The 576,716-nt window shown below is 42.3% G+C and overlaps 10 protein-coding genes across 21 annotated transcripts; 7 read left to right on the plus strand and 3 right to left on the minus strand.

Moving 5' to 3' along the window:
• Positions 1–417: 417 nt before the first annotated feature.
• On the plus strand, positions 418–89,890 carry PTCHD1 (patched domain containing 1). 2 transcript variants are annotated; one of them, XM_054974715.1, is made up of 4 exons: positions 496–846; positions 41,861–41,887; positions 42,053–42,521; positions 88,239–89,890. In XM_054974715.1, the coding sequence occupies exons 1-4, from the start codon at positions 496–498 to the stop codon at positions 89,888–89,890; spliced, it is 2,499 nt and encodes an 832-aa protein (XP_054830690.1). The 2 variants fall into 2 exon arrangements, with proteins under 2 accessions (XP_054830689.1, XP_054830690.1); XM_054974714.1 differs by having other exon boundaries at positions 418–846; positions 41,861–42,521.
• A 141,767-nt stretch (positions 89,891–231,657) lies between these two features.
• PRDX4 (peroxiredoxin 4) lies at positions 231,658–248,514 on the plus strand. The gene is made up of 7 exons (XM_054973549.1): positions 231,658–232,051; positions 233,696–233,813; positions 234,495–234,611; positions 237,386–237,508; positions 237,918–238,048; positions 238,862–238,896; positions 248,407–248,514. The coding sequence occupies exons 1-7, from the start codon at positions 231,763–231,765 to the stop codon at positions 248,455–248,457; spliced, it is 864 nt and encodes a 287-aa protein (XP_054829524.1). The 5' UTR covers positions 231,658–231,762; the 3' UTR covers positions 248,458–248,514.
• Positions 248,515–251,884: 3,370 nt separating this feature from the next.
• ACOT9 (acyl-CoA thioesterase 9) lies at positions 251,885–291,952 on the minus strand. Of its 3 annotated transcripts, XM_054974313.1 has the most exons (16): positions 291,820–291,926; positions 289,191–289,282; positions 288,701–288,727; positions 274,175–274,220; positions 273,029–273,199; positions 272,890–272,927; positions 270,105–270,188; positions 268,431–268,534; positions 266,260–266,333; positions 264,812–264,879; positions 262,982–263,093; positions 258,316–258,406; positions 257,143–257,228; positions 254,328–254,415; positions 253,993–254,143; positions 251,885–253,218 (listed from the first exon to the last, which is right to left on the minus strand). In XM_054974313.1, the coding sequence occupies exons 1-16, from the start codon at positions 291,831–291,833 to the stop codon at positions 253,154–253,156; spliced, it is 1,311 nt and encodes a 436-aa protein (XP_054830288.1). In that variant the 5' UTR covers positions 291,834–291,926; the 3' UTR covers positions 251,885–253,153. The 3 variants fall into 3 exon arrangements, with proteins under 3 accessions (XP_054830288.1, XP_054830289.1, XP_054830290.1); XM_054974314.1 differs by lacking the exon at positions 288,701–288,727; XM_054974315.1 differs by lacking the exons at positions 288,701–288,727; positions 289,191–289,282 and having other exon boundaries at positions 291,820–291,952.
• Positions 291,953–300,202: 8,250 nt separating this feature from the next.
• Positions 300,203–304,968, plus strand: SAT1 (spermidine/spermine N1-acetyltransferase 1). The gene is made up of 6 exons (XM_054973516.1): positions 300,203–300,483; positions 301,801–301,852; positions 301,948–302,031; positions 303,335–303,436; positions 303,552–303,592; positions 304,441–304,968. Exons 1-6 carry the CDS (start codon positions 300,418–300,420, stop codon positions 304,609–304,611), a joined length of 516 nt encoding a protein of 171 aa, XP_054829491.1. The 5' UTR covers positions 300,203–300,417; the 3' UTR covers positions 304,612–304,968.
• A 10,195-nt stretch (positions 304,969–315,163) lies between these two features.
• APOO (apolipoprotein O) lies at positions 315,164–338,283 on the minus strand. 5 transcript variants are annotated; one of them, XM_054973036.1, is made up of 9 exons: positions 338,214–338,283; positions 335,951–336,061; positions 335,593–335,712; positions 332,782–332,836; positions 328,470–328,565; positions 326,601–326,692; positions 322,157–322,264; positions 317,754–317,840; positions 315,164–315,553 (listed from the first exon to the last, which is right to left on the minus strand). In XM_054973036.1, exons 1-8 carry the CDS (start codon positions 338,220–338,222, stop codon positions 317,787–317,789), a joined length of 645 nt encoding a protein of 214 aa, XP_054829011.1. In that variant the 5' UTR covers positions 338,223–338,283; the 3' UTR covers positions 315,164–315,553; positions 317,754–317,786. The 5 variants fall into 5 exon arrangements, with proteins under 5 accessions (XP_054829011.1, XP_054829013.1, XP_054829012.1 ...); XM_054973038.1 differs by lacking the exon at positions 338,214–338,283 and adding an exon at positions 337,902–338,005; XM_054973037.1 differs by lacking the exon at positions 338,214–338,283 and adding an exon at positions 337,884–337,983.
• Positions 338,284–338,437: 154 nt separating this feature from the next.
• C3HXorf58 (chromosome 3 CXorf58 homolog) lies at positions 338,438–371,504 on the plus strand. The gene is made up of 8 exons (XM_054973485.1): positions 338,438–338,540; positions 341,029–341,128; positions 342,185–342,279; positions 346,771–346,882; positions 349,558–349,689; positions 350,317–350,546; positions 370,293–370,434; positions 370,798–371,504. The coding sequence occupies exons 1-8, from the start codon at positions 338,482–338,484 to the stop codon at positions 370,966–370,968; spliced, it is 1,041 nt and encodes a 346-aa protein (XP_054829460.1). The 5' UTR covers positions 338,438–338,481; the 3' UTR covers positions 370,969–371,504.
• A 10,550-nt stretch (positions 371,505–382,054) lies between these two features.
• On the minus strand, positions 382,055–426,106 carry KLHL15 (kelch like family member 15). Of its 4 annotated transcripts, XM_054974950.1 has the most exons (6): positions 425,639–425,696; positions 411,415–412,126; positions 390,115–390,234; positions 385,627–386,247; positions 384,781–384,837; positions 382,055–382,481 (listed from the first exon to the last, which is right to left on the minus strand). In XM_054974950.1, exons 2-6 carry the CDS (start codon positions 412,117–412,119, stop codon positions 382,470–382,472), a joined length of 1,515 nt encoding a protein of 504 aa, XP_054830925.1. In that variant the 5' UTR covers positions 412,120–412,126; positions 425,639–425,696; the 3' UTR covers positions 382,055–382,469. The 4 variants fall into 4 exon arrangements, with proteins under 4 accessions (XP_054830925.1, XP_054830923.1, XP_054830922.1 ...); XM_054974948.1 differs by lacking the exons at positions 382,055–382,481; positions 384,781–384,837; positions 425,639–425,696 and adding an exon at positions 425,705–426,106 and having other exon boundaries at positions 384,882–386,247; XM_054974947.1 differs by lacking the exons at positions 382,055–382,481; positions 384,781–384,837 and having other exon boundaries at positions 384,882–386,247.
• Positions 426,107–429,318: 3,212 nt separating this feature from the next.
• EIF2S3 (eukaryotic translation initiation factor 2 subunit gamma) lies at positions 429,319–443,459 on the plus strand. Its single transcript, XM_054973841.1, has 12 exons — positions 429,319–429,426; positions 430,881–430,944; positions 431,856–431,983; positions 432,721–432,842; positions 434,682–434,776; positions 435,306–435,464; positions 436,965–437,099; positions 438,747–438,841; positions 439,508–439,652; positions 439,999–440,168; positions 440,277–440,449; positions 442,975–443,459. Exons 1-12 carry the CDS (start codon positions 429,358–429,360, stop codon positions 443,036–443,038), a joined length of 1,419 nt encoding a protein of 472 aa, XP_054829816.1. The 5' UTR covers positions 429,319–429,357; the 3' UTR covers positions 443,039–443,459.
• A 3,481-nt stretch (positions 443,460–446,940) lies between these two features.
• ZFX (zinc finger protein X-linked) lies at positions 446,941–468,214 on the plus strand. The gene is given in 9 exon segments (XM_054973901.1): positions 446,941–448,254; positions 451,832–451,920; positions 452,665–453,237; positions 459,336–459,485; positions 459,888–460,031; positions 460,117–460,251; positions 462,164–462,304; positions 464,556–465,733; positions 465,735–468,214. Coding segments are annotated over 8 exon segments (2,499 nt in total). The 5' UTR covers positions 446,941–448,254; positions 451,832–451,859; the 3' UTR covers positions 465,852–468,214.
• A 44,911-nt stretch (positions 468,215–513,125) lies between these two features.
• On the plus strand, positions 513,126–551,466 carry LOC129325430 (organic solute transporter subunit alpha-like). 2 transcript variants are annotated; one of them, XM_054973063.1, is made up of 8 exons: positions 513,126–513,542; positions 538,710–538,861; positions 539,637–539,710; positions 540,636–540,794; positions 543,692–543,803; positions 544,519–544,665; positions 546,763–546,868; positions 549,240–549,322. In XM_054973063.1, coding segments are annotated over exons 1-8 (831 nt in total). In that variant the 5' UTR covers positions 513,126–513,463; the 3' UTR covers positions 549,242–549,322. The 2 variants fall into 2 exon arrangements, with proteins under 2 accessions (XP_054829038.1, XP_054829037.1); XM_054973062.1 differs by having other exon boundaries at positions 513,130–513,542; positions 549,173–551,466.
• The last annotated feature ends 25,250 nt before the right edge of the window (positions 551,467–576,716 follow it).

Here is a 576,716-nt window from a genome sequence, read left to right on the forward strand (position 1 = left end):
CAGCCCTGCCTCTGTCTCCTCTCTGCTCTTCTCCGGGGAGTGGGCGCAAGACTGAGATTAGTCAGCGTCTCTTACCCCCCCCCCATCCCCCCATCCCACTCCTGGACAAAAAAAAAATCCCACCCACTTGGCTTGGCAGAAAAAGCCGCGACCATAAAAAGAAACAACGAAAGAAATCGGTTTTGCCACCAATAAGATCGCGGGTTCCTTCCCCCCCCCACCTTCCCCTGAGAGTCTTTGTTGCTGTTTGAAGTCAGACAATGAGGCGCCGGGAAACTCCCCTCGGCAGCCTGGAGGGAGGCAAAAAGCGTTAGCGCCCACCGCGCGCCGAGGGGGAGGGGAGGCGGGCGGGAGGGAGAGGTGTCTGCCTGGTCAATCGCAGCCCGGAGGGAAGCTCCCGCCTGCCTGGGCTCCCCGATGGTTTTGCCTCGGCTCTGGGAGAGCTTCAGATTCCATCGCGCGCGCCTCGCCCTCCTGAGCTGCTTCTGCACTAGAATGTTGCGGCAGGTCTTGCACAGAGGGCTGAAGACGTCTTTCGCCAGACTCGGCCACTTCGTCGCCAGCCACCCGGTCTTCTTCGCCTCCGCACCTGTGCTCATCTCCATCTTGCTGGGGGCCAGTTTCAGCAGGTACCAGATCGAAGAGAGCGTCGAATACCTGCTGGCCCCCAAACACAGCCTGGCCAAGATAGAGAGGAACCTGGTCAACAGCCTCTTCCCGGTCAACCGCTCCAAGCACAGGCTCTATTCTGACCTGCAGACCCCTGGGAGATACGGCAGGGTCATCATCACCTCCTTCGTGAAGGCAAACATGCTGGACCAGCACCACACTGACCTGATCTTAAAGGTAAGGACAAATAAGGGACTCTGCTCCCTCCTGGATTGATTCGACCCCTCTTCTGCTTCTGCACCCCTGACCTTTTGTTTCACACCTTCCCTTTGCTTTACAATGTGACAAGATGTAGCTACAGCATTCTTTCATAGAGAGTGATGCATTGGTAGCTACTCTCTGTGAGAATTTAGCTAGTCACATCCCTGCAACAGTTGGGTTGACTACTGGTTGCAGAGGCAACAGAGATTCCCTCTCATTTGGGGAGGTAGTAAGCTAGCAAGGGTGGGGGATTTTTGTGAATTGGGGATGGCACTTTGAAACCTGTCTCCCAGTATACACATGGGTCTCTCTCTCTCTCTCTCTCTCTCTCTCTCTCTCTCTCTCTCTCTCTCTCTCTCTGGGTAGTGCAAGTTGAGTCAGCAACAGTTAGGGATTTTCCCCCTAATTTGTACTTGAGTATAAACTTCAAGATTGATTTAAGAGGATTTGTAGAAAGTAACATTTCTGGGCTTGCTCTTGACTTATTTTCTATCAAGGCAACAGGAAAGTAACTTGGATAATCAGACTTGGATATTGCTTTTATTTGGAAGATACTTCTTTTATGTAACCAATCATGCTTTTTTCGAAAGGGCAATTGCCATAATACTGAAATTTTTTTTTAAAAAAGGGGGGGGGGAGAAAGCAATTGTTTAAAATAAGAATTACAGTGTAGATGTTCTCTATGTAACATAATTCTTGGAACTGCATTAGATGTTACCTACCTGGTTCAAGATGTATAGAGAAAGTGCCACATATACCCCAAAAGTCAGCCATAATTTGTCAAGAATTATTTCCAAATACTTTTTTCAGTCTATATTGCAATAATACAGGTTTGGGACAAAACATGGAAAAGGAATGCTGATTAGTAGAAAGAGGATCAAGTTGAAAAAGGAGGGGGGAAACAATTTTCTGACATATGAAGAAATGTTTTAGAGGTGTGTCTGTGAGCACACACATGTTTTGACCTTCTCCTTTAATAAGAATATACATATTCATAGACAGCCCTGCATACTCCACCAAAGAACAACCTAACCAAGCATTCCAATGACTGATAAAAAAATTCTTTACAGTGGTATGAGAGTAATATTTAGTATTTATTAACATAACAATGATTTATATGTAGATATATATTTTAAAAACCCAGAAATGTCAACAAGCAGACGTCATCTGTGTCCTCGTTTGGAAAAATTACTAGCAAATAATAAAAATGAAATCCCCTGGAAATGTTAGTCCCTGTTCCTATATTCCCTCAAAAGCAGTCATAGGATTAAAATGGATTTTCTCCTGGTGTGCTAGTTCTAGAAATCTTAGTGAAATAGTAATGATTCACAAATGTGACTGAATCTTCTGTAGAAATTTTTATGTAAAACATCATGTATTAGAACTATCAGTTCCTTACTTTACTATCAGATTGTGATCATTGCAGTTAATGCAGAAAGAATCTTGAGTTTATAGTCAGAATTTGGCCACAGAATGATTATGGTTCATTTAATGAGAAGATGGTTAGCCACACACCGTTGCCATTCTGACACCATGGGTTCTTGCAGTTATCTAGAAGACATTAGGCGTACCAAATGCCTGTTGCCATATAATAATCATATGTTCATTGTAGTCCCACTTCTGGTTCAATTGCTTTTCTTTGGGATCAGTGCCATACTCAGGTAAATGATGTGTGAGGAAGCCTTGGAAAGCCAGAACATGTTGGTCTTAAACAAGTAGAGAGGTTGTGATGTTGTACTGAGTAGTTGTAGAGCAGGAGAAGGAAGAAGCACTGGTGGAGACATACATAGAAACTGTCTTTAGTTTATTACCATGTTCTACACTATAGCTCTAGTAGAGGATCAAGTTGACAAAGAGAAAAGAAGTATTCTGAGGAACTGATTTGTCCTTTCGCCATCTATCCCCACCCTTTTATCTCTTTCCTTCTCTGAAAGATCTCTCATAAGAAGTGGAGATTGTGCCATCTAAACAAGCTGGCAGAGAATCACATGTATGGAATATCTTTCCCATAGAGAAGTGTGTTTCCATTGGCCTTTCCCTTAATTTAGATGGTTGATTGTTTGGTTTTGACATGGTTTCCTGATGATGGGTGTTGGTCCATGTGAGGGCATGACTATTTTTACAAAAGTGAATCATACTTGATAGAGTCAGGGGGAAACATAGCAAATGAACAAAGTCAGCAGAACTACATCAGCAGCTCCACTAGCCCAGAGTGGACCTTACATCTGCTGCTGCTCATTTTCCAGTGTCAAGTGTTTACTTCATATACACACTATAGTTTGGGAAGAAAATGTGGCAATATGAGCCCTTGAGACTGAAGATGTCTAAACATTACAGACCTGGTTTGCATGCTGATTTTTATTTTATTTTTTGCTTTATCAAAATAACATTTTTTTGGATTTACTTTGTCAAAGTTTTGCCATAAGATACACGTGAAGAGACCTTACTGCTCTTTCTTTGTTGATGAGTTACTTGCCTGTCTCTTGGTTGACTTCATCTGGTTTGAAATTTCAGTGCAACCACATCGCATGCTTCTTTTTGTACTTGTGAGTGTTTGGGAAACTGTTACAGCTGTTGCCTTGCAGTGGATTTCCTTTTTTGATATATAACATGTTGTTGTTGTTTTTAAAAAAGAGCCAAACCTACATCCACCCTGCTCTTGGTGAAGTCTGACAAGCACCACAGTGCTACCTTTTCCAGGACTGAGGGCTGACCTAACAACGAAATTGGGAGAGGGTCTGATAAGGCTGATAATCTCCTAACCTAAAAATAGCCATCTGACTACTGTAGTTTCCTTGTGGAAAGAGTGTGTGGCTCTTACTATGGTGTAATAAAACAGCAAATAAAGCCAATAAAACCAAAAATAATGAAAGGAACAAAATGTACATTTTATTTCAAAACATCTTGAAAAATGGTATGCTTACTCTAGATTTCAAGTTGAATTCTAAATAATGATTGTGAGACCACTAAAATTTTTCTGCGAGGCCATCTGGGAGGTGGCGTTAGTCTTATTAATGCTTCATGATATGTAAAAAAAATGCTTAGTAAAGCTGCAGTGTTGTTTCTATGTCCATAAGAGTTATAGAAATATCTGAAGTGACTGTTGAAACCAGCAAAACTTAAGGAATCTGGTGGGAGCACTTATTTGGATTCTTTATTCGACTGAGCCTAATAAAATCCATGATGGGAGAGGGAGAGGAACCAAGATAGTTGGCATATGAGAAGATTATTTCCTTTTGGATAGCATGGGAATATAAAATAAAGATTCTGTGAGTTCATAAAAAGTTAATAAAAAGAAATTATCCTTTGAGTTCATACAAAGGGAAAGACTGGTTTTCATTTTGAATCTACAATGCCGAAGACTGATTACAAGCTAACTGGCTTTCCCCTAACATAATGAGACACACTTCTTTTAAAATATATGTACTTCATTTATACCCCACCTTTCTCACTGAGGCTCAAGGCAGATTATACCATGTAAATCTATGGAAAGTCATATTTGCAGAAGTTCCCTACATAAAGAATGGAAAATGGCTCACCAGTACATTTGTCCCAGCTCTCCTTGCTTTGAAGGCATAAGAAAGAACTTAAGTAACTGGCAAAATAATTAAGGCTGGTATGAAATATAAAATATTAAAAATGGCTTTTTTCAAGCAATCAATAGCAATTCAGTAAAGAAATACTGTTGCACTTCCTTTATATCCTTAAACCACCTATACAGAGGATTAAGTATATTTGCAGAACAAATAAACCATATATAGAGTATACTTCAGTAGGATTCTGAGTGGACCTGCTTAGGATTGCACTGTTAATTGATATATCTGATTCTACCGGTTTATAGATTAGTCAGTAAAAGGCAGATTAATTAACTCAAATAACTGATTAAAATAATAAAATAAAACATTTATATTTCAGCAATGGGATGGAAATTAGATTTTAGCTAAGTTTGGATATAATTATCCTATATATTTTCTTCAGTTTCTTGACACCTCAATAGGACTGAAGTAGTTCTGATTTGGTTCTACTTCAGGCCAGTACAGATTTAGTAGCCACAACTGAACCAGCCAGTTTTGATTCTGTTTTCATGAAAGAGTCTAAGTATCATTTCCCGGTATGCATAGTCAGGTAAGTAATATCTTTGTGATTATCTATCCTAACATTAAGTGCAGGTATATAGCATGCTAGACAGAAAAGCGTGCACATGTCTTTGGAATTTGGTGGGCAAATGGAAATTATGTGCTGATCCTAGATTATTACTTAATTTTAAAAATACATGATTGCAAAACTTTTTAAACAATCCATCCCCTTTCATTGCATGCCATCCACCGCAATGCAGTCAGTCTGGAAGCCTGGAGCTATCTATGTCAAGGGTCGCTGCAACCTAGACTGCTTGGGATCTGACAAGCCAACCTACTACGCATGCAGTGGGGATATAGGGACTTTTATGTTTCAGCTGGGTTGCCAAGTGCCTAGAAATAAAACTGACTTAGCTAGGCTTTTTACGTAGGGTCTAGTTTTTTCTCCCCCCCCCCACCCGCACCAGGGTTTTTTTCATCAACCTGAGATAAATAAATAACTTTTTTGTTAATATTATTTTCACTTGATTCTGCCCTCTGACTCACTCTGGGCACTGTGCTCAGGTGCCAAAACTTTTTTAAAAATTTAAAGTGTAGGTCAGAGATTAAAAAGAAAAGGATCCAGAGCAGTGGCTACAACACATGGTCCAGCACTGCAATTTCTATCACCCTAGTGTCATCGCAGGCTGCCTGCCACAGTGAAGTGCAGCTTTAAAGCAGCAGGTCTCCATCTTGTCTTCAGTTTTCCAGTCCTTGAAGAGGATGGAAAGGAGAGTTGGAGCAAACAGGCTGAAATCTTTCCAGATATTGCTTGTATGTGCTCATGATTCATTTTGGTTGGAGCCAGTGAGTGTGTAAGCTCAGTATCAGTGTATTTATTCTGTCCCTTATGCTCCTTTAGGCATCATGCCAAACTAGAGCACTTTGCTTTCATTTTACATTTGCTCAATAGTCTTCTTTGATGGTGCAGTCACTTGCAGAGGCAGAGCAACTTCTCTAACAATGAGTTCAGATATCAGACCAAACCATGGTTAAGGAACTTAAACTATGGTTTAGCTTGGCATTAAAATCAACAGTGGTTTATAATTGGCCAATGGGAATTAGAAAGCCATAGCTGGAAAATATTTGCAAACCATGGCTTGATGTCGCTGCAGTTCAGCATGCTATGTGAACTGACACCCTACTGCTGTGGATATTATTCCATTTCCAAAAGCAATTGTGGCTTGAGTCAACAGTGCTGAGGGACAGAAAATGAAAGAAGACAAATAGTTCCCAGCTATCCTCTGCATTATTATTATTTGGAAGCTTAAACTGAACAAAGAATGGATTTGCATAACATTTGAATGGAACATCACTCTGAAACAGTAATAAATTTTTTAAGGTTCTGTTCTAGATTGTGTTCAAGAAAGAACAGCAGTAATATCTGAAAAATCAAAATGTACCCACATGTCTTATAGGCCTTACAAAATAAAAAAGTCATTGATTGAGTGTTAGAAAGCAAAGAGCAAGAGCTCAAAAAAAGCTAAATCTTGTGTGCCCACTAATCTGCAATGAGTTAGATTGGGGTTCGGTTTCCTTTTCATATAAGAGTCATATTCCTCAAAGAGAATATAACTCTTATCTGAAGATTATACTATCCAAAGAATGCTTCCCACTTAGTTGTACTACTATTTCATTATCTAAATGGAAACAGGAGTAGTAGAAACAAAATCCAAAAGTAATAATAACAACAGTCTTTAGAACCACTTCTTTAGGAATGTTCTACTGAAATAAATAGGATTAGAACCAATTTGCTTTCCTTGAACTCAAGAATTGCTGTGGGAGGGGAATGAAAGGACCCATTTTTTTCTGGAGCAGTAGAACCTTGCGAAATACAAAATAGTTTTTGAAGTAAAGATTTTAAATGCTCTCCCAAACACATTATTATATCCTTATACATTACTATACATATCATGAAGTAAAAAGACTATTTAATGCCAAACTTTATTACAGTTAGAGCAAGGAAGCAATGGAACATAACTAAAGATCAAAAATCATGGAGTTTCTAGATTGGTGTCCAAAGAGCTACTTACTGATCAAAGAATGTGAGTGGCAGGGAATGACCTTGAGGCATCTCTGTGTTGTGGAATGGGAAGCAGCTACACCAGCAATTGTTGCTTCCTCAAAAATAAATTGATTGAAGTGTCTTTGGTGAATATCCACAAAAATCTGTTTCTTCTTTTTTAAGGAAGGAGCCCTTATAATGAATGTAGACAGCAAGAACCTTTGCAGGAAGATTATCTCCTTTTTAATGCTGTAGTAATTTTTATCAAAAGGGCTTGAATTGAATGAAACAGTCCAATAACACCTGAAAAATGTTTTTTAGAGCATGAGCTTTTGTGAGTCAGTGGTTACTTCTTCAGAAACATAAACGTTGTTAGTCTTTAAGGTGCCACTGGATTTCTCTTTTACTTCATTATAATAGACTAACATAGTTACCCCTCTGGAATCTATGAACATGATAATCTTTCAGTTGGAAATGCCAGGTGATGTGACACCAAGTAGGAAGGGAATTGAGATCTCTACCCTTCATCAGCAGGTTTGGATACTGCTATGGAACAAGGACACTACTTGGGGCAGGTTTCCCAGGGAAAGATGAATTGGTATTTTCAGGTACAAATCATGTAAAAATGTCAAGCTCATGTAAAGCTCTAGTTAGACTTCTTTCTAGGTATGCTAAGCTACAACTCCTTTTTAAAAGCAGAAAAGAATAGTAGAAAAATATACATGAAAAAAGTGTGTGTTGCGGGGGAGGGGAAATTGTAAGTAATCGCTAATACTAAAGACAGAGAGGTAATTTATGCATGTCTAAAGATTAGAGATCTAAGATGCCCACCACTGGTGCGCAAATTCCTGGTGGTTTACCTGCTTGCCCGCCAGTTGCTGGTGACTGGTGGGAGGTTTTGGGCTGCCTGGAGATCGTCTGCCACTGACAGGCACCCCAAGAACACATGCAGCACGCACGCTTCCAGTGGATGCAGTGACATCATATCCAGAAGTGACATTGTTGTGCCGGCCATGGGAGAGCTCTCACGCTTCATTTGGAGCCAATTTTGGCCCAAAACAGGCCAAATTGGCCCTGCACAGAGAGTGTGAGTGCTCCCGCAGCCAGCTTAACAATGTCACTTCCAGATGTTGCTTGTGCGCAAAGAACACACTCCCATTTTCCAGTGTCAAGTGTTTACTTCATATACACATATGAGTACTGTGCCTCCCCTCTGCTGGGAGGGTATTGGGACCTGGGAACCCTACCAAAGATCTACACAAATCAGTGGGACTTCAGGTTTCTTTAAATTATATAATCCTTCCATGTGTCTTTTCAGTTGCTTCTGAAACATCTTTGATAGAGCAATCCCAGACAGCTTTACTCAGGTTCCTACTCAAGTCTACTCAGCAGGGGGAAGGAGGAGTGCCCTTAAGATTGCAGTGTCAGACTTCAGGTATACATGTTATTTGTAAACATGTAAATAGATGATTGGCTTTGGGTGTTTTGGTATATTCGCTGAGACATTTAAAATTACTCTTCTTTACCAGATGTTGCAGTGTCTGGGCCTAATGACCCTTCTTCAGTAGAGATGGGCACAAACGGGAAAAAAACTGAACATGATGTCCGTTGTTCATTGCCATCCACAAACAGGGACTCACGAACAACCACGAACATGGCCCTGTTCACAAACATGTTCGTGGTTGGCTGTTTGGGGGTGGGGTGGGGCAGCAGGCTCTCCTCCAGCCATCATCCAAGTCAAGATCCCTACCGCACCACTCCCAGAAACCTTACCTGAGCAAGCAGCAGGAAAGGTACCAATAATAAATAATAGCTTGGCCCGTTGCTGTCTGGCTTGCAGCAATGAACAGCAACAAATGAGGCTTGCAATGACCACCTGTTCGTTTAGAATGGGGCCTCACGAACAGCTTGTTCACGAACAGCAGATTGGGCTGTTCGTGGCTTTTTTTTGTTCGTATTGCTGTTCGTGCCCATCTCTGCTCTTCAGTCATCATGGCTGGACTTTTAACGTCTTTTGTCTAGTTAAGACTCCTTCACTTTTCCTTTATCCTCTCGCTATGGTTTACATGTACACGTTTGCAGAAGATCACCAGTTTTCTGGGTCTCTGGTAGTGTTGGCATGCCACTCAGTTAACAGATCAGATATTGGCAAATGACAGCCTATTGTTTGTCTGTAGTCAAATATTCCGTGAAGCCAAGCATTCTGTTATGTAGGGGGAAGCTTTTTTTCATTGTATCACAGTGTGTCATATGTTAGCAAAGGCAGGAGTGAAGGCTTCTCATCCCCTAGCCCTGCCATAGCAAGGACCAAACAGAGCAGCAGAGCAAAGTTTCTCCTGCTGGCCCACTGTTATAATGAAGGAAGGCAAGGCCAAATGCCACTGGTGCAGTGGGCCATTGAAAATATATTGAATAGATACTTTAAAAAGTTGCTGTGTGTTTTGCACGAAGCTTCATCAGGAGATCTGAAACATGACATAAAAGGAACATGAAAATAAAAGCTTCTAAAAACACCCGAGAAAAACAGAAATGAATGGGCACGAGTGAAAATGTTACATAAGCCAAGAAATTCCAGGAACTATAAATAGTATCAAATTGAAGACAATAAAACATATACACTCTGGCAAAGTAACATAGAGTTCAAACAAGGATACAGTTAATAATACTAATAATATGGACCAGTGGTAGCTTTATAGTAGCAAGATACCTAATTTGTTTTTAATTAGCATAAATATAAAACCTATTAATAAGGTAACACATTACAAATTCATTGTTTCAAATATTTTTGGCTGGTCAAATGATTCAGGTCTATGATTACCTTTTGATGGTGTTCAGGAAATCCTGTTCACAGTCCCAGATCCTCACCAGCAATGGGAATATATGCATTATGGCAACTCTGGGGAAGTCTCTCCCACTTGCTTGATGCAACAGTAATTATTTGTCCTGTCGAATTGCTATACTAGACAGCAAGTTGTTATTGCAATCTTATTTAAGTGAAATATATGTAAATTAGCTATAGTCTTTTCTGGATGCTGCAGCAAATCCTACTGTATAAGTATGTAGGTAGGACTTGCTTATATTTTGTAGGATTCATATACACACCTCAGACTGTGCTAGAAGAAAGTGAATTTAAATAGAGGTGCTTTAATATTCTGTCTCTGTATTAACATAATACCTTTTGTTATGACTAATTCACATCACAAATAATATGCAAGTATTCAAGTTCCTTTTTCAAGCTGATCATCAAATTTTAAAAGGGTGGGGAAGGATGGGGGGAGATGTTTATGGCATGATGAAAACACCTTCAGATCTGAAGATCATAGGTTTGTGCAGGTGGAAAAGGGGTGCTTGCCCCCTTAATTTTAAATTTACTGGTTTGCAGCAGGTGATCTGCTGTTACAATTAATATACCTTTCCCTAGAATTATTTCTGCAGGCACCCTTGTGAAGATTGTGACTAATATTAAAATGGCATATAGAAGGTTTTTGCATACTTAATTGCATTATGTGATGTCAGATGCAAAACAGATTTCAAGTTTCACTCAAGGCTATTGGGACAGTGAAACAAAAAATGGTTCTCTCCCTTTGAAAATATAAAAGGCATAATGTGGATCTGTCTCACAGCGTCTCACTACCTGAGTAGATTTATTTTTAAACTCCTAAAATCTTGAGTCATGTGTTGGAAGTAGGGTTGCCTGCGTCCAGGTGAGGCCTGGATTTCTCCCAGAATTACAACTGATTTCTGTATTACAAAGATCAGTTCCTTTGTAGAAATGGCAGTTTTGGATCTCATACTGTATGGCATATCATCCCTGCTGAGCCTCCTTCGCAAATTTCACCATCCCCCCTAGGCTCCACCCCTATATCTCCAATAATTTCCTGATCTGGAGTTGGCAACCCTAGTTGGAATCCACATTAGGGTTAGAAATAATGAGACTTTTGGAGATGTTGTTTTCAAATTCAAACTGAGGCAACCTCAGCAGTTATCCCTATTTCACCTTTTTACGGAACCAAATGAAGTGTAGAAGTTCTTAGTGATCGCCTAACATCACTGCTGGAGTGGATGAAGATGAATTGGCTCTGTCTAGACAGGACTAGGTTTAGGAGGAGATTTCCTGTTTTTGAATGGGTGTGCACTTTTCGTGAAGTATCATGTGTGCAATTTTTTTCTAAAATCTCAGAAGGAGTATGATCATCATATCCATAATTCCAAACGTTAAAGAGTTAAGTGAAATTCAATACCATTTTATGGGATTTGATGTAAACATCTGAAGCTATCTGATAGAGAAGATGTTTAATGCTTAACATCTTGTTTCCCATTAGAAAGAATGACATGGATCAACGTGTTCATTAAAATTACCAGTATAAGATTGCAACCAGTGGCAATCTGCATTGCAAAAGAGGCATTATTCTGTGGCATTTTCAGCATGCATAGATGATCATAATTTTAGGTGTGCTGTAACAGAACTTGAAGTCTTGACTATGGAACAGAACTCAAATATGTAACAAGATTTTAATTTATTCTCTCTGCTGCATTAGTACATAGTCATTCCTGTACAGACCACTTCCTATGTGGTTGAGTATAGGGACAACACAGGCAACAGATCTAATGCCTTCCCATTTGGGGTGCAAGCTAAGTATTAGAAAGCAAGTATTAGAAGAGTCAAGGAATATTCTAGTGTATTAATTTGGTGTCAGTATGTGACATAACATAGTATCATAACTTCAGAAGGGGTCTTGCAGGACATCTAATCCAATGCCCTGCTCATTGCAGAACATGCCATCTCCAAAATATGGCTGTCCAATCTTTCCTCAAAAGACTTCCAGCAAAAGAACTGAGTATTTCCTAGAGTTTCCTCTCTCAAACATTTTGCCTTCAAAAATGTAAAATGGTCGTGGTGAGGTATGTTTTTGAATGCTGAACGCAACTAACAAAAGTAACAGTTTTTACTCCAGTGGTTCAGCCATTTTATTGAATTGTATTGTTCTGTCCTTTAAATTACTGAACCTGTTTGACCTGTTGGTCTGTGAGCATGAAATAAAGAATCTGAGTCTGAATATATATCTCCAGTGGTTCTGAGCTTCTGCCCTTGCTGTTGCATACATGTTTTTAGGATTGTGGTGTGACCATTCTCACACACTTAATGGGCAACAATACATAACATTTTTTAAGTAAAATTATTTTGAATAATGGCATATTAAAAATGGCCATGCAAGGATAAGCATTCCTTAACAAAAACATAATGGAAGGCAGGAAAAACAAAGAGTACTCGTGCACATGCTTTTTGGATACAACTCTATGAAACATGCAAGATTCATGATCAGATTCCTGTTATCTTTAATTGTCATTAATTAAAAGGATTTTCAATGTGATGTTTATTAGACTGGGATCTTGGTGCTGAAGGAAACAAGGTCATTTTCATGATCTAAATCTGGAACTCTTGTTCATTCTAATGGGGAAAACTTAAAGGCATACCTGTATGTTCTCCCAGGTAACAAATAACGACTTGGGGGTTAGATTAAGAAACCATGTGAGGGAAACTATTAATTCCTCTTCACCAGCATCCTCACCCAACTCGTACATACATGCATCCCTTATAGATGCTTTTAATTAACATTTACAAATGGGAAGATCCCATCATTTGCTCTACCTCATTTCATATTGTGGTACCTGATGACAGGAATTTAATGGTAGGTCTTGCCAGTTGGCTTGCTATACTCTGCACTGAAAATACTCAAAATTATTTTGTAGAAGTAAGATTAATTCTGAGATGTTTGTGACATATGTGACTTAATTTGCACAGATATACTTATTTTGCATAGTTTATTCTCCTGCCGGTCATAGTAAAGGTGAAGCAATTCCACAGGGCTGTGAATTCCTGAAACCTGGGAATCTTGCCTATCCAGTTTTTGAGAATTCACTAACTGTTTCCCATACACTTTCAGTGTTGACTGAAATATTAATTTGCCTAGCATGGAAGCTGAAGTTCTCAAGATGCTAAATCCTGTTCCCAGTAACAAGTCTGCACAGCTTTATTGAGCAGTCATGGTCCTGCAGAACCCATACAGCTCTTCATGACAGTGTTCAGTAATTTATAATTTTATATATACTAGAAAGATTGTCAAGAATTGACATTCATATTTGAATACTGACAACATGATACAAATGTTGTGATTATCCAAAACCACTTATCTATTTCAATAGTTTTCCGATTTACAGGTGTGAATGATAATCACATTTAGATGACTGTCAGCACTTTCCTTTGTATCTCCAGTGATTCTGACATTTACTAAAGTCATGAGAAGTCCAGCTGGCAGACATAAAATTGATCAGTATGTGACCTAAGGAATTAAGTTTGTTCAGACACTTCAGTTGGTGTAAATGCTTATGGGTTTTCACTATAGGGAATACATGTTGTCCAGTCTTAAAAGAACTGCAGTGTCTACCACTTTGCTTCCAGAGCAGGCATAATCCAAAGCCTTAAACAGCCTGGGAATGCAATAGTTAACAGATCTACATCCATCTGAATCTGACTGGCAACTTAGATCATATTTGAAAGTCCCATATTATCTTCAGAAGTAAGGTGGGTGGCCGACAGAGACAGATGGCCTGTGGAACACTCATCCCACCACAACTGTCTACCAGATAATTTCATGAGTAAAGTTTTAGATACCAAGTTAAAACATTTCTGTTCTCTAAGGCTTCTTAGTCAGGTTAAGGTTTTCTTTTTACTTTTCCTTCAATATATACTTATTTTGATGTAGTAAATTTTAAAGAAGTGTCTAGTGTTTCTGAATGAATTTTTAAAATTCAGGTCACTATTTAGGTTGAAAGATGGACTGTAAATCCTTCCAGTAGATAAATAATGTAAAACCGTTGCCTGAGTCAGTCATGATTTTGTTCAAAATCAGTCATGATTTTGTTCTTTTTTAGGGTTCCACTTTAAAAAAAAAAAAAAGCTAACCAATTGGTCAGTAATGTCTTCTGCAGCTTTGCCAGCCACCAACAAGTTTCTTCTAAACCACAAGGAAGTTACTTGACTAAACAAACATCTTGAACTCAGGTGTTCACAAATAACTAGGGCAGAATCACAAAAATAGATTTGTTTTTGAACTAGCGTTTCTAATTTTGCCTTTTGGGATATATGCCACTGGAATTGACATTTGCAACGTATCTCCCCTCAAAGCTCTAAGGAGAAAATATTTCTTTTTAATGAGGGAACTTGAAGTTCTCTAATAACAGCTCTCGTATAACAGCATGGCTCCAGGTGGTCACATTTTGCAAAGAAAAATGAAAAAATGTCACCCATCATAAGAGATTTTAACCTTACCTACATATAGCATCCTTTCTAGGTCTAACCATAGGGTGCTCTTTGTCCTTGGCCTCAAAGTCAATCTGTAAACAACAGAGGGCAAAATTTATAGTTGCATGACAGTGTCACAAGTGTCAGCCTGTCATATCAGCAATGTTTCTCTCTTTTTTGTCAGATTACTCAGTCTGCTGAAACAAAATACATCCATCACACTAATTTTATGTGGAGAGCTATTTATTGCTACATGTCTAGTGACATAGCATAATTCAGAGCAACAGTGTACCACATTTCTCCACAAAGTAACCCATATGGAGAGCTGAAAACGGTAATAAGTAAACACGCACACACATTTTGAAGTGGGCTGAAGAATAGGCAAGCTGTAAATTTTGTATAAAGCATAGACAATATTTTGTCATCCTTCTGTACTACCCAAATTAGAATGATATAGTTTTCTACAAAAGTAAAAGATAGGTCCTATTCCTAGTGTCCCTAATCCCAAAATTCAAATGTGCCAGAAATTAGCAGTGAAAATTTTTCAGTTGCAAGGCTCATTCCTTGGATATGTGAAACAATGATTAAAATCCTGGACTGAAAAATGTGGTCAAGTTGCCTAAAGATTTGGAATAAAATGTATAAAGCTTAGAGGTCAGTCTTTTATAAACCTTGCATATGCCTTAATAAAGTGAATTGTCTTGTGGTGAGCCATCACCCACTGTGTGCAATTTTTGTAAATTGCAGTGCGTTTGTTGAGGATATGGAGTCACTTTCACTCCGAGTTGTCCTGAAGAGGAAAGTGAAATGAGCATAGATTGTGAAATAGACAAAACTGCATTTTAAAAAATTTCATGTTTGTCTTTGTTGTTTCAGCTCTAATTTTTCCTGTACTGCCAAAAGGAAACAATGAATGAAGTGTAGAGGGTTTTTTTATTTGCAGCTGTGGTCATACCACCCCATGGTGGTTTCTTTGTTTTTAAATGTATATGATTTACTTTGTGGTCTGTTTGGTCCTTATACCACATTAGTAAAGTATATGTTTTTCTTTGGGTAAGAGAAGAAAATACCTTTAAGAATATGTAGAGTGCATTTTCTTGACCATACATATGCATACACAGCATTATAATTATTTATTTTTTAAAAGGCACTTTGGCTCTCTATCAACAGGTACAACCCAATTTCAAGGTTAAAGGGAAGGGTTTTCTTTTTAGAGGGCATCCAAGTCTCATGGAAATCTGGAGGTCATTCTATTGTACAGAATAAAAGATTTGTTTAATTCTGGTTTTGGTTCAGAGTTTGCTTGGAAACCTTCAGATCTACTGGCTGATTTTTTTTCATGTTTTGTTGGACAGATCTTTCTTGATTTTGTTAGATTTGATTATAGCTCCATAGTGGCAAAAACAAAGTTGCTAGAACCTTAAGGATTCTAAAATTATGCGAAGGAATGTTGCTGATCTTCCATGACAGGAATGTAATTTGTGTACTTAAAAGGAGCAACATAGATTTTAATATACACTGTGGCACAATCCCAATTTCCCACATGCACTTTGTGCAGTATAGTCTGACATTTTTGAATGGGGGAAGGGGACTCCTTTTGTTCTGTGATTTGAAAGATCTTGTTAATAGGTCTAAGAACAACAAAAAATTATCCTATTTTTCTCTGCAGACACCCTACCTTTCTCTGTTTGTTTTAAATTTTAGCTGCAAAGTTTCAAACAAATACTCTGTTGAACAGTCTGAGGAAGGACTGAGTCATCGAGAAAATAATGCAAATGACTAGATACAGAGCTGGAGTGTTAGAGTGTGTGCAGACATACATGATTTTAGAGTTGAGCTTGCTTCAGAAGGGCACTCACCATGTTTGTGTATAGATGTGCAATCTCCTCTTCCAGATTGTGCTCTGAAGAACTGCCTCAGTGAGTGCACAGAATAAGCTAGTTTCAGGTGGGAAGCCTTGTTGGTCTGCAGTAAAAGAGGAGGATTCAAGTCTAGTAACACCTTAAAGACCAACAAGAGTTTCAAAGTATAAGATTTTGAGAGTCAAAGCGACCTTTATCAGATCAGAAGCTGGCTCTGCTCAGTGTTGATGGGCTGGAAACCAGTAACATATCAGTCTCATTTGTTCCTTTATTTATGTAAAATATTTGTATACCACTTTTCTGTCATCTACTCAGAATAATTTCCAGATAATGCCAAAGGTGTCATTATTCAATAATTCAATATTCAGCAGGTCAGTTTCCAAAGGTCCTTTTAAATAATTCAGCTTTATATATTTCCCCCCTAAAATGACGCTTCCTGCACTTCCATAGACGGCCCATTCCAAAGGAGTGGGGCTGCCACTGAAAACGTTTCAGGGGAGCTGAAACTGCCCTGGCCACTCTTAGTATTGGGGCTGTTGTGATGAGTGCAGTGCTCTTGACGGCTGATAAACTGCCTAGCAAATATGTAGGTTCCAGGCAATGTTCCCTCTAAGCTGTGCAGTGCTGGGAGTCCAAAATGTATTTTGTGAGCCAAAATAGTAACTTGCATTAAAGTTTTGAGCCTGCTTCTTTAAAAAATATCTATATATCCTAAAATGCTCGCAGTTTCCTCTGAACATTGGCCTTGATGGCATAAGAGGTAGCAAAATGGCCTAAACGCCTGATATTCCTTTAGTTTAAACCAGTCAATTCTTCCCATCAACCTTCCCACTCCAAACCACAGAATGACACAAACAGTAGGTTCACTCCAACCAAAAAGCTAATATGAACAGCAAATACCTATGGAGGAGTCAAACAAGAAGGCCAAGCCACAAGCTGACTGGGATAGGAGAGGGGGTCATCCCTGAGTACATTTCTTCTCGATCCAGTTATTGTGATCAGTTTAATTTTGTGGAGGAACACAACTCGCCAGAACAGGGGAAAGAATACAAAACCCAGAATTCTCTCCAGTGCAAAAGTTTGGATGGTGCCAGATTTGGAGTGGCAAGTAAAAGCTGCCTAGGCAGACATGACATATGTGTAACACCAGCCCTCCAGTCTTTGGACTCTTGGGTATGACTAAGGGTGCAGTCTTACACAGAGTAATCCACTGAAATCAGTGGGCTTATGTAGACTAGACTGCACAGGGTTGTACTGTAAAGATGCTGAATATGATCTATTCATCCCTAAACAGTACAGGTCAAGTATATCTTTAAAAATACATATAAACCCCATTATTCTCTTAAATCCTGAAGGAAAGCCCTATTCTGTTTGGCTGGTTATATTGTCAGAGACGTGGAAAGGGCTATATTCCATTAACTAAAGCCCATCCACAGGCTTCTTTAAAATCTTTTAAATGGCAGAATTTTGTTAGGCTGGAAATACAATTTAGCTCCCTTTTTTTACTCTGCAACAAATGATTTTATTTGGGAGATTGTAATCATGTAAGTTTTCAAGAGGAGTTTTATAGCTAGCTGTGTTACCGCAAAAATCTTGCTTAGTAGTATACACTATTGAAAAAGTAGTCAATACTTTTCTTTAAAAGTAGGTAACCTAAATATCAACAGAATTTTTCTTTTACAACTGAGTCCAGTCAGTGGCACCTTGGGGACCAACAAGTTTTTCAGGGTGTAAGCTTACAGCCTGAATTATGGGGACCATAATAGCCCAAAGCAACAGAAATATGTTATGCATGTGTATATTACACAGACTGGTGGGGATCTGGCGACGCAGGCTAAAAATAGGAACCCTGGCGCAAACAGCTCAAAGCAGGTGCTGGCGGGGGGGGGGGGCACAGCTCTCCTTGCGGCTGGGAGAAGGTGAAAGCAAATGGGCAGCCCCCGAAGGCCACAGAAGGAAGGCTGGGCCAGCTCAGGCACTGCCAGTGGCACCCATTTCCATTCAGTGCCAGGCCCCACTTTTAGCTGAGACCAGCCAGCTCTTCTGCAGGCCCTGCCAGCGGCCTGTGTGTGTATGCTCCAACACGCCAGCTGAGTAGGAGGGCGAGGCTACCCGAGAGAAAGCGCCACTGCACTTCAGCTGAGAAGATGTGCAGAGGAGTCAGAATGTATGCATTTATGTCATTTATAGTCCATCTTTCTCACTGAGACTCAAGGAGGATTACATAGTGTGAGATTAGTATAATCAGTATCAAGGACATTTCCATAAACAATGCCATAGGGTAAATAAATACAAGCATTAGCAAGGATCCAATATCAAGCTGAAGAAATGCTGAACCAGAACAATATCAATTCTAGGAGTCTATGGTCCCTAACTCATTAGCAAAGCATCTGAGACTCCCTCTCTACAATACCACTCCTATCAGAGTAAAAAGCCTTTTTGAATAATTCAGTTTTGCATCGTTTGCAGAAAGCCAGGAGAATGGGGGCTCTCCTGACCTCCTCAGGCAGGCCCTTCCACAGAACAGGAGCCATCACAGAGAAAGCCCAGGTACAGGCTGCTGTTGATTTCACCCATGTGCAGCCTGGCACCTGCAGGAGACCCTGTTCAGATGAATGAAGCTGCTGTGGAGGAACATAGGGAGGGAGGTGGTCCCATAGGTATGCCCAATACATTGAACTGAGCACAGTAACTGATAGGTAGCCAATGGAGTGACTGTAGGATGGGAATGATGTTCATGCTTCTGCTCTCATAGTGCGCAATTGTGCAGTTGCTCATATTAGTGGGAACACCGGTTCCAGGCCCAAACCAGCACTTCGAACTGAAATCATAAACAGACTGGCTGCCAAGATCTCATAAACAGACTGTTTCAAGATCTCAGTAATATGGCTGAATTTGCTAGCTTCCATCAGCAACTAGACAGCTGCATTCTATCTCGTTTGAAGATTCCAAGTAGTCTTTAAAGGCTTCCCCACATAAAGTACATCACAGGAATATAGCCTTGAGATTACAATAGCACGGCTCAGGATAGTTAGATTGTCCATATCCAGGAGGAAACACAATTTCAATCTAGATGTAACTGAAGGAAAGCTCTTCTAGCAACAACATGACCCTGCTTCTTCATCCACAAGGTCAAGTCCAGGGATAGCACTGAACCTCGTTCCTGAAGTAATCTGTCAATGGCTAATGATTGAAGATGGGAGAAATCTGAGCTTCAGCTGAGAGAGTGGGAAAAAATAGCAATTCCTAATTTGCATGTACATTTGTGCATATCCTCAGTTATGACAGGAGAGAAGAGTCAAAGATGTTTCTGTATGTGTGTGTGAGAGAGGTCATCAACACAGCTGACTTATTGTGACTGTGTACTGTTAGGGAGGCATACATAAGAAAAAACATTTTCAAGAATTGAGTAATCTTTGTGGGCTTTTGTATGAAGTATTCATGAACTGGCAGAGAGTAGCACAGAAGCTAACAATTATGTTACAAATAGAAATCAACAGATGACACTTTATGCTGACATGGAGGGGTCATGGTAGGGAAATCTTACTGTGCCTTCATTAGCAGAGAGAAACCCTTCTAAGTTCATTCACTTTAATTGACTTAGGATCTAACTTTGTTTAGGTTGCACTGTTAAGCTGTAATTTTTTTCCTGTGCAGAAATCACTGAGCCTTTTCCATTTAAAAAGTTTTCCTAAGTAGATAAAAATGTTGAGTTATCTCCTACCATGTTATTATGTTGATGTCCATGCATTCTTCCAGCCCAAGATGACTTCTGCTGATGCAAGGCATCCTGCAATAACCGTTTGGATCACCAGAAGTCACCTTACATTGATGGAGCGTGCAAGTGTCAACAGAACAAAATGGTAGGCTTCAGTGCAACACAAATAACCACTTCTACTGCAACATTTTTCATGTGTAGGCTAGCAGTGCCATGGAGGCAAATGTTACATTAAACTGGCCCAGCCCTTGCCTTCTGTATGACTGTATGAACCTTCTGACAAGTTTAGGCAGTTATCTACCATAGCCATATACTGTACACATTATATTTGGTTTATTATGGAACCCTATGTTTACAGAGTTAGCAACTTTCAGTCTCAGTAAAAAGCTATTATAAAGTGTATGATGTCTTCATACTTTACAATTACAGTCCCTTCTCTGATTGGGTTCCTTCTCAATCTTTTTTTAAACTTCCATGAAAACTAAACTCCAAAGTCAGTACTTTCAAGATATCTGTAAGTCTTGCTAGTTAACACGTAGCGGAGAACAACAAGACCAGGGATCCACAACTATAAATTAATTTGTATGTTTTTCTGTTTATCAAATTTTGAAGTGCAAAAGTGCCAATGTGAATAAATACAAAATTGATTTTACAATATAAATACAGAATACAAAAATACAGAGTCCATTCATATATAACACATGAAATCCTAAGTAAATATTCAAAGTCCGTAGAACTCTTTCAAAACATTTAAAGTGCATAATGCCAGCAGTAGTAGGAAAGCCAGTAGGTAGGGAGTTGTGCAGGATGTTATTTCATTCACAGTCCAACAACTTGAATTAATGCTTCAAAAAACGCCGACGGGGATATGCAGGCAATTATCATTAACCCATTTCGTGAGTGAAAAACTCACTTCATCTTGGGCATAGAACAGTTCGGACCAGACACACTGCAAACGTAAAAATACAATAAGCAAGTACACATACACCATTCCGTATTAAAAAACACTAATTGAATTTATACTTACAGTACGTTACATGCTCAAGACACACTCTCCTATGGCTTCTGAAAGGATGGTATTAGCGGACTAATGATCAGTAAAAATGGCTACTTTATATATATATATATATATATATATATATATATATATATCACAATTAGGGCCGAATTACTTAATGTTCCATCTAAACCAATTGCAGCTGGAGGAAGATCTGGACGGACCCCACAACTTACAGTGAAGTCACTAAGGAGTCATAAGAAACAAGAGAAAATAATCTCCAAATTTAATCCATGTGGTGACAAAGAATTGAGTTGTAAAATCCACTTAGATTCCAATTGCCTGAGTAATTTGCCTGAGTCTAAAGCATGTGGGCGGTCCAGATGTTCAATCACGGAGACCTTAAAGTCGTATAGGTGTTTACACTTACGAAAATGGCCAACTAAAGGCGCCTCTAGCACTCTGTTCTTAATCCTAGATATATGCTCCTGGATTCTTGTCCTTAGGGGGCGAATAGTGCTGCCTATATATAGCAAGGGGCACTTACATTGAATGATGTAGACGACATTCGCTGACTTGCAATTAGAAAAGTTATTCCGGTGGAAGGAATAAGTCGGTAGAATCTGGTCAAGCCCAACCATATGGCTGCACACATTGCATGTGCCACATGCAAAGTGGCCCTTAGGCATGTTTGTACGCGGGGGGGTGCTAGAAAATTCCGACCTAATCAGGATATCTCTGATTGACTTCGTGCGTCTATAGCCAACTGACAATCCTGATTCACACCCGCGAACATCGGCTATGATATGCCAATGCTGCCTTATAATGGAGGTGATTTTTGGGGCCAGGGGAGTATATTCTAATCCCCATTTGATTCTATTGTCCAATCCCCTACGTCTGGGGGTCAATAGTGCTGCCCTGTCAGTTATGTCCGAACGTTCCTTGGCCCGCTCAATGACTTGGCTGGGATACCCTCTTGTGGCAAAGTTTTCCCCCAACTCCCGGCGCCAGGTTCTATAAAAATACGGGTTGGTTGAATTCTGTTTTATCCGCAAAAATTGACCCAAGGGAATGTTGTCCCTTAGGCTCCTCGGATGAAAGGACCAATAATGTAAGTAAGAACAACGATCGGTCTCCTTCCTAAAGGGACATACCGCCAATCTGTTGCCTGCTTCCCGGTAAATGGCAACATCTAGATAATCAAGGCTGTTAGTGCTCCCAGTCCAAGTAAACTGAATAGCCGGGTGTAAGGAGTTAAACCAGTTTCCAAGTTCTTCTGCAATCCCCTCCTGTTTTAACAAAATAATGACATCATCTATGTATCGCCTGTATAGGAGAATCTGATCTTTAAAGGGATTCATATCATCGTTAAATACCCATTGATTCTCCAAAGCGGACATAAAAATGTTCGCGATACTGGGAGCAGCCACGCATCCCATGGCCACCCCCTTCAACTGAAAATAGAAACAATCATTAAATCTAAAGTAATTTTTCTCTAGTATGATATCCAATATATTAAGGAGGAAAAAGATGGACGGTTTTTGCACCTCGCGTGAAAGGAGGGCATCTTGTACAACATTTCTCGCCTCATCATGTGGGATAGATGTATATAGCGACTTCACATCTAAGGACATCAAATACACAGATGGGGGGATCTCCAATGATTCAATTAGGGAGATCAAGGACATTGTGTCTTTTAGATAGGCGGGCGTATTCAACACAAAGGGCTGAAGGAAGTGATCTAGATAGCGTGATAAAGGTTCCAGGACTGAATTTGAGCCGGAAACGATTGGACGTCCGGGGAGAGGATGTCCCGGCTTATGGATTTTTGGTAATGTGTAGAAAACAGGTATTCTAGGGCTAGGGTTGATAAGCGCATCCCTGGTTTTCTTGTCTATCTCGTTGTCTGCCAACCCCTCGTCCAAAACGATCCTGATGATCCGTTGGATCTGGGTTGTAGGGTTAAAAGATACCTGCTTATATTCAGTCTCTATGTTGAGTTGTCTAGTGCATTCCTGGACATAGTCAGTCATGTTCTGTATAACAATGCCGCCCCCCCCCCTTGTTCGCAGTCTAAACTAAACTCCAAAGTCAGTACTTTCAAGATATCTGTAAGTCTTGCTAGTTAACACGTAGCAGCAAAGGGTTTGTGCTATGCATATTTACTATTCCTGTGCTTGCACAGGGGACTTCCTTTACCTTTACCTTTACACTAATATGAAATCCTGGGAGGAGAAAAATGGAATTCCTGAAGAAACAGCATCAGGAGGAAAAATAATTAGAGATTGAGGAAACGAAAGAAAGAGACACCATCCAAGACAAAAACAGTGTGCGGGGCTAATTGAGAAGTTCATATAAGCAGCACCAGGACAGAATGGATAACTATCTTCATGGGCTTCTGTCGTCAGAAGATAATTTCTCGTGATGCAATCCTAAACAGAGTTACATGCTTCCCATTGGCTCTGTCTAGGACTGTACTGTTTGTGCACTAGCTTAGAGAGCCATTGATTTGATAGGGGTAGTGTTTAATTTTGTGCTCTTCACCTTCTCTTTCCTTACACTTAACCCCTGCAGAAGCAGCCTGGTGTCAGAGCCTGTGAGGGAAGGAGACCTGCACCTCTTTCACCTCATGATACCTGACAAACCATGGGGTGTTCTATCAACTCCCCTTGCCCCGACACCCAGCCTGCCCCTCTGGAATGACCAGGGCTTGGATGAGCAAGATTGGAGAAGGGGGAGAGAGATGGCCAGCAACCACCAGGAGCAATTATGGAGCCGGGACTGGTGTGCCACATCCCAGATCACTGACATCACTTCTGGTAGAAGCCAGAAATGACATCATGGGACATTCTATGATTATCAAAAACAGTGATTTTCACTGGAAGTGATGTCAGCATTCCGCCGCAGTGCCAGTGCTTCAGTTATTGGCAGGCAGCTTGTCATTTTTGTAACTAATATGCAAGACTGGGCTATGAGTCTTGTTTTACTCCAGCTCATGACAGTGCTACCAACTGGCTTCATGTTCTTTCTGAGATATGAAGGAAAAGATGGTTAGCTCAGCGGCTGTGACAGCTGCTTAAACTGAAGATAATACAGCAAGGATTCAGGAGCAGACCATTCCCTGCCCCCACTAGCTTCATTTCCTGGAACCATTTACTGAGCTGGACTTGCAGAACTGGACTCTGTTTTCCATCCCTATACAGCAAATTCTGTGCTTTGATCTTTTTTTAAAAAAGAACTGTTAAAATATTCATTGACAAGACTGCACAATAAAGGCTGTACAAATGTTGCGTGCTGCCCTCCTATATTCATATTAATCTGTGTCAGTTAATTATCCTAGAGTGCACTTGCAATAACTGGTGCCCATTACTGTCACCATCTTATTGTTTCGTGGGGCTAGCCCTGTTGGTCTGCAGTAGAACAGCAGGATTTGAGTCCAGTGGCCCCTTAGAGACCAACAAGATTTTCAGGGTGTAAGCTTTCGAGAGTCAAAGCTCCCTTCTTCAGATTCTCCCTTCAGGGTGTCTGCAGTAGGAAGCTTTGACTCTCAAATGCTTATACCCTGAAAATCTTGTTGGTCTCTAAGGAACCACTGGAGTCAAATCCATCTTGTTGTTGAAAGATAAATGTTTGATGAAAATTGTCTGGCCTGAGGTGGGTTTTGGCTGGTATCCTTAACCCTAGTTGTATTAAAGCACACCAGGGACCTATTTGGGGAACTCATGTATTTTGGAGTCACCAGTCACAGAAGAGATACTCAAATGCAAAATCTCCCCTCCCTCTCACACACACACACACACACAGCCCTCCTTATTCCTATCTACTTGAAATGTTCTACAGTAGAAACAATCTACAGCTCAGACTGTTATTACTATACTAGCCACAAAGTACGTTGTGGGGAAAAATACAACGGGCTGTAGAAAGGGGAGGGTGGGAAGGAGGGCATTCCCTCCTCCTCAGTCACTGATCCCAGCTGGATGAAGGTGGGGAAGTGGGCATAGCCACTTCCTCTGCACCTGATCCTGGCCGAGTGAAGGGGGGTTGTGCATTGTATCCTGCTCTGCACTTGATCCCGTCTGGGTGAAGGAGGTGGACATTGTCATTTTCTCCTAGCCTGATCCTGGCCAAGTGAAGGGGGCAGGTCTTGCCACTTGCTCCACTCAATCCCTGCTGGATGAAGTTGGGGATAGGCATTACCTCCTGCCTGATCCAGGCTGGGTGAAGGGGGTTGGCCATTGCCTCATGCTCCACTCCTGATCCCGGCCAGGTGAAAGGAGCAGGCATTGCCACCTGCTGCACTCCTGATACCAGCTGGGTGAATAGGGGATGGGCAACCACCTGCTCTGCTTCTGATCCCAGCTGGGTGATGGTGCGGGGTGGGCATTGCCACCTGTTCCACTCCTGATACCAGCTGGGTGAAGGCAGAGGGCAGTTATTGCCACCTGCTTCCCTCATGCTCCCAGCTGGGTAAAAGGTGGGCGGGCATTGCCACCTGCTCTGTGCCTGATCCCAGCTGGGTGAGGGTAGCAGGCAGGCATTGTCACCTGCTCCGCTCCTGATCCCAGCTGGGTGAAGGGGGGAGCGGGCATTGACACCTGTTCTGCTCCTGATCCCAGCTGGGTGAAGGCGAGGGGTGGGCATTGCCACCTGCTCCACTTCTGATTCCAGTTGGGTAAAGGCAGGGTGCAGGCATTGTCACTTGCTCTGCTCCTGATCCCAGCCTGGGCTTCCCTCCATAGCAGTGCCTTCTGGTGGTGCACCACGGTAGGAAGTGAGTTCTCTTGAATATGCTTAGCCTTTTATATAGTAGGATTTTCTTACAAATAAATATGGCCATTGATATCTACTATGTTATGTGATGAGATCAGCAGCTGTTTTTTTGAGAATTTTATAAGGAACCCAATGAAAAGAGCTGAATGCTCTCACTTGCCCACCTGGAAGAGCCCACAGTAACCCCTGTTAAAGCAGACATTTCAATTTGAACAAATGCATAGGAGTAGTTATAGGAAGAAAGTATCCTGCAACATTTTAGCAGAGAGGGATCTAACTAGCTTTAGCCCCACATATTTTTGGAAGGCACTTATGTCAGTTTTTTTAAAGGAAACATTAACTAATGTGTATAAGGGCATTTAAATGTGCACATGATGGGTATACAGAACATTTAAATTTAATTCATCAAAAATTCTTTTAAAAGTTTATGGAGTTTTGTAAGAAAGGTTGATTTTAGTGGGTGGGTGTGGTCTTTTCCTTCACAGAGTGGAGCCACGGTCTGAAGCCATCCCACAGTAAGAAAATTGAAGGGCACTTAAGAAGGAGCACCCCCCTGCCCCCGTGTTGTTCCTGAGGGTCCACTGACGTCTAGGAACATAATGGGGGGCAGTGGGCTGCAGAATTACGGGTGAATCAGTGAAAATTGCTGTTCTATCACAAGAAGACTTAAGGCCACTGCCTGGCTGAATATAGGCCAAAATTGCTAGTAACCCTATCCTTTCTACTCTTTAAAACAAAAGTATGATTGTAATGGAGATTTGCTCAATAGACTGTTTTGCATAATGATTAATCTAAGCTTCTCTAATGTCATCTGAGCTGTAATGATTCCCATGACCAAAACTGGAAAAAGATTTAAGCAGAACTTTGGCAATAGTTGTGGCTAGAGAGCTGTGAGCCACAATGGTATTTATGCCTTTCAGAACAGAGTTCTTCCAAGGGTTATTTTATTAAGCTAAGCTTGCTGAAAATGCTATTCAAAGAAATATCAAGTTGACCCAGCAAGAGCACGACTAAAATAGTGGTTAGCTACTAGACAGGGCCAGCGGACTAACTGAGCTTAAAGCCCTTGACCACATACAGCCTGAGCTGAAAGGGAAATGTGGGCAATGTCGCTCATGTTTTTTGGCAGCTTGCCCTCCCCCCCCCCTGAATTTAGGAGGGGGTGCTAGGGTTAAAAGCCTCCTTTAAATAACTGCTTTCCAGAATGACATAGATTGGTGGTGGGCACCTGTTGGAAGATTAAATTTGACCCTTGGGCTTCACATTAGACAATGTGAAATTTCTCTCCCTACAAAAATAAAAAGTGACACTTTGTATTGCAATAATAGCAATGGCCTCACTGAGGGGGGTGGGGTCTGGGGTGAGAAGGTTTTTGATTTGTAACACATTTTAAAACTATCTCAAGTATTTTCATGAAAACCTTGTTCGTGTTTACGGCCTCTCTGTCTGTCTGTCTGTCTGTCTGTCTGTCTGTCTGTCTGTCTGTCTGTCTGTCTGTCTGTCTGTCTGTCTTTCTTTCTTTCTGGCAACTTATAATGTAGAATACACACTGCTGCAGTATTTTAGTAAGATTGCAGTGTTCTTGTGTCTAAAGTTATTTATACTAAGAAAGCTCCTAAATTATGAGCAATGACTAAGCAGTGCCAGCCGCTCCCTTCCCTTTTTTTGTGTGTCTCAGTTAAGAGTTCCTTGTGCGGATTATACTTTTATCCCTTTAATCTTCCTTTCTGAGCTTTTTTCAGGAGTCACTCTTTGTTGATCAGAATTAAATGAAAAAAAATAAAATAAAACAGGCCAAGCAACTCCACTGCACCATTTTCAGATCCTGCATTGCAATTTAACAATTCTCTACCGATTAAGTATGCACTAATGCTGCCCCAATTAAGCATCTTTCACTGTCATTAAACTAAAAAGTTTCCTAGGGAATTCTTTTAATATACTGTGTCCAAATGAATTAGCATGTAATATAGTAACTCACATTTATAGCACCTTTCATTTTTTTGTATCAGACAAAGAAACGGGCATTGAAATTAATTTCTTAAAAATGAATTACTGAGACTGAAATAATGAAGGGGAATGGAATGATTTTTCCCCCAGCTGTTCACAATGGAAGTCTCGGGTAGGGGCAGAGAGCCCTCCAGATCCCAAATCTAACAGGTCTTTCCTCCTCATAATGAGCCAGCAGGTGTTGGCAATAGAATTTCTGCTTTTGCATAATAGGCAGCTCCATAAAGCTCTAAACACACCCAAAGAAAGAGAAGAAGCGATCACTGATCCATCTAGGGTGGCCACCTGTTCTTTTTTCATCTGGACAATTTTGAAACTGAAGATCTATGTCCAGTCCAAGTCCAGCTGGTTCAAACCCAGGTATGGCTTGAAAAGGGTTTCTGCTTGTGCACCTCTGCACTACTTGGAAGCCCAGGAGAGAAGCCAGAAAGATGGAAGGGGAGAGGGGAGAGAAGCTGCCACCAGGGTTCATGCTGCTCCACTTGACACTGAAATCAGTGGTCAAAGAGAGAGAAAGGTAGAAGCCCTGAGTTAATCAAAGAACAGCACAGAACTGAGAGCAAGGGAACTGCCACAAACAATCCATTCTCCGGTGGTCCTAGGAGTGGGGCAGTCCTTACTTTTGGGATATAGGTCCTCCTCTCCGAAGGCAGGGTCAAGTCAGCTGATTTTGATCCAGAGGGGAGGGGCTTGTCCCTGGAATCACCAGTTTTTCTGGCCCTGCCATTTGAGCAGGACGTCTTCAGCAATGCTCTGCAGAGTGCAGCGATCCCGGTGAAGAAGAAACTGCCAGAGATGAGCCGGGCAGGGCAGCACACGCCTCTAATCCCAGTACTCAGGGAAGCCAAGTCAACAGGCAGTGTGGAGCTCGCAGGGGAAAGGCAAGGACCTTACCGCCTACCCCACCCCCATTTTGCTCAGAGCAATGGCGAGCATTAGAGCCGGAGGTCCCTAGGTTCTCCTAGGTTTCATGGCCACAACCACAAAACTCCAAGGTTCCCTACCTTTGAGTTGGGAGGAACCCCCTCTCAGATGGCCAGAGGGTGAGGTATTTGAGTCCATGGTAGCCTGTTGTAGAGACTGATATTATTGAGAACTCCCTCAGGCTTAGAAGGAGCAGCCTCCAGCAGCAGCAGAGAACCTGCTCCAACCCCGGCAGCCCCAACTGAACTGCAGTAAGACTGATCCTGTGGGTAATGGGGGCAGTGAAAGGAAGGAGGGAGGAGAAAAGAGTAGCAGAAGCCTCAGAGCCAGCTCACCCTAAATAAAAGGGAGCCCTCCTTTATTTCTCTTTCCTTTCAGCTGGGACTTGTGAGGTATGCTTTCGCTTTCATTTCTCCTTTTGGATGGAAAATTTCTGTTGGCAGAATGTCAGCAAAGGCAGGCCTAGCCACCTCACAGGCCTCAAAGAGCATAAGCCTGCAGCCTAGACTTTCCAAATTCCCAAGCCTCAGCCCCTTCTATGCCTTTCAACAGGCCAGTGAAAGAGAAATGTCCAAGGGCCTAGATGGCAGAATTCAGCAAAGGCAGGCCTAGCTACCTCCTAGGCCTCAAAGAGTATATGTCTGTGGCCTATATTTTCCAAACTCCCAAGCCTCAGCCCATCCTGGGCCTCTCAACAGGCCAGTGAAAGAGAAATGCCTAGGGGCCTGGATGGCAGAATATCAGGAAAGGCAGTCCTAGCCATCTCCCAGGCCTCTAAAAGTGCAGGCCTGCACTTCCTTTCCAAACTCCCAGGCCTCAGCCCCTTCTAGGCCTCTCAATAGGCCAGTGAAAGAGAAAAAGCCCAAGGGCCTGGACCCATCAGGCAAGAAAGCCTGGAAAATTTTCTGCTGGTGGTAGGTCAGCAAAGGCAGGCCTAGCCTCCTTCCAGGCCTCAGAGGGTGTAAGCCTGTGGCCTAAACTTGCCCAACTCCCAGGCCTCGGCCTACTCCCGGGTGTCTCAAGAGACTAGTGAAAGGGAGAAGGTTTGCATCCACCAGGCAATGACGCCTGAAATGAATTGCTGTAATGTTGTGGTTAAGTGCCAGGCCATGAATCATTACCCTGCTGGTTCGAGTCCCATAATTACTTGAACTCGGTGGCTGACCTTGGGTAAAAGTCTCAATTACCTAGCGGTTCTGGGGGAATAATGATGATTCTGACCTTATCACAGCCCCTCCAAAAAAGACCAGTGTTGCAGAGGCAACTATGACTGGATGACATTTTCCACCACTAAGGGGAAAGAAGTTACATGCCCCCTATTTACGTAGTTGCAGCCATAGTTACTATTTAACAAATGAACTGGCATGGCCCAGGATGGAAATAAAGAATTCAAAGAGGTCCTGAAGGCACACCAAGAGGCACACCAAGAGGTCCTGAAGGCACACAGTCTAGCGGCTAGACTCTCAGATGGGCAAGAGAGGCATTCCAGTATGGGGTCTGACTCCAGATAGGTAAAGGGGTGCCTCCTCTCCAGATTAAAGAAGAGGCAAGAGTGATTAAGAGCACATATCTCGGTTAAGCCTTCAACCTGAGGACCCTGAGCTATCAGTTTTTTCCCTCAGCCAAGAAGAAAGGGGAGTTGTTAAAAGAAGGGAAAATTCCCTAGCAGGTCTTCCTCAGGAGCCGTATCCTAGAAAGCTCCCTAAGGTGATGAGGATCCTGGAGTCATCTCCCTTAAGGACTAAGGGGTTGGAGAGAATCCTCCCTAGAATCTGGAATAATCTCATCAGGGATTCCCTTCCAGTAGTCTCTCATACTTGTAGAATTCTAAGAGGGAAATTCTGGCAAAACTAACTACTCATTTCCTTTTCCCTCCAAGTCTTATACATTAGTTCCAGGGGTTACTGAGAGGATCAAGCTGCCATTGGTGGATGATCTGGTAACCAGCCTGCCATCTAATCCTGTGCTGCCCAATGATAAGGACGGACTACCTAGGATTCCAGCATCAAGTGGTTTGAACTGGCTATGTGCAGAAAATTGGAAGTTTCCGCTGCATCCTTCAGAGCATTGGTGACATCTCCACTCCTTCCTAGAGTCACATTCTCTCAGGTCTCAAACCTGGCTGCAGTGAGCAGTAAACTCCTGCCAAAGAGCAAAACTAAGAAAATATGCTATGCTGTTGTCAACAGGGACCAGGCACAACACTTGGCTTAAAAATTGGAACGGGGACCATTTGCCCCAAAGCCAAAGTAAGCGTGGGTCCTTTCAAAGATGTCAACCTGTCTGGAGAAACTATAAATAAAAGAAAGTGGACCAAACATCAAGAGGAGGGTAGTACCTTCTCCCTCAACATATCCGATCAGAATACTAAAGGGCCAAAGAAGGGAACTCAATGTGTCTACACCAAGGCAGTATGCGTGCTGGTGTTTGGGGGATGCTTACAATGTTTGGCAAACCCTTGGCAGCTAATAAAAAGAAACAGGTGGGTGTTGGATACTATCAGTGGAATTCAATTCTGTGCCATCTGGTCCCTTTTCCCCTAGATCCAAAGGAATTTGGTCAAATAAAATAGACGCCTAGGAACAAGAAGTTTGGAATGGAAAGGCTAAAATATGTAATGACTGCCATTCAGAAGGGAGATTGTCTGGCTTCCATCGATCTCTCAGAGGCACTTCCAACATTGGGCCCTCTCCATTGAGCTGAAAACGCCACCTATGGTGTTCATTAGAATCCTAGTATCACTGATAGCATGACTAGGCTACGGAGAGTGGCTCCTTTCCCATATCCAAACAACATCTTGATCTGTGCAGTTCAGAAATGCCTGTTGCCATACCATGGGGTTGTTAGATCACAAGAGGTCCAAGATAGTTGAATTGCCAGAGATCCTCAAACAGGAAAACAACCAGTGGCTGTACCTCATTCAGTCCCACGATGGTGTCCCACTCAAGGAACTAGAGAGAACAGTGATGACCATGGACAAGTCTTTGGGGATGGGGATCCCACACCCAAGGAAGAATGGCATAGGTCATCTGACTGAAGTACAAATGATCAACAGGGTAAACCCTTTGGAACTCGGAGCCATCAGACATGGTATGGTGGAATCTCAGAATCTTTCCACGGGTCACTGTATGTTTATACAGAGGACAACTCTGAGGTGGACTGGCTAAGCCAGAGTGATGAACCAAGTAGAATGGATGCTATCCAGAGAGATTCCCTAACTGGTCTACCACAGTTTTCAACAAAGCGCAAGGAGAAGAAACCCTCAAATCATAGGGATAGATGATGTGAGCAGCAAGCTGCCTTCACACATCCTGTATGTCTTACACAGTACAGCTGTTGCAAAGAGCTGTTCAGAAGATCACACAGTAAAGTGCAGATGTGATGCTAATAGCAACCTTCAGGTCCAGAAAGACATGGTCTCAAAACTTGAAGAAACTTTCAAGCATGGATCCCTGGCACCTCCACTGACGGAGGGCCCATTGATGCAGGGATCAATACGACACCCCTGACCAGCTCTGACAAGCCTCACAGTGTGGAGGTCAAACACAAACAGCTAATAGGCTTGGACTAAACAGAAGGCATGATTGGTGCTATGCTAGCCTCCCGGAAGAGTTCCACAGAGTCTATAAAAATTCCTGCCAAGTTCCCAGAAGAGTGCATGGATAGAATCATGTAATCTTTTGGGGCTAATTAGGGAGTTTCCTTTCTTCAAGAGGAATTGAAGAGAAGTCTTAATACCAACACCTTTAGACAACAGGTAGTAGTGACCATCCTAACAATTAGGGGTTCTAGGAACAATTACGGGTTCCCAACAATTAGGGGTTCCCTTATATATCACCTTCATGGCAATGGATTCTAAAAGGGGACCTCATTGTAGAATTTTCCAAGGATTCGTTGTTTTTTCCCCACGTGAAATCTTAATCTGGTATTGAGAGCATTATACAAAAGATGCCTTGAACTCATGTCCCCTAAAGGAACTGACCTTTAAAACCATATTTCAGATGAGAATAAAATCAGCTAGACAAGTGTCAGAATGGCAGGCACTAGTAGATGGAGAGCCATGCCCTTCCTCCAAGATGGTAGAGCAAGTTATGAACAAAACCACTTTCTTCCAAAGGTGAACTTCATGTTTTCATAGGACAGGAGAGATAGTACTTCCTTCTAATCTAATCCAAAGCATGGGAAGAAAATAAAAAAATAAATCTCACTACCTTGATATATGTAGAGATGTGAAATTCCACTTGGGCAGGACTAAACAGTGTTTCAGAAGTCTGGGACGCTAGTTGTGTGTTTGCAGGAGGCCCTTCTTGGGACCCAGAGTGTCCTTTTCTTGGCTAAGTAGGTAAAGCAGAGGGTACATAATTCTGGCATGTCAAGCCAGAGGTCTGGAGATGCCCATAGATGTCAGGGCACACTCACTAAGGGAAACAGTGACACAGGCAGCCTGTAAATCCTTTAGTTGTTAGAAACTATCGATAAGATGGTCACATAAAAATCAGAAATCAAGAAATATAGGATAGATAAGTTGTCTTCCCCAGAGTCCACCTTTAGCAGGAGGGTACTAATACACACCCTCTAGGCCTGGAAGCCAGACTACCCACCCTGGGGTACACTGCTCTTATATGTCCCAAAAGTAAGGACTGCCCCACTCCTAGGACCACCGGAGAATGGAAGATTTGTATTCACTTACTGTGAAGCTTCCTTTCTCGGTGGTCCAGGAGTGGGGCAGTCCTGCCCACACAAGTTTCTTGCGGGGCGGCTTCTAGGATTGGATGAAGAATTAAGACGATAGTCTTCCTCCCAGTGGATTCAAGGGAGGGATCTTTCTATTTTTTAAAAAATTGTAGTTATTATTTTCCCTTCTGGTATCGTGATGGGGAGTCAGGGCTTGGGAACAGACTGGAGATTCCAGGGACAAGCCCCTCCCCTCCGGAATCAAAATCATCTGACTGACCCTGCCTTCGGAGAAGAGGAGCTATATCCCAAAAGTAAGGACTGCCCCACTCCTAGGACCACCAAGATAGGAAGCTTCATGGTAAGTGAATACAAATTTTCCATTCTCTCCATGGCTATGCTGAATTCTCCTTCAAGAACACTTTGGAGCATAAGAAGAATGCTGAAGGATTAAAGCCAACTCCACCCAGTTCTGCATTTTGTGGGCAGCAGAAGCCAGCCGATTGCCTCAAGAAGCCATGAAGGCAACAGCCCTTACCTGAGTTCCAGTCATGTGGCATTCAGTGGTATACAAACTTGGGGGTTCCATTTAGAATCCATGGTTAGTATCTGTTGATAGGCTTGCCCTCTATTAATTTATCTCACCCTTTTTAAAAGGGTCCGCTATATGGTACTATACATACAGTAGGTAATATAACCCCACAGTTGCTTCTATTACAGAAAAGCAACATAAAAAGAGGCTGACTTTTAGTGAAGAAATGATCAGAGGGAGGAAGGGGGAAAGAGGCTTTTTATTATCCCTTTGGGGTGCTTTTCTCTTTCAAATACTCTGTTTAAGTTGCTTTCTCCCCTGCAATTTTTTTTTAAATGTCTAGCGTCTAGAATGTTTCGACTGCCAGTTGAAAGGAGATACTCTGTAACAATAAAATTGGGCAGAACCTGTCCTTACAAAATATCATAGGAACTAATAGATCAACCCACTAGGAATTGACAGGTGACCACTTGATCTTGCTGGATCACCCCATCCATACCTTTTAACTATCTCTTATTCTGAAGGCTCTCCTTCATTGTTATTTCTTTATCATCTCGTTTGGGTATTTTGTATCCTTTGTCTTCTGTCTATTTGAGAAATCTTATAATGAAACCAGTGAATTGAAACAGTATACATTTGTTTGTTTGTTTCATTTATATTTCACCTTTCTCCCCAATAGGGACCTAAAGCCGCTCACATCATTCTCCTCTCCATTTTTTCCTCACAACAGCCCTGTGTGGTAGGTTAGGGTGAGTGTGTAACTGGCCCTAGGTGACCCAGTGAGCTTCCATGGCAGAATGGGAATTTGAACCTGGGTCTGCCAGATCCTAACGTAACACTCGAACTACTACATGACAATGGCTCCATTGAATGAATCAGTATATCCAGCAATCCAGCAATCTATATGCAGAAATTTGTGCTTGCACAAGATCTTGTGCTACACCTAGTTCTTCCTTCCATATATGTTATATTGATGAGAAATTGGTTGCACAAGTTCTTGCACAAGCAGAAACACAAGCAGGGATACTGTAAGTCTAACTTAGCTCAAGTGGCTACCACTGTCTTTTTCCTGCCTTTCTGCTTGCACAAGAGTTGTTGTGCAAACAAAAATTTTCCGCTAGATTCAGCTGAATAAAACCAGAGAGGTAGCCTTGTTAGTTAGCTGCTGCAAAATATAAGCAGAAGTCTTAGGGCACCTGAACAATAAGAGTAACAACATTTTATTCAGTAGAAGCTTTAATATACATTTTAAACTACTCAAGCTGTACAAAATATGTCTCTTTTACATTAACCCCCAGCAGAAACTGTTTCACGTTCATTAGGACATCACCACAGGAGTATCCCTGTTCTCAGATTCTCCTAATTCTCACCTCTCCTCCCTAAAATATATAAACATTGGTTTAGCTCATCTAGTGCAGTCTGAAAAAATACAGCATAACTGAAAAGTGTTGCCGGCTTCAATAAGTTTAAGGACAGAATGGCTGCAAGATAATAGAGAAAAGTGTAATAATCCCCAATAGAAGGTGCATGTGAAACGTTACTCATTTTGAAAAGTAAGCATCTTGTTCAACAGTGATAAACAATGAAGCTCACTATACAGTGCAGCGGAACTTATAATATATAGTTTATTGATGTTATGTATAATCCACCTTTCTCACTGAGGCTCAAGGCAGATTACATAGTACAAGACGATACAGTGAATGGCTGGGACATTCAACAGACAGTGTGAGGGTTTTGGATTGCAGAAATCTGAAAACAAGCAGAAATATGATGCAGAATTGAAACAATGCTGAAACAAAACATAAGCAATTAACATGACACATTAAACAATGCAGAAATTACCTAGTAGCAACATCCTTACAGCAACAGACAGTATACAGTAGGATAGTCTATAGTCCCTGTCTCTTTACTGAAGCAACTTTCTGGGCCACTTCTGAACAGTACAGCCCTCTGACCTGTATAGAAAAAGCCTTCTGAATAATTCAGTTTTGCATAATTTGCAGAAAGCCAGAAGAGAGGGAGCTTTCCCGACCTCGTCAGGTAGGCCTTTCCATAAAGTGGGGGCTGACACAGAGAATGTGCATGGATAGGCAGCTGTTGATTCTGCCCATTTGAAGGTGGCATGTGCAGAAGTCCATGCTCAACAGAGCATAGGGAGAGTGGCAGTCCTACAGATATGAGGAACCAAGGCCATGAAGAGCTTTGTATATGATGGCCAATACCTTGAATAGAGCCTGGTAATGTGTTGGGGCCATCACTATACGAGAGAGGCCCAGGGCAGCCAAAGAAGCTATAAAGTACCAGGCCTTCCCTGACAATTCAAGTTAATATTCTGACAGCTGTCAATAAGATCAAAGTGGATTTCCTAAATAAGCAATTGATGGGTAACACACTTCCAAAAGTTAATTTTTCATGTTTGGCTTTTTGACTGCTTTCATTTGCAAAGACAGCTTCTGCACTCTAAAGCACTGCCACCTCCCAATATTTGTACTCTACAGTTTCCTTCTAGATTATTTAAAATCTTTCCATATCCCAACTTATTACATTTTAGCTTCAATATCCAAATCTAAAAGTGCCGTCTGTTTCTAAATAAGAATTGAACTATCAAAGCCATTTAATAACAGCAAGGAAGAATCAAGATCAATACATTCTGTAGCTTTGCTATGCATTCTTTCAAAAATAGTGGGAATATGATATGATTCTGTAATCTATATGTGATCATATATTCTAATTTTCTACATTTGGTGTAAGACCTTTCGTTCATTGGGCATAACTTAACTGGAATAATATATCAGCTGTTCAAAACTTTATTGCAGGCGTCAGTCATATATCCATACCCAGATAAGAGTGGCCCAGACGGAAATATTGTCACATCCTTCTTTCTTCAACTGCTTGTCCAGATCATTTCTCCAAACCTTAGCAGCCAAAAGGAATTTTATAAGTTCCAAACCAGAGCACCATTTGCTAGCTTTGCTAGAGATGCAGATTAGTATATTGCATTAGAGATCCAAAGAGCTGCAAGTGTCAAAGAGCATCTCTCAAAATATGTTCCTGAGATATAAAATGTTGTTTATCGGACCCCTAAGTCCTCCAAAATGAAATCAATCACCATATACACCTTGGTTGTATTCCAATTGTTAAGGATTTAGGGCAGTCCCTTTCAGCCATTTTGAGGTAGTAGTTAACTGGAGACCAACTTGAGGCAATATGTTTCCAGTTGAGTAGTATGCTTGCAATCCAACTGTGAGGACTTCAGGAAAATTATGTTTACAATTGCATATAGCACCATAGTAAAGAGTCCAGTAGCACCTTTAAGACTAATCAACTTTATTGTAGCATAAGCTTTCAAAAGCCACAGCAATCTTTGTCAGATGCTGTGGCTCTCGCAAGCTTATGCTACAAAAAAGTTGGTTAGTCTTAAAGGTGCTACAGGACTATTTACTATTTTGCTACTACAGACTAACACAGCTTACTCCTCTGGATCTATATAGCACCATCTAATTCATAATCTCCCAAGAATATTTGATTTGACTCTATCGTCTACCATGTTTTTTTATTAATCTAGTGGACACATACCACAGCTGGGCAGCTGGAAGATAACGTTCCAGATGTTGAACATCATTTTGACCAAAGGCTTCAGCAAGGTTAAACACATTATTTGGGGTTTATGCCCAAACCAGGTAATGTGTCTAAATTAGCATCTGCCACTGTATCAACATTTTCTAATGTAAAAAAGGGATGAAGTAGAATTCCCACACCAGAATGCAGACTAGATTTAGTAGGGATGAAAGCATTTCTGGCACAGCTCCTAGGCTCACTGCTTTCCAGTGCATTTTTAGTCAGTTTAGAAATACCAGTGAGCCCCACGCTGCAAGGGCAAGCAGATGTTCGTTCCTCTCTTTCTTAGAATATGAGGGTTTTTAAAATCTTTAGCTCAAGAGTGAGAAGACCAGGGTTTGGAGAACTACCAGATGCAGTGACAGTCTAACATAAACAGTCATGCTAGACAACACGAGCACACACACTTGCAGTTTCACATGTAAGCTGGTGGGTAAGTTTTATGTGGTTTTTATTCAGTCTCATCAGAAGCACACAATAATACTTTGTGAAAGCACTGGTGAAACTAAAAAAGATTTCCTCCTCTGTGCAGTCAGTCCAGACAAGCCTAGGGGAACTCTCCACACTTTTCAATCTCACTGGACTTCTCTGGACTCACTGTGGCCACGAGAGGAACATCATGTTTCACCAGTACTTTTTTTTTTTTTTAAATGTTGTCTTGGATTCAGTGGTAAATTTCAACTGACAGAGAGGGATTCCTGTAGCAGATTTCAACTTTCTTGGATCCAGCGATCAGGACATGAGATGAGATAATAACCCCATGATATGGCTCCAATTGCATCAGTGTTTTTTTTTAACAAACATACATACTAGGGTTGCTGCAATGCTGTGTATCAGTCAAGCTTGCTTTTTTCATCCAAGTGTCTCTTCTGTAAACTGGCTTTTCTGTAAACTCTCATAGCACTGATGGGAGTTTTCTTTGCAGTTGTTCAGACTATAAAGTTGCCTCTCAAAACAACATGATCTTCTCTATACTTCTCCAGTTTTTGTAGGACCATATTTTTAAAATTTTGCCAGTCCTGTATTAGGCACATACAGCTGTGAATGTCTCCTTCCTCGGTTCATCTTTAACAAACACTGTGTCTGTTGCCATCTATGAAAGATGGTAGCAGCAAAGTCTTGACTCTCAAACTGCTCAAATTACAGGCCCTTTAATAATCTTACTCACTAAGGCATAGGTATTTCCTGTAAAAAATTATTTTCAGCCACACTTCACTTAAGGATTGATCCACTCGGTTTAATTGGGTTCACAAATCAGGATAGGTGTAGTTATGGAGCACTATGTTAATGCCATCCACATACCAGGAGCAAGATCTAATCTACTCTGTCCAAACTACAGTCCAAACTATAATGGCTAGAGTTAACATGATCACAATTTGCACAGATCACAATTTTTAAAGAAATCAATGGCTGATTCCGCACGGCTTACCTGAAGCCGGAACGTTGTGGGACATTGTGGAACATGCTGGCAAAAACGCGAAAGATCGCATTTTCTCGCGCGAGTTTTGCGCAAAACTTGTGCGAGAAAACGCGATCTTCCGCATTTTTGCTAGCATGTTCCGCAACGTCCCGGCTTCAGGCAAGCTGTGCGGAATCGGCCATAGTCTAGGACCCCATGAAAGCTAAATGAATAAATGAAAGAAGAACAGTGTCAAGAGCTGACTTGACAATATATATATATATATATATATATATATATATATATATATTGCAATTAAGTAATAATAAGCTGTTTATATCATGCTCTCATAGATTAGTGCCAACTCAAGGTTTCTGCTTCTGCCCCCCCCCCCCAAGATTTCTGATTCTGATATTTTCACTCCCAATAATAATAAAGAATTGTGTTATGGAGACAGCAGAACAGGGAAAGAGGAAGAGAAAGCCTGCCCTGGCCCCCAGTTGGTCCGCACTAAATCAACCCTTCAAAATTTAAAGGGCCATTGTTTTATATGTGCAGAAGACGTGGACTCGCGGCCAGGTCTTCTGCCCATGGAAAATAATGGCTATTTAATCAAAGATTGTCATTTTTATTTTCTTCAGAAAGAGCATGACTAACATTTTCACTAAATTGGGAGTATTGTTCTGGTATTTATTAAAACCTACGGTTTCCCAAATAATACTCCCAATATTTAATGAGCACTATTATCATACTCTTCCCAACTTTCCAATACAGATCTTTTTTGAATTGCACTCCCCTAACAGGGACCATGAATGAGTGATTCCGTACATGCCTTCAGGGGTCCACTGTCTTCAATTACAGTATATTAGTTATGCAGACTCTGCTTCAGAAAGGACTATGTTGAGAACAAATAGTGAGGGAAATTATTCTAGGACTATTCTGAGCAGGCCACAGAACTACAGTGAGAAACTTTTCTGGCTCACATCTATTTTTTTACCACCAGCAGAGCCTAAATTCTAGCATTAGCTATGTCTCTAACCTCCCCAGTACAGAAACTGCTGAGAGCTAATGACTTAATTTGTATTATCTGATGTAGTCATGCCAGTCAAAGTTGTGGCACTGGAATGCATTCATTTAACATTTTATGAGACTCACAATGGTGGTTTTAAGAACTTCTTTCACAAGTTTTTATAAAATTGGTATGCAAGATGTATTCAAAATTCCCTGGGGCTTCTCCCATCATCTCTGTTTCAGGAGCTCTTAGACTAAGGGCCAAACTACAAGTGATGAATGACACTTGAACAGCAAGTGTATTCCTCCCTGTTCACTTGCCCTCTACTTGCTCTCCACTCAATCCACTTGCCGTTCAAGTGTCATTTGTCACTTATAGCTTGACCCTTAGTCTTGCCTAGTTCTGTATCTTTTGGAGCCTTTAAGGATGGTCCACTGTTCCATTCAGTGTCCCAGAGTCTGCAGTCTCCAGCTGCCTTGACCTGGATTTCCTACGCCCTGTGTCTTTCTCTCCAAGGTTGTTCGGGTCAAATATCCAACATCAGTCCTTTCTTGGATGCCCCTGATTTTATCCTACCTCACCAAAGCTTGAGATAGCTTTGAACAAAAGAAACAATAATATCAGTTTGAAATGCAATTTAAATGACATTCTCATAAATAATGATCATTACTAAAAGCACACTTTGAGTAGTAGGATACAAAACCAGAAACACTGGGCTCTGGATATGCATCAGACGGATTTTGTAAACACAATGCAGCCATCCAAGAGCCATGCCCAATTGCCATTAGCTGTTCAAGTTAGCAAAATGGCACAGTCCATGTTATGACAATCCACAGAAAGGTCTAGAGCAATCAAGAGGGAAAAAAAATCTGTCTGGTTGTATATAGCTCCTATTTGTAAGCCAGGGCCATCTTAATCCCATAACTAGGTCAGAAGTCCAATTGATAGGAGTCAAGGAAGAGCACAATGGCTGTGCTTCCATGTGCTCTATGATCTTCCCTAAAAATGGAATATTTGAGCTGGGCCTCAAGCCGGCTTAGTCGTTTCTTTACAGGCACATAATTGCTTCCTTCCTTGCATGAGATGTGAGGAAGCATAAATATTCAAGATGGTGTTGTGAAGGAAAAGCTCCTGCTCCACTTTTTAAGAATCACTTATTCAAAAATTGCAGGTAGCCACACTGTTCAAAAGACAAATGGAAAAGCACAAGCCATGCAATAATTCTTATTAGGACAAATCATAATAAACCAGAATTTGATTGTTTATATTCCACTTTCCTGCCCAATGGCATCTCAAAGCAGCTAACAGTACAGAAGAAAAAAAAATACACAGAAACAATCATGAAGGGGGGGGGAGAGACTTCTGACTGCCAAGCAGGTTCTCTTTCCACTAGATGATTTTCTGTTCAACTCTAGGCTAAGAGCCAAAAGACACAAGTCCTTTAGCTCTTGCCCTTTGGCTCACACCTTTGGGCATGCCCAAGCCTTGAGTACATGCCTGCAAAGAAGAGAACGAAGTCAGCAAGAATTTATTCAGCTGCTGCTAGCTAGCAGGATCTTCCCCATTACTTCCCCCGTCAGAGAAATGTAGAATGTCCTACACATTTGAATCATGCAATTAATCTAAATGGTACAGAGAAAATATCTATTGAATTTTGTACGTAATAATGTTCATAATGTTGACAATTTATTATAAAGTTGTTAAAGGTTTGATCCATAACACTTCTTTTTTTCTTGTAGTAAAGAACTTGCAAACTGGAAAACTATAAGCATGTGGGTTTTTGTTTTGCATGAGTGTTTGAGAGAGAAATCAACCAACTGGGGCATAAATTTGTATAAGTCAGAACGTAATTAAGTTGTTAGCAACAGTGTACGGGAATAATAACAATTTTGTAATACATATTTTCTGTTCTCATCAGGTACTTATGATTACTACTTGCAGTTATTAAAACCTGCTTTTGGGGTTAGATAAGAGTGAACAGATTGTGTTGACAAAGCTGCTGCTATAATGCTAGATGAGCTGATAAATAATGTGTGTGTTTTTCTTCCTTGTAGTTGCACTCTGCTGTGACCAGAATCCAAGTACAAAGACCTGGTTTCAATTACACGTTTGCCCACATCTGCATCCTCAGTAATGACAAGTCCTGCATAGTGGATGATATTGTGCATGTCCTGAAGGAACTGAAGGCTTCTCGTGTGTCTAATCAAACAAACTTTGCCATCACCTATCCAATCACACACTTAAAGGATGGCAAGGAAGTGTACAATGGGCATCAGCTTGGTGGTGTCACAGTGCACAGCAAAGACCGGGTGAAATCGGCAGAAGCGGTTCAGCTGACCTATTACCTGCAGGCCATCAACTCCTTGAATGACATGGTGGCAGAAAAATGGGAGTCCAATTTTTGTGACACTGTCCAGCTTTTCCAGAAGTCCAACCCTAATGTTACCATGTATCCCTTCACTTCATCTTCTCTTCAAGAGGACTTCCAGAAGACAAGCAGGGTGTCGGAGCGTTACTTGACCACCAGCCTGGTCCTGGTGGTCACTTTGGCCATGCTGTGCTGTTCCATGCAAGACTGTGTCCGCAGCAAACCCTGGCTTGGCCTCCTCGGTTTGTTAACAGTGAGCTTGGCCACTCTGACTGCAGCTGGAATAATTAATCTGACTGGTGGGAAATACAATTCTACCTTCTTGGGGATACCCTTCATCATGTTAGGTAACTATGTCTTATTCTGTTACTGGTGTAAATTTGTTGGAAATACTTCATTTGTCTGAAGGATTAACTGAGTGAGAACAAGCGGGGGGGGGGGGAGGGAAAACTTCCTCAAAAAAGCTACTAGCCAGGGCAAAAAAGGAAGTGTGCCACGACCGACCACAATATGCAATTGTATTGTGAAGATTCAATGATAATACGTAACATACAAGCGAAACCTTTTGCAACAATGAATTACAATTTTTTTTCAATTTGCAATAATCAAAGCAATGGAAGTACAACAATTCGAGGGTCTATATACAAGGAGAGATATAGTGTCCCGTGTGACCTTTGACATTGTTACAACATACAACACTGGAGATTGGACGCCTTGTGTCCCCTGCTGTGCAAAATCGTTGGAATTATGATCAATTGGTGGCCTGATGAAGGAATCTTCTGAAACGAGCAAAGTGTGATAAGGCCGGCATTGCTCGTTGCCACCCTGCCTATCCTTTGCTTCGTGTCTCTTCCAATATTGGCTTCGCCCTTCCTTCTTGGCATCGTGATCACACGGCTTCGGGGTCAAGAAATGACGACTCCCTAGCTGATTTACCAGCAGCTTGATATAATATACATAATATGGGACACTATATCTCTCCTTGTATATAGACCCTCGAATTGTTGTACTTCCATTGCTTTGATTATTGCAAATGGTTATCTAAAGTTAAATTGAAAAAAAATTGTAATTCATTGTTGCAAAAGGTTTTGCATGTATGTTACATATTATCATTGAATCTTCACAATACAATTGCATATTGTGGTCGGTCGTGGCACACTTCCTTTTTTTCCCTGGCTAGTAACCTGAAGGATTAACTGAGCCTAAAGCATGCAACAGGAAGGCAAAGTAAGGTGCAATGGGCAAAGCTTCAGGCCATCTGGGTTGGCCATAATTTGTTTAACTATTAATGCTTTAAAATTAAAGAGGTGCTTGTGTTTGCTTTGTAGCCAGCAGTTGCCCAGTCAGCCTACTTGTATTTTCACACTGCAAACTGAACATCAGTTCTCCAGATGCACATAATACTTACGTTATCATTTACACTTCACATGGAATGGAATCTCTCTTTGGTTAAGCTCTTCCGTAGCATAATTTTGTCGAACTTTCTGCTATGGAAATTGCTTGCGTTAGCACAGGGAATTATGCAAGTGGTAGAGAAAACTCAAGTGTACTTTTCTCTGTAGAAAAATTGATTGGCTTTGGAACTTAGTTTTATAACAAAATCTTGCACAGCTCATATTTCTGAAATTAAAATATCAGTGAATAAGAGGGCTAACCTGGCCGTTCCATTTGCATTACATGCAACATTCTGTCATTCTACTCTTTGCCATGTATGTATTGTTTTTTCCACAGGATTTTATTTTAATCAAATTTGCTTAGGGATTGGTAACAAGTAGCCCTGGTTTGATTGGATTTACTCTATCTCTTCACAGCAAAGCTGAAGGATATATTGCTGAACTAGAAATGTTCAGCAAAGAAAAATACTGTATTTGAGATGCTGTACCTCAAACTTTGCACCTAAAAGAATTCCTTCAGGACAGAGGATTTATGCCTCCTTAGAGATCTTGGGGGGAAAGAAATTTCTATTTGTCTCTGATTTTTGACTGTGCAGAGATCATGACATAGTAGGAATCATAAAATAGGAAAGGAGTTAACTGGGCTTGATTCAAAAGTGTATTCTTTTTGCACTGAGTCTTCTTTGGGGAACCTAGGTGGCATAAAGTACGGATAGCGCAAGCAGTAAAATAGTAACATGACTTTCTCTAGATTATCATCTTTCTGAAGTAGGCATTTCATGAATAAGAGTGTACAAAGTAGAGATATACCTATTAAATGAAAGGTTCTTAGGACTGAGTTTTCTGCAGTGAGATAATTGTGTTAAGCTAAAGTATGGGGTTAAATCAGACTATACAGTTACTCTGTCTCAGAGTGTGTGGGTTTTTCTACTGCTGATTGTTAATATTTGAAAACACTAATCGAAACAAAGGGCTCTCCCCGGGACTGGAAACTTGACAAAAAAGCAAACTAATCCCAGAGGACTCTATTTTCAAAATATACAATACAATAAAGTATTGTTTTTTATAAATTTTAAAAAGTCAATAGTGCAAAAGTGTCTCAAGTCTTTTCACACAACTCATACTACAATATATATACAAAATATTTCAGTACCCTGTGTCAGACCAACCACAGAATACCGATATGGTGGTGTGAGATTTTTTGAAGCTTGTGCTAAAAAATATGCCTGTGAAGAAGCAATAATGCGAAACGGGACCAGACAAGTATGCTAGCGAAACCCGTGGTGTGACCATTCGCAGCTTCGGCGTGGCAACCATCGTTCCACAGCTCTGCTGCTTCACATATTTCATCTTGGCTTTCTGCAGCTTCAGCGTTACTTGTTATTTCATTGCTTGGAGTGCTTTTGCACTGTTGTGAATGAACTCTTATGAATGAACGGATCATTTAAGGATTGTTATACAATTCTCCCACCATTTGGAACAAATTGTATATGTTGTAGGGTATTGAAATATTTTGTATATATATTGTAGTATGAATTGTATGAAAGGACTTGAGACACTTTTGCACTATTGACTCTTTAAAATTTATAAAAAACGATACTTTATTGTATTGTATATTTTGAAAATAGAGACCTCTGGGATTAGTTTGCTTTTTTGTCAATATTTGAAAACAAGCAATTTAAAGATGGCTTTTAAGTAGATGAATTAACACATGCAAATTATGTTTGCCCCCTAGAAGGGCGAGGACAATAACTACTCCTGTCATAGAGTATGTGGGAAAACTTAGTCTGTAGAATCTCTTACAAATACTTTAGGGTTTCCTGGCTTAAGACAGGGATGTAGGATTAGAAACAATACCTTAGGTATTATTACCTCAGGTATTATTTTCATAAATCTCACTCTTAATTTTATCTTTGTTCATCAGTGCTGGGGAGAGGGGAATCTCTGCAAACTGCAGGCTGTAGTTATATCCTTCTTGGCAACATTAATCATTTGCAGATTTCTCGCTGCACTCATTTGACAGAGCCTTCCCACTGAAATGCAATGCACAGTGCATCCTTAGGTTTAGCATAAATGAATTCACACCGCCTTATCATGTCTTGTAGCTGCATTATACATATCCTGTTAGGTTTACTGATTTTTTTTTTACAAAGAACATTCAGACTGAATATGGGTCCACTGAAATGTGCACATTAAATGCCTACACTCCTCTTGGGTTTTAACTGAAAAGAGGCTACACGCTCATTTTCACAGCAACCATTTGTGGGTACAAGGATGCTTGGCAGGATGCAAGAAAGCCAAAACTAGAGGCAGGCCTTATTTTACTCCATTTCCCCCAACACCAAAAAATGTAAGATATACAATCTAAAAGCAATATACTGCAGGAATTTCTTTCTAAGATGTTTAAGCCATTTCCATAGATTTGTCTGCATGTAATATGAAATATGTAATATGAAAATTCCTTAACTAAAACTAAGTAGATTGTGCAAACCATAGTTTTTCCTCACATTTATGTTAGAAAATATTCACTTCAGAAATGAAATCTACAAATCTAAGCATATAATAATAATTTAAATAGTATTTTTGATAGGTGAAAAGTTAACTAGATTGAGGAATCAAGATATCTGTTGCCAGAGGTCAACATTCCATTTTTTAATTGATTGGCAATGAATACACTGTGATCTCACTTTTCAGTGGGTTAAAATTAACTGTGCTAAGCCTTATCATTTTGAACTTTTCATTGTTCCACAATAGATAGAAGAAACACATTTTTGGTTCCTTCCAGGAATGAGTTTCAAGCAAGCAATTCAACTCTAAATAATTGTCAGAACAAAATTGCCCAGTTCATTTGAATCCTTCCAGTGCTTTTGCATGGCTTAATAAAAACTGACAAAAGCTAGACTGCAGAGTGAAAGACCAGAGCGTAGCTGAGTCTAAAGAATCTTTAATGAGAATTAGTTCAGCCTAGGAAATAGCTTTATCTCAGCCAAAATATAACATTCTGTACTTATATCAAGAAATTATGTATTTACTAGGAACAAAATATCTGGCTGTTTATTGTAAATCAGTATGGAAAATACAACCTTCTTTACCTCCATCACCCTTGCTCCAAACAGCCCGAGTTGTCACTAGCCCTATGCAAGTTTCTCATTTCCCTTTTGCCTCCACATGCTCTCAGCTTTCTAACTCCTTCTCCCTTCTTGTCCCTGTCTCTGTGCCCCATGTAAAGATTCTCCTTGGCTAAATGGACATATATTTTCCTGCTCAGTGATTGTTTCTTTCCAGTATTATAGGCTTGTTGTTGCAGATGGACTGTGAAAAAATGGACAAGAGCTGGCCAAACAATATCAGTTATTAGATATGGCAAATTATGCTAGCTTTGGGTAACACTGTCGACTATGATGACAATTAAGGATCTTCCTTGACTTTCTCATATTATTATGGGCTTTGTGGTATGCTGTATAGTATTGCAAGGGTCTGTCCTTTTTATTTGTTTTAAAGGATTGCACGTTGGGTCTGTTCTGATATGATAGTCCTTTATTTGCATCCTAAATTCAGAATCAACCCCAGAGAAGCAAATGGGGAATGGGGAAAATGCATTATACTGCAGAAAGAGGTGGTTGTAGTAGAGATGGTATGTGATAAATGCTAAAGGACTGTTTGCTAGAATAATAAGAAATGTTTCAGTTAGAGTTGCTGACTCCGGTGTGGGGAATTCCTGAGATTTGGGGGGTAATGCCTGGGAAGGGCAGAGTTTGGGTAAAAGGGAGAGCTCAGCAGGAATGTGATGCCATAGAGTCCACCCTCCAAAGCTGCCATTTCCTCTCTGTAATCTTGACATTAGTTATAATTCTGGAAGAACTCCAGACCACACCTTGAGCTTGGTAACCCAAGGTTCAGAGCTGGTTGTTAAAATCCCACACTTACCATGTTCTTATAAGGGCTGCAGTGCTACTTTTCTCCTATGGGGCTTTGTTTGTACATAAACAACTCATAAAGGGAATAGCCATCAGCATTCTTGTACTCGTAGCTACATTATCTTGCAAGATCTACAAACCAGATGTGTTTTTCTCCACTGACTCTCTAGAAAGTAAGCCTAGTATTTCTGAATTCATCAAAACACAGCTAGAGGATATTTAGTCATCAAGCTGTTCATATAGTTACTGCTAGTAGTAATGGTTCTCCAATCCCATTTTTATCATCACCAGTTTAAAATGATGGAGAAAGATCTTTGCTAAAATCAGGGCTGGTTCCAGGTTTCAGAGGGTCTGAGAGAAGGTCCTCCCCCTCCCCCCTTGCCAAGTACTAGACTCCCTTTCTTGCTCTCCCCCGCTCACAATCCTCCACCTGCCTGTTCATCCATCCTTTGCCCACTTGCAAACTCTCTTACTGCCTGCAGTCACAGCTGCCCATGCCCACACTGCCTACACGCCTTGATGGTGCTGGGTGGTGGATGCAGGCTATGAATGCCACTGCCATGGCACTGCCAGAGCTGCTGTAGCATAGTGGTTAAGTGGCTGGGCTCTGAGCCAACACTCTGCTGGTTGAAATCCCACTACTGCCATGAACTCTGCATGTGGCCTTGGGTAAACCACTCCTCTCAGCCCCAGCTGCATTGTAAGGATAGTAATAACACTGACTTTATTAAGTGTGTAGTGCTAATCTGTCCAGAAGGGTGGTATATAAGCACATGGTTATCATCATCAGAAATGTGGCCATGTGGCCCTTCTCTAGCAGTGGTAGGCAGCATATGCAGCTGGGAGCTAGGTTTGCCAGGTCCAGATTGTGAAATTCCTGGAGATTTGGGGGGGGGGGGGGTGGAGGCTGGAGAGGGCAGTGTTTGGGGAGTGGAGGGACCTCAGAATGGTATAATGCCATAGAGTACACCCTCCAAAGCAGCCATTTTCTCCAGAGGAACTGATTTCTGTCACCTGGAGATCAGTTATAATTCTGGGAGATCTCCAGCCACCACCTGCGAGCAGAGTTGAGAAAGCACTCAGAAGCAGGCAGTTGAATGATGTAAGTGCAGGTATCAGAGGAGATGCATTAGTATGGAGGCAGCAGCCGTGGGCTCCACCAGAAGCCACGGGTTCTGGCAACTGCCCTACCTTGCTGTGTGCTGATCTGGCCCTGGATAAAGTCCTTAGGAAGCTCCTGAAAGCTGGACAGGACAGCACTGAGTTGGCTGGAAGTAACTCCATATAAGTCATCTTTCTTCTTTCAGTACTTCTGTAGCACATGAGACACAGCACAAGCACCCAGAAACAGCAAGAGCATGTAAATTCCCAAGTGCCTATGCAGCTCGAAACCCGATGTAGACAGACACCTAGGAACTTTTCATACAGCCACCTTTGCTCTCCCCCCACCTTTTCTGGAGACATGCTACATCAAACACCAGTGTTCCTAAACAACCCCGGAATGCAGTGCATGTTGATTGATTCCAGGATCCCTCTGCAGTGTCAGTGAGATGATGGCCAAGGGTCTCCTCCTCCTTTCATTCTGGGATTGCAGCAGGCTCACCACAAAGTGCTAAGGGAAGGCGGAACCTGTGTGTTCCAGCATGACACAGACAACTACCAATTTTGCCTATCAGACAAAGAAGAGCATATGGCCTCACTCCTCCCTCACCCAGCAGTACTGACAGCTTGGATAACAGGCTGAGGGTCACCCCGTGCCCTTAATCTTGACAGGCAAATATGCTGTGTTGAAATAATTACCCATTTTTGTCTAGTGAGCTTTTCTGAAGAGATACTTCCTTTTTTGCTAGAACTTGCTACATCTATCCCCTCGGGAGGAAAGAAATCAAACAGAAAAACTTCTACATCCATGATGCTGGCTGCAATGTCCAAATGTGCTCTTACATGGGTGAACAAGAGGAGGCTTACGCGAGAACAAAGCTTTCTTCCCATTCTGAATCTAGTGTCTGGAAGTTCATGTTTGTTCTGAAACAGCAAGTGCTGAATGCTTTGCCAAAAAAAATATGATCCCGGCACCTCATGGTACAAAACAAATCAGTAAAGTAAAGCTTATGACAATTATTTGGCAAGTTATCACATGGTTGTTAAAATATTAATATTAGGCATGTAAGTCTAAACTTTGTTCTTAATATTAAAAAAGAATATCCCAGTAGATTTCATAAAGGACCAACAGTTTGTTAACCTCCTTGAAACAGCCATGGAAAGAAGCATCTGTATAAAAATAAACAATTATTTATAACGTGACCCAGAAGGCCAAACATACAGTAAATACCCACATGCTTATTTTTAGCTGCTTATTTGGAATTGGCCTACAGTTAAACTAGGCATGGAATCCACCCTTCCAAAAATATTAGAATGACCTCGAATTGAATCCACTAAATATCACTAAACTGAATCCAGATCAAACATTCTTGCATGTTGAAAATAGTCCATATTAAAAGATACAGCACCTCTGACTATACATTCCTCTCCTTTTCAAACATTTGATTACCTCGAATATTTTGCAAGAAGTGTCCTGACTTTTAAAATGGTGAAGCTTATATCTTTCTCTGCCCCCAGAAAATCTGTGAGATTTAATTTTTCACAGGTTTGCTTCTCTGAACTTTTTTTTTCATGTACATTTTATTTCCTATTCTTGTCTCCTTTTCTTGTCCCACAGGTCTCCTTATTTCTGAATATATTAGCCTTTCTGGTCCTCAGTTTTCCTATCTGTCGCCTTGTTTAATCATAAACTGGCTTCCTCAGTGTGGATGATGAAAACCCACACAAGAGGGCCATCCACAGGCAATGTGGGAGGTTCTGCCTTCCCGGGAGGATTTCCTAGTTATGTAAAAAAAAATGATTTTGTACATTAGCCACAAACCCCTCTTTGAAGTCTACTCTGTGGATAGCTAAATATGCTCCAGAAGGAACTGAAAGTTGAGAGTTAAACGAAAACAGGGAGAGATAGTGGGGGGATATATGTGAGATTTCCAAACTGTGTCCTCTCCCCTCTACATGATTTCCCACAGCCCTCTAACTTGATTCTCTTATTATTGTTTTTCTTTTCCACAAAGCTGATTCTTGACCTTCATTCTGAGAATTCACTTGTCCCATTCTGATTCACAATCTGGGTTTTACTTTTTTCCTGCTCAGTTTGTTTGATGTTATATTATCCGTATATTATTCATTAACTGCCTCTCAGTTTTCCTCAGCTCCCTCATGTCCCAGTTTTGACAAAGGCTTATTTCTCTCTTCCCTTTCCTCTTCTTCCACGTAGTTCATTTGCTTTGCTTTCAGTAGACACAACAGAACTCATCCACTTTCTCAACCTGCCATTTATTCTCTGCCTCCCGAGTTTCTCCAATCATTTCTCTGTATACAATCAGTACTTTTCTCCTGTCAGCTTTCTTTTTAATGTCACAGACCACTCGTGGAGAGATAAGCATGCTTACCTTTCAGATTGACAAGGTCCAAAGTGAGTGGCACAAAATTCATAGAGAGAATTAAAATGCTGCAAGATGCTTTCCTTTACTACAAGTTGCTCCACCTACACTGTCAGGAGCAGGCTGTTGGTTTTCGTGCACAAAGAAGTGTTTGGGGTGGTCCAGATGTCTTTCCTCAGTGTAATGCTTCTGTTGCAGGATGATTATGAAAGTTGGTTGCTAAGAAATATAGGATTCATCTCCCAGCCAGCTATCATGAGTGTTATGTGAACAGTGACATCAAATCACATCAGTTTACAGTATATACAAAAAACAACTCGCTATCTTCACACCATTTGCTATTTTCCCCAGAAGAAAATTAGGCCTGAACACAGTGGAAATTTTAAAGGCAACTGCTTATGTATTCCATGTTTTTTTAATGTCACCACTGCTTACCTACTGTATATTTATATTTTTAAAAGTCTGATAACGCATTGCTGCAGAAGAGCTTAAAATAGAAAATAGATGCCAGTAAAATTACCTCATCTCCTTGCAGTAATGCCTCTTCTGTTTGTTTATTTTAGATATATTTTGGTAAACTATTTATTCCTTCACCTCTTTCTTGTACTGCCTGCAGATTTACTGAAGGTTTTAAAAATAAAAGCCATGTCCATCATACCATTTTGCTAACAGGGCAGTGAAATTGGCAAAGCATTGAACAAGACATTTCCCCCAATCTGTACCCTGCCCCTTGGGGATTGGATATAATACTACAAAGGATTTGCAGTGAAATTGTGCAAAAAGAAAAAAACACATGCTTTGGAGATTCTCCCTTTAGAGAATCATCTAGATAAGCCCTCAGTCGATTAAAATCTTATTTCTCCTGTAAACTAATTTAATACAAGCAGGACTTTCGGGAATCGTATATGGGATGTGTGTGTTTGCAGACCAAAATTTATTTACATTTCTAATCTGTCTTCTCCCCAAGGCTCAGGGCATGCAGTAACAATACAAAGCATCCAAAAATAAAGTACACCATTACAAGACAACAAAAGACAACACCAGCAGAATAAAATAGGTACCTAAAGCAGTACCCTCTGTGTCATTCCTCATTACAGCCTAGCTCCTTGAGTCACATTGGGGTTGCTGCCCATCCCTGTAAGATCAAGTAAAATGACACATTCTGAGCTATGAATGGATCCACTGTGAACAAGGCACCTGGACGTCCTTCCCAGCAGGAGGATTCCCAGAGGGCATTCCAAAGCACTTAAGCAAGCACAGATGTAGCCATTTTTACTTGCCTCATGCATTCATTATCATCTCTACACAGCCAGTTAAAGTCATCACAGATATCTTCGTTAGGTAACTTTGTATGTTCAGAAGGGTATCTAGGACAGCTTAAAATTTAAACCATATTTCAACATTTCTGTTCATTTATCATATTGGATGGTTCAGAGTTTAATTTTTTTTTCTTGGATTGTCATTATTTATATACCTGTTTGAATCCAAAAGATCCTCTCGTATCTGAATTATGTACGCTTAATACAGGATTGGCAACTCCAGGTTGGGAAATGCCTAGATATTTGACCTCAGCAGGGAAGTGGTTCCATACAGTCCACACTCCAAAGCAGCCATTTTCTCCATGGGAACTTACCACTGTCATCTGGAGATCAGTTGTAATTCCAGGAAAATTCCAGGCCCCACCTGGACACTGGTAACCCTAACTTGAGAGCATGTATTTGAAATTTCCAGAAACTAGGTTTCCTTTACAGCCTATGTCAGGGGACAATGCTCAACCAAGGGCTTGGTTTTTGAACCTCTTCACTTTCACTCCCTGATTGCTGAAGACAGAAAAGTAGCTGGTACATGGTTATGTGTGCCTTACCCCAAATCTTAGGATCCTTTTCTCCAGAGGTTTAGGAAGTCCAAACTGTATAGAAGCGATTTGACAATCTACAAATAGTAGCAATTTTTCTGATTTGAAATGTCACTGGAAGATATATATGTAAATAGCAGAGGGCTTCTTTATTTTTTGTCTTATTTTAATTTATCTTTAAAATTGTATGCTGGTTTGAGTGCTACTTTGCAGGAGAAAAATAGCATAATTTTTTTTAAAAACCAAATCTCAAGATATTATAGTTTTCTTCGTAGCTGGGCTTCTAAATGCATTACGGTGAGGGAAAACAGTAATCTATGATTGCCGAAGTGTTTTGTAATAACAATTCTAGATTCCTGCTGAGAAGGTGTTCCAGATAACTTGAAGTACTATGATTTCCAAAGACCCAAACATTGAATATCAGTATACATTTAACAATGAGAACCAGTATTACTTTCTAGTATTACCAATTAATTCATCATTCCATTTATGTTCCATCCTTCCTTTGAGAAGCTCACAAAGCATATGTGAAATGATTGCATTTTATCAGCACAATAACCCCATGAGGCAGCTTAGCGGGCACATAGAGTGATTTGCTCTACTGAGTAGAGATTTTTGAATTCAGGTCCGGTAGTTTCACCACTATGCCACATCAGCAGTAATGATGTAGAAGAATTTAACATCATGCTACTCTTTCTGGGGGGGAAAAGCTTGGGATGAATACAGCTTTTTTCCTGCTTAGCTGTGGAAGAAATAATTCATTTAATAGTGACATTTTGAGATACAGAAGGAAATGGCAAAATCATATTATGACATAGGAAGCATTCTTTGCCTCACATCTACTAAATTACCCATTCAGCCCATGATGAAGCATTGGAGGGCAAGTAAAACAAAATCTTTAGTAGAATTCTGTAACATGGACTTGTTCCACACCAAGGATTTCCCACTTTTCCGCTACCCAACTGGAGCAGATTTGTTTCATGTTTCCACATGACACTATGCCCTATTTGTGTACAGACTATTAACAGCTTTTTCCTTCCACAAAAAAACTGCTTTATTTTAAATTTGTAATAACCCAGCTTTTTTTTTTCTGGGCAGGATGCTATCTGCACAAGCAGTTTCTTGTGTCTGAAGGAGAAACAGTATAACCAGCAAAGTGTTAGTCAGTTACTCAAGGAGCCAGTCCTCTGCTGAAATTAACAGCAGAGAGAATTTTTGATGCAGAGGATAGGAATGTTGTTGTCAGTAGGATTTTTTAAGAGTTGCAAAGCTGTTTCCTTACTCCTGTGCAATGTTACTCATAGTCATGGTTTAAAAAGAGAGAGAATTACCCACAGGTGAGCCTGCCTTTTAGGGAAGGAGAGAAAAGGTCACTGAAGGTGTATGTGGACATAATGGAGCGTTTTTAAAAAAGCATTGTGTTATTTCTATGCAATGTTACCCATGCTCCTGGAAGTAAAAAAAAATTAAAACAGGGTGGCCAGAGAACACAGTAGAGAGGGGACTTCAATGCTCATCGAGTATGAAAGGGAAACTTGACTAAAAGTGAAGAGAAAATGGACTCGCTGGAACCTCTGTTGCATTTCACAGAATTGCATCAACAAACAGACTACAACAGAAAATCACCCTGGTATCGAAGCAGCCATGGTTTCACAAGCCAAGGTCCACCAATATTGTCTAGTAATACAGCTATTCTTTCACATTGTTCATGTTACTAGTCTATGTGTCAGTGAAGCAGCATCTCTCTGAACTTCAGATAGTTTATATACTTTATATCTGGATTCATCCACCTCTAGTGCAACATCCTTTCTCAGTACATACCTTGCTGTCGTAAAGTGGGGATTGCTTGATGTACCATGGTCCCCACTCCATAATCGCATTAAGGAGTGGATGCCTTTTACTTTTGTTTCTTTTAATTTCATCAGTTTCCTGAGGCCCTGTTTGTTATATACAACTGTTTACATATCATCAGCTTTCTCTGCCCCTTTTTCATATTAATGGCAACTACTTAAAGAATGGGAAGCAGATGGGAGGAATAAGCAGAGATTTTTCATAATGCAGGGAAGTCAGCAGCAGGAGGCCTCAAGGATCTGTATTGGGACCAGTGCTATTTAACATTTGTAAATGATCTATAGTCAGAAGTAAGGAGTAACGAAGCCAAGCTTGCAGATGGCAACAAATTATTCCGGACAGTAAAAAGACAAGCAGACTGTGAAGAGCTCCCAAAGGACCTCTCCAAACTGGGAAAACGAGAAACAAAAAGGAAATTGAGATTCAGTGTAAGTAAGTAGTGCACCTTGAGCCAAATCCACCCCCCCTGCCAACTTTCTGTATCCGCTGCTGGGTCTGAACCAGCTATAAGACTATCCAAGAAAAAGACCTCGGATGAAAATGTGATCAGTGAAAATGTCTACTCAATGTACAATAGTAAGGGCAAAAAATAATGTTCTGGTCACGCAAACATAAAATGACAATCACAGAGTTAGAAGATTTGCAAGAAAGGTCAATCCTAAATGTTCAAGAGAAAAGAGTCTAGAGTTTGGGACTTTTAGTTCTTAAAAATGTTATAGAGGGGACATGGGAAAGAATTCTAAAAATGCAAATGGCATGGAGAAAGTGGATGGAGTGTGATTTATTTTTAATCCATAATATTAGATCTTTGGTTCACCGAAAGAAATTGATTGGCAGTAGATTGAGGCAAAAATATACTACTACACTCAACTTCTGAAATTTACTGCTACAAGACATTGTGATAGTCACTCAGATGGCATTAATAGAGATTAAAAATTTCATTCGGGGGAAACCATTCACATGACTATTAACCATGGTAGCTAAATGGAAACTCCATATTGACAAGCGCAGCTCCTCCGAATAGCAGCTGCTGGGGAAGCAAACAATGGAAGAGAGTGAACAGTGTATGATTAATCTGATCCAGCAGGATTTTTTTTATGTTCTTAATCTGCAGCACCTTCAAGGGAGAGAAGACATGATGACTAGGGGAAAGACCACATTGGTTTGGGAAGTGTCTATTCTTTACCTGGAGCTCTAGAAAAGAGAGATGATGCGTTCCTTTCTATTGCAAATAACCGTTAGGTTTAACAGCAGAAAGGAAGGCAAGGGCTGCAAGGTTTTGAGACCAGTTCAGGAGAGAACTAGGATAAAAATATTTTTAATAAATAAACAGCTTATTAAATTCTAGTTTTCCAGTGCAAAATGTTTTGCTATGCTAGGGCAAAAACATGCAGAATAATAACAACTTCACTAAGTAATCTGTGCCTACAATGGAATTAATATAAGTAATAGGCGTAGTCTACCACACAGGGTTGCCAGCCTTACATTGGCAAATCCCAAGATGGATCCCCCCACCCCCACCTCTTGTTCTCCACTGCAACTCAGAGAAGTGGTAGAAAAACAATTTAAAAGACGGCTTCTGGGATTTCTCACCATTGCCGACAGTCATGGGGTTCCCAGGTGCCCACTGGTGGTGGGCAAACTCCCAGTGTTTTGCCCCCTTATGGTGGCAAGCTACCCACCGATTGCCCACCACTGGCAGGCAACCCAGGAAAATGTGCAGTGCATGCACACTTCCAGCAGGACATGACAACATCACTTCTGGAAGTGATGTCATCACACTGGCCACAGGAGTGCTCCTGCTCCAAACCCAAAGCATAGGAGCAGACCCACAGATGTCACTTCTGGAAGTGACATCATCACGCAGAGGCTTGGAGTGCATGCACAAAGGAAAGAGCTCTGGTGAGTACCATGTCTTGTTTCCCACCAGATGTCAGGAGACCTGGCAATCCTAGATGGCCACTCTCCCTGCCCCCCCCCTTAGATCTCCTGCTGGTTGTCAGGCCATGGCTAAACCAATGTGTGCCTTTTTATTGGATGTATTACTTGAACCTGATTGTAGTTTTCTTTAAAAATGGGGGGAAGACATTTGTACTGATTTAGATGATGAAAAATGGAGATCTGTATTTACATATGGGATCACCTTTACTATTTGCCTCTCATAGGGAAAATCTGATAAAAATGATCCATATCATCTGTCCCCTTTCAGGCTAGCAAAGCTCTGTGGAACTGGGAGGAGTAAGTGCTGGTTTTGTGAAGAAGAAAGAATTTTTCCACATGCGGTGAATATGTAAACAGGCAACAGGTTACTGGAAATAAGTGGTGGAAATTATATCAACTGGTCTGGAGAGACACATTCTCTATAAACCAGAGATGTTGCTGTTCAGTTGTGTAGTTGACATACTTTAAAATCTTCAAGCAGTAGTTTTACATATGATTACCACAGCCAGATTGGTCTTTGCTATGAACTGGAAGCAAAAAAAAAAAGGCCCAAAATTCATGACTAGTGGATGAAAGTAAGAGATCAACACGCTGCCTACCAATAAATGGCCTACCAACAAAATAAGTCTTATTATGGTTGAAGGTTGTACAGAGAATGAAACTTGCTGAAAGAAGTGTAAGAGAGCATTTTCAATTTCACAAGAGTTTTTATGGTTTGGGTATATCTATTGTTTTTATTATATATACTTTTTTAAGATTAGGAGAAATTTCTAGGGTGTTGCGGATGGTCATCTGGAAGTGATGTCACAGCATCCATACCATCATCCCCACCCCACCCCATTTTTTTCTACTGCTGCTTGGTCAAGCAAGCACAAGTAATGGAGTGCAGAAGTGAGAGCGTGCCACCATGCACAGGCAACCGCGCACTAAATACTATACTACCACAGACTAAGATTAGTGATTTGTATATGCTCAGTTTAGCAAAGTATATACAAATTAAGACTGGGAGCTCCATAAAGTTCTGGCTCAACTTGTGTTACTCTAAGATGTGGTTTGGAGGAATGATGTTTCAGTTTCTTAGTGACTGGTTCGAATAATTTAGATATTCATGTAAAACTTTTTTTAAAAAACAGAAAGTAATCTTTGGTATGGACATAGCAGTTGTTGGATTAGCTTCCTAAAACTATAGTTTTAGGCACAGTTATTTGTAGCAAGTCTTACTGAACGTAATAAGCTAAAGCCTAAAGTTTAATTTGGTAATTATAGACCTTTCCGTTGGCAGGTGTTGCTTCCCAACAGACTATCTATTATAAGAAAGCAGCACTAAATAATAACAACAACAACAACAATAACATTTGATTTATATACCATCCTTCAGGACAACTTAACACCCATTCAGAGCGGTTTACAAAGTGTTTTATTATTATCCCCACAATCACCCTGTGAGTGGGTGGGACTCAGGGCGAAGCTACAAGTGATGAATGACACTTGAACGGCAAGTGGATTGAGTGGAGGCACAAGTGAACAGGGAGAAATACACTTGCCGTTCAAGTGTCATTCATCACTTGTAGCTTCGTCCTGAGAGAGCTCCGAGAAGCTGTGACTGACCCAAGGTCACCCAGCTGGCTTCAAGCGGAGGAGTGGGGAATCAAACCTGCTTCTCCAGATTAGAGTCCCACGCTCTTAACCACTACACCAAACTGGTTCTCAAAAATGGATGCATAAGATCTATAGAAAAGCATTACTAAAATGGATGCATAAGAGCTAACACAGAGAGATTTACTGAATAATACTTGAGTACATTTGGGGCATACAACACAGATTTACCTGAGAAGGAATCCTGCCACTATAGGATCTCTTTCCTATTAACTATCAAAGTTATATTATTTTAACTACATTATAGTTTCTGCACCTCAGTAGAGATGATTCTGAAATCATTTTCCTGTGGTAAGAAAAAGATATTAAAATGAGTAGTGATTGTAAACTACATTTTAAAAATCTTTTTATTGAGCAATACTGGCTACATAAGCATACATTTATGTGAATAATAATTCACATATGGTAAGACTTGAAACAAGGCATACATTTAACAGTGTTTGAGTCATATAACTGAAGATAAAAATTCATTTCACAGAGATAAATACACAGGACTGGTAACTTTGTATTACTTAATGTTGCGATGGTATGACAATGATAGGTACTTGGTTGCCATAGATAAATATTTGTAGATTACATCTAAGACAAATATAATTCAATACATACAATTCAAATAAAAGATAGGATACAAATTTATCTCAAAGGCCATCTAGTCCAAATCTATCACAAAAGGAGCATGCTGCACTCTCAAATCACCCCTACACTACATATCACTATTGGCATATAGCCAATGCAAGAAACCAAAGAACTTCATGTCAGCCAGTGCCAGAAATGTACATCAGAACAATCAAGGAATAAACATAACATTGCCTAAACAGAACAAGCAAATATTCTGCCATGTTCTGCAAGGGAAGTCATCTAATTTAAAGCTGAAATCTGTTACTCCATTGCTTTTGCAACACCCACTCATCTCCCAAGGAGCTCAATTTCAGGCTAGGGCTCATAGAATCACACAGTTGGAAGGGTTCTCCAGGGTCACCTAGTCCAACCCCCTGCACAGTGCAGGAAATTCATAACTACCCCTCCCCCGCATACACACCCAGTGAACCCTGCTCTGTGCCCAGAAGATGGCAAAACTCCATCAAGATTCCTAGCAAAAGTGGCAATCGGCATTATCCTGGGCATGTAAGAAGGGGCCACAACAACCAAGCACTGATATAACCCTTCCTACCCTCCCTCTCATGATCTACCTAGGTTCACAGAATCAGCACTGCTGTCAGATGGCTATCTAGCCTCTGCTTAAAAACCTCCAAAGAAGGAGAGCCCACCACCTCCCAAGGAAGCCTGTTCCACTGAGGGAACACTATGTCAGGAAGTTCTTCCTAATGTTTAGCCGAAAACTCTTTTGATTTATTTTCAGCCAATTGGTTTTGGTCCAGCCATTTTGTGCAACAGAAAACAACTCTGCACCATCCTCTATATGACAGCCCTTCAAGTACTTGAAGATAGTTATCATATCACCTCTCAGTCATCTCCTCTCCAGGCTAAACATACCAAGCTCCTTCAAACTTTCCTCATAGGACTTGGTCTCCAGACCCCTCAATGTCTTCATTGCCTTCCTCTGGACATGTTCCAGCTTTTCTATATCCTTCTTAAATTGTGGTGCCCAAAACGGAACACAATTCTCCAGGAGATGTCTAACCAGAGCACAGTAGAGTGATACCATCACTTTGCATGATGTGGACACTATAGTTCTGATGATACAGCTCAAAATCGCATTTGCTTTTTTAGCTACCACATCACACTACTGACTCATGTTCAGTGTATGGTCTACTAAGACCCCTAGATCCTTTTTGTACTACTATTGCCAAGACAAGTCTCCCCCATCCTATAATTATGCATTTGGTTTTTCCTACCTAAATGCGGAACTTTACATTGATCTAGGGGTCATTTCGTAGAAAAAGAACTGCAGGAACTCATTAGCATAATTCATTAGCATATGCCACACCCCTAACATCACTGAAAGTGTGTCAGAAGGCAACACCCACCCCTCAGGCCCCTTTCCCCAAAATGCTCCAGGTATTTCCTGAAAAAGCAGAATGAACTCAAAGCAGCTTACCCTCCTGAGTCAGTCCCAGCAGCCCTGCTTGCTCTCTCTCTCTCTCACTCACTCACTCAGGAGTCAAGAATGAAAATAAAGCAGCAATTTACCCTCCTTTGGAGGGGAGGGAGCAGGGAGGAAAAGGAATCATGGGCGGGGCCAAAACCCACGTTACCTCTTTTAAGATCTATAGGAACACCATTCCGGCGCATTCCTCCTCCAAATGAGCCCTGCATTTATCTCTTATTGCCAAATCTGGGTGGGAAATTCCTGGAGATTTGGTAGTGGAGCCTGGGGAGGACAAGGTTTGGAGAGGGACCTCAACTGAGTAAAATGCCACCGAGTCCTCCCTCCAAAGCAGCCATTTTCTCCAGGGGACCTGATCTCTGTAGTCTGGGATCAGCTGTAATTCTGGGATATCCCACCTGGAGGTCAGCAACCCTATTGCAAGCATAAACTGATGGTGCAGACTGCCCTTGCAGTACAAGAAGTCTTGTCCCCTGATATACCAAGGAGAATAGGACTTTAATTATTCCCTCACTTCAAGTCTGCAAACTGGATCACATTTGTCAGTCTGGGCTGTTGGGGCTGTATGCATTTTCCCCTTCATTTTCAGCAATATCCACAGCATGAAACTTAGTACAGAAGAAGTATGTGCTCACATATCATATTTCCCTTTGATGGATAGGTTTCATTAGTATCTGAGCTCTCACTGATCCTGGTTTTTCAGCCCTGGAAGGAATTTTCACCCAGTGGGATTTTACCTTCCTTATAGTTTTCGGCTTGTCTACTTGCTTTTCTGCACTGCTCCTGATGATTACTGTAACACATTAATCTAACATGTTAGGTTAGCATAGCAGGTAGATAGTCCAAGTATGGCTCAACTTAGTGAGAGTAACATCATGGGAGCAGTTTCTCCACTATGCCAGGGAGGATGGTGGTGGCTTCTCTGCAGCATGGGAAGGTGGTGAAGTCACTCTCCCAGAGTGCCAAAAATCCTTAGGGCACCCCTGCCACTGCAGTTAGCACATTTGTGCCAAGATATTTTTCCCATGGGGTAATTTCAGGAGAATGGCCATTTTAACACTGCATCATCTTGAATCACAGCCTCTCTTGAATACAATTACCTTAGTAACGTCATTCACAAAAAAACCTGAGTAGATTTTTGACCAACATGTTATTTTTCTCTAGTCTTATTTTTGCAGAAACGCAGTTCCTGTACTCATTCCTTTCAGCATGCAGGGAAGAGCTAACCTTTGAAGCATCCCTGTTCCAATCCTGTTGGTTCACCCAGCAGTTTATATGTGAAAATCAAACCACAGAGAGATCTAATCCCAAATCTCCTACATAATGTTTAGCCCACAATTCTGCAAGCTTCTGGGCCACACACTGGACAGTAAAAGAAAGCATGTATCAAAATGATATATGAATAGATGTGGTCTAAGAAGCAGAAGGTCATTTCCAAAACTATTGGAGAAACTAGTAGTCTGTAAAGCCTATTGCCCAATATAGTAAAATTAGCAAATCTGTTACTACTCTTAGTTTTTTCTGTAAACTTTCTTCTCACCCATCTTCCAACTGATCTACATTTGTAGGGGTATGTGTGTGTGTTTTTTTTGACTTAGGTAGATTTACTAGCACTGCTTGCAAAAATCATAATCATCCCATTCTTTTAAAGAGCAATTTCATCCCAGTCAGGGGTCCAGCATATACAGCGCAAACCTAAGCAGAGTTACTCCAGTCTAAGCCCACTGATTTCAATCGGCTTAGACTGGAGTAACTCTGCTTAGGATTGCACTGATAGTGGTCTATAGTTAGATGTCGTTACTGCACTCCTAAATCCATTAATTGGTTGAAAATCACAAATATGCTTCAAACTTTAGTACTGTTCTACATAACGAAATCAGAAGAGAGAGGTACATAGACTGTTAAATACACACAGACGCAAATTTTAAAAAATCCTCTTTGTGACCCAAGGCAACTATGAGAGAATTCTCTGCTCTTTAAGGCTATTACTTTTAAGAGCACAAAGAAATATGCTAGATGCTTGAAAACTCATGGGACCACACAGGTCAGCATCACACAAAGAAGGATTTCCAATACGGGGTTAATATGACAAGTCCATTTTTCAGCAGGAGATACTATAGGAATCTGTTATCACAACTCCGCAATAATTCTATGTTGTTAGTATGTTATTTTCCAAAATTCTAAATGTTTCACCTAATAAGGGAAGGCAAAAACATAATAAAACATAAAAATAAAAATTACCCAAGACAGTCCAAGACAACAGGTACTTCAGCAGAGGTGTCATACATCATGCTTCAAAAGCAGGGACTGGAGGCACTGGGCTGTAGCAATAGTAGGTCCAGATGTCCACTACACCATGGAAACACCACTTCCGCATGCTTGGACTGTATAAAATATATTTAGTAATACCTAAAGGTAGTGATGTGACTTAATTTTCTCACTTTAGTACTTAGTGTTCAGTTTATATTTAGTGCAAGTGGAATTATTTATTCTGGCCAAAGAGAGCAGAAAACAATTCAAACCCATAATAGGGAATCAGGCATGTTGGATTTCCAGGATTTTTATCTGGCTTTACTGTGCCTCTTTTTCTCCTTCTAGAACTCTTGTTTGCTTGAACATAATCATTCCAGATGCCACAAGCTTCACTCAGAATATGTATCCATTTTACCATAATCTCCTTTCTGTCCATCTGGTGCAGCCATATCCTCTCTGAGCAGGTCAGATTTTCTCTCTTTATCCAGATAAAAGATCGTCTGTAACTGAGGCATTGCCTTTTCAAAGCTGAAGGGACTGGAGTAGACTGTTCTGTAAAACTGCAAGAAGGACAACTGAGAATGTCCATTAAAACAAGATGGCAATCCTAATAAGGGAATGTCTATCAACATGAAGCAAAAACATAACTGGAGATATTTACATAGTCTAAATATCCAAACGTTACAAAACCTTGAATGAAAGTGGGTTGCAAACAGAAAAATCATTTCAAACTGTGTTCTTCTTGGAATGCACAGGATTGCTGAGATTCTAAACCAAACAAAGAACAGTACGCTTGTTCTCAAAACACTTTGAGACATTTGTGATTGTGCAATTAAAATTCTATTCCAGAAGCTTTAAAAAATTGCAATTTTGTTCCCTAAGTGGATATAAAGCAGTATGACGTGTGTTATCAAGGACCCGATGAAATATTTCTTGAGGAACGAGGCTGTTCACAGAACTGTATTTTATACACAAACCTGTGATTCATTGGATGGCAAAGAAATCTATTCTCAGAAAAGAAGATTTCTCAGTAATAACAAGGTAATGTTACCAAGTCAGATGAAAGAAACCTTGAGAAATCAGTAGCTTGAGTCTTTTTATTGAGATACGCTACTGGAGTGTATCTAGACCCATTTCATGCCCTAGAAGTTTGCTGCCTTCATGCCTACCCCCCCCCCCGGTCATCATTTAAACACAGCTGAGTCAGACAGAAATCTTTCTTCCTGACCCACTCATCACCTTTCTAGACAGAAATTCATATGCCATTCATTATCCTGGTTTTTTAAAAAAATGAATCATTTTAATCATTAAACATCATTTAATGACAATTTTACTTTCTTGTGGTACTCTGTAAAGCACATAAGTCCTCTTCCTGCTTTATAAATAACAACAGCCACAGATTAAAACTATCAGTGAACCAATTATGAAGAAGGAGGGGAGGTCTTCACTGTAATCTTCAGTAATAATGTGAATCAAAATGTTATTTCACATTGTAGATATTTTTATTATCATTCCATGGGTCACCTTTATAATTTGAGAGAAACCTACCATAGAAGAGGAGTCAGATTTGTGGTTCTATGCGCATTCTTATTCTGATTTCTTATCTTGAATCAAAAACTTTGGCTTGGGTCCTCATGTATTTTTGCCATCATGGGGCACTCACAGAGTAATCTTAAACAGTTATACCTTTCTAAGCTCATTGACTTCTATGGACTTAGAAGGGTATAACTTTGTTTAGGATTGCATTGTCAGAGCCCAAACAGACTTCCATTTTACCACATGCTCTATTATATATCTTTAAGACTAACCAACTTTATTATAGCATAAGCTTTTGATAACCACAGTTCTCTTCGTCAGATGCAAGAGAACTGTGGTTCTCGAAAGCTTATGCTACAATAAAGTTGGTTAGTCTTAAAGGTGCTGCTGGACTCTTTACTGTTTTGTGACAACAGACTAACACGGCTAACTCCTCTGGATCCATTATATATCTGCATCTGAAGTCCTTCAATAAAATTACTTGTCTGGTTTAGTCAATAAGTCCCTCTGCCTGTAAAGTGGAATGTCAGCATGAAAATATTACTGGGTCCTGTATTCACAAAGTAGGTGAGAGTCAGAATAAGTCTTGAAGAGTTAGCTATGTTAGTCTGTAGTAGCAAAATAGTAAAGCATCCAGTAGCACCTTTAAGACTAACCAACTTTACTGTAGCATAATCTTTTGAGAACCACAGTTCTCTTTGTCAGATGCATGGAGGTTATGAAGAAACTGGCCAGATATATATAGGTGGTGAGAGGAGAGGGGAGTAGATGCAATCAGTTGCAAAAGTCATGAAAGAGGTGGAGGCTGGATGTGACCCAGAATAAATCTTTTCTTTGCTGGCAGATTCCCCCAAACAGGGACAGTGCACATGTGCAATTGTCCCATACCACTAGGAATATCCAAGCAGCAAGCAGCAGCCAGGGCCGGATCGACGAGGGGGGGCAGGGGGGTAGTCTGCCCCCTGTCGCAGCTGCCAGCCACCGGGAGCACAGTGGCGGCAGCACGGGCAACTGAGCGGTGTGGGGGGGAGGCCTCCCGTGCCATTCATCTGCCCCGCAGGACAGGGAGTGCACAGCAAGCCAACCGCCCCCTCAGCGGGGCAGGCGAATGGCATGGATGCCTTCCAGCTGCCCGCGCTGCTGCCGCCAGCTCCGCAGTGCACCAGGGCAGCCGGCTTGCCACTCTGGTGGCACGCTTTGCCCCTGCATGATGATATCACAGAAGTGACGGCATCACGCAGCGCTGGGAGTGCACGCGCATGCTATGCAAGCATGGGGGGGGCTGGACTTCGGTTTCCCTGGGCACCGGCAACCCTAGATCCAGACCTGGCAGCAGCACACAAGTTTTCTTGGTGGAATTTTGTAGGCTCAGAAGGAACAAGAACAGCTAGTGTCTGACATAAGACGACATAAGAAGCTGCCCTATCCTTGTCTCCTACATGTAGTCATTTCAAAGGAGAAATGGGCTCAGCCCACTCTCTCTCTGTGTTGGGGGGAGCATGGTGGGAACTGGATTCTCTGAGACCAAAAACCTTTGCATTGTATCTGAACCCAATTTCTTTCCTCAGTAGTCATTTTAGGCAGGGGCGCAGACTTTCCAATTTCCTGGGGGGGGGGCTGGGCCAGAGGCACTGCTATATCTGGTCCTTAAAAGAACTGGGGTCCAATGACATCATAGGGAGAAGCCAATGACATTTATTTTATTTATTCAATTTATATACCGCCCATCCCCAGGGGCTCTGGGCGGTGAACAGTTAAAATCGATAAAAACAAAAACTAAAATCAATATACAAATAATAAAACAAATTAACAAGGTGCAGTGGTGGGGAGAACCTTCCCCACCCCAAAGGTGGGAGGCCGACATGGCACCGCCCCCTTCAATCACCAAACGCCTGGCGGAACAGTTCTGTCTTACAGGCCCGGCGGAACGATAATATGTCCCGCTGGGCCCGGGTTTCCATTGACAGAGCGTTCCACCAGGCTGGGGCCAGGACTGAAAAGGCCCTGGCCCTGGTTGAAGCGAGGCGGGCTTCCTTAGGGCCGGGGACCACAAGTAAATATTTATTCACTGATTGGAGAGATCTCCGGGGAACGTACAGGGAGAGGTGGTCCCGAAGATATGCCGGTCCCAACCCGCTCAGGGCTTTAAAGGTAAGGACCAACACTTTGAACCTGATTCGGAATTCAACCGGAAGCCAGTGCAGCTGGCGCAGGACAAATCATAGTCAACCGTGTCAAACGCTGCTGTGAGATCAAGTAACACAAGCAGTGCTGACCCGCCTCGATCCAGATGCCTGCGAAGGTCGTCTGTGAGGGCAACCAAGGCTGTCTCCGTCCCATGGCCAGGACGGAAGCCAGACTGGAATGGGTTCAGGACTAGAGCATCATTCAGGAATTCCTGCAGTTGTACCGCCACCGCCCGCTCAATCACCTTGCCCAGGAACGGGAGGTTCGACACTGGGCAGTAGCTGGACGGGTTGGTGGGGTCCAAAGATGTTTTTTTCAGGAGGGGCCGCACTACCGCCTCCTTTAACACTCCTGGAAAAACCACAGAGCTCAGGGAGATGTTAACAATGGCCTCCAAATGGTCCCGTAGCCCCTCTGAGCTGGCCTTCACCAGCCAGGATGGGCAGGGGTCCAGAGGACAGGTGGTTGGCCTCATCCCCTGCAGGATCCTGTCAACATCGTCCTGAGAGAGCAGCCTGAAATAGTCTAATACGGACCCAGAAGACGGCCAAGGGGTCTCCAGTTCCCTTACTGTATCAACAGTGGGTGGCAGGCCACGGCGAAGGGAAAAGATTTTACCCACAAAATAGCTCGCAAAAGCCTCACAGCCAATAGTTGAATTAAGAATTTGGTGGTCTCCCTGAGAGAGGGAGACCAAGGACCGAACTGTTCGAAATAATTGAGCCGGGCATGAGCTAGCGGATGCAATGGAAGCAGCAAATAAATCTCTCTTTGCTGCTTTCACTGCCACCTCATAGGCTTTCATAAACGTCCTATAAGATGTTCTTGCCTCTTCGTCGTGCCCCCACCTCCACACTCGCTCTAGTCGTCTCAGAGACCGCTTCATCTGGCGAAGCTCCTCGGTAAACCAAGGAGCTACCCGTTTGCGGGCTCGGAGAGGACGGCAGGGGGCAATAGCGTCGATGGCTTCGGAAAGACGGTCATGCCAATCATCCACCAGCTCATCTAACGTACTGCCAGGGGGCATCGGATCCCACAGAGCCACCTGGAAACCAATTGGATCCATAAGCCTCCGCGGGCGAGCGTAAATCCGCTCACCGCCCACCCAGGAAAGGAGCGGCATGCTCAGACGAGCCTTCAGAACAAAGTGATCTGACCATGGCACTGCATCATAGGCATCCAGGACCACCATCATCCCTATCACAGACTAAGTTATCAAACATACACAAAACCCCAATACCCTACCAAATTAACAACATAGACTACAATAACTAACACATAGTATAAAAACAATAAACAGTAACAAGGCGAGCAGTCCCCTAGCAGCAGTCTTATAGGCTGGAGCAACAAGGGGCGGGGCCGGGCAGATGGAAAGCCCAGCCCTTGATGGAAGCAGCTCCCTTGGCGGCGGCAGCAGCAGCAGCAGTGCAGGCTACAACAACCTTTGTAGGCTGGAGCAGCAAGGGGCGGGGCCAGGCAGATGGAAAGCCCAGCCCTTGATGGAAGCAGCTCCCTTGGCGGCGGCAGCAGCAGCAGCAGTGCAGGCTACAACAACCTTTGTAGGCTGGAGCAGCAAGGGGCGGGGCCAGGCAGATGGAAAGCCCAGCCCTTGATGGAAGCAGCTCCCTTGGCAGCAGCAGCAGCAGCAGTGCAGGCTACAACAACCTTTGTAGGTTGGAGCAACAAGGGGCGGGGCCGGGCAGATGGAAAGCCCAGCCCTTGATGGAAGCAGCTCCCTTGGTATCATAGGGAGGGGCTTCCATTGCCACTACCTATGGAGGCGGCACCATAGAGGATTTAGGGAGGGGCTCCCTACAAATTTAGGGGGACCCAGGCACCCACGAGGACCCTCTTAACAATCCCCCTGGGCTGGGCCAAAGCTAGGAAAAGGTGGGAGTTGGCCAGTGGTTATAGTGCTATCTCAGCAATCTCCCACTGTGTCCTGTTTATGAACTTCACTTTTAGGATAGTCACTTTAAGATCTACAAATATACATGTCATGTGTATAGGACAAACTAATGGTTACAAATTTGACACTAAGAAAGTCAACACAGAAAAGCCTGTAGGGGTAAAAATTTTAAGTTTTCCTGGATGTTCATTTACAGGAGTCTTGATTCTGCCTTATTCATAAGGGTGACTTAGTACTGAAATTTACTAAATTGTAGCATTGCAGATGCCTTCACTTGGGAAAAGTGTGGTTGAAGTTCGAATCAGGGCAGAATACAAAACAGTTGCTGTGCACTCAATTTCTGAGCAATATACAGAGTTCAGAGTAGTAGCAATCTCCTTCTCATTTCAAACTCATCCGCTAAGTGAGTACAAGCACATTTTGAGGCAATTCAGAACAGTGCTAGTCACGACCCCAAAGAAAACTCACAGTTACACTACCTAGGATTGTATATACCTTGCTTTCTTAGCACACTGCTCAAAAACTCCACCTTAAAAACACAGACATTCAGAACACATTATTAACAAAAATCACATAATTAAGTGCACATTCCTTGCCAATGTTCTCTCCAGGCTGCACACAGGGCAAAAGGAAATTTTTAAAGGCCTCTGATCTGCATCCCCCCTCCCCCAAATCTTGTTCATGCAGATGGGCTTTTTCACTGTTTCAGAGAGACAGCACTCAGGCTGCCATTTTAGGAATTGTCCTTTTTGGCAATATATACCACCTCTCTATTTAAAAATGGAATGGAAATTGAAATTGAAGCTTAGGAGTGGCTGAAGCACCCCCACACACTACCATGATAAAACTAACTGTTCTCCCACACCCAGCCCCCCCCCACAAAAAAAAGCAAGCAAGCAAACAAAGCTATTTCAGCAAGGAAACAAGGTCTACCCCTTCCCAGTGTTCCATTTCCAAAATAAAATGTAATGATAAAGTAACAAAAGTAAAATAAAATAGACTCATTTTCCCTATTAAAAGGAACAGAAACTATTCTTTAACAGAGTTGCATTGATTGCAGAGAAAACATGATGATGGGTGGTTGGAGCATGCTGGCTGGTGTCAGTGTAAAAGAGAAAGAGAAAATAACTAATTTATACTTGCCTTAGTTTTAGAAAAGAAGTAAGAGTTCTTTGTTATAGGATTTCTGTACTTTGATAGGAAAGTGGAGAGAAAATTCCTATCTACCAGTCTATTCCTAAGGAGGAAGTTCTGAGATTAACAATCTAGACATCAAAGGATAGTTCAGGGAAGTAAAGGAGTAAACAAATGCCCTGACCTGTCTATCTTTCTAACTCTCTGGTTTCTCCTCTTCTGAAACTTGAAGAAAGAGACAGCGTTAGAAGTGAAGTCTTGTTGTTGTTGTTATGTGCCATCAAATTGCCTCCGACCTATGGTGACCATATGAATGAAAGACCTCCAAAACTTCCTATCATTAACAGACTTGCTCAGATCCTGCAAACTGGAGGGTGTGGCTTCTTTGATTGAATCAAGCCATCTCGTTTTAGGTCTTCCTCTTGTCCTACTGCCTTCTACTTTTCCTAGCATTATTGACTTTTCCAAAGAGTCTTATCTTCTCATGATGTGACCAAAGTACAATAGCCTCATGTAATGATTTCAAGTAAATGTGTGCATGTATCTTTAAATGCTTGGTGAGATAGGTGAAGAGTGGGGGGTGAAAGAGAGGGATGAGTGAGTGATATGATTGGTTGATGACTGAGAGTGTGGGCAGAGTGAATGCAGTTTGAGACTGAGAGTGAAGAAAGAACATTCAGTCAGAAGAAAGCAGGCTAGCTGTGTGCTGCCTGAGTATATTGAAATATTTATGAGAGAAATATAACCTGTGTGGAACCTGAACTGAGCATGTTTGTGAAAGAACACTCAGTCAGGGAAAGAGAGGCCAGCTGTGTGCTGCCTGGGCAGGTTTAATATTTCTGTGAATGAGAGTCAGAGAAAGAGAGGCTGACTGTGTGCTGCCTGAGTTTAAGCATTTCTGTGAGAGAAATATTGAGTTAGAGAAAGAGGCTAACTGTGTGTGAAGCCTTAGAAGAGATCTGTGTGAATGAGTTTATAGGAAGTAACTTTAAGAACCGAGAACTATGTTTATGAAACCGAAACGCTTCTTGACTAAATAAAAGTTTGTTTTGTTTTGTTATATCCCAGAGTAGCTGTCATTGCTATATCCCATTCCTATCCTCAGGGCCACATAGAACCACGAAGGAGCCTAACGCTTAGGAACGTTACCAAAGGGAAAATTTAAATAAAATATCTTGGAATAATATATTCCTGGTGGCAGCAAACTACCCAGAGGGTGTAAGGGAAAGATTAAAGGCAAAATCCACCCCAAAGAAAGTAAAGGTCATAACACCTCAGTTTTATCATTTTAGCTTCTAGGGAGAATTCAGGCTTGATTTGATCTAGTATCCACCTTTTTGTCTTTCTGGCTGTCCATGGTATCTGCAAAACTCTCCTCCAGCACCACATTTCAAATTAATCAATTTTCTTCCTGTCAGTTTTCTTCACTCTCTGATTTCAACATCCATATATAGTAATGGGGAATATCACAGTTTGGATTATCTTGATGTTGGCTCCCAGCGATACATCTTTATTGTTAGGGATCTTCTCTAGCTCCTTCGCAGCTGCTCTTCCAAGTCTCAATCTTCTGATTTCTTCATTGTAGTCTCCCTTTTGGTTGATGATTGAGCCAAGGAATAGAAAAACTTGGACAATTTCAATTCCCACATTCTCAACTTTAAAATTGTGTAATTCCTCAGTAGTCATTACTTTTGTCTTCTTGATATTCAGTTGTAATCCTGCTTTAACACTTTCTCCTTTAACCTTCATCAGTAGTCGTTTCAAGTCTTCACTATTTTCTGCCAGTAACGTGGTGTCTTCTGCATATCTCAAACTGTTAATGTTCCTTCCACCAGCTTTCACTCCACCTTCTTCTAGATCCAATCCAGCTTTCTTTATGATATGCTCTGCATAGAGGTTGAACAGGTAGGGAGATAATATGAATCCTTGTCTGACACCTTTGCCAACTGGAAACCGTTCTGTTTTCCTTTGTTTTGTCCTTCCAGTAGCCTCTTGTCAAGTACAGGTTGCACATCAAAACAATCACATGTTGTGGCACCCCCATTTCTTTTAACAGCCTCCATAGCTTTTCATGATCCACACAGACAAAAGCTTTGCTGTAATCTATAAAACACAAGCTGATGTTTTTCTGAAATTCCCTGATATGTTCCATTAGCCATCGTAAATTTGCAATGTGATCTCTGGCGCCTCTTCCTTTTCTGAATCCAGCTTGAAATCTGGCATTTCTTGTTCCATATATGGTAAGAGTCTTTGGTTTAGAATTTTGAGCATCACTTTGTTTGCATGGGAAATTAACACGATAGTTCAATAGTTGCTATACTCTTTGGCATCCCCTTTTTGGGGAATTATAATGTAGACTGAGCGTTTCCAGTCTGTGGGCCGTTGTTTTTTTTTTATCAATGTAAATTGGATCCAAGCAATTACGTTGCAATTATGTCCAACAGAGGCCTTGCAATCTGACTGTTGCAACATTGAAAGTGGGTGGAGCCAGCCAGGGTTAAGGCCTAAGCTACTTAGTGTTGGCCATAGCCCCAGGCATTTTAACGCAGTGTATAAATTCTTTTTTATATAAAATTTATTTTTATAAATATAAGCAGAACAGAGAAAATAAATAAAAATGATAGCACAATTATAATTTCATCAAAAGAAAAAGAAATTAAAGAGTAAACATATAATAAACAATATAAACAACTCAGGGTGTTTTTTATATCCAGTATATATCCATCCTTGAATGTGTTTGGCATCTGTCAGAAAAGAAAGTATAAGTCTCCAGTATTCAGATTTTAGATCCTCCAAGCATCTTCCAATTGTAACATTTCCATATAATTAAACACATTTTGGGGAAGTTTGCCTTCTTTGGTTTTTTTCACCTATCATTTTTTTAGTTCTATTACCCCATTCATATCTCCAAAGATCATTACATGCTTGAAAATTGAAAAAGGATTGGAAAACAATGGAAAACTCCTTTTTAAAATCATAAATTCTTAATAAACACAGAAATACATAAGAGCAAAAAACAGGAACAAAGCCCCAAAGAATCATGGAAATTGTTATATAAATAGGAGGGGTGGACAGTCCTGCACTTCATCTGCCATTATAACTGAGTCCTTCATATGAGTTTGTCATTGCTTGCCCCCCTGACCAAATTCAAGGGGGCTTGAGCCCCTCAGACCCCATGTAGTTTACCGGTTGCCCGGGGGGGGCTCAGCCCCCCCCCCCGGCCAAATACGGGGGGGCTAGAGCCCCTCAGCCCCCCCCCCCATAGATTACACCTATGATTTTAGAGGAAATGATATGGCAGAGCCTCTGTCTCTCAAAACCCTGAAGTGACCACTTTGGGAAGGATAGACTCAGAAGTATCTCTTTTCCAGTGTGCTATTCTTTCATCTCCAAAGTGACCATGAGAAAAGGAAAGATAGGGCTCAAATGGTATGCTTCTTTAAACTCTACCTTTCTCTCCTCCCATCCTCTCTTCATGTATTCAGTCAAAGACCATCTTGGGGGAAACTTCGCTCAAACACAACATATAAAAAGTTGATTGGCTTTGTCTGCTTTTCCCTATTCTGTGGTCACTTTACAGCAAGACAGGACTCAAGCTCCCTTTCAATATGAATCGAGTGCAGGTGAGAAGGAAGACTGTGGGAGATTTCTCTAACTGACCATACAGGAAATGTCTTCTAAGGCTTATTTCTATTATTCCAGGGGTTGATTAATTATAGGAGGAAGTATAGTAATTTACCCTGCATTTCTCCTTCCTCCATCTGTGTAATACTTAAGTGAAAGATGTGACCCTCTCCCCCAAAGCTTCTACAATCTTACATTTTCTTATTGAAAGTGTAAGAGCCAAGTAAGAGCCAATAATATTGTTACTGTCTACATCTGTTGACTAATAACAGTACTGGGCCTTGAGTAAGTTTTAATGAGATATAAATTTTGCTTTATTGCAAAGGACAAGACCTTGCCAAATGCATAAAAAATATTTAAAATGTTTTAATGGGAGTCCTATTACTGGGCTAAATCTTTGCACAAATTATAATAACTACAAATTTTGGCACAAGAAACGGATAATATGCTGTGATTCCATTTTACTATGTTGAGTTAGAAGCTAGGGTTGCATAGATATGAAATCTCAGACTGGCCTCTCTGCAGCGCTTATGGAATCTATAAAAGGATTGAGTCCCTTAGTCCCTCTTTTGGCAAGCAATCCACTTTAAAAAAGATTAATAGTAAAGGTCAATCTGCCTTTACAAAGAACACAGTGAAAGTGAACTTAATAGTTTTCCCTACCGAGAATAGAACATAACTATTTAAAACATAATTAACAATGGGGTGTCAGTCACTGATTTTACTTTTTGCCTGATTTTATGTCTGGGGAGTTTCAGTGCTCCCAATTAGCTTTAATAGGGGCACCATGCTAGTTATCAAAGTGACAGCCTTGACCTGCCAGCTGAAAGCAACTATAAAACAGTTTAGAAATGAAGATAAATAGCAAAAGCCTCACCAGAAATAGGACACAAATATTGTTAAATGTCTATTCATGTCTTAGATGACAAAATTACAAATGAAGACATGTCACACCCAGAATGGACAAGAACAAAGGCTTAGTCAGTATAAATAGCAGGTGATTATAAGTGAACACATAAGAAAATAACCTTTTGTGTTGCCCCATTCGGAACCGAGCCTTTTAAAGGGAGAAGTCGGTAATGTTATCAGGGTTTCCATTTAGCTAAAGAATGCCTTTGTCTCTGCTATTTCTTAAGGCCAAACTTTGGCACTGCCGCATTGGTCCTGCACAGAGCCTTGAGGAGCATTCCTGTAGGTCTACTCAGAAGTAAGTCACAATTTTTTTAGTTAATAAGGCTTACTCCCTGGAAACCATCCTTAGAATTGCAGCCTTGAATACCTTACATCATTTTAGAAAGACCCAGCTACTTACCTGTAGAGAGATCTTTCAAAAGGCAAGATCTTTAGAATGTACCACTCTAAAAAAAGTCAGTTACCCATCAAGCAATTTAATTTTGAAACAGTGTGAGATTTTAGATAATATTATGGGTGATTTCAATTAAAACTGTGTTTTCAGCATCTTACTGAGGTTCATCACTCTTTCTTTTTCTGTATTTGATTCTGTTTTTTGTTTATCCCAGAAATAGGGTCCTTGAACAAAAAATATATACACCATCTTTTAACCAAAAAATCTATTGTAAATTTTTAAATACAACAGATATTAAGCCTGCATATCAAGATGAAAGAACAGTGAATATTTCAATTTTAGTAATAAATGAAGCAAGCTAATGACCATGCTAATTTCACAGCTTTTAAAACAGCACTTAGTTCTGCTGATTCAGGTGTAAGTATACCATTTACTGAAGATTTCAAAGCTACTGTACTGAATTGAATCCTATCTTAGGATAAACCATTGCTTCACCTACTTGCTTCACCTATTTTACTTCAGGAGGTTCTTGATGGCATTATAAACTCTAATAATGCCATGGTACTAGATTGCTTCACATTTAGAGTTTTATAACAAATTTCAGAACATATTAGCACCATATTGATTTTTTTTCTGATTGTAGTTTAAAAAGAAAAGAGATGGAGCATTTCGAAATCATGGTTGGAAGCAAAAAACATATTGCTAAACCTGGAAGGAAAACTCCACTGGTAGAATCTTATAAACCAGATTACTTAATATAATCTAACATCATCATTGTTGTTGTTGTTGTTGTTGTTGTTGTTGTCATTGTACGAAGTTACAGTCCACCAGATGTCTGAGCTGGTATTTCTTAGTCCTTCACTGACTCAGATTTGATCCAAGATTCTAGGAATCAGTGAGGTATTGCATGGTATGAAGTGTGGCTGTTTGCAGCTGTCCGATTGTTATTCAGTCTGTCGATTTCACCTAGATATTTAGTAGCCCTTTTGGAATCACACATAGCACTCTTTTCAGAACTGGAATAACTATTGTATGTTTCTCCCAGAGACACTGAATTTCAGATCTTAGATCTTTATATTGTTATCTTTTCGATTTCTTTTTCTTCAATTTGACTGTCAATTGAGATTGCCACACAGTTTAACCTTCTTACTTTCAACCACAGTAATATCTGGAATATTATGTTCCAACTTTTTATCTGTTTGGATTTTGAAATCCCACAAGATTTTCATTTTCAACAACTTACTTGGGCTTATGATTCCACCAATATTTTGCAGATGGCAGTTCATATTGTTTAAATAAATCCCATGGAAGAATTGCAGCTACTTTATTATGGCAGTTTTTATAGTCAGTTTGTGCAATCCTACTGTACCCACTAATGAGAAGGTCAAGAGTTTCAACTGTTTTATTATTACTACTACTACAAAATATTAACATCTATAAGAATCAGGCAAAACTCTTCAAGGTTAAACTACATTTTAAAAAAAAATTAAATTTTTATTTAAGCAAAAGAAAAAAAGAAACAAGAAAAAAAAAGAAAAACAATATTGGCAAACAAAAACAATGCTGGTAAATCTATACATCAGTGTCTATAAAATGTCTCCATATATCTAAAAATAAGTCCATAAACAATTGCTGCAACTAGCAACACAGCCCGTTGTAAAAATAAATACAGTGGGCTCCCCCATGCTGCACCTCCCCGTTGGCTCTGCAGGCAAGCCTCTGAGGGGCTGCAAATCCAATGGGGAAGCACAGTGCAGCCCTGCAGCCGCTGTGGAGGTGGTGAGAAGGCCACACGGGGGGCTCCCCACCAGCTCCTCAGCCTCTCAGAGGCCTGCTGCCAACAACTCTCCTTTAACCTGGCGTAGGCACACCACAGGGTCCTCAGTGTACCTGTGCCAGGATAAGAGGTGAGTCGTCGACAATATGGCTCACATTGTATGTTTAAGGATACATTCAAATGTTGATAAGTTCATAAGGTCCTCAGTTCAATGAGTTAAGGGAAGTGGGCTTTTCTCTTTCCAATGCTGTAGTGTAAGTTTCAGTTAAACCACAGTTTAAGAAGAACCTTAAATATTATTAATTGCTGTGAGATAAACTTACTGAAAAAGCATTTGCTAATATTGAGTTACATTTTTAATATTTTCCCAATTATCCATTATGATTAGATATTACTTATGTTCTGCAGTAAAGCAATTGGAGCTGAACTGGTTTATAAGTCCCTAACAAGAGTTTTGATCACCAATTTTTTATCACTGATTGCTTTTGGATGGTTTTAAACAACAACCAAGTGTCAAATACAGACATCTGCTTTGCCCTTCATTGTTCAATAGAGATGGGCACGAACCAGCATTCGCCCACGGACCGCCGGTTCGGGGTTCGTGGACTTTCACAGACCACAGACCACGAACTTTTAACGGACCGGGCCCAGTTCAAGAACCGGTTCGATTCAGAAAAGCCTTGGTTTTCCCACAGATTTTTACTTGAGTTGACTTTCCCCACCAAAGGTTCTCATGTAACACTCCTTGATTATCACTTTTCCAAAGAGACAGACAACAACTTCCCCTCCCCTATTCTGACTGACCCTTACCCACCCTTGGGGGAAGGAGGGAGACTTGTGCTCCTGTCCAGGAGAGGTGGCTGCCCACAAAACCCACCTACATGGGGCTGCATCAACAATAGATGCCCTCCCTGGGGGTGGGGAGACCAACTCTCCATGATGGGAAATGAATGGATGTACTTGAGTGAAAGCCAACTCCGCAACAGGAGATAATGCAGCAATTCAAAGGCCCCTTGCTGGAATGGAAGGCACAGGAGGGAGGGAAAGGATGTCTTCCACACCTTGAGGGAAGGAAACTCATGCTACCCTGTTCAGAAGGAGCCTCTTTGGGCAGTGGACAATGAGTCCCATTTCAGTGACGTGGTGTGTCAGCTTGCTTGCTATCAAGCAAGCTGACCTGGGCCACTGTCCTCCTTGTCACCGGACTTTGGGGATTGACCCTCAGAGGGGCCCTTGCGCTCGTCGGAGCAGGACAGTCGGTCGCCAACGAAACCCACTTCACCGAACGTGGTGGCGTTGGCAAAGGAAGGATATGCTGGTTGGGGTTCGAGTGGCTGGCGAGAGGGTGGCCACCATGTGGGAGAGATGGGTTTCAATGGTGGCCACCTCCTCCCTGCGAGGGCCCCCTTCACTGGCCCCAAGTTGGGCTTTGAGTGGCTGGTGAGAGGGGAGCAGGGACGTATTTCCCGCCAGGAAGGAAGTTGCCTGCTGGTGGCGGCTGCTGGGCCTGGCAGGCCCAGGGAGGCGGCACCGAGCCACCTCCACTGAGGGGGTAGGGGGTCTGGCCAGCGCACCCTCCATGTGCCAAAGGAGAGTGGGGCAGAATCCCCGCAAAGGAAATGAGGTGGGTGAGGACGGCGGCCGCCGGGCCCAGCAGGCCCAGGGAGGTGGCGCCGAGCCGCCTCCCCTGAGGGTGCGGGGGTTCTGGCCCCATGGGAGTGTGCCGGTACTGTCACTGGGGGAGAGTTGACATTTGCCCGGTGGGCGGCCTGATTTCCCCCCACTATCAGGGGACCGCACCTGAACTGCCAACTGCCGACTTAGCATGCTTACGGCGGCAGCTGACCTCACCCACCTTCCTGCCTCGCCAGAAAGGGGCAGGGCATGTCACCCTTGGGAGGATACAGGGAGGGACTGGATGTGTCGTCGGGAGGAGGGGAGGACCATGAAGTACCAGAAATGGCCAGTATCCTGAAGCCAGGGTCCCACCCCCGAGGAACATTTCTGCGACAGCTGCCAACCTCACCCACCTTCCTGCCTCAGCAGAAATGATGAGATGGACAACAGTCGTGCCTTAGCCTGTTCTGTCATACAAATTATACTGGAAGTCGTTGAGTTTATAAAGAATAAGAGGAGGTACTTAGAAGGTGCCAGGGACAGGCCTTGTCATGGAGAGGAGGATAATATATGTTTGTAAAGCTCAGTCATCATGTGCCTTACACTGGTTTGTATGTTAATACACAAATCAATCATATCAAGAAAAAGACAAAGTACTTAGAAGGTGCCACGGAAAGGCCTTGTTGTCGGGAAGAGGATAATATATGTTTGTATAAGCTCAGTCAGTCATCATGTGCCTTACACTGGTTAACACACAAATCATATCAAGAAAAAGACAAAGTACTTAGAAGGTGCCACGGAAAGGCCTTGTCGTCGGGAAGAGGATAATATATGTTTGTAAACCTCAGTCCTCATGTGCCTTACACTGGTTTGTTAACACACAGATCATATCAAGAACAAGACAAAGTACTTAGAAGGTGCCAGGGACAGGGCTTGTGTGTCTGCTTGCTTAGGCTAGGGGCAGAGCTCTGACCTGGGCCACTGTCCTCCTTCTCACCGGACTTTGGGGATTGACCTTCAGAGGGGCCCTTGCGCTCGCAAGAGCAGGACGGTCGGTCACCGACGAAACCCACTTCACCGAACATGATGCAGTCAACCAAGAAAGCTCATCATGTGCCTTAGACTGTTAGTGGGGTGTTGTCGGGAGGAGGTGGAGGACCATGAAGTCCCATAGATGCTTAGTATCCTTAACCGACGGTCCCACAACATTTCAGCGGTGGCTGCCGACCTCACCCACCTTCCTGCTTCGCCAGAAAGGGGCAGGGTGTGTCACCCTTGGGAGGATACAGGGAGGGACTGGATGTGTCATCGGGAGGAGGGGGAGGACTATGAAGTACCACAAATGGCCAGTATCCTGAAGCCAGGGTCCCACCCCCAAGGAACATTTCTGCGGCGGCTGCCAACCTCACCCACCTTCCTGCCTCGCCAGAGACGGATGGAAAGGATGGGACGTGTCATCAGGAGGAGGATACAAGGGACAATACGTGTCGTCATGAGGAGGGGGAGGAGGGGGCAAGTCCCACAGCTACTGTACTGAGTGTCTTCCTTTCCTTAGCCGGGGGTCCCACCTTGGAACAGTGTGGCAGTGGCAGCAGATCCACCTTCCTGCCCTGCCAGAAAGGATTGTTGGGACACGACATGTCATCATGAGGGGGGGCAGGGGGAGGGGGAAGGTCCCCCAGCAACTGCGTGTCCTCAGCTGAGGCTCCCACCGAGAACCAGTCTATGATGTTCGCCGGCAGCACCCACCTTCCTGCCTGGCTGGAAAAGGATTTCTGGCACACGATGTGTCATCATGGGGGGGCGGGGGAAGCTCCCCTACAACCGGCGGGCCAAACTCCATCACGTGGTTAAGCCCTGTGGGGGTGGGGGTGGGGGAGGAGGCGAGATTTGTCCCACGGCAGCCTGATCCCCCAGCTACCGGGTGTCCTCACCTGAGGCTCCAGTTTCGGAGACAGTCCACGGCTGGCGGCATCACCCACCTTCCTGCCTCGCCAGAAAGGACCAGAGTTGCAGGACACATCCCCACCCAACTGAAAGAGGTCCCGTCCACATTGTCAACCAAATGTATCCTCACACAATGCAGCCGGCCGCTGTAAAACCAAAGAGAGCAGCACAATATCCGAAAGCAGCCAACCGCACCCACACACCTTCCTCCCTCACCGGAAAGGTCCACTCACAGTTGCAGCACGACACATTCCCCCCACCCAGCCAAAAGAGGTCCCATCCTGGATCTTCCACATGGTCAACCGACTATATCCTTCAGATGCAGGATCACACAACCTGGCAAAACCAAGAGAGAGCAGCACAGCGGCCGACATCCCTCGACTGCAACCACCCACCTTCCTGCCTTGCAGCCAGATTTGTCAGTTGCAGCATGACACCATCCCACCCAACTGAAAGAGGTCCCCTTGGTCCCATCGACAGGGGAGCCTCCACGTCGACAACCGACTCCACCCCTATATGGTACAATTGGCAGCTCGATTGCAACCGGGCTGTGTATGTGACCAAGGAGGGGGCAGTCACAGGAGAGCCCCTCATGAAGCGGGGAGGGGGCAGACCAGATCTGCCGTCCTGCCTGTGAGGAATGTGGGTGATGGGCAGGAGTCGGACAGGAGACATCACCCGGATGGATCAGCATGGTTCCAATCCTGAGAGGGGAGGGCGAAACATAACAGCAGCATTAGCAACAGAACTCAACCACCTTCCTGCCTTCACGGAGCGGACATGACAAGAGTCAGGGGGACAGCTGGTGCCCATGTGAAAGGGGGAAACAACGTGCTGTCCCACTATCACTTCGGCAACCTCTCCGGAGACATCTCGCTTGCCCCAAAGCAACAGCGGCAGACCTCAATGACCTTCTTTCCCTCGCGGACACCAGGTACCCCAGAAAAGGGGGGGTTTCCTTGCCGCAAAGCCATACACACCACAGCTCCTGAGCTGCCCCACTCATAGCCAAAACCACCACTTTCAGACGTCAACCACCTTCCTGCCTCACCAGAAAGGATGGGAGGGACAACAGTCGTGTTTTGTCAACATACAAATTATAATGGAAGTAGTTGAGTTTATAAAGAATAAGAGAAGGTACTTAGAAGGTGCCAGGGACAGGGTTTGTCGTCAGGAGGAGGATACCAGGGATAGAACTTGTCATCAGGAGGAGGATACCAAGGACAGGACGTGTCGTCAGGAGGAGGATGCCAGGGACAGGGCTTGTCATCATGAGGAGGATACCAGGGACAGGACGTGTCATCAGGAGGAGGATAACAGGGACAGGACGTGGCTGGAAATGCCCCCCCCCAAGTCACCCACTATTTATGGAGTGAAAAAGGCTTTGAAAGGAGTGAAGCGGAGAGAGCCCCCCCTCCCCAAACATGCTGCCAGTGGTCCTAGGGTGAATGTTTCACAGAGGCCAGCAGCAGTCTTCCCCCTGCACCTCAAAAGCCAGGCTGGAAATGTCCCCACAAGCCACCCACTAAAAAGGCTTTGAAAGGAGTGAAGCAGAGAGCCCCCCCGCAAAGCGAGCTGCCAGTCACCAGAGAGTAGGTGTTTCACAGAGGCCAGTAGCAGTCTTCCCCCTGCACCTCAAAAGCCAGGCTGGAAATGTCCCCCCAAGTCACCCACTAAAAAGGCTTTGAAAGGAGTGAAGCAGAGAGAGCCCCCCAAAATATGCTGCTGGTCATCAGAGAGTGGGTGTTTCACAGAGCCTAATAGCAGTCTTCCTCCCCTTGCATCTCAGCAGCAGCCAAAAAAGAACATGGGGGAATGAAGGCAAGAACTCAAGCAGACAACGCCCAAAGCTGCCTTGCACCCACTGTGGGTCTGTGAGTGGGGTGGCGTCAGAGCATAATAGAACCCACCGGCAACCCAGAAAAAAGGAAGAGATTTGGGGGGGGGGGATTAAGCCCAAGAAGAACCCAAGGACTCAAAACGCAGAAAGAAATCAGAGTAACCCGATAGTGCAGGAAAAGGATTTTTTAAGAAGTGCTCTAGAATAGAAAAGAGGAGAAAAAAATTAAACAGAAATGGAGAAAAGAGAAAGCTCTCTTGCACCAGAAGCCCCAAAGCCCGGCTAAGGCACAAGCACAGCCAAAAAAGAACGTGGGGGAATGAAGGCAAGAACTCAAGCAGACAATGCCCAAAGCTGCCTTGCACCCACGGTGGGTCTGTGAGTGGGATGGCATCAGAGCACAATAGAACCCACCAGCAACCCAGAAAAAAGGAAGAGATTTGGGGGGGGGGGGTAGGGGGGATTAAGCTCGAGAAGAACCCAAGGACTCAAAACGCAGAAAGAAATCAGAGTAACCCAATAGTGCGGTAAAAGGATTTTTTTAAAAGTGCTCTCAAGAAAACTAGAATAGAAAGGAGGAGAAAAAAATTAAACAGGAATGGAGAAAAGAGAAAGCTCTCTTGCACCAGAAGCCCCAAAGTCCTAAGGCACAAGCCGCGCTCTCACACACACACAAAACCTTCCCCACAGCAAGCAGTTGCTAAGCTTAGAAGCTAACTCGTGTCTCCGTGCCAGCAAAATGCAGCGGGGCTTCGCGCGCTTTGTCTTTTATGCAGAAAGGCTGGTGATCTCTGTTTGGCTGACAGAGCTGCCAATCAAGGTTTCCTGGGCTAAGATTGGTGTGTTCCAAACGGGGAAGGTGGCTCCACCGTTGCCTAGGAAATTGTTTGAGCAGTAATCCTGGCATGACGGGCCAACGGATACACGGACAGAAAGCTCCAATGTTCGGTGCTTTCGTGAGAAAAACACAAGCCCATGGGCCGCGTGTTCGCAGAGGACGAACTGGGTAAGTTCGTGACGAAATTAGGTCCGTTATGCAGACTGTGCCCACCTCTATTGTTTAATATAGAGGCTTTTTTTGCAATAACTAGCTATAGGGTTGCCAACTTGTGGCCCAGAGAAATCAGTTCCCATGGAGAAAATGGCTGCTTTGGAGGGTAGACTCTATGGCATTATACCCCACTGAGGTGCTTCCCATCCCCACCCACCCACCCCCTTCCAGCCTTCAAGATCTAAAGATTTAGACTGAACTATTAAAAAGCTAATACAACATTGTATGCAGAGGCCATTGATTTAAAAAGCCCAGCAGGATATGGTTGGTTTCTGGTAGCAACCTTTTAAACAATCCAATAGTTTAGCTCTCTGATGGATATAACATCAAATCTGAAACAATTGAGCTTAAATATTTAAGAAAAATTCATAAATCAGAAGTGTTTTTAAACTATGTACTGGGAAAGACTATTAATATCTACTAGTTTATCTAACAACTTTGATGATCTTTACAACAATAACCACACAACCAGGATTTTGGGTTCCCACATGAGCTCCTACCAGAACAAGGGCTTTCTATTTCTCTGTAATTTGGAGGGTACATAAATCCAGTTGCTATACAGAGCTGTGCCTAATGCTGGCACAGGACTTATGCGTGTGAATCACAGTGCAGTTGTACTCAATGCAGAATTCAAATATCAAGTAGTCGTAAACAGCACATCAACTCAGATATACTGGCTTTAACAAAATGTTATTAATACATGGCTGTGATAAATCTGTTTAGCTGTAACAACTCCGTGAAGTCAGTGAAGACAGAAATGGTTGGAGACAGTTACAGCTTGCCCTAAATATTGATTGTGCTTCATGAATGTTACTTTGAAAAGAAAAATTTAACCAGAATATAATTCATTTAGAAGGCTCAGCATAGCTAATGCAGCAATATTTAATGCAGCAGCCTCAAACCATTATTGTGAGTACTGAACTTCCAAGTTTCCCATTAATCTGATATGAAAGATCAACTTTAAAATATTAGTGCTTTACTTGGACTTTTAAAAATGATCACATTAAGTACTTTTCTTTATAGTACTAGAATATTCTGGATGCTAATGAGACCGACATACTAATTCGGTAAATACAGGATTGGTAGCTCAAAATCTATTACTTTGATGCTAAACTCAGGCTTTGTAGGAATTACAACAATCTAGTTTCATTCTCTTGTTTAGTTTTCCTGTTGTTCCAATTTGGGTTTATTCCACAAAAAAATGAATATGGGTGTGATCCAAACATGTGAAGTTGTTTTTTATGAGAGTCAAGTATAAAGTGTCTCCTGTGACTAATGGATTGTATCTTTAGGAATTTATATTTTAAAATGAACAGAGATGAGTTTTTAAGCAGGATTTCAAAATCACTTTATTCTAATTTTAGAAGCAAGGAAAGAGAATTCTTTTTAAAGAACTTGTTTGAGCCAAAATATTATACTTATCAAATATGTTTCACCAATATAAAGTAAGCCTGGTTTTTCTATATGCTTTATAGTGTCATTCACTGTTTCTGCTGGCAAACAGGTCAAAAACTGAACTTTGAAATTGACTGTACTTACACTGAGTAATCCACTTGAGTCTCAGTGAGAAAGGCAGACTATAAAGAAATAATAAATAAATATGAAGAATGGAAAATGCAGTCTGTCCTGGTTTCATGGATTCCTTCTAAGGAGCTTGTGGCCATCTATATTTCAGGGAGGAATGCAAATGATGGCTGAAGAAAATAAAGAACAGCAAGTCTATTCCTAAACAGAGTTACATTCTTCTAAGCCCATTCACTTCATTGGATTCAAAAAGATATAATTATGTTTAGGGTTGCACTGTAAATCCCCAGATCTTTTAATATTGTCCAAACAGGGAATCATGTCCCTAGATGTCCATAAGCTGTTTAGAGATTTAAAAATGGACATGTATTATGAGAAAGAGATAGGAATGGAGGTATATTAAAAAGGAAATATATATAAAACCACCTTTATTGCACAGTTCTGCAGGAATTAATACTGTATTACTAAAGCTAGGATATGCATAAAACATATGAAACATAACATATGAAACATTTAGAAGCATCAAAACATAGAAACATAAAGCTGGAAGGGACCCCAAGGGTCATCTGGTCCAGCCCCATGTACAATGCAGGAAATTCATAGCTGTCTACTCCCCTTACCTCTCCCAGTGACCTCTGCTCAACATTCTGGTGTGAGTTCTTACATAACCAGAAGACTTTTTCTGTTTGAAGAAAGTCATCTTTGGTGCCAAAATATAAAAAGGAAAGAAAATAAGTATGTTAAATAAGGCCATTCAATCTACATGCAGAGAGTATGTTTACGTTCTTAAAAAAACCCCTGAATAACTTTTGGTTATAGTGGCTCTGTTCAGATATAAAGCATAGTTTATTTATAGCTTATGAAACCAGGAACTGGCTCTCCAGCGAGCATTTAAATCCTGGTCTGCCTAGACAATTGCTGGCTTTATCGCTTTTGCTCTGTCCCCCAGCTCTCCCACTGAAAATTGGCGGATATCCCAGCCTGCACTGCAGCAAGGTTGGTGCTAGAGAACAAACTAAGGTTAAGTCAGGTTAAGTGTTTGTACATCACACAAAACCATAGTTAATACTAACTGTGGTTAATAAACCAAATTCTAACCAGGGTTTTCAATCACGGTAGATAATCGCTGGCACATGTACCAAATAGCAGTATACCAGAACATTTTGTTCAACATGAAAGCTGCTTATTTGCCCAAGTCATGCCACTGAAGTACAGCTTGCTCCAAGTACATCTGGTAAAATATGTCCTCTTCCCCTGCTTTGTTTGTTTGATGATGCATCAACACGGGTCATTTCATAGAAAAAGAGCTTGAAGAACTCATTAGCACAACTCATTAGCACATGCCATGCCTCTTGCCATCACCGGAAGTGTGTCATTAGTATGACTGATTTGCATATGCCACACCCCTTGGCATCACCTATTCTGGCTGTTTTGGACCCAAACCTGGCCATTAAGGGCTGAAATTGGGCCCAAAATGGAAAAAGGGGCTGAAAATGGCTGAAAGGGGGCCCAAAATGGTCAGGATTGGGCTGCTGATGAGCAGGAGAGTGATCCACCATGTGTCAGAGGCAAATCCAGGCCATTTCGGCCCCAATCCAGGCTGAAACGGGCCCAAAATGGCCGAGAGTCCGGTGGGTGGGGCCACCTGACATGTGACCTCTTTGGGGAACTGCCGGAACTGCGTTCCTATGCGTTCTCCCTCAAAATGAGCCCTGCATCAACATCTTCACATCTTTACAGGTAGAGGTTGTGCTGTTTGGGCACTTGGTATAAAAAGGCTGCCTACCCTACATTTTAGATGTTTGAAGTAACTCAACCAACCAGAATTAGTAGAATGGCTTAAGTTCACAATAACCATAATTAGTAGAGTGGGTTGCGTGGATCACACTAACCATAGCTAAACTTTGATTTTGTATAATGTCCAAACTAAGCCAATAAGTTTGTTGGGAGGAAGGTATGAATATCCAAAATGTTATAAAGAGGGCGAATGATCTGTGACATTTTTATGTTTGCCAGATTGGTTAACTAGAGAGAGAGAGAGAGAGAGAGAGAGAGAGAGACTGTGGGGATAAGTTGGTAAGAGGCTACATAATATTCAGAGCCCCCTCGGAATTCCTCTAGCTGCTACCCATTTATTACAGCTACTGGTAAAATCACTTGCTGTCAGAAATGGCAAGATTCTTTAATTTCAGGGCTTTGCTCCTTCTTATGGTTTTCAGTGTTGGAAATGCTTCTGCTTGTTGATATCATTATTTAAATGATAATGGCAATGAGTCTACTTTCATGCCAGGTTTGGTTTACAAAATTTCTTCTGAATTTTGTATGTATGTAATTCAGATATGCTCAAAATAATTCATACATTCTACTTTCGCAAGGTATGGGAATGGCTTTTTAGCTGAAAATTGTAATGAGGGAAGTGATCTTGCATCAGAGGCATTCTTGAATGCTGTCATCAATATGACCCTTATTGCCATCAATATCTTCCATGTGAAACCTACTGAATTATTGACCACTGGCTTGTTCTTGGCAAAAATATTGTGTCATCTTAATTATTGCCAGGATTTCCTTGGTTCCATGTATACAAAGTTTTACACAGAATTTTGAATCGTATGCAGAGATGGAGGATACGGAGAATACACACCATCTTTGTGGTTTCTAAAGCAAGTTCCTGGCCCTCATGGTTGGTTGGTGAAATGAATCCCACAGAATCCCAGTGCAAAGATTTTTTAAAAAATTTATTTTACTTCATTTATATTCTGCCTTTCTCTTCAATGGGGACCCAAAGTGGCTTACATCATTCTCCTCTTTTCCATTTTTTCCTCACCACAAACCCTGTGGGGTAGGTTAGGCTGAGAGTGTGTGATAGGCCCAAAGTCACCCAGCAAATCTCCATTGCAAATCTCCAATCTGCACCACACTGGCGTTGATGATGATGATGATGATAAAACAGTGTGCTTATATACCTAGATAAATTAGTGCCACACTCAGAGTTGTGAATAAAGTCAGTATCATTATCCCCACAACACAACTGGGGAGCTGGCACTGAGAAAAGTGGTTTACCCAAGGCCACCTGCAGAGTTCAGGGCAGTCGTGGGAATCTAGTTAGCAGAGTACTGATTTGCAGACAGCCATTTAACCACTACGCTACAGCAGCAACTTAGGTTGACAAGCATCTGCAAGGACTTCCCAGCTCACTATAGCTTTAGAAAAATATTACTGCATGCACAGATTTTGCCCTGAAAACATTCATAAAAATTAAGCAAATGTGTATAGTATTGATTTGCACCATTTTTTTCTGAGTACAGTATTGGCATTTCCTTGATGCAGACTTTTCTGTTTCAATGCAAAATGGGGGAAAGGAAACAAATGATCTGCACCAATCTTCTTTTTCTAACCTCCATTCTATTTTATATAAAATACTCCTCATGCTTGAGTTTAGTATTTTATTTCAACATCAATAACATAGTTTGCATTCTCATAGAATCATAGAGTTGGAAGGGGCCATACAGACCATCTAGTCCAACCCCCTGCCCAGTGCAGGATCAGCCTAAAGCATTCTCTTAATTTAGGTAATTTTTAAATCCTTACAAACTGATAACATGGCATGAAATGTGCCTAATTTAGTTTTAATTTGGATAACAGGTTTTGTTAGCATAATTCTCTTTGGCAATGCATTTGGATTTCCTTGGCACTGAAATCTGCTAATCTTGATTGTTATAGCTCTGTTGTTTAAGAGAACCTTGATGTTGTTTTCCTCTACAGCAAGACAGTTGCTCCTGTTTAATGCGCCCAAAGGCATGTGCCTTTGGACATGGCTAGATCTTAGAGCAGACATTGCTAGTGGAAGTAGATCTCTCCTGCTGGGTCTCCTGAGAGTCCAAGGAAGCTGGGGGCTCATGAGAACAAGGAGATGCTGGGAAGAGGCAAAATCAGTCACTCACCTCTTACACCAGTGGGAGACTCTAGTGCTACTGGAAGCAGTGCTGGAGGAAAAGAGAGAAGGGGGCCATGTCACTTGATTCCCCTTGCTCATAGCAGTTCCTATTCCCAGCACCGGCTGTTCAGAGGCAAGCAGGCATTATTCGCATCACCTTTGTGCTTGTGGATCGTAGGATCCAGCCCGTTAACTTTTGCTAATCTTGCTCTCTAAAACTCTAACATCATTAAAAAGTGGCTTTGTTCTTTATTCCAGGTCATGGGTTATATGGAACTTTTGAAATGTTGTCCTCCTGGCGGAAAACTAGAGAAGACCAACATGTAAAAGAGAGGACGGCGGCTGTATTTGCAGATTCTATGCTCTCCTTCTCTCTCACCACTGCCATGTACCTGGTCACTTTTGGAATAGGTGCCAGCCCCTTCACTAACGTTGAAGCAGCCAGGATCTTCTGCTGCAATTCCTGTATTGCAATTTTCTTCAACTACCTCTATGTACTCTCCTTTTATGGTTCCAGCCTCGTGTTTACTGGCTACATAGAAAACAACTACCAGCATAGTATCTTCTGCAGAAAGGTACCAAAGCCAGAGGTATTGCAAGAAAAGCCTGCCTGGTATCGCTTTCTTCTGACAGCCAAATTCAGCGAGGACACAACAGAGTCAGAGGAGACAAACAGCTATGAAAGTCACCTTTTGGTGTGTTTCCTCAAGCGTTATTACTGTGACTGGATAACGAACACTTACGTCAAGCCTTTTGTAGTTCTCTTTTATCTTATTTATATTTCCTTTGCCTTAATGGGCTACTTGCAGGTCAATGAAGAGTCAGACCTTAGTAACATTGTAGCAACTGCGACACGAACCATGGAGTATACTGCTGCTCAGCAGAAATACTTCAGTAATTACAGCCCAGTCATTGGGTTTTATATCTATGAATCAATAGAATACTGGAACATGACCGTTCAAGATGACATGCTAGAGTACACCAAGGGGTTTGTGAGGATATCTTGGTTTGAGAGCTACTTAAATTACCTTAGAAAACTCAACATATCCACTGGATTACCCAGAAAGAATTTTACAGATACGTTAAGAAACTCCTTTCTGAAAACCCCTCAGTTTGCTCATTTTTCAGAGGATATCATTTTCTCCAAGAAGTACAATGAAGTTGAAGTTGTAGCCTCTCGAATGTTTTTGGTGGCTAAGACAATGGAAACCAAACGAGAAGAGCTTTACCGCCTCCTGGAAACCTTAAGGAAGCTCTCTCTCAAATCTAAGGTTAAATTCATTGTTTTCAACCCATCATTTGTATACATGGATCGTTACGCCTCGTATGTGGGAGCCCCCTTGCAGAACTCCTGCATCAGTGCTTTATTCCTGCTCTTCTTCTCTGCATTTCTCGTGGCAGACTCTCTCATCAATGTATGGCTCACGCTCACTGTTGCCTCAGTCGAATTTGGAGTTATAGGTTTTATGACCTTGTGGAAAGTAGAACTGGACTGTATTTCTGTGTTGTGCTTAATATATGGGATTAATTATACCGTTGACAACTGTGCACCTCTTTTGTCAACATTTGTGCTGGGCAAGGATTTCACAAGAACTAAATGGGTAAAGAATGCCCTGGAAGTGCACGGGGTAGCTATTTTACAGAGCTACCTCTGCTATATTGTTGGTCTGATTCCTCTTGCAGCTGTGCCTTCAAATCTGACCCGTACACTGTTCAGGTGCTTGTTTTTGATAGCATTAGTCACCTTCTTTCATTGCTTTGCCATTTTACCTGTGATACTGACTTTTGTGCCACCATCCAAGAAAAAGAGGAAAGAGAAGAAGACTCCTGAGAACCGGGAGGAAATTGAGTGTGTAGAAATGGTAGACATGGATAGCACCCGAGTGGTTGACCAAATTACAACCGTGTGACTAGATTTGTTTTGTTTTGCTTTTCTTTAAACCTAGATCTTACCAAGAGAGAAAAAAAAATCATATTGATTGTAAAATGGGGCTTAGATTTTGTTTTCAAGTTAAAACCAGAAACACCCGAAGCAGTGGGTGGCAGTAACAGAACATTTCTAAACACTGATTGGCTTTCTCTATAAAAATACAGAGAAGTTTACAGTCATTTAGTACAAAGAGAGTAAGGTTGGTTGGTACCTGAGATAAGAGAATGGAGGTGGGTTACTAAATTGTATGTTGCTGTGTTCACCCTGCAGAACCTGCTGCTTTTGTGGCAGAGTCCCAGCAGACTGAAAGGTCAACTGTCAAGACTGAAGGAGCACTAAGTGTACATTTTGGACATACCTTTAGAAAACTCTTAGTACAGCAATAACTCCAAGCAGTCAGCTATTATGGATCTTAGCCATCTCATTGAACTTCCATTTATATTGCTTTTTCTTTTTCTGAATGGAAATATATATGCAAGTTTGTAAAGCATACAAAATAGCCAAGCGAATTAGGTTACATAATGGTAAACACAGCAATCACTGTCACCATAGGGTTATGCTGCCGTCGCCTTCTTTTCTGAATCAATAGATGTTTTGAAATTAATCCCCAGTATATTTTAAATATAACATAATTTTGTAGCCTTTTTTTTAAAAGAGAGAGAATTGAATTATATGCATAAGGCACACAGCCACACAAGTCATTCTGGTACTCGGATACAAATCCATTTTCTGAATGTGTTTTCTCTCATTGAAGAGATGCTGTTTACCAATGCTAGACTTTGTAGCACTAACTTAAACTATGCTAGGGGATCTAACAGCAACTTAGAGAAGGGATATCTTAAACACGTCACCAAAATCCATGAACAAAGCCTCAGATGCCTAATTTCCTCAAAAAAATGTGAATGTTAGGCTCTTTTTCAAACAAGAGCCTTCATGCCAGGCCACTGACTAGTAATATACTCCAAAAGGATCAATGAATGGCTTCACATAATATGTATCATGAGTCACAGTCCCCAGTCCTCTTCAATAATCCCTGCTATAGACAGTAGAGACTTGGCAATCAATGGGACTACTAAAGAAGTGGTGACTTTTGGACACTTAGTTCTGTAGCCTTCCTTAAGGGCATGTTCTAAGCAGTCATCCTAATAATGGGCCTCAGTGAAATCCACCTCTGCCATGAAAAAATGTCATTGCTGCAACTTGCCAAAGAGGGGCAGACACCAATTCCTGCAATGATTTATTTCAGAAGAGTACAAATGCTAAACATCTTGTCCCTTTGGTATATGTCCGTATATTATCTAAAGCAATGTCAATGTCTGTGATATGGACAAACACAAAATTACCTTTCCACATGTGCACTTTACTACATACAAGGAGTTATGATGGACTTTAATGAGAGAATTAGCAACCAAATCTTATGCTGCTGCTTTAGCTGATGCAATTCTTGTGCCAAAGCAGATATGAGATGCTGTACCAAAACACTCTCAAAAGTTTTCTCAAGCCCCTGCTACAAGCTGTCATCAGCGCATAGCATTGCCCCAATATGGGGGAGACTATTCTGGTCTTCTGATCCTTTGTTTGGCCTGCCTATACTTCTGTCTTTTTCTCATTCTAGAATCTACCTTGAAAAAGCCTTTTAGTCAGTGGAGGTGTGTGCAAGCTGTGCTAAAATAATCTTGAAGCGGTGGTTGCTATGGTCATGAAAGGTGATTGGACCCTAAGAGTGCAGCGAGGGGATTGGACCCTAAGAGTGCAGTGAGGGGATGAGTGATTATTTTGTCTCTCATGCTGGCATTGGGTTCCTTGCGTCAGTTCTCATTTGCCGCAGCAGAGAATAAGACTGAGATGTTAATGGCACAGTTGACAACCTAAGCCCATTTCTTACAAGTGAAGAAACTATTTGAGCCTGAAAACAGAGTTGGGATAGGCATTTTTGTTTAGATACTACAAGCTGTATTATGTACCCCATTCAAATTCACTCAAAGGACCTGCCAAAGACTTGGAGTATGCAAAAATACCTTTGATAGATGAAAATACCTTTAATAGTTCTCCATAACAAAATTGGAATCCCTATGATTAAGATGACCTATGTAGATAAGCATCTGTACTATTTGATCAAAATGTGAGACCAATAGCACCTAGGAGATCAACAAAATTTTCTAGGGTGTAAGCTTTCATGAGTCAACGGTCACTTTGTCAGGTACCAGTCACATGTCAGATGCACTTTGCTTTTGTTATCTGACAATATGAGCTTTGACTCATGAAAGCTTATACTCTGGTAAATCTTGTTGGTCTTTAAGGTGCTACTGGACTCAACTTTTGTCCTACTACTATGGCTACCCACCTGTACTATTCCATGCAACACATTAACATTTGCTGAAGTTGCTTTTATTTTCAGATATGCATCTTAGCCGTTCTTGCTGCTTTGCTTTGATAGAAGGGCCTTTTGTTGTTCTTTGTCTGTTTGGTATCTCTGTATGCAAAAGTGAAGATGTTTTGTTTCAGTGTAAAATATTTTGCCATTCTCGCCAGAGTGAGAGGTATTCAAGCAAGAAGACGTTTGTATCCCTGCCAAACCTTTCTCCTTCCCAAAGTGGAAACAAAAAAAAATCATAATGCCTCAACTTGGCAAGCCGTTCTTTGCACAAACTCTGATGAATATCCAGGAGCAACTGGAAGTTGTAATGCAACTTCATTCTTGGCAACTATCAGTGGACAGGATGCCATCTTTCTTTGGCGTAGGATTCACTGATAACAGAGAAACCAGGCAGACAGGTACTACAGAGAGTACAGACTTCACTGAATTCTCATCCATGCTCAAACTTTGTAGCAATAATGCCAATGAAACTTGCAACTATCTGGTTCGGAATAGGAGTTTGCTTAGTTCATATTGCTCATTCATCTCAGACGTCAAAGACTGTCCCCAAAAAGTGGTAGGCCTTGATAAAACAAGCTTCTGCACATGCACAAAATATGCTGTTAACGTTATGGAGGCTGAGTCTCAGAAACTAGTTGCTGCTGCAACAAAAGCTCATCAGTAACAGTATTACAAAATTTTGTTAGAAATTTCATTTAGAAAATTCTTGTTTCTAACATGGTGTAGGGTCCTCCCTGCTTAGTTTAAAATTGCAGCTGTCTTTTTTTCTGACCGAGCCAACAAAATTTGATAGAAGTACTATTATTAAAATTGAAATTTGTTATTGCATCAGTTGCGTAAAGGTAGCACAGAATGCGTAAATGGCATTAGAATGATGTAAAAGAAACCAATAAATTAGGAAGCCCTGCAACAAAAACGGGCAAAATGAAGACATATAAAGACAAAATGAAATGGAAAAGTGTAAATTTGTACGTCCCCACTTTTCAAATTTTCTAAAGGAATAGAATACATGGGGGAGGGAATGGGTTCATAGCAGCAAGCTCTTCCCCGTGTTACACTGGAAGATGAGTCTAAGTGTGTATTCACGCCTTTCTCTATTTGATTGCAGGGTTTCCAAAGACTATGCACATAGACTCTGTACATACATTCCAATGAACACTCTGAAGCTGTTCATATTGTATTTGTTCATTTAATGTCGTAGCGTTTGGTCATATTGACTTGCACTGTGAAATCCACCTTGGGTCTCAATGAGAAAGGTGGACTATAATAAATAAATAATGATATTGCCATATGTTATGTGATTTTGTTCAACCCTCTTATATTATATTAGAGATTTTTATACCCCCTTTCCACTGTAATGTACTAAGACAGGTTAAAATAAAATAAAACAACAAATAAAAATAAATAAAATGATTCCATGATACTCCAGCATAAAATCAACTAAAACACCAACAGTGCAACAGCCCACTGGTTTCAATGGATTTAGAAGGGTGTGACTGTTTAGGATTGCATTGTAAGAGGGGTAAACAAGCAGCAGCAACTGGAAAAGCAGCAGCATTTTGAAAACCTTATGAGACAGAAAAATAACTAACTGTGGCGAACATCAACACAATTAACAAAAAAATTGAAAAAAGCCTTGTCCTTGATCGTCAATGATAAGTGCAAAGCGAGGGGGAGGGAATTCCAAAGCTGGGGGCAGCTACTGAAAAGATCCTATCCTTTGTGGTTAGCCCCTTCCCTTCTAAAGAAGGGACACAAACAAGGGCCTACAATAATAAACACAGACTATACAAGAACATATCTAGACTCAAGCTCAATATGGTTTTATGGATTAGAACCAGCACTGGATTGGGACTAGAAACAGGCAGCTAATGAAGATCTTTAAGTCCATACTCTGCCTCAGTAATCTTGCTGCTGAATTTTGAAATAAATCAGTTTCCTAACCATCTTCAAGGGCACTCCACATAGAATGCCTTACAGTAAAATAACCTGGAGATGACAAAAGAATGGATCACTCTTGCCAGATCAGACTTCTTAAGATTCACAACTGAAAGGTGAGCATCCAGCTATAGATCTGGATCTAACAGCACCCCCGGACTGTGAACCTACTCTTTCATCTGGATTTCAACCCAATCAGGAGTAGGTTGTCCCTCAATGCCACAGTCACCACCTGCACCAACCAACGATACCCCTGGATTCTCTTTACTAAGTTTGAGACATCTCTGCTGTCTTCATTGGATTGAGCTTTAGTTAATTGAAGCCAGCTTTACTTGAAGCCAGCTGGATGACATTGGGTCAGTCACAGCTCTTCCAGAGCTCTCTCAACCCCATCCATCTCACAGGGTGATTGTTGTGGGGATAATAATAGCATACTTTGTAAACCGCTCTGAGTGGGCATCAACTTGTCCCGAAGGACAGTATATAAATCAAATGTTATCATTATTATCGTTGTTGTTGTTGGGTTTTATCCAACCCATTATCTCATCCAGATACTAATTCAGAACATCACCTTATTGGGATGAATAGTAGAAATATACTTGACAACTACATATTGATGACATTTCATTCCAAATCTTCAAATGAGCCCTCTTAGCAGTTTTACATAGATGGTATGGTGGGAGAGGGATAAATGAATGTTGTGAAATGCCAAATGTCAAACAAAAAAACTCAAGCCCCACTATCTAAAAAAAACTATGTAGGAATTAAGCCATCATAATGCAGAGCCACCAATACTAAACTAGCCAATGATCTGGAAGGTAACTGTGGCTGATGGTATTGAATGCTACCAAGAGATCCAACTGAACTAACAGGGACAAATTCCCTTTGAAGTATTTCTGGCAAAAGTCATGCATCTGGGAAAACAAGGTTGGGTCTAGTTAATCCATTTAGCTGAAAACTCTTATTGTTGAGGAGTCACCACTCACTCAGGCATCTTGCCCCTAGGGGGATATTAGCAACTGGTCTATAGTTATTTATAGTTACTTGAATTTAAATCAATTGGTCTACAAACTAGTATACTTACCTTATTATTTCAACTTTCAAAAATATTAGCTTTTTCTATTTGTTTCTGAACCAGATAAGAATACTTTAAATTTAGCTCCTAAAAGTGGAATGGAAGTCTAAAGATATACACATTTATGTTTCATTCAAATCAGTGGGGTTTAAGCACCACTCCTATGTCGGATTATGGCCATTGAGCTTAGATTTTATCTGTTGTGTCCCATACTCTTAAAATACCACCAATTTTGCCTTTTAAGCTGTTAGACTCTTAAATTTACTTAATTATTTTAGTAGAATAACTCATTTAAAAATATGACATTTGTTTAATAACTGATTGGCCAGAGCAGTGTTATGTTGTCTTTTTTAGTCTGAAAAAAAAATAAACCTCATGGACTCTGCCCAACAAGTTCACACTTTTCTTGCCTGAGGGAGTTCTGATTCCCTAAAGCAGCTTTGTGTGAGTTCATTCTCAGTTTACAAGCATTCTGAGTCTAGGAGAAAATGAAGAAAGAAAAACTGGAGCAACCTGAACAATTTTACTATAAATGGTCCATATCCAAAATTTATGCCCAGAATTTTATTGGAAACCATGCAAATGAAATGAGCACTGGGGCTCAAAAACCCTGAAGAAAAGCTATCCAGTGAGGGGAAACTATTTTTTTCCTAAATGCCAGCCACCTTACAAAATTAGGTTAGACCTGTAAAAGTGTAAAGACATGTAAAAGTTTGATGTTTAAGCAAAAGGTGCCAGAATCTATTTGTATCCTGTGAAGGTATACAAGCCAAAGCGGGATGCAGAAGTATTTGGTTTTTTAAGAGCTGCTTTCTGTTCAGCATTGCTTGTGTGGGTTTGCCTACCAATAGGTTCCAGCCAATGATTTGGTTCCATTAGGAAAACAAACACAAATCGAGGTATATTTTTATATATTTCATTTTATCTGTAAAAATATTGGCATTGGTATGAGCTGTGAAAGCCTATTTTCAAACAGCAAAAGTTGAAAAGAATGACAGAATTAAGCTCTAGACTAAGGCTGAAAACTGAGCACTTTCTTCAGGGAAGATCCTCGAAGCTGCCTATTCACTAGCCTTTGAAGGAAATTTAATTTCCTGGTATATGCAGCTGCTTATATGAGATGATTCTGATTGCATTACGTATATTGTATATATACTGCACTATATGGCCATGTCTGTTGCTTGGGTCAATAGATTTGGTAACAATTTGAAAACTAGCTAAGGCCTGAGGTTATGTCTAAACAGGAGATGCAGCTGATTGAACCTGGGGCCTTCTGCATACAAAGTAGATACCCACCATTGAACCACAATCCCTCTCTTTGAATTGTCTCTGCCTTATCCTCCCATACATAGGCTTGAGACAGCTATATAGTATATTGCTTTCTCTGTACAGAAGCCCACAAAGCATCTCTCCACACACAGCCATAATTCAGATGAATCAAAACACACAAAATCGGAATATCACAATTACAGTAGGCTTTTGCTTCAAATATACATTAATAAGTTCTCTTTAAAAATTAAATGCCTTCATAAATATTAGTTTCTTGTACTGCTTTCAAAACATTTTAAAACTGGTACAGGCAGACTTCCTTAGGTAGAGAGTAGGACTGGGATGGGAACTCCACATGCTCGATGCCTACAGCAGGCTATTACTCTGTCTCTATTGCTACTAGGGACAACTGAGCATTGATAGGAGCTCTGAAGCCCTCTCTAAATATATCTCCTGCCAAGCATGTGGTACAGAGGAATCTAAGTGCTGATTTCCATATTAACCCCAGTCTGGTGGAACCAGAGAACCTCCAAGTGAACCTCCATCCTCCTAGGAGATTCCAAGCATTGGGAATTACCATATCCAATTTATCGTATCAGAAGGCTCAGATGAAATTTCCAAGTTGTTCTCTGTTCTACCAACCTGAAGCTTAAAAGAAACCATCATCCGGCAACACAAAATAATAAACACACTTAAGAAGATTGCAGCTGTGTTGCTGGCATCTCAAGCAAAAGATTAGACTTGAAAGCTATATTCTTGACTGAAATACTTAACCTGAACACAGCATTTGATGCAGTTTTTCTTAATTCAATTTGTGAAGAAAATTAGAAATCTCATCTAAACTGCTGGAGTAATAAACTAAAGTGGGAAACATCAGCAGGATTTGAAAGAGTTTACAAAAGCCAGTGATGTCACAGGCTACAGAGCATGAAAGCATAAAACACATTTAACTGTTAAATAGAAGCAAGCTGTTGTTATAATTTTTAAGACTGTAGTTTCTATATAGTTTTTTGTAGGTCACAAACACTATCAGGATAATTCTTACAGTTATTACTGTACTGATCCCACAAACTGAGGGTATGTTGACAACAGTTTAATTACCAAAGATCAGTCTCTATTTTTTTTTGTCATGAAAATTAGGACCCCATTGAAAAAGCACTAACCTTCACATCCTTTGTTCTACCATTTCTCTTCTATTACAAAAAGCCTTTTTTGTCATAAGCTGTCCATGAATTTGAATGATACAATATTTGTTTAAAATACTGTCCTTTATGGAAGTGCCAAAATTAGGATGGTTGTTAATATTCATGTAACCTCTTTTTGTATGGGTTCTATGGGGCTAATTTAGGAACCAAACTTGCAATACATACGTAAGTTAAGAAAATTTCTTTACATCAAACCTTTCAACAATCAGAAGAATACAACTATTTTTTAAAAAACCAAACTCATAGAGGCAACAAAAACAGAAACTTGCAGCCAATAATATCTTTAAGGTCAGTCAAGTAACTAGTTGTTTTTGAAACCTCTCAGGGTAAGCAAGGTCCAACTTTTTAGGTCCCACCAAGTGCTAGGGTCCTTTGCTACAGTCCTCTTGATTATGAAGCAACTGGAACCCAGGCTTCTGTCTCCAGCTTGGGAATTACAGTCCTGCAAGAAAAATATGATTCCACTAATACCAAACTAAATATAACACACACACACTAGTTTTAGTCATCATTCACATACAATGTGTTTCTGATTACATTAGTGAAGGTGATGAGAGCATGTAAAATGTTATCAAGGTCCCCAACAACCAGCCTCTTCCTCAGCTGCCTGGCTCCAGATACTGACTCCGCCCTGCTGGGCTAAACCAAATAGCTCATGAGAATTACATTCTCAAGAATTTTAAAAACATCATATTTTGCTAATGCTGTTCTAGTTATAGCCACATGCCCTTTAAACCATCAAAAATCATTCTCATGATCTTCCATTTAAACAATTCTTACTTAAAATAATATTTATCTTTAGATTTATATGCCATTTTAAAAAATAAAATAATTCAAAGTAGATAGCAACAATTACAGGCCTTTGATTTTTAAAAATCACAATAGTTTCACAATAGTTTAAAACATTTGCCAACACATGCCATCAAAAGCCCATTTAGATAAAAACTGTTGTTGAGTACCTGATGAGGGATGAGGTGAAGACGAATAGGGCTAACAAAACTTCCTCCTTCTTCTACCATCCCACGCAAGTTCCACTTCTAATTTTGGAACTAGTCCCTCTCTTGTCTCACCTCTAAAAGCCCATTCTGCTTTTCCAAAAACCAAAACAGAATAGGTTACTTAATTATCCTTTCTGTGTCCTCCGTCTGTACTGTTTTCCTGACTTCAAATGTCCACCTTTCCAGGAACTGCTGTTTGCTCCGCTAGAAGAAAGATACAGGCAAACCATGTATTCAAAATTTTACACTACTGTGATTTTAGGAAGCCTAACTTCACTGGAGGAAAGTTAACTCACCTTCCTCTCATGCTATGATCCTGATCTTCAGTGGGGCTCTATCTGCCTACATCAGAGGTTCACACCCCTGGCAGCCCCTGGGGAACACATATGAGTTCTTCAGGGACTGAACATCAACTGCTTGTTGGGAACTAGAGCTCTCTCCTCACAGAAGCATCAAGTCCCTTTAAAACTCCTTTAAAACTTTTTAAACACTGGGCTCCAAAAGCAGCATTAACTAGTGCAAGACAGAATCTCCTAAAAGGTTGCTGAGAATTCCCAAAAACTTCTGTGCAACTTAAATAAGTCAGTCATCACTTCCAAGCTCCATTGTTTGCATCATTGTGCAGGTTACCCTGGAAAATTATCGTCTTTTAACAGCTGTGAGAAATTGTGTTGGCAATTTTGCAATGACCTATAAAATTGAAAACTGCATGGAAGATTGACATGGATGGTTTCAGTGCATAGCACTTAGCCTTGTTGCATTAGAAATACAATAACTAGACCTACCTATTTGTTTTGCCTTTTATTCATGTGTTCTGTAACAAAGACAGTTGTATGTTTGAGTTTAATACCTTCAATCATCAGTCAACCATCTTTTTCAATAGATTCTCCTTCGGCCTGAAAAGTGGTTGTCATATAGGCAGTCATATATCTCCATTGTTTGTTACTCAGTTTCAAGGTTGTAGTAGTAAAATAAGGTTGAAATTGCTTTTTTTAAAAAAAGACCCTCATTTCAGAAAGAACTACAGTGTTAGATTGTCCTCTTTTTAGCAGACTGATCTTCCAGCTTCTCAGATAGCGTCAGCACTGTCCACTTCCAATAAGAGTGGAAATGAAACCAATTAATCTAATTACTAGACACATAGAGCACTTTTGAGATGCCTGTTTAAATAAGTAAAATTTGTGGGAAGCATTTCTAATAATGGAACAGTTTGTACTTCTGGCAGCCTCGGCCTTGCACAAGGTCCTTGGGAGTGCATAAAGACCTCCAGAGGTTCCACTGTCAGGCAGAACACACATGGATGTTCATTTTTGAGAACTGGTTCTCTACATGGAGCTACTCTGTTTTGTGTAATTGTGGTAGTCCGCTGAAAAACTGCAGTGATAGCACAAATCATAGGGGCTAGATGTACGGTCCTCATGTGAAGCTGCTACAAATTGTATCTATAGAGCAGAACCACAAGTGACAAAAGGCACAGAGTGGACACTTGTCTGCTTCCCTCAAGTTTTGATGGGAAATGTAGGCAGCTTGGCAGAATGTTGGACAAGTGACAGTTGAAAAGTCCATTGGACAGCAGTCAGAGAGCGAAGCTGCGAGACCAGGATGCCTACATTTCCCATCAAAACTTGAGGGAAGCAGACAAGTGTCCAATCGGTGCCTTTTGTCACTTGTGGTTCTGCTCTATGTGAGAGGGTGACCAGTTGAAAGTGTGATGGAAGCCTGTACACCTTCAGAGGTGTGTAAGTGAAAACAGTGCTCAAAATAAGTTTCTTAACATTGTATTACCAAAGCAAGGTGAAAGAACATCTGTGGACTAGGCAACATTAAGGTATTGAACCAATTCATGTTTATTTTGAATGAATATGATAGAATTAGAGATCACATATTGAGATCACATATTTACACTGCAAACTAATTTCTGTTCTCCAATGGAAGAAATCTGAAAATTGTTCTTCTGTCATGTGGTTTTCCATCTACAAATTACTCCTCAGTTTGACTGAAAGGTTTTGAGGGGAAGGTGTACTATCAACTTGATTCCATTTTTTGAGGGTTGGAAGCTTAGGTAGGAAGAATTAGACCATCAAGAATAGCCATGTTTTAGTGCAGACTTGCCATAGAAGAACTGAATGTAACATTGATTCAGCCATTAAATCTTTCTTAATAGCTATCTTTCATTATTCAGAAAAAAATTAAGCCTGGGCTATTTTTAACCTTTGACTTCCCCCAATATAATATTCTATCTCCACATATGCTTCTTTGACCAATCAGTCACCTATTGAATGTCTTAAAAGAAAGGTGCAATGCCCAAGTCTGCTGGGCAGCCACACTCTTCTTTGGAAGCACCACTTCCTCAACCTAAATGTGCAAAGATACCCACAGTTGCTTAGTGAAAGATACTGCACATATGTTTATGTTTTTCTCTATAGTTTTCTACACGGGTTTTTTTCTTTGGTTCTGGCCTCATGCTGCATCAATTTCTTTCCCGAGTTCTGCACACATGGTCAAAATACCCCAATTTAGTCTCCAAACTGCTTCCCAGAGTTTTTTGTGTTCTGCACAGAAAAAGCCTGTATCAGCTGCAGAATTAATTTTTCCCCAGGGTTTCTGTAGGTTTTTTCCCTGTGGACGTACCCCAAATTTTTTTCCAGTGAAATCAAACCACAGCTTTTTTGAGCTGCAAAATGCTTTCTTTGGTGTGAGGCTTGGCCCTGGCCTTGCCTTCTGCTCTCCCCTTTATCCCCCTGAGTCTTTATTGGTTGAACAGCAGTCAATCCAGGTTTTTTTTCCTGATTTTTTTTTCAAAAAACAGCAACATTACAATATTTGTGCCTGTAAAAAAAAAAACTGATGAGGAAAAAATTCTGCAATATGGCTAACACAAAAAATTCTGCCCAGAGCTCTGAACTTCACCTGATATTTTAAACTTTCCCTCCAGAACACCTTGGCCAATCAACACACAAAAATCTCTTCATTATTTGTTATATGCTGTGTGTGCACGTTAACTGTGGCAGTATGAAGTAACGTCTTTTGACCAACATAAGATATATACAATGACATTTTCTACAGGAGTCTCTGTGTTTCCTGTAATTTTTAGTCCATTCTTTTTTGGTGTTTATAATTTTTTTTTAAACAACAATGTCGCAACTTTGATGCCTAACCCACCCCCGCAAACTTATAAGTTTCCTCAGCCAATCAACTGACTAAACTTTTTCCACAGAAGGCCCTCAGCAGAAGCGGAGCATTTTTGTAGTGCAGAAAAATAGATACCACTGTTCGACTCCCTCAAGTGTGGAATTACAGAGGCCCAAAGTTCATCTGATCCTTGCATATCAAATATCCAGAAAAGCCAGTGTAAGCGTGCATGTGGAAAACACCCAGGATTCCATCTTAGCCCGGAAAATATTGCAAGGCTGAGACCTGGTTCAGCCACTCAAGTACATAGAAACCATGCATTTAGTGGAGGAGGAGATGCAGTCTCCATCTACCATGTAGAATGCAATCTTTGGTGCCAATCTGTGTCATTAAGTATCTGCTTGGAGCATACATGATTTTAGTACCAAGGTGCCAAGATGTGTGAACTCTGGTGAAAACTCAGTCCTGTCAAGAGAGGTTTGACTTTTAAGAAACTTGGCATAATTGCTTCTTCTAGAAGTTGGGCCAGAAGGTAGTCTTACTGATCTGAGAGATCATGACAAATATTATATCCAGATGTTCTTTGGAAAAGAAAGGCAAGATATAAATTCTGTACCAAAAAATGACACGAAGATCCAGGATCTTTCAAAGCTTTTATCCACATAGCTTACCTCTTCAGCAGTGCATGTATCTGCAGTAGAATCTTTACAGAAACTGTCGCTTCCACTCCGGACTTCCTGCGCGGAATACCTTTCATGTGGCCTCCCATTCCGACCATAATATAAGAAACAATTATGAATAGTAGTATTTTGACTAGCAAACATTTCAGTGACTTGGAGCACATTGCACACTAATAATATTTCCCCTTTCCATTCACATCATGCGTAATTTATGGTACACAGCCTAGTTGCACTGGAGTGCAGGAGTCAAGTTTTAATTCTGAAGCCTTTCAAATAAGGTCTTCCATGTGGCAGAACAGCATGTGGGGAAAAACAAATCAGCATAAGTATCGCAATACAACAGTGTTGAAGGGATATCTGAACTAGGAAATTTTAGAACTATGTCATGTGACATCAATAACCAATCACAGCATTCATAGATCAAACATTGATTGCTTGACACATGGTGCCTATAAATCAATATGATATTCTAGAACTGTACATTGAAGTAATTTAAATGTTTTATGTTAATAGCTGCAATCTTCAATTCTTTATTCAGATTAGTCATCAAATATAAGCCTTCTATGTCTCTGTTATAAGAATTTAGAAGACCATACAGAAATTACAGATGGAAACACATGAGCAGGTCACAAGAAGCAGCTCTTACTGGAAAGCAAATTCTATGGATAAATTGCTAGATTTAATTAGCCTTTTTGTTTTAAAATGTAACACAAGTGCACTTTTAGAAGCTTGGCAGTTGACCTTCTTTGAGTAAGAATGCTGAGGTATATGGAGAATCCCAGCTTCATGAAGTAGCTGCTTATATCCTCCTTCTCATGCTCTGTGAAACAGACAGTCCCACAAGATACTTCTAGGTTATTCTTATTTAGGTTTGGACTACCCAAAATGAATTACCTAGTCAAATTTGGGGACATGAGCCCTCTTCAGATGTTCTAAGGATGAGGATAATAGGTGTGTGTGGGAACAGCATGACTCTGTGGAAAGGTCCCCCTCAATCAAGCTGTGTTCATTGAAGCATATGCATGGACTCTACATACATATACATGTTCAGCTCTCTGTGTGTGATTGGGAATCCAGGGTTCCTGATTATGAGGAGAGAACCATATGCACGTACAAGTATATGCACATAGACTCCAGATGGGTATTCCTATGAATATACATCAGTCAAAGGAAGAACTTGCCACTCTCATTCCACTACACCCACATGTATATTTGTTATGCTTTCTTAGAACATCTGGAGGGGGACCAGATGGTATGAACTTAAGTTTGTTTTGCAAAGTCCAGGCTGAAAATAATCAGCAACAAATTCTTTGCTGAATTAGCACATGACAAAACTAGCCATGTGCTCTATCACATTGGACAGACGCAGGAATAAATTTGTTGCTTATAATGAAACTACATATGTACTATACATATATCAAAAACAGGCTATGTGGCTCTGATATTAACATTATTGGACTTCTGAGTGAGCATGGATGAGAGGAAGGAAATCTCAGGTAACTAAGTAATGGAATGAAAAGAGTTCACACATTTTTTTTTACTTTCTTTAGAAAGTTTTATGGGGTTTAAAGCCACCAAGGAGGAAAAGGTATTATGAGAAGGGTTTTTTTTAAGTCTGAAAGTCTGCTGTGTATTTTCTGTCTTGAAAGAGAAACTGTCTTCTCTCAATTTTTTTCTTATAAGTTACCCAGAATTCAGCCACTATGGTTTAATGGCTCCCCTAACACTCTTTTGCAATTGTAAGCACTCAGGGTTTTCACTGAAAAGGGTGGCTGGATGCAGCTTCAGGACTAATTGTATCCTACAGAGTTATGTAATTATGCACCAACAGCTGAAAGGACACAATTTTAAGTCAACCTATTGTGACAGACACTGTGTAATGTCATACAATCAAATGCAATGTTTAGTAAACATAAACCTCTTTGTCATTTTGTATTTATTTATACAGATTTAAAAAATAAAGCACACATTTAAAAAATCTACTTGGTATAGCTATACTGTTACACCACTTTGCCTGGAACTGGGTTTATAGATTATAAAATAATAGGATTATTGTTACAGTGCATTAAACTTCATGGAAAGCCTTGCTGTAGAACTGTACTGCTGCAAGGAATAGTGACTGCCCTGTTGTGCCACCTATTCAAACATGCACCCATGACTTAAAGAGACATATATTGTAGAAATTCAGTTGTCATCAGACCAGTTCCTGATCATGATTGACATAAACTCAAACCCTGAAACATTCTCAGCCTTTCAAGTAGTTAAGGTGCTGGTGCTTCTTGGTTCCACCAAGTCTCATCTATTTTTTTTTTGAAAAATTTTTATTGGGTTAGAACATTTTTATTTTTACATTACAGTCAATTTTCCCCTAATTTTTCGTTTCTAACCCCCACCCTTTCCCCCCCTTTTGTTGACTTCCAACAGCTTTCCCACCCTCTGTCCCTTTTCCCTTACTTCTATTAAATTCCTCTGTCTAAAACAGATATACATTCTCCATTATATTAAGCAGTACATCTTTAACTCCTTTACTTATTATACACCCAAGTTATACGTCTTTAGATAAACAATTTATCCCATTTTCCAGTTTTGAATATTTCTATATTAACCTATATATCATAAACCATAAAAATTTCCCACATTTAAATCAAACAATTTGATTTGTTCTCTATATATTACTCATTTCAACTTTTTATGGTAATTCTATATAACTCCTCGCATAATCAATCAATTTAACTCTTCTGTACATTCAGTTTGGTGCATATAAATCTTATCAAAGAAAGAAAATATTGTTAGTTACTCAATCCTCATGTTTAAACCTTATCATTAATTATTCTCTATCAATGTTCTATCAGTTAACCTATACATATCTATATATATATCAATCTATTAATCTAACTGCTTATAAATTCACGTTTCTCTTCCCCCCCCGGTAAAGTCACCCCTCTCTTTTGTACTTTTATTATACTTCAGTAGTTCTCAAACTGCCACAGTTTTCCTCCCACCTCCCATTTCTTCTCCAGATATTGTTTCAGCTTCTCCCAGTCTGTGTTAAACTGCCCTGAGTCCAGATCTCTCAGTTTTCTTGTCATCTTATCCATTTCAGCCATGTACAGCAATTTGTAGATCCAATCTTCCATAGTTGGCACTTCTTGTACTTTCCATTTCTGCGCATACAAAAGTCTAGCTGCTGCAGTCATATAAAAAATCAACGTCCTATGATGAGCTGGAATTCCCTCCATTCCCAAGTTTAGTAGCAGGAGTTCTGGGTTTTTATTTATTTGAAACTGTAAAATTTCACTCATTTCTCTTATTATTTCCCCCCAGAACTGCTTTGCTACCTCACACGACCACCACATATGATAGAGGGAGCCCTCATGTTTCTTACATTTCCAGCATTTATTAGAAGTATTCAAGTTCCCTAGCGCAATCTTCTTTGGTGTCATGTACCAACGATAGATCATTTTAAAAATGTTCTCTTTAATATTAATACATGTCGTTGTCTTCATTGTAGTTTTCCACAAGTATTCCCATGCCTCCATTGTTATTTCTTTATTAAAATTTATAGCCCATTTCACCATCTGTGTTTTAACTATCTCATCCTCAGTATACCATTTCAACAATACTTGGTATACCTTGGATATTCTTTTCTTGTCTTCTTTAAGAAGGGTCTGCTCTAGTTCCGAGTTCTCTGTTCGTATGCCCCCTTTTGCAAAGTCCGAGTTATATAAGTCTCTAATCTGTCTATACTGGAACCAATCATAGTTAGGTGATAGTTCCTCTTGCGTCTTTATTCTAAGTTTAGATACTTCAATCTTGGTTATTTCTTTGTACGTTAAACATTGTTGTTCATTATCCACAGCTCTCGGATCTATCACCTCATATGGAACCACCCACAGGGGGGTTCCTTCTTGTAGGTAAGTTCTGTACTTCTTCCAGATTGTATATAGACTTCTCCTTACAAAATGATGCAGGAACATCGAGTTGACCTTTACTTTGTCATGCCATAGGTATGCGTGCCATCCAAAAAATTTTTTATATCCTTCTAGGGCTAATAGTTTCTTATTCTTTAATGTCATCCACTCTTTTAGCCAAACTAGGCAGATTGCATCGTGGTAAAGTCTCAGATTGGGCAGTTGCATTCCGCCTCTCTCCTTTGCATCTTGTAAAACTTTTACTTTCACTCGAGGCTTCTTGCCTGCCCAAACAAAATCTGATATTTTCCTCTGCCATTTTTCAAATTGTTTAGAGTCTCTGATGATTGGTATTGTCTGTAACAAAAACATTACTCTTGGTAACACATTCATCTTAACTGCTGCAATCCTGCCCAGCCATGACAGGTTCAATCTATTCCATTTAATCAAGTCTCTCTCTATCTGAGTCCATAATTTTTCATAGTTATTCTTGAACAAATCTATATTTTTTGCAGTCAGCTCAACTCCCAAGTATTTCACCTTACTAGTTACTTCACAATCCGTTGTTTCCATTAACAATTGTTGTTTCTGCTTAGTCATGTTTTTGCATAATATCTTTGACTTCTTTTTGTTAATGAAGAAACCTGCCAAGTCTCCAAACTCCTTAATCTTGTCTATCACTTTTGGCATGTTCTCCAGTGGGTCTTCTACGATTAACATTATGTCGTCTGCAAATGCTCTGACCTTATATGAATAGTCCTTTATTTTTATTCCTCGTATTTCCTCATCTTGTCGGATTTGTATCATCAGAATCTCCAATACTAAAATGAACAACAATGGAGATAACGGGCAACCTTGTCTTGTTCCTTTGCTAATCGTCAATTTCTTGGTCAGTTCATCATTCACTACAATTGCTGCAGTCTGGTCTCTATAAATTTCCTTGATTGCTCTGACAAATCTTTCTCCCAATTGTAGCTTTTCCATAGTGGCAAACATAAAGTCCCAGTTTAAATTGTCAAACGCTTTTTCAGCATCTACAAAGAAGAAACCAACCTCTTTGTCACAACGCTTGTCATAGTATTCAATAGCATTGATCACTGTCCTTAAGTTGTCTCTTATTTGTCTGTCTGGCAAAAAGCCTGCTTGTTCCTCCTCTATGACCTCCGAGAGCCACCCCTTCAATCTCTCCGCCAATATCTTCGCAAAAATTTTATAGTCATTGTTAAGTAGTGATATAGGTCTGTAATTTTTCACGTTGGTCAAGTCTTGGCCCTCTTTTGGGATCAATGATATATTCGCTTCACTCCAAGTATCTGGAATCCTTTGATCCCTAAAAACTCCATTCATCACCTCTTTTAGGAATGGTGCCAGTTCATTGGCCATTGTCTTATAAAATTTAGCCGTAAGTCCATCTGGCCCTGGCGCCTTTCCTAGATTTGCGGATTGTATTGCCTTACTTATTTCCTCGTCAGTTACTTCACTGTTCAACTTATTTCTCCAAGCTTCCGAGATTTCTGGAAGTTTGGTTTTCTCCAGATATGATGCTATTGATTCTTTGTTTACTTCTTTTTTATTATACAGCTTAGCATAGAATTTATAGAAGGCTCTACTAATGGTAGTCTGCTCCAAGTACGTTTTATCTTCTTCACAAATTTTATTTATTATTTTCTTTTCCCTTTTCTTCTTCAATTGCCATGCCAAATATTTCCCAGGTTTATTAGCACCCTCAAACGCTTTTTGATTCAGCCTTTTAAGGTTCCACTCCAATTCTTTATTACTCATTGCTGTTAGCTGTTCTTGAAGAATTTTGATTTCCTGATATATTTTCTTTTTCCCTGGTCTCTTTTTTAACTGTACTTCTTTGGCTTTTATTTTCTCCTCGGTCTCTTGTCTTTTCTCCTCTTTCTTTTTTCTTGCTCTGCCATTTAAGTCCATTAGTATGCCCCTTACAACCGCCTTGTACGCATCCCAAACTTTATTGGTTGGTACTTCTTTATTCACGTTGTATTGTATAAAAAACTTAGTCTCTCTTCTCAATGTTTCCATATTCTCCCTTTCCTGTAACAAGTCCTCATTTATTCTCCAGGCTTTCCTTTTTCTCCTTTTTCCAAATTTCCACATAATTGGGTTGTGATCTGAGCCTACCATCGGCATTATTTCTACCTCCTTAGTCCATAACGCTAAGTCCTTTGAGGCCCAGATCATATCAATTCTTGATAATGTAAGATGCCTTGCAGAATAAAAAGTAAACTGTCTGGTTTTAGGATATTCTCTCCTCCATACGTCTTCGAGAGTCTCTTGTTGAATCAACTCAAAAAAAGGCTTTGGCAATAATCCTCTTTTCTTTTGTGCTTTTGTAGTCTTTTTGTCTAGTTCCAAGTCTGTCACTCCATTGAAATCTCCAGCAAGAATTATCTGGTCATATACAAAATCGTCTAAATGCTTCCTTAAGTCCTCAAAGAAGCTTTCCTTTGCACCGTTAGGTGCATAAAGTCCGACTACCAACACTCTCTTTAAGTTCCAATTACATTCCACTGCTACGAATCTAGCTTCCGCATCTCTCATAACAAATTTTGGCTGCAGCTCCTCTTTTATATACAACACCACTCCTCTTTTTTTCTTGTTGGAAGCCGCTACAAATTCTTTGCCCAATTTTCCAGATTTAAAATATTTTACATCCTGTTTTCTAATATGGGTCTCCTGCAAACAAACAATATCACATTTTTGTTTTAGTAGCCAATGAAAAATATTTTTTCTCTTATTCGGTGAGTTTAGTCCATTTACATTCCAAGATAATACTTTACACTCCATATTCATGGTTTTGTTGGTAAGTCTTTTTCATTGTCCTTAATAAATCTCTCCATCTCCCGCTCAGATCTGATACGCTTTTTAACCCCTCCAAACTCAAAGGACACTCCTTCCGGTAACTCCCATCTGTACCTAATGTTCATGTCCTTCAAAGTCTGAATTAACACTCTATATTTTTTCCTGTCCAGTAACACTGATCTGGGCAATTCCTTCATTATGATAATCGTCTTGCCATCGATCTCCAATGGGTCTTGAAATTGTTTTGTCACAATCATCTCTTTCATATTTCTAGTTGTAAACTGCACGATCACATCCCTTGGTAGTTTCCTCTGGGTTGCAATTCTCGAGTTCACACGATACGCCACATCTAGGATAGCCACAATTTCCTCCTCCTCCTTCCCCAGGTATTCAGCCAACACCTCAGTCATCTGTTCTTGCGCTGACTTCCCTTCAACTTCTGGCAGACCACGAAAACGAAGCTGCTTCTCCATGTGTTTAGTTTCTGCAACTGACATCCTCCCCTTTACCGATCTCATCTCTGTTTGTTGCGTTTCTATTAAATTCTCCATCGCGTCTTCTACTGTTTTGACTCTCTGTTTCGTTCCTTGTAATTCACTGCTAATCGTTTCCACGCCTTTTTTCACTTCTGACAGCTCCGACTTTACTGTTTGTGTAACTTCTTTGACCTCTTTAATAAGCTCCAATTTCGTGTCCTTAAGTTCTTTCATCATGTCTATAAGTTTTTTGTCCAAATTTTCTATTGCCGATTGCCACTCTTTTTTCGACATCGTGGGGCTTGCTTTAGCTCGCTCCCACGAATCTGCTCTCTTCCTCAACTCCGTGGCGTATAATTAAACGTTTTCCTTTTTTTCAAATGTCCCAATCTTTGCCAAAATTAATTTTTTATATCCAAAATGTCGGGCGTCTTTTCTCTATGGTTTCTCTATGTTATTATAATCCAAGATGACCTACTTCCTCTTCCGCTGAAGCCACGACCCTTCCACTTTCAAAAATGGCGATTCCCCACTTCCTGTCCCTTGGCAAGGGCCGCTTCCCTCCAGCCACTCTATTGTTGTTACGCACTTCCTGTCTCCCGTCTTCCCACAGCAGGTCTCGCGATGGTATCTTTTTCCCACAGCTCCAAAACCACAGGTATTCAAAACAATAGTCCAATTTTTGTAATAACTTCTTTAAACTTAGTCTCTTTTAAAATACAACTCCTGCCGAGTCTTCACCTCCTTTTCACTAGTCTGTTGCAGTTTAAAAATCTACTTTCTTTCCTCTCTGTTTTTGTCAATCTGTCCCGTTTCAAGAGATAGCGATCTTTACCTTCTCTTCAACTTTCTCGGGTTGTAATCGCTGTTTCGATCTTAAATTCTCCTCTCGACTTCCCTCCCCGATCGAAGCTTGGGTATGTAGGTCTTATGCCAGCCAAATTGGCCCCAAAATTGCCGCAGAGATTATAGCCGACCCGTCGCAAGGTGGGACCTCAAGGATCGGGGGGGAGACTCCGTGTGTAGAGCCCCCCCTCGTCCGAGATCTAGCTCACCCTAGGGTCTTGAGCGTTCTTTGCCTGCTCCCCGCCTGAGAGCAGTCGGCCGCGGGTTATTTTCACCCCTCCGGCCGGTTAAAACGGCAATCCGGTCAGCTCCGCAAATGGAGCTGCGTTAGACCTCCATGAATCCCAAACCGGAAGTCCCCAAGTCTCATCTATTGTTGGAAGGAGTCAGAACAGAAGTCCATCAGGTAGAACTAGCCAACCACCCTCTTACCTCTGGCCTACGCAACCTTTGCATTAGAGACAGAACTATATTATATGCAAACAGGTGCACCTCAGATCCAATTGTTTACACATGTGGCTTTAGTCCCATGCAAAGCAATGGAACATTTATATTTGAAGTTGCCTTACAATGGCTTGGATCCAGCAATGCGCAAGAGGAAACATAAACATACTTAGCAAAGTTATACTTACACAAGATCTTGTGCAACACCTAGCACTTTCTTCGCTATATATTAGCACCCAGAAATTGATTGTACAATACAAGAGGTTGTATTAGGAATAAAATAAGTTTGACTTAATGCAAGCAGCTCCTGCAGTCTTCCACTTTTGTTTCCACTTGCACAAGCTCTTTAGTGCAAGTGGAAATTCATTGTCAGTGATGTGATGTGATGTGATGTGATGTGATGTGATGTGATGTGATGTGATGTGATGTGATGTGATGTGATGTGATGTGATGTGATGTGATGTGATGTGATGTGATGTGATGTGATGTGATGTGATGTGATGTGATGTGAAAGACCTCCACCTGAGACCCAGAGAGCCACTGCCAGAGTAGATAATACTGCCAGAGTAGATAATACTGATCTTGATAAACCAATGGCCTGGCTCAGGGGGTTGAAATCCAGCACAGAAAACAGGGTTGCACTTACCTGTAACTGTTGTTCATTGAGGTCTTCTGTGCATACCCACATGGGACTGCGCTTGCGTAAGCCTACCAACCGGAGGATTTTTTAGTTTAAATTTAGTTTAAATTTCCATTAGAGGGTGCTCAACACCTCCCGGAGTGCAGGTGCAGCTGTTTTCCCATCCAAACAGCCTATACTCGGGAGGCACGGCTCCCTTTGCCCTCAGTTCCTCTTTTGCCACCACTGTGAGAGGTTTGATAGCTCAGAATTGTTCATGAATTCTCAGTGTCTTTTTCTTCTTCTCTGTTTGTGCTCTTTCTGGAAGAAACAGAGTTAAAATATGGCTGATACAGCCCTTTTCAAATGTTGCTCTAACTGCAACACTAAGATAGCTAAAACTGACCGGCATTCCCTCTGTCTCCTTTGTCTGGGAGAGGCACACAATGCCCAAGCTTGTAAGATCTGCAGGGCCTTTACCCCTAAACCACAAGCAGATCAATCTTCCCACTTGAAAGCGGCTCTCTGGGAAAAAAAGCAATGGCTGTGCCGAGCCCGCAGCCAAAGTCAGCTGACTTGAATCAATCTGAAGGTACCGAGGGCCAACTGCATCTGACCTCAATCCCAGCGCCCCAGACATCGCAGTTGGAACTGACACCACCTTGGACCCAAGCACCGTCCTGGGAACCAGCCAGCCAGTCTGAATAGGGCCGGAGCCGAAAGCACCAATCAGAACTGAGGTCACCTGCGCACTCAGATCCGTTACCTACTCGGATCCAACGCTCAAAGTCAAGGGAATTGTCCAGACAGGGAGTCGACAGCTACACAAGCAGAAGCACAAACTTCGGAACTGATATCGGGCCAAGCCCCTTCAGAACTGCCGAAGAAGCGGGCAAAGACCAAACATCTGACTGACAATGAACCGAGCAAGGAAGGATGGCGCATCAGAAGTGGAGACGTTGGATCTCCAAAGGACCCCTTCAGTACATACTATCTAGCATGGTGTCTTATCACCACTGATGTTTGGGTTCTTGACATTGTTGAATACAGATATAAAATTGAGTTCTCTTACTTACCGTATTTGCATCTTCCTGGTAAATTTGATCATGATCGGAGTTGCTAACTGAATTGACGGCTCTTCTGGACAAGGGAGCAGTACAATTGGTGTCCTCTGAGCGGGATCGCCAGGGGTTCTATTCAAACATCTTCCTGGTGGAGAAGGATGTGGATTTTAGGTCCATATTAGAGAACTGAATAAGTTTGTTGAAGTACAAAAATTCAGAATGACCACCTTTAATGTGGTAATGACACTTATGCCTCCGGGTACCTGGTCTGCAGTAATTGATTTAAAAGATGCTTATTTTCACATAGCCATTCACCCCTCCCACAAGAGGTATCTCAGGTATCTCAGGTTTACTTGTGCAGACAAAGTCTACCAGTACAAGTGCTTCCCTTTGGGCTGTCTACGTCCCCGAGAGTATTCACTAAATGTGTGGCAGTAGTCGTGGATCACCTGAGCACTTTGGGGTGTTCGATTTAGCCATACCTGGATGACTGGCTCATTTCAGCCATGTCAGAAGATGATTTGAATAGACAGGTGGGGCTAACATTAGACATCTGTTTGAAATTAGGCCTGGTTGTCAACTACAAAAAATCCAGAGTGCAACCCACTAGACGGGTTCAATGTATAGGTGCAGTCTTAGACAATTCACTTAATAAGGCTTTTCTTCATACAGAGAGAGCAAGGAAAATTAAAGGAATAATTCAGTTGTTTTTTCAAAAACAGATTCCAGTCAGATAGGCACATCCAAACACTACTAGGCCTTATGGCGTCTACCACAGCGGTGATGCCATTGGCCAGGCTGCCCATGAGAAAGATTCAGTTATGGTTCATATCTGTTTACCATGCCTCAACACACAGTCAAGAAATTCAGTATTTCTAGGCCAGTCCTTAGAAGCCTGGAATGGTGGTGGAGGGATAACTTGATACAAGGGGTACCCTTTGGGTCAGTTTGCATGGATGTAACTGTTACCACTGATGCATCCAAAACTGGCTGGGGTACACACTGTGTGGGGCTTTACAACTCATGGCAAGTGGGCAAGAAATGAACTTTCCCTGCATATTAATGTCCTTGAATTGAGGACGATACATTTTGCCTGTCTTTTTCAGATACTGAAAAAACATACTGTCAAAAACAAAAACGTGCAGATTCTGACAGACAACAGCATGGCTATGTTCTATTTGAACAAGCTGTGGGGAACGACATCCCGCCATTTGTTTCTAGAAGTGATAACTTTATGGGAATGGGTGTTAGAGCACGGTGTGCACATTCAAGCAGTCCACATTCCAGGTGTGGAAAACACCATTGCAGACAGACTGAGCAGAATCGGGAAAGATACACACAAATGGTCTGTCAGAAACCATTATATCAGATCGGTGTTCACAGATTGGGGTACACCAGATGTAGATTTATTTGCCACTGGGACAAACAAGAAGGCCCCTCTGTTTTGCTCCAGAGGGGGGTTAGAAGCAGACTCCCTAGGGAATGCTTTTCAGATAACCTGGTCCAGGAGTCTCTTCTATGTGTTCCCTCCAATACTATTAATCTTGAGGATGGTGAGCAAAATGCAGATAGAGGGAACAACAGCCATTGTGGTGACACCCTTTTGGCCCAGGCAGCCCTGGTTCCATCGGTTGTACCAGATGTCGAACCAGACATTCTGGCACCTTCCCAGAGAACCGGATTTAATCTTGTGTCATGGGATACGTCACTATGCTGTAAATAAACTCAGACTGACTGCTTCGCTCCAGAGACAGTAGGACAGTTATCTGCTAAAGTAGCTGACATTATACTAAACACCAAGAAACTATCCACCTGACAATCTTACGATTACAAGTGTGGAAATTTCGTAGCTTGGGCAGGGGAGAGTGGTGAAGACCCTTTCACTTGCCCTCTGGCCACAGCGTTAGATTTCCTGTTAGAACTGAAAGACACAGGACTCTCTGTTTCATCAGTTAAAGTTTATCTGGCAGCGATATCAGCTTTTCATAAGCCTATTGACAAAAAGACAGTGTTTTCACACGACACCACAAAGTTATTCATGAAAGGATTGATGAACCTCTTCCCACCAACAGGGAAGATAGTTCCCCAGTGGTCATTACAACTAGTTTTGTCCAAACTGATATTGAGACCTTTTGAACCCTTGGCAACCTGTAGGCTAAGGGAACTCTCTGTGAAAGTGTGACGTTACTTGCAGTTATGTCAGCCAGAAGGGTTAGTGAGATAGCAGCTCTTTCAACAGATCAACCTTTTCTTAAAATACACAATGAGAAGGTGGTCTTGAGACATAGATTAGAATTCTTATCCAAGGTGGTATAGCATTTTCATGTGACGCAGGAACTGTCTCTCCTAGTTTTCTACCCAACCCTGTGGAAGAAGCAGAGAAAGCCCTTCACACATTAGATGTCAGGAGGGCCATACTTTTTTACCTAAACCATACTAAGACTCTTAGGGTAGACAGACAATTATTCATTTGATACGCAGGCCCTAAGAAAGGGAAAGGAGCAAGTGCTCAAACCATCGCAAGATGGGTGGTGCAGGCCATTAAGGTATGCTATAAAAATGCCAGCTTACCTTGTCCTCTGGGGGTGCATGCACACTCCACGAGATCACAGGCAATGTCAACGGCATTCCTGAGAGGAGTTCCTCTGCTGGATATATGCAGGGCAGCAACCTGGTCACTGGTGAACACTTTTGTGAGGCATTATGCCCTGAACATCCTTGATAGACAGGAGACATCAGTGGGCATAGCTGTTTTGCAGTCTATATTTCAACGGAGAGCAAGCTCCACCACCCAGGTAAGCAGCTTGTTAAACTCCCATGTGGGGATGTACAGAAGACTGACAATGAGAACAGGGTTGCACTTACCTGTAACTGTTGTTCATTGAGGTCTTCTGTGCAGGCACACATACCCTCCCTCCTTACCCACTGATGATCTTCACTTTTTGTGAGGGTGGCAGCAAGAGGGCAAAGGGCACCATGCCTCCCAGGTATAGGCTGTTTGGGCAAGAAAACAACCACGCCTGCACTCTGGGAGGCATCGAGAATGTGTGCCTGCACAGATGACCTCAATGAACAACAATTACAGGTAAGTGCAACCCAGTTTTCTGTGCGGGATTCAAACCCCTGAGTCAGGCCATTGGTTTATCAAGATCAGTATTGTCTACTCTGGGTCTCAGGTGGAGGTCTTTCACGTCACCTACTATCTGATATTTTTTACTAGAGTTACTGGTGGATTGATCCTCAAACCATCTGCATTCAAAGCAAATACTCTGCCTCTGAGCCATGGTCTAGTGCCTAGTTTGAAGGTACAAGTAAATAAGCTAAGCCACATGCTAAAAGAAAAGCAAAAAGATATGGTTACTAACTATTGGATCCAGAGGCAAGTTCTGTGGTAGTTACGTCCCAAGTGTAAGTAAAGTAATTCTATGCCATGCAGCATACTGACACAAGGTATGCTTGCTGTCCAAGAGAATCGTGGAAAAATCCAGGAGGCAGATCCAGAGGGGTTCCTGATGACTTTGCAGGGGTTTCTGGTCAGCAAGGTTGGCACTCCTGTTGCATCCCTAGTTGGCCTGTGGAATACAGAGATGACTGAGGCTGTGGACATGATAGCCAGTGAGTGCCTCTCTCCTTCCATGGACTCCAGAAAGCCCTTTGGTTTATTGAATCGCTTTGGATGGTGAAATGGTTGGCAGAATGCAAGTGAAGAAAAACTGAAAAGCAAATACAACTGAATGCAGACGAGACTACATTATTGTGCCCACTGACTAGCAGGCAGTGGCAGTGGAGCAAGCTCACTTTCTGCCATCTTTGCATCTGCATAATGCCACCCAGCAGAGTTTTTCTGGGTTGTGAAGGGCATTTAATCACAAGCTTCAGAGGCTGTTGGCCCAGGAAACATACAAGCTAACTGTAATTCCTTTGCAATGCATTTTGCAAATAAAATTGTTTGCACCTGCTATGACTTAGACACCACAGACTGGCTCAATCTGAAGATGTTATCAAAGAGCAGTCTAGTCCTAGTTGTATGGATGATTTTTAGTTAGTGCAGCCTGACAAAGTGGATGACATGGTTTGTGGATAATAGTACTATGCCAGGCTGGTTAACTAAATCCAAGAGATAATAAATGCTTCTCTACAGGATAGTGTAGTTCTGACTGCTTTGAAAGAGGCAGTGTGAGACCCCTCCTGAATAAAGCATCCCTGGACCCAAACAACCTAAAATCAGTGCCTAATATCTGGTATTCCATTCTTGGTAAAGGTGCTTGAGCAGGTAGTGGCTAGAGATGGGCACGAATCCAAATACGACCCAAAAAAGCGCACGAACCAGGCTGGTTTGTGGTTTGCAAACCACAGTTCATAGAAGCTCCTTTCTACGAACTTCCACAAACTGGTTACTGGTTCGGGTTCATTTGGGTTGTATTGGGAAATAGACAGTTTAAATGGCCATTTCCCTGAGGAAATGGCCATTTAAATTTTTCCCTGCAACTTGCAAGCAGCAGGTCCCTTTAAACTATCAGGTGGCAGGGGGGATCCCCCCCTTGGCAGGCAGCAGGGGGGATCCCCCCTTGCTGCCTGCCAGCTGATAGTTTAAAGGGACCTGCCGCTTGCAAGTGGCAGGGCCCTTTAAATGGCCCACAAACCCCAGCCCAAGGCCCCCACCCCCCCAGCCCTACATGTACCTTGATGACTCCTGCAGCCCACGGCCTCCACCCCCTCCTCCTGTGTGGAGTGGCAAGGCCATTTTTGGCCTCCTCCGCCCCTGTGCAGGCCTGTAGAGGGATGGAAGAGGCCAAAAATGGCCTCTCTGCCCCTCAAATGGCCAGTTCCATGCCAGTTCCTGGTTCCTGGTTCATGAAAATCCATGAAGCATGAACCTCATGGTTCAGGTTTTTTTTGGTTCGTGCCCATGTCTAGTGGTGGCTACATAGCTTTAGGCAGTCTTAGAGGAGATAGATTATCTAGATGCACTTCAATCTGGATTCAGGCCAGGCTTTGGAATGGAAAAGGCCTTGGTTGCCCTGATGACCTTTGTCAGGACAGTGATGAAGAGAGCATCCCTTTGATTCTCCTGGACCTCTCAGAGCTTTTTGATACTATTGATCTTATAGATAGGCTAGCTGAACTGGGAGTAGGAAGCACAATACTTCAGTGGTTCCACTCTTAACTTGACCAACGAATTCCAGAAGGTTATGCTGAGGGACTGCTGTTCAACCCTGTGGCATTTGTACTAGGGGGTCTTGTCTACCATGCTATTTTATGTCTACATGAAACAGCTGGGAAATATCATCTGGGGATCTGGAGTGAGGTGAAACCAATATGCTGGTGACATCCAGCACTATTTCTCCTTAACAGCTACACCAGATGGTTCTGTGGAAGTCCTGAACATGTGCCTGGGGAGGTAATGGGATTGATGAAGGCCAATTAACTGAGGCTCAGTCCAGACAAGACTGAGGTGCTGTTGGTCAATGGAAAAGCTGCTTAGGGACTATGGAGTCAGCCTGTCCTGTAGGGGTGCTGTTGCATCCTGGCCTACAGCTGGAGGATCAGGTCTCCAGTGTGGTATATTGCTCCTTTTGTTAGCTCCAGCTGGTTTTCCAGCTACTGTTGTTCCTTGAAAAGGATGATCTGTCTACAGCGATCCTTGCTCTGATCACATTCAAGTTAGATTAATGTAATACTGCCTATGTGGAGGTGATTCTGAAAATAGTTTGGAAACTTCAGTTGGTCCAAAAATGCTGAGGCATTTTGTCAGGAGTTGGTTACAGGGATGAAATTACCCTGTGCTGAAAGATCTGCACTGGTTACCCATCCATTTCCCAGCACAATTCAAAATGTGGTTCTTACTTTTAAGGCCCTAAATAGCTTGGGATCAGGGTGCCTGAAGAACCATCTCCTCCAGAACCATACTATACAGCCCTCCAGTTATGAGCTGCCTCTCAAGCCCTGATCACTGTATCCCTACCTTCAGAGGTTAAGGTGTGTGTGTGGGGGGGCAACTAGAGAGAGAGCATTTTCTGCACCTTTGGAATGCCCTTCTCCTTGAGGCTCACCAGGCATCTGCTTTACTTCCTTTAGGCGCCAGGCTAAAAACAGGCTTTTAAATCTCAATTTTATTGCAAGCCACCTCAAGCAGGACTCTGAAGAGGCAGCATTATATCAAGATGCTGCAAAATTAACTTGGCTGACCAGGTGGATTATAAACAACTCAGATTCTTCTGAAATAGCCATTGAACAAACTTGTGTTAAACTGTCCTTGTCAAACTGGGAATGACATCAGTCCCAGCACCATAAGGAAGTTCTCTGGAGCTTGCAGGAGTGCACTCAGGAACTCCCAGGCCCATTTCCCTCACCTTTCCCCCCCCCCCCACACACACACTAGCCAGGTAAGCAGAGGGAGGGGAGAGGCTGGGAGTAGGGGATACCCCACCCCCACTGGAGGAATGGGATCCCTAGTCTACATACTAAACAATGGCAAATGACAATTTTTGAATATTTATAACTGAAAAGCTTTTTGATTTTAAAAATTCAGTGGCTCAGCCTTGAGAAAACTCACTCAATTTGAGAACTTGATTCTCAGGCAGGAAAACATATCCTCTCTAAAATATATAGCTTACTTCTTAACTCAAGTCCTGTAGGGTATACATTTTGAGAGTCAAAGTTCCCTTCATCAGATGCCATGCTCTCTGACCAAGGAAGCTATGATTCTTGTAAGCTTATACCCTGAAAATGCTCCTTAAGGTACTACTAGACTCAAATATTGCTGTTCTACTGCAGACAAACATGACTATCCACTTAAAACTATTTTAATGTTATCTTATCAACCATCCAAAAATTCAATTAAAATTCAATTAAAAGCCGTTGGTTATATTTAAGAAGAAGTTTAGAAATTTGCCACCTCCTTTTCAGTATGACTCTTATTTAAAGAATTTAAAGAATAGCAAAAATGATACATGGATGGCATTATATACCACAGAAATTATCAAATATATATATAAATTTTAATTACACTTACTTATGTTGGTATTGCAAATCTCCTAACAAACTTTATACCCTTATAGGAGAAATGTGACCATGCAAAAACCATGGGAAATGATGGTAGATAAACTAAGGCAGGGCTTAGGTTTTGAGGCTCCATTTAGCCCTAAAATATTGTTACCTAATTACATTTCCATGGTTCGTAAGATATCGAGTGATGGTTTTAAATTTGTTAAGAGCAGCTAGAATTGTTTTTGCCAACTTTTGGAAACATCAGTGGGCTTTCCATGGGCTTAGACTGGAGTAACTCTGCTTAGGATCGCACTGAAATCTTTCTGATTGCACTTTCCCAATATACAGTTCTGGTTTTACAAAGTTAAGGAGCTATCTTTAATGCTTAAGCTTACTGCTTTACAGCATCGGAAAGATATGCAGCAGATTGATATACTATAGGAAATCTCTATAAAATTAATGGAAGAACAATGTTAACTAGACTAGTAAACAACTGATGTCCTCACTTGGATTAAGTGGTTTATTCATATTCTTCAAATATGTAGATAAACTTGTGTATCTCCACAGATACAAAATTCAAGATAATTTTGTATGTGCATGCCTTTCTAGAAGAAGAAGAAGAAGAAGAAGAAGAAGAAGCTTTAAAAGGCACTATGCTTGATCACATGGTACATAGTTAAGGGATAGGACACGTTTATTATATAATATAATTAAGTTAAGCTAGAAATCCAGCTACTAAACTGTATGCAATTTAATATTTTGCTCTAAGAGCATTATTGGGAATCTGAGGAATGCTAAGAAAGCTCCTGTCCTTCTGAAAAGGTTTTGACTTGAAGGTGGCCAAACAGAAAATTCATTATTTATTGATTTCAAATAATACTTATCAAAGACTGTGTATCTTTATTTCTGAAACATGGTGGAGATAAATTTGGAATAACAGAATGAAATATCTAGTCTTATTTAAGTCCCAGGACTTTTTAAAATTATGCAGTACCAATTAATACTCTATTCAGCTGAAATATATTTATAAATTAATAACTGTTGAAAGTGTCAAGTATTTGGGAAACTGGTCTTGAGAAATACTGAAGAAACTAATATAGGTTATGCTGGGATATTTGAAGGATGTTGTTGATTGTAGTATTGTTGTTTCCGTCATTAACTTTTTTTCCTAATTAATTTTTTTCCGCATTCAGCAAATGCATAAGATGTCCCCTGCTCTAACAGAATAATTCTACTGCTGTGGCTGTAAAGACAAAACTATCATATTATTTATGGCTATGGGAAGACCATTCAATTTAAAATCATTTTTAATGCATGTGCATGAATTGTTTGCATGGTGGATCAAAAAGTTTTATGGTAACATGTTATTATCTTTGCTACAATATGAAATATTTCTTATGAATTAAGTGGTTAATTCATAAGAAATATTTCTTTAACATCTTAAAGAAGATGGCTCCTTCCTGCCAATGCATCATTGTTAGGAAAAAGCTGTCATGTCCCTCAGATCCAGAGAATCTTTACTTCCCATTTTAGGTGCACAGTCTCAGAGTTCTACTTTCTCATAGTTGACCCGGGATGCAGCATCAAGTGTTTTTGGATAGATTCCATTCTTCTTCAAGGTGGGAAAAATACATAGTAGTTCTGAAGTGTGGATACAGTGATGTGTCCGATGATCAAGCTAGAAAAAAATTAGTTTCTAAGTACATTTGAAAGAAAAAGTTGGCAAAATTATGCCCTGCCATACTTGCAGGAGTGCCCTTTAACTTATTAGGAATGTTAGCATTGGGCACTTGCCCTGCAGGGCCACTATCAGCACAGTAAACCAAGCCAAGCCACAGTGACTACTCAGGTTGGAATACTTTTTGGACGGTTAATGTGCAAATCCACTCCTGCTGTCACGGCTACAGGCCCTCAGTGCCTTGACCCAGCTTAGGGGAAGAGCCAGCAAAGGTCTATCAGCCAGGCTAAACAAAATTAGCAAACTGGCAAGAGAAGGAAAGTCCCTCAAATGCCCTCAATTCTGCCACCAGTCCCTCAGAGCTCCCAAAAGCTTTAGGAGGAGAGGGACACCCTCCAAGCCTGTTAGGAAGCTAAAAGTAGCAAAGTCTACGTAGCAAGGGTGTGCTTGCAGGTAGAGCTCACAGCAAAAGATGTTAAAAGGTAGGTGGTTCACGAGAACTAGCAAAAATGGGTTTGGCAAAGTACCTTGAGTTTTGAGACCCCAAAGTCGCACACCCAAACACAAAATATAATATAATTATTTATTAAGGTGCAAGGTCACATACAATAGTACAAGACAGACTGTGAGGATTAAAACAAAAATACCTATAGCTTTATTTGCTCTAACTTATACATACCAATATCACAGTAGAAGTAGATTGTCAAAAGTTGTCAAGAAGACAAAAGGCAAAATCTCTGATCACAGAGGCAAATTCAGTCAGGCTTCACAGCACAGCAAAATGGATGGGTTCAGGAACGTCCATCCCAAGACAGAGCCAGTTTGAGATACTGACCGAGTTACAATAGTGGTTACTGCAACCCAGACAGAATCTGAGGGTCCATATTGGTGATAGGTTTTTTTATGCCATTCTTGCCACCCGAGAGAGGAGGTCCAGTCCATCAATTAGCTAGCAAGAAAGTGATATCATAGTCAAAAGTGACTGTGCGCAAAACAGGAGGTAGGCACATGGCTGCAGTCCAAGACACCTCCTTCCTATCTTGCAGGTGCAATTAGTTTCATGAAGCAAGAATGTTAATTGGTTTACTGTCTAGCTATGGAGGTTCTCTCACTCAGCGTGTCTTATCTAATCTGCAAGGTCAGAGTGTTTGAGAAGCGAGAGGCATCTCTGTTCTCAAGAGAAACGGCTAGAAGCAGAAAAGGGGGAGCTTGTGGGCTAAAGAATGTCTTAGAATAACAAGGCCTCTTGACCAAAGTTTTAAGCAGCCATTCTAGCTCAGAAGGGCTAAATACAAAAGAAAGTTAAGCATTTTTCTCTACACCTGCTAATTTATGACTGCTGCTAAAGCATCCATAATATATGCTTTAGTTTTAAATACCTGTGGGAGACAACATTATTAGAGGCTGCAATTCTGCGCACTTACCTGGCAGTAAGCCCCATGGACCATGATTGGACTTACATCTGAATAAAACTACAGAAGATTTTCATTTAATAAAGTGTATTATGCACAGATATAAATTTAAAGAACTAACAGGTAATGTTGACATTACCAAGTCTGTGAAACAGATAATGCCATATACTATTTACTATTTTTCAAATTCGACAGGAATTTCTCTCTAAACAGGCAATGTGTATCAAGACGCAACTATCAGTGAAACGATGACCATCAGTGTCACTAGTTATTCTTCAACAAGTCATTCTTATGGCATTACAAGATGGATTTTGTAGATAAATATACTGAGTAACAGCCCAAATGCTTCCCCTGTCCTTTCCAATTCACTCACTGTTCTCATTTTCTTCTGCTGTCAGATTATTAGCAGATTGCGGTTAAAAGGAATGTTCTTCAGCCAGCCAGTACATATCCTTGGAGAACATGTAGGGAGTGCAAAGAGATTCTAAGGAGTCATGCATTAGTGGGGATTAGAGGAAGGTGTCACTGAAGTAAGAAGCTGTCAGAAGATTTAGCAATCTAAGGTTTTATTGACGGTGGAGTGCTACAGTATATTCTAACATGCATTATATCCAAGCCTTATCCTCTGTTGCAGGCCTGTCATCATGTACTGTCACCCACTGGGTGCTTGATAAGCCCCCGTTTTGAAGGCTGCAAAATGTTATGCATTAGAGTTGCCATTCAGGGGAACTTTTGGGGACAGGAGGAGGTGCCATACAACACTTTGACAGTTTCAGCCACATAACTGGGAGTGACATCATGCATCAGTTATGTGACTAGAAGTGACATTATGTAACACCTCCTAATCTCTATGGCTTTATGGGGGTTGCTAGAGGATCATTATGACAAGTGACATCACTTCCAGTTATGCAGTCAAAAGTGACATGATGACACTTCCCCCCACCCCGGTGGGTAGCCATAGGCAGGAAGTAGAATTTCCACCAATAAAGAGAGACTTCACCCAGCTGGGATAAGGAGTGGAGCAGGCAGACAATGTTTCTCAAACGAGAGTCCAGGGGGCACTGTGGGTCCACAAATAGTCCATTGTTAGTACAGAAGGTACTAACTCTCCCGCCCATCCAGCTAACACAACAACAATGCCATCTCAGTTTTCTAGGAAGAGGAGCAGGGATACTGCACCTCAGAGGAAGAGAACTGAATCGTCTTCCTCCTATTTCAAAGGCAAGGAGATCATAACGCTTCCACCACCTGCAGTCACCTATAATCTAAGAGCACTAAACAAAATGTAAGCTGATTCTGAAGGTGCAAGAAGATGAAGGCCTCCATGTAAGTGCCAGTGAGAAAGAAGAAGAGGGAAGGGCCTTGGGAAGGGGTCTAAAAAAATTAAATTAAAATAGGAATTCCTGGATTACTAACCTCCAACCTCCTCCTTTTTGCTTCCTAACAGAAACTCAGAGAGTTCTCTTGGACTTGCTTCAGCTGAACAGATAAAATAATGTCCATTCATTTCTTTTTAATGTAACCCTATTCACACGCACTTACTTCAGAAATCCCCAAGAGAGGAAAGTGATACAGACTTTAGAGCTAAAGTCCAAGGGCTATGTTTAAAAGCTGAAGCTGCTGTCCATGACATTGGGGATCTCTGGATTATATTTTTGGGTGAATGCTTTCTTCTTGCTTATACATGTGAGCTGTAATGAACACATTTATTCAAATTCAGAGAATGAAACAGCAACATGACAAACTTGCAGCTTTGTCAGTAGAAAGAACAGTATTCCACAAATATCAGGATCCTTGACTCCAAAGTCTAAGGGCATATCTGAGAATCAGTGCCTCTGAGATCTAGTGTTCATGAGTTGTGGCTGCCACCAAATTCTCTATTTACCCTATTTCTGGGAAAGCATTGCCTCCCCACCCCCAAGTCGGAATAAAGAGAGACACAAGGCTTGGGTACCAAAGGGGCCACTTTTATTTTGGCAACAACATTAACTGTAAACAAATTAAACCTGGCAAGGGCCTAGCTAGCGGTACAGTTCAAGCCCTGGGGTCACTCCTGGACCCTGCCTTGACCTGTTTGGGCGAGACCTGCTGCCCTGGGTACAAGCCATCCAAATGCATGGCTGGGATCCCACCAGCCTGGTGGATGGTTTCCCCCTTAAAGCTCCAAGTACCCCTGCCATGGAGCATGAGGGAAGGACTTGTACAGGGGATCCCACCAGGCAGCCGGCCCTCTCAACTGGCCTCTGTAAAGCAGCCAGCCAATCCTAACATGCACCTATACCCCCACCAATGGGGATGTGTCAAGGGTACTCACCGTCCCGCTCACTTTCCCCCTACTCTCTCCTGCCAATGCTAGCCCTTGCCGGAGGTCATCTAAAAATATGCTGTTGCCAGTCACCGAAAGGTGGACACCATTGCCTCTGTAGAGGTCAACTAACCATGACTTAATCCTAGGGAGGAGAAGATAAATACCCAACCCTTCCCCCAGGACTATCTGAAGGACCCTATTGGCCCTGCACCTGGCCCCCTCTAGCCCCTTGGGATCTAAAGCTTCCTGCCATACCCGACGCAGAAGCATGGTGAACCACATAATTAAGATGCCAGGCCATTGCTTGCCAATCCTTTGCAAGTCAGCCTGCGCCTGCAACATAAGGGCCTTACCTTTCATCAGCCCAAGGTCATTACCACTCAGATGAATGACCAACATGTCAGGTGGAAGACCTCTCCTCCTCTCAAACAACAAAGGCAGCAGACTGTGGCCCACTAGCTTAGACCAAGCTGGGACCCAATCAGCATCCTCTTGACTTGGTGGGCTGCCCAGAAAACCATGCTGTGTCTGCATATAAGGATCCACAGCCTTCCATGGCGAAACACAGCACCTAAAGAAAAACAAGTCAGTTGAGATTCCCGATGTCCAACGGGCAAATGTAATATGCCATGGACTGCCACTGGCCCTCTCGCTCATGGCTGCAGCCAATCTGAAAGGAATGGGTGCCAAAGTTGACATTTGTAAGACCCAGCCTAGACAAAGCTCCCCCAGTGACTACTGAAAACTGGTACTTAATGAGGGGGGGGGTGTCTGTTGCTATGGGGAAATAATAAGCCCACATCATCTCCCCTGGGTTCAATATATTGCCTTAGGACTGCCACTGGGCACAACTCCCTGTCAGAACAAGGACCTAACTACATAACTGTCCTTGGTTGCTTTTGATCCATCTTAGAATGCCTAATTTTTAGGGTAACATTGTCCCCAACAAACTTGATATCACTGGCCATTAAGGGCCTGCCTGATTCATCCTTAATAGACTGGGCCACCAGTTCACTTACCGTGAGTGCCCCCAAAAAGGCCATCAATGTAGCTGCATGAAACAGTGCAGATTTGTAACCAGAGCTACATACTGAGCCCCATACCAAGCTAAGACCCCTAAGGACCGCTCATGAAATAGGCTCCCTTTTTTCTTTCGGCCTACCGACCTCATGGGACCAACTCTTTGACATCTTCCTAAGATGGAAATCCCCAGTGGCTTCTGAAAACCCGTGGGCTTTACTGACAAGTGCTTATGCAGCCAGCTGTCTCCTAATCGACTTCACTGCTAATCCTCTAGTGTGCAGTTGGGCACTAAATTGCATAAGGTGATCAACTGGGATAGGCCATACCTGTTGCAGACCCTCATCCCTTCTAAACCCAGAAAACTGCCTCATCGCACGATAATAGGACCTCTGTGTGCTGGGGACAATGGCTAGCTGGATTGCTCTGTAGGCTACAACCTTCCAAGCTGCCACAGTTCCTGGGGCATCTGGGCTGGTGTCAAGTTGGCCTTGGGGGCAAGCTGACAAAAACGCTCCATCTGTAGGTGAGACAAAGCGTCCACCACACCATTTTAAGAACATAAGAATATAAGAGAAGCCATGTTGGATCAGGCCAGTGGCCCATCCAGTCCAACACTCTGTGTCACACAGTGGCCAAAAAACCAGGTGTCATCAGGAGGTCTGCCAGTGGGGAAGGGACACCAGAAGCCCTCCCACTGATTGCCCCCACAAACACTAAGGATACAGAGCATCACTGCCCTAGACAGAGAGTTCCATCTATACCTTGTGGCTAAAAGCCTAAGCCAAGGGTTGCCTCGGGCGTGGGCAACCCTGGATCCGGCACTGCTTGATTAGAGTATGTTGTATGCTTTGCACTTCATACAGAAGCAGTACGCTAAAACTCTTCCTCACAGCTTCCTCTTCACCACGCTCAACCAATTCTTCTCCGCTGTCTGTACTTTCACAAAAGAAAGCTGATTTTCTCCTCCATTTTGTTGGGAGTATTTTTCACAATTCCACTCCGATTTTCTTTTAGGTAGGGTTGCCCCCGGGCGTGGGCAACCCTGGATCCGGCACTGCTTGATTAGAGTATATTGTATGCTTTGTACTTCATACAGAAGCAGTACGCTAAAACTCTTCCTCACAGCTTCCTCTTCACCACGCTCAACCAATTCTTCTCCGCTGTCTGTACTTTCACAAAAGAAAGCTGATTTTCTCCTCCATTTTGTTGGGAGTATTTTTCACAATTCCACTCCGATTTTCTTTTAGGTAGGTCTGTCCCATCAAAATTCTCTTCTAACTTGGCATCTAACACAGTGTTCATGCCTGTTTTTATTCCAAGTGTTTCGTCTGCTTTTCTTAATACACAATTCATCAGTTTAGAAATTTGTTACAGCTTTAAACGTATCTCTTCAGAAAACGCCATTTTGTCCACTCACTTACAAATGTTCAATCACAGATCTTTTAAAACTGGTAAAAATCTCCTTTGCTCTTACAATTTGTAGTTATAAAGTTTTTTGCTCCCCAGCTCTCCATCCCAGGAAACCTCTCCTTACACTTCACTTGAATGTCAGTTTCCTAGTTCATGAGGCGGCTGCCTCTCCGGGAGATAATAAAAAATCCCTCATCAAGCTGTTTAGCTGTCGTAAAGCAATAAATAATACTCTTACTTGGAGAAGTGTCAGGTAAAATCACTCTTTTTTTCGGTCTTTCAGTTGTCTTTGCATCTATCTTGTCAGGAATCCTTGCTCAGTTTTCATTAGTTTTAAAGTCTCGGGGTTCATAGCTTATGCACCATTAAAGCTTCTTCCTCAGTCCTTGCCTTCGAGCCGGTGCGGGGCTCCATCAGGGGGTTGCGAATCCCCGTGAGTTCCTCCGGCTTGCTCTGGCCTGCCCCCCCTCTCTGTGGGGGGGTCTTGGAGGCCCAAATCCTTGGGTCCCAGGGGATCAGGAAGATCATGGTACTGAGCTCATAAACTCAGCTACTGTGACATCACCACACCATTCCAGAAGTTGCAACTGGGAGGTTTGAAGGACAGTATCCAAATCTATTCCAAGAAAAGTGAGGAAAGGGGCCAAGTCCTCGGGATTCTTGTGGGCAAGTGGGACCCCCAATTGCACTGCAAGGCTGACAAAGCCTGTCAGGAGTTGAGCACATAGACCGGATTCAGCAGGGCCACAAAAATGAAATCATCCAGACTGTGTCCCGACAATGAAGTTGATGGCATGATGCCCATTCGAGGAAAGAGCTGAAGCATTCAAAGGCTGCACAGGAAACAGAGCACCCCATAGGCAGTGCTCTGTCCATATAAAATCTGCCCTCAAATGAAAAACCCAACAGCTCAAAATCATCTGGATGAATTGGGAGAAGGCGAAATGCCAACTTAATGTCGCATTTAACCATCTCCACACCCTTGCCACAACGCCGGACGACCTTGACCGCTTGGTCAAAGAATGTATACCTTACTGTGCTAAGATGCTCAGGAACGGCATCATTAATGTATCCCTCCCCCCAGGGTAAGAGAGGTAGTGGATCAGCCAGAAGTTGCCTGCTGCCTTCTTTGGCACTTCACCCAAGGGAGAAACCTGCAAATGTGGGGTGAGCGAGGCCACGAAGGGGCACAGAACCTGGCCCTCAGCACACTCCTTTGCAATCTTATTCCTAAGAACCCTTTCCATGCCAGCCACCAATCGCAGGTTCAAAGACATGAAATAGATCCTGGGGCCCTGAAATGGGATCCTAAAACCAAACATAAACCCATTTATTAGAAACAAGGCATCAGCATGCCTAGGGTATATTGCCAAAAGGCACTTAAGTGCCTTCAGCCTTATGGGGCTGAGTCCCTTTTCCAGCTTCTTGCTGTGTGTTGCCCCTAGCACTGCCACCCTGTCTGCCTCACCCTCTGTAATGCCTGGGGCAGAAGTTAAAGGAGTGGGAGCCCCCACACACCAGGCATTTGTGTTTAAACTTGCATAGCTTCCTTGCACATGTTCCCTGATATGCAAATTCTCAACATCGCAGCCATGCTTGAACCGGCTGAACCACAGTCCAGTTATATAACCCACTGGGAGTCACTGTAAAAATTATTTGCCCCATTTAATGTGTTCTTCTTTGGACCTTTTTAATCCCATATTCTCAGTATCATCTTAAAGTAAATCAAGTGGCACTGGTTTAATTTATAATTGTTAACAAGTATTAACAAGCATCTTTCCACTTTTCCAGCTTTACCCCAAATAAGCCCTACCCAACTACATAAAATTTATATTCAATTCAACAATCAATTTGCGTTTCCCACCCCTAGATGGCAGCTCTCTTAAGGTACTATTTTCTAAAACTTTACAAACAGGAGCTACAATCCAGCACAAAAAACTTATAACCCTTCAGAGCCAGGCTCTAATATATAGGGACCTCTGGAGGTGGTGGGCTCTCCTTCTTTGTAGGTTTTTAAGCAGAGGCTAGATCACCATCTGACAGCAATGCTGCTTCTGTGAACCTAAGCAGATCATGGCCGTCGTCACACGGGCATCTCTTCCGTTAAATTTACAGCATATAGCGTCCTACCTGTTATCGGCACAGTAACGTTTCTTTGGGTCACCTAACGGCTCTTTGCGCCACCAGCTGTCCACACCGAAGCACTCTGTTCTGTTCTCTCTAACCGCACAGAAGCAGCTCCTCCCCCCTTATTTTTATTATTCTGGCGTTTAATTCCGCTATAACGGAATAACAGCATATAAACATTCTGTTAGAGCAAAACATTACGACCCTTTTGTTTTTCCAACTTTGAAATTATATAAATAGCCCTTTGCCCACAGAAAACTCCCTGTCTGACATGATCCCCATTGCTGAAAACTCTGCCATGGCGATTGAGTCATTTTTACTTCAGCAGAAAGTTTGCATTGTTTTATGTCGTTATGGCGTTATAAGGACAATAAAATTTTAAAAAGGGGAGTCGCAGGAAGAAATGGATTCTGGGATTGAAGGGAGGGCATAGGGCGTTGCGAGGCGAAATACATCGCTGTGAGGCATTCACACTGAGGCACAAAATAGCGTGACTATCAAGCACAAAGCAGAAGAGAGAAAATCGCTACAGTGTTGGAATAAGGTGGGTGTTTGCCAGGAAATAGCGCCATTTTAGCGCTAAATAAAAGCCCGTGTGACGACGGCCCATGATAGGGAGGGCAGGAAGAATTACATCAGTGCTTAGTTCTCGTGGCCCCTTTTTACATGTCCAGGGTAATGCAGGTTGCCAATTTGAGGTCAGGAAGCAATTTTCCTGAAGCCAGTTTGGCTAGGATTCTTGATGGTTTCAGCTGTCTCTTTTCCAGGATGGGCACCGATTTACTACTTCTACAGCCTGACATCCCATTGGGCAAAGCCAGTATGGGCTGCCAGCACAGCAGTATAGGAGCTCAGAAACAACCATAAATGCTAGCACTGCATCTTCAGTCCCTTGTATTAAAGCAAATAACTGAACTCCTCTGAGTATGCAAATGAGATAACTTCACCTTTGCAGTACTATTTTCTACTTTGGTCATGGTGTCATTTTCTGCCACTAGATAGCTGCAATATATGTATTTCTCAAAGCTTTACATATCCTTCAATTAATTGAAATCAATCTGCTTAAGCATGCTTACTTCTGCACTGAATTGAGGTCAAGATATCAAAATAGCTGTAGGCATACAACACTTTTTAAATAGCTACAAGAATAAGAAGGATGCATGGGTATAGTAAACTATTAAGAGCATATATTTCCCATGTATTCCCTATAGCAACTATGTGAGCATATATAATAAATTTAACAGATAATTCATTCTCAGTAATTCATCTGATGAGCTTAATAAAATATCAACAAGTTCTAAATTCTATTTATTATTGTAAATCTGCTTTGTTGTGATCGTAGAAAACATATTTCAGATTAATTGTAATTATTCGCAGCAAACTTTTCAGATTTGTTTGGTTAAAATACATTCCTGTGCAATAGATTGAACAAAGCCAAAACCTCACAAACCTATGGATTTTGCTACAGAGGTTCAGATCATTCTTTAAATTGACAGGGGAAATATCATCTTATTGTAAATGATAGATTGCTTTCACATGAAGTTCTATTTGCACTGCTGAAGGATTACCCTTCTGCAATCCTTCACAACCAGAATTACAAATGAGGCTTCACAAGGCCTTTAATATTGTGATATATTCTCATTAACATTCTCATTAAAGGATTTATATCAGCCTTTCTTAACAATACAGTACGCATCCAAGGAAGTGAGAAAGATCAGCAACATCAGACTAGAACTCACACAAGACTGCTAGAGGACAGTCCTATAGTTGCCAGCCCCCAAGTGGGAGTGTGGAATCCCCCACCCCCAGCTGGTGTTTCCTGCCACCATCCAGAGCAGTGCGAAGAAAAAAATAAAATTTAAAAATGGCTGACAGCTGACAGCTCACACATTAGACAAAAACACAACAATTCTTTAAAAGACTAGTGTCACTCCAAGTTTTTCCTGGGAAGTAATGTCAGTCCTCTCTAGGAATTTCCAAAAAATCAATGGCTTTACCATGGAATTTCAACCAATTTCTAGAATGGCATGACATCACTTCCAGGTTTGCCTAGGATGGACAAGGGCCAGTAAACTGAAGCTCAATCCAGGCAAGAATGAGATGCTGTTTGTCAATGACAAAGCAGCTGAAAGACTGAGGAGTAGACATGGGCACAAATGGAAAAAACCACAAACATAGTGTTCATTGTTCGTTGCCATCCACGAACAATGAACAACGCACATTGATGAACATAACCTGTTCACGAACATGTTCGTTGTTCGTGGGGGCCAGCAGGCTCTCCTCCAGTCATCAAGATCCCTACCACACCATTCCCAGAAACCCTACCTGAGCAGACAGCAGGAAATGTACCAATAATAAATAATAGCTTGGCCCCAGAGCCTGGCAGCAGCCCTGGAACCTGAAGGGGTAGATCCCTACCACACCACTCCCAGAAACCTTACCTGAGCAGGCAGCAGGAAAGGTAACTTTAATAAATAATATCTTGGCCCAGAGCCCGGCAGCAGCCCTGGAACTTGAAGAGGTAGATCCCTATCCCACCACACACAAAGAAAATTCAAGCTCCAATGCATTCTCCCTGTCCCTCTCTCAAAATGCCAACAGCAACTCCCTCACTGTCTGCAAAACCAGAGCTGGGAGCCCCCCTCCCCCCTGCTCTTTGCTTCCTTGTAACAAATTTGGAGCTCCGCACTTGAAAGGAAGACCTGCCTATCAAGCTAAATTGGGCTTAGATTGGGGTTTCCAGGGCAACAGCAGGAGTTCAGGCAGTCCCTGCCTCTGGTTGTCAAGGGAATTGATTGCAGGTGCCAGATTGTCTGGCTTGTCCAACAGCAACGAAAGTAACTAAGGAAGCTTGCAACAACCACCTGTTCGTTTAGAATGGAGCCTCATGAACAGCTTGTTCTTGAACAGCTGATTGGGCTGTTCGTGGCTTTTTTTAGTTCGTGTTGCTGTTCGTGCCCATCTCTACTGAGGAGTCAGGCTGTCCTGGAGGTATTTGCTCTCCACATGAAGGAACAAGTTCATAGCTTGAGGGTAATGCTGAATCCTGGCCTACATCTGGATGCCCAGAAATCCTATGTGGTATGTAGTGCCTTTTATCAGCTTCAGCTGATATGTCAGCTACAGCTATTTGAAAAGCGTTATCTGGCCATGGTGATCCATGCTCTGATTACATCCAGATGATGTAATGTCCTTTACATAGAGTTGCCTTTGGAAATGGTACAGAAACTTCAACTCATCCAAAATGTTGCCTATATTCAGAATATTGTCAGGGGCAGGATACAGGGATCATATCAACCCAGTGCTGAAAGATCTGCAATGGCTCCCCATTTGTCTCTACACAAAATTCAAAGTACTGGCTCTTACCTTTACAGCCATAATTGGTTTGGGGCCAGGGTACTTGAAGGACTGCATCCTACCATATTATCCAGCCTGCCAGTTAAGATCTGCGTCACAAGCCCTATTCTCTGTGCCCCCACCTTCAGAGATCAGGTGGGCGACAACCAGAGACTATTTCAGTAGGGGCACCTCGGTTATGGAATGCCCTTCCTTGAAGCTCACCAGGCACCTATGCTCTCTATGCCAGACTGAAAAGATTTTGTCCCCCCTCTGCTCTTAATTAAGGTGTTTAATTAAGGGGGTTGATATTTAAATACTAATGTTTGTAAGGTCTGTGTTTTTATGCTGGCCTTGGTTTTTAATGCTTTAACACTTGGTTTTTAATTGATGTATTTTAATAATTTTTTTAAATTTTATTTTGGAGAGGCAGCATAACAATTTTTTAAATAATAAATAAATTAGGAATTTGGCGGGGGGTGTTCAGGGTCCCAATTTAAACAGGTACATTTATCTATGAAATTCTTTCATGAGATTTCACCCATCACTAGTTTATATACTTCAATAGTAAAATGTGTAAGGTAGATGTATGAAGTGTATATTAAATAGCTGTCTATCTTCCTTGTTCCACGGACACTGATTTTCTACTACACAGGAAAGTGTTGTATATGTATATGTATATGCAGGGCTTTTTTTCAGGTGGAACACGGTGGAACAGAGTTCTGGAACCTCTTGAAAATGGTCACATGGCTGGTGGCCCTGCCCCCTGATCTCCAGACAAAGGGGAGTTTAGATTGCCCTCCATACCACTCCAGCAGCGCGGAGGGCAATCTAAACTCCCCTCTGTCTGGAGATCAGGGAGTGGGGCCACCAGCCATGTGTCCATTTTCATCGAGGGCGATTTAAACTTCAAAAAACTCCCCCTTTGTTCCAGCTGACCCAAAGTGATGTCATTGGCCCTGGGAGCATGCGTGCACTTTGTGTGCGCCCATGTAGTACCAGGGGCACTACCTCCCGCCAAGAGTTGCCCCCTGTGCTGGCAACCCACTGAGTTCCACCACCTCTTTTCCCAGATAAAAAGCCCTATGTATATGTATATGTATATGTATATGTATATGTATATGTATATGTATATGTATATGTATATGTATATGTATATGTATATGTATATGTATATGTATATGTTCTAAGAAGACAAACATTGGTTTTGTTTGGCAAACATGCACAATTAAATGATTCTGTCTGAAAATCAAATGGAAAGAGATATACGTGTTTTGAGACTGGAAACAGAGAGCAAAATAAATTGGAATATGACAGGTCAATTTTCTCTTCTTACACTGGCAGAAAAGCAGTGGAAGGCACCTTCCACCTGCTCTACTAATCCCACATATTGGCTAATCCCTGAGGTAAACAACACAACTTTCCTGATCTTCATGCTGGGTAGTGTAGCCTGGAAAAGAGTCTGAGCTCCACTGATATGTCACTACAAACAGATACTTTGTTTTGAACAATGTGATTTTTTTTTAAAGGCTACTGGTCCTTTCAGATAAAAAAGTTAAATCACAGTAGTCCACTTGGCCACAGCATACTTAGCATAATGATTAATTCAGCCCGACTCAGTTAGTTTTACTAAAATAAAAATAAAGCAGAGACAAGGCTTGGGGTTTGGCATAACTACCGAGAACTGACACCAAAAAACCCTCATCTGAGGCCTTTCTTGACTAGAACACTCTCGATCAGGTGAATTGGCCGTTCTTTTGTTCATGGCAGTTTTTTAAATTGTAAAATATAAGTCCAAATTCAGAAGGAATTGTAAATAGGAATTATAATTAATGTTTGAGAAGTGCTTCCAAATCTTTAGATGAAAAGTACTAAACCTGAATAAAATATGAAGCATTTCTATGTGCTTCTTAAAATGCATAGCATATTTTCCCCAAGAGGGCAATAAAAACTAGTTTGATTTAGGTCCTGTTGGAAATAGCTATTTACACAGAATAGTTGATTATCCTGTGCTAAAAGTTATGATATGAAAAATTAAAAGAAGGAACAGCCAGATCCTTTGAGCCTGCTTTAGCTGTAGCAGCACAAACTGGCCTGGCCAGAAGCTACAGTAAAATATGCATTCAGCACATCTAAGTGGTCTTGAGGCACCTTGGCTAGGGAGTGCTCCTTCTTGCTGCCACCTTCCGGTCCCTGTCACATTCCTCTCAGAGCATCACAAGCCTCTCTGTAGCATCGTTGAGGTTCACTGGGGCTGCTGAGAGGAGACCATGTCCAAGTGCAAGGCAAGGATGAATAAGTGTCTTCTTATATAGCCAGACTTGCTTGATGCCCGTGCTTCGCTATGGTATTTAACTACTTTAAATCCAGTTATAATACTTATGGGTATGTAACAATTTTTGGTTGGGGGGGGGGGTGTTTAGTTGGTTTTGTAGTATAATAGCATATTACCCAAGCTTCACAAAGGTGTTTGAATAAAGCGAAATGTGTTGATGCCAAAAACTGATGAAGTGAATTTTGAAATGTAACGTTTATTGAAGAGATTTCAAAAGGAAAAGATTGTAGTGCAATAAATAAAGTGAAAAATATGTACAACCTTTTTTTTCTACTGAAGGACCTCTTTGTAGACCTCATTGGTGGTTTCCCCCTCAGGTGCTAGGATCGCCAGGCTGCTGGGTGATCTCACTCTAGAGCAGGCCACATAGAACTACCCATGTGAGAAGCAATCCTCCCTCAAGTCAATTCCTGCCACCTTCAATGTCTGTCCCGGGAGTTGTTGATCGTCATAGCAAAGCACGCCTTGAGGGGGAACTGCAGTCTCTTGAATTTGAAGGGGTTCTCTGATGGTATGAGTAGTATGCATAGTATGAACACTGCCCCCCCCCGAGCACTGCTGGTGAACAATGTGGCCTTGATGATGTTCCTATGGAGGGTTTTCACTCTCAGTCTGGTGCCATTGCAGAGTTTGGGTGGGCTGAGGTTCTAGAGCAGCATCACTGGAGCCCTCACTTTGAGGAGAAGCTTGTGGGCTGGGAAGCCAGGAGGGTTGAGCATGTTGAGGAACTCCACAGGGAGTCATTGAATGTGTCCTGAGTACTGTTTAGAATGTTGGGATGATGACCAATCAAGGCAACATATGCAAATGACCTCAGGGCACAGTGGCTGAGTTGGCAGTTGGCAGGGGGAGTGGGATGAGCAGCCTCCCAGCCACACAGGGAAGCTGTATCCCTATGGGAAAACACATTTTACCCCTTTTTACCTCCTTAGGGGCCAAATTTCTTAAAATCCCTTCTTAGTGAGCCTCTACATCACAAATGGAACGTTCTCCCCAAATTTCACATTCCTAGGCCCAGGGGTTTGGGCTGGGCGTTGATGAGTCAGTCGGGACGCTTCTCTTTATATATATAGAATAGAATTAGAGCAATTCTAATGGCCAAGTGCTGTAAACTCTGCTAGCCAAAATCTGAGGCACACACAGGCTGAATTCTGTGTGAAGACTCCATCAAAATTTGCAATCACTTTTGATGGAGTCTTCACTAGGGGTGTGCAGTTCGGGATTCCGAATTCCGAATAAATCCTGATTCACCCCGATTCGGAATCCCGAATCACCCCGAATCATCCCGAATCGATTCGGGATTCCCAAATCGCCATACCCCGAATCGATTCAGGATGATTTGGGATGATTCGGGATTCTTCTTGGCGCCATTTTGCTAGGCGCTTGCTTTGGAAATCGTCTAGCAAAAGAGGGGGGGGAAGGAGTGAGTCACTCAGTCCTTCTGTCACCCCCACCCCTCTTGCAAAGGAGGGAAGGGAATCCTTAGCTTTGCCTTGCAAATACAAGGTGCACTGCACTTTGCATTTGCAAAGCAATGTCAGCATTCTGAGATTCCCACCCAAATTAACAGGTAGGGGAGGGGGAGCAGGAGGAGGGTGACTGTTGGAGGGGAGGGGATAAGGCAAGGGAGGGGGGATTTAGGAGTCACCAATCCCACTGCTGCATCCTTCTGCCAGCCAATTGATTCAAATCTTTGGCTGAGGCTGCAGCAGGGGAAGGGGATTTAAATTTGGGGCAAGAATGGTCTGAACAGTTCTGTTGCTGCGTGCTGACTGAGAGAGGAAAGAGGCTGTGCCTGGAGGACATCTGCCTGGAGGATCAACTGTGCTTGTCTGGACATCCTGAGAGGAGACCTGATAGGCCTTTTTTAATTTTTATAAATTTTTTGATGCTGGCTGGGCAATTTGCTGCTGTGGCCTGCCTATGCAAAATGATGCTTCAGTTTAGTCTGTCTTGGCATGGCCTGGGGGGACATTTTCAGGTTGGGCAGAAGAGGAGAATGTTTGGGGGTGGGGGGTTCAGCATTGGTTGTTGTGCTTTCTTTCTTTAATGTCTCCTTTGTTATGCTTGAGTGTGGGGTGGTCTTACTCTTGATCTACTGTTTCCCAGGCCTTAAAAAATGAGTGTGCCAGCTCTGGGCCTACACAGGCTAGAAGCTCTGCTGGGTGGCTTTGGGTGGCTCTCAAACAAGTGTGCCAGCCTCTGGCCCACACACAGGCCTGCTGCTCTGGCTTTGGTGCCTGTTTGCTAGCTGGCCTGGCACTCACAAGCAGGCTTCACAAAACTGTGTTGGTGTGCCTTGCTTTGCTGTTTCTGGTCCCCTTCATCCAATTCCAATGCTTCCCACCAGGCTCTCAAACAAGTGTGCCAGCCTCTGGTCTACACACAGGCCTTCTGCTTTGGCTTTGGTGCCTGTTTTCTGGCTGGCCTGGCACTCACAAGCATGCTTCACAAAACTGTGTTGGTGTGCCTTGCTTTGCTGTTTCTGGTCCCCTTCATCCAATTCCAATGCTTCCCACCCGGCTCTCAAACAAGTGTGCCAGCCTCTGGCCCACACATAGGCCTGCTGCTCTGGCTTTGGTGCCTGTTTGCTGGCTGGCCTGGCACTCACAAGCATGCTTCACAAAACTGTGTTGGTGTGCCTTGCTTTGCTGTTTCTGGTCCCCTTCATCCAATTCCAATGCTTCCCACCCAGCTCTCAAACAAGTGTTCCAGCCGCTGGCCCACACATAGGCCTGCTGCTCTGGCTTTGGTGCCTTTTTGCTGGCTGGCCTGGCACTCACAAGCATGCTTCACAAAACTGTGTTGGTGTGCCTTGCTTTGCTGTTTCTGGTCCCCTTCTTCCAATTCCAATGCTTCCCACCCGGCTCTCAAACAAGTGTGCCAGCCTCTGGCCTACACACAGGCCTGCTGCTTTGGCTTTGGTGCCTGTTTGCTGGCTGGCCACAAGCATGCTTCACAAACAGGTTGCTGACCGTTCGTGGACCTCTTCTGGAATGGACTGCACTGCACTTGGAGGACATCGGCTTGGAGACCTCTGCATGTGTGGAGGATCAACTTTGCTGCTGGACATCTGGAGAGGAGGACTGGTAGGGTTTTTTTTTTAAAAAATTGTTTTTTGGATTTATTGCTACTGCTGTGGCAATCTGCTAGCATATGCTTTAGTTTGGTCTTTATGGCTTGGGCTAGGAGGGACATTTGCTAGTTGGGCAAGAGGACATTGTTTGGGGGTTGGGGGGGTTCAATATTGATTGTTGTGCTTGCTTCTTTAATATTTCCTTTGTTATGATTGAGTGTGGGGTGGGCTTGATCTACTGTTTCCACCGAAAAATGAGTGCCAGCTTCGGGCCTACACACAGGCCTGCTCTGCAGGGTGGATGTGTTGTGTTTTAGAACTGGTTGGCCCTAGCCTTTCTGTGGGGGGGGGGTCCTGGATGACCTGAATTTTAACTATGGCACCGCTTCCTCACAATGGCTTCAGGACTGTCTAGGCCCAAAGCAGATTGGGGCCTTGACTTTTGGGGGTTGTGTGTGTGTTCAGCGTGTTATTGACTCTGTTAACATTATTCCACCTTTCTTGACAGCATAGCGGAGGAGAGGGGGACCAGCTGCACGACCGCCTGAACATCGCTGGACTGCAGGACTGGTGAGTGAGTCTGGGTTTACATTTGGGTGGGCTTAGGGGTGGGTTCTTGCTAGCTTGGGAGGGGGGAAGCACATTTTCAGACCACCACATCCACACCCCACACCGACACACCACAGAAACATTGTTCCCGCTAAATAGTGTCTTAGGTAGGTAGGCCAGTTGGTAGGTATTCAGTAGCTAATTGCCCTCAACGTAATCGATAGGGAAACCAAGCGTAGTTTTTTAAAAAAAACTAAATAGGGACTCAGCAGGAAAAGCATTAGTGAGTGAGAGTTAGGTTTGAATTCTATATATATACACATTTGGAATAGCTGTCAATAGGCTTCCCATTAGTGCCCCCTTAACTAGGGTTCCACTGCCCATCTCTGGCACCCGTGGTGGCCGGCCCGGGCATACTAGTGTGTGAGTGTCTAAGGCTGTCTGTCACCTACTGGGGTTTAGGGCCAGCTCAATTCCGGAGGAATTCAGCTGTTTGGCAGGCTCAGGTTCCCCGACATAAATAGGGTTGCTTAAAAAGGCACTTGATTGTCCATCTCCAAGTCACAGAGCCACTAGAAGCACAGATTTAGAGCAGGTAACTTAGGTCTCAAAAACAAAGTTGACCTTTGTTTTCCCAAGGTTTTCTGAGTAGTTAGTGTAGATTTTGGGAGGGGAAAGTATGTCAGAGAGGAAAGCAGAGAGGGGCCCCGGGGGAAAGGCTAGGGAGAAATCTAGATGGGAGGACGGGAGGGAGAGGGGGACTGCTGCGGCAGCCCCCCCATCTGAGTGGAGGAGGCCCTCCCCTGCGCTGCTGCCATTCACCAGCCTGGCTTCTGGTGACAGGAAGAGGGTTCACAAGACTCTCTTTCCTGAGGCAGCTGCTGGAGGGCCACCCCCAACCTGGGTGCGTGAGGCAGGGGCTGGCACTGGGCGGGGGCCTGCTGCTGAGGCTCCTCCTCCTCCAGTGGTTGAGAGCCAGCTGATGGAGGAGGGGCAGCATGTGGTGTCTCCTGGGATGGACGTGGGGCATGTGACTTTTCCATCCCTCATGATCACCCCAGGAACCCGGAGGATGTTGGAGGAACTGCCCGTGAGACCCCCCCCCGGGGTGGTCCACCCCAGTTTCCTCTGAGGCCAGCAGCAGGCCTCTCGCAGCTGTGCAGGAGGAGAGGATGCAGGAGGAAGAGGCAGAGACTGTGGTGGAAGAGCCCACATCTCTGCCCCTTCAGCCTCATCCATCCCCACCTGCCCGGCCGAGAGTGGGACACGGTGTGTCCGGCCAGAGCACCTCACAGGAGGTGCCTAGGGGTGGTCCCAAAAGCGCTTCTCCTGTGAAGCGTGGGATGCCCTTTACCTCCGAATTCTGGAAGCACTTCCAGACAACGGAGGATTCCTGAACAGCCCAGTGCCTGCATTGTGGGCAGCGCGTCAGCCGTGGCAGAGATGCTGCACATCTCACCACGTCTGGGATGAGAAACCACATGAAGAGGCACCACCAGGCGGTGCTTCTTCGGAAGGAGAGTTCAAGTGGCACCACATGGCCGCCAGCTAGCCAGAAGGAGGCAGGCTCCTCTGGTGCTCTCCCCCCAAGGGTTCCTGCAGGAAAGGGATGCCAAGCCTCTCTCCTGGAGATGCTTGGTACGCAGGGCCCTAGTGTGCCCAGAGAGGGGATCCGGAGGGCGAGCCGGCGCCTCACACGCCACATCATCAACATGGTAGCGGTGGATGGGAGACCGTTTTCCATAGTAGAAGACTTCAGCTTCTCAGGGCTGCTCCACGATTTCTTTCCCTGGTATGCCGTCCCGGCTCGCACGACGTTGAGCAGATCGGTGGTGCCCTTGTTTTACAGGGCTGCCAGGGACCATGTGAAGGCACAGCTGTCCCGGGTTGCTGGGAGAACTGTGCACTTCACATCCGACATCTGGACCTGCCCAAGTGTGCAGCAAGCGTACCTCTCGCTTACTGCTTACTGGTGGGAACCTGAGGTGGTTGTGGGTGGGGGCCGGGGGGAGGTGCCTAGCACAGCTAGCCAGGGAAGGATGGGAGACCGCCGGGCCGGCTACTGCAAGGCCTTGCTTCACGGCGAGGTGCTCGACGTTTCCCACACGGTGGAGAACATCGCTGCCACCTTGAGGAGACAGTTGGAAGAGTGGATAGGCCAGGGACCCGCCACCGTGGGATGCATGGTGACGGACGGTGGCAAGAACATGAGGGCAGCGGCGCATCTAGTGAGCCGAGAGTGCATCTACTGTGCGGCTCACAAGCTTCACCTAGTGGTGAGAGATGCGCTGGGGATGGGCTCCTCGAAGGAACCCATTGATACCCAGACTCGTGAACTCCAGTTACTGATCCAGAAATGTCGGAGGCTCACGGGTCACTTCTCGCGCAGCGTGAAAGCCATGCACGAACTGTGCCAGACACAGGTCAGGACAGGTGTGCCAGAGCACGCTCTAATCACTGATGTAAGCACTTGCTGGAACTCCACCTGCGCCATGCTTGAGCGCTTGGTGGAGCAGCAGGCCGCACTCCACTCGTGGCTCTCCGAGAACCGCGGTGCGAGTCAGGTGGGTGAGTTCAGCCAGGAGGATTGGCTCACCGTCACCCAGACAGTGGAGGTCCTGAAGCCCTTCAAGGACTTCACTGTGGCAGTCTCGTCAGACACGGTGACCCTCGGTCTGGTCATTCCCCTGGTGCACACGCTCCAGAGGAATTTGGCCACCCTTGCAGACCGGGTCGCGCCCCGTGCTGACCTTGTTCCAGCAGTGCGCCCACTGGTGAGAAGGCTGCAGCATGGCATAGCTGCCAGGCTAACTCCTCTCACGCAGGTCTAGTCATACATGTTGGCGACCATGTGTGACCCACGCATAAAGGGCACTTTCGCTGAGCGGGACGGGAACCTCACCCAAGCCAGAAACACCCTCTGCTCTTGGGTGAGGCGCAGGCAGGCCGAGAGGGGACATATGTCGACAGGGGGGACGCAAGAGGGGCCCTGCCGTGCAGGTCCCTCTGACGCCCCCTCTGCGCAGGCCCCCCCCTGCGGCCACCACCGGAGTGCCGATGGAGATGGAGATGCTCCGGTGGGCCCTCATCCCCTCTGGGGTCGTGAGGACCGTTAGAGAGGATCCGGCAGAGGCAATGGTCAGGGACTACCTCGCGGAGCCCTGCGAGTCGCTCTCCACCGATCCGCTCAGCTACTGGGCCAAGAAGGAGTCGGTCCAGCCGGACCTCTCCCTCGAGGCGCAGCGGCTGCTCTCATGCCCTCCGACGAGCGTGGAGAGCAAGTGTGTCTTTTCTCATGAGGGGGACATTGTTGGCCCACATCGCACTCGCCTTCTCCCATGGAGAGTCAAGCAGTCGACCTTCCTGAAGATCAACTCTCGCCTCTTCGATTTCTCAGGACTGGACTTCCAGAGTGACTGAGGTGAGCCCAACTTGTGGCCTGCATCCTCTACGAGTCCAATCCTTTGGAATTGCGCTCTCCCCTGCATAAAACCCTGTAGACGCAGTTAAAACCGGCCAGTAGAGGGAGGGTGGTTAGGAACCAGTGGCAAAGGGAATCCACCCAGCAATTTGAAAGCCCACCCCCAAGGGAATTCAAAACATCTCCCAGCACTGAGACAGACCCTGTGGGACCAAATTTATTCTGAAAAATAATGCCCCAGAAACATGGATTGCCACTGGAGGGAGAAATAGGTTAGATAGGGATTGCTTAGGTGGGGATTAGGGAATGGGAAAATGTCACATCCTGCTGTTTGGAATGTTTAAAATGTTTTTCACAGTTGAAATCTTTGTTTTAAAAAAAACCCAAAAAAGCTGTATAATGTTTTTTCAAAGTTGAAATCTTCAGGTATAAAAAAAAAACCAAAAAAAAGTTGTAATAATATTTTTTCAAAGTTGAAATGTTCAGGTATATAAAAAAAAAACCAGAAAAAGGTGTAATTATGTTTTTTCAAATTTGAAATGTTCATGTAAAAAAACAACACCCCCCCCCCAAAAAGTTGAAATGTTACTGTTTGGTTTGCGGGGGGGGGGTGCGGGAAGAGTTGGGGGCTGGGCACCAGCCAATGATGATCTCTCGCAGATGTTTCCGGGTAAATGCTGAGGCTGGTGTGGGCGTGGGGGGGAAACCTCTGCAACACTGCTCCAGAAATACGACTGTCCAGTGCCTTGGCAGTGCCCAGTCCAGCTTTTTGTGGTTGAACTGGAAGCATAGCCGCAGGAAATGACATTGGTTCTGCTGGACATTGTTGCAGTTGTTTCCCCCCATTAAGTTTGGTTATGGAGGGATGGTTTTATGAAGCTAGTGGTTATGTTAATCTTGTCTAGTGGACTTATTTTTCCATGCTCAGTTGTGCCCTCCTACTATGTAACCTGAATCTGTTCAAAAATTTAGAGTTTGTTAAAATAATTTTTTTTTTTAAGATTCTCTGATGTGTAGTGAATTGTGTTGTCCTTTTGTGTGGGGGACGGTTAGTGTGATGATTTGCCGTGATGTGTTTACCTATTGTACTTTGAAAGTGAGAAAATAAAGTTTTTTAAACTTGAATCATTGTGTGTGTGTGTGTGTGTGCTTCATTCTTTGATGTGAGGTTGGTTCCCAGCATAGGGAACAATGGGGCAGGCTGGCCAGCCTTCTCTGTAGGTGGTGGGGGTGTCAGGGGGTGGTTGTCTGTGTGTCAGGTGCTCTTTCCCAGGGACAAGTTGGCACTCAGAAGTGTGCCCACCATTGTGGCACCCCTGGACTGTGCGGAATTGCCCTGGGAAAGAGAGTTTAGAAGTTCCCAGCATAGGGAACAAAGGGGGAGGGCTGGTCAGCCTGTTCCTGGGGTTATGGGTGTGGGGAGCTGGGGGTGGATTTGGGTCAGTGAGGGGCTAATGTGGGTATTTGGATCTGTGTATGGCAGATGGGGGGGAATTGGGTTTGTGTGGGGCAGTGGGGGGTGGGCTTTGGGGCTGAGAGCACCTACTTGGGGAGGCCATGAGATGGTCCCCCCAAGTGGGAGCAGGCTGAGCCTTGGTGGGGGGTGGGAGTAGAGGTGAGAGAAGGGCCCCAGAGGGTTGGGGGGCATTTTGCATGCTAAATGCCACCCCGGGCAAGACAAGCCTCCCCCAGGTGGAATTGGTGGAGAACAGAGCACCTATTGGGGAGGCCATGAAATGCCCCCCCCAAGTGGGAGCAGGCTGAGCTTGGTGGGGGTGGGAGGAAAGGTGGGAGAAGGGCCCCTGAGTGTAGGGGGGCATTTTGCATGCAAAATGCCACTCCTGGCAAGACAAGCCTCCCCCAGCTGTAAGTGGTAGAGAACAGAGCACCTACTTGGAGAGGCCATGAAATGGCCTCCCCAAGTGGGAGCAGGCTGAGCCTTGGTGGGGGGTGGGAGGAAAGGTGGGAGAAGGGCCACTGAGGGTTGGGGGGCATTTTGCATGCAAAATGCCACCCCTGGCAAAGGAAGCCTGCCTCTTCATTTCCCCCATAGGAAAAAAATGAATGAAGATCAGCAGCAGCAACCTAAACCCTCTTTTAGGCGAGGATAGGGGGACCTGGTTTGGGGGGCCATAACATGGCCCCCCAAAGTCCAATCGGTCTGAAACTTGGAGGGTTGTTAGAGGGGAGTTAGAGGAAGGCTTCCATCAATTTTGGGTTGATTCTGTGGGAAAATGCCTCCCCCAGGCTTCAGAGAAGCCTGGGGAGGCTTTTTCCCATTGAAAAAGCTTTCCCGAATCATCCCGAATCACCATTCCCGAATCAGCTTGGCGATTCGGGATTCAGCTATTCCCGAATCGGCTTCTCGATTCGGGTATACCCGAATCGGGAAAGCCGAATCGAGGTGCCTTTGCACACCCCTAGTCTTCACACATCCAGTGACAGTGGCTATTTCACACCAGAATAACAGGGAGCAGAACATTCTGATGTGCGGGTAAAGTTACCATGAGAGTCTATCCATGGTTTTATGTATAAACCTTAAGTAACCACACATCATTTAAGTTGTAGACAGCAACACCTGGCTCTTTACTTTTATAATTATTGTTGGTATATTATATTCCTGGATGTGTGTGTTTTGCATAATATTACATTGACCACTGAGGAAGGCTTTTAGGGGCCGAAATGCATTTGGTCCATCTGTTTTTTGGTAGTCCATCTATTGTCTATGGGATATTATACATTTGAATGTACTTGTTATTGGTCATTGGGTAATCCATCATTGTGCATTTTAATATTGTATGTGTTTGTTATGCAGTCTGAGCTCCAGACTTTTTGCTTTTTAAAATTTTTAATTGAAGTTCATGTGTACACACTATAATAAATACATGTAATTTTGTAACACTTTTTTAAAGTTAGCTTGACCCTACCATGTACATCATAGGAAAACAAAATGTTTTCCACCACACCCCTCCTTTTATTTGTCCTTCGTGTTCACCTCTCTTTCTTATCACATCCTGACCTCCCCCCTGTCAAAAATCCATCTCTTCTCTCATGTCCTTGGCCCAGATCCATGAAAAAGAGTAATTGTACCTCTTCATACACTGATGTCAGATTTTTTGTAAAGGGTAAATACAGGTACAGGTACAGACACTGAACGGAGAATTGACACAGCATACAGAATGCTGTTTTTATGCAGCCAGAGAGGACGATGCTCCTTGCATACCAAGGTATGCTTGCAAAAATGAGGATTATATGGGGAAAGGCTATGTATGTAAGAATCACCTATGCAATGTTAAGTTGGGCTTTGCTTAACTATGGCTGTCTATTGGTTTTGTTTCTCATTGTCTCATTGAATATTATAATTAGAAACAATATTATTATTATTATTATTATTATTATTATTATAAACATCTGAAAAGAAACATTATTTATATATTTGAATGTCACAAAGATTCAGGGTGAGTAATGGTAGGTATAAATACTGTAAATTAAATCCAATTTAAAAATCTGAAAACATCACAAAATGTTCAAATTACACTCCTAATTAAGGCCCAAACTACATGATACATTATTCCATGAGTCAAATCAGGGATCTCCCAATTCAGCTCACATTCCTTGCAGCTTTATAGCAACTGCAGGGAATTTACTTTCTCAAGAACTGCAGAGGCTGCCTCCTTCCCCTCGGACCATTTCCCTGAGATCAAACGGCCCTCTCCTGCTTTTTCCCTTGCTGCAGAGCTGTTTGTGGAGGCCCTCAATGGGGCAAAGAGCGCCCCTGTTAGGCTTGCCAATCTCTAAGTGTGGCCTGGAGATCTCCTGGAATTACAACTGATCTCTAGACTACTGAGGTCAAGTTCTCTGGAGAAAATGGTGGACTCTATGGCATTATATCCCACTGAGGTCCACGCCTCCCCAAACCCCACCCTCCCCATGCTCTGGGAATTTCCCAACCTGGAACTGGAAATCCTACCCCCTGTGTAGTTCAAGCCTAAGTCCCCAGAATGTGATCTACAAGAAAATAGTCTTATAATTCTCAGGATTCAGCAAGGAAAGGAATTTCCATAACTGGGGCTGCCTTTGAAAATATCTCTGTACAGGTCCTACCTGGTCTAGTGCACATTATGAATGAACTCATTCACATGCTAGGTTCAGAAAGGTTTTGAATGTTGTTTAAAGAGGCAGGAAGTGTAAGTATATTTTGCTTTATTCCCCTACATTTGTTTAGTGGCCAGAGCTGTGTTTGAGCATTTCCTCCTATGATGATATCCGTGTGCTGTCTCTGCATATACATTTCATCATGAAGCAGTACACAAACTCGGCTCTAGACATCCTAAACAAAAAATGGAAAGAGCAACTCGCTTATGCTTCCTCTCCTCTCCTTCACTTGTTTATAACATCTCAGGTCACCTATAGACATAGTAATAAGTAGCGTGGCTTTCTCAAAGGCTCCATTCCTTTCCCCCTCCAGGTATGATACTTTGCCATCAGAACTGAGAAGACTTTGCTGGATAATTTTAAAGCACACAAGGACTTAAGCCTTTTTAAGATGCTACATTTCAGGATATCCAAGTGAAAGAACTGGGAGCACACACCACAATGCATTCTGAAACTAAAAATGTGTGATATACTATTCAGACAAAATAGTGACTGAGCATATTGTGAGACTGCAAGTAGCACATACTCCTGGTGCATGTGTTTGGATACCCCTCAAATATAATTTGAAAAAGCCTTTAGTTTGACCAAAAAGGGGTGGGGTGGCATATCGTATCTTAGGACTGTCTGGTGCTAGAGAAAAAGTGCTTGCAATTAGCTCTTCTCATGAATTCTAGACTAATAGATGTCTGTGCTATAGGAAAATGTTTAATAAATTCCATTTAAAATAGGCCCTCTAGATTAGTTAGTGGAAGGTGGAAAACTTATCTTTTATTCTATAAAACAAAGAACCCTGGAATGTGTTTATGCAAATGATTTATTACATAACTTATTCAGTGTAATAAGTTCACCTGATGTTACACAGTGAAAAGAGCACTTATGATTCTAAACAGATTGGCTTCTGAAAGGTCAAAAATTACACTGGGAGGCATAATACAATGTAATGAATAAAAGAGAAACACCTCTTTCTTATAAGCAATCATGGTGGTCAACTTGTTCATAATTAGACTTTTCATTTTTAAGAAAACCAAAATGGATTTTCAATCCAGTTGCCTTTGCGTCAGATGTTTGATACGTCATATTGCCACATTTTTCATGCTGGTCACAAAAGCAAATCTTTCTTTAAATGAAACATCATAGGCTAACAGTGCAGTCCTAAGCAAAGTTACACCCTTCTACGCCCTTTGACTTCAATAGATTTAGACAGACATAACTTTACTTAGGATTGCACTGTAAGTGGTTCTTTGCTACAAGCTGCCATTCCTAGTCAAGCAGGAGGACACTTCAGAGCTTTAAGGCCCTGCTGAGCAGCTTTGACTGCAGAGATTGGAAAGGCTGGTTTCAGCTCTCCCACTGGCAGATTCTAACAGCAGTCTAGGACTCCAAAGACTTCAACCCTGATTTGTTGGTCACAGGTCAGGTGGCTGACAAGGACTTACATGATACCAATGGTTCCAGCAGTCCCAATGAGCAACTACTGGATACATTAGTCTGACTTTACAACCACATGAGAGGAGACAGTGTAAAGTACCATCAAGTTGCAACCAACTTATGGTGATCTCATATGGGGAAGATTAAAATATAGAAATGAACTAATAAAATGCATGCATGTATAAAGTGCTATCAAGTCACAGTTGACTTCTGGTGACCTCCCCCCATAAGATTGTCAAGACAAGAGACATTCAGAGGTAATTTACCATTGCCTACCTCTGAGTAGTGACCCTGGATTTTCTTGGTGGACTCCCATCCAAGTACTAACCAAAGCCAACCTGCTTTGCTTGTGAGAACTGCCACTATCAGCGGGGTATAATGTCATAGAGTCCACCCTTTAAAACTGCCATTTCCTCCAGGGAAACTGGTCTCTTTACTCTAGAGATTAGTTTTAATACCAGGAGATCTCCAGACCCTACTTGAAGTTTGGCTACTCTAATAATGTATCAACTAGAATGACTCTGAGACCCAGCTACCAGTTCCATGATTCCAGTTCCTTCATGTCCCAGCTCTATTTTTAACAAAAATCTGAGGGAGCCTTCCCTCGCTCTCCCTCTCAGCAAGACCTACCACTAGACACGGGCATGAACCGCATTACGAACCAAAAAAACCCATGAACCGCCAGATCATCTGTTTGTGATCCGGCGGTTCGTGAGGGTCCATGGCCAATGAACCAGCGTTCGTTGGAAGCCTGGTTCGTTGCGTTCACCCACGGTTCGTGAAGCCAGACAGTCAGGCACCATCAATCAATTCCCTTGGAAACGGAGCTGGGGGAATGCCTGAACTCTGTCTGCACTCCTTCTGTCGTCCTGGAAACCCAAATGGAAGCCCAGCTTACCTTGATCAGCAGGTCTTCCTTCCAACCATGGAGCTGCAAATTGGTTACAATTGGTTACATGGGAGAAGTCACCCGGGGGGAAGGAGGGGGAAGGGGGTGTTCTGTAGCCATGGGCACTCCAATTTCATGCCTGCAAACCCTGATAGGCAGTTCTGATAGCCAACCCCTTGTACACTGGGCCAACATCAACTGGTGGCGCTAATTGTATCGAGTGGGAGTTTCCTGGGGGCCTCCAAAATCCCTATCACAATCTTGACCAAACTTGGTTGCTGGCTGGAGGAGAGCCTGCTAAACACTCCCTGTGAATATGGGATCTCTAAGTGCAACAGGGGACGTTCCGATGCCCACGAATCATGAACCGCAAACCGATTCAGTAAAGGGAAATGTTCATTATGGTTCGTTTGTTCGGGTTCAGCAGTGGCACTGAACCACGAACCACAGGTTCATTAATTTTTTTTGGTTTGTGCCTATGTCTACCTACCACCTTCATTTTAGATGGCCATGTTTGGCTGCTTGGCTTGGATCAAAAAAGGTTTCTTAGAAATTTAAGGGACTCACTTGGCCCACCAATTAGAACCCAGACCCCCAACACACCCATTGCAACTCCTATCATTTCATTTAAACTGTTCTATCCAAATCCATGGGACTCAAAATGCCATCATCAGAGCTGGATCTGAAAACCTGACTTTCTTCGACTCCAGAAGCTGAGATTTACATTGAAAGGGGATACAGCATGCTAATGTAAAGCAAATGGAAATTCATTGTGAGGGAACAGCCTTTGCCTTGATTTGGGGAGAAAACATGCCCTCTGCATCTCTTTTTTGTTCTATCCTATTTTATTTGCTTTATACCTTTCAATTATTTATTTCAGGTCCCTTTTAGAGGTTGTCAGAGGCTTCTCTGAATACTGCGTGCTGGATGCTGAATTTCATATTTTGTTGAGCTTTGATTGTTTATTGTTGTATGGGTTATGAAATTTTAAAAATTGTTTTCCTCTATTTTTATATAAATTGCCTCAAGTCTTGGGGAAATGATATACAAATCTTTTAAACACATTATATTACATTAAAAAAATTATTCTGTCTTGTCATACTATGGTCTCTAATGCAGGAACACATCATGTGGTAGTTAGAGTACTGGGCCTGGGTTTGGGAAGGGAATCCCAGATTCACATACCTCTGAAGCTAGCCCATGAAATGTGTAGCTTCCTCATAGGCTTCTGTAAGGCTAAAGCACCACTGAGCTCTTGGTAAAAGGAAAGGAAATACAAGTTTCAATAAAATAAAATTCGGGGGAGGGGTACTATTTTACACTGCAGTCCTGCACAGAGTTAATCCAGTTGAAGCCCACTGGTTTCAATGAGTTTAGACTGGAGTAATTTTGCATAGGATTTGCTACAGCTGAAATAAACAAAAAAGAGTCTTATGGCACCCTAAAGGCTATGGTATAGGTTTTATGGACTAGGGCCTACTTCATCAAATGCACTAAGTCCCCTGGCAGATACATATACATATAAGCCCTGCAGAAAAAAATATAAACAGTGAGATCAAAAGTAATAAAAAGCAAGAGGTTCTGATTATTATATCTCTATGCAAAACGGTACTCAAGATATGACAGTAACAATTTATATTAGCAATAACTGGTGATAATGTAATAAAAGGAAGGCCTAGCCTGGCTGTCAGATGAAAAACTCGTTTGATAGATAGCAAGGAGTATCCTTTTGGAACTGTGGTCTTGTACTGAAGCAGATGGATATGTAGCTTCACTCACCTATCAAAAAAGAAAAAATAAAGAGGGGGAAAAGATTCTGCAAATGGTAAGGAGTACAAAAGAATGCGTGCAAAGGAAAAAGTAGGTATTAGGTGTCAGGAATCAGGATATGCCTAGCAGTGATATAAATGCTATGGAATTTGTTACTCTATTTTGATTTTAACTGGAAATGTTTTTAAATGTTATTGTAAGCCACCTTGACCCATATAGAATGACAGAATATATCCACTGGGTAGCCATGAAACCAGCACAATAGCCATCTGCAACAAAATTTAGGATAGAATCACGCATTGCTTCACTTCTCTGATCTGAATGCTTGGAGACAGTGACTAAGCAAAAGCAGTGTTTGCAATGATCAGGGCAAATATATACTACAGACCTAAATGGGTTTGTCATTCCTTCTCCATGGGAATTCAAGGGACGATAGCTCTGCGAGGAATGTGTGTGCTAGGAATCTCTAACAGAGAATTCTCAGCAGTGTTGCCAGGCTACAAGATCTAGGAATTCTTTGGGCCATGATGAGACTGTTTAACTGGTATGACACAGATATCAATTCATAGTGCAGGCATACCCAGTGTCACCTGAGCAGAAGACCAGAGAATTAGCCATGGTTGGGCAGTTCCCATGAAAAACTACAATGCACAGAGAGCCTTTTAATCATTGGTCAACTGTGAATGTTGATGATAAAGATGGCAGAAGAGAAATGTTTTAAATCAAATTCATATCATTGTGATGGATGTGCTGCTGTATTCAGTATACTGAGTTGGATCCCTGCAGTCAGTTCAGTATGTGCAAGGGTGGGGCAGACTGTCCATTATGCTGATCTGGGGGGAGGGGGTCCCCTATTCCCCAGGTGCAGCACTTTGGGGCAGAACAGAAGGCAGAGAAATCATGTTCTAATGACATAAATCCTTGCATCATGGAGATATTTGGGTGGATCCACAAGCATGGGCATTGCTAATGTTTTTTGGAGGCACTATGTTGGTATAGGATTGTGTGAAAATCCCAAATGAAAGCACCAAAGCTCCTCCATAGCATAGAGGTTAAGTAATTGGGCTGCAAGTCAGCACTTTACTTGTTCAAATTCCTCTACTGCCATAAACTCAGTAGATGGCCTTGGATAAGCCACTCTTCTCAGCCTCACCTTTCCAGCTGTAATAATAACTCTGACTTTGCTCACTATTCTGAGTAGGGTACTCACCTGTCTAGAAGAGTAGTATATAAGTTGTTCTTGTTGAAATCATAGCAGCACATAAAATTTGAGCAAAACTGTCAGTTAAGTTTTTTGTGTTTCTGTTCACTATCAAATATAGATTCTGAATATTGATGAGGCAATAAAAGCTAGACTCAGTACTCATTCAAGCTATCTGCTATACCTTAATATCAGAATTAAATGAAAATTTGATAGGCCAAGTTATAACAAATATAAGCTAGATTTTTAACATCATACCAAAGTCAGTTTTTCCATTCCAATTTCCTTTTCTCGCTGCAGTTGTTTACATTAAGAATATTTGGCTGAAATTGGATTTTTATGAGAAATCTTACAGTGCCACTAATCTTCCTTTGCAATCAGATTGGTTTCATGGGCATTTCATGGGCATCTAGTGAGTCACCCTTCTGACCAGGAAAGTAGCCATTTGCATATTATTTCTGGGTTGATTTAAGGTATAGTTCAATGCAGAACATATTGCTGAAGCCTAATCTTGAATTGATAAAGTATAATGATGACAGCAAGTCTGCATCCTAAAGTATGATCTGCAATTTCTGTACCAGATAAAGAAATGCCTTCCTGGACAACTGAAATATGAGCAAGCTTATTTCAAGAGACTAAGAAGGGACAGAAATTGTTTCCAGCTATATCAATCCTATGGTGAGATATATTTAATTGTATGCAAACTCTCCCATATGCAAGTTGAAGAGAACTTCCTCACTCTCAAGAGATGAGAACAATTGCTGCTGGCTCTTCTTCCTGCTACAGCCCCTGCGACTATATCACACAAGTGGCCAGTGGTTCCCCACCCTTCAGGAGAGGCATTTCAAGGTGTTCAGGGAGTCTGCAGCAGGAAGGGGGGAAATGGCATAATTAGTCTACCAAGTTCAGTATTCTCTGTTCTGACTGGTAGTTGGTGCCTCTTTAGTGTGTCAGATAGAAATTTATCTCATCACACTTTACCTGATCCCTAAACTAGAGATTTGGGGGGATAGAACCTAGAACCTTCTTGATCAAAGCAGGTTTTCTGCCACTAAACCATAGCCAAGTACAACTTGGATTCTTTTTTCCACCTTTCCATTCTTATTTGTGGTGTTGGGATAGGGCTCTGTCCCAACCCAGCCTCAGGGCTGCAGTCAGGCTATGAGACCAAGCTTATTGGGTTTCCTCTGCTGAGGGCTCACTCTTCTGTCTCCTTCCCCACCCCCCTTTCAATTCTTATTTGTGGTGTTGGGCTAGGGCTCTGCCACAACCCCATCTCAAGGCTGCAGCAAGGTTCTGGGACCAAGCTCAGGGGGTTCCTTGCCTTTCTCATAGCACCATGAGGGTTGCAACGAGGAGGAAGGGTGGTTGTGAGGGAAAGAAGTACCAAGGTTGTCCTGGTTGCCCATCGGTGCCCAGCACCAGCAGTACTGGGGACTAGGAGGTCTCAGAGGCAGAGCCTCTTTCTACAGATCCACTTTTGGGGTACTGCTAAGCTAAACTAAAAGATTTCAAGCTGATAAACTGGTAGTTACTCCGATCCTCCTTTTTTCTCTTGAGCAGTTTTATTACCTGTTTTCTCCCCACAGTGGGCCTACCACTTCCTTGTTCTTTTTCTTGCTCTGAACATGGCCACTTCCACATGTTCCAATTTGGGGGGGGGGGTCCTGTCCAAAAGCCGTGTCTTTCCCAATCTGCTTCTAGAATTCACCTTTCACAGGCATCATCCTCATGTGTGTTTTGTGGGTGTTTGTCGCGGGGGGAAAAGGTCCCAAAACAGAAAACATGTTCTTTATCTGCGCCTTGTCACAAATGACAGTGACGCATTCCCACCCAACTTCCCCCCCCCCTTTTTTTTTGAGGGCATGCAGGATTGTGCTATACCATTGTCCTGTCTTTCAGCTTCTGTAGAAACTGGGCATGCATAGTACTCCATTCTCTACCATTGATTTCCTGCTCAAAGTTTTAATAAATATGCAAACACTAGAGTAGCACGATTGCATGATTCCATATCCTACTATATAAAAGGCAAACCATGTTCCCGACAACTCATTTCTTATCCCTGCGCAGGCGCAGTATACAGGGATAAGATGCAAGTCAGGGGAAAATGGTTTGCTTCCCTGCTGCCTCCTCAGGGCCTCCAGAGGCCCAGAAAGGCCCAGTGTGGCCGCGAAGAAGCCCGCCACTGCCATGGCATCCAAAGAACCTGCCGCTGCTGTGGGAAGTCTCAATATGGTGGTGAGGCCCACCCAAGGTCCTGCAGTGGCCAGGGGCAGGGCTTCCTGCTGCCTCTACAGGGCCTTAGGAGGGCCGTGCACAAGTTGAGCGGTGGCTGAGGGGCTGGAGGACTGATGCTGCGCAGGGAGGCACAGAGGAAAACACTGCTAGGGCCCGTTGTATTTTCCCAAAAACGGGCTTTATTGCTAGTTTAAAATAAAATCAGAAATGGCATTCCGTTCTCAATGTTGTTGCTAGCCTGATAGTCTGATCACTGAGTGATCCAATGTAGCAATCACTGCAGTATGATTCTCTTTGTATACATAGATATTATAATAGTGCAAGGACTGTTTAAAAAGTAAAAAGGGGGAGAATTACACGATCGTGCATGTAAGCCAGACGCATGTGTGATGTTTAAAAGAGGGGTAATGGTGAGAGGAAGGGGTGGAGATTCGTGGGAGTACTCTTCTGAAGTGCAAAAAAGCCTCCGCATGCATTGATATGGTAGGATAATCACGTGGAAAATGTGAATTAAAAATAAACATGGACCAAAGCAGGTCTCACAAAAAACATTTAAAAACTGGGATCATCATGACCTGCTCACGCATGCAAAACAATAATGTGTGTAATGAGTGAGATAACCTGCCACAATTCCATTAAGGACATGTGCAAGCAGCCCATAACTAAAGAACCTTTTTTTCTTGTGTTTATCATCTCTTGCTAGCCTAAGCTCACACTTAGCTTTAGCCTTTCTAACACTCTCCCTACAAGTATGGGGAACGGGGAGACCTAAGTTGAAAGCGTACCGTGACTAACCATAAAGTTGCCCTTGTGAACATGGACAAGACATCAGTTTGTATCCTACTGTTCCAATTTGCAAAATTTGAAGCCTTCCTCCAACCTAAGGAGTCTTTCACCAATTGAAGTGATTCTTTTGTTGGAAAAAAGCTATTTCCATTGAAGGAAGACTTTAAGTTTCGGTGATCCAAGTGATAGAACACAAGCAACTATTTCTGAGACTAATCTACTTAAAGGATACATGAAATAAACTATTGGTTAATGCTCAATGCATGGATAAAAATACTGTTTACCATTCTTCAAAGAAACTCCAAAGGGAGACTCCAGTATGAAATTGCTAAGTGTATTATCAATATGAATTGTCACAACAAATTGTTGCAACATAAAGATTGTACCTCTTACATTTCATGGTCTTTTAACCGCACTGTTTATAATGTTTTTCCTATATCTGCTGAATGAAGATTCTCATCATGTATCTAATGAAGTGGACTCTAGCTCCAGCTCTTGATAGTTCATGCTAAAATAAATCCATTATTAACCTGTCCCTCCATGTTTTCTGATATCATTCTAGTCACTGTATCATCTTGGGCAAACAAGGCAGCCATTTAACTTTATGAAATATTCCCATCCCATGTAATACATGCAGGTTTGACAATCACAGTTATATCAGTTATTGCTGTCCCTTTATTTTTCACTATGAAAGATTCAGGAGAAAACAATATCCAGAGTAAAAATAATGCATGAGTAGAACTGTGAATATAAATAATTAAAATCTATTCATCTCTTGTGAACACAAACATTTCAGAGAGAACTGCAAATTAAAAGGATGTCCTTGAAAGTCAAGATTTGTATGCTCATTTCAAAGTCCAATAAAAGAACAGGAGCACATATAATTATTCTGTTTCTTGGGGAATCATTTCATTTACAGCTTACATTGCTATAGTCCCACTGGAGCCCCATAACTTTTAAAGTGAATCACAGTGGTCATACAAACATTTAGTTAAGTTCATTTAACATTTTAGCTTTTGAATACTGGAGAAATATCTGATCTGAGGTGTAAGAAGAGACAATATGGTGCCTCTTCCTCCAGAGCTGGTCTCATCTACACCTAAATTACTCTGCCACTAATACACACTAAAATTCCCAGTCCTCAAACACTGAATCTGGAGGGTTCACCCAATAACCTGGTTTAGGGCCAAGCTACAAGTGACAAATGACACTTGAATGGCAAGTGGATTGAGTGGAGAGCAAGTGGAGGACAAGTGAACAGGGAGGAATACACTTGCCATTCAAGTGTCATTCGTCACTTGTAGTTGTCAGACTGTGGCTTGATAATGTCCTCCCTACAGGTTCTCCTTTACCCGCAAACAAGAGTCCATTGTTTGAATAAGGAAACTTTACTGCAGAAATGGTTCATTATAGTCCACTGTCCTGAATAGGAGATTCAGGATGGTACAAGAGCATTGTTACCAATGAAGGGCAAAGCATGAGGTACAAAGTAACAGTTCCCAGCTGAACCAGCCTCCCCCCACAGTTCTCAAAACAACATCTTTCAGACTTGGGAAGCTGGACTCTCTCAAGGCCAATCTTGGGTGGAACGTTGTTAGACAAAACAATCTCTTTTGGTGAGAAGTCTGCTTGGGAACTTGTGCACCTGTGGAGAAAGCACTTAAACACTAGAAGCATTAGAAAATGGAGTCAGTACAGCTCATTTACACACTGAACCTGACATTCTGCCACCCTTAAAATAAATCCCCCCCAGGTTTATATGGATAGCGAGTATGAAAAGCTTTGGTTAGTCTAGGAGCATGAACATGTACAGAATTCACCCACTCATCGAACCCAGAGTCAAAGTCCTTCCATCTGATGAGGTAAAACAACTGATTGTGCCGAATTTTAGAGTCCAAAATTTGTTGCACCTCGTACTGTATTTGGTCATCTATCAAGGTTGGAATGGGTGGAGCTTTGACGTGCCATTTATCATCTGTGGGAGCCTTCTTCAACAGGCTGACATGGAAGGTGTCATGGACATGGCGTAGATTTTTGGGTAAATTTACAGCAACAGTCACTTTGTTGATTACTTTGCGCACCGTAAAAGGTCCGAGGAACTTTAATGCCAGTTTGCGGCTGACTTGTGCTAGTTTTAGATTCTTGGTGGATATATAAACATGGTCTCCAGGTTGCAAATCCCATTCGGCCGCACGATGGCGATCTGCGTATTTTTTGTAATCCTGTTTGGCTTTCTCTAGGTGTTTTTTAATGAGAGTCCATTGTTGGGCTGCCTCCCCCCACCATGAAGACACATCTGGCGAAGTCGGGGCAAGAGAAGGGGGAGCGTCTAGCGGAAAAGGGTTGAAGTGGGCCCCGTACACAACCTTGAAAGGGGCTTCTCCTGTAGAGGCATGTACACTGTTGTTGTATGAGAATTCTGCTAGAGGGAGGAGGTCCACCCAGTTATCTTGTTGAAAGTTGATGTAGCAACGAAGGAATTGCTCTAAGATTTGATTAGTTTTTTCCGACTGCCCGTCGGTTTGTGGGTGGTGGCTTGAACTGATTCCTTGCTCAATATTTAACATCTGTAAAAGCTCCCGCCAGAAGTTGGCAACGAATTGTCCGCCGCGATCCGAAATCACCTTGGACGGAAAAGAATGTAATTTTACAATGTGTTTTAAGAATAGATCTGCCAGTTTTCGAGCGGTGGGTATAGTGGTACATGGAATGAAATGGGCTTGCTTGGAAAACAGATCCACTACCACTAAAATGCAGTTATGTCCCTTGGATACTGGTAAATCAGTGATAAAGTCCATGGATATCGTTTCCCAGGGTTTGCTGGGTGTTTCCAAAGGTTGCAACAGACCTGGAGGTTTTCCCTTGCGGGTTTTGGCGCTGAGGCAAATGGGACAGGAGGCTACGTATTGGGAAATGTCTCTGCGCATGCCCGGCCACCAGAATTGCCGTTGTATTAAATGTAGCGTTTTCAAGTACCCATAGTGTCCTGCGGTGGGGGCATCATGACACCGCTGTAAAACCTCCTTCCGTAGACTGTCGGGTACATAAAACCTATTCCCTGATAACCAATCCCCCTGCGGAGATTGAATCAGCTTGGATTTGGGCATTTTATCCCCCTCCTTTTCCACTTCAGCCTTAAGTTTCGATTTCCATTCTTGGCTGTGCGGAAGGGGTTGGATTGCGCGGCTGCGTGTGGTTACCACGCCTCCCAATTGCGTAGGTGAGAAGACTGTATCTATAGTCTCCTCCCGTTTGCTCTTATGTTGGGGCATGCGTGGTAGGGCGTCTGCAAGAAAGTTAGTTTTGCCCGGGAGGTAGTTCAAAGTGAAATTGAATTTGGAGAAAAATTCTGCCCACCGTAATTGCTTGGCATTTAATCGGCGGGGACTTCGGAGGGCCTCCAAATTTTTATGATCTGTCCAAACTTCGAATGGGTGGCGTGCCCCCTCTAACCAATGCCGCCAGTTCGTAAGGGCTGCTTTTACTGCAAAAGCTTCCTTCTCCCATACATTCCAATTTCTTTCCGCCTCAGAAAATTTTCTCGATAGGAATGCACAAGGTCGAAGCTTCCCTTCCTCCCCCTTCTGCAATAATACTCCTCCAATCGCAGTATCGCTGGCGTCGACCTGCACTATGAAGGGGTAATTTTCATCGGGGTGGCGGAGAATGGGTTCTGTTACGAACTGCATTTTTAAGCGTTCAAAGGCTGTTTGGCAATCAGGTGTCCACAGTAATTTGGAGGAGGGCTTTTTCGCTTGGTCCCCTTTATCTTTGGTTTTTAACAGTTCTGTCAGGGGAAGCATGATCTGTGCGAAATTTGCAATGAATTCCCGGTAAAAGTTGGCAAATCCCAAGAACGATTGCAGTTCTTTACGGGTAGTGGGAGTTTGCCATTCTTGGATCGCCTGTATTTTGGCTGGATCCATTTTTAAGCCATCTTGGGATATACAATAACCAAGGTAAGTGAGTTCAGTTTTATGGAATTCGCATTTGGATAATTTAATATGCAATTTATTTTTCATTAGGGTTGCCAGGACCTTTTTGACCAGTTGAACATGGTCCTCCTCGGATTCTGAATAAATCAACACATCATCAAGATACACCACCACTCCTTTGTACAGAAATTCATGCAGTACTTCATTTATCATGGACATGAATACAGATGGGGCTCCAGTTAATCCAAAAGGCATAACTAAGTATTCATATTGTCCTAGGGGTGTATTAAATGCGGTTTTCCACTCGTCCCCAGCTTTGATACGAACATGGAAGTAAGCATCTTTCAAATCCAATTTTGTAAAGATCTTACCTTGAGCCACGACGTTGAGAAGATCTCGGACGAGTGGGATGGGGTAAGCGTTGCTGGTTGATACAGCATTCAGTCCCCTAAAGTCCGTGCATAGCCTGAGCCCTCCGTCTTTTTTCTTTACGAAAAGTACTGGTGCCGCATGGGGACTATTGGCTGGACGGATGAACCCCCTCTGGAGATTGGTGTCAATGAATTTTCTGAGTTCTTCCCTTTCATGGAGATTCATGGGGTAGAGTCGGCCTTTTGGAAGTGAGGCTCCCGGTAAAATCTCCACTGCACAATCGGTCCGTCTGTGCGGGGGTAGGGTATCGGCTTCCTCTTCGGAGAAAGCCGGTAAGTAAGACCAATAATGTTTGGGTATTTGACTTATTTCCTCCTGTGTAAGGAGAGCTTTCTCGGTGAGGGTCGGATTGGTACCCCAATTTTGATTCCACCGATGGTTTTCGCAGTTGGCGTGGCTGAAGGTGACGCTTCCTTCTGCCCAATTTATGTAGGGGTTGTGATCGCATAGCCACTTACTGCCCAGAATTAACGGATATTTGGCTGTGGTGCTAATGACAAAGGATCTTTTTTCCCAGTGTTGGCCCATGCCCGTCACCACCGGGATTGTTTCCGTGGTGACGGGGTTCATATTGGTGCCATCCATTTGCTCGAAAATGACTGGGTTTTGTAATTCCCGCACTGGTAATACTAATCCATTGACCAGGGCTGGGGCAATGATGTCTCTAGAGCAGCCTGAGTCGATTAGGGCTTGTACACGGATATGCATCTTCCTTTCAGGGTTTAACAAAGTTACTGGTATGAACAATATGAACCCTTGTGGCCGGTCCCTTGTTGGGACGGACCGGGAGTGGATCTGCCGCTTGGGCCCCTTCACGACAGATCCATTTTGTTTCCCGACTGGGGGCTTTCCGGATTTTCCTCTCCATTTAAAGCAGTAGGGTCGTATTCCATGAGTTCTTCCGCCTCTAACCCTCTGTCTGGGGCATTTCGTTGGGAAGTGCCGCGACCCCTACCCAATCTGGGAGCTGGTGTTGGGCGTTGTAACGTGGGAAATGGAGCAGGGGTTGGACGCCGTAATTGGAGCGGGGGTCTTTGCACAGGCCGGTATGGACATTGTGCTGCAAAGTGACCCGCTTGTCCACATTGCAAGCACAAACCTTGTTGCCATCTAGCATCTCTTGCTCCTCGGGTAGCATATCCCGTGCCTCGTCCTCCCTTCTGCAAAGTTAGGGGCCGTCTTTGTCCCGATTGTTGTTGTTGTTCAACTAACCGGACTTCTAATATGCGATTTTCAACTTCACAGGTTAGTTGAATCCATCCTAACAGCGTAGGAGGATTGTCTTGCATGAGAGCTCTGTCCAGGAGTTTCGGGTTTAGCCCTTGTTTGAATAGTATTATTTTGGTGGACTCCTCACACCTAGGGCATTTAGCGGCCAGCTGTCGGAATTTTGTAACATAGTCTCTGGCCGACATGCTGCCTTGCTTAATAGCTTGCAATTCTGTTCTGGCTCTGGTCTCTTCTAAGGGGTCTTCATATTGTGCCCTTATAGCATCCACCAACCCTTGTAAGGTATTGAGTTCTGGGGCCCCAACATTGTATAGTCCTACATACCAGTCTGCCGCTCTGCCCTGAAGCCGGGAACCGAGATGTTCGATCTGGCTGGCCTCACTTCCGAATAGATGTCCCCATCGGTTGAAGAACTGCACCACTTGTACCAGGAAAAATCCCAACTTGGAGGGGTCTCCGTCAAAAGTGGCTTCCAGTTTTACCCAGCCCATTGGAAGATCTTGCCTTGGGGCTGGTGTGGGGTAATAGTCCGTCGGAATGGTTAGTTGGGTCTGCGGCGTGATAGGAGGCTGTTGGGGGGGTGGGGGTAGTTGGGGCCAGGGTTGTGGCTGTGGTAACGGTTGCCCGGGACCCCCCGGCTGCGGCGGCAGATGCGGAGCCGGTTGTATTGGTGGTGGTCTTATCGGTTGGGTTGGTGGCGGTATCACCGGTTGAGCTGGCGGCGGCCGTACCGGTTGGGTTGGGGGTGGCCGAACGGGTTGGGCCGGAATTGGTCGCTGGGGTGCGGGTCGGAACGGTCGAAGTGGGGGAGGCCTTACCGGTTGATCAGGAGGTGGCAACACCGGTTGAGCTGGAGGCAACCTTACCGGCTGTTGTAGTGGTATTTGTTGAGGTCGGAGCGGAAGGGGCCGCTGCGGCGAGGGCCTGATAGGTGCTGGGCCGCGCAGGCTTGCCCCTCCCGGCGTCGCCAATCTCAGACTCGGAAGTAGTCCCCGGGGTATGATCTGCAATGGTTGACCCCCCCTTGGGGGTTGCTGTACGGGGGTAGTTGCAGGCGTTTGGTGTGGTGTCTCCCCCCTTGGAGGAGCTGGAGGCTCTTCGAGCTGATCCGGTTGGATGACTATCGGAGAAGTTGGAGGGGGTATTACCGGAGACTCCGTCGGGCGGCTCGGCTCATCTCCGTTCCCTCCTGGGACCTCTACCGGAGCATCCCCGGGATCTGGAGTTTCGTCCGCTTTAGGGATCTCCGTTGGCATCTCTCCAGGGCAGGGATCCCCCTCTTCCTCCGATTCGGATGTATTGTCAGGGCACAGGCTATTGGAGCAGGAATCCCCTTCACCTCCTGTCCCTGGGTTGTTCGTGGGCGGCGGCTGCAACAGAGCGGGCTCCCTCGGGTTAGAAATAACGCTTTGTAGGGTAGCTATTTGTACAGCCATTTCTTCGGGTGATGGTCTCTCTCCTGCCACCATTAATGAGAGTAGATGTATGGCATGAGCTAGGCCTTCTTCCATATCGACTAACCTAGCTTCTAGCAATTGAATTCTACTTGGACCCGGTTGGTCCATCGTAGAGTCCCCAGCGGCAGCGGCCACCGGGGTATTCGGCCTCCAAGGTGGAGGGTCTCCCTGATCGTCTTGCGATCTCGCTGCTAGAATTCCTTTGGCCAGTCCAGTAACTGCTGAAATGCCGGAATCCACGGCCAGGGTACGATTTTGCATCTGTACCCAACTTTGCTCGGAAATCTCTGGTTGCTCCGTCCACGGAGTGAGTTCCGAATAGTCCCAACTTAGGACGCCGCGGCGGGACGTTTCCCATTCTATCTGTTCGGTCGTCCTGTTCCAAAATAGCCATGGTTGGCTGCTGTCTATTTCAGGGACTGTGTCTAGGCTTCGGCGCCCGTCCGTGGGGAACGGATGGGGCACCCCACTAGCCCTGCGCTCTCTCGTCTCTCGGGGTCTGGCTCCCCACTCCGAGGGTGTGGGTACCGAGAACAACGGGATGGTGATGGCCGTCGGCTTTTCACCCCCACTGCCGAGATCGATGAGAGGAGGGGTGGTAGTTGAAGCTCCGTTCCCTGCCAGTGCAGGGTCTTGAGGTCGTAACTGTTGATCGCCGGGAGACGCATACGGATCAAACAAAGGATCCCTGTCCGGGACTGCTTTGGATTCCAATGGGTCCGGCTTAGACATGATTGGTAACAAAATGTCAGACTGTGGCTAGATAATGTCCTCCCTACAGGTTCTCCTTTACACGCAAACAAGAGTCCATTGTTTGAATAAGGAAACTTTACTGCAGAAATGGTTCATTATAGTCCACTGTCCTGAATAGGAGATTCAGGATGGTACAAGAGCATTGTTACCAATGAAGGGCAAAGCATGAGGTACAAAGTAACAGTTCCCAGCTGAACCAGCCTCCCCCCCACAGTTCTCAAAACAACATCTTTCAGACTTGGGAAGCTGGACTCTCTCAAGGCCAATCTTGGGTGGAACGTTGTTAGACAAAACAATCTCTTTTGGTGAGAAGTCTGCTTGGGAACTTGTGCACCTGTGGAGAAAGCACTTAAACACTAGAAGCATTAGAAAATGGAGTCAGTACAGCTCATTTACACACTGAACCTGACAGTAGTTTGGCCCTTAGAGTCTTGTGACCCTGGTCACCATTTGTGAGCCAGAGTCCTTGGTCCAACAATCAAAGACAGCAATTTTTTGTTTGTTTCTGTGTTGGAAAAATGTATATCCCATCTCCTTAATTCAAGGCAGCTAACAATAATCATATAACTACAATAATGGTAGTTAATAACTATTCACAACAAGACAGAGCAAACAATCCTCTAAGTAGTATTCCTTCAGCCTAAGGAGCCATCCTCAGACTTAAGTGGTACTTTCAGCGATGGAACAGACACTTATTTTGGAGGAAGTCTCCATAGACTGGAGGAAAGCTTTGCACTTGACCCAAAAGGGAAGGTGGGGTATTAACATTTTAACAAATACATTTTGATTAGTGCAGTGGTAGAACAGGAGTAGGATCCACCCCATCAAATAAAACCAAAGAGTCATTATCTCTAAGAAAGTGCAAAAATACCAATTGGCCATTCAGGCCCCTAGTCTAAACTAGGGCCTTTTATGCACCAACAATTTACTCCTTTCTTTTTGAGTGTTCACTCCTCAAGGATCAGATTCATTTGAGTCACCTACCTTTCTGCACATCACTTTTAATTTGAGGCAAAATCCCCTAAAATTACTATAAGCATTGTAAAAGCATTCTGAACCTAACAGAAATATTATATAAGAAAAAGATCTCTTTAATAAATATGAATATGAACCTACTGAAACCATAGACCAGTATATTGCCAGGCTGCTTTAGAAGGCAGTTTCATGTGTATATGGCACTTTGGCAAACAGGTTGGTCATTAGCACAACAAACAAAGGAACACAAATGGTGGTCATAGGGAAACCTAGAAAAGTTTCCATCTACGTAGATCCAAACCATCTAAACAAGCTACTACTGCAAGCTCACTACCAAATGGGCACAATAGACGAAATTTTATCTGATCTTGCCAAGACAAAAATATTCTCAGTGCTATATGCCAGAGATGGATATTGGCAAGTTTTACTAGATAAAGCAAACAACTATTTTACTACCTTTTGGACTGTAGATGGCTGCTACAGATGCACTTGCCATTAGGAATAAACCAGCTGCTGGGGAACATCAACACCACCAATAGGATGTGGTGGCAGGTCCCACAATGATAAGTGTAACTGCAGGTGACATTTTAGTGTGTGGTGTCATGATACGACAGAGATAGCTATTGCAGACCATGATCATAACTAGAGATGGGCACAAACAGCAATACGAACAAAAAAAAAGCCATGAACCGCCCAATCTGCTGTTCGCGAACAAGCTGGTCATGAGGCCCCATTCTAAATAAGGTCGTTGCAAATCTTGTTCATTGCTGTTCGTCAAGCAAGACAGTCTGGCATTTGCAATCAATTCTCTTGGCAACTTAGGCAGGGATTGTCTGAACTCCTGCTGTTGCACTGGAAACGCCAAACTAAGCCTAATTTAGCTTGAAAGGCAGGTCTTCCTTTCAAGTGTGGAGCTCCTAATTTGTTACAACAAGGGAGCAAAGACCAGGGGAGGGGGGAGGCTCCCAGCTCTGACTTTGCAGACAGTGAGGGAGAGACAGTTGCTGTTGGCATTTTGATAGACAGCGTGCATTGGAGCTTGAATTTTCTTTGTGTGTGGTGGGATAGGGATCTACCCCTTCAAGTTCCAGGGCTGCTGCAAGGCTCTGGGCCAAGCTATTATTTATTATTGGTACCTTTCCTGCTGCCTGCTCAGGTAAGGTTTCTGGGAGTGGTGCAGTAGGGATCTACCTCTTCAAGTTCCAGTGCTGCTGCCAGGCTCTGGGGTCAAGCTATTATTTATTATTTGTACCTTTCTTGGTGCCTGCTCAGGTCAGGTTTCTGGGAGTGGTGCAGTAGGGATCTTGACATGGATGATGGTTGGAGGAGAGCCTGCTGGCCCCCACGAACAGCCAACCACGAACATGTTCATGAACAGGGCCATGTTCATGGTTGTTCGTGAGTCCCTGTTCATGGATGGCAATGAACAATGAACATCATGTTCGTTTTTTTTTCTGTTCGTGCCCATCTCGTGCCCATCTCTAATCATAACTTCATTTGTCCCTGGAAAAGGCCAGAAAAGTCAATCTGAAACTCAACAAAAACAAGATGAAGCTACAACTGACAGCAGTATCACACATGGGTCACCTCTTCACGTCTCAAGGCTTGCAGCGTGATCCTGAAAAAGTGAGGGCTATACAGCAAATACCCAAACTGATCAATACCCAACCACTGAAGTAATTTCTAAGATTTGTCAACCACCTAACTAAATTTATCACTCACCATTCCAATGTATGTGAGCCTCTATATAGTACAGCTTGGATATGGCTACCCCAACAGATTAAAGACCTGGTTTCTTAACACCCACTTAAAAGACTATGACATGAATAAAGAAGTTACTGTCCAGTATGATGCCAGTGAAACTGGTTTTGAAGTACTTTTGCAAAACAGGCAGCCTGTTCTGTTGCATTAAGGTCAGTATCACAGACAGAATGGCACTATGCCCAACTTGAAAAGGAATGTTTAGCAATAGTATTTCCCTATGAAAATTTTGACCAGTACATACGAGGTCAGAAATCCATCCATGTTAATAATGATCATAAACTACTGGAAATCATTTTCAAGAAGTATCATATCATTCAAAATGCCTTCAAACCATGCTGCTCAGTGTGCAATGTCATTCCTTAGAAGTGCAAAAGGGAAAGAGGTGCTTATATTTATTTATTTATTTACTTAAATTTATAGTCCGCCCTCCCCAACCAAGTGGGCTCAGGGCGGATCACAACAATTTAAAACACACTACACAATTCATCAGCAGTAGCCGTTAAAAATATAAATAATACATATCATTCATTTAAAACATATATTAGCACCATATAAATACAGCTATCAACAATAAAAACATAGCAGCACATTATACATTCACCTATCACCGTCTATAGAGCAGATTACGGCGATCGTATAAAGATGTGAGATGACTTTGGGCGGGAGGGCACAGAATCTCACCCCCCCATTAGGGGGGAGGGGCATCGCCCAGCATCAACCATATGCCTGGCGGAACAGTTCCATCTTGCAGGCCCGGCGAAATGATAACAAGTCCTGCCAGGCCCTGGTCTTGCAAAACAGAGCGTTCCACCAGGTTGGGGCCAGGGCCAAAAAACGCCCTGGCCCTGGTCGATGCTAGGCGGGCCTCCCTAGGGCCAGGGATCTTTAACAGATGTTTGTCGCTTGAGCGAAGAGTCCTCTGGGGCTCATATGGGGAGAGGCGGTCCCGCAGGTACGATGGTCCCAGTCCACTTAGGGCTTTATAGGTTAGTACCAAAACCTTGAACCTGATTCAGTACTCCACCGGTAGCCAATGCAGCTGGCGCAGTACCAATGTTATATGTTCCCATATTGGTGTTCTGGTAATAACTCGCACCGCTGCATTCTGCATCAGACGTAACCGCCGGATCAGGCTTAAGGGAAGCCCAGTGTAGAGTGTGTTACAGTAGTCCAGTCTAGAGGTGACCATTGCTTGGACCACTGTAGTCAAGTTGCGAGATGATAGATAGGGGGCAAGCTGCCTGGCCTGACGAAGATAGTAAAAAAGGGACCTGGCAACCGCCGAGACCTGATCCTCCATTGTTAGCTGATATCCTGGCCAGGGCAGCTCTGCCACACAAAACACATATAAACAAGCAGGACTATGAGATACTCAATCTACTTAAGAACAACAGGAGTCTGAAAATATCAATCCCACCAGTAATATACCTGCCTCGCACCAAGGTCTTCAGAATCTTGGTTGCATATTAACATTCTATTGCTCAGGGCTACCTGTCACTCCCTTGCTTCTTTTTCAGACTTGTGTTGCAACAAGAACATCCAGATACAGAGGGACAGCCCAGCCGCCACAGGCAAGGTGTGTGTGGGGGGGTGGGGAGGTATCCTCAGCTCTCGGTGCAAAATCAACCAAGATTTGGGATTGGGCCATTCATCACAAGTTCACACTCCAGGCCATTCACATTGCCAGTTCTAATGACTCAAGGGCCGATGCAATCAGCAGATCTGTGTTCCCCCAACATGAGTGGTCCATCAGGAATAAATACCTCAGTCCCATATTTCTTCAATGGGGCTTTCCAGAAGTGGAACTTTTTATGACTTCGCACAACAGCAAAGTGAGATTTTTGTGCTCCAAGGCAGGACTGGATTCTGACTGGGGAAGCTTTCCAGATTCCCTGGTCAGGCTGCCTTTTTTATGCCGTCCTTCCTACACCTCTCCTTCCCAAGGTACTTGGCAGAATACAGGCTTTCAGCTCTCACTGCATCCTCATAGCTCCATTCTGGCTTTGACAGATCTGGTTTCTTGCCATTCTTTCAGTAGCCCAGAGCCAGTACTTCCACCTGCCTATTACACTGGACCTCCTACACAGGAGGAGCATACTACACCTCACATTATGAATTCTCTGGGCTAGGATTCTCAAAAGAGGTAAACATGGTGTTATTGAACATGCTTAAACATTCTACATGCAGATCCCACACTTAAAAGTGCAATAGGTTTATCATCTGGGCTAAGAAATGGCCTTTACCACTAGTTTTGCAATACCTGTGTGATTTGAGGGCTACAGGGCTTACCTCTTCCTCTGTAAGGGTTCACTTGGCTGTCATGAACAGGTGGACGAGAAGTCACTTTTTTCACACTGTGAATCCTGACAATTTCTCAAAGGCTTAAATAACTTTATCCCAGCAGTGCCTGTCATTGTACCTCAATGGAGTCTACTACTAGTTTTGGCACAGTTGCCAAATTAAACTCTTATGAATGAGCTGGAGTGTCATGTCCTATTCCTCTTCAAGCACATTCCACCAGAGTGCAAGCTTCGTCATTGGCCTTCCTGGGAGGTGTCCTGCTGCTGGACATCTGCAGAGTTGCTACTTGGTCATTCTCTGACACGTCATATATTACTCCATAGACACAGACACAAGAAAGGAGTCAGCTGTGGGAAAGGCATTCCTTGTTTGACTGACCAACTCACCCCCACCTCCATAGGTTAGTAGCTTGCTATACTCCCAATATGGGATTGCCCCGAAGACCAAAGAGGAAAACAGGGTTTCACATACTGATGTTCCTCAAGTGTCTTCTGTGCAGGCACACATTCCCTCCCTTCTGCCCCTCTGTGATCCCTTTGTTGTTTTGTTCTTGGGGTTTGGTAGCTCAGGAGAACGTGTTAAAAACTGAGATTTTGAAAAAGCCACTAGTAGCCAATCGTCAAGGTAGGGATTATATGAAGCTCCCTTAGTCCTTAGGTGTGCCATGACAACTTCTAAGTACTTAGTACTTACTAAGGACTGCACCTAAGGTACTTACTAAGTACCTAGGTGCAATCTGAGGGTACTTACTAAGTACCTAGGTGCAGTGTTCAGATCAAATGGTAATGCTGTGTATTAGAAACATATATCATCACATTTAAAATCCAGCTATTTTGGGGGGAAAGGATAAATTAAATATAATAACTGTGCTTATCTACCACTCTTCTAGACTGATTACTCAGAGCAGTGAACAAAGTCAGTGTTATTATCCACAACAATACAGCTAGGGAGCTGAGACTGAGAGAAGTGGCTTACCCAAGGCCACCTGCTGAGCACATGGCAGTAGTGGGATTCAAACCAGCAGAGTTCTGATTTGCAGTCCAGCTACTTTAACTACTGTGCTACAGCAGCTCTTACAAAAATAAGCATCCTTCAAGTCAGTAACAGAACCAGTCATTTAATGTCAACAATTATAGAACCTGAGGTAAAGATAATGTTCTAAATTTAATCAGCATTAATGAAAGCATTTAGGTTGCAGAGGTCTAAATTTGGTCTGGTTCCTCCATCCTTTTTGGCACTAAAAAATATCTGGCCAAGGCGTTGGAAATATATCACACAGCATCCAACCTCAAAGCTAAGAGCAAGGTACTCCAAGCATTGTACAATGATGCCCCTGCAACTGTGGTGTTCCCAATCTTAGAGGACTTCATGGATAGTGCCAATGGTATCTGGGAAAAACCACCCCCCATCCCAGCTGACAGGATGACACATTGTGTCTGTCACCCAGAAACAGGAGCATAAAGAGTGCTCATCTGTCTCTGTCTGGATCATCTTAATGCTGCACTGAGCACATTTTTTCAAGAAAGCCTTCTGGGACATAGCCCCTGGAGCAAAAAATGAGAAAGCAGAGAGAGAGAAAAGACAGAGGAGAACTCACAAAATGGCTGATGGCAAATGAATGGAGCTCAAGGAAAAGGCACCCTTTTCTTGAGGTGGTGAAAAGAGAACAGAGGGAGAGGGATGCAAAACTTTCCCACTACAGGCATGACCAGTAGCCCAATACAAAGACTTGTCTAGGCTAATGCATTCCCTAATACCCATAGCTCTTGCACTATTAAAACCTAAAATTGCAGACAAAGTAACAGAGCAGATGAAATGAAAACACACTGAGTATGTAAAGTGCCATCAAGTTGCAGCTGATTTATGGTGACCCCATAAGGTTTTCAAGGCAAGAGAAGTTCAGAGGCTTCTGAGATCTGACAAGATTGGACTAGATGGCTATCCTGGTCAGGAGAGTAAAGCTAAATTATGTTATAATAAACATGCTAAAGAGCTGCCATAGTTGCACTCTGGAGATGTGGTATGTTCCCAGTCATTTCATCAAAAAAAGATGTGTTCATATGGAAAAAAAGAATTTGTACTGGGCAACAAAAACCCTGTCAATATAGTTGTAGATAAAGGACACATGTACAGAAGAAATCATAAATTCATTAGTCCAATGATGTCTAAAGAGATGTCAGATATCCCAGAGTTGTCAGATGATGATATACAGGGCCCATCAACTCCTGAGCAATCTCCAAAAGATCTACATGCTGTATCACACAGAACCAGAAGGTTCAGAGACCTATGAAACCCTAAAGCCCCCAAAGAATGTTTTAAAAGGAGCATGAGCATGCAGATCCAGCTACCTATAGTGGTCCCACAAACCCACAGCCCCATCAAGCCACCAGTACAATACAATGATTATGTGATAAATTATTTGTAAGGTGATCACAATATATCAGTATTACACCACCACTGCTTATATTGGTGCTTTGCAGGTTGAGGTTGTATTACTGTTTTTTCTGTTCATGTATTCCTCAACAAATATGATAAAAGGGATGTTAGAATATATAGGGGGCTGCAACAAAGACTCCAGTGATTATAAGGAACTGGAAACTCGGCTTCAGGTCAGAGGACCTGTGTTTATTCCACAGTTGCTTCTAATACAGCCTGAGTTAATGAAGCCAGGCTGCTATTATCTTTCAATGGACCATTAAAACAAGAGGGATTTGAAGCAACAGTACCAGTTATGAAATCCTTGTAAATATACATTTGCTTTTGATTCTTCACCCTGTCCATGCTAGCTTAGAGCTGCTTTGTTCAATGGGAGGGAGGAAATGAGAGTGTCACACTATCAGAAACCAAGGAAGAGTAAATATGCTATGAACAACTAACCAACCACACAATGTATATATCGACATTCAATAAGGATATTTTTTCAATAGTAAACCTGCTCTTCATACAAAATATAGAAATCAACTGAGCACCAAAGCTCATACTATCAATGAGAGGAAAATACAACCACAAAATTTGTCTAGGCAAACAGTCTGACGTCAAAGTAAGGCACTAAGGCATATCACAGTGTCTCAAATTATAAGCAAATCAAGTGCATCTTTATATATAACATCCATTCACAGTCTGTAAAGTATAAAGTGCCAGTGCCTATTCAAAAAGTGACCGCGCCTTCTGATACTCATACAAATATATGATATAAGTACAATAACATAAAGGTCAAAAACCATACATCAGTATCCAATAAATTTATCAATAACATAGTTCATCAGAGATGTTTTCTTCACGTTGCTCCCAATAGTAACCGTGGTAGTAACTGCTACGGGCATGCTAGCCAAATATTCCCATTTCAGTGCTTCTTCTTTGCAACAGTTACAAAAAATATGAGTATCAAGCAGTTCATACAGAAATCTCAGCATTTCCTAGCCTCATAGTGATGTATGGTATTTTAGACTTTATAGACTTTAAAGACTGTGACAGATTGCCTCTCATTGATGGTATGAGCTTTGGTGCTCAGTTGATTTCTATATTTTGTATGAAGAGCAGGTTTACTGTTGAAAAAATATCCTTAATGAATGTTGATATATAAATAGTGTGGTTAGTGTTTCATGGCATATTTACTCTTTCAATGGGAAGGGTAGCCTGCTTTAGGAATAAGTAGGGACTGGCCTATATATACTACTGACCCCCACCCCCGGAATACTGTTGTTTTTTAAAAGGAGACTCATTTCCAACAGTCCATACAACAGAACAATATTTCAGATCAGCAGAACAGGGAGGGAGAAAGAAAATGAGGGCCTTTCCATCGGATTGCCTGGCTCAATGGTCACCAGGATTCTCCCTGAGAGGGACCATCTCTCAGCCATTCTACAGCTTAGCAAATGGAAGAAGCTCAATCCTTTATCATGCCTTGTTTTCATTGTTTTTCACATTTCCTTGTTAGCCGCTCAACTCAAGAGTTTTCTTTTGAAAAAAAGAAAGGTGGGAGATAATATAATACATAAATAAATAGTCCCTTGGGCAGTGAGCCAAAGGAAATCCTGGGGAGAAAGCCTTCCTTGGTTTTTTGTTTGTTTAAGAGAAACTGGTTTTAGCTATGGCCTCATATTTATAAAATCCCATCTCTGAAACAACAGGATTATCTTCTGTTTTTAATATTTTAAATTATATTTCAGCATTCTTCAGTTGACATTGGTTGCTGTATTGCTGGAAGTCCCACAATAAAAATGTGACATTTTAATGAAGAACTTTGACACTGACATTAAAAGGAACATCTAAGATGTGTTCCTCTAGTGTTCTCTCAAGACCTTCTGTATGCAGAACCAACAAGCACTATCTTGCTCCCTGCTAGTCAGATTCACTCTGCATATGTGATCAAACCTCACAAGGCATCATACAGTTACCATTGCTGCTTAGTGGTCTTGAGAAAGAGAACAAGCAGCCTCACTTTTACAAGACACTCATGTAAAATCTGACCTATAGCATCTTCCCAAGCCAGAGTTATCTCAAAACACAGTTGCTCTTCATACCTTTCTACTCTTTGAACTGAGAGTTGTAATAAAAAGCATTTTTCTGAGCTAGAAAGCTCACAGTAATCGCATTTATTGTGCTTTCTCAAGAGATAAATGAAAGTTTTCAATCACAGTGATTTCATTTCAAAACAAATTCTATTATTTAAAAGTGTTTCATAACCCTTTCTTATTAGATAAGATCATGCCCAAAATGTTTATTTTTAACCATGCTTCAAAGACATACATGGAATGTATGTCTTTGAAGCTGGAATGAAGCATCACTGAAATTAATTCAGGAAAGTCAGCCCTCAGGCAGTCCTGCTATATCTACCAAAGCATCTCCTGAAGATGTTGCTTACGGGCAGATTAATAACTATCTGCTAAATTAGTAAAAATGGAGGACTTCATAAGATATCATATAGGTAGATATTGTCAGGATCTGACATATTCAGAGTTCTTAACCTGACCAAAGTTATGTCCTAAAGAATGATGCCTTTGTTCTAAAGTTACTGAGTCATGGACCTGACCTAAGTCCCGCCATGTTAAAATGTCAGGATCTGTCATGCTATGAGAACATAACCTAAGTCACACCATGTTAATTCCTGTAGTTGTTTAGTCTTTCTCTCCCTCCAGGTCTAGCCATGCCAGGACCGCACTTTCCATGGGAGAGGATGCTGCGTCTTATCTGTTTTTCTTAAGAATCGACCTTGACGAACCAGCGTTCCCACAGAGAAGCGCCCTGCAATGTGAACTCTGGGGGGAGGCTGGGATCGGAGGGTTGGATGTGTAACAACTTTCATTTTGTAACTCATTCCTAACAAATCTTGTGTTCAGCCAGGACTATCTTAGTTCTGGAGTGTGGACCTCTGGGCCTGAATGCTGTCTTTCAAATAAACCTTTTGAAATCAAGAGACCTTGGCTTCTTGCAGAAGGGAAGAAGGCAGACTCTGGCTAACTGGGATGCCACAGTCTGACAGATATTAATAAAACAACAACAACAATGATACATTTAGACTTTGCACTCCCAGCATTGCTGTCAATGCAGTTTCTAGTTCAACACCATTGAAATCCAAACAGTAAAAATAATCAAAATCACATAACTCACAGATGAAAAACAAATATATCAACATAACCAATAATTGAAAACAATCATTAAAACTAGTAGCATTTTATATTCTACCATCAATAAACGACTCCCCCCCCCCTGCACTATTGGCAGAGGTGGGTTCTATTAGTTGCTGTCTTGAAAACTGTATTTTATGGAAATTATGATGTGGTTTTATTGTAATTTTAAAATGTATTTATACCTGTTGTAACCTGCTCTGAGCTTGTTTGCGGAGAGGGTGGGCTAGAAGCCTAATAAATACTAACAACAACATCAAAGCAAAACATAACTTAAAATTCTGGTAAAATGAGAATGTTTTTAATCTGGTGCCTGAGGCTCAATTGGCTATAGACCAAGCCACTTATTATAGGGAAGAAGTTCCCAACCAAAATGCCTACCTCGCTTCCAGGGCTGTATAGGTAATATGCAACACTTTGAACAGAGCCCAGAAACAAGTCAGCAGCCAGTTTTGTTTTCAATTTTTCCAATGTATGTTCTAAAAACTTACACCAGTCTTGCAGTGTTTTGCACCAACTGAAGTTTCCCAACAAAGAGTCCTATATAGAGGGCACTAATCTACTAGATGTGATCAAATCATGGATAATTGTGGGCAGATAATACCCTTCAAGAAAAGGCTGCAGCTAGTACACCAAGCAAAGGTAGCTAAAGGCACCAGATGCTGCAGAGTAAGCCTGTGTTTCCATATAATTTTAATTTAATTTAATTTAATTTACTGTATTTATATTCCGCCCTCCCTGCTTTTGCAGGCTCAGGGTGGATAACAGAATACAAATATACACATCATTAAAAACACCTTAAAAAACACAATCATCTCATCTACATCTATTACATATAAATAATTTAAAAAAAATTTAAAGCAGCACATAGCAAAAGTTTAGTGTATCACCCAGCGGTGTTACCATAGCAAATCCATACCATAATAAGTGTGGCAGCAGCATCTGCATTCACATGGGGGAATAGTTTAAAAAAAACCCATGCCATGTAGTGGCATGGATTCTAAAAGCACCCCCAAACTCTGAACCTGCTTCTTTAATGGAAGAACAGGCTAAGCCCTCGATCCTTGAAGAACTGGGAAAGAACAGGCAAAGTCCTCAATCCCTGACTGGCCAAATACTGTCAACAAACTGCAAGACTACAGTCAGCTTTGATGAAATACAAATTTTGCTCTTGTACACGTGAAATACAATTGAGCCCTTAAATGTTCAGAATTAGCACTGCCACTCAACTAAGAGCTGGACTTAAAAAGGAAGCATTCATGGCTCAGAGCCTTGTGATAGGATGCTAGTGAATGGTATTTAGTGATTTAGTATTTAATGAGTCCATGCACTTGTTTTTACAATGAATATGCTGCTGACACAGGAAGGATTTCAAACTCGCCACTAGAAAAGTCTAAATTACTAGGTTTGTAATCCAGTTATGTGTACCTCGGGAAGATCTGTATATTTTCTCCCTTCATGCTGCATTGGGTAGTCTTAGGGAGTGTAAGACTTCAGAGGAAATCTCCTCCATTTTGAGGTTACTGTCTGAAAGCTGGGTTGTACCACAAATCAAAGGCCAAGTAGCTACACAAGACTTTAATTTCTAGGGGTAAACCTTCTTTTAAAGAAAGTATAAGGCTCTCATTAAAGACAGGTACAATTAGATACATACAAAATGAAATAATGTACATATTTCACAAGTATGGGACTTGAAAGTGCTAAGGACTTGGGTTTCTTAATGTGAAAAATGATTCATTGACAAGGGAATTGTGGTTTCTGCTGCCCAATTAAATTAATAGTTGCACATGGGTTTATATGCAATTAATTATTATGCCAGCTTTTGATCATTGTTGCTTCTTTTGTTCTTTACTACTAGAGAAGTTTCCCGCTTCTTAAGATGTGTAACTGTGAATAACATTCAAGTATCATGCTACATAATTCAGGGCCAGAATCCTAGCAAGTGCAGATTCACTGCCTGTATCCACCACAGAAGGGGCACTTTCTGAAGAACCATCCATTGTCATTAATTTTTAACAAAATAAGCTTACTATAGAAAACCCAAATCCCTCAGCATCTGAAAGAAAATTAGGAGAACTGACTTAAAACTAGAGGTGGAATTAGTAGTATTAGTTGAATTGATTTTGTAATGTCTGGTTTTTGTTTGAATGTTTAAACAAGTAACATTTCAGGGTTCTCTTCAGTAATCTCTGGAGATGCTACAATGGGTTTCACATTTGAAGGAAGGCTGTTCTGCCAAAATGACTGACAAATGGTGAGAGGGATGTAGCTGTTTGCAAGTCAGAGATACAGAGATTTTTTTCCCCATGTTATAACAGTGTGCTTATATAATAACAAGCTTATATACTGCTCTTCTGGACAGATTAGTGCCCACTCAGAGGAGCGAACAAAGTCAATTATTATTATCTCCACAATACAGCCAGGGAGCAGGGGCTAAGAAGAATGGGTTACCCATGGCCACCTGTTAGGCTCATGGCAGTCGCAGGATTTGATCCAGCAGAGTGCTGATTTGCAAGCCAACTACTTAACCATTATGTTACAGTTCCCATCTCCACTTGTCTGGCTTTGCTATCCTCACAGTTTCAGTCAGAACCTCTACACAGAAGTCCTTCTTTCCAATCCCCCTGAAGCAGTTTCATATTTCAAAGCCTCATTAAAGTTCCAGAATGTTGGATGCTAGCATAAGCCCCCTTAGCTAGGTGCCCTTTCAGATCTCCACAAAACCTGAACACAAAAAGAGCAGCGAGGTAGAAATCTGAGGATATTATATGGGCATTAATAGATATATTAAGGTCTTATTTGCATAGCAATAAAGTGTTCTGTCACTTGCTGCCATTTTTGGTCTGATTCAACAAAATATCCTGTGTATTTGTGTTAGTAACACTTTGTTGTTACTAACTTGCTTAAATACCATGCTATTTAAATTTAATCTAGAAAAAACAACCCAAGCTGGCATTAAATGTAGGAATTGCCTCTGGTAATCTTTGTCCCAAATTCTTACTTAAAACCAGCGCTTTAATAAAAGTTTCCTTCCAGGTATATGTTTCATGCCTCTTGGCTTTTCTTCCTCCCTTTGGAAATAGCAACACATCATGAATATAATATTTTCTACACATGCCAACACAGTTGAAGAACTATAAGGCACTCTTAAATTGGAAGCTGGCATGCAACAGTGCTGGGAGGATGTTTAATCTCTATATGCAAAGACAAGTGTCCTGACTGACTCAGCCCAAACCCCTGGACCTAGGAACGTGAAATTTGGGCAGTATGCTCCTTTTGTGGTGTAGAGACTCACTAAGAAGGGATTTTAAGAAATTTGCCCCCTAAGGGGGTAAAAAGGGGTCAAATGTGTTTTCCCATAGGGATACAACTTCCTGTGTGGCTGGGAGGCTGCTCCTCTCCCTCCCCCCCCCAACTGCCAACTCAGCCACTCTGCCCTGAGGTCATTTGCATATGCGGCCTTGATTGGCCATCAGCCCAACATTCTAAATAGCAGGCAGGACACATGCAGTAGTCAAGACACATTCAATAACTCCCAGTCATTGAGCATGTCCTGAGGTAAAAATGCACCTCCCCTCTAGGGTTGCCAACCTCCCTGTGGGGCCTGGCTTTCCTGTGTGGCTGGCAGGCTGATGGGTCAGCTGTGGAACTGTGTTCTGAGGTAAAAATTAGGTCAAAGAAACTGCAGACTGTTGAAGAAAGACAGTACAAGACTCCTGAAAAGGGATTTTATATAAAAGTCCGTATGGCAGCTGAGTTTTTAAATGTTCATGATGGTGCACGACCTTTCTAGGGGTCATTTCAGTGCGAACCTCTCACATGAACCTGCCAAAGGGCCCACCACACCACCCCTCCCTCAGTCCAACTCCACCTCACACCTCTTGCAGCCATCACCTCTTACTGCCACCAAGGAGCCTTCTGGCAGATGTTGTGCAAGATATACTGATGCTCAAAGGAAGAAGCAACTTAGAGATGGGCCAAAGAAATATGCACATCATACTCCTGCGGTGCACTGAGCAGCAGTGGCCAAATACCAGCAAGTCTCGCATCCAAGGGAAAGGTGACTATCCCTGCAGGCCTGGGCACAGTAGTGATGACCCTAGCAGACCTAACAGCCATGATATACCCTGATATCATCACTATCATAGAGAAGCCCATAGACGGACTGTGCAAGCATGCCATTCTGACCCTCAAGAATGACAAGGCTGCCATCATTAATGAAACACAACTTAACTCCCTCGAAGGGGCAGAAATGGAGTACAGATCTGTGGACTCAGTGGTGCAAATGGATGATGTGGTCCACTATCCTGTGGAGTTCCTTAACATGTTCAACCCTCCTGGCTTCCCAGCCCACAAGCTTCTTCTCAAAGTGGAGGCTCCAAAGTGGGGGGAAACCACCAATGAGGTCTATAAAGAGGTCCCTCAGTAGAAAAAAAAGGTTGTACGCAGGGCTTTTTTTCTGGGAAAAGAGGTGGTGGAACTCAGTGGATTGCCCTCGGAGAAAATGGTCACATGGCTGGTGGCCCCGCCCCCTGATCTCCAGACAGAGGAGAGTTTAGATTGCCCTCCACGCCGTGGCATGGAGGGCAATCTAAACTCCCCTCTGTCTGGAGACCAGGGGGCGGGGCCACCAGCCATGTGACCATTTTCAAGAGGTTCCGGAACTCCGTTCCACCGCGTTCCAGCTGAAAAAAAGCCCTGGTTGTACGTATTTTTCACTTTATTTATTGCACTGCACTCTTTTCCTTTTAAAATTGTCTTCAATAAATGTTACATTTCGAAATTCACTTCATCAGTTTTAGGCATCAACATGCTCCATTTTATTCAAACGCTTTTGTGAAGCACGGGTACTATGCTAGTATACTACTATAAAACTAACTCAAAAAAACCCACAAATCAAAAAAATGTTACATACCCATAAGTATTATAACTGGATTTAAAGTAATTAAATACCGTAATGAAGCATGGGCATCAAGCTAGTATATAATAAAAGTGATGCAACAAGCACTTCAGGAACATCCTGGTATCATGGGCAACTGGCATTTGAAAAGCATATGAGTATCACACAGACACCTCTCTCTCTCTCTCTCTCTCTCTCTCTCTCTCTCTCTCTCTCTCTCTCTCTCACACACACACATATTTGCTTCTCATGCTGTAGCTTTCCAAATAAAGAAGCTGTTACCATGACACTAAACCTTTAATTTGAAGCAGACACATATAAACAGGCAGATAGGAGAACAATTGAACAATGTGCCGCTGCATATTTAATTTTTTTCTTCCCTTAAGTTGAGCTTGGGGCTGAAACAGAGGATCCTTGCAAAAACCAAATGTGAAAATGACTCATAACTGGCAAACATAGTCAGCTTGACTGTTTGTTTCCTTATTACATTTCTAGCCATGTTTGATATGTCTGGACTATAAGAAACAAGATCATTCCACTTAATTAGACCAGCTCATGTATCTCCCTGTTACCTTTTAGTTAAATTAGTCTCTGCAGTTTATGCAATTTGTTCTTTATTAGACCTAAGCTTGCTCCAATCTCTTATCTGCTCTTTGTAATCTATTGTGTATGTGTCATTTTCCATTTATTGCAAAACTCCCAAATTTACAATAACACCAAAGACATGTAATTGTGTTTTTTCCCACTTTCATCTGAAACATAAATATAATGGAAAGTCATCCTCAGAATGGCAGCTATAGTTGTAGATATGCTCTCATCAGAGAGGCTGAGCAGCTAGCAAGTAAATGACATTAAATACCACTCATTCTTATGTGACTCACACTCAGTAACTCATACAGCCACCCACCCTGCCAAAGATATCATGTTATTTTTCAGCTCTATTCACACTGCAATAAAGGTAATCATACAGCAATTTTTTAAAACAAAGGCAGATTCCATATTTTCTTTTCAAATGTTACACAAGTCTGTCATGCAAATGGACAAGATTAAGAAGAGGAGCAGCAGGGCTGTTTGCATGCTCATGCTGGATGCTCACTTTAAAATACCTACAGAAACAAATGAACACCACGCTTGGAGGCCTCACACAGTAACAGTCAATATTATTCATGTCCTTAGCTTCATTAGCAAGCCCAAGACATCTCCACTACATACACCCACGCACACACCAAGTAAACTGCTAGGGGAAAAAATATATTTTAAGACTGCATTAACCTAAATTTTTTAGAGAGGCAAAGATGCCTGAACACATGCTATACAGGATACAAAGCCTTCCTAATAATCTCTTTTTTAAAAATCTGTGTGTGTGTGAGAGAGAGAGAGAGGGGGGGGAGAAAGAGAGAGAGAGAATTGGGGTTATGATTCATATAGAAATTGAAAATCATCTCATTTTCTAAATGTGTACGGGGTACTTAGAAAATGAAAAACCAAGTGGAATTTTTCCATCCAGCCTTTATTGTGTGTCAGCAGCTTAACAGGCAACTAGTTTGTGATAGAATTTGAAGCAATATAGAAGAGGCAATAGATCTATTTGAAACCAATATGCATATTCCTATATCTCTATCAAGGTAAGCTCATGTAGGGGGTTATTTGGATCTCAGATACAGTTATTCCATACTCATAGACCTTTGCATGTGAGATATGCATAGCATGCAGAGATTGCATGGAAACACAAGTGTTGTGTAGAGAGTATAGTGCAGTCATTGGGGCAGAAGTGGAAGTTATGTGGTTATACAAATTCCTGTGCTTCAAAGAATATCCCTTTCTACATTTCCAGTCATCTACTAAAGCACAAACAAGGGCTGTAATAATGGCTTAGCTATGCCTCAAATTACCTTGCCCTCATCTGTATCACCCAGGCTAGCCCCATCTTGTCAGATCTCAGAAGCCAAACAGGGTTGGCATTGGTTAGTAATTGGATGGGAGACCTCCAAGAAAGAGCAGAGTTGCTATGCAGAGGCAAGCAAAGGCAAACCACCTCTGTTAGTCTCTTACCTTGAAAACCCCAGCAAGGGTCTCCGTAAGTTGACAGTGAATTGATGGCACCCCAAGCAAAAAGTAGGTGGATGAGTATTTTTCCTTGACCTGAATAGCCCATGCAAGACTCATCTTGTCAAATCTCAGAAGATAGACCAAGCAATGGTAAAACACCTTTATTAGTATTTGCCTTGAAAGCGCCAGCAGAGGTCTCCATCAGTAGGCTATGACTTGACAGAACTCACCACCACAAGTTATCTTCAGAGTTGAACATACATCTCAATGCTTTCTATCTTTATTCAATCATAGGGTATACTTATTATTATTATTATTATTATTATTATTATAAAAATAACAACATTTGATTTAGATACTGCCCTTCAGGACAACTTGTAAACAACTCAGAGTGGTTTACAAAGGGTGTTGTTATTATTCTCACAACAATCTCCCTGTGAGGTAGGTGGGGCTAAGAGAGCCCTGAGAAACTGTGACTGACCCAAGGTCACCCAGCTGGCTTCGAACACAGGAGTGGGGAATCAAACCCGGTTCTCCAGATTAGAATCCTGCTGCTCTTAACCATTACACCAAACTGGCTCTCTCCTGCAGTATGGTCTAATGAAGATTAATTCACATGAGCATTCAGAACATAATAGCTACTGCTGAAAACCAGAGTAGTCCTGAATATGCCTGCTTCCTGGCTATTGGCATCCACAACCAACATCACCACACACAGGAATAAGGTTTTTGCAAATCATTAGAAATAAAGTGATGTGCTCATCATTTAATCCTTTGCATGGAGACTGAAAATGTCCACTTGGTGATGTGCAGATTGCTGACATGCACAGTTTGACAAATTGTTCAAATGTATGCTACATCTCATGGCTTGTGAATCAGTCCCACAAATAGACATGGGCATGAATCAAAATATGAATCAAATTTCGTGACGAATTGGGCCGATTTGTGTTTCGTGAAATGCATTTGTGGGCCAGTGATTTTCACGAAATTCACGACTTTTTGGCCTAATTTGTTTGATTCGTGACTAATTTGTGGCGCCAGACAGGCTGGCGCCAATCCATTGATTCCCTAGGCAACATAGGCCCGGAATGTCTGCAGACCTTTCGTTGCTATTGGAAATCCCAATCTTAGCCCACATAACCTTGATAGGCAGCTCTCCTTGCCAATTGGAGAGCTTCCATTCAGCCCTATACAGTGAGGAGCAGGGGCATTAGCCCCTAGGCAACTGAGGAGATGGGCCTTCTGTAGCCATGGGAACACCAGTTTCCTCCCTCCAAAACCTGTTAGGCAGGTCTGTCTGCCAACCACAGACCTCCTGTTCTGCTCTATGTGAGCATTTGTTTCCACAAATCACGAAACTAACGAATCATATCGCAAAATGGGACAATTTCATGGAAGTTTTTGTTTCGTGATTCGTGCAACGTGATGAAACAGGAAACTCTCGTTTCATTTCGTGCCCATCTCTACCCACAATATAGACTTTTTATTTCTACTGGTGGGTTCTTCTGTGCTCTTTGGCTAAATACAATTATTTACTAAGATGTAACACGGCCGTGAGCAAGCAACAACATGGGGATCTGGTCTACTATAGAATCTATGTACGGGGAGGAGAATTTTACCAGACTCCTGGAATTTCTGATCACATATGTAAATACAGTAAAATTCTCTTAACTATGTGGGCACGTGACACAAGTGGCATACTAAATTAACAACATTACATTGCCGACTAATAGTGAATATTTGCTTTCATCCTTGGAATTATATGAATTCTAGTTTTTACGGTGGATTGCGCAAAACTGGCTGTATGGTAACTGAAAACCTCCAACTTAGGGCCAAGCTACACATGACGAATGACACTTGAACAGCAAGTGTATTTCTCCCTGTTCACTTGCCCTCCACTCAATCCACTTGCCATTCAAGTGTCATTCGTCATGTGTAGCTTGGCCCTTAGACTGAAAACCAGTGTTTATCTTCTGTAGCTGCTTGCTGGGTTGGAAATTCAGAAGAGGGCAATCTTTTAAAAATTGGGACTCACTGTAACTCTAGACTCAAAAGAGCATTGGTTTAAGATAACAGCTCAGACACTTACAAATTCACTTATGCATCAAAAGCTTCAGAAACTGAAAATTAAGAGTCTTATCTTAAGGTGTTCACTACAAGCAGTAAAGACATTCTATAATCTCATGTACTCCCTTACAATTTAGACTCTATCTATATTCTCTCTGGATCTTTCAGTGTTAAGTTACATCTAAGTCTAAGTTGGGGGGGGGCGGGAATTTGCTTGGTAGGGCACTCCCAATCTATGACGCTATAGCACTTTCCTGTTCAGATTAGTGGGATAGTGGGGATTTTTTTAAAGATTATCCACTATCCCTTGGACTTCTTCATGAAACCACAAATTATACTTGTATTGATAAATACAAAGAGATAAAGGTATAGATGAATACATGTCATTTTGAAAAGAAAGCATCTCCACCCAGGAACTCTTCCTGTTAAGTTATGATTCTAAGTATGATTTTTCTTAGTCTTTGCCTTTGCTGACCGATTCCTTGCCACTCTCCCCACCCCACACATACTTGGTTTCGTCAGATCTGTCGCTGCATCCTAAAAGACCCAACTTCCTTAGATTCTGCTACATACGCTTTCTAGCCAAGTGGAAAGTGCATCACTAACTGCTTAAAACTTCCCTTGTATCTGGGGAAATTGGAGAATATAAAGGAACCCTGGCTCCAAATGGAGCAGTGCACATTCTTGAATTCCAGCAAGAGATTGATCAAGAGAGAGTTGGAAGGAATGTAGCTCAAATGGCCATCAGGAACCACACAGAGGCAGCCTGAATTCAGTTGAGGTGAAGGCCCTGTTGCTGGAGTGGCAGAACTTCTGCCACAGAAGAAACACGTCAACTGGAGTTTTTGCTTTGTAAATATCTAGTTATTTCCAAATTTTCAAATTGTATCCTCTGTACAAGCAGTCATCAGAGAGTTAAAGCCAACTTAGTATGCTGTGGACACTGACTCAGCTTCTAAAGAGCAGTACTTTCTTTAACATGTAATGGTTCTCAAAAAGCTTAGGATCAATACAAGTTGTTTGGATAGACTTTCCTGCCCTCTACAGACTCCTCAATATTGCTTCAAAAGTTATAACATGTTTTCAAACTGAGTAAGTGCTTAGGATTTCACAATAGTCTTGCTTCTGTGTCATTTGTGAAAAGCTTATCTATAGTGAAGGATTCTCTTCATGAGTTATATTATCTATCACTTCTTCAAATACCATTATCAGTTTCTGCTTTTTCAGCAATCCAGCAAACTGTTTCTGTTATCACAGCAATAAATTTATTCATTCATTTATTTTATGTCATTTATATTCCGCCTTTCTCACTGAGACTCAAGGCAGATTACATAGTGTGAGATTAATAGAATCAGTGGCAAGGACAAGGGCAGGCATTTCCATACAGTGTCAAGAATATTTCCATAAACAATGTCATAAGATAAATGAATACAAGTTCACAAGTTCACAAAGTTCCTGCTCACACCTGATAATAGTCGAGCCACAGCATTTTGCACCAATTAGAGCCTCCTATTTAACTTAGATTGGAGACCAATGTATAATGCATTACAATATTCGAATTTTGATGTTACCATACCATACCATAGGTCAGCTGTGTTAAGAAGCCATTTTCCGGGCTAGAGTGAGATTGTAGTAAGCATTTTTTTAGCTGCCTTAACTTGTTTTTCTAGTAGTAGCACTGGATCCAGTATAACCCCTAGGCTCTTAACTGAGTCTGCAAGGGTCAAATGAACTCCATCGAAAGTGGGGAGTACAATGTTTTTCAAGATCTCTGACTTCCCAACAAGCATCACTTCAGTCTTGTCTGGGTTCAATTTTAATTTGTTATTTTTCAGCCATTTCACTACGGCTGTCAGGCAGCGATAAAGAATGAAGGTGGGAAGTCTTCAAAATAGATTAAGCTAAATACCATAAGTTGACCAGTAGCCAAAATTCAAGAGAGTGACACTTCAGATATTAAAGGTAACAATCAATTTCAGTTGGTGGGTGTACTCTAGTGGAAAATACCTACCTAGATGTCAACTCGTGAAAGGTTTCAGTGTTGTTGTTCCCCAGACAAGGCTTGCTGAAGAAGAGTGCACACTTGCTAAAGAAAATAATATTTTGGCCCTCAAACAAGAGGACTGTTGAACAGTTTCAAATAATAAAACTTGATAGTCAAAAGCCAAAAGCAGAATTATAAAAACAAATTAGAGCAACAAAAACATGCCCAGCCATATCACTGAGAGAAGTTTCTCAGTTACGACCCTGATCTTCCAAAGCAGCCATTTTCTCCACGATAACTTATCTCTATAGTCTGGAGATCAGTTGCAGTTCTGGGAGATCTCCAGTTCCCATCCGGTGGTCGGCATGCAACCCTCAAATCATAGCAACCTTGAGATTGTAATTCAACACTTATGGATAAAAACAGCTTAGTAGCTAGGAGTCATGCCTACCTTGCAAGAGGGTAAACTTAAGATATTTCTATTCTACCTTTCTGCACACAGTGCCCTCAATGCAACTCACAACAATATATTTTTAAAAAACAATTACAATATAATAGGAAATATATAGGGTGGGGTCAGACAGAACAGTTTAGTGGTTGGAGAGATAACAACAGTGGGGTGGGGAGCACAGAGCTTGGTGTTATGCCAGAAGGTTGAGAAAGCAAATATATTTTAGCAGCCTTCTTGAAAGCTACAATGGAGAGAGGTTCATGGAGATAGCATTCCATCACCTCAGTACCACCACCCAACAGGTCTTGTTATATGTTGCTACCCACTCAATCTCTGATAGTAGAAACACACATAGCAGGGCCACTCCGTATTATCTCACTGTCTGGGTAGGTTCATACCAGAGGAGGCAGTCTTTTCATTATTCTGTTCTCGAATAGTTTTAAGGTTGCAGTTTCATGTAGGCGTTGATGCTTTTTAATATTTACATAAACTGTTAGAGGGATTGTCAAGAGCGTTGGGCTCATCTCCCATTTCTATCAGGATGGAAACGTGCAAATCCTTTTTTTTTTTGTAAAAAATTTTTATTGGATTAGAAATATATCATATCATATCATTTACACTCACATTCCTTTAAATTTCCAATTCTAACCCCCTCCCATTCCCCCCTTTTGTTGACTTCCAACAGTTTTCCAACCCCTCATCTATTTTCCCTTTACTCATATGAATTTTACTATATTTATTATAATATACTTTCAAATTCTTCTAAGCTTATCTATCATATTTGTGCTATTTCTGATTCCTTTCAATAATATTCATTCTGATCACCTATACTCTATTTTACTCTTTCTACTCTCTTCAATATGGGACAAACAATTTGCCCCACCTTATACATATTTTCTAGTACTTCTATAAACTTTACATGTATTCATAATATATCAATCAATTTGACTTATATTCTATATATGTTGCTTCTTACTTCCTTTTACATATCATATCCAGTATAATTATCTAATTTCTCCGTTATAGAGCTATTTAACTAGAGTAATCCATTCATATATTCGTTTAACATAAGTCAATCTATTATTTCCACATTTCACCTACTGATATGTATCCATTCACCCTTTTGCAACTATTATTTACGTCAGAAAGATATTTAGTTTAGCTTTTATCCTTACATTTCTTATAATAGCACTACTAATAATAGCACTACTAATACTCTATATAATAATCCAATATGGTATTTGCTTAGAATTATTCAGTCAACTCTCCCCCCCCTCGGTATAGTCACTTCCCTCTTCTTCCGTTATGTTTCAGTAATTTTCAAACTGCCACAGTTCTCCACCCACCTCCCATTTTTTCACCAAATATTGTTTCAGCTTCTCCCAGTCCTTGTTAAACTGCCCTGGGTCAAGGTCTCTCAATTTTCTTGTCATTTTATCCATCTCCGCCATGTACAGCAATTTGTAGATCCAATTCTCAATGGTTGGCACCTCTTGTACTTTCCACTTCTGCGCGTACAAAAGTCTAGCTGCTGCTGTCATATAGAATAACAATGTCCTGTATTGTGCTGGCATACCTTGCATTCCCAAATTCAGTAGCAGGAGTTCTGGGTTCTTATTCACTTGAAATTGTAAAATCTCACTCATTACTTTTATTATTTCCCCCCAGTACTGCTTAGCTACCTCACAAGTCCACCACATATGGTACAAAGAACCCTCATGTTTTCTACATTTCCAACATTTGTTAGACATGTTCAAATTCCCTAGCGCTATCTTCTTTGGTGTCAGATACCAACGATACATCATTTTATAAACATTCTCTTTAATATTAGTGCATGTCGTAATCTTCAACGTATTTTTCCACAAGTATTCCCACGCCTCCATTGTTATTTCTTTGTTAAAGTTTATAGCCCACTTCACCATTTGCACTTTAACTACCTCATCCTCAGTATACCATTTTAGCAACACTTTGTAGACCTTTGAAATTTCTTTTTTATCTCCTTGTAAAATTACTTTCTCTAATTCTGAATTCTCCATTCTTATTCCTCCCTTCGCACAGTCCGAATAATAAAGATCTCTGATTTGTCTATATTGAAACCAATCATAGTTTGGGGACAACTCTTGTTGTGTCTTTATTCTAGCTTTAGAAAGTTCTGTTTGAGTTATCTCCTTATACGTTAAACACTGTTGCTTATTATCGACCGTTCTTGGATCAATTACTTCATATGGAACCACCCAGGAGGGAGTTCCTTCCTGTAGGTAATCTTTATATTTCTTCCAAACTGTGAAGAGGCTTCTCCGAATATAGTGGTGTAGAAACATAGAATCTGCTTTCACTTTGTCATACCATAAATATGCATGCCATCCGAACAGTTTTTTATATCCCTCTAAGGCCAGCAATTTGCGATTTTCCAGTGTCATCCAATCTTTCAGCCATACCAGACAGATTGCATCATAGTAAAGTCTCAGGTTGGGCAGTTGCATTCCACCCCTTTCTTTTGCATCCTGCAACACTTTCATTTTCACCCTAGGTTTCCTGCCTGCCCACACAAACTCCGATATTTTCCTTTGCCATTTTTCAAATTGTTTAGAGTCCCGAATAATTGGTATTGTCTGTAACAAAAACATCACTCTTGGCAAAACATTCATCTTAACTGCTGCAATTCTTCCCAACCATGACAACTTCAATCTATTCCACTTAATCAAGTCCTGCTCTATTTGAGTCCATAATTTCTCATAATTATTCTTAAATAGATCTATATTTTTTGCAGTCAGTTCAATTCCCAAATATTTTACCTTACTTGTTACTTCACAGTCTGTTATTTCCATAAGTTGCTGTTGTTTTTGTTTAGTCATATTTTTACACAATATCTTTGACTTCTTTTTGTTTACAAAAAAACCTGCCAAGTCTCCAAACTCTTTGTTTTTATCTATTACCTTAGGCATGTTTTCAATTGGATCTTCCACAATTAACATTATGTCATCTGCAAATGCTCTGACCTTATAGGAAAAGTCCTTTATCTTTATTCCACGGATTGCATCATCTTCTTGGATCTGTATAATCAGTATTTCCAATACCAAAATAAACAACAGTGGAGACAACGGACAACCTTGTCTTGTACCTTTCCCTATAATCAGTTTCTTAGTCACCTCATCATTCACCACAATTGCTGCACTTTGGTCTCTGTAAATTTCTTTAACTGCTCTTATGAATCTTTCTCCCATTTGTAGCTGTTCCATAGTTGCAAACATAAAGTCCCAGTTCAAATTGTCAAACGCTTTTTCAGCATCTACAAAGAAGAACCCAACCTCTTTATCACAACACCTGTCATAGTATTCAATAGCATTTATAACTGTCCTTAAATTGTCTCTAATTTGTCTGTTTGGAAGAAAACCTGCTTGTTCTTCCCCAATAGCCTCAGCTAGCCATCCCTTTAGCCTTTCTGCCAAGATCTTCGCAAAGATCTTGTAATCATTATTAAGTAAAGAAATAGGTCTGTAATTTTTAACATTTGTCAAGCCCTGTCCCTCTTTAGGGATCAATGATATATTAGCTTCACTCCAAGTATCTGGAGTTCTTTGGTCTCTCAAAACCCCATTGATCACCTCTTTTAGAAATGGCGCCAGCTCATTGGCCATTACCTTATAAAATTTTGCTGTAAGTCCATCAGGCCCTGGCGCTTTTCCCAAATTTGTTGACTGTATTGCTTTCTTTATTTCTTCCTCTGTTATTTCACTATTTAATTTAACTCTCCAGTCTTCCGAGATTATTGGGAGTTTTACTTTTCCCAAATCCTATGGTCCAAAGGGAAGAACAGCAGTAATTGAGTGCTATCTTCTGGACTCTACCCTCCAGAAGGACTTTAGCCACTGGTAGGTGGTGCTTTCCAATTCAATTTTGGCAAAGTGGTCCAAAAGGATACCATAGTCAACACAGCACTGGAAGCTGAGAGGCCCAGGAGAATCAGGAATGCACCACTCTCATCCATCTTCAAGTGAAGATCATCACCTAAGAGCTGCAACACAGTTTTATCAATCTGGCCATGAATGGTATGTACTGCTCCATTTGCCCCTTTACTTGAGACAGTCCAGATATAAGGAATAAGAGTCGGACATTCACAATTTCAGACATTTAACAACTTATTGAGAGAGCAATCTGAGAAGGCTAGTGGAGAAACTAAGCCTTTCATCCTTCTACAAAGGTCAGTTAAAATAACTGTTGCTCAGTTTTCATTAACAAAACGCACATACACATATAATGTTTTTGTTAAAATATAAAATATATAATATATTTGTTACTAGGCCCTGTGATCTTATACAGGGATTTGGTTTACTTTTTAAGAAAGCAAAGAATGGTATGTATAGTTTTCAAGGGAGCTGGAATTGGGCTGTGGCGGATGTTAGATTAAGAATAATCACTGTCAATTATCTTCAGAATGAGATAATCAATTTCCTGCACACGAGGGAGAAACAAGTGGGAAAGCGATCAAAAACAGAATATTTTCCTCCTCTGAAAGATGTTTAGATAGCAAAATGTGCAATGAGAACAACATGGTCAGTGTAAAGGCCTCTGACATTCTTAATGGCATAAGAAAGACATTCGCTTTTAAGGATACCTCACTTTATATATAAGCCCATAGAACGGATAGACTTTACATGTTTTCCTAGTGTGATTCACATTTCTGATATTTGTATATATTGTTACTGTTCAAGACCATTCAGTTAAAAGAATTGTTTTATTTTAACAGAATGGCTTTGGACAGTTTTGGTTTTTCTTTTGGTAAAATGCTTCTATTTCAGAACCTTCTATAACAATGACCTTTGAAAAGACATCCTGCACTAATATTACTGTTAGCATTTAACTTTACTGGTTACCTTTTTATAAACTACTATATTCAAAGCATCATATAAAAATACAAAATGAAAAAGCAACATTATTTAAAAGCCACAGTACAATCCTGAGGGCAAATCGATGTTCATGGGAAGGTACTGGGATAGAGTTCAGTACTTTCCCCTCAAGTGGTTTTCATTTGCCTGCGCAGGCCCATCACTGTATCCCAGTTATTACCTGCAATAGGAAGCCCTTGTGTACCTCTTTTATATCACTTTTTCCTTCACAGAAAAGCCTCAAGTTATTTGTGATTTGATATGTAGCCTGCATCCTTTTTTGGAAAATACTGGTTTGGATACAGTGACCCACTGGTGTAAGGACTGCACCACATTTCATTCTCCCAAGCAATTCTTTTTTTTCCCCACAGAAGTTGATGTAGAAGTTTGGTGCAGTGGTTAAGAGCAGTGGGATTCTGATCTGGAGAGCCATATTTGATTCCCCACTCCTCTGCTTGAAGCCAGCTGGGCAATCTTGGGTCAGTCACAGCTCTCCGGAGCTCTCTCAGCTCCACTCATATCCCAGGGTGATTGTTGTGGGGATAATAATAACATACTTTGTAAACCTCTCTGAGTGGATGTTAAGTTGTCCTGAAGGGCGATATATAAATTGAATATTGTTGTTGTTGTTGTTGTTGTTATTCCTGGCACAAAGGGGCAAAATGACACCTCCTTCACGAGTGCATGCTCCACTGACACAAAAGACAGGAGGGCCATTTATTTATTTATTTACTTCATTTATAACCCACCTTTCTCCTCAGTGGGGACACAAGTTGGCTTACATCATTCGCCTTTCCTCCATTTTATTCTCACAAAACCCCTGTTAGGTAGGATAGACTGAGAGTGTGTGATTGGCCCAGCAGGTTACCATTATAGAGTGAGAATTCAAACCTGAATCTCCCCGGACCTAGGTCGAATCCACATTCACCCATTACCCACATGTTTATCGGATATCTTCCGTTTGCCTCCAATCCGCGATTTTTTCCTCTTCGTTCACATTCCTGCTTCCAGTCTGTCTTTCTCGCACATCCCTCTGGTCACACGGCCGCTCGAAAACTGCTTTTTGGGGCGGGACCTTTTTTCCCGCCCATTTTTTTTATTTTTTTGAGCGCACTTTTCCATTATTTCGATCTTGCCTTATAAAGAAACATCATTGAAGATAATGATGCCTCTCTTTCCCCCACTGACAGCACTGATGGCTCTCTCCCGTTTCTTTTTTGGAAATTTGGAAGCATGTGGGAAGCTTTCGTGGGCATTTCCTATGCAGGACAGTTCAGTGCCTGAATTTTACTGAAGTTTCACTTCCTTGGAGTATCATTATTTCAATATTTCATAATTTCGATATTACAGTAATATAAAATAAAAAAAATAAAAAACAGTTAAAAAGGAAGTTTCGCGAGTCCATTCTAAGGATGGATTCACCCCAAAATGATTTTTCAAACTACCAGATTTGATTCAGGAACAGCATAATCAATAAATCCAATGCTATGAAGTCAAAAACAGTCTTTTGCAGACTACGGAGCACTTGCAAGTTGAATCAGCCAATAGGAACTCTTGGAACGGCCGGAGAGACAGGAAGGGGGGTGGTTTTTAAAAAAAACCCGTAAATTGCGCATTGACCCATTCACGGCCACCGTGAAACTCCTGTTGAAAACCTGTGACCACATATTCGGGAGAAATGTGCATGAAATGCGTCTGTTTAATGAGGTAATGTGACCGGCACTCGGGATTGCATGGGGAATGTGGGGAACATGCGACTTAGAATGAGTAATGTGTATTTGACCCTAGTCTTGCACTTTAACCACTACACTACACTGGCTTTCACCCCACCATATGTCCCTGACCTACATAGTTATTAGTTCACATGGGCCATACAAACCTGGGAATCAACTTCCATGGGGGTGGAAAGAATAGTATAGGCAATGATTTGTCAAAGCAAATAATTTTATTTTTTCTTAATCAGAGTTACAGTGCCAGGTTAGTATGTAATTTTATAAATAAAAATAATGCAGTTTCTTTTCTCTTCCATAAGATATTTTAGCAGCAGTGACCAATTTCATTTACCTGTCCCATTTATTTACCTATCCCATCCCATCATGTAAAATATAAATGCCCTGCTTTGTTTGTTGAACTGTCATTACACAATTCAGATTGATTGATGAAAGAGAAATACTCCAGCCTGCAAATCTCCCACATCCTGTAACTGCTGATTAAAACAAAGGTAATCAGTTAATACTGATAACTTTAAAACCCTTGATGCCTATGAAACAAAAGTCATCCACTACCAAAAGTAGCTTTGAATTGAACCTATGTCCATTTTGTTAGGATATGATGGTATTTTTTAATGAAAAAGAGAACAATTTCAAGTAAATAATCATTTTGGGATGGGAGAATCTGTTTGCACAATACTCACTGGCACTAAAAAAGTAGAAGAGAACTCCATTGACTGGCAAAGGAGAGATCAACATAGGGAGAGGAACTAAAATAGTACAGGACAAAGTCATCCCATTCACATCTCTTGAGATGCAGAAAGAATTTTTTTTAAGTATTCAAATAAAGGAACACATTTTAGTTAATAAAAGATGTAATCAAATAGGTTAAAAATGCTAAAATGCAGCTGCTGCTGCTAAAAAAAATCCACATTCAGATTTTTATTAAAGTAAGAACTTGGGGAGGAAGGAATCAAAACCCAAACATCAAAAAATCCAGAAGAACCAAAAGTAGACTAGATTTGTGCATCACTAATGAAAGGACAGGACGCATATGAAAGATATAAATAAATAAGAGATAATTATCAAAGGTGATCTTTGACAGTTTATTCTTTTAAAGGTCATTCTTGTGTATTTTTGTGCTCAGTTTTGAAATCTATGACCCTTTCTGCTTCTATTTCCATGACAGAAAAGTAAGATGAACACCAACTGAAATTGCCTTATATGATGGGGTTTCATTTGTAACATTCATCCTGGTGGACCTTTTCTGTTGCCACAGACTGATGGCTCCATTAACGCTACGCAAGTCCTTAGGGAAAATTTGCTACAAAGCAATAAGACAAAGTTGCTAGAGAGAGAGAAAAAAACCAATGGAAAATTATATGTCACTCCTCAAGTGCTAAGTCACTCGCCTGCCTTTTCCTGATAGTGTCTCCGTAGTAGCAGCAGCAGCACCCCCCTCGCCACCAAGTAGGTAGGAAAAGAGAAACAGAAGCAGAGACCCAAATGACTGAAAAGTAACTAAAAATTTAATCAGGTGTTTCCTAGGTTAATTTAAAATTCATCACCATAGTTACATTTCAAGATAATAAATTTTTTCTCATTCAGTTATTTGTTGGAAGTTCAGGACTAATCACACTCTGTGCTTTTCTGAATTCATAGTAAAACCTTCCTTTCCTCATTTTGAGGTGCTGCTAGCTAGACATGAACACAAATGGGAAAACAATTCCAAACACTCTGTTTGTTATTCGTTGCCACGAACAACAAACAGAACAGAACATGTCCCCTTAATGAACATGTTCGGTGTTCATGTTCGTGGCCCTTTAAAGATCCCTTTAAACTATCAGCTGGCAGGTGGCGGGAGGATTCCTGCTTGCTGCTGGCCGGCTGATAGTTTAAAGGGCCCTTTCCTGCCACGTGCCTCCAGATCACTGGCATCCACTGCTCCAAACAGGGAGGAATTCTCATTAGGTAAAGAATAATAATAACAATAATAATAATAGCATTTGATTTATATACCATCATTCAGGATGACTTAACACCCACTCAGAGCAGTTTACAAAGTATGTTATTATTATCCCCACAACAAAACACCCTGTGAGGTGGATGGGGCTGAGAGAGCTCCTAGAAGCTGTGACTGACACAAGGTCATCCAGCTGGCTTCAAGCGGAGGAGTGGGAATCAAATCTGGTTCTCCAGTTTAGAGCCCCACCACTCTTAATCATGACACCAAACTGACTCTCATAAAGAAAGATACAATACAGTTTTAAAACAAACTCTCAGACCCACTAGCAAAGGCAAGACCTTTCAAGCCACTGACTTAGGGCCAAGCTACAAGTGACGAATGACACAGGTTGGACACTTGTCAGCTTTCTTCAAGTTTTGATGGGAAATGTAGGCATCCTGGTCTTGCAGCTTGGCTCTCCGACTGCTGTCCAATGGACTTTTCAACTGTCACTTGTTCAACATTCCACCAAGCTGCCTACATTTCCAATAAAAAATTGAGGGAAGCTGACAAGTGTCCAATCTGTGTCATTTGTCACTTGTAGTTTGGCCCCCAGATAGCAGTTTCCAAATTCTGACAGGACTGCACTTGAGCCCTCTATTGGAACATTCTCTCAGCAAAAGTAGACTGGAAAAAGATTGAGTATCACTGAAGAAAAGGGGCAAAATTCCAATTAAAAAGGACACCTGAGGAGTGTTCATAAATTCTTACAGTGCTTGAGAAAGCTAGATGTAATGTTTGAGTTTCTTTTGTTAATATTTAAAAATGAGAAATACTCCAGTTCATCTACTTACTGTATCTTGTTTGGGGTGGGAGGTGGGGAGGTATAGTGAGGTAGGTAGATAATAACCCCCAGATATTGGGCTTTACAGCCCTTTCTTAATAAATAGAAGAGCAATCAACATAGTTAGAAATTTAATTTCTTTTCTCATTTCTTTTTATTTTTAGGAGTGAATGTTCTGGTGGGTTCCCTCTATTAAGGTGGTGTAAAATGGGTGGCTATATTGTTATTGAGAGTTGTAATAGCCTATTTCCTGCTTCCTTTAGTTTTACCTATCCTGATTTAGTCTTTACTTAGCGGACAACTGAAAGAAAACCAATTACAGATCTTTGATTAGAATTCACAGTTGTTTATAATGTAAATATTTTGTATTAAATGCAAGTCATTTTGCGGGCACATCTATAAATGCTTTGTTCAGGGGATAGGAATTACAATCCCAATTGATTTAGCTTGTTTAATGTTTATTATATGTTAACTTGTTGGTAAAATTTTAAAAAACCCATAAAAATAAATCTTCTTTCTTTTTCCTCTGCCACTACAGGAACAAAAAAAAAATCTCTCTCTCACAATCTCCACGGGGTGCCAAGCCCACAGAGATATATGTGGTTAGATTGGCTGTACTTTTCGAACAATATTTCAGAATCAGTGTACAACCTTGAGACCCATTCCTGATAAGGAATATTAATTCTTCCAGTGGATGAGAAAGGACCATCCTTTTTATTGTTGGTCTTTATTCTTTGACTGAGAAATAATCTCTGAAGTAAGTATCAAAACAGAACAATCTCTTTGATCATATATTTTTTAACACATTCCTGGATTATTCATGGACCTGAGTAACAACAGGTATTCAGGATAATACACAAAAGTCTTTTGTAGCACTAATACCTAGCTCCTCTATCCAAAGATGCCAGGCTGAACCAGAAAACATGGGATTACATGGGTACAGGGCTGAACCAGCAATCTAAGTTACCATTGACCCCCACCTCACTCCTCCTGCTACCTCTATGGAGTTATTTCTCAATCCATATGCTGAGAAAACTACAATGAATGTGTACGTCTGTGATACTCTTTTAAAGTAACTTTTCTTTTTAGAAAATGTATCCTCTGAGCCTGTGATCTGAAGGATCATCCCAATCTGCATTACTATGTACAGCATTTCTATTTCTAGTCAATAGCTGTAGATTTGGGTGTACTTTTTCATTCTGTATAAGAATGAGTCCTATGTCATTTCAATCATTGGGGCTGTGCCTGCTATGTAGAGGCAAATCTTGGCTTGTAATTTTTGGAAGGTAAGCAGGGAAAACTGGAGAGGAGTAAGAGCTTCTGTCCCCCATCCTGTAATAGGAAGTCTGCCCACTTGGCCTGTAGGGACAAGCGCAAACATTTTCTTTGCACATGGTGGCAAGCAGAGCTGCAAAGATGTAAGGGAACAGGAACAAAAGCCCCGGCCTTGCCCTAGGGCTGCCATAGTGGAGACCTACCAATGGCAACCCTCACTGCCCACCATCACTTTGTTGACCATCAGGAAAAACAGAACCCCCCCCCCCCACACACACACACCCAAAAAATCACTGTTGGCCCAATGGTGTTATGGCACTTCTGAGAAAAACCCAGAAGTAATGCCATGCCTCTCTAGGCATCCTCAGAAGCAATGTAACGCTGTCATGCTTACAGCCCCCCCCCCATATCCCTGCCCCCACAGTGTCCCACCAGTTGCCAGCTGCTGGCTGGCAACTCTACCTTGTCCCCTCCCCCAATGATCAATAGCCCCCAGAGATCTGAGTTGCAGACTGAAGGAGGAGAAAATCAAGATTAAATTGTCCCTCCACCCCCACAGTATTAAAGGGCATACACTTGCTCTCTCTCACACACACACAATGTTTAGGAATTGTGAGAGAGATCCGTGATGACAATGGATCAGATTATCCCTCTATATGAGAGAGAACTACAGATTCAAAATCTGAAATCTCGCAGATGTCTTATTGTATTGAAAATTACTTCAGCATGATGTTCATGAGCCTGCCCATTCATAGTAAAGCAAGTGGTCTACTTTTACTGTAAGCAAAGGGAACTACCCCTCTCCCTATTATATCATGCCATGCTCCACTGTTTGAAACATTTGTTTTGCGGAGCAGACTCAGCCAGGTTGGGAGAAATTCCTAAAAGATGTAGACTATATTGAGATAAAGTATGAGAGAATGTGGGCCGTTGATCCCCTTGTCCTATTGTTCCATTTTTATTTTTAAAAGAACAGAACAAAACTAGGCCCTCCTCACTCTTAAAGATCCCAGGAAATAATTTGCAACTGGAATTTTCTGTGTGGGCAAGAAAATCCAGGAGGTGATTTGAATTCATCCTTTTTTTAAAAGCAGTTTGTATCAACAAGGTACTCAGCAAAGCTATGTACCTTGAAGTTCTGCCTAGCCCCCTATGGATACAAGGATGTTACACAATTAGTGATTTGTGAGTACACTGCCCAATAAATAAAATACCGTAGGATCATGTTTTGCTTGAACACTATCTGGTCAAGCACATGGAATAAAACATTAGAGGAGAAACCCTTTTTAAGAGTAATAATAGTTCAGGAATGAAATAAACTGTGTAGGGAAACTTTGGGATCTTCTTCATTGAAGTTTTCAAGAGCTGTGTCCTCAAGGTTCTTCAGTAGTGTGTTCCTGTTTCTCCTATGTAAATAAAAGTTAAATTGAGATAATTACATCTGAAACAATTTTGATTCTGATTCAATTCATACATAATCCCAGCAGAAACCATGTGAATTTCATTCCACAAGAGCTTCATGAATGAAGTGATATCAACCTGAGTCTAACCACACAAATAAAGCCAAGTGAAAATGAAGCATTTCATTGAACTCAACATAGTCCATAGTCAGTGACATTTCACACAACAGTTAACCACTCTGGGATGTGCAATCAATCTTTACCTAATCTATTCCAGAACAAAAAACAACATGTTCTTAAATCAGATTATTAATTAAATCTTTCTATATAAAAGGCAAGCCAAATTGGCGGCAACACACTTTTTATCCTAGTGTGCCTATGCAGGAGCACCTGAATAAAAAGCGCATCATAGCCAATGCGGCCTCCAGAAGGTGCCACTGTGGCAGGACAGCCAGGCGAGCCTGCCCACCTCTCCAGAGAGAACCACAGCAGCGGGACAGCCAGGCGAGCTGGTCTGCCCCTCTGAAGGGAACCGCAGCAGTGGGAAGTCCAGCATTCATGGGTTTTCTAGGGCCCATTTTTTTAAAAAAACAGGCTCTGTTGCTAGTTCTGTAATATTAAGACATCTTTGGGTTAGGTGGTGATTCAGGCACCTGGTAATCTCATTCAGCATTGGAAGGGAGGGGGGGGGGGGAGAGTGACTCAGCAGATTTACAAACAGATATAACCAAGCAGCAGAGCTACACCCAAGATCTTGTCACTAACAAGGACTGCTAGGGCTAATTTTAATTCTATATAAGCACAGTGGTTCTTGTCTACTTGCTGCTCTGTGCTTTCTCTGGCTGCATCTGCTAAGCACGGGGTTAAATATTTTGCTTGCACATATTGGCATTGGAGATCAAAGCCACCCTGCAAAAGGCAGCATCTGCAGTGCTGCCTTAAGCTGCATGCACTGCCGAAAGTATCAGTAACACACTACAGAGAAAGAAACTGACAGATGAAACAAGGCAGGACCAAAGAGAGAAAAAGGAAATGTTCAGGAAATGGAAGGAAGGATAGACCTCTAAAGAGGAGTATATGAGGGTTACTAGGTATTGCAGATCAGCCATCAGAGAGGCCAAAGCTCAGTACGAGCTGGGTCTGGCCAGGAGGGCTCGCTGCAATAAGAAAAACTTCTACAGATATGTGAGAAGCAAACGCAAGGTAAAAGAGGCAATTGGACCACTGTTGGGAGTAGATGGAGAAACTCTGATGCAGGACAGAGAAAAAGCAGACAGGCTTAATGACTTTTTTGCCTCTGTTTTCTCCCTTAAGAACTCAGGCACATTTAGAGATAGTAGAAAATGTGGGAGGACACCTGAGTGGCTAATTGACATTGACAGAGAGGTTGTAGAGAGGCATCTGGCTGCACTGGATGAATACAAATCCCCTGGCCTGGATGGGGTGCACCCAAGAGTGCTGAAAGAACTTTCGAGAGAACTTGCAGAACCCCTGTCCATCATCTTCAAGGCCTCCTGGAGGACTGGGGATGTGCCACAAGACTGGAGAAGAGCAAATGTTATCTCAATCTTTAAGAAACGGAAGGATGACCCGGGAAACTACAGGCCAGTCAGTCTGTCTTCTGTTGCTGGGAAGATATTAGAACAAATTTTAAAGGGATCAATCTGTAAGCATCTGAAGGACCACTCAGTGATCTGGGGAAGTCAGCATGGTTTCGTCCCTAACAGATCTTGCCAGATCAACCTGATTTCCTTCTCTGATCGAGTGACCAGCTTACTGGATCAGGGGAACTCTGTTGATGTGATATATCTGGATTTCAGTAAAGCTTTTGATAAGGTCCCCCATGACATTCTGATGGGCAAACTGGAAGACTGTGGACTGGACTATAGGACAGTTCGGTGGATAGGGAACTGGTTAGAGGACCACATGCAAAGAGTGGTGGTCAACGGCGTTTCATCAGATTGGAGGCAGGTGTCCAGTGGGGTGCCGCAGGGCTCAGTTTTGGGCCCGGTACTTTTCAATATTTTTATCAATGATCTGGATGAAGGAGTGGAAGGGCTGCTCATTAAATTTGCTGATGATACCAAATTGGGAGGAGTAGCAAACACCCAAGAAGATAGAATTAAAATTCAACAAGACCTGAATACTCTGGAGAAGTGGGCAGCTGTGAATAGGATGCAATTCAACAAAGACAAGTGCACAGTATTACATCTGGACCACAAAAATGGGAAGCACAAATACTGGATGGGGGATACACTTCTGGGCAGTAGTATATGTGAAAGGGATCCTGGGGTAAGAGTGGACAGTAAACTAAACATGAGCAATCAGTGTGATGCGGTGGCAAAAAAGGCTAATTCAATCTTGGGTTGTATCAAAGGGGCCATAGCGTCAAAATCGCAGGAGGTCATAGCCCCTCTCTATACTGCCTTGGTCAGGCCACACCTGGAGTATTGTGTGCAGTTCTGGAGGCCTCACTTCAAAAAGGATGTAGACAAAATCAAGAGGGTGCAGAGGAGAGCGACGAGGATGATCAGGGGTCTGGAGACTGAGCCTTACGAGGAAAGGCTGAGGCCCTTGGGAATGCTTAGTTTGGAGAAGAGGAGATTGGGGGGGGGACATGATTACTCTCTTTAAATATTTGAAAGGCTGTCATTTGGAGGAGGGCAAGGAGCTGTTCCAGTTGGCAGCAGAGGGTAGGACCTGAAGCAATGGGCTTAAATTACATGCACAAAGGTACTGGCTGGATATTAGGAAAAACTTTTTCATGGTCAGAGTAGTTCAAAAGTGGAATCAGCTGCCTAGGGAGGTGGTGAGCTCCCCCTCACTGGCAGTTTTCAAGAAGAGGCTGGATGAATATTTGTCAGAGATAGTTTAGGCTGATCCTGCACTGGGCAGGGGGTTGGACTAGATGGTCTGTATGGCCCCTTCCAACTCTATGATTCTATGAAATTGGGAAGAGGATGGATCTGCCATCTCCCAAACTCTTTGATTTAAAAGCAGCCATGCCACTTCTCCTATAAAATCTCCCCGCTTCTTCAAGTCACATGTATCTTAGGTACAGAAAGAGAAAAAAGTGTGAAGATTCTTTTGGACTGTGCAAATTGGGTGAGGGTAGTGAAACCCTGCTCCTTCCTGTGCCTTACCTAACTGAATTCTAGTGCTTCAAGCATTTTTCTTCTCCTAGGCTAATTTTCATGATCATATGTGGTTTCGGAGAAAAATGCTTCAAGTATCAGAGTACAGCGAAGTAAAGTTCAGTAGGGAGCAGGGATTAGTTTCCTTGAGTCTTGCCTTCCAATTGCCATAGGCATAGATGGCTTTAAAGGGGGATTAGATAGATTTATGAAGAATAGACCTATCAGTGGCTACTAGCCATGGTGACTAATGGAAACCTTTACATTCAAATGCAGTAAACCTCTGAATACCAGCATCAGAAGGCTACATCGGGGTGCCCTGTTGTTGGCCTCTCAGAGTGACTGGTTGACCGGTGGCAGGACCTCCTCCCCTAGGGCCAGACACAGGAACGGATTCCTCATCTGAGGATGACTAGGACAAACCAGAGACTATTCTGGGGGATGATCAGGAAGTTCATGGGAAACCCAAAACCAAACCACTGAACTACCTCCAGACCCAGAGCCTCTGGATTCTCACACCTCTGTCAAAGGTCCTACCCCTGAAGTCTCAGCTCACCCTCACAGGGTGTTTGTTGTTGTGGGGATAATAATAACAGACTTTGTAAACTGCTCTGAGTGGGCGTTAAGTCATCCTGAAGGGCGGTATATAAATCGAATGTTGTTGTTGTTGTCTAGGCTGTGCTGCCAGCACACCAGGCTCCATGGCAGCCAGACCCCCACCTTGTAGCGCCACTCCCAGACCACCATTCCCTCATGTTCTCCCACCACCACCACCTGGCATAAGCATCAGAAGCTGCAAGGAGGAAGCACAACAGAGATGAAGAGCCAGGCTAGCAGACCATAGTTCCACCTACCAAGCCAGATTACTGCCTGAGCATGTATAGTGCTTTGCATGGTCAGGTTTCAATCAATCCCTGGCTGGAGGAAGCCTGGGAACAGGTAGGGCTCCTCTCTCTTGAGATGATTTAAGCCTGCGGTTAAGCATTTATTCAACTACTTTGATGCTCACTGTGATCGTGAGCCTAAGCTGTGCCCTGACCTCAGAACTGTTTGGACCATCAAACCCTGCATCCAGTTGCCCTTGGCCCTTGCAGTCAAAGACCAAACAGCCACTTGGTGCAACTGGATGCTGAACTGGATGGATCACTGGTCTGAGCTAGCTGGACTCCTCCTATGTTCTCTGATTAGAAACAATTTCCTAACACTCCCTGCTCTAGATATTAAGGATTTGTACCTGCTGCCTACTTTTTTCAGTTGCCTCCTGTGCAAACATAAAATTAAATTGCCTATAAAAAAGAACCTTTTCTTCTCTCCATCTGAAATTTGGCAGACAGTCTCTTATCTTACAAGTTCAATTTCTGAGCATTTATACATACATTGTGTTTTGTACTGACACCAACAGAAACAAAGAATAAAGAAAACAATCATATGATAACTGTAATACATTTATAATATAGTATATTATATTGAGAGCTGCTATACCACAGTGGTTAAGTGGTTCAGCTGCAAATCAGCACTCTATTGGTTCAAATCCCACTACTGCCAAGAGCTCAGTAGGGTAAGGAGTGGCCTTGGGTAAGCCACTCCTCTCAGCCCCAGCTCCCCAGCTGTATTGTGGGGATAATAATAACACTAACTTGTTCACTACTCTGGGCGAGGCACTAATCTGTCTTGAAGAGTGGTATATAAGCACAGTTATTGTTATTATTATATAACATTTTCTATAATATACAATAAAACATTTCCAAACTAAAATTAATGGACTTTTTTTAAAGTGTACATCCCAGTTCACTGTACTAAGAGGTACTGAAATGGCTGATAGCAATCGCAAAAACCCAGTTTATTATTTTTATTGATAATGGACAATTTTGTAGGTTATAAATTTGGCCTCACTTGATTATGTAAACAACTCTCTACTCTTCTTCCAGCACCAAAGAAGACACCAATTCCTATTTTAAAATATCACTTCCAGCCTTGGCACCAATAAATAATACCAGTCAAGCAGAAAGTCTCCCCGGCAAAGAAATTTAGAAATAGAAATTGTACAGACTTTTGACTACAGCATGACAAACAGCAGCACTATAGCAACCCCTGTCGAAGTTCCCATGCTGATGGAATTTCAATTCAGTTCTGTCTCTCTGGGATGATGCCATTCTAGTCCCATTTTCTGCACAGGCTTTGTTTCAAAATGGAAAATAATTGTTATTTTGAAACCAGGGGGAAGAAGCAGCGTGTTCGAATAAAACAGGGATCTGATAAGCATCGTGTTCTAGAAGAAAAGATGGACAAAAGAACAAAGGATAAAGTTGTTTGCAACTCCCACTCCAATATAGATAGTCACAGAAGACATTATATATTTCCAGTCATAGGAAAGGTTATTGAATTAACTGAAGAAGAAATGCATTCAATGTGATAAATGTTAGCAAATATATATTGTTACACTGACTTCTCAAAAAAAATTTAAAGTGCAAGTCTTATACTAGAAATAGTAATTTGATAAGCAAGATCATGCTTTTCCTTTAAAAAAACCCTTCTGTCATATTAATATCTGTTACTAGTTTACACCATAAAAAGAAAACAAATTAGATTATATATTTTCTGGTGTATGTAACCTTTAAAGTGTCACCTTTTAATTTAGATTGCCAAGATGAGACCACCAGTTTAACAATGAAAGCATGCAAAAGTTGAGACTGATACAGAACAGTTGGCGAACATATTGAGTGAATGGAGCGGTTTTGTGACCTCATTTGTACAAGGCTCAAGGAGAGTTAAAAAGTCAAGAGGAGAAGAACAGAAATAAAACCTGACTAGTTTTCTTCACCTGAATTTCCTTGCATTTACTTTACTTACCATCTCACCTGCATGATTTGAATGGTCCCTTCTCTCCAGCTCTTATACTCCTAAAGCATCTGCTGAGACCTTAGTCCTACCCTCAAGGGAGCCCACGTTTGCCATCTCATCTATTTTATCTTTGTAGTTTGTATAGGAGGTACTCTCTTCTAAGCAGGACTCACAGTGGAATCCCTTTCATTCAATATATATCTCTTTACTCAGAGACCATGAAAAGGATAACAAAACAACCACAGAACACAGAAATCTCTGGGAGATGGCATCCACTGAACCATGAGAAAAGGTCCACATTCTTTCCCATCTCCTGTCCATTATGAGTTCCCATGTGTCATGTGCACACATACACCCCACCAAGGAAAGCCATTTCTGCAGCTTGGGAGACTTGCACAAACAGGATAGGATTCAGAGCATGAGGTTGGACTGAGAAGGAAAAATTGGTGGAAATTGCACACACTTTCACTTACATAACATGAGTTTGGCTCTAATCCACAATGTTTCAAAAGCCACATCATAATTTAGTTTTTTATTCCTGCGGAGGCATAATTATTACATGCACTTCATTTCCCGAAATCGTTGGAAATTCCAGCAGCAGAATTTCTTGTGTTTTTATAATTTTTGTGTTAATTACAAATATACAAGTAAACAGTCATTTCTTCAGCAGGCAGATAATCCCCAAAGAGTAACCTAGAAATTCTCATTCTCCTCTTGCTCACTCACTCTCACTTATTCACTCTGCTTTTCCTAGTTCAAAACTGCCTACTCCTCCATATGGGGGTCTGAATATAATTTCTGTGTGCCTAGTATAAACTTGTAGACAGCCAGCGTGGTATAGTGGTGAGACTAATGGACTGGAGGAAAGTTGGGAGAAAAATGTGACACACTGCAAAATGGGTCTTTCCATCCTATATATGCAGTCTCATAAGTAATGAAGAAACATTCTATTTTATATTAATAATGATATAAAAGAACCCTACCATGGTAATGGCCATGGAGCCTAAGCAAGACCTCTCCTCAGGCCCCCCAGACCCCAGCAAAGTGCACTCAGTCCACTGACCTGTTCAAGCTTGGGACCTGTTGACAAGTGAACTGTCTCTTCAAAACCCATCCACCTTAAAGTTATTTAGTTTTGAATTTTTTAAAAAATGACTGTTCTTTTTTCAATGCTCTGCCCACTCAGTGACAGTGATCAGCCCATCCAAAATCACCGCACCAGAAGCTTACAGTTGGCTGAAACATTTATGTGAATGGAAGTTATTAATTGACACTATTTCAAAGTATGCAATGGATCCTCAGTTCAAGTTTCTGGTGTAGCTTCTCATGCTGTTATGTTCTAGTACAACTTTCTTATGCATAATGCGAGCTGTATATTTACTTTCACCCTGGTATCTTGCAGCTGCTTGTAGACAAGTACATCCAATTCTGTCACTTACTTGACTTCATCTTTTTTTACACAGCAGGTCAAGGTATATCTGTTTAGCTATTGCTACTACAATAGTTGCTCATAACAGAAGTCTCTCAGTAAGAAGAGCTAAGGAGAGTGTGCTATTATTGTATCAAAATGAATGCTGTTCAGAATCTTGATTCTGCAACAGTTTTTTCCTTTGTTAGTTTGTGGGACTTTGCTTGTGGGACTTACTTACATGTGAATAGAATCAATCTTATTAGGATTAAGCTGCAATCCTAAAGACATTTATCAGGAAGTAAATTCCACTGGCCCTGACCTGAATAGCCTAGGCAAGCTCAATCTCATTAGATTGGAAGTTAAGCAGGATTGGCCTTGATTAGTAATTGGATGGGAGATCTCCAATGAAGACCAGGGTTGCAGAGGCAGGCAATGGCAAACCACCTCTGTTAGTCTCTTGCCTTGAAAACCGCAGAATAGGATTTCCTTCTGAGCAAACATATTTCACTTGTGATGTCAGTTTCTTAGCATTCAAGTGAGATAAAGTGTTCCAAGGAAGGTATTCTTGCAGTGGCAAGAGCTGTATGGTAATAAAATTGTGATTCTAAAATGGACTGTCAAGAAAGATCCCCTTCTGAGCCAAAGGAACATCAGGCTGCCAGATAGAAATTCAGTTACTAAACAAATTTGCTAGAAGACGTAAGACTCAAGTGACAGTGGGCAGAGGTCCATTCCATGGCTGTCAATGCCATTTAAAAAGTAGTTGTGCTTCTTTTAAAATTGCCCTGAGGCTCCAATTTGGATCATGCACATATGGCACAGCAGCCCCAGAAACTCTTCCCACTCACCTGCACCTTTTCAGGTGCAGCCTGAAAACAGCCTTCCCATTGCTGTCCCGGCACCTGAAAAGGCGCAGTTGAGGGGGGACCCCTATACTTGTACACTTGTCATTTGGCCCTCAGTGGAACTTCAGAGTAAACATGCTTGGCACTGTGCTACATGACTCGCTTAGTATGTCACCAAATGGCCTAAAGAAAACACTCCTGTCCTTTTAATAGAGGCTTAATGGGATGTTAATTACCAGGTGATATTCTTTACCACCACACCAATTTCACACATTAAGCCTCTATTAAAGGGGGCAGGACATTGTTCTCTTGGCTAGTTGGCTGCAGCCCACCCACCCCACCCCGACATCCTTGTGTACTGGTCTTTCAAAAGAGGAGTTTTTAATCATGTTTCAGGTGGGTGACCATTTTGTTCTGCATTAGAAGAATATCATTTGGGTCCAGAGGAACATTAAAGACCAATTAGATTTCCATGTTACAAGCTTTCAAGAGTCAAAGCTCCCTTCTTCAGATACCTTTAGAAATGGAATTTCTAGAAAAGTTGACCACAAACATAGCATTTTTGCTGTGTTTGGGGCTGATTTGGCCTTGTTGAAACCATATCACTTCCATTTTTTAACTGGAAGTGATGTCATAGGGGCTTCTGGTGTCAGACTGTGGCTTACTAAAAGTTGCAATCCAGCCTATCTCTTGCAATTAGACATGAGTCCATTGGTTCCAAAAGATTTTACTGAATATAAACAACCATTATAGTCCACTGACCAAGATGCAATATCTTGGCTGGTACATGAGTATTGTTACGAATGACAGGCAAAGGTTAAGGTACAGAATAGCATAGCCCAGCAAGTCCCATCCTCCCCCCATAGTTCTCAAAACAAACGGCTTGAAGCTGAGTGAAACTTTCCCAAGGCTGGAAAGGTTGTAGTCATAACATTCCTCTTCTTTGAGATAACTGTTACTGGACTGCTTGTCACCTGCAAAAGAAGAGCTTAAAACACTGACAGGATTAAAATGGAGTTTCTTTGGTTAGATCACATAAGGAACATAGTCAGACCTGACATCTGGAGCATGAACACCTGCCATTTCACCGTGTGCTCTGGTATCCTTCCCTCACCAGGCAGATGTGCAGAGCCAGGGAAAAAGTGGGGGCTGGCATCTCAAGATAATATTGTAATTAGCTTGATAGAATTGATAGAGTTTTTAGTCATGTTTCACTTAATGAAGTTTAACTGTCTGCTTTCAGGTTTGGGTATGCTACTAATACAAATGTGATCACATGCTGTCGTTCTGCATTCTTGAATTTCAGGGGACAGGTGAAACAGCTGAAAATAGTTCAATTGCTGTGGCATTACCAGATAAACTCTTAGTGCCATGTTGTTGTGTTCAAATCAAGTCAGTGACTGACTAGCTTGTGTAATCAAACGGATTTAATAGTTAGATCTGGAGAAAGCTTTGCAGCAATTGCTCTTCCACAAAGTGAACCATTATATACTTTTGTTATTTATTGTCTTATTATTATTGTTGCCATGGTCTTTTGATAGTGAGTTTTATATGTGAAAAAAATCTTATATTCACTCTGTGAAGTGAGCCCAGAGCACCATCTTGTGTACTGATCAGAGATTATTCATGCTTTGAATGAGTGTCTGAACAGAGTACAAGCAAATGTGCTTCCCTGTTATACATACAGCACATCCTATGCACATTCAGAACTCCTACTGTGTTCAGTGGAGTTTATGCCCATATAGTTGTGCATAGGATCTCAGATTTAGGCATGCCTGAACTTCGCTGAAACTACAGAGGGAGTTTGGTAAGTGTGCTTAATTTTATATGGAATTGTGACCACAATCTTTAGGTAACTAGTTAATGAAGGTTTAAAGAAGTTGGTGAAAATAATTTGATATTGAATATAGAATATAACATTCCTTGATGTAGAATACAACATTCTACACAAACTGTAGAAAATAAAACTGTGTAGAAGAAACAGCAGAAGAATATTCCAGAACATCTCTACCCTTTTGTAAATATGAAAACAAGTTATTCATTTCATTTTGAATTGTATTGTTTTTTCAATATATATAAAACAGAGAACAACAACTGCATACATGCAGAATGAATCACCCTCCCCCTTTCTCTCTGGGCTTCTCTCCTCCAGGGTTGCTCTGAGCTTTCATTGGCTAAAGAAAATTGCATCTATTGCTTTCAATGGAGAGGTTAAAAGTTTAGTTTCACCATTCATTTTTTTGAAACTCTCTCTGCTATACATATTCTGACAAGGGCTGTGCAAAATGAAACAAATGAGCTGAAAATATACCCAGAATTTGCTGTTTTGTTTCATTAAAGTAGCTTCTGGAACAGTGAACTCAATTCAGGAAAAGATGCTGTAACAAGTCCCCTTCACTGAAAAGTATGTATATTGTTTCTGTTCTTACTATACAGAAGCAATGGAAGCAGACAGGCAAGCACTGAGCTGGCAGCATCTTATTTCCTTAACAGCAAGTCTACCAACCAATCGGATTCTGAGAGGAGAGACTGAACCCTTAGTGTTATACCAATTAACTCGGATGATGGGAAGGAGAATGATGATGATAACATTTGATTTATATACCGCCCTTCAGGATGACTTAACACCCACTCAGAGTGGTTTACAAAGTATGTCATTATTATCCCCACAACAAAACACCCTGTGAGGTGGCTGTGGCTGAGAGAACTTTGAGAGAGCTGTGACTGACCCAAGGTCACCCACCTGGCTTCAAGTGGAGGAGAGAGGAATCAAACCCAGTTCTCCAGATCAGAGTCCCACTCTCTTAACCACTTCACCAAACTGTAATGTACATGACTGTGTTTTTGTTCAACACTTCCCAGGCAATGACATTGCCTCCCAGCCAATTGGGTCATCGAAAGGGGAGGATGCCTTCCCCTGTCCATTGCCTTTGGAAATATTCCTTCAATTTAATTCTGTTGGAGGGAAGGGGAGAGGTGCATCTTGGGTTTTTATTTTTTGCACTGGCCAGGAAAGGGCATTGTCTTCCTTCCAACTGGGACTCAGGGGAGCACTACCACTGACTGATCCCTTCCCACCTATTAGCTTTGGAAACCTTCCTTTAATTTAACTCTGTCAAAGGGAAGGTGCATCTTTTTTGGGAGGGGGGTTCATGCCACCTGCCTGCCTGCATTTGATTGATGCAGGAGATTGGCAGCAATGAAGGAGAGAACACTCTGCTTTCCAACAAAACACGGGACACAAAAGGAAGGATTAGCTTGCCAGCCACTCTTCGTCATGAGAATGAAACTGCAAAGCACAAGGAAACATGCAGCAACATGCAAAAAAAGGACGCAATGGTAAGAATAATTTATTGGCACTATCATCACTTGGAAATGTAAAAAAGGGAACATAAAAGCAAGATTGTTCTTTAATGCCATTGCTGTACTGTACTGGTTGGAGTGCTCTCCTGTTAGGGTGCTGCCCCACCACTGTCACAACACCACTACTGGTTTGGCAACCATAATGTGCACCCGCCGACATTCACCTTTTTCAAGCTTCATCGTTGTACATAGTGTACATGAGAAAAAACTTGGTAGGTTGATATTTTAGAGAGAGGACTGTGTTCTATGCAGTTTGGGTGCTGTTAACTACAAAAACAGCTGCCCCAGAGCCTCATTTCCTCAACCCCCCTAGAAAAGAACAGTATGCATTTGCGCATGCACAGCCAACAAGTGCCTTCCACATGCAATAGGACCAAAGCACATGATAACAACAACAACAACAAAAATCAGCTCCAAAATTGGTAATGTCACAGCCAGAAAAAAAAAACAATAGCAGAATGGAGTTGGTTCAGAAACCCCAAATTCAAAACTAACAAAAAAAATTTCGCAGTGCACACCTCTAGTTCTGACCATATCTTGTCCAAGACAAGCATACTTTCACATCTATATATATAGAACAAAGGCTTAAGCAAGATTTTAGCAACTCTTAACCTCTCCTATACTATCTTCTAAGACTATCTGCATGTTGCTTCAAGCAGCCGTTTCTGTTCTTAATTATTGCTTTGCATAAGCTATGCCCCCAATTTTCCAGACATTCACGCAAGAAACCCTCAAGAAACTGTCCAAAAAACCTTGGACAGTTTAACCACAAATTTCTCAACTTTGCCATTCTTTTCAGACACTGGCCAGAGGGTTTTCAACAACTGGCTCTGTCCACTTCTTAACCACAGCTTAGCAAATTGCCTTTATGATGCATAAGTCTCTTTACAGCTGTAAATCTTTTTCTCAACTATAGCCTCTGAGTTTAGGCAAGTTCTGATCAGGCCTGAAGCAGGGTTGCCAGCCTATTGGTGATAACCCTAATTTCCAGGAGCAGAAACCTGGAAAATGGCATAACTGAGACTGTGATGTCTTTTTTGGATGAAAACTTGGAAGTGATGTGATACACACACACACACACACACACACACACACACATACAAAACACTAGAAATTCCACAAAACTCTGTAGTAAAGACTACAGAGATTGCTGGATTTCCAGAGCTCCAGAGAGGGGGCTGTAATGTCACTTCTGATAGCTCCCCAGCTGTGGGGATAACAACACTTAATTTGTTCACCACTCTGGGTGAGGCACTACTCTGTCTAGAAGAGCGGTATATAAGCGTAGCAGTAGTAGTATTAGTAGTAATAGTTGTTGTTATTATTATTATTTCTCCCACAAATAACATCTCAACATCAGCAACACCACCCCTTTTTTCTAGCACGTGGGTACAGTGCATGCCTTTGCCTGGCATCTGGCAAAGCTACTATGAGGCAGGAGCATTCTGAACCTAGTGGCCCTGCAGTGGAAGCATCCCAGCAGCATCTGCTCCGCTCAGAATTAGGCCAAATGGGTTATCATCCTCACCAAGGTCTGAGCCTGAGCAGACCAGGCTTCCTTATATGTTACCTGGTCTGGATGAAACCCCAACCAACCTCTTATTTAATGTGTGACTATAAGCTTAAAACAGTTGGGGAAGGGGAACAGATCATCTTCCACGTGCACATGGAGGCTTAATTCGCTCCTTTCCCCATGTATTTTATCTAGCTGAGAAAGGGGGGGGAGGGGGTGCTCTTTCCATTACTGAGGATTCCACCCATCTGCCCAGGCATGGTTAAACAATACAAGAAGATCCTTGGCATAGGCTGCAATAATCAGTAATGTAAACAGCCCTCCTCTGACAGCCTTTCTCAGCGAGTTAAAGCATGGGGGGGAGGGTGCCACTTGGTTCAGAATGCATCTGCCTGCCAGCCAGGGAAGCAGTCCACCAGAAACGTTGCTGGTGAATTGTAACAGGAGAACCCTTGAATTTAGAGTCCAAGAACCCCCATCTCAGACTAGGGTTGCCAGGCACTAGGCAGCAGCAGGCAATCTCCTGCTACCGCAACTAGAATAGGGGGTGCAAACAGAGAATTGCAAAATTGCAACCCTATGAAGGGACAAATAAAATAGATTGGATTTATATGATTAAGTAGCATCAGAAATAATATGTGTATACACATTAATGAATGGCAAACTGAACAAGTTTTAAACCTGGATAATCATAGAAAGATGGTTAGCCAATGTGGTGTAGTAGTTAGACTGTTGGATTGATGTCTTGGAATGTCAAACTCAAGTCCCCACTCTATCATGGTAGTTTGCTGAGTGACCTTGCGCCTGTCAAATACTCTGAGACTTGCCTACCTCACCAGGTTGTTGTGAGGATAAAATGGAGGAGAGGAAAATTATGTAAGCTGTTTTGGAACACCATTGGGAAGAAAGACAAGGTGTAAATCAAGTAAGTAAAAGTAAGTAAAAAGACAATCTAGTAATTTCAAACTCAGGACATTCAACATGTAATGAAGAAATAGTTTGGTCTTAATCTCTCCCATGTCCAATGGAGTATTAACTCACCAACTTGTTTGTCACAGAATATATTCTTCCTCATGGAAACTCTACCCTGAGGATGGGCGGGTTATAAATCGAATAATAATAATAATAATAATAATAATAATAATAATAATAATAATAATAATAATCCATATGAATCAGCAAGTCTCTAGTTTGAATCTCACCTCTGTCTAGGGTTGCCAACCCTCAGGTGGATCCTGGAGATCTCCCAGAAATCAACTAATCTCTAGACAGAGATCAGTACCCCTGGAGAAAATGGCTGCTTTGGAGGATGAACTCTATGGCATTATACCCTGCTGAGGTCCTTGCCATTCCCAAACTCCACTCTCCCTAAGGTTCCACCCCCAAATCTCCAGAATTTCCCAGCTGGCAACCCTACCTCTGTATTGCTCTTATTAGGTATCCTTTCACAAGTCATACTCTTTTAGTCAGCAATCTGGGGAGGGTAAGCAATATTAAGCTACTGTACAGGGTTAATGTTGCTGTAAAGATTACAGCATAATGCATATGGAATCCTTTGAAGACTTTGTAGCCAGCATTATTTTCTTTTTCTTTTTTTCTACAGTTTGCTTTTTTATTTTTCTGTTTTGCACTAAGAAAATAATAAAAAAATATTTTTTTAAAAAAAGTCTTTAAAGTGTTGTGCAAATGGGAAGTTATTTAATGTGCCCCTATCTTTTTAAAATTTATTCACAAGAGTGAAATAAAAATTGCTTTTTGAAACCTGTTTGTCTCTAAAATGTTTTCAGTTGCAAAGAAATTGTTTAGCCTGTGATCCAAAGGCCTAATGTGACAACCTCTAGTATGTATTTTTTTTCTTTTTAATAGCAGCTCCACACTACTTTTTGAAATTCAGGAAAGTTTCCAAAGTAATTTGTGATGCTGCAAACATGAGAACTTTTTGCTAGGAGTGTGGGAGTTGGAAATCCCACTGTGCAACACATAAGCCTTTTTATAGATCTCTCTGATTTGCATCATAGTCTTTATTTTATGCCTTTTAAAATACAGAATAATTTATTGCACTTGTATTTATTACACTGTATTGATATTTTGTGTTTTAGTGATAGCATTAACTCCCATGTGCAATATTAAATATTAAATATTAAATATTAAATATTTAGTATTATATATTACTTTTATTCTCTCTGTAGATGTAAATAATTTGTTGACATAGAGAAGTAATCAGCTACTGAGTTCTACTTGCCTTTCTGATGGGACATTGAAAAAATAGTAGGTATAGCTTGTTTATATTCTCTTCATGAAATTGCAAGCCATGTTTTCAAAATTCATCTCAATGTGACATTCTGGAACAACAAAACTAGAAATCACACTAACAATGCAGCTGACACCAAAATACAGGTTCAGTAACATCAAGAATATACCATTTTATTTATTTAAGCGAAATTGTATGTTGCCTCTCCAAAAACCTACTCAAGATGGCTCACAAATAAATACAGTATCATAAAACAGCATGGATTAACAATATTTTAAAAGCCATCATTAAAAATGCCATTAGAAAACAATGCCATTTACATAAAAACAGCATAAAATAACCATTGAGAAGCCTAAGATATATCTATAAAATAGTAAAAAAATTAAAAAAACATTTTTATTTTTTAAAAAAAGAAATGTTTTGGCCTGTTGCTTAAAAGACAGTAAGGTAGAAGTCATATAAATGTATGGGGAGAACATTCCAGAAGCAAGGTGCCGCCACTGCAAATGCCCTCTCTCTAGTTGGCACCTGCCTCACTTCTGCAGGAAGGGGGCACAGAGAGTATGGCTTAGGAAGCAGATCTTACCTGGCAGGCTGGACAGTTAGTGAGGAGATGGCCCCCTGACATCACTGCATTAACAACATTCTCCCTGCTTCCCAGCAAACATCAATGGTTAACACTGGGTGTTGAGGGAGCACTCAGGGATACGTGTAGTGGCATCGGGACATTTGTAAGCTTTTTTGGCATTACAGGAGCAAGGATGAAATTGCAGCTTTGGATAACAATCATGTATTTAGCATAACATCCAGCTTGACCTTAAGGAAGCAAATATATCAGTTCATGAAGCACACTGCTCTTTGTAGATCTGCAAATGCTCTGGTAACCAAAATCAAAAAGAGTCCAGTAGCACTTTTAAGACTAACCAATTTTATTGTAGCATAAGCTTTCGAGAATCAAGTTCTCTTCGTCAGATGCATGGTACAGAAACTGGTCAAATATAGAAGAGGGGGGAGGGGGGGAGAGAGAAGATGCAATTAGGGTGGGAGAGGGAGGATGCAACCAAAACATTCCTTTGCTAGTAAATGTAAACATCTCCTTTTGCTGTGGAGATTAGTTGGCTTGTGTGAGGCTTCAAAGGAGTTTGCCGTGTTAGTTTGTAGCAGCAAAACATAGAATATTATTTGTTTTTATTATGTAACAAAATTTATATCCTACTTTTTCCACACTCATAAGAGCCAACAAAGTGGCTAACAAATTAAAATGTACATAATAAAATGACATTTTAAAACCAACCAAAACAATAACAATGCATCGTTAAAACCGTTAAACAAGAGCGGAAAAAATTCAAAGAAATAACGACAAAAATTAAAACATTTAAAAATATTAAAAATATTGGGCATGAAGAAGGAGTTACTGAGGAAACACCAAACGAAACAAAAAAGTCTTCACCCACTGGTGAAAAATGGCTACAGAAGGGAACAGACGAATCTCTCTGGGAAGAGAGTTTTGGTGCCATGACTGAGAAGGCCCTCTCCCCAGTCACCACTTGCCTAATCTCAGGTTCTGGTTCTGGTTGCTCGGGTGGGTGTTTGTTGGCAGTGTGTTCTAGTTTGATTTTATATTTTTAATCTTTTTCCTATTGTTCAGTTTTGTTTCTTTGGAGGGAGAGAGAAAATAACTTGTAGGAACATAATAAGTTGCTGCGAAAAAGTTTCTTTTGATCAGCTGTTTTCTTTTCTCATTTTTATCTTGTATTGGCAGAAGATTGTGTCAGATGGGCAGCGTTTATGAGAGAAAAGTTATCCTGTGCAGTTAGTCATTATTTAGAAAAAGTGACTTGTCTGCTTTAATTTTTGCTTTGTTTGTGTCATTATTTATTTTATCTTGTTAAAGCATTGTTTAAGAGGACATAAAGCTGCCAGCTGTACTTTGGGTGTGTGAAGACAGCTGGTGGCAGGTAGTGAAGTCTCAAGTGCAGCTTTGTATCTGTATTTTAATTCGTTTTATTCATAGTTTTAGTCAGTTTTAGTTTATTTTAGCTTGGAAGATTTGTAAAGCAATTTGATATTCAAATTAATTATGCATATTAACAGTCAACTGATTAGTTATTAATATTAACTACACTATATTATATTTAGGAAGGAGAAAAAGAGAGACCACCCTTTTAAGGATAACATTCCCCTGCTAAGTGAGCAAAGTAGAATAGAGGATTTTTTACTAGATAGACTTTCTTGTGCTCTGGCTGATACAAATAAATTCGAGAGCTTTTCAAATGATGCCCCTTTGTCAACTAGTAATGTTTCTATCTTATCTCAGCAGTCAGCAGATAGTGTTAAGGAAGTGTCAAATAACAATGACCCTTTATTTCAGTTTCCTTCATCAGTTCTTAAAAGGCCTAGTCCATCAAGACCTGAAAGTCTAGATTTATTAGCAAAGCAAACAATGCTTATTGCACAAACCTTGGAAAAAATTTATAAGAAACTACTTTATTATACAATATTGTTTGAAGGAAATAAGTCCTAAGCAAGATTTCCAAGGTACTCCTATAAAGGAACCATCTACTGAGCTGAATACAAATATGGGAAGGACTCAGATTTTACATAAATTAGCCTCAGGGAAATCAGAGGACCACCTCAACTCAAGGTTCCAGGGTGCATCCAGCACTTATAGTGATCCTGCCATGGTAGTTCTTAACATCTTTCCCTATCAAGGATGTATTATAAATTGGGCAACTACGTGGCAGGCAAGGGGCCATCTGGCATATTTATTGCATCTATCTTATGTTGATCTTAAGAGGGGGGAATGGATACATGGCTCCATTTATCATGATAGAGTTTTATTAACTTTTTGTTCCTTGAGGGCACCTTCATTACTTCTGTTCCAGGAGGATTATCTTAGAAGATACAGTATAATTCCACTGAGATATTTTATAGATCCTATAATGAAAACGTTAGTTCATTCAAAGAAGGGTTATGGTCAAAGATAAGATAATAAGGCTAATAAGAATTTTCTTCCCTCTTCACAGGAGAGAAGATATAGAGATCTGTAAGTTCAGAATTAAGTTTATACTCAAAGCTCTAAAATCGGGAAGGGGAAGTATAAAGATTTACAGGATCAGAACTGTTTTTCTATGCAGTGTCACAATTCTAACAAGGAGGCTATGGGGCTCTCTGTAGTAAATAATAGGAAAGAATATCCAATTCCTGATTTAGTTGATGAAGCTAACCAGGATGCCATTTTGGCAAGTAGATTCCAGGATTCAAACACTAATTTAGTGTTAGAACCTATTGAAGTTAATTTGTTTTCCTCTTTCTGTACTTTGAGCAAGATAATCTGATGAACAGATTTCAGCTTCTTCAGCAAAAACTAGAGAAATTGTGTCAAAGTTCCCCTCAATTAGTCAACAATCCTTTGCAAGACAAAACTATAATTGATTTTACTTTTCCTCCTCCACAATTGATTAACTAGTCCTCAGTCTTTTGAGAATAATGACGAAGGGACATAGGTCCCTCTACCTTTGAAACCTGAGGTGTTAGTATGAAATTCTAATAATAATGGCTGTGTAGTATACAAACAAGATAGTATTACAGAAATTATGCAACTAACTCTATGGATCCCAAGTGAAGGTATTATCTTGGAATGTAGCAGGTTGAATTCTAGAGTCCAAACATCAGAGGTGGAATCCTTTTTTTAAAAAAAATCAAATTATATTGCTGCTGGAAACATAGTCAACTAACAACATCTATTTAACAGGTTATGTGGTTTTTTCAGTTTAAGCTCAATCAGGTAACAATGGTTGGTGCCTTAAAGTGGGTCTGGCCTGTTTAGTTTCTAATACAATACAATGTATCTCAATAGAGCAGAAAGCATGTTTTTCATTGGCCCTGTGTATATAAAATTTAGCAATGATTCCCTTATATCAGTTTATTTACCACTTGTAAGAGATAAAAACACACTTTAAAGTAATTGGAGGAAGCTAAGGGACTTATTTGAAAAATTAGTAAGATCTTATCCCAATGCTAAGTTGCTAATTGCTGGTGATTTTGATTCTAGAATTAAAGCTAATGATGAACAATTAGTAAAGGCTGGAGGGATGAATGGCTCTGAAATGGAAGAGATGGGATATTTTTACAGTTATGATAATGAGTTCCTGGATATGAAGATAAATGCAACGGGGATGAGTTTGTTGAATTTTGTTATAAAAGAAAGATTTGTGATATTGAATGGGAGCAGGAACATAGATGACGGGAGAATTTACATGCATTTCTTTAAGAGGAGCCAGTCTGATTGACTATTTTATTGATTCACCAGACTTGGTTCCTTGGGTGAACAGTTTGCAAGTAGGGGCCTTTTATGGTAGCAACCATTTGCCTTTGGCCCTTACTATAAAGGCAGATCTTGTTGAATTCTTGGCTTTAGAGCATGACATTCTGTTTATCCAAGACTGTGTGATAATGAGCACAGTTCGCTGGTCTCCATCAATGGAGACAGAAGTTAATGCTTTTACATCCTCTCTTAGTGGTAGAAATCTTATAGAGGAGCTATATAATACTCATGGTATGAAACCCTCTATAGAAATGTTGGTTAAACTACTGAATTCCTTAAAACATATCTTTTCTAGAACATCATGTTCAGCTTAGAGTTTAGATTTTCATAACTATTGGTTTGATAATGAATGTAGGCATTTGAAAAAGCTTATACCATATCAACATAGGAAGTTTAGAGTGTTATTATGACCCACAGGCCCTTGATGCATTACTTCATTTAAAGCATGATTTTAGGACCATGATTAGGTTTTTAAAAATAAGGCAGTGTTAGAATAGTAGAACTCGTTGATCACTGCCTCTAGGAGAAATGTGTTTACTAAAGGGGGAAATCTTCATTTTGTGTGATGGGAAGTTCCACTACGTTACTGATGGCGTGCCTTTTTCCCCCTCTTGACCTGCACAGTTTTCAGGACCATATGAACTCTGATTGTTTTTTTTTTAAGTTGTTGTAATCAAATTCTGCTTTAATACTTCTTTTTGTTTTCTGCTTGAACATCTTTGGTCCACAAAAAAGTCACAACTGTACTAAGATAATTTCCATTATTATCTGGAATATGATATAAATAGGCAGCTATGATTTCTTTTAAAAACAACAGAAGCTTAGTAAATGATGGAAGAAGATTGATTACTTGGAGGATCGATTCCCTTCAGATGGCTTGTGTGTCTCTCTATATGACGAAAGAGGCATGCTTTGTTTTTTGTTTTGTTTTGCTGTTTAGAAGTCAGACTGCTGTCCAAGTGTCCTTCCTTGAAGGGCATCTATCTAGTATACAGTTCAGAGTCATGCTTCAAGAGCACAGCACAGCAGTCAGTCTCAGTGACTGTTTGGGTGGTGCTTGGAGGGTGACTGAAACCTTTAAATCTAGGTGCCATGTTGAATACCAAGCACCTGAGCCTTGGTATAAACCAAAATACATACACAACTATTCAGCAATAAGTACCTCATTGTGTTTTAAGCTTAGAAATAAACTTCTAGCTTGATTCAGGAAGTGTGGGAAGATTGGCTAGTTCATACATGCAAGACATTGAGACAGCAGGGATCTGAGATGGCAGAATGAACTTCAGACTGTAGGTGAAAGATCTCATTTTGGAATGCTTGTTTGTTCAAACCCCCCACCCCACCCCCTGTAAAAGACTGGGTAAAAGTGGACTAAATCCACATTTATGTTTGCTCATCTCCCCTCTTTGACAATTGATTGATATGGGGAAGAAGATCAAATGCAGCAAATTCTTGAGCAGCACCTGCACGAAATATATGAGGATCTGTGGATCAAGGACAGATACAATAATAAATATTATAAATGTTATCAAGATATTAAAGTGTACCAACTCTTTTAAAAACTCCATAATTAGCAAAGACACTTCTATTATCATGTTTAGAGACCAGTTCTAGATTAATCAGAAAAATGTCCTCCTAATCACCAATACTGATACACAAAAAGCTCCTCACAGCAGAAATATCAAATTAGTAGATTGTCTGCTGGCATCTGAAAAACTTCTTCTTTTGACTTTATTGACATAAGCTCTTTTGAGACCTGAAAATAATAAGATATATAACAAGGCCAGCCTCAGTTTTGCTATTCAAAACTAGAATCTACAGAGAAAATAAAGAAAATGCGTAGCAAGTTGTCCCATCAAAACTCCCCCCCCCCCCATCTACAGCAGTAGAAAGACAATAGTTTCAAAGGGTATTCAGAGTGTTGTGATAGAGGGATGGTGGCCTATGATGTACACACCATTTTGCTGGAGATGGCACAACAAGATAACACTTCTGTGCTTCACTAGGAACTTTTTATTCAAAAATATGCAAAGTCCAGAGATGACAGCACAAACAAGTTGTAAAAATATCTATTTCCAGTTTTCCTTTGAGGAACTTTTTGCTTCTTCCTGCATCTTTTATATGACAACAACAAACAACACAACTGCAAGAAGTCTGACTCCCACTGGGTCAGTGTTAGAAGTGAAGGACTGTGCAATGTTTCTTTGCACCAAGCATGGCTGTACTCCAGAAGGGGGAAGTAGAGCTACTAAGGTAGACAGGTCAGATTTCTCTATATCCTTCCCATCTAGTCAGCTGCACAGAGCAAATTCTCCATTTATATTTTCAGGAAAAGCCTCACTGAATATGCAATTGTTGCCCGTGGACCCCCTGCCCCACTGTTATGGAGTCTGCTGTGGACTATGTCAGCTTCCTGCTTTGCTGTTCTAAGACTCTGACAAGAACTCTGTTAGGGGCAGCATTTCCTGTGCCTGCCTCCTGCCTCCCTGCTGTTATGGACTGTGTCACCAACACCTGTTTCTTGCCCCCTTGGACACGAACCCCACATGGGCCCGGAACAATGCCACTAGCAGCACAGTGCCATCTGGGAGGACCCCCCGTGAGCCTGGCCAAGCACCCCCTGGTCAGTTCCCATGGGGAACTCCTCACAGGACAGCCACTGGGTCTGCCCCCGCCACTGGGCAGCCTGCTAGCCAGCCCACGATGCATGCCGGGGAGAAGCCATGTTCCCGGGCAGCAGAGAGTCACCATGGACAGTTTGCTCTAAGCCCGCCATTCCAAGGTCAGGCTCCTGTCACATTCACAGAGTCCAGCCTCGCCCTGATATGCATATCACTGGAAGCCGCCCTGAGATGGGAACTATATGCCAACTGTTCAGAGCACCTAATGGACACATATCAATACAGCCATCACATTCCAGGCAGATCCCATCAAGACAACTCCAGTTTCCTGACAGATCTGATCAACACACCCAGCACTCCCTCCCCTCCTTTGTACCCTCTTCTTAAGGTGTCACAATCATACATTCAGACCCTAAAGTGGCCCATTAGCTGTAGTTATAGAGCCATCAAGCTTTTGTTTCACCTGAGGTGGGGACCTCAGGGTACATTTTTGGGTACTTAAGCAGGCTCTGCCTGCCACAAGGAGCGCGCGCCATTCCTCTCCTGACCCCGACCGTCACTCCGCGTATCTAGTGCAGGCATTAGATATCGCCCCTCTTCGCTGATACCATCTCTGCTTCTCGCCAGGATCAGGTGAAGTATCACCCCGTTCCATCGATCTCAAGTGGGTACTTGCTAATGCAAACAGCTCTATTTTTCTAACCTGTATTTCTTAGCCCTTGTATGTCTCTTGTATGTACGTGTTATTGTAGGCTTATGCAACATCTTAGTAAACACAGTTTGTATTGATTAGTCGCCTCTTTATTGCGTGAGCAATCCGGAAGTCGGACTCTGGTATACATTGGTAAAGATCCACATTAACTTAAGCCAAACTGCTTGCTAATTTCCCCTTAAAACAGCAGTTCTGGTAACACTATGTGCTTGCCCACTCCCCTTTGTCTTAATACTAAACAAAAGGTAGTTCCTAGGGCCTGCATCTGCAGAAAGTGCACAGGCTTAATTAAAGAAATTCATTTGAGAGTTCAGAATCAAAGGTAAGTAGTTTAAGGCCTACCACAGTCTTAAAATGCCTTTTCAATGTCAGTTCAAAATGTTTGTAAAGTGGAAGAGGAAAAAAGACAGACAATGAATACTACAACTGAGAATATTCCCACCCTTGTATAGTAAATCTGTTTGAGATATAACAACAGTTAATTTGGAAAAAAGTATTAGTTGGACCATTCTGTCCAATAAAGGACTATAAACTATTAATTTCTGCGGGTGGCAGGTGCAATATTAATCCCAGTATCTTCCATACAAATCTGCACCCAGTGGAAGAACAGGATGCCTCACCCTTACAAATCCCTGGGCACTCTGGTGACTGCTTTGATCAGTCACAGTAGCACTGGCAGTTTTTTCACACTAGTTAGGCCATCTACTCTCCAGGTATGCCTAGAGTTTGCTAAGTCCAACTACCTTTACTAATGATGGAGTAAGGTCACATCAGCACTGTGCCAAAGAATGTTGGACTATAACCTAAAGCGTATTTTACCTTGAGAGTTATTTAGGGCTTTGGGAAGAGATATATAGGTGTTCACATATTTGAACAAAATGGTTCACAATGCTTTCAAAATGCAGAGGCTATATAGATATATATAGTCTCTGTGAATTTGTGTGTGTATACACACAAAAAACATGCATAGTGTACACTGTATGTGTAATAATATCAGTTACTTTTGCAATGAAAATGACAACACTTTTTCTTTCAAATACCAATAAGAGAAATTAAAATTGTACAGTTTTTATTGGTTTGTATTACATTACGCTAGATACAGTCATGGAGGCTTATAGTGTGGTCTGTACCTGTGAGCAGAAACGGCTCTGGGATTGTTCTTTCCTTCTCCTGCATCCTGTTTTTCTCCTGGTTTTGTAAGTTTTTAGTCTCATACATGGCTGTCTAAATTCTGCTATTTTTACTGATGTCCTACAAAAGGGAAAGCACTGCCAAAGATCTGTGTGTATAAATTTTTTTTCCTTCAGGCTTTATAAAAAAATTCCATTCAAAGAAATCCAGGATAATTTCTGTAGCGGAGCAAAGTCTGAGTGCTACTGACTGTCTGCAGAGTCAAGATAACAGTGAGTAATGGGTAGCTCTCTCTATCTAGCAATGCTTTGGGTAAAACCTACATTTCATTTCTCCTCTGGATATACAAATAGGAGTTTGTGTTTTTTCTAGCAAATTAATTGTAATTTGAAAACACTGAAGGGGGGAAGGGTACCCAGTAAATGCAATTGACTAAAAGTCTTAACAAGATACCAATGGAAATCTACCATACTTTGAAATATATTAAACATATACTAACGATCACAAATATTTCCATTTGATGCCAAGGCTTTTTGTTAATTTGTTATGACTCAGGAAATGCCCACAGTTTGGAACTCAGCTAATAGACAGACAGCATGGCTAATGGTATATTTTATCAGAATACTTGATTGCAAGATGCATGAATAATCATATTTACCTGCCACTGTTGCCATTTATCAGTGCTCTCACCTGTACTGAAGGTGAATATTACCATTAGACACCCATAGCAAGAGGGGTAGTTCATATTAATTTCTCCCTTATCCTCTCAGACCCTTACCACATATGAGCATTTAGAAGAGGTAACAGTCACTTTACAGTATTCACATAATATTTACACTCTTTCCCCATCATCTGCAGATACTTATATAATGTCTCACCTCCAATTTTTTATTCCTCTCTTATTTTCCATCTTTTATTCTATTACTATCTTTACTGTCTCCCAACGTGCAAAAATGTCTTCTATTAAACCTCCTTTCTCCATTATTTGACTTCACTTCCAACATCCATACTGTTTTTATAACTAGTGCAATCTCCTCTTCTCTGACCATTATTGTTGTTTATTTATAGTCTGCCTTTCTCACTGTGATCCAAGGTGGATTACATATTGCAAGAGAATTCAAACAGCTACTTTAACTTGTGTCCAAGGGGTTTGGGAATGTCCATTGGGATTTTTTCCCCTTGAATATCAGGCCCACTCACAAATGCCACATCAGAGACTACACTGGAAAGTATCTTCATTTTCCAATGTATTTACTTTTTAAGATGTTTCTCCCCAGAGGAATCCAAAGCAGCTAACAGACATTTCCAGATCAAATAGTATAATACTTAAACAACTAAGACAACAAACAAACAGTATGTGGCATGGAGCATTACTGTCTGAGAAAAAATCACACAAAGACCATTTGAGGGTGTGGCCCACGAACAGTTCTTTGGGTCCGTTTTCTCTTTGGAGGCTAACATCTAACTGTAAAAGTGAGAGGACAGTGCCACCTATTGAAAACTTTAAAAGTGGCCAGGGTAACAAGCATTTACATCTTCCTGAAAACAATTCCAACCCTCTTTTTAACCCATGAAACATTCACAACACTAAGTGATCATTGCATATGGAAGAGCTGCTATTATCGCTCCTGATATGCCTTTAATAGGTTTGTCCAGGGCTTGTATATTACTCTGTATTCCATAGAGGGGCATCTGAGTCTGCTTCCAGTTGTTTCAGGTGGGTAGCCATGTTGGTCTGCAGTAGAAGAGCAAGATTTGGGTCCAGTAACACCTTAAAGACCAACTAGGTTTCCAAGATATGAGCTACTGAGAGTCAAAGCTCCCTTTGTCAGATACAAAGAATGGCTCTTTTCCTTTAAAGTGCTCCTCAAAATTAATTTGGCTTAACCTGTAAAAAAAAACCATGCTGTCAAGCACTATCTTCTCATTCTTTTTTTTTTTGAAAAGTTTTTTATTGGGTTAGAACATTATTATTTTTACATTACAATCAATTTTCCCCTAATTTTTCGTTTCTAACCCCCTCCCTTTCCCCCCCTTTTGTTGACTTCCAACAGCTTTCCCACCCTCTGTCCCTTTTCCCTTACTTCTATTAAATTCCTCTATCTAAAACAGATATACATTCTCCATTATATTAAGCAGTACATCTTTAACTCCTTTACTTATTATACACCCAAACTATACGTCTTTAGATAGACAATTTATCCCATTTTCCAGTTTTGAATATTTCTATATAAGCCTATATATCATAAACCATAAAAATTTCCCACATTTAAATCAAACAATTTGATTTGTTCTCTATGTATTACTCATTTCATCTTTTTATGGTAATTCTATATAACTCCTCAGATACTCAATCAATTTAACTCTTCTGTACATTCAGTTTGGTGCATATAAATCTTGTCAAAGAAAGAAAATATTGTTAATTACTCAATCCTCATGTTTAAACCTTATCATTAATTATTCTCTATCAGTTAACCTATACATATCTATATATATCTCAATCAATTAATCTAACTGCTTATAAATTCACATTTCTCTTCCTCCCCCGGTAAAGTCACCCCTCTCTTTTATACTTTTATTATACTTCAGTAGTTCTCAAACTGCCACAGTTTTCCTCCCACCTCCCATTTCTTCTCCAGATATTGTTTCAGCTTCTCCCAGTCTGTGTTAAACTGCCCTGAGTCCAGATCTCTCAGTTTTCTTGTCATCTTGTACATTTCAGCCATATACAGCAATTTGTAGATCCAATCTTCAATAGTTGGCACTTCTTGTACTTTCCATTTCTGCGCATACAAAAGTCTAGCTGCTGCAGTCATATAAAAAATCAACGTCCTATGATGGGCTGGAATTCCCTCCATTCCCAAGTTTAGCAGCAGGAGTTCTGGGTTCTTATTTATTTGAAACTGTAAAATTTCACTCATTTCTCTTATTATTTCCCCCCAGAACTGCCTAGCTACCGCACACGACCACCACATATGATAGAGGGAGCCCTCATGTTTCTTACATTTCCAGCATTTATTAGAAGTATTCAAGTTCCCTAGCGCAATCTTCTTTGGTGTCATGTACCAACGATAGATCATTTTGAAAATGTTCTCTTTAATATTGATACATGTCGTTGTCTTCATTGTAGTTTTCCACAAGTATTCCCATGCCTCCATTGTTATTTCTTTATTGAAATTTATAGCCCATTTCACCATCTGTGTTTTAACTATCTCATCCTCAGTATACCATTTCAACAGTACTTGGTATACCTTGGATATTCTTTTCTTGTCTTCTTTAAGAAGGGTCTGCTCTAGTTCCGAGTTCTCTGTTCGTATGCCCCCTTTTGCAGAGTCCGAATTGTATAAATCTCTAATCTGTCTGTACTGGAACCAATCGTAGTTAGGTGATAGTTCCTCTTGCGTCTTTATTCTAAGTTTAGATACTTCAATTTTAGTTATTTCTTTGTATGTTAAACATTGTTGTTCATTATCAACAGCTCTCGGATCTATCACCTCGTATGGAACCACCCACAAGGGGGTTCCTTCTTGTAAGTAAATTCTGTACTTCTTCCAAATTGTATATAAACTTCTCCTTACAAAATGATGTAGGAACATCGAGTTGACCTTTACTTTGTCGTGCCATAGGTATGCGTGCCATCCAAAAAATTTTTTATATCCCTCTAGGGCTAATAGTTTCTTATTCTTTAACGTCATCCACTCTTTTAACCAAACTAGGCAGATTGCATCATGATAAAGTCTCAAGTTGGGCAGTTGCATTCCGCCTCTTTCCTTTGCATCTTATAGAACTTTTACTTTCACTCGAGGCTTCTTGCCTGCCCAAACAAAATCTGATATTTTCCTCTGCCATTTTTCAAATTGTTTAGAGTCTCTGATGATTGGTATTGTCTGTAGCAAAAACATTACTCTTGGTAACACATTCATCTTAACTGCTGCAATCCTGCCCAACCATGACAGATTCAGTCTATTCCATTTGATCAAGTCTCTCTCTATCTGAGTCCATAATTTTTCATAATTATTCTTGAACAAATCTATATTTTTTGCAGTCAGCTCAACTCCCAAATATTTCACCTTACTAGTTACTTCACAGTCCGTTGTTTCCATTAACAATTGTTGTTTCTGCTTAGTCATGTTTTTGCATAATATCTTTGACTTCTTTTTGTTAATGAAGAAACCTGCCAAGTCACCAAACTCCTTGATCTTATCTATCACTTTTGGCATGTTCTCCAATGGATCTTCTACAATTAACATTATGTCATCAGCAAATGCTCTAACCTTATATGAATAGTCCTTTATTTTCATTCCTCGTATTTCCTCATCTTGTCGTATTTGTATCATCAGAATCTCCAATACTAAAATGAACAACAATGGAGATAACGGGCAACCTTGTCTTGTTCCTTTACTAATCGTCAATTTCTTGGTCAATTCATCATTCACTACAATTGCTGCAGTCTGGTCTCTATAGATTTCTTTAATTGCTCTGATGAATCTTTCTCCCAGTTGTAGCTTTTCCATAGTGGCAAATAAAAAGTCCCAGTTTAAATTGTCAAACGCTTTTTCAGCGTCTACAAAGAAGAAACACTATCTTCTCATTCTTGACCACTTGCTCCTTTACAGTGCTAGGCAGTGTGATGATCAACACAACCCCAAAGATGAGCAAAACTGATAAGCCCCAAGATCACTGCTGCATATGGACTGGCCATCGTGGTAAGCACTTTAGCCTATTATATATTTTATTTTTATCCTTCTAACATACATGTCCATCATTTTTATTCTCCCAACATAATAGGGAGAAGGCTGAGAGACAGAGGCTGCCAATGAGCTTTATGACAGAATGGGGATTCAAACCTGGGCATAGCCCAACACCCTAATCACTACATCACACTGGTTCTCATTCCCAACTGTAAACTTATTTGAGTGCATATTATCTGCATTTGCAGCTAATTCATACACAAACACTACCAATATCTGCACCTCCCATCTTCATTTTTCTTCTTCATTGGCCAGGCAAGGAGTGTACTCAAGGAGAGGAGTATGATACTGAGAGAGAGGAGTATGATATAAGCTGTTTTGAGTTACCATTGTAGATAAAGGTGGGGTTTAAACAAAGTAAATAATAAATATAGCTGAAGGGGGGTTAGTAGGTAGAAAGAAGAAAAGGAAGCATGGAAAGGGGAGAAGGTATGGGTGGTTTTACAGAAGGGAACGAGGAAATACTGGGGAAGAGGAAAATAAAATGGTCCCCTTAACGCTCTGCTTGTCCCACATAATAATACACCCCTAAGCAAAGTTGCACCCTTCTAGGTCCATTGATGTCAATAAGCTTAAAGGGCGTACCTCTCCTTAGGACTGCACTGTAAGTCTCTGTGGGCATGTCAAAATATAAACTTCCTATGCTTTGTTTTGGTTCCTTAGTTTAGATCTGGAAATACACACATACAATGTGGCATGATATTTTCCATTTTTGTCTTACTCCAAGTCCTTCTTCTATATGGACTGTGGAGCTTCTATATCGCCCCTTTGGTGTGAATGATTGGGGTTGTCCATTTGTCCATGGGGCGTGTCTGGTATGCTATATTACTTGTGAGATCAGGTCATATTCTTAGTACACTCAGGACCGAAAGAAAGCCAATGATGGCATGTCATAAACTAAGGAGTTTTAGGTCAGTTGCATATGTCACCCATCCTATGGACTGTGAGAGGACATTGTGAAGATTGCAGTAAAATGGTAGAAAGGTTGTAAAAATTCATTCAGAAAAAAACAGAATTTGAAACTAATTGCCTATCATTCACCCCCCACCCACCCCACACACACATCCTGAAAAGGATAATTCATGAAATTTGGACCTGTCTGCTTTCATGTTGAGTGATGGCCTGAAAAACAGTGAAAGTACATTTGCTTTCATCACTTGCCAGATCCAATTCAGTCACCAGAAGAAGAACATTTCAAACAAACAATAATAAATGCAAACCTATTTCAAATCTATCACAACATGACAATTTTTAGAATGTTTTCTCCTTAGTTCAATCAGCCTGTTGTTTGTATTGTTTCAGCTAATTGCTATTGCCAGAATTTGCTTGAAGTCAGGATAAATATACTGTAAAAGCAATGAGCTGCTCACCAAGTTGAATATTTATGCATGTGGAATTCCATTTTAGAGGCATTTTGCAGTCCTTACACATGACTGTACCCACCAATCTGCCTTATTGAAAGCAAAAACATTGGTTATTTTAATCATGTTCATTCTACTGAGCATAACAACATTTTCAGAACAGATGTTTTCTGTTCCCCAGCAAATATATATATATATTACATTATAGATCTTCTCTCATACATGACAAGTGGTGCCATACATTTGTTGAAATGCCATTTTAGGTTTGAGAGGATAAGGGCACAATCTTAACAGCCCATGCTGGCATAATGTCACCATACCAGCAATATGATGCCATACTAGAAGGGGGGGGGACATGCCTCAGTGTGACTGCTGCAAATATCTCCTTTATCCAACTCCCCACCACCAACTCTTCCTCCCTCAAAGTTGGTAGCAGTGGCTCTGACATAAAGTACATACAGTGCAGAAAGGAGTGCCCCCTTGGAGATATGCTAGCATAATATCATCACGATGCTGGCACAACCAGAGTTCTTAAACCTGGAAAGACTGAGGTGATGCTGATTAGAAAGGTTGAGGTCCTGGATGGATTGGTTTTACCTAACTCTGTAGAGTGACTGTTAGCAATCAGACTCCTTATCCTGCTGAGAAGCAATTTATATATATGAACTTATAAACACCCTTCCTCATATGGCAGAAGCACAAGGCACTGCCTGGCAAGAGCTGGGGAAATACTTTAGGAGTCAGAATGGCTGACTCCCAAGAAACTCCTGACTAATCTCATCCACGCCTGGCCTTACATCCCGTCACCTATTTACCCTAATTAAGCACCACCTAATGTTATTCATCAAATCTGGTAGCTTTCCCATCTGGTGAACCCATCAAGCCTCTCCCAACTCATTATTCACTTCTGGAAAACCCATTGTTATTATTGGGGGGGCAAATATTTGGGGGGCAAATAATGGGGGCTAGCCCCATTATCCACTTCTGGAAAATCCATTAAGTTATCCTGGAGGGAATGGCAGCTGAGCTCTCTCCCCAGATTACACTCCCTCAAATCTCCAAGAATTTCCTAACCTAGAGCTGGCAACCCTAGAAAGATTTTTAACTTACAGTAGTTCAGGAAATTCTGCAAACATAATTGTTTAATTGAACCTTCAACAGTGTTTAATTGTTGATGCCCAACAATTTTTATTGGACAGTATGTTAGCTTCTTGGAGTTTGGTTTCTTTTTGTTTTATTGTTCACGTGGTATTTTAATTTACATGGAGTGTTTTAAATTTTGATAATATGTAAGCCAATTTCAATCTGATCTTTGTAGCGAAGCAGGATATGAATATTCCAATAAACAGACATCAGTGGTGCCCATTTCCTGGCTCAGTCAGATCCAGCCACATTGATCCTTGCCTTAGTTACATCTTGACTAGACTCTTGCAATGCGCTCTACTTAGGGCTTCCTTTAAAGATGGTTCGGAAGCAGCAGCCACTGCAGCTAGACTGCTAGCCATGGCCAGTTATTGGCAATATGTGACCACGATATTGCAAAAACTACACTGGCTACCAATCCACTCCTGAGCCCAATTCACGGTGTGGGTTTTATCCTTTAAAGCCCTACATGTCTTGGAACCAGGGTATCAGAAGGCCTGTCTTCTCCCATATATTCCTGTCTGAGAGTTAAGATCACAGGGCGAGGCCCACCTGACTGTCCCATCAACCAAAGAAGCTTGGTTAGTGGGTACATAGGAGAGGGCCTTTGCAGTGGCAGCCCCATGATTGTGGAACGATTTTTCCAAGGAGGTGCGCCTGGCCTCCTCACTTTCTCTCTGCAGGAGGCAGCTGAAGACTGTTTTATTTAGGATGGCTTTTGCTTAATCACTTTTTAATGTATTTTAATTTATAATGTATTCAATCTGTGTTTTTAACCATTGTTATTTATATTTTTGTGTGTTTATATTTATATTGTAAAGCCACCTTGAGCTCCTTTTTGGTGGAAAGGCAGCTAATAATGTTTAAAATAAATTCATAAATAAAATAATTCCAGGGTCAACACTGGCCTTTCTGCTCTAGCCATTGCTACTGCTAGCCAAACACTCACAACCTCTTTTTGCAGCATCAGCACCTGGCCCCATGGTGCAAAAAAAAAGAAAAGAAAACTGCAGCCAGAGTTCCAAGACAATTCTCTAAGAGGGAGGGGTGAATACTGACCCAGTAACAGCCTTATGCCCCCAACATGTGGATCTCAGAGTGGTTAAAACCAAGGGGGAGGGTGGAGGTATGGGAACTTGAATAGCACCTAGGTAGAACTTCACCTGGTGAACATTAGTTCACCACCAAATTAGTTAGTTCACCACCAAATACCAAGTGTCTTACCTCGCATGCGTTTTTTTTTGCAACGGCTGAACTTTACCATAAGAGTATTTGTCTCTCTGTTGGCTATTTCCAGTCAGGCCTCTGCAAGTGGTGAGGGGGAAATGGATCTCACTCTGAGAAGAGTGCTGACCAGAACCAGCTGCAATGACCAGTGCTAACTGCAATGACCCCAACTTTCTTGGTCAAGAAGGCTTCATTGCAAAAGTGATACAAATGTCTGAATACTTTCCCAAGGTGCTATAGCTTGTTGACATAGTGAGCCAAGAAGCATGTCTATGTCTTGCTGTTTGTATCTGTCATGTTACTACTGATGTAAAAGATCTATTTGACAGGTCCTTGGATGATGCAAGAGCAGAGAAACAACCTACGACACCTCACCAGATGTGTTATGATTGGACACTGGGGGGTGCTGTGGGAGGATATAAGCCAGCAGTGTCTTGTGCTGGAGTGGAGCTTGTTCCATTAGGTGCTTGGCGAAGCACTTTGACATTGAGAACAAGATTCTGTATATAAGTCACTGTAAATAAAAACTGTACATACACTTGAATGCTATAAGTTTGTGGAAGCCTTATTTATAGCTCAGCTACAGTTCAAACCACGCTGCGCCAACAAATAAGGATAGGAAGCAATCGGTCACTTTAGAAGTATGGAGAAGTGTTCATGGGTTTGACAACTGCTGTTAAAAAGCAAAAAGAAGAGGCTAAGAAGGAGTTCCCTGCAATGAACTTGTCATGAAGAAGGATAAAGGGCGTTTGTCACATACACTCTTTCTTCCACCTGAAGCTGCAGGACATTACAGAGAAAATCAGAGAGTAAGACAATAGTGGCCAGTCCTTCTGAACCCCCATCTTTACTCATATAGCTGATGCTGAGAGGGCAACTATATTGTATTTTCATACATTCCAAGGCTAGTACTTTTATTTTAAAGACACTTTTCTACACCCCAAGTGGCATAGAATAAAAAATGTAGATCAATTAAACCAAATGCAATTAAAAACCTAATAGAAATAGCAATATAGCTCAAACATAGTTAAGAAGCAATTCAAAAAGGACACAGAAACACAAATCAACCGTTTTGCCTTTTCTCCAAAGCTTTTAAACAGGCACCTAAAAGGTAGCAATGTCACTTCCAGATATATCTGAAAATGATATTCTATAAATAGGTTGCCAGCACTGAAAAGACACCCTTTTTCTAGTCACCTCGATGTGGACTCAGTTCTAGCATATTGTTCACTCTGTATCTTGTACTGCTTGTCCACATTGTTGCTTGCATTATCATTCAACTTTGTACCCCCAGCATTCATTTGATGTTCTATACTGCATGATTACATTTTTTCTCTTTCTGTACCGTTAATTCTTGAATCTGTGAGATAGGCAGCTATAAATAAGCTAAATAAACCAGTTTTCATCTTGTATTTGTCTCAAAGTATCCATATGCAAACCTTGTGGAATTTGCATTTTTTATCACCAGTAATACTGGATCTCAATGAGAAAGGGAAGCTATAAGTAATAATAATCTGCACAGGTTCTGTTAGGCATCTGGAATGCATACTGCCTATGTATTCACCCCAGAACCTCTGTATATAGGAAGCTCTATCCATTTTATTGCCCAGAGGACAATCTGTTTGAGAATACAAATAAAAATAGAGGAAAATTATGTAAGCCGTTTGTAATGATGTAAGGGTCCATAATGGTAAGAAAATCAGGCTATAAATGAAGTAAAATAAATAAAAAGTAAGAAACTGTATGCTTTCTTAATTGGCTATTTTGTTTTGGAGGCTACAAACAAATGTCAATCGGATCGTAGCCATCTGGATCTTTTCTCACAGAAAAGGCATAGGTCTGAGTATCAAACATAACGTTGAATATATTTAGATCGGCATATAGTTTTACTTTGGCGTCAGCGCACTACATTTTGCGCCCACTAGGCCAGAGTTATAAGTCTTGTATCGTCGATACAAGACTTCTAACTCTGAAAAGCTTCTTTACAGTCTTCGTTGTGTTCATCCTCACGAATATTGGAGCCACAATTTGCACGCTCTAAGCCTTGCACGGCACAGCAGCCGCCCATTATGCGCGGAGGGGGAAAAGGGCGGGCAGACAGCCAAGCAGGCGGGATGGCCGCTGTGTCCCGCCCCCAGAAGCAGCAGCGCTGGGTGGCTTCCTCTTTTTTCCTCCCGGCCTGGCTGCTGCAATCCCTTGTCTTCCCAAACCGGGGCGAGCGCGACGTGCAGCGGTTCAGCGGGCCATGGAGGCTGAGGGGCTCCCGCGCGGGCTCCCGGGCAACTGCCTGGCCGCGAGGGGGCGGGGGAGTCGGCGGTGGCGGTTGCCCGTATCTCGGTCGGTGGCCTTTTGCTCGCTGTTGGTACTGATGGCGGCGACGTGCAGTGAGGAGGCGGACGCGGGAACCGAGGAGCAGGCGGCCCGGGGCTGGGGCGACGAGAAGTGCCATTTCTACGCAGGGGGCGAGGTCTATCCCGGAGAGGCATCGCGGGTGCCCGTCTCTGACCACTCCCTCCACCTCAGCAAGGCCAAGAGTAGGTGCCCGAAAGGCCCGCCGAGCCAGAGGTGGCGACCGTGAGGAAGGCGGGGAGGCGAGGGGGTCTTCGAGGAGTGCGTGGTGGGGGAGCAGCCACGGAGCCCTCGCTTCCCCTCTTCATCCTTGGCATAAAAACGAAAAACCGGGGGAGAGGAACACGGTAGAAAGAAAAGCTACAGCGATCGCCTGATGTCATCTGCTTATGTTAATCTGTGTACATTGCGGGAAAGAAAACCCACCCGCCACGGCACTCTCTCCTCGCTTCAGTTTTATTCTTTCTTGAGAAGGATGGGGGGTGGGGTCTCGAGCCCGTCTCACTTTGGAGTCTGTTGAGAAGGGCGGGGAAGTGTTTAACTACGAAGCGTCTCGTGAGCGACCTTTCCAGAAATTAACCGCATTCTTTTTAAAAACACACCACATAGAATTAAAAAGAGTGCGGTAACCTCGCTATTAGTATGGTGGGAATGTATTGAAACCAACCGTGGCAGCCCCTCCCCTTTCCCCTCAAATACTTGCTTTCTTTTGCCTCGATTCAGTTGATGATAACGTTAACCGGAAGGACACGTCAGACAAAGCCTCTTGGTTTAAAGGGGGGAGAGGGAGAAAACCGTTTCCTCCAAAAACGAAGGCACTCGTTTGTGAAGCCAAAAACAGATGTCTGTTAAAAAGAGTCTGAGATAGCAGAATGGTGTTTTGTACTAAAGTTCATTGAACTTAAAGATTTTTTCCCAAAACTTCATTTAAAAAAATAAAAGATTAAATTATACTGGCAATTTTTGCCTACCAAAGTTGCAGATAATTTGCAAAAGCCATCCTTATACAAAGAAGTAATATGTACTATATTTGTGCTGTTAGAGCTTCACTTGCAGCTTGTATTCCAGGAGTTACTGTTAAAAATGCAAACCCTGTTTGCTTTAAAAAGTAGCTTGCATTTTCAGCAGAGAAGCAAGTGACAGTCTGCTTGTGCTGTTCCGGTGCACTTCTTTCAGTTGTGGCCAAAGGCTTTAGCTTGTCACTGTAAACAATGCAATAAGTAACTGTAAACTGCCTTTTTATCACTGAAAGCCTTCTTTGTTTTGTTATTTTATTCCTCATGTCAGACTTGGGCTGTAGTTCAACCCACAGTCATAAGCCTTCAAGAATGTTATTTTTTTACCAGTAGCGTTGCTAACTATGGTGCATATTGCAATCTTAGGTAGATGTAATTGAAAATAGGTTAAGACAAATGTTGCATACAGGAAACTTAAACCTGCAATGCAGCTGGACCATCATTTCTTAGCATACAACTTACTCTGTGTAGACCATTGAAAAAAATGGAAACATATCCTGTGATTAGTGAATAGGTCATAGAATAGATCTCTTTCTCTTCCTTCTGCAGCCTCCTATGCCCCTGAAAGTCTGCTCTTGAGGGCTTGGGAATTCTTGTGAACAGAATGACATGGGCTAGTGAGGATGCAGAATTAGGAAAAATTGACAGAAATCACTCCTCTGTGAAAGTTCTGCCTTTTCACTTTTCTGACTGCAATTGCCAATGCCTTTCCTGGTTTGTTCACTTGTACAATTCCAGGATTGTATCTTTAAAGTGAAAAATTAATATGTACACATGTTTTGTAATTGTATTTAGAGGGTTCTTTATTTTTAGTTTCTAAACCAGCACCCTATTGGGAAGGAACAGCAGTCATCAACGGAGAGTTTAAAGAACTGAAGTTATCAGATTATGAAGGAAAATACCTTGTTTTCTTCTTTTATCCTCTTGACTTGTAAGTAAAACTGCAGAAACATAACATATGTTTTCCCAGGATTGGACATAATGGTTAACAAGGGATTTAGCAGGTATTATTTACTATGTTAAAAAAGTACTAGTTGAAAGGAATAAATGTTAACTTTGCATACAGAAAATGCAAATTAGATACTTTTGCCTCTAGGAGCCCTGTGGAATATAATCTTACATCTTTTGCAAGTTTGTACAATATATAATATGAGGTCAAAGAGTAATCTCAGTACTCAGCACTAAGAAGAAAATATGGATTCATTGATTTCAAGAAATGAAAGACAAGCTCAGTAGTCTCAGTATACAGAATATAGATATTCTGATAATTACTTGCAGTTTTTAATTAATCTGATACTGTATCCTAGTATTTGTTATGGCCCCACATAAGTCTTTAGGATGTTTTTCAACCAACAAATCACCCAATATATTATTCTGGTATGTTAAAGGACATTACAATATTGCAAAAATATACACTGGTAGAAATATTTAGGGTGCTGAATTCCTAATAATAAGGAAGCGATGTGATGAACAATATTTTGTTTCCTTTGTATTGCAGAGAACTTGCATGCATTACAGAGAATGTTTAATCTGTTCAATGATACAGCTATGTTGGAAAGTATTATTTTGAGCTTTGTTAAATTTAGAATACAACTTCATTTTTTTCTTTTAGCACATTTGTGTGTCCAACGGAGATAATTGCCTTCAGTGAGAGAGTAGAAGAATTCAGAGCAATAAACACTGAGGTGGTAGCTTGTTCGGTTGACTCACAATTCACTCATTTAGCATGGTATGTATTCTTGTTTCATTTGCGCAGATTCCTAGCAGTTGCTTGTTAAAACTTATGGCCAAAACAGCAAATGTTACTAGAAAACACCGGTCCCTATGCAGTTGGATTTTTATACATACTGGTAGGTGCCTAAAGCGGTTGCATGCACAGGAGGACAGAAGGGGATGGTTGCACAGTACAGTACACATGGAGCAGAGAGCACAGAAGGGAATAGAGAGGATGAAAGGCTGACTTGAAATTCAGTACATAATGTGCAAAGCTAGGTATCTGAATAGAAGTATTACGTAATGAAAACTGCATTATTTATTTAAAATATTTCTAAGCATGCCTTTCTCTTGGCACAGCTAGGGCCAAAGGCAGGTAATATCTAAAGTGAAGTAAAATAGTAACCATATAATAACTATAAACATTTATGAAGCAAAATAAAAGTCAGCAGGATTGCCATCTTGGGGCAGTTAATTCATCCCATGTGTCAATAGCCCATGAAACACTGCTCAGATATTTCACAAAATTTATCATCTGTACTTTGCTAACCTTCTGCAATAAACTGAAAACATCTGATGGTCCTAATACTTATTTTTTAAAATTTTATTAATGTCATTTATAGTCCGCCTTTCTCACTGAGACTCAAGGTGGATTACACAGTGTGAGATTAGTACATTCAATATCAAGGACATTTCCATAAACAATTCCATAGAGTAAATAAACACAAGTTTACCAAGACATAGCATTAGCAAGAATCCAATACAGAGTTGAAGAACTGCTGAAACATAGCATAAGCAATTCGAGGGCTGACGTTAGACAACATGAAGCACAGGTAGCTCGTAAGAGCACATATTTAAAACAACAGATAATACGTAAGGCAACATAATGGTGAAGTCTATGGCCCCTAAGCAAAGCATTTGGTAATATGTAAGGCAACGTAATGGTGAAGTCTATGGTCGCTAAGCAAAGCATCTGAGACCCCACCCCCTCCCTGCAATACAAAAGCCTTTTTGAATAATTCGGTTTTGCATCGTTTGTGGAAAGCTACAAGAGTGGGGGCTCTCCTGACCTCAGGCAGGCCGTTTCACAAGGTAGGGGCCTCCACAGAGAAAGCCTCTGTATGGGCTGCTGTTGATTTTGCCCATGTGCAGGGTTGCACCTGCAAGAAACCCTGTTCAGATGAGTGAAGTTGCCATGGAGGAACATAGGGAGGGAGGAAGACCCATAGGTATACCAGACTAAGGCCACGAAGTGATTTGTATGTATATGATATCAATACTTTTAACTGAGCATGGTAACTGATAGGTAGCCAGTGGAGTGACTGCAGAATGGTGGTGGTGGTATGCTGTAATGTCTCTTTATATGAAGTACTCTCCCAGCACAGCTGGAATGTATTTAAGGTTTTTAGTGTTTTCCTTGTAGTTGTTGGCATTCTTGGAGTATGGGAGTGGCTGTTTGTTTGGAGCCTTTTTGTGTGATGCCAATAAATTGAATTATCTACTGCATGGGACGTCTGAGTGACTTCAGGAGCATCTGTTATTATCAGAATTAATACCAGAAGATTACAGGTGATGCTCCTGCTCCTGCTTGCTCCGGTTGCACCACAGTGTTTTGGACTAATTGGAGTCTCCTAGTTAACTTAGATGTGAGACCTATGTATAGTGCATTACAATAGTCAAATCTTGATGTTACCATAGCATGGATCCAGATGGCCAGGTCGGCCATGCCGAGGTAAGAAGCCATCTTCCAGGCTAGAGTGAGGTTGTAGAAAGCATTTTTTGCGGCTGCCTTAACTGGTTTTTCTAGTAGTAACATTGGATCCGGTATAACCCCTAGGTTCTTAATCAAGTCTGCAAGGGTCAGATGAACGCCATCAAAAGTGGAGAGGACAATGTCCTTCAAGATCTCTGCCTTCCCAACAAGCATCACTTCTGTCTTGTCGGGGTTCAGTTTCAATTTGTTTGTTTTCAGCCATTTCACAACAGCAAGCCAAGATTTCTACAGCATCCTTTGGGACCTAGATAGCGAGAGATAGAGTTGGGTGCCATCTGCATATTGGTGACATCCAACTTCATAGCTGTTAATGAGTTCTCCTAAAGGCTTTACATAAAGGTTGAATAATATGGGAGATAAGATTGCGCCCTGAGGAACCCCACAAGATAGCTCCCATTCTGGAGATAGCTGATATCCGATGGCAACCCATTGAGTCCCTTCCATGAGAGACTATTTAAACCAGTCCAAGGCACATCCTTTGATGCCCACTTTTGTCTCTTAAACGCCTCAACAGGATAGCATATAAATGTATATAATATAACTGTAATATAAATATATCTTAAGATGATGTATTGGTCAAAAAAAAGTATTAATACCCTGCATGTAATAATAAGTAAAATCAGTAGTGGTAGTGCTACATGACAACCTTTATCTTTTATATAAAGTAATTTTTTCCTCACTACATAGGGTTGGTTCCAACCAGCTTTTCCAGGAGAGGAGGAGTGATCTCAGTTCACTTCATCACTGTAGCCCTCCTCAGTCCTTGTGATGTTTGTATCCACAAGAGTCCTGTGGATTAGCTGTGGGGTGGACATTCACAGTATTCTGATGGGGAAAGGGGAATAATGGCCAACCCAATTCCACTGGTGAGACCTAACCCATAAATTGTGGTGAAATGTAGTTTGGAAAGAAAAAGTATGATTGTTGATGATGCTTATGTTATTGATACAAAGTTGATTGTATAAAGATGTGGAAATATCTCCCTTAAGTATTTGGTTGTCTTTGTATTATAATAGGATCAATACTCCACGAAAAAAAGGAGGGCTTGGACCAGTAAGGATACCAATTCTTTCAGATTTGACACACCAGATTGCAAAGGATTATGGAGTGTATCTGGAGGATCAAGGACATGCTCTTAGGTATCATTTCCACTGTTTTGTTGGCCTTCTCCTGCTGTGAATATAAAAGTTTGTTTTTCCTCTTGCAATATGTTGCATTGAAATTCTATTATATTTCTCATACCAGATCTTACTTGGAGAAAGAGAAGTTGCAAAGTTAAAGTGATTAATTTTACAACAGCAGTCCATCAGAAAGAGAAATTAATGGCATAACTACCTGGAATGTTTGGTGGTAGCAAGAAATGAGACTTTGAGTTTTGGGTTAGCAAATCAAGCAGTCATTTCACTGACCCAAAGGACTGTAAAATTCAAATTAAGTTCTAGAGGAAACTCAAATATGATTTCAGTTCTTACAGGACCTGGCACAAACCAATCTGACCAGAGCAATCTGATTAATATATCCCTTGTGCTGTTTTTCATGTTTTCACAGAGGTCTTTTCATTATTGATGACAAGAAATTTCTTCGACAAATAACACTGAATGACTTGCCTGTTGGCAGATCTGTGGATGAAACTCTGCGACTAGTTCAGGCATTCCAGTACACTGACAAACATGGAGAAGGTGGTTGCCCTTTAAATATTTCAGTATTTGAAACGGGCAGTTAGAGCTACTGTAGTCATGCATATTATGGTTGTCCTGAATTCTAGCTCATTGCTGTTTTTACCTCAAAGTTTTGTAGTTCTAAAGTTTTAGGGTCTACAGAGGGCTTTGAACTTCATGTAGTAATATTCCCCTTTATATGATGTGTGGAAGCCACTACAAAATCAAAGTAGTAGCTGTGAGTACTCCTGTTTTTCACTGCTTAGATGTAAATTTTCTACATGAAGTCATAGAGACACTGGAGGCTGGCGACCACAGGCTTTCATTTTGACTTTCATCTGGTCACACTGTTTTCCATTGAGGATGTTTTGCTTACTGGTTAAATTTTTGCATTTCTCACAACTTTTATCACTCCTAGATGCAGCAATACTTCTCTGCTGTTTGAAAAGTTAAAAACAAGAAGCAGATGAGAGTACAATACCAATAATTCATTGTTGACTTTTGTATTTGTGTCTTGAAATACCTTGTTATTTAGAATTCTGGACCTGTTCTAAAGCAAAACAACAAAAAACCTGGGGAGTATATAGCCCAATATGATACAGCTAACAGAAGTCTGAAGTGCACTTTCTGCTTGTATGAATTTTACTCTTGTACTTACCCTTCAGCATGAGAGTGAACTTTTCAGTCACTTCTTGTAATATTCATTTGCAGAGAAACGTGTCTTATTTTAGTAAATTATGTTTGGGTAGAATAGGTCTGATCTACACAATAGAGATATGAAGGTGAGGGTGAGGCAGTTAGCTACCATATTAACATCTCTCATTGCCTTTTCAGTATGCCCCGCTGGTTGGAAACCTGGCAGTGAAACAGTAAGTTGAGTTTATATGCATGCTATACTATTTTGGGAGAAAGCTGCTATTATGCTAACTTTTTATAATTGCATTTATATTATCCTAAGATATATCAGTGTTAGGCCAAAAGCAGGATGCAGAACACTTGATCGCCATGTGCAGCATACCCTGCATAAAGTAAAAATTCGACCGTAATTCTTAGCAACATTTTGCATGCTCCATATATCTATCATTACTATTCCACCCCATTTGACATAGTGGCATCTAGGGCCTGAGTCATCTTCTAAGGTGTTAAAATTCCAATAGGCCACTAATTAGTTCCTCTACCACCTGTAATTGCTTTAACATTAGGAAGCCAGTGCCTAAAGCTTTGGTGTCACAATTTGCTGTAACACTGTCATTTGGGACAAAAATATGTGAGTTGTTTTATTTCTTCACATAGTCTGCTCCCTGCTTTTTGTAGCATGTAATAGTGGCCCATATTTCACTCACTGTGGGGGTGGGGGGGTGGGAATCAAAGCAGATTATTTCCAAAAGGAACTTACATTCTAGGTAGCCACTTTGTGAAGTGGCATGTTTTACTAAATCTGGCATTAGAATTTTGCATTAAAGATCTCAGTAGAAACAAAATAATAAGCACCAGGAGTTTTGCTGTACTGGTAACTTAACTGTAAGCACATGATCACCACATCTTGGTTAGACAGCTGTAAGCATACTTATTTCATTTTAATACATAATAATATTACTTATATACTGCTCTTCTGAACGGATTAATGCCCCACTCAGTGGTGAACAAAGTCAGTGTTATTGTTATCCTCACAATACAGCTGGCGAGCTGGGGCTGAGAGGAGTGGCTTACCCAAGACCACTTGCTGACCACATAGCAATAGTGGGATTCGAACCAGCAGAGTGCTAATTTGCAGCCCAGCCATTTAAACACTATGCTACAGTGGTTGTTGTGGGTTTTCTGGGCTGTATTGCCGTGGTCTTGGCATTGTAGTTCCTGACGTTTCGCCAGCAGCTGTGGCTGGCATCTTCAGAGGTGTAGCACCAAAAGACAGAGATCTCTCAGATCTCTGTCTTTTGGTGCTACACCTCTGAAGATGCCAGCCACAGCTGCTGGCGAAACGTCAGGAACTACAATGCCAAGACCACGGCAATACAGCCTGGAAAACCCACAACAACCATTGTTCTCCGGCTGTGAAAGCCTTCGACAATACTATGCTACAGCATTGGTTCTCTAATTTTCTTAAATTCTCATTTTCTTAAACTGAGGACCCCCCCTTTGCATTTACATTTTTTCACTGATTCCCCCCCACCCCATCTCTCCAGTCATTAGTAATTGCCATACCTCTGAAAGTTCCTTTCAGCCAAGCATGGCAAACTGCATGCCTTGTAGTAACCAGCATCCTCTTGGTTTTCAGAACAATCCGGTGAGACCTAAGTCCACTGTCCTTCAAAATAATTTAAATAAAATCTTTGAGTACATGGGTCATATCTCAAGAGGGTAGCTGATTCTATAGGGCCACAATTCAGAAGGCCCTGAACCAAGTTTTCATGAGTCTCACCCCTTAATTGGAGGGACTTAGTACCTGAGACAGCAAGAAATTTCCTTATTGGCTGAAAACTTACAGCTAAGGCCAGCTGAACCGGTTGGAAGAGCCCTGGAAACATTTTCCAAACTGCTCATAGAAATAGACGAATGTCTCACAAAATCTGAACTTTGGTATTCAACAGCAAACTGCTATCGACTGTTTTTGCAGAGTGGCATCTCTGTCTTTGTTAAAACCATGTACATTGGAAAACAGAGTAAAAAGTAGCTGAGTTTATACTGGACTGCATTAGGTATCTCATTGGAATCACTTAGCCAGTTAGAATTGTTACGAGCAGAATTATTTGATCCTAATTAATGTGTTTTCTTGCTGTTGCTTTGAGCTGATACGGAAACTGTAGAAGCTCCCAGCTATTGAAAGCATGGGAGGTTGATTCCTTCCCCCTGGACAGAGAATTCCTAGATAATTAAGACGATTTCATTTTCACATTAGCAGGATGGGCATGAGATTAGTTTGCCCTCTATCCTGCAGAGGATGCTGTGTTGTCCTGTAGAACCATCATAGACTACAAGAAATGCTCTTTTTGAATACTGTGAGCAGTTTGTATTTTTTTACGTTTGCCATTTGTTACCACTATTACAGAGTGCAGAAACATCAAAACTAAGTTTGATCATTTGTTGTTGGTTTTTTTGCTATTGATTTGACTAATACAAACATTAGTAGAATAAACTAACTTTGCCTAATGGTTACCTACATGTGAGACAGCAGAGAAGTCGCTAAAAATTGTGCATCCAGCTATGGTACAATTTCCTTTATCCAGACTTTAATTGAAAGTAACAGATTAGTGAAGTCTCCCCTGCCTAAGAAAGTTAGGTGAATTTACATACCATGAGAAGCAGGGACTTATCCATTTAAATATGTGCTTCAAGACCACTGATGTCAGTGTTTTGCGCACATTTTGTCTTTTCAAGTTGTGTCCTGAGTTCTTAATTGATCTATGCTGATTTTAGGTTTTTTTTTCTTACATAAAGCAATGCTCATTCTTTCCTTGAAAATACCTGAATCACTGGCTTGATTCAGACATGATGGTTTTTCATTTCCTGGGCTCCAATTTTCCTCTCTGTCCTTCTTGCTTCTTCTTTTACTTATTCTTGGTTATCAGTACTATGGTGTTACCCATTGCACCTGAATTTGTGTAACCCAGATTTTCGTGGGGAAATTTTCACACGGGCAGTTGAGGGAGGGCAGAAGCACACAAAATCCTCAGAACGCTTACCACCCCATGCTGCAGTGATGACTGAACGGATGTATAATGTGGCATTCTTGCTTGGTTTTAGTGTTTTAAGGTTTTAGTTACTTTATTCATTTTAACTTAATGCATGAGTTTTAATTTATGTTCAGGCTATTCTCAGAGTATTTTATTTCAAAGTACCATCCCGTTTTTCTTAGGCATGTGTTGTTTTAGCATTACATCACTCATAGTACACTGAAATTATTAGATGTATTTGTACATGCTAGAATTGAAAAGATCACATTTGATGTTACATGCACATACTAGAATGTTGTAGACCCCCCCCCCCCTTCTGGCTATAGTTCTTCTGGCCCACTCCACCCTTACCCACGATACATTGCAATTGACTACAGCCCAAAGGGGAAGTTATCTTCTCATCTGTTCACCTATCTTGGTCATAGAAGTGCTTTGTGCATTTGGGCCTCTTTGGATTCTGGCTGCTGTTTCTAGTAAATTTCTGCTCAGTAGCAATCTTGCAAGCAACTGTGATTAGGAGAGCTTTACAGGTTTCTGTTTATTTAGGAAATGTATATGCCAACTCTCCAGAACTTGCTCAAGGCAGCTAACAACCAAAACAATACCAACAAGTCAATAAAAACATGCCAAGGCATAATACTAGTAAAACAGCAGTCTGAAAAGAGCAGGTTGCTGATTGCATTCATGAATAGTACATCATTTTTTTCCATGTTAAAATAATTGTGCGCCACTGCCTTTCTACATTACATGCAAATCTTGATAGGAAAGGACATGATGTTCAATAATGCTTCAAATTTCTGAAACCTGCTTTTATTAACTTATTTTAATATAACTGTGATCAAAGACAGTAAGACAAATAATGCATTTAAGAAATTTATAGAACTCAAGTAAACAAACATGGGTTCTTGGTTTGGGGGAAACGGCCCTTGGATACTCAACGTGAAGGGTCCTTCTCCTCTGAGGAAAGGAGGACATCTTGGGTGATTCCCACCATCCAATCAGGGAGGCAGGAAGTTGTTTTTTCTTCCTCTTCCTTGATGAGTGGGACCACCCCTTGACTCTTCAGTTCTGGGTACTCCCTTCAGCCGTGCTCATTCTACTGTAACTTTTATCTATAACTATGAAACAGAATTTCAAAAAGATAACCATTATCTATGCTCTGCAACCATGAACGAACCACAGAGAACCATATATGTAAGAAAACGTATATATAACAAACACAGACTTACTGAACACTGTCTTGAGAAATTAGAACAGATACAAAAGGGAAGAAGAGTGCAGCTTTGACTTGGCTTCAGTGACCAACAAAGATCTTGGGAGGGCAAGATGTCCTCCTTTCCTCAGAGGAGAAGGACCCTTCACGGTGAGTATCTAAGAGCCGTTCTCCCTCTGAGGCGGAGGACATCTTGGGAACTCCCAAAGCAGTTCTTAAGTTTCGGGTGGGAGATCTTCGTCCCTTATCACATGTTGAAGCACTCTTCTTCCGAATGCCGCATCCGCCGATGCGTAAGTATGGATATGGTAGTGTTTGGTGAACGTGGACACGGATGACCAGGTGGCCGCCTTGCAAATACCTTTTATTGACGCATTGTTCCTTAGAGCTGCATTGGTTGACGCACTCCTCGCCGAGTGAGCTGTAATTCCTATTGGCACTTCCAACTTAAGAGCTCGGTAAGCTTCCGTAATGCACGTTTTAATGCTGTAGGCAATGGCTGAAGAAGACATTCTTTGGCCTAACTTAGGACGTGCTATATTTACAAACAGAGAGTCCGACTGACGCAGCGATTCTGTTCTGATTATATATATTTTAACTGCACGTCTTACGTCGAGATTGTGCCATTCGCGTTCCCTAGCATGTACTGGTGATGGGCAGAATGATGGCAAATTGATCTCTTGAGCTCGATGGAAGCTAGATGTGGCCTTGGGCATGAAGGCCGGATCTGTCCTTAGGACCACCTTGTCTCTATGAAAAATGCACAGATCTGGTCTGGTCGATAAGGCACTGAGCTCCGAGATACGTCTTGCCGAGGTTATAGCCACGAGGAAAATGGTCTTGAGCTTAAGCCATCTTAGTGAGATATCCCTCATTGGTTCAAACGGAGCTTTAGTAAGTGCTGATAACACTACATTCAGGCGCCATGTAGGAAACCTGTGTATCGTGGGTGGTCTTAGCAACGTTGCACCCCTAAGGAAGCGTTTGATATGTGGATGCTCCGACAATGGAGTCCCATCCTCTGTAGCGACGACTGTGCTCAGGGCAGCGATCTGCCGTCGTAGGGTTGCTGGTCTGAGGCCTCTATCAAGACCCTCTTGAAGGAATGATAGTATTGCTTGCGTGGAAGGACGTAAAGCTGATACCTTTTTTCTCCTGCACCATCTGTTGAACGCTTTCCAGGAGACATTATAGATCCGGACGGTGGATTTCTTTCTGGACGCTAGTAACGTGTCTATGACTTCTGAAGTATAGCCTGCTCGTTGCAGATAGCTCCGTTCAATTTCCATCCTGTCAGAGACCACCATTCCGGACGAGGATGCCATATTGGACCTTGTTGTAGCATGTCCGGATGTACTGGTAGTTTGAGTGGAGGTGCTACTGACAGAAGTAGAAGGGATGAGAACCACGGTCTCCGTGGCCACCATGGAGCTACTAGTAGTATTCTGGCTCTTTGTTCCCTGATCTTCCGAAGAAGCTTGGGTATGGTTGGTAGCGGAGGAAAGGCGTATAACAAACCTTTCGGCCATTGTGAGTTGAGAGCATCCGTGCCTTCCGCCCTCGGATGAAAGAACCTGGTAAAAAATCTGGGAACCTGGTTGTTGAGGTGTGAGGCAAAGAGATCTACTACCGGCATCCCGAAGTGTGCTGTTAGAAAGAAGAATGTTTCCTTCTTCAGGGACCATTCCCCTGGGTGGAGGACCTCTCTGCTCAGCCAGTCCGCATGTACATTGAGAACTCCTCTTATGTGTTCTGCTTGAATCGAACTGAGGTTGCTCTCCGCCCAGCTGATGATTTTGTGGACTTCTCTTTGCAGGCGAGATGATCTGGATCCCCCTTGTTTGTTTATATATGTCTTTGCGGCTATATTGTCCGTGCGTATCAGGACATGGCTGTGAAGTATTTTCTCTCTGAAGAAAGTCAGAGCTAGTAGAATGGCCCTCATTTCCAGGACATTGATGGGAAGTTTCGCTTCTGACTCGGACCATCTGCCCTGGGCTGGAATGCCCTCCATCGTTGCTCCCCAGCCCTTGAGGCTGGCGTCGGTATATATCTGTATGAGGTGGTGGGTAAGAAAGCTCTTGCCCTGACGTAGATTGGCGTCTACTGTCCACCATTCTAGACTGACCTTCACCGCTCTGGGGACCTGGATCCTGATTTTCTCCCGGTATGCTATCTGCAGCTGGAAGGGACGAAGTAGTGACTGAAGGGGTCTGGAGTGGAATCGACCCCAGCAGATTGCTTCTGCATTGGCCACCAGCACCCCCATGAACTTTGACAGATCCATAAGCATGGAGGAAGGTTGTTTGATTATTGATCATGCCAGCAGTCTGGTCTTGTCCCTCTTCTTGCTTGGGAGGAAGAATCGTCCTTCTTTGGTGTCGATAGATAGACCCAGGTGTTCCAGGCACTGAGACGGTTGGAGTGAGCATTTGGCTAGGTTTATTAAGAAGCCGTGTCTTTTGAGGAAGTGAATGGTGAATGTAGTCACTCTGATAGATTCCTCTCTGGAGCCAGCTCTTATCAGCAAGTCGTCTAAGTATGGATGCAAATGAATGCCCATTTCTCTCAGCTTGAGAACTGGTACTATGAGCAGCTTGGTAAATACCCTGGGCGCAGTTGCCAGGCCGAAGGGCATCGCTCTGAATTGAAAGTGAAGATTCTTCACACAGAATCTGAGGAATCTCCGATGTGTTGTGATCATTGGTACGTGTAGATAGGCCTCTGTTAAATCTATTGAGGTTAGGAACTCTCCCGGCTGTAAGGCTTCTGCGATGGATCGCAGAGTCTCCATCCTGAAGTGTCGAACATTTATGAACTTGTTCACGTATTTTAAGTCCAGCACAGATCTCCAGTCCCCTGTCCTTTTGGGAACTGTGAAGAAAATGGAGTACACTCCGTGTCCCTGTTCGTGTGGTAGGACTGGTTCGACTGCCTTGATGTCCAGAAGGTGTTGAATGGCCTGCATAGTGATGGATCTTTTTATGGGGTCTTTCTTCAGTGGGGAGACCAAGAAGCGCTCCGGTGGCAAGGAAGCGAATTCTATTGAATAGCCCTGGGAGACTACTTCCATGGCCCAAGTGTCCGCGTTGGACTCTAACCAAGTCTGTTGAAACAGAAGTAGTCTGCCCCCCACCGGAGCTGTCTGCAAGTCAGGGTTTCTGTCCCTTGTCCTCAGCGTCTTGCCTGCTGCCACGATGGCCCTGTTGTCTGTTGAACCTGTTGCGAAAATTCCCTCTGCGTGATTGCATTTTGGGTGGGTTCCATCCACGTCTTTGGTCTTGACGCTGTCTTGGTAAGGCGTGGTGAGATCTGAATGATTGAAAGCCGAAGGATCGTCGTTCAGGTCTCTTTAGTGACTTTGGTAGGGCCTTCTTTTTGTCTCTAGTCTCCACGAGTATTTTGTCCAGTTGGTCGCCAAAGAGCTTCTTTCCCTGGAAGGGATAGGCCATAAGAATAACTTTAGCTTGTAGATCAGCTGGCCATGCTCTAAGCCAGAGTAGCCGTCTGGCAGCCGTGGTGGAGGCCATTGCCCTGGAGGAGAATGACAGTGCGTCTAGAGTGGCGTCTGATGTAAACATGCAGGCTTTTAGAATCCTATTTGCTCCTTCTAGAAGTCTTCTGTTGTTGTCTGGCAGAAGCTGCAGGAGCCTTCTGATCCACACAACGGATGCTCTGGAGACGATGGAAGCTACAGAAGATGCTCTGATGGAGAAGGCTAGAGCTTCGTGCGCTCGCTTCAAGAATACGTCTCCCTTTCTATCTAGTGGATCTTTTATGTTGCCTTGGCCATCCTCAGCGAGTAGGCCTTGGGTCTGTATGGCAACAACAGGGGCGTCTGCGATGGGCACCTGTAATAACTCAGTAGCAAAATTAGGCAATGCATACAACTTTTTAATCGCATTAGGCACCTGCTTGCAAGCCCCTGGCATGGCCCATTCAGCTTTTATTTGGCGCTCAAAGAATTCTGGGAATGGGAATACTTTGGGCTTGTCCTCCGACCTGGGGAAGAATTCTTTATTCCCTTTGGGTCGTTGTACTTTTGGGTCTTTCTCCTCCTCCCCCTCTGTGCCGGGTTCCTTCAGATCCAAGGCTGCTAGTGTCTTGGCTAACAGATAGTGATAATCTTCAGCCTGAAAGAGCCTATTGGATTGTTCAGGGGAATTGGACTCCGTATCGTTCTCATCCTCTGATAAGAATTCCCCCTCTTCGGAACCCTCGCTGGGGGAAGGAATTTCATCTGCCCAATCATTATTTTTGTTCTGGACCCGGCCCTGTTTTCTGGCCGCTTTGGTTGGCCAGGGGTTGCTCTGATTACTACCCTTATGAGACTTCTCTGGCCTATTAACTGTTGGGACGTGCGAAGGCCCGGGTATCTCTGCTTGGCAGATTGCCCTTAGTTCGTCTCTCAGGGTTTGTCTGACTACTGACCTTATTATTGGAGATAAGGTGGTAGCAGGGTCACTTACATAATGTTCTGGAGCGTATCTGCATGAGCCCTCTTCGGAAACTGTTCGATTTGGCGCCATTACTCCTGCCGGGAGGTTGGCAAGCACGTCTTTCAAAAATGGCGGGAAATCGCCAGACGCGGCTTTTCCCGCCGAAACCGGGCTCTGCTCTGCCGCGTCTTCTTCCTGCTCTTTTCGGCTGCGGGCAGATCTTGATGGCTCCCTCTGCGTAAGTCGGGGCCGCTTTTTCGAGGGCTGGTATTCCTCCGACGTTGCTCCAGAACCGGGTAGCCGCGCAAGCCGAGTAGGCATGCTGGTGCCGGTAGGGCATGTTCCCGCCGCCGGAAGGACGGCTCCAGGGGAACATCCCTCAGCCCTCTCAAGAAAGCTGTCCTCTGAGTCCGATGACTCTCTCGAGGCCATCTGTCCCTCGCTGGGTCACACTCCTCCCAGCCGCTCCACAGAAAAGGGAAGGGCAAGGAAGGATGTAGATAAAGAGAAAGGTGAAGTGGAAGAAGAAGAATTGAGTAAAAGATAGACAGAGAACAAAGGAAGGTAGCAGAGCTAACCTACGAAGTACTGCTCTCCCCTGAGGCAGGAAAAGAACTGAAGAGTCAAGGGGTGGTCCCACTCATCAAGGAAGAGGAAGAAAAATCAACTTCCTGCCTCCCTGATTGGATGGTGGGAATCACCCAAGATGTCCTCCGCCTCAGAGGGAGAACGGCAAAATAAAAAATTTACAAATCAAATTCTTCAGTGTATTCAAGTCAGTTCACTAAGTACATTGACAGTTGTAGCTGTGCATTCTGTATGTGTTGGCAAAGAGAAAAGCTGCAAGTACCTTTGTGTACTTAAAATACACTGTTAATTTAGGCAAATTATTTCAGAGCAGGTGTGACTAATGTCCATCCTTTAATCAACCTGGGCTTTCTTTTAATTTGGAATGTAACATGTGCATGGGTATGTATGTATAAAAGTGAAAAACTGTTATAATGAATATTACATTAGCTTCATTTTTTAAATAACCACTGATTTTTCCTTACACAGATAATTCCAGATCCTGCAGGAAAACTGAAGTATTTTGGAAAATTTAACTAACTGTTAATTCTGAAAACAAAACTAAAGCTGCCAATAAAGTTGTTAATTTTGATGCTACCTTGTGTATTGATCTGCAGATAAGCAGAATGTCATCAATGTGACTAAACACTACTGAAAAAGTAACAGTTAAAACATCTAACTTGTGAATGTAAGTTTTGTAAGACCTCTGATGCATTACCTGCCAAAGAGTTTAATTGAACTTGAACATGATTTACAGCCTTTTTTTCTTTGTGGTGCTACTAAATTCACTTAATGTTTACACTGTAAGATTGTAGGCTTAGTCATAGTCTCAGTCCAGTCTTCGGTATAATACATTGTAACTTAGTATTGGGGACAAAATATTTAAGAAAATAATATTATCATTGGTTGAAGCACTAACTACAATTAGTTATTTCTATGGTTAATATGCAAAATTTGCTGTGTCTGAGAAGCAGCAGCAAATAACTGAAGACCAAGACTTAATAAAATAAAATACTAATTAACACACTTAAATATAACAATGGCAAATTTTAGCTTATACCACAGCTGCCTATCCTCTTGGAAGTTTGTCTGTAAAGTGCCTGCAAGTCACAGGTGACTTAGGGGTTTTCAAGGAAAAAGATGTTCAGAAGTGGTTTGCCACTGCCTGCCTCAGCGTAACAATGCTGGGTTTTGGAGGTCTTCTCTCATTGTACTAATCAGGGCTGATCCTGCTTAGATTTCGAGATCTGATGAGATTGAGCTAGCCTGGGCCATTTAGGTGAGGGCTACTCTTGGATAGAGGACAGCATTCAGTTACTTTAACCTCCCCTGTTTCCAGGAGTCTTGTAGAAGCTTCCAACTTCCATTACAAGAAAGTGGAGTATGAAGAATCACCCTCAGTTTCGGTCCTACTAGGGATGTTCAAGTATCAGACTTCAATGCTTTTTTGAAATAACAGACAAGCTCCATGTCAAAAACGCGTTTTCAATATTCTTCACAAAAATAGAATGGGAACTGGAAGATGCTTGAGCTACAAGTTGACACGTTTTTGAGGATGAGGAAGTTCCCAGTGGAGTCTCTGTCTCTCTGAAGGCACGTATCCCTATTTGTGCGTCTGGTCATTGCTGGGATTTTTTTGCTTCTTTTGTGGACGCTCAGTTATAGATGAAAACCCATTTGACCTGGCCTCTGCCCAAGGGCTGATGATCACCAAAGTGGGTGTAAAAGTATGTGCAGTTATCCCCAGTCTCCATCAGCCTCAATGATTATCAGGTCAACTTCCTACATCCACACTCAAAGACATTTAGACTGTTTAGAATGTGCGTGAATGTTAATTAGGTAGCCTTGCACTCTCAAGAATTTTCTTCAGGTAGAGTTCTAAATTGACACTGCCAAATGGCTAGTCCTATGTTCAGAGAAGGAGGCATTGTTTAAGGCCCCTTGCACAGGTAGAGGTGGGCAAGATTGTATGGATTTTCCCAGCAAAGTTTCATTGAAGTTTCCTGGATTCATTCTGCACTGCTTCCATTTCAGTTGCACAAAAGTTCCAAGAAGAATGTTCCCGTCCATAAGATCTTTGAGCTGGTTGGCCTCTATCTCCCTGGAAGTTTTCAGTTCTTGTTTTAAAAGAGGCATCTCACAGGAGTTGCAGCGCAGTCCTCAGCAGTTACACCCTTTTAAGATCACAGATGTCGGTGGGCTTAGAATGGTGTAACACTGCTTAGGTTTGACTGTAGGTATCGTGGTTGGTACAGAGGTGGGTTCAGAGTGCTGATCAACTTTTTTCCTGTGAAAACAAGAAGCCAATGCACAATATAACTAAAACAATAAAAGTCTGAGTCCAGCAACACCTGAAAGACCAACCAAGAGTTTCTAGAGCATAAGCTTTTGAGAGTCAAACTTCCTTCTTCAGATATGAATAGGAATGGAGAATTCTGAATCTTTTTATCCCAGTCTGAAAGTGAGAGGGGTGTTGCAAAACAAAGCAACACCCCTCTCCCCTACTGGACTCAAACCTTGCTCATCTACTGCAGATCAACACAGCTATCAACCTGAAAGAATAAAACAGATGTTCTCAAGTCTTAGTGGGGTCCAGCTATCATCACCTTACCCATATATGATGCTTTACTGCTGGCAGAAAATACGTACATTTCACAACTCCATATATAAAACCAATACATAGAATGGCACTTTGTAGATGCAACTGCCTAGGACAATACCTAGACCGTCATGCCCAGGTGTGGAAGGACTTTGCTTAGGTATGTATTACAGCCTTCACTTCCTGCTTGTATCATGGATAATTTCAGCATTCTGCATGATTTATGGTAAACCAAGGTTCTCCATGCTTCAAATACAAGTCTCCAACAGCTTTCTACCTATGCCCTTGTGTAAGCACACTGCAAAGTGATAGAAAAGAGTGTGACTAGAAATATTCAGGGTTGCTGGAGGCGATTAGTGGGCTCTTCCAGGAGGACATCTTTCCAAGTGTTTATGTATTGCTCAGGAGAAGCATAAAGGAAGAATAAATGTTTGCCCCATACTTGTTTCCCAAAGGGTGGTATTTAAGTTTTCATTCAGACTCAACATTACACAGGGACATTCAAAATACAACAGGGCAGGGGTACCCAATGTAGAGCCTGATATTTTTCCTGGTGCTTGCTAAGTATTTTTAGAAAGTAGGTGGGGCCAGTTGGAACTTTTGCAAAGCTTGGCTTCTGATTGGCTGTTGGAGTAGATTGCAGATTCTTAAAAATACTGCTTTGGCAGAAACCGCTTTCATGGCACAAGGGCCTTAACAGTGACTGAAAGTAAGCTGTAGCAGCCATTTTGTGGTAGCACCATTCCAAATGTACCCGCAGGCTGAAAAAGTTTGGAGATAGCCTGCAGAAATTTGAAAAGCAGAAATCTGATACAAAGCTGAAGCACATGACATATTGAATGGCACAGAAACTACCCAGCAGAAGCACACTTACAGCAACAGGCAGTATGCAGTATAGTTTAGAGTCCCTATCCCTTTATTAAAATTACAGTACAGCCCTATTACCTGTGTAAAAAAAGCCTTGCTGAGTATTTCAAGATTTGCAGTTCGCAGAAAGCCAAGCGAGTGGGAGCTGAGGGAAAACTGAGTGGGAGCTGTTTTTTTCAGAGAAGTTTGCCACCATCAGGGGTTTCTCATGAAACCCCTGATTAGTTTTCAAGGAATCCCAAGTTGTCTGCAAATCCAGTTTGAAAATCATTTAACCAAATAATAAATAGGCTCCTTATTACTGAAGCTTGCTTATTATTTGGTCAATTTATATCCCATCTTTATAGAACTTGGCAGAGTACATAGGGTCACCAGGCACAAATCTGATAAGCTTCAACGAAGTTGCTTCATCATGTTTTCCAATTATATCCTGAGACCATGGTACTAAGATAAAATGTGAGCCAAACTTGGAGGATACTGTAGCTGGTAACTACAAAAACATTTATCTTACTTCAGCCAAATATATTTATTAAAGCATACACATGGTTTGGGTCAAACATTTCAACATCTGTTGTGACTATGAAAGGTTGTATTCATGAATTGTAACTCCTCACTTAATTGAAGACAAGTCCAACAAGTAGCAACATTGCAGGTTCTTCTAAAAAGCATCTTCTGTTCTATGATTCTCCTTCACTTTCCAGCTTTCTGAGTAGTTTGTGAATAGTCCACAAAAATAGAAAATAGCAGCTTTCATAAAGTCCAACCACAGGACTAATAGAGAGACCTTGGCAGCATAGCAGGGGGAATTTGCACAAGTATATGGCCATTCCTCTGTAACAGCCTTCACACTCCTTTATCCATAGAATGACAAGTCCTGTGAAGTGATTGCCATATTAAGTTGGGATAAAGGACATGTAGACCTTGCATGTATAATTAATCTTTTCCAGTTGGTATGCATTCTTGTCCAATTGTGTACAAGTCAATGATAGCATAGAAGTTTAAAGGCAAAAAAATCTAAGAGCTTAAATGGTGTATATATAGACTTTCAAGATAAGACTAGACTTTCACAACCAAGATTTTGATCACTATATGTAATATCCAGCGGCTGACACCCATGCAGATAGGCAAACATAGCAAATCAAAACTCCCAGGTTTGCATAAACCCCCTTTTTAAAGCAATTTAGAGGTAACCCCCCATCCCAATAGCATGGTCTCTGCAGATGCTGCAACAAACCTTGGTATTTTAGGTTGCCAAAAAGGTGCCTTATGTCTCAGTGGCAGCAGCCACCACCAGGAAGAGGTAGCTAGGGATAGAGGGAGGGTAAACTGGAACCAGCAGTGGGAGGGGAAGGCCACATCAATTCAGAGGGGGAGCAGCAACTGGAGCAGGAGGGGGGAGGAGCTGGCAGCAAGAGGGGCGGAGCCTGACTCAGCCAATACAAGAGGGGAAGATGCTAGTTCTTGCAGATCCCTCATTTTATCCTATCTTACCCACCCTATCAGAACCACTACTGATCACTTCCTTTGACGATTATATTTGAGGTATCTTTTTTTGTATTAAGAAATATACAAAGGATGAGAACTAGAAAAACAAACTTAAGCCTATTTATATAAATAGCAATAAACAATATTCATATATAAAAGTTGGGACATGTTTCTATATTCATTATCATGTTTTTTTAGGAGTAGAAATGCTTGTCCACCATCCTTTGATAAGCTTCCAAGTCTTAATAATGACCTTCCATAGACAGCTATATAGTTGCACGGCTATTATGCAGTGGGTGCTTTCGTAGCTGAATCAAAATGCCGCTTCCCATCTAAATACAGCATGGATTCTGAAAGAACAGACAGTAATCAGAGCAGTAATAGTGATGTCTAAAGCTAAGACAAAGTCCTCCATAAAACTACATGATTATTACTAGAAAACTCACAGACTGTTTGCCTGTGCATTGTGGGCCTCTGTAGGGTTTTCTAATTATTTTTAAGCCTTTCATAAGCAGCTACCATGCAGCACTCAAACCCTCCTGGCCCTATTTTCCTACAAGGCTAGAAATGTAACATTTCTGAACATTTGGGAGCCACAGATAAATATGTTTTTATAATTTTATGTTGTATACATCTACAGTATACATAGGAACTATTATTTAACATATAATGTTATAGACTGTCTTATGTAAAATGTTCATAGTATTCATTTTAAATAAAACCTTGCCTAAACATTTCAGTCATTACAAAAGGAGGGGAAATGACTTTTTTTAGTACTCCTTCAAATTTACTAGTTTTTCCACTGGACAAATTGAAAAAATCTTCACTGTCTTGCTATACATTTTGAGTGCGAAAAACTTGTCTTAAGATGCATTCCACTCATTCCAAATGGGAAAATACTTCACAGGAGATTTTTCAGTGCTACTCAACATCCAATTTTTCCATTGGAAAAAATGAAAAAGTGAACTTGGGGGTGAAATGGGAGGAGGGGGAATGAATTTCTGAATTTTTCCAATTTTTTTCTTGGGCTTCACATCTCTATTCACAGCTATTACTTACTACACTAAACTAATCACAGAACATCATTCACAGATTTGCAGTGAAGCATCCAAACAGCCACTCACCACCGTATGTCTTGGGAATAATCTTAGGTATCTGATTTTCTGATGTGAATGTAAAGTGGAAGACGTTCGTGGTGTGGTGTTGTCTAGTATTTGAATGATAAACTTCACTGTGTACCCGAACCTGGATGAAATTGTCTTCAGTGTAACATACCTTATAAGTTAAAATGGGAAAAAATACTGGTTATGCAATTACAGAGCTGAACAAGACAGACATGATATTTTTCTGTTTAATGATGGAAACCAGTGGTTCCTCTAACTTGGTATTAACTGCTATCAGAGTGGTATAAGTGATTTACATTAATATAATATATTAAGACTGATAAAAATGTATTTACCTGAGAAGAAAAAAATAGTAAGGATCCAATTTCAACTGGTTTTTGAAACATGATATCATCTACAGCTACCACATAAGGTCTAGAGCTTCTGAAATAAGACAAATATATATATATTAAAAGGCTACATGTTACATTATAAATAACACAAACTGAAAACCTAAATTTATGACATATCCTGAGTGTCTAATTAAATATTAATTATATGAAGAAGTTTAGCAAAGTGTGTTTCCTGGCACACTACTGATTCTCAGCCCTAAATCATGGAAACTCTGCTACAAACATATTTAGTCACAATCATATCTTACTACATAATTCAGAAAGCGTATTCAAGACAACGCACATTTTATTCTGACGCAGGGGCACTCGCAGGGATAAAAAGCGTGTCTTAGCAGCAATCTTGCCTACCTGCTGCCATGACAGCCTCCTTGGAGGCTGCAAGGAGTGCTGAGGCTCCCCGGCCCCTCTTCAGCATCTGGGAGCCAAGAGGGCAGAGCGCCCCAAGCAGCGGGCTTCCAGGAGGAGCTGTTGAGTGGGAGCCTCCGGCACGGGCCCCACAGAAGCCTCCCAAGCGGTGGCACTGCCCCTGCAAGCAAGGCGGCCAACTGGGACTTCCTGGCACTTTAGATTGCACTCACACTCGCACTCAGCAGGGTTCCAGTCAGCTTATAGCGGCAGCCCAGTTCCCGCTCTTTTCTCCAAAGCCCCCCTTGAACTGGGGCGGTGGGGGGGGGAGAATGTACTAAAAAGAATGACAGGATTGCCCATTGGAAACAATGGGAGAGGCTTGAAGGCCCACTGGAGAGAATGGGAACCAGAATTGCCAATTTACTTGGCATGGGCTCCCTTGAAATACATTACAATCTGAGGTCTGTCATTCCAGTCAAAGAATGCTTCTGCTACTCCTAGGGGCTGTCATTCCAGGCGCAGAACACTTCTGCTACTCCCAGGAACTGTCATTCCTCTCTGGGGGCTGTCATTCCAGTCCCAGAATAGAGTCCCTTATGGAAAACCATTCCACATTTTCTTTGTACCTTTTTTGTGCTCTAATATATTTCAATGGAACCTGTGCAAGTAAATTGGCATTCGTGGCTCCCGTTATCTCCAATGGGACTTCAGGCCTCTCCAATTAATTCCAGTGTCATTCCTTTTAGTACATCCTCATACTGAAACCCAATGACAGCTCAGCTGCAGAAGGGCCAGGCTGAAGGGGCTGCTTCCCTCCCCAACTATGGGGCAGCCAGAGCTTGAGATTTGCATGGAGTCAAGCGGAGGGGCACTGGGTAAAGGGGCTGGGAGGGACCACAAAACTCATTAAAAATTGAGGGACCATAGACTGTTACTATTGCTATTCAGTATGATCCCACTGAGTAGTTCCTGTATTGTTTAATAAGTGTGTGCGCTTCGGATTTCTGATTTGGATAAAATACCGGAATCAGACCCGATTTGTAAAGATTAGGGATTCCCGAATCAAAGTTTCCCTGAAGCATTCGGATTGCTTTGGGAAGCTTCAGAGCCTGTTTAAAGGGCCCTTTCCATGCCTCTTGCAAGCAGTGGGTCCCTTTAAACTATCAGCTGGCAGGTGGGGGCGGGATTCCCCCGCCTGACAGCTAAAGTTTAAAGGGCCCCTTTCCTGGCAGGGCCCTTTAAATGTCCCCCCCAACCCCCACTTACCTTCCCTGCTGCCCTGTGGGGCTGCACGCTGCCTGATCCAGCCTTCTTCGCTGCCCTGCAGGCCTCTGCGGGCCCGGAGGAGGTGGTGCAGCTGTGGCTCCAGCCCTCCTTGCAGCCCTGCGGGGCTGCACAGCAGCGGAGATGGAAAAGGCCCTTCCTGCCCCTCAAATGGCCACCGCACAGTGGCCAATTGAGGGGCAGGAAGGGCCGGAGGAGGCGGCTCCAGCCTTCCTCACTGCCCTGCAGTGCTGTGTGGCGGCAGAGGCGGCAGAAAAGGCCATAGCTGCCTTCTCCAGCCCTTCCTGACCTTCAAATGGCCGCACACCCCTATTGTTTAATACATCAGCCATAGAATTAGCTGTGCTCTGTTTCAGCATTTCTGCAGCTCTTTCGTGGATCCCTGAGGGGTTTTGAAATCTGCCCAAATTTGCATGTGATACATGCATTACATGTTTTATTGAAATGGTCTTTGATATTCTGTATTGACTCACATTGTGTAATCTGCCTTGAGTCCCAGTGAGAAAGGTGGACTACAAATATCCTACTATATAAAAGGCAAGCCGTATCAGGCCGGTGCAAGGCGCAGGGACACTGCTGGGGCCCTGGAGTGCTCCTGAGCTCTGTACCAGTCTGATTGCCACCTGTCTGAGGCCAAATCAGGCTGGTGCAAGCCCACAGGTCCTCACAAGGCCCAGCTAGAGCCCATTGTATTGTTAAACACAACGGGCTTTGCTGCTAGTTTAGCATAAAGGTCAACTGACAATCCATCACCAAGCTCTTCTTTAACTCCAGCAGATCTGTTATTGTAGTAGGGCATACATATTACAATATAAAACGACTGATTATTTTTTGACAGAACGAAAAATCAGCCTAATAGCACCCCCTACAAGGGTCTGATTTGGTAGTGCTTATGTTAGTTAGATGGTTAGAAAATAACTACATGTTAAGATGGCAGTGAGGCTGCAGTTGAGTATTGGAATCAAGATGGAACATTCTGTGGTTTTTCACACCTATCCAAACTTCCCATGCATAACTAGCCCATCTTGGGGAAGAAGAAAGTTTAGGGAAAGATTCAGGTAAGCATCACCCTCCCTATACCCGTGAAAGCTGATGGGCACAATTTTTTCAAATATTTCCAACTTACCCATAGCTACAGGCAGTAGCCCATCCAAGTTCATATGCTTTTCTCATGAGAAATCCCCCAAAGATTCTATTGAAAATGTTGCGCTCCTATATTCAAAAGTATCAATAGACAACAAATTTTGAACATTTACACAAAACATTCTTTTAGTGTTTCTGCATTTGTGGTTCTGTGTCACAAATAAGTATGCAGTGTTGGTTCCTACTAGCAGAATGCATCATAACAAAAGCACACCTACGTGTACAGTAAAAGTTAAGTCGCAATAATAAAAAGCAAAATAACTTAGAACGGGCTTTCAACACAATAATGCAAGGATGCCCTCCACCAGCTCGACACTGCACTAAAACAAAAACCAAACCAACTCAAAGTTCTATACCAGAGAAATCATTTGGAACTTTACCAAGATCCTCATTTAAATTTTCACCAAACATTTCACAGGCACTTTCAAGCTTAAAAATAGAAACATTTACAAAGAGAAAACAGAGAATCTCGGGATGCTAAATTCTGTAGCTAATACTAAATTTCATGTCTGCACTGCACATGCGTGGAATTGCGTAATATATGCAGCCTTCTATTTAGATCTCTCTATCAAGTGGTATATCAGCAATGCTGGTGTATGTGATTACTGGTGCACATGGGAGAGGAGAACCATGCCCCCTAAAGAAAACTTGATGAGACAATCTAGATACCAAGTTCTGATCTACATATAAAAACAACAGAAGTATCTGATGTCCTCCTGGAAGGCAGCTGAACCCCTTGCCTCTACACTATTCACACAAACACAGCCAACTAACCAGCAGTGCTTTCTCAATTTGCTTGGTGAGTTCTCTTCCTCATCTAGAAATATTAGAGTATCAGACCTATACAACCTTCTTTAAATACTGCAATTATGCAGAAGAGGATTCATGCCTAATTTCATAAACATGAACATTTATCAAAACTTAGTTTCTTACTGCATTATTTATTGTATTTATTATATTGGTTTTTCCAATCCTTAAGTCTCAGTGAGCAATGAAGTAAATAAATAAATACATTCATCAATAGATATTGTATTTTTTAATTAGAAAAATACTTATCTTAGGCATGAAAGATCATGGATCAAGAGCTTAAACACTTCCTTACTCAGAGGAAAAAGAAACCAAACATCATTTCGTTTATGTAACAGATTGCAAATACCTGCGGGTGGCAGATCTCCAGACCCTTGAGTTTTGCATCTTCCATCCACATGGAATTAGGTGGTAACACACGGCTCCGAAAACTAACTGTCCTATAAAACAGGAGCAAGTTTGATTTTAGGCAATAAAGAACACTGCCAGCCCAAGGTTATCAAGCAACTCTTTCTTAATCTCTCTACCATATGCTATTTGGAATTTATCTCCTTTTCCTCTCCAACCATATATATGGTGAGACCAGTAGTAGTCTTGGGTTTGCACACACAAAAATAAATGGCCATGCAGGAAGATTCTGCTTTTATTTGAACATATGAAAGTCAGTGTGAGGTAGTAAATGCAGTGTGGGACTTGGACTGGGTTTCACATCTCCACTCAGATATGAAACCCACTAAGTGATGATAGGCCAGCCAGGAATCTGTATCCAATCATACTAAGAGAACTTAATAGCATTTAAATTTTCTTAGGGGGTGGAGATTTCCACAAATTCCGCCCCCCCCCCCCTCACTGCAGGTCCCCTACTATGCTGTTCCTGGGAGTATGCAGACAACCTATAGCAAAATTTCATATGGCTAAGTAGGCTGCTGCATCTGAAGGGGAGAATCAGCAGAAATCACCACACACTATTAAGAAAAGTTAAGTATCATTAAGTTTTCTTAACCACATGGGTAGATATAGGACTTTATCTCTCCCCTTAACCTATTTCAGCATTGTTGTGGAAATAAAATTTGGTATCTGTGTATGCTGCCTTGAAATGCTTATAAATCAAGGTCTCTTGACCTTAAATGCTGAAAGACTTTCATGCAGCATTTTTAGCATATGAAGTGAACCTGCACTCATATAAATGCAGGATTTTTTTTGTATGGACACTAACTTCAATGCACAGTGAAGTAAGGGGAAGTAACATCAAATCAGTACTTTTTGGTGTATTTTATTGGATCAGGTAGGAAAGTACAATCAGCACAGCAGACTGGATCAAAAGTACCAAAAGAAGAGACATTCACGATCAGAACTTACTGTACTTTCTTTTGCTGCCTGATCCCTGAGAGTCAGGCAACCATCTCAAAAAGCATGGAGGATAAAGTGGCGGTTTGCTGTGGAAGGGGAGATGTACAACAAAATAGAGCAACACGGTAATGTAATTGTCACAACAGAGAATCTCCCGTGTGGTATTATGTCTTCACAATTGTTTTAATAAAGGATATATTAATTGAGTACTGTTTCACAAATTTGTTTATACAGAGTAAGGGATGTAATAAACAATTTGTATATTGTTTTGTTTCTCTTGACACAACCATATACTACACCATATATTGCAACCTCCCTAGACCTCAATTATACAGGCATCTTATGTGTTCTAAAAACAATTCATTAAAGTGTCCCGTGCTCAAAGTGCTATCATGGATGTTATTAAAGTGCAATTGCTTTTGGCATCTTATGACACTATTTCTCATATAGAACTCGATTTGCCTTGCATACAGGTACAATACAGGTACAGTATAAGGGTAATTCCAGACACTGTGAATGTCACAGATCAAAAGGACCTATAATCATAGGTTCACGTAGTTGGTTCTGTGACTGCATTCTCTAACGGACGGTCCAGATCCTTGTAAGGTCCGTTTCCAAGCTTCTTTCTCAAAGAGCACAGATGCTGGAAAATACACATAACAATATAATACATTCCCAAATTTTAAAACATACATTAGTATATTCATATTACAATATACTCACTCAAAGATTCATCATAGTTAACCTTCCATATCCCTCTTTGATTTGTCAATTACTTCCATTTGTGTCCCATTGACTAACAGCTGTATTATCTACAGAAAGCCATCCACGCCCTAATCACACAATCTCCATCCTTAAAGTAACATTGTTATTATCCCAGAAAGCAGGTATAATCGTTGGCTATATTTAAGCCATTTGGCATAAGAGTGTTGAGTTTATATATCCAGAATGTCTCCTTTTGATGCAACTCCCTATTTGCTGCTATGTGTTCTTTCTTCCGAGTTTTAAATAAAACGGTGAACAACATTTCCCTTTCACTATGCTTTTTTTCTAGATAATGCTGGACCAAAGGAGCCTCTGCTACATTATTCTTAATCCTAGACTGATGTTCACTGAGTCTCGTTCTAATGGAACGTGCAGTACTTCCCACATACAATAATCCACATGGGCATCTCAGGGCATATACCACTCCTTCCGTGCCACAGTTAACAAATTCTTGTGTGGTTTCAATTCCTAGTTGATTCAAGTCTTCTGTGGTCATTATTAGGGAGCACTGTTTACATCTACCACATCTGTACATCTGTTGATATTCAGAATTTGGGGGACTGGATGAATGGTATACACCCCAACATCAAGTTCACTTGGAATACTAGTAGGGAGTCCGTGGACTATCTGGACGTGACAGTATACAAGAAGGAGGATGGAACCTTGGCAGTAAAACCGTTTATGAAGAGAACAGACAAGAATTCACTACTTCATTATAGATCATTTCATCCAGGACATCTAAGGGCTAATCTACCGTTGGGTCAGTTTTTACGACTAAAAAGAAATTCCACCAGGGAGTCTGATTATATTGCCCAAAGTAACATCTTGCAGGAACATCTTAAACAACGGGGATACCCTGATAGGGTTTTAATTAAAGCCAGACTACGTGCTGATGAAACAGCCAGGGAAGATTTAATTACACCAAAGGAACGAACAACAGGGGAACGAATTGTGGGGGTCTTTGATTATAGCAATAAAGCCAATGCTATTAGAAGGGCAATTTTGAAACATTGGCCACTTGTCAGCGACATCCCAGGCTGTGGGACCCCTCCTTTAGTAGCCTTTAGACGGACACGGAATATTAAAGATCAGATCATACATTCAGACTTGAACTATGACAATGACCCAAGGGGTACAGGACTACCAAGAGGTCTGTACAGATGTGGTAGATGTAAACAGTGCTCCCTAATAATGACCACAGAAGACTTGAATCAACTAGGAATTGAAACCACACAAGAATTTGTTAACTGTGGCACGGAAGGAGTGGTGTATGCCCTGAGATGCCCATGTGGATTATTGTATGTGGGAAGTACTGCACGTTCCATTAGAACGAGACTCAGTGAACATCAGTCTAGGATTAAGAATAATGTAGCAGAGGCTCCTTTGGTCCAGCATTATCTAGAAAAAAAGCATAGTGAAAGGGAAATGTTGTTCACCGTTTTATTTAAAACTCGGAAGAAAGAACACATAGCAGCAAATAGGGAGTTGCATCAAAAGGAGACATTCTGGATATATAAACTCAACACTCTTATGCCAAATGGCTTAAATATAGCCAACGATTACACCTGCTTTCTGGGATAATAACAATGTTACTTTAAGGACGGAGATTGTGTGATTAGGGCGTGGATGGCTTTCTGTAGATAATACAGCTGTTAGTCAATGGGACACAAATGGAAGTAATTGACAAATCAAAGAGGGATATGGAAGGTTAACTATGATGAATCTTTGAGTGAGTATATTGTAATATGAATATACTAATGTATGTTTTAAAATTTGGGAATGTATTATATTGTTATGTGTATTTTCCAGCATCTGTGCTCTTTGAGAAAGAAGCTTGGAAACGGACCTTACAAGGATCTGGACCGTCCGTTAGAGAATGCAGTCACAGAACCAACTACGTGAACCTATGATTATAGGTCCTTTTGATCTGTGACATTCACAGTGTCTGGAATTACCCTTATACTGTACCTGTATTGTACCTGTATGCAAGGCAAATCGAGTTCTATATGAGAAATAGTGTCATAAGATGCCAAAAGCAATTGCACTTTAATAACATCCATGATAGCACTTTGAGCACGGGACACTTTAATGAATTGTTTTTAGAACGCATAAGATGCCTGTATAATTGAGGTCTAGGGAGGTTGCAATATATGGTGTAGTATATGGTTGTGTCAAGAGAAACAAAACAATATACAAATTGTTTATTACATCCCTTACTCTGTATAAACAAATTTGTGAAACAGTACTCAATTAATATATCCTTTATTAAAACAATTGTGAAGACATAATACCACACGGGAGATTCTCTGTTGTGGAAGGGGAGATGGCAAAACTTGCTCCCCTCCTCCATACAAGCAAGTGCTGTTCTACTAGATTAAGTTACGTAATACCAGCAGAACAGCACCTTTGGGTCTAACCCAGTCTGAGTTGCGTATGCCAACTGTGCTCATGCTATATTTTTGTTAACATTCTAGTTGCTTGTGTTTTCTCTTCAAAAGAACATAAATCTCACCTCACACCTAAAGAAAACAGCACTATCACCTTTTTAAAAGCCTGTCTATGTTTATCTTGTTCCCCTTTTGGAAGACCTAAATTTGTTTCCTTGTCTTTAGCAGGTGCTCTAATCAACTACGAAAGCCTCTGTACTCGGAAGTTCTTACCTGCTATTGTTCTGGCAAAACAAAACATTCAAGGCCTGCAGGAGGCACTCATAAGCATCTGTCATACTTTGTGTAGATCACAAAGATAATAATCAATTAATAAGTCCGTGAACAAACCAACTGTAGTAAGTGTTAGGTCTGTGTTGTACTGTGGAAGTTTTAATATCCTTTTTATCAAAATTTGTTTCTAAGTTGATCTTGTGTCGAAAGAAACTGAAACTAAGTCACCACACTGCTTACCTTGAATCCAATGTATTAAGAAACATGTCGTGGACGATGGTTCTTTCTTCTGCAGTAGGAGCCATTTTTAGCAAGGAGGCCTTACTGAAATCAGTTCTTCTGATCTTGTTCACTTCATAATAAAAAAATAATCCTTGAAAATTATAGGGTCTAATAGCTTCCATTATGGATATCATCCAATTCCCCTCTGATTTAAAATTAATAATGACAACACACTATAGGGATTTGTAAACTAATTCACAGAGTACATTTTCACAGCGTTAAACAAAAAAAGTATTCTGTACAAGAACTTAATTTTTGTGACAGCTGCTCCTGATGGGCTAATTCTCAAAGCAGAAGGCAGCCTACCACAAAGAGCAGGAGGACACAGATGACAACTTTCCCTTCACAATCCCTAAGCAGCACTATGTGTGTGTGTGTGCATGTACATGTGTATATGTACTGACTGGGTTACGGGGAGCAGCACTGCTGTTCTTCCTGCCTTCCACCACTGCTAGCCACTGTCTATGTTGTGAACTAAACATAGCAGCTCTTATTTTCATGGGCTCTTTTTTCCTGGGGATCCTGTTTTGCTTTGATCTGCCTAGGATCTTCTACACTACCTTAAATATTTTTAAAAGCAGAGATGGGTTGGATCCTGAAAAATATGTTTTTGCAGGGGTCATTTTGTAGAAAAAGAGCTGCAGGAACTCATTAGCATAACTCATTAGCATATGCCATGCCCCTGGACATCACTGGAAGTGTGTCATTAGCATAACTGATTTGCATATGCCACACACCCTGATATCACCTATCCTGGCTGTTTTGGACCCAATCCTGGCCATTCAGGTCCGAAATTGAGCTCAAAATGGTTGAAAAGGGGCCCAAAAGGCCAGGATCAGGCCCAAAATGGCCGGGAATCGGCTGCTGCCAGACGAGGGAGTGGTCCCCACCTGGAAGTGGCCCGATCAGGGCCGTTTTGGCCCCAATTCGGGACGAAGCCACCCGATCCAGGCTGAAATGGGCCCCAAAAGGCTCTAAATGGCCATTTTGGGCCCATTTTGACCCCGATCAGAGCCAAAACGTCTGGGATCAGGTCTGTGCCGGGCAAAGAAGGCTTCCCCCATCAGGCACCAACCCAATCCTGGCAGTTTTGGCCCCGATCCTGGCCGAAACAAGCCCCAAATGGCTCAAAATGGCCATTTGGGGCAAAAACAGCCTGGACCCAGTTGGTGCTGGGCAAGGGGGGGTTCCCCCTCCAGGCACTGACCCGATCCAGGCTGTTCTGGCCCCGATCTGGGCTGTTTCGGCCCCAATCCAGGCCGAAATGGGCCCAAAATGGCTGAAAATCAGGTGGTCGGGGCCACCAGACTAGTGACCTCTTAGGAGAACTACCAGAACGGTGTTCCAGTGCGTTCCCCCTCGAAATGAGCCCTGCGTTTTTGCAATCCAGACAGAACAACTGAGACAGAAACTCCACAAGTGTTCAAACCCATGTTATTTTCCAAATAGTACTTGTTTCTATTTTTGAATCACCTCATTCCTACTTGTAATAATAACAACAACAACATTTGATTTATATAGCACCCTTCAGGACAACTTAAGGCGCACTCAGAGTGGTTTACAAAGTGTGTTATTATTATCCTCATGGCAATCACCCTGTGAGGTGGGTGGGGCTGAGAGAGCTCCAAGAAGCTGTGACTGACCCAAGATCACTCAGCTGGCTTCAAGCAGAGGAGTGGGGAATCAAACCCAGTTCTCCAGATTAGAGTCCTACCACTCTTAGCCACTCACCAAACTGGGGCAAGACCAGATCCACCCCCCCCCACCCATAAAGAATACATTACATACATTCTCCTTCCTTGAAGATTTTTTCTTCCTCTGGGCCTTCAGGAATCAGTGGATTAACAAATGCTGGCCTGTGGACATATATAAGTGTAGTCAAAACAAGGTGATTGCTGACTATTTCACTTTGGCAGCAATTGTGTGACTTCCTCTGAAAAAAATGAAGCACCAGCATGTCTATCTGAAGAGAGCAACCTTTGCTTATCATCACTCAGAAACATGCATTGTTTTCAATATAAGAGAGAGAAAATAGTCTCTATTGCTTCCTATGCAGGTTAAGATATATTCATGTAATTCCTCAAGTAATACTAACCCTTAAACAAGAATTTAGTGGTACTATATAATCACAAGCTTAATTTGGGCTACTTCCAATGTTGTTTTTTCCCAGTCACATTCTGAATTTTTTTGGAGAGAAATGGCTTGAAACCTAGCACAGAAGCATATCATCATAATTCATAACATAAGAATGGCCATAAATAAATTGGAGATGCATGGACTATGGAGATAATTTTGGAACTTTTGCTGACTTTTGAACATCCCATTATACAAAGACTGTAACCATTTTCTATTTCCTAGTGAGCACTCTTAGACTGTGAGTAGGGGGAAATCATGCTATAAAGAGCCCTAGACAATTAAGATGGAGCGATATACTCAAGGAGAGAGGTGAACTCAATGACCAAAGGACTGTACAATCCATTTTCCCATCACCCCTATAAAAAATGTGCAACCCAGTATTTTTCAGCTTACTTGAACTCTTCCAGAAGTGCCTCATTCTCAAACTTGGCATCACTTAGAGCCATCTCATATTTTACCAAGTATATTACAAAACCTCTGATTTCTCTGCCCTCATTCCTTCATGCTCTTTAAAAAAGACTGTACTGGTATGAAAAGTATTTTGTCGCAGTTTTCTTATATACTTAATTAAAATGCTAAAAAGACAAAGCAAACTCTTGTGCAGTTTTGGTATTCAAGAATGGCAAGCGTCTTTTGAGAAAGAAACTATTTATGAATTGAGATACATGGTGCAAGCTTATGCAAAGTTATTCCAGTCTAAGCCTGCTAGTTTTGCTGAGTTTAGACTGGAGTAACTCTGCATAGGATCACACTGTCCTCTTGTCATACAGAGACTATTTAAACTTAATTGTTCCAGTAAATTCCTGATGAGGTTCCAGTCCATTTTGCATGCAATGCACAAATTGTGCTCAGAATCAGGGGAAAACCATATTTAAGGAAGTAACTTGAGAAATGTTTTTTTGTCTGAGAGACGTTAAAATCTATTTTATGTAATGATTACACAGAAATCATTGACTGTGTCACCTCTCTCCTCTTAAGAAGCAATTTTAAAATCTTGCATATTTTTTAATCCTGCCAAAATAATACTAGAAACTCATTTCTACCCCCCCCACTCCTCCCCAATTATACAACTATTTCCAATATCTCACTCAAAATGTTACCTTTTGTTTTCCGGATCACGGGCCACCATGACAAAAGTTGCATCTAACACAGGGCAGTAAACACCATTTTGTAGCTAAAAAAGAAAAAGATGGTGGAGGGGAATTGTGTTTGGCAAGTTACCCTGTTTCTGCTGATAATGCAAAGAATACTTTGATGATTTAATAATAATAATAATAACAACATTCGATTTATATACCATCCTTCAGGACAACTTAATGCCCACTCAGAGCACTTTACAAAGTATGCTATTATTATCCTCACAACAAAACACCCTGTGAGGTGGGTAGGGCTGAGAGAGCTCCAGAGAACTGTGACTAACCAGCTGGCTTCAAGTGGAGGAGTGGGGAATCAAACCCGGTTCTCCAGATTAGAGTCTCACACTCTTAACCACTACACCAAACTGGCTCCCAATTTGCAATGAATCAGAGGTAAAAAGGGAAGACCATGGTTCAGTAAAAGCAGTGTTTTTCTTATAGTAAATTCATATATTATGGATGTTATTTGGTTAGTGTGAAAAATACAATTATCATTTTAACAAATTACCACTGAATTACTGCTTTTCACAAGCTTAAAGAAGCATGCCAGAATTCACCATCACTGAAAACATGGACCAAACCTCCTCAAACCCCATTATAACTGTGGTCTTCAGGCTCAATCTGCTATGAATCACATGCAAACATTGTAAAAAAGCAACTCCAGACAGACCCATTTATTTCAGTAAGACTTTCAAAGGAGAAGTTCTTGCTAGATTACAACCAACAGCTTGAGTAGACAGGATCAAAGACCTAGAAAGGACAGTTACAGTGGGAAGATGTGGATAGTACATTATCTCTCTCTCTCTGTCCCTCTTCCTGTGGGCCAAACTACACATTCATGTTTTTAAAGAGTTGGGCATGAGGCATGTGGACACAGCTTGGGTTCCCCACTGCCACACAGCAGCTGGAGGGAATGACTTTTTAAAATGAAGGTGAAAGTGATTTTTTAAAATAATACTCTGCTGCCAATTATAAATTTCCCTTCTACCACTTAACCAAATATAATTACATTTTCTCAGAATACATGGCACCAGACAAGCTCGAGTGACAGGTCAGTCATACAAATATTTCAAAAGTTGAGCCATACTTTTGTTATGAGTTCGAAATACTTGTGGGAAGTAATCACTTCCAACACTGAAATCTTAGTTATGGAATGAAAACAGGAAAAATGTTTACAGTTGCCGGAATTTTCTCACTTGTTTTTAGATTACGCTGACCTGCAGCCTAATCACTTAGCAAAAAGGGGGAAGGAATTTGCCACAAAAGCAAATCTGCCTTCTATGTCCATTTCTCGCTTGAATGAATGCTCATATATGATTTTAGAAGAGGTGTCCCCAGAAAAAAATCCCTTGACAAAAGGAGAGCCCAAATGGGTTCAGAACGCCACTGCACAGTGAAGAAGGGCTCCTGCCTTCCTCCCAAAGCCATTTTCCTGCATAGAAACAGGATTGGGGGTTATTTCCTCATTTCATCCGCTCCATATGAAGTATTCTGTGCACATGGAGCAGCAAAAACTGGGAAATGATTCCCCCAATGGTGTTTTAGCACAGGAAAACAGCTTGGGGGGGGACAGGAACTCTGCTCCCCCTGCAGCAGCGTTCCAAGCCCATTTACGTTCTCCTTTATTTAAAACCCTTCCGGGCATCTGCTCTGTGCCTGCTAGGAACCTGAGTTGGGACCAGGGAACCCAACTCTTTAAAAACACAGACTCAACACTTTAAAAACACAAAGATGTACTTTGGCCCTGTGAGTTTTAATAAATCTAGACTGTTGCTTGTATTAGGAAAAACTTTTTCACGGTCAGAGTAGTTCAAAGGTGGAATCAGCTACCTAGGGAGGTGGTGAGCTCCCCTTCACTGGCAGTTTTCAAGAAGAGGCTGGATGAATATTTGTCAGAGATGCTTTAGGCTCATCCTGCACTGGGCAGGGGTCTGTATGTAGAAGGTCTGTATGGCCTCTTCCAACTCTGTGATTCTGTATTCTACACTACAGAGTCTTGTAGCTCTTCCTTAACTATTAACCTGACAAATTATGATGAATACTTTTCATAGCATTAAAGTAAACTTTTAATTATAGGTTGCATTCTAGCAAGTCAACTTCTTATAGGCAAAAAGTGCTAATTTGTTGCCACTAACCTGAAGCATGTGCATTTTCACTTCCATTGATGTCCTTCCTACCCATGAAACATTTCCAGTGAACTTGATATCACAATCTGGATAAATTACTTTCTTCCATAGGCCTAAACACATATAACAAGGAATCTGATAATGAAAACTGAAGTTTAGTTATTAAAAACAAGATCTAGATTCTCTAGTAGTCTGAGGAAAGTTAATTCCTTTGCATGATTAGCTACCACAAGCTATAAAATGTCAGGAAAAGGATAATACACATGACACAGAGGCATTTCCAGTGGACCGCCCACCAAAGTAAAGGGAATGGAAATTTTGAAGGCAAGTTATTCAAAAACAAAGCTATTATATAGAAATGCAATAAATTAAATTAATTATATGGTTTGATAGTTCAAGCATCTCTGCCTGAAGTAAGTTTTCGTTGGGTAGCCATGTTGGTCTGCAGTAGAACAGCAGGATTTGAGTCCAGCAATACCTCAGAGACCAGCAAAGATTTTCAGGAAGTAAGTTTTCAAAGATCAGAGCTCCCTTCTTCAGATATGAGTATGAATGAAGATCCCTGAGCCTTTATATCCCAGCCAAAAGGTGAGTGGGGTGTTACACAGGAGGGCATCAGGATGTAAGTCGGAGAACATTTTAATCTTCCAAGGCCTAAAAGTGGCTGTCCTCAAATAGAGAAACTTCATGGGGAGATGACAATGTAAGATTGCTGAAATGGAGTTCATTCACAAATTCAGAACAATGGACACCCTGCTCCACCCTGAGCACAGCTAAGCTGACTCACATTGCACTGGATCTAATATAACACGTTACCATCCAGGAGTAACATTCAACTAGCACCATTTTGGATAAAAAAACTTCATTGATTTTTAAAATGAGAAAGTAAGATTTGAGAGCACTATTTTAGGAGGTGGGGTTATCTAAAGCTGTCATCTGTAACAAACTATGACCAACACTTATAATTTAAAATAAAGCAATAAGGCATTGGAAAATAGATCCGTCACAAAAATTAGATAAGCAGACTCTATTTGGTGAGAAGTACTGAGACAAAACGCATTCTTCAAAGTTTGGGACTCTTAACAGAGGGTCCACATCCCATATTTATCTGCCATGCTTCAGTCATACAAACAGGCAGATGAGAGAACCAGAGCAGGGTAGCTGGAAAGTAATTCCTTTTCCTCTAACATAAATAATTTACGAGGCAGCTAAAAAAGTAAATCCTCAATTTTCCCTCTTTCACACACTAACATATACACCCATTCATCCTTAACAGTGATGAAAACAAGAAACAGACATCACTGCATCTGTTTCTTCTCCAGATGTAATATCTAGTTAGAAGAATGTGTCATGGGACATCATGACGGTGGGCATTTTCCTATCCTATTCCAAATTATTGACTGCTCCTGCAAAGGATGTGGCAGACAAATGCATGAGAGAACCTCACATATTTCCCTAATCAGATTTTACAAAGACAGGAAGGGAACTAGATGCACAGCTGCTGTTTGGAGGAGCCTAGTGCACATTACTGTAATATCAACTTTGACTACAAGAACATTCATTCAAATGAGGTGAAAGAACTTCTCCCCTCTGCCCCAACATCTGGGTGAGAATTAAGGCCAATACACTGTGCATTCCTAATGCTGTTATTCATTTATTAACAAAAATCACATAATACTGTACCAATTTTATCCACCAGCGCTGTAACAATTGATAAAGGAGATCTCTGAACAGCTTCATGTTTGGTGTGAGTGTAACAAATGAGAACTGTAGAAAGATAAAACAGACATTGCACTATTTATTCTCTGCATTTATAAAGGGGCTTTTTCCCCTCAGGAGTGGAATAATACTTTACAATGTGGTCTCTATATAATTCACAGAACCCAAATGAACAAGGAAAGCACACAGAACTTCTCATATGCTATACAATCAGTCATATGAAGAGTTCAATTAGATGTCCTCAGTTCATCCAAATACAGCTTCCTTGGAAGCAAGTCGTATCAATGTCAGTGGCACTTAATTCTATGGAGTATCACAGTTTGACTGGTTTCTCTAAGCAGCGTGGGGGGGGGGCTTAGGAAGTGACATAAAAGCAGCGCGGGGGGCTTAGGAAGTGACATAAAAGCAGCGCCGCAAGAAGACTGATTGATTGATACTTCCATTGACTGATACTCCCACCAGAGATTGATACTTCTACTTTTTATGGTTATTGTGGAGGGCCTGAAGCATGAATTTGCATATCTTCTCCATGGTAAGATTGAGAGCAGAGTACATATCTGGAGCTCACCCACCTAACTACTTACGTGTGTGAAGGGAGGGATGGAGAAATGTATGGGTGCCCAATTCAGATATTACACAGAGTAAGTCAAAATATGACTTTGGGGATCCATTACTGGAACTCTTATGTATTTTCTTGCTCTAAAGCTTCAGCAACCAATAAGGGCCATGGTATTGGAGAAAGGAAAGTTAATTCTCCCCCTCCCCCATTCTCCCCCCTCCCCCACTGCCAGTTTCCCATTAGAAATGGATTATTTGAGCTGCTTTAAGCGTGAATAGGGGGGGAAAGGCAAGCACGATACTTGTACTTGTCTACTACAACTTAATGCAGGGTAAAGGGAGTCATTTCCAGTCAGGCAAACAGCATTGGAAGGGAATTACATTTCATTCTGTAACACAATAATTCTAACCCATAGTAGACCCCCTATTTCTGCTCTGTAGGGCCAACGAACACACTGAGAGTTAAAAATTTGAAACAGAAATGTCATGTACAATTTGACCCGCTTAAAGTACAAAAAGAGCAAACTCCAACTGGTCTCACTTTCTCCTCTTACCTTCCAATTTCTTCATAATGTGTAATGTCACCCTAAGACATTCCAAATTTCCATATTAACCACTCACTTAGCAGAAAATCACAGCAATTGTACTTATAGAAAAAAAAGACTTCTGAGTAATTAGCACAGTAGACTTTACTACTGTTTTCCTCTAAACTCAGTGACATGGTATCAGTTGTCAAAAGAAAGAAGAGGAACCATACACCTATGAGATGAAATTATAAGCCAGTCCTGTCCATCATCTTGGGCATTTTGCTTAATCGCAGTCTACCACCAGTTTTTGTCCTGTATAACCAGTAACATTTAATTTAGGTTATAACTTCCACATCCCAGTGTGTCAGTCAAAAAAATGCTGGACTTGATCCTGAGGGACAAATCCCAGTTAGGCTATTAACAATACAATCGCACAGTTCTGATTAGTCTAAAGTAATTATTTTTATTTATTTAGTATATTTTAATAGTGCCCTACCTTCAAGGAGCTCAGGATAGCACATGTCATTCTCCTCATGACTATTTTATCTTCACAAGAACACTGCAAGGTAGTTCAGAGGTGGAGAATGGCTTGCTAAAGGTCTCCCAGAAAGCTTTGTAACTGATTTTTATCTGCATCTTACTAAGGATTCAACTGTCTCAGACTAAAGATTTATCTTTACTCTTGGACAGCTTTCAGCAATTAGTTAAAGGTTAAGGTGGTCCCCTGTGCAAGCACTGAGTCATTACTGACCCATGGGGGGGACGTCGTATTACGACGCTTCCACCAGGATCGAACTCAGGTCGTGAGCAGAGCTTGGGCTACAGTACTGCTGCTTACCATTCTGTGCCACAGGGCTCTTAGTTAAGACCTGCAAAACAGAACTTGTTTTTTAAACAGTGCTGCTTATCAGTACACATTATTTATAAGATTCTTCTTGCAAAACTTTTCTCCATCAAGACACACAGAGTCCCTCTACAGTTTATTTCTTTGTACTGAAATACATTAAAAAAGCACGATATCAAAACATATGATTATTATTAATATAAATCCTACAAAGATGGAACACAGAAAAACAATAAGAATTAGGTTTGCTAACATTTCCTAATTAACTCTAAATTTAAAATAATCCAAAGTTTCTATGAAATGCATTAAGATTCCCATAGCAATGGTAAAATTTTCAGGAACAGTTAAGTGAAATGATCAACATTGGTCCATTCCATGATTGGAGGACATTAATCTCGATCCTGTCCACTATTTTTAATAAGCAATCAAAGATGGAAGTACAGCTGTGTTGATTATACAACAAGTGAGAAAAAACTACAACAGAGTTCATGCACAGTTCAGAAGTTCACTAGAATACACATGTATTGCTTTAGTATAATGTGCTCTAATCTGGATTACTGTAACAGCTTCATGGTACAGTAGGAATGTGAACAAAGGTCTCCCAGATCCTAGTTCACCACACTACATGGGCCCTCTTCTATACAGGATTGCACTGAAACTCACTAGGCAGTCTTGCAAAGCCTTACGTTAGTTAGCCTTTGCATAAAATTATGAGACAAAAATTATAAATAACTTTTAATGTTTCAAGTACTAAATAAAAGGGCCTTCTTGCATATAAAAAAGGTCAAGAGATAAATAAAATTGTATGACAGTTACCTACCTCCTAAGCTGTCAAGGTCTTCAAGAATTCGACCAAACCTATTAAAGACATACATTATATTAGAATTAAAAATGCATTAGTGGCAAGACATTACAATCATAGGCTGTCATAGAAATCATAGCAATACCTCTGCTATTACCTGACAGTGTTGTTGGCATTCAGATATTTTTCTCGTATTTCAGGCTGACTTCCCAAAGGCAGGATAACTTCTATATAGCTGTCTCTCATTTTCCTAGGGGGCAGGTCAGCTTGATTTTTAGCAAGAAGTGTATGCAAGGCTTTTCTTTCATTCATTGCTTGCACATGATCACTGAGGGGGAAAAAACAAATCAAATTATTTGGGGGCGGGAGGAATCCTCAGGATACAATTGGCAAAAAAAATCTTGAAAAACTCTTTTTATTTGAAGGGGGAGAAAGAAATGCTGTAAAGATGAGCAATACAGACATTGTGGCATAACAATTATAATTATGAGTTCCAAGTGACCAGTTCAAATCTTAGATCAGCCACAACCACAGTGGTGACCATAGGCAAACCACTATAATACTAGTTTCCAATATAATGTTTTTCAAAGTATTACTACAGTACTGCATATAGGCCCCCTCTCTCTGAGCAAGCAAAAAGGCATTTCCATTGATGCAAAAGGGGGACATGAATGATAGTATTTATTGCATATAGCCAAAGGCCATTACAGTCAATCACAAAGATCATAAAACGTAAATCATAAATGGCACCAGTAATTAACTGGCTCTAAAAGGGAGACATATCTATAGATTCCTTTTCCCACTAAAACCTTTTTGTGCCATTGCTAAGTCTCTTGGCCTCAGGAGTAGCTTTGCTGGCTGGGGCTGGGTTTCAGGAAGAATACAAAGGTGGCTAAGCTTCAGGCACAATTTATATCCCACCTTTCTATTCAAGAATAAACAAGGTGGTTAAAACCATAAAAACAGATCTAAAACATCTATCCAATAAAAGAATGCCTATGAGATCAAATTAAAAATGTTGATTCAAAGAAAAAACAGTCTAAAATAGACAAAAGCAGTATTCCCTGTGAGGTCAAAGGCCTTCAAGTAATTCAAGAGAGAACTGGTAATATTGCTGCAAGATATATTGAGTTATTTTTTTTCATGTTTCAAGGCTGCTTCACTTACAGTACAATCCTATGCAGAGCTTATTCCAGTCTAAGTCCATTGGAATCAATAGGATTTTAAACTGGAGTAACTCTATGGAGCATTACACTGTCAAAAATGTAACTAACAAGAAAAATATTATGTGTGCACCATTTACCTCCAATTGATAGATGCCCCCACAATAGTTCTCAATCTGTTTCGCACTAGAACAAAACAAAAATTGGTCAGAAACATTGAAATGGTTACTATGAGGTTGCTCATTACCAAAGGTGCAAAAGAATTTTAAGAAGCAGCTCACGCTTAATCATGCAAAGAATAAATCAACAGCTGGTCAATTTCATTCTTGATCTACTAAACATTCACTACCGTTAAAAGTGGGAAACAGAGCGACTAACGTTTTTAAAAAATGAAAGCCATGATAATGAGCATGTACTGAACACATCAGGGAATATGTAGGGTGGTCTCTCTGCAGCAAATCTAGGGAGGGAGGGGAGGAAGTAAGCTCCACATCCCCTTCTCCACACATTTAGCCCTGTAACAGGTTTTTTCTTTCTTTCACAGCTGACTGGTGGTGCAGCTTTGCATTCTGGCTCAGCTGAGAAGGGAGGAAGGGGGGGGGATGCTGAGCTAGGGAGAGGCCTGGCATGGCTGCCATTGCATCAGTGCTTCTGTGACAATATAATGCATGGAAAGGGAAAAGGTGGGGGAGTAGTGAAAACAGTGGAGACAGGGTGGGTGGATGCTCTCCCCATTCACTTCCAAACAATTTGCTGCTGCTGCCACAGAGGGGACACATTTTCCAGCCTCCATTCAGAGAAAGCCAGAGACAGAAAAAACAAACCCTTTTTGTTCCAGAAATGATAATACTAATTTGCTTTAAAAGAAGGGCCAAAGTACTCAAATACTTCTCTAGTTATTTTTCCTTTATTTGTGCAAGTATCTATGGCATCGCAAGATAATGCACGGTAAAACCAGAAGGCTATTTTTATTAATCTAGATGAAAATTTGTGGATGTTACTTAATAAAAGTTTCAATGTCGGTCTGGAAAAAAAAATCCACCATGGTATATTTCATTGGGGGGAAAAAAATTAAGTTATTGTTACTTTGTACTAATCAAAAAGTTTTAAAAGTCCATTTGTTCAAAATACTGTATTACAAATCATCTTGACAGAGGTGTGGGACTAGCAGATTTATATTAGTAAAGACTATGGATTAATCATATAGCCATAATATTAAGCTAGCAAGAAGCATAAGATGGATTCTTTATGTTTTAAAGTAACTGGTCTCTGTCTTTAGCCACCCCCCCCTTCTTCTCCCTAACTGTACATGGAAAGAGAGAATGTCTATCCTTGAAGATAGATAACTGGACATTCCTGAGGGTATATGAAAAAGGCAAAGCCAGAAACAAAGAGAGAATTATAAGTTCCACCCCCTTCCCCCTTTTGGAGAAGAGAGTTTGTGTAGAAAAGTAACCAGTTGTGGAATGAAGGAAGATGCTGCTATGGAGACCAAGAAAGGATGACAAATGATGTTGTCGCGAGATTGAAAGGTGGATAATAGTCCAATGTAAAGGTATAAAAGTGATCAGGTGCCTTATTCTGAATGTGACTTTCGTTTCTCCAAAATGATGTCACAAGCCCTTAAAAGTAACATGTGCTCCTTTGTTCTGGGGTACATTCTGAGCTCATCTTGTAGCCTGTACCTATATTTGCAAATATACTTTTCACAAAGCCCTTATCTGTCTCATTCTCCTCTTTGCTCAGCGGATTGGAGGGGCAAGGGGAAAACACTTTTGTGTAACAGATTCTGGCGACCGTGGCCAGGACGTCTCCAGTGCATCCTAGTTTCAGTTGCGGAGTAAGAACTCGGCTGACATCATGAGAACGTGCGCACCTTCCCTTTTTGGGATTTCTCTCTGGCCTCAGTGGAGCTCGTACAAGCAGTGGACTGGGGCACTGTGAGAGGTCCTCTAGAGCAGCGTTTTTCAACCACTGTGCCGCGGCACACTAGTGTGCCGTGAGACATTGTCTGGTGTGCCGTGGGAAAAATTCCAATTTCATCTGTAACATGCGGCTTCGGCTCACAAATAGACCAATCATTAGATTCAAATAGACAGGAGGAGACATCGCAGTAGATCGCCGATGCGCAGAAGAGCGCCGATGGATCTGGACTCTGGAGGATTATCGCGGACGCAGCACAGAAGAGCGCTGAGTGATGGATCTGGAGGAGACATGAGCAGAAGAGCGCTGACTGATGGATCTGGAGGAGACATGAGCAGAAGAGCGCTGAGTGTGACGGACAGCGGCTATCTGGAGGAGACAAGCGCAGTAAGTACTGAGTGACAGTGAGACAGGAGCAGATACTGCAGTGATGGACAAGTTTTTGAAAAGGAAAGAACTGGACTCTAAACAAAATTCGGAGCAAGATGAGAGCCCAAGTATGAGTGGGGATCAAAAGAAAGCAAAGATGGTTAGCTCAAGCAAATTCTCTGGCACAAGGCAATATAGCGAAAGCTATATTTCATTTGGATTTACTTTCACCGGAGATGCAAAGAAACCAACTCCACGGTGCATGGTGTGTGGTGAAAAGCTATCTAACAGTGCTATGGTCCCAAGTAAACTTAAACGCCATCTCCAAACAAAACACCCTTCGCTTCAAAACAAGAATGCGGACTTTTTTGTTCGCCTGCGTGAAAACACGGAGAAACAGGCAACTTTCATGAGAAAAACCACAAAGGTAAATGAAAGAGCTCTTAAAGCTAGCTATCAAGTTGCTGAATTTATAGCCAAGTCAAAAAAGTCGCACACTGTGGCAGAGAAATTAATACTTCCCGCCTGCAAAGCTATTGTAGAGGAGATGCTCGGACCTGAAGCAGCTAAGGAAATAGCCAAAGTCCCTCTCTCAGACAACACAATTTCCAGACGTATTAATGACATATCTGCAGACATCGAAAGTGTGGTTTTGGAAAAGATCCATATCAGTGAGAAATTTGCATTGCAACTTGACGAGTCTACTGATATCAGTGGACATGCTCAACTCTTGGCCAATGTGCGTTTTGTGGATGGTGATGCAATTAGAGAAAACTTCTTTTTTTGCAAGGCATTGCCAGAAAAAACAACAGGAGAAGAAATTTTTCGGGTCACATCAGAATACCTTGAACAAGGAGGACTTAAGTGGGAAAACTGCACAAGTGTCTGCACCGATGGAGCTGCAGCCATGGTCGGGCGCACCAAAGGCTTTGTGAGCAGAGTGAAGGAAAGAAATCCAGATGTGATTGTTACGCATTGTTTTTTACACCGTGAGGCCCTCGAAGCCAAGACTTTACCAGCAGACCTAGTTCCTGTGTTGGATGATGTTGTGCGCATGGTAAACTTTGTAAAGTCACGACCCGTGAAAAGTCGCATGTTTGCAGCTTTGTGTGAGGAGATGGGAGCGAAGCATAAAACCTTGCTGTTTCATACGGAGGTCCGGTGGTTGTCGCGTGGCAAGGTCTTGGTTCGTGTGTATGAGCTGCGGGAGGAAGTTAAAGTGTTTCTGACAAATGAGAGGTCAGATTACGCAAAGCTGCTTGCAAGTGATGAGTGGTGTGCAAGGCTGGCATACCTGGCAGATATTTTTCATCATCTGAATGAACTGAACACACGAATGCAAGGCCGAAATGAAAACCTGCTTACAAGTACAGATAAAATAAATGGATTCCGTTCAAAGGTGCAACTCTGGCATCAACACGTGGAAAGTGGCAATCTTGAAATGTTCACACTCACCAAGCAATGGCAAGGTGTTCACACTGCTGCACTGTGTGAGATAATAGTTAAACATTTAAAAACTCTCGAGGAGAAGTTGTCATTTTATTTCTCTTCAGTCTCCACTGAATGCCTTGACTGGGTTAGGGACTCCTATAGCTCAGCATCAGTTGGTGGAAAGGACATGACTTTACAGGAGCAGGAGGAACTAACTGAACTGAGACAAAATCGTGGTTTCAAGCTAAGATTTGCTGATCTACCTTTGGACAGTTTTTGGTTGGATACTGCCAAGGAGTTCCCCGTTCTGGCAAACAAAGCTATTTTGACATTGCTCCCATTTTCCACTACATATCTGAGTGAGATGAGCTTCTCAAGCCTGATTGCTATGAAAACTAAAGACAGAGAGAGACTGAGAGCTGTTGACGAAGAGCTACGTGTGTGTCTTTCTTCGATTCCTGCCAGAATATCATCTTTGTGTTCAGCCAAACAGGCCCAGGTTTCGCACTGAATAAGTAATCAGAAAATTTCTTTGTGTTTATTTGATTTCTTTTGTGTTCATTTTGATAATAAGTAAACAGAAATATGAACAATTATAAAATAAAGTATTATTTCATAATAAAGTAATTATAAAATAATTTCTTTGTGTTTATTTGATTCCTATTCAAGAGAATTACTTTATATATAGTCAATATAGGCACAGAGTTAAATTTTTTTAACATTTTCTAATGGTGGTGTGCCTCGTGATTTTTTACATGAAAAAAGTGTGCCTTTGCACAAAAAAGGTTGAAAAACACTGTTCTAGAGGCAGCTAACGGCTAAGCACCGCTCTCTGAGCGAAGCAAAACGGTGAGTCCCCCGGGGGCAAGGGAGGAAGGCAAGGGAGGAAGGAAAACAAAACAAAGGCAAAGGAAAAAGGGGAGTGAACAAAGCGCTTGGGGGAAAAAAAAAAGGTGCCGCCTCTGTAAATCCGAGTGTTAGCCTCCGGAAGGAGCTGCGGTGAGAGCTTCGAGCAATGGGAACTAATGAAAGTAAAATTCCTAGGGGAAAGCCCCTAGACTGTGTGGCTAGAAACTGGGAAAATATTGTCGGAGGACCAAAGGGGTTAACAGAAGAGCCTCTGGAGCAGTTGATTTATTTGTCCACACGACAATGGCCAGTTTATGATTTGTACAATGGAAAAAAGTGGCCAGCACATGGGACGTTTGATTTAGCCACTGTGAGTGATTTGTTTGCTTACTGTCAAGATGCTGAGAAATGGGATGAGGTTCCGTTTATTGTGTCTTGGTTACATGCTATGGAAAATCCTGATAAATTACTGGTGGGGTGTGACAGCAAATTTGGGAAAGTTTTGAAGAAAGCAAATGTGCAAATGGTAACAAAAAAGTTAACCCAGTCTGAAGCGAGGGAAAGAGCCCATAGGTTTAAACAGGGAAATAGGGGAGTGCATGAGCTACCCCCACCTCCTGATGATTGGATGGATCTGACAGGGGGGGTGCCTCTAGTTGCTCCTGGCATGCTTCCTCCACCCCCACTTCCACCTCAATTATATCCCCCTATCGAGTTGCCATGGAGAGAAGCAACAGATCAGCTGCAACAGCCTGCTTCACAAGTACAGAGGAGATCGCAGCATGTAATCCAGTCCACAGAATTGCAATCTCCGTTGAGTAAACCCTCCGCTCCACCTTTTGAAAGGGAAGGGGAAGCAGGGCAAAGGCAGTTTATCATTTCCACGGATGTGAAAACAACTCCCTCTCGTAATGTGCAAACGCCAATAAGCTCTCCCCCTCCATATCCTGCCTCCACAGCGAATAAGCATCCTAAAGGGTGCGGGTGCTTGCCTCGCAGAAATCCTGGGTGGAATTTTCCTGATGCAGATACCTCCCCAGTCTCCACCTCGCGGAGCACATCCAGCTTCCTGCCAGTGTATGCATTGTATTGGGAATTTCTCACCTTCCCCTCCCACTTCAGCTGACAATTCTGGGATGTTTAGTTCTGAAGCTTCCTCCCCAGAGCGAGAGTTGTCACCTCTTCTTATGGCTCCTTTAAGAGAGCAAGCTGTTCCAGGACAGCAGGAGTCTGCTTTTATTTATGTCCCAATGAGCATGCATGAACTTCGGGCTTGGCAAGAAAAATTACCTCCATATAGGGAGGATCCTGATAAAGTGGGGAAAGCATTTCAGCAATTGTGTGAGATGCATCAGCTGACTTTTGGTGATATTCAACTATTGCTCTCCCAGGTTCTGACCCCTGAGGAGAGAACGTTGGTAACAAGGAAAGCCCAAGAGCTATTTAGGGCAGAAGAGGCAGTGAGAGCAGCAGCGCAGGGAGGGGCAGCAAGGAATGTAAATGACATAGTGCCCACGGACGATCCAAATTGGGGGCATCAGACCCCAGCTGCTCGAACTAGACATGCCACGTACCAGGCTTACATTGTAAAGGGGATGAAGGAAGCAGTGCCCCGCCCAACCTGTCTGAATAAGATCTGGGTTAAGCAAGGAAAGGATGAAGATTCTACTACTTTTTTGGGCAAAGTCATGGATGCTTTTCGGAAATGGGGAAATATGGATCCTGAGGAACCAGACAATCAAAAGATGTTAAATGCTGTGTTCGTAGGGGGCGCTGTAGATATTAGGAAAAAGCTACAGAAAGATCCAGACTGGGGAACCACCAATATTTCTACATTGCTGGATAGAGCATATCGGGTGTATTTGACAAGAGAGAGAGAGAGAGAGTGAGAAGCAGAAGACTATGATGCTAGTGCAAGCTTTAACAAACACACAAGGAGTGGGAGGAGGTCGAAGGGGAAATGGAGAGAGAGGAGGCAGCACCCAACGTGGTTGGGGAAGAGGAAGAAGAGGAAGAGGAAGGAGAGAGCAATTTATGCTAAAAAGGGACCAATGTGCAAGATGCAAAAAATTTGGACATTGGATGAGGGAGTGTTCATTGAACCAGGAAGACACTCAGAGAGCTAGCATTGCTGACCCCGCCTACCAGATGTTTGAGGAAGAGAAATAGGGGAGTCAGGGGTTGCAGCTCACACAGACTCCACTCGATGAACCCCTGGTAAAAATATGAGTGGGGCAACAGGTCTACTCAGATCTTGTCGATACTGGAGCTTCCTATTCAGCCCTTCCAGACATTCCAAAGGATGTTTTCCCAACTGATCATCAAGCATCTATAGTGGGGATAGGAGGAAAGGTTGCTGTACAACCCTTTCTTACTCCATGTCCAGTTGTATTAGAAACAGATGATGGGGCCACCTGGCTGGAACACTCATTCTTGTTAACACCTTCCTGCCCAGTAGCCCTCCTGGGAAGAGACCTCCTTTGTAAGCTAAATGCTATTATTGAATTTTCAGACAAAGGTGCCAAGCTCCAGCTGCCTGTTCACAAAGGCCCAGAATATATGGCACTACTGTCAGAAGCTACTATGCCACAATCTAATGCATCAATTGAGGATTCCATTATAGGAGAAGTCAATCCCCAAGTATGGGCAGCCCCAGGGAATCCAGCAAAGGCTAAAGGGATACCCTTGATAGAAATCAAACTTAAGTCTGGACAGGGACCAGTCCAAGTAAAACAGTATCCACTCTCGCAAGAAGGGCGTAAGGGGTTGAAGCCCATTATTCAGGACTTGATTAACGAAGGGAAACTGGAACCTTGTCCATCACCCTTCAATACCCCTATTCTTGCAATACCCAAGGGGCCAGAGAAGAAAAAGTGGAGACTGGTCCAAGACTTAAGGGCTGTAAATTCTATAGTAGAAAGCAGGTTTCCTATAGTGCCAAATCCTCATACCTTGTTGGCTAGGATTAACCCAAGCCATTCTTGGTACTCAGTGGTGGATTTGAAAGATGCATACTTTTCTCTGGAACTCCATGAGAATTCAAGGGACTTATTTGCTTTTGAGTGGGAAGATCCAGATACTCATGTGAAACAGCAATTGAGATGGACTGTTTTGCCCCAGGGCTTTGTAGATTCTCCTGTTATATTTGGCACCACCCTGGAGAAGGCCCTGCTTGATTGGCCAGTCCCTGAGGGAGTCCAGCTTCTTCAATTTTTTGATGACATTCTTTTGAGTGGGAACAGCAAACAGGCATTACAGGCTGCTACTGTAAGCTTGTTGAACGTTTTAGGAGAAAAAGGATACCGAGTATCTAAAGAAAAGGCTCAACTCTACAAAGAAGAAGTTTCTTATTTAGGCCATCGATTGCATCAAGGAACTAAGAGACTTGCCCCAAAGAGATGTGAGGCTATTTGTCGCCTTCCCCTACCGAAGACAAAGAAACAACTGCGAGCAGCCTTGGGAATGACAGGTTATTGCAGGTCCTGGATTCTGGATTATGGCATTCTGACCCAATCCTTAATAAAGAAGACAGCAGCCAGTGAGCCAGAACAATTAGTATGGAATTCTGAAGAGGAAGCTGCCTGGAAAAAGCTGAAGCAAGCCTTGATGAGCGCTCCAGCCCTTGGACTACCAGACCTGTCCAAACCATTTGAATTGTTTGTCCATGAGAAGCAAGGCTGTATGACTGGAGTATTGACACAGAAGTGGGGACCAACCATGCGACCAGTGGCCTACCTTTCAAGACAGCTTGACCCAGTAGCCAGAGGATGGCCTGCATGCCTTAGAGCGGTTGCTGCAGTCTCAATGGCACTTGAAGATTGCCTCAAGATGACCCTGGGAGGAACAGTGAGGGTCCATGCTCCACATGCAGTGCCTGAAGTCCTCCAGCAGAGGGGAGCCAAGTGGCTAACAAATTCCCGCCTTATCAAATATGAAGCCCAAATGATTGGAAATGATGGAATTACTATTCAAGCCTGCAACCGACTGAATCCAGCCACCTTGCTTCCATATACAGATGAAAAGCTTATTCATGATTGCCTTGAAATTATTGATGAAGCAACAATGGCCAGGATTGATCTAAAGGACCAGCCTTTAGAAAATGCTGAGAAAGAGTTCTTTGTGGATGGCAGCAGCTTTATGGAAGAAGGAAAGCGATATACAGGATATTCAGTAGTAACTGAGCATGAAACAGCGGAAGCGGGACCCTTACCTGCTTCCTGGTCTGCACAAGCTGCTGAACTTCATGCCCTTGCAAGAGCTCTGCTGTTGAGTAAAGCTACCTCTGTTAATGTGTACACAGATTCTAAATACGCTTTTGGGGTAGTACATGCCTTTGGAGCATTGTGGAAAGAGAGAGGCTTTCTAACAGCCAATGGAACTCCTGTGCAAAATCAGGAACAGTGTGAAGCCCTTCTTTCAGCGATCCAACAGCCCAAGCAAGTCGCGGTGATCCATATCAGAGGACATCAAAAAGGAGGATCTAAGGAGGCTCGAGGAAATCGCCGAGCAGACGAGGCAGCCAAGAAAGGGGCAAAGGGAGCAGTGTCCACATTGTGTCCTTTAGTGCCAGTATTTCAGCTTCCTCCTCAACCTAAGTATTCAGCGGAAGAAAGACATCTGGCAGAGAAAGAAGGAGGAACTGAACGGTCTGATGGGTGGATCTGTGGACCTGATGGAAGGCCATGGGTCCCACGGAACCTACTTCGCAAGATTGTAGTGGATTTCCATCAGACAACCCATTATGGAGGAACCATGGCAGCAAAGACTCTAGCACGCTCCTTAATTGCTCCAGGGTTGACCATAGAAACTGAGAGAGCTGCTCAACATTGTGTTACCTGTCAACAAACCAATGCAAAAGGTCGAGACCGTAAGGTGCTTCCTCCTGGAGCAAGACCTTGGGCTTTTAGACCATTTGAGAGTATACAAATAGACTTTACTGAGCTACCAAGAGCACAGGGATACAAGTACCTACTAGTTCTAAATGATAAACTCACAGGATGGCCAGAAGCCTACCCATGCCGAGCACCAACAGCCAAGATAGTGGCTAAGAAGATAATTCAGGAGATCGTGCCAAGACTTGGAATTCCTGGAAGTTTGGACAGTGATCAAGGCAGACATTTTTCTGGAAAAGTAGTCCAGCTTGTGTGTGATACTCTCCAGATCCCTTGGAAGCTGCACACTTCATGGCATCCGCAGAGCGTTGGCCAGGTTGAACATTTCAATAGAACTTTGAAGGACACTCTAACGAAAATATGTTCTGAAACTGCACTAAAATGGCCTGATGCACTTCCCTTAGCTTTAACCCGAATTCGAGCGGGTGGTCGGGGAAAATTGGGAATATCCCCCTTTGAGATGCTATATGGGCAACCTTTCCCATTAGCTGCAGAAAGGGATAACAGAGGACAGTGTAGTGGGGAAATAGGTGATAAGCTGTTAAGAGAATATGTATCTGCCTTGCAGTCTCTTTTGCATTCCCTCTACAGGTCTGCTGCGGCTGTCCAGCCACTCCCGTAGGAGTTTCCGGTCCACTCATTCCAACCTGGTGAATGGGTCCTGATCAAGTCATGGAAAGATGAACCATTGACGCCTAAGTGGAAGGGACCCTATCAAGTGTTGCTGATTGCTGACGCAGCCGTCAAGACCACTGGAAGCTACAAGTGGATCCATCACACTCGCGTTAAGAAGACAACGCCCCCAGTGGAGAACGAGGAAGCAGATGACGGCGGGTCAGCCAATGGCCTAGCAGCACAGACGGGAGCAGAGAACAAGGAAACAGATGACGGCGGGTCAGCCAACGGCCTAGCAGCACAGAAAGGAGAAGAGGACGAAGAGCAGACCAGAGTCACAGCCAGACAGCCATCTAAAGAGTGGGAAGTCATAGCAGGAGAAGGACTAAAACTCCTGTTTAGAAAAAAAAACTGAGCCTGAGAACCTGAGCCCGAATGGACAGACGGCTTCGTTATAAAGTCAGCAGAGAACATTGGTGGCTGCTGACTAATCAAAACGCACTTAGTCGTGAAGAGATAGCAGATTTGATTAACCATCTTTTCTTTCAGCCTCTTAGACATCATCCTAACGACAAACACATACTGCAGCAGCAGTGGGTGTGTGAACATACGTGTGTAAGGCTGTATTAAATTATAAATAGGTGGGGTGTCCTTGGAGGCTGGGAGTGGATTGATGATACTCCTTTCCAGCCACTAACACGAGTATTTTATGTGCGTCCTGCTTTCTTTAAGAAACCAGGCTGGGAAAAATTAAAGGGTGAATATAAATTGTGTTACACTAGTCCCCCAAGCTCTCATACCTTAGACAACGTGTGCCAAGCCAGGCCAGTACAAGGAGTCATTCCAGTTGAAGAGCACCTTAACTGGCAACCGTTCCCCACTCTAGCTGAAAATCCCTTGTGGTGGGAAAAGCGAGGATTTTGGTGTATTCACTGCTGGCCAGGACAGGGACACCGGAAACAAGCAGTTTATGCTCTGAGAGCCCACAGTGAGACAGTTATTGGTACTGTAGGTTCATTCCTGCCTCTGCCAGAGTGGAGAGAAAGAGCTAAGGAATTTTTTTCCTGGGAAGGAAACATTCCAGGGTGTCCTAGTATTTTGCATCCACCTTTAGCTCTGTCCCTGTTTGAAGAGAATTCAGAGGAGAGCAACTCAGAAGCAGAAAGTGATAACCTCCTCATACAGTTTCAGATCACTTGCATTATAACAAGACCTAGTAAATCTCATACATCTGCATCTGAAACTTCATAACTGATTAGCACCTCAACAGGCCAACACCATTAGTTTCAACAGGGGGGAGTTATCAACTAGTTCAAAGGTAGTAATTTTGTAAGCAAAAATTGATAGGCCCATTACTTCCTCTATGGCGCCTTACAAAGATATTACCTCCCCCATCTTAAGGGTTGTGTTTTTGATTAAGTTGGTATGTTATCCTATAAGTTGCTCTGCAGGAGCAAGATCTGTGACTTACCTTCCTCACCCTAATGCGTGGGTAGCACATGCTTTACACATGTTCCAAGTACATGGGAATGAAGCTACCCTTTACTATGAATCTCCGATATCAGTAGCATCATTCTCTTTTCTACCCTCCTTAATTAATGTTCCTGAATTAATCGTTGGGGCTCTGCAAGATATCAACAAACAAACAACACTTTTTACTAACCCGAGTCAAGCAAATGGTACCATTAAGACCCGTTGGTTTAAATATACCCGCTTTACTTCAGGTTTATGTTTTTGTTGTTCACACAGTGGGAGTTGGAATACTAACTTTCCAGGGTATAATAAGAATACCAACCGGTTCTCCAAGTTAGGAAATTATACTGGATGCAATGATAAATTCTGGCTATGGTCAGCAGGTTCAGTCAGAAATTATACAGAGAACAATTGGTTCTCTAATGCTCAGAATAGCACTCTTTCAGATTTGTATCCTTCCTTCCCATTGTTAAATAGTACCTGGAAAGGTACTGGTTCCATATGTTCAGGTTGGACTCTTAAAGATCCCAATTTATGGTTCTTCTTTGATAAATGGGCGACTAATTATCACCCAGGGAAGTTTCAATGTGTAGGGGTGGGATATCTTACCCTACCTGTCCAAGTGATCCAAGCTAGCAAAATCTCCTCAACTACCTCTCATCATAGAGTCAAGAGAGAACCACAGAAAGGAGATTTGGGGCAGCTAGTTGGTTTTATGGGACCCACCTGTTCTGATGATGTAATAATTGGAAAGGAGTTGTCTTATTCTGATGCAGCCAGAGATGGAGGCGGTTCCATAACTGGCCTCTTGACTCTAGGTGCATATCCTGGAGTAATCGCACAAGAAAACCGTAAGAGTATTTTGGGGTTAACATGTAGGTTAGAGAAAAGTGTCAATGCAACTGCACAGATTGCTAGGGAGTTGCAAGCTGAAATAGAGGACCTACACCAGATAACCCTGCAACACAGGCTAGCTTTAGATTACCTACTGGCTAAGAATGGAGGATTTTGCCAGACAATCAAGGGAGGATGCAAGGTAACATATCATGATCTTAATAAAACCATAGAAGATCATCTACATCAGCTACAAGACATGATGTCACATAACTATGAAGGGAATTCAGACCCTTGGAGCTGGTTGACCTCATGGCTCCCATCCATAGGGACCTGGGTCTACCAAGTGTTGCTCGTTGTGGCATTAATTCTAGGTATATGCTGTAGTTGTTGTTTCTGTATTTACTGTATTCCCAAAGTATGCCGACTCAGTACTGCTTGTATGCCTTCTAGAGCAACCACAGCTACTTCAACTATAGAGCTTGCTCGCTACTATACTGATGCTGAAAAGAAATAGTTACTTCATGCCTGTATTCTTTATTTATCCATGATTCTTTTATATACACATATGTTAAATGCCTTAGTAATGTTAAATGTTTCCCTTGTTGAAATATTCAAGAGAAACACAGGGGGGATTTGTGGGACTAGCAGATTTATATTAGTAAAGACTATGGATTAATCATATAGCAATAATATTAAGCTAGCAAGAAGCATAAGATGGATTCTTTATGTTTTAAAGTAACTGGTCTCTGCTCTTTGGCCACCCCCCCTTCTTCTCCCTAGCTGTACATGGAAAGAAAGAATGTCTATCCTTGAAGATAGATAACTGGGCATTCCTGCCAGTATATGAACAGGGCAAAGCTAGAAACAAAGGGAGAATTATAAGTTCCACCCCCTTCCCCCTTTTGGAGAAGAGAGTTTGTGTAGAAAAGTAACCAGTTGTGGAATGAAGGAAGATGCTGCTATGGAGACCAAGAAAGGATGGCAAATGATGTTGTCGCGAGATTGAAAGGTGGACAATAGTCCAATGTAAAGGTATAAAAGTGATCAGGTGCCTTATTCTGAATGTGACTTTCGTTTCTCCAAAATGATGTCACAAGCCCTTAAAAGTAACATGTGCTCCTTTGTTCTGGGGTACATTCTGAGCTCATCTTGTAGCCTGTACCTATATATGCAAATATACTTTTCACAAAGCCCTTATCTGTCTCATTCTCCTCTTTGCTCAGCGGATTGGAGGGGCAAGGGGAAAACACTTTTGTGTAACAGAGGTATGAAGATTAGGATTTCAGTCATTTGCTCAGATCTGCTCAAAATAGTAATCATTTACTTCACTGTTTCTTACTGAATTTTCTCAGCAGTCTACTTTATGGCAGCTCTACAGCAATTTTTCAATACCGTGACTCAGTAAGTCACAGTCTGCTTCTAGAGCAAGTATTCTGTTTTCATATAAAAGATACAGGATGAACGTATCCCAAAAAAGACAACTTGGAAACAGATATTTTATAATTTTAGCCTGACTCTTCCAATGTACAGAAATAGTTCCTGGTTAAGTACAGATCACTCTTATTTTTGTCTGCAATATTTTACTGTAAATAGAGCCCTCAGTGTACATGGAGCTTTGCAAAATAATGGAAGTCAGAGATATAGGTCCCTGCCTCTAAAAGCTAGGGTGGTGGAAAGAAGCAGAAAAGAGTAAGCAGTAAATTTAAGAAAAGTTAGAAAACATTGGATGACAGAGACAAGGAGTTGAAAAAAGAGAGGCACCAAGGTGAAAGTAGAATCAGGCAAAACCACATAGGGGGGCTAAGAGCAGGAGGGACTCTAAATAAATGGCAGGAAAGAAAGGGAACACAATGGAACTTTGGAACGCTGGTGACAGTAGGCTTGGAAGCCAAGAAAGAAATAGGACTGCTAAGTACGTGGTGGGGCGTGGGGGCCTACTTTTACATATTGATTTTAGCTGGTCAGCCAATGCTTTAGCGTCACATTTCTAAAGTCAGCATTAATGTATAAATAAGTTTTTCTGTACTAGTCTTTTGTTTCATTGTAAAAACAAATAATTGCTGCAAGCATACATATAAAAGACTTTGATTAATAAGACATGCTTTATTTACTGAGCAGAGCAAACCCATTTAGTGCCACCAACAATGATGACTTGGAATAGCTGTCAGAAAAATATTAATGTGAATTTTTCATTAGTCCTCCAACAAAGACAGATAGAAGCAAGACAGCTGCAGATACACAGTCATATAAAAATGCATACAGGTTACCACAACACACCATTATTCACATGAATGGGTAAATGCCCTGTGAAGTAGAAAAAGTAATTTAGATTATCAGTGTAATTGTAAAAAGAATTGTTTTTCTAGTCTTTCTGCACTCAATCACAAACACACAGACATGCATACACAATTGCACATTAACATATAATTGAATTCTGCAGTACTGGTAATCATTTATTTCTGCATCTGAGTTAATATATTCCTTCACATTTTCAAACATATATAGCACTGCAGGATACCAAGTTTCCATCACAGCATGTATTTTCTTTCCCCCCACTACTCTGCATATCTATCAATAACATTTTTATCCCAGCCTTCTATTTGCTGCACAAAAAAGCCCAGTAAAAATTGGACCAATGCAAGACTTTTCCATTAATACAAGATTACAAAACAAGTTAAGGCAAGTAATTATAGTTTTTTGTTTTTCAGATAAATGGGCAAAGCTTTCTGATTACAGTAACCTAGTGTCTATAATCTATTTACATTACCTTCATGCATGTCAGGAACAGGATGGGAGCTGTCATTGGTGGAAGTCAGCATCCTCATCAGGAGAGGATGGGTCTTGCGTAATGAAAACCATCTACATGATAAGGAGAATGCAACACCCATCAAGAGGAGGAGGAAGGTTGACTTAACACATCTGTACCAATATTGGGAAGCTTCATGTTGCAGCCCTCACCTTATGGAATAGCCTGCTTGAAGAGCTCAGGAAAACTTCCACTCTCCTGGCGTTTCATAAACTGAGTGAAACCGAATTATTGGGGGGGGGGGCATTTTTACATCTGTAATAGGGCTGTACTATAATAGAATAGTTCACAAAGATGCTTTAAAGAGAGGAAGGAACTCTGGGCTATACCACTGTATACTATCTGTTACTGTGTGTATTATCTTACTGTGTAATTTCTGCATTGTTTAACATATCATGTTAATACTTATGCTTTGTTTAAGCTTTGTGTCATATTTCTGCAATCCTAATGCTGTTACATTGCTTATTAGATGTCTCATCCTGCTGATTGTATTGACTTACGCAGTGTAATCCACTTTGAGTTTCACTGAAAAAGGCAGACTGTAAATAATGTACATTAAAAAATAAAAACCTTTCATGCCAAAACAACTGGATCAAATCACTGTAACATAGTAAGATGACTGATCCTATCTGCCAAGTGGGCATCCAAGCGCATGTGCAAAGGAGATTTCAAGTAAATATACTTAATTTATCTGCAGAGAAGCTTTTCAAACAGCAAAATCCAAAATGAATGAGCATTCTGATGTAGTGCTTTCTTTACAGAACATATGACAGAAACACTACATGACTAAGTTCAACCCAAAAGAACCCCCCCCTCCCATTTTTACTACAATATGACACACATATCAACCACCAGTCCAAATCACAAAACTATAGTCTGAAGGAGATTGGAAGGCTATCTAGTTCAGTCTCTGTTTGGCTGTTACAGCACCACTGGCCACTCTGCTACATAAGGGCCTCGCAATACAGGTTGCCAGGATGATGTAATGTCACCAAGAGAACTTGCAAAGAATAATTTTCAAGCTTCAGACATGCACCCAGCTTTTAAATCTTTCCTGCACCTATAAGTGCTATCCTCCATTCTACAAATAAACCAAATTACCCGTGCACACAAAATGGTTGATCTCATTAGCTGCTATATGTCTGTGGCACACTATTATTTAGTCACTCTTTGGTTGTCTCTACAAAGATATCATTGTGCAGTTGTCCACTTTCCAGGTTCTCCTCAACATCTGTGGCATGTTTGATTAAAGCTGTTCTTGTATGGCCTTTACGGAAATATCAGGATAGGAAGGTGGGGAATTCTGTACTTTGCTGGCCATATCCAGTGCCACCCAACACCCCATGTTAGGCTTTTGTTTGCTGTTATTTTTAAACCGTTAGTAGATACATTGCTAAAAGTATAAGTAGTGATATAGGTACAACTAATGTTTTTTAAAAGCAGGCAAAATTCACATTGACATTAGCCATCCAGAAGCCTTGGGTGACAATCACAAGCAAGGTGCATCCTTTATGATTATTTAGAAACTGTCATTCAAAATTTAGCTAATATTCCCAGTCTTGATTTGAGGAGCTAAGATTGTTGGCAGCTACTTGCCCGGGGCAAGAAAGAATGTCACTGTGCGAACACAGCTTTCCTCCCCTATTGACTTCTGATCAAAACCAAACACAAAGGGGACAGGAGTTTTAGGCATACAAATTGTATATCATTCACTCGACTTGCATTATAAGTCGTAACTCCCAAATAAGTAATGCTTTCACCATTGTGCTTTGCAGAAAATAGTTCCAGTCGAGGCCCTGTCAACAATGAATTGTATGCCACACTAAATCTGTCAATATTGTGTTAAAATTAGAGCAAAATCAATTCCCAGAAGGCTTTTAGTTCTAAAATGTGCATGTCCACAACCCAGATGCTATCAGATGTTTAAACAAAGTCCTGTTTATACGACGTCAGCTCAGTTGCCTCAACATGTTTACTCATAAATCAATCCCATTGATTTTAGTCACACTTCCAAGCAAGTGAACTGCTGCCCTGGCTCAGTACAGTATAGATTAATTAAAAATCTATATACTGCTTTGGCAAAACATGCCGAGGAAGTATTTATTCCAAGCAGGAGTGGAAGTTTCACTGGGGAATCAAAGAAACCACACTCAGGCCCAACCCCATCTAAATTCTTCTCTTGGTGAGTCTTTAAGATACCATAGATGTCGTGTTATTTCTGCTACACCACAGACTGACACGATTGCCGCTGTGGAATGCAGAGATTCTGCAACGGCCCACGTTTCCCGCCCTGAGAAGGAAAGGCCAAAACAAAGCGTGCAACCGAAAGCTCCGCTCGGCTCCTTCGCCCTGCAACTCCCATAGGGGCGGACCTTGCACGGGAATGCAGCCCGTTCTCCCTCCCTCGAGCGTCGGTTTTCTAGGCGCCACTCAGCGAATGCCAGCAGCAGCACCTCCTGCTGGCGCTCGGCCCAGGACGCGTGTGCTTGCCCTCGGGTGTGGCTCTCTTCGTCGCCCCGTTTCAGCCGCGCCTTAACCCGGCCGGCTTGTAACAAAGGCAAAGTGCGAACCCGCGGGGGAATCCTCTTACCTGCGGGCCAACATTGTGTTCCGCGCCGAAGCTCCAAACGCCTTCCCTCGGCACCTAGAAAATCGCTTTCACGACTGGCTCCGGTTCTACTGCAGCGACTCTGCCGCGGCTCATACGCGGCAGCTGCTGTCTGCCCGGAGCCACGCCTGTACAGGAACTCGGTCCTTCCCTCTGGACTGGCCCAGGGCCAGGCTGTCAAACTCTTCTGAAGAGCTTATTTCTGTTTCCTATTCGAAAAGGCTTGCATGTTTTCCTCTGACGCACCCCTCTGCCACCAGGTGGTGGGTTCCCAGGCTCATTTCCGAGCCTGTAGCCCGAGCGCTTCCATTTAATACTGAGAGACGTTCTCTGCTTTCTTCCTCGTAGACAATCAGTTTGACCACCAGTTAAAGTTGCTAACTCTGGCTTCGGGAGATTGTTGGAGATTTGGGGTCAGTTTCCTGGATATAAGGGAAAGAGCTCAGCAGAAATGTGGTGCCCATACAGTCCACCCTCCAAAGCTGCCATTTTCTCCAAGGGAACCGATCGCTGTACCATGAAGATCAGTTGTAATTCTGGGAGAAGTCCAATGACAACCCAATCACCAGTCTGTTTACTGTGTTTATTTAGAAACTTGTTCCAGGCTCAACTCACTGGTATGCTTACACTTTTCCCTGAGCAGCTAGAGAAACTAATACACCGCATAACAAAAGTTAGGAAACAACCTTTTCCTATCAGCCATTAGGAAATAGCCCAAGCATCGTTTATACAGGCCCAGTACAACCACAAACACACGTGCACACCATGACCCTGCTCCTACCTAGACTTTCAGAAGTCCTGACAGAAACATTACCATTTTGTCAGGGTACAGAGGGAAAGCTCAAAGAGCAGCTCTTCACTTGGGGGGAAAGAAAACACTTTTTGGTTTACACTAAATGCTTGGTAGAGGAAAAACATGAAGAAACAGACACTTGTTGGTAAGAAAGCACCTCTTACAAGAAGATAAAATGTTGCTAAATACTCAGGGAGTAATATATGCAGAGGCTCCTCCACCACACAAACAAAAACCAATACAAATGGAACAAACCCTACGTGAAGGAAAAATAAATCAATCTAAAGTAATAAACCAAGCTGTCAGTCAAAATATAAAATACAGTGAAGAGCACAATATCAAACTTATTTGGGAAAGTATAGTTAAGACACATTTAAAGCTGCCTTCTGACTGGCTCTGAGCCTTTTTCCCTCTCCAGTCACACTTATTATCTCCACATAGAGTCCAGCACAGGCAACAGATAAGGACTGATACTGGGTGAGGAAAAAAGGTGTGTGGGTGGCAGTTTTTGTGTTAAAGTAGAAGACTGAAAGCAGGGAAAAATCTCAGGCATGGTAATCGACTATGAGAGTGTGGTGTGAAATAAGACTCGTGAGAGATTATTCAATTGCTAGTTAATAATAATAACAACATTTGATTTATATACTGCCCTTCAGAACAACTTAATGCCCACTCAGAGTGGTTTACAAAGTATGTCATTATTATCCCCACAACAAACACCCTGTGAGGAGGGTGGGGCTGAGAGAGCACCAGAGAATTGTGACTAGCCCAAGGTCACCCAGCTGGCTTCAAGTGGAAGAGTGGGGAATCAAATCCAGCTCTCCAGATTAGAGTCCCATATTCTTAACCACTACACCAAACTGGCTCTCAGGTTAAGGTAGGAGATGGAATAGAGAGTTGGAGAAGAGGAAAGATGCCCCAAATCTCCAAGAATTTCTCAGCCCAGGGTTGGCAGCCCTATGTTGCCTTCTGCATGAAATCAGAAATGAACATATCACTGAGTGGGTTGCACTTCCATCCAACATATTTAAAATACTTTTCTTGAAGATATAATTGAGTTAGCCTCATTAGAATGGACACAGGTAAGGTAGGCATTTGGAATACTGTGGTTTGAGTTAGTTGTTGAAAAAAAACTTTGAAGATGTCAATAAAATGTAAGTTAAAATGATTTACTATATTTTATGCAGTCTATGGACTCTCTTGTTTTACAGATTTTTTTCCTTTAATATTAAAAAAGTAGTTTGTTACATCAAGTAGCAATACATTGAATTTTTGAAAATAAATGAAAGCACATTGAAATATTTCCCTCCACTGAAAAACTAGTTATCAAAACTGAAGGTATTAAGTTTGGTGATAGAAGGCAAGGGGAGTTCAGAAAATGGGGTATGAGTACTCAAATCAGGGCTGGCATCAGCATACCTCAAGGCAGGGCATTTGCTAAGACCCAAGTCTTCTAGTGAGGCCTATAGTTGCTGAATCCTAGGCATCCCATGTGCTTCACCTGCTGTTGCTCCAGCCATATTCCTTTCCCCTACTTATTTGCAAAGCCTTCCATAATCCTACCTACATACTGTGAACAGTGCTCCTAGGAGAAAGACATACAAGTGATGTATAGTAGTGAGCGACAATCCCATTCTCACACACTACCCAGCATCACCAGAAGGATGTGTGGATGGTGCATGCAGTTGGGAGTACACATGGGCATGGACTGGGGAAAAAACAGACTGTTGGTTCGTGGTCCATTGCATTTCATGGACCATGCACCGTGAACTTTTTGCAGACTGGTTTGTTGGTTGATACTCCATCACCTCCAGGGACCCTAGGACTGACCCCTTCGCACTCAGAGATACCAAACTTGCAGCAAGTCTTCAGCAGGCTCTCCTCCAGCCACCCTCCAAGTTTGGCCAAGATTGTATTTTGGAGGTACGAGTTACAGACCCCCAAAGTGGCCACCCCAGGAAACTTCCAGTAGATAGAATAGGAGCTGCAAAGCCAATTGACTTGCATTGGCTTGCAGCAATTGGAAGAGCCCTAGGCTAACCCAACACTCCACAATCAAATAAGAATTGAAAGGGGGGGAATGAGACAGAAGAGTGAGCAAATAAGAATTGAAAGAAAAAAAATATTAAACAGAAGAGTAAGCCCTCAGCCGAGAAATCCCAATAAGTTTGCTCCCAGAGCCTTGCTGCAGCACAAGTCCCAAGCCTCCCTCTCGTGCAATCCAAAAAAACTCCTGCAACAAGCAGTTCCTCCCTTGGTAACCAGCTGGAGAGTGAAACAGTGGCTCAGCACTGGGTGTTATATATACTGCTTGCTCTATTAGTAGGGCTGCCAGACCCCTGGTGGGGGCGGGGGATCACCCGCCCCCGCTCCCACCCTGCCACCCCCGCCCCTTCCTACCTGGCCAGCGGGGGGCGCACACCTTCCATGCATGCCCCCCTGCGGCGCTGCACGTCAACACGCACAGCAACCACCCGGATCAGGCCTGTTTTGGCCTGGATCGGGGCCCCTGTGGAGCGCAGGAGTGTTCCTGTGCTCCGCAGGGCCCACAATGGGCCAAATCCACGCCAAAACAGGCCCGTTTTGGTGCAGATTGGGCCTGTTGTGGGCCCCTGCAGAGCGCAGGAACGCTCCCGCGCTCCACAGGGGCCTAAAATGGGCCCAATCCACGCCGAAACAGACCCAATCCGTGCCAAAATGGGAGTGGATCAGGCCCGTTTGGGTGCGGATCGGGCCTGTTGTGGACCCCTGCGGAGTGCAGGAACGCTCCTGTGCTCCACAGGGGCCCACAACAGGCCCAATCCGCGCCCAAACAGGCTGCGTGGTGACATCACTTCCCATCAGTGACGTCATCACGCTTGCAGGAGCGCGCGTGCACACACCCCCCCCTCCAGGTAAGAACCAGGTCTCAATCTCCCGCTGGGAGATCGAGGGGGCCTGGCAACCCTATCTCAGAGAATAACAGGAGCTCTCTGGTTGGCAACCACAGCTGCCTATCAAGGTTTTCAGGGCTAAGACTGGTGTATTCCAAAGGCAGCAGCAGGTCTGCAGCCGACTCCCCTACATTGTCTAGGGAACTGATTGCTCTGCTACAGGATGTCTGGTTTCATGGACCAACAGACTGGCCCAAAAGTTGTTGCATCCATGAAAAACACGCATCTCACAACCTGGCTGTTCGTGAATGCTGAACCGGGCCGGTCCGTGTCAAATTTTGGTCCGTTTTTTGGTCTGTGCACACCTCTAGTTGGGAGTACAGGTGGCAGGAGAGCTCATGAGTGAGCAAGTGGACTTGTGGGCAAGGAGAGGTATACATTGCAGGAAGGATGAGTCCTAGACAGTCTCTTCCTGGGGCTTTCCAAAACCTAGAACCAGCTCTGCCTCGAATGCTTTGGGATATGCACCCCTGCATTTAATAATTAATAAAATGGTTTTGGGTTTTTTGCTACAACATGTGGAATACTATGTAAGGTATCTCATGATACATTTAGGCCATATCATAATGGATTTTCATCTTCCTTAAGCCCTGGTAAAGCATGCACATTTCCCGCTTTTCCTACATTTTATTTGCATTCGTTTTCCTGCTCAAGAATTAGCAATAGAGCAGCACCTTATTATTGACTTATGTTGGATTTAAAATTGGATTTGTTAAGGAGCTGATTTTTTAAAAAAACTTTATTTTCTTTTGCTAGGAAATATCAGCCTAAGCTCATGTGTTCAAGATTGGAAACTGGGGGCTGACATGGAGTAGCAGCCTTAAGCAGGTTTACACAGAAGTAACTGCCATTTATTTCTGCACCCTAGTAACAGTATTGAGGATTTTAGCCCAAGATGTCTTTTCCTAGGGCCCAGAACTCTCAGAGAATGTACCTGAAGCTGGATTCGAACTGAGAGTCCCCTAGTCTAAGCCCAACACTACTGGCCCAGCATAAAGATTTAGTGCAACTAACACAGTTCCATTTCCTTATATAACCTTTTTCCCCCTAATTAATTTTCCTATTCTTTCCCCATGAAGCTTGCTTTGTGTACTAGGATTGCCAGGTTCAGGTTGGGAAATTCTTGGAGATTTGGAGGGTACAGTCTAGAGAGGGTGGGGCTGGGGCAGGGAGGGGCCTCAGTGGGGTATAATGCCATAGAGTTCACCATTCATAGCAATCATTGTCCCCAGGGGAACTGATCTCTGTTGCCTGGAGATCAGTTGTAATTCCATGAGATCTCCAGGTACCACCTGGAGGCTGGCAACTCTATTATTTTAGGAGTACTGATTTTAGTGATAGAAACATGGGAACAGGATGCAAATAAAAGCAGAGCAGTATGTTAGATTGCAGCTTTAGTGCTGAAATAACTACAATGTTAGTAGGATGTGCTTTCCATAAGAATCCTATTCCAAGGTCTGCAAGGACTTGGAAGAGTTTATCAGATCTCCAGGATTGTGTTATTTTTACTTAATAACAATTATTATGAAAATAACTATATAACATAATGTAGTAGTTCACTCAGACATTTAAACAATAACTTGATTCACCATCCTCTCTTACTCACACTTCTCCGCTTACTGCATCCACATGATGAATCATTTCCTCTATAAGAATGACATCAACAATGTAACCACAGAATATTGTTCTTATAAGACCTGAAATCTACACCATGCATGCTGGGATTTATCCTAAATTCAGTTCATTTAATATTAGCTCTTGAATGCCTTTGCCTTTTGAATGGCCTCTTATGTTTTTGATGGTAAATGATGAAAAACCAGAGTATAGCAAAATATGTTTATTACATTTTAATCCTGCTCTTCCTCCAAAGAGTGCATGATAGAATACATGATTCTCTCTTACCCATGTTATTCGCTCAACAACTCTGTGCAAGTAGCTTAAGGTGAAAGGGAGTGACTACATTTTCATACAAGAAATTTTATGGGCATTAGGTAGTGCAGGCTCATAAGAGAACTATACCACGTGTGTGACCACATATTTGAATCAGCTGCATGTTTTTGAATAAAAATTGAGGATGACCTCCTTCTCCCTCAAACCCTGCAATACCATCTCCTCTACATTGTGTAGTCAAGCTGGGTCACTGGAGATCCAATTTAATTTCAAGGAAGGAGCTTTGAATTCAAGGTCCTAAGTTCCCAGTAGTGTCCTACAGTGCTGAGACAAGCATCTGTGAAAAGAGTCTGAGGTCTTAAAATTTTTCTTTTAGGGTATGATTCCAAATGAGGGTTATAAATTACGATAACTGACAGCTCATTTGGATTTGAGGGAACCAGTTTTTCCTTCCCAGATTTTGGAATAAATATCACAAAGCACATAATGGTTACTGCTGCTAGAAAAAAATGATTAAGAAAATGATTCACCACTTTGCTATGGGTTATAGTTTACAGCAAACTGTCAAAGCATGGGTCATCTATCACTGACCCATGCTTAGGGAATGAGGAATAAGCATTTTTGAAAACATTTAAATAAAGTCTGCCAAATTTAATTTTAGGAAAGTATCACTCTCTGTGAAACTGCAGTGGTTTATCTGAGTGAACAGTTTGGGGAGCTATAATGTGAGTACTTTTTAGGACAAATTGTATGGAGTAAATAACCTGTTGTGTTTTATCATAATATGGTAGAAGTGAGTTATCTTTAACACTAATACAGCCATTCAGTTTTTTAAAAGTTATGCCAGATCTTTAAAAAAAACCCTGGTGACAGAAGATGGAAGATGGCGGGGGGGGGGCGGGGGGATGTCTACTCAACCTGTTTACTAGGATGGAAAAAAATCATTCAGTCTTAGCAGATTTCCTTACCTAAGGAGAGCCTAATACGATCCAGATTGTGAATGAGTCACTGATTATTTTAACTGGCTTTAACTACTTTAGCGTTAGTAATTTGAATTATAATAACAAGTGATACAGATTAGCTGCTCTGGGCTACGTAAGGGAAAGAAGAGTGTAACAGTGTTAAATATATTGTCGAAGGCTTTCACGGCCGGAGACTGATGGTTGTTGTGGGTTTTCCGGGCTGTATTGCCATGGTCTTGGCATTGTAGTTCCTGACATTTCAATGGCTTCCCTGTGCAATCTGACAAAGTAGTTGATTTTTCAGGTTGGCCAAGTCTGCAGTGTCTTTCATGTTCTTTTAATCAAACAAGTAAGGAAAAACAGTCTCCTACAGGAAAAGTGTTTTTGCCATATATCAAAGGAATCACGGATCAGATGGGAAAGCTTATGAAAAAGCACAACCTACAAGCAGTATTCAGACCCACCAGAAAAATACAACAGATGCTACGATCAGCAAAAGACAGTAGAGACCCTCTCACCTCTGCAGGAGTATACCGCATACCCTGCAGCTGTGGACAAGTTTACATTGGAACCTCACAGCTCAGCATCCAGACAAGAATAAAAGAACATGAAAGACACTGCAGACTTGGCCAACCTGAAAAATCAGCAGTGGCTGAACATAGCCTAACTCAAACAGGACACAGTATCTTATTCCAGGACACCAAAATACTGGACAACACTTCCAACTACTTTGTCAGATTGCACAGGGAAGCCATTGAAATTCACAAGCATAAGCAAAACTTCAACAGGAAAGAAGAGACTTTAAGAATGAATAGAGCATGGCTTCCAGTTCTGAAAAACACCAGGCTAACAAAAGACTCTACAACCCACAATAGCCCTGCAGAGAAGATTAGCGTATCAAGCACCAATCCATATGCAAAAGAACCTCCTCAGGATGCAGTGAAGCATTAGCACGCCATTAACATTTCACCCCCTGGGAAACCCTTACAGGATGACACAACCCAACCCACCTTTCTGAGTAGATATAAATCACTTGCAAACATCTCCTCCACAGTTTGACACTGAGAGATCCCTGTCTTTCGTGCTACACCTCTGAAGATGCCAGTCACAGCTGCTGGTGAAACGTCAGGAACTACAATGCCAAGACCATGGCAATACAGCCTGGAAAACCCACAACAACCACCTAATAGTGTTAAGTAAGATTTGGTGTATTAATGTGACTGGGAGTCTTTACAGTTGCCACCTTCAGATTGGGAAATTCCTGGAGATCTGAGAGATGGACTCTGGGGAGTATAGGGTTTGGGGATGGATTTTATCAGGGTACAAAGTTAATAGAGCTACATTTTCTCCAGGAGAACTGATCTCTGCAATCTGGAGGCCAGTTGTTATTCTGGGAGATCTCCAGGCCCACCTGGGTCGGTTGGCAACCCTATGAACGTCTCGGTCACAAATATACTAATAATTAAACAGTTGCCTTTACAGTGCAGAACGGCAGGGTGGAAAGGTTACACACGTTTCAGTTTCTCTCAAGAAAACTAGCCGAATAACGGAGCTTATTTTTCCCCTGTAGATACACTTTCGTGCCATCAGGCGGCGAAGGCTGCGCAGCCTGGGTTCTGCTTTTTGGCTCAGGCCTTGAGGAGTCACATTTCGCAGAATTCTGTTTCCTCGAATGGTGAGGTAAGCTGTGAGCTGGGGGGAGGAGACAAGTAGATCGACACATAATGATTGGTTGGAGGGCTGGAGTGACGGACTTGCACACTGGCTTATAAATACAGGTTGTTTTGCTAGCTCTGCCGCAAAAACAGCGGGATTCGTGTTTTAAGTAGTGTGCTGGCTGGTTTTCTCGTCTTGCCGCCGGGGGATGCTGGCTGCCTGACTGTGCCTGTGCCGCCGACGCCAACGCCGCGCCCGGGACGCGAATGAAGAAACTGCTTCTCTTGCTCTTCAATTATCGGGGACTCACGCGAGGAGGGGGACGCAGGGGGAAACGCCGCCGAAAATGGCCTCGTTCCATATCCGTGCTGCGCGGCCCGAGGACTGTGTCGACCTGCTGCGCCTCATAAAGGTATCTCTTGCTTTGTGCAAGTTCTCTAGCGGCGCCTGCCCTGAGCCTACGCGCAGCCGGAATTGCGGAAAGCTGACTTAATAAAAACAAGTAATTTCATTTTGCCTCCCCTTGTTTTAAGTTACTGGAAAGGCAGGGACATTCTGAAAAAGAGAAAAAGATGCCTGGGACTTCGAGGGGGGAATCACTGAAAAAAGGCGTAGGAGTTGAATCATAGATTGTGATCACAGAGCTGTGGGAAACGGATACTTAACGGCGCCCAAGTTTAGTTTAAAACCGCAGATGAGCAAGACCACACAGGGAAGAGGCTGGAGGCTTCTGCTGGCTCTCTTTGCTGTCTACGCCGGCACCTGCTTTAACTGGGTAGTGGAGAAATGCTGAAATCTGCCCAGATTAGTCAGCGTGGCCAGTCCCGTCCAGCGCCCACTCACGGCGCTTGTCATTCGCTGTGGGAGCTTAAGAGCTCTAGAGTAAGCTCCGGGTCCCAGTAGCGCTTTAAAGACCGACTGGCTCTGTGTCCTCTACTTTTTCAGGGACACCCCTTCCCCAGTCTTCAGGCATACAGTTAAGGTAAAACTTCTTAGGGATGGGATGTTTTGTGCCTTTCGCTCTGGGCACCAGGCACCTTTGCCCTCCAGCGTCAGCAAAACATCCCACGCACCCCTCCCCCCGTCCACCTCTTGTGCAACAGGCTGCATAATCTCCACCCTGCGCACAAGGAAGTGGCTGTTGTAAAAACAAGAGAAAAAAGAGTGAAGAGAGATTCGGCTGCTGTAACTTCCTCCTCTTTGGACTAGACGCCCTGTTCTTGAAAAACAAATAGCAAACAGTTGTACCTGCTATTTAAGGTAACAGCAGCTCCTTTTTATTTAAGATGTTCCTAATGTTCATGAGTTTTATTTATGGAACCTAAATCATTTGGATGAATTAACGTTCATTCTGTTCTTCCCTGACATTGTATATATCTGAAATGAGAAAACAGATCCATGCTGCTCAATTCTACATCTTGACTAGAAAATAAGTTTACACTGTTTGAAGTGGTTTATTTCCAGGTTGCAGCCTTAAGCTTCTCTAGATAGCTCTGTAGATGCCTGTGCTTTGTAGATCTTCCTATATCCATGTTCTGTTCTGATTCCTCTCCTGTTTCTCAGAACTGCAGAGATGGGTGGGGTGGGGGTATACACTGTAAAAAAGAAACTTGCTCACCTGTGTAAACAACTGCCCAGGGATGAAGGAAACGGAAATACAAAGCTCACAATAAGTAGTTGCTGCAAAAAGATACTAACCCAACATGGTTTTTTTTCTTTTTTTGGACAGGAGCTTGCTAAATATGAAGAGATGGAAGATCAAGTAGTGCTGACTGAAAAAGGTAATATTGGTATGTTAGCTTGACAGGATAACTTCATGATAGTTCAACCATGTTACAGGAAAAAATGACATTAGATATTTATTGTCATCCTATAGATCTGCTCGAGGACGGCTTTGGTGAACACCCTTTCTATCACTGTCTTGTTGCAGAAGTGCCAAAAGAACACTGTACACCTGAAGGTGAAATTTATAGTGTTTTGGGTTGATTAGAAAAATAGAATGTAAACAGCGCTTAATATTATTTATAGAATATAGGTGTGATTCTAGCAACAAATTACAGCAAGAGTAAATGTTAAACTAAACTTACTGAAACAGGAAAATAGTAGCTTTTAAATTAATTGTTCTGTTATCCTGAAGACCAGGTATAATGGGGAAAATATACTTCGTTACATGGTTGTTCTTGTTTGACCCTAACTTATCGATATGTAATCCTGTTGAATCACATGTTTTCTTCAATTTGTCCCCAATCTTCAGGTTACAGTCTCTAGCTTCGCCATGTACATGGCCCTTCCGTGTACATGGATGGGCGGGGAGGTAACTAAAAGATCCGTTACACAATAAAGTAGATGATCATGATATATGAGGTAAGGTCTCCAGGGACAAATATTATTCCCTAACATCTACCTCACAAAGAAAAGAGAGAGAGACAGCATACAAAACACTCGGTAGATCAGAAACCCTGCATGTAACTCTGTTCCTAAGAACACATATAATCTATGAATGTAATATCAGACATGGAGTTATAAGCTCTGACTGGAACTTTGCAGTAATTGGTTTCTTTGCCAGTTGAAGGGTAGAATGTGCAAGTAATAAAACCAAGAAGGCACTTGAATACAATTGACTGAAAAATAAAAGCTCCAATTTTAATGACTGTATTGTGAGCAACTTGACATAAATTAATATAGAAGACAAAGTTCAGATGTGGTCTCTTTGGAAGTTCCGTGTTCATTATTTTAAAGGAATCAGAGTTGAGATGACTGCCACAATATTCTGATCTGCCGTGTAAAACTGTAGAAGCCTGAATTGTATTCAGTCGTGCCAATAAATCATTAGGGTATGCACAGAGTGTCTCTGCCAAAAAGTTGTAATTGTGAAATAACAGTTGATTCTAAATTGCCAGGTACTGCAGTGGTGTGACCATATATGCACTGGAGTAATGTTCAGTTAATGTTGGCTTTGAGGATTTTGGAACATTCCAAGATAATCCTTACTGAGCAATGTTCAGTTAATGTTGGCTTTGAGGATTTTGGAACATTCCAAGATAATCTCTACTTCTTAAGAAACCCTACCCAACTTGCAGTGCTACTCTTCTTCACAGTACATGGCCTGCTCAGATTGACCTATGGTTGTATAGTAGATTAATTTTGCATGTACACAAAGTTTACTGTGACATATGCATATAAGGACATGAAAAATACTAACTCTTTTCTTCCTAATGAGATTCTACTTTATGTTTAAAGTAAACAATAATCTTTCATTACAGGATATGGAATTGTGGGCTTTGCAATGTATTACTTCACTTATGACCCATGGATTGGAAAACTGCTGTATCTTGAAGACTTCTTTGTGATGAATGAGTTCAGAGGTATCATTTATCTTGACATTTAAAGTCTTCTGTATGATTGAGTCCAAACGTATGGATTAGTTTTAAACTGTCAGATGCAAGTCATAAACCAAAATTATCTACTTTTTTTTTTAAGGTCTGGGCATTGGTTCTGAAATTCTGAAAAATCTGAGTCGGGTAAGTAGACGTCTTCCAGACTGCAGAGTTCTGCTTTCTAGAACAGCCACTTAACCAAAGTCAGGCGATTATTACAGCCCTTCTGAGTCTGCCTTGCAAATTAATCAGTCCAGATTTTGCAGTGCCCATAGTTAAGCAGTTAACAGATCAAGTTACAGTAATGATCATAAAAAAATAACTGCAGGAAAGAGTTTAATGAAACATAAAACAGGTTGACATATTGCCTGTGAAGAAGGTACTATATCAAAACACTTGAGATCTGTGTCGTGTGTTTAAACTATTTCCTTCACCTATTGAAATGTTGTCATTAATGGAAGTTGTGGGACTAGCTTCTTAGATTCAGGTCCTCCATACAACCCAAATTAGTTATTTGTTCCACTGATGAAGTATTCAGGTAGGCAGATGTGTGTCTTGGTGAATTGGCTAAATGCAGAATAAGCAACAACTCACATGTCCTAAAGTAATATAAAAGCAACTAAGTGTATCACGGGTGGCTTATTGTGGTGGCAATAGAATACCACTGTTTTGGACTGTTGATGATGCATACTATCTAGTCAACTCAGGTTTGTTTTTTTACAATCAACAGTTGTAATATATTGTTTTCAATTGTGTCAATTGATGTTCCCCTTAAAAGAGCATTCATACTTGAAATTGCAAAGGAGACAAAAGCTGATTAATGTTAAACTTCCATAGAATCTTAATGTGTAATTTGAGAGTTAGTACTGCTGCTAAGCATGGAAAGTCAACAGTTGATAGCAGGGATTCAGTGAGGCAGCAGTACTGCTGACACATGTGCCAGCAGATAAGAGTACTATCTCCAGTATACATGTTCTGTTTGCTTTCTCTAGATGGCTGTCAAGTGCCGTTGCAGCAGCATGCACTTCTTAGTGGCAGAGTGGAACGAGCCTTCCATCAGGTTCTACAAGAGACGGGGAGCGTCTGACCTGTCATCTGAGGAAGGCTGGAGACTCTTCAAAATAGACAAGGAGTACTTGATGAAGATGGCAACTGAAGAGTGAGGGCTTTTGTCTGGTGAATAACAAATTCCATCCAGTAATCTCTTGGTGGTCTTCCTGTTCTGCTTTTCATACACTTCCTACTGAAATAATTAGTATGAACCCTAATTCAAAAGCTTAATTACCAGTGGCATTGTGGCATAAATTTGATTGGAGTTCTGTAACCCGAAGCCCCACAGGCAGAGACAGTTGTGTTAGTTACTTGTCTCTATCCTTCATCGGTACACTTGTCAACCTAAAATGTATATTGTATATAACTTCATTCTTGTAAGTGTCATTCAAATGTGTACAATGTACACACTGGTAGGGTTTTTGTTTTAATTATTTGCATTCATAAGAAAATAAATTGGTTTTCTTTGGCGCGTGTGTGTGTGGACATCTTTTGGTTACAGGCTTTCTGCTGTATACTGAATCGACTGGTGGAGTTGCATGGGCAGGGTTAGGAGGGCTCCTGTTCTTTTCAGCTGCTGGCTCTCCCACCTTTGTCCCAAGTTGTCATCCTCCTGACTCGCCTCTTTGTACCACTATCACTGCTATTACTCTCTTTGCCCATGGTCAACTTGAAGAATTTTCTGTATTGTGCTGAATAGTTAGAACATGCAGGTTTCTCTGGGCTGGGTCATCTGAACCGAGGTGGTGCCAGCTTAAAAGGATTAAACCAGCTTCATCTATCTGTTGCCCCCTTCAAACGTTCTTCAAGTCGGGCAGTAAAGTGGAAAGGGAAGCCTTCCCCTGGCTCCTCCTTGGTGGTTCTGCATGTAGATTGCTCCGATTCCATTGCTGCTGGATGGCACAAGGCAACGGAGACCAGGCAGTGCCACGCAGCCTTCTTTCACCCTGCCCTCTACAAGGTTGGAGGGCTCTGACTCTTCTTTCCTCTATATCCTTATTCCTTGCTGCGCTCTGCTTGGATCAAGACACATTTTCTTTTCCTCTAAGAAACTAGTTCCTGGCATTTTATCTTTGACTCACACACAGCATGTTCAGACCATGACAAAGTGTTGGGGTACTGGAAATTATAGAGTACTTTGAATATTCAAAGAGATTTGCAGTCTCTGGTGTTTGCTTTGCATCAATCCTTGTAAAATAAGTCCATACATTGGAAACTCAAGCTAAAATTGATTTTCTCAAGAACATGTTACAGTAGCAGTGATGAAGTCACAAACAGAGCAGAGATAATGAACCTTTCCCAAGATCTAACCTTGAAGTCATTACTATAGGTAGTAGGACTAAGACCAGTACACACACACACACAATTCACCTTGACTACAATGCAAATAATTCATTTCAGCACCAACACAGATCGTGCAGTCTACATGAGGAACAGAGCACCAGCACACTGGCAGGGCATGGACTGTCCAAACCCCTTGTGCTCACACTTAGCCTTGTTACTGATCCCTGGTTTAAATAAGCCACTCTGACAGATCAGTACAGGCCAAATGATTGGCCTGCTATCTATCTTGGGGTGGAGGTGGGAGAAAGATGGAGTTTCCTTTGCCTAAAATACTTTCCATAAACTTGGTTGTATGCTACAGCACCTAAGCAGGAGTGCAGGAAACTGACAAGCAGCAGATAAAACAGTCAAGTAGTACAAAAAGTAGTCTGGCTTCTGCGTTCCATTTAGCATGTTCTAGATTAATTGTCCTTTCAAAATGTGTGTATATCAATACATACAATTCAGTGAAGACTTCCAACTGCACAATGGCAAAGCATTAATCTAGGATAGATAAAGATAATGAGCTGCAAAATGCAGAGGGATCTATAATTACTGTTATGTAACATGCTTCTACTTGACTCCTGTGTAGTCAGATTAGTTTCTGCATAAGCATACGGGTCATACGAGGTCAATGATTGAAGGGTGTAGAAAGTCCACATAAAATACAGATAGGGATATAATTATTTGAATGGGACTAAAAACAAAAGCATCTAAAATAGCAAATGGATATTAGCAACTAATAATTTTCTAGAGTTGTAAAATACACAAAGGCATACTCAGTGAAAATTATACATTAAACCTGTTAAAAGACAACACTTCTATTGATGCAGTATGTCAGTGAAAAAGGCACAACCACAAAACGCAAATTCCCTGAAGCATCAAATGCTGAAAGACAACAGACTCCTGTGGTTAGATTGACCATAATCAGCAGCATAAAAAGCCCCATGTTTTCTGCAGCCTGTGTGATTTACCTGAAACTGCTGTATTGTAAAAAAATGTGCACTGGATTTTGGGTGCTATTGTATCCACTAGAAAACATACCTTGGTTTACTTGATTTCATTCCTCACCCCCAAGATTGTGGAATGCATCACATACCAAGTACTCTTCTAAAAAAGTGCAAGCAGGCGCCAGGATGTGCTTTACTAAACTTAGTTTAATCATTAATCTTGGGCCTCCTGAACAGAGGCAACCTTTAAATGTAGCAAATGTGGTTTATCATATCAGTCTTCCTTGAAGATTACTGAACTTTTCCTTAAGGTCTCACAGCATGAGCTATACACTTGAGTGGGGGGAAGAAGCCAAAAAAAGGAAAAACTACATGTCAGTTTTTAATAGCCTCTAAATATATCAAAAAGGAAAGCCAACTACAACTTGTTGAATTTTCCATACATTCTCTTCTTGATTTTCCAACATTTTCTCTCATTTCTTTCCCGTGTATGCTCTGTCCAGCAGCAACAACCATCCTATATAGAAAATACGGCAATCATGCAAACAGCCCAGAAAAAGATGCTCATTTGCATTTACTCCTTACCCACCAGTCTTTTGTCATTTTCTTCTAAGCTTTTACTAGCAATTAGAAAATTGCAACAACTAATTTTCCTGGACAGCCATTATGAAGTGGGAATGAGTGGGTGGAGTTACTAGCATTAATCTCTCCCCCCCCAAGCCCCTTCTTCAATTTGTGTGTGTATGTGGGGGGGGGTGGCATCTAATGGGGCTCTGATTTGACCATAGTGGCTTAAGGCGCCAACATATTTTCTATATCACCTGTAGGGGTGTTCAGTTGCAAAAAAATCTTCTCAGAAATGTACTGCTCACCTCTGTGAATGTGTTCATTGTCTGTTAATGTGTGTTACCACACTGAGGTTTTTTTTGGTTCTCATGCTACATTTTAAAAAGGAAATAAACAGTTTACAAGACTTTTGCCTCCAATTTCTAAGTGGCTCATGCATCTGCCATATTATTCTAACATCTCCAGCAGGGTATTGTGGTAGGCGATACAATGCTGAAGTACATAATCTTATTAGCAGACTTAAGAAACCATTTTAACCCACAAGTTGATAAGCAGAAGTTACATGCGCTCATTGAAGTTGTGTAGTTCAGTTAAGTACTTAGCCAGGCCATAAAAGAACAAAACGTTGCCAGGGGAGCATTATCTTATTCCTGGCATGAGCCCCTATATTTAACTATAACTGTGATGAGTACAGAGATGATGTGTGTCATGCATGAAAACAGAAAGGCCTGTTAGGATGTCTTTGGAGGCGAGAGCAGAAAATGCTTTTAAAAAATAACTGATAATTTGATTAGACTAAGGTATATTGTGAAACTTCATGCAAAAAAGAAGATAATCATGAGAGAGTCTCACAACTAGCATATAAGTATCCTTACTAAGGAAATCAGCAGCTACAATACCTTGTAATTACCCTGGTAACATAAGTTCTTCCTGAATTGTAATACTATGCAAATAATCACACAAGATACTGCACAAATACTTGAAATGTAAAGTACATAAAAGCTGCCAATGAGGCTGAAAGTGTTCCCATTTTGGTTGCTCGATATCTATAGAATTGTACAGAAATGTTCAATGTTCCCTGCACTGTTTCACATTGTTTGAAATTTATTTATCAATTTTTAAATATGATACTAAAACAGCAACTGCCAGTGTGGTACCATTTTGTATTTCACCCCGGAAATGATGGATGTAAATAACTGTGAGTAATGAATGATTAACAGGGTTAACATACCTGTAACTTATGTTCATCGAGTTCTTCTGTGCTGACACACATGGGGACTGCGCAGGCGCAGGCCAGCCGCCGGAGAATTTTCTAGAGCTTCCATGGCTCCGAAGGGGCCGTTTGTCGCGCGCCTCAGCGACCGTTTTCCCGCCCAAACGGTCACGTGATCCTCCAGCGACCAACGGCCCCTTCCCTCAGTTCTCCCTTGCCGCCGCTTGACCAACACACTTCAGCCGTAACACCTTAAAAACACCAATATCCGTTACAGCCATCACAGTATTGTGCATTGGAGTTCACAGCGGGGTAGGAGGGAGGGTTGTGTGTCAGCACAGAAGAACTCGATGAACATAAGTTACAGGTATGTTAACCCTGTTTTCATCTTCGTTCTTCTGTGCCTCCACACATGGGAGTGTACCAAGCTTCACACAATAAGGAAGGCGGGGGTGAAGTCCAACACAATTTTATTAAGCAAACAAGATCAACAATAAATAGATATGCATATATACATCTATGTAAAAATACTGTGTAAGGACACATAAATACTCAATATTTACATATATACACACCCCCAGGTACATATATACACACTTTCACTCAAGGGTACCCAACAGGTACGCCAAGAAAGTCATACCAAAACTCCCTCAGGAAAAAAGGGAGTGTAAGACAGCCTTGGCCACAGATACATCCTGCTCCGCATTGACATCAACGGCGTAATGCCTGACAAAGGTGTCTGCAGAGGACCATGTGGCTGCTTTACAAATGTTAACCAGGGGCACCCCCCTGAGGAGTGCCGAAGAGGATGCATGGGACCGCGTGGAGTGGGCTCTGACATGAAGCGGGCAAGCCACCCCTGCTAGGGAATAGGCCTTGCTAATGGCCGCCACAATCCACCTAGACAGGGTCTGTGAGGAAGCCCTGTTACCCTTGTCCTTGGCCCCAAAACATACAAACAGGTGAGGACTGGAGCGGAATCCCTTCGTCCTATCCAGGTAATAGGCTAGGGCCCTCTTCAAGTCTAGGGCATGGAGGGCCTTTTCCCCCTTAGAGGAGGGTTGAGGAAAGAAAGCAGGCAGTGAGATATCCTGCGAGAGGTGGAAGGCGGACACCACCTTGGGCAGGAACTCAAGGCAGGGACGCAGGACCACCTTGTTGGGATGAAACACAAGAAAGGGAGGGTCAGACCGCAGTGCAGACAGTTCACTGACCCTTCTGGCCGATGTGACGGCCACCAAGAATGCTACCTTGTAGGATAGCATATCCAAGGGGCATGTAGCCATAGGTTCAAATGGAGGCAACATGAGACGTGAGAGCACCAAGGACAGCGACCACTGAGGCACTGGCGCTGACACAGGTGGGTAAAGATTGTACATGCCCTTAAGGAACTGGCGGGATTGTGGGTGAGAAAACACCGTAGCACCCTCAACTCGGGTGTGAGCAGCTGATATCGCTGCCAGGTGGACCTTGAGGGAGGAAGCCTTCAAGCCCAGGCCACGCAAGTGGCACAAATACTCGAACACAACCCCCAAGGGACTGTTGTCAGGCACCACTCCTCTGGCAACTGCCCAGAGCTCAAACCTGCGCCACTTGGCCGCATAAGCGCGCCTAGTGGATGGCCGACGAGCATTCAGGAGGACCCTCTGTACCTCGTCAGTAAAGCCTATCGGGGAGGAACGATCCGCCAAGCCGTTAGGTGCAGCTTCCTTGGATCGTGGTGGACCAGGCTCCCGTTTAGGAGAAGGTCTTGCCGAAGGGGCAGACTCACATACGTCCGTTGGGACATCCGCAGGAGCTTCGGGAACCAAACCTGCCGTGGCCAGAAGGGGGCCACTAGAATGCAGTCCGTCCCGTCCTCCTCTATCTTGCACAGGACCCTGGGAATCAAGGGGAACGGAGGAAACATGTAGTGCAAGCCCTGCGTCCACGTAAACTGGAAGGCATCCCCAATAGAGAGGGGGTCGCTCCCTGCCCTGGAACAGAACGTGTGGGCCTTGGTGGTCGCCGCAGTGGCGAACACATCTATCACTGGATGACCCCACATCTGGAAGATCGGCCCAACGCACTCTACGTTCAGTTCCCACTCGTGGTCCAGTAAAGGGACCCTGCTGAGGGCATCTGCCCGGGCATTGTCCGACCCAGCCACGTGTATAGCACGGAGCGACACGCCGTTCTTGATAGCCCACTGCCAAGTGAGTGTGGCTTCCCGGCACAGGGCCATGGACACTGTGCCCCCCTGCTGATTCACGTAGTACATGGCAGTCGTGTTGTCCGTCTGCACCAAGACCTGACGATTTCTCAGCAGTGCTGTAAGAGACACAAGTGCGAAACGAATGGCCCTTAGTTCAAGCACATTGATATGGAGGGTCTTTTCCCTGTCAGACCAGACATCTTGCACAGACACATCACCACAGTAAGCCCCCCATCCCAACAGAGAGGCATCAGTGGTAACCGTGATGTCATGGTGTTGATACCCAAAAGGGGTCCCTCTAAACAAGTTGTCATCAGACAGCCACCAGTTCAAGGAGGAGAGGATGACCCTCGGGATAGAGAATTTGAGGGACGGAGGGTGCAGTAGAGCATCATACCTCCGCACAAACCAGTTCTGGAGAGGGCGCATACGCAGCCTAGCGAAAGGCACCACAGAGGTGGCCGCTGCCATATGCCCTAGTAAGCACTGGATAGTGCACACAGACTGGAATCGGTTCCTTTTAAACATGGACACTAGACCCCTTAGGGACCGAGCCCTCTCCAAAGGGAGCAGAGCCTTACCCTCCACAGAGTCTAACAGTGCACCAATGTAGGACACTTTGCAGTTGGGCACCAGTTTGGACTTCTCCAAGTTCACCAGGAGCCCCAGGCGTTGGCAAGTGCTAAGTACCAAGCCAATGTCCTGCACCAGCCTAGACTTCGAGTCAGCCACGATGAGCCAGTCATCGAGGTACGGAAAGATGGTACAGCCTTCTTCCCGTAGGAAGGAAACCACAGGGGCCACACATTTAGTGAACACTCGTGGGGCAGTGGACAGGCCAAAGGGGAGCACCTTATACCGGAAAACCCGTTGCCGGTAAACAAAGCTCAGGTACTTCCTGTGCTCCTTCCGTATGCCCACGTGAAAGTATGCGTCTTTTAAGTCAAGAACCGCAAACCAATCCCCCTGTTTCAGCAAGGCGATCACAGCCGCCAACGTTACCATTTTGAATTTGGTCACCTTGAGGAAGGCATTAAGGTCCCTCAGATCTAAGATGGGACGTAAGCCCCCATCCTTCTTAGGGACCAGGAAGAACCTAGAGAAGAATCCCTTTACAGAGTCCTCATAGGGCAATTCTTCCACAGCACCCTTGGCCAAGAGCGACACGATCTCCGCATCCAGCTCGGCCATAGTGTTATTGACAGCTGTCAGGGGTGAACTGCATCTAGGCAGCTCAACAAATTCCAGCCCGTATCCCAGTTCAACAATAGTTAAGACCCATGAGTCAGATGTTATTGACTCCCACTCAGAGAGGAGTGGACTAAGTCTGTCCGAAAAGTTCGGGGATACGGCTGGCGTGACCCGTCAGTACTGCCTCCCGGTGCCCTGCTGATCCTTCTGCTGGGCCGGTTGTTGTGCCGGACGAGGCTTGTAGGGCCGACGCCTCCTCTGCTGTTGTGCGGGAGGGTAGGGCCGCTGTTGGTAGGCAGGATACTGCTGGTAGCCCGGCCGCTGTTGCTGGTATCTGCCCTGGTAATGGTAAGGGCCAGATCGGGGAGCGTACCGTGACCTGGAGGAGGGCTTGTCCGCTGGAGCCAGACCCAAAGACCGCGCCGTCTGCCGGTCCTCCTTCTTTTTCTTCAGGGTCTCGTCGGTCGCTTTGGAAAAGAGCGAGTCCCCCTCAAATGGCATGCTCTCCACTCTGGAACGCACCTCTTGGGACAGGGCCGTAGACCGCAACCAGGAGTGGCGCCTGAGGACCACCGCCGAAGCCATCCCCCTAGCAGCAGTGTCAGCAGCGTGGCTCCCTGCGTTCATTTGCTGTTTCGACAGCCGGACAGCCTCTGTTTGCAGCAGGGACACCACCGCCCTCTGCTCAGGAGGGAGGTCCCGGGTATAGGATGCCAACTTCTCCCAGAGGTACAGCTGGTACCCTGCCATGATGGTCTGGTAGTTGGCAATCCTCAGACCCAGCGAAGAGACGATGTACTGGCGCCTGCCCATGGCATCAAGCTTCTTGCCCTCTTTATCGGCAGGCACCGAGGAGTGACCCGATCGTCGGGGGTTGAATTCCTCTGTGACCAGGGAGGAAGGTGGAGGGTGTTTCACCAACGCCGGCCAGGTACCCTGCTTAATCTTGTAAAGCTGCTCGATGCGCTTGGATGTTGGAGGTTGATCGCAGGGCACCTGCCATACCTTCTCCACAATCTCCTCAATACCCTCGAGCATGGGGAAGCCAACATACGCCGGATTATCCCCATAGATACGCTTGAGGAGCTTGTCCTTGGTCTGGGGGACTGCCGAGGAGATGTCCATCTCGAGAGCCTTCGCCATCCGTGCCATCTGGTCGGCGAAGATGCGGAGGTCCTCGAATGGCGAGTCCGCAGATGGCACTAGCTCCTCAGCTGGCGATGGTTCGGACCATGACTCCGACTGGTAGCCGCCAAAGCTCTCCACATCCTCCTCATCGGAACCGAGCTGGGATTCCGGAACCTGGTGCGGAGGGGGAGCCCACGTCGACCTCGATGTCGAAGGCCTCGGTTCCGACACGGAGAAACCCGCAGGTGCCCCTTCCCACCGGCAATGGTATGGCGAGGGGAGGTAGGAGGCCTGTCGATGTCGGGACGCAGTGGACCGGGCCGATCGGATACTGTCCCCAGACCGACGTCGCTCACGACCGGCAGCCGGTGAAGATGGACGGGCAGGGGAAGGACGGCTCCGACGAGGAGACGGGCTTGGTTCCAGCCTCGGCGACCGAAGAGCAGGCGATGGTCGGCTCCGACGGCGCGGGCTCGGCTCCGGCCCCGACGAGAATTCCGCGGGCACCGTTTCGAAGGCCATCGGATCCGGCACTGGCACGGCGAGTTCCTCTGGTTCGGGGGAATCCAGATGAGGGGAAGGCGTGTGAGGAAGCACGATGACCTCCTCCTGGGGAGCGGGACGCGGCGACCGATGATGTTTGGTCTTCTTCTTCTTCTTCGCCGGTTCCGAAGAAGACCTCGGAACCGACGCGCTCCTCGCCTTCGAAGGGGACCTCGGCCTCGACCTCTTAGGTTTTACCGGAATCGACCCGGTCGTCGGTTCCGATCGGGGACTCGGTAGACGGATCCTCGGCTCCGATGTCGGTCTCGGATCCGACCTGGTGGAAGATGCGCTACGGGGCGGCCGCACCGGTCCCTGCGCTGGAGAGGCCGCTCTCGACGCCGAGGCACTCGGGGGACGCGGTTTCGACCCCGACCTCGCGGAGGCCACTGAGCCAGCTCTGGAATGCCGTTCGGCAGAGGGGCTAGGGCCGGCCTTGGAGGAGGGCAACGGGGCGCCTCCGGACATGACCTTCTGCCACAGGGAGGAGTTAAGACGGGCCTTGCGCTCCTGTCGGGCCTTGCTGGTGAAGCCCTGGCAAATCTTACAGGCCGTTACATTATGGGTCTCCCCCAAACAGAACAGGCACAGTTCATGGCCATCGGTCTTGGCCATTTTAGTGTGGCATTGGAGGCAATGCTTGAAGAGAGCCTTTGAGGCCATCTTCAGGGGCACGCGAAAGGAAGGTCAAAAACAGTCCGAGTCAAATTACCGAGTCCACAACAAAGTCCAAACGAGATCCGAAGAATAGTCGAGGTCACGAAGTCCGAAGTCAAAAGCCAAGCAATCAGTCAGAATAAAGCACGAAGCACAAAAGCACAGAGCAACGAAGCTCACGTTCTCTCCAAGCGGCGGCAAGAAGAGAACTGAGGGAAGGGGCCGTTGGTCGCTGGAGGATCACGTGACCGTTTGGGCGGGAAAACGGTCGCTGAGGCGCGCGACAAACGGCCCCTTCGGAGCCATGGAAGCTCTAGAAAATTCTCCGGCGGCTGGCCTGCGCCTGCGCAGTCCCCATGTGTGGAGGCACAGAAGAACGAAGATGAATGTGTGTTACAGCCGATCCTACACAAAATGTTTGTCTCCTTTGTTCTACAGTTCTTTTCTCTAGCTGGCAGAGAATAAATCATTAGCTATGCTATAGTTAGTTCCCACCAATGCAGCATTCTGATACTTTCTGAGCTGTGCATTCAAGCAAGGAAAAAAGCCTAAAGAAAAAAACAAACACTTCTGTTCCCATCCATCTATGGAGAGGACTGCACAGATGCTTCATTATACACTTCCCACTGACCTTCGTCATCCAGAAGAGTTTCATTAAAGAGGGGGAGGGGGTGTCAGACAAGAGAGACAGCCATTGTCTTTGCGTTCCTTTGTCAAGTTCACTAGCCTACTGCTAGACATAACTATACAGTGCAAAGATGTTACGTTAAGCTTCCCCCCACCCCCAGTAACACAAATAAGCTTTGTTAGTTGTCTCTAAGAATGCAATTCATTCTTCTTTGTCAACACAATATTAAAATGCTGGGTAACATGTACAAACATAAGAAAATACATGCAAATAGTTTTTTAATCTTTTGTTTAATTAAGCTTTATAAATAGTAACAAGAGATTGAAGAGTGTTGAGACTTGTTAATTAGCAGCCCAATCATAAACATTTACTTAGAATTAAGACCCACTGAATCCAATGGGACTTCCCTCTTTGCAGCTAGGGCTCAGGTTTGTAGAATTATGCCCAGGTCTTGAATTAACCATGAGAAATTTTGCAGAACTCCGAGCTGAAGTCAAAAGCTGGCAGAAGGCAAGGCTGTATCTCTTCACACTCACAGTGCCCTCAGAGACAGATTGCAAGGACAGTCTTTCCTGAGGCAAAGTTTATGCAAACTACTCATATTCCACACAGATTCAGCAGTGATCTTCCATTCTAGAAGTGTTGGTTTTCTGTAGACCATCTATATACAAAAGGAGGATTATAGTTAGACTATCTACATTCAAAACTATTATTAAATCTGGACAGGGTAGCCACTAAGTTAGATTTTAACTAGCTTGGAAGATTTGTAAGCTCTGCTTGAATACTAGTTAATTTTAATAAACTGACCAAATAACTACCTGTGAAAGAACCTTTGCCCCCCTCCCCTTCCACCCACTCTTCCTGGTTTAAGAGTGGATCTGACAAAAGGAACTAAACAGAATTAGAAATATGCAATAGTGCACAGAATAAATTCCTGCATACAGCAACAATACAGTTACAATATTTTCATATCACGTTTCCCAGTATATTAGCTGAAAATGTTCTGCATGGATCAAAACATTTTGAAGAAATTCAAAATGAGGAAAAAATTTACTCATTGTTTCAGGTTATTTTTATTATTCCTGTTCCTTGTATTTATGCTTCAGAAGTTGGCTTAAGTGACAGGTGGAATACCTCAATTCAGTCTGTCAAAGCAGGGCCTTATTTTGCCAGGAAAGGAGAGATGGATTTGTCGTCACAGCTGCTGCAGTACTTGCAGTACTTTTGGTGCTCATTTTTTTTTACACCAGGAAAAAATATATTAACAATAGAGAGATAGTGACATTCAGTTCTATTTTTCCTTCTTCTCTAGAGAGGGAAATATAACCACCACATCTGCATTCCCACACTGCGTCTTTTTGTGGGAATCATTAAGAAGTCTCTGAGAAGTTTCTCCTTACCTTCCAGGAGAAAAAAGAAGAATGAGGCTACCGTGGTGGTTCTTTTTGTTCTGGCAGAGAAGGGGCAAGCAATGATGGCTTTCAACCTAACAGCCATTTGTTGGTTTTTTTCTAATAGAAACACACACACATTTCAATAATGTAGTTTGCCCTACCTACTAATCCTATGTGGAATTACCTTCTATGTAAGGGACTGAAGGTTACACACGTAACTAGGACCCTAATGGGTCAACGAGCCAGCGTGGTGTAGTGGTTAGAATGCCAGACTATGATCTAGGAGACGCAAGTTCGAATCCCCACTCTGCCATGCACACTTGCTGGGTGACCTTGGGCCAGTCACACACTGTCAGCCTAACCTACATCACAGGGTTTCTGTGAGGATAAAATGGAGGAGAAGAGAATACTGTAAGCCACTTTGGATCCCCACTGGGGAGAAGAGCAGGGAATAAATGAAAATAAAATAAGAAGTTGCTCCTGTTCCTTCTCAAACAGCAAGTGACGGGAATGCATGAAGCTGACTTCCATTAAAATGAGGCCATTGTTCCATCTAGCCCAGTACAGGTTTCTGACTGGCAGTTGCTCTTCAACATCTTGGAAAGAGTTTTTTCAGTCCTTCTGCTACACATATTTTCTGACTGGATTGACATTGGTACCTTCTACCTGCAAAGCCTGTGCTCTAGCACTGAGTTACACATCGATGCCAACTGTGAAAACTAGACTGCTTCAATAATAAGCCACTAGCTTGATTTGTATATTATATTCATATTTAAGAAACTATACTTTTGCAAACTTTTAACATTTAAAACCATTTCATTGCTAACATCTTTGGAATGGTCAGCCAAGATAACAAGAGTAATAAATACACAGCTAATTGTTTTAAAATGTTCCACTATAGAACTGTTCAGAGCAATAAGGAGGAAGGCGAACAAGAATGAACCCCAACTTACTTTGATCAGATGTTTGTGGATTTGGCTTACAGAAAACATACACATAACTGCCATAAAGAGAATCAAATCACTGATCCATCTACATCACTATTATCTGCTCTGGCAGTGGGTCTTCAGTATTCACCTGCTTCCAAAGATCCATAGAGATGCTAAGTTTTGAACCTGACCCAAGGCCTTTCCCTTTAAGGCCTATGCACCTGCTAAAAGTGTGCATAGAACTCATAGCAGCTACATGAAAAGGCAAATGAATTTATTTAACTTCATATACATAATACTCTGGCTATGCAGATAGATCTGATGAGTGATTCAGCAGTATGTACTGTAAAGTAAATTTTATCATTAAGAACTCCCCAAAACATATACTTCACTACCTTCTTAGAACTGTGAGTCTTCTTGGTTTCTCTTCTGCCATCTATGCTTCTTGTTTAATGACATTTTTTAAAAAGGACCTGGCTACATTTAACAAGAATTGTAATTTTTTGCTATGAGAGTAATGGAACGATTACAGCCTTACCTTTCTGAGCAGCAAATTCTATGTTATTATTCTTTATTCAGAAGAACCTTCTTGCACTTTTGCTGTCTTGTCTCTGTCTGTGTCATCCTTCAAAGATAACACAAACCAATTATATGGAAGAAGAAGAAATTTGGTTAACATCCTAGAGAAACTCTTACAATATGCATTTCCTTCCTGAAAAATAAAAGTATTTAGTGCATCATATCAATAACTTTCAGGGACATGCTAAGAGTAGAGATGGTCATGAACAGAAAAAAAACCCAAACATGATATTCATTGTTCATTGCCATCCATGAACAGGGACTCACAAACAACCACGAACATGGCCCTGTTCACGGACATGTTCATGATTGACTGTTCGGAAAGGCCAGCAGGCTCTCCGCCAGCCATCATCCAAGTCAAGATCCCTACTGCACCACTCCCAGAAACCTGACCTGAGCAAGCACCAGGAAAGGTACCAATAATAAATAATAGCTTGGCCCCAGAGCCTGGCAGCAGCCCTGGAACCTGAAGGGGTAGATTCCTACCACACCACTCCGAGAAACCTTACCTGAGCAGGCAGCAGGAAAGGTACCAATAATAAATAATAGCTTGGCCCCAGAGCCTGGCAGCAGCCCTGGAACTTGAAGGGGTAGATCCCTACCGCACCACTCCCAGAAACCTTACCTGAGCAGGCAGCAGGAAAGGTACCAATAGTAAATAATAGCTTGGACCCAGAGCCTGGCAGCAGTCCTGGAACCTGAAGGGTAGATCCATATCCCACCACACACAAAGAAAATTCAAGCTCCAATGCACTCTCCCTGTCTCTCTCTCAAAATGCCAACAGCAGCTGTCTCTCCCTCTCCACTGTCTGCAAAGGCTAGCCAGACCTGGGAGCCCCCCCCCTCCCCCATGGTCTCTGCTCTCTTGTAACAAATTTGGAGCTCCACACTTGCTATATTGGGCTTAGATTGGGGTTTCCAAGGCAACAGCAGAAGTTCAGACAGTTCAGACAATTCCTGCCTACGTTGCCAAGGGAATTGATTGCAGGTGCCATACTGTCTGGCTTGACGAACAGCAAGGAACAAGGCTTGCAATGACCACCTGTTTGTTTAGAATGGGGCCTCACAAACAGCTTGTTCGCGAACAGCAGATTGGGCTATTCATGGCTTTTTTTTGTTCATATTGCTGTTTGTGCCCATCTCTAGCTAAGACCACTGCTAAAAACAACCCATTTTAGTTTCTTGTTAGACTATATTTTTGGGTCTGGATGCAAACAATGCATAGTTTTAGATTTTAAGAAGAATACTGCCCATGCATTTTACAAATCCAAGAATGACAAAATTTTAGTCTGTCCTACATACAGAAATGCTCACTCTTAAACGAGACAAGTATAGAACTTTGGGGGGATGATCAGTTTCCCAGAGTAGAACGTAAACCATACTCTCTCAGTGCTTTTGTATCTTAGACGCATTTGTTCTCTGTGTTCAATAATTCAGGATTATTTACACTGCTTCTGGTGGGTTGGTTTCCCTTACTATTTTCTGATTTAATAACAACAACAACAACAACATTTGATTTATATACTGCCCTTCAGGACAACTTAATGCCCACTTAATGTTTACAAAGTATGTCATTATTATCCCTACAACAAAACACCATTTAAGGTACAGAACTGATATTTTTGGTACTGGGTGGTTCATGAGCTCACAACTTCCAGAGGATGTCTGATCACTTATCTGCTACTTTGAGAGTTATAATGAGCTTGCCGAAAATGGTTCTTAACCAATTATGACTACCCTTAAGCAAGAAGTAGCTAGCAAGTATCTACATTTCCAGAACATCCTGATCTAATGTCCATGCTCAAAGTTTTACAATCAACACTAGCCTTGCTTAGATGTTCAGAACTGTTATCTATGGAAAACAAAACAAAAAAATGATCTCTATTGTTCTTTCAGTCTTTGTTTCCATAATATTGCAATAAACTCTGTCTAAGATTGTAATATAAGCTATTTCACTTGTCAAAAATTAAACAACTGGTTTAGGGCAGGCAATATGCCTGAACACACTTTACCCTGATGAGCAATAATTTCCACCTTCCTAGAGGAGGTGGTTGTCCTTATACCACCTCAGTTGGAATGTCCCAGAATTAAAAGCACAGATAGGACTTATAATGCTCACAGTATGTCTGATTGCCCCTGCATATACACTGTTTTCCCCTCTTGACAAACAGCACAAAGTCTATCTTCATAAGTTAAAAAGAAACAGAACATGCTATGTCTACGGATATATTAGATAAATATACTAATGTGAAACTATGGACTGAATAGTCTCCCCATCACAATGTGTGATGTAAAAGTTAGTGCATGATGCTCTTTACACTGGAAAACTGTAGCAAACAGAACAGAGCTACTGGGTTGGATCCAATGCTTTCATTCATCTAATGGTGGAGCCTTCCCCTAATGCAAGGAGTATTTTGCCGATGGAACAGGCATATTCCACTGGTACAGGACTCCTTATATAAGAGCAGGACTCATTGTTAGCAGAACAGAAATGCTGGGATCCATGCCTCTTGAAGCATGCTCAGCGTTCACTGGGCCGTTCTTTTTTAAATTCTTTTTTCTTCTGGTTAATTTATAAAGTCATGCCTTTTCTTCAAACTGAGTGGCCTGGTGATACTGCTTTTGTAATTGACACAAGCCAGGCACCTTTACTATTCTGTAGTGATTTCAAGAACAAGTAGGGTATTGTTTGATTCCCAGAACTGGAGGAGCATGCTGTTTTGACTGGTCAATTGGCACTTCCTAATAATCTTACTATGATCTCCCCTAGATAAGTCCCCTAATTTTCCCACTGGGAATATTGGAGATTGGAGGTAGCTGGGGGCACCTTCTGGGGGGGCATAATTAGAGGTCCAATATTCATGAAATGTGGGGGATCTTTAGAAGACAGTCAGGAGTATGTCCCCTGAAAATTTTGTAGGTTTTTTTTTTTGCGCAAAATGTCACCCCATCCTCCTAGATAGTCCCAATAGTTTTCCCCATAGGGAATAATGGAGATTGGAGGTGGCTGGGGCACCTTTTTGGAGGTGCTATAAAAATGCCCCCTCGAAGTCCAATCTTCATGAAACTTGGGGGTCATTAGAGGACAGTTAGGAGTAGGCCTCCAGCAAATTTGGTAAAATGTGGTTCAAAAATGGCCTCCCAGATCCCCAGAAAGCCCTGAATTGCATTTCCCATTGAAAACAATGGGTGAATTTTACCGAATTTGTTCTGTATGGCCAAACCAAACTACAGAATGAATTCAGTATTCAGAGAATACAGAAATTTTTTCCCAGTTTGGTATACCAAACCCAAATCAGCCTTTTTTTTCAGTGTACACCTCTAGCAGTCAATCCCCAAGCACTGGAATCAGTTTGAGTTCGGTTCCTCCATATGCCTGCCCTCGCTTTACATTTTTTCAATCATGGAGTTGGTTTATTTTGTTCAGCATGTGTCACAAATAATCAGGATTTTCAAGTGAGAGTGCTGTTGTCATCAGTGACATCAGTGATGTCACAGCAAACACATCCTTTGGTTTTTTTTGTGCATACTTATAATGTATCAATATAAGGGCTGAAAAGTTTGAAAATGAGCACATGGGGAAGTCTTTGCATGGGGAAGCCTAAAAGAGGAGGAGTTCCACCACACATATCTAAGTCGCCCCTTCCCCCCATGGTCCAAATCAGAAAACCCCACCCTGGCTGTCTCAGAACTAGGAGGCAGAGGCTAGCATTGGCAGGGCAAACCGACCTCTTTAGGACAGAGCCCGAAGCAGCAGTGGCTATGTGCTTTTCAAATCACATTGCTATTCTAGCCCCAGAAGTAGCCAACCCCCCTCCTCTGGCCTCCCAGGGCTTTGGCTTTTTTTAAAAAAAAAAAAATCACCATGTTCATAGCATTATATTGACCTACCACTGTAACAATATATGATGCAGATTTTCTGAATTCTCAGCTTTCATTTTTTTAAAAAGTGTTTAGCCCCTTCCCTTGCAGAGATATAACGAAAAAGTCATATCCCAGCAACAGAATGGGCTAGAGACTTACTTTAAAAAAAAAATGAAAAGTGGGATGTGTGGTTACAACAGTACGTTGTTATAATACAATGAAAATGATGATTAAAAATAGAAAATAAAACCAGAAGGGAGGGAAAGTAAGATGGGTGGAGAAGTAGTTCAATGATGATGAACGTCTAACCATCAAAATGTGGGTTGGAGGTAGGAGTGGGTAGGACGAATAAAGCCAAAAGAATATTATACAAGAGGAAAAAATTGTCTCAAAATCGGCAAAAGAATGTGTGCAGAAATCGGGATAAATCAAAGCAGAACCAAGAAGGGAAAACCATGTGGAAAACCTCATAGATAATAAACTGCAGGAATGTCTTACCTTGTCAGATGCTTTTGAAGATCTTTTCTTTTTTGGACTTTCTTTCCAGAAAGATTCTATTGTTATATATGCTTGCAAACTCCAATCATACAGCTGAGAACCAGTTACCTTTTAAAACCCAGAGAACTGACAGTTAATTTCAGTCAGCAGCAGTATATTTTTATTTTTGAATTTTCTTGCTATTTAGGTTATTAGCATTCATCAAGAAATGTATGATATTTGCTTTACCAAATATTTACAAATCTCAGCATCAATATTGACAAAACATTCAGGAAAACATAAGACAGGACAAAAAAGGGTCAATACAAAGAACAGATTTGTATGTAGTAGTTTGAAACACATTTTCAAGAAAACTAGCCTTTAATTCCCTGACATTTATTTAGCACTGTAATGATTTTAAGTTTTAAGCGTGTGTTTCTTTAAAGGCTTGGTAAGTTGCAAAAGAACAAGGAGGGGTGAAAGAGGGGGATGTGTGAGTGAGGTGATTGGTTGGTCACTGAGAGTGTATGGATGGAGCTAAGAAGTGTGTGGGGAGAGAAAGTGCATATGGAAGAGGAGGCAATGCCCACTCGCTGTCCCCTTTCTAGAGCCTGTTGTATTTTTTCCCACAATGGGCTTTGTTGCTAGTAATTTTATAAGTGAGCAGTCTTCAAAGCCTGGAAAAGCAGTCTTCTGATTAGAATCCCATGTACAGCCGTGCAAAGCATGAAGATTCTAAGAGGAAAGTAGAATACTTATAGAGGACATATTAGAGACTAGAGGGAGTCAAATCCTCTAATCAGTTTGGTATAGTGGTTAAGAGTGTGGGACTCTAATCTGGAGAACCGGGTTTGATTCCCCAGTCCTCCACTTGAAGCCAGCTGGGTGACCTTGGGTCAGTCACAGCTTCTAGGAGCTTTCTCAGCCCCACCCACCTCACAGGGTGATTGTTGTTGTGGGGATAATAATGACATACTTTGTAAACCACTCTGAGTGGGTGTTAAGTCATCCTGAAGGGTGGTATATAAATCAAATGTTATTATTAAATCAAATATTGTTATTAATATTGTCAGAGCATTATAAGAATGTGAGCGGAAGAAGCTGAAAGAAACCTGAGTTTAAAAGGGAGAGACTAACTGAGCAAAATAAAATAAAGATTGAAGAAAGTACATTCTAGAGAGAAAGGAGGATTTGAAAGAGATGGGGTGATTGTGAAGGCAAGCCATTGTTTGCTGTTACATGAATGAGCCAGCAGGCCACACTTAGACTAAAATGCTTCTTACTATACACATGGGACACCTAGTTAGAAACAGATTTTTTTCTTTTGCAGAAAACCCTAGTTTTGTCTAATCAGACAAACTTTAATTTGTTCTTTTCCTGAGAATTAAGATTCCAAACAGTGGATCTGGCTCATCCACATAGCACTAAACCACAGTTTGTCATTATGCCTGAACCAACCAACTCTTTGACTTTTCTCCTCCAACATTCATCACCAAACCTTAAAACACTCCTTTGTATCATCTTCAAGAAGATTAACTCTCCTAACTGCCCCTTATCAATCAAATATTGTATAGGACTATTGTAACCTCTGTCTAACTTATACTGCCTCTGCTAAGGACATCTCTCCACCACCACTAAAATCATTTGTCACTCTCCATTCTGTGGAAGTCAAATCCCCCCTCAAAAGGGAATGGTCACCTCCCTTCCTCCTAATTCTAAGCACTGATCACAGCCAACATCAGCAACAAGGCACGTAGGACACATTCCCTTTTGTTAACCAAAGGCCTTGGCTTTCTAATTTCTGGGTTTATTCTGGGGTGTACCCATGCTCAAGTCATGAATTATAGACTCAGTTTAAGTTTATTAGCTTACAGAGTGTTTCAAAAAGCACAAAGCATTCTTATACAGGCAACAAATATTAAAACAAAAAAACCTTAGTGTTGCTACCTAAAATCTGCCTATCTAAAAACTTGAGAGTTGGCTACCTATGCATCTCTGTTTGGCATACATTTGTTGCTTATCTGACCCATCCATTAGAATGCGAACCCTCTCCCATACCTAGCTGGTTCAACATAGGGACATGCTGAGGTGATAGCATGCAGCTTTCAGCTTCTCTCCAGCATACTTACATCATAGTCTCAGCTTAGTCAAAGAAAGCTAGCTCAGAGAGGAAAGGAATGGGGAGCTGGGGGAGCTGAGAAGCCATCTTTTTTTAGGAATCAGTACATTACCCAGCAACTCAAGAGCCAATCAGAGCTGAGCTATTAATTAGCATTTCAGCTGTGTGAAAATCTAGGGAGTGCAGACAGAGCCTCTCTGAGAACAGTCTCCCAAGGCTGAATCACTGGGGAACTCAGAGACTGCTCCACATCAGTCCTGCCACTACATATCTGAACTAGGCCCGAGCCTGACAACATTTACTACTCTGAAACTGAGTGCAGCCATTTTTACCAAAAACCTGGCTTTGGGCTGTCAATTTCCTTATACCTCCCAGGTTTTTATTTTACTTCCCCTTTGTCAATTCCTGATCGTTCTCCATAAATGTAACATAGCCTAACAGCCTCCTGAGTAGGAACTGTGTGAGCTGGTTCACATTTAATGAAAAATGACAGGGTGTACAAGCAGGAAATTTGGATCCAATGAACAAAACATAGTTTAGTTGTTCCTCCTAGCCAGACCTGACCCCTATCTTCAGTGAACCTAGCAATATTGCTTTAAATATATCAATATTACTGTGTTCATAAGGGTCCTAATTTTTTAGAAAGCTGATTTTTAAAGATATTTGTCCATACTAGATAAACCACAAAAACAACTTTCAGAAACTAAGAAACCAAGTCTTACATAAAAGTGTATATAAATGTTAGTATAAAAGAGGCTAAAGTAACACAAGATCGCTTGAAAAAGGAACATTAAGGCTAATGCTCCATAATCAAAGCAAAAAGTTAAATCTAAAAGCAAAAGCATAAAAACTTCTCTAGAAAAAAGCTTTGCAAACAGGAGCCCTGATTAATCATTAACTTAGATTGCCATCCACTAGCTTGAAAACATACTGTGCTGCATCTGCACTTACTGTTTTAGGATTTCAAAGTGCTTTGTTCTCAGGATTCACTCATTGTAACATTGTTTCATGGTTTCAACACATTAAGTATGGAACTTATCATATGCAAACTCCCTGGATCCTAAGAGCAACATATGTGACTTGAAAGCATTACACTTGTCCTGCAAATTCACTGTGTTTATGTTCATAAACATTAAATCGTATGTATAAGCAATACAGAATAGAAACATGAGCAACAACATAGTACTTCTACTGAGTAAAATCTATGAAAAATCAACATTGTCCATCTAACCTGTCATATTTAAAATTGAACTGAATGTGGATAAAAAAATCTGCACAATCGGGACATACAGAGAAAGTATTTTTACACAAATCTAGGCTTGCAGAAAAATACAATTTCTATAGATAGATTTTTTTTAAAAAACTCTAAAATAATAAAAGTAATTTCTGCTTCCTTAAGAAAAGAATGCCACCAAGAATGAGACTAGATTGTGAGACAAGGGGGTCATGGCATTCAACCCACCAGCTTCAGTCTCATCCTCCTCCAATCCACATACATTCTCAAATCACACAACCAGTCATTATCCAGCTTTAAACTAGGCTCTTGCATGTCTATGGGTGGATTCATACAAACAATGCACATAGTTATCTTTCTGCTGCTTCTCCACAAGCATTCTAAAAGCATTAACACAAAAAAACTCCCCTTCTTGGCACTGCATTTCAGTACTTGCGTTCTGATATGGGTGTCACTACAGGACTGGTTGTTTCAATAATAAATTCAACTCATTGAAAAAGAATCAATTGAACAATGAGCTCCTGAAACAGCTACTTCTTTAGTATTGCTTATGGAAAGACAGGATAAACCCCTCAACTTCCATGGAACCAGAATGAACCTGTTTGATGAAAGCAATCATAAGGAAAGACAGAAAGCTCAAGCACACAAGAGAATTTTCAGGAAAAGAACTACACGTAACAATTGTAGATAACACCTTTCACACATGGGATCTAGTGAAGTAGGTGGAATAGAGGGAAGGTGAATGAATTCATGTGTGATTTTTGATTGTGTGAACTTGCTTTGGAAAATTCCATATACTACCACTACTGTATACCAGATATATGAAACCTTAAAATCTGCCTACATGACATGCTGGCCCAAAGGCAAGAAGCACCAACAGCCAAACTCTAAGTAAGTATACTTCAAAGCAAGCTGTACTATGTTTAGTACGACTTGTACTTAGGTAAGTATGTATAAATGAACTAAACCACTCTTGTGATACATGTTAGATTACATGTAATCTTAATGCAAATCATTTTCAAGAAAGCAGTACATCAACACTTAACAGTATTTTCCACATTTAAAACTATATAGAAAACAGGAAAAATGTAATTTCCATACAAGTTACTAACCTTGGCAACAGCAATGGCTTGCTGTGGATAGTATAGAGAGGCACCAATCCCAACAAATCCTACAGGGTACACCAACCTCTTTATTTTTGAACCTATACCACAAAAAATCTCTATTAATGTTGTAAGCATCTTTTTAAAATACTTAAATGAATAAGCTGATGGACACATTAAGATACAAATACATCAGCCACAAATTATGCATACTCATATGGTGTATTTTGTTAACAGAAACCATTGACAGGCAACAGACTGGAAGTATGCATCAGCAATGGGATTCAATAGGTGCACTGGTACGATGACAGAGTTTGAAGATCAGGTAGCTAAGAACAAACTCTAGGCTGAACACACAATTCCTTCTTCGTATCAGCAAAATCACTTTAGGCTGGCTTCTAAGGCACCAGCAGGTGCCTCCCTTCTGTTCCCAAGTTCTTTTCTGTTATCATGAGGACTAAGAAATTTTATTTACATATAAATGAAAGCTTAAGATTCCCAGGAGTCAGTCAACTCCATCAGTTAACAACAATATGGATAGCAAGGTTCAAATCCAGTAACACCTTATAGACTAAAAAGATTTCCAGGGCACACGCTTTCAAGAATCAATGCTGCCTTTGTCAGATACCTCCTACCTAACGAAGGGCGTTTTGAGTCTCAAAAGCTTATACCCTGAACATCTTGTTGGTCTTTAAGGTATTACTGGACTCAAATCCTGCTGTTCTACTGCAGACCAACAAAGTTACCCACCTATAACAATAATATGGAGTGTTGATATTTCTTGCTTTCAGATTTCTTGCTCAGTAGAGCAACTGAATTCAAAAATGGCCCAGTCTTCCCCTCTGAGTTTTATTTTACGTAATAGTTTCCAGGGAGCGTTCGCTGTTGCACCATCTCTAAATACATATCTCTACAGTAACATAATAAATGTAGTAATGTGATACTTTTCTATGTATAGTTCAACAAATTGTGGGGCGGGGGGCAGGTTCTTCACAGCCAGTTTTCCTTTCCCAAAACTGTTTTTCTGCCCATGCATCCAAGTCAATGATCATTCAGACTAGTGCCACAATTAACTACTTATTTGTGTAACTATACATAACATGAACAAATTAGTAATATTTCTATTTCTAAGAAGTGAACTTGGGTGCTCCAAGGACAATTATAGACCTTCCAAAAGGCAGCATATAAATAGCATATACTCCAGAATTCAAAGTTCTCAATGTTAAAGTTTAACTCAATATCCAAATATGCTGCTTGTCCTGTTGTGACATTCTTAAACTATTTCTGTTCAAATAATGCATTTATATACTGCAAATTTTGTTTTCTCTTTCAGCTATGGATGTCATCCAATGCCTGGCAAAAAAACGAAAGTGACATTGTGGTCGATAAACAATTCACCAAAGTTCTACCCTTAAACTAGTGAGTGGCAAATCCTAGTGTCCCCTGCAATGTTATCTTGTCACTTCCAAACCTGCCATTGGCCTCAGAGATGCTGGTAGGCAATGGGAGGGATTTCTGGGAGTTCTCCCACTATGACACCTCTACTTTCAGCTTCTATTTTTCTTACCATTCAGATATGCTAACATCCATTTGATAAGGCAGCATCGGATACAGCTGCTGCTATCATATTAGTTATATTTGCAATTTGTTTGTAGAAAACTAAGGCATTTATGCTTTAAAATTTCACAAGTATGCCCACTGTATATGCTAAGTTATAAATAATGCAGTGATGCTAACGTAGTAATGTTTGTTTGATCTGAAAGTAAGCACTGAATATATTTTGATTTTTCCAAAAAGAAACTTTTTTCTTCCCATAGTTTCAACATTGCTAGAAATCTTATATTCTTAAGGCAACAGACATTTTAAACAACCATCTACCTCTAGACAGGAACAATCCAACAATGCCAGCAAAACCTATGACCCCAAGCCTTGGGTAAAATCCAGGTGGTGGGTTTTTAAGAAATTCACAGGCCTCTAAAATAAAAATTAACAGCAGCATATTTTATATACATAGCATCTTTACACATTTGACTATTTGAACAAAGTTAAAAATATAAATTTACTTTCCTGTTACATAAAATTTGACATTAAACCAAAATGACTCTGGGCAACTTCTCTTCTACAAACCTCCTCAATCCTCTCAATAATGCATCTGTCAATCTACAAACTGGTATAACAGATCTCAAAACAAGCTAACATTTTTAAAAGCTACAGTATCAGTGTGGTTTAGATTGCCCATTAGAAACAGCACTGATGTAGTTATAAAAGCAGAATGCAACTATGTTTGACTTGGATGACAAACTGAAGTTGGAGCCACACTTGTAACAAAACTACTCAGTAGATATTCAGCGACTGAACCACTTCAGATTACAAGTGGGGACTAAAATTTCTTTGCTCCACACTGGCTGCATGAAGAACCAGAGGTTTTCTAACTTTTCTTGCTCCTAGTTTATTTGAAACTAGGTCAAGATGCTGGATTTGATCTTTAAAACCCAAAATGGCAAGGGTCCAAAGAACCTTCACTGGTATCAACCTGACCAAACATATCTGCGCGAAGATCCAGAAGAGTTAGCCATGTTAGTCGGTAGTAGCAAAATAGAAAAGAGTCCAGTGGCACCTTTAAGACTAACCAACTTTACTGTAGCATAAGCTTTTGAGAATCACAGTTCTCTTCGTCAGATCTATGAGAAGGATTCCCTGTAGGAACTTGTGTTGCTGAGATTAAATTAGCAGGAATCTTTGCAGTTTCCACTGCCGGGCTACAGAATTCTCTCCCTGAGGAGGTAACATTGCCACCATCTTTTAAGGCCTTTTAGAGCAGATTGAAAAAATTAATTCATACACCACAAATATGTTTAATTAGCATTATCCTTTGAAGATTTTTTAAATGATGTCTCAGTTGGTGTTCTTATGGTATTTTAAACATTATTGTAATTTATGGATTGTTAGCTGCTTCGGGTATCTTGATTGGAAACAGAAAGGCAGTACGAAAATATTCTAATTGAACATGATGCTGTAGCACAGTGATTAAGTATCTGGGCTCCGAATCAACACTCTGCTAGTTTGACTCCTGCCATGAACTCTACAGGCGGCCTTGGATAACCCACTCCTCTCATCCCCAACTCTCCAGCTATAATAATAACACTGACTTTGTTCACTGCTGAGTGTGTCGACTCCACACAATGGAGTCCAGTTTGGTGTAGTGGTTAAGAGCGTGGGACTCTAATCTGGAGAGCTGGGTTTGATTCCCCACTCCTCCACTTGAAGCCAGCTGGGTGACCTTGGGCTAGTCACAGTTCTCTGAAGCTTTCTTAGCCCCACCCACTTCACAGGGTGTTTTGTTGTGGGTATGATAATGGCATACTTTGCAGAATAATTATATATACTATACTCTCTCTCTCTCTCTCTCTCTCTCTCTCTCTCTCTAATTATTAAAGAACCAACATCAGAGGCAAAAATCTCTTTGATGTCTTAAGATACCTACTTGCACAGGTTTTTCCAAGGGACTGCATTAGAAAATGCATTCTTAAACCACCAACATTCTTAAATAGTATTCCATGAATAACTCTACCACAAGATTGTGTTTAATTCAGTCACTGTGGACTTATACATTTAAATGCATTTAAAAATTGTTCAGAAGTCCAAGGCATTTTTAAAGTAATTTTGGGTTATATACTGAAAGCAAATTAATAATTAACCATTCTTCGTTTCAAAAATTATTTATTTTAAACTATTTACATCCCCTCTATTGTCCTAGGAGTCCAAGGTGGTTAAGTAACTATAAAATGGTTTAAAAAACAAACAAACTTTAAATGGTTTTAAGGGTTTTTTTTTTAAAAAAACTTTCTTCACAGCCTAATCAAAGTACAAATACATACAAAGTACATCCAATATATTCAAACTAGTGAACAGTCCTACTCAGAAAAATGCTCACCAGAACAGGAACATTTTAAACTCTCATCTGGTGGTGTGCAATGGATCCTGCAAGTTTTCCAAAGGGAAGAGGCTACAACTGAAAATGCTCAGGTAAGGGTGATGCCAAGATGTACCACTCTTGCAGAGGGAATAATTAATCTAGTTTTGTATGGCTTCCAAAATTGATGCATGAGATCATTCAGGGAGAAAGTCATCATAATTAATTATGCCTAATAAGAGAAGTTGCTCAGCGTTGCTTGTCCTTTCTCTGAACTTGCCTTCAGATATAGCACTTAAAAATAAAATAAATCCATCAAAAGAATCATAAATAACATGGCTGCCACCTGCCACAGCTGCCTTTGTATTGTGATTCCCACTTAATTGAGATCTAGATTTAGACTTGGCTAGTATAGGGTTTGACTGTTACTTCGACAAAAATGCTATTTTTCCCCTATTTCTAAAAATAATCCTAAAATAGCTACGGTTTTTTTAAAACCTCTTATCAGATTAAAATATTTTAAATAACTGAAGTTTTCAAAATGATATGTATAGGTAGTCAGACTACTAGAAGATGCTGTATACTTGTAATGTTTATGAATTTATATGCAAGACTGTAATTAAAGAATGCCCTGACCTAGATAGTCCAGGTGAGCCTGATCTTGTCAGGTCTCAGAAGCCAAGCAGGGTCAGCTTTGGTTAGTAATTGGATGGGAGACCTCAACAAAGACCCAGGTTGCAGAGGCAGGCAATGACAAGCCACCTCTGTTAGTCTCTTGCCATGAAAACCACACCAGGGGTCACTATAATTTAGCTATGACCACCACCAATTAAAGAATAAAAAATGCCCCAAAAGCAGCACCTTGTCACAGCAAGTAGCTTAACTCATGATTAGATTCTTGAGGGTTCTATATAACCATGTTGCCTATTTTCAGTCACACTGTCTATCACTGGAGTCTTTATCTAAATAAGAATTTATTTCAGATCTTAACTTTTTTTTCTCTACCAGCTACGGTAAATGCTCCAAAGTATGAATTGTAATGATATAATGGTATAACAAGAAACAATTAAGTAAAACTGCAAGGCAAAAAAACCCCCTTAATATATGGAAACAATTTCCTATGACATAATTTCTTTGCCTTGCAAGTTTCCTGAATTGTTTCTTGTCCTACCATAACAGAAAACAGTATGAGGAAAATCTTTGTTTTACTTCTGACATGTCTATTATCTCCCCTATTGCCTGAGGTGCATATTCAGCCATTTTGAAGATAGTTATGCTGCCATTTGTATACAGCATTTCTAGGGGGGCGGGGGGTAGATGTAGGCTGACATGTTAATTAAGTGCTTGGAATATGATTACTTTTCAGGACAGAAGACTGTCCTGAAAGACTGTCAGAAGAACAAGATGGGGCAATAAAGTGGGTAAGTGAAGGATCAGTCTCGCAGATGCAGTATGTTTCCGCAGAATTTGGGGGAAGTGTTTCTTACCAGGGTATACAACAGTTTGTATCCACTAACAGGTTGTATCCACTAGGGATAGCATAACGTATGTCCCATTGATGGAGAAGCCTTCCAAGTTTGCAAGGTGCCCCAATGGAACATGCCTCCCTTAACATTTGGAGTTTTGAGCCTACTTAATTGTAAAAATAAGTAGCTACAAGTACAATTTCTGTCCCTCTTTCTTAGGGGAATTCTTTGCACTGTTTCATTTGCAACATTAAGCAGACCATGACATATAATAATATACTATTCACTCAGTATATCATACTAACCAAGAGTGGCTGGTGCACTGAAACAGCAAAATAAAGGATAGAGGTTTACTCTTTCAATTAGCAAACTATTATTTGAATCTTGAGAATGAAAAACAACATTCTCTAGAAGTCCTATAGTGAAATCCTAAACAGAGTTACTCCAGTCTAAGCTCATTAATTTCACTGCTAGTATCTTAAGGGGAGCTGATAACTTCGCAGCTCAAGACACAAATTTTATGTAACTGTCCACAGATTGACTATACAAAGCATTGTGCTTAGTTTCAGCCTATAACCCCACAAGTATCAAGTCATCTGAAGAGTCCAATTATTTTAATGTCTTCCATATGATCCATGTGTATTTTTCTACCATTATTTGAAACAGAACATATGATAAAGTTATAACACAATGAGTCATAAACAGTGAATTAAATAGGGAAAACATGCAGCATAATTACAGTTTTGCCATATGCATAACACTACATTAAAATCTTGCTGCCTAATGACACCTGGTTCTCACAAGAGCTTACCTTTACCATATTCAGCTACTTTTTCTGCTTTGGGCAAGGCTTTGCCATAAACATTCTAAGGTGAGGAGGGGAGAGAGAAACCATGAAAGAAGAATTATGAGCACCTAACAACATACAAGTTAATAATTTGCAAATTTAAATTGTATAAGGTAAACATCTACAGCTAAAAAGAAAAGAGTTTAATAATCCTGGCCAGGAGCTAGTTTTGCAGCTTTGAAGAGTCAGTTAATGACTAATGTTCATACAGCAAACAGCTCCTATTTGCTAGACTTCTATCAGCTAACTGAAGGACCAGGAAGTATATAGCAGAGTAGAAGCGTCAGCACTGAATTTAGTCCAGAGATTTTCAATATAGCATATCAAAAAAGCTTCAGTTTTTTAAAAAGTAAAAATTGGTGGGAAAAGTAAAGTGCTACAAACAGTTCAGAGAGCATATCCCGCAACTCAGAACACAACCACATACTAAAACCTGGAGAAAAGTGGGTTTCATTAAAAAAAGGATCAAACCTTCATAACAAATGTGACAACAATGCTTGTCCTTTAAGACATCTGAAATGAAAAAATAAATCTTTCACCATCAGAACTGGCAATGGTTTGAAGAGACTGCCTATCTGAAATACAAAAAAACCAAACCCACCCTCCAGATACCAACATGGATTAAAGAGCCCATCTGCAAACAACTATATGTTGCTAAGCCCTACTCTAGAATGGCCTTCAAGAAAAATAAAGATTTTCTTCTATAAGATCAGACGATTCAGCCCATTTACATTTCATGATACAAAAGATTTTATACTTAAGGGAGCAGGAAGGGGGGGGACAACATCATGATTGCCATGCTACTACAATCTATACTCTATCCTTGAATTAATAACGCCATTTCAGAGACAGGCTGCTTTCAGTGTGTGACTGTAAAACAGTTATCAAAACAGCTTGTGTACTAGATCAGTACTTACCAGTACAGAAGAACAAAGTCTAAAGATTTTACTGTAGCAGTATAGTCATGGAAATCCAACATGCAGCCCTTTTTACATCTTTCAATACTAGTTAAAATGTTTTAAAACCAAACTTTAAATAGCAAATAGAATTTGTTATGAAAGCGTAACAATACAGAAACTTACACAGAACAAATCTTAAATGCCATTTGATACACCCAAAATGCAAATACATGTACAGTATCTGGAGAAATCTCTCACTCAGACCAAATCAACAAAGTATAAAGTAAAAGATAATTGTGCCTTAGAAGACCTTTCTCCTGCACTAGAAGCCCACAATGCAGCCCATACCTCCACTGTCTCAACTCCCAGGAGGAACAATGCCTACATTACCAGTTCCTTCCGTCCACATTGCCTCAGACTTCCAACATTACCACAACGTTGTGGGAAGCAGACCAGGTATAGTGGCTCCCACACCGCTGAGAAAATGTTCATGGGGTCATAGATTTTCTTTGCCAGCTGCTCCAGTGTCTGAGAGGCTAACTGGGGAAATCTTCCACTTATTTTAATATTCTATTAAACAAATTTCTCTATGCTGCAGGAATGATCTACCAATTGAGCAATACTGGATATTTTACCAAAAAAAATTACCCACAGAGAAATAAACTATCTACACACATTGGAGTGTACTTTGAAAATAATAAGCAATGGGTCTGGTTGTCTGCAAAGTAAAAAAAAAAAAAACCCTTAACCACCAGCCACCTCCATACCCAGCAACTGATAATTTACAGTTGATTAATTAATGTCACAAGAGAACCAGCCAACTGCAAGATAAGTTAATTAAGCTGGAATGAGGAGGAAGAGAGAAACTTGTAATGAAACAGTAATCCTAGGAAACTATATCAGTGTTTTGACAACCTGGCATTGCAATTGTTGTTTACTATCTAAAAAGTCACCATAAAGCAGGAAATGGAAAAACCACAGAACACACTGAAGTGCAATGGGTTGCCAATTACATCTTCAGAATTCTCTATTAGAATTCAGTGAACGAATTACAGCAATTTCAGACTAGATGGCTAGTGTGGAAGCAATTATTGTCAGTATATAAACCAGAGTCTGAATACATAATCTTATACTGAGTTAAATATGCTTAAATTCACTCAATCACAATTAAATCTGGATAGTATCAAACTGTAACACTGATACAAAAAGAGCCTTTCAGAAGAGGAAGACTGGCCTTACTATTACAAAGGTTTGTTCACATTCCCATTCCTAGATTGACAGCTTTACAGGTTACCCTAAACATCTCAGGAGAACACAATGCAGAGATAGTTTAGGACCAAAACATTTCAGAAAACAGATACTTTTCTAGTCTTACTGTATTTTAGCTAAATAAACATGCTGGGAGCTTTAGTAGCAAAACAGAACATACATATGCCAGTAGCTTATCTAGATGCAGCTTATTTGAGAATCTTGCGGTTGCCTTTTCACATAGTTATCTTCAAAATAGTATCTCATGACAAATGTTTGTTCGCACTCACCACTATATAGCCAAAAGACTACTTTCTGAGAACCAATTAACTCATTACTTTCAATCACTACAAGGATATGTCACTATCCTTTATGGAATCCAACCAGCATGAGAGGACTCAGGTTTCTTTTAATGCACTGAGTCAGCCGCATTTATTCTCTGAATGGTAGAAGTACTGTCTTCAAGACTGTCCTGATCAAATGGTAACATTGGAACAAACACCTTTACAGTTTAATATGCCAAAAGTTGACTCTACTGATAAGAGTTTCTAGAAAATGTTCTTCACACTGAAAAGAATTCTGAAGTAGCTGATACTCTCAATGCCTTGACAATATAAAATGGCTGTACCTGAAACCAGGCTGCATATGGATCCAAAGAATGTCGCAAATAACAGATACCATCCTCCAACTGTGTTTGTCGATCTTCTACATACTTTGATTTTGGTGCTGGACTGGTATAGAGTGAAAGCTGCAAAAAGCGGCAAACATAAGGTTACTTCCACAGGTTAGTGCACAAAGAACCATCTGGGTATCTCTTATTCCATGTCAGTTATTATTCAAATAAGTGAGAAACACATGCAGTACTGTACCACTTAGACAACTCTGTAAACAGAGTAATTGTGCACCGAGAAGCATTCTAATGATTAAACTGTACACTGAAACTGGTTCATGGCTAAGTTAGAATGAGAGAGAGAGCAGAGTCTTACCTCATCAACTTTCAGTAAGTTCTTTTTAGAAGTTTCATTCTCAGAAGCAGCAGCATATACCCGGACAGCAAGAAAGCTCAAGCTTGCAGGAGCAGCCACCAACTGCATTACCTAAACATAAAGTTTTAGGAACTCAAGTGGAACTACATTACAGATATGTGACCACAATGTATACACCTAATGTACCTGTAGATCAAGGAGAAACACTATCCATCAGGAATGTGCAGTTAGTAAAAAAAATAATGAAATAGAAATGAAATTAATGAAAGGGTACACAGGACCCAGAACTGCACTCCTTTTCAAAGGACTCAGATGGCTGCTGGGGAAAGGGAAAGCTGAAAAAAAGCTGCTTGAATAAATTTGCTGTGTTCATTGAACAAAGTTACACCCTTGTAAATCAGATAAAGAGTATAATTCTGTTTAGAATTATACTCTTAGAAGAGTATAATTCTGTTTAGAATTGTATCAGAAATTGAACAGATTAGCCTCTACTGTGCTCTAGTCCAATATTGATTTTTTGCTATTTATTTTCTGGGCTTTTATATATTTATTGTTTTAAACTGGTTCTAAGCCACCTCCAAAACTTTATTGTAGAGAATGAAGGATAGAAATGTTTCAAATAATTAATGAAGCTGCAAAGGTGAGACTAATGAACTAACCTCCAGAAACACCACTGAGAAAATGAAGAGAAACTAACATTGAGGAGATACTGTAAAAGCAACAGCATATACATCATTATAACTGGGGTTACTCTGCAACCTGCCATGAACACTGACAACATGCCAAATTAAAGTATGTTCATGAAACCCTTCTCTTTTCCTGTAAGATCACAAACATGCTGTTTAAATAATTTTCTACCAACTGAGTTGGTTAAAAAAAGTCTTGCAAATGCTCAGTACTGAAATTTGGCTAAATTTATCTTTAAGACTTAAACACTTTAAAATTACTTTGAATGGGTACATGGGTGTTTTGCCACATACTTTTATGAAATGGGACAGCTTAATGTTTTCTATGTTACAAATAAATAATGCATGACTATATAATGCATACACAAGACCACTCAGTAATTAAACAATCAACATGGGATCTGAAAATTTCTTTATTTAGCTGGACATCCAATATGTTGTCTTTCCTTAGTAGAATATGAATTTGAATGGCATAAAATATTATCTAATAGAAACAACATAAAATTCCATCCTGGATAATCCTGTAAATTACTTTGAGAGAGATCACATTCCCGTTCCACAATCCTTTATCCTATAGCTCCCTCTGCAGAAGTGCAGAAGGTATAACATCAGCATAAAATTCAAAAACTTCAAGCACTGAAAGTAAAATATAAAACAACCATCATATGCAACAAAATTAATCACGTCTTGGAAAATCATGATGAAGACTTCTAACTCTTATTGGCATCATGAAATCCAGGTCATCACATAAAGTGCTCTATCCCCCAACAGCAGTGTGGAAGCCAGACTCTCTCAAAGGCATTTTTAAAAACCAAATATTATCTTGCTTATCCTCATGTATGCCTTGCAACTGCAGAATGCCTGGTATCTTAAAGAGCAACAACTTTATTGAGCTTTAAACCGCAAGAAGCCTCGGATGGGTTCGGTCAGACGCATTCTTAAGTTTCGTTCAACAGGGGGAAGCAGATTAACTCACAGAAGCGGCTGGAACTGTGAAGGGCTGCTAACTCTAGGATGGGAAATTCCTAGAGATTTGGGGATGGAGGAACCTGGGGAGGGATCCGAGCAGTCTAATGCCATAGAATCCTGCCATTTTCTCCAGGGGAACCAATCTCTACTGGAGATTGGTTGTAATTTCGAGAGATCTCCAGCCCTCACCTGGGAGTTGGCAACCCAACAACGCCAACTTCCACCGGGCTTCCCCCTAGAACGAATTCTTGAGGCTTACCCACGTTACTACAACTGACCTACTGCTCTTGATTCACCTCGCTACACCGGATCTTAACACTAATCCGAACGCCAAAGAAGCTGAAGCAGCAGCGCTGGGAACTCCGGAGCGTGCAATACCCCTCCCCCACATCGGGCGGGTCGAAAAGCTGCGGAGCCTGTCTCCATGGCAACAGCTGCGCCCAGTAGGAGAATGGCGCGCGATCTAGCTACACATCACATGGGGAGAGGGGCAAGCAGCTTGAAAAGCGGGCGTGGGGAGACAGCGGCAAATTAACAAAGAAAAAAAAGGGGACAGACGCGACCACGTAATAATCTGCTTCCCAGAACTACTAATGAAACTTTCTCACCTTGAACATAGCGGCGACAGTGCCGCTTCAGGTGTATGGCGCAGCGGTAATGACGTTCAAAGAAACGCGCCACCTATGGGTGCCGGAACGATACATATCGTACATATTCGCGGAAAACCTGGGCTGACTGCGTCCGTCTTCGACGTAGGTTGCGTGTATGGAAGTGGGAGGTGCCAGGCTGGTTTGGTTGCTTGGTTTCTAGGCAACATCTGAGGCGCGTTCGAGGACTGCAGCCTGGAGGGCGGCCGTCTGCCCGGAGCACCCGCTGATGTGGAGTAGTTACGACCCGAGCTCGTTCGCCGAATCCAGCGATGAGAAAAGAAAACGGTACAATTGTGGGAAGGTGACGGGGCGGGTGCATTTGCGCTCCTTATTTCGAATCTCGTGATAGATTTATATGGATGGAGCGGCTGCATGAGAGGCAGAGATTCGACAGGCTGTTTTGCTTGGAGCAAAAATTTAGAGTTCCTGGCCTCCAGGTGGTGCCTGGAGATCTCCTACAACAGCAACTCGTCTCCAGCTTACAGAGATCAGTTCCCCTGGAGAAAATGGCTGCTTTAGAGAATGGGCTGTATGGCATTTGTGGAAGGCGATCCTGCTGTTCCACAAATCCCGTGGACAGTAAGTACTCCCCTGGCCAGATTCTTAAGGAAGCACTCGGGAAGTCCAATGAGCAGGTTCAATTAGTTTTATTCGAATAAAAGGGAAAAAAGGGATACAGAGAATTTCAAAACCCCTCTGTCCCAAGTGTTCTGCAGCCCTCTCCAGGCCTGTGCATCAACGTTTATCACCTTGGTTCATTAGCCAAAAATTATACATTCAGTGAATAATTGGTTTGACAGGTAAAGCGTACATATGACTTGGCAATCATCTGTTGGTGGTCCCTCTTCTAGGGGCCGTCCATCCTTTAATTATTATTAGAAATAGTTGTTTACCAGATTGAGGAACAAATAATTCTTCCCTTGACGCCATTGTAACAATAAGACCAATCTTGTCACGGATGTGCCCACTCAAAGCTAATTGCTCAGCCATTCTTATGTTTTAACATGCGAACAGCCATTGTAGACCTGTCTCATTCACTGGTATAGATTTCCTGTATGAGGGAATCTCCCATGCATTCTTTGCACAAGTGTTTTGATTTGGCAACATTTGCACCTCCAAGCAAACTCATATGTGACAAGAGATGGCTCATTTATCTTTGTCCAGAGGAACCATTACAAGGCTAGTCTAGGGGCAGTGGATTAATTCTTTCTATTATTCAGGAACGTGCCCTCCAGTGAAGCAGGCCATTTGGGCTAACATTTCAGGCTTCAAGAAACAGTGTCAGGGAGAGTTAGGTCAAGAATCAGGAATCAAATGAGGTTCATACTTATTTTATACTGTAGGTTACCTATATTCTATATTGCATAAATGTCTCTCGGGTATGCTGAGGGCTTCTGCTGTATAACAGGTAGAAATCAAGAGGTGCTCTTCCTTACATAGAAGATGCAATATGACGTAACAAAACCTACACCAGATTGATTTCTTCCTCCCAACAGTTGAATCCATAGAAAAGATGGTGATCCTATCTAGATAGGGGAACTGATACATAGACTCTAACAGCCATTCTCTGTGGTTATTGTGTCCTTTATAATTGTGTATCCAGGAATCTGAAACCTCATATGTTTTGTGGGAGGAGCCTCAAAATATCTAAATTGTCATTTAGTGCCAAGTCTTTCTGCTTCCTCCAACATAGCTCAGACACTTATAGCATTGGCATATAGACATCTATAACATGTTTTCCTATACAACAACCTGTCTCTCTCTTGGCTCTTTGGTCTCCACATATGGCTGTACTTTGCCATCCCTACTCTGGCACCCCTAAATTGTGCTGTTACTAATATTACCCTGGGAAAAGATATTGTGTACACTTCTAATGCTAAGGTTAGTACAACATCAGTAAATCACTCCAACATGTGGAAAACTGTATTTAATCGTTTCAAATTCATTGGAATTTGTAGGACATGAAAATCATACCTAAGTTCCACTGAAATCTGTTAAACTAAGAGCAAAACTACACAAGACGACCAATACGTGTTGGGTTCCCGCAAGTTTAACTGGGGAGTGTAATTGGGCCAGCAGCAGCAGGGCCAGAAAGACAGAAGGGAAAGAGTCAGTTAAGGGAGCCCAAAGCTGTCATGTGGCTAGCAGCGGCAGAAGGAGCTGCTGAGGCTTCCACCGCTGCTAAACTCAAACATCCCTTCTCACAGAGAGGGGAAGGATGTGAGAAGAGATGGTTGAGTCTAGCAGCGGTGGCAGCCTCAGCAGCTCCTTCTGCCACCACTAACCGCTTGTCAGCTTCGGACTCCCCTCACTGTCTCTTTCCCTCTCATCCTTCTGACCCTGCTGCTGCTGGACTGACTACACTTCCCAAGTAAACTTGTGGGAAGACAACACATGCCGGGCATCTCGTGTAGTTTAGCTCTAACATGCTCAGTTAAAATGTGACCTATTGTTTCTTAAGAATTTCCATTGAGTTGTCATTGAGCTTGCTAAGCAAGTTTAAAATAGCAGTATTAAATATACCTGTTTCACTGAATTATGCTAGTGTTTTGAATTTGCTACACTGAATTTTTAATGTAATATTGAAAGTTTGTTGCCAAAATGTTACCAGCTCTGTATTAGTTATTGTGCAGTCTGCTGACCCATGGAATTTTCATCTTTCTATTAATGTTTATATAAAATATTCTATACATATTCAAATTAATTTTCAGGCATTTTACATTCTAATCTCAGATTGACCACCCATTTGATGATTTGACTTTTCTTCCACCAGAATTCAAAAAGAAAAAGCAGCAAAAACTATTCAGAATGCGTGGTGGATTCATGTAAAGACAAGGTTGTTCAAGCTCCTGAAACATACAATTCGTGCAGCGGTAGGTTATTGTACTTGGTATTACTTAACTAGATGTTTGGCCTGTAGTTTAATTGTTCTCTCATTCTTTTTCTTGTTGTTGTCTTTAATTTAAAAATGGATTCTCTTATGTACAGGGGCCAGGAGGGGTTTAATGTGTACTGGGGGAACCTTGCAAAGTATGCAGGAAAATTGGTTTGTCCTTACTAAAAAAAAGCAGGACCTTCCTCTGCTGACAAGGACTTACAGCTGCCTGTGCATATGGTCCTCTGTTGTTAGCAATCACTGAAAGCCTAGGAAATTACTGTTATTTAGGATTTTACTGTTTCATGTTGACTTATAGTGCTGTTCTTAATCCTGACTGTCACAACATGTCCAGCTACAGACTTGACAAGCAGGTTACTACCCTCCCACTTTTCTTTGCATATGCAGTCAAACAAGTGAGCTTTATAATTCATTCATTCATTTATTTATTTGTCATTTATAGTCCGCCTTTCTCACTGAGACTGAAGGCAGATAGTGTGAGATTAGTACAATCAATATCAAGGACATTTCCATACAGTATCAAGGATATTTCCATACTTTCAGAAGAGATTTTTAAAAAATTATATTTTAGCTACATATTGTTACTTATTTTACTTCATTTATACCCCACTTTTCTCCCCGAACCTGCTTTCATCGTGCTCCTCTGCTCCATTTTTTCCTCAGTACAAACCCTATGACGTAGTTTAGGTTGAGAGTTTGTGATGGGCTCAAGGACCCAACAAGCTTCCTTGGCAAAGCAAAGAATTAAACCTGGGCCATCTAAATCCTACTCCATCACTCTAGCTGCTCACTACAGTGGCTCTATGAATTTAAGTATTAAATCAATACTGTATTTAAATTATTTAAGTAAATAATTTAACTCTCAATCTATTTAAATATTACTATTTGCAAGAATTAGAAGATAATAAATAGATGGAAAATTATGATAAACATTAATTTCTGAAGAGTGACCATTCTTTTTCAGAGTGAAACATGTTGTTATGTGTGCTACATTGTTATAAAAATCAATAAACAAAGATTATTTTTCTTTCAGGAGCATTGTATTAGTTATGATATTTTGAAAAGAGTGAGTCCTTTGGAGGCTGAACTTCTTAAGGATCCTAGTATTCTATGCAAAGTCCGATTCAGGTAAAATGGGTACATAGTGTTCATCGATTCAGTTTACAAAATTACAAGATTCCTGGTTCAGCACCAGCCTACCCTGGACCAGAAGAGAGAGTGGGTATGCTCTGTTGGGCCATTACAGCATTCACTAGGTGCATTGCTACCCAGAATCCCAGTTCTGAGTGTATGTTCTTGATGCTGGGGACTTGGCTGCCTTTGAAACTGCAGTTCAGAAACTGCAGTTGATCCAAGTGAAGGAACTAGGGGCTGAATATACTGCACTGAAAGGTATGCTTTGGCTGCCCCAGTTTGGTGTAGTGGTTGAGAGCGTGGGACTCTAATCTGGAGAGCCGGGTTTGATTCCCCACTCCTCCACTTGAAGCCAGCTGGGTGACCTTGGGCTAGTGACAGTTCTCTGGGGCTTTCTCAGCCCCACCCACCTCACAGGATGTTTTGTTGTATGGATAATAATACTTTGTAAACCGCTCTGAGTGAGCATTAAGTTGTCCTGAAGGGCGGTATATAAATCTATTATGATGATGATGATGTTTCTGGGTGAAATTAAGAGTGCTGGTTCTTTCCTTTCAGGTAAGTGTAGAACCAGAGTAAGTAAGGGAACATTACTTCCCATACTGTCCAGCCCACCAATTCATCTCCTTCTCCCAAGCCAGCTGCTCTCTGAGCCTCTGCCAGCAGACGTCAGGAGGGAAGCATCCAGAGATGGCTTTCTTATTGATGCGTTGCCCTTTTGCATCATCTTCATCATCATCATCGATGATGATGATGATAATTTTTCCCATTTGGGGAGCAAATGTGAGTTGTTTGTTTTATTGCTAGTTTTAAGATTAATAACTTATATTTATGCTTTTATTGTATTATTTTTATATGATTAACCACTCAGACAAGTCTCTTTATCTCTAAATAATAAATGTGCCTGTTCAATATAACACCCTTTCTGGCTTCAACTATATTAAATGTTGCTGTATGGTCACAGGCTGATTACAATGTTATATTATTCCTCCATAGAAGAGTACGTGAGAAGGAATAGCTCGTATTGATAAACTGTCACTTCCTTGTCCTGTTTTATGAAGCAACACCCTTATAACAGTAATGATAGAAGAATTATAGGATTTAATAAGAGTTTAATGTGAAAAAATGAAAACCCATCTAGTGTGGCATCATTTTAGATGATGGCAAGTAGCCAAGTCAGTAAGGGCAGTTCTCGGTCATATATTCCAGATTATAACATTGCAGTCCTAAACAAAGTTACATCTTGCTAAATCTACTCATCAATGGCTATGCAAGGGTGTAAGTCAGTTTAGGATTGCACTGTGGTTGGATTTTGTAGTGTTTTGACATATAAATAGCTTGTATTTTGTTTCTGCTGGTTAATGGGGTGGGGGCTGAATATTTGTTTACTGTGGTTAAAAGTGCAGCCTTCTGGTGAGAGGAGGGGGTGAATGAGTGAATGGAGAGTGCTGTGATTGGACTGTAGCTGTACCATAGGGGGGGTGCAGTAAATTGCAGTTTTTAGCCAGTGTGCTGAGAGAACGTATTCATTCTGCCTGGTTCTGGTAAACTGGAGGCCTGAGAGAGTCTGTGTCTGAGGAGTGAAAGAATTATTCTGTGAGTGAATAATTCCCACAGCCCACGTGTCCCCATCCCCTGGGGGGCCAGCAGCACTTTTAGGTAGCCTGGCCCTCTGCTATCAGGGCTCACGAGGGTGGGACCACTGGCGCCAGGGCCCAGCCATCCACTTCAGAGTAGTCCACAATACATAGGGTTGGGGTTGGCTCTCACACCCCTGTACACAGAGAGGCCTTCCACCCTGCTGGACCTCTACCCCAACAAGGAGGCCACCTTCTTTCTGTGGGAGGGGCTCCGCAATAGGTGTCACATACCCTTCAAGGACTCCCGGGTGGCCACCACCTCAGGTAATCTTAAATCTGCTAGGGATTTGCCTCAAAAATCACTAAGGACATGACTGCCGGCCATGTGACTGATCCCTTTGACAGCCCATCCCTCTTCAATTCAAGGGTGTCCCCACTCAGGGTGGTCTGGAAAAAGACCCATGGAGAATACTGGTTCATTCCACACCTATCCTGTCCTCAGGGTTCCTCAGTGAACAATGAAATCCTAGTCAAGTATTGCTCTGTCAGATGTGTCTTTCAACTAGACAGTCTGCCTCATCAGATCATGTGTTGCGGGCGCCCTCACAGCCAAGTGTGATGTCCAGTTGGCCTTCCATCTGCTGTCAGTACACCCTGACAATTTTTGCTTATTAGGTTTCAAACCATGGAGCCATGGGTTTCTTGGTGACCTGTGCTGCATTTGAGGCATTCAGTATCTTCCTGAAGTGGCCAGCTAAAGGCCGCATAGGGTGCCTGCACGTGATGCAATACCTTGAGAATTTTTGATAGTGGGCCTGATGGGTGGAACAGCCTATGCTGCCCACCTGGCCTCCTTCCAGGCCCTCTCATTTGAGTTGGGTGTTCCCTTGGCACGGAAAAAGATGCCTCACTTATCCAGGCATTGAATTGGAATAGGTGGCAGGGTGGTCGTGCTAGGTGTGGCAGGGAGCTCCTCTGGCACACCTAGCCTCGTCCCAAAACCACTGTTAAGGGTATTCAGTCTTTGATTGGGTACCTCAACTTTGCCTGTCAGGTAGTCTTTCCAGGGAGGATATTCTGCACCCACCTCGCCAAGGCAACAGTGGGTGCTACCACTCCCCACCATCACATCTGGGTCTTCAAGGGAATCAGGGAATACTGTCATGCATTGGGATGCCTTCTTGCCTATGGTGCTGCACCACATCATGACCTCCTGGCCCCGACGCCATTGTCATCCTGCTGGGGGCTCGCAGCCAGGCTTGGATTTATCACAGGCAATGCTGGAGGACATGGGGACTTTGCAGCAGCGTTTCCCAGGGCTGCAGTCAGACTTGCTAGGGAGATGTTCGTGGATGGAGGCCACTTTGCCTGTGAAGGTGGACTTGGCCAGACGGTGGGTTGAGAAGAACATTGCACGCTGTGTGGAGGCAATGGGGGATTGTGTCATTTACCATCTGGACATTTCCTTTAGCTCGAGGCTTTGTAGCATCCCAACGGGGTGCACTTGTCCAGCTGGGGACAGGACATTTGGTTACAGGATGTGCAGGACAGACTGCAGGGTTGGTTGCAGCTCTAGGAGCTTTGGCTGGAGCCATTTTGTGGCTCTTATGGCAATTTGGATATTGGGCATTGATCTGTTTGGGGCAAACACAGCCTGCGTGCACTGTTTCCCTATAGCTGGGGATCGCCTTAAGGGATCTTGGGTGCGATGCCGGACAGGGACAAGCCAACCTCGGGGAGCTGTCGGGGCCTGCTTGCTCCTAGATGATGGGAACCACACAGAGGCCTACGCCCCAGTGGAATCCCACTTACTGTCATCCCATGGTGCCCCCCCTCAGCTGGAGGTCTGAGGGGATGAGAAGGACATCAGCTGGTAGGCAAGTCAGCCAGTCTGGGGATCTGTGCCTCATATGGTGCCAAGGCTCCTGTGAGCTGTAATCAGTAAAGTTGTGGGCTTTTCATCTCCAACTTTGGTCTCCATGTCTTGGAGCCTCTGCCCTTACAGTCACCTGCTGGCCTCGCAAAATAGTTTAATTACAGTTCTTTTTCTTGGAGAACTTTGAATGCTCTGACTTGTAAAAGAGCCTCTTTAAACTGCTAGTTTCTCCTTAAACTGCTTTCTCGCTAAACCACTAGTTTTCAATATTTGGGAGGTGTTGGCTTCCTTTTGGTTTTTTAAATGGAAGATCTGCTATTCCCTACTTATAGTTTGAACTGGTACAGTTCAGAACAGAATCTACCTAGAATCTTTGGTAAATCATATCTTGCTAGTATGCCAGTGATTGTTGTATTATGATTAATGCATTAGCCCTATACACCTGAGCCCTCTACACATTGACAATGCACAAAAAGAGTGTTGGCACAAGTACTCTGGCCCTGTCCCCTTCCTCTGCATGATTGACAGTTCATGAGCACAGATCTTATGCATGCATGCAGGCAGTGTTCACGCATACATTCCCTCCCCATGATTGGCAATTTTCAGCATGGAAACATTTATAATCGGGCAGAGGACCTGATTATAAAAATAAAAAAAGGATTTGCACAAAAATATACACGTTGGATTAGGATGTTGATGTTGAAGTCAGTACTATTGATTTCATTGAAATATATGTTTATATTCAGGTCCAGTAGCACCTTAAAGACAAGTAGATTTCCAGCATATGAGCTTTTGAGAATCAAAGCTCTTCTACTGCGAACCATCACAGCTATCCACTTGAAAATACCTTATATTGTGATTGTAAACAAAGGTGTAATTCTTTTGATTGTCGTGGTTAACTTACAATGCAGAATAACATTTAAAAGCTTACTAATGGTATAATCTACCTGAGAGCAAATGAGAAATTGCATAAAATAAAAAATAAGCTTTTTGTGATAGTAGAAAATTAACTCTTTTTTTTTCTTTCAGATTTGCTGGGACCAACTTTCCTCCTTTTATTGTGTTCAAGATATTTTGCATCTCAGGGGGCCAAGGCAGCAAATACCTCAGTGGGAAAACAATAATAACATCACGAAGTGAGGTGAACTTCTAGATGTTTCTCTTAAACCTTTACTCAATCTTATTTTTAACATTCTGTAATATCTTATCTGTTACTTCAGCTTGAGAGATCACATAGCTTACTTATTAAGCTGTTGCTTAAAACATTTTCTTTTCACACAGTCTAGCACATTACTTATGAAACCAATAGAACAAGTTTGTCCTGTTAGATCGGTTGCTTTCAATAGGCTGGATCCTGTGAATCCATTCCATAACAGCAGTGACTTCTATGAGGGTAGTTAGGTGGGCAGCAGTGTTGGTCTGCAGCAGAACAGCAGGATTTTAGTCCAGTGGCACCTTAGAGACCAACATCAGCTGTCTGAAAGAGGGAGCTCTTACTCTCAAAAGCTTACACTCTGAAAATCTTGTTGGTCCCTAAGGTGCCATGGGACTCAAATCCAGCCACGACTTCTGCAGCGGCAAGGAGCCTTGTTGTGGCCAACTGTGCCTCTTCCACTAGAACAAGGCTCCTTCTACCAGAGGAAGGCTTCACTGTTACCTGAATAGATCCAGAGGATGCATAACTAACTTTAGTTAGACGGGGGCCCAAGTTTATAATAGAATTTCATAAGGTGTGACATACCATGTCAAAAGCAGCACACCAGCCATGTATGGTAACCCAAGAGAGCCTTGAGAAACCAAATGGTTTTGCTGCCTGTCTGGAATTACAAGAAGGGTAGGTCACGTACGTGGTACGCTTTAATACATGGCTGATAAGCTGCTTTTGGATTCATGAGTTACATGTTGTACAAGTCTGTTTCTTGCTATTCTATAGATCACCCTAGCAAATAAGAAATTGTTAAAAGTAGTAAGGTAAGTAGACAAAGCTACAATTCAGGAACATAAATGTACGTTATCTAGAAACACTCCAGAACTTTCAGAATTAAATTAACTATAAAAACGGTGTCTGCACTAATTATAGCATAGGATGCAGCAATATAGTCAGCAGAACATGACCTTGCCCTCTCTCTACCTTTCACTCATTCATATTTGGTATATCTGCAATTTTGTTTGAAGAAACAAAAGCATTTTAAATGCTAACAAGGTTATGAATTTTTATATTCTTAGAACAGTAGATTAAGTTAAAATTTGCTAGGCAAAAAAAATTTGTTGTTTCAAATTTAAAACTCCTAGGTATCAAAATCTGCTTTGATGTTTTATGTTAAAGCCAATTAAAGGTCAACAGATAGGAAAATAGTGTGGTTGCACCAGGAGTGGATTTGTATTCAGTAGCTTTTATAACTCATCCTTGTATTTTGGGGCGAACCTGGGGACATGTTGCTGCAAGTAATTTATTTATCTATCTATTTATTTATTTAATTAGATTTTTAGTCCGCCCTCCCCACCAGGCGGGCTCAGGGCAGAATACAACATTTCAAATTACATAAATAACAGTTAAAAACAGATAAAACATTATACAAATAACATTAAAACAACTTTATACAATAAATACAATAGAGCTTCTCTTCAGATGAAGACAATAAAATACTACACTTCAGGACCTAGCTCATATATAGGATGGTGGACAGATCTTTAGTGTGGCTGGTGGGGACACAACCTAGCCTCCACCATATGCCTGGCGGAACATCTCTGTCTTACAGATCCGGCGGAAAGATAACAAATCCCATCAGGCCCTGCTTTTCTCAGAGAGTTTCACCAGGTCGGTGCCAGGACCGAAAAGGCCCTGGCTCTGGTCAAGGCCAGGCAGGCCTCCCTTGGGCCAGGGACCACCAACAGTTGTTTATTTGTTGAACGAAGCATCCTCTGGGGTACATATGGTGAGAGGTGGTCCTGTAGATATGCTGTGTGATTTTTTAAAAAACACAGAAATGTATAATATTCATGTAGGAAACTGATCATCCTTGCAATTGATCTGAAAAAAATGCTTTCTCTAGATTGCAACCTGCTTGATTAATTGTTCAGTTTCAGTCCTTGTATTATTTGTATTCTTCTATGCAAGATGTCATAGGGTTCATGTAAAAGTTATTATTTCAACCCATCCTTTAGATATAGTTCATATAGATGGAAAATCATGGTCACTGATCTGACATCAGCTCCCTTCCTCTTCTGCATCACTTCAAATGTAATATGCTGCTGGTACTTTGTGTGGACAATGAATCCTCATCATTCTTTGTTTTCAAGAAGTAGAGAGAGAGAGCACACAGAGAATGATGGTAAAGAGTTCAGTAGCACCTTTAAAACTAACCAACTTATTTATAGCATAAGCTTTCGAGAACCACAACTCTCTGACAAACACGAGTTGTGGTTCTCAAAAGCTTATGCTAAAAATAAGTTGATTAGTCTTAAAGGTGCTACTGGACTTTACTATTTTGCAACTACAGACTAACATGGCCAACTCCTCTGGATCTATGCACACAGAGAATGAGCATCTTCCCAGAATACCTGTGTAACATGTTTGTGGTGGAAAAATAGAGTCCATGCTCACTCCTCCCCTGTGAGAATACTATTACCTCTCAGTAGAATCTTTCCAAATTATTTAAGATTTTCATATACTACAATGATCCTTTTTTCATTATAAATATTTATAATGGGGATTTGCCATAAGTCTAAAGAGCCTGAGAATTTCAGAGCGGTGGTTTGGAATGTAGGTAAAATGAAATTGCAGCTATTTTGTTCTGTACTTTTCAATTTTAATAGGCAGCTTCTGACGCTTGCAGATTAATGGGACATCGGAAGTATTATAAGCAGATATTACAGGATGAGCTTCAGTATAAAAGATACGGAGTAACTGATGAGATAGATGTTGCTACAGTAAAGGACTACATGCAAGTAAGTAATATTCACAAGGCATAATGGGTAGGATGTAGTTGGAGTAGGATGTGGGGGGGGGCCAAGTTTGAATCCCCACTCCGCCATGGAAATTCACTGGATAACCTTGGACCTAACCTACCTCACAGGGCTAAAAGGATAAAACAGAGGAGAATGATGAGCTGCTTTGAGTCCCTACTGGGGAGAAAGGTGGGTTGTAAATAAATGCCCATGGGATTTAAGGGCTTATTTTAAAAACTGTGTCAAGTGGGGAAGGTTGGAGGAATAAATACATGAGCCCAGACTTGTTCTCAAGCTCACATAACGTACAAACTTGAAGGGAGATGTGGGATCTGACTAGGTCAAAAGCACATATAATATTCACGATTCCTAAGAGAAAAACTTCATCCTATTTACCCACAACTTGTACTTACAAGCAACATTTAGTTGCATTTTAAAAACAAAAACATTTATTGTTCCGGGCAATAGATGACATAAACAAGATAATTTTAGTAGCTCAGCCATTTAGATCCACCTTCATAGCGTGCTTTCTTCCATCCCTTGCAGAAAGGAGGCATCTTGCAAAAGATACCAATGAATTCTAAAATACTTTAAATTTTCCAAAATATTGTTGCTTTATGTCTCTAGTATAGCAGTCACTTGGATGAGACTCCAGCATACTTTGGTGGCAGGCATAACTACTGGAGAAGACTATCACTTGAAAATTTTCCCAGGACAATGATAATGTATGACATCATGGAGTATGCACAATCGGGGAAAATGTCTGCCAGACTGAGGTGTGAACTTCCATTTCTGCTGCTGAGACCAGAGAATGAAGAGACGTACCACGCTCAACTCATGGCCGTTTGTCAAATCAGGTAAAATACATCAGTTGTCAGTTTGCTTCCTTTGGACTTTCCTTCCATTGTGTTGCTAAATGTTGGTGAAAATAACCAAAAGACTAATGGGAATCTGCAGTTTCCATTTACTTTTGATCACCGAGTAGTGCCACTTCTTAATAGGATGCTCACAAGTGCAGCAGCTCCATGGCCTGTAGTGCAGAGCTGTACTGGAGCATCCTGTAGCATATGAGGGAAAGCAGGCTGTTAGGTTTCTTTCATACCCAGCAGCAGGGGCACTTTTGTCAGCAGTCTGTGACATATCTATGAATCTCTTTTCAGGGTACAAATTATGTCAAGGATTTTCAGACCAATTGTGAATTATTTTATTACGGAGTGCAGGGATGATCCTGCATTCTGGGAAACTGATTTTCAGCATGTTCCTTTCTCCAAGTTATGTTCACTGGATTGGGATACAGTTGTTCCTAAATACCTCAGCGCCAGCAGAGATGAAATATATGCTGTGATTGTGAATCTATGCCAGCATAGTTATACCCTTGTCTCCAGAGCCTGTTCACCAGGTGGGAGGCAAACCCCAGCAACAGCAGGTTTCCAGACAGCAGTGATTTTAATGTTACTGTTCAAAGTCAAAGTTCAGGGTCAGGTACTTTAATCCAGAAACAAAGTCCAAAAGGCAGTCCAAGGTCTCGGTGTCCAGGGTCAGGTACCATATTCCAGAGGCGATGTCCAAGGAGTACAAGGGTCAGGCAGAAAGTTCCAAGAATCCACAACAAGAAGGTCAGGCAACTGGTGAAATAATCAGCAAGGCTGCAGAGAAGTTGATCACACACTAGTTCCAGGCTCATTGTAGCCTTACAGAGGGATTTCCCCCTATAAGTGATTTTGAGTCCCATGTTAGGTTCCTTTTCACAAGCCATGTCAGCTCCTCTACTAATGAGGAATAATGGGAGTCAGATCTTGCAATGATTAATAGTCTCTCATGGTACTTCCTCAGTAGGAAGAGGCCTTGGGCTGCCAAGCACATACTCCTGTGCCTAGTCCCAGCCTCTGCCCTTTGCAGGGTCAAAGCCATGGCACGTGGAACAGAGCAGACACTAACCAAAGACAGAGGTCAAATGCAACTCTCTATATTGTCTTGGTGATTACAGTATCTTCATCATCAACATGTATGTGGCATAGAAGAGCACTTGGGTGAAGTTCATTTTTTTCAGTTACTTCTCCACAGCCCCTAATGAGTTCCTAGCCACAGGAACTATCAATTATAGTTATCAGTGTAGTGTGACATTTAGAGAGTTGACGTAGAACTGAGAAGACCTAAATTTAAATCCTGCCTCCTTGGACACCTCCTCAGGGCAGATCACAAAATAAAACAAGTATAAAACCATAAAATCGTTAAAATTAACAATTAAAAGTTCAGCTAATAAAACTCAAGATCATAAAACGGCATAAAGTAATGAGTGTTTGTGTGTTATGTACCATCAAGTCCCCTCTGACCTATGCAACCCTATGAATGAAAGACCTCCAAAATGTCCTATCATTAACAGACTTGCTCAGATCCTGCAAACTGGAGGACATGGCTTCTTTTATTGAGTCAAACCATCTCGTTTTATATCAGTAAACCTTTTCCTACTGCCTTCCACTTTTCCTAGCATTATTGACTTTTCCAGAGAATTTTTTCTTCTCGTGATGTGACCAAAGTACGATAACCTCAGTTTTGTCATTTTAGCTTCTAGAGAGAATTCAGGCTTGATTTGATCTAGTACCTACTTATTTCTCTTTTTGGCCATTCATGGTATCCACAAAACTCTCCTCCAGCACCACATTTCAAATGAATCAATTTTCTTCCTTTCAGCTTTCTTCACCCATCCAACTTTCATATCCATACGTAGTAATGGGGAATACCATCGTTTGGATTACCTTGATTATCTTGGTTCCCAGAGAGACATCTTTATTTTAAGGATCTTTTCTAGCTCCCTCACAGCTGCTTTTCCAAGTATCAGTCTTCTTCTGATTTCTTCACTGCAGTCTCCCTTTTGGTTGATGATTGAGCCAAGGAATAGGAAATCTTGAACAATTTCAATTTCCTCATTGTCAACTTTAAAATTGTGTAATTCCTCAGTAGTCATTACTTTTGTCTTGATGGTCAGCTATAATCCTGCTTTGGCGCTTTCTCCTTTAATCTTCATCAGTAGTCAAGATCAAGATCAAAAGAGTTTATTGTCTATAGCTGTAGGCTGTCACAATTCACCAAACATTGACTAATAAACAATTAAGTCCCTTATCACAGTTTATATAAGTTACTAAAATTAATTAAAACAATACAGTATGCCAAACTATCCCAGGGATCACGAAGCAGCCTCATTCAGTACCACCTTAGATCTTATCTTTTGGCTGCGAGTGCGAACTGAGAGACTCTATAGGACACATGATTATCAGTGTCAGATAACAAAAACACAATCTTCTCGATTTCAATAGTCGTTTCAAGTCTTCACTTTTTTCTGCCAGTAACTTGGTGTCATCTGCATATCTCAAATTTTTAATGTTTTTTCCACCAATTTTCACTCCACCTTCTTCTAGATCTAATCCAGATTTCCTTATGCTATACTTTGTATAGAGGTTGAATAAGTAGGGAGATAATATGCATTCTTGGCTGACATCTTGGCTGAAGGAATAGAGGGAATGCTTATTAAATTTGCAGATGATATTAAATTGGAAGGGGTAGCAAATACGGTCAAAGACAGAGTAAGGATGCAGGATGATCTTGACAGGCTGGAAAACTGGGCTAAGACAAATAAAATGAATTTCAGCAGAGATAAATGCAAAGTTCTGCATTTAGGAAGGAAAAATCAAATGTATAATTATAGGATGGAAGAGACTTGTCTTGGCAGTAGTATGTGCAAAAAGGATCTGGGGTCTTAGTAGACCATACACTGAACATGAATCAGCAGCGTGATATGGTAGCTAAAAAGGCAAATGCAGTTTTGGGCTGTATAAACATAAGCATAGTGTCCAGATCACGAGAAGTGATGGTATCGCTCTGCTCTGGTTAGACCTCACCTAGAGTATTGTGTTCAGTTTTGGGCACCACAATTTAAGAAGGATATAGACAAGCTGGAACATGTCCAGAGGAGGACAACGAAGATGGTGAGGGGTCTGGAGACCAAGTCCTATGAGGAAAGGTTGAAGGAGCTTGGAATGTTTAGTCTGGAGAGGAGGTGACTGAGAGGTAATATAATAACCATCTTCAAGTACTTGAAGGGCGGTCAAATAGAGGATGGTGTGGAGTTGTTTTCCTCTGCCCCAGAAGATCAGACCAGAACCAACAGCTTGAAATGAAATCAAAAGAGCTTTCGGCTAAACATTAGGAAGAACTTCCTGACAGTTAGAGTGGTCCCTCAGTGGAACAGGCTTCCTCGGGAGGTGGTGGGCTCTCCTTCTTTGGAAGTTTTTAAGCAGAGGCTAGATGGCCATCTGACAGCAATGCTGATTCTGTGAACTTGGGCAGATCTTGAGAGAGGGGGCAGAATGGGTTACATCAGTGCTTAGTTCTCATGGCCTTCTTACATGCCTAGGGTAATGCCAATTGCCACCTTGGGGGTCAGGTAGCAATTTTCCACAGGCCAGTTTGGCTAGGGATCCTGGAGGTGTTTTGCCATCTTCTGGGCATGGAGCGGGGGTCACTTGGGCAGTCGGAGGGGGTGGTAGTTGTGAATTTCCTGCATTGTGCAGGAGGTTGGACTAGATGACCCTAGAGGTCCTTTCCAACCCTATGATTCTCTTTGCTAATTGGAAAACATTCTATTTCCCCATATTCTGTCCTGACAGTAGCTTCTTGTCCAGAACATGAACTCTTTAGCAACCTAAATAATACTCGTAACAGTCATCAAACTAAAAGCAGATTGTAAAAACAATTAAAGAGGTCAAAGTCCTTGTGAAAAGCCTGGTACCTGAACAAATGAGCTGTGACTCATGAAAGCTCATACCCATCCCTACCACAAATTTTGTTAATCTTATAGGTACTACTAGACTCTTGCTCTTTTATGGTGTCTAAAAGTGAGCATGATAGGAGGCAGACGAGCCTCAAGGGGAGAGAATTCTGCAAGAAAGGTGCTACTTCTGAAAAAGTCCTGTCCCTGGTTTCCCTGGTGGTGGGGGACACAGAGGTGGGGTTTGGGAGGAGATATTAAGTGGCAGACTGAACAACATGGGAACAGGTAGTCCTTCAGGAACCCTGGCCAAACCATTTGGGCCTTAAAGCACTTTGAATTATGTCCAGAACAGATGAGCAGCTAATGCAAATCTTTCAGCACGGGTGACACATTCCCTATATCTAGCTTCCGGCAGTAGACTGGCTGCTGTATTTTGGACCAGCTTAAGTCTCTAGATAGTTTTCAAAAGCAGCCCACACAGAGCACATTACATTAATCTAATGTAGCTATGATTAGAGCATGGACCACTGTGGCAAGATCATACTTTTCGAGGTGTTATTATTACTGGCTCATCAACCGAAGAGATTAAAGGGCAGGCACCATGTACTCCAGAGGAGACCTGAGCCTACAAGTGCAGGCCAATATTCAGCAACATCCCCAAGCTATGCACCTGCTTTTTCAGAAGGGAGCACAACCCACATCAGGATAGGCTAATTTCTTAGTCCTCATAAGGATTGCCAGCAAGCCTGAAGAAAAATCTCCTATCCTTCTAATAAGTTTCATGTGTGGAAGTGAGCAGTTGATTTTTTCATAGCATGGAGCTAAATAAGATCACCTTGTAAATCCCTTTTCATTGTGTGTGTAAAGTGCTGTCAAATTGCAGCAGCCGTATGGCAACCACATAGGGTTGTCAAGGCAAGAGACAAATTGGTGGTTTGCGATTACCTGGCTCTGTATAATAATCCTAGACTTCCTTGGTGGTTTCCTATCCATGTAGTAATCAGGCTGATTCCGCTTAACTTCTGAGGTCTAATGAGATCAGGCATGCCTGTGCCATCCAGGTCAGGGTGTTCTCATTAAATCCCTTTTGAAGGGAGTTGGCAACCCTACTCTTCAATCTACTTTGTCATTGACCAGCAGTATCCCAGTCTTGCCTGGATTGAGCTTTAGTTTATTGGCCCTCATCCAATTACGTACTCCAGGCGCCAGTAAGGAGAAATGGAGCTGAATGTCCCTGGGCAATCTCAGTGGTTTCCTGTAGGCATTAATTTTACTGGATGACCATGAGACAGTCTCTCTCTCAGCCCAACCCATCTTAAAGGCTTTTTATGAGAATAAAATGAGAAATGTGAAACATCTATGACATGCTTAGTTCTTTGGAGGTAAGGTTGGGATAAAGTGAGATAGCTAACAAGCTGCTACCTATAAATCACTATTCCTGTGTCTCTCTTGCCTCTCCACAGGCAACCAGATAGTTATTTACACGGAGGGGGCAAGGCTGCTTCTCTCCCTCAATGCCATGTAAGCCAAAAGCCGTAGGTGCAGAACTGACCCATGGGAAGCCAGCTGTTCTACTGAGAGGTTTGTCATCCTGTTTGTTCTTGTATGACTCCTGTGCCTTCGGAACCAATGACAAAAAAGACAAAAAAAAAAAGATTCATCCATACTCAGTAGGGGGATGGAAGTGATGAGAACTGCTGCAGCTATTTCCTTTCTGTCACACAGCTTTCAAAGGCACAGGCACTTTTTTGAAAGCAAAAAAGTATGCAACCCCATTCTTGTGACGCTGTCAGAACTTATACCTCAGCTGGTGCTGTTTAATAAACACTGATTATTTCAGCGGTGTCTCTGTTATGATAGTTCAGGACCTTCCCCCCCAACCCAAGCATTCCCTTCAGCTGCCTTCCTGGAAGGATACACAATGGAATAGTGGAGAATAAAATTGTTCTTCACATTGTCCAAACTAAGAATCTGCCAGTGCAATCCTAAAGTGCCTTCAATGGATTTTGAAGGGTGTAACTGCTTAAGACACACTCTGCATCTTGTTCCCACTCATTTGTAGGACCAGCAAAGATAATGGGGCTGCTCCCAACAGCTGATTGTATGTATAGGAAGGACAATCAGACACAGAAAGATGATATCATTCCATAAAACACATGACAGGTTACTGCCCTGAGGAGTGTAGTAGATAAGCTTAGGAGCTCTTTAGAATGCAAGAAGACAATTTTCAAGTACAAAAAGTTGTTTGTAGTTATTTAAAAACCTTTAAAACCTTGAAGTCCTTGGAGCTCCTAGGGAAGCTGACTCCCATCCCCTGAGGAGTATACAGTAATATATTTGTTGCAAGACGAGAGGAGGTAGGAATGAACCGGAAGACTGTATGTACATTCCACCGACACGTGCTTAAAATTAGTTTCTGTAGGGAAGGGTGACTAGGGATGCAAGGGAGACAATGCTGGTGTTATGAACTAGGCAAAAACAAAAATACGAAGAGGCTTCTGCCAACAAATACCGCCTGTTAGGTGGAAAACCACACATGTAGGAAGGCAAAAATAAAATAAATGAAAAAGCAATGAAGGTCAAAGTGAAGGTATATATTGAATATATTAAGAGTATAGAATTCACATTGCCTTCTATACATACACTCACACTACATGGACCATTATAAACCAATAAACAATTTACTGAAACATCTTTGTGTGATCATTAATTATTAACAAGAAAGTTCAACTGGTACAGTAAACTGTCTTTCCAGCTTGAGTTGTTTACTGCGTACATACAAATATAAGAATATAGTTGTTATACTGTGGAAACTTACCTGTTGGATGTCTTCCCAGCTGGAGTTTCTTGCTGCACCTGTTGAATTGGAAGCTTACCTGTTGGATGTTTTCCCCGCTTGAGTTGTTTACTCAAGACCGTTTATAACCGTCCATGCAGTGTAAGTGTATGTATAGAAGGTAATATATTCAATATATACCTTCACTTTGACCTTTACTGCTTTTTCATTTATTTGATATATTTTTGCCTTCCCACATGGGTTGTTTTCCACCTTCTAACATGGTGTTATAAACTAGGCAGTTGGGCAGTGTGGAGTGAGTGGAAATTGATTAGTTGTCAGCCAGAGAAATAATAGCTATTGGAATGTAATCAGTTAATACATGTTTTGGTTATGCCTGGAAGAGAGGGAAGTTTAGCAAAATGACAAGCAGCGCAGGTCAAGAGTTGCCCACTGAAGCTATTGATTCCGCTATGGCTACCATACTAATGTATCAGGTATGCATCTCTTTCTAGCATTTTATGGTCAGATACTGTAGCTAGAATCAAATTTCGGGACTTCTTGTTACTAAACTGATGCTTTCCCACTGACCTAAATCTTCAGCTGAAGTCCCTTCAGGACTGGGTAGTATTGCAGAGTTCATATAGGGCTAGAAAGAATGGGAAGGTCTGTAATATGATAGGCCCCTAGGTTCCCTATGCAGGGATTCTTAACCTCTTATAACCTTGATCATCCCTAAAGCACCAACAAAGTCTTCAGTTACCTCATATCTAGCTGCAGCGTGTCTGAGGGGTGGTAGCGCCCCTGCCCCAGGAAAATTTCTGAAATTTTAGTTTCCAAAATGCACTAATATTTAGTGATTTTAACATTAAAATTGGGATTGGTCAGCTGACCTTTCACTTTTAAAATACATTAGGTAGGTACAAATAAAAATACTAGTTGATAAATATGTCATTTAGTACTATGAAAACTGAACAAAAAGAAAGCTCAAATTGTTAACCCAAAAAACCCCCATAAAAATCAATGACTACACTTGTTTTTTATATAATATGAAAATAGAGTTTTTGATAATACAAATACATAGTATGTATGGCTTGCATTGAGCCTGTTCCTAGCCTTGGTTTTAATGGCAACCAAAGTGGAAAAGCCCGATTCACACAAGTAAGTGGCTGTGAAGGGAATCAAAGCAAAGAGGGCTCATTCTGCAAGAACTGTTGGAAATTGCAATGTCTGGTGTGCAACAGCAGCAGCAAAGAAGAAGGGAAGAAGAGCCTTCTACACAGGGGGCAGCAAGGATCACTTAGTTAAGACAGTGAGGGCAGCATCTCTCTTGTTTCCTGAGGGGTCATTTCCTTGTCTCCTGTTGGGCTAAACAGGGCAATATCCTGTTTCTTCTCTCTCTTTTCTCTCTCCTCTCTCTCTCTCGAAGATGTAGTCAGATAGTGAGGACCTATCTCTCTCTCTCTCCTTTACTCTCAAGTATGTAGTTTCTAAATAAACTTTTTAGCCTGTCTAATCAGCACAGCGTGACTTCACTGCACTTTATTTGCACTCTGCCCATCAAGAACAGGTAAGAAACACTTTCAGAACACTAAAAATCACCAACACTTTCCACACCAAAATCCTGCTTCAATATAACTTTGCTTTGCAGATCAATCAAGGTCATCTTTCCATTCATTACTGATGAAATTCAGGTAGAAGGTGAATAGATTTCAAATTCATTGGTCTTTCCGCAGCTGGAATGAAAGTTGTTGAAGGAATTCTTAAGATTTTTTTCAAATGCAAAGAAATTTCTTTCAAAATAGGTGCAGATAAAATTATCCCCATATCCCTATCTGAAATTAAATGGTTTTCTAGAGTCAGGAAATTGGAATCGTTTTCTAGGCATCTGTTCCACAATGCCAACTTCTGCAGAAATGCAGACATTTTTTCACTAGCCTCCATAATCATAACTTCCAGACCTTGGACTGAGGTGTTCAGATCATTGAATGAGAAAATGTATTGGCCAATTATGCCAAGGAAAGCCCTGACCTGGATAGCACAGGTAAGCCTGATCTTGTCAGATCTCAGAAGCTAAGCAGGGTTGGCCTTGGTTAGTAATTGGGTGGGAGTCCCCCACCAAAGGTCAAGGTTGCTGAGGCAGGCAATGGCAAACCACCTGTTAGTCTCATGAAAACCCCACCAGGGGTTGCTGTAAGTCAGCTATTACTTGAGGGCACTCACCACCACCACGCCAAGGAAAGAATGATGTCTTAGCTTTCAAAAATGATCAGCAAGATTGCTTTCTTTCTCCCAAAGGATAAGTATGATTTCTAGACCCAATTGTGTGTGTGGTTATGTGAAAGCCAACAAACTTCATTGTGGTACAGCAAGATACCATGTTCTGCTCCTGATTCCTGGCAGAAAAGCTTGAAGAAGCAGTGATTCCTAGCTCAAGATCGGAGGGACTGCTTTCACTGTAACTACCGTGGAAGATTTCAAACTTGGTGGAAGAAGCCATGGCATATCGATGCCAAAAAAAAAATGGGTCATGCTAACTCATAGGGCGTCCGTTGTTACAAATGAGGCAAATCCATTTTTTTTCTTAGCACTAAAGGTACAGCATCAGTACAAATTGACCCCAGGTTCCAGCTGATGCTATCCACAAAACCTCGCTATATTGAACACAGTGAAAGCCCTTGTGGGTAGGATTCAGAGGCTGACAAAATAAAAAATTCCCTCTTTGATTGAAGAATCTCTGACATACCCAATGAAAACCAGAAGTTGATTGAACTGAGCCTCATCTGTGGTTTCATCAATCTGCAAGACAATGAGAAAGTCAGTGTTTTTTAGTTCAACTACCACTTGGCTCAAAACATCAGCTGACATGTTGGTAATTCAAGAACAAATGACATCATACGACAGTGGAATCTGCAACAAGTTTTCTCTGCTGATTTCCACAAACCAATCATTTCCAAGGCACATGGCTTAATAAAAGTTTCACCACTTGTATGAAGTCTTATTTTTTGCAGTGAGGTAAGCAACCTTGTAAGATCCCTCCAGAGATGGCATCTGTGGTGATAAAAAATCCCAGTTCTTGCATCATTCCCAATGACTGGGAAAGAGCTGCCTTCTGCTTAAAAACATCAAGGATGTCTTGAGAACATTTAGAGTGTTTTTTTCTAGGTGTTCACAAAGGTTTGTTGAAGGCTTCGTGGTATCATTGTAGAAGACTTTACCGCACAGAACACATTGCGGCTTTTCTGTTCCATCCAGATTGGCTGAACTAATGAATCCAAATTTCAAGTATTCTGAATATTTCTGATTCTTCCCTGCTATGATTTATTTAAGTTATTTATAGCCTGCCTTTCTCACTGAGGCGCAAAGTGGATTACACAGTATAAGTCAATACGGTCATTGACAGAGACATTCAGTAAACAATACAATAGGGTATGAAAGGCTGGGGTTTCTCTGCTAGCCATGGATCCGCTCAGTCTACAACAGGGTTTCAACACAAGTAACTGTACTGGAATAACTATACAGAACAAACATGAGCAACAGAATTCAACTAATCTTCAAGTCCCGGGCAGAAAACATCTAGTAATAATTGATTAGTGGGGCAATCCCAGCCTGGGCCTAATTACTAGATAACTAGAGGCCCAGGTAGGGGTTGCCCTAGTAACCAATTGTTACAAGTCTAGTTCAATGAAATGAATGCTTTTTGTCTCAATTTGGATTGGCTTTGATATTCAAAAATCTTCAACAGATCCCAGCACCTTCTCAATCACGCCGGGAACTCTCTTCAATCACCCTTTGGGAGTGAAATCACCCCTGGTTAAGAACCTATGCTATAGAGGTCATCTCAGCAGTTCCCAGGTATGGGACTTGAACTCATGCCTCTACTTCCTATTTCATTGCTATTTCCCACTGAGCTATGAGGCAGCTTCATGGTGCTGGCTGCTATGTTTTTGCTGTTGCACTGGTTTGCAAAAAGCTTGTTCACCTCAAACAGATACCAAAGCACATGTATTCTTTTTTTTTATAGATTTTTATTTTTTAATTACTAAACTCAAAAAACTACAAAAGGGAAAAAGGGAGAACAAGGAGAAAGGAAAGGAACAACATACAAAAAACACACACTACAACTACAACTACAAGTCTTGCATTCCCTTCATAATACAGTTATTTAAAGTTAAACTTTCTAATATGCCATTAGATTGGTAGACCTTATAAAATACAAACTACAGTCAGGATCAGGTCTTCTCCCCCCCCCCCCCCGCGTCTCGGTCGCAGCTCTCTCTGAACAGCTATAGTAGCTGCACTCACTGCCCCCTCCCCCCTTCAGATTCTGGATTTTCTCCTTGCTGAAACTCTTGATGATTAAATACAAAGTCCCTCAGTTGTGCATCTGATGTTATCTTGTAGGCTTGATCTTTATAACTGAACCAGATGCCTTCCGGAAATAACCATTTGTATTTTATTTCACGCTTCCTCAGAAGAGCTGCAAACCTTTTGTATTTGAATCTTCTTTTCTGAGCTAGAAATGGAACGTCCTTCAATATCTTAACCTTGTTACCCAGAAAGTCCAAGTCCACATTATATGAATTATATAAGATGGTGTCCCAAGTCTTCTTAGATGAAAAATCAATAATAATCTCGCAAGGCAGCTGACGCTTTGTTGCATATTTTGAAGATGTCCGGTGGACTTCCAAAATATCGCTTTTTAACTCTTCTTTAGTTGCCTTTGCGGATAACGCCAAAAGTTCCGACACCAAATCCTTTAAATTTTCATTTTCCTCCTCCTTTACATTCTGAAGACGCAATACCGTCTGAGCACGCTCCACTTGTAGCCCTATCAGTTGATTCTCCAAAAGCTTTACTTCTTTGTTTGTAGCTCTCATGAGTCCTGCGTTTTCCCGAGCAGACTGCTCTGCCCCAGATGCTACGTCTTTAATGGTTTTCACTTCGTTCTCAATTGTGTCAACCCTTTGACCGATTTCATTTAGCTTATCAACAAAGGGCTTCATAGCTTCAACGATCAACCGTTTAACCACCTCTTCAAGAGACTCTCCTTTCCCCTGCAATGCAGCCGAGACAGATTTGCCCACAGCCAGGCTCTGCTTTTTCGTCGCCATCTTAGGGGGGGGGGGAGTCCGCCAACTAAGTTTCAAAACTCAATGAAGGGGAAGATATCCGAGCCTTCTTAGCTTCAACTCCCACCAATCCTTCGCATACGCTTGGAATGACAGAAGGGATTCGCTACTTACAGGTTTTCGCCTTAAATCTGCTTGTTGCCGTTCTCCATGGCCCGGCAGCATGTGATGTGCTGCGCAAGTCTGCCGGCCTCCGTTGGAGCAAACGGGCAATTTACCCCGTGCGTCGACTTCAGGGGGCTCTTCCCGGACCCTGGCCCCCTCACTGGGAGTCCTGGGGGTTAACCCTCACAGGTCAACCACCCGGTCAGGCTGTTCGGGCACTTCCTCCCGGACCTGCGGAGAGGAGCATCCGACATGGCCAGGAAAACGAAACCGAATCCAAAGCACATGTATTCTTAACAATGTGCTTTGGGAAAAAATGTGTTTTCTAGCAAGTCAGTTTACATTCAGGTAAGGGTTCCAAATTACCCAATGATCTCACACAACCATTGTTAACAAAGCACATGTATTCTTAACAGTGGTTGTGTGAGATCATTGGGTAATGTGGAACCCTTACCTGAATGTAAACTGACTTGCTAGAAAACACATTTTTTCCCCTTTTAAAAAAGATTTTTTTTGTAAGTCTGATTTTAAAAGGACAAATTATATTTAGCTTTTGTTTGAAGAATTTCATGTATTTTCATTAATCCTTATTTTAACCCTGTAAAGGTTTATTATCCTCATATTACAGATGAAAGTCTGAAATAGCGTGGTTTGCCTATAGCAGAGGCAAGATTTGAACCAGCAGTTTCCTGGAACCCAGTGTCTTACCCACTGTTCTGTTTATTTCATCAGGATGTAGAAAGCATCCCAAAATTAAGGGAAGTCAAGTCTCCAGAAGAGGGAGCATCTGTTTCTGTCGAATTCCCCCCCTCCCACTCCAGACATGCTGTTCCTGAGGGTCTGGTGATCTCTGAAACAAAATGTCTGTGGGTTTAATAGGCTGCAGAGGCAGAGGACAGTCCCACTTATCTTTTAATACATGTCATTTACTTTAAAAGTTTTGGAGATATATTGAGGAAAATGTCATAAATATGTGGAAAGCTAGTCATGAAGAGGGGTGGAATATGGTATTAGAATAGTTAAAGTGTAATAATGTTATCCCAAATAGGAAGGATTACGATGTGTTTTTTAATTAATTGAACTTAAAAGTTTGTTGTTTCCCCTTTGTTTTTTTTGTTTTAAGTTTTTAAGATATTATGGGTATCGGAGTATTGTATATTTTGTGTGTTTTGTTTTGGTTAATAAAAGTTTTTTAAAAGTTTTGGAGATATTTTGTTTTCTGAAAGGAAATTCTTAATGAAAGACATTTTGCCAGTTTGTTTAGAAATCACTGTTAACTCTGTACTTTGTGATGGACAAGCATTTCGAGACTTAGTAGACACCTAGCCTAGAGGTTGGAACAGGATGATATGCATTACCATGCATTATAATCATGTACTGTGGAATCTGGGATTGCATATAATAGGTTTCCATTACATTTTCTTATGTTCCTGCAGCATACTGTCTTTTCCTTACAGACCCATTTTCAGCCAGCAGATATTACCACACACACAGGAGAAACGAATAGAGCAGCTAAGCAATTTCAGCTGATCACAGGAGCGGTGGAAGTCAGAGATTCACTTTATTAAAGACAAGACAGACAAGATGTCTTTAATCTAAAACTCAATGGCTTTTGAACTTCCATTTGAGATTGGAGTCTATTGTTCATGTCTCCATTTTTATCAATCACCTGCTCTCTGTACATAACCATGTCCTTTGGTCAAGAGTTTTGGCCAAACTAATTTTATCCTTTGGTTCTAAATATTGTCAGTTTTTTATGTAAGAGACCCAGGTTGTGCCAGAGTGGGTCTGTAAAATTCATAATAGCTCATCTGCATCATAGCTCATAGCTCATCTGCATCAGATCATACCAACCTAATGAGGTGAACTGATGTCATTGTATAAAAAAGTTTATATGCCTCCAGACCACTACACGTTAAGATTTGTTGTGACGGGAAAAAAGAAACCTTTTCTTGAAGTATATTAAAGTTTTCTAAATGGAATATAAAGACCAGTTGGACTAGTTTTAGCTATTTGAACAATACTCAGTTCTCAAAACTCATTCATGAATTACCAGTAACATCAATTGTGATTCTATCGTTACTTGAGAAAGGTAGACTTGGGATGACTGGTGAGAATTCATTTCTAATAGCACAAGGAATTATGTGGTTAAGATACTTCAGGTCAACTGAATGATATGCACTCACCTACCTTTTCAAAAGCCAGAAAAAATTGTTTTCAGAGGCTTGAGTAGCAATGGTTTGACAACCGTTCACATCACTGGGCAAGTTTTTCTAAACTGACAGAACTTACAATCAGCCACTTAACAAGTGTTCTCACCATTAAACTGAGGCACCATCTCCTTCAAACAGGATGGGTATCCTCCCAAGATTTGTAGGAAAGACAGTTAAAACAAGCTGACCTTAATATCAGTATCTAAATAACTGGCATGTGTGCATGACGGAGATAAAATGGAATGTGTTTATATTAACGTGGCGTTCGGCCTTTCTGAATATAGGTATGCATGTATTTCTCTAACTGAGAACTGTAGGTGAATAGTTCAGGCTACTGAACTGGAGACCCAGTTTGGTGTAGTGGTTAAGAGCAGTGGGACTGTAATCTGGAGAAGTGGGTTTGATTCCCCACTCCTCCAATTGAAGCCAGCTGGGTGACCTTGGGTCAGCCCCACCAACCTCACAGGGTGAGATTGTTGTGGGGATAATAATAATATACTTCGTAAACCGCTCTGAGTGGATGTTAAATTGTCCTGAAGGGTGGTATATAAATTGGATGTTATGATGTTATTATTACTCTGTTATTTTGATCTCAACAAGTTAATAGTGTGTTTAGTATCACTCTAGTAATTGTTTATGTAAAGTGTCTCCTGTGAAACCTTAATGGTGAATGGCTGTACTCCTATTTCTTTCTCCTGAGATTGTTCCATTGCTGTACATATTTGTTCTGGCTTGCGTATTTTTGTTGGGCAGCAGATGTCCTGACTGGCCTCTCATTTTTCCTGATTTTTCTGTTGCAATAAATTGCTAGAAAATTGATTTGGTATTTAACAAACAGATCACAGTGGAGATTGCAGACCTGCAAACATCACAATGCCTTTATTCTCAAGGAATTTAGTTTTTCATAAGTGAGGGATCTGCAAGGACTTATGGGAGCTATATCATTTCTTCTTGCTTGCTATTTCCTCTTTCCCTTTCCATGAAAGCTCCTATAGTCTCTCTTTTCTTGCTTTCTTCTCTCCTTCCCACCCACCAGCCAACCTATTTTATCTGCTCCCGTATTCAGTTTTCCCTCCTTCCCTCCTCCTGGCAGCCTCTGTCCTAGAAAACTGTGGCCCAGTTGTGTGATGCTGGCCACAAAACCAGACCCAGCTGCACATTGGGGAATCCACAAGGACTTGCAGCAGGCCGATCCCTTTCCCCTGGATCCACTTCTCCACATATTCCCTTTCCCCCCTCCTCCTGGCAACCCCCCTATCCTCACCTTTCCCTGCTTCTTTTCTCCTTTACACCCACCAACCTACTTTTTATCTGCCCCCCATCTTTCTTCCCGATGGGAACCCAAACCTGCTAACACCATTCTCTTCTACTCTATTTTATCCTCACTACAGCTCTTCGAGGTAAGTTAGGCTGAGATTGTGTAACTGGCTCAAGGCCACCCAGTGAGCTTCCATGTTAGGCTAATGACTTGAACTTGGGTCTTCTAAATCTTACTCTAAACTCTAGCCACTATACCACACCAGCATTCATAGGGTGGCTGCTGTTGAACAGTAGCAAGCAGCTGGGCCTGGGTGAGTCATGCAAGTCAGGTGGTATCAAGTTGCGTGGTGGTTGCTGTCAGGCCTGACCCACAAAGTCCTCCGCTAAAGACCAAAGCAGGCCTGGAAATGATCCTGTCCCCTCCCCCCTGCCTTTTATTGATAGAAACCAAGGCTTGAAGGATTTGTGGTTCACTAGTAACAACTGCGGAGGACATTCATTTCTTAAAGCTACAGGCACTGCTTATATTACTTTTAGTGGGGTTCTACCCCCCCTCCATTTTTAAGGTTTCAAATTTTTCTGCAAACCTGGGGAATTCTCAAGTTTGTAGAAAGGTCTGACTTGTCTGTTCATGGCTCCAATCTCCGGCTTTTAAGTATCCACAAACTTGGTCTCGTTAATAATTAGATATATTGATGGACTGACGTCAATGGCAAAAATTGTTTAGCTAACTATATAGGCTCCAAGCATCACAAAAATCCTGGCTTCAAATTATACCTACTGGGTGGGATTGGGTTATTTCCAGTTGCTCCCACCCACCAAGAGAATAGTGCTACACTAGAAAAAAATTACATCGACATTTTTGTGCTGGCAAGATGTTACCATCAGCAAAATAATTACACAAGCGGAGCCATTCCTACAATGGAGGACAAACTAGACAAAGTTGGGTGTGTGGGAAAGGATGAATACTCTTTAGGAGAAGTCCCAAGCTTGCTCAGGGCTTCTTTCTATCTCCTGCAACAACATAAAAGTTATACCTAGGAAAAAGAGCAAAAAACAAAAACAGTTCTACAAAAGCCACCAAAAGTCCCCAGATATCTGCCTCCCTCCAGCCACAATGGAGTATAGGATTCCAATTAACATCTCGGTCAATCTTGACACATCACCAATGTTACCCCAAGACCTCTTTGCACTGGCAACCATGGGTTGGAGCTCCCCTAGATCCTTAAGCTGGGCGTAACCCCAAGTGCTGAATGTTTTTTAATATTAAACCAGAGAATTGTGATCAGCCTGTGTTCAACAAATGTGGTTGCAAAATGAACTATATGGATTATCATGAGAACTGACAAAAATCTAATTGAACTCATTTTGTGGCTCTCCAAGTCCCCCTCCCCCCGCTACACACACTGCAGGTATAAATCCAGACTTCCATATCACCAAAATATCCCTCACAGTTCAGGCTTCTCCATAAACTAGCCAAATACTAACCTGGGCAGGATAGCTCATTTCCTGATCCGTCAGTATTTGCTCTGGCTGAATATTAGCCACATTTCCCCCACAAGAGCCCCAACATGTCTTTCACCAGCAGCCTCTAGCCACATGAATCATGCCACAAGAAGTCTCAGCCAATACCATTAGACATACAGATATTCCACAAGGATCCAGACACAATCTGCCAATAGCCAGATAAATGAATATAAAGGCCCTGAACCGCCACCATTCTGAGTTGGGTTTAGGGATGTGCATTATCAGTATTTTTCAAATTAGGGTATATATGACTATTCCTAATATCCAGGTTCAAAATTCTGGTTTAATAGTCAGATTTTTTCAGGAATCCAAAATTATTTGGTTCCATTATTCCCTTTAGGGGAATTTTTCCAGGGGGGCAGAGGAGCCATTTTTCAAGCAAACTACATCAAAATTGCAGTAGCGCTACTGCTACATGTTTACTAAAGACCCCCCCCCCCAAGTTTTAAGTCAATTGGGTCAAGAGATCAAATTTTATGGGCTTCTACACAAGGTGCCCCCAGCTATTCTCCATTGTTTCTTATGGAGGGAAAATCTAGTGTTTTTTCCAGGGGCAAGATAGAAGCCTAAGAGCCTTAGCCAAATACACAAGAGCAGCCACACTGGCTAAAAGCCTCCCAATGCAAAAAGAACCAACCAATGTTAGCAGGCAAACCCTCACACTGAGACTGTCAGCCCCACACCTGAGATGTGCAAAGATTTAAGACAAAAAGGTCTTCCAGGAGTTCCTGAATATCTAATCCACACCCTTTTGATTTTCCTCCTCCCTCCTTCCTAGTCAAAACTAGGGATCTGATAGCCCCTCCTCTCCAGAAATCATGTGTCATCAATCACAATTTTCACCTATAGTTTTGCCTAGATATGCATAAGCAAGATGCAATCATGCTCCCAAATACATTCCACAGTATAACTGGATTGCCCTGCCATGTACTCAGTGTGTGTGTGTGTGTGTTCTGAACCCATGCATGCACCCTCAGATATGTCTAAGCCCTCCTCCCTTTTCTCCGTGAAATGCTGCTTGTCTTTGCTGCTGCCTCCATGGAACCTTCCTCTTCAAGACAGGCAACTATAATCCTCCCTGAAACTGCTTTCCCATTTCCTCACTGTTGTCTTAGTTAGCCCTGTGTGTATGCTGTGTGCATTTTCTTTATGCTTACTTTTTAGTTCTCTGTTAATAAAAACCATTCCCGTTGAACACCAAGGTGGTTTTAGTCAGAGAGTTCTCTAAGGGAATGATCCTGGTGTACATTGGTGGAAGATCTCGCAGTTACCCCCCCCCCTTTGAAGCATCTCCTTGTAGGCTAATTCCCCCAACTCATAAAGAGACCCCCTTTAATGTAACACCAAGACCAACAGGACTGACATCAAACTAGAAAATCTCATAAGAACCTATGCCAAACCAGAGAATCCTGACAGTATCAACTAAAGCCAGAGACACCACTACAAGCTCAACAGAATCAGTGACAATCATAGAGGCGATGCAGAACTCAGGGCCAATGTGACAACAACAGAATGAACACAGAATCAGATAGTCCCAGTAGAACCAACTGAATCCAGAGACACTGTTGCCAGCCCAATAGAACCAGTGTTAGTCACAGAATCCTGGCAGAACTCAGGGCCATTTGCCCAACAGCTGCCTCTTTCCCCCCTTGCTCCTGTTGCCCAGGAAACCTGCAATGAGTTAAAAGCTGCTGTGACCTTTAAACTGCTGACGATCCCCAAATATTTCCAAATAATACAAATAAGATACTTTTAAAATAAAATAAGGTTTTCTGTCCCCACTTCTTAGCTCCAATCTCCTTCCTTGCTCTCAGCCAGCCACACAGTCCTCCAGCTTCTTATAGCCTGCCCACTCTTCCTTACTCTGCTAGGGACTCCTTCCCCTGCTTTCCTACCTTCCTCTCACCCGGTCTTCCACATTTTCACATACCACCAGGGACATCTTTCTTTGTTCCCGGGTAGATTGTATCCTTGGACTAACCACATAGGAAGAACACATTAATTTCAGGACAAACTAACTCTAATGGACCTGAGAATTTTGCAAAGTAAAGACATGTATATGGGTTGCCACAGTTAAATTGCTACTGTTATTACTGAACTGCTCAAAATTGCCACTGATACTTTACCACTTAAAGCTCACATAACAGGTTTAATAATATTAACATCACCCATGAGACAACACTTTTTATCAAGTATCACAATTATTGCCATAATGGAGCACAGACACATAAGAGCATCATTTTAATCATGATTGTTATACAGTGCTAAGCAGATAGACGCAATTCCTTAGAGGTAGTGTTTTGAAAAGAACAAGACATCCTGGTCTCAGTAGGGATGTCATAGAAGTTTGCTTTAGTCTTTTTTTTGTTACCAAAATCGGTGAGGAAAGACTATTGAAGGGAATCATTATGCTTCCTTAGCTGAAAACAAAAGGTAATAAATGGGTTTTTTAAGTTCTACAGCATAGACCTAATACTTCTTCAGGTATCAGATGGAAATGTAAGTCCAAACTATTCTTTATAAACAACAAAATTGGAAAGTGCCCTAGAAATAATCTGAGAAACACAATGTTAAAGCTAAAAAGTTCTAAGTCTTATAAAAATCATTGGGAGATTAGTGGGAGCTAAGCATTGTGTGTATTTGGGAATTTGTTTTCTTTAAAATGTGTGTGGGAGGCTTCTTTAGATTTCATTGTAGAAACAGAATTAAATGGCAGTAGCAAGATGGACTTTCAAGCAGGGAAAAGAGTAGTCACTTTCACACTAAACCTGCTAGCCTCTGAGTTCCATGAGAAAGGGTTCAAAACACTGGCTCTCTTCTAGATTTGTAACACCACATCCTGCAATGGCCAGCCCACTGGGATTAGACCGACGGTCAGCAACCACATCTGAGCGTTGCTCTTATCAAGCTCGGCAGAAGATTGCAAAAATGAGGAAGGCTTATAAACTCAATAAAGAAAAAAAGGTAGGTATTTACAAATCCACTGACTCTTCAGAACAACTTTGCTATGTCCACAAGGATTGTAATGAGATATTTTCTCACTCTGGATTTTGTTATGCTTATTTTTTCATACATCTACAGATATAGACTATTTTGTATGGGGTTATAGTGAGCCTGTTTGCTTAATTTTTTGAGATACTCGATTGAAAAAAAAATGCATAACTTCATTGATCTGGTCAAAAAAAGTATCCTCAGTCTACACCACTAACTTTGCATTAATTGTGCAAAGCAACATATAAGGCTTTTAAGGGGGAGAGGGGAAGACAACGGGAAGCTAACTCCAGCACTGTAAATTTTTATTAATACACTTCATATTTTGTTATTCAGGAACAGAAGCTGGATATTTCAACTCCTTTAACAGGTCATCAAGAAGCTAAAATTCCATTACAGGAAGGCACAGTTAACCAAACTCTATTTGTGGAGGAAGAATGGGAGAAAGAGGCAGCAAAGCTTTTTGCCTGGTCTAAATCACTGGGTGAAGATACTGGAGATGACTAAATGTGTTTTTTTAATGAAAAAGTTCCCCATTTGAAATTACACAGGGGCTACTGTAGTAGAAAAGCAGATAAAATTGCCCTTATGCAGTTATCTTGGCCACAATGCAAACAGAGTCCTGACAGAACATAAATGCAATATACTCCAAAGGGGGAAAGGGCTTAAACTGGTATCCACTGAACTCAGTAGAAAGATGCATTCTCCTTAATATGACAGACTACAACCGTAGTTTTTCTATTTTAAAATGCTGTAATGATATAATACTCTGTGCTGTGAAATAATTCTATAAAACCTTAGATCAATAATGGTCAAAAGCTATGCACTTTTAAATGACAAGTTCTAATGGGAAACAGTGAAGTACATCCTTCAATCTCTTCAATTAAAACCAGTATGCCTAGTAAGGGCTTAACTTTGGCTAGATTTTGTCCAGTTGTCTAATGTTAGCATTTCATCTTTTCCCAGTTAGACCAACATGGTTTGTGTATAGTAAACCTAAACCATAAGGCAAAATATAATAAAGATTAAAAATATTTTATTTACATTTCCTTTATGTACACTTTGTACACCTCTTTCAGTTTACAACTTATGAGCACATGTGCGTGTCTGGACATTACGCATCACAGCATGGAAGTAGTTAACCTGTGAACAAAAAAGGGAAGAAAAATGCTTTTTAAAAGTTGAGGCAAACCTTAAATTTTAGAATTTCCTAGAAGCCCTGGGGACATTATTAGACAAATATCTCAATATGCACCCTGGAGTCAAGGTATATATTTGAATCAACAAAGTATGTTAACTTGCTACAGCACACACAGTGAAGTTAGGAAATATTTTAGCCATTCAACTGGAAGATTTTTTAAAAATCAATTTGGGGTAGGCTGAGAACCAATACTGGATTATGCCTGGCTAACTTTTTAATGCTGCTGCTCCTGGTTAGCATTTTACCACTTGTAAGGGTTCCAGACTTTCTTCCAACGGTATTTAAAAGATCAATAATGTCTCCCTGTTGCTGAAGCTGTTAATGGAATTTTGACCCTAAAGTAATCATTTAAAGTTTTATGGAAGAATTCACCAAAGCAATCTTGGATTGTTTATCTAGATTTCCATTCAGCTTCTTGCTTTTCCTTTCCTACACTACTGAATAAACATTGCTATTGATAAAACACTGCATAATAGTAAAACTAAGGGTTTCCATTTTTTTTAAACACGTATTCAGCCTAATGAAGGCATAAGCTCTCTCTACATTGGTTTTTGTAGCTTTCATATAAAGTATGAGTAATCCTATTGGAGTTACACAAGCTGTGCACTTGCACATTTTCAGATTCAGACCCTAATTTGCTACTTCTGCCTATGCAAAATAAAACTTCTCAGAAAGTCAGTAATTTCCATAACCAGATTGTATCAAGAAAATAGTATTTCCCCATTTATTTTTCTATGAAATAAGCATGTGGAAAAGGTATGATCCTAAAGAAGTTATTTAACAGAGTGATTCTACATGTGGCTACTACATCACCCCTAAAATGTAAAAGCATTATATCTAGCAGCAACTATTGGATATAAAAAGCAGACATACTAAACATGCAGTTGTTTTTAACTGCTGTCTAATTTTGCATGCTGTATCTTTTCTATTCTATCTTGATCCCTTAACTCACCCAATCCCCAGAATAAAATACTATCCATGACCAAGGTAACTATACCAGCATGAACAACTCTAAGATCAAATTGTAAGGACAAGCTCTTTCTAGATAAAATGACTGCAGAGCCTCTTGATTAGTGGCTAGTTTATACCAATAGAATACAATACCAGTTTTTCAGCAGCATAAATCCTATGTAAATATTGGCTGGTTACAAGATACTATTTCTTGGAAGTGTCACTGACCCCCTTACAAGGGCATTAGCAGCAGTTAGCAGTTTCTTCAAACTCTAGTTCCTGGTATCATGTACTCTGCATGCATCCCTTCCTATAGAAAAGGAGATATCACAATCCAGTGCAAAATTAAGTATGCTTTTTAATCCAATTGAAATCTGTTGGCTGTAAATCTATTTAATGTTGGGTTGGATGGGGGTGTAACACTAAGTTTTCGTGGTTTCCTTTATTCTGGCACTTGACTCACTAATGCAAATGGAACCTGTAGCATTTGAACCAAATATTGTTTATGAAGAGCCCATTACTTAACAAAAGTAATATAGCTCTAGTGAGTCAAAGAAAAATGGGAAAAGGGAAATGCTGAAGAACAACTTTAAAATTGTGTCCACTGCCCAGAGTTCTCTCTCCCTTTTTACATTAAGCGAGTGTATTGAGGCAATGCAAAGAGGAACTAAGAGCTCATACCATTTTAGACTAGTGTTTTGGATACTATGAACAAAAGTAGGATAAGAATCACTGACACACACATAATTGATAAATAGCTTCTTAACCATATCCAAAATACAAGGATAGCAATACCTTCTTGTAGATGCTTGATTTTTTCTTTTCATCTGCTACATGGGAAAGAGGTAATAAAAGCACGCACACATACAATAGTTATAAAATAAATTCCATTGTAGATAAAATGGAAATCCAATAAAAATTGTTGCTATCTGATGCATGCTTTCTTGAAGCTAAGGCCCATTTGATTCACTGGGATTAACTCTCAATTAAACAAGCACAGGACTGGGTTGTTAAGTAGTTTTCAACCAATCTATCACAATAAAATGAAGTAATAAAACAACAAGCACTGCAGAGTTCTAAATAACTGTTGAAATATTTTTACAGGCCTGTCAGATGATCATCCTTAATGTTCTGCTCCAATACTTTAATTCTAGTTTGTCATTTCAGATATGTCTTCTAAAATGTTGAAAGCATTGCCTAAAACCTAATACTTAGTTGAAGTCAGAAGTTAAAAAGTGACATATATACTTAATGAGCTCTCTTTCATCTGAGTGCTAAGCCCTTTTAAAAAAGGATATTCCTGTTTGGGTCCTGCACAAATTCAGCAGGTGGTCTGTTCTACTTAGGGTATGTATCTGGAGGATCATATGTTTGAAAATACGCTACTGTCAAAATTTCCCTGACCACATTAAGTATAGCATCATGGGGACAAGGCTAAGCTGGAAGACTTCTCCTCAACATGCTAGCTGCTGCACAAGCAGGAATACTTTAATCAATTTGACTAATTCATCAATGTGACTAATTGATCATCACCCTGAAATCTGAAGCAATACGTATCACCATAGTGCCATGTTCAACCTTGGTTCTTAAGAGATTAAATGAAAGGCCCAATTCACATAAACAAAGTGATACATTGTGGCTGTTTGAAATCCAGTGATGAATGCCTTGAACCACTCACCTTGTGATTCTGTCAATTTCATCATGCCATTGCAAGTAAACAAGTAATTCACTAGTGTTGTAAAGTGGGCAGATTCTCATGGTAAGCAGGATTTCAAACAGCTACTATAGAATAGCTTCTTTAAGTGAATCAGACTTGAGTTCTTGTTTTGACAGATTAAATTCCTAGGATGGAATGTAGGAACAGACATGCCAGCACATCATCACAAAGCATATTATCTTGGGATCTCAGACACTTAATACCAACAAAAAAAGTGGTGCTAATGCATTTTAGCTCCATCTACAAAAATCAACTACCCCACACAAAATTCACTTAATTGGTTTGAAATGGCACAGAATTAAGATTGTTCAAAAGGTACCCACAAAGCAATTATAGCTCTTACTCATGATGGCTGTCTCCAAACTAAGAAAGGTTAATATTCTCAAGTGACACTTATGTTCTAGATCACATATGGATTGGGGGTAAAAGTTAAATACCATGCTCACTTAATCTAAATTTCTGTGACAGTGATTTGCTATACAGAACACCTTTATTCAGCCAGTGAATATTGACAGTGTGCACTGGCATAACCTGGAATCCTGCAACATCCCACTCTGTATAGGGTTACATAAGACTAATAAATAACCAATGGAACTAGGGTTTTTGCTTCTCCTTTAGAGCTGAAGTACACAATCTGTAATTTTGTGTGACATCTCTATGCTATTTTGGATCACAGGATGGACTCCAAATGTTTCTCCAACATTAAAACAATTCTTAGCACTTACAAAACATTTCAGAGCTGATGGCAAGGCCAAAATCTTCTGACATGCTAGTTTTGTATACACACAAGAGTTACATTGCATAAGCTGTTAATCATGTAAACAGGTTCTTTGTCTACTTGTGTACTAATGAAACAACTAAGGAAATTTTTTGAAGCAGTCAGTATATTTGTGTTCTTTACAGAACACCACATGCATTTGGCTTTATGCTGCAAAGGAGATGTTGAAGTATATGCAATCTCATATTTCAGAGCACACAAATATTGGCTAACAATAGCCAATCAATAGCTTTACGGGCAACTTTTCCTTTGTGGAAGATAATGTGAGTTTGGTCAAGCAATCAATGTTAATACACAATCTCATTTAATCTGCCCCCTCCCTTTTAATCAATATACTCCGGGGGGAGGGGGGATGTGGCAATTCTCCTGGCTTTCCTGTATTACTCTCTCTCTTTATAAATCTTTATATCCTAAGAGCTGTAAGGAAAATAAAAGCACCTTACAAAAAGGTACTCTATATTATAAAATGTCAGTTGTTCATTTACTTTACAAAAATGTGTTACAGTTTAATAAAGCACATTTAGGGAGCATTTAGTCCTTCTGGTATGCATCATTTTACACTCTCTGAATATAGAATGCCTGCTCCACAATTATTTCCCACTAGAAAATGCTGAAAGTAATTTTTTTAAACATTACAGTGTACTCTTGCACACAGTTTATGCCGCATTTCACACAAGCAGTTGCATCTCTTAGGAATTTTATCTTGGCAGTTCATCCAGCATGAGCAGGCCTTAAATTGCTAGGGCAGAATTTTGTCCACATTTTACATGCCACTTTAAGTAAATTGAGGAAGAATGTAATTTTAGTATTTCAGGTCAGATTTCTATCAGGTTTGGTGCCAGTTTGGTGTAGTACTTAAGAGCAGTGGGATTCTAATCTGGAGAGCTGGGTTTGATTCCCTACTCCTCCGCTTGTAGCCAGCTGAGTGACCTTGGGTCAAGTCACAGCTCTCCGGAGCTCTCTCAGCCCCATCCACCTCACAGGGTGTTTGTTGTGGAGATAATAATGACATACTTTGTAAACGGCACTAAGTGCGCATTGTCCTGAAGGGCAGTATATAAATCAAAGGCTGTTGTTGTGATTATTATTTTCAACAATCTACAAATAGCTCTTAACCAGATGCAGTTGCACTAGCCCTCAGGCCTCAGTTCAAGGACTGCAAAATCAGTAGTTATTTTCCAAGTTTGATTTAAAAAAAACAACATATTTTTACTAGCCCAGTATTTACGCACAGTAGTTTATCACAGAGTGCTTTCCGACAATGACATATAGTGCTTCAACACGTCTGATAATAATGTCTATGGAAGAAAACAGAGTTTCGCTTACCGTAACTGCTGTTCATTGACGTCTTCTGTGCAGGCACACATGGGACTGCGCACGCGCAGGCCTGCCGACCGGATCTTTTTTTCACTAGCTAAATGTCCACTAGGGGGTGCCCAACCGGTAGTGCGCATGCGCGGCTATTCCTGCCAATATTATATCTGGTGGGCGCCCCTCACCCTCCAGTTTCTCCTGTGCCGCCGACCCACCAGAGAAAAACCATATGGAGGAAGCATAGCGGGGCAGGAGGGAGGGTTTGTGTGCCTGCACAGAAGACGTCAATGAACAGCAGTTACAGTAAGCGAAACTCTGTTTTCATTGTCCGTCTTCTGTGCAGTCCCACATGGGAGACTAACAAGCCGCTTACCTTGGTGGAGGGTATGCTTCTACGAAAAAAGCGACTGCAGAACAGCTTGACCAACAGCCGCCTCCTTGCGCTCCAACGTGTCCAAGGCATAGTGCTTGGTGAAAGTCTCAGATGAGGACCATGTAACCACTCTGCAGATGTCCCGTACGGGAACCCCCTTCAGGAAGGCCACAGAAGACGCCTGAGCCCTGGTGGAGTGAGCCCGAACCTCAAGTGGACACTCAACATTAGATTGCGAGTAACACGTCTTCACAGCCATCGTAACCCACCTGGAAATAGACTGAGGGATGGCAGACTTTCCCTTGCGGGGACCCACATAACAGACAAAAAGACTATTAACCTTCCTAAACGATTTGGTTCTTTCCAGGTAAAACAGAATCGCCCTATGCACATCTAAAGAATGCAAAGCCCGTTCAGGATTATCTGTAGGCGAAGGAAAAAACACAGGTAGAATAATGCCCTGCGATGTGTGAAACTGCGTGGCCACTTTAGGGCAAAACTTCAGATCTGGCCTAAGGACCACCTTATTGGGGTGCACCTTAAGAAAAGGAGGATCCTGTCTAAGGGCCGCCAGTTCTCTAACCCTGCGGGCCGAGGTGACAGCCACCAAAAACACAACCTTATACGACAATAATTTTAGGGTACACGATGCCAAGGGTTCAAATGGGGCCTTCATCAGAGCAGTCAACACCAACTTGAGTGACCATTGGGGCACTATTTCTCTAACTGGAGGAAACATGTTTTGTAAGCCCTCGATGAAGGATTTAGACAAACTATGGGAAAAAACTGTCCGGCCATCAACTTTCGTATGAAATGCAGAGATGGCAGCCAAATAAACTTTCACAGAAGAATTAGAAAGCCCTTGATCCTTGAGTGTCAGCAAAAAATCAAAGATGGATCCCAAATGGCAATTCCAAACATCCAGCCCCCTCTCAGCAGCCCAATACTCAAACCTCTTCCATTTAGCTGCGTAGGACTTGCGACTGCTATCCCGTCTAGCATTAACTAGGATTTCTGCAACCCTGTCAGACAACCCAGGGGGCCCCGAATGAACCATGCTGTCAGTTTCAGTTTGGGTAAATCGTGATACAGCACCCCCCTGCAAGAGAGGAGATCGGGCACCAGATTGAATTGATACGATAGACCTTGAGAAAGCTGCAGCACCAATTGAAACCACGGCTGATGTGGCCAAAAGGGAGTGACTAAGATCACGTGAGAACCATCCCTGAGGACTTTGCTGACCGTCCTGGCAATCAACGGAAAGGGGGGGGGGAAGCATAAAAGAGAGCCCCCGTCCAGGAGATCTGGAAAGCGTCCCCCAAAGAGTTTGGACCCAGACCTCCCCGGGAGCAGAACTGAGGAGCCTTCCTGTTGCTTTCCGACGCAAACAGATCCACCTCTGGGAAACCCCAAATCTTGAACAGGCCGTTCAACTCTGAGTCTGTGATAGTCCACTCATGGTTGTCGGAAGTTAGACGACTCAATTTGTCTGCTATCTCATTCGAAGTCCCTGGAATGTGAACTTCCTGTAACGAAATGCCCCTGTCTACTGCCCATTCCCAGATACGCATCGCTTCTTCGCAGAGGGATCGAGATGTTGTGCCCCCATTTGTTCAGACAGAACATGGCCGTGCAATTGTCTATGAGAATTTGCACCGTCTTCTGTCGTAACATATCTGCGAATGTGATAAGGGCAAAACAGATAGCCAGTAACTCTAACATATTAATGTGGAGGTACCTGTCCTGTTCAGACAGGTACCCGTGGGCCCGGAGAGGGCCACATTGAGCACCCCAGCCTATCGTACTGGCGTCCGTAGATATAGTGACTTGACACTGCACTGTCCCGAAAGCAACCCCCTTCAGCAGATTACCCTCAGAGATCCACCACTTGAGGGACCCGAGCACTGCACGAGGAATGGAATACTTCCTAGTCTGAGGGGCGGAAAGGAAATCATGGACTGACAGGAACCACAACTGTAGTGGTCGCATGTGCAACCTGGCCATAGGGGTCATAGCCGTGGCTGACGCCATAAGGCCCAACAACGTCTGTATAGTCGATGCTGGCTGAAAACGACACCTAGAGAAATGTGCCACCATGCGCTTAATGCGTAAGGCACGTTCCTGGGGCAAAAATCCCTTATTCGATATTCCATCTAGGATCATACCTATGAATTTTGCCCTTTGCGATGGGGCCAAAACTGATTTCTGAAGATTAACTAAGAGCCCCAAACGTGTGCAAGTGCGCACCACAAGGTCAACATGCTCAGAAAGTAGATCAGAGGACGGGGCCACCAGCAGCCAGTAGTCCAAATAGGGAAAAATGGAGCATCCCTGACGTCTAAGGAAAGCCACCACCGGAGCCATGCACTTAGTGAAGACTCTAGTTGCAGAGGACAACCCAAAGGGCAACACCTGATATTGGAACACCTTGCCATTGCAAAGATATCTCAGAAACTTTCTGTGGTCCGGATGAATGGAAATATGCGTCCTTAAGGTCCAGGACGGCAAACCACATGTTCTCAGGCATCAGTTGTAGGACCATATGTAAAGTTAACATCCTAAACTTTCTAGGTCTCACCGACCTATTCAGGCCTCTAAGGTCTAAAATAGGGCGTACGCCCCCATCCTTTTTGTCGACTACAAACATCCTGGAGTAGAAACCAAGGAGGGATTCTCCCTGTGGGACCTCAGTAATTGCCCCCTTCTGACGTAACGCCAGCACAGCAGTCTGGAGCTTTTGAGAGGAAGAATCAAACGAAAAATCAGGGAGAGACAACTCTGGATAAACTTCAAACTCAACTTTATAACCAAACTTTATAACATCGAGAACCCAACTGTCAAACTGCATCTCCACCCAGAACGCACTAAACTCGGCTAAACGATCACCAAAGACAACGGTCTGGTCAACGGCTAGTCAGAACTGTTTTGGCTAGGAGGCCGGTTCCTTTCCTGCCGGGCTCCGTCGATTCTGTCGCAGGCGGTAGTTAGATCTGCGCCACTCAAAGGAGCTCGATTGCTGATGAGGCTGTCTAAAGGAGCCATAAGGAGGATATGGTTGGTATCTCTGATTTCGGTTCCGGTAGTAGTATGAAGAACGATACAGAGAACGGTTGAATTGAGAAGGTCTAGCGTGGACGATGCCATACGACCGAGCAGTCAGGCGGTCCTTTCACTTCTGAGACAGGTACTCATCCGTCTTGCTGGAAAAGAGGGTTTTCCCTTCAAAAGGCATATCCTCGACTCTACTCCGGGTTTGAGGAGGAAGAGCGGTTGTCCTCAGCCAGGCATGCCTCCTGAGGACGACGGCTGATGCCAAGGCCCTGGATGCTGTTTCCAAGGTGTTGTGGCCGGCACTAATCTGCTGTTTTGATAGGCGCAATGCCTCGTCCATAATGACTTTGGCTAGGACCTTCTGGTCCTCAGGAAGTTTGTCCAGGAACACAGCGATTCGGTTCCACAGGAATATCTGGTAGGCCCCCATTATGGATGAATAGTTCGCAATCTTCACTGTGAGGGCAGCTGAGGAATAAATCTTTTTTCCCAGAGTGTCTAGCTTCCTGCCCTCCTTATCAGCCGGTACCGCATGAACACTCTGTCTCTGATTTGATTGCATCTCCTCGGCAACAAGGGATGATGGGGGAGGATGGGTGAAGAGATAGGTGCAAACATCATCTCTGGTCTTGTATAAGGCTTCCAATCGACGAGAAGTAGGATGAATAGAAGCAGGCTTCTCACATACAGAGGTGATAACTTCCTCCAGACCCTCTATGATGGGGAAGGCAATGGAAGCAGGGTTGCCTGAATATATATGGCGTAGGATCTTATCCTTAGGCTTCGGATTAACTGCTGATACCTCCAGCTCCAATGAACGAGCCATTCGCATCATTTGTTCCGCATATAGGCGGAAGTCTTCCGTCGGAGAAATTTTGCCGGAACCGATAATAATTTCGTCTGGCGATGGATCCAATGGAGGATTTGGACTCAGATCCCGATCAGCCTCGGACCGAAGGTAGCCATGTTCCCGTCTGGGGGAACCGTAGCGAGAGTAATTGCTACCAGGTAGATCCCACTCATCTCGGGCCAGGGAGATCGAATAGGCCCGGTACGATTGAAGGTCGGAACCGAAGGTTTCTGCCTGGAACCGATGATAAGACCGAGGGGAGCCCTGATCCAATCGCTGGCGGTGTCTCGCATGGGAAGGAGAGGCTGGCCACGGTCCCTCACGATGATCCCACTCGTCAGCCGATGACAGGTAAGAGGGTGACCGGATCCGAGGGGAGGGGGTCTTAGGTCTATCCCACTCGGTCTCTGTTTGCATCGAAGCAGTGTGCTTCCGTTTACTCTTCTTCTTAGCCTTCTTCGGTGGGCCCCCAGATCAGTCCTCCTCTCCAGAGCGTTTCCTCTGCTTAAGCTCGGAGGATTTCAGAACGGAGTCAACCGGAACCAAAGCACTCGACGGCCTCATCGGATCCGAGCCTCTAGACTCCGAGCGAGTGACGCTGGAGGATCGGTCGGGTCGATTTGGTTCCAAACTCTTCGACTCCGATGTCCTCGGTTCCGACTTCTTCGGCTCCACCCTCAAGATCGTCGGATCCAATGTGCTCTTCGGACTTGAGCTCAGCTTAGCGGGTGATTTTGGAGCGCGCCAGCCCCTCTGCTCGGATCCGAGGAGGTGGTGGTCTCTCTCACGCGCCCCGGGGAAAGCGATCACGCGCCCCGGGGAAAGCGCCCCGGGGAAAGCGTGGAAGAGGCACTCCGAGATGACTTCCCACTAACCGACGGGGTTCTAGGGGGGGATCTCTGCACCATTAGTTGCCCGCATGGCCCTCTTCCATAACATCGCCTCTAGCCTGGCTTTTCTTTCAGCTCTGGCTTTAGGCGTGAATTTCTGGCAGTGCTCACACTTAGATACGTTATGTCTCTCTCCAAGGCATTCCAGACAGACCGAGTGGCCGTCTGTCCGAGTCATCTTCGTAGAGCACGTAGCGCACCTTTTAAAAAGAGCTTTTTCAGACATTGTGCCTGAGACAAGCAAAAACTCACCAATCGTCTTAGTTAATTCACTCACTTTCACTTTCTTCTTCGGCAGCGGATGAGCTAGATCCTAACCGGTCGGCGGCAAAGAAGAAACTGGAGGGTGAGGGGTGCCCACCGGATATAATATTGGCAGGAATAGCCACGGATGCGCACTACCGGTTGGGCACCCCCAGTGGACATTTAGTTAGTGGAAAAAAGATCCAGTCGGCAGGCCTGCGCGTGCGCAGTTCCATGTGGGACTACACAGAAGACGGACAATGGACACAGTTCTTGTCAGAGGACAGTTAGTGACTGTTACACACATTTCTGCTATGGCCTTTTCATTAAAAAAAGCAGTGATAGATAATGCTATTTTTAGCATTAAAAATTCAAATATTAATCAGCTTTTACCAAAGATGAGCTTATGAACAAGCCTTCTACTTACCCAGAAAATTTAATACATGAAGGGTGCTATTACAGCTAAAAGTCAAGATATGGCGGATAAACTTATAAAACATACTTTCCTAGAAGCACATAAAAAGGCGTATTCTTTTATCCTGCTCTTACAGTGTATGTTTGTAAGCAGGGCTTTTTTCCTTCTGCACCTCTTTCTGCAGTACCGGCATCTCTTTCAGCTGGGACTCCAAGATGGCAATCATCATACCAGCACCTTTTTTTTTAAAGAAGAAAATGCACTGTGTGTAAGTATGTACACACATTATTCACAGACCACAATGCAGGCAAAGGCAGCCTGAAATTTTTCTCATTGAAAATATTTGATGTTAATTAAAAAAAAAATTTCAGCATACTTATTGAAACGATTGCACCATGGTAAAAAGAAAGCCATGCAAAAATAGAAAATAATTTAAAATTCTCACTGATATTAAAGTGAGAATTGTGAAGCCTGATCAGAAAGTCAGGTAATTTTATAAAACAATCTTTTTAAAAAGTGATGTACAGGGCAAGATTCAACGGCCTCCTCTATGGCTACATCAGGTTCTACTCTAGTAAGATTGCCAAATTTTATTTGGACAGTTTTTAAAAAGTTAAAATATACAATATAGATGTGGCTCACAAATAATAATAGAAAATGTCAGGACTTCTTTTCCAAAGAACTTTTCAATTTTTCTGACGGAAAAAATTGGAAAATTTGTGGGAGCACTGAAAATTCCTGTGAATTATTTTCTTTGGGAATTAGAAAAATGTAGGGATGTGACAAAAAAAAAAATCTGGATAATCTGGATCCAGGTTTCAGAGGGGAAAAATTCAAGATCCTTGAAATTTGGGTTAGATTCTTTGATCTGGCTTAGAGAATCCTGGATTTAACTGGACATTATTCCCTAGGGGGAATGGGTTTTTTTAAAAAAAAAAGCTAATTCCCCCAAATTTGCAAGGAACCTAATCCTGACTGCCCTTTAAAGACCTCCCAAATTTCAGGATTGGACCCTAGAGTCCAATTCTATGGTTACCTGAAAAAGCTGCCCCCAGCAACTCTTCATTGTTTCCTATAAAAGAAACATTTCCAAGGCTTTTAAACTCCTAGGCAAGCCTCCTCCCCTCACTTGGGCTTCTCTGGTTTGACAGTAATCCCTTGCAAGCTTATTGTCAGAGAATTCCAATGTCAAACCAGAGAATCCTATTGACAATCTCTTTTACTGAAGCAAGGGGGAGTGAGGCTTGCTGAGCTGCAAAGGTGGCCGGAGGCAGCAGCTTGAAGGACTTTTGTAATTTCAGTGAGGGGAAGAGAGGCAGAATGGGACGGGATTCCACTCTGCCTGCTGTTTCTTCCCCCACCCTGCCAGCCTCACACTGTTCTCCTGCAGCGGCATCGAGCTTGGCCTCAGCTCCATTAGTGCCAATCCTGCCATCTCACTGCTACTGCCATCTCACCACCACTGGCTGGATAACGGGGCCCATCAGGGTTCAGCCCCCGGTTTGGATCCAAGGGTTCAACCTGTGGAACCAGCAAAGTCAGATTATGCCAAATAGATGGAAATCCAGCTTTTTTTGCCAGTTCTTAGAGCCAAATCGCACACTCCTAGTGAAATGTTTGACAATATTTTTCTCGCTCAAAATGTATAGCATTCAAGTCTGAGTTTTCAATTTGTCCTATGGAAACACAGGGGAATTTGGGGGAGCATTGAAAAAAAACCTTCATGTGAACTATTTTATACCTTTGGAAATGCTTAAGAAGGTGTTTATCTCACTCAAATTGTATAGTATGGAAACGTCTCAAGGGTTTGGAAAAGCTGTGAAGTTTTGGGGAGCACTAAAAACTGTGAATTTCTTCCACCTTTGGAATGAGTGAAACATTTTAAGGCAATGTTTTACTCAAAATGTATAGGATAAGAAATATTATATAAAACAACCTACAACATTAAGTAACGATAATTCTTATATACAGACTCCTACAACATAGCTTAAAGAATGTTTAGATGTGAATAATATTGGTAACAATTAGTATCCTATATTGTGTTTAATGACCATATATTATTTAACTGTTATAAAGTTGATATCCAAATATGCTATTATGTGATTGTATGAAAATGCTTCTGTCCAAAGAATATGCTTTCTTTTGTTTACTACAGAGTTCATTTTCTACCTTCAGTTCTTATTTTTCTTACCACTGAAATGGCAAAAATGAAGACACATGTGCTAAGGTAGCATTGGGTGCAGCAGGTTGCAATTTTCTCTCAAGTATTATGTATTTTCAATTTTTCTTAAACAAATCTAAGATATTTAGACTTTTAAAATCCATAAAATATTACAATTTTATATGCTAAGTTATAAATGGCGTATTGTGTGTCGTGTAAGTAAATAAATTATGTTTCAATAGGAAAGTATTGCATATACTTCAACTTTTCCCCAAAATTTCAAAAACCCTAGAAAAACATATTCTCCTCCCACGCCTCATGGCTGAAAATTTCTGGAAATTTTACATCTCTAAAATAAATGTGTTCTTGACCCACCTTGCCAACAGGATATATTCCAATGCTTCCTGAAGCATGTGATTGTCCTATTTCACACTGAATGAACATATGACAGGATTTTAAAAACACATGAAGTGGAAGAACAGATTCTATTTTCCCCCTCTTTTAAAACATACAGTAATAGCATGTAAAAAAATAAAAACAACCAAAAGCACAATACAAAAACAGTTATTGGCATTCCTAATAAACTTGGTAGATGCATTCCCTGTACACTCTTTCTTTTCTTTATTAAATTAAGGAGTGTATTACACAGGTCAATGTCTTCAGTGGCCCTACATCTGCTTTCCCTCTTCTCCCCTTCTACCCCACCAGTTTATAAATAGTTTTCTGTATCTTTTAGCTGCAGCGCCTAACATGCTCCAACACGTATTCAGGAAAATGTAGACTACAAACTTGTAAACCATCTAGCTTGCAGGGCATTCGTGGATATTCATCTTCTTTCCATTTATTATCTTCTGGATCAAAAGTGAGAATTGAATCACTATAGTGGCCATTGTAACACAGGCCTCCAAGAACCATTATCTGTTTGTCCAACACAGCTACACCATGGCCACTTCTACCAATTGGCATAGAAGCCAGAATAGTCCACTGATCTATGTCTGGGTCATAAACCTCTGTGGATGGACATCCCTGAGACTCAAAAGAGGCCCTCAGGATTACACAGACACCTCCAAAAACATAAAGCTTGCCATTATAAGAAATCATCTTGTGAAAACATCTTGCATAATTCATTTTGCATTTGTTTTCCCAACAGTTAGTGACCACTTGAGTCCTCCTTGTTCGTTGTTCCACAGTTCCCTCTTTACTAGGGTCAAACACACACACCTGCTTCGATGTGGAAGAGGATGTAATTCCACCTGTGATGTACAGCTTGTTACCTAGAACAGTTCCTTCATGTCCATATTTATTGACTGGATAGGGATCCACAAATTCCCACTGATCTTCTGTGATATCGTATCTCTCTGTTGAATAAAATGTCTCATCCCTTGTCCTCCCAGCCACAGCATAGATGTACTTGCCAATAACTCCAACAGCAAATTCTGAGCGTGGTAGAGACATATCTGCCATTCTTAACCAAGCGTTTTGTCTTGGATCATATCTGAACACTTTGGAAGAAGCATGAAATTCACCATCTGGACCAAGCTCTTCCCCACCCAATAAGAATACAAAGTTATTAACAATGGCAAGGCAGTCTGGACGCAAAGGTACTTGTGGGCCTTCCAGCTCCCACCAGACCCTTGGTTTGTGCAGAAGAAGTATTTTACTATTTACCATGCTGTGCCCTATCATCCCTCTAAATACTGCAGTTTGGGGTTTAGCTGAACGAATGCGATTTGATTTCATTTCCATCAAAGGCTGCTGATGAACACCATGAAAGTAATTCATAGCTTGTTCCACCTCATGCCGCAGCTGCCGGGAATAACGATAAAATTCTGATGTTTTCACCTAAGGACAGAGCAAAAAATATATGTCTGTCTGTGTATGGACCAAGGAACACAGTGCAGAGGAGCAATCTATTTCAAACAATTACTCAATAAAACATTGGAAAAAATATACACATTATAACAAATCACACACAAGTTAATGTCCTGCAAGTCTAGCAAAGCTTATCAAACCTTCTTCACAGCCCCTCCTTCTCCTTCTCCTTCTTGCTTGCCCTGACCCACCAATGGAATTCAAATATTGAAATTTACAGATTACAGATACCTTTCACAAGAGGATTGTTCAGAATCATCAATTTATTTAGTCAGTGTTTTAGAAGTTTTAAAAAGCCTTTAATTGGCAGAAATAACTTGTGTCTCTTCCATGTTTAATGTTTGAAATTGATGTGATATAGATTGTGTGATGACTTATGGCAACCCCTGGTGGGCTTTTCATGGCAAGAGACTAACAGAGGTGCCATTGCCTGCCTCTGCAACCCTGGTCTTTGTTGGAAGTCTCCCATCCAATTACTAACCAAGGCTGACCTCGCTTAGCTTCTGAGATCTGATGAGATCAGAGTCACCTGGGCTATCCAGATCAGGGGTATAAATTATGTACCTGTGTTTTTACTCCCTTGACAAAAAGGAGTGTTTCAAACAGAAACAGTATCATTTCTGTTCATTTGTGCATCGCTTACAAACCTTCTGATGTCACAGAAGGCTTTTGTTATCCTTTTAAGTGCTATGCTCTTTGGTTGCTATTCTTAATTGCTCTGTTATCACAATTAACCCAGCAAATATTAGGCCACACACCTTTGAGGCAATAGTGAACCTTCAACTCTACAATCAAAGATCCATGAACAACCTCTGCTAAATTTAGACAGCAAGACTTAAAAAATTGTATCAGTGCCTTTCAAAATATCTTGCTGATACAGTTCACACTTTCACCAAAAAGTGACACTTCCTTTACTTCTTATAAAAATAGATGACTTCCAAAGAAGAATGCAGAAGTAGGATAGGACTTTTCTTAAGTGGCTATGCACTGGTACAAGGCTGCTACCTTCCACCTTCCACCATTTCAACCAGACACTGAACTCTTGCAAGGATCATGTGGTACAGTTCCATTTGATCTGAGCATATATTTAAACTTCCAAACTCTTTAGAGCTACATACATTTCAACCATACACAAACAGGCATCAAGTTAAACAATGTACAAGAACAAATGTCAGATTTTATAAGCCCTAGGCTCCTTTTTCCTCAGCATTTACACATGTAGATAAAATATTTGTCAGTCCAGAAGATTTTCTGTTTCCGAATGTCTCTTGCTGGTTCTTAAGAGAATATATGTTCTCAATTTTATATCTTCAGTGGTACCTAACCATTTAGTCAGGAGAATAACAACCAGCCTGATACAGTGCTTATAATGTCAGATTAAGACATGAGAGACCTGGGTTCAAATCCCCATTCATCCAATAATTTCACTGGGTGACCATGGATCATTCACTCTTTTTCTGCCTAATCAACTTCATGTAGTATTTATGAGATTAAATGTGAGTGATAGCCACGTACTTGTCCTCCTGAGTTCACTGGAAGAAGAATAGAAAAGTGATAAAAAGTAATGTTTGAGGACACACCTGCTATTCCTTTATGTCAAAACTGAGTTATTAGAATAACTAGCATTAATTTCCATGTGGGGACATATTGGTAGAGACAACCTCTTAGGTCCTTATGAATGCACAACAGAGGAAGGTGCTATTCCAAATCTCATATCTCTTTAGTCACCATTTAATTAATATATTTTACTATCACTGAATAATGCTGCACAAAGTTGCTACTCCTTAAACCACAGTGCCTCAGTCCACGACTCCTCTTCATTCTGCTAGACAATTACTGAGAGACCTATATAAATCTGTAATGTCAGATATTTAACTATGTACCTACAGTCAGATGTTGAAAACATGACCCTAAGATTTCTGAAAGGGCATATTCAGAATCTTCTCTGATTACATACAACTATAATTTTACACGATGTATTGCACTTGGCACAAAATCTTGGATTGTATACTGAATCCTGAAAACCCTCTGCTTTTCACACACACAAACTCACAATTCCTATGGTTCCAGCTGATTTTATTGTAGTTCTCATAGCAATACACCAATTTTAACTTTATCTTGAAACAACAGAAATTGTATGAAAAGCCTAGCAAATAAATAGTTAGGAGGGGCAACAAGAGAAACTGCTTCACCAAAGACTGTCACAAAACAGACAGTTGTCACAATAACACCATAGGTCTAGTCAACAGTTGCTTACATCGGGGACAGCTTGCATCACCACCCCAAGTTGTAACTAGCACAAAAATACAGCTCACAACCTGTTCTATATAATGAGCTACTCTGTAAGTATTCTAAAACACAGGTATCCCCAAATTATTTTCTGTATATAAAATGAGTTCTCTCTCCAGAGATCATGGCCGTTTCCACACAGCTTACCCTCTTCTGAAAACTTCCGAAAAACAGTGTCTTTGTGCGCGAAATCGTGCCAGGAAGACAGTGTTATCGTGCGAAATCGCACGAAAACAGCATCTTCTTGTGCGATAACAGCATGCAAAGACGCTGATTTTCAGAAGTTTTCAGAAGAAGGGAACGGCCCATCAGTGAGATTCCCAGCATCTGCAGAGAGATTAATGGCAGCTATGAATCTCCTCTCATAAATGAAACCTTCTTGAACTTGCTTTCACTACAGCAGGACTCCCTCAGTAATCAAGAATCAACACAGAAAAGGATGCTTATATGCTATGCCTGAATATACTATGACCACAAACCAAAGATTTTTAACTGATTAATAATTTTCCTAAAGGTTTAAAGTTAAATAAATGTTGTCTAGTACCCAAAGCCTCTAAAAATACCGAAGATAGCATTCTATTAACTTAAAATGTACTAAAATTAGAAATTGTCATCTTTTTATTGTCTACTACAGTAGACTAAAACCAACCTAAAACAAATGTGCCCTTGATTCACAACACTAGTAGTTAAAATCCGTCCTAAGCCAAGTTAGCTTCCAGCAATTAATAAACTGGAAGCTTTAGCTAATTAATCTGATTATTCCAATCAATTTAAGTTTGCAGCCCTACAATAAATGACTGAAAAAATAGATATTAGGTGAAGGATGAGAAAAATAGGATTCCATTTTTATTCTGTTTTCACTCATTGCAACTCCCAGCAAAATTCATTTGTTAAAAATATTTACACACCCATCTTTTTCCTGACCAGTACTAATACCTAGTTCTTCCTGATTACCAGTTGAAAAATTGTGTGTCAACTGGCTGGTTTAGTCTCATATCTGGCAAGTATCTACTTACATCATTTTTTATGATGCTCAGCTCTCTTCACATAGTAGCAGGCTAAGACGGAGATCTGAACATATGCATCTTCTGAACAGGTAATTGGCACAGGCCTGGGACAATGCTTAACTTGCCACAATTAGGAGATCAATAATATCTTTAGGCTGCTCCCACATGGCACTATAGTCTCCCTTCTCTCTTAGTTTTGGAGTTAACATTACGTCTGCACCAGCATTTTTGTCAAGCAATCAAGGCTTGTACAAAAATCTCAGCTTGCAACTGAAGTACAGGACAACAAACAGGTTTGTAGTTTTGTACTAAAAATGGATAATAAAAACCCTGATATATATATACATAGTCATTCATGTTACATGTGAAATTGAAAAGAGGAGGGGTAAGTGTATGATTTTGTGGACATTCCTGATTTAACCATGATGCAGTGTGACTCCTTTGAGCCACAATCTTGGCTTTCTGAAAACTATAATCATCAGTTGAGAGAAATTCAGCCCATCCTCCAGTAATCAGGACTATCAAACCTGATTACACTGACCATCAACAGGAGATCCATACACCGACCCACTCTAGCAGGAATCACTCTGCACAACTTTGGATGATATATGTGGAGTTTTTCATCCCAGGTAACAATCCAACTGTGCATGGGGGCTGTGATCTGGAAAATAATTACACATACATGCTAGATCAGGAGGTCTATGCTAGGTGCAGAACATGATATCAAATGCCAGTTCTCTTACTGAAGTCGTACATTAGTTACTATGTGCAGAATTCCACCCCCACCCCCGCTACTTCATATGTACTGGCTTGCCTCTCCTAGAAGTCACAAGCAACCATTGAGAGAATTCCTAGACTTTATCTTCTTGCAATTCATCAAATACCCACAGGATCCAAGCTTCTATAATCTTCTGGTTGCAGTCTCCAATCTCTCTCTCTCTTTTAAAAATCCCACACACGGGCAACATTCAGCAGTCAGATACTGTCAAGGCACACCAAATATTTTGTAGAATGTATTGTCGAAGGCTTTCACGGCCGGAGAACGATGGTTGTTGTGGGTTTTCCGGGCTGTATTGCCGTGGTCTTGGCATTGTAGATCCTGACGTTTCGCCAGCCACAGCTGCTGGCGAAACGTCAGGATCTACAATGCCAAGACCACGGCAATACAGCCCGGAAAACCCACAACAACCATATTTTGTAGAAGATCTAGAAGCTGTACCTAAATGCTATTAGAAGTTAGGGCTAGACTGGAAGTAATAGGCACTAAGAGAGAGATGGCATTGAAATAAACAGTAAATGAGTATTATCTAGCTAACGTGCCTAGATTGGCCTCCTCTCCTTTAGTAGGCCAGCACATGCCCAGAAATGTTTCTACATATTGGGACCTCATTAAGAGATTAATGTGTGAACTGTTAACTCTGTTTTTGGATACAGAAATCAAGATCAATCATATAGTTTACAAATGAAAATAAAGATGAGAAAAGGGGGGAAACGGGTATCTAACAGTGCACAAGGCAACAAAAAAAGGAGAATGCCATGCATGAAAATCAAAACGACATCAAATCAAATGATTGCAAATGACTACAGTACACAACAGTCAGAATACAAACACATTTATTTGGTAAAAATTTCAAGAAATATGGCATTAGGGCTAGGTGGTAGAAAATATATTTGTCACCCTTGGTTATTAAGTCTGATTTTTAAAACCTGTTATTTCACTGTATGATTTTGCATCACAGAAAGAAGCCTAATTTTTAAGATCTACCAAATCAATAAAGTTTCTTCAAATTCATACCTTTATCAATAAGTACATTAACTTAAGCATTCTGCATATTCTTTTCAACAACTGTTCTAATCCTGTACATAATAAGAAAAATATCAAACTACTATAACAGGTTTCCTGGCTCTGTTACAGATATAACCCTGTCTGCCTAATGATAATTATGAATTCAGAGCAGGTGAAAAATATATGCAGAATTACATATGATTATACAAATGTTTTACATTAACATCTGTTTAATACAGAACTTTATAAACAGGATAACACAAGTTATATGAAGCCATCAGAGGAAAATAAAACTGAGAAGGTATTTGCTTTTTTAGCTTTTGAGAAAACACTTTTTTAAAACTTAGTTTGTAATTTCATTGAGCATTATGCAGTTCTAGTCACCAAAACATGCCCCAGTAACTCACTCACTCACATCAATGTTGTGTTCTCCACTTAAAATTGAGAAGCATGGGCTATTAAAATGGGGGGAATGCTGCATTACATAAAAATACGAGTTGCACAGCCCATGTGCTTCTTGAGAGCCCTTGTCCTTGATAATCACTCTGTGCACAACAAGGATATATTCACATTTCCCCTTTATCATTTCCACTTCCTGCCCTCAAGCTGTATTTGTGAAACATAGCACACCCTGCAAATGACTCCTAGACCATTGCTCTGTCACACATCATGCCTTATTTTCTACCTAACCTTTTACTCCTCCCTGCTTCCTCCATCCTTCCTGCTCTTGTGCGCGCACACACACACACTTTAGGCCATTAACTTCACAGAACACAGTCTTGTCTGACTCAAAGTATCATCTTAACAATCTGTTTAGATAAGATGCCTTTTGTTTGGCTGGTCTCTGCTGGTTCAATATTTTGATTCTACACTGACACAATCTCCCACCATGCCCTCTCCCCAAGAACCTGCTTCTCTTAAAGTATTCTGGACCCCTGTCCCCTTACAAACTGCAACATCCCCAACCCTCTCCACAAGATAAGATGGAAGGTGGAGGAGAAACAAATGTCTCACTGCTATGTCTCAAGCAAAACAGGCCATCTATTTCATATTTTCCCCTCTGTGAGAGAAGAAAGGTGAAGGAAAAAACAGGGTTACACTTACCTGTAACAGCTGTTCATCTGGTGTCTTCTGTGCACACATTGTGGGGACTGCACAGGCGCAAGCCAGTAACAGAGAGAGATTCTCAAGCTCTCAAACTATAGGGAGTACTCCCCCACTCAACACACATGCATGGGCTTTCCTTGCCAAAAAACAGTGCTGCCAGGCAGATCAACTCCAGGTCCCTCAGTTCCCCTAAGCAGAGGAGGAGGGAAGAAATGTGTGCCTACACAGAAGACACAAGACAAACAACTGCTACAGGTAAATGCAACCCTGTTTTTGTCGTCAGTCTTCTGTGCAGTCGTACATTGGGAGTATAACTAGCTACTCACCAATGGAGTAGGGTGTGAGAGTTCTATCTGAACAGCGAATGAAGGACAGCCATCCAAACTACAGCATCCTTGCTTGCATGAGTATCTACTGAGTAGTGCTGGATGAAGGTTTTGCTGAGGACCAGGTAGCAGCTTGCCAGATGTCTCGCAGTGGAGTTCCACAAAGAAAAGCAGCCAATGATGACTGTACCCTGGTTGAATGAGCTCTGATCATCACTGGACAAGGTATCTTGGCCTAAATGTAGCACATTAATAGCTACTATCCACCTAGAAAGACATTGGTTAGCAGTGGGAAGGCCTTATCGTGGGTGTGCACAGCAGATGAAGAGAGCACTGGACTTTCTGAAACACCTAGTTCTGTGTAGATAATATGGTACAGAATTTTTAGTCTTAAAGTCAAAAATAAAACTCGAAATTTTCATGTCCAATTTGTGAAGGGAATGTTTTGATTCAGAAGTCAGATTGGGAAAATGTACAGGCAGGATCTTTTTTAAACATTTATCAAAATTGATTGTAACTTCTTATAAACAACAACATTAATGATAACAATAAAACCAGCTGCTGCAAGGCACAATATTGACATCTCTATGTTATATGTCTGTTGAGTCAATATTTATTTATTTAATTCGATTTATACCCCGCCCTCCCCACAGATGGGCTCAGGGCGGCTAACTCAGTTAGGTTATCAGCATGGATTCTACTGATGTTACATGAGATTGAAAGCTTTATTTTGCTGTCGATCATTCAGGAGAAGCTGTATCGTAATGAACCAAACAACTGAATAAGTTGTTTAAGCATGTCATTTGTTGTTGTGCAATGTCTGACAGGATGTATAGTCATGAACGTTCATAGATTTGAAATTTCCACATCATCATGGTTTGGTACACTGGATTTTTTGGTTGTATGCCATTCTTGGCTATATGTTTAATGAAGGGGAGCCATTTTTCTGTGAAATCCGTTCTTGTGGGGTATATTTCAGCTTGAAGGAGGCCGTCTGTGATTTTCTCTAGAATGTAGCAATCCCATAACTTAGAGTACCATTTTGCTAGTGTAGGTTTCTCTGATTTCCACTTTGAAGCTATTGCAGTTTTCGCTACCACCAAGAAGATCCTTATGAGATCGTGCCTGATATGTGATATAGTTGAGTTCTGGCAGAAAGATTATTTCAGGGCTTATTGTGAGCATATGTGGGTTACTCATCCAAGATTTCTTTCCAGGATTTTTCAATGTGTTTGTACTCCCAACTGCAGTGGGCAAAAATGCCCATTTCTCCACATCTTTTCCAGGAAAGAGGGGATTTTGCTGAAAATATTGTGGACAATTTCGTAGGTGTGCAGTACCAATGATGTATTATTTTGTACGTTTGTAGCTTGGTGTTAAAGATTGCCCTTTGTTTTTGGAGGAATCTTGAAACTGTCTTGGGAAGGAATTCCAAACTTTAATATAGTATCACCTTTGGGAGGGCGGAATGTGTAAAAGGAGGATCTGCATGGAGACCAATCAACTCCCCAACTCTTCTAACAGCAATAATAACTGTCAGGAAGGCTACTTTCCAGGAAAGTAAGGAGAAGGTACTGTGGGACAGTGGTTCAAATGGGGGTAGCATGAGCTGTGCTAGCATGAGTGAACTGAGATACTGGAGACATTCTAGGAGGAAAAGGGTTCATTATGCCCCTGAGAAGTTGCTTAGATGCATGTGGTGCAAGAAAACCATCCTGTTATCTATCATTTCATGAAATGCAGAAATAGCTGCCAGGTGGAAAATGGAAGAGCCAGCCAATCCTTGTTTTAGTAGTGATAACAAATATTCAAAGATTATAGTGGACATAAAAAGGGAGAGAATGTAGTGTGTGCTATCTAGGCAGTAAAATGATTCCACTTATGCCCATAAGAGGCCTTGCGGAAGGTTTGCAAGCATTCAGTATGCTTTGGGCTACTTTCTTCAAAAAGGAGGGTGGTCTGGGGAATAGTAGCCATGCTGTAAGTCTGAAGATAGATACATTGTGGTGGAGGATCTGGTCTCTGTGTATGAGGTCCGGGACATCCAGTAAATGTATGAATCAACCCAGGAACATGTCCCACAGGGTTAGGAACCAGTCTCTGCATGGACAGAAAGGTGAGATAAGGATACAGTGTACTTGGAAATGGCAGATTCTGCACGCATTTTGGGAATTAGCAGTGTTGATGGGAAAACGTAGAATAGACCTTGGTTCCAGGGTATTTGGAAGACATCCTCCGGGGAGTTGAGATCCGTGCCTACCAAGAAACAAAAAAAGTTCTGGCCTTAGTGTTGGAGGAGGATGCAAAGAGGTCGACATCTGGGGATCCCCACATCTGAAATATGGCACGTCAGTAGTTGTCATTGATCGACCAGTCATGGTGGAGTTTGAACACTGTTAGAGAGTCTGCCTTGTCATTTGTGGTGCCTGCTATATGTATCGTCTGTGGGAGGACATTGTTCCATAGGCCCATTGCCATAATTCTGAAGCTTCAGCATATAGTGTGATCGAAGCAGTCCCTCCTTGCTTGTTCCGGTAGTAAAGAGCGGTCACATTGTCTGTGTGTTCCTAAACTCTTTTGTTGTGTAAGACCTGCAAAAGAAACAAGGGAGTAACACACTGCCTTAATTCTAGGATATTAATGTGCATACTTGTTTCTGAATCTGACCAAGCACCCTGGGTGGAGAGGTCACCAAAATGCACTCCCCAACCTACAAGAGAAGCATCAGTGGTGATGGAGATGTCTGGTAGCTGGATTCCAAAGGGCATACCCTCAAGGAGATTCTCCTTATGTGTCCACCAAGCAAGCGGTCAGACTACAGATCTACGGATGGAAAACCTCATCTGTTGAGAGTCCCTGGTCAGGTTAAAGGGTCTGAGGAACCAGTTCTGTAAAGGTCTCATATGGAGTTGGGCGAAAGAGACAACACTGGTAGTAGCTGCCAACAGCCTCTAAATGGACAAGGCTGACTGGAAACAGCCTGAAAACGGAGAGCAAGGGATAGGAGTGACCTCTGTACCGTAGCATCAAATCTAACCCCTATAAACTGAATGGTTTGGGTGGGTGAAAGAATGTTTTCTAGTCAATGACGAAGCCCAAAAAAGACATTGTCTGTATGGTAATGCTGAAGTGCTCTAGGAGCAGGTCCCTTGAGCGGGCAACAAGGAGCCGATCATCCAGGTAGGGGTAGACAAAACAGCAGCCACGCACTTGGTGAATACAAATGGTGCTGAGGATAACCCAAAGAGTAGGTCCTGGACATAGTTGAAAAGACACTCCTATAGGAATAGGTTGTAGGAACACATTATACTTAATAGCTTACTATTCGAAAATAGAGGGTTGCAGAGAAATAAAATTTCCTTCCTAGTGCATCAAGTTTGCATCCCTTTCTATTCACAGGTGAGTAGTATTTTGATTGGATTTCTTTCGCCATGAGTGATGAAGGGCACAGATGGTTAAAGAATAACCTACAATCTTGTTTCAGTTTATAGTAATTCTCAATCTTCCAAGATGTAACAGGTATGGATGCTGGTTTTTCCCAGATACCATGGGAGATATCCAAAAGGTCTTCGACTGCAGAGAAGGCAATGGATGGTGGTGAGTCTGTGGAGAGAGCCTGGAGGACCTTACTCTTAGGCTTCGATGTCACTGAAGAGATGTCAAGTTCTACGACTCTTGTCATTTTCAGCATTTGTTTGGAGAAGAGGTGGAAGTCATCATTAGGAGATGATGAAGCTGTCTCTCTGACTGCATCCTCAGGGGAGAGATCCGAAGCTAATTCAGATGTAGTATCCTTCCCTCCTTTTTTCTTTATATTTAAATAGTAAACAATGAATGAAACATATAAAAATATACAGAATGCATATAAAATAAAGTAAAAATATATCAGAATAGTGAAACTACATATTCCCCCCCTTTCCACCATCACATATACTTAAGATACTTTATACAGCCTTTTATATTTTACATTTTATATTCAATCTTATTTTCAGCATATTACCTTGCTAACAATTGATCTATTTTAATATTAAACATATTACTTATATTTAATTCTCCTTAATTTACAGATGTAATATCTGAATGGGAAGTCACTTATTCTCTTTCTTCTGAATCTGAGGGAGCTGGTAACTGAGTTCAGACTTGATAAGACGGAGCTAATGTTCCAATCAGAATCAAGGGGGTCAGAACCGAGAGATTTGGTGCAGAACCAGGAAGAGGTCTGATGCCAGTTTGGTATCTGAGAGGGATAGGATAAGACCAGTAGCCAGGGCATGGGTAAATTAGGAGGTACACCTGCTGGAACTGACAGATTCCATGTTTGCGGCAAGGTCTGAGAAGGCTGATGTTGAGCCATGTCTGGTTGGGCTGATGCACCTGCCATCGGGGCACGGATCATCAGAACCAAGAGCTGGAACCGATAAATGCGGATCCACAGTAAGAAGGAAGTTTAATTCCTCTGTTGGTCTCACCACCTCTTCCTCCTGGTGTAAGGTTGGAGTGGGTAGAAGTGAGGGAGTAGAAGAAGCCGTAAGAATTTCCTCCTCAATCAGCTAGGATGTCAAGGATGGTGAGTAATGGTGATAATGATGCTATGAAGTGGAAGCCAGTCTTCTGGGATGTTTGGTCTTTGTCTTCGATTTTGTTGGTGGTTCCAATGAGGCAAGCTCGGATCAGTCTCGTGAATGGCACTTAACGGTGTCTACCTTACACTTTGGCCACTGGACAGTTGTCGATGCCTAGGACGAGCGGGATTTAGCTGGAGGTGCAGTTGGTGCTGGTGAACAATTCCTCGTTGGATCTAGTGTACGAGCCTTCAGAACTGAGGAAGGTCGTTTGGCTATTAGGTCTAGTCCACGCTCAGCGTATAGCTTTGCTGCCAGCTTGTTGGAGCCTGACACCATCTCCCACATCGCTGCCTTCAGAGGGGAAGCCCAATCACTTCTGGCCTTTGAGGTGAATCACTGGCAGTGCCAACAAACAGAAAAATCATGTGATTCCCTCAGACAGAGAAGTCAGAGTTCGTGTTCATCAGCATGCAGCATTTTGGTGTCACATCTTGCACACTTTTTAAAGAGTGTTTTATGACACATACTTGTCTCTACCACATTTTACTTTTGCCTTACAGCAGATAAGGATGTAAGAGGAGTCTAAAGACTTAGTAACAAAGAGCGATCAAGAGAAGAACCTTTCTCAGCGGTTGCGAAAAAGGAACTGAGAGATGGGAGGGGGGGCACTCCTCTCGGCACCGCTGCTTTCTGGCAGGAAAACCCCCTATAGTTTGAGTGCCCCCTACAGTTTGAGTGCTTGAGAATCTTTCTCCGTGACTGGCCTACGCTGCACAGTCCCCCCAACATGGGACTGCACAGAAGACCAATGACTAAAAATAAGACTTATGATCAAAGCTTAGCATATTCTCCTCCTGCAAAAAGAAAATTGGACAGAGAGGAGGCAGGATGCTATCAGAGTTCTCTGCAAGATCAAACATTTGTTTTGACATCATATCGGCAGGGCATAAAGTATGTAAATAGTAGCTGAAAAACATCTAGGAATCCAATACTTCAATTATTTTCCAGTACATTTGCATTGATAATGTTCTTTTTTAGGTCAGGAATTTAAAAAAAAATTAGGATATAAGGGGCTTTTCTCTTTTAAAAAATCATAAGGCTTGCCCAACAGTATTAATTTAACAAGAAATCAATTTTTAATTTAACAAAAAAAATTAATTTCACTGACTGCCTTGTCAGTTCAGACTCTGTATTTGTCCACAAGGACAGCCAACATGGAGTACTATTTAGATTGTCAGATTAGAACCCTGTATTTAAATGCACCCTGCCAAGGAAGTTACCAATACTGCAATATTTTGCAGAGTTCGGTGGACTTAGAATGGTGTAACTGTTTAGGATTGTACTAAATCCATTGAGCTCTATTTAATATTGGCACTCATCATCTCTTCGCCCAACCAATCTGTGTTGTTAAGATAGAAATAGGGAGTGATAATCAGACACATGGTTTGGGAAATTTTCTACTGCTTTATTATTCTTTAGAAAAATTTCCCTTTCTAAAAATTCATTGTTTCTTAAAACTAACAATGAATGAATGACAACGTTAACACAATATCAGGCAAGCTGGGCAGTTTCAAAGTTGTGATTAATGTTTTGCAGGTCATTATTTCTCAAAACTTTGTGAGAAAGTACTCATATGTTTTACTGATTTGTAAAACGGGGATATAAAACCACAAATACACATAGTAATCCAGATTTTAAAAATCAGCATGACTGCCTGAGCTGAACAAAACAAAACCAACACGGGCAGCCCAATCCTGGGGGGCAAGGGAAGGGCTCAGGGTGCAGACTACAAATTATGCCAGCATATCCCAGACTTATACCTGCATAACTCCCCCACACACACACAACCACTCCTGGTTGCCCTCCACCGTGCCCAGTCGCAGCAACAGGGCACGGGTGTAAATCCCTGCACTGGTGGCCCAGAGGAGCAGGTGTGGGTGTGGGTGAGTTAGTCGGTCCCTAAGACATTTCAGGAATGGCCATGCCCCCAGCAGCAGTGGAAAGTTACACCATGTAAAACAGCAAAGTAGGCCATAGGCGCTTATTGTATGGGAAAACTCACCAGATGCAAAAGAGGAGCACTTTCCCACCAGAGGGGCATCATCTGCTTGCTGGCAGCACCTGTGACGACAGAGCAGCTGCCGTCACTCCATCATGGACATCCCAGACCCCTTGCCATACACGTCTGTCTTCCTTTGAGGCCAGTCACAACCCATCAGGAAGACTGAGGAGCACTGCTGTTCCCTGCTCCTGAGAAAGCAGTCTGGGGAATGCCTCTCCTAGTCCTGACTGTCATGCTAATAGGCCCTAGGCAAGGGATGTTGGGCAAGGGATGTTGGCAACACATGTCCAGACATCCTCTTCACTTTTGGCAGTTCAATAAAATCTATGTTGAACTCCCTGTCTGTCTGTTTGCTTGCCTGTGCATGACAGTAGCCCCCCTCCACTTCTCTGTAGGGCTGTCCTTTCACACATCCCACTTGGCTCTGGACTGGGACAGATGGTGTGGCTCCAAAGAGGCACCAGGTGCCTCTGTCTTTGTATTGCTCTGCTGCCAAAGGGAGCAGGTGTACAGTGGCACTTTGGAGGCTCTGGCCCTGCCCCTCTCCCTTCCTTCTTCCCCCCACCCCCCTCAATTTCAGTGCAGGCAGTGGGATGGGACTTGTGAGTGTTGCCCTTGTGTACCTGGCAGGGGTTGCCACAGAGGACTCTTTCTCAAACCGATAGCACTGCTGCCGTCTGATAAGCCAGGCAGAAGGCCACCGCTTGTGGGAACTGAGGTTGATGCTGGGAAGGAGACTGTGCAACAACATCCTGGGATCTCTATGGCTCCTTCGCCACAAGGCCAGACCACCCCTCCCTTTTGCTGGTTGCAGAGGCAGGGATGGATTTTGAGAATCTGGCACAGGGGATGGGACGGCCTCCGGAGCAGTGATGTGTTTCAATGGAGCCACTGCAAGTAGACAGCCATTCATCACTCCCCTCATAGCCAATGGGACTTCCAGCCTGTGGTTTCCAATGGGCATTCCCATCATTCATTACAGAACCCAACCCTTGCTCACCTCTAAGGAGCTGCCTCTAAGAGATTTGAGTGGGCTGATCTTGAGTGCTGGGGACTGTGGGTGCAACTCTCACTGGGTTCCGCCACCTTTCTGGTCTTACTTTTTAAGGAGGGGGTGCATGTTTCTCAAAGCGGCAGTGGTGGAGTTTGCGAGAAAGTTGCTTCAGCCAACAGCCTGGCCTTTGTCAGAAATTGGGGTTGGACGAGTAAGTGGGTGGGTGTTCTGTCTGCACCTTCAGCCCCCGTCCTCCACTGGGCAGGGCTCCTCTCGAGGACGTAAATCTGTTGGGGTGCAGCAAGCCCAAATGCGGGGGTCTTCCTGCCCTATGCACCCACTCTCTGTGGGTGGGGGAGTAGTATTGGTGACGAGGAAATGCAATCTGGCCCACAAACTGGCTATGCCTTTCCCTACCACTCACAGTGTTGCCAACTGCAGCCACCCTGCAATTAGTGAATTCTGCCAGCATCACCTGGGCAACTTCAGAGCATTCTCTCCTGGCCATGCCTTGCCAGACTCAGCTCTCCCGCAAAAGTCCTTAGGGAGCAAATTGGCACTGTCGCAGTTATGCAAGTGCTGTCGCCCAGCGGGCCTCAGGAATGTGCTGTAAAATTCTTATTTATGTCTGTGTATATCTCTCATCTCACATGGTAAAAGAGATATTGTAACCACCAATCTGATATGGAACTACCAAGTAATTGCTACAGAGTGCGAAACTGAAGTTCACTAGGAACCTTAATGGAAGAGAGTTAAATTGTGTTGAAAAAGATGAGTGGACAACCATGTCCACATATGTCATGCCCAGCTCTTTTAGGTGTGCTAAAATTAGAGTGTCAATAATTTTAGTGCATTCAGGATTTTTTCCATACATTTTAAATAATTATAAAAATAGTAGATATGCTGCCTTTTCATTATTCCAATAAAAATAATTTCCACATAGAACTTTTAATTTGTTAGAACATTTAAACTGCACATGATTCATTTCCCCCCCTAATCAAATATTTCTGTTTAAATACCTGTTGCTACTGGATTATAAAATTAATGAGGTACTTGGCAGCTCAATGCTAAAGGGGATGGGTAAAGTGAATAGGGACTAAACTAAGGCTAGCGCCGGTGGAACTGGCTCCTGCGCGGGCGTAAATGCCTTTCCGACGGTGGCGGCACAAGGCGTGCTAACGCTGGCGGGCCGCCGCCACCAGGAGTGAGAGGTGGGTGGATGGAGGTGGAGAAGCGGTGCAGGGCCCCGCGCTGGTATAGGAGAGGCAGGGCGGAGGGTGGGATCGAAATTAGGTCGCTCCTTAAGCCCTTCCAGCCTAGGAAAAAAACCCAGCAGCGCAAAAGAGCTATGCCTGAGAAAAAGGTAGTGTAGCCCATAGGGGCTCATTGTCAGGGAAGAATCTGGTCCGGTCTCCTGCCCCCGGCCCTGCCCCCATGCCGAGAAAGCACATAGGAACAGGACTAAGGCAGGAACCAATCTGGGCCCGACTATGTGTTGGGTGAGCCCCCCACCTGTCAGCCAATCCCCGCCGCCACCTCCGTTCAAAACACCTGGCCTTGCCAGACAGGACCAGGTAAGGCTGGAGACTCTGCCGGTTCACCCCTGGGTGTGGGCACTTTGTCCGCGAGGCAGGAGGGCCAGCGGTGATGGTGGGGGCGTCTGTCTTCACGGGGGAGAACTTAGTGGGATTTCGGGTGAGCAGTGCAGTCATACAGGGGTGATCTGGCAGAGTCAATAATATCAGGTGGAACACCCCATCCCACAACCACTTCTTCCCTAGGCCACCTAAGCGTTAAGTCTGAGCACAGGACCAATCAAGGAAGTATATCCAGGTGAGTGGGGCAGAGGTGGGGGCGGCCCGGGGATCACCTCCACCTGGCTGCCACCCCCGAGCCCACCAAAGCTCCACTGGCAGGGCTTGATGGCGAGGGGCTAGGCGGGGGTGGCAGCGGTCTACATTGGTGGTGCTGGGGTTGACAGTGGCTGCCGGGTAATTCAGGGTTCCGGCCCTGAACCCCATCCGGGCAGTGGGATGTATCCCAGACCGTAGGGCATGTCTGGGCTGGGGGCTGGCCTGGAGGAGGGGCCAGCCGGATGGACATGCCCCCGAGCCTTGGCACATCCCTCTCTGTGCAATCCTATGCAGAGCAGCCACAGTCCGATCCCGCTGATCTCAGCGGGCTGAGACCCCAGCGACTCTGCACAGGATGGCTCCGTCACCCTGGGTTTACTCCTTGACAGGCCGGCCCTGCCAAGACACAGCACCGTTACTGAGGAGGGTCACCTGACAGCCGCTCACACGCTGCACCGGTGGAGTCCTCGTCGAAGGCGCTACTGCTGGTACCATGCATGGAACCCATGCCAGAGCCCTACTCAGCTACAACTAGCACGGAGAGAACCTTATCAGTTGGATATGCGTGTGTTTGTGTCCATTGCAGGCATGTTGCTATCCATCAGGAAAAGCGGGGGCATGGCTCTGGCTGCGGCGGTCCAGCTGGGAGAACGTCTCCGGTTGGCAATGCCTGCAGAGACAGTCCATATGGCACAGCGCCCTCCTGACCAGCCCCTGAGCGGGCATGGTGCTGAGCCGCCTGGGCAGGGAGGGGGTCCTGGCTGGGCATCTGGCCGCCTAACACGGCCCCCTCCAGGGGTGCAAGTCTGGCACGAGGCTGCATGCTGCCGGGAACATGTGTTGTGCAATAAAAGCTGAGCCACAAGCTGTTTCTGTCCCTGTCTGTTATTGTTAACGTCTCATGGCCTCATTCCGTGCCATTTGCCGAGGGCCAGCGGAAGGGGTGGGTGGCCAGGGCCAGGGAGATGGAGGGAATGGGGTCTGCTCTCATGAACCCCGGCCCCATCAGCGAAAAAGTGAGCAGGGTGGTAGGCAGTTGCCACATACCGGGCGGGAGGTCCTGCAACCTCGGGGAGGGGCGCTCCCCTTGCAGCTGAAGCCGAAGCGATACAGCCCCATGAATCAGTCGCCCCCCATGGTGGGCCCGACCCCGGATGCCTAGCATCCACACCTGCGGGGCACCAGGCACACATCCGGATTAACAAGGCATGATTGTTGGTAGGTAGGTGTGGGGTGTGTGCCAGTCTGTGAGTGGCCCTCCCTTTGTCTGGCACTGCCTACTGCAATCAGCACCTGGGACCGCTAGCGGTACCCAGCTGGAGCGTGGGAGCCACGCCTAGGCCGCTGGCTCTGCCATGTGTGCGGTGGAGGCTGTAGGCTCCACCCACAAGGGCAGCAACGGACCGCCCCAATTGCCCCGATCACCTGAAACCAGGTCACCTGAAATCTTCCCGACGTACGACCTCCATGCATTCCCCTCACCTGGGGCAGATGGCCCAGGCGGCCACCCCTGGCCACAAGGCGACCTCCCTTCACTGGTGGGTATCGCGAGCACCCCATTTCAGGGGAACGCGCCAGGTGGAGCAGGTGTCCAATACCAGCCTAGGTGGCATACCTGTCTAGGTTCCACATGCAGCCTCCACATCCCGCGCCACCCCATCTTGCAAGGGACGCACTGATATTGAGGAATCGGGCATGTGCCCTTGATGTCAGGCCATGGATGGCAGGATATGGCAGACAGATCTGTGGATCATCACAGCAAGACACAGGTCCTTGGTTAAATGACCTTTAAATGACCCTAAACACTCGACCACTCCTCTCCCTTCCAACCCACGAGTCTGAGCGGGATGGAGTCTGGGAAACCTATCCAGGGTCTATACATTAGCTAGACAAGATATAGAGAACTGTTACATTTCAGACCCTATAAGGTCATGTTAGTGAGCTGTGTTTTTTGGCGAGCTTCAAAGAAACAGATTACTCACAGCTTTCTGAGCTGTGGTCTCAGGCTGTGAGAGGGAGAAACGAAAGCGATGCACATGGACTGCACAATATGAAATCAAACAGTGATGCACATAGCATTTGCCATATGAAGTCAGACAGTAACACAGTATTGACACCTAGCATCCCTTAGAACAGTGACATGGATGGATGGGTACAGACATGCATGACACTTGAGGGCAGATCACCCCCGGCCGCGCATGCCAGAGCGACTGCGCCTGGCATCCCCGGGCCGGCACCTGTGAGAATGCGCTGTCTAGGTTGTGGCCCCAGCGTTGAGTGCCATGGCAGGGGAGCGACGGCACTCTGCAGCGCACATTGGACAGCTCCCGCCATGGAAGTTTGGGCGTGGCCGCTGTGAACCCGTTGTCCCCAGGTGTGCCCTAACAGAATACACAAATGTATGCACTGTGTCCAGCTGCCCATGCCACATGCCCATCCCTCTCCCGCGAGGCTGGGGGAGCCCCTGCGTGCGGGCCGGGCAGTAGTCCCTTCTGCTGTGCCCCACCAGCTGCAAAGCAATGGCTTGAGTTACTGTGGCCGGTGCCGGAGGGCATGACCCACCCCTTCTATTCCCACCCTTTTGCGGTTCCACCCTGATGCCTCCGCCACAGCAACATAAAGGGCGACGGCTGGCGGGAGCAGTGGGCGGCGAGGCTCAGGGCCCAGCTAACTGCCAAGGCAGCCAGGAATGAGCTTCTGGCGGATAAGGGCGCGATAGTCCCACGGCCAGTGTATGTTGAGCTCTTCCTGGACCGCGTGGAGGCCTGCCTCGTGCGGAAGAGGATCGATAAGGTGCTGCGCGAGGCAGAGCACGACCTCCTGGAAGAGGAGATGGCAGCGGGACCCAATCGCAGTAAGTCGGAGGCCCCCAAATAGGCCAGGCCACGGCACCACTTGGGGGGGGGCATTCCCCCTGCTGCTGTAGATGGCGGGCCACAAGGCCTTGGATGTGCCCCGGCTGCTGCTGTCAAAACACCAGCTGCACCCGCCAGGCCAGCACTGATGGGCGTTCTCCCTCCCTCCTCCACAGGGACAATCGATGAAAGATGGATGGCTGCCATGGACCGGGTGCATGGGGCGTACCTGCAGACCTGGGCAGCCAACACCATGTGAGTCTCACCGACTGGAGGGATGAAGGCGTGTGGCGGGATGAAGGTGTGTGGAGCGGGGTGGCACGCAGCCGCGACGGAATGTTTGAGCCCACAGGAGCTCTAACAGCACCATCCCTCACATCTTAACCCCGCAATGGCGCCCGCCTGGAGACTCTATCCAGATGAGGAGGAACTGGGGAGGAGCTTCACCGGCTGGTCTCCGTCCTGTCACCTGCCGAGGACGCAGAGGGCGACCCGGTGGAGGGGACCAGCAGGAAGCAGCCAAGGCTGGACCCTGTCGCCGCAGAGTCCATGGCAGCCGCCGGGACGCCATCCCCAGAGCAGGCGTCGGGGACCACGGCTGGACCCTCATCCCCTGACTGGGACTTTGCGGTGGAGGCACTCACCTTCTGCCCCGACGCTCCACCTAGCCCTCCCCCTCCCACCTGTTGATGTGTTGAGTTAGAGTGAGTTAGTTGTTATTGCTGAGTTTCCTGTTGCGTTGTTGTGTTTGTTCCTTAATATAATCTGTTCTGTTGACAGTTCAAAAGGTGCGGCCTGTCATCGGGGGGCGGTGGCAGGCCCCCGGGGTGGCGTGCCCATGCCCTCTACATGCATGAGCCGAGGAAGGCGGTGCCGTGAGGGATGTTCCAGTCACCCCAGGATGCCTTGGGGGTGTGAAGGGCGGGTGCCTGGTGACACGGGCCCGTCTGCCTGGGCATGGCCCTCAGTGCGCGGCATTCCACAGGTGCTCCTTTACCCTTTCTTGCACAGCTCGGTGATGCTCCTGTTGCTCCTTGGGAGCATCAGGGGAGAGATGGCCAGCAGGTGCCAGCCAGGGGTCCTCAGCTGGGCCCTCTGTGGCTGGTATGGAGAACTACTGCTGCACAGCGATATTGAGCAGGATGACACAGGCAGCCACGAGCTTGACAACAGTGAATGGATGCATGGCCAGACAGCCCCCCATGTGATGGAAGCATCTGAAGCGCATCTTCAGCTGCCTGAAAGCACAGTCAATCACCATCCTTGTGCGCAGGTGGGCTTGGTTGCAGTTGGCTCGGTCTGGGGGCTCATCCGCAGGGTATGGCATCAGGAGGTGGAACATCAATGGATAGCTGCAGTCACCTGCAAGGGGGGGGCAGCATTAGGGTCTTCAGTCCCTCTCCCCTAAGGTTCCCCCTCCAACTCCTGACCTAGAAGCCATCCTCTCCTGTCTGGCCATGATGCTAGGAACCTGTTAAGTCCAGAGGTGACAAAGATCTGCGCGTCATGAACGCTTCCCGGGAACTTAGCAACGAGGTCCGTGAAGATCCCCTGGTGGTCACATGCTGCCTGGACATTGATACTGTAGAACTGGTGCCGGTTCCTGTAGATCTGTGGTTCCTCTCTTGGTGCGCAGATGGCCACGTGCGTGCAGTCAAATGCGCCAATCACATTGGGAAAGCCCGCAAAGGCGGAGAAGCTTGCCCGGATGGGTGCCAACTCCGCCTCCGAGGTTGGAAAGTGGACATGCTCGCGGATTCAACCAACTATGGCATCCAGGAAGGCATGCAGGCAGCAGCTGGGGGATGACTGGGAGACCTCCAAGGGCTAGGCCATCACTCCCTGGAAGGAGCCAGTAACCAGGTAGTGGAAGGAAAGCAGGACTCTCTGGAGGACAAGGATGCCCCGAGGTGCGGCAGCTTGCCCCTGCAGAACGGATGCGAGCTCCTCACACAGAGCCTGGATGGCGGCCCTGTCCAGGCAAAAGCGGTTCAGGAACACCATGTCATCCAGAAGCAGAGATGGGACCTTGGCACGGAACTGGTGGCGGCGTCTGAGCCGCTGGCGACTGAGGGCCACTCGGACATAAAAGGCTGGCAGGAGGTGGCTGACAAAGATGGATGGGAGGTGCAGTGGAAATGACGGGCACCAGGCGGGGATGACCGGAGTTCTGCCTGAGAGAAGTGCAGATTTAGCAATGGCATTGTCTAGTCGCGCCCCCAGGCTGTGAACAGCAGGCCTACTAGTCCCAGCAGTGCGAGGCAGATGGCGACCAGGTGCGAGCTCGCTGCCTGCTGCGCAGCCTGGACCAGCCACTCTTTCCCATCCTGGACCCCCAGCGCCCTCTTCCATCTTGCCACAGGAGTGGGTTGGCACATGACCAGGTGGCTGATTCCCACAACTTATCTCAGGGACTGGACATTCCAGAGGGCACTGCCCCATGTCTGCTGAGAGCACTAGCGGCGGTGGGAGCCAGCGCCAGGCAAACTGGACAGATGCTGAGAAAGTGTTGGTGTTTGGGCTCGTGGTGGACAATGCGGAGGTTGCCCTGAGCACAAACTGGTGCCTCATCCCAGTCTAGGAGATGGGAATTCTGGCAGATGGAGGCCGACGGAGTCTCAGCCGTGGGCAACGATCCCCGCTCCACTCACTCGGCAATGAAGCACTGAAATGATTCTTTTGGGCCCGCGCGCAAACGGGTGCACCTCCTAATGTTTCAGGGGGTTCCTTACGAGCAGGCCCTTGATGAGGGGCTCCCTGGCCCAGAGGCAGTCATGCGAGCAGTCATTCTAGAGACAGTGGTGGGCGGCCTGGGCATCGAGGTCCTGCCAGGTTAGTATGCATGATTTCTGGGGGGCGGGGGGGAAGGGGCTGCTAGGAGCACAGCGTGTGTGTAATGGAGCCTCTCTCGTGGACAGGTATGGCCCCTGAGGGTCAACACTCAGGTGATGCATAAACGGAGCTGGCAGGGTCTGCTCCCCTCCCGGCAGATAGTGGGTCTCAGGATCAGATGGCCCACCCCCTTACTCAGCAGGACCCTGATGTAAGGGACGAGAAGCCTCACCCAGGCCCATCGGGGGGCCCGGATCTGTAGCCCGGTATGTGCTTGCAGCTCAGTTGCCAGAGAGGGCAGGGACATCCATGGGCACAGGCCTCGGCCTCAGATGCGAGGCCCATCTTAGCACCAGCCAGCCTCAGGACGGTGGACTGCACCTGCGGATGGGATGGGTGCACCTGGCCTGGCTCACCAACTTGCAACACCCCGAGTTTGACAGCTGCTCATCCCTCCCCAACCCCTATCCCCACCCACATCTCTCTCCGGCAGGGTCCATGCACCTGGAGATAGGCGGGGATGTGATCGCCCAGCTGTGCAAGCTGCCACCCTCCAGGCGGATCTCCGCAGCCGGAGCGGCTCTCCTGCAGTTGCTGGGCTTCCCTGTTTCGGTGAAGACTGACAGCGACCCAGGGACACTGTTGGCTCAGGACACCTCCTCGACAGAGGCACTTGAGGAGCCTTCTCAAGCCTCGACGCCCCCCCCCCCGCCCCCATGTGCAGCAGGCTCTGTCCGGGAAAGATCGGTCTCTGCCCCTGAGGAGGAGGGGCCCATGGAGGGGGTCCTTCCAGGTGCTAGGGCTCAAGGCCCCCGACCTGCCCAGCGACTTCCCCCGACCCTGGCGGCAATGTGGGCGGCGATCAAGAGGGAGTGCCTAGAGGCGCACGGTGCATGGGAGGAGGCAAACAACCACGGTTGGGAGTTCATAGCCGTGATGTTGGAGGTGGCAAAGGGGGTCCGCGCCTCTGAGGCCCTGCTCGAATGGGTCGTTGCCATCCTCGACCCGCCGGCCCCGCCCACCCCAGAGGTGCCCCTCCCTCAGGGCCAGCCCTCTACAAGGGGCCGGGCCGGTGGACGCCCAAGGGGGTCAGGGTGCCAGGCACACTGGTGAGCTCCACTGCCACCTGCCAGTGGCCAGGGGGTGTGGGCCTGTACAGGCGGGGGTGCAGGCATTGATGTTATGGGGCTCCTGGACACAATGAGCCACAATCCCGGGGTGGGGTGGGGTGGGACTGGCCATGGATGCCACGCTCCCTCTGCCTCCTCCCATAGGACGGCATGCACTTGGATGGACTGTATCCTGCTGCGGCCCCACCCACACCTGCCTCTCCCAAGAGGACAAAACGCTGGCCTAGCGCATGCCTCGTAACCGTCTTGGGGCTCCGGATAGCAGCATGGCGGGGTGGGGTGGGTGACAGGAGTGGGCCATCCGGATGGATACGTTCCTCCGCGGGAAGTGCGCTAGGATCCCGGCACTGGTGGCGGAGGCTGAGCGTGTGGCCTGGCTCCAGGACTTGGGGGAGCTCTATCCCGACTGAACGCCAGAGCTGCGCCAATGCCGGGCCATCCTGGACGCCACCATCTGAGATGAGGAGCATCTCCTCCAGAGCAAGGAGGACTACAAGGGACCAGACCAGAGTAAGCCGGGGGGCCCGCGTCCTCAGGCCAGGGAGCTCGGGACACTCCACCTTCCTCTGCACTGGCGCCTTTGCCATTGCCACTGTGCTGGTGCCCACGGCCACCGCACCACCCTCCCTCTCCGCACTGCCCCCCATGGGTTCCCTCTACAGGGGACTGGGACAAACAGTGGTGCGAGGCTGTTGACTGGGTCCGCAGCATTGTGACCAAGGGGCACGTGGTGCAGTGGGGTGACTGCAGGGGAGTGACGCACTTTGGGGTGGGATGGCTGGTCGCCACCTCGTTGGGAACGGGACCATCTCTTGCTCCGTGTGGCCACCCACCCCACATGGCCGGCCGCGGACCAGGACCGTTCTGTCCCACGTCAGATGACTGGGGGGGGCTGGCATGCTGTTGGGGGCGCCAGGGTTCCAGTCAGCCAGGCCCCGGCGGGGGCCTGAGGGCCTTATTTCAAGCCTTCCACAGTGCCTCCCTGTCCCCCAAAGGACAACAGCAGCGGCGTGGAGCTTGGCCTCATGATCTGGTCGCCGCAGCCAGAGCCAGATGAGTGGGAGAGGCAGCTGCTTCTGGGCACACCCTCGAAATGGCACCGGACGACCCAGAGGGTGAGTGAGGGGTCCGGCAAAGCAGAGCCCAGGCCGTCAACAGACCCCTGGCCGTCGACAGACCCCTGGTCACCTGTCCTTCCGGACTGGCCCTCTTCTACCATGCCTCCCCGTTACTCCACACTGCCCTACCCCCCCACACACGCCTCCCCATCCAAACTCTCCCTGATTAGTAGGACAATATAATAAAGACTGGTTTCTGTGCAACAAGTGTCTGTGTTTATTGCCTGGAGTGGAGGCGGGGCCTGGGCCACTGTGTCCGCATGTTGGTGGCTGGCTCTGCCTAACACTCTGCCAAGACGCCACTCGGTGAATGAGTCCTGCTGCCGGGAATGACTGCTGCCCAGTTCAGGGCTCCCTGGGTTCCTCGTGGCAGGGTCCCTGATCATTCCATGCCAACGCAGGTGCCACAGACTTGCCGCTGCATTGAGTGAACAGGGGAGCGGCTCCCCAGACCACGCCCGCCCCTCTCCTTCCCGACTGCGAGCGCCGCCCAAAGCACGGGCCAGGGCGGTCTGCCTGCATGGGCATGGTCCACCTATTGCTCTGGAGGCTGCCCCAGATCACAAGCTGCCCACTGGCTGTGCCTTTCCTGGCCCCTCCCCAAGCAGTTTGCTGGGAACGGCACCCTTTGGCTGCAGCTGGCAGCACCCGTGCCTCCACCCCGCCCACAACACTTTCTGGGTCTTCCGCTTTGCATCTCTGCACTGCCACCTATGCACTTTTCTAGAACGGGATCCAGCCCAGCGGCACTGCCACAGCTCCGCCTGTGCTGCCACGCCGGTGTTACGGCCGGCCATAGGATTGCGCTGCTAAACATTTTTTAAATGTAAATCAAATTAAATATGCTTAACCAGATTATTTATGGCAGTGGAAAAAATGTGATTCACATCTTTTCAGAAAACCCATACCACTGGTGAGAACAACATATACTCCTTGGAAGAAAGGTGGGAAAAGAAAGATGTTTCCTCTGATAAGGAAAAAAAAATTCTGCAAACCTACCTGTTTCCTGGCTGTAAATCCTACTAGTTTGCATTTGGTAGGATTGTTTTAAAAGCTAGATGGCACTTGTTTCAGACACTGAAGACTTGAATGTTCCATTTTAGGTCTTATTTTCCCCTCCTCCTAATTCTGGGAATTATACTTATGTCAGATGAACAACATGCTGCCCTAACTGCAATGAGGAATTCTAACTATTGCTTTCAAAGGCACCAACCTTTTCAAACACACTGGATGGTGTCATCAAACAAAACCTGATGTTCTGAATGATGGTGTCGGTATGCCTCCAGCGTCTTCTATCATGCCGCAACCAAGCCTGAACAGCCTCGTAGAGTTCTATCTCTGGGAACCTGCTCAGATGATCATTATCCAAGTACGTCATAAGCTTTTCAAAGCTCAGATAGGACAAGAAGTCAGGTCTAGCCATGAGTGGTACAAAATTCTCTAACAAAAAGGAGTCCAGTTTTTCTCTGACTCCCTCGATGTTTACACCAAAGTCATCTAACAGCCTCATAATTTCTGCACAATTTTCCAAGCAGATTTTTGCTAAAAGGAAGGAACAGCAGAACTTCACCACCTCAATAAGCTGGACGTACATGGCCGCCTGCAGGATCTCATGAACAGTGGTCATGCTCAGTTCAATGGTTCCATAGTACATAAATTGGAGCACGTGGCTGAAACCTGTGGCAGTTAGACCTTTCAAGTGGATTTTGTCCTGATCCCGCTCTCTCATATCAGCTGTGAACATAATTCGGAAGTAATCACTTTGGGTGGCAAGCAAGGCTTTATGAGCCTGAAACTGATGATCCTCAATAACAAGAGTGACGTCAAGAAGTAATCCCTCCTCATACAGTGTTCTGAACCCAGCAGAGACGCTGGTGTCATGGATGGAGGAACTAAATCCTTCCACGTCCCCTGCCATGAATTACCTGAAAAAAAGTGAAAACAAAAAACATCATAATTTCTAAGAATTCACAATGTATAAATATATCATTTTTTTAAAAAAAATAATCATACTTTGACACAAGTGCTAAGTGGCATTTGGCAAAATATTAAAAATTTTCCTCTAGGACTGGGAGAGGTGGTCATTGTATGTTACTTAAAATGATTTCTAAAATGAACAATTTCAAGCTCCATGGTTAGCCAAGAACCACTGTAATGAGTTGAGCTTGGACTGGGGAGGGGTGAGACCAGGAGCAGAGGATCAACCACACAAAAATCTTGCCTCATAAGTGGAGTGGTGAATAGTTTTGTTTCCTTAATGGATGAAAATTAGAGGGAGATTGAGTAAAACACTCACAAGTGGTCTCACCCAAAAGCTCACATGAGACAACTGACAACCAACTACACTGGAATACAGTGGCAAATCATGGAACGGGAGCCGAGAACAAAGACTCAACATTGCTTACCCTCCTTACAAGTATTTTATAACACTAAGTGAGAACTAATCCAATTTTGCAAGATAAGCAGAAAAGAAACTCAGTAGCAATGAAGCATCCAACCTCCAACCTCCCTTCCCTGGTGGCTTACATTTTATAGGGACAATTATTTTGGCCATATGATCTACATTTATGAAGGGAGATGTTCAGGGCTGCCCACATCTACCCCGGATACAACTACAATGACCCCGCCACCAGCACCCACAGGACATTGAGCTGGGAGCAGCCAGCCCGAACTCAGCCTTCTTGCACCCTGCAACAGTGCCCCTTAGTGGCAGGGATGGCGTGGAGCCCATGGCAGGAGAGCAGGAGGGAGGCGATGGAGTTGGGCAGCCAGCTGGAAGCCCAGCTGAGAGGCCTAGCGGCATGGAAGCAGCCAGCCCCTATGCCATAGACGCCTCTGTGGCAGCCTGGGAGACAGCTGGGCAGCTCAGAAGGGCTGGGCTAGGCGAGACCAGAGCAGGCCCGACCAGTACACCAAGGGGGCCCACTAGGAGAGGAAGCAGGGCTAGCCTATCCCCAATGCCAGCTGGTCATAGGGCCCTGGCAGGCAAAGGGGGCAGAGCACTCCCCTGAAGGACCGGACCTGAACCTGTCACAGGAAGTGTACACACAGGCGGGTGGGTAGGAGCTCAGGGAGGCTGACTGGCTGCCTCATGGAGGGGAGGGCTGGAAGGGTGCAATAAAGGGGAGCCGGGATAACATGACTGGAGTGAGAGAGTGCACGACCCAGCGGGCAGGAGGAGGGACCAGGTGGTGCAACCCCCTCCCCTGCCCTATCTGAGGCTTAGGGAGACCTCCCCCCCCCAGCACCCGGGAAGACAGCTGAAGATGGCAGTGGCACAGTGGGCGGGGCAGCGGCTCACAAGAGATAAAAACCTAATTCAGAGCTTCTTTATAAATATTAAAGTATTTCACATTTTAGATTAAGCAGATCTATTGCATTTTAAAATATAAGATATTCGTTTATATAAAGCCATGTGGCACAAAGAGCCCAGTGGTGCAAACTGGTAAGCTGCAGTACTGCAGCCCAAGCTCTGCTCACGACCTGAGTTCGATCCTGGTGGAAACTGGGTTCAGGTAGCCAGGTCAAGGTTGACTCAGCCTTCCATCCTTCCGAGGTAGGTAAAATGAGTACCAAGTTTCCTGGGGGTAAAGTGTAGATGACTGGGGTAGGCAATGACAAACCACCCCATAACAAAAAGTCTGCCAAAAAAACATCATCGTGACGCGATGTCCGCTCATGGGTCAGTATTGACTCAGTGCTCGCACAGGGGATTACTTTTACCTTTTTATATAAAGCCGTATATTTTTATCTTAAGGATCCTGAAAGTATTAATGGACAACTGTACAACTACTGGATATAAGTAGAAAACTGCCATGATCTATATTTATGAATTACTGAAGGAAAGAACAAAATCACAAGCTTATTAACCTTGACCTTGACCTGTGAATACTAGATTTATTAATACCTACAGGAAGGACTAGCAGTTACTGATTTATTAAGAAATAAATCGACTAATTTATTTCTTTTTATAAGAGTTCTAGCTTAGTAGACAAAAGGTAACCTCTGAAATATCTGGACTTCAGTGAGGCTTTTGACCTAATCCCAAGTAGCAATACTATAAAAGAGGTTTAATAACTACAGATGAGAAGGACCTGTTATTTAAAAAAGGTATACATAACCATTTTGCAAAGGTCAATATAATGTACAGCATTTCCAACATTTTTATTAATGAAGAAGGAAAATGGAGGACAGTAAAATCAGAAAAATGGCAGACTATACAAAAATTAGCACTGTGAATACACAGAGTATAAAAAACAAACAGGACTGGGCCAGAGAGCAGCAAAATTAAACCTAACAATGAGAAATCTTGAAAGTGTAAAAGTGCAACAGCTTGCCTAAATGAGGTAGGCAGTAGTAATGCATCCAAGACTTAAGAGGCTAAAGTAGATCACAAATTGAATACGAATCATAAATATGATTCTGTGATGAAAAAGACTGGTGACGACTGAGGTTGTATAACCAGAACATTACTTTCAAGAGGACCATTCTACACAGAGATAGAAAAACATTTTCAGTTCTAGGATCTACAGCTACAGTTATACTTAGACGTGATTCCAACAAAATAGTAGTACCTAGAATAGTAATATTTTATGAAACAATACATGTTAACATACCATGGGTTATATTCAGTACTCAATACTAAGACTTTTGCCCAACAGCTGTAAGAGCTTTGGTTTCGCTCCAGACACAGACCCATCAGGACACAACGTTATAACAGCCTTCTATTATGTCAGTTATCAGTTAACTTTTCATCTTGTTTGCATCCTACAGAATGGAATGAATTTGTAAAGAAGCATAGGGCTGGTTCCTTGTAGGAAAAGAACCAGGAAGTTACGTAAAACTATTTAAGCTGCTGATAAACTATGGAAGATTAAGTTAATAAAGGAAATAGTAAAAACAAAACCATTGATTTATCTGCAAGGCTGAATGCTCCAATAATTTAAACAGCTTTTCAACTAACTACTTTGCAATTCTCTATGCACAAACAAAAAAAATCTAGACGTTAAAAGTTTTAGCTAAGTCTCTCCTCAACATGTTTGTTTTCTCCAAGTTGAATCCAAAGTACTATAAGAAGAGTTCCACTCACAAATGTATCTTTCCTAAGAACCAGAAGATGGCAGTCTTCTACAGCCCCGCCCCTAATCATTTGAACAGCACCTTCTAGAAGTCAAGACCTTTAGGAAAATCATGGGGCTGCGGGGGGGGGGGGGTGCAGTTCAATAGAAAAGTAATGGAAGTTATGGCTCACTCAATAGCACTAGAATCCAAGACTATGTGTTTAATTATCATGAGGATGCTTTTGATTATATGAACTACCTAGCCTTTCCTAAGCTACTTTGAGTCCCCAGATGAGAGAAAAGTAAGATATAAATGGCCAAAGAAATAATAAAGGCACTCTGAAGATTTTTTACTACCCTCACTAAAGTCTGATAGTGTGTGCAGTTTTGAACGCCATAGGTATTGCCACTCACTCCCAAAGTATCTTTGTCCCTAACTTACCAGATTTTATCAATATATCTAATTCTCCTGGGGGCCAAATCTGTGGATATTTAAATCCAGAGACTGGAGCCATGAACAGACAAAACAGCTCTTCCTACAAACCTAAGAAAAGTTTCATGTTTGCAGAAAAATCTGAAATCTAAAAACAAATTCATTGAGTGGTTAACTTTCACATACGCATAATATAAGCAGCACCCATGCCTTTAAGAAAGGAAATCCCAGTAGCCATTCTGGAGGTTGCTAGACAACCAGAACATTATTGCTAGTCTACACGCCTTGTTTTCTCTCAGTAAAAGGCATGGGAAGAGACACGATCTTCCCAGCCCTGTTTTGTCCTTTGAAGGAGGGTTCACTAGGACAAAGCCCAGCAGTAAGCACCAGGCAATTTGATACCAGGCAACTTGCAATAATCCACCCAAGCGGGCTGCTTGCTACTGTTCAACAGCAGCCACTCCATGAATGCCAGTGTGGTGAAGTGGTTAGTTTCAGACTAGAACCTGGGAGACCCAAGGTGAAATCACCACTCTGCAATGGAAGCTTGCTGGGTGACTTTGGGTCAGTTACACGTTACCTCAAATGGATGGTTTTGAGATTAAAATGAGAAAGAGAAGAATTATGAAATCTGTTTTTGTTCCTCATCAGGGACAAAGGTGGGTTATGAAATAAATAAATAAATAATAAATATAGCTGAAGATGGGGGAGCAGATAAAAAGTAGCTTAGTAAGTAGGAGAAAAGGAGAGAAGCAAGGAAAGGCGAGGTTACAAGAAGGAAAAGAGGAAATAGTGTGTGGGAGAGAATACAGGGAGAAATGAGGTGCCTCCCCAAGTCTTTGTAGGTTCTCCAGTCATGCAACTGAACTTGGCCAAGGGGTTGGCACTATGCAACTCAAACAAAAGAGAAGGAAACCTCTTAGAATTCACCAGCAAGTAGAGAGCCCAAGCTCAAGGAGGTACAAAGAGGAGTAGAAATTACACACCTTCCATCTACAAATAGTCATTAGTTTTATAGGTGAGGTACCTGACATATCAAGTTTACTATCAATAATATACAAAGTCCCAGTCACAAAATGCATTCAAAATGTCATTGTATATGGTCACGTCTCGTTTTCTTATTTTCCTAGGTTGCCCTCCATGGAGCATATACAGTCAAAACCCTTATAGGTTAATGAAAGCCGCTTCTTCCCCTACAGGTGGGAAGAACTCAGGTGGTAATTCCAGGTAATTGGCTATGAGCTTCGCCGGCCCCGTGTCTTTCAGCTCGTTTCGAGGATTATCTTCTTCCGGCCAATACTTCTACAAATAACCACAGTAATTTTACTCCAAGGCATTCCTTATACAAATGTACTGAAATAAAAATTTAAACTTACAATTATTCACAATAAACCGTATCCAAACTTCCGTCTCCAGTTTTGTCAATATCAGTGGGGTGAGGCACTTCCTGTTGTTACAACATATATCCTGTCATACTCATTAGTCCATTTATCACTCATTAAAGGGAACCACCCCTCTATCATTTTTTATATACCAAACCAATTCATAAAATATCACAATGCCCATACTCCCCCATACATAAATATCCAATTATATAATAAACTACATCTTTCATCTTTAAAAATTCTGGTTACATAAATATCCTTTATAGAAAAATACATACATCAAAAATACAGTTCATAAATACTATTTAGGAAAATATATACATCAAGATGAAATTTGTTACACAAAAAAGGAAGTCAAATAGACCGACCGACACATTATAAAAAGGCTGAAAAATCAATTTCATTATTAAGACCATTTGGAGTAAGTGTATTTAATCTAAAAATCCATCGAGCCTCAGATTGTAACAGAGCCTGATTTGTATTGCCTGTATGTTTGATCACTTCCAGTACTGAGAATTTTAGTTCTCTCTCATTTTTGTGGTTATTTGTAGAAGTATTGGCCGGAAGAAGATAATCCTCGAAACGAGCTGAAAGACACGGGGCCGGCGAAGCTCATAGCCAATTACCTGGAATTACCCCCTGAGTTCTTCCCACCTGTAGGGGAAGAAGCGGCTTTCATTAACCTATAAGGGTTTTGACTGTATATGCTACATGGAGAGCAACCTTGGAAAATAAGAAAACGAGACGTGACCATATACAATGACATTTTGAATGCATTTTGTGACTGGGACTTTGTATATTATTGATAGTAAACTTGATATGTTGGGTACCTCACCTATAAAACTAACTGACTATTCGTAGATGGAAGGTGTGTAATTTCTACTCCTCTTTGTACCTCCTTGAGCTTGGGCTCTCTACTGTGCAACTCAAGCCATAGTTTTCCTGGGTAGAGTCTGCCACGAGAAGGAAGGGAAGCTGAAGACACAAGAGGTGATCAGATAACGGTAGGTTGGCTGGGGGGGGGGAGTGGAAAGGAGAGAAGGAAGTAGGAAAAGGGGAGAGGAGGCTTTCAGGGATGGTAAAATTGTGGGGAAGAGGAAATGAAATGACCCTCACAAGTCTTTTTCAGGTCCCCACTTCTTGATATACCTTATTTTCAACATGGCCCTATCTGTTCACATAGATCCAGAAATTGGAGTCATAAACAGACAAGACAAATCTTTCTACAAATTAGAGACTATCCCCAGGCTTTCATAAAACACTGAATATTTAAGAAAAATCTGGGGGACTAACCTCCCTCACCCCCAATAACAAAAGCAGCAGCTGTATCTTTAAGGAATGAATGCCCTCAGATTTTAATAGCCACTAGGGGTGTGTGCTTCAGATTTCTTATCCAGGTATTTAACCTGAATCGGGTCCGATTTGGAAAGATTTGGGATTCCTGAATCAACCCCAGCATTGCTGAGCCAATTTGGGAATCCCGAAACAGCTTCCCCAAAGCGATTCGTATCTTGCAAGCAGCAAGAAAAGTGTTGCTTTCAAATGCCCGCTGCTTTTTCATTCAATGGGGGGGAGGGGTCCCTGCTCCCCCTCCCATCGGCTGAAAAGAGCAGCGGGCGTTTGAAAGCAGCAACATTTTTTCTTGCAAATGGCAAGAAAAGTGCTGCTTTGAGCTTCAGTGTGATCTGTAAAGATTCCTGAATCTTTATGGAGCATACCGAAGAGTTTAAACACCCAAATCCCGAAGCAGCTTGCCACTTCGGGATTCAGGTTACCCCGAATTGTAAACTCGAAGCGGGAAACCTGCATCTTTTTTGGGTGCACACCCCTAATGGTCACTGTGAAGGTTACTATGCAACCACAACAGAATTGCTAGCCTTCAAAGTTTGTTTTTTGTCAGCCTCCCAGACAACCCCAACTCTCTTCCTTCCCACCCTAAAGGGAAGACTCATTGGGCTAGACCCAACAACAACCACTGGTGAAATTGCTGCCATGCAACTTGTGTCACTCACCCAGGTGTGGTGGTGGCTACCAGATGACTTGATGCCACACAACTTGCCTGGGCCCACTTTCTATTATCATATCTTATCTTTTCTTTTTAAATAAAATCTCTACGCAAAAAAAAACCCTTCCCTGGGCCCTGTGACAGCCTCCACACAATTTGTGCAACTTGGCTGCATTTGGCAGTGGCCACCATAAAACTCAACCTTAGTGACTTGCTACTGTGCCACTTTTGCAACTAGGCCAGACTTCCCAGGGAAATGCTGCCGGCAGGAAAGAAAAAGGGACAGCTCAGAGCCAGTGTACTGAAGTCGTTATAGTGTTAGATTAGGATCTGGGAGACTCAGATCAAAATCCCTGCTCTGCCATGGAAACTTGCAGGCTGACTTTGGGTCAGTCACTTTCAGCATAATCTACCTCACAGGATTGTTATGAAGATAAAATGAAGAGAATGATGTAAGCTGCTTTGGGTCTCCACTGAGGGAAGGGGTAAGCTATGAATGAAGGAAGTACTTAAAAAATAAAGCTGAAAACAGGTGGAGGCAGATAAAAGAAAGGCTGATTGGTGAGTTGGCAGGAGAGAAGGAAGCAGGAAAATGATAGAGGATATGGGGGCTGCCAGAAAGATAGAAGAAAGTGTGTGTATCTAATTGTAAACTACTTGGAACACAGAGCATAGAAAGTACAACCACCCTTTCATATTATATCAAGTTCAGCTAATGAGTGGTATATTTACCTTCTTGACAACATCAGTACTACCTGTGCATGCCTAAATCAGTCACCTGCATTGTTAACAGAATATGAAATCACAGTTTTAAGCTAGTTTCAAAAAACTACTCAACAGCAAAGTTGAAGGTAATGTTAAGAACATAGTTGGGGTAAGGATAAGAAGAATGTATGAGACAAGGAAATAGAACAAACTCATTCCTGATTTCTTATCCATAGTTAAAGGTCACAGTAACTCTGTAACATGTAATTATAATTAAGCCATGAGGGGATATATGAACCTGGGTTTCCCTTGTTCTTATGCAACATCTAACCACCTATCATACTGGCTCAGTTAAAATCATTCTAAACATCTAATTTTCTCAGGCCAACATTTTACATCCAGCTGTAATTAGTGGACTCAGGATTCTACTTCAAAAGTAGATCATACAAAACTACCCACACTGGTCTAAAGAATCACTTTCATGCATTTCAACTGCAGACACAATACCATTCCAGTGTAACCATCTCCTAAGATGTAACGGACAGAATTTTTAATTCTCTAGTAAAAGAAAAAGATTGAGGGCATTTATCGCAAAATACCTCAATCTTATATCAAAGAAATAAAAACAAAATCTAATATTGTACATTTAAAAATTAATTTATTATAAACTATTGCCCAAAGTTGTTTCTTATTATTTTAAACATTAATTTCCTGGAATTTTGTTCTATTTTACTAGATGTGTTTCTCAGAAAAGTAGCAAAGATCTGTCAACACCTTCAGAGAAAACTGAGTGTGTGTGCTTTTACATTTAAAAATAGTACACAAATACATGAAGCATGTTAAATCCTTTGGTCTTAATAATCTTTTACAATACTATGAGCTGGAGCCAAAGGTTTCTCCTACAAAGTAGAAGGGCATTTCTGCCCACACAGATCAACTGTTTTTGCCAATTCTCCCCTCCCACTGCAGGGCCTCACATTGCACCTCTGTTCCTGGGAGCCCCTGAACTTCCAAGAAGCAATATTTTGGGTAGAACAGTCGGCGGCAACTGGAAGGAGAGCACAAGAAAGATTTGTTCCTTCAGTGGAGCTCAGTTTACAGTCCTTTGCATCTAACATCATAGTTAAACATATACTGCTGTTAGATATAAAGAAATAAAATCCTTGGCAATGAGCAAAGAGAAAACTATGTGAAGAGTAAGCGTACATTGTCATAGTTACTAGCACACACACAACTTGTATTCCACAAAGACAGACATATTTCTGGCTGCTATATGTGCCGCCTTCCAGAGATACAATTCCAACTGCCCAATATTCTGTGCCATGCATGCTTTGATTACTTTGCATGCTGGAACACTGGCTGTTATGACAAAGACTTCATTCCTGAACATGTTTTTTTTTTTGTTTAGGGGTGGGGGGAGAGGTACAGAATGTCTTTTTAGAATTTTCTAGTACTACAGGGTGTGCTGGTATGACATATGAACCAAATATCAGTATCCCATGTATTGGGGAAGTATTTTAATAATTTTGATATTCTTGTGAACGAAATCACTAAGACTCTGGACTTCTTTGTATATAGTGCACATTAGCCATGATCTAGAACATCTTGTATATATCGAGCTCCCATTGCATATTATGGCAGATAAAGAAAGCAGGGATTCTTCTCCCATCCATTGTTGTTTCTCCCATGAAACAACTCTACTTGTGTATATGGAACTGCCTCACTGCACTTTGCCCACAGCCTAATACACAGTTATGCAGGTGAAAATCCCACAAGTTTTTAAAAGCATACGATATTATGCATACTGTATAAATTAAAACAAGTTACAGATTTTGTCCTTTGAGTTTGTTTACCCCCATCTGATAATCTTACTTCTGTAAATGTCAATTACACAGTGATGACCTTTAAAAGTAGTTTGTGCTCTCAGACATGCATGTTTAATTCATAGTTCTTCATTTCTTGTGGAATAAAACCATATCCAATTGTTCAGTTAGGAATAAGATCCACTGAACTGTGAAACCTACCTGAGATTAACATGCACAAGAGTGAGCTGTGTGTATAATGCAATGACTGAAAGGTGAGACCATGAATCTTGTACAATAATGTTCTCACTGTTGCTCTGGAACTGGATTAATTGCAGGGCAAAGGAGAAGGGGGGCTAAGCATACAGAAGATGCTTAAAAAATTTTAAACAAGGTTTGCACCTTGAAGCACACAGTATTATGCTTTGAGGCATACAGTATCTTAAAGGATTTCTGACCATGTTCACTATGAGTGAACATTAGCTATTAACTGTGAAGGAGCACTACCTGCAGACACACAGCAAAGATAAATCCACAGGGTTTATCAAATGTGCACAAGTTTTGAGTGTGGAAGAAAGCTTCTAACAAAACAAGATTTTTCTTTAAAAAAAGGCAACAGTGTAAAAGAGCATGAGTAAGTACAAGGTAGCATTTAATTTTTATTTGGAAATAATTATAAGCTGTAAAATATATGGACTGGTGTCCTCATTGCACACTATTAAATTCAACAGTATAATACTACCAAAAGTCAGAACATTTTTAGTATTTCTGAGAGGCTGAAAGAATGTATCTTCAGAACACTATCATTGTGAAAAGTATGATTCTCAAGACTAACAAATTTTAAGCGTCTTTAAAATAATTTAAAACTGTTTTAAATGCACTTGATTATCATTGTAAGCCACACATACAGTAACATTTACTCAACTATACATCAGCTGTTATAGTCTGAACTAGTCTCAAAGGTCACATTAAAGTCACCCTAACAGTTAGATGAAGATCTTATTATTTACAATTTACTTTGTCTTTTAGCAAGCAATACCATTTTGCTTTTATAGAACTTTAATACAGTAATAAATATCCCATCCTTGCACATAGGCTTGCAAATGATAAGTAAGAAGAACTAAATTTGGAGAAGCCGCATGAAATTCAAGTCAAATGTAGTACAAGCCATGCATATCAAACCAGAGAACAGAACCAGCTAAAATATGGACAACCAATTTCTGAAATCACTCCTCAAATAGTTACATGTATTCCAAATCAAGTACCATTTAATATGAAGTGCCAATTGGCATTTGATTTCCTTTTGTTAGCCACTCAGACAATACAAAAAACCCTACCCTGATTTATCTCAATAATATACAAACACTAACTTTTAAAACTTGAGGAAAATTATCATATAACATGGTCAACATTTCATGCAAATTCAAGACTTATTTCTCCTTTATTCCAATTCTGCCTTCTACCACTGTTTAAGAGGTCTTCTCATCCTACGCTGGTGATTTTGCATGCAATAAATGTACCAAATGTATAAATGTATATATACCAGAATTAGGCAGTTATAATATGGGCCTACTCTTGTTTGCTTTTGGAAAGACATCAGTTAAGAATGCTAGCTACGCATGATATACACATGAGGAAAGCTGGTTTGGTGGCCTTCACATAGAAATGACAGTATCTCCTAATCCTTCTTCCATCAGTGCATCTCTGCTGACAATTTTACCTCCTTCTCACCTGTCAGTGCACACTCACAACCCATGTGACTGCTAGTCCACACGAGTCTTGCAATCCTGTTAATCCATTTCCCTAGGGTCAAAAAGGGCTTGTAGGAAAGAGTGGGACATTATTTTCTGTTGCTAAAGCAGTGGAGTAAGTTTAAGCTTGATGAGAAAGTAAGTAGTGCATATATTTCAATTTTCACCTTAATTTGTTTTCTGAAAAAGCAGGAAAAATATGTTTATTCACCACGACCATACAATTTCCAGAAATTTTAATTTCTACCTTGCACATTTTGTTGAGCAAGAAAAGACATATTAGGACCACTATGTTCAAAATAGTACACAAAATATTTAAAAAACAAGAATGCCAAGAAGCTGCTCATGCAATTTATGTTTTGTAACTTGATACTAACAAAAAGCAACATCATTCTACTTAGAGTTCCACTGAAAGTCCACTGGCTCTACAAACTTTTGTCCATAAATTATTCATTCTACTTATTACAACCATTTAATTTTGTTTTATAATTCAATTGTTTCTTTTACTTATACCTGCTTAATGCCTTCAGGGATTTCTTTCAAGAAATAATAAAAGAGTTTCATGAAACATGTAAAAATGGTTGGCACATGGTCACTTTTACACATTTACTAGGCTTGCCAATAAACTTTTTGGGCTTGTCATGTAACAATCAAGCTGAAATCCCCACAGCCTTCAGTGGATGAGATTTGAGTTCCAGAAATCATTACTATGCTTCAGAAATACTTTTGTGCAAAGTTGTATTAATCTTAGAAACAGTGTTATATAAATATTTGTTACATCATTACTAAGTCTTCCTTATAACATCTAATGCTACAGTAGCAGCATTTAATTGATCAGACCAATTAAAATAAAACTTTTGACCAACTAAAAAAATGGCCCCAATTGATAAGAATGCTTTTTTAAAAAAAGATTTAATATACAATTGCTTTTAAAAAATTCTTTCTAGAAGAAATGCCTAATTGGTTCTCATGATGACGCATGGAATTATCATCTTAAATGCTTTTTGTCTTCAAAACTATTATTTTATTCCTATACAAGTGTGTGAAGACTTAACAAACATGTTTTATTTCACTGGCCTATAACTGGAATAACTTACTAGGAGGATTATATTGTTTAAAAATGATCATTCGTCTAAGATTTCTTTTGACAAATAATCCTAATGTTTTTTACAAAAAAACAAACAAAGATGAAGCTAATGAGCATGCCTGCATATGGCACAATTTCATGGAAATCCACATATGAGCCTCAAATGTTTCCTCAGTAAAGTACCAATTTTCTGCACACAATATTACTGCACCTAACATTAGACAAAGTCACTGTGGTACAATGCTCAGTAACAGAACGTCTCACTTTATTTTACTCCTGACATAAAGTGGGACCAAGGAAAAATAAACAAGAAATTTGAGCAGAGATGTATTTTTCCATGCAGTTTTGCCAATTTATTAAATGCATGGGAAAAAGTTCGTTACATAGTTGTTCCTGTCATTAATATTTTACATATAAAGACATATATATTTGCTGTTCCAAAAATCATCTCACTTTAAAATTAAGAAACTCAATTAAATATATTTAAGTACTAACACACACCATGTATACATCTAGTTTAACAGCTTGTTTTTCTTCCCCACCTTATTCATTATGAGAAGTTAGGGGGGAAGGGAAGAAAACTTTATCATACTGACTTCTTCAGAGAAATAAGGCATCAGAGAGGGAATGGTGTTTACTTTGGTAGTTACAGTGTACATCATGAACAGCTCAGCACATATTACTATGAAGCCTTCGAATCTATTGCCATAGCTCGTACTGTCTCTGAATCCTGACGTAACACACCCTTAAAATAAAAGTCTGCCCTCAAATCCAAGAATATGGAGAAAATAGTTGATTTGAGGGGATAATTTTGGTTCATGTGCGATGAAGGAGCCAAGAAGGAAAAGAGTCAAAGGGGAGATTTTAACTTAACTGGAAGATCGGTAAAGGGGCGCGTACTGTAGGTGAGGGGCATTCCCAGCAGCGGCATCACCTACCTTTAAACAGCACCGAAGACACAGTGCTTCCCACTGAAACTGCGGAGAGGGGCCAGATCTCTAAGTAACAAAGACAGAGGAGAAGGAGGGCCTCACAGTGGGGCTCAAGCCCCACTGAGGTGTCGCGCCTGGGCCCCTCCGCACCCCTTGTGGGGGAATCTGCAGGCGCGAGGCCTCTTTGGGCGGCATTCTCCAGGCACCGTCTGGCCCTACGTCGCCTCCCCCCGCCCCGCAGTCCCTGCCTTTCCCCTTCCCCCTCACACTTGTTTACCTTCTTCACTGCCTAGCACAGCCACAGTCGCCATCTTCCCCCAACGACAAGCACCCCCACACTGACCGTCACTTCCGCCGCCGCCACCTGTGGGGAAGGCACGCAAAGAAGAAGCGGGAGGAGGCACCTCCATGAAGACGGGAGTCGCTACCGCTTCTCGGGCAGAGGCAGTCTCGGCCGCCGCCTTTCCGCTTCACGTACCATCCGCCTCCTGCTGGCCCGCCCCATTTGCCTGTGCGGTTGCTATCCCCGCTGCCTCACAAAAGCCTCTTGCCCCGCACGCAGTGCTAGCCCCTCCTCGCCCGGCGCCCCGTACGAGGAACCGCCCCCGAGCCGGACTCCCTTCTCTGCCCATTACGCGCCGGCCTGCGTAAGGTTATGCATCCGTCTCCGCGCCAAGGCCGCCTGCCTGCCGCCGTTTATCGCGTCCTGGAGCCCCAGAACCTGGCTGGATTCTGTCGGGTCCCATTCCTGATGAATTCCTCGAACCCAGCTCCTCTCTCTTTTTAACCCCACCGATTCGCCTCTGAAGCACAACTGAGACAGTGGCATTCCTTCCTTCCCGGAGAGTGGGCGTGCGGGAGGGAACTACTTAGAACACGTTTTGAGAGAGTTATTTTACAAACTTGTATCAATTTTATAGGAGTTTAATCGTCGTGGCTTCCCACTCCTCCCCTTCAAAGAATTCTGGGGACTGTAGTTGGGAGAGGGTGCGGAGACCGTCGGAGCCAGAAATGATTATTGAACGTTAAATTTGTAGTGAAGATGTGCTCTTGCTGTCATCTAATGGTCACCAGTTATCCCTTAACTGTACAGCCTCTGACTTCCTTATCATATTTACAATCAAAGCAAACGGGTAGGATTTTTCTACCCTATCAAATGCATGTGTGTGTGTGTTATGTGCAGGGCTTTTTTTCTGGGGAAAGTAGTGGTGGAACTCTCGAGGGAAATGAGGGAGAAACCCGGGATTCTTTGAAATATTATTTTCATGCGCTATGGACTTAGATCAATTGTGAGATAGAACCCCCTACCTTGTGTGTGGGGGGAGGGGGAGGGTGGTATTAAACGACATAGGAACTACCCAGTAGGATCATACTTAACAATAATGAACACGCCCGGGCACAAAATTGTGAGGGGTGCAAAATTTCTCCAGCCCCGCCTCTATACCCTCCCCAGGGCAGTCAAGGTGAGTCCCTCATATCTATTGGGGAGACCCGTTTCTCACAATGATTCAGCCTCTCCTCCCCCAGCAGCCACTCATGCCAGATCTCTGCACAGTGCCAAAAAGCCCCTCAGAATTTTGCACCCAGGTAAGAGGGTCTGGAACTCCATTCCACCATGTTCCAGCTGAAAAAAGCCCTAGTTATGTGCCATCAAGTCACCTCTGACCTATGGCGACCTTATGAATGAAATACCTCCAAATCATCCTATTATTAACAGATTTGCTCAGATCTTGAAAACTGGAGGTCGTTTTTTATTGCATCAAGCCATCTTTTTTGGGGTCTCTTCCTACTGCCTTCTACTTTTCCTGTCAATGCAGACAAATGGGTGAAATAGAAGTTCAACAGTGCCATCCTAAACAGAGTTACCATGCACTGAAATCTGTTTAGGATGACACTGAGTACAAAACTAGGAGGAGATTGCTCTTCTGGATTAATTAATGTGGAGTACAAGGATACAGTATCGCACAGGTGTTATTTACTACTTACCACAAACAGAAGCACATCCCATAATTTAATAGCAGAGGTGGTATATCTATCAATTATAGTTGGTTGCTGCATGGTGCAATATGCATATTACAAAGTAGTAAAACCAATGTATATAGTCCCAACAAAAAATAAGAGTACCAGCAGAATCCTAGTGGAAACCACAAGTGTTGTATATGGTCCCAAAGTGGTTCTGTATATTAATATCCCAGTTCAGCAAAGCTTGAAAGCAGGCTTCCTATACATAGCCACTCTGCTTGACAAATATTGATGACATAAACATAGTTATATCCACATGATGCTCATTTGAGCTCATGGTACAGGAATGTAAATATTATTAGTATTCAAGTCCTCATCTGTTTCTGGAAAATGTTTTTCCTATTTTAATTTTTTTTTCTCGTATCTAATTTCAAAATCCAAAAAAAGATGGCCAGGTACAAATTGACATTTTTTAATAAACCTGGAGAACTACAGGTTTACAGCAAAATCCAAACCTTTTAAAAAAAAGAGTGTTACAACTAACCAAAGGTAAAGTAGCTCTTGTGACTTTCTCAGATCTCTTACAAGATCTCAGTAACAACTTGGCCAGAGATGGCTTGGAGAAGAAAGTACATCCAGCATACTTTTATTTCCAAGCCCAGCACTCCCTCTCAGCAGTGGTTGGGGAAGGGAGGCTTGGAGACTAATACCTGTCCTTTGTTTGAGCATCTTCCTCCACCTTGGAAATGGGGTGGTGGCAGTGATCTGAGCTTTGAGCAGATCAATTTTTTTCTCTGAATTATTTGTAACAGCAGGAACAAGGGCAGAGCAGGAGAGGGAGAATGGGATGCCCCCTCTCCCGTGAGACGTCCTACTTGTCCTGGGTACCTATCTGACTTTGTCAGTGTTCCTTCACTTTCTTCTGGATGAGTGCTTGATGTAAATTCTTCAGATATTTGTCCTATCTGAAAGCCTGGAGCAAATTAAATTGTAGGGCTTGTATGTGGGTCATGAATTGTGTAGTACATGATGGATGATAGCTAGAAGCATGAAGGTTAATGCAAGTTTACTTACTTTAAACATATGGTGGTGTTTGATACACATGTAGTATAGTTGCACTGTGGTGCGGTGTCTGGAAAATAAACCTGCGATGAAGACGGATGGATACCAAGTAAGAAGGACTGAATCCTGGTAGAATTTCACTAAGGCCTCTTTTACAACTTGTACACCAAACTAGGTTTGAGGTTCATCACCTGTACAACTGAAAGCTATGAGACACATTTATTTTAGAAACTAATGCGTGTAAAGATTTTGGCTAAATTCAATTGGATCTCAGAATCGGGGTTATTTTCCGTATGTGCTTTTTTTTGCCTCTCCCTCAGATTTCAAAATCTACAGGAATCATACTTCCAGATTTGAGAAACGGTTTTACTTAAGGAAAAACAAACGTAACAGTTGTATTTCGATCTAACATACAGCGATACATTATGACACAAGTCTGAAACCCTCGCGCTCGCACATTCACTCCTCTTCCAGTCTACTGCCTCTCCTCGTGGCTTGTGAGAAAACGCCTTTCTGTCAGAAATCGGCACTGCCCGTAAGCAACCACTCCAGTTCTTACTTTCCAGCCACAAAAGAAGAGCCCGCTAGTGCCTTCAAGGACCTCCTCGTCTGCCGACACAGCTCACAACCCTCCCCTATCTCCCACCCCGCCAGACTTTGGTCCCGCCCACTTCCCTCCCCTCATTCGAGACGTGAGGAAGAGCCGTCCTGTTAAAGACACGCCTTTCTTCGCGGGCGCCGGTTGCATCAGCCAAGCCCGGGGTCCTCACTAGGCTGTCCGTTGTTGCCTGAACCAACTCTCAAGTAAGCCTGCGGCAAGCCTGCTGACTGGGAAAAAGCAGTGAGGAGAAATTCCTTTTTCAGGCGTTCCCCGGCGCCGTCCAGGAGCGGAGTCGACGCCGACAAAAAACCCGAGTTGTGCAGCGACGGGTCAGGCAAACCGAGCTGCCTCCTAACTTCCTTTCTGGCAAGATGGCGGGGGACGAGGCGGGAGTGACTCTGGGGCAGCCGCACCTCTCCCGGCAGGATTTGAGTACCTTGGTGAGAACGCGTTTGCGGAGGGACACCGGGGGAAGGAACGGGGAACGGAGCAGTGGGGGAACGGAGCGGGGCAGTCGCGGCGCCGGGCGAGGCTTGATAACAGAAGGGCGCTTGCTCGTGGAAGCCATCGCCGAGTTTCTAGCCTGGCGGCGGCTTCCCTTCTTAAATCAAGCGCGAATAAATGTTCCACATCGTAGTTTATGCCGTTGGGAGAGGCTTTTTCTTGACTGGGTATAGAGGGAAGTTGTTCACAGGCTCCTTCTTCCTGTGTTCTTCCTTCACGTGTGTTTCAGTTCCAGTCTTAATGCCTCGTGCTTCTGAAATGTTCCGTTTCTAAGCTTACTTATGGGCGTCGTGATATACCCATACTCAGATGTTAGTGTTTCATAATTATAATTCACGCGAGACTCTTTTTGTTCTCTCCTCACCTCAATTTGCTCTTGAGCGAAAGAATAGATGGCAGAATTTTTTGGTGAATATTTTTCTCTTTAGCAGAGGGAGTTATTTGGACATGAAGTTGCTGCCTAATCATAGCTTAGCAATTTCTGTTGAGAAAAGCAAGATGGCAGACTTGTTTCCCAGGGATCCTGCAGTGTAACTTCTCTTTGGTTGTGTTTTCAGCATCGTTTTTTGTATTCTCACTTGCAGAATGCTGTCTGCAAAGCGTTTAGGGCCTAGCAAGGCAAAAGGTCATGTTATAGATGTCAGTAAAATCTGGTAGTTCGCTGTTGTGTATTTTGTAGCTATGAATTAAGCTGACAGTTTAACTAGTTTTATTAAGCAGCTGTGGCCAAATTGCCATTCTTTATCTAGAATTTCTTACCTGTGAAAAATGAATTATCTTCTCTATAAGGCTGGTTCCAATAAGAATGTTAATAAACAGCATGTAAGCTACTTAAGACACACTGTTTAGCTAATGAGAATTTCAGGAAAAATGAACAAATAATGTATCACGAGTACTTCAACATGTACAACTCAGCTTCCTTACATTAAAAATCTCACTGCCAGTTGATTCAAAATTCATTTGTATTTAGTGATTTGTGGGATGCATACTAAAGTAATTTATCATTACGACCTTTGCTTTGGGCTGAAATGGTGCATGTATTGAATTTCAGGTATGGGTGTGCAACAAAATTGTCTGGCTTATAAATGATTTACAATAAAACCGTATTGATTTATAGGGGAACAAATAAATATAGACTAAGTAAGATAAAATGTAACTGTGTATGTAAGTACAATATTTTACATGCTCTCAAGTAAGCATGCATAGGAAAGTAGCTTTAGTGTCAGTGAACAGACTTTATTCTTAATCCTGATTGCCTTTATACTTATTTATAAAGTTGTCTGTTTCTTTTTTGTGTATAAATATTTACATCTATTTTAATTTGTACTTTTAATTGGTAAATGTAATATGGTTAAATGTTTTGGAGTCACTGAGGTTTTGTTTCCTTCAGGATGTTACTAAATTGAGTCCTCTGTCACCAGAGGTCATCAGCAGGCAAGCTACAATTAATATAGGTGAGTTAAAACAAATTTAACTAAAGCATGTTGAAGTGTATTAATATTTCATAGTTCAGAGGAATCACTTTGTTAGCCCAAACTATTGAGAGTCCTATGGCACCTTCTCATCATTTTCTGAATTACACAGGCCTCAGTATCTTCAGTTTCCTGTGCTGTATTTCACCAATGCCTATTAAGTTGTGTACTCATTCCCTTACAATCAAAGCTGCCAACGAGCCACTGCAAGACCTCAAGCAAAGATTCCCTCTGCATCTTACCTCATACCAGTCAGATCAACCTCAAATCATATAAAAACAAATGGCATGATTTGCTTGACTCCATGGGCCTCTGGCATAATGAGGACATTGTACTGTTCCAGTTGGAATTGAGGCATTGTGTCAGACAATTGATGGGAGGAGGACTGCAAGTATATACTGATGAACTGTGATCCAAGAAGTTGCTTTGGTCATATCCATATCTGGAACTAACCGGGTGACAGTTTGGTAAATCTTTTGCAAGACTGAGTTTCTATGCATACTACTACAAGTAGATCTTGCTTAAAGTAGATTAGTATGATGCCAAGAAAATAACGTTGAATGGATTGTGTTACATGGAAGACCTAACTGATCACCATATTTAATTTTTTTGGGGGGGGGGAAATCCTCAGGTCAGATCAGCTTGTGATTCTTCAGTTAATTGGGATATAGGAAGGGTATGGTTCATAAGAGAATACAACTTGGAGTTTAAATGAGTCATTCCTAGCATCTACTATAACCAACAGATTAATTAACTTTTATAAACATGGTCCCAGTGCATGACAGGATCTTGGATAGCTGCTGAAAATTTGATAAAAATCCATAGTTTACTTCCATAGAAGATTTCTGTGATATTAAGTTGTGTTTTAACAAACATTTGTTTTTAAAATATAGGTACAATTGGTCATGTAGCTCATGGAAAGTCAACTGTAGTAAAAGCTATTTCTGGAGTTCATACTGTCAGATTCAAAAATGAACTGGAAAGAAATATCACTATCAAGCTGGGCTATGCCAATGCTAAGGTTTGTCACTATGTTTATATACTGCAAACGTCCTATTTTGATTTGAATTGTTGCCCCAGAGGACTCTTTACTCGAGCAATAAACATCTATTAAAGATCCCTGGCCCTAGGGAGGCCCGCCTGGCGTTGACCAGGGCCAGGGCTTTTTCGGTCCTGGCCCCAGCCTGGTGGAACGCTCTGTCTTATGAGACCAGGGCCTGGCAAGATTTGTTAGCATTTCACCGGACCTGCAAGACGGAGCTGTTCCACCAGGCATATGGTTGATGCTAGGCGGTGCCCCCCCCCAGTCGGGGGGGGGATAAACTATATGCCCTCCTGTCCAATGTCACCTTCCATCTCTCACATATTTTTCTGGTAAAAATGCTTTAGAGACGGTGAAAGGTGAGCGTCTAAATTATGTGCTGCTATGTTTCTTGTTTTTATATTTATATAGATGTCGTATTTTAAATTATGGTATGTAGTATTTTATGTTTTTAATGGTAATAATGGTTGAATTGTGCAATGTGTTTTCAGCCTTGTTGTGATCTGCCCTGAGCCCACTTGTGTGGGGAAGGCGGAGTATAAATTGAATAAATTAAATTTTTACTGTCATTCACTGTGTAATAACAGTACTTTGTAAACTGCTCTGAGTGGGTGTTAAGTCATCCTGAAGAGTGGTATATAAATTGAATGTTGTCATTATTATTACCTGCATTGATAAGCAGCAAATTAAACCTTCTACTGTGTAACTTTTCGCAGATTTACCAACTTGATGATCCAAGTTGTTCTCGACCAGAGTGTTACCGGTCCTGTGGAAGCAGTACGCCTGATGAATTCCCCACAGATATTTCTGGGACCAAAGGGAATTTTAAACTAGTCAGGTGAACATACTTACAATGAATGATTTTTTAAATTTTTTTTTTTGTTGTCATTCTCTAGTTGTGAGTGCACAGTTAAAACAAACCTGTGTGTGTGTTTTGAAGACTGTGTCTGCCGGTTCTGGGTTGGCCTTGAGGGGTGACTGTGCTTTGTTCTTTTATAGTGCAGCTTAATCTACCCCAGCAGAGGGAGAGGAGCAAATTAGATTATTCTTTACATAGCAGGAGAAAACTCAGGTGGCAAAAATTTCTTCCATCTGACCAGGAACTACTTTGCCAAGGGCAGTCTATTGACCATTCCATCCTTTTGATGAGTACAAGAATGGCAAGGAGCAAACAAACACTATCTTCCCAGTTTTCCTACTTCTGGTGAAAGCCTTGAGTGTTCTGTTTAAACAGAGCTGAGATGCTGGACACATGAACAGCATAACACAGGCCTTGAAAGATTTTCTTTGGATCTAGGAACCAGATGAGAAATTCAGGGGTCAGGTTTATCTGTAACAGAATAGCTTCCTTGTCAGGTGAACCATATTGAGCAGGTCACTGAAGAGATGTGAAGCATTAATCAGTGGCAAATTCAGAAACTCATGATCCCTACCCCTCATTAAGGAGGGGGCTTGGTCGTAAGGGTTTCTTTTGTAAATGCTGAGCTAATGTTAGTTCAGTAACATTATAATGTTCAAGATTACCCCCTGGCCAATCATAATTTAACCAAATAACAAAGCACTCTGTTCCACAGACCCACTAACTGGCAGGAAATCACAACTGCAAAGAGACAGACATACATTTTTTAAAGAACAAGGATGCTGCCAAATCTTGCAAAAACATCTCCTTCAGGGGAATCTTGCTTGGGTTTGCTGGAGATATCAAAGAATACTTTTTATCTCACACCAAAGCATACCTCAGCCACCTTTTCCAGTGAGTTTATGCTGAAAGTGTGTGACAGTAAACTGAAGAAATGAGCTCTGATTCACAAAATTGAAAGAAATTTGGTTTAAGGCACTTAACTTCTGTTGTATTTTGTCACAACAGACTAGCATAGTTACTCCTCTGCAATTCTGTGCACAGTAATAAAGGAGTAAGTATCATTAAACCCAGTGGGGCTTACTGATAAATATGCATATGATCACACCGAAGCCTCTTGGCAATTAGATTTGGAAGAACTTTTTGGAAAAAGCAGCAGCACATCCAGTTAATTTAAAAAAAAACTGTTATCAACTGCTAGATGGCAACCACAGTTTTTAACATCATATGGTTAGCAAAATGAAGAACATAGTTAGATTTTAAATAAGCAATAAGAACGTACTTTAAAAAATAACTGGGGGACTAAAACAAAACCATTCCTAAACACAAACTTCCTAAATACACATACACTGCAACCTGCTGTACTGACTGAAATCATGCTTCCAGGAATAGTGTGGGATGGTGGGATGTACAGTGAGGAGACCAGAACCACCCCCTCTCAATTGACAGAAGCCATTTCTACTAGTAAGCAGTAAGAGGAATGTGTTTGGCTTAGTGTTTAACTTATATGGTGAAAGAGCTTCCTTTCTGAATTCTGGAGTGTTTGCAAATAGCAGCAAAGCTAATAGGCTGGATCCTATGAATTCCTTCTACCCACTTGGTTCCATTGGCATTCTTTGCTCAGTTCTCTGTTGGGAGTCATTGGATCCAACCCACCGATATTTGTTAAAGAGATCTTTTTCTCAAAGTTATTGTTTTGCTTATCTGCCTTAATAATAATATATTGGTATTAGTCTCATCATCTTTATATGCCTTTCAGTTATTTTATCCAGACAGTTTACCTTTATTTGTAAATAATGCTTCTTGTTTATATAACAGGCATGTCTCATTTGTGGACTGTCCAGGCCACGATATCTTGATGGCTACTATGTTGAACGGAGCAGCTGTCATGGATGCAGCTCTGCTGTTAATAGGTAATCACTGGTACAGGGTGTTGGCCCTTTCTCACTTATGATCAGCTGGATTATATTCAAAGCTATGATGCGTGTAAATTGTTGGATCCAAGTGCTGCTTCTGCTAATTGAGTTTTCTTCCAGAGTCCTTGTACGCAACCCAGTATAATTGTAAACATAAGATTTTGTATGAAATATGTTTGCAAACACATATTTGTTTATCAGAGAGTTATAACGAGCCAGGTGCAAAAGTAAATATACAAGAACATGTGGCTGTAAAAAAAAACCTTCATATACAATCTGCTGTGCAGGCTTCAGCATCAGTCTTGCTTCTTAGTACTTGCATATCTTTTGTGCACAAGGCTTGTGTGAATGATAGAGCTTTAACTCGCGCAACTATAAGCACATATTTGGTGAAGCTTACTTTCTCATAAATAAAAATCTCATTATTATATATCTATGGACTTTTATCCACATAGAGTGGATGAAACTGGCTGAATGCCCATCTGTATTCTGCTGTGTGGTATCACTTGTTCTTCTGTCTTTCCAGCTGGCAATGAGTCATGTCCTCAGCCCCAGACCTCAGAACATTTAGCTGCTATAGAAATTATGAAACTGAAACACATTCTAATTCTACAAAATAAGATTGATTTGGTAAAAGAGAGCCAAGCCAAGGAACAGTATGAGCAAATTCTAGCATTTGTACAAGGTAAGTTTCCAGAGCAAAAACAGTCACTGCCAAGAATTTGTCTTGTGAAAAATCCTGAGTCTGCTATTAATCATGGTTTAGTATGATAAATTTTAGCTTTCTGTAAAATACTATTTAGTGAGATTAACAGTGCAGTCTTGAGCAGTTATGCCTTTCTGAATCATTGACTTCAGTAGATTTAGTGTGTTATTCTTCTTAGGATTGCGCTACAAGTTGCCCTGCTGAGTTCTAAAGATCATTGTAATTGGTTTTATTGGATAAATGTTTACAGTTCCTTAACTCAGCCTTCAGCTGCTGATGAGATGCAAGGAATATTTTCCTAGGGTCGGTAATAGGTGCAAGAAGAGTTCTGTATGGTGGGTTGGATCCTATGCCTCTCTTCCACTACATCTTTCTTCAAGGGAGAAAAACTTCTGATTGAAAAAAGATTTCGTTGAAGGAAGTATTTATCTGTTGGATAGTGTCATTGGATCTAACCCAGCATATTTGTATACAACAACGACAAAGTTTATTAGCCAGAAGCCATCACATTCTCGAAATCAACTCAAAATATTTGTGTAGTATAGCAGAAACTAAAACACCGATTACCAAAGTGCTTGATATTTTGTGCATTAAACTGTCTGCTTAGCACTTTAGTGTAGCTTGGTTGACTCTCTGCTAACATGATTAGCCTAATCTGATCAACTGCACAACTATGCTGGACATTCAGGGATTGTAACACCAATATTTATACAGTGTTTGAAGTAGTCTGTCAGAGCTGAAAAAAATGGAAGATATGCAGAGGCATAGGATTTGTGTTCTGATGAGTTTTTGTTATTCACAGAGTGCCCTTGTGTGCATTAGGGCCAACGGAAGGAGGTTGTGTTGAAGTTATTTGTCCAAAACTATCCTAATATTTTTATAGTCTGATCTTAGTAACATCAGATTCGTTGGAGCTATGACTGCCTTCCCACCTTTTTACTAAAGTTTTCCTTCTTCTGGGTCCCCATCAAATGTTAAGTAAGATCTAATGCTATGGCTTTCCTAGAGGAATTTTTGACTTTTAGTAACTTTGGAGCACTAAACTCCATGCTGTATCATAAGCTGCTTTTGAAATTCTTCTTGATTTAAGAAATTTTCCTTGTAGTATAGAAGACGGTTGCTTAAGACGTATCTGAGGCATTCTTGGACGCTACCTATGTTTCCATTTTAGCCTTTTCCCCTCAGATTTCAAGATTCCAGGGACTGGAATGAACCAGTGAACTATTTTGTTAACAGATTTTTTTTTACCTTGAGCCAAGCTCTCCCCTCCCCCACACCTGACAGAACAGTCTGGCTTTACAATCTTTACAATCTCAAAAGTATGGCTATTAATTAATACATATAACCACTTGATTTCATCTGAGAAGTATCTGTTGTTACAGTTGTGCCATGTTTATTTACAAAACAATGTAGAGATTGTCCTTAGTTTGCTTTCTTCACGTCAGACATTAGTGATTTAAATTCTATTTTGACAATTAGGTACAGTTGCAGAAGGAGCTCCAATTATTCCAATATCAGCACAACTAAAATACAACATTGAAGTTGTTTGTGAATACATAGTAAAGAAAATTCCAGTGCCCATAAGAGACTTCACATCAGAACCAAGGCTTATTGGTATGTCAAACTCTGTCTATTTGCATGTAGAACTAAATCCTCTGGCCAACAATATTGGTATTTGGATAAATGATACACTTAGAATGAAATTAATCATTTGAATAGTATTTAAAAAGTGATATCTTGATAACTAATAGTAAAAATTACCCCATAAAATGGAGCTAGCTTGGATGACTATTGAATTTGATAAGACTTTCATGTTAGCGTTTTATGTACCAAATCTTAGAAGTTAGTTCATAATAATGCAACTTTCCTTTTGTATTTGCATTTACCATGCTTACAATGTGATCACAAGGATGTTTACTGGAAACTAAATCCCACTGATTGCTTTAGGGGGGTCTCTGAGCTTTGGGCTTGGCCTTAGAGTGGGTTAGAAGCAGTGTTCTGGTCCAGTAGCACCTTAAAGACCAACTAGATTTCCAAGGTATGCCTTTTCGAGAGTCAGTGCTCCCTGTCTGTCTTTACAATGCATCTCTTTCTTACGACAAGTCACTAAATTTACAAGTGATGAAAGTGATGAGCTATCTAAGCTCACAAAAGGGGCTTTTGCTAACCCAGTGGAAAATTTTCATTTTTCTGAATGAGCCCATGTTGCAGATCATCTTGGAAATACTGCTTAGATTCAAAATACATTTGTCGTAAGTTACTTCTTTTCATTATGTATTCATTCATATGTTGGGTAAAATGCCTATGAATAAATGAGTTACTAAGAGCCCCGGGGCACAGAGTGGTAAGCTGTAGTACTGCAGTCCAAGCTCTGCTCACGACCTGAGTTCGATCTCGGCGGAAGCCGGGTTCAGGTAGCTGGCTCAGGGTTGACTCAGCCTTCCATTCTTCCAAGGTTGGTAAAATGAGTACCTAGTTTCCTGGGGGTAAAGTGTAGATGACTGGGGAAGGCAATGGCAAACCACCCCATAAAAAGTCTGCTAAGAAAACATCATGATGCAATGTCCCCCCATGAGCCAGTAATGACTCAGTGCTTGCACAGGGGACTACCTTTACCATAAATGAGTTACTACAATTCTTGTTGTCCCTGCACTTTGTTGTGAGCTTTTGCTGTTTTAAGATACTACTGTGGCTTAAAATACGGATTTGATCCCGCAATCCACCAGCAGATCTTTTCTGATCTCCACCCCAGCAGCCATTTCTGACCCTGGGAAAGTAGATTTCCTGGTATGTGAGACTCATGTGGAGTAATATCTACACAGATCAATAGACAGTAGTGAAGAGGAGGAAGGAGGTGAAATTTCAGTTTCTACTTCGTCTGCCAGGGGAGGTGTCTCTTCTGTCAGTGGAACTCTGCTGACGGAAGCAATTTCATCCTGTTCTCCCTTCAGCAACCTGCATGGCTATTACTTCACTCGGGTTCTGCAACCCTGGGATTCAGCTTTCCCAGGGCCAGAAATATCTTCCTGGGGGAGCTAAAAGCAGGGGAGATGCACAGTCCTCATGCTAGTGAATCACTGAATCAAACTCTATACCTTGCATCCTTGTGTGAAGTTATAAGTTATGTTAGTGCCGCATTTAGTTAAACTTCAGTCAATAAAATGTTATTGGAGTAAAGCAAATTAGGTATGTACAGATTATATCACAGTAGGACATATCCGTGAGCATTGCATGTGTACCTGATAAAGTGTCCTTTCTCAGTTATTAGATCTTTTGATGTCAACAAGCCTGGATGTGAAGTCGATGACCTGAAAGGGGGCGTGGCTGGTGGTAGTATTCTAAAAGGTGTACTAAAGGTAAATTCACTTTATTTCTGCTGCTGCCTCCCAAGATATTACTGTTATTACTCATTATAATAAGGGAAAGGATAGGGAAACTCTAAAATGGTCTTCTGCTGGTATATTTGACTTTACTTTTATAATTTAATAGTCCAGTTTCTGCTTGTTCTTTGTTGTTGAAGAGAAAATTGGACTCTTTAGTGTTCAGAAACTAATCTTGCATTGCATTTGTGGGTATCTTTTATCTCTTCACAATGTCTGATTATGTATTTCTAAACAAGATGGATGTACAAATAAAGGCAAAGTATCTAATCTTAATAATTAATCTGTAGCTATGCGTTGCGAATTTTCAGGAATCATTAAATAAACCTGCCCATACCTTTCTCTTTAATAAAACAAGAATCTAACAATGCTAAGTTCAAGTAAGGTGAAGTTGCCAAGTCTAAAGCTTGGCACAGACATGAAGCAACTCTTCAGTTGCTTTTGCATAGTAACTAGTACTTTACCAGAGATTGATTAATTTATGATGAATGTACAGCATTATCATTCTCCAGCAAAAAAAAAATCTTGGCTTTCCACTGTGACTTACAATCATTAATATAATGGACTCGTTTTTGTACTACTAGTGACATGCTGTGAAAATATAAGTATGACATGATAAATTTTTCTTTCTTTTATTGATAGGTAGGCCAGGAGCTTGAAGTAAGACCCGGAATAGTCTCAAAGGACAGTGAAGGAAAACTTATGTGCAAGCCCATCTTTTCCAAAATTGTATCACTCTTTGCAGAACACAATGATCTGCAGTATGCTGTACCAGGAGGCCTTATTGGTATGTTTATATATGTTAGATTTCTACCCTGCCTATGTAGAGCTTTGTAGCTAGCAAAAATAAAAGGTTGGGCTGATCACTTCCTACCACTGAAGGTTTTTTCACCAGTTCTGCCCCCCTTATCTCCTTGGGATCTTTGTTCTCTAGGACTAGCATATTGGGAAGCTCAGTGGACTGCTGTGGGAAGGAAGAGGCAGCTCCACTGATACTTTGGCTTTCACCTTACAAGATAAGTAAGATTAGATGGATAAGAAAATGGTGAGGCCTGAGAGAATCTTAGGTATATTCTGCAAACTCCAAAATAACAAATCATATTCCAATGTACTAAAAGGAATTTTGTTGTTAGGTGTTGGTACTAAGATCGATCCAACTTTGTGTCGAGCGGATAGAATGGTGGGACAAGTTCTTGGTGCAGTGGGAGCACTCCCTGAAATATTCACAGAGCTTGAAATCTCCTACTTCTTGCTTAGGCGACTATTAGGTGTCCGTACTGAAGGAGACAAGAAAGCTGCAAAGGTTAGTCACTTTTTAATGTTAAAACTGTGAAGAAGGTTTGAAGTTCTTTTGAAATACAAAAGAGATGTGTGTGTTCTTCATGTTGAAATCCTTTGCCACTTATTTCAGGTGCAAAAACTATCGAAGAATGAAGTTCTAATGGTAAATATAGGGTCGCTGTCTACTGGGGGACGGGTCAGTGCGGTGAAGGCTGACCTGGGTAAAATAGTGCTTACAAACCCTGTATGCACAGAAGTAGGAGAAAAAATTGCCCTTAGTCGAAGAGTTGAGAAACACTGGCGGTAAGTTTTCTCAACATGAAGTGGAAGTTATTGCAGAAGAAATTTTAATGTTTCATCTTGCATACTTTTAAAATAGAGGCCTCTAACTATAGAACTAAAAGGCAAATTACAGAGTATTTGAAGAGATAAGATGGTCAGAAAGTTTTAAGTTAAAGTTTAAGCTACATCATAATGAGTTAATGTTTCCTTCTTTCCCCTAAATATTTTTTTCACATACCCTACTACATTCTCCAAAAATTATTCTCCAAGAATAACATTCGATAGTGTAGAAACACAGAAAGGAATGAAACGTCAACAAGTAGCATTTCATTTATGGTCTAGGGATTCAAATACCTCGTTCCAGTAAAGCTTGGCTGTTGCTATTAATAGTCTTTACAAGACAGGGTCCTACAATCATTTGCATGGGAGGAAAACTTCCATCTATTTCCCACCTTGTGCTGGCTCTGCTTCCTTTTCTTTTGGTTTCTGCCATGTTGTTGGGCTGCCCAAACTTAAGAGTCATCACAATGGGGGTGATTGCTCAAATTTGTGTAAATATACTTATAAAAAGGGTTTGACACTAATGTTGCACACTTGCCCTTTTAGTGAAAGCCCAACAGTTAAGCCTAAGGACACTCTGGCAAGCCCTAAGGCCAGTTTCTTAAGTGTACTGAAAGCCATTAAACTGCTAAAAGGACAGATGTTCACTTGTGAACATGTTCTCATACAATGAAATAATTGGGTCCTTAGACGGCTGTTTTAAGCTTTATTAAGGCACAGAGTGGCAGAAAATGTACAAATAATGGTCAAGTATAATTAAGCATGGTTAAAAGCATAAAACCCCTCTGTCCCAATATGACTTTTTGCCTTATTTGAAGGGGGGGGGGACAAAGCTTTAATCATCTACTCTTAGGCAAGTCTCTTCATTCCAGTATCTCAAAAACACACAAAATTTAGACTGTCAACTCAGTGCCTTCTAGGAAGGAATGTAAAACAAATACGTTCTGATAAGCAGCTCTGGATCCTTGTGCAGGCATACAAGTCTGAGTCATCAATATTATTTTAACTGAAATGGAAACAAAGCTGGAAAAAAACACCAAATTTCACACTTGAAAATTCCAGTGGAGGCCTATGTACTACACTACAACTAGCTTCTCATTGATACCCTAAAAAAATTACATGGATCAAAAGAAAATACTAAATAAAATTTCAAATACTGAAACAAAATATAATTGTATGTTCTGCCAGTGAGAGAGGTTTTGGTTAAATAAAACATTGATGTTTGATGATGATTAGGAAGGGAAGGTGGCAAAGAGAAGGTCAAGCAGAGAAAGGGATTAGCCCAGATATTCTTCTTTCCTGCCTTCTCTCACCTCCACTTAGATATTGCAGCTAATAAGTGCAGCAGATTAAATCTAGGAGGAAATAAATGCTTGTTTCTGTGACTGGTGAGAGTAAAGAGGGGAGAGAAATTAGAGTATAAGCAAATCAGCCAGTGCACATGTTCTTTACTCATATTTTTTCTGCCAGATTCTTATCTCTGCATTCAGAGGTAATTGTAGCTAGGATAAGTAAGGGGAATGCCTCATTTTTTGATGTGTGTGCTTTAGAAAATGGTATTCAGGAAGGGATTTCTAAGGGTTAATTGAAACTCCAAGTAGTTTTAATGACTACTAGTCATTAGCTGGACTCGCAGGGACACTGCATGGTATTCCATGAGCGCAGAAAGTTTTTCAAAGCCCCTTCCCTGTGCAGTTCTTGTGCCTCTATGAAAAAGTTGTCTCAAGAATGAGAAGCAGGGAAAAACTTTCGGATCAACTTGCCCAAAGAGAAAACCAAAACTATAAATCCCACCTTCTGGAGCAATGGTCCCCAATTCTAGATTACTTAACAAAAGATGAAAATATGACAAATGCAAGCAGGAAACATGACCTCTACTATTCCCTAGCATATTTATGATACCGGTTGGCACATTAATAGGATTATCACTAAGCAGTAACCAAACCTGGAAAAATTTTGTTTAACAGAGCTTTTCCTATATATTTTTGTTACACAACAGCCACTCAAATAACTGAATAATGAGTACTGAACCATGTAACAGGAGATGCATTTTTCTGTATGTAATATACTATGTTGTTAATTGGTTCTTGTTTTTAAAAAATTATTGAAAACGTTGAATAAAATATAATTTAAAAAAAAGAATGAGAAGCAGGAGTCAATGTGGCATGAAGGACTGTATTCTGAAAAGAAATCTGGCAGTCCTGCCCCTAGCAAAACACATTTTTAGCTTGAGCACCATCAGTTTGGATCTCAGCTGATAGGAACTGTGTTAAATCCCATTTCGATGAACTTTATCACTTGTTGCGATTCAAAGGTTATCAAATGTATAATGGAACTGATACTCTGATTTCCGGTGGTGTTCATGCAGTAATACCTATTTCTTGTCTTATTCATAAACCAAGTAAGCGGGTAATATCTTTCTACAAAATGTAATTTTGATTCTAGTGCTTTTAAAATACTTCTTTAATTCTAAACTTGTTTTGCAGTTTAATTGGCTGGGGACAGATTAGAAGAGGAGTGACAATCAAGCCCACAGTGGATGATGACTGATTTACAAAACATAGCCCTTTACTTGATAAAAAGATGGTGTGCATCTCCATATATCTGGGGTGTATTTTCAGTGTGGCATTTGTTACGCAATACCTACATTATGCTGAAAATCTATCCTCATATTAAAACTCTGTTCAGTATCTGCAATAAAACTGTAAACAAATTGGCAAAGATTAATTTAATTATCCACATTTTAGCAAAACTAAATTTCTCATGTTTAATTTATGTATGAGGCTCTGTTTGGGGGCTGGTTTATCTAATTTTAAAACAATGTAACACAATACCCCACTATCTGTTTTGAAATAAAATATTGCTTATTTTTTCATTTAATTCTTTCCTTGAGTGACACGAAGCTGACAATATTGTTGAACCAGTGACAGAATTGAAAAAGAAAAAAAATAAATGCTCCTTGGAAGATCAATCCCCTTTCTTGCCCTATACCTTGTTTTGTTTGGCCTTCAAGCTTTCAGCACACTTTCTCTCTCTGAATCGCTGTTTTTCCTTCTACTGATTATAGTTGCTAAGTGTAACTGATTTTACATATAATATCTAAAACTGGAAGAGGACATGAAATCATTGTTACAAATATCCCGATAATACACAGACTACATAAAACACACTTAATGTCTTGTCTGATCATCAGTGTGACAAATTGCTAACTTCGCTGTTTTATTAGACTAAATGTTTGGCCATTCTTGGAAATGTACTTTCAAAATCAATGTTTAGGAGTGCCATGTAAATAGATTACCATCTTTCATAGTATAAAACACTGCAATTTGATGTACATAAAGCAGACAGAGCTTTTAAGAAAGACTTGTGGGCTCCAATGTGATCAAAGTATCAGGCAAAGGAGAAGGAATTCTAGATAATGCTTAATTGGAACACAAATCCATTCAGAATGTAGAAAGTTGTTCAAACTGAGCTTCCAATACCTTCTCTGATCCAAATGCTGTAGTTTTGATAGTCAAAAACATATGATTTAGATATGGAAAGTTAACAGAAGTGGAGATTGAACAATCACTTAACATTTAGTTCATTTAATTACCTGATAACACTTAGATGTTCTTTATGTTCTGCTAGAGCAAGGAGTTCCTAACGGTTTGGCTCCTAAGGTAAATCACATATAATAGAAGGCATTTCCATCAGCATTCTAAAATGTTGCTCCTGGGGGACAAGCATGGGGGTCCTCTGGGAAAGGCATGAGGGACAAATTGAGTTCAGCAGCAGCAGAAAGAATCTCTGAAAATTGAACACATACTGCCAGTGTTCATATAATTCAAAATATAGCTATGACTACTGGAGTTTCTGAAGCCCCTCCTCCCCAAAGATCTGGAAAGTAATTCTTAGAAAAAAGTCAGAGGAATTTACTACAATATTGATACTTCATGTTCTGTCACTTCCCATTTTAGAAATCTCTTTGCCTTTCATTCTGCTTTGTGGTTGAGAACCTGCTTGGAGATTGGGGTGACAGGAGAGACTTGTAATGGGTTTCTTTTTTAGAGGTAGTGAGAGAATGTGTTACAAAGCTACTCTGTCATAATGCCACTTTGAAGATACTTTAGGTACTCTGGCATCCACATCAAAGTACCAATCTGTTAATCCATTTTAGTACTTAAGTGCCTAGTTCCTGTAGCAAAAAAGAATGTGTACTGGCTTGCCTTCAATGTCCACTAATTGATCTAACAAAATGTAAGAATTAATGTTCCTACTGCATTTGGTCAAAGCAATTAGTATTCATTGGTTATTAACTGGCTTTGTTACAGCCATTGCAAAATTATCTATTTGAGGGCTAAAAAGTCTAATCAAGGGGGTAAATGGGACTGTAAGACTTAAGGCCAAAAGTTTTAATTTCTGAATAGGGACTGACTAACCCACAATTGGCTTCAAAATGTATTGCTAAGTGACCTTGTAAATAACCAAACTCCTGTGCAATTACTAATAACATAATGTGGCAGCCTTTTCCTCAATATCCGATTTTCAAACAGATTTGACAAAGGTATAGTGTCCTTCAACACATTTTGACAGTCTTCGTTTTGTCTTCCTAAACTGCTTTAAGTTGATCTCCATTACCACTTCCTTCCCCCCCCCCTTTTTTTTACTACTGTTCCCAAGGACTCAGTCCACACAATAAGCCTGAGCCAAGGGAAGAATTCCCTTGCCTTTCCTAATGGGGTCATGTGCCTGGCCTGAACCAACAGCTTACAATTTGATAGTAAGAGGAAGTATTGCTGAGAGCAAGCTAAAAGACAGGAACTGGTTGGGGAACAGGGTATCTATATAACAAACTTACTGCATCCCAACATATCCTAGGGTTTTCTTTCTCCCTTGATTTAGGTACTAAACCAGAATAAAGTATACAAAGTGTTTTCATCACATACATGATACGAAAAGTTTTTACAGGGAGGTGAGCTCACATTCACAAAGGTAATGAAATTCTTGCACTACCACATCACTACTCATTGTTTTAAGCTGCCCTCTCTACCGTCCCCCTTATTCCAAGCCAGACCTGCTCTTATGATCAACAGAATAAGCCAAAATGCAGCCTGGACAAATGAGAATCTGTTAATGTATACTCCGACTATATATGCCTAGCAATGAACATTTTTGGCTTATCTTTTCAATATATAGTTAATCTGATTCAGGGTACTATTACTTGCATTCATCTTCCAGCTAGAATTTGCAACCAAGGATAGGAACTTGCCTTCTTGTTTTCATCTAAATTAATGGATAGTCATTTTTATTGAAAGGGAAAACTTTTTCTCTTGCCTGATTTCTACCATAGCTTCCAACCACCTCCCCATCTGTGACTTGTTCCCACTAACAAAACCCTTTGTCCTCATGCAGGCTCTGAGGGGCCTGTACTGATAGGCTGAGTGCTGCTTTGCCAATCTCTGCCCTGAAATTTCCTTCATTTTTCAGAAGCAAGCTTGGGTGATCCTGATACCTTAGCATCAGGTCCACCATCTATCAAGTACAGACACAGTCATGCGTGTTCTCTTCTACAAGTTCTAAAATCGGGTCTTTTCTCTGTGCCAGTTCTATCAAGCTCCTGAAAGCATTATATATTTTAATAAAGTCATAGAAAACAGTCGCTTACAAGGAAATGGATTTCAAAAATTATTTTCACATAATCCTGTTCTCATGTCACCCCTATTTGGGGAGTCCTTACTGCTAGGTATCTGCAACTTTATAATGACTCACTTGTGAGATGTTAAGTTTGTGCAGCATAATACACCTCCAGTTCACAAAACTGGAGAACAGAGAAGCCCTCAAGAATATCTAAGTTCTGCATCCCTGCTCTGAAGAAATCCAGAGGGAGCAAGAAGGTTGTATATAACTAGTTAAGTAACAGCTCCATAAAGCTCAACAACTAGTGAAAGATAGTGGGCAAGAGACTAGGATCTGGGAGAGCTTTGTTCAAATCACCACTGTTGTTAAGCTCACTGAGTGACCTTGGGCCAGTCTTTCAGCCTCATCCAGGTCACAGGATTTTTGAGGGAGAATCTTATATGCTGCCCTGAGCTGCTGGAAGGAAGGGTAGGGTTAAAATGTACAACAAACATAAAGCTGGTTATTAGGGGATTTGGTAAGTAACTACAATGAGATTCAATTCACATAACAGATTAGGTAGTAAGAGTAGAAGAGAGAATAGCACAAAGAAGAGCTTGACAGCTTTATGAATGAGGAACACCCAGTATTTTGGGATGAGAAGTAAAATACTGTGCTAAAAGACTTGTAATAGGAGTAAGATATTTGGTGGAGGATAGTACAAACTGAATAATATAAACAAATGGGTCCAATGTTTTATGCATATTGACAAACCCCACAACATAGCCAAGTATCAGCAAATCAAAGCAACAGCCAAAAAACCTTGCACTTGTTTCCAGTTATTTATAAATTACCTTTTCTCACTGAGACACAAAGCAGACTGCACAGTGTAGGATTAATACAATCAACAGCTGGGACACTCAGTAAACAATAGGGTATAGATAGCAAAAATCCAAATACAAGTAAGTTAAGCATAGTTACTTTCTAAAACTAGTTTTTACAAAAGAAGTGAATGAATGCTAAGCCACCCAATGCCATTTATACGAAGCAGGACAGCTCTGGCATGTTCTCAGTGTCTCTATAGTTTTAAGGACTCATCTTAATTTTACATGCTATTGTAATATACATCTGTAATTCTTCATATTGTTTTTTTCTAGAGTGAAAACATATTCCAAGCCATGTAACACAACTTCTTTAAAGCTGTTAAATCGTTATGTCACTCACAAAATTAAGAGCTGCTTGACAAGAAACTAGTTTATAAACTCGAAATAATGCATACTTGTCTTCTGGCCAAGAGAACACAAAAGCCACAGTGGTATCTAAAATCTAAAACAAATTCTATTTGCTAGCTGAATTTGCCTTTATTATATTTCAGAAAAATAATCTCTTAGTACCTCTTCTTAACATTACCTCTTATATCGAAACATGTATATAGCTTATAGCCATCTTCACGGCTAATTTTTTTAACGATTGTTCTAGACTAAGGAAATATCCCGATCCGTCCGTTTCGAGGCAAGGGAAGTAAGCTTTTAATTAAAACATGCTTCTAAAAATCAAGTTTATTAAACATTTCCATGATCAAAATAATTACAATCGTCTTAATGCCTCTCGTTTTCACAATGGACAGATTTAATTTCGGGGAGGGGGGTTAGAGAAAATTTGGGAGGCGGGAGGTGCAACCAGCGCCTGTGAAGAAGCCACCCCAAAATGCCGGGAATTTTCTTGGCCTAAGCAACGCTCCGTTCACCGGCGCCGAGTCGAGCAAGTTTGAGCCCGAAGCGCAATTTTACGGCCGAGCTGGAACGGAGGAGGCGGCGGTGGCGGCAGGAGCGGCAGCGGGAGGGGCTGGCAGGGACCCACCGCCCTTCCTCTTCAACCTCCCGTCTCCGGCCCGGTTCGCTCTCCGCCCGACGGGCTTGCGGCCTGAGGAGCAGGCGGCTCTAGCAGCAGCAGCGCCGGTATCTTTCTTCCGCATTTCCCTGGGTCTCTCTCGGGCAGTGACGTGACGTACTGACGGCGGCCCGGCCCGGGGAGCTTGGCCGCTTCCACTCAGCTCGGCGCTCGGCCCCTCCCTCCGCTCCCGCCCGCCCCGCCGCAGCGACACTACCACCGAGCTCGGCCCAGCTACGTGGAGAGAGGCCGCCCAGAGCCCGTCACCGCCCCGTCCGGTAAGCAGCGCAGGACAGGCCCCAGCTAGGCCTTCACCCCCACGCAGAACCAGGCCTCGGCGCCCGCCACGATACAGGCCCTGAGAAGGCCGCAGCTAGGCCGCGCCAGGGCTCCATCCTGCAGGAGTGGGCCGTAGGGCCGCGTTGGAGGGCCTGGGCACTTGCTGCTCAGCTTCGAGGACGGGGCAAGGTGGAGAGCTAACGTGAGGTGCACGGGAGCTAGGGGTCGGGACCTGGTTGAACGGGCGAAGGGGCTAGGCCTGAGTCTGAACGAAAAAGTCTGGAGGAGGAGACAAGATGGCGGCGGTAAGAGAGGCTGGGGGAGGGTGCCGGCCGCCATCTTGAATTAATCGCTTCTGGCCCCAGACAGTCCCCATAGCGGGCAGGGCAGGGCGGGGACGGCGCCAGGAGGGGAAGCTCGCCCCTCCCCTCCTTTCCTGTTCTGTGCCCAGTTGTCCTGTTCGGCTCCTCCTGGACTCGGTGTACGGCAGTCCACCATGAACTTTCTGCTGTGCCAGCGCTGTGGTGTGCAGAGGGGCTGAGAGACACTTTCTGACCATTTTACTCTCATCATGCCTTCCAGTCCCCAGCAGTTAATGATGGCGTAACCCCGCAAGGCACAGATTATTCACAACCGGCCCCAGATATCTGTACGCACGGTGCCAGCTTGAATTTCTGATGAGCCAGAGTTTATAAAAATGACTCTTGATGGTGAAGCATAAATAGTACTCGGTGACGAGCTTTCTGTCAGTAATATTGGGGAATGGGATGGTGTGGGCTAATTACTTTTATAAAGAAGATGTGGTTCAAATGCTGAGGGGGCATTGACCCTGTTACAGAGCAGATCTGGCACATCACTAGGACTCGAGTTCAGACTCTCCTAAGATAGGTTTAGTTCACTTTTACTGATGTGCACATTTCCAAAAGAAAACTTTCTCCAGGTAATCCACAGTGGAGCCCCTAGAGCTTAATTCATAGATTCCAGACAGCATGTCCTAAAATGTGCAGCTGTATATGGTCTGCCCTGTTTTTTGTTTTTGTTTTGCTGTCATGGGCAGGTTTAGAATATTTGAAAATCGTAGTGAAAACACTAATCACTTTTGTCTAAAGCAGTAACATGTATGCAGTAAACGGAAATGCTGATGGTTGGGTCCTGTCAGCTCCTCCCTCTTTGCCAATGAAAAAGCTGGTAGGATTCAACCCAGTTGTGGTTGTATAGATAATATCTTTTAAATTTAAGAGACAATGAAAAAGAAGACAACATTCAAAACATAGTTTAGATAATCTATTTCCCACAAGTCTCCTGTTAAATATATCTCACATTCATCCTGCTCACTCTTGGGCAGGGTGTACAGTCTAGCAATAATGTAGAATAATATATTTCAACACATACATTCCTAAGGCAGCAAGTATCTTAGTTCATGTCTTTTTTTAATTTCTACTTACAGCAATCCTTGACATTTTTATTTATTTATTTTATCGTATTTGTATTCTGCCCTCCCCGCAAGTAGGCTCAGGGCAGATAACAGCATTAAAACATTTAAAACATTCCATATAGTAATATAGTAATTTTAGTAATCAGTTTTAGCATTTTCTGAACTCAGTAGCAATACCAGAACAAATTTAAAATGTTTATTTGTAGTCTTAACCTACAGCTTGCTTACATGCATGTTTAAAACAAAAGAGAGAGGCTTAGCAAATTTATTGTGGCTTTCATGGACTGGAATGCACTTCCTCAGATGTCTGAAGTTTAAATTCAGTTGGGCATCGAGAAAAAAATATAAACAGTACAGTTAGTGAGAAATTGCAGTATCATTTGACTTTCATTGTTGTTTGACCCCTTTGTTCACAGTCTTTCCTCTGGAATTGCAGGCATCATTTTGAGGTCATCACATTCTGACTGTCTGTAGATGGTGCCCTTTTCCTTTAGTTATTTTCCATCCTCTATAGGGAATGCTCCAGAGAGCTCTATTTCTTTTGATGCTTATGGTTCTTTGGCTGCTTAAGTTTCTTACATCTACCTATTCTTACTTGAAAAGAGAACCCTCTTTTCATCATTTTCCTTTCTTCCTGTCTTGTTCTTTCGGCTAATTACCTAAGACAGCCCACAGCTTAGTTGTGGAAACTTCTAAAGCCACTGAAAGGATCTGTCAAGGGATGGAAGTGATTATTCTTAAGGTGCAAGACAGGTGGACCCTGTTGACTTACATGCAGCTTTTTTGGAAGAGCTCCAGTTCTGAACCTGTCTCCCAAACAGTGCCAACAGGTATTTTGTTGGCAAAAGAGCAGTACAGCTTAGTAACCTGGCAGAATGTCAACTGGCAGTGAGGATAATGGCCAGAAAGCCATTGGGTCCTCGAACCTCCAGGGTAGGTTGGGAGTACTCTTTGACTCAATCTCTTTTTTCCTCAAATCAGATGATGTAGACATTCCACTTTTTTGTTGTGAGAGCAATAGCTTAAAGGACAAGAAGGAGCCCAGAGGATAAAAGCATGTGCCGCAGTTGTTTTTTTCCAAATCACACTCTTCACTTAGCTACCCTTCAACAGTCAGCTCCTATAGCACATAGCTGGACCTCTACACAAGCAGCTGTGGCTCTCTTAAGCCCAATAAAGGGAGCATGGAAGGAGAGTGGTATGCCCAAAACAGATTCATCCTGTTGGTCCACATATGGACCAGAATAATTGATTACCGACCCCAAGAGTTAGGAGAGCATCTCAGACAGAGAGGATGGTGGGTTCTTGGATGAAGAACTTTCCTAAGACAATCAGAGTAAGTGACTTTTTCTTCTCAGGTAGTCCCTCCTCTCCTGCTCCTTGTAATGTTATGAGAAGGTTGAAGCATAAGATATTAAATGAGAAAACTTCTTAAGAAAGGATAGATAAGGGATTCCTAGGTATTATCCTTGGGCTTCTTTGTTTATAGTCTTTTCTATATACTCCTGTGTATATACCTGTTTTTTTGAAGACGAGCTTCATACATTAAGCTATAATAAATCTGACACAGCAAAAAAAAGTCTTGGGGTACCTTAAATCACCATAACCCCTCTGAAATGTATGTTTATTTTCCTAACCATAGCTAAGATAAAAAAATTTAAGACACATACTCTGCCTTTTGGTACGTATCACCAAGGCAGTTTAGAAAACCCAGCTGAAATACTATAATTGTTTTTGAGTCCCTGTAGTAATGTATAACAGTGTTTGAATTATTACAAACTGATGAAAAAAACACTTTATTGCTAACAGGTAGCTAGAAGCTTCAGAGTCCCTAAAGAGGAAATTGCTGCAGTAGTGGGCCAGGGGTCTTGCCTTGGCCCTACTTTATTATTCTTGCTCCCTGTAATAAGCGAGAAGAGGATTTGAATACAGTGTGTGTTCCTCACCTCTTGAGCTACCAGAACTTATTTTGCAGCTGAGGGAAAAATACAAACCCTGGAGAGTTACCTTGTTCCTCAGCAATGCATTTTTTTTCCCTTTCAAACATTTTGAACCTTGACAACTCACTAAATTAAATATAGGTGCTACACTTGGATACAGAAGACTGATAATTGATTGTTATCTTTGTTTTAATTTTACAGACTTCGTGACTGATGAAAGTTAAGGACCATGGATGAAGATGGGCTTGAACTACAGCCACATGATCCACATGCATTTTTTGATCCAACTGGTATGTCAAGGAATGTAACCATTTACAAGTTATGAAGCTTTACTATATGATGGCAAGCTAGACCACTATTATTTTGAATTTTATTCAGAAAGGTGAATACATCCTGCTTTACAATTTACATTGTGCCATGGAAAAAATATATTGAGGCTAAAAAAATGCCACCATCCTTCATAAAGCACTGGACAGCCCCCCCCCCACATATTTATATAGTTATTCAACATATTTCTGTGTTAAAGTAATGCACAGCTTTAGATACCAAGCTTCCATCCAAGAATATACATCATTCTGCAGATTGTTGTGTGAAGGTAAATTACAAAATGTTGAGGAAGATCACGATATTGGCAACTCTGGATTACACAGATTTTGGTGTAAATCCAGTATCTCTTGATTACTTTATCTTGCTTTAGGTTACCAGTTCTTCCCTACCACTTGCAAAGCAACTGTCAGTTCTAGGATCTCCAAATCCTGCCTGGCTTCTTCATGCATAAAATAGTTGTGGATAAATTGTAACTGCAACACCAGCTAGCAAGATGGTGATAAGTTTTATAACCATTTTGAGTGTGCCACATGAGATCCAAAACTTGCCTTGGATGGATGGGGAAAGAAGGGCAGTGGTGTTCAGGTTTTAATGTTGTGCAGCGTGCTAAACAAATTATAGCCGTCTCTAGTCATAGATATCGATGAGTTTTATGAAATTTGGGGCTATGCTGGTACAGTAATTTTAGTTATTTTCATTCATTTCAGGTGCTGATGGAACACATTTGAATGGAGATGAAATTGTAGTAGAAATACAGGAAACTGTATATGTGTCAGATGTGGAGGACTCTGACATAACAGTTCATAACCTTGTCCCTGACGATCCAGATTCTGTGGTTATTCAAGATGTCATTGAGGACGTTGTTATAGAAGATGTTCACTGTCCAGATATCATGGAAGATGCAGATGTATCTCAAACTGTTATTATACCTGAACCAGTGCTGGACACTGATATCACTGAAGAAGAAGTGTCTTTAGCACACTGCACTGTTCCCGATGAAGTTTTATCTTCTGAGATCACAGCAACAGCAATGTCAATACCCGAGCATGTACTCACAAGTGAGTCAATGCACATACCTGAAGTTGGACATATGGAACATGTAGTTCATGATCATAATAATGTTGTAGAAGCAGAAATTGTCACAGATTCACTGGAAGAAGATGTAGTTTCAGAAGTATTGGTAGCAGATTGTGCCTCTGAAGCGGTAATTGATGCCAGTGGAATATCTGTGGGACATGATGACGACAAGGGCAACTGTGAAGACTATCTAATGATTTCCTGTAAGTGCGTAAACTATTTTTAAAACTACAAGTTTTATTTCCATATGACTTAATCTGAACTTCTTTCACTTACTCTGTTTTACAGCCTGATTCTATGCATGTTTGCTTGGAAATAAGTCCCTCTGAATTCTAAAGGGCCTGCTCCCAAGAAAGTGTGTTTATTGGATTGGAGCTGTGCAGCCTGTTCCTATGCATATTTATTTGGAGGTAAGTTCCACTGTGTTCAGTGGGGCTCACTTCCTAGTAAATCTGCTTAAAATTGCATCTTTAAGCTTCTGGGTTTTAGTGATGCTAAATGGCCAGTTGAAGAAATTTCTGGTAGAGGAGGAGTGAGATGGTGGGAGGGAACCCAAGGTGGTAGCCTTCGCAGTGCTTAGGAAGCACAGCATATTATTATGGGTGATGGAGGTTTCAATTTCTCAAGAAAGTGAAAACATCCAGCAGCAGAATTAAGTAGCAAGAGAAAGGAGGATTGGGTGGGTAAATGGAGCAGGGAAAGGGCATCTATTTTCTGAAGATAGTACATACAAATAAGTAATATATTATCATTTGTGCATTGGTGTTAAAAACAAATTTTATTTTGAAAAATAACTTTCAAAATGTATCAGTAACAGGAACTAATGAAAATGTGGAATGGTGTCATCCATTTCTCATTTTGATATCCTAAGTCTATGACTGGATGTGCCATCAGATAAGGGGTTATGATGGGGTTTTGTGAACTGCAGGGGCAGCACATTGTCATGAGATGACCATCATGTCTCTGCGCCATCATGCATTGGCACTAATATGCTGCGGACTTTGCCAGAAATGGCATAGCAGTAGCACTCAAGAGTTATCCAAAGGTGTAAAAGGCATATGAATAGAATCATTAAGATGTCCTTTGGGAGAATTCTTGCATCATCACCAAGGCATTTAGACTTCCATAAGCTGTCTGGGTGAGTGCAATACTATACAGTTAGTATTTATAACTAATATTTTACAACAGGATTGAAATTGGCAAGTAGCATAGGGCAGATACATTAGTCTCAAGTAGGGCTTTGGATTCATTAACAGAAGTACTTCTGTACACTACGAAAGCTATGTGTATCTATATGATACTATGTGATACTAGACAGTTACTTCTGTAGAATGTATATGTAAATTATTCCATATCCGAATTCTCATACATTCCAAATTCTTACATCAATCCTTATTTTTTTTCTCTTGTAACAAAATTCAAATCCATACTCGTATAGTGTGATGTGACAACACATACTAGAGTGAATGTTTCGCTATTACTTCATACTTTGATTTAAGGTTCCCAGACAGGTTCTACAATTTTTTGAGCCAAGAGGCTAGTGCTTCATTTGGAGTAATTTAATCCATCTGAAAACTGCTTTGCAGGGGAAAACAAAATCTCACCTTTTAAAACAATTCACGTGTCTTTTAAAATATAATTGTTACGACCCCCTTTCTTCTTCAGGTAGATTTTGCCTTTAACATTCTTCTTACACCCTCTGGGTAGATTGCTGCTTCCAGGAATTATTTTCCAAAATAGTTAATTTAAATTTGCCCTTTAATAACGTGCCCAAGCGTCAGGCTCCTTTGTGGGACTATGTGGCCCTGAAGAAAGGAATGGGATATAGGAACAACATATACAAGAAGCATATCGGTTTCATGCTAGTACTTAAGTTTAATGGTTTCAAAGATAGTTCTCAGTTCTTAAAGTTTCTTTACATAGGCTCAGTCACACAGATATATATATATAGCGTTCTGTCTTACACGCACGCATAGTTTGCCTGCTTCAAATATGAATGTTATTCTCAGACGCACACAGTTCAGGCAGCACACTGCTTGCCTGTCTAAACCAGAAAGCCTTTTTTTCCTCTCTCACTAACTAAAAACTGCAGTTCACTCCGCCCACACACTGTCATCAGCCAGTCATCTCACTCATCCCTCTCTTTCACTCCCCCCCCTTAATCTGTATCACATCAAACATTTAAAGATACACATACACTTAAAATCATTACATATCCCCCCCCTTGTCCTTAAGCGGAACACATCTCTTTTTCAGAAGATTTGTATGCAGTTTCCTCTGACTTAGGGAATGCTTTATCCTCTCTTCAGTTCTTGTTAAGTCCATTTCTCACTCCTCTGTGGTTTTTATTTTAAAGTCTTGGGTTTCTTTAACCTGTGTTCCTCCTTTGCTGGGGTGTCATCTTACTCTCTGGGATGTTCCACTGCTGGGCTGAGGTCATCTCCCTCTCCGGGATGTTCCACTGCTGGGCTAAGGTCATCTTCCACTCCGGGATGTTTCACTGCTGGGCTGAGGTCATCTTGGCTTTGACCATTTCTGCTAACTTGTTTGTTTCTTCTGGATGTTCCTCTGTCAGTATTCTGTTCCAGCTGGTTTCACATCTAGATAAGGCATCAACTACCACATTATCTTTGTCTTTGATGTATTATTCTATTTGATATTCCCTCACCAGCTCTTCAAGTGTATTATCCCTCCTGGTCTCTTCTAATAAATCCGTAAGGATGACCTCCTCCATATCCACTTGTCTGACTATCTGTAACATGCTGTCCTCTCTGGAGTCTTTAGGCTTCAATATATTCACATCTACAATCTTCCACCTCTTTTTTATCCATAGAGATAGCATATATGAGCAGGTCTCGCCTATCCCTTACTACAAATGGTCCTTCCCAAGCTGCTTGTAACTTACTGGTTTTTACAGGTAAAAATACCATCACTTGCTCTCCCATTTCAAAAGTTCTTTGCCTGACTTTCCTGTCATACCAGAGTTTCTGTTTTGCCTGTGTAGTTGCCATAGCTGCCTCATCATTTCTTCTATTTTCCCCCTGAGACGTACTTAATATGTAATCCACTACAGAGGTTTTTCTTTCTGATATCTTTCCTTCCCTTTCCTCCTTTACTAGACTAAGGGGTCCTGAGGATAATGCCTATATATCAATTCAAATGGAGAGAATCCTGTGGATTCTTGAGGTACGTCCTTATATGCAAAGAGAAAATAGAAACCTTGTCATCCCAATTGTTTGAGCGATCCTGTCCATATGCCTTAATCATTCTCTAAACTGCCGTTGAAATTTTCCGCAAGTCCATTGGTCTGAGGATGAAATGCAGTGGTTTTCAAATGCTTGATGCCACAGCATTCTCATATGGCTTGCATAAGTTCATACAGAAACACTGTACCTTGATCAGATAGTATTTCTTCAAGGAATCCTAATCTCAGAAAAATCTTTAAAAGTGCTTCTACAACTGATTTTACTGCTTATGGGTATTTAGTTGCGAAGTCTATTAATATTAGAATGTATCTGCTTCCCTTTCTGGTGGGTTTGGGAAGTGGTCCCACTATGTCAATTCCCACTCTATAGAAAGCTTCTCCAATTATGGGTAAGGGACTGAGAGGTGCTTTTGTTTTATGCCCTTGTTTCCCCACCTTCTGACAAATCTCACAGCTTTGGCAGTACTTCTTCACATCTTGCAAAATTCTAGGCCAGTAGTATTCTTTCATTAACCTCTTCTTGGTTTTGCTAATTCCTAAATGAGCAGCGCATGGAATTTCAAGTGCCAGCTCAATCAAGGATTGTATGTATATTTTACGAGTAACCAGCTGTTTTACAGGCTCCCAGTTTGACTAGGTCCCCTTGGGTTTCCAACTCCTGTAAATTAGTTCATTCCCCCCACACTGTTGATCTCATTCTGCCTGGCTTTCTCTCTTATGTCCATTAACTCAGGGTTTGTCATAATTGCTTTTGTTTTTATTCATGCCTCCTCCTTTTTCTTGGGACGTTTTAGCAGTACTGACAGGAGTTTGTGTCTCTCTTTTCCCCTCCTGCAATATATCAATTGTGTCTTTTGCTAAGATACCTAGGGCATGTTTTCTGCTCCCCTTGGTTCAACTTGTAGCAGTTCTTTTGAGTCAGTGCATATTTGTGGATCTTCTGACACAAACACCATAAAATCTTTTGGGGTAACTCAAAGAAAATCAGCTCTGGGTTCAGGATTTCCCTCCCTTTTGCCCCCATTCTTAAGTCTCTCTCTTTCTAATTGTAATCTGTCTGCTTCTAAACTGGTTTGTCTTTCCATCTCTTGAGTTCTAAGTTGTATTTCTCAATTTCGAAGATCTTCAACTTTCCACTTTTCCCTTTCAAACTGCTTTTGTTCTGCTTCAACTTTCCCCTTTCAAACTGTTTTTGTTCATTCCACTTTTCCTTCAGAAACTCTAATAGTGCAGTCCTAAGCAGAGTTACTCCAGTCTAGTCCCATTGAAACCAATAGGATTAGACTGAAGTAACTCTTTTTAAGATTGCACTGTAAATATTCTGGACTTGAGTTATACATTCCCTCAGGGTTTCTCTCAGCTGCAGTTCTACTAGACTCCACATTACTTTGTATCAGTATAACTCTCAGTTCTCTTTTTTCATCACCAGAAACTCTGCCATTTTTCTCTCTTTTAATTGTATTTTCTTCTACAATTTTACTAAACTTCACTATCTTATATTCTCTTTCATAAATCCTACTAGTTTCTCTAGGTCTCTTTCCTTTATAACAGTTCTGTTTTCCTCATAGAATTTAACTGAAAACTGTCTCCTTGGCTATCTGACCCCTCAGAATGCTTTTCTCTCAGAATGTTCCTTCCTCCCAGGATATTCTATCCCATTTAACATATTTTCTCCTCTTCAGGATGTTAGATATTCCACCACTAAGCCTCTACCCGTTATGACCCTCCCTTTTTTTTCAGTTAGATTTTGCCTTTAACCTTCTTCTTACACCCTTTGGGTAGATTGCTGCCTCCAGGAATTATATCCCAAAATAGTTAATTTAAATTTGCCCTTTAATAACGTGCCCAAGCGTTATGCTTCTTTGTGGAACTATGTGGCCCTGAGGAAAGGAATGGGATATAGGAACAACATATACTCTGGAATGGAAAAGAAAAACAAAATAAACTTTTATTTTTACAAGAAGCATATCGCTTTCAGACTAGTACTTAAGCTTGATGGTTTCAAAGATAGTTCTGAGTTCTTAAAGTTTCTTTATGTAGGCTCAGTCACACACACACACACACACACAACTTTCTCTCTCATGCACGCATACAGTTTGCCTGCTTCAGATAGCTCAATCTCTCACTCAAATATACATAGACTTTCTCAGGCGTACACACAGTTCGCCTGCTTCAAACAGAATGAATGTTGCTCTCAGACACACAGAGTTCAGGTGCCCACAGCTTGCCTGTCTAAACCAGAAAGCCTCTTTTTTCTCTCAGTAACTAAAAACTGCAGATCACTCCACCCACACTCTCAGTCATCTACCAGTCATCTCACTCATCCCTCTCTTTCACCCTCACTCTTAATCTGTATCATATCAAACATTGAAAGACACACACACACACACTTAAAATCATTACAATAATATTTAACAAACCATTTTTTGTTCATTTGACATTTCAATTAAAATTTGCTTTATTCAGATAATATATGGTAAATCATGGATACACTGACACTAGGGCAGTTGATTTTCTCTAATATACGTGTAGTCTCGTGTTGGTAAAATGGAAATGGACTGTTGAATGGGCAATCATGAGGCAAGTGTAGAGCTTGCCTAATATAGAATGCTATTTCAGCTGTTGTAGCAGCAACAGAGGTGTGTGTCACTCCTGCCACAACTGTAGACTGGGTTGGGATGTCTGTGTTCAGCGTTTCCCTTGTCTATGATATGAGGCAACTAAGGTGGTTTGACATGCTTTGTTTTAGCAAATATAATTTAGCTATTATAAAGGACACAATTTTGCTTGTGGGAAAATCACTCTGAGAGCTATCTGGTGGGCAACAACAGGAGATAATTAAGAGGAATATTTCATTTCATTGAGGTAATGCAGGAGAGCATTCGTGTTTTAATTACTTTTTTCCTTGATTTTTTTTTAAATGTCTTAATAGTTTGTTATCTTTTGTTAGGACAGTTTCTAATATGAAGCTTCTTTCATGGTCAGTTTTTTTATTTTATTGTAATTTTCAGTAATTCTAAAGTTAAAATGTTAAACTTTGGTTTTAATGATCTGTTTATGATGAGATGACTGTTTTGTTTCTGTTTTTTCCCCTAGTGGATGATGCTGTTAAGACAGAAAATGACAGTTCTAGTGAAATCAATATAAAAGCTGAGCCAGGAAGTGATCCTTGTAAAATGGATGGTATTTGTCCAGAAGTCATCAAAGTCTATATTTTCAAAGCTGATCCTGGAGAAGATGATTTGGGTAAGGCAATTAGTCTTATGCTTGGTATGGCAACAGGAAGTCCTTGAGTGGCCCTCTCATGACCAACAGTTGTTGCCAATCTGGAAGCAAAATAAAGATGACATAAGTGGTATCTTTGCCCATAGAACTTGTTCACAAGATGGATTAGAGTATGGTAGTTAAGATGCTCGCCTGCTATCCCTCATGTTCTCAAAGTGGCTGTACAAATAATCAAGTTTCTGGCTTTTCAAAGTGTCATTTGCCTTCTTCAGGTTGTTCCAAATATCCTGTGAGGAACAAAGTATGGATTCAAAGTGTTAGTGTAGATTCTTATTCTGTTTTTTATTATCTAATACATAAATGAATAGGAACATGTTCTCACAACATATTTTTGGTTAACTTTTTTTTTTTTTTTTTACTTAGGAGGCACAGTAGACATTGTGGAAAGTGAATCGGAAAATGACCATGGGGAGACTTTAATTAATCAAAATAACAGTGTTCGTATTCCAAGAGAAAAAATGGTTTATATGACAGTAAATGATTCTCAGCATGAAGATGAAGATTTAAGTAAGTATGTAGCCTTTATTTTGATGTAGAGGTTTATTTACAGAGAGATAAAATTTAAGTTACATATAGTTTCTTCTTCTGTTAGATGTTGCAGAAATTGCAGATGAGGTCTACATGGAAGTGATTGTAGGAGAGGAGGATGCTGCAGCTGCTCATGAGCAGCAAATTGATGACAGTGAAATTAAAAGCTTTATGCCAATCGCTTGGGCAGCAGCCTATGGTAAGTCATAAACCCAAATTTATTTTAAGATACCAGTTGGCCGTGAAATGATTTATAAGAATCAATAAAATACACAACTGATGGAGTGACAGAAATTTTCATAATCTTAGGCCTGGCTTGTTTAAAATGACATCTTGTGATGGCCAGTCCAGGGAACAGGTTTGGCAGCCTGGTTGTTAATGTAGGCCAAGAAATTCGAAAAGCTGGGTCCTGTACTGGCATTGAAATCTCTCCATAGCATGAAGTGAGAGTTGGGAAATCATAGAACTCGAGTGTAATAGACAGAAGATCCGTTACTGTGCCTTTGCAGTACTAACTGTCAAAACCTGTGTCAAGGGACGAGGGAGTGGGAGGTTGATAGTATTCGTATCTGTCGATCTTAATGCTGATGTACAGACCTTAGAAGGTTGGTCTCAGGTCTATATTCAGATCCTATTGATTCAAAGCCAACATATTGTGTCTCTCCTTTGTGTTAACGTCTACATTCTATTTAAAAACCCCAGAGCATAGAAACTTTTGGGGTCAATAAAATAGGCTGTCTTGTTAGTGCTGTGAATTCTGAAGATCAAAGAGCACTGGCATCTATGACCCAAAAACATTTGCTTTTAAAATAACTATTCAAACAAATTTTCTGGATTTTCTTTCCTTGTATAATGTTAAAGGAAGTATTGGTAACTGAGTCCATCTGAAAATTGCAACTTGAGGATATTTGGCACTTGAGTCTTTTCTTGGGTGGATTGTATTCAATATTTTCTGTTGCAATTTATATACAAGAAAACCTGTAGGTCATTTGCATTCTGCAAATTATGTCAATATTTTTATTATTGCAGTTTAAAACAAAATAAAAAGAAAATTATGATGGTTACATAATTATAAGCTGTAGGCATACTAAAGTGCAGCTGCAGTATGGAAAGTTGGAAAGGAAGGGTTCTGCTTCTCAAAGACAGCTGAATTGGGTCCTTCTTAACACTATACCTGCTAAGCTGTTCCTTTGTAAAGAAGCAGGTGAATGATGATAAGGGTAGTAATTGGTCTCAAAAAAGAAACAGAAGTGGAAATTATGCTGCTGTAACTTCTGGCACTTAAGTTGTCTATTTTAATGAAAAGTCGAGCAACAACAATACAAAAACTAAGGCATCACTATTCATGTAATTTTGGCATTTTACTACTTAGGACTTCTGTCTCAGAGTTGCTTGTCGCACAGACTCCATTCCTACCCAGTACATTTTCTCCCTTCCCTTAGAGAGGCAAAGACTCTCTATTGTGATATGATTATTCCAGAAGAAGCAGCTTCCATGCCACTGGGAAGCATGACTCTTTCAGACATGTACATGGGTTGATAGTGTGGGTTTTTGACGTCTAGTAGTTGTCCCCTTCCTCACTTCCTCACTCCCAGGAGAGTGGCAGTTGGCTGGGAAAGACTCACCCTATTGATGATTACAGTATTAACACACATTGAGCAGTAGCATTGGATCACACCATGCAGAAGTGGATTCCCAGCTGCTGTATGTATGTGAAGGGATTCTAGTCCCAATCTGTGCAAACAAACAGCTGTATAGAGACTGTTCCATGGTGGAAAGCTGTTCACTTGTCACTGCTTGCTATGTGAATCTGCCAGGTTTACTGTAGCATTCTGAACTATTCATCAGTAGTTTATGATAGCATGATGGAACCATGGGTTTTAAATATGTGCAGCAGACAGCTCACTATGTGGAGGCATCTCCATAGGTATGGATTTCAAATGGTTTCTGTTCATCTGAATTAAACCTTCTCTGTGACAAGCTGAGTGTTAAAAAGTTTTTTGCCATTTCAGTGCTTCTTTCTTAGTTTTTAAAATGTAATTCGCATATCAGTTCAGAGTTTTGAATATTCTACAGGATGCAGATGTTATATAATTTTTAATGTTTATTAGGTAATAATACTGATGCAGTTGAAAACAGGAATGGTACAGCAAGTGCCTTGTTGCACATTGATGAATCTGGTGGTCTTGGGAGATTAGCTAAACAAAAACCAAAGAAGAGGAGGAGGCTGGAATCTAGACAATACCAAACAGGTAAAAATACCCGTCTGAGTGTGATAATGCATTTTTGGTGTGAATTTTCTTTAAAACTGAGAAAGCATAGCGGTGTTGCTGCATTCATATTGCTGTTCTGCTTTGTTTAATCTGCTCTGCTGTCAGAAATTCTGCTTTCCACCATATTTTGAAATAATTCAAATTGAGAGGACCCTGTTAACAGATAAAGTTTTTAGAAAGGTCTTTAAAGGTCATCTTTAACAGAAAGCACTTGGGTTTTTAAAACTTTTTTTAAACAGTAGGAGTAATAAGGAATCCTTTTTTGCATATGTGGATATTCTTAGTACAGGCCTGGGCAGCTTATATACCATTCTGAATATAGTGTAAAGTTTTCTGAAAGATGCTTTTTGTCAAATGTATCTGTGTAATATAGATTGTTTGGCATTTTAGAAGCATTTTTAATTATTTGTATATTTAAAATTAAATCAGCTAATAAGTTACAATCCTCAGGAGATGATTCAGTCATTTTGAAATAATGTTAATTCCCATGGTTTTCTGTACAGAAATGCACAAGTAATTTGACATACAACACCAATGGAAGTAATGCTGCACTAGCACAGTATGTGAATGGTGAAAGAAGGCAGGAAAGAAATCTTGCCAAAGCATCCTGCAAAGCTTTTTAGCAACAGAGATGTTGACAGTTTTGGTGAATACCACATTGCCAACATATCAATATATAGCAACAGCACATAGCGATGCCTGCCCCCCCCCCCAATAGAAAATAAAATGGCTAGTAAGAAAAGGATGTAGGGACGCAGCAAGCATTATACTCAGGAGGAGGCAGTAGAAGTAATTGTGTGTGAGAGAGTTGTGCACAACAGTTTATGCTGTTTATACACATTTATAAATGATCTTGATAGCACTCTTATTCTGATTACAATTTTTTTTTTGTTGAAAAGTGGCCCTTTTTTTTTTACAAGGGCTAGATTGACAGAGGACAAGTTGCAATGAATGTATGAGTTCGATCCCCAAGAAAAAGGATTTGGAGACTTGAAAAGTGACTGGGACTATGCAGGTCACCAAATTGTGCCAGCTATGTTGATCGAAGCCACATTCTTAAAAACGATTATATTTTTACAGAAGCCAAATTATTAGATGCATAACTTTTGTAAGCATAAAGTTATGTGAGGTGGAAGTAACAATATGTGGAAGCAACTACAGCCCAACATACACTCTCACAAACACATACTGTTCTAGTTAGTTCTTGTTCCACCCCCCACCCACCTCGACTTATAAAACAATGTCATAATCAACATTCAAGTGTCATTTCCTCCATCATAGCTCTGATTATTTGTAGACAAGATGACCCAGGGGTATCAAAGGAAATATAAGAGTGGGGGAGGCTTTTAAAGAACTATTATTCTTTCACAGCTACTGGCCCTAAACTGCATACCGTGTAAGATAATCTATCTGTATGTTGTGCTCATATTGCCAGCACAGGCTTGTTATAGGTGTGGTTGTTGCCAGTTGCTGCCACAGCACTGCATTCTGCTGACATAGCTCTTATGGTTAAAACATTTCATCAGACTTTTTATTTGATGTATAATTTATGCATGTATTAGCTTGCTTCCTGTATTAGCTATCATTGTGCTGCAAGTTTATGTAATTCTTTTTATAAGGTCTCTGCTTGAAACTTCAGGGACAGCTAATACTATTTTAGGTTGTCTTTCATTTTCATTTTGTTACATTTCTAATAGTTCACTCTCTTGTTTGAGAGTTATACAAAGTAGAAGAGTATATTATTCTGCTAGCATCTTTCATTTTAAAATTAAAATATTAGAAATTTCTGCACTGGTGGCCATGTTGTATTATTTGGGATACACATTTAAAAACTGTTACCTCATATCAAAATTGAGTAATTTCTTTTAAAATTGCTGTTAGAAGATACCTTTAGAGACAGTGGTACAACAAATAATATGTTTCTACATGTATAATTTTGTCTACTTAACCATTGATACTGCAGTGCTGGATGGTTTTGATTCAGTTCTGTAGGGATAAAGCTGATATATCATTGCAGTGAATATAACAAATAAATTGATTTAGCACTGGAAGGGCATAAAAGGATATTTATTTTCTACTGATTTCAATGTGTTTAAGCACACGTAAGTTTCCCATTGAAAGGAATGGGATTTTGAAGTGCATAACTTGGACTTGCCCTTGCTTGCAACTCACACATTAGTAGTTTTTGGGGTGCCATTTTCATGATTCTCTGTTTGCTTTTATTCTGCAGCAATAATAATTGGGCCTGATGGTCACCCTTTGACAGTCTACCCCTGTATAATTTGTGGGAAGAAGTTTAAATCTAGGGGCTTCTTAAAAAGGCACATGAAAAATCATCCTGAGCATCTTCTTGCTAAGAAAAAATACCGATGCACTGACTGTGATTACACTACAAATAAAAAGTTAAGTTTGCATAATCATCTGGAGAGCCACAAGCTTACCAACAAAACTGAGAAATTAACTGAATGTGACGAATGTGGGAAAAGTTTCTCTCATGCGGGAGCTTTGTTTACTCACAAGATAATGCACAGGGACAAGGCTGCAAATAAAATGTACAAGTGCAAATTCTGTGAGTACGAGACAGCAGAACAGGGACTATTGAATCGTCACCTCCTGGCTGTACACAGCAAGAACTTTCCTCATATTTGCGTGGAATGTGGCAAAGGATTTCGACATCCATCAGAGCTCAAGAAACACATGCGAATCCACACTGGTGAAAAACCCTACCAGTGCCAATACTGCGAGTACAGGTCTGCTGACTCTTCCAACCTGAAAACTCATGTAAAGACTAGGCACAGTAAGGAAATGCCCTTCAAATGTGACATTTGTTTTCAGATATTTTCTGATACCAAAGAGCTGCAACAGCACATCATTATGCATCAAGAAAGCAAAACACACCAATGTCTGCACTGTGACCACAAAAGCTCAAACTCAAGCGACTTAAAACGACACATAATTTCTGTTCACACGAAAGAGTATCCCCATAAGTGTGACATGTGTGACAAAGGCTTTCATAGGCCATCAGAACTGAAAAAACATGTTGCAGTGCACAAAGGTAAAAAATTGCACCAGTGTAGACATTGTGACTTTAAGATTGCAGATCCGTTTGTTCTAAGCCGCCATATTCTCTCAGTTCACACAAAAGATCTTCCGTTCAGGTGCAAGAGATGTAAGAAGGGGTTCAAGCTACAAATAGAACTCAAAAAACACATGAAAACACACAGTGGTAGAAAAGTTTATCAGTGTGAGTACTGTGAGTATAGCACTACAGATGCCTCAGGTTTCAAACGGCATGTTATTTCCATACATACGAAAGACTACCCTCATCGTTGTGAGTTCTGTAAGAAAGGTTTCCGAAGGCCTTCAGAGAAGAACCAACACATTATGAGGCACCATAAAGATGTTGGCTTGCCATGAAGACACCTCCAGATGTTATAAATTTGGGGAGTGTGTGTGTAAAATGTTGCTTTCTAGACAGTCATTGTATTTTAAAGAGGATCACACAAACACAATACCGTGCATTTGATTTTAGTGCTGTATACAGATAGGATTATTGCTTCTAGTTGACTTTTATACAATTTGTTCATTAGTGTGTTCTGAATTCTCTTCTGTTTGCTTAATAAATGAGGAAGGATGGCAACAATAAAGTTGCATTGAATAAAGTAAACCCTGTCTCATACTGAATTTTTCATCCATATTTTCTGAAATATTTACCTTACTGACAAGGTTCAGAGTTAGTGGCAGTACTAATTCAGTTTTGTCATAAGTTAATTTTTTAAAATTTGTTCCTAATACATATGTCATTGATATACATAAAATAATCTGGGAGAAATAAATGTCAAAAGAAACAATTGTATGATAGGACCCATTTAACTATCTCATTTAAAGAACTTGTGACAAGCTAATATTCATTTGAGTAGTTACGTACCATAACTGTACTATTTTTTCATTATTTGAAGCTCTTTTACATAGTATTTAATATTTCCACAATGAGTAAGAAATTAGTTGCTGGGAACATTCCCTTTCCATGAGTGTGAATTTTAAAGGAAAACTTGAGGCACTTCTCTCTTAAGTATTAATTATACGTACCTCTGCCTTTGGTTCTTTATTAAATGTATTTGCCTTTTGAAACTTACTGCTGACTTGTAGATAGACATTTGTTTCAGTTGTTGACTGGATAGATTGCCCAATTGACTGTTGCTAAGTTTATCCTCAATTAAATGCATTTTTACAAGATCCTATGAAACATTTTTAAATATTTGGTAAATTGCTTTTTAAACTTTTTAAATCCACCAACAGCCTTGGACAATTTTTAATTATATGCTATTTAGAAAGAGAACATGCGATGGGCAAGTAAAGAATAGAAGCAGATGTGTTTTTACGAAGGCTTTGTTTTTCTGCAGCTTTTCTTATGTTACTGCTATTACTTTTTTAGGAGCACAGAATGTTTCTTAACAGAATAATTTGTAAGGAATGAGCAGTTCTTCAAAACTGTAATTTATCAAGCATTCACCCAGTTCTTCGTGCTATCAATTAAATTCTTCTGGAAGGATATTTCAGTTACTACTTGAGCCATTGCCGGAAAGCTATTGAGGCAAAGCTGCATCAGTCTGCTTCATAGCATGCAAGTATTCCATTAATGTACAAAGTTCAAAAGTTTCACTTCCAAAGCAGTATATTTCATCATTCATGTATTATGTATATTTGCATTTTTCATCTCTGCCTTGGTGCACTGGTCAAGAATAATGAAAGTGAAATGCAAGATCCAAAAGAGCAGATTTCAAACCGCCACTTCCTCACTTTTCATCTCTCATAAGAAACATGGTTTCTCCAGGAAATCAGCTGTTGCACCCTATGGTATGAGGCTAGATGATACATTCTGTGCATTCCTTCCAATATCCTGGTATTCCATAGCTGGTGAGTTAGAAAAATAAAATTGTTAAGACCGCCATATATATAAACCTAACTTGATTTTCTAAATTTGTGCAGTTAAAACTTTCTCTGTTATGTTCTATTTATGGGAAACTGTTTCTGAGCTTAATGAGCATGCATGTTTGTAAAACTCCTGGAAAAGTTGGTGGAATCTATACTAGGCATTACGTTCAGCACCTTTGATCCAGCAGTAGCAATGTGCATGGAGCATTGCTTGATATTGTAGTAAATTAAGCAGCTCCTGTGGAGTTGTATAGAGCTCTTCAAAGGTTTGGTATTGTGACTGTGTGATTGGATTGAGGCCTTAAAAGCTTGCTCCTTTAAAGCCCTTGCACTTGCTGATGCAAGGGTTCTCAAGCTAGTGAAATGTGTGTGCCTCTTGTTTTCATTGAAATTTTGCTCTCAAATAATTTTAAACCTTTTAAAATCTTACAGTTCTCCTGAAATTCCCAGACTGTTTCTGAAAAGTATTAACTATTTTGCAAAATTGTTTTCTTGAATAATCACTAAAACAACACACAAACTTGACATTTTCCTTTTTCTTCAGTATCACCTGCAATCATAAACATTGTTTTGGAGCATAGATTTTAAAATTTAACAAAAAAATTAAGAGTTTAGTCCAGTGGATTTTGTACAATGTGTCTGTATAAAGAGAAAATGAAAAGTGTAGTTATTGTTAATGTACTGACATTTGTTACAGGCTAGTTTTATTTGATTAGCCAATGCGATAAAATTGATGTTTCAGTTCCATGTTTTAAATGGTACTTTTTTTTTTTAAAGGACATAATATAAATAATTGTTCTGTTAAAATGTCTATTAAATACTATGTCCCACCCGCTGTACATTTTGTAAAAAGAAAAAAGAAAACAAATTACATAGACATATATAGGGGATGTGTGACATTGTAATGTGTACTTGATAATGTGAAAAATAAAAATCAGACTATTTTCCTGTTAATGAATATTTATTTGATTCCATCTGTTTTCACGAAAAAGTCATTTTTTCTAGCAATAGTTAACTTGTTAGTCTAACAGCAAATTATTTACCAAGAGTAAACAGAGACTGAAAGTGGCCTATTCTATAGAGATCATGTACTGTACAAAGACATTGATACTGACCCTTCAAAGAAGTTCTTTTTCCCTTGGGTAATGAGTTGCAGAAGTGTACATGAGCCAAAGAATGTGCTATGGAGTGTGGAACACAGATTAGGAATCTCAGATTACAAAAAGCAAGCTTCTAGCACATTGTTCCCAGTATAAATGTAACACAGTGAAAGCTCAAAAGTCAGAAGTGTGATAGACAGAAACCATTGTGGTTTTAAGGAGGTAATATAAACACCACCACCCCCCACACAAATATATACACCTGTTACCCATAAGTGACAGTCCTAAGGAGTCAAGGCATTACCAACATAAGGTCAGACAGCCTATTGCAGCCCCTTGGATACTTATTGCCCTGGGGACATTCCAAACACTTATTATTGTGGTCTGTTCCCATCACTATCTGGCTACAAAAAAAGATGGTGCAGCATGTGCTCTGAAATGCAGAAAGTGTGTGCAATATGGGAACGAGAGGGGGGGAAAGCCTAATTGTGACTGGAATCAGAAATCTCTGGTGGTGCAGAAAGAACAAGTGAAATACAGGGTTCTAATAGTTCATAGAATGTGGGATGAAATATAACAAAATGCTTTCAACAGTTGATATAGCAGTTAATATAGCAGAAAAATGTAAAAGTGATCTTCAGAGTAACTTGAGCTGGGGATACCTGACTAATACCAAATAAAACCCACAGATCTGAGCCCCAGACCAGATATAACTAGGAAGGGAAGAGGCATCATATCTATCAGCTACTCTTTACTTTAAGACCAATGTAAAAGTCAAAATCTGATGTTCGTATATGCTAATTTTGAGTCTCGACAAGAAAGACAGCATCTCTATTCTCAGCAAGAAAGGCAGACTATAAGGAAGTAAATAAAATACCAAAAATGTTGACATCAAGAATTATTTATTCAATTTATATTCCACTCTCCCCACAAGTGGGCTCAGAGCAGATCATAAAATGCAATAAATACAGTGAAAACATGACAGCATAAATTAAAACTTCATCAATCAATAAATAAAATATAAAACAGTTGCACACATATTGCACATCCACAAGTCATTAAAACAGATCCATGGGGCAGGGTGGCCAGCTACCAGATGAAAACAGTAGAAGAGGAGAACAACACTTTACCCACCCACCTCTGGCAGGAGGATCATTTGGTGGCCTGCCCGCCTCAACCACTATATGCCTGGTGGAACATCTCTGTCTTGCAGGCCTGGCAGAAAGATAGTAAATCCGACTGGGCCGGGGTTTCCACAGACAGTTTCACCAGGTTGGTGCCAGGGCCAAAAAAGCCCTGGCCCTGGTTGAGGCAAGGCAAACCTCCTTAGGGCCAGGGAAATTAGAAAAAAAACTGCACTGCATTGGCCCCAAACACTTCTATGCAGTACAGTGGGTAGAGCACAGGGGAAGGGCAGTGGAAAATTAAGATGTCAGTGATGGAGAACACCATGAATGCCAGATTATCCTTCAGCCATCAATTTATATTGCCTCACAAAAGATACAACTTGCCTTGCACTGATGCAGTTGCAGCATTAAAAAGCAGTACTGTGTGCAGGCATCTCTGCAAAGTGTTTATGGTGCACTGTATAGAAATATTAAACATCCTATAGAGGTTTCCACTGAAGGGGTCTGGGGGTTTGTTTTCTTGCTTCTTTTTAAAATATGCCCTGGCAGTTCAGTTTGTGACCTTTGTGCTTGGCTCATACAAATTATCTGTTTTTGAGATCAAGAACTGATGCTGTCTATTTTTCTTAAAACACGTACAAGTAATTCCAGTAAAAATTATTAGGTAAAAACTAGAATATACAGTTCATATTCCTAATTACAGTAAGTTAGAGCATTGTAGTCTGAAGGCCTTGCCAATAGGTGGCAATAATGTATAAGAACTGAAACAGGTTTAGTTTACCAACTGGTTTCTTAGATAATAAAAATAGATGGAAGAAGTTTGCCAACAATCCTAGCCAAAAGTATAAAATACAATTTTTTTATATTGTAGAAATATTATAGGACTGGTATTCAACATCCAGTTGCTGTAGAACAGTTATTTTGTATGACTTTTTTTCCTGGAAAGGTAGATGTGGTCAATCAATAAAATTATTTAAAGAATGCCTTTCTAGACCCTAACAAATTATACCCAAAACATGGTCTGTCTTCCTTTATATCATTGAGCAAGATGTAGTAAACCATCATCAATATAGTGGCCAAATCTGTGGATACTGAAGTCCAGAGATTATGCAGACAAGACAAAACTCCTCTCCCTACACCAAATAATAGAAGCAGTATCTGTAGCTTTAAGAAATTAATAACCTCAATGGTCTTTATGAGGCAACCACACAGTAGTCCCAGCCTCCAAGCCTTGGTTTCTGTCAGTAAAAGGCAGGGGGAGAGGGCAGAGCCCTTTGCAGGGCTGTTTGAGGGAGGATTCATTGGGTTGAGGACCACCATGGGGCTTATTCTGCCTCTGGTCCACCACCTGCCCTTCATCATGACTGCTCCTACCACTAGGGGGCTGCTAGCCCTTAGTGAGAAGAGGGGGTTGCAATATCAGGATTCTCCTTCTCTCCACTGATCTTTGCTCTCCAGAGCTCTCAGCAGGATCAACTACACCACTCCTGGCTTGCTACTGAGTCATCTTTAGATAACCAGAGGGATACCACACTCTCTTGGCTATTTTCATCCCACCCATGTGACCTGGAAGTCCTGGGGATTGGAGGAAAACTCTTGTAGGCCTGGGCGGGTTCTTTCTTCCTGCCCCTATCCATCTAGCATTATTCCACATGCCTTTCCCCACCACCTGTCTGCAAGGTTGCCTCTTAATCCAGAGGCCAGCCTTGCCCACTGCTTACAGTCCTGCCCCTGATCATGTGATGACTGATTGGTGTTATCCCAATGGAGTACGGCCTGGCTAGTAGAGCAAGAAGGTTGCCCTGGCTGTCTGCTGTCATCATGGAAGAAAAAGGAGGAGCTTGCTTTACTGCCACCGAAATAACCTTCCATCAGGTAAGGTCAGGTTGGTCCTGCCACCCAACACCCACCAGCAACCACCAGGTGACTCACTACCATGTGACTTGCACAATTCATCCAGGCCTGGCTGCTTGCTACTGTTCAACAACAGCCACCCCACAAAAGCCATCATGATGCAATGGTTAGAGTTTCAGACAAGGATCCAGGAGACCCAGGTTCAAATCACACTCTGCTGAGGAGGCTCATTGTGTGACTTTGGGCCAGTTACACATTCTCGGCCTAACTTACCTCAAAGGGTTGTTGTGAGGATAAAATGGAGGAAATGAGATGATGTAAGTGGCTTAAGGTCTCCATTGTGGAGAACAGTGGGGTATAAATGAAGTAAACATAACTGAAGATGGGGGGCATCAAAAAGGTAAGTTGGTTGGTGGAGAGATGGGAGATGGAACCAGGGAAAGGTGAGGATATGAGGGTTGCCAAGAGGAGAGAAGGAAGAAATAGTGTGGAGAGGGGATACAGAGAAAAGCGAAATGCCCCTGCAAGTTCTTGTGGGTTCCCTTCTGTGCAACCAGGCCCAGTGGCCAGCACTGTGCAACTTGGCCATAGCTTTCTAGTGTAGAGGATAATTTCTGAAACAAGTCTATAATGTGAGTTGAGGGAAGATGGGCTGACTCTAGAGGGCTGCTTTTGCTGGGAACCACTTTGGTTGGGATACTGGGGTGGTGGGCCCTATCCAAATAGCATCCTGCAATGCCACAGCATCACTTCCAGCTGTGTAACCAGAAGTGACATCACTATATCAGAGGATACTTTAGGAGTCACCCAAAACTCATTAGTAAAAACCACGCAATTGCAGGTGACTCCTAGAGTCTCACAACATGGTGATGTCACTTCCAGTTGCTCAGCAGGAAGTCACATGACAGTGTCACAGGATGCCATTGCACCCCTCCCAGTCTCCCCACACCCTGTCAACCAGTAGTGGGAGACAAAGGTTGATGGGGCGAGGTTGCCAGTAAAGCAGGCAATGTGGCCAACCTACCACTTTATATAAACCATATCTTAGGAACAAGCTAAATGAGACGCTGGGCATGGGTTCAATCCCATGGCCAGTGACTCTATTTTATTTGGGAACTTTAGTTTTCAAAGACAGAGCTGCACACTGGTGGACAGGGGAGGGGAGGGATTCCCTTGCAGCACTCTGCCTGGCCAATGACACCTTTGCTTAGCTGGCTTCCTTCCCCCACTCCCACTCCGGCTGCTCGTCTCACTCTCTCTCCCTCCCCTCCCTGTGCTCTTGGTGGCAGTGTGGACAATTGTGTGCAGTTGCCTTGCTCCTTCCTTCACTCTCTCCGGGAGTGTGGGCTAGCAGCCACCCAGAGCACAGGGGAAGGGAGTGAAGCAGAATTTTATCTGGTCAATACAACTTGGTGGCTTTCCTCACAGAAGGTCCCAAACTCAATCATTGACATCTCTGGTTAAAAGATCTTTGGCAGCTGAAGTACTCTTCTCTGTTTGAGAGTCTGGAAAAGCAACAGTCAGTAACAAAATGAATTGATAATCTGACTCAATTTAAAGTAGTTTAATGTATTCAGTGATGGGGCAAATGTTTTGAATACAGATGGCTCCATGTTCATGCGTTGGGAGTGCATGCGTGCAGCCACCTAGAATATAGGGGAAGGGAGCAAAGGCAGGAGCGTAGTAGCAGTGGCGCGCAACAGCCCACATCACCACCCATAGCTGGGAGGGGGGAAGGGAAAGAAGGGGGCTGGCCAAGCCACTGGCAAAGATAGCGGCAGCCAGGCAGAGGCCTGTGAGAGAAACCCTTTTTTACTAGTGAGTTTTGGGTGACTCCTAGAGCATCCTGTGATGCAAAATGCTGCTCACAAAGGGCCTATTTGCACATTACAAAGTCATCATGAAATTTATGCAGTTTATGTGACTACACATCATTTTTGCAATGGAGCAAACAGTGGCTCCCCAGGGCCAGTTTCACGATGTGAAAATGGTATGGGGGAAGGTCGCACAACAGTGTTTGCATTTACTGCCTCTGCAAGGGGACTGTAGTATATTTATTGTATGTAATGGAACAGTCTGCTCCTCCCATAATATCTGTGTGATTTAGTTTGGTCCTACCAGGTGGAGCTCTTGTTTCCGTTTCCCGTTTTGTATGTTAGCTGAAGTTGTTGGGTTTTGGCGTCTCTTTGCTAATAAATGGCTGATGTTTTGAGCCAGCTTGTCTCTGCTGAATGGATCTGAGGATGAGTGCCTGAGTGAGTACTCTAATTTGGGAACCCACAGCCAAAGGGGGTCATTACATGGCGTCAGAAGTCGGCCCGTATCTCTTTGGGGTCTCCAGCATTGAATAGGAAGGTTCCAGATTGCCTCCCTTGTAAAGCAATGGAGCATTTCAAGCCTCCATCAGACTTACCCTTTGTGAGAAATTTAGCGGAGAACTGGAGGAGATGGGAACAGAAGTTGAAACTGTTCCTTGAAGTCATGAGGATTACAAAATTGCAGCCTTGCTTCACTGCATAGGAGACAAAGCCCTTGAAGTTTACAATAATTTGCTAGGCGTGTTTGCAGATCCTGTTAACAGGAACCCGGCAGAGGTTTTAATGGCTTTCCAAACTTACTGTGAACCCAGAAAGAACCCTGTGTTTGAGAGATACCAGTTCTGGCAATTTCAATATATTGAGGCTGCTGGAATAGATGATTTTGTCACTGAGCGTAGACAAAAAGCGCAGCATTGTGAGTTTAGTACTTCTCAGGGTCTCATGTTAAGGAATGAGATTGTGTTTAGTATAACTCATAGCAAACTCCTAGCGAAACTCCTTGAAAAGCCTGATCTCACTCTCCAGCAGGCAATTGATACGTGTGCAGAACAAAGGCTCTTACACTTGCCCCGGCCAGAGCTATGTCTGCAGAAACAACATTGCATGCTGTGGAGCAAAGGCGAAATTGTTCCAGCTCCTTGCAACAAGTATGCAAGCCTCCAGCAGACCTCTCACCACAAATGCCTGTCCCTGTTAAACTATAGATTTGCAACAAATGTGGAAATATGCACAAGCCTAGACACTGTCCAGCCTTTGGAGTTACAAATGCTCAAGGAAAAACCATTTTGCTGAAGCGTGTAGAATGAAAGACCATGCTGAGCTAGAAAAGGACATGAGAATGCTATTCATGGACTTGCTGTCTACTTTTGATCTCTCTAAGGCATGGCACAGCACAGTAACAATAGCAGGTCTCCCAGTCTCTTTTAAACTAGACAGTGGAGCAGAAGCAAACATCATCCCTGCTACAGTGACTAAAGGTTTGATGGGGGAAATGTACATTATACAAACACCAGTCACCAGCTTTTGGAGGTGCCCACATAACACCATTAGGGGCAATTGTGGATCATTGCAGAGCATGTCCCAGTAAAGCCCAGTTGACCTTTTATATGATTGATAATGAGGATCCTCCATTGCTTGGAAGAGATGCCTGCATCAGTCGGGATCTCCTCAGGTGAGTCCACTTGTTACCCTGTATAGTACCTGGACCAAGAGATGACCTCCTTAAACAGTGCTCAGATGTTTTTGAAGGCTTGGGTCAATTTCCTGACACTCACCACATCTTTCTGGACTCTACAACTTCTGTCATCTATGGGTGTAGAAAGATCCTCTACTTCATTTTGAACAAATTGAAGAACACAATTCACCAATTGAAAGCAAAAGGCATCATCACAAAAATCACAAGGCCCACTGCTTGGGCCAGTAGCCTAGCAGCCACGTCAAAAGAAAATGTCTCACTGAGGATTTGTCTTGATCCACATGATCTCAGTAAGGCAGTGTTGAGGCAACATTTCTCTATTCCTACTGTTGAAGATGTCAGGAAAAGCTTGGCTGGGAAGAAGCTGTTTACCATCCTAGATGAAAAGGATGGTTATTGGCAGGTAAAACTGGACAAAGAATCAGCAGAAGTGTGTACTTTTAACACCCCATGGGGAAGATACTACTTTAACAGACACCCTTTTGGTATACGATCAGCAAGTGAAGTCTTTCAGCAGAAAAATGTTGAATGATAGGTGTCCCTATCATTGCAGATGAAATTATCATCACAGCAGCAAACAAAGAGGAACACAATACCATTTTGAAGCATGTTCTTAAGAGAGCATGACAGAAGGGTATAAAGTTCAACAAGGAAAAGATACAGTTCCTGGTAGAAGAGGTATATGGGCTAGTATATGGGCCACATGTTTTCCAAAGTTGGCATCCGACCAGATGATGACAAAGTGGAAGCTATCAACAAAATGCCCCCACCTGTGGACAAGAAAGGCCTTCAGAGACTCTGAGATACTATACAATACCTAGCCCAATATATATCAAATGAATCAAGTCTGACTGTGCCTCTGCGAACCCTGTTGAGAAATGATGCACTGTGGCAATGGGGGCCTGAACAACAGAAAGCCTTAAACAGTCTCAAACAAGTCATCACAACTGCCCGAGTACTCCAATACTTGGATCCAGGAGAAGAATTGGAGGTGTAAGCAGATGCATCTAAAGATGGTTTGGGAGCATGCTTGTTTCAGCAGAAGCAACCTATTGCATATGCTTTCAGAGCATTGACATAGGCCAAGCAAAACTGTGCACAAACCAAAAAGGGACTTCTAGCGATTCTTTTTGCCATGACTAAATTCCACCAGTATGTGTTTGGTGCCCAACTGATAGTCCAGTCAGACCACAAACCACTGGAAGAAATATTTGCCAAGTCTATTGGAATGGCTCCAGCACAACTACAAATGATGCTGTTACAGCTCCAAAAATATGACATCTGGATAGCTTAGAGCAAGGGAGGAATAGGAGACATTTGAGAAAAGATTGTTCCTCTGCATCTGTAGAATCTGCTGCTGTACCTGATCATACCATCACAGAAGAAATCTCAGCTGATGCTCTAGACCTGCCTGGAGAAGAGGATCATAGCACTCCAGATGTGCTACCAGAGCCTGTTGACTCCCCACCTGCTGAAGGTGTACACGCAAAGAGTGGGCAGGTAGACAGGTTACCTGCTAGATTTAAGGATTATGTGATGGGTTAGCGGTAAAGGTGAACCTCAACTGTGAGCACTGTTCCTGCTAACATGAGTTCGTGTGCAATCATGCACAAATTTTTCCAACTCAGCGCACAGCTGAGAAGCCCAGCACACGGCAGGCCCACCCGGAGGGCCTGGTGCGGCTCCAGCCCTTTGGCAGAGGAATTCCCTCTCCACTGTGCTCTCCAAGCAGCCTCTCTGTCCTGGCGCCAGGAGCTGGAGGAGGCAGTGGTGAACGGGCGGCCACACAGCCTCTGCCATGAGATCCCTCTGTCCTGGCGCTGGAAGCTGGAGGAGGAGGCAGCAGTGAGGAAGCCCGGCAGGAAGCAGATGTGACACCACTAGCCCTGCTGCCGGACCAGTGTTTGAGGCAGCCTCTTGTCCTTCCCAGTGAGCAACCAGCGTGCCTCTCTCTTGCTCTCGCTCTCTCCCTCCTTTCCCCTCAAAGCACGTGGACCTGGAGTTCTGCTGCAATTGTACATGTTGGGTCCGCCAGCAGAAACCAGCTCCAGCCAGTATGAAAAGCTGAGGTAGAGAGTTGTGAAAGAGAGGAGATGGCAGCCAGTTGCCAAACGGGCCAGGTGGGAGCGCAAGAGACTGGGGACGGTATGAGAGCCAAGCGGCTGGCCTGTCAGGAGAGGGTCGGCAGACAGACCGAGGGGCCAGGGGCGTGGGACAGCCGCCCTCTGGAGAGCCAAGCGCAGCCAGCAGGGCATGGAGCAGCAGCCTTGGCTCAGGCAGCGCGAGCCTCATGCAGGATAGCGAGGGGGTGCCTGGCTCTTCTCTTCCAGCACAGGGGGCTCCTTAGCCCAGAGGTTCCACCTTCTCCTTAAGGAGTCGGAGACTGCAGCTCGCCTAGTCTTATAACAAAAGCCATGTAATATCTTTTTGTAGAACCAATCAACCAACCAAATTAACACAAACATTGTACAAGGTTTCACAAGGCTGGATGATAAAACACAAAAGACTCAGAGTGATCTTAAGGCCTTATGTCAGCATCCTGTATTGACTGCCAGGCAGCCTTGAATAGATTGGGTATTGCTGTGAGGAACTAGTATTCATTTGCAACTTTAGGCTTGTAGGAAGAAGAAAAAATGGAAGCCTCAAAATGAACACATAAACATCCACCAAATAATTGATCAAATGTCTTTTTAACACCAAACAAAACACACAAGTCCATGAAAAGATTGCAAGCAGAAAACAAAGTATGATAATAATTATGTTAATAAAACTGGAGATTAGTTTTCAATAATGCACTGTAGAATCAGTGGAAGTCAAACAAGGTAATGTTGGCTGAATCCACACTCACTCACCATCCGCTTATCTTGCGCAGTCGTGTCAATCAGGTTCATTCCGCTACCATGCTGTGCATCATCACATTCACCCTTCCAGTGCATCTTCATGGCGCAATCATTTCTCCACACGCCACTGAGTTACAGTGGCGTGGGCGGTTACAGTGGGCGGTTCCATCCTCCACCGTCAGAATTGACGGCGCACGTCACTTCCCTTTTTTTTAAAAAAAAAAAAGGTCAATTTTCCAGTATACCGCTATTCCGACTTTTAAGAAATAGCAATGTACCTTCCCCCTCATCTTTGACTGGCTGATTTTTTGCTCGTCACAGACTACTTTCTAACAATTGGCTGGTTGGTATGGCGGGCAAATTTGAAATTAGATTGTCATATTAAAGGCATTGTCCAGAAATTCTGCTGCTCAGAGTGGTTTTCTGCTTTTAGTAGTTAACAACATGGATGCTCAGAGTGTGATATTTGTAATGATGGCTCAGATTGTGGTTGGCATGCTTCGCAGCACAGCCACGCAACACCACGAGATGATGCATTCTGTCTTTTGCACATGGTAGAATCTCCCACCTGCGTCCTAAGCTTTCAGGAATATATTTGTTTTCCGCACCTGCCGTTTACTGGAGACGATCGTTGTGGGAAATACAGGATTGCTCAGGTTGGCTCCTCGCGCTCTTAAAAATGGCGGGACACAGTAGGGAAATGGTCCCCATGTGACATGTGCATGCTCTGGTGACTGTTTCTTTTCCCACGCAAACCGCTGCTCACTACAATTGGTTTACCGGTATACCGACCTTTCTGCACTGTGCACAAAAAAAAAAAAGGCGGGGAGAAAACGGATTTCCGCCACTGTCATGTGGTTTGGAAGGAAGGAGTAATTGTGGTGCGGTGATGGCAGGGAACACATGGAATGGGAAAGCGTGTGAGTATCTGCATGAACAGCGCACCGCTTGCGAAAAAGGCGTGGAAACAAAAAGGAAGTGTGGATTCGACAGTTATCTAGTTGTGTGTGGGGGACAATTTCCTCATAAGAAATCCCACTAATTTTAGTTCTTTCCACTTAAATATAAGACTCAGATTGAACACCAACTCTATGAAAAAGCAATCCCCCTATCCCATACCTACAAAGATGTTATAAATGTTGCTTCTTTTCCTCACAGAGTTCCAATCATCAGGGTGCAAACTTTTATTTTCATTGTAAATGGTGCCATTTTACTATTTTGTGTTGTATTGTACTGAGCTTTTAAATATTGTTTTTAAATAACAGTTGATGATTTTAATGTAAAATATTTCTGTTGTTAGCCACCCTGAGCCTGTTCGTGGGGAGGGTGGGGTATAAATATGATAAATAGAGTACTTGAAAAGAAGACAACCCTCAAGATGACGTCCCCCATGTTATAAAAAAAGGTGTATGCAAACTTAAGACACCCTCCCCTTTGTTGTTGACATTTCTGGGGAAAAACCTTAATCTTGCATTTGAATAAATACGGTATGTAAAAACACCTTGACACACAGAAATCTCTACATCTCCTTTCCCTACCCCACCCACTCACCCCTTACATTTGAGCTCTATGATTTCTATCCACACAGGGCCAAGCTACAAGTGACAAATGACACTTGAACAGCAAGTGGATTGAGTGGAGTGCAAGTGAACAGGGAGAAATACACTTGCCGTTCAAGTGTCATTCGTCACTTGTAGCTTCGCCCACAGATAAGACAAAGGGTCATATTATTTGATGGAGTAAATTGTGGAGAGCATTTTTAATAGTCTCAAAGTTTTACTTTAAAACATATCCTATTGTAAACAAAGAATTCCCTTTAAAATAAAAGACACTTAGCATCCATTTGCATACACTAAACAGACAGTGGGTGATTTACTCCAGAACTTCAGGACCATGTGATGCATAGACAGAGTTCATGGGGTTGCCTGCTCTAACTTGGGAAATTCCGAGAGATTTGGTGGCAGTGTTTGGAGAGGGTGGAGTTTGAGGAAGGGAGAGAACTCAGCAGGGATACAATGCCATAGCTGCTACTTTCTCCAGGAGTTCTAATCTCTGTAGTCTGGAGATCATTTGTAATTCCATGACAACTCTAGGACACACCTAGAGGGTGGTAATCCTAGGGTTTACCTGTCCATTTCTGGCAGCACCTGAATATTCTGGATTTGGGTCACCTTGCAAACTGTTCTTGCCTCACCCTGTTTGATATTTAGAAACCATCTATGAATGACTGTTGTTTCTATGCGAGAAACAATACAAATTAGTTTGTTGTTTGTTTGTTTGTAGACTGAAATACATTTTTTTTAAAAAAGAGACGTGCTCACAACTTTAACACAAGTTATTGTTTCAGCTCATGAAATAGATTTTTGGCTTACAACACTGCACAGTTTAGAAGGAACATTGACTGTGAGTCAAGTGCTAGCAACCTCTGACTCTCCATTTTTGTAGTATTTGGGTTGTGCTGCTGACCACACCAAAGTAAAGAAGCAAGGTATGGTATATTTATTGTATACATGTATGTTTGTAGTCGAACAGTCTGTTCTTCCCCTAATATCTGGATGATTAATTTGGTCCTATTGGGTAGATCAGTTTACGGTTTTGTACATTTGTTAGGGTTGTCTTCTTGCAAATAGATGGCTGAGGTTTTGAGCCAGCTTGTCTTTGCTGATTGGACCTGAGGACAAGTGTCTGTGCGAGTACTCTAACCAGGGAACCCCCAGCCAAAGGGGAACATTACAGGGGCATAACAATATCTCCTCATATATTGCACCATTACTTGCTCCATGAAATATAAACTACTTTGAAGCTTCTATCCCATTTCCTACTGTGCTTAATGGGCAATTGCAGGAGTGCAAACAAGCCATTAAAAAGTAGTTTAGAACAGAGCTCAAAGCAAAGAAACTATATAAATTGTCACCTATTTTGTGTGCCAAGAGGTAGAAAAAAAGCCATTGGCTGCTCACTGATGAAGGATGGGGAGCGTCAACCTGTGATCAGGTTCCTTAGCACTGATGAGCTATGACAAAATTAATAGCATAGGCAAATGAACTCATCATGGCTAATGTTATTATAGTTAAGAACAAAAGAATGACTAATTATTCTTCACTTAATTTCCCACTCCCATCCACTTTCTTCTTAAGCTTTAACAAACTGGTCTGAAGCCAAATACAGCGTCAGCTCATAACAGTTTTAAGCACCATGTAGGCCACCGTCACGGCAATTTAAATTGTCACTTTCTATTAAAAGGCCTAACTCCAATGGGCTTCATCATTGAAGTGTGCTGCTCTGACAAGGCCATTAAACAAAAAACCTCTCTTCTTGCGATGTCAGTGCGAACCCATTTTAAATAAGGGTTCAGCTGTGCTACGCTAATTTAAACTACAGTATAGCTTTCTGCCAAATAATAGAACCTTGCTTTGGTCTTTTTTAATCATCTTAAGCTCAGTGACAGATTCCATGATCACTGTAACAAATTAAAAACCTCTGTGTATATGTGCGTGCATGAGCACACACACCATAGCATTTCTGAAAGCCCCTTCTTTAAAACAGAAGTCTAATTTTAAAAAAACCCTTTACACTCTGATTAGTAGAGGTACTTTATTCATCACAATCTTTTATATCACTGTGGCTTTGTTTTCCTCTACCCATTCATCAGAATACTTTCTTTTTTTTGCATATATAAAAGTGTACAACTTTAAAACAATACAATCAACCTATCAAGAGAAAAAAGAGGAAAGAAACAGCTACAAAAGAGAACAAGGCAGGATCAGCTATACAACTTCAATATAAAACTACACTCTTCATACAGGTAATAAACTTTCTGTTTGAAGATCAGTTTCACTCTCAATATATTAGTCCAAATCAGGGCCAACAAGTAACCCCTGGAAAACCCCAATATATACAATGTCCACTTCTTAAATGAATAATATAAATGAACTTCAGCAATCTTACCCATAACCTATATGACCATTCACTTACTGTAAGAAGCAGTTTATTCTTCCTTAGTAATGCATATTAAATATAGTGGGTAGGGCCCATCATTCTCTGGGCATGATAGGATGTGGGAGGTTCCTGTTTTGAAAGAGGGACAGTGTTATACATGGCTACTCCTGGAGTAACTCTGTTTAGGATTATGGGCTTAGACTGGAGTAACCCCATATAGGCTTAGAATGGAGCAACTCTCCTTAGGATTTCACTATGATACTGTCAAGTGTTCTGTAGGTGTCTGGGAACGCAACCCCATGAGCCCAATGAAGAGCTGCCACCTGAAAGCACTGTCTTCCTATGCACTTGCAATCTGAAATCAGATCAGACACATGGTTTCCATCTCATTTATATGTAGGCCTAATACAAGACCATTAATAGATTGAAATCCCAAAAGATCTCTGGTCAAAGTTCCAAGTCAGTTAAGGGTGTCAACTGAGGTTCCTAATTTTTTTTTTTTAAGTGACAAAACCAAGGACAATTTCATTCAGGTTTACACTACAAACTTACACTGGGATAACTACATGGACATCTCAACAAGGATTTCTGGGAATTACATTTCTGTGAGGCTCAACTGGAGCCAGGGGTCATTTCGTAGAAAAAGAACTGCAGGAACTCATTAGCATATCTCATTAGCATTTGCCACACCCCCTGACATCACCGGAAGTGTGTCAGAAGGCAACACCCACCCCTCAGGCCCCTTTCCCCAAAAATCTCCAGGTATTTCCTGAAAATAAAGCAGAATGAACTCAAAGCAGCTTACCCTCCTCTGGAGAGCCAGCCCCAGCAGCCCTACTTGCACAGATGCACTCACTCACTAGTCACGAATGAAAATAAAGCAGCAGAATGAATTGAAGCAGTTTACCCTCCTTTGGCGATCCAGGCCCAGTAGCCCAGCTTGCTCTCTCTCTCTCTCTCTCTCTCTCTCTCTCACACACACACAAGTCACGAATGAAAATAAAGCAGCAGAATGAATTGAAGCAGCTTACCCTCCTTTGGCAATCCAGGCCCAGTAGCTCAGCTTGCACTGACTCTCACTCTCACTCTCTCACAAGTCACGAGTGAAAATAAAGCAGCAGAATGAATTGAAGCAGCTTACTCTCCTTTGGAGATCCCAGCCCAGCTTGCACTCACTCACTCTCACTCTCTCAAATGAAAATAAAGCAGCAGAACGAATTGAAGCAGCTTAGCCTCCTTTGGAGGGGAGGCAGAGGGGAGGAAAAGGAATCACGTGGGCGGGGCCAAAACCCACGTAACCACTTTTCAGCTCTACCGGAACGCCATTCCGGCACATTCCCCCTCCAAATGAGCCCTGCCCTTTATAATGTTTATTTTATTTTATTTTTTTTTTGGAAATGCAGTTTTTGAGATTGCTTAATCAAAGAGGAGAACAGTGTGGAAGAGAGGAAAACTTTAACACTATTCCATCTTGACATTTTCTCATTTGAAATTGCTTTTACTCCCTCCTCTATGTAGGTATCTGTAACTGTTCCCCACAACAGTAAACATAGCTTGTCAATAGGCTTTTTCCAGCAAAAAAAAAAGTAGGAAAGAAAAGGGTTAAAGTTTCTTTCTTTCTACAGTGTTCCCCTCCTTGATAAAGCAATCCTGGAGGCTCCATTTCCAAAAGGAAGAAAAGGCATTTAAAATATACTTGGCAGAGACCATAATGAGCCCTGAGAATTCTCAAACAAGAAAGCACTCTTTGAGAGATGCCTTGGCGATTAAAAATTAAATTAAAACCATAAACATCACCTAGTACATAACATATATGCATAATCAGAAGATTGAAAGCTGAGTAAATAATTTAGAATTGAACAGAGCAGCTTGGATCTTAAGTGCAGCAGCACTCACAGAAGGGAATGTCCCAATCTCCCCCTCTCCTACTGCAGACTGCCATGTCCCCAAAATTCTGTTCTGGGGGGTTTCAATGGAATCTCAGGAACTGTGTGTGTGGCGGGCGGGGGGGGGAGTCAGAAATGGGAAGGAGAAGTACCTGAAATCATAAAATCAATGAAAACTGATCTCCAAATAAGTCCCCTTTGTGGGGGTTGTAGGCAGGTGAGGCCACATCCTTGTGAATATGTAATTTAATATCTACCTTACCTTGCTGCAAGTACTGGTTGGACCTGTCCAGTATAATAGCTTGGGCTGCTGGCACTTATAAATGAGAGAACTATTCCAGGTATAACCCATGGTGTAGAAAGAACCCCTAAGTTTAGGTTACTTGACTGCGCAACCATCCAGAAAAGCATTTTGAGCCTTGCCTGGAAAAGCTGTTTTCAAATTCCTTCTTCTACTGTCACAGAAAGTCATATCAGATATTTTTATGCATTAAAGTGCATGTGTGTTTAACATCTTAAATGATCTCACAATATTAATGCTATACATGACAATAAAAGATAACATGTTTTATCAGCCTGGTTTATCTCCCTCAATTCTGATGGGCTAAGACTGTGTAAAACACCGCCATTTTTCTGAGCTACAAGGTATCTGAGAGAATAACGCAATTACAATCTTTAGTACTGGTAGCTTAATTTAGATGCTGAAGAATATTTGAGCAGTAGTAATAGCTGGTATTTTACTTTAATGGCCTTTGAAGCTTTTCCCACTATATCAGAGAGTCCCTTATGTCATGTGCAATAGGCTTTCTCCGAAGTGTATTAGACTTGTTAGGAGTAAATGAGTCATAACATTTCAGCTCTCTGTTATGTTCTCAGTTGTTGTAGTTATTGCTCTGAAGGACACTGAGAGAGTCATCTCGAGATAAATATCTCTGTGACAGTTATGGATACAATTTTTATGTCTCCACAATTACATTTCTAACTTCAAAGCACTCCACATTTTACCACTTTACAGCCATGAAAAAAGCAGCATCAGAAATCGATTCACATCTGACCTGTGCAAGAATAATATGCAAGGGATGGGGATCGAAAGTCATTTTCTTGACAGAATTAGGAACACTTTCTGCTTCCAATTTTTTTTTTTAAAGGGAGAAAAGAAGATACTGGCACTTATCAAATAGCGTGTGAATTCATTGGTAATCAGGAGAACAAGTAAGCAAGAAGACAACATTATGACTAAGAGAGGGTATCGATGAAGCAAAGAGGTTATTTAAGTGTATCTGTAAAGAAAAGGTAATGGGACTTAGAACAAGGATTCAGCTCAGACACTTTGTTCTTATGAGAGAGAACCAACACAGCATATCTATCTGTCCGTCTGTCTATCTATGCCACCTCTCCAGAGATCTGCTGGCACTCGTACATGCACAAGCAAAAACTAAGGCTCATCATGAGCATGGAAGGCATTTAAATCAATGAGGCACTGGCATTTCAAATATGTTTATATGCCATGAAACATGCAGTGTGAAAAATAATCATGTGATAATGTCAATGTAACGAGGGTTGTCACTCAGGTAGAGCAGAGCCCATAGCACAAGTTCTGATCTCAGCAACTATCCCTTTGGCTACAGTAGCCGTGCTAGTCTGTTGTAGCAAAGTAAAACAGAAGTCCAGTGGCACTTTAAAGACTACCAACATTTACTTCAATATGAGCGTGTGTGAGTTACCACTCACTTCTTCAGTTACTGCCATTCCTTTGGTTTTATGGACGTAACAAAAGCAAACTAGTTAGGAAGGAAAATTGAGGCAGAATTGTGAGGAAACGAGTTTTGAACTGATGGCTTACTGAATTTATGCTTTTTGAATTATTTGTGTTTGAAGCTGTGCTTTCTTTTAATTGCCCTGACCTGGATAGCCCAAGAGAGCCTGATCTCAGAAGCTAAACAGAGTTGGCCTTGGTTAGTAATTGGGTGGGAGACCTCCAACAAAGGGTTGCAGAGGCAGGAAATGACAAACCACCTCTGTTGTTCTCTTGCCATGAAAACCCCACCAGGGGTCGCCATAAGTCAACTATGATTTGAGGGAAGGATTTCATTTCATTTTTCTTTTGACGAACGTGTAATGTTAACCTGCACCCAGTGGACCTGAATTCATTTGTTTCTTATTATTAGCTGATCTTCGTTTTATGGAATGCTAGGCTGAAGGCATAAAAATGTGGGTGAGTGTGGCTGGGTGAGATTGTGTTCACCTGAAGGCCATGCAACATCAAACTACAACAAGCAGATGGATTCCATTGCTTGCTGTGAACACAAGCTACAAAAGCAGAAGATACTTTCCCAGTTTGTAAGGACATTGTGTGTGTAACTGTCTCCAACACCTCAAACTTTCTACAGTAGTATCTTGGCTATTGTGCTGGTAACATCTGACCAAGATACTGAAGATACCCTTGAATCAGGCCTCATCAGAATCCCACCAACCTGGATCTGGCTGAATCCTACTCGTTCCTGGAAGGGAGGCGGGCACAAATCACACAGGGCCTGAGACACAAAAGGGTATAAAACTCAGCGAAGGACAAGGGGGCAGTGAAGCAGAATCTCCCTCTTCACCTGTTGATATTCTCCAATTAAAGCAGTATCAGCTGCAACTAAAACTGGCCAAGGTATGTTTGGAGGCATGTCCATGTATGCCTGTATATCAGTGGAATATAATGAGATGCTTTTGAATTTCCTTGGTGTGAGCTTAATAAACGTTACTTTTGTATTCAAGAAATCTGGCTCTTTTTCTCTGCCTCTCTCTCTCTCTCACCTATGGAGGAAAGTTCTGCTTGGGCGAAGTGGATTTGGTCTGTTCACCCTTTCAGCTTCTGGTTATGCATACTAAATGGTACCAACCCCTTTGGGGGTAACCCAGTGTACATACATAGTAATTATGACAGCAACATCAAAACTGCAGCTGTTTGGAAAACTTCTCAAGAAACTAACCAGCAGAACTGAAAACAAATCCAGTTGGTTGGGGGCCCTACATGTTGCGTGAAAAATTACTTTGCTAAAAAGATCAGAACATGTGTAGCTTTTTGCATACCCAGCAACCCTGAGACCAGACTTACAAATATGCTAGCTGTCCAATTATAGGAGGATAATTGGAACAGCTGTGGTCCATGCTTGATGGATATATGGTCAAATTGTAGACTATCCAAACTCCTTATCTATTACACTGAGAATTATAAATTATGATATTCTGCATTTGTTCCTTTACTGCTTCTCAAACAGATTAAATATGTAGTAAATCTGTCGCGTTCTGTACTAACTGGAATATCAATAATTTCTGCCAGGATGATTATAAGAAAAATGGGAAGCCTGGTTAGAAAGCACACTATTAAAAATTAGTTAACATTTTACAATGTCAGGTTGATGAATAAACTGACAACTCATAAATAATTTGTTTATTTATTCAAAAGATCTGTGCCTCTATCATTTCGGTATCATTCAAGGTAGCTTCCAACATCTGGGTGTTAACATCTAGGTATAATCATCACAGAGGCTGCTTGGTAGAATTGCCCTCCTCCCTCACTGATGACAGATATGGTTTTTGCTGTCTCTGTAGTGGTGCTAGGGCAAAAAGGAATCCCCATGAGCATAAACCCCTGTCTGGAAAGGACTGCTAATGACCACATCTGGCTTGGACTGCCCCTGCTATGCGGTTCTTCTATAGGCATCATGAGACAATGTACATGTGACAATGTTCACTGAAGCAGCTGGAGAATCGTTTATTGCTTACAGAAGTCATACTTCTAAAGACAGGTTTTCCCCTGAGCATACTATATCCTTATTAGAGATGGGCACGAACTGGAAAAAAACCCGAACCATGCGGTTTGTGGTTCGTCAAATTTCATGAACCACGAACCATGAACTTTCATGCACCTGCCCCTGGTTCACGAACCGGTTCATTTGGTTAATGAAAACATCGCATCCAGGTCAGAAAATCATCACTTCCGGGCCAGCAGAAGGTCACTTCTGAGTCAGCAGAAGGTCTGCAGGAAGTCCATCCCCTGAAACTGATTGATTGGCACCAGGCTGTCTGCAGTCGTGAACCAAAAAATGAACCGAACGAACCAGCCTAAAGTTCATGGCGGCTCATCAGAAATGGGATCTGATGAACCATGGTTCGTGAACTACGAACCAGCCTGGTTCATGCTTAATTTTGGTTCATATTTTGGTTCGTGCCCATCTCTAATCCCTATGGCTTTTTACACACTATAAAACTGAGTGGCCTTTCCAATACTGGTAGAAAACAACTGTTAAATTACCATCATAGAGGGTTGTATCAGCCCCCACCCCCAAGCTCCCCTAAGGATCGGGGGACACACTGATGCAGCATACATTGGCTGTCAGTGGAGGAAAAAATGGGGAAATCCTCTCCAAACATGAGTATCCATTTTGTGAATGCTAACAGGTCACTCTGAAGGTCAGCCAGGGTGTTCATCTTGCTATAGGTGTAAACTACGGGGGGCTGAGGGGCTCGAGGCCCCCCAGATTTGGCCAGGGGGGCTGAGCCCCCCAAGCAACCAGTGAACTACATGGGGGCTGAGGGGCTCAAGCCCCTCGGAATTGGCCAGGGGGGAAAGTGATGACAAATTCACATGAGGGACTCAGTTATAATGGCAGATGAAGCACAGAACTGTTGATCCTTCCCGTTGTATCATATTACAATTTCCATGATTCTTTGGGGCTTTGTTCCTGTTTTTTGCTCTTATGTATTTCTGTATTTATTAAGAATTTATAATTTTTAAAAGGAGTTGCAGTTTATATAAACAGTTTACAAATAAATGTTACAGAAGAATTAAGAGACTGACAGAAGAGATATGATTTTGAAAATCAGGCTCGCAAGATTTACACACTAGCAACAATATATGCACCAAACAATGCATATATGATTTTCAAGAAGATAATGATCTTTGGAGATATGAATGGGATAATGGATCTAAAAAAATGATAGGTGGAAAAAAAACAAGGCAAACTCCCCCAAAATGTGTTTAATTATATGGAAATGTTACAGTTGGAAGATGCTTGGAGGACCAAACATCTGAATACTGGAGACTATACTTTCTTTTCTGACAGAAACCAAATACATTCAAGGATTGATATATGCTGGATGTACAAAAAAAATCCTGAGTTATTTATATCGTTTATTATATGTTTACTTTTTCTTTTCTTTTTCTTTTGATATAATTATAATTGTGCTATCATTTTTATTTTATTTTCTCTGTTCTGCTTATATTTATAAAAATAAATTTTAAATAAAGAAAGAATTTATATACTACCTTAAAATACCTATGGCTGTGGCCCACACTAAGTAGCTTAGGCCTTAACCTTGGTTAGCTCCACCCACTTTCAATGTGGCAACAGTCAGATTGCAAGGCCTCTGTTGGACATAATTGCAACATAATTGCTTGGCTCCAGTTTACATTTGGAAAACTGGCTAATGGAACATATCAGATAATTTCAGAAGAAAATCAGCTTGTGTTTTATAGATTTCAGCAAAGCTTTTGTCTGTGTGATGAAAAGCTATGGAGACTGTTTAAAGAAACAGGAGTGCTACAACATCCGATTGTTTTGATGTGCAACCTGTACAAGAGGCTACTGTCAGGACAGAACATGGGGAAACAATGGTTTCCAATTGGCAAAGGTGTCAGACAAGGATGCATATTATCTCCCTACCTGTTCAATCTCTATGCAGAGCACATCATAAGGAAAGCTGGATTAGATATAGAAGAAAGTGGAGTGAAAATTGGTGGAAGGAACATTAACAGTTCGAGATATGCAGATGATACCATGTTACTGGCAGAAAATAGTGAAGACTTGAAATGACTATTGATGAAGGTTAAAGGAGAAAGCACTAAATGTCATGTGTCAGCCTTGCCCCGATGTGCACCAGCATCGCTCTGCCACCGTGCCACTCACCCCAGAGTTCTCCTCAGAAGATGAAGAGCTGGAGGAGCCAGCAGGGTCTACTCTGGAGCCAGCTGTAGCTCCAGAGGAAACCCAGGAAGAGCAGCCAGGAACCTCTGAGGAGGCTGTTGTGAAGGAAGACTCTCACAGACCTAAGGAGAAACCTGAACCAGCTGAGAGAAGGAAGAACAAGGCGAAAGCAGCTGTGTGGGAATGACGCAAGAGTGCTCGTTTACAGGCACAGCACAGGGCAAGGCTATCAGAGGAAGAGACAACACCTGTACCTAGTTAGGAGAAGCATAAAAGGCAGATGCTTGGCAGCACCCAGTGTGGAAGCAACTTTGCTGACCACTCTCTGCTGTCAGTAGTGCTGTACCTGAGCCTGCCTTGTACCTTGCCCTGCCTGGAACTGATTTATTGGACTCTGACCTTGACCTGTCTCCTGGACTCTCTCTCCTGCCTGCTCCCTTGTCTGATGGACTTACTGGATTCTGACCTCAGCTTGTCTCCTGGACTCTCCATCTTATCTGCCCCCATCTCACTGGTTCTTTGGCTCTGCCCTTTGGCTGAACTCCTGGACTTCCTGTGCCTGCTCTACTGCTGAGCCACCTGCCTGCCTGGTGCCTGGAACAGGCACTCTCATCTCAGATGAGACACAAAAGCAGGATTACAACTGAACATCAAGAAGACCAAAGTAATGACTACTGAGGAGTTACACAATTTTAAAGATGAGAATGAGGAAATTGGAATTGTCCAAGATTTTCTATTCCATGGCTCAATCATCAACCAAAAGGGAGGCTGCAATGAAGAAATCAGAAGAAGATTGAGACTTAGAAGTGGGAGCTAAAAAAGATCCCTAAAAATAAAGATGTCTCTCTAGAACCAAGATCAAGATAATCCAAACTGTGGTATTCCCCTTTACTATGTATGGATGTTTTTTTTTATGTATGGATGTGAAAGCTGGAGAGTGAAGAAAACTGACAGGAAAAAAATGGATTCATTTGAAATGTGGTGCTGGAGGAGAGTTTTGCAGATACTATGGACAGCCAAAAAGACAAATAAGTGGTGTACTACATCAAGTAGATTGCTCATCTCAGAACTTCCTCCTCAGGAATAGATCAGTAGATCTATCTCTCCACTTTCCTATCAAAGTATGAAATTCCTATAATAAAGAACTTTTACTTCTTTTCTAAAAGTAAGGCAAGTATAAGTTTATTTTTCTTTCTCTTTCACACTGACACCAGCCAGCATGCTCCAACCACCCATCATCACATTTTCTCTGCAATCAATGATACTCTGTTAAGGAACAGTTTCTGTTCCTTTTAATAGGGAAAAGTGAGTCTCTATTTTATTTTACTTTTATTTTACTTTATCATTACATAGTATTTTGGGAATGGAATACTGGGAAAGGGTAGACCCTATGTTTCCTTGTTGAAATAGCTTTTTTTGTTTGCTTGCTTGCTATTTGGGGGGTGGGTGGGAAAACAGTTATTTTTTTATGGTAGTGTGGGGGGCTGCTTCAGCCACTCCTAAGCTATCAATTTCCTTGCCATTTCTAAATGGAGAGGTGGTTTCTATTGCTGAAAAGGACAATTCCTAAAATGACAGCCTGAGTGCTGTCTCTCTGAAACGATGATAAAGCCCATCTGCATGAACAAGATTGGGGCAGGGGATGCAGATCAGAGGCCTTTTAAAAATGTCCTTTTGCCCTGTGCGCTGCCTGGAGAGAACATTGGCAAAGAATGTGCACTTAATTATGTGATTTTGTTAATAATGTGCTCTGAATGTCTGTGTTTTTAAGGTGGAGTTTTTAAGCAGTGTTGCCAAGTAGGCCCCCTCTCCTGCTTTAAGGCCTGCCATGGACTGTGTTAAAGTTTCCTGCGTTGCTGCTTTGCTGCTACACAAAGATTGCCTTGCACGTGTGTGTCCTGATACACGTGTCAGTTTTCTGCCTGTGCGTTGATTACCTTGCTGCTGCAATAGACTGTGTAGTCCCCTGACTCCATGTTTGGTTAATTGCACAAAGGACTCTTTTCCTGGGCAGCCCTGCCCTGACCTGTATCTGGACTTCCCAGTGTGTGTTTGGACTTTGTTACAAGTGAGCCCCGTGTTTGCAGTGCCATCTGCCACGGACCGTGCCTGTTCCCTGCTTTGGACTGTGTTTTACGTGCTGTTCCCCCCTGCCTCCATGGAAGCCTGCCTCATATGGGCCCAAGCCGCTGCTAGCAGCCGGGTGCCTGCCGGGGAAACCTCCAGCGAGCCTGGCCAGGCGCTCCTTGGTCAGTTCCTGCCTGGAGCCTCCCATGGGCCGGTCCCCGAGCTTGCCCTCGCCACCGGGCAACCTGCGAACCAGCCTCCAGCGGGCAACCATGTTCTCAGGCAGCCAGAAGACCCAGGGAAGAAGACTGCTTTGGGAAGCCATTTCGGCGAAGCGGGCACACCACGTCCGCAGCGAGAGTACCTCGCCCCGCTCTGCATATCTGAGGAGCCGCCCCGGAGAAGGAACTAAGTGCTGACCATCCCAAGCACTTAGAGAATGCATCTCAAAGAAACCTCCGCATTCCAGAGCTGATGACATCAGGGCAAGCCCTGTCCGTTGGAACATCCATTCAGCCCACTCAGATTTCCCCCTCCCTCTTTTGTCCCCTCTTCCTGAGGTGTCACTTATCACAATCAGATTACCAAAGTGGCCTATCCAAGCCATTCAGTAACCCATTAGAACCTTTGTTTTAATCTGTGAGAACCACCAAGTACAGCACCAGCCCCGGGGTACGTTTTGGGGTATTTAAGCCGGTCCCTCAGACCGCATGGTGCGCGTGCCATCCTATCCAGAACCCCTCGCTGTCCGTCTGTGGTCCCAGTGCTGGCATTGGGCCACCTCGCTGTTGTGTCTCTGCTTCGCTTCAGGATTGTGAGTATTCCCCACCAACGTTGGGAACCTGCTAATGCGAAAGTCTCTATATTTCCTACTCTGTATTTCCTAGTCCTTGTATGCTTTCTTGTGTGTATGTGCAAGTTCAGGCTTACGCCACACTATTAGTAAATACACGTGTTTGAACCTATTTGTAGTCTGCCTCTTTGTCACTAGAGTGTCTGGAATCGGGACCTCCGTAAACATAGGTTAGATCCGCGCTAATTTTAGTTACAGACTGCTAAAGCTAATTTCCCCCATTAAAAAGAGCAGTTCTGGTAACAGCAGTGTGCTAAGAAAACAAGGTATATACAATCCTAGGTAGTGTAACTGTGAGTTTTCTTTGGGGTCATGACTAGCACTGTTCTGAATTGCTTCAAACTGTGCTTGTACTCACTTATAGGATATGAGTTTGAAATGAGAAGAAGGAGATTGCTACTATTCTGAACTCTGTACATTGCTCATAAATCAAGTGCACAGCAACTGTTTTGTATTCTGCCCTGGTTCAGACTTCAACCACACATTTACCAAATGAAGGTATCTGCAATGCCACAATTTAATAAATTTCAGTACTAAGTCACCCTTATGAATAAGGCAGAATCAAGACTCCTGTAAATGAATGTCCAGGAAAACTTTAAAATTTTCCCCTACAGGCTGTGTTGACTTTCTTAGTGTCAAATTTGTGACCATTAGTTTGTCCTATACACAAAGTATGTATATTTGTAGGTCTTAAAGTGACTATCCTAAAAATGAATTTCAAAAACAGGACACAGCAGGAGATTGCTGAGATAGCGCTATAACCACTGGCCAACTCCTACCTTTTCCTAGGTTTGGCCCAGCCCAGGAGCATTGTTAGGGGGGTTCTCATGGGTGCCTGGGCCCCCCTAAATTTGTGGGGAGCCCCTCCCTAAATCTCCCATGTCCCCGCCTCCATAGATGGTGGTAATGGAAGCCCCCCCATGATGTCATTGGCTTCACCCTATGATGTCACTGGACCCCGGTTCTTTTAAAGACCAGATATAGCAATGCCTCTGGCCCAGCCTCAGACCCCATCCCCCACCCCCAGGAAATTGGAAATTCTATGCCTCTGCATCTTACTCTAACAATGCCATCTTTAGAAGAGTTGCACCAGTTAAAGTCAACAGGTTAGACTCTGTTTAGGAAGGCACTGTAAATCTATCTTTTTTCTTCTGGTTTGAAGAGCTGAATTTCTAGCACAGCAGTCTGCTTAATTCATCCTTGCACAATCTTTCTCAAAATGATCTGAGGAGAGCAGTGCTTTTCCAGATGGTGCTCCTTTAATATTTTGAATTGCAAAAAAGTGCATGAAGTAGAAGACAATTGCTTTGAGACTGTAAAATTGCCAGAGCTGATACAGAGGCCAATACTTCTTTTTCCAATACAAATTATTTCCCATTACTTGTGGATGTTTTCCAGCCTACTTAATGCATCACTTTGATAGAGCAGGGATCCTGTACATTATTGTTGCTGGCAGCATAATGGCAGTTTTTTAAGATCCACATTAGGGTAAGGTGGAACGTATGTGGCATGTTGTTTGACACCACTGTTGTTAGATTCTTGTTACAGCATTTGAAACCACAGTTATTAGATTCCTATTACTCCACTGTGTGGGCAGCCAACTGAACAGGAAATGCACATTGTGCTAACATTTATTTTCTTAAATTGTTTATTCATTCAGAATGTTGGTGCTGAATTTTTGAACCCCCTTTCTGTTGTGGGACTCCCCCCCCCAATATATCTACTTATTGTATATGAAAATGTACATCTGTCTTATGGGATCTGTTATGGTTAACTGCTTCTTGGATCCTCTGACCAGATGCATATGAGATCTTATGTAGGCAGCCCAGCCTCTTCAACCCAAATATCCTTTACAGCTGTCACTGACTAGAGATTTTAAATATGTTAGTTGCTCTAAGCAAGCCAGTAATAGTCCTCCTGAGTGCAGACTACATGCATATATGAGATAGGGGAAAGGACCCCATGTACTGTAACCACAACTTAGAAAGCCTCAGTATCTGTGTAGTCAGAACTATGTGCTGTCCCTTTAACAATTGGTACTCATGGGAATTGTAGTCCCCCCTCCAATATAGAAGTTTATTGTAGGCTTCCTGTGAAGGTGTTAAAAATTTATGGTCCTCTTCCCCCTTTTGTTCGGACCCTTTCCCTCAAGGATGCAACAGTCATAATGAATTTACCGCTAGTCTACGAATAAATCTGGACCAATAAAGATGTACCTTGCTTCTAATGGAATCATGTCTCGTTCACTGGCTCTAACTGTAAGTAAGGATTCCTTTAAATCTGGGTTGAAAGAGGCTACGCGTTAGAGATATCTGGAAGCCAGCATCTTCCAGAATAGTAAATTCATTAAAAGGCTTGTCTTGCTCCTTCACCAAGTAAATTCATTAAGAAGCATGTTCTGCTCCTTCAAGATCACCATAGTGAATTAATAGCTACAGCATGTTTTGCTCTTGCAAAGATAAAAAATAACATGTGTGCATGTCTGCATGAAGACAGGAAACAAAACAAAATCTCAGCTCCCTCTTCTCCTGGCTGCAAAGGCTTCCCCTTTGTCCGAGCTGGAGCCTTTCAGTTGCTAATTGACTGATCAGCCCGGGAGCCCACCTTTGCTAGCCGGAGAAGGTAACAAGCAGCTTAAATAAGAACGTTTCAGCCGCCTGCATGCTTTATTCTCAAGCAGAGAAAATGTTTCATGCCTTCAACCTGTTGTTTGTGATTTGAATGCTTCTTAACTCAAAGTGGAGGAGAGCTCCAGTACGGATCACCTCTCTCACAGCGCTCTGAATGTACCTCATGCCTTTGAATTGCAAAACAGCAATATTGCTCAGGGCTATGCTTCACGCCAGCCTGCTCTTGTAATCCAGAACGCTTTCTCCACAACCCCCATCTCCTGAGCACAGAAAGGAATTCGATCTCTGAAGAGCACACGCATTTGAAAAGCATCTCCAGAACCCAGCACTAAGCTGGGAAAAGCTGCTGAGCGCAAACAGCTCCTCAACACAGAATCCTGATTTGGCAAAGCTAACAAGGGAACTTGCAAAGCATTCAGCATAAGAAGAGTAGGCACAGCTAGGGAGCACACCCACACCCCTAGTGGTCACTTAGAGCAACTACAACTGAATTCTTATAAAGCTCACTCACTGCGCCCCCGGTGACCAACCTCAGAAGTGCAGCCAACAATTCTGTTCAAGCTATACAGAAGTCACGTGCTTGTGCTACCACAACAGTGCCACCCTAGTGGTCTGAAGTAGTACTGCAGCTTCAAAAAAAATTTTTTCTTTTTGCCGCAATGGAAACTCCTGTGGGAAATCCCACAGGTGAAGAGGATATCACTGATCCTGCCAACACACCCACTACACCCTCCAGTGGCAACAATGAAGCTGAACCCAAACGTCCACCACAGAAAGGAACATTGATGTTCACGGTGCGAAAATTTTTAGGCTATCCTCCTTCCATGACCTCATCATCCAAGCACAGCAAAACAGCCTCAAAACACAGCAGTGGTTCTCGCCAGTCTACAGCCTCCTTGCTTGCCTTGGAGGTGGCCAAAGCAAAGGCAGAAGCTGCTGCAGCAACCAAGAGGGCTGAATTTGCCAAGAAGGAAGAAGAACTGATGAAGGAAGCTACCAACAGGGAGGCTCAGCTACATAAGGAAGCTGCCATCAGGGATGTTCAGCTACGGAAGGAAGCTGCCATCAGGGAAGCTCAGCTACGGAAGGAAGCTACCGACAGGGATGTCCAGCTACGGACACTCCAAAAGGAAGCAGAAGCAGCAGAGTTACGTGCCAAGGCGAAGGCCCTACAAGATGGCCTCCGAGATTCGGATTCAAACCTCAGCCTACCAGAGCTGGAGGAGCTGGATCCACCTCAACAGGTACTGTCCTACATTACATAGAGGAACACAGTGCCTCCACACTGGACTTCGCCACACCAGTGCTCAACTCCACTGCTCCAGAACTCAAACCAGAAGAGTCGACTCATCCTGTGCCTTCCTCAGCTGTCTGGATTTCGGCTGCACCTGGAGAGCCCCTGGGTACTCCACCGGTTCCTGCCACTCCAGCCTCACCAGCAGCACCCTGGCATTCTCCAGTGGAGTTGACTCAGCCTCAGCCTGTGCCTTCTTCGCCTGTCTGGATTTCAGCTGTACCTGCAGAGCCCCTGTGTACTACGCCAGTTCCTGCTGCTCCAGCCTCACCAACAGCACCCTGGCATTCTCCAGCAGAGTCGACTCATTCTATGTCTTCCTCGGCTGTCTGGATTTCGACTGCACCTGCAGAGCCCCTGTGTACTCCACCGGTACCTGCTGCTCCAGCCTCACCAGCAGCACCCTGGCATTCTCCAGCAGAGTTGACTCAGCCTCAGCCTGTGCCTTCTTTGCCTGTCTGGATTTCGGCTGTACCTGCAGAGCCCCTGTGTGCTCCGCTGGTTCCTGCTACTCCAGCCTCACCAGCAGCACCTCAGCCACTGGCTCCTGTCACCCCAGTCTCATCCGCAGAGCCTCAGCCCACACCTCTGGCTCCTGCTCTCCTAGACTGGAATCCAGTTACACCCATTGCATCAACTGATTGCAAGACCCATATAAAATGCTACGAGTGCAGCAGTGGCACACATGCAACTGCCATGCACCCAGAGGCCACGCCAACACAGCCAGTTGTGCCTGATAACCCTGCCTCCCAAGGGGAGACGCCTGTTTCGGCCCACTGCACTCAAGTGTGCGGCGTTGGGAGCAACAACCGGTCCTGGCATCAGATATGTCTCACCAAAGTCTTCCCTGCTGGCCAACCCGAACAAGCCATCAAGATGTACGTCATCCTAGATAGCCACAGCACCTGGTCCCTGGTCGACCCAATATTCTTTGAGCTCTTCAACATATCAGGAGATGAACTGCCATACACCCTCAGAATGTGTGCTGGGGTCCAGCGCACAGCGGGGAGGAGAGCCGCTGGGTTCCAAATTGAATCTCTCGATGGCAGTATCCAGTTCTCTCTACCTCCGCTGTTGGAATGCAATGCCATACCAGATGATTGCGACCAGATTCCAACACCAGACATAGCGCTCCATCATCCTCACCTACAATCAATAGCAGATCACCTTCCTGCCCTGGATCCAGATGCACAGATCTTGCTTCTGCTAGGGATAGATGCCACCGATCTGCTAGTTTGCCACAAGGTGATTGTTGGACCTCCTGGCACCCCACATGCCCAGAGGTACGGCCTAGGATGGGTAATAGTGGGGAATGTGTGTGTAGATCGCTTACAGATGCCAAACCAGATGAGTGTCTTCACCACAACCATTATGGATAATGGACGAGCCTCACACTTGAAGCCATGTCCAGAACACTTCACACTAACAGAAGAGGACTATGGCCTTGGAACTACAGTGTTCTGAACAACCAAGGATGATAACATGCTCGCCCCATCTATGGAAGACAAGCGATTCCTACAACTAATTGAAAAGAAACTTCAGCAAGATGACTCTGGAAGTTGGATTGCTCCACTCCCTTTCCGCACACCTAGGCAGCGATTGCCCAACAACCGCGAACAAGCCCTATCTCGACTCAACACCTTGCGCAGAACCCTGGCAAGGAAGCCTGAGATGAAGGCCCACTTTGTGGAATTTATGGACAAGATGCTGCAAAATAAGCATGCAGAACTTGCACCTCCACTGCGAGAGGGAGAAGAATGCTGGTACCTGCCATTCTTCGGGGTATACCATCCCCAAAAGCCCAGCCAGATCAGAGTGGTCTTCGATTCCAGTGCCCAATTTCAAGGATTCTCGTTGAATAAGGCCCTCCTAACTGGACCGGACCTGACCAACAGCCTACTTGGTGTACTCATCCGCTTTAGAAAGGAAGCCGTAGCCGTCATGGCGGACATCCAGCAGATGTTCTATTCCTTCCTCGTCAGAGATGATCACCGCAACTACCTACGCTTCTTATGGTTCAGTGATGAACTGCATAGCCAGAAGATTACCGAGTATCGCATGCGAGTCCACGTGTTCGGCAATGGACCGTCCCCAGCAATTGCCAACTATGGGTTGCATCAAACTGCACGCATAAGAGAAGGGAAGTATGGCCTGGACGCAAGGCAATTTGTGGAACGGGATTTCTATGTGGACAATGGACTGAAGCCCTTACCCACTCCAGAAGAAGCCGTGGACCTGCTAAAGAAACACAACAAATGCTGGCTGCAGCTAATCTTAGGCTGTGCAAAATTGCATCCAACAGCATGAAAGTGTTGGAAGCATTTGCTCCAGAAGACCATGCCAACAGGATCTACAGGATCCTGAACAAGTCTACAGGATCTAGACTTGGGTGGCGACACCCCCCTCCTCCAACGCAGCCTTGGACTGAGTTGGGACCTGAAGAAGGACACCTTCATCTTCTGTGCACCAGCCCAAGAGAAACAGTTCACACAACGAGGAGTCCTGTCAGCAGTGAACAGCTTGTTTGATCCCTTGGGGTTTGCTGCACCAGTGACCATCCAAGGAAAACACCTCCTACGCACTCTCTCCTTATGCACCAAAGACTGGGATGAGCCTCTTCCCCCTGACCAAAGAAAGGAATGGGAGGCCTGGAGAGGTTCGCTCAACTGCCTGCAAGCTATCCAGATCCCATGCACCTATGTACCAGTCTCACCTGCCGCTGCCTCCCGCAGAGAGCTACACGTCTTCTCAGATGCATCCACGAAAGCGATTGCAGCCGTAGCATACCTGCAGGTCGTTGGCGGGGAGAACCAAGTCCACGTGGGCTTCATCCTGGGGAAAGCTAAGTTAGCCCCGCTACAGGGACACACCATCCCACATCTGGAACTATGCGGTGCTGTGCTTGCTGTGGAGCTTGCAGAGATAATAGAGAGAGAGATGGACCTCACCTTTGATGCCACTACCTTTTCACACAGACAGCAAAGTAGTGCTTGGATACATACACAATCAAAGTCGTTGGTTCTATGTGTATGTCAGCAACCGAGTAGAGTGTATTCGACAATCCACATGCCCTAGACAGTGGCGACATGTCCCTACGGATCAGAATCCGGCAGGTCACGCAACACGGTCTATCCCTGCCTCACAGCTGGCTGAGTCCTCCTGGTTGAAAGGACCTGACTTCCTCCTGCATTTGGTCAATCCAGTACAGCACGAGGAGGAACACTACGAGCTCCTAGACCCAGACCAGGACAATGAAGTTCGGCCTCAAGTCACCTGCATGAAAGTGGGAATCGAGACCGACCGCCATCTAGAAGCAAAGAGATTCGAACGATTCTCCAAATGGAAGCCACTGGTTCTAGGGATGGCACGCCTCATCCACTTTGCTCACCACCGGAATACAGAGCCAACCTCGTCAGAAATACGATGCAGGGCAGAGCTCCTGATTTTCCAGAGAGTACAACACGAGTTCTATGTAGAAGAACTTGAAAACACCAAGAAAGGGTTGCCTATACCCAAGAACAGTCCGCTACTTAAGCTGAACCCCTACCTCGATGATGATGGCTTACTTCGGGTAGGAGAGCGTTTGAAGGCAGCTGATGTAGGCTCAACAGTAGCGAACCCTATCATTCTTCCAGCTCGACATCACGAGACTGTCCTCTTGGTGCGCCACCACCACGAGCGGGTTCATCATCAAGGATGTCACTTTACAGAAGGAGCCATCAGAGCAGCAGGCCTATGGATTGTGGGAGCGAAAAGATGCATCGCTGCAGTCCTACAGACCTGCGTACAATGCCGGAAGCTCAAAGGCCCTCAGCAGCAGCAGAAGATGGCTAACCTACCACCAGATCGATTCAGCACTGAGCCCCCTTTCACTAATGTTGGACTTGATGTATTTGGCCCCTGGAATGTAGTGACATGCAAGACCAGGGGAGGACAAGCCAACAGCAAGAGATGGGCAGTGCTATTCACATGCCTGAGCATCCGAGCCGTACATATCGAAGTGATTGAGTCCATGGATGCTTCCAGCTTCATAAATGCCCTCAGAAGATTCCTTGCCATACGGGGACCTGTCAAGCTACTGAGGTATGACCGTGGCACGAACTTTGTCGGTGCCTGCAAGGAGCTAGGAATCAATGGAAGCACAGATCTGGATCCAACCCTCAGCAGCTACCTGAGCGACCAGAATTGTAAATGGATCTTCAACCCTCCCCATGCCTCTCATATGGGAGGAGTGTGGGAGCGCATGATTGGCATTGCGCGCAGAATATTAGACTCTATGCTAGCAGGAAAACCTTCTCTCACTCAAGAGACCTTGGCTACCCTCCTGGCAGAGGTGTCCGCTATCATCAATGCCAGACCTTTAGTTCCAGTATCCTCTGATCCTGAGAACCCTACCATCTTAACACTAGCCACCTTGCTGACACAGAAGACAGGCACCTGGCCTGCACCTCAAGGAGACTTCATCTCTAAGGATATGTTCAAGCAGCAATGGAGGCAAGTTCAACTCCTCGCTAACACCTTCTGGAAGCGATGGAAACAAGAGTACCTCCCAACTCTGCAATGCCGACGCAAGTGGGAGAAGTCTGAGCCCAACCTACGAGAAGGTGATGTCGTCCTCCTGAAAGACAAGGACGCTCCAAGGAACTCGTGGCCCATGGGACTTATAGATCGAGTTCTACCCAGCGCGGACGGGTTGGTCTGCAAGATTGTCGTTTGTGTAGCCAGACACGACGGCCCGAAGATTTTCACCAGACCAGTCACTGAAGTGATCCTGCTTGTTCGGAAGACTGATCTTGAAGACTGAAGCTCAAGCTTTGCATGCCATTTTGTTGCTTATATGCTATATTTAGCCCTTATTTGCCTAGTTATGAGAATAGTGTAGCATGACGTATATGCTTAGACTTGTTAGGATACTCCACTAGCTTGCATGTTGGGGTGGAATCCATAGGATCCCAGGCAGGGAGTGTACTGTAACCACAGCTTAGAAAGCCTCTTCTTAGAAGTTTATAGAAGTTTATTGTAGGCTTCCTGTGAAGGTGTTAAAAGTTTATGGTCCTCTTCCCCCTTTTGTTCGGACCCTTTCCCTCAAGGATGCAACAGTCATAATGAATTTACCGCTAGTCTACAAATAAATCTGGACCAATAAAGATGTACCTTGCTTCTATGTGTATGGTGAAAAAGGAACTGAAATTGTCTATTTCAAAGGTAAGTCGATGGAACTCGTAGACAGAGTAGAATGCCAGCTTTCTTTGTTGATGCACCACAGGCCTGTGATTGCCATGATTGCCCTGTGGTGTGTTAAATGTATTGCACGTGAGAATCTCTGTTTATGATGGTGTCTATTTGCTGTGATGGAAGTCTTGTTGGCCCCTGAGGAAGTGGAAGTCCTGTGAAACAAGCTGAATCATCAAGCCGGCAGCTTGTAGGGCCAGAGGGTTCTGTGGAGCTCCCCATTCTTTGGAATTCATCAACAAAGAACGCTTGCATTCTACTCTGTCTACGAGTTCCATCAACTTACCTTTGAAATAGACAATTGCAGTTCCTTTTTCACCTTGGGTCAAAGGAACAATTTCTTGGATGAGAACCTCCAGAGTTTATTTTCAGAAAATAGTGTTATGAGACTGCTGATTTATCCCTGTGGGACTCTCTTAAAGGGACACAGACCACTTTTGACCACAACCACCCCCACTCGTTGTATTGGAACTTTCAGGTCTTTGTATGTATATACATGTTGTTTAAAGTGTTTATTATTGTACACTGAGCACTTCAAGGAAATTCTTTATTTTTCCAGAAAATCATTGATTGTGTATTTATTTCTTGTTCCCAAGTGTTTTGGTTTGTAACTTTGGTTTGCTTGGGTTTGCCTCTTCTTGGATATTACGGTCTCAGTGGAACAGCAAGGAGGAAATGGGGAGCATCATGCAACACTGTAACTTCACTTCCAGCTAAAAATCCAGAAGTGATGTTGCCAGGCTGCATGACACTCTAGGAATTCCTAACTGCTATAGTTTTTACCATAGAGTGCAGGAGAAATCCTAGCATCTTGCAACACACCTGTTACCCAAATAGGAGGTCTCCTTAATTAGTTGGAGGAATTAGCATTAAGGAGGTAAGCAAGAGGGGGTGACTAGGAATCTCCACCAAAGTTTATGGGGATTATTTCCTTTGAGAACTCCCAAATAAATAAGGAAAATGTTCAACTGCAAAGTGTTTCTTATTAATGAGAAATAAAAGGCAAATGTACAGAAAAGCACACACAACACACATACAAGGCAAACTAGGAAAAGCAGGGAGAAAGCAGTTTCAGGGAGGGTGATAATTACCAGTCTCGAAGAGCAGAGGTCCGAGGAAGTAGCAAAATGACCAGTGTTTCACGGAGAAATCCTGAGCGAACTTGAGGGTAAGTGTATGGACACACACAGAGCACATGGCTGGGGAGCTCAATTATAGAGCAAAACGTTCCCTGAGGCAAGCTTGACATCTTGTTTTCAAAAACAATTAATGGTTTGTTCAGAGGTAGAACAATAACTCGGAAAAGATTTGATAGACTATAGGTGAAAAGGTTGCTTGATGACTTGGTAAACACCAGATGGAAAAAGCTCTCAGGTTTGCTGAATAGCTTTGATTAGTGAAAGGGGATGAAGGGAAGGGGGAGAAAAAGAGAAGAGAAATAACAAAATGAGAAAGGATCCTTTTGTTTTTGTTTGTCTTCAGTGTTCTGTTGTTTGTCTTGTTCGTTGCTCTTATTTGTCCCTGTCTCTACTCCTGAACTTTGCTCTGCTTTTTGCTTAATTTCTCTTCCATTTCTTCTTTATGGGTTTATCTAATTCTAAGCAGGTTCCTCCCATTTCTGGTTTCCTACTGCAGAAAATGTTATTCTTAATGAGGGGATGTTGGAATAAACATTTAAGGCAAAATGCTTTTGTTCAGCTGTGTAGAGACTTCTGGCCTCAATACACATCTGAACTTACCCCTGCCTGTCAATGGCACCCTGAGGGCTCATTTAACTCGATTAGGTTAATTGAGCTTTGTAATGGTTTGAAACAATCCCACCCAATTGCACTATTTGGCTTTTTGGTTGGAGGAGGCAGCTTTCCATGGCCTCCAGCCATCCTCTGATTCTAAATTGTCAACCACACCCACAAACGCCTTACTTCGTTCTAAGCACACAGCTGTAGGTCTTTTTGTGGAACAGCAGCCGGGTGCTCAAGAGAAATCTGCAGTGATTGTGGGACACCATAACTCACTCCCCCTGCCACCAACAAACCAGGAGCTAAAAGTAATGCTTCTTATCACAGGAATTCAGAGGAGGCAACAGCAGCCTGCCCAGGTAGTACAGCTGCCAAGTCCCTCTGCAGGTTGCAAGTCACCTGTTCCTGGTATAGGGTCCTCCAAAGTTCAACTTGACCATAATTCATCAAAAGTCCTTATGGGGGGTACCAAAGCCAGCTTGGACTCATGTGAGTCCGAGGAGGAGGTTGAAGCGGAGGAAGAACCTACTGTACATAATGAAAACAATAATAAACAGTGTTTATCCAGCACCAGACCAGCTGGTGACAAAATTTTCATGGAGCATAAATTGGTAACTTTACATGTTCTGCAAATGGCTTTGCTTCCTTGCTATGTGAGCTGTGAGGTTTTGAATTATGATCCAGATAAGAATAAGGTTAAGCTACAGAGCTCTTTTGGTCCACCAAAATTTTGTCCTGTGTCCAAAGCTCTTTTTCATACGAGTAAACTGAGTTATTAAATTGACAGGGTCAAGGAGCCATTGGGATTTTTCCTGTCAGGGTCTATCCAAAGTGGTGGATCCTCAGGTAGGGCTGGTAAGACTTTATGTGCCTTGAACTAACTCTGACTTATGTTCCTTTAGGTCCACTATGAGCAATCCTAGAGAAAATAGTGATGGCTTTTTTAAGGATGTTAGAGATCTTATTGCTGTTTATAATTCACTCCCAGCAGAATTGGAGAAATTAATTAAAATCTGTGTTCAGCCTAGTGATTTTGCTAGAATAATGGATGCTGCTCAATCCACAGATGGGAATGCGCAGGGTTCAGTTTGGCCAGCTGTTACTCCAGGTCCAGCTGAACCTTTAAGAGAAGCTGCTTTTCGTGAAGCAGCTGCCTCACAGGAAACAATGCTCAGAGCGTTGGAGCATGTCTTCGTTAAGAAAATTGATTGGTCTAGGATTAGAGAAGCACAAGAGGATGAGGATGAGGCTCCTAGGGATTTTTTTGAAAGATTTTGCTTACTTCTCAAGCAATATTCTAAATTGAATCCTGATGATGCTGATAATGTGCCTCAAATAATACCCTTTCTTTTGGATGGGTTCCTGCCAGAGATCTCTAAACGTATTAAGTTGGCAGTTGTGGAACACCAGGCTGAGAAACTGGAAACTGGATAAAATTTTGGCGGCCGCAATTCAATACTGGGAAGAGAAAAAAACTAGGTGTGCAAGACTTCCATCAAAACTTATGGACAATCAGATCTTACTGTAATATAAACATATTAAATGCCTGGAGCCAATAATTTTGTTATGAGTATAAAACCTTCCCAGGAGACTGCTTCTTCCAAGGCTAGTACACGATTGTGAGGTGAAAACAAGAGAGATGTTGACAACTTGAGAGAACATTCTCCCCTCAATGTAGGGTCAAGGCAACCTATTTCTCTAAAATGTAGCAGAAGGAATTTATCTAGGTTTGCCTCCTATGTAAGTGCTTTAGCTTTAATAGTGCTCATATAAGATTTAGGTGAGGGGTCCTTAGAAAAATCCCCTTACAATTAGGATAGGTGGGTGAGGGGGAAGTGCAGCAGGGTGCTGATGGGATTACACAAGGATTTTCTTTAAAAACCTCATTATCTGTCTCTCTCTGGGGCATGGAGGGGCTGTCAGTCAGTCAACCACCTCTGACTCATATTCTGGTAGTTTTCCAAGCTCCCACTCAGTTGACATTCACTTTGCCTTGGGCCAGGCAGTGCCTTGGATTTATGGCATAGGGAAAGGGGTTTATGATAATCCAGCAATAAACTGTCCTCTCATCTTGAAGAGGGGATCTGACTGCTAACACAGCAATATCACTTTCAGGTTTCTAGCCAGATGTGACATTGTGGCATTGCATGACACCATTTTGCCGGTCTCTGCCTACTAAATCCTTTTGCCAGGGCTGGCAAACCTAATTGTGATGGCCAGGTATGAAATCTGTATGCTGATTCTCTCCCTCTCCTCCTTTTGTCAGAGCCTGTTTAACCTGAGTAACGCCATGTTTAACTCTGTAATTTAATTTAATTTATTATATTTATATTCCGCTCTCCCCGCTTTCACAGGCTCAGGGAGGATAACAAATACAAACATCATTAAAAACATTTAAAAACATTAAATAATACATTTAAATACATTTAAAAACATTAAATATTACAATTCATGCTGCATAGTGGTTCATACATGCCTCTGTGTTCGCATAGGGGTGATGGTTTAACCCCCTCTTCATGGGGGGGCACTGCCCGGCATCAGCCATATGCCTGGTGGAATAGCTCTGTCTTACAGGCCCGGCGAAATGCAAGCAAATCTTGCCGGGCCCTTGTCTCGCAAGACAGAGCATTCCACCAGGTCGGGGCCAGGACCGAAAAGGCCCTGGCCCTGGTCGACGCCAGGCGGGCCTCCCTAGGGCCAGGGACACTTAAAAGATGTTTTCCACCAGAGCGGAGAGTCCTCCGGGGCTCATATGGTGAGAGACGGTCCCTCAGATACGTAGGTCCCAGTCCGCGTAGGGATTTGTAGGTTAACACCAAAACCTTGAACCTGATTCGGTACTCCACTGGCAGCCAATGCAACTAGCATAGCACCGGTGTAATATGCTCCCACACCGGTGCTCCAGCAATGACCCGCGCTGCTGCATTCTGTACCAGCTGTAACCGCCGGATCAGGCCCATGGGAAGCCCAGCGTAGAGCGCATTACAGTAATCCAACCTAGAGGTGACCATTGCTTGGACCACTGTAGTCAAGTCACGGGGAGACAAATAAGGGGCAAGCTGCCTGGCCTGCCGAAGATAATAAAAGGAAGACCTGGCAACTGCAGTGATCTGGTCCTCCATCTTCAGGGAGGAATCCAGAATCACCCCCAGGCTCCTAACTCTCGGGGCCAGTGTAAGTGCTGCCCCATCAAGTGTAGGAAGCCGGGGTCCCAAAGCCATCTCCCCATGACCCACATTCAGGACCTCCGTCTTTGTGGGATTCAATTTCAGCCGACTTTGTCTCAACCAGCCACAGCCTCAAAAGCACGCTCCAGGGCATCAGGGGCCGATCCAGGCCGTCCGTCCAACAACAGATAAAGCTGGGTGTCATCCGCATATTGGTGACACCCAAGCCCGAAACTCCGCACCAGCCGGGCGAGGGGGCACATATAGATATTAAATAATAATGGAGAGAGTATCGCTCCCTGTGGCACACCACATACCAGTGGCCTACGAGATGACACTCTCTCCCCAAGTGCCACCCTCTGTCCCTGATCATGGAGAAAGGAGACCAGCCACTGCAGTGCTGTCCCCTGAATCCCCACATCGGCAAGGCGGTGGGTCAAAAGCTCATGATCGACCGTATGAAACGCTGCTGACAGATCCAGCAAAATCAGCAGTGCTGATCCGCCCTGATCCAGATGTCTGCGGAGATCGTCTGCGAGGGCGACCAGCAATGTCTCGACCCCATGTCCTGGGCGGAAACCAGACTGGAAGGGGTCTAGGGCCGAGGTCTCCTTCAGGAAATTCTGCAGTTGCTTCTCTGCCGCCCGCTCAATCACCTTCCCCAAAAACGGAAGGTTGGAAACCGGTCGGTAATTGAGCAGGTCAGCAGGATCTAATGATGATTTCTTCAGAAGAGGCCGTACCACAGCTTCCTTCAGCACCTTGGGAAAAACCCCAGAGCTCAAGGACAGGTTTATAATCGCCTCCAAGGAATCCTGAAGCCCGTCAACACTGGCTTTCACCAGCCATGACGGGCACGTGTCCAAGGGGCACATGGTAGGCCGTACCACCTGCAGAATCCTGTCCACCTCTTCCCCGAAAAGAGGGCTGAAATGATCTAATATGGGTCCCGAAGATGGCCAAGGGGCTTCTAGTTCATTTACTGTATCAACTGTGGCTGGTAAGTCGCGGTGGAGAAGCAAGATCTTATCAGTAAAAAAGCTCGCAAAAGCCTCACAGCTTATCTCCAAATTCAACTTTGGATGGTCTCCACCTGGGCCGATTCCAGACGGCCCTCCCCATCCCGAAACATCGCGCAGACGCACGACGTTTCGGGATGGGGAGGGCTGTCTGGAATCGGCCCTTATTGGGAGACCAATGAACGGACCACATTAAATAATTTAGCTGGGCGTGAGCTAGCTAATGCGATGGAAGCTGCATAATACTCTTTCTTCACAGCTTTCACCGCCATCTCATAGGACTTCATAAACAGCCTATAAGATGTTCTTGCTTCCTCGTCACGAGATCGCCACCACACGCGTTCAAGTCGTCTTAGCTCCCGTTTCTGTTGCCGCAGCTCCTCCGTATACCAAGGAGCCCGGCGATTCCGGTAGCGAAGAGGATGACGGGGGGCGATTTCATCGATGGCCTCAGAGAGCCGGACTTGCCAGCCCTCCACTAGCTCATCTAATGAACCACCGTGGAGCATTGGTTCCCGCAGAGCATTCTGGAACCCAATTGGGTCCCCGGGCAAGTATACATTTGCTCACTGCCCTTGCGGGGGGGGGGGGTGGCACGCCCAGCCGGGCCTTCACAACCGCGTGGTCTGACTATGGCACCAACTCTACTTTATCCAGAACCACATCCAATCCCATCCTGTAGTATTTAGTCTTTCTTTCCCTCTAGGCCCCAACACCTGCAAGGAGCCGAGTCCATGGGAAAGGAAATCCTCTTATCTGTCTGCTCGACCTTGGCCAGCTCTACGTTCCTCTGAGAAGCTTTGCTATGCGAACTCAGGGGGAAGGCTGGGCTTGGGAGTGTGAAATGTAACCACTTTCTTTTCATGAGTGATTCTTGACAATACTTTGGTTGGCCAGGATCTCTATCCTGGAATATGTACGTCTGGAGATGAATGCTGTTTTTCACAATAAACCTTTTTGAAATCAAAAAGACCTTGTCTTCTTGCAGAAAGGGAGTGGAACAGACTATCAATTCTGGAATGACATAGTTTGACACCTTTAAGGATGTTTATGTGCTTTGCTTATCATGGAGTTTGTTCAACTGAAATCCCAGACTGGACATGCCTATTTTCCCCCAAAACATATGGGTCTATCATAAAAGAATTCAGATCCTGAGTCTGATATAAGAACATTCCATTTTACATGAATACAAATCCTAGAAAGAAAAAGAGAATGAATGGACTGAAGATCAGTTAATGACAATTTCCAGTAAAAGGCTTCATTGTTGTAGTATGTGCCTGTAAAATAGTAATGGAGATGTACTTAAAATATATAACCATTAAGTAAAAATTATAAATGAAAGCATTACAAAGCACAGTTAAACTTGTCCATGCTACCTGGACTTTACTCCACTCTCCAATGAACATTCCATTGAGTATAGAATCAATAACAATTTGTTTGCCCAAGTAACTTAATTTTGACTAATTAGTATTACATAAAGGCATCTGGAAGTTTCACTGCACAGTCTTAAAGAGCATTACATCTTTCTAAGCCCATTTACTTTAATTGGTTTACAAGGCTGTAACTCTGCTTGGGATTGCTCTGTCAGTCCTGTAACTACATGTTAATTCCACCATGTTAATCACTCCTTTCTCAGGCCCTTCAGTAGATCTATTGCCTGGATAACAGAAGTTTTATAGTGAGTTGACCCTGCCTCTCCCTTAGCAGCCTTGGCGTTTGTACCTTTATCAAAGCTTTCTCTTGCCTTTAAAGCCCTCTCCCTTTCCTCTATGTATTTGTGCTTCCCTGTCATGCACAAGGTTGCACATCAATGGCAGAGCTCATCTTCATTGCCCACATCTACCTTGTATCTTAGAAGGATCCCACTCTTCACTCTTATCCTGGTTCATTGGCAAACTGGATGGCCAACTGGTTCATTTCCATATAGCTGAGCCCAGAAGATCTCAGTGGAAGTAGATTTTGTGTGAGACTAGAGGGGAAACAGCTTTACTTGCTTGCTGATGATATGTAGGAATGCTGAGCCTACACAAACTGATCAAAACCAGGCCTGGGTAGGCTTGCTACCACCACCCCTGCCACCCCTGATCCAGCTCATCTGGCCAGAGGGAGGCACTAGGGGAGAAGAGCTTGCTCCTCTATCGCTCCAGATATATCATTTTCCAGTGTGGGAGGGAGGTAACTACCTTCTTCTCCTATCCCATAGGCCCTTTGGATCCACACTAGGGCCCTAGGAGTCGCTGGCCCCTGGCAACCTTAGCTGTGGGCAATCCTGGCCTAGATAGACAAGGAATATAGAAGTTTTTGGTTAAGCATTGTCATGTTATATTTCATTTTTAAATGAAATTGTCTGCCCTGAAGTTTTCAGTGTTGTTCAAAGTAAACCATTAAGTTAAAGGAAGCTTAACTGGATGTTTGTTGCTCCCCTATCCAATAGAAACATGCTGCAGAATCAAGCAGTAAAGCTTTTCCTAAGCTGCTTAATTCCAGGCAAGAAGGGGAATTGCATGTTGGAATCCTAGCATATAGAAAAGTATTGTGCCAAAGAGAAGCTTACCCTATGCTTTCCAATGCAGAAACTCTGATATACAAAACTTTTCAGCTGTAGCCTGAAGTGATTTGGTCTAAGAGAAGTCTGTGTTGTTATCAAGGTTATATCTGGTGAGATTCACCGTACTTTGTTACTGTAGATATAAATGCATACTTGAAAAGGTCAATCTCTTCACACCCAAATAGCTTATCTGCTAGCATTTATATTTCAGGCAATTATAAGAAGAAAGCCCATTGATTCTAGGCAGTGGGAGGGATTTAAGCACATTTTCAATGCTTTCATAGAAACAAATGGTATTTCCTTCCTTAACTTAGGCTCATTCATGCCCCATATTTATGGTTTCATTTTCTTAAATTAGTTTATGAAGCCTTTCCAACATTATTATGACTGCTAGAGCGAAACCGATGGTAAGTCTATGAAGGCCAATTCACGTTTCGAAGTCCTTCTGGCTGGCAGGAAGACTTTATATCAACGTTGTAATGAGAGCTCTGGAACTTATTGTGATCATGACCATGCTGTGGGTGGAGAGCGACTTCAGCCTTCCTTCCTGACCGTTTTTGTGTCTTGAAATTATCATGGAGAGTCCTGTTTGCTCTGTAGTGAAAATTACATGGCCTGCAAGGCTGCAAGTGATTTTTGAAATGACGCAAATAGCAACACCTCAGGGCCATTTCAGGTCAAGAAAATGGGGAGAGGGCTAAAGCCCTCTTTCCATGTGGACTATGGTAGTTCTCAGAATTGGTCATGGTAACATCTGAAAGGCACAGAATTTCTATCAGATATCTGATGCAAAATCCTTGTGGCAGCCACGATGACTTTGTAACATGTGAATTGAGTGGAATGCCATATTGTTCAAAAATATCTACTAATGGAAGATGTGTTGCTATACTAAAATTCAAAGGCGTTCTTTTTCAGTGTATGCCATTTCCTGTAATGTTTGAAGACCTAGTTAATTTTTTTTAAAATCCATGCTTCTCTAAGGCTTGATAACTCCAATTCGCACTATGTGGGACTAAACTTTTAAATCAATTCAGAAGGTTCAGTTAGTACAAAATGTAGGAAAAGGTGTGCATACACCTCAGTCCTGGCATTTGCTTTCTGAATACTCACAGTCAATGCATAGGAACAATCTGGTTGCTCAAGCGTCCAAGCTATCTACAATGGCCTGGTCTGCTGAAGAGAAGGTTATTTCAAAAGTGACAGAATAGGGGTTGCCTGGCTTCCCAGGTCTGTGACACTAAATTCAGATGCTGCATTGCTTTCATCTGTAATGTGAATACAGAAGCTTTATTGGATTAGAATGATGATTTTCAAACTGTGCCAGCATTCTTCAAAAGTTTCAGGAATTCTCTGAGAAGTAATAGTGCTAATGGTGAGCCCAAGGCCTGACCCAGGATTTAAGGTGTCACCTGTAGTTTGGTGCTCTTGGACTCAGGCCTACTACTGGAGAAGCAGGTGGCAGCTGTAGCCAGGAATGCCTCATTCTGTAGAATAGCTGGATAAAAATCTTCTTAATAAAGAGAAATTATTCTTTCTTTATTATTTACGTTATTTATAGTCCACCATTCTTGCTGAGACTCAACGCAGATTATGCAATGTGAGTCACTACAGTCAATTTCAAAGACATTTCAATAAGCAATTTAACAGAGTACTTAAATACAAATTTGCAAAGATTTAAAACATCAGAAATCCAACACAGAGTTGAAGAAACCCTGAAACAGAGATTCTAAGATTGACATATTAAACAACATAGAAACCAGCCAGCAGGATCACACTCACAGCAACAGACAGTACACAGCAGTAAAGCCCACATTCCCCATCCCTTTGAGGCAAATGGATAAACTTCTATCAAAGGCAGCTTATATGTCTGTATGGGTGGCCATTCCTCATGGGTCATTTGCCCCATGTTCAATGCCTTTGGGAAGTGTTGGTTTTTTTCCTGCTTCCTCACACTGTCATGGTGATTCCCTGGGCGCTTCCGTTGTGGTGAGTACTTCTATCCAGGTTTTCTTCAGTTTTTGCTTTGATCTTTCCCAAACCTGATTTTCGTTGTGATGTTTTAGGAAAGACTGCAGTAAAGCAAGACTGGCTGCCATGTGCATTGAAAAGTTTGAATTTTCCCACCCAGCCAGCAACTATTTTCCTTGTCCCAGCAGCCACTCCTTACCCAACCTTCACAGGGACTTTTGGGACAGGTTTTTAAAAACTGACAATTGGCATATCAATATAATGGTATATACGTATGTCAAATACCAGTAAAAAAAATCCTTGGAAAAAGCCCTGCCCCATGAGGGGAGGAGCAGAATGGGGCAGAGAAAATGTGAGGAAAGCTGCCATCCGGAATCTCCATTTCTGGTACACTCCATGGCTGCATAGGGAAGCGTTGCTGTGGGAAATGCATTGCAAAATGCAGGTGGGGATCGGAGTCTGATATACATTCTAGAGCAGTTGCTTCTGTTCATGGATTAGGATCCTCAAGTAGGTCATGGGCCCTACCTGCAAGATTACAAGTTCCTATACAGCTGCCATTTTTTTGCTGCTCTTTGGAAATGGGTTGCCAACCTCCAGGTGTGGCCTAGAGATCTCTCAGAATTTCACATGATCTTCAAACAACAGAGGCCAATTCCCTGGAAAAGATGGCTGCTTTGAGGGGTGGACTCTATGGCACTATACACTACTGGGGTTTAATGTCAATGAAATCAGGGGGATTTCATGGAGCTCCGTAGCTCCAATCCAAATAGGGGCCTTGGGAATTGGTTGTTGCCCTTTATCACAGAACCCCTTGCTGCCCTTCTGCTTTGGTCCTTTGTATTGCTTGTGAAAACAGCCTTTCATCTAAGCTTTGTTGTAAGCTTTGTTTACAAAATGAAAGCTTTTTTGAACAAAGCACAATGAGGATTCTTTATACAGGACATTCTACACATTCATGATAAGAAATGTGCTGTTTTCAATCTTGCACCCTGCTGCAGCTAGCAATGAGGTTGCTAAGAGTTTGTGGGAAAGGTGTGTCACAGCTAACAGTGTAACCATGCAGCCTATCCCCTTGGAACTCTTTCTTTCTGTCTCTCGGTCTCTCTCTCTCTCTCTTGGTCTCTCCCTCTCCCTCTCTCCCTCTTTTCACACGGGCACCAGTGCTTTGCCACCAATCCCTGTGTTTCACTTGGCTAATGTTTGACTACCTCACTTGCTGGAAGTTGTGTCCCTGCAGAGCATCTCGTAGGAAAACAGCAGAAGTGTCAAAAAATTTCACTCCAACTGTTGAAGGCAATAGAACTTTGCCACTAGAGCCTGCCTGGAAGAACAAAGAGAAAACAGAAGCAGATTATTCAGTCTTCCTTATGATTGTTGTTGCAGAGAAAGAAAGAAAAATCTGCACAGGAACAACAGAAGCACAAAGAAATCCTTGGGAAAAGTTCTGAAATGGAAGAAGAGGGAAATGAGACTTTCGATATCATCTGTTCTGCAAATGAACCTCCGTTCTCCCTGACAATTTTGGAAAGTAAGTTCGTGTACTCTTGATTCAGAGTGAAACTTTGTGGGCAGTGGTTCTTCTTTGGGTGTCTTCCAAACAGAAAGCTTGTGTTTTCAAAGGAGCCTTTTCTTTCTCATTGCTATTTGGTCTGACCTATTTTTCCAAATGGTATGTGGGCTGAGAAGGACAAATCCATACTCGGCAGAATGGATGAAAGGCAAACTGAACCTAGTGTTGAATGCATAAATTCTTTTAATGGGAGATAGAGGGCCATTAACTTTTGCCTTTAAAATGAAAAGGATGGGAAAAAATGACCTGGAATCGATGAGGTGTTTCATGGTATGGATCCGAACAGGGACTGTCCACAATTCTCCTTCTGCAGTTGTATGGTATGAACAGTGCACTAGCTGGAGGACAGAAATTCACAGCTAGAGCATTTTGATGTTACCTGCTATTCCTGTGTAGGGGATTCCTCAGCATTCAGTGTGGGCAAGAAAAACCACAAGAATTTAAAAAATGGACAGTTTGTTAAAAAAACAACCTGTGATATGGTAACAAACACAGAAGTGCTTGTGAAGTGGGTCTGGGGTCTCAGCTGAGGCTATGAACCCATTTTCATGAGATCATCTCTGTATGTCATTTCAAAGGATGATTTTTGTTAAAGATATATGGGATTTTATATATTGAATAGGAGCAGGGGTGGAACATATTATAAATCTGTACTAGGCACAAAAAATATTCTATATAGCTGTGTACAGATACTTTCATGGATGCAGAAGTGGTTTTGGAGAACCAAGATTGCCTACAGTATAGGGATCTTATTTTGGGTTTTTTTCCTGTCCTGCCATGATCAGGTTTTTTACTGCTTTGAGAAGTACTAGGAAACAACTGAAGGTAGCTCCCAGCAGTGGGTCTAGTTCTGTAGATGATTATATGACAGTTGTGGGCATCAGCTGGAACTCATCAAAAGTGGAGAGCGAAGTGTCCTTCAAGACTTCAGCCTTCCCAACCAGCATTACCTCCATCTTATCAAGAATCAGTTTTACTTGTTTATCCTTAGCCGAGAGAGCAGCAAGACACTGATTCAAGATCCTTACAGAATCAGGTGGTTTGGATATAAAGACACAGAGCTGGGTATCATCAGAACATTGATGACAACCTATTCCAAAACTGCAAATGAATTGGATTGAATAACATAGGGGATAAGACTGAGCCTTGTAGAACTACGCAAGGCAAGTCCTCACTTCTAATAGTTGGATAAGTAACTATATGAGCTAGGCCGAAGCGCATCCCTTAATCCCAACTTCTTCTTCCAAGAGCCTCAATAAAATGGCATGCTCCACCATATCAAAACTGCAGATAGATCCAGTAAGAGCAAAATAGAGGCATAGGCTTTGTCTACATTCAAAAAGAGATCATCAACTAAAGCCATTAGTGCTGTCTCCATTCCATAGTCTGGTCTGAAGCCAAGACTGAAAGGTCTGTAGGGCACATGAGTTACCCAGGAAGGCCTGGAGTGGTTCTGCTGCCATTCTCTTGATTATCTTGCCCAGGAAGAGTAGGTTGGAGACTTAGCGATAGTTAGCTACATCATTCTTCTTTAGTGATTTTTTTTTCGGTAGGAGATGAATGACTGCTTTTTTTGATGACCTGAAGAATGATCCCTGGGTCAGTGATTGATTTAAGATATAGAGTGGAACTACAAGTGACAAAAGGCACAGGTTGGACACTTGTCAGCTTCCCTCAAGTTTTGATGGAAAATGTAGGCAGCTTGGCGGAATGTTGGACAAGTGACAGTTGAAAAGTTCATTGGACAGCAGTCGGAGAGCCAAGCTGTAAAACCTGGATGCCTACATTTCCCATCAGAACTTGAGGGAAGCTGACAAGTGTCCAAACTGTGCCTTTTGTCACTTGTAGTTCTGCTCATAGTTCAGGGCTTCACTGATATGGTCCTTACATGCTTTCAATAACCAACCAGTGTTCAAGTGATGCTCTTGATAGATCTTAAGATCCTGTCAACATCGATGTATTGTCGAAGGCTTTCACGGCCGGAGAACAATGGTTGTTGTGGGTTTTCCGGGCTGTATTGCCGTGGTCTTGGCATTGTAGTTCCTGACGTTTCCTCACTACATCCTGACACGCACAGAAAACTATGCAAGACAGAAGCACAGCCACCCAGACTATATGGACTCCCTAAAATACATAAGGATTCAGTCCCACTCCGACCCATTGTGAGTGCCATTGGTTCACCGACATATGAATTAGCTAGACATCTGGCCGATCTCCTGCAGGACCACATCGGGAAAACCTCGTCTTATATCAAAGATTCAGCAGATTTCATCAACAAAATCAGTTCTCTGAAACTCAATCCACAAGACATACTTGTCAGTTTTGATGTTGTATCCCTGTTTACCAAGGTTCCAGTAAAAGACACTATTGCACTTATTAACCAGATTTTCCCAGAGGATGTAACAGCCTTATTCCATCATTGTCTGACAACCAGTTACTTCCAATGGGATAACGAATTCTATGAACAGATGGATGGGGTGGCCATGGGGAGCCCTCTCAGCCCAGTTATAGCAAACTTCTACATGGAACATTTTGAAAAAACAGCTCTAGAATCAGCACCCCACAAACCTAGTGTATGGTTCCGGTTTGTGGATGATACATTTATCATTTGGAGCCATGGGGAGGAAGAATTGATGGGGTTTTTTAATCATCTCAACAACATCCACAGGAACATACAATTCACAATGGAGAAAGAAATCGAGGGAAAACTCCCATTTCTGGATACCTTGGTCATTCGCAAAGCAAACTTTCAGTTAGGTCACAAGGTCTACAGGAAACCAACTCACACTGATCGGTACTTACACAAAAACTCCAATCACCACCCCCAACAGAAAAGAGGCATAATGAAACCATTAGTGGATTGTGCAAGACGGATATGTGAGCCGCACTTTCTCAATGAGGAAATTAATCATCTAAACCATGCACTTCAGGCAAATGGCTACTCCAGAAATGAAATCCGAAGAGCAATCAAACCCAGGATGAATCAAACAACCAAGGAAAAACAGTCTCCTACAGGAATAGTGTTTTTGCCATATATCAAAGGAATTACTGATCAGATGGGAAAGCTTATGAAAAAGCATAACCTTCAAGCAGTATTCAGACCCACCCGAAAAATACAACAGATGCTACGATCAGCAAAAGACAGTAGAGACCCCCTCACCTCTGCAGGAGTATACCGTATACCCTGCAGCTGTGGACAAGTTTACATCGGGACCACAAAGCATAGCATCCAGACAAGAATAAAAGAACATGAAAAATCAGCAGTGGCTGAACATAGCCTAACTCAAACAGGGCACAGTATCTTATTCCAGGACACCAAAATACTGGACAACACTTCCAACTACTTTGTCAGACTGCACAGGGAAGCCATTGAAATTCACAAGCATAAGCAAAACTTCAACAGGAAAGAAGAAACCTTAAGAATGAGCAGAGCATGGTTTCCAGTTCTGAAAAACACCAGGCTAACAAAACACTCTATACTCGACAATAGCCCTGCAGAGAAGATTAGCACACCAAGCACCAATCCATATGCAAAAGAACCTCCTCAGGATACAGTGAAGCCTCCCTCCATTAGCATTCCACACTCTGGGAAACTTACAGGATGACTCAGCTCAACCTCACCCCTCCTGAGTAGATACAAATGACCTGCCAACATCTTTTCCACACTGTGACACTGAGAGATCTCTGTCTTTTGGTGCTACACCTCTGAAGATGCCAGCCACAGCTGCTGGTGAAACGTCAGGAACTACAATGCCAAGACCACGGCAATACAGCCCGGAAAACCCACAACAACCTGTCAACATCCTTTGTGGCTAACAGATCAAAATGATGTATAAATGGACCAAAGGATGTATTGAGTGTCATTCCCAGCATGATGTGGGAGCGCTGCATGTGCAAGAGTGAACAGATACCAGAACACCTCACCATCCCCATCCCCTGGTTTGGACCCCAGGGCACCTGTCATTACAGTCTGCCCTCTGCAGCAGTACAGGCAGCCAAACCTCAGCCGCCAAGGGAGCCTCTGGGGAAGCAGCAGTAGCAAGCACAAGATAGGCAGAGAGCTGAACAGATGCCCTGCCCTAGTTTGAATGGGAGGGGCCAGGGAACTCCATGGACTAACCAGCCCTTCCACTGGATAGCCTGGGAGAAGGGTCATTCAGGGAGGCTGGGTGGAGATTGGGAAGAAACCTAGGGAGATGGGAAAGGGGAATCCTTTAAAGGCAGGTTCCTGTGAGGGCTGAGGGGAAGGCATGGGAAGAGGCAGCTGGAGTGTGCTGTTGGTCCCCGGACAGGAGAAGGAACAAAGTGGTGCAACTCCCTTCCCTGCCTGTCTGAGGCTTGAGTACACCTGTGTTCGAAAACTGGCTGGCCAGCTTACAGCCAGATTGGCGAACTGGTGAAGGAAGAGCCTCATGGAGATTTTAGGGTCAGCAGGTGTCAACCGACTTTGGATAGATAAGCTGGACCTGAATTAGTGGGTGCAATGATAACAGCATAGTAGAATTTCTTTGCAGCCTTCACTGCTGCCTAATAGGTCTTCCAATAAACTCTACAAGCCACTCTGTGTGATTCAGTTTGCGACTTCTATTGCTGTTGTTCTAGGTGTCTTCCAGCCCTCTTCCTGTCCTTAACTGAGTAGTACACCAAGGTGCTGGATTAGCCAAGAGGGTGAGAGTGGACAGTGTGAAGCAGTTGTGGCAATAGCTTTTATTCTATGCTCTCACCTCAGCAGAATTATTTGTAGGGCTCTGAAAATTCCCTAGGGCATAGTAAAAGGCTAGGGAAAGCAACAGCAATTAGGGGTTAATAAAAAACGAAACAAAGCAAAGATGAAATCCTGACCTTGAAAGAGCTGCTAACCCTTGTTAGTGGGGGTGTGTCAAAAATATACTCTGGTTGTTCTGGAGGTATGTAGGCTAAAAGCCCATTCCCAGTCTGGAAACCAGGTGTATCAATTTGCACTCCACAGTACTATGTCAGCCTATGTAGCTCGGTTTGTATTAGAGTTGTACAAGAGGAGAGGAGACCCGCAACAAACAGTGCAATCCTAAGAAGAGTTACTCCAGTCGAAGGCCATTGAAATCAATGAGCTTAGACTGGTGTAACTCTGCTTAGGATTGCACTGAAAATGTTGCGAATTGTGGAGTCAGTTATCTCCATAGCTGCCACAGCTACCTTTGCTGTCATTGTTCTCTCACCCACCCAGGTTTTCCTGTGGCTTGCCTCCTCTCCTAGGCTGCTGTAAGACGTACTCTTTTGCCTTCCTCCCAAAGATTCGTAGCTTTTACCTTCCTCCCTGACAAACACCCTTGCCTTTTCCTACCCTTTGCCTCCTCCCAGTCAAATACTCCTGCAGTTTCCTACCTTTGCCCCCTCCCTGCCAAATACCAACCCCCCTGGCCACAATGTTTATATAGTTTCCAAGCTACAGATTCTGGATTGGGGCTAGTGCCACAGTAGAGGGAAGTTGCTTTCCTTATTCTAAAGAACTAATCATCTGTGTAGAGCCTGTATGAGCACTGTGGTTAGCTGGAGAGACAATTCCTCACACAGTGTGAAAATGTACCTTTTAGCACATCCTGATTCCACAACTCCACAGCCCTACTCCTCCTTGGCTTCCATGCTGTGAGTGACCAAGAAGCTGGGGGGTCAATGCATGTGAGAATGCTTGAGTCCACTTGTGGGGAATCCACTCCTTTCTATCCTTCCTGTACCCTCCCACCAATTAGACCATTGCAGATCCCCCCAACTTCCCCAGTGGACTGATTCACTGAAAGTGGGGTTTCCATCCATTTGTGCTTATGGAATAACTACTTTCTCTCTTCCCAGTCCCAGCAAATCCCTCTAACTCAAATAAGTGTTTGGCATCTCTGTGTGGATGAAAAGTTAGGCGCTTGGGTGAGCTTTAACTGAAATCTTCTGAGACCTTTACTACAGAAAATATATTTATTACTAATCAACACTCTCTACAGTCTAATAGCACGGATTCTGTGTGTGTGTGTGTGTGTGTGTGCACGCGCGTGCACGTGCATGCGCGGTCTGAGAACGTTGTACTGGTGATACAGAGAACTAGTAAAATAAAAGGAAAAAACAGAATACTTTCTGTGTTACACTGTTACCTTGGCATTCAAGATTGACTATTCCTTTCCATTCATTAGATTAGCAACGAGGGAGCTAGATTCGGGTCCAGTAGCACCTTAGAGACCAACTATACTTCCAGTGTGTGAGCTTTCAAGAGTTAAAGCTATCTTTCTCAGATACCTTTTTCCTCCCCACCTAGGAGGGATTCTGTTACCACTCCTATATTGTGGGACTGAGTTACCCCCTTCCCACAAGGGCTGCCTTTGACCAATTAGGTCTTGTCATGCAGTGCTTTTTGGGGGGAGGGCTGTAGGCCAGGATGTTAAAAGTAATCTATCTTGCCTCCTCCTAATAGTGTGGCAAATGGTGGTCCTTTTTTATATATATATAATTTACCTGGATTTATTTAGTAGATTTATATATATATATATATATATTTTTTTTTAAAAAATTATTGGTGATTACATAGTTATTGCATACACTCCCCATCATACCTAAGTTATTTCAACCCCCACCCTTTCCCTCCCCCCTCCTTATAGACTTCCAACAGCTTTCCAACCCTTAACCTATCTTATTACTTAACTTATTTTCCATTAAATTCTTCTAAATCATATATGTATTATATCTCTTACTCTAAACATATTCAAATTCTCTTATATATACTCTATCAAATCCACTAATATATCCATTCTCTGCATCACTGTTTAAACTGTATATTTTTGGTAAAGTCTCTTAATAGTAATACTAGCTTAGGTTAATTAATAGCTAAATTTTCCCATTAATGGTAAAGTTACTTCTCTCTTCTACTTAAGAAATCACAAATTAATAGTTCTCAAACTGCCACAGTTCTCCTTTCACATACCATTTTTTTTCTAGATATTGTTTCAATTTCCCCCAATCTGCAATATATTCTCCTGGATCAAGGTCTTTGAGTTTTCTTGTCACTTTATCCATCTCAGCCATGTACAGCAATTTGTAAATCCAATCTTCTGTAGTTGGTATTTCTTATACTTTCCATTTCTGCGCATATAAAAGTCTTGCTGCTGTAGTCATGTAAAATAACAATGTTCTGTACTGCATTGGAACATCTTCCATTCCCAAGTTCAGTAGCAGCAATTTTGGGTTCTTATTTATTTGGGTTTGCAAAACCTCATTAATTACTTTAATTATATCTCCCCAGTATTGCTTAGCTACCTCACAAGTCCACCACATATGGTATAATGATCCTTCATGCTTTTTACATTTCCAGCATCTGTCTGACATATTAGTATTTCCTCGCGCAATTTTCTTTGGTGTTAGATACCACCTGTACATCATTTTATATACATTCTCTTTAATATTTGTACAAGTTGAAATCTTCAGTGTATTTTTCCACAAATGCTCCCAAGCTTCCATTGTTATTTCTTTATGAAAATTTATTGCCCATTTCACCATCTGGACTTTAACTGTTTCGTCTTCCGTGTACCATTTTAGAAGTATTTTATAAATTTTCAAGATTTCTTTTTTACCTTCTTGTAAAATCACTTCTTCTAATTCTGACTTTTCCAATCTTATTCCTCCTTTTGAACAGCCCAAGTTGCAAAGATCTCTGATTTGCCTATATTGAAACCATCCATAATGAGGAGATAACTCTTCTTGCGTTTTTATTTTTAACCTTTTATGTTCCATTATTGTTATCTCTTTATAGGTTAAACATTGTTGTTCATTATAAACAGCTCTCGGATCTATTACTTCATATGGTACCACCCATGAGGGGATACCATCTTCCATATAGTCCTTGTATTTCTTCCAGATTGTGAAAAGGCTTCTTCTAATATAATGATGCAAAAACATAGAGTCCGCTTTTACTTTGTCATACCACAGATATGCATGCCATCCAAACAGTTTTTTATGTCCCTCCAAAGCCAGCAATTTACGGTCTTTTAGCATTATCCAATCTTTTAACCATACCAAACATATTGCTTCGTAGTATAATCTTATATTTGGCAGTTGCAGTCCACCTCTTCCTTTCGAATCTTGTAATACTTTCATTTTCACACGGGGTTTCTTGCCTGCCCACACAAAGCCTGAGATTTTCCTTTGCCATTTATCAAATTGTTTGAAGTCTCGGATAATTGTGATTGTTTGCAACAAAAACATCACACGTGGTAACACATTCATCTTGATTGCTGCTATTCTTCCCAACCATGACAAGTTTAATTTATTCCATTTTATCAAATCTCTTTCTATTTGTAGTCACAGTTTCTCATAATTATTTTTAAATAAGTCTATATTTTTCGCAGTCAGCTCAATACCTAGATACTTCACTTTATTGGTTACCTCACAATCCGTTATCTCCATTAGTTCTTGCTGTTTTTGCTTTGTCATATTCTTACACAATATCTTCGACTTCTTTTTATTCACATAAAATCCAGCCAAGTCTCCAAATTCCTTTATTTTATCTATTATTTTTGGCATGTTGTCTATTGGATCTTCTACTATTACCATTACATCATCCGCAAATGCTCTGACTTTGTAGGAAAATTCCTTTATTTTTATGCCTCGAATTGTATCGTCCTCTCATATTTGAATCAGCAATATTTCCAAAATCAGAATAAACAACAATGGAGACAAAGGGCAGCCCTGTCTTGTACCTTTGCTTATTTTCAGTTTTTTGGTCAAATCATCATTCGCTACAATCGCTGCACACTGGTCTTTATAAATTTCTTTCACTGCTTGTATGAACTTTTCTCCCATTTGCAGCTTTTCCATAGTGGCAAACATAAAGTCCCAATTCAGATTGTCAAATGCTTTTTCTGCATCCACGAAGAAGAAACCAACTTCCCTATCACAATGCTTGTCATAGTATTCAATAGCGCTTATTACTGTCCTTAGGTTATCCTTAATTTGTCTATTAGGTAAAAATCCAGCCTGTTCTTCTGCAATAAATTCCAACAGCCATCCCTTTAACCTCTCCACCAATATTTTTGCAAATATCTTGTAATCATTATTCAACAACGAAATTGGCCGATAATTTTTAACATTAGTCAGATCTTGTCCGTCTTTCGGAATCAACGATATGTTGGCTTCATTCCATGAGTCAGGAATCCTTTGGCCTTGCAAGATTTCATTCATTACCTCTCTTAGAAAAGGTGCCAATTCATTAGCCATCATTTTATAGAACTTTGCCGTTATTCCATCTGGACCTGGTGCTTTCCCTAATTTAGCTGATTGTATAGCTTCATTTATTTCTTCCTCTGTCACTTCTCTGTTTAACTTTTCTTTCCATTCCTCTGACATCATTGGAAGCTTCATTTTCTCCAAATATTCCGCTATTGAATCTCTGTTCACCTCCTTTTTTTGGTACAATTTTGCGTAGAATTTAAAAAAAGCTTTACTAATAGCTGGTTGATCCAACAGTATTTTATCCTCTTCTCGGATTCTAATTATAGTTTTCTTCTCTTTTTTCTTTTTTAATTGCCAAGCTAGATATTTCCCAGGTTTGTTTGCACCCTCAAATAGTTTTTGATTCATTTTTTTCAAATTCCACTCCAATTCTTTATTATTCATTGCCATCAGTTGTTTTTGCAGAATTTTTATGTCCTGGTATATTTTCTTCTTCCCTGGTCTTTGGCTTTAATTTTTTCCATAATTTCATGTCTCTTTTCTTCCTTTCTCCTTCTGTCTCTTGCATTTAAGTCCATTAATATTCCTCTTGTCACAGCTTTGTATGTGTCCCATACCTTGTGAGTTGGCACGTCCTTATTCATGTTATATTGTATAAAGAACTTGGTCTCTCTTCGTAGCAACACCATATTATCTTCTATCTGCAGCAAATCCTCATTTATCCTCCATCCTCTTCTTTTAGTATTTTTCCCAAATTTCCACATAACTGGGTTGTGATCTGAGCCTACCTTGGGCATTATCTCCACGTCCTTACTCTATAACGCCAGTTCCTTGGAGGCCCAGATCATGTCAATTCTTGATAATGTAGTGTCTTACTGAATAAAATGTATATTGTCTATTTTGGGGGTTTTGTCTCCTCCATACATCCTCCAGACTTTCTTGTTCTTTAATCGCAAAAAAAGATTTTGGCAAAAGTCCTCTTTTTTATGTGCACTTTTAGATTTCTTGTCTTCTTCCAAGTTTGTAACTCCATTGAAGTCACCTGCCAGAATTATTTGATCATAGGTCAGTTCGTCTAACTGTTTCTGTAAATTCTGTTTCTGTTTCTGAGAGCCAGTTTGGTGTAGTGGTTAAGAGCACGGGACTCTAATCTGGAGAGCCGGGTTTGATTCCCCACTCCTCCACAAAGCCAGCTGGGTGACCTTGGGCGAGTCACAGTTCTCTTGAGCTCTCTTAGCCCCACCCACCTCACAGGGTGATTGTTGTGGGGTAATAATAACACTTTGTAAACCGCTCTGAGTGGGCATTAAGTTGTCCTGAAGGGCGGTATATAAATCGAATGTTATTATTATTATAAATCCTTGAAAAAATTTTCTTTTGCACCGTTAGGCGCATAAATTCCAATCACCAAGGTCTTCTCTGAATTCCAAATTATTTCCACTGCTATAAACCTGTCTTCTGTATCACATAAAACTAATTTAGGCTGCAGCTCTTCCTTTATATACAATACAACTCCCCTCTTCTTCTTTTTGGAAGCCGCTGCAAATTCGTTTCCAAGTTTTGCAAGTTTTAAATATTTTACATCCTGCTTTTTAATATGTCTCTTGCAAACACACTATATTACATTTTTGTTTTAAAAGCCAGTGGAATATAATCTTGCGTTTAGAAGGTGAATTTAGTCCATTTACATTCCAAGATATAATTTTACACTCCATGATAAAATTTTAGCACTCTTTGGTAAGTCTTTTTCATTGTCTTTAATAAACGTTTCCATCTCCTGACCAGATCTGATATTCCTCCTAGTTCCAACAAATTCGAAAGCCAGCCCTTCAGGTATTTCCCATCTATATCTAATTTTCAAGTCTTTTAACATCTGGACCAGCTCTCTGTACTTTTTCCTCTCCAGCAACACCGATCTGGGCAGCTCTTTCATAATTCTCACCGCTTTCCCGTCGACTTCTAATGGATCTTGGAATTGTTTACTCACAATTGACTCTCTGATGCTTCTAGTTGTAAATTGCACAATCATATCTCTTGGTAGGTTCTTTTGAGCCGCAAATTTTGAAGTAATCCTGTATGCCACATCCAGAAGAGCTGCTATTTCCACTTCCTCTTTGTCCAGGTAACCTGCCAAAATTTCTGTAATATGCTCTTGGGTTGATTTTTTCCAAAACTTCTGGGATTCCATGAAATCTGAGTTGTTTTTCCATTTGTTTACATTCAGCTATGGCCATTCTTCCCTTCACTCCTCTCATCTCTGTTCTGTGCACATCCACCAAAGTATCAGCCACGTTTTCTACTGCATTAACTCTCTGCTGTGTGACTTGTAGGTCTTTTTGGACTTGGTCCATATTTTTAGATAGCTCTGCCATCTCCGATTTAAATGCCTCTTTAAAGTCCTTCAAATTTTTTGCCATCTCTTGCATCATATCTTTAAGCTCTTTATTTCCTTCCATGACTTTTTTCTCCATCTCTTTATTTCCCTCTGTAACTTTTCTATCTAAATTTTCCAGCGCCGTCTGCCAGTCCTTTTTCGAGTGGGACCTCAAGGGTGGGTGGGGGATCATTGCGTAGACCCCCCCTCACACCCAAGATCAACGCACACTCGAGGTCTTGAGCGTACTTGCTTGTTCTCCGCCTGAGAACAGGGAGCTATGGGCAATTTGCGCCCCTCCAGCCCCTACAAACAGTGGCACGGACAGCTCAGCTCCCTGAACTGCGTTAGACCTTCATGGATCCCAAGCCGGAAGTCTATTTAGTAGATTTATAGATGCCAATTAAATATATGTATATAATAAAGAATAAAAATATCAAGTATAATATAAAATGTAACAAGTATTAAATAGATTAAAATCAATACAATCTATAATTATAAACAATTAATTTGAAAAGTATAATTTATAATTGAATCAATCAAAAATTAGAAATAATAATAATAATATATGATTTATAACGTTACTTTACACTTAGCTTACCAATCCCTTAAACCACACCAAATAAAGCCAACAACCCTCCTCTACTGTACAAACCCGCCCCCTTAATTTTTTTTAAAATAAGGACAAACACAGAAGTAATCACGTTTACTAATACATTAATGAGCAATCCTATCGATTACAATATTAATAATAAATATGACCACTGCCAAAATATTGATAATTAATTATTAATAGGAATTATTGTTATGACTAGAAGTTATATTGACAGAGGGTAGAAATGTAACTATGTCAAAATCTATTTTATAAATACAGAGAAATAATCGCACAGCAAGACTTCTTGGGAAGGTAGAGTTCCCTCCCTAAACCCAGACAAACCTTCTTCTATTTCCTCTTCAATAATATTTTGTCCCCTTTTTGTTATATATTTATTTATTTATTTATTTATTTTAATTTTAGATAAATAAAAGAATAATTGTGAGATACTGAACAGAAGAGAAAAAAATAACCCCACCCCAATTTCCCTCCCCCTCCCACCAATCCCTCCCCTTCGTCTTATTCTATAAGTTAATGAGACTTAAATAAGGTAAAATAGTAACAATCCGTAACTGTCATGCTCAGGTTAAGCAAGACAGTTATCAGCCTAAACTAACTACTTTGTTACTTAGTGAAAGGAGCTTAGAACTATTCTAATTATTCTAAATTGGTTCTCCCAACCCCTATCCCATAACCTCTAAGAAGTATTTAAATTTACAAAGATACATATAACATCTATAAAAGTATATTAACAAAGATTACAACAGCTTCAGTAAGAGTCAGATGTGTTTGATGGGGATTTTACTCCCTTTAATGGATGAAGGTGATAATGAAGGAGGCATTTTGCACTTCTGCGAAGCTCTGTCATAATCCATGGGTGAAACAAAGTTCAGAGTTTGTAGGAATTGCTTCCCCGATAATTCATTTTCAATTATAACACGTTTCCCCTGTGATTGGACAAGCAGGTTTGCGTAGTTCACCCATCTGTAATTTATATTTGCCTCACGCAGCGCCACAGTTATTGATTTCAAAGCTCTTCTTTTTTCTAAACTCTCAGCTGGAAGGTCAGTGAGAATGATGAGTGGAGTACCTTTATAAGATATAGAGCCATTCTTTCTTGCTTCATTAAGGATTTTCACTCGTACTCTTTGATCAGGGATTTCAATTAGCACATCCCTTGGACTTTCTTTTTTTTGTGTAAGAGAGCCAATCCGGTAAGCCTTTGTTATTATTGGTGAAACCTCCAGTTGGAGTTGATGGGAGAGCCGTGTGGCTATAAAGGCTGTAAGGTCGACATTACGTGTAACTTCCTCATTCAAGCCCCTAATCTTGATGTTCTGCTTCCGGGAGAGTAAGTCTAATTTTAACATTTTTTCTTTAAGCATATCAATTGATGCCTGCTGCTCCCTCAGATCGTTTTCTGCCACAGTGCTCTTACTAAGTGCTGTATCATCTTTTGAATTCACTATCTATAAGTCATGTTGGATTTCAGCGATCTGATCTGCTAGGTGCTTGATAATTAGTAACATCTGATTCAAAATATTATTTTCTAGCCTTGCTAGTTTAGTGTCCAGAGACTCACATGTTAAATCCTGTGGTGATGTTGCCAAGTAGGCCCCCTCTCCTGCTTTAAGGCCTGCCATGAACTGTGTTAAAGTTTCCTGCGTTGCTGTGTTACTGCTGCACCAAAGATTGCCCTGCACGTGTGTGTTCTAATACACGTGTCAGTTTCCTGCCTGCTTGCTAATTACCCTGCTACTGCAATAGACTGTGTAGTTCCCTGACCCCATGTTTGGTTAACTGCACAAAGGACTCTTTTACTGGGCAGCCCTGCCCTGACCTGTATCTGGACTTCCCAGTGTGTGTTTGGACTTTATCACAAGTGTGCCCCGTGCCGGCATAGCCATCTACCACGGACCGTGCCTGTTCCCTGCTTTGGACTGTGTTTTGTGTGCTGTTTCCCCTGCCTCCATGGAAGCCTGCCTCATATGGGCCCAAGCCGCTGCTAGCAGCCGGGCGCCTGCCGGGGAAACCTCCAGCGAGCCTGGCTAGGCGCTCCCTGGTCAGTTCCCGCCTGGAGCCTCCCGCGGGTCGGTCGCCGAGCTTGCCCTCGCTACCGGGCAGCCTGCTACCCAGCCCCAGCTATGCCCAGCCGGCATCCATGCTCTCAGACAGCCAGAAGACCCAGAGGAAAAGACTGCTTTGGCAAGCCATTTCGGCGAAGCGGGCACACCACGTCCGCAGCGAGAGTACCTCGCCCCGCTCTGCATATCTTAGGAGCCGCCCAGGAGAAGGAACTAAGTGCCGACCATCCCAAGCACTTAGAGAATGCATCTCAAAGAAACCTCCGCATTCCAGAAGCTGATGACATCAGGACAAGCCCTGTCCGCTGGAACATCCTTTTAGCCCACTTGGATTTCCCCCTCCCTCTTTTGTCCCCTCTTCCTGAGGTGTCACTTATCACAATCTGATTACCAAAGTGGCCCATCCAAGCCATTCAGTAACCCATTAGAACCTTTGTTTTAAACTGTGAGAACCACCAAGTACAGCACCAGCCCCGGGGTACGTTTTGGGGTATTTAAGCTGGTCTCCCAGACCACTCGGTGCTCAGGCCATCCTATCCAGAATCCCTTGCTGTCCATCTGTGGTCCCAGTGCTGGCATTGGGCCACCTCGCTGCTGTGTCTCTGCTTCGCTTCAGGATAAGTGAGTATTCCCCACCATCGTTGGGAACCAGCTAATGCGAAAGTCTCTGTATTTCCTACTCTGTATTTCTTAGATCTTGTGTGTTCTCTTGTATGCTTGTGCAAGTTTAGGCTTACGCCACATTGTTAGCAAATACACGTGTTTGGAACCTATTTGTAGTCTGCCTCTTTTTCACTAGAGTGTCTGGAATCGGGACCTCCGTAGACATAGGTTAAGATCCGCGCTTATTTTAGTTACAGACTGCTAAAGCTAATTTTCCCCATTAATAAGAGCAGTTCTGGTAACAGTGAAACGGCAGTTAAAGGAGCGGTTGCCATTTTAGTTTGAAGTGAGATAGAGCTGGTCTCCGTCTCTGGCAAGTCTAGTAACTGAAATACATTTTTAGTTTTCCTTACTGTCTTAATAGATTGTTAACTCTTTTCTGAATCAGATTTTCCCATTGTACACGAAATTGACTGAGTCTGATGCGATGTTTTTGAGGTTTAAGGGTTCAGGGTTGGAGAGCATGTTCAGTTGGCTTCCATCTTCTCTGGTTCCGAAGCCACGCAAATGGTGGTCCTTGATTACTATAAATAGGGGTGTTTCCTTTCTTGAGGAAACATAAGGATTTTATTTCCTACTTTTTGTTTGAGGATGTCATTTCTCTGAGGCCAGTGGCCTCTCTGTAAAACATACTTGTGTGTTATTCAGGGCATCTCACATCCCCCCTGTCACTACACAGCATCACCAATTAGAAACAAAGATGGCATCTTCCCAGCTCTAAATCCCTGAGTTTATGATGGTGAAACAATTGTGACAATGCATGTCAGAAAGAAAAGCAATCAGAAGAATCAATTTAATTGTCTTGGATCAAAAGTCTGAAACTGAATACATCTTGAGGTTCTGATTAACAAGCACCATTAAACTCACATCCATGGTGTCATTGTGTCAGTGAATTTAAGCTCTTGAGAGAACAGGTGTTTTAATTCATTAACAGGAATGTTTTTAACCAGAGCAGCTCATTTCACATAAAACACATCCTACTCACATTTAGATTTCACACAAAGGCCTGAGAAGAATGTTATGATACTCTTAAGACTTCATGCAGTGTAGTATTATAAACTGTGAACCAGACAGTCCTTGGTTCAATTTGCCTCAGCCATGAGCTCATTGAGAGGCCTTAGGCAAGTTTGGTGTAGTAGTTAAGAGCAGTGGGACTCTAATCTGGAGAACCAGGTTTGGTTCCCCACTTCTTCGCTTGAAGCCAGTTGGGTGACCTTGGGTCAGTCACAGCTTCTAGGAGCTCTCTCAGCCCCACTCACCTCACAGGGTGATTGTTGTGGGTGTTAAATTGTCCTGAAGGGCAGTATATACATTGAATGTTATCATTACTATTACTGTTATTATTACTGTTGTTGTTCTTATAAGTCATGAGCTCTCAACCTGAGGATCAAGCAGCATACACAAGGGATAAAACTGAGTGATTGTGGGGTGATCAAACGGTGAGATCAACGGCACAGGAAGATCTACATAATGCTTTTGGTTCCATAATGGCTGTATCCATGTGCATCCTCCTTGGTGGTCTGTTACCAAAAGTAATCTCTGCAGGGAGAAATATGGCAGGAACACAGCAGCTTAGGAATTAAAAGTAAGAATTTAGGTCCCCTCTCTCACATCTATGCTGTGATTTCAATTCTACCCCTTTCCCCAGCCACATACTTTATATATACTTGGCAGGACCCTGGCTGGTCCCACCACTGACACATCTGACACCTGAAATAGTGTATATGATGTGCCTTGTACACACCAAAGAATGATATGAATGCTAAGCATTATCAGCATTTGTTTCTATAGCAAATTGTGTCAGACTGTGGCTAGATAATGTCTTTCCTAGAGGTTCTCCTTTACAAGCAAACAAGAGTCCATTGTTTGAATAAGGAAACTTTACTGCAGAAATAGTTCATTATAGTCCACTGGCCTGAATAGGAGATTCAGGATGGTACAAGAGCATTGTTACCAATGAAGAGAAAAGCATGAGGTACAAAGTAACAGTTCCCAGCTGAACCAGCCTCCCCCCACAGTTCTCAAAACAACATCTTTCAGACTTGGGAAGCTGGACTCTCTCAAGGCCAATCTTGGGTGGAACGTTGATAGACATAACAATCTCTTTCGGTGAGAAGTCTGCTTGGGAACTTGTGCACCTGTGGAGAAAGCACTTAAACACTAGAAGCATTAGAAAATGGAGTCAGTACAGCTCATATACACACTGAACCTGACATTCTGCCCCCTTTAAAATAAATCCCCCCCAGGTTTATAGGGATAGCGAGTATGAAAAGCTTTGGTTAGTCTAGGAGCATGAACATGTACAGAATTCACCCACTCATCGAACCCAGAGTCAAAGTCCTTCCACCTGATGAGGTAAAACAACTGATTGCGTTTCATTTTAGAGTCCAAAATTTGTTGTACCTCGTAGTGTATTTGGTCATCTATCAAAGTAGGGATGGGTGGAGCTTTGACGTGCCATTTATCATCTGTTGGGGCCTTCTTCAGCAGGCTGACATGGAAGGTATCGTGGACATGGCGAAGATTTTTGGGTAAATTTACAGCAACAGTCATTTTGTTGATTACTTTGCGCACCGTAAAAGGTCCGAGGAATTTCAACGCCAGTTTGCGGCTGACTTGTGCTAGTTTTAAATTTTTGGTGGATATATAAACATGATCTCCTGGTTGCAAATCCCATTCGGCCGCACGGTGGCCATCTGCGTACTTCTTGTAATCCTGTTTGGCTTTCTCTAGGTGTTTTTTAATGAGAGTCCATTGTTGGGCTGCCTCCCCCCACCATGAAGACACATCTGGCGAAGTCGGTGCGAGGGAAGGGGGAGCGTCTAATGGAAAAGGATTGAAGTGGGCCGCATACACAACCTTAAAAGGGGCTTCTCCTGTAGATGCATGTACACTGTTGTATGAAAACTCTGCCAGAGGGAGGAGGTCTACCCAGTTATCTTGTTGGAAATTGATGTAACAACGAAGGAATTGCTCTAGGAGTTGATTAGTTTTTTCCGACTGCCCGTCGGTTTGCGGGTGGTGGCTTGAACTGATTCCTTGCTCAATATTCAACATCTGTAAAAGCTCCCACCAGAAGTTGGCAACGAATTGTCCGCCGCGATCCGAAATCACCTTGGACGGAAAAGGATGTAATTTTACAATGTGTTTTAGGAATAGGTCTGCCAGTTTTCGCGCGGTGGGTATAGTGGTACATGGGATGAAATGAGCTTGCTTGGAAAACAGATCCACTACCACTAAAATGCAGTTGTGTCCCTTGGATACTGGTAAATCAGTGATAAAGTCCATGGATATCGTCTCCCAGGGTCTACTGGGCGTTTCCAGGGGTTGCAACAGACCCGGAGGCTTCCCTTTACGGGTTTTGGTGCTGACGCAAATGGGGCAGGAGGCTACGTATTGGGAAATGTCTTTGCGCATGCCCGGCCACCAGAACTGCCGTTGTATTAAATGAAGAGTTTTTAAGTAACCATAGTGTCCTGCGGTGGGGGCATCATGACACCGCTGCAAAACCTCCTTCCGCATACTGTCGGGCACATAAAAGCGATTTCCTGATAACCAATCCCCCTGCGGGGATTGATTCAGTTTGGATTTGGGTACTTTATCCCCCTCCTTTTCCACCTCAGCCTTAAGTTTCGATTTCCATTCTTGGTTGTGCGGAAGGGGCTGGATTGTGCGGCTGCGTGTAGTTACCACACCTCCCAATTGCGTAGGTGAGAAGACTGTATCTATAGTCTCCTCCCGTTTGCTTTTATGTTGGGGCATGCGCAATAGGGCGTCTGCAAGAAAGTTAGTTTTGCCCGGTAGGTAGTTCAAAGTGAAATTGAATTTGGAGAAAAATTCGGCCCACCGTAATTGTTTGGCATTTAATCGGCGGGGACTTTGGAGGGCTTCCAAATTTTTATGGTCTGTCCAAACTTCGAATGGGTGGCGTGCCCCCTCCAACCAATGCCGCCAATTCGTGAGGGCTGCCTTTACTGCAAAGGCTTCCTTCTCCCACACATTCCAATTTCTTTCTGCCTCAGAAAACTTTCTCGATAGGAATGCACAAGGTCGAAGCTTCCCGTCCTCCCCCTCCTGCAATAACACTCCTCCAATTGCAGTATCGCTGGCGTCGACCTGCACTATGAAGGGGTAGTTTTCATCGGGGTGGCGGAGAATGGGTTCTGTTATGAACTGCATTTTCAAGCGTTCAAAGGCTATTTGGCAATCAGGTGTCCACGGTAATTTGGAGCTGGGCTTTTTTGCTTGATCCCCTTTGTCTTTGGTTTTTAACAGTTCCGTCAGGGGAAGCGCGATCTGCGCGAAATTTGCAATGAATTCCCGGTAAAAGTTGGCAAATCCCAAGAAAGATTGCAGTTCTTTACGGGTAGTGGGAGTTTGCCATTCTTGGATCGCCTGTATTTTGGCTGGATCCATTTTTAAGCCATCTTGGGATATACAGTAACCAAGGTAAGTGAGTTCAGTTTTATGGGATTTGCATTTAGACAATTTAATAGGCAGTTTGTTATTCATTAGGGTTGCCAGGACTTTTTTGACCAATTGTACATGGTCTTCCTCCGATTCTGAATAAATTAACACATCATCCAGATACACCACCACTCCTTTATACAGAAATTCATGTAGCACTTCATTTATCATGGACATGAATACCGACGGGGCTCCAGTTAATCCAAAAGGCATAACTAAGTATTCATACTGTCCAAGGGATGTATTAAAAGCGGTTTTCCACTCGTCCCCGGCTTTGATACGAACATGGAAGTAAGCATCTTTCAAATCCAATTTTGTAAAGATCTTACCTTGAGCCACGACGTTGAGAAGATCTCGGACGAGTGGGATGGGGTAGGCGTTGTTGGTTGAAACAGCATTAAGTCCTCTAAAGTCTGTGCATAGTCGGAGTCCTCCGTCTTTTTTCTTTACGAAAAGTACTGGTGCCGCATGGGGACTATTGGCTGGACGAATGAACCTTCTCTGGAGATTGGTGTCAATGAACTTTCTGAGTTCTTCTCTTTCATGGAGACTCATAGGGTAGAGTCGGCCCTTTGGTAGCAAGGCTCCGGGTAAAATCTCTACCGCACAATCGGTCCGTCTGTGCGGGGGTAGGGTATCGGCTTCCTCTTCGGAGAAGGCCGGTAAGTAATTGGTACCCCAATTTTGATTCCACCGATGGTCTTCGCAGTTGGCGTGACTGAAGGTGATGCTTCCTTCTGCCCAATTTATGTAGGGGTTGTGATCGCATAGCCACTTGCTGCCCAGAATTAACGGGTATTTGGCTGTGGTACTAATAACAAAGGATCTTTTTTCCCAGTGTTGGCCCATGCCCGTCACCACCGGGATTGTTTCAGTGGTGACGGGGTTCATATTGGTGCCATCCATTTGCTCGAAGATGACTGGGTTTTTTAATTCCTGCACTGGTAATACCAGTCCATTAACCAGGGCGGGGGCAATGATGTCTCTAGAGCAGCCTGAGTCAATTAGGGCTTGTACACGGATATGCATCTTTCTTTCAGGGTTTAACAAAGTCACTGGTATAAACAATATGGACCCTTGTGGCCGGTCCCTTGTTGGGACGGACCGAGGGTGGATCTGCCGTTTGGGTCCCTTCACGACAGATCCATTTCGTTTCCCGACTGGGGGCTTTCTGGATTCTCCTCTCCGTTTAAGGCTGTAGGGTCGTATTCCATGAGTTCTTCCACCTCTAACCCTCTGTCGGGGACATTTTGTTGGGAAGTGCTACGAACCCTGCCCAATCTGGGAGCTGGTGTTGGGCGTTGTGATGGGGGAAACGGAGCAGGGGTTGGACGCCGTAATTGGAGCGGAGGTCTTTGCACAGGCCGGTATGGACATTGCGCTGCAAAGTGACCACCTTGCCCGCATTGCAAGCACAAACCTTGTTGCCATCTAGCATCTCTCGCTCCTTGGGTAGCATATCCAGTGCCCCGTCCTCCCTTCTGCAAAGTTAGGGGTCGTCTTTGTCCCGATTGTTGTTGTTGTTCGACTAATCGGACTTCTAATATATGATTCTCAACTTCACAGGTTAGTTGAATCCATCCTAACAGCGTAGGAGGATTGTCTTGCATGAGAGCTCTGTCCAAAAGTTTCGGGTTTAACCCCTGTTTGAACAATATTATTTTAGTGGATTCCTCACACCTGGGGCATTTGGCGGCTAGCTGTCGGAATTTTGTAACATAGTCTCTGGCCGACATGCTGCCTTGCTTAATAGCTTGCAACTCCGTTCTGGCTCTAGTCTCTTCTAACGGGTCTTCGTATTGTGCCCTTAGAGCATCCACCAACCCTTGTAAGGTATTAAGTTCTGGGGCCCCAACATTATATAGTCCTACATACCAGTCTGCCGCTCTGCCTTGAAGCCGTGATCCGAGATGTTCGATCTGGCTGGCCTCGCTTCTGAATAGATGTCCCCATCGATTGAAGAACTGTACCACTTGTACCAGGAAAAATCCCAACTTGGAGGGGTCTCCGTCAAAAGTGGCTTCCAGTTTTACCCAGCCCATTGGGAGATCTTGTCTCGGGACTGGGGTGGTGGTGGGGTAGTAGTCCATCGGAATGGATAGCTGCGTTTGCGGTGTGATAGGAGGCTGCTGGGGGGGTGGGGGTAGTTGGGGCCAGGGTTGTGGTGGCGGTAATGGTTGCCCGGGCCCCCCCGGCTGCGGCGGCAGATGCGGGGCCGGTTGAATTGGTGGCGGTCTTATTGGTTGGGTTGGTGGCGGTATCACCGGCTGAACTGGCGGTGGCCGTACCGGTTGGGTTGGGGGTGGTCGAACAGGTTGGGCCGGAGGTGGTCGCTGGGGTGCGGGTCGGAGCGGTCGAAGTGGGGGAGGCCTTACCGGTTGATCGGGAGGTGGTAACATCGGTTGAGCTGGAGGTAGCCTTATAGGCTGCTGTGGTGGTATTTGTTGAGGTCGGAGTGGAAGGGGCCGCTGCGGTGAGGGCCTGATAGGTGCCGGACCGCGCGGGCTTGCCCCTCCCGGCGTTGCCAATCTCGGACCTGGAAGTAGTCCTCGGGGTATGGTCTGCAGAGGTTGACCCCGCCCCTGGAGGCTGTTGCAAGGGGGTTGTTGTAGGCATTTGGTGTGGTGTCTCCCCCCTTGGAGGAGCTGGAAGTTCTTCTTGCTGATCCGGTTGGAGAATTACCGGAGAAGTTGGGGGGGGGTATTACCGGAGTAGTTGATCCCATCGGGCGGATTGGCTCATCTTCGCCTGCTCCCGGGACCTCTGTCGGAGTATCTCCAGGGCAGGGATCTTCAGGGACTTCTGTCGGAGTATCTCCAGGGCAGGGATCTTCCTCTTCCTCCGTGTCAGATGTAGACCCCTCAGGATCGTCTGGGCACAGGTTATCGGAGCAGGAATCCCCTTCACCTCCTGTCCCTTGTTCGTCCGTGGGTGTCGGCTGAAATGGGGCGGGCTCCCGTGGGTTGGAAATAACGCTTTGGAGGGTAGGTATTTGTAGAGCCATTTCTTCGGGTGATGGCCTCTCTCCATTCCCCGCTACCATTACTGAGAGTAGATGTATGGCATGAGCTAGGCTTTCTTCCATATCGGCTAACCTAGCTTCTAGTAATTGAACTCTACTTGGACCCTGTTGGTCCGTCGGTCTTTCACTCAGTGTCGTTGAGTCTCCTGCGGTGGTGGCCACCGGGGTACTCGGCCTCCATGATGGAGGGTCTCCCTGATCGTCTTGCGATCTCGCTGCTAGAATTCCTTTGGCCAATCCAGTAACTGCGGAAATGCCAGAATCCACAGCCAGGGTACGACTTTGCATTTGTACCCAACGTTGTTCGGAAATCTCTGGTTGTCCCATCCACGGGGTGACTTCCGAGTAGTCCCAGCTTAGGACGCCGCGGCGGGACGTTTCCCATTCCATCTGTTCGGTCGTCCTGTTCCAAAATAGCCATGGTTGGCTGCTGTCCTGCTCAGGGACTGTCTCTAGGCTTCGGCGCCCATCCATGGGTAACGGATGGAGCATCCCGCTGGCCCTGCGTTCTCTCGTTTCCCGAGGTCTGGGTCCCCACTCCGAGGGTGTGGGCACCGAGAACAGTGGGATGGTGGTGGCCTTCGGCTTTTCACCCTCACTGTCGAGATCGATGAGAGGAGGGGTGGTAGTTGAAGCTCCATTCCCCGCCAGTGCAGGGCCTTGAGGTTGCAACTGTTGATCGCCGGGAGAAGCATACGGATCAAACAAAGGATCCCTGTCCGGGACTGCTTTGGATTCCGATGAGCCCGGCTTAGACATGATTGGTAACAAAATGTCAGACTGTGGCTAGATAATGTCTTTCCTACAGGTTCTCCTTTACAAGCAAACAAGAGTCCATTGTTTGAATAAGGAAACTTTACTGCAGAAATAGTTCATTATAGTCCACTGGCCTGAATAGGAGATTCAGGATGGTACAAGAGCATTGTTACCAATGAAGAGAAAAGCATGAGGTACAAAGTAACAGTTCCCAGCTGAACCAGCCTCCCCCCACAGTTCTCAAAACAACAGCTTTCAGACTTGGGAAGCTGGACTCTCTCAAGGCCAATCTTGGGTGGAACGTTGATAGACATAACAATCTCTTTCGGTGAGAAGTCTGCTTGGGAACTTGTGCACCTGTGGAGAAAGCACTTAAACACTAGAAGCATTAGAAAATGGAGTCAGTACAGCTCATATACACACTGAACCTGACAAATTGTCCTTATACCGAATAAAGTAGATATTTTGCCACATATTTTACCAGAAATTTTGTTAGTCTTATAGGTGCTACTGGATTCTTGCTCTTTTCATTTTGCTGCTGTATTTAACTATGAAAGATACAACATATTCTTTGACAGTTTCTGAAACTTGCCAGGAACCCACAACTCACATTAAGTTGAATTTTGGGCACTCCATCCTGCTGCAGTGATCCTGTCTAAAGACCCTCAGCAGCTCAAGAAAATGAGAGCCCTGCAGGGGTCTGTAGAGTTCAGCATCTTGTTTCCAAGTGTTGCTTTTGGAAAGTCCACAAGCACAGCATGAATAGGCTTCCCTCATTGTATATTCCTAGCACAGAGGCTAACTAATGATGACTGCAACCCTATGACACTTACTTGGGAGTAAACCAATTAATTATAATGCGATTTTAGACTTGCCTAGGATTGCTCCATTTGTGGGTTGGTTTCAGTGGAATCCAGTCCATGCCCTACTATTTCCTGGCCATTACCAAAAAATCTTAGCTGATGAACTCTTTATGTGGCAGTTGATCTGTTAAACCAATGTTTTGGGATAAAGGAATAGTTAGTTTGCTGCTTGAATTGCCATTAAACATGTGAAAACCCTCTGGTGAATTCAGGCTCATACCTGACCTTGATGCAATGACCCTCCAGGCCCTGGGTCCTATTTTCAGTGTCTCATATGCAAGATACTATAAGGACAAGGGCATAGAAGGCCTCTGAGTATATGCATAGTGTATATTCTCTCTACTGAATGAATCAGTCCTTTGTACCTGGGATTAGAGGATAAGATATCAAAGTGGGTCTCTGCTTTCTGAATAAGAGAAGAAAATCCATAATATTTTCTGTTCTATACTATGAATTGAGATCATATAATTTAGGACCGTAGGTAAATATTATCTGAATTCCGTGCCAGCCTGTATAGTCAGTGGGAGTATTTCAGGGTTTTATGTTATACATGTGTACATGAATTACTATATCAGGCTTGAGTTTGTAACAATGCTTGTCCATTATGGCTGGGGCTGTGTGTATATCATCACATACTCTGCTCTCCTCCTCCCCCCGACCCCCATGTTGAAAAGTTCCAGGAACAGCACAGCAGGATTTGGTTTCTTTTGACTGAAGGGTACTGAAGATTTACAGTGCAATATTTATTTTCAACTTATTTACATGTTCTCCAAACTGATGGATTCCTCATTAAAAACACAGCGAGACTCCCAGCTGTCAGGAGAATATTTCCTAACTATTTGTTCCTATTGACTGAACATCAGCCAACCATCCCTGACTATTAATCAGCAATCTGACTAATAAATGAATGTTTGGCTAGCAGTTATAACAAAATGGTAAGCATAATTCTAAGGCCCCGAATCATGAAATAATTTCATGCTCAATTATTCTTTTTGTGAAAGAAGGTAGTGTAATAGTGATACCTGTTTGCTTTTCGCTGGACTAAATTCTAAATTTTTCATTCTTTAAGATGTGCTATTGCTGTTTATATTTGACACAACTTTTTATCCATCCAGGCCTTGATATAACAGGGATAGTTCTCTTTGCCATCATGACTTTAATGACACTGACTGCCAGCCTGGTGTTTGTGGAAGAAGTCTTCTACATCTACCGGAAAATCCTTTGCTCAAAAAGATCAATTTTCATTTGGATAAATGCAGCTGCTCCGGTAAGCTGGAGAAATAGATTAAATTTGACACAGAAAAGTATTTATTTTCATGTTCCAGAAAGGGAATTGCAAGGAGGGCACAGTCCAGAGTGAAGGCATCATAACACTGGGTGGGGGTGGGGGACAGGTTGGTGGTTGTCTTCTCATTAAGATGCTTCTAAAGATGGACTCTATCATGTAACAAGATTCTTTGTTGTTTAGGGCAGATTCAGCACCAGATCCCAATGGTCATATTTCAATGATCTAAGTTGGCTAGAACATTTCTTCTTGAGGAATAATTCACCAGCCTGATTAATTCCTATTGAACATAAGGATTGATATCCAGAGCACTCAATTAATATAAATTAAAATGTCTCTAAGCTTTTGTTTACCATTTCTTCAACCTGAACACACAGACAGACACAATTTAAAATGTGGGATGAGTCCATTTGAAAACTGAAGCCTCTGAGCCCATGCAAAGTGCCTTTCACTCAGCAACAATTAGCATCTTACAACATTCTCATTCAAAATTATTTTAAATGGGTGCAGCCATGACTGAGCTGAGTCAGGGACCTGAGATGTTGCATTTGGGAGATATTTCCACACCTCATTTTTGGAAGGGTACTTTCTCCTGTATCTTAAACCATTTTTCAAAAAATATCCCTAAAAATGTTGAAAATCAAGGGAAATTTTGCTTTGCTCAGTAGTGGCAGGATTTTATTCACATTTTTTAATTTCATAAATTTCTTTCATCCTAAATCATTACCAATCTTGCTGTGTCTATCTCTTTCTTTAGGTAATAGCTACTACATCGTGCATTGGAATGTGGATTCCTCGCTCAACAATGTTTACAGATTTCACTGCTGCAGTGTATGTGTGCCTTCAGTTCACAGCGGCACTTCTGAGCCTTTAACAACCACTAGCATTAAGCAAACATATAGTTATTTGGTATATATGTAAGAATTGCTTTTTGCTTCATAGAAATAAAATCCATTATTTTGTTATGTGAGGAGAATAAAGTTAACTCAGTTTTTGATGCTAGTATGTAGAGACAGCCAGTTAGTCAATAGAATTGAATGTTAAATGGGATTTTTTACTATTATTGTTGTTTAGTTTGTATGTGAAAAGCTTGTAAGATCTTTGACAGCTAAACTGAAGCAATAGTGCCTCATTTATTTCTCAAGGATATCATACAAAACACACACTTCCATCCTATGACATTTCACCCAATTTTTCTTAGCAGTACATTGCAGCAATCTGATTTTTTTCAAATGGAAGAAAGTAAAATCAATGTAGAAATAATATCAAAGTGGGAGATCTTGATGGAGGAGCCTGTTAACTGTTAATTTCTAAGGGGAAATGAAGAACCCCGTTGCCATCTGAGAGGCAATGAAATAATATTAAATCCATGGAAGAACAGGAAGATGGGCTATCTTTTTTTTGTTTTTACAAAATAGAATGTTTTTGACATCAAGGCTTATGACCATCATCTCATTCAATGGCAAAGAGGAATTCCTTCACTAAGTAGGAATATGATAGTTCTTGACAGTATGCAGTGCAACAGAGATGTAATAGTTTTTCTATCTACTGCCCAAGATATTCTGGACCTGGTTCTGCACTGGTTTTTGCACTTTCCCCCCAAATATGTATTGCTACATATTTGTGAGATGAGCTCTCAGGGCAGCTTCATATGTTACATTTTCCCTACACAGATATCAGTGATTATATCATGTCTGAAGGGTGTCATCAACTGACAAAGACTTGTTAACCTATGGGTACTTTTTTCTTTCTCTAGGTTCTTTGCCATAGTTATCCACAAGTTCCTCCTCATGATGATTAAAGAATGTGGTGGTCAAAAACTATTCCTCAAGCGCTTTGAAAATGACCGGTTCAAGATAAGCACAGGTCCTTGCTGTTGCTGTTGCCTTTGTCTCCCTCATATGCTCATCAATCGGTGAATAAAACCTGTTCATTCAGAATGTTAGAGAAGCAAATCATCCTAACAACATATAATCACAGCGCCACCTGTCTGCTAAAAAATAATAATCCTGGTACACCTTTAATGTGACAGTGAGGTAGAGATCACACTGTAGTGTCTACTCTAACTTTTTGAACCATTCCTCGCACATCTTGAAATCTTTGTTCTGACCTAAAAAGCCATATACTCTGTAGAGACAACCTCATTTCCAGGCAACCTTACAATCAGTCAATCAGTCAGGTGTAAGTTGCAGGTTCCCTGTAATGCCTGCATGTACAGGACTGGATTCAAAATAGGCCCACATCATTCCTGGACAAGGGGCTTCAGCCTTCCTCCACGTACCGTTTTCCTGACTTGAAACAGCCCCATGGGACACTAATTTCCCTACTGGAGAAAATCATTTATGATCTGAATTGGGCACCACACACAAAGGAATTGAAGGGAAACCAGCACAATTCATGTCCAACTAAAATACAGAGTGGGAAGCCAGACACAACCTGTGTAACTGTAATGTGTGTAGCAACTTAGCATATGTATTCCCATTATATTTTTAACTATCTACTAAGGATGGCCTCTTGAAAGTGCCTTCCATATATCATATGAACAGGAAAAGGATGTGGTGGAGAAGAGAGCTTGAGATAGATGACTGGATTCAAGTCTTGTCATTGTGATACATCTGGTGATAATGGCAGCTATTATTAAGTACATATCTGCATATCAGATCTTAGGATCTGAGTGAATGTCTAATAACAGCCTAAAGCAAACTGAATTGCCTTGGACTGAGTACAATAAAGCTGATCAAGGGAAGACATGTCAGCAAAGCAACAACTGATATGTTCTGAAACAGCTTTCTTGAGAAATCAAGATCTGCTGATCTGCCAGTTCATTTGCAATCTTGTTTGAACTGTTTATAGTTCTCTAATTATTCACAGGTATAAAATTGTCACTATAATTATATAATTATTATGCAATTATGGCTTTATTAATTGAGCAATTATATTAAGCCAAAGTTCATTAATATAGCACATGAAATAGCAGCTTTCCAACATTAATGAAAATGCCTGAGGGGCAAAGTGAGTAAGGCTGGGGATCTGAATAAAAGAGGGAGAAAGATGGTAATTGTAGATGGATATTGAGTAGGGTTGCCAGTGTACAGAGCACTTTCAGGACCTGGGATCATGTACTGAAGAATAAGGGCAAGTTTTTCTGAACCCTTCTGGGCTTCTAGGCAAAAGGGAAGGACAGCCAAGCATAAGGGCCACAAGCATTGGCTGCCACATCAAAAGCAGTACTAACCCATTGAGAGATAAGCACTAAAATGGTTATTTTTACAAGTTCTCACAACAGCCTGGAAGATGCATTCTCTGACTCCAAGAGATGTGAGTACCAGCTGATGTTTCATAAAAACCACTCTGTGCCTGCTTGGAGGAATTCTAATAGTATTTCACATGTTCCAATGCTGAATCCAGGCATTCAAAATGTAAGCTTGAGCCGAGTCATATATGAAACTCTTGCACAGAGGGAATGGTACCATGTTTGTAGTCCCATCATGTCTTCTGTATGAAGGAGGAACCAGGAATGGGCACTGAACTTGCAAACTGATGCTAAACATGCCGAATCTTCGCAGTTTGTTCCATCTCTCTGCATTTTAGCAACAGGATTAATGTTAAAAACTTCAAGTAATAATTTTAATGTCAAATAAATGGTTTTTGGTACATCCCTAAATCTAAAACTGCTGCAGACACTAGAAATAGGTGTTCATAGCTGAATAGTAGCTTTCTGGTTCGATGCTGATTAATAGTAACAAAGATATTTATTTTTTTGCATGTGCTGATATGTCCAGTAATTCCAAGACAGAGGAAGGACATATTTTAGTCCTCACAATAACTTAAAGCCTGGTGTTAATCATAATATACAGTGGTTGTTCAGAGCAGTCCCAGCCTGTGGTGTTGTGTCTCATATCTCATACATGTGCACTAGTAACAGACAGCACTTCTACATCATCATCTGAGGAAAGATACTACATTGGTACAGATCTGAGTAAAAAGGGATGTAATAGAATGGGATTGTGGATGACTCACTTATATGACATTGTATGCAGATTCATTAGGGCCAGCAATCCTGGATACCTGGGATATGGCATCATTCAGTACAAGAGAAGTTGGCATTGCCTTGCTTCAGATGTTCCTTTGGAGAATTTTTCCTCTATTTTTCTCCCACAAGGGACTCAAAGAGGATTACATGGATATTAAAACAGCTACATAAAATGTAGAAGTAATGCAACAAATAATCAACAACAATAATAATAAAGAAGTGCTGTCAAGCTGCAACCACCTGTGCATAGCAATCTTGGTCTTCCTTGATGGTTTCCCATACAAGTACTGACCATGATCAACCAACTTAGGAGTGCTGATGAGCTCGTGCTAATACTGAGCTATTCCGGCTGTAATAAGCAATAAACAATACAAATAACATTAACAAATCAACAATAACTAACATACTTCTTAAAATCAATCATCTTATTAGCTTCAGCCATCAGCTAGGAAAGTCTTCCTAAATGTTCATCAGTATTCAGGATTTACTTCAGCAATTTGCAGAAAACCTTTCAACACGTTTGGGAGTTTCTGCTGCTCCATAAAATGTATCCATGTTTCTTTCTCACTTCTCTGGCAAAGTTCAATCAGTATCAGTATGCTATTTTTATATTTCTGCCTTGTTCCTAATGGCCTTTTTGGGTTTTGTATGTGTTGTTTATATGATTTTATGTGAGCCACCTCAAGCAGGTCCCTGGAGCCACTGCATATAAATTCTCCAAATAAATATGGTCATCATAATTATTAACAGTTAATCCCCATTTTTTGTTTATTTGACAGGAAAACACTATTTTTACTGAAACTTGGGACATTTCAGTTGGCTTTCCTCCGCCCTGTTCTAATGTTTCTATCAATAGTGCTTTGGACCAATGGAAGCTACAGCCTTTCTAACGTAAGCAAATATTTAAACTTTTCAAAACCTGACAAAGTTTGTTAATGAGTATCTGAACACTAAACATTTCTGGTGCAATTCTAACCAGAACCTTCAATATGGGTCAAGCCAGACAAGATGCTTAAAGATCTGTGAATGGATTTCCATTATATTTATTGCTAAAGAGAAGGTGTGGATGATGGGAATGTTCAGTGGAAAGGCAAAGGAACTTCCCCCCAGCAACAGTCTCAACTGTCCTTGTGCAGCTGCTGCATGCCCCAGAATGTTTCCGCAACAGGGCAAATAGCCCTTTGAAGGTGAAGTTGGAAAATGATGGGCTATAGTGGGGTGAGGGGAATGCTTTGGTTCCAATCCAAATAAGATAACCCAATGACTGCTATTTAGCAATAAAAATGTATTGAAAATTATGAATCTTGCAGCATTTCGTCTGGCTCCCTACCAGTTACCACTCTTTGTCCGTCCTTTCTCTTTGAGAGAAGGCTGAGTAACAGAACGACATTCTTGCTGACTTCACTGTCTAGACTGGCTTTTGGCCCAGGTATGGCTCTGGGATATTTCTTGTGGATTTAGTTTATGATTTTTACATGGGATATTCTCAGTGCTATTGGTTTTGATTAAAAAGGGAACATATTTTAATTTTAATCATCCCTGCCTCAGAGCAGGAAATGCCATGCCACAGAATATAACCTGTACGGCTGTTTAATTTACCTTTCAGTTATCTCCTAACGGAGCTGCCATATGGATTAACTGCTTTGTAGGCATTCTCACAATCATTGCCCTTTGGCCAATTGGAATTATGTTTCAACGAGTTAGAGTTCTTCTCAACTGCAAGAAGATTGTTCCTAAATTTGCTCTTTATCAGGTGAGAAAACTTACAAGGCTTTGCTACAGGCCTTAATTTGAAGTCTCTCATGGAGAACTGTGTGTGGCAAACTGAAAAGAGAGATCAACAATCAAAAACCCATTTTTGAATCTCAATTGCTTAACGCTGCATCTTTAAAGTTTGAAATGTGACCTTTGTTGGACTTTTTCATTCTGTGATGGGCACGAACCAAAATACGAACCAAAATTTGTGACGAACCAGGCCAGTTCATGGTTCGCAAACCAGCAGTTCATCAGATCCTATTACTTTTTTTTTCACTGTTTATTTTTCATTTTACAAAATACAAAGTATAAAACAATCAAAGTGTATAACAAATAGATAAGTCTTGGAACAATTTACAACCATTTAGCTACTACAATAACTACATCAGTCATAAGCAAAGATTAACAGCTAAACTTTGTTCATGGTATAGTTAAAAAACTGAGTGTATTAGGGTCAACATCAGGCAATTGGTGGATATTGTGTAAATGATTCAAAAAAGGCGTCCACTGAATAGAAAATGTTGACTGGTACTGTGGTGAATCTAAAGAGTGTAAATAATCAGCTATTTTTTCCATGGTGAAAGTGTCCCACACTTTCTGATACCATTGTTGTATTTTCGGTAATTTCCCTTGTTTCCAAATTGATGCTAATAACATTTTTGCTGCTGCTAGTAACATATATTAAGTTTTTCCTGATCATTGGTATGGTTGAATCTTCCCATAGACCTAATAAGATTGTCTCAGGTTTCTTAGGTATATCATAGTCTGTTATTTCCTTGATTTTCTGTATAATTAAGTCCCGGAACAATTGGATTTTAGGGCATATGCACTATAGGTGAAAATAATCTCCAACTTGGTCAGATCCCATTTCTGACGAACTGCCACGAACTTTAGGCTGGTTTGTTTGGTTCATCACTGCACACTGGTGCCGATCAATCAGTTTCCTAGGCAACAAAGGATGGACTTCCTGCAGACCTTCTGCTGAACTGGAAGTGACCTTCTGCTGGCCTGGAAGCGACGATTTTCTGACCTGGATGTGCCATTTTCACAATCCAAACAAACCATTTCATGAATGGGGGGCAGGTTCGTGAAAGTTTGTGATTCATGAAATTTGATGAATCACAAACCACATGGTTCTTTTTTTTCCGGTTCATGCCCATCTCTATTCTGTGGTCTTCATGAGACTGTGAATGGTAAAAGAACGTCACACATACTGAGTTCCTTTTCCTTTCTATGAGAGAAACTTTGGGGGTAAAATATATATCCTGCAATACAATGCTAAAATTCCTTTGTGAACTTCAGTAATGATCAGCATAGGATCGCTTAAATGGCTGCAGTACCCTACAATTTCTACCACACCCCACCCTGGCCACTCTACCATAAATATATGGTATTTTTTAAAAACTTGGCCTCAATCCTGAAAAAGTTTGTTCCATTGAATTCAATAAGAAAAGTTAGTTGTAAATGCAACTCAATCACAACCAATTGGGATGTCGGGGGGAGTGATTGGCTCCCTTATTGTCCATAATAAGATGTAATGCTACAGTGATGACTGGTCTGCTTTTAAACCTGCACCGCAAAAAGCCTGTTAATTGACATGCAAATAGCATGTTTGTACTTATGTGAATGTTCTCTCCAGAGAAATCTCAAGCAAAGGATCCCTGTCCTTTGGCTGCTAGCCCCCAGAGGATTAAAGAGAATCATTGCCCCCTCTTTTCCCCTTGTCAGAACAACATTGTCTTTTCTCAGGTGAGTAGCCAAGTTGGTCTATAGTAGAAAAGCAAGATTTGGGTCTAGTAGCACCTTAGAGACAAACTAGATTTCCAGGGTGTAAGCTTTTGAGATTCTTGAAAGTTCACACTTTTGAAATCTTGTTGGTCTCTAAGATGCTACTGGACCTGAATACTGTCTTTTCTATAGTTGTGCTATTCTTCAGCTCTAAGAAGGAACATTGATACTTCAATCAAGGGCTAAAAAAAGGGAGGGCTTTATTTTATTTTAGCTAGAAAATGTACTTTTTCATGCATGCATACTGAATTGAAGCAAATAGCCTGCTATTCGTTCATCCATTTATTACTCTACACCCCTTATGCAGTTTATCCTCATTCTGAGCCAGCTGCAGGCATCCATCATCAACATACTGGCTATGCAAGGGGTAATTGCTTGTGCACCCCCACTGTCATCATCTGCACGAGGAGCATGTAAGTTGCTTAAGTTTCAGTTGTTTTGACAGACTGAAGTGGTTTCCATCTTAGATGCAGTTACAATGATCAGAGTTTTCCATACTAAGTAGTGCAAACCATGAGACGAAGTCAGTCCCAGTTGGCTTACAACTGTAATCCAAAGCTCATTTCCTAAGGCATAAGCCCCATTGAATCCTTGCAGTTTACTTACACATATACATGTAGAGGATCATGTTTTCAGGGTGCTTTCACAAGTAAGATGTAAGGCAGTTTTTGCTTCAGTACGTAAGGCAAATGTAAAACTTACATTGGCTAGAATGCTCTTTTGAACAACAAAAATTTCCATAATAGCAGTGATCAAATGTTCACAGAAATAGCTCCAGAGGGCTTTGTTTATGAAATGCTCTCAGACTGCAGTCCTACACACACTGACTTGAAAGTACTTCCCATGAAGCATGAACAACCCAAACCTAAACCTTAGGCATCGGTGCATCAGTGACACTGGCCTGGTGCCAGTACTCCTAGCTGGCGTCCTACACTCACTCAACAGAGGGGAAATGTGTGGGAAAATGGCCCAGCTCTTCCAATATAATCCTATGCAAAGTTGTACTTCTAAGCCCATTGACATCAGTGCACTTAGAAGGATGTAATTCTTTTAGTATTGCACTGTTAGAGGAAAAGAGCACTGGAATTACACTGAAGTCCAAAGCAATCCTGTAACAACTAGACATGAGCACGAACAGAAAAAAAACCCAAACACACTGTTCGTTGTTCGTTGTCATCCACAAACAATGAACAACGAACATTGATGAACATGACCTGTTCACAAACATGTTCATTGTTCATGTTCGTGGTCCTTTAAAGATCCCTTTAAACTATCAGGTGGCAGGCGGCAGGGGGAGATTCCCCCCTGCCGCCTGCCAGCTGATAGTTTAAAGGGCCGTGTCCTGCCACTTGCAAGTGGCAGGGCCCTTTAAACAACCTACATCCTCCAGCCCCTACCCCAGCGCCACCGGGCTGCTGCTGCCTGGAGCGAGATGGGCGGGGAGAATCTCTTTGTCCCTCTCACACCGGGACACTGACAGAGCCTCTGGGCTCCTGCTGCACCAGGTGTGAGAGGTGCAGGGAGAATATCTTCATCCCTCTCGCACCAAAACAGTGGGCACCGCCAGGCTGCTGCACCCAGTGCGAGAGGGGTGGGGAGAATCTCCTTGTCCCGCTTGCACCAGAACAATGGCAGCGCTGCCGGGCTACAGCACCCAGTGACAGATGGGCAGGGAGAATCTCCTCATCCTTCTTGCACTGAGACGGCGGGCACCGCTGGGCTGCTGCACCTGGTGACAGAGGTGCTGGGAGAATCTCCTCAACCCCCTCGCACTGGGACAGCAGGCACCGCCAGGCTGCTGCACCCGGTGCGAGAGGGACGGGGAGAATCTCTTCATCCCTCTCGCACTGGGAGAGGTAGCGCCACCGGGCTGCTGCGGCCCAGTGCATGAGGGACGGGGAGAATCTCCGTGGGATCCATGGGTCCCTCCCTTTCCTGTCATTTGACAGTGGAAAAAGCTTGATTCTCTGTGGAAGCTACTTTGAGGGGTTAAAGCCAGAAGGAGTTCAGACAGTCCATGCCTCTGTTGCCAGAGAAATTGATTGAAAGGCATCAGACTGTCTGGCTTGATGAATGACTAACGCAACAAACGAGGCTTGCAATGACCACTTGTTCGTTTGAAATGGGGCCTCATGAACAGCTTGTTCGTGAACAGCCGATCGGGCTGTTCGTGGGTTTTTTCAGTTCGTAATGCTGTTTGTGCCTATGTCTAGTAACAACCCACCAATCACAGTGCAAATTGCTGACAAGGCAACCAATCAGCCAAAGCCAGCACCTGCTCCTGACATCAGTTCACTGCTACCCATGTGCAGAACACTACAAGGGAGGAGATATAGGAAACAGCCCCTCCCTCCACTATAGTGTAGAATGTGGCACAAAGAGTCTGCACCCTGGGACAAATCCACACCAAGGAAATCCACAAGTTTGAGTCCCCTCGTGCAACCACATTTCCTTTTGGCAGGTGGACACACAAGGAAGCAGCCACTCTGACTACGTCACCCAAATGCTTCTGCAATTTACTTGTCAGACCCGAGGGAATGCCCAAGACCTCTCCCACACAAGAGTCAAAGTCTTGGGGTGGATGGAGTGTCTAAGGAGCATCAGCATTTTGCCAGGAAAGGGCGATGCAAATATTAAGGCAGCCACAAAGGAACACACCAGTGCACTATCATAAAACACATTCCTGTCCTTGAACTTGTTCTTTTTATGTTTGCCAGATATGAACCAACAACTGCTCATTATGGAAATGTTTCTCATAACTTTGATCTCACGGGTTGTCTACAGGAAAAGATATGATGACTTGGAGCTTCCAGAGTGTTCTGGCCAAGAAAACAAGGACAACAATCAGGAGAGCAAGACGGGCTTAGGAGACAATATAATTGGAAAGGAAATGCCAGACATTTAGATGCTGGTCCTGGGATGGTGCCTTTAAACTCAGTTTACTGTGCCAAGATTCTGATCAATGCATTTGCTGTACATGCATCAGTGTGCCTGTATAACATGGTAATGTGAAAGCACAGTCTTGACATAGCAAGTGGGAATAAATTCATATGAATTGGGCAATCAGGAATAAAAAGTGGTTGTTGGGGCTAAATTTATATAATGCACACCAGTGAAAGAAACCATGATGGTGAAGTCTTCTGCTTTGACAAGGCCTCTGCTGTGTAAGCAATCTCCACCCCCACCCCCCTCAAGTGCAGTAGTTGATGAAATCACTCTCACACCAGCAGTGTTTTACACAGCTCTAAAGGATATTCTTCTTAGAGAAATATCATCCTGCTTCAACACAAACTTTCCTTTATTTGGATATACTGCTATGCCAGACAGGAATGCTTCCTTGGATTCCATGTGTGGGTTTGGGGAAGGCTCAACTCTACCCCTCCTTATTTCCCAGTTCATACAGTACAGACATGCATATCTTGGAAGTCCACTCCTTTCAAAGTATCTTTCACTAAATTAGGGATGGATAAAGGGAAAGATTAGCATTCTCCTGATTTAGGAGCAGAATGTATATCTCTGTCCTTCACTGAGCTGGGGGAAGAGGAAATGCGAATCAGATATCAGATTTTATAGATGGCTTTTAAAATAAAGACAGAGATCCAGCACCACTATATGGTCGTCCATCTTCACCTTCATTACAGGCCCTTTTTCTGTCCATCCACATTGTGAGGAGAGGTGGGTGGCCAGAAGAGATGAGACCTTCTCAGTGGCCACCCCTAGCTTTGGAATGCCTTTTCCCTTGTTTCTGGTGCCATCACTCAGGTTTTTTGGCAGCAGGCTATGACGAAGGAAATGCCAATTGCCGGGAAGTGAATTAACAAAGTGAGTGAGTTTTAATGTTAGATATATATACATATATATGATTTTATCTTTTACGTATTTACCCATTTTAAGTATTTAAAAACTGCTCTTTTTATCTGTACTTTACTTGGCTGGTCTTGTGACCATAATAAACCTTTGAATTTGAGAGAGAAAAGTAGCAATAGACTGATATGGAGATATTGGTGGTGGAGAGTGCCCTCAAGTCATAGTTGACTTATGGCAACCCATGGTGGAGTTTTCATGGAAAGACACTAACAGAGGAGGTTTACCATTGTCTGCTTCTGCAACCCTAGTCTTCCTTGGAGATCTCCCATCCAATTACTAACCAAGGTTTACCCTGCTTAGCTTCTGAGATCTGACGAAATCAGGTTCACCTGGACTATCCAGGTCAGGGTAGGAGATATTACCACTTGTCTATTTTAAATTTAAAAATAGATTGTTGTAGTTATATAGTGCTGTAACAAAGACTGATTTTGAAAATAAAACTTTATAAGCTCTCCGGTGGTGCAGAATGAAAAAAATTATGAGAAAATGGTGCCTGCAACTAGGGGCTGATAGAAGGAAAATGGTACCAATGTGAATGGGAAAATTTGCAGAGCAGGAAAATGTGCACCATTCCTACCAGATGGGATGCTAATACACTGGGGCTGTGTTCTTTCCAAAAAGATAAAAGTAAAGCAAGTTTGGGAGTTACTGAGGATGGAGAAAACCTAGAAACAGGATGGTTACAGGACAATGTTGTGTGGAAACTAAAAAAAGAAAGTACTCCAGTTCAGAACCAAAGCAGACAAAAATCTCTGTGTGAAAACAGCCATTGCCTTGGCTATATTAGGATTTGTGTTAGTCACTGGCTGCTTCCACACATGTTGGATAATCCACTTTCAATACGCTTTAGTGAACATTTATAACTGATTTTCCATGTGTGGAACAAAAAATCCATTTCTAAAGGATAACTAAAGTGCATTGAAAGTGCATTATTCAACGTGTGTGGAAACGGCCATTGTTCTGTCAGTTATTTTTCTTTTAATTCTGCTACTGTTTTACAATTGGTTAATAGATTTGATTGGTGTATCTTTATTTGGGTTTTAGCATTATTTGAGTTGTTCGATCAATTTTTGTTATTGTTATGAAGCCTCTTGGACACTGGTGAAGGGGCAGCACAAAAATATGTAAATAAATTAAATTATGAAATAATATTAACAAAGGCTGTTTCTGTAAGGACTGCGAAGTAGCTTTCCAAAAGACTCCACTGGGTTAATAGAGCTTTATTGAAAAGTTGTTAGTTTCAAGATCTTATGCGGTTCATTGTCAGGAATGAGACACAACCAAGTATTGAGAACATACATCATTCACAGGCTAATATTCCTCCGCCTTCCAAGAGGCTGGCTAATTCTGCTGGAAACTATCTGCACAGGGGAGTACACAGGGTTATGTGGGCTTCTTTCCCAGTGGCTAGGAGCAAGCATAGTCAAAGAGAGAGAATTCCAGGAAGAATTCACATCCTGGTAGAGTGAAGAAACACAGCTGCAACAGATAAACATAACATCATAACCTCCAGCCCCGCCCCACCCCTGGTATGCCACCATCCTGACAGTTTCCACATATCCTTAAAGGGACAGCCCACTCACTGAACACTGATGGCTTTTCCCCTTCACTCCAGACGTCTCTGTTTTCAAAACGGTTGCAAGCTGTTTGGCTTCCATTTTTTTGGCACCTTTCTGGGAATGCACTTTTTCGCAATCCCTGAAAAGGCTCTGAAAAAACAGAAGTCAAACAGTGTGAAAATGTTTTGAAAATTGAAACACCTGGAGTGAAGGGGGAAAGCTTCCAGCATTCAGTAAGTGGGCCATCCCTTTAAAGATGTGTGGAAACAGCCAAAGAATAAAGACATAGCATATGTAAGGATATTAAACTTTAGAGTACCTGTATTTTAGATACTCTTCATCTGTTGTATTGGAACAATAAATTTATTAAACATGATTTTGCCTTAGAGCAGAACCACAAGTGACAAAAGGCACAGATTGGACACTTGTCTGCTTCCCTCAAGTTTTGATGGGAAATGTAGGCAGCTTGGCGGAATGTTGGACAAGTGACAGTTGAAAAGTCCATTGGACAGCAGTCAGAGAGCGAAGCTGCGAGACCAGGATGCCTACATTTCCCATCAAAACTTGAGGGAAGCAGACAAGTGTCCAATCTGTGCCTTTTGTCACTTGTGGTTCTGCTCTTAGACTGAATCAGACTTTTGCCCATCTAGCTAAGTATTTACTCTGACTCTTCTAGCCCTATTCAAATGACTCATTCATGTGTTGACTCAGCGCTGGGGGAGGAGAACAGGCACGAGAATGCTGACCCACCAATTGCCTCTGTGTGATCACTGAATCATCTGCATGGTGTGAACACACAGGATGTACCTGTGAACAAGCCTCCTCCTTTTGATAAGCGACTAGGGTTGCAACTAGGATTGCACTTGCTTTATTCTTTGCCTTCACACACGTCAAGTGCAGAAGCGCTCCCAGGGCAGCATGAAGACATCACTTCCAGGAAATGGCGTCATCGTTCTGGGCCAGGGAGTGTTCCTGCACTTTGCAGCTGGGCAAATTTGGGCCCCAAATGTCATTGCACTGCCCTGGGAGCACATCCAGGAGGCTTGTTTCCCCACCTTTCCCCAGCTGGGCAGGTGAGTGGTGGCGGGAGACAGAGGGTGGGAGCAGGTGATCCCCAGCCCCATTGGGGGACCTAAGATCCCTACAAGCAACATTCAGTAAACAGTATGAATGGTCATGGGGAGGGCATACTCAAAGGCACTCCCTCTGTGTAATCGCACCATGCAGATGACTTGGTGACTGTGCAGAGGCTGGGGGTGGGGCTAGCATACTTGTGCCCACTCTCCTGCCCCACGTGGCCAGTCCATGTGCAGATGGATCATTTGCATGGGGATTGTGATCTACAGGTATCCAAGCAGGTATTTCTAGCAAACTCGCCCAACACAACTGTTAACATTTAAGGTATTTATAAACTTATTCATAGAATTTCTTAAATGCCCTACTAACTACCAATCATACAGAATTCCAGATAATCTTTTTTAAAAAGCCTCATGTAAAAATAATGAAAACACAATTAGAAGAGAAAATACAGCAAGTCAGTAACAGCTGAAGCCGTTTCACATAAAAACATGGGTGGAAATAATCTAATGAAGGAGCCAGGTGAATCACCTCAGGAATGGAATTCCACAGGTTGGTCACCACAGCAGAGAATGGCTTCCTATGCATCTACTCAGCTGTTAACTACAGTAATCAGTGTGGGACCACAGAAAAAGAACTGGATCCAGCTCAAGCACTGTGCAGGGCCTGCGCAAAGCTCCCCAATCCTCTCAGATTTCCCCTCCCCCCCAGCAGACCTTTCTGACTGCAGGAAAGTTTTTTCCCAACATCATGGGACCTGTGTGGACTAATAGCTCTGCAGATCAGGAGGCTACTGTCAGGGGCGAAATCACTCCCTTTTTCTTCTTCTGTCAGTGGTTAATGTCAGACCTGTGGCTAGATAATGTCCTTACTCCAGACTACCTTCTGCAATCAGACAAAAGCCCGTTGTTTTCAAAAGTTTACTGAAGAAAGAATTCATTATAGTCCACGGGCCTAGATACAATATCCAGGCTGGTACACGTGTATTGTTACGAATGACAGGCAAAGCATGAGTTACAAAGTATCAGAACCCAGCAGGCCCAACCTCCCCCCATAGTTCTCAAAACAATCACTTTGAAGCTGAGAAAGCGAAAGTTTCCCAAGGCTGGAGAAGCGATAGCCAAAACAATCCTCTTCCGTGAGATAGCTGCTGGGAACATCTTGGCACCTGTGAACAAAGCACTTAGAATACTGAAAGAATTAATATGGAGTCTCTTTGGTTACATACATACACTTCAACCCTGACATTCTGCCTCCTCTAAGATGCCCCTCCCCCAGGTTTGTGCGGATAACGAGTGTGAAAAGTTCTGATAAGTCTAGGAGCATGTACATGTGAAGAGTGCACCCATTCATCAAACCCAGAGTCAAAATCCTTCCATCTGATAAGGTAAAACAGCAGGTTTCTTTTAAGCTTAGAGTCCAAAATTTGTTGTACTTCGTAATGGGTTTGATCATCAATTAAGGTTGGAATGGGAGGGGCTCGAGCATGCCAGTGGTCTGCTGCTGGTGCCTTCTTTAAAAGACTGACGTGAAAGGTATCATGAACATGGCGCAAATTTTTTGGCAAATCTAAGGCAACAGTCACTTTGTTGATTACTTTACGAACAGGAAAGGGTCCTAAAAATTTCAAAGCTAGTTTGCAACTGGTTTGTGTTACTTTCAAGTTCTTTGTGGATAGGTAAACAAGGTCTCCTGGTTGTAAGTCCCATTCGGCCGCACGATGGCGGTCGGCGTATTTTTTGTAATCCTGTTTGGCTTTGTCTAGATGCTGTTTAATTATAGTCCATTGTTGAGCAGCTTCCCCCCACCAATCCGAAACGTCGTTGGCTGCAGTAGTAGGAGTGGGGAGCGCTTCAAACGGGAAGGGTTTGAAGTGGAAACCATAAACGACTTTAAAAGGAGTTTCTCCAGTAGATGCATGCACACTGTTATTATACAAGAATTCCGCGAGGGGAAGCAAATCGACCCAGTTATCTTGTTGGAAGTTAATATAACAGCGGAGGAATTGTTCTAATATTTGGTTAGTTTATTCAGACTGCCCGTCGGTTTGCGGATGATGGCTTGAACTTAAACCTTGTTCAATACCCAGAATTTGTAAAAGCTCCCGCCAGAAGTTGGCAACGAATTGTCCGCCGCGATCCGAAATCACCTTGGATGGAAAAGAATGCAGTTTTACAATGTGTTCTAGAAAAATATCCGCTAGTTTTCGAGCTGAAGGTATAGTGGTGCAAGGTATAAAATGAGCTTGCTTGGAGAATAAATCCACTACAACTAAAATACAGTTGTGCCCTTTGGAGGGGGGTAGGTCAGTGATAAAGTCCATGGATATGGTTTCCCATAGCCTGCTTGGCGTTTCTAAAGGTTGCAATAGTCCTGGTGGCTTGCCTTTGCGGGATTTGGCACTGAGGCAAATGGGGCAGGATGCTACATATTGAGAAATGTCTTTGCGCATGCCTGGCCACCAAAATTGGCGTTGTACTAAATGGAGCGTTTTCAAGTACCCATAATGTCCTGCCGTAGGGGCGTCGTGACAGCGTTGTAAAACTTTCTCAGACTTTTGGGTACATAGAAGCGGTCTCCCCAAAGCCATTCTCCTTGTTCAGATTGTTGCAGTTTGTCTTTGGGTACGTTCCCCCCCTCCTTTTCCACTTCAGCTTTTAGTTTTAGTCTCCACCCCTGATCGGGTTGAGGGGGTTGGGTCGTGCGGCTGCGCGTTGTCACCACTCCCCCTAATTGCGTAGGCGAAAAGATGGTGTCTATTGTCTCCTCCCTTTTGCTTCTGTGTTGGGGCATGCGTGATAGAGCATCGGCAAGAAAGTTAGTTTTGCCCGGTAAAAAGTTCAAAGTGAAATTGAATTTAGAGAAATATTCCGCCCAATGCAGTTGTTTAGCATTTAGTCTTCGGGGGCTGCGTAAGGCTTCTAAATTTTTGTGGTCTGTCCATACATCAAAAGGATGACGGGCTCCCTCTAACCAGTGCCTCCAGGCAGCAAGTGCTGCTTTTACAGCAAAAGCTTCCTTTTCCCAAACATTCCAATTTCTTTCCGCTTCAGAAAATTTTCGGGACAGAAAGGCACATGGCTTAAGTTTCCCGTCCTCCCCCCTCTGCAAAAGTATGCCTCCAATTGCGGTGTCGCTGGCATCGACCTGTACTACGAAGGGGCGATTCTCATCGGGGTGCTGTAGGACGGGTTCAGAAATAAACTGCATTTTAAGGTGGTTGAACGCTGCCTGGCACTCTGGCGTCCAATGTAATTTGGCACTCGGTTTTTTGGCTTGGTCCCCCTTGTCTTTGGTTTTCAACAGTTCGGTTAGGGGGAGCGAGATTTGGGCAAAGTTCGCAATGAATTCTCTGTAGAAGTTGGCAAAGCCCAAAAAGGATTGTAATTCCTTGCGGGTAGAGGGTGTTTGCCAGTTTTGTACTGCTTGTACTTTGCCCGGGTCCATTTTCAAACCATCTTTGGAGATGCAGTAGCCTAGATAAGTGAGTTCTGTTTTGTGAAACTCACATTTAGATAGTTTGATGGGCAATTTGTTACACATTAGAGTGGTCAGGACCTTCTTCACAAGCTCTACATGTTCGTCTTCCGATTCTGAATAAATTAACACATCATCTAGGTACACTACTACTCCTTTGTATAAGAATTCATGTAGTACTTCATTAATCATGGACATGAAAACCGAAGGGGCCCCAGCCAGGCCGAACGGCATAACTAAATACTCAAACTGGCCGAGGGGCGTGTTAAAAGCGGTTTTCCATTCATCACCTGCTTTGATACGAACGTGGAAGTAAGCATCTTTTAGATCCAATTTTGTAAAGATCTTACCTTGAGCCACGACGTTGAGTAAATCTCTGATGAGTGGGATGGGGTAGGCGTTGCTGGAGGATACTGCGTTAGAGTCCCCGAAAGTCCGTACAAAGTCTTAATCCCCCATCCTTCTTCTTAACGAAAAGTACTGGAGCCGCATGTGGACTGTTAGCAGGTCTAATGAATCCTCTTTGAAGATTGGTGTCAATGAATTTACGGAGTTCTTCCATTTCGTTAGGGCTCATGGGATATAGTCGGCCTTTGGGCAAAGAGGACCCCGGTAATATCTCTATGGCACAGTCCGTCCTTCTATGGGGAGGTAAAGAATTGGCTTCTTCTTCAGTGAAAGCTTGGGTGTAAGCTCTGTATTGTTTGGGTATTTGGTTGATTTCTTCTTGAGTGAGAAGAGCGTGTTCGGTGAGGGTAGGGTTGTTACCCCAATTTTGATTCCAACGGTGATTTTTACAAGCATCATGGGTGAACGTGATACTCCCAGCTGCCCAGTCTATGGAGGGGTTGTGATCCCACAACCATCGGCTTCCCAGAATCAATGGATACTTGGCAGTGGCACTAATTACGAACCATCTCACTTCCCAATGTTGCCCCATGCCTGTTATGACTGGCGCGGTTTCAGTAGTGACCGGATTCATGTTAGTGCCATCCATTTGTTCAAAAATGACTGGAGTTTCCAATTCTTTAACGGGAAGTACTAATCCATTCACTAAGGCTGGTGCAATAATGTCTCTAGAGCAGCCCGAGTCTATAAGAGCTTGAACGCGGATGTGCATTTTTCTATCTGGATTCACCAATGTTACTGGAATGAAGAGTACGGACCCCTGAGGTCTGTTCAAAGTAGGAACTAACTGAGGTTTGATCTGCCGTTTGGGTCCTTTTACGACAGATCCATTTCGTTTCCCGAGGTAGGACTCTCAGGATTCTCCTCCCTCTGGCCGTAACGGTGCTGGCTGCACCGGTAATGGTTGAACGGGGGGCGTACCTCGTGGCGCGGGCAACCACGGCGCTGGTTGCAATGGTGCCGGGGGCGTCTCTTGTGGTGCTAGCAGCAGTGGCGCTGGTTGTAGCGGCACAGGTTGTATTGGGTGAGGAGTGTCTCTTGGGATCGGTTGTCTTGGGGCTGGAGTTCCTCTCGGCCCAGGCATCAGTAGCAGTCGAGGAGTAGTCCCCCTTCCAATCGGTCCCGGTATCGGAGAGAGACGCGGAGTGGTACCTCTTGGTAATGGCGCCAATAGTCTCGGCAGAAAAGGTTGCCCGCCTCCCTGGGATGTTGTTGGTGGAATAAATGGCGGTGTGGTGGTGGGAACTTCTCCCAGAGGACGTTCCGGTGTACCTCTCGGGGTTGTCGGAGGTTCCTCTATAGGTACTCCCCCACCGTCTCTGTTCTCTTCCACTTCTTCCTCTGAATCTGGATGAGGACAGGGATCCTCAGGTTCCGGACAGGGATCCTCAGGTTCAGGACAGGGGTCCTCTGGTTCAGGACAAGGATCCTCACCTGGGGTGGGATCTGGTGGTTCATCGGGTTGTTGCGGTATACCCTCTACCAGAAGCGGTTGAACTGGTCCCCCCACCTCAGTCCTGGGGATATACTTTTGTAAGTTAGACAGGCTCTGACTGATGTTGTGCAGTCCCGCTGGCTGTTCCCGATCTCCTTCCGAACCCCCAACTACGAGTATAGACAGTAGGTGAACTGCATGGGCCAGACTCTCTTCCATGCTTGTTAGCCTTTCCTCTAAGATTTGCACGCGATTCATATTTCTGTTAGCTGTTTCAGTATCGGTATACTGATGAGGTGGTTCCTCAGTGGCTTGCGAGGTATCCACATATTCAGCGTATGATTCCGCACAGGCTGCCCCGGGCCAAGGCCTTATTTCTCCCATGCCTTGGGTCCCTGCACCTTGTTCTTCTTGGGACCTCCCTGCCAAGATCCCTTTCGCTAGTCCCGTAACCGCTGAGATTCCAGCATCAATTGCTACGGTTCAGCTTTGCAATTGTATCCACGAGTGTTCACTGAAGTCTTGTTGCCCTGACCACGGGGTAACTTCTGCATAGTCCCAACTTAATACATCGCAGCGGGACGTTTCCCACTCCGACTGGTCGGCTTCTCTGTTCCAGTAGTACCAAGGTTGGCTACTAGGATGTTCGGCAATTACTCCTAAACTTCGCCGGCCGTCCATCGGGGGTTGCATGAACACTGTACTTGCCCTTCTTTCTCTCGCGTCCCGCGGCCTCGTGCCCCACTGCGTTGGAGTCGGCAAGGATATCAACGGATCTGCTGCGGCAATGGGCCGGGTATCCGTTCTGCTAGGAGCGACTGTATAAATTGTAGTAACAGAGGATCCTGTCCCCCTGGGAACAGGTCTTGTAGGTTCCAGTCCTTGAGAACTGGGGGAGGCATATGGATCAAACAAAGGGTCCCTGTCGGGAACGGCTTTGGTATCCGTCTTCTCCGGCTTAGGCATTGGAAAAATGGTGATTCGTAACAAAATGTCAGACCTGTGGCTAGATAATGTCCTTACTCCAGACTACCTTCTGCAATCAGACAAAAGCCCGTTGTTTTCAAAAGTTTACTGAAGAAAGAATTCATTATAGTCCATGGGCCTAGATACAATATCCAGGCTGGTACACGTGTATTGTTACGAATGACAGGCAAAGCATGAGTTACAAAGTATCAGAACCCAGCAGGCCCAACCTCCCCCCATAGTTCTCAAAACAATCCCTTTGAAGCTGAGAAAGCGAAAGTTTCCCAAGGCTGGAGAAGCGATAGCCAAAACAATCCTCTTCCGTGAGATAGCTGCTGGGAACATCTTGGCACCTGTGAACAAAGCACTTAGAATACTGAAAGAATTAATATGGAGTCTCTTTGGTTACATACATACACTTCAACCCTGACAGTTGCCAGAAGAGGTAGAACCAACCACAAAAATTTCTGAGGGAGTGAGGTAATGCATAACTCTAACAGTAACTCTTCAACATTTCAGGCAGAAGCTCTGTTTAATAGGATGCCTTTTAAAATGAACATAGTTTAAAAATATTTTCTTGCATGAACACTCCTGATGCGAGGAGGGAAGCCCAGCCTTTTGTCATCAAGTGTCAATGCACACGCATGAGCTACAAGCTTAAATTGTTTTTATTTAACTTCTTCATACATGTAAGGAATTTCTGCTCGCAGTTCTACTAAATAATGAAAGGAGAGAATGCATCTTTCATAGATAAAGGTCCATGGTGGAGCTTTGTAGACAGTGTATGTGGTGGGGGGGGGGGAGAGATGACTTGCTCCTCTCCCTGCCAAGGTGTGAATGAACAAAGGAAGAAATGACCCTAACAAGTTTAGGCAGGCTCTGAATGCCCAAGGAATTGAAACCTGTGGAGTAAGGCACTACAACTCCCAGGATGCACTTCTCTTAAAACTACAGGCATACATTCCAGTCCTAGTACATACTGATTAAGACGCCTTACACAGGTTGGACACTTGTCAGCTTCCCTCAAGTTTTGATGGGAAATGTAGGCGCCCTGGTTTTACAGCTTGGCTCTCCATTACAGCTGCAAGACCAGGATGCCTACATTTCCCATCAAAACTTGAGGGAAGCCGACTAGTGTCCAACCTGTGTAAGACGTCACTTGTAGTTTGGCTCTGAGTAATATATTCAGCTTGCTGCTGGAACAGCACAAACACAGCTTATTTTTGACAAGTGTCAAAAATATTTTCTTGCATAAACACAGTGAACATCCTTGCACTATGGCAGCAGTTGCGGTCAAAGTATCTTTGTAAAAGTATGCAAAACCATTTAGATCTCCAATGGCCAATCAGAAGCCCTGCTGAGCAAAAGCCCCATGTGGCCACGCACACTTTAAAAATACTTGATGGGTGCTATGACACCCATGGGCAACACATTCGGGAACTTTGATCTAGAGTTTTCATGCAGCCTCATTTTATGTGCATTTGCCCAGGCACATGTATCACTAAGCTGAGTAGAATTAACTTTCAGGTAAGTGTGTATAGAATTGCAGCCTAATTTTGGCCTCCTCTTGGCTGAAAATACTTTGAAAAATGAATGTTTTATTTCCTCTACATAACTCTGCCATATTCTGCCAGCAAAGGGAGTGAGCTAATTGTTAAATTCAGTTCAACAAGTTCCTCATTAAGAACAAATTACCTGAGTTTGGAATCTGCTAATTTTCCAATCAGGGTGAGTGTTTGCACTTGTGATTTGGAAATAATTACCACAATGTATAACATCTGAACCTATGTGGAGGCTAATGAGAGAGGGAATAATTTCTTTGGGATGAGAAAAGAGCTGATATAACCTATGGTACTTTACTGCTTTTGTTAGATACACATGTGTTAGATACACATGTAGGCCTATCCTATGCTCAATCACTTGCATAAAGACTATCTTAAAACTATTGCTTTGACCTAATCTGAGTCACTTTAGGACTATGTTTTATGTCCAAAGTGAATGATCTTCACAAAATGGTTTTGTTTTTTTTAATTCTCAAGAGCTTCAGACCCATTGACATATTTTACATAACTATAATTCCAAATCTGGAAATTATAAATTTTGTTAATACTATATATTTTTTATTTAAATATTTGTTTATCACTTCTCCAAAATAATCTGAATCATCTTACTAAATAGAGATAAGAATGCATTTCCCTTGCATCATAGCAAACATTAATTTCACTCAGGTATGCTTATTTTTAACATAGCTCAGTTACAGTTTTAGTTACAGTTTAGGTGTCACATTGTTATATTTTAAAATTATAATTACTTTTTGGGTTTTGAAGTAATTGTACAGAGCTTTGCATACCATTTGGATGGCTGAGAACAAGATAAATACATTTTAAATAAATAAAATGTGGCATTGGTTGAATTCCTATCTGTCATACAGCAGTGGGGGAGAATACCTCTGAAAAACCAATGGCAAGAGGTACTCAGTAGCAGAAGTAACAAAGAAAAGAAGTCCTAAATTGTATATGAATAAATAATATTGATCATAGGGAGTGACTGAAAGTCTAAAACAAACAGACACAGATACTGTATTAATTTGATGTACACTATATTTATTTGGCTTACACAGAACAAAATAGCTTTGCTGTATACTAAACAAAATAACTGGCTTTCCGCTGGCTAATCAAGTCCCAATTGTTTGCAGTCTGGCCTTGTCTTGGTGTTGTGGTAGGTCTGTAAAAAGCAAAAGTCAAAACATCTATCTGTACAATACAACACAAATATCAATTGTTAACAGAATAGGGCTGCCAGGTCCCCTTACCCTCTGGGCAGGAGTGAGAGACTTGGCACCGTACAGTTGTCCTCACACGAGTGAAGCGTGTGCGTGCTCCCAGGGCTACATGATGATGTCACTTCCAGGAAGTGATGTCATCATGTAGGCCATGTGCCTCCCCTGGGAGCACTCTGCAATGGGCTGATTTTGGCCTGTTTTGGGCTGAATTGCCAAATCAGGCCAGTTTTAGGCTGAAATTGGTCCACTGCAGCACGTGGGAGTGTGCCATGCCACCCAGGAGCGCACCCCAGGAGGCACGTTCCTCTGCCTTTCCCCCTGCCAGGCAGGTAAGTGGGGGTGGGGGTGGAGGATGGGAGCGCAGGGGACTGGCAACCCTATAAAAGAAAAATAACACTTACTAATTGTATTAACCAATCATGAAGGAAAACAGAACATATGAAACAAAAATCTGCAGTCTGTTTGAATTTTGATTCTCTATATTCTTGTGCTTTGCATTACATGTTATTCATACACATATCATATATCTACTTCTGAAATGGGCCATAGAGTGTGGATCAATAGATCTGCAAAATGGAGCTAGGGACAGATGTGAGGATTTCTCTATACATCTGAAAGAAGTCCCAAGTGTGCAGAAAAATCTGAACTCTTAAAAAAAATATGTTGGGGTATTAAAACTCCCCAAAATAACAGAAACAATGCCTGTAGGTTTAAGAAAAAAATGCCCACTGAGCTCTCTGTGGCCATTTTTGAGGTTGCCTGGCAATCATAACAATATCGTTGAGTCTTTCAAGCTTTGATTACGGTAAAGCAAGGACATGGGGGAGGAGTAGAGGTAGAAGCTAAAACAGTCTTGGAAAGGGTGCCATCCCCCTCTCTTGTCATGTCCCCTGGTGGAGGAGAACCCCCCAGGAACAGGAACAGCAGCAATAGCCAGTGATGTGCTATCCACACTTTACAGCCATAGCACAACTGGGCCCAGCCCTGTCTCAGTGGCAGCAGCCACCATACAACTGGGCCTATCCCAGTGGTGGCAACCACACAATTGACCCAACCTGCAGGCAGCCACCACACTGGGCCCTTCCTGGCCCGGCCCTGGCAGTGGCTGCAATGCAACAGGACCAAGCCTGGCAACAACAGCAGCAAAACCCACAGAACTGGGCCTGGCCAGGCAGCACCAAACACTGTACAATTCATTCAGACTTTTTCCTGAGGAGACACTGCTGGGAGGCAGGAAGTTGAAGACAGGGGAACATTAAAGGTAAGTCAGCTGGTAGGTAGGGATGCCAAGTGCCTGCCAATGGTGAGTAATCTTCCAGCAATCCCGTTTTCTGCCCACTGATCACCAGCTGATTGGTGGGAGAAGGCAGGCCTGGGAAATTGGTGGGGCACACAGTCTGCGGTGCCCTATGGTGATGTCTCTTCTCGTGCGAGTGTCACAACAGGGATAATTCTTTAGGAAGTGGCTAGAAAACATGGCAGAAAGGTAAGTCATTGGTGCCCCTACCAATTACCAGGGAGACTTGGTAATCATACTGATGGGTGGGGAGAAAAGAAACAGGAAAGGGGGAGAAGCTATGCGGACTGCAAGGGAAGGGAAAGTGGAAATAGTGGAGGAGGGGAAAATGAGATACCGCCTGCAAGTCCTTGTGGTCTCCCACTTGTGTGTGTGTGTGTGTGTGCGCATGCGTGTGTATAAAAACTCACATTATAGAACACAGCTGCTGCTAACTCTGGTGCTCTATAGAACACTCTACATGTGTGCTGAAATATTCCTCACTACCTGGCATGATCTCACAGCTTTCATGAATATGATTACATGCATACAAGTGATAACTTGCCACTTATTCACTAGGGGTGTAGAATTCACCTTATGTCCTGGTGCTGATTGAACTTTTTGCAGAGAAAATCTTTTCTGTGTATTAATTAGTTCTCAAAAAGGAAGTCTTAATAGTGTAATGTCCCTGGTAATTGTGTTCCAGGTACCAGCTCTGTGTTAGGATATGTAGTTAACCCCACTAGTTCCTTTAAATTATTTACAAAAGAATCATTTATCACATGTTATCATGAAGTTTTTTAAAAGTGTAGCTGCTGATTACTGTAAACTGCTTCTTGCTGCTTCTGCCTGCATTTTCTTGTCAAATGCAGCCATCTAACAGAAATTGGGAAAAATCTCCTGAATATTATGGCATATCCAGTGGCCTGATGGAATGGGTCAATGGTAATCAATCAATCTATTACACTGCTAAGTTGGTCTAGCTCTTCTGGATGCCCTGGAAATCAGGCCATAAAGTAATATTCCATCATCTGCAATCTCTCATGAGTTTCATAGATTGGTCTTCAACAATCCTCCATTCTTTTCTGTCATATGCAAGTCTTTTCAGGTTTTACTCTCTCTCTTTTGCTTTACATAGCTTTATCTGGTTATTCCTTTTGTTTTTCTTCCTTTCAGTTTCCTTCACCATTTCTCTGTGCCTGGTACAAATTTGTAATACAGGCTGGCTTTCCTAGCATCCATTATCCAATCACATGTATATAAACTCATGAATCATTTCTATTTTGTTTTTGAAATGACAAAAATAGATCAACCAATGTCATTGACTACACTAATTTATTTAATTAGCACTTTTATATCCTTCCTGAACAGTTATCAGCTCACTAAACAATTACCAAAATGGTCTACATGTGTATACTCCTCAGCACATGGAGCATTTCCCTTTGTATGTAGAACACACACCAGCACCTACCTGGGTGATTAAAAAGGGACCACAGCCAGATATATTCCAGAGTCCTGGATCTGAGTAATGCTTTGTGTAGAAATGGGAAGGCTCCCAGAAATAAGCAGGTGGAAGTTAGGAATAAATTTTATTATTACTAATGAAAAATAAAATAATAATATGGGATTATAGAAAGACATACACAAGAAATAAAGCACACCTTCATACACACTCTTTAGAGCAACTTAAACAGAGAACCCTAATGCCTAATAGAGCCTAACAAATACAATCCTAGCTATATAAAAGGGAAAAATAAAAATGCAAAGCTGTCCAGAAGTAGAAGTTGTCAGGGCTTGTCACTGCTGCTGCTGGGTGGGGCGGGGCACCAACTGGGCCGGCCCTGACATCAGAGGAGCACCAGGGATGCTGCAGGACCCTGCTCTGTGGAAGGAGGGGCAGTATACATCACCCTGACTCCCTCTCAATCCACTCGCTGGCCTGCTCAACCGGGCCTGCTTACCCCCTGCATCCTCCAGCATCTCCTCCTCCAAGCCTCCATTCTTGCTCTGCTCTGCTCTGCTCTGCTCTGCTCTGCTCTGCTCTGCTCTGCTCTGCTCTGCTCTGCTCTGCTCTGCTCACCATCACTCCTTGCTCACACCCACCACCTCAGAGCTCTTCCCAGCCAGCTTTTATAGGGCCTTCTCTCAGCACCCCACCCACCTTGCAGGCCCTGCCTGCCAGGCCACACCCCTCTTTGGCCTCCCAGCATTGGCCTGGGCTGTCTCAAGCTGCAGCAGCTGGGGTAGCTGGCTGGGATGCCTGGATCAGCAACAGCTGCATTATGTTGGCTGGCTGCCAGGCCTCTCTGGCTGAGCTGATTATTGAAGGTAGGCCCAGCTGTGGTCCCTTGGCTGGCTGCCCAGCTCTTCCTACAGAATGCTTTCAGCAGCTCCACCTGGAGGGGCTTGGTTGTGAGCATCTCCTGAGCCAGGCTGCTGTCTTCAAGCTGAGGTGGAGGCTGGGGCGTGGCTCTGAGCTGCTGTGGCTGCTTCTCCTCCCTGCCAGGTAAGAGCTCTGTTTGGGCTGCTGTTGGGCCCCTATTCCCCCTGCCTTGGCCCTTTTCCTCTGGCCTGCATAGCCCCCTCCCCTCCTCCTGGAGGGTGGGACTAGCTGGTCTCTCCTTGCTCCCTCCAGCCTTCTGAGGCCTTGGCCTTTTGCCCCTTCCCCCTGGAGTAGGCAGGTTCTGGCTCTGGTTGCTGGCTGGGATGGCAGGGTTGCTGCCTCCCTTTTGCCTCCCGCTGTTCCCTCCTGGCGAGTCTGGGGGCTGGGGCTCAGACCCCGGACAGAAGTCCTCTAAGGTTTGACAAGAAGGAGTATAAAAGTGGGTCAGTGTGAAGATGGAGACTGACTTGCATTTTCAAAGGCCCTGTGTGTCAGTAGCAGGGAGTTCAAGTTAAAACTGCTGCCACATATTGAGATTCTTGCCACATATTGAGATTTTTCTTTATTCAGAAAAATTCATAGATCACAGGGAAAATAAGATTCTCTTAGACTGGGACTGGATTGGAGCTAAAATGCTCAGAACTTGTGGATCTTCCCAATAATGATCAGATGGGAAAGTCTCCGTCATGGAGGGTTAACTACAGAGATCAGTTCCTCTGGAGAAAATGGCTGCTTTAGAGAGTGGACTCTATGGCATAGCACCCTACTGAGGTCCACCCCTCCCCCAAACCACCCCTCCCCTATTCACAGACTCTAGTAGAGTTGTATTGTCGAAGGCTTTCACGGCCAGAGAATGATGGTTGTTGTGGATTTTCCGGGCTGTATAGCTATGGTCTTGGCATTGTAGTTCCTGACGTTTCACCAGCAGCTGTGACTGGCATCTTCAGAGGTGTAGCACCACAAGACAGAGATCTCTCAGTGTCACAGTATGGAAAAGATGTTGGCAAGTAATTTATATCTACTCAGGAAGGTGGGGTTGGGCTGAGTCATCCTGTAAGAGTTTCCCAGGGTGTGGGAAACTCTTACAGGCTTGGAAATTCTCTAGTAGAGTTGCCAGACATGGCTTGGTAACCAGTTGGAGATGAGTGGTGGAGAGATGAAAGGGCCACCATCAGCAAGGTCATGATGTCATTTCTAGGGAAATCTAGAAGTGATGTCACACCTCTCTAGTAGTCACCAGAAACGCTGTAGTTAAACCACACAGTTTCTGGTGATTCCTAGAAGAGACTAGAAGCACTTTTGAGTTTTCCCCAGAAGTGATGTCACACCATTAGTCTGACAGCCGTTTTTTAAAATTTTCTCCTGACACTACTCCAAGGGGCAGTGGGAAATGGTAGCTGGGAACAGTGGATCCCCCACCAGGTTCTTGGCTGCCCTAAGATCTACCCCTAAGTCTCCAAGAATTTCCAAGCCTGGAGTTGGCTGCCCAAATTGATTGGCCAAGAGTCATTATCTCCTTCTCTGGAATCTAACGTCAGGTTTTCTATGTACTGTGGAGATTAGATGCCTGACTCATTTACTCCCAATGTGTTTATTTAAAGATTTATTGGCTGCCCCTTCTCCAAAAAATGTGGAGTTGAGGCATAAGTTCGGGGTCCTGCAACTCTTACCAACAGCTGGCTTCCACTGTAACTCAGATCTCAGTAGGGCTGTGCAACTGTTCAAGAAAAGGGGAGGAAGGTTGGAATCATCTTTGGCAAGAGTTTGGACTGTTTCTGTTCTTCTTCTGTTGTGGGCATATAGTCTGGGCATGGCCATAAGCATGAAGCTTTGGCATGAGTTGACAGGCAAGAGCCAAAGAGCTCTTGATTCTTGTCTCTTTGGTTCACAGCCTGTGTCCCTGAATTAACTGTCCAGTGGAGTCAGGACTAGCACAGAACTTGCAGTTCTGTTTGTTTGTTTTTTACTATATTTCTTTAATATAGGTAGCCATGTTAGTCTGTCCATAGCAGAAGAAAAGAACAAGAGTCCAGTTAGCACCTATAAGACTAACAAAATTTGTGGTAGGGTATGAGCTTTTATGAGTCACAGCTCACTTTAAATTATGTTTTTGTCACTTTTGGAAATCACTTCGACAATCTTATGCAAATACAAGTGCATGCATATATGTTCCTCCATGTTATTAGAATCCCATGATCTAATAGAAATGCCTCCCATTTACCAGCACCCAACACCAATTTTTCGTTCCAGAGGAACTGAGGAGCAGGAGGGGAAAAAACTACATTAGTGACGCTTTAAGAATTTCTCCTGGTTTCTGTGTTAAAGATTATAAAGAGCCAGTTTGGTGTAGTGGTTAAGAGCGCGGGACTCTTATCTGGAGAGCTGGGTTTGATGCCCCACTCCCCCCTTGAAGTCAGCTGGGTGACCTTGGGCTAGTCACGGCTCTCTGGAGCTCTCTCAGCCCCACCCACCTCACAGGGTGTTTTGTTGTGGGGATAATAATGACATACTTTGTAAACCGCTCTGAGTGGGTATTAAGTTGTCCTGAAGGGTGGTATATAAATCAAATGTTATTATATAAATCGAATGTTATTATACAAACTAGGAGAGGTGGTTTACAGCATCACTCAGAAGTGACATTTTATCCTCCCCAAACTCCACCCTCTCCAGGCATTTGCCAAAGCAATTTTGGGAATCCTACAAGTATAAATGTTTGTGCCTGAGGGGGTCTCTGTAGACCAGGGATCCCCAATCTTTTAAAGCGTGCAGGCACAGTTGGAATTCTGACACAGAACTGTGATAGGTGCAACCAAAAAATGGCTGCCACAGGAGGCAGAGCCAATCACAAAATGTCAGGGGTTGAGCTTCTCTATCACTCTAACAGTAGCTCTGTTGGCAGGGTCCAGGAATAATCCAATCCATGCTTTGGAATTTGCTTTCAATGTATTTATTGCAACAGGATTTTTGCAGGAGACAATAACTGACTGCAAGCCATTACTGCAACAGAGAGGCCTTCAGAGTACAAGTACATATTGAAACACGGCAGAGAGAGAAAAACAACAAGAGGCAGGTTGAATTGCAAGAGAAAGCATTCAGTATACCCTAAATACTAGAGAATGCTCCATTCCATAGCTTCTCCTAGAGTACTAGTGGACTAAACTACTCTTTCAGCAGTATTTACAGTAACTAGACTCTTAGCAGGATGTCACTTTTCCAACAAACTCTTCAACATTTTAACCACAAGATGCCTGTCACGAGTCACGACTACTCTCTTTTATTTGTGTAATTAGATATGGTGTGTCTTTAACTTTCTTGTTATTTCTCTCTTTCCACATATGTATCACTGCCACCAGGAATTTAATTCCAATCTGATTAATTGACTTTTCCCATAGTATTGTACCCAAACTTTAAGGCCTCTTCATTAGATTATGTGGTCCTGAGGATGAGACTGTTTTTATTTATTTATTTTATTTATTTATTATTTCGATTTATAAACCACCCATCCTCAGGGTTGTATGGTACTAGCAGATAACTCTAGGTTCAACAATAAACAAAACAAAACTTTTTTGAGAGACACTGAGAGATCTCTGTCTTTTGGTGCTACACCTCTGAAGATGCCAGCCACAGCTGCTGGCGAAACGTCAGGAACTACAATGCCAAGACCACGGCAATACAGCCCGGAAAACCCACAACAACCATCGTTCTCCAGCCGTGAAAGCCTTCGACAATACATAAAACAAAACTTTATTTGTACAAAAAGCGTATTGGTTTTGCAAGGGTAAAACCAATACATTTTTTGTACAAAAATAAAGTTTTATTTTGTATCCTTGTACCCTTGCAAAATACAGTGAATTCAATTTTGGGGGGAGGAAAGATGCCAGAGACTTGGAAAGACGCTAACATTACACTAATACCCAAAGAAGGGCAAGATTTGATACTTGCAAAAACTATAGACCTATATCATTGCTGAATAATGACTACAAACTATTTACCATGATTTTAGCAGAAAGACTTAAGTATGTTCTCAAAGATTTTATTCATGAAGATCAAAGTGGTTTGTTACCCAAAAGACAGTTGAAAGATGTCTAATGTGGTTGAAGGAATGGATGCTTCTAAAAATGAGTCTCTTGACATTGCAATGTCTTGAACATGTTATTTCCAAAATATACAAACTTCTGTTGAAATTTGAAATGGAAGAATGTGTGAAAGATTATATGGTAAAATGGGCTAAAATTTTTGGGTATAATATACAAATGGAACAGTGGGAAAATATGTAGGTAAAGGGGCTCAAATTCACTTTGAGTTCCACACAAAGAAGATTTCTATAAAATGATGTATCGGTGGTATATGTTTCCTGATAAATTAGCAAAAATGAGTAAAGGTATGTCAAACAATGGAAATGTGAGCAACATGAAGGAGCATTTTCAGTGCAGTCCTAAGCAGCAGGATGGAAACTGCATAGGGAGAGAACTAAGCCTTGCATGGGCAAAAATGGCACTTACGTCGATGTAAACCTCTCTCCACCAGCACCCACCTGAGGCGTATTACTGCAGACGGATTGCCACCGGCGGGCATGCTTGGCAGCCAGGTGGAAGCACAAGTCTGGTGCAAGTCCCCATGCTGGCATGGGAGGGGGCAGGGTGGGGGCGGGGCACGAGTTAGTCCACTTCCAAAGCCACTCCAGCCCTGGAAACACCACCTACAGCAGCGGAAAGTTATGCCAGCAAAAAAGGAAGCATAGCCCATAGGCGCCCATTGAATGGGGAAACTCAAGCCTCTTTCCTGGTGCCCAGCCCCGCTCCACTGCCTGAAGGAGCATAGGATGGGAACGACCATGGGGGCCAATCTGCGTGCGCTTCCAGGATGGGCAAGCCCCCCTCCCTGCTCCCAATCACCTGCACCCTACAAAACATCCAGCTGCGCTGCTCATGACCTCAGGTAGGTGAGCACATGGCTGAAGGCTCTGCTCGTCAGCCATCTGCTGTGCGAACTTTGTGCACGAGGTAGGAGATTGCACTGGAGGGGACTTAGCGGGAAAACTGGGAGAACTTTGCACTCGCTTAAGGGAAGAAGGGCAAAGTCCAGAATGTCTGGCTAACTAACAATAACTACTCAAGTCTCCTTGTAGGTTATCTGACTCTGAAGTTGCAGCTCAGTAAGGAGCGAGGTAGCACTTACAGGTAAGAAGGAGATGGGGCGGCGGCTAAACCGGCTCGCTGATTTGTGCTGGCTGCCCCATCACCTGAACTGGCCTGACTGCTATCCTCTTCAGGTGAGGCTTGGCAGGGGAAGGGACAGTGGCAGCAGCCCCTGTCTGCCCCAGAGGCAGTTGCCCAGAAAACTACTCTTGACCGGGTGTTTGTAACTACCTGTTGACTTTCTCCCGTAAAGGTAAAATCACCCCAAGGCAGAGCGCTTCCTTGCCAGAGGGTCTTACTGGTTGCTAGCTGCACCTGTGGGGCTGCCGCTGCTGCTCTCTACTATGTGTATCTTCCCAGATGTTGGAGTGTGAGCTTGGCCTTGGCCATGGACCGGGCTGGGTTATTTGCAGCACATATGTTTCTTTCCCTTGCAGGCACAACATATGTCTCTTTCCCTTGCAGGCACGTCGTGATTCGTCCAGGAGATGACAGAGCATATATGTTTCAGCCCCCCCCCCCCAAATCCCTCACAAGTGTCATTCAGATCCAGCCCAGGGAGCCCCAAGGCAGTCTGTATCTCATCCTCGCCCCTGGGAGCGCAGAACGAGGGCTGCGCAAACTGCCTTGGCTGTCTTTACAGCCAAGGGACATTGGCACTTTTCCCAGTTTAATAAAACGTGTTGAAAAACAACAAACTTCTATTTTTGCATGCCTGCCTGACATTGCCAATAGCCTCCCTCTCAACTCACTGTCAGAATGTCCTCTCACACATCCCCGCAAATGTTTCAAGTGGCACCCCATCCAGCCTCCCTGCCCCCTTCCTCCCCTCAATGTAACTTCAGGTGACTTCCGGGATGAAGCAGTGAATTTACGGCAGCTGAGTTTTACGAGCTCTCTGCCATGACCTTCCTGGTTCCTTGGGATTCAAGAATTTGGGCCCCCAAGTCCCGTCCCCCCCCGGAGAGGAGAGGCAGGCTAGAACAAGGTGAAAGAGCTCAAGGGGTCTGGCAACCCCCGGGAAGCCCCGACACCAGTTCTGAAAGCAAGGACCAACGAAGGAGCCAATATGGCTACAAAGCTGCTAAAACCGAAAGTCCAACAAGCCAAAATGAACTACAGCGAATAAAGCAGATTCCTAACAAGACAGATAAAAACAACTCGAAGACAGCTCAAGAGATTCCACAACGCTTTCCATCAAGTAAGGAGATTGTTTTATGGCTTTATGAGGGCTAACCAGCCTGATTGCAAGGCAGCTGCCAGGGCAAAGCTGGGAGGAGGGAGAGACAGAGAGAGATTGTAAAGAGACTCTCTCAGCAGACGGCTGGAAAGCAATAAATCTTTGAACATAATTAACAAAACAAAGCTTTTTACCACTTTGAGTTTGGACAGAACACCTATAAGTAATTTGAAATGGCTTCCTGGGAAGAAGAAGTACTTTCTAAATTGCAAGAAATTTCTAAATTAATGACTGAACTATTAATTAAAGCAGACAGGACATTTAGAGTAGAAATGGATAAAAGTAACTCAAAAATGACAATACAGAAGAAATATCTAAAGAGACAGATCTAACTGAAAGAAAAATAGAGCGAAATGAGAAAAAATATAATCTACAAAATGGACAATTGTACCAGTACGTCTTCTTGAAGATACAAGGCAGTAGCAAGAAAGGGGCGGAGCCACGAAGCAGACCTGCAAAGAGAGAACTTAGCATTCTACTACTGAAAGGGGAAAAAAGAGTGCAGCGGATTTTAAAGCAGAAAAATAAACAGAGAAGTAACAACATTTTTATTGACCCTCGTCAGAATTGGCTGGAAGATAAGGAAATCCACCTTCGGCGGCGCAGATGGAATAAGGACTGGATGTACCATTTTACAGGAAGAAAGAAGAAAAAACAAGGATAAGACTCAGATTAGGATTTAATAATGCAGACCTAACCCCTTATCTCTGTGGCTCCTTCCTTTTTTTTCCTTTCATAATACCATATATTCTGTATGTGTTCTGAAGAGACAAGAGAGGGGGGGACTGATGGAGTTATAGAGTTTTTTGCTTTCACTACTGTCCTCTTTCTTCCTTCTTATTTTGCAAGAAAGAAAGAAGGAGAAACACGGATTATGACCTAGATTTCCTCTATATGTTTAATGATATGCAATACAGATTTAATGAAAGTTTTAGAGGCTCTATATTATAATAGATTTTGAATATCTACTGTCAAAGGGATAGTGATAATGTGATAACTGGTCCCTTGGAGCTTGTTAACTATTCTTAAATTATAGTCCTTCTCTCCAGAATATAAATGAGTGGTTAAGCTAAACGACTATCTGCTCTTCTCAACCTCACGATTATGAGAATCCAAGTAAACAAGTGCAGATGGTTAAGATAAAACAGATGGAGCTACTCTTTCTAAAATGTAATACTGTGCTTTACCCATATAGTTATGTGGCCAGTCCAGCCTCATCAATATGAAAACACAAGCAAATAAGTTTGGCTGGAACAAAATAGAGGAAAGAGATATTTCCTATAGAATATAAAATTGTCTTTAAACCAAATATTGATTTGGCCTCCCCACCCTTATTACTATGAAAACCCAAGTACACAAGTTTGGAAGGCTTAGCCAGAACAGATGTAAGAAAGAGGGGAAATAAGTACAAAAATGCTCCCTTTATATATTGATGTATACCATTGTTTTGCTGATATCTTTTGTTCTACTATTTCCATCTCCTACTCCTGGAATGACTAAGAGATTAATATCTCTGGCTAAAATTCAAAAGATGGGAAATGTGATCTATCTATAATATACACAAAAGAAAAGATTATTAGAAATGACATAAGGAATAGAGTAAGTAGATTAAAAAGCGTAGAAATTAAATAATGACTACAGAAAATAAAAGGGAAACTTGAAGGTATATGGGGCGTTAATTACTTATTTAGTGGCTTTTTGTATTTGGATTGATGGATGTGTGTCTTGTATATGAATCTGCTAAATGTTGGTGTCTTGTTGTAACCCGTCTACTAAAAACCCAATAAAACCTGATATTAAAAAAAAATGTAACTTTAGGCAGTGGGGTGGGAATTGAACTGTGGCCCATGAATGTCTGCGGGGGGGGGGGTGGCACTGAGGACTTTCACTCTCTGATAGTCTGAGCTGCTGGCATCTGATAAGCCAGGAAGATGATCACTGTATGTGGGAAGTTGCTGCCAGGGGTGGGGAAATGTGTTTGTGGAAGCAAGGATGGACTTGGGCAATCCGGTGTGGAGTGGGCCTGTCAGTCCACCCCAGGACTGAGGCATGGCAGTTGAGGTCCAACCAGCATTCTCGCATCGTAGAGGTGCAGTGATGTGTTCAAGTGGTGCCACCGCAAGTTTGTGCGTGCTTTTCATTCCCCTCACTTCCAAACGGCCTCCTGGCCTCCCACGTGGTTCCCAATGGGCATTCCTGTCACTCATGGAAGGCCCCGCCTCTCCCACCTGCTTCTCTGGAACCTGGGGACTAATTAGGGTTGCCAGTCTCCAGGTGGTAAAAAAAGAAAAAATGGGGGGGATGTCCCAGAGTCAATGCAGAAACGAAGAAAACACAGAGACCATGAGAAACCAATCCAGCTTTTATGTTCCAAATTGTAGAACTGAAATATACAATGCACTGGAGCTTGATATATATAATTACTGAGTCAAAAATTAACACCAAACCTCCCGGCTGGAGATGGCAACGGGCTTGCCGGCTTGTAATTTTCCCGTTTCTTAAGAGTTATGCTTCTTCCAAAGCCACAACTTTTCCATACACTTGCAAAATAAACATTCAATCCTTTCTCTTTTCAAAGTCAATCTGTTCCAAACTCTTTTTTTTCCTCGAGTGTTTGGTTGAAAAATGTTATTTTGGTTATTTTGGTTATTTTGCATACACTTGCAAAATAAACATTCTCAAACTGTAGAACTGAAATATACAATGCACTGGAGCTTGATATATATAATTACTGAGTCAAAAATTAACACCAAACCTCCCAGCTGGAGATGGCAACGGGCTTGCCGGCTTGCAATTTTCCTGTTTCGCAAGAGTTATGCTTCTTCCAAAGCCACAACTTTTCCATACAGTTGCAAAATAAACATTCAATCCTTTCTCTTTTCAAAGTCAATCTGTTCCAAACTCTTTTTTTTTCCGAGTGTTTGGTTGAAAAAAGAGTTTGGAACAGATTGACTTTGAAAAGAGAAAGGATTGAATGTTTATTTTGCAAGGCGGCTCCTCTCTTCCCAGCTGCAGTCTCTTTGAGTGCTCGGTGAAACAAGAGCTCTTTGCTCTGCCTTCCTTTGAGTGGTGAAGCTGAAGGGAGGAATGTGTGCTGAACAAACATTGATGGCAGCAGTGGAGGCAGTTGGAAAGCAGCGATAGCAGTCAGCTCTTGGAGGCTGTCGGAGGCGGCTGGTGGCTGCAGCTGCAGCACACAATACAGGCCAGGGCTTCAGGGCCTGTTGGGACTAGAGTAATTGAGCAGTTTAATTGAGCAGGCTGGTGGGGCACTGGGGTGGCAGGCAGCTAGGATGTATTGGAGGGACTTTGGCCCAACTTGGGTGTGGTCGCTCCCCTTAATAGTTGTCTTGGAGAGAGTGGGTGGTGAGAGTCCTCTCTCCCCCCCACTCACACATAAACCTCTCTTCCTGCCATAAGCCTGTTTGTTTCCATTTAGCCTCCCCCCACCCCCGGCAAGAAGTAAAATAAAGTAACTTAAAAAATAGAGCCGGTGTTCTTCACTTTGGCTTACTGGTAAAGCGGCACCTAAGCCTATATTCTTGTGGGCCATAAAAGAGGGCCTGTCTCTGCCTGACAGCCATTCTGTTAGCAGGCAGATTTGCTCAGGGCTGTGCTCGGCGCCATCTTTTGGTGGAGAATTACTGGTGGCCTGTCTCTGCCTGACAGCCATTCTGTTGGCAGGCAGATTTGCTTAGGGCTGTGCTCGGCGCCATCTTGTGGTGGAGAATTACTGGTGGCCTGTCTCTGCCTGACAGCCATTCTGTTGGCAGGCAGATTTGCTCAGGACTGTGCTCGGCACCATCTTGTGTGGCAGCTTGGTACTGCTCCTGGCAATTGCTACTTTTGCTGGGGCTTAGTGCTACCTGTCAGGGTTAGCGTCAGCAGTTGGTTAAGGGGTAAAGCTGCGAGCCAGTCCAACACATTATTAACGGCTGCTGTGTCATCATTTGGGAATGTTTATGCTGCCCAGAAAAGGGGGTGGCCCATCAATGGGGAAGTGGCCTGTAAATGGCCAGTGCCGCGTAACCCTACTCGGGCTCTGTCTCTCTCAGACGAGGATGATGGCCCAGGCAGGCAGGAACTTATGGAGCGCATTGTTGCTCTTGAGAGGGCTAGGAGTGGTACAGCATCAGCTGTTGCACCTGTTTAGCCACGCAAAGGTGCTAAAAGAATTACAATTGCTGCTTTTAATAAGGATTTTGTCTCTTGTCTTTCTGCCCTGGAGGGAGTATCAGGAGTGGTGGCAAGTGATGGAGGCAGCAGCCAGGACCATCCAACATCAACTGAGAGTGTGGCTGACATTGACCAGGAATGGTCAGCTGACAGTGGGCAAGTTGCCATAGCAGTGGAACGACCCATGCCTGACGGTACGGATCCTTTGCCCAAGCAGAGTGCCACTTGGCCCGGGGGCTCTTTGGGGCAGGTAGCTGCTACCGGCGCTCCTGCATCTTCTGTTTTGGAGACATATTCCATGCTTGGTTGGCCTTCTGCAGGCCCAACTATTTGGCCTAGTTATGCCAGACGCTCCTTGCACCTCCAGCAGGTGCACGTACTGCCTGTACTGGGCTGTGCTACCAGTTGGGATGGATAGGCCTTCCCTCTGTCTGTGACTGGGTGGCCTTTTGGTTATGGCAAGCAGATGGGCCTGGC

Source organism: Eublepharis macularius, chromosome 3, assembly GCF_028583425.1.
Source record: "Eublepharis macularius isolate TG4126 chromosome 3, MPM_Emac_v1.0, whole genome shotgun sequence".
Classification (NCBI taxonomy): Eukaryota; Metazoa; Chordata; class Lepidosauria; order Squamata; family Eublepharidae; genus Eublepharis; species Eublepharis macularius.

Bases quoted from the DNA above. Each gene is read 5' to 3' on its own strand.
- PRDX4 (XM_054973549.1), top strand. From the start codon at position 231,763: ATGGAGGCTGAGGGGCTCCCGCGCGGGCTCCCGGGCAACTGCCTGGCC. The intron at 234,612-237,385 runs GTATGTATTCTT...GTATTATAATAG, and splicing joins CAATTCACTCATTTAGCATG to GATCAATACTCCACGAAAAA. The intron at 237,509-237,917 runs GTATCATTTCCA...ATGTTTTCACAG, and splicing joins GATCAAGGACATGCTCTTAG to AGGTCTTTTCATTATTGATG.
- PTCHD1 (XM_054974714.1), top strand. From the start codon at position 418: ATGGTTTTGCCTCGGCTCTGGGAGAGCTTCAGATTCCATCGCGCGCGC. The intron at 847-41,860 runs GTAAGGACAAAT...TCTTCCTTGTAG, and splicing joins ACACTGACCTGATCTTAAAG to TTGCACTCTGCTGTGACCAG. The intron at 42,522-88,238 runs GTAACTATGTCT...TCTTTATTCCAG, and splicing joins GATACCCTTCATCATGTTAG to GTCATGGGTTATATGGAACT.
- C3HXorf58 (XM_054973485.1), top strand. From the start codon at position 338,482: ATGTGGAGTAGTTACGACCCGAGCTCGTTCGCCGAATCCAGCGATGAG. The intron at 338,541-341,028 runs GTACAATTGTGG...TTCTTCCACCAG, and splicing joins AGCGATGAGAAAAGAAAACG to AATTCAAAAAGAAAAAGCAG. The intron at 341,129-342,184 runs GTAGGTTATTGT...TTTTTCTTTCAG, and splicing joins AACATACAATTCGTGCAGCG to GAGCATTGTATTAGTTATGA.
- APOO (XM_054973036.1), bottom strand. The intron at 335,713-335,950 runs GTAAGACTCTGC...CGCTTTTTGCAG, and splicing joins ACTTACTGAAAGTTGATGAG to CTTTCACTCTATACCAGTCC. The intron at 328,566-332,781 runs GTAAGCTCTTGT...TTTTTATTTTAG, and splicing joins AGTAGCTGAATATGGTAAAG to AGGCCTGTGAATTTCTTAAA.
- LOC129325430 (XM_054973062.1), top strand. From the start codon at position 513,464: ATGGAAGAAGAGGGAAATGAGACTTTCGATATCATCTGTTCTGCAAAT. The intron at 540,795-543,691 runs GTGAATAAAACC...TTTATTTGACAG, and splicing joins CCTCATATGCTCATCAATCG to GAAAACACTATTTTTACTGA. The intron at 544,666-546,762 runs GTGAGAAAACTT...CCCCTTATGCAG, and splicing joins CTAAATTTGCTCTTTATCAG to TTTATCCTCATTCTGAGCCA.
- SAT1 (XM_054973516.1), top strand. From the start codon at position 300,418: ATGGCCTCGTTCCATATCCGTGCTGCGCGGCCCGAGGACTGTGTCGAC. The intron at 301,853-301,947 runs GTAATATTGGTA...GTCATCCTATAG, and splicing joins AGTAGTGCTGACTGAAAAAG to ATCTGCTCGAGGACGGCTTT. The intron at 302,032-303,334 runs GTGAAATTTATA...CTTTCATTACAG, and splicing joins AGAACACTGTACACCTGAAG to GATATGGAATTGTGGGCTTT.
- KLHL15 (XM_054974948.1), bottom strand. From the start codon at position 412,119: ATGGCAGGGGACGTGGAAGGATTTAGTTCCTCCATCCATGACACCAGC. The intron at 390,235-411,414 runs GTTGGTGCCTTT...ATTATTTTCCAG, and splicing joins CATCCAGTGTGTTTGAAAAG to ATCACAGCCCCCATGCACAG. The intron at 386,248-390,114 runs GTCAGTGTAATC...CTCTGTCCTTAG, and splicing joins GTATGGATCTCCTGTTGATG to GTGAAAACATCAGAATTTTA.
- EIF2S3 (XM_054973841.1), top strand. From the start codon at position 429,358: ATGGCGGGGGACGAGGCGGGAGTGACTCTGGGGCAGCCGCACCTCTCC. The intron at 429,427-430,880 runs GTGAGAACGCGT...TGTTTCCTTCAG, and splicing joins GGCAGGATTTGAGTACCTTG to GATGTTACTAAATTGAGTCC. The intron at 440,169-440,276 runs GTTAGTCACTTT...CACTTATTTCAG, and splicing joins GAGACAAGAAAGCTGCAAAG to GTGCAAAAACTATCGAAGAA.
- ACOT9 (XM_054974313.1), bottom strand. The intron at 272,928-273,028 runs GTAATAGCAGAG...TGTCTTTAATAG, and splicing joins AATGCCAACAACACTGTCAG to GTTTGGTCGAATTCTTGAAG. The intron at 266,334-268,430 runs GTTAGTGGCAAC...TTTCTTTTTTAG, and splicing joins TGAAAATGCACATGCTTCAG to CTACAAAATGGTGTTTACTG.